The sequence below is a fragment of the Leptosomus discolor genome, chromosome 8, assembly GCF_034619465.1.
Source record: "Leptosomus discolor isolate bLepDis1 chromosome 8, bLepDis1.hap2, whole genome shotgun sequence".
NCBI lineage: Eukaryota > Metazoa > Chordata > Aves > Leptosomiformes > Leptosomidae > Leptosomus > Leptosomus discolor.
In genome coordinates, this window is record NC_141398.1 from 18,438,868 (window position 1) to 18,977,159 (window position 538,292).

Sequence of the window (538,292 nt, forward strand, 5' to 3'; positions counted from 1 at the left end):
TAGTACTTCAATTTATTTACCAAATTTAATATCACTCTAAGATTTAGCATTTATAACCCTATTGTAGAGGTTTATGGAGAACAAGTCTCTAAAAATACCATAACAGACTCTATGCCTTAGAAAACATATTTTTAGAAGTGTTCCATTGTATAGCTAACCACATATTGATGTTTATATTTAAAAACAGAAAACAACTCTTAGAAACCTTTTTTTTAACATTATTTGACATCACATAGAAGTGCTACCCCACGCAGTACCCAGTGCTCTGGAGGCTGAAGGGTTTTAAGATCCACAGCAGCAATGTAATTCATATCTGTCCGAATGGCCTTTTTGTAGACTGGACATGAATACAGACGTGGATCTTTTGAAGCTGAAAAGACAGAAGAGACATAAAAAACAATGAAACTGAGTTGAAAAACCAGGGCCTTAAGGGACTGGACATAAGGCAAAAGTAAAACTGAATCGAAGTTCAATAGCACACAGCTCTCTGACACCACCAAAGAAAACTTACTTGATTTTCACACTATTCTCTACTGTGTCATTGTCAGCTGAAAGCCACATATAGCTTGAAACTCCTATAGGCTTAAGATTTAACATCAGCACATATGAACTGGATGTAGCAAGAAATGTAAACGGGCACTCTAGCGGGATTAGTGTTATTATTCAATCTGCCCACTAAATATTACTTCTTATCAAGATATCATTAATGTGTCAAAATAAAAAAATGCCCTATTCTTCACAACTTCTTTTGAAATGCATTTAGTATTTCAGAATATAAATTGTCAACTTCTTCACTCCAGAATTAGAACAGTAGTCTAGTCATGCTTAATACTTCAGTGTTCACTATTTAGGATCTTGGCTGCTTTCACAGTGATCATGCCCATTCTAAAAGATCAGCTACACAAAATCCTGGCAAAACAGCATGTAAGCAGGCTTTGCTTCAGAGGTGGAATGCTTTTTAACAGAAGTTTCCAATTTCACATTCAACAGTGGATAGCCCTATCCTATTTTACATCCCTATTCAACAGCATTTCCTATTTCATATGCAAAAAAAAAACCCACATCAACCTAAACTATACATTTTCACAAAACAGCACTGTCCTTCAGCCCTGTAAGTTTCCTTTCCATTCTTACAGTCTTTTTCTGCCTCAAAGACAAAACATCTTCCACCACCTCACTTTACCTCTTGCTTGCTTCTGTTAGGTCAAAAATAGCCTTTTCCAGAAAAAGAAAAATGCATTTTTATAAATATGCATGTTACATATATAACATACTATCTATAAAAACCTTACATAAGATATACGGGTTTTGTAATATATGTATGTTGTATATACACACATATAAGTTTTATATTTATATATAAATTACACTGGGTTTTGGGATGGGGGAAAGGTTATTTGGGTTTAGGTTACAGAGGCTACAGAGTTTATGTGTATAAATGTTGATCTCAATCTAGGACACATATAATCAATGGAAAACTGAACGCAAACATGTTTCTCAGAGGAGGCAGAGAACAGCCCATCTGTAATGGGTTTTAAAAATTAACACCATCAAGATCAGAATGTAGAGACCTATCTAAATATTAGGGGGAAAAGTGCCTATTATCAATTATCAGGGAAGGCTGAAAGCTCATTTTATATGGAATACTGGGAAGTCTCCCCCATTGAAAAAGATGCAGTATGTGTACAATGAATAGTAACAGCCTCATGAAATTCCTAAAGCCCAAAGGACTTCCATGCAGTTGAATAAAAATTTACACCAAATTCTATAAAAATACCATCCTTTAAAATACAGTTACTTACTGTTATTCTCTGCGTATATCCTTATAACTGGCATCATCTCAAAGAGCACCTTGGGCTTAGATTCAGTCAGTCTCATATTTCTTCTGTCCCAACCAGCTCCTTCCAAATACAGCCCATACACATAGACACCTTGCAAAGCAGGGCTTGTGATATCATCCTTCATCCATTTAGTGACCTCACTGCACAGCACTACACTGTCAAGAGCCCATCCTTTGTTAGCCCTTGTTATTTCCTGCCCAAAACAGACGAAATTATGGAGGTTACATTTTTACATGTACACAGAGCCACTTGTTCCAAGCATTTATTAGAAACATAATTGTATGGTCATAATTTATGCTCTTCAATGCAAAAAAATCAAACTTTTTGTTATACTCATCTTTACAGCAGTTCGACTTCTCTCTTAAGCTAGTGATGGCATGGTACTACAAGAAAGCTTTCTGTACTTCATCTGCTATATTTGATTTTCAAGTCTTTCTGTTATATACAATATCTTAAGACCGTACCAAGTAACACAACCACTGAATACCAATGGTAACTGTCTCTTGTGAATATGAAAATTTCACAGCTTTCATGAGATGAGAAAACATTAACTGCATGTGCTATGTAAAACAGTCCCAGTGACAACAGAAAAATACATAATTTGCTGCATATTTTCTGGGGTTACCTTTCTTTTCCTGTACCTATGCTCTGCATTAACTGTATTCTTAATAACGAGTAAGAGCTCACTCGGCTCTAAAGCTACGTAAAGAGACTGAAAAAAACCCAGAGAACATTTGAAGATAGACATGCTTAAGAGTCAACATATGCTTTAGTCAGTTAGTTAGTGCACTGAACAACACTCCTTTATCTTGCCCAATTCCTTACTATCCTGTGCCATTAAGCTATGTCAGATCCAAGTTTTATCGCAGTCTTGTAAATGCTTTCCAAGATCTTTGTTTGAAGTAATGGGAATTCATGTTTGTCCCATACTGCATTTTATTAGATGCTTTAAAAGGGCAGAAGGGTTCAATGATCATTTTGGTGCTTCATCTTTGTCATGTCTATTTGTTCCACCACATAGCAAAGCCCAGAAAGTCACTTTGGTTTTCACTTGGACATTAGGTCATTATGTACGTACATTTACTTTTTAGGGAGCAGGAAAAGTTCTGTAGACACCAACTGTTTCAGATCCTGCTACTAAACACTTTCCACAAGCTTGAGTCCAAAAGAAAATCAGTTTAGGAATGTTTACTCAAAAGACATATCTTGTTATATAATTCCAAGGCTATATGCCTGCAATTTTGGTAGCAGTAGGTCACCAATAGAACTTCAGTTTGACAGCCGATGATTACACTACCCAGACCTCAGAGCAACAGGGGAGATTTTCCTTCTCTGCAAACCTTCCTTCTCTCCTCCAAAAGTCAGCTTTTTTCTGAGGTCTCACTGGAATCCCACCTGAGTATTCTTTCCTGGTTTTACAGATTCCAGACAATTATTGTCTCCAATGTGCCCCTTTATGCCAACCAACATAGGTATTTATTACCTCCTTGTAAAATAAAAAGTATCTCACTTGTCAAATGCAACTAGCATGCTGAGCAACCAGCACAATCATCAAGAGATACATACATTAACAAATACATCAGGCTTCACGCTTAGTACGCATTAATAAAGGAAACTCTTTCCCAGTTCATGAAGACAGACTCAATCAGCTACTGAACTGCAGAAGTGTAATTTGAGACTAATCCTGAATAACTGTTCAGGCAAGTCCCCAGCCAGGTAAGTACTGAACACAGATCAAAAGGGAGGGGAAAAAAGGAAAATAAATTCATGGGCTTAACACCTCTTCTCAGGGATATCTCAATGGTAGCATGAGACATTACTTCTCCAGTCTACCTCCATTATGTTGTAAGGTAGCCCCTACATACATGGGGCTCAGTCAAAGTAGGAAACATTTTCACACATTAGTGGTTGATATACTGAAAAAGAATGCACAGAGGAGGAACACTTCACTCAGGAAATGTTAGACAGTTATGCAGTCGTGTATATTCCCTGCTACATGATGCAGCCATGTGTGTAATTCAGCCTTCATCACATAATATTAATTTTTTTAAAAAATATACCAAAAAGAATAAACAGAGTGAGACGTTAAACACAATTTACCTGTCTCATTGCAGTTAAAAATCCTTGAGGATTAAAAAACCCCGTCATCCAGAAGCAGTTTGGTCGGCTTTCAAAAATCCAATTGTAAAACTGGTGGTTTCTTTCTAGAAGCTCAGTAAACCAGAAACCAAGTGTACTGGAAGCCCAAGATGCCTAAAAATAGCAAACAGCAAGTTCATTTTTTTTATTTTATTCAGCAGTTTTAAAACATCATATTCACACCAAGAAAAGGTAGTAAACAACATAAATTAGCAAAGCATATTTAAAGCTCATTTTTCATATCTTAACTTTTAACCTGATAGATAAATGTTGTGTCCCACTGAAACCTGAAGCAAATTCTTGCCCTGTTCACATTCATGCCTACCATTCCATTTAGACATGCATAATGCTTCCTGTGGTAATTGTTCATTTTATGATGTTTTTGAAAAATTAGATAGCTGTGGAAACTAGGAAGAAATATTGTATATATGTCTTTCTAAAGCCAAGATCAATGCATCAAGGTAACAGGATTTCTGCCAAAACTATTCTTCTTTTTTCTGGAAAAAAATTAAGGAAAACTAAGCTTGGATTATGTGAAGATTTATGACAATTTTTCTCTTTGAATAGTTGTATCATACTTGCATCTGCTTCAGTCTAGGTTTTGTACCTTGAAAACACTTCTTTAATAAAAGCAAATCAAGCAAATACCTAAAAAAAAACCTCCCCATTTTTCTTTCCATCAGTTGCCATTAACAGCTCTAGTTGTCCCTGAAAACAATTCCTATGGGGAGAGGATGAGAGAGCTGGGATTGTTTAGCCTGGAGAAGGCTCAGAGGAGATATTTTCAATGTTTATACCTCATGTGGAGAGTGGAAGAAGGTGGAGCCAGATCCTTGTCAGTAATAGGAGAAGCAGCAATGTAGAAGAAGATGAAATGTAGGAAATTCTATTTAAACTTAACGGGTTTTTTGTTCGGTCAGTTGGTTGGTTGGTTGTTTTTTACTGTGAGTGTGATCAAATGCTGGAACAGGTAGCCCAGAGAGGTTGTGGACTCTTGATTCTGGAGATTCTTAGGAAACCTGCTTTAACTGGACCCTGCTTTTAAACTAGACTATCTCCTGAGATCCCACCCAGCCTCTACTATTCTGTCACTCTACGACTACAAGTCTTAATCTCAAAGAACAGCAACAGTGTAGTCCACTATTTCTTAAAATCCATCATCACATTTGAAACTACTTTGTCTCTAGCTTTTTATTCTGCCAATACACATGTCCTGGTTTCAGCTGGGATAGAGTTAATTTTCATCCTAGTAGCTGGCATAGCATTGTGTTTTGGATTTAGTATGAGAATAATGTTAATAGCACACTGATGTTTCAGTTGTTGCTAAGTAGTGTTTATACCAAGTCAAGAATTTTTCAGCTTCTCACACCCTGCCATCAAGAAAGCTGTAGGGGCATAAGAAGCTGGGAGGGGACACAGCCAGGACAGCTGACCCAAACTGGCCAAAGGAATACTCCATAACATATGATGTCATGCCCAGTAAGTAAACTGGGGAGAGTTGGTTGGGAGGGATGGATTGCTGCTCAGGACTGGATGAGCCTCAGTCAGCGGGTGGTGAGCAATTGCATTGTGCATTACTTGTCTGTCTTGAGTTTTATTTCACTATCTTTTTATTATCTTCCTTTTCATTACAATTATTATTATTACTACTAATTATTATGTTTAATTTTTATGTCCACTATTAAACTGTTCTTATCTGAATCTATAAGTTTTACTTGGTTTTGATTCTCCTCCCCATCCCACCAGCAGAGAGGGGTGGGGGGGGGGGGGGGGCAGGAGGAGTAAGAGAGCACTGCGTGGTGCTTAGTTGCCAGCTGGGCTTAAACTATGACAGTACAATAGGCTGTTAAAATAGGAAATACCTGCATCTCCAACATTCATTTCTGGTTTTATAAACGAAAGAGGGCTTTTTTGACTCTGTTTATTTTAGCCCAAAATCTACTCCAGCAGTTGCACAGTCCTGGTTAACATTTGTGTTTGAAAAAATTTCTTACTGTATGTCTGGCAGTTTAATCTAGCTCTACAGAAATATTTTTTTGCCCCATACAAAACAAGGGACTTACACCTACTTTTTTCCAGCTAGCAGGAGACTTTCCATCATACATGCAGTCTAAAGCGTCCCTCAGATTTTCATTCATAACGATCGTCCCATCAATGGCAAGTTTTAGATCAGTCAGAGTGCTTCTCACTAAGGAAATAACTCTCTGCATTCGTTCAATCTCCTGTCGCAAAAATATGTTCATAGGCTGAAAAGGTCCCATGTTCTTTAGTTTCTCTTTTACCTGTAGGTAGAAAATCAAAGATCCTTCAACAGAAGTAAAAAATGAAGGTGGCTTCATGTCAAGGCTAGGCCCAAATACAATTTTTAAGGCATAATACTTTTATTTTGGAAGTTAAATGGACCTTTTGACATCTTCCTTGAATCCTCTGCAAGACAGAAATACAGGATTTGTTCCAAGAGAAATTGACGATGCTGAGACTGACTACGTTTAGTCTATATATCATTTTATGAGATAACGTCATTTAAACAGCATGTAGGCCATACTCCATTTCAAGATTTCAGCTTTAATTCCCACAGACAGTTCCCAAGGTTCACTTTGCACAAACCAGCCACTTTGCCTGAGCATAGTAGTGCTAGTTATCAGTAATGCCTGGGAATTATCACAATGCCAGGCAGTCTTGCATCCCAATAAAACTTGCCGATATATTTTTAATCAAAAGCGTGAAGTTAACAAATTAACAACAACTGTATGAACATAACTAGAAATTTTGTACTCAATATGGTCCTACTGAGAGATAGGTGAAAAAAATTATATATAACAGGTATTGAATCCTATACAGGGTAACAGCCCTGTTCTTAGTAAAACACATAACCTTTTTAAGTTTATCAGTATTTTACTACACAAAATAGTTTTCTCCATGTGAAAAGTTTAGTACTGCACGTTCATTTTTATTAATACAAACTATATATCAATTTGTTTTTTCTGATCAGAGCTGATCTGCCCAAAAAGAGCTCTTGTAAACTTAACAGGGCTACGTGTACTTATACAATGATACCTTATAATATATGTCTTTATTAAGCCACATATCTACTCCTGGAGACATCAGGTAGAATTCAAAAAAAGAGTTCAAAAAAAAGAGTTGGACTAACAACTGACAGGAGATTTAGCTCAACACTAAAGCAGTACCCTTCTACCCTTTGCAGATCTCAGACACCTGGTTTAGCCTTTTAGAAAGTCATAAAGATCAGACTTCTAGAAAGACAGTAGGTCAGAAACTTCATCGAGTGCAAACTTTTGGAAGATTGCTAGATAATCAGTATTCCAAATTCAAATACATATATTCATCTGTTCAGATAAAATATATTATCATAATTGTGTCATTTGAGGGGAAGGAAGATTATGTAACACAGAACAGGCTACAGAAGACATAAAACAGATGGAAGACATGGGTACCCGAAATGAGTCTATACTTATGAGCATAGCCCACATATGGGAAACTTATCACTGTGTAAAAACAGGAAAGACGGCATAGATCGTACAAGTCTCCTTGCTCCTCCTCATAGCTCAGTATCCTTACAGGAGAAATTTGGCATTCATAGGCCACCTAGCTTTGTATCAGATTTTCATGCTAACTTCCATTAAAGAGTAAGTAAAATGGCAGAAGACTAAGGATAAGAGATTTCACTCTCCTCAAGGAGATGGTAGGCACATTATCTAATTAATAAAATGTCTTACTGCCTAGATTAACAGATTCCCAACGTAGCCACGTGCTTAAGTACAAACATGGGTGTGAACTTCTTCCTGATGACGTATTGGGGTGGTTCACATCCATGTCATAACAAAAGTGTTGTAAATGCTTTATTATGGACATAACCAATCTTACTTGCTTTTAATCTTTTGCAAATATAATGAAACACAAAAGTTCAGCATCCCTTGATACAGGAAATATAGGAACCTTAACTATTTTACAAGCATTTTCCTCTCATTTATTTGAAGTGCGTTAACCAGCCTCACCTGAGAAGAACTATAAAGTGAGCATCTTAAATTCTGGGGCTCTAAAGGCCAACTAAGAACTACGGAAACACCCAGAAACAACATAAATTGTCCAAACACTCAAACTGTAGTCTCCAGGGTGGGGACTCGGAACACAGGCAATTGGACCATCTATGTATCTAGTCATCAGTAAATGTTTTCTAACTGTAAGAAAACCCTCTCACCCTGCAAGTCATTCTGTCTTCCACATAAAGAGAAAAAAAGTTGCTATTTCAGAAAAGAAATGGCTGCGAGGCAGCAGGTGTCCTACATTGGCTATTATGCGTTAATATGGATACTGAGATACTAACACTAGGCTTCAATCAATGAAACCTATCACTTGACAAGCTTTTCAGAAATCACTTCACTGAAGAAGAAAGCAACATAAAAATATCTTCAGGATGCAAGCTGAATCCCAAAGTAATACATATGTTAAGACTGTAATACTTTTAGAAGCATTAATATACTTGCAACACGACCTCAGTTCTCTATAGTGTCAACCACCTTAGTTAAAAGCTGATGATCCTACATCCCCCATAGTGCAAATGGCAACTTAAGCATCAAGTGGTTTTCTATTTTGAGAAAGCTCTTACAAAAGCACTTCAGTGCATATTTAGTGACTTCTTAACATTTGTAATGAGTCTGGTCGGACTTCTTTAAAATATGTTTTTGAAGTATTGCCCGCATGAACGAATTCAGACATGCTTTTAGAAGAATTAATATGGCTTTTTTTTTTTTTTTTTTTTAATTCACACAAAGGAAGATGGAGCAAATGTTTTCGACAGAATTTCATTAACTTACTTCAAATGGTACATAATCTGCAGGAAGCTTTTCCAGCATATCATCAGCCAGTCTGGCTACAACTGCCTCTCGGGTTTCACCTCCTCCATCAGAGCTATCTTTAGGCTGAATACTGAGGATAGTGTCCAATACATCTTTGGAAAGTTTACTTTGGTAAGTGATATCCGCATTGGGGTGCAAACCAAACACCTCTGGTGTGTCATAAGCAGGAAGACTCTACATAGTAAAATACAAAAAAAGCACAACTAGAGATGAATTTATAAGCTAATTATTAAAACACAAAAACAACCAAGAACAAAACCAAGTAACACAAAAAAACCCTTACATTGTCAGTCAAAAGGCTTGATCTCTTCAAACCGCCTTAGGGCAAATAACTTGCTGTGATCTGTTTGTCATGTCACAGTCCAAATCACACCAAGGTTAACAACAAATTCAGTTTTAACCTCTATATGCTACTTTAATAGTCAGCTTCTACTTTCATATATCTATGCCTTTTATTTCTATGAGGTTGTACCTAATGTCTGGACTCCATTCTTTGCCCTCTTTAATAAGTGTATGTCTTCAGGTAGGTCCCTCAAGCAAATCACATGAAAAAGAAAAGATTCCTGTCATGATGATGATAACATTGATGACAACAATTAATTGTCACTAATAGATATGCAGACTGTTAGAAACCAACACAGAATCTGTGAATAAAAGACAAAGTACAGGTACCCAGAAGAAAAGACAAACTATAGGGACTCAGGAACTTGAGAACTGAATTGGGTTTTTTCTGTTGAAAAGTGTTCATTTACCAACCTGTATGTACTGAAGGTATTGATCCACCATAGTACATTTGGGTATGCTGTATCCTTTGTAGAAGCTGAATTCCTGACTGAATGTGTTTTCACTGAACCAAACCTTTACAAAGGTATTCATGAGTCTTTTGTCATAGTCATCTGTCACACGGCCACCATACTGGATCTCACCTATCATGTAACAAAGAGTACTCCAGGAGATTCCCTAAAAACAAGCAGAAAGCACTTTAGCTAATCTTCTTCTCACCTATTTTCACCTCCCTTAGTAAGAACAGTCAATATACAAAGTCCTGCATCTCTCCTTTTTGGAAGAAAGTTATTTTCTTACTACTCTTTTTTCCTATAATCCTGCGTTCTCAGAACACCTTCAAGTATTTCTCAAAATAGAATCTGTTGACAACTAATTCAAGAGGCCATTCTGGCATCTAGGCAAGAGGGATACAGCTACATTCTAATCATGCTTTCAAACTTCTCTTAAAATTCCAACCACAAAGTGATCTGCCACAGGCCTCTATATGACAACCAACCATATGAAAGTGAGGAATTTAAGAGGAATTCTTACACAGACATTTAAAGCCACTTTCAACTTCTTTATGCTGCCAAGATTGGTTGGAGGAACCAAATCTTGGTTTTACGCAAAATACATTTAAACAAAATAATATTTTAAATGCAGTGGTCCATTTTTAACTGTATGACTTAATTAGCACTGAAAAGAAGGTCTATACTTCTAAGGTTTATATTTCTGAAGTTGTTGGAGGGGGTGTCTCGGAGGGATTTTTTTTTAATGTACAAGTTAACATAGAAATTTAACATGCACAGCATTAAAAGCCTAATTTAAGCCTGCTGCTCTACAAACATGTATACCTGCAATGTTGAAAGTTTGTTGAAAGAAATAAAAGAATAATTTCAAATCATGTTTGTGTTTCACTTATTGGGAACCATGCATATACATTCCACTACTAGAAAGATCCATCACCCTAATCCACCTTCCCCTCAAAAACATTAATTACCTTCTTGGCATCCGTGGCATCCAAGTGGTTTTGAATGAACTGCACAGTAGCTTTGAAATCAGCTTGATTAAACTCATAGGGTACATTCCAACCCAGAGATCCAAACTTGCGTCTTTCTTGAACAGCGGAGTGTAGAAAGGCTACAGCATACAACATTGGTTTCCATTGTACCATGTCACTGACATCTAGTAAGTCCTGGCTGACACCTATTGATTGTAAGCAGGCTTTATAAGAAACACAGTAACAGTATTTTTCAGAACTACTTCAAATCAGAGCTAAAACATCACTCCTAGGGATATTCAGTTGGTTCTCTGCCTCTCCCAAGAGTAAATTATCATCCTACAAAGTGTTCTATTCTACAGACAGTTTATAGCATGTTATTAAGTTGCTCAAACTAGAAATGTCAGAAAAAAAACCCAAACCACGATTTATTAATAGCTGAATTTACATTAAGTTGCTTTCTGCACACTCTTTGACATTTATGTTATACAATATAAAGAGCACTTAACAGCCAAAGATTAACATGTCACTTTTCTGCCAAAAGACAGACGGAGATTAAAATTTTAAACATTTTGAACTGAGATAGTAGAAGCCAACATTTAAGAAAAGAAAAAGCATTTCCTGTTTTGCTGTCCAATAACTTCTGGCAACAGAACTTCTGCAGATCTTTTCTTTTTTGTTTTCACAACTTCTAGCTCAAACCAAGGATCAAGATGTGTCCTGGCATTGTTGCAATCAGTTCCTCATACTAGCTCACACCAACTACCAGTGCCTACAATGCCACCACAAGATAATACCAGAGAGTGCAAAAATGAGCCAAATTAATTTTAAATCATCACCACTCTAGCACTCACCACTGTATGTCCTCTTTAGTCCAGCTCTGAGCCCTTGTGGTGGCTCATTAGTAAACTTAATAGACATTTGAAGAAGAGTGATGGGGAACTGTTTGTGAATGTCAGTTGTCATCCACAGTCGAAAGCTTTCATGGACAGTCTCTGTCTCTATTACAGTGTCCATCAACTCGTCCAAAAAGTCAAGTCCAAGGTGGCAGTTTTGCAGAAGTGCCCAACCTCCCTAGTTTAAAACAAGAGAAGATAAAGTTATCAACATTGTTTACAAAGTGAAGTCACTAAAATCACTCTTTGTTTATGCTGTAGGTTAGGAACAAAGCCAAATCATCTAAGCTATAGCAAAATATAGCATGTTTAAGTGCTTATCAAAGCTGTTGAAAGAAGAAATACTCCACAGTCAGTTCGGCACCACTGGCTCACCAAATCAAAACTAAGGCCTTAATCATTTGATTCCATGTACATTTCATGTACAGAGACCAGCATATAATAATAAACAAAGGATTGTTTGAAATATAAAATATAATAATAAAAAATATTTTAAAATATAATAATAAACAAAGTAATTTTTCTCCAAAAGAAAGCTCATGTGAACTAAGTTGTGGGTTGTTCCTTCTAGAGGAATTGTTAGCTTGTTTGGTTTTACCTAAACAAGTGGTTGCTACTTGCCCAGTGTGGTCTTCTCAACTAGTCCCTACCTTTTCCATTTCAGTACGTTTCAAACATATCTGGACATGACCATAGTGCTGATAAACACTGATAAATCTCGACTTATGTGTGGGAGCTCGGAAGTAGCTCCACAGATCTACACCTTGCTCTCACAAAGATGACAGGCTTAGAAAATGACAAAACATACAAGCTTACTCTAAACTATTGCTATCAATCAGTAGATATCAAACTTTCTCATATGAACTACCATACTTTATACAGACTTCTCACATACCTCTTCGTTAAGATGGTATGCAAGACGAGACAGTGAGGGAAAGTAACTGCATTTCTCTTACTAAACAAAAGGAGCTTTTCTTCCCTAGCTTTTGAATGAGTTTCTTCTCATCTGATTTGCTAATTAGCTCTTAATGTGAAGTTGTCAAACAAGAATCTGAGGCAAAAGTCAGAGGAAAACAGTTAAACAGCCAGGAAAGAAGCTCATAACGCAGGAGCATGAGAAGTTTAATCTGTCCACATCAGCAGGCATAGCAATACTACCATCTGATAGGCAAAGCATGCTAAACTGGAACATCTCAGCTCTTCTTTCTCATACAGGAAATTTTATTCTTTAATTCTTCCATGTTTCATATGTAAAATGTCTGTGCTACAAGACTATCCATCCCAATTCAAAATCCAGACTACAACAATATAAAATATTTTGCCATACAGCCTTGTTTTTCTCAAGGTTATGTAACTAAAATTGTATATTTCAAATTAATCTTCTTCATTTAACAAAATTTGTTTGTATTACTAAAAATACAAAACTGAAAAAACGTTGTGAAATGTTGGCTGAAGAATATTTAATATTCATGCAATCCAAAGAATCAGTTCAGCTATGTTCATCAGTACAACCTACAACAAAAACTATTTTATATGAAAAACACTGATCTCTGCACAGTTTCAAAAAGCTTGTTATGGACAATTAAATGACTGTGAAAAGGCAGTTCTATTCCTTAGGACATTTATTTATACAAATAAATATATGTTCTTGCATCAGCATTAACTACCCATCAAACTACTCTATTTCCTGACAAGATTTTCATTTCAGTGTTTAATACAGACACAAAAACCAGATTTTTGTCTCTCACATGAGCCATTGTCTGCTGTAGAAGTTTACGAGCATGGATTTCTTGTCCCTGGCCCATGGAAACACAACGTGTCTCTGTCTTCAGTCTTTTTCCCAAAGCAATAATTGAGTCTGTAGGATCAGAGCCCATGGAAAGAAAGCATATGAGAGGAGTACGTGGATCTGACTCTTCCCATGTCTTCTCCAAGTCCAAGATGACTCCCTCTGCATACTTCTCCCCCATAGTGTCAATGATGTATTTTCTAGCCTGTATTAAAAAGGGTAAATTTAACCTGTGATGTAATCATTTAATATTGTTTTCTTCCCAGTGTAAATACAACCAACAGGTAAACTGAAGAGCAAAGGCTGTTATAAATTTATATCAGAAATACATATATGCCACAAATTTATTTTTACATGTTAACATATCACACTGTCTTTGAAGGTGTTATTTCTTACAGCCTTATAAGACCAGTTAGAACTTAAAAAATAATTACTCTGTTACATACATCTGCATGTAATGTTACATGTAATAGCTATAACTACAGTATAATAAAAATAATCATATTACTAAGCCTTTAGAAATATTTTAATTATTTAAAGATGGAATCTCCATTAGACAGCATAAGTCCTAGCCTTAAAATCTAGCTTTCCTTTCCAAATATTAGAGAAAAAATGAGGAAATAATGGAAGATATGCTTCAGAGGCGTTAGGTCTTTCCCACCTTCATGCTTAAACAATGAATTAATAGTAGTAATGATGAAAATAACTGTCACTAAGTAGAAGATCCAGAGAAACAGATGAAGACCATCTCTGTTATTCCTTATTTATTTATTTTGAAAATTGCTAGATTATTGTTCCTTTTTACTAAGAACCAGAAAAGGCTCTTTCAAACATTCTGAGATGATCTTTCTCGTGTTCTTTCCCACTACATAAAGCAGAACTGGATAAACACATGTTTCCAGATGTAATCCTATCTCCATAGTAAAATCATTGGTTAATATTTGTTCAATATATTGGAATAATTTTTCTAACACTGATCTTGTAGGAAATGCATAAGTTGTCTGAAAAGAATTTCAAAAAATGCAATGTAAAGGTCCATTACAAAAAGGAGTTTAGCATCAAATTAAAAAAAAAGTACTAAACCACTATTTAACTATAATTCTAATGGCACCTAAATAGACTATGTTGGCTATATAAATGTACCTGAGCTATGGTCCTGTCAGGACACCAAGACCTGATAAGAAGAAGATGTCTGAAGCAGTCCAGGGATTGACCATAGCCACTAGGAATCAGTTCTTCTTCAGGATTGTCTCTATCAAACCAGATTTTCCACTGTTTTTCTGCTCTGGAAATCTGCAGTTATACCATCAAAGGGGTAAATTTCACTAAACAGACAAGTCATATTTCAACTGCCGCTAGGTCACAAACTTTTAACAAGGGTCACAAATACATAATTCACACACAGGCATTTGTTTAATAATGTTAGTACACAGAGAGGATAAGCTTTCAGACACTGCTCCAGTGTCTCACCACCCTCACAGTAGAACAGGTTGCCCGGAGAAGCTGTGGCTGCCCCCTCCCTGGATGGGGCTTTGAGCAACCTGGTCTAGTGGAAGGTGTTCCTGCTCACAGCAGGGTGGCTGGAACTAGATGATCTTTAAGGTTCCTTCCAACCCATTCCATTCTATGGTTCTGTGATTCTATGATTTTAAGTACAAAATTGTAGAAGGCAACAATGCCCTTAGGTATTCTTATTCTGAAAAAATTAGCTACTATTCAGTATTTTCCATTAATGATAAAATGGTATAACAAGGTCAAGACACAGATAGCTAGGCTCAGACATAGCTTTGGGAATGCTAGGTACATATCTGCTCCCTGCATGACTGTACAGAAGTTACTCTTCACATATATCAATTGCTACTTACTCACTCCATCAGCTACCATTATTATCCATTAACACCATTCATACAAGTGTTGAATTTACTGAACACCCTTTCCCTAACTCTTACTCCATGTAATCAGTAATATTGGAACAAGCATTATAATACATAGTGCAAGAAAGCAAAACAGGTTTGCAAGAAAGTCTAATAATCAGAAGATTCAAATTTCATTATGTGAATTGGATAACAGCAAGTTGTATCCCAATCTGAAAGTATTATAATTATATAGAGTGTGAAAAGTTCTACTTTCTTCTTATTTTCCTGGGTTTTTTTATAAATACAGGTTGCTAAGCAGTCAGGGCCACAACTGTGGCTATCTGCAGTCAGTTTCATGCTGTTCTATCAGATAAAAAATTTTCCCACCACATGCCTTGATCACTACCAGATAATCACTATAAAACAAGAGATTTATTTTAAATGCTCTTACTTGATCAAGAATATCTGAGAATTGTTCAAGCTTACTAAGCTCCACCAAGTTTAGCCAAGTCATATCCAGAATCCATTTAGCTGGCTTAGGAGGACAAGCTTTAAGGTCTAGGGAAGCACCACCTGCAAGAAATTAGGAATTAGTTATATACTGCAAGACTATTTCACATGATTAATTTTTCCCAGTTTGCAGAAAGACTACTAAGGACGGTCATAAAGAAATTTCTGAGTTAGGTAACATGCAAAATTTATTTTCAAATCTTATTTTCCATCTTACTTTAAAACATAATTTTTTTAAATCTCTAACAGCTTCCCATTACAAGCTAAACCTATTTTTTACTGTAAAAGAATAAATTTGCGTTTATGCAGAAAAAAATGAAGAAGCTTAAATTCAACGTTTTCTTGTTGTTGTAGATAATGTAATAACTTTGCCAATATGTACATTTGTCTTCTTTCTAACCCAACTGAAACTAAAAGAAAGGAAAAACAAAATAAAAAGAAAGAACAAGCTTCAAGAATCCAGATTTTTAATCAAGAGGTTCCAGGGGTTTTCTACCTTATAAAGACACACCATCTTTGGTGAAACAGAGTTGGTAATTTGGTTCATTTACATTAATTTTTTTTTTATGATGTACCTTAAACTTAATATTTGTTAACCAGTTTCTCTTTTGAGGATTTACTATTTCTTTGTGCAATGTGCCTGGAAATAAATGTTTGCTAGGAAAAGATATTTTGAAGATTCAACATGGAAAAATTAAGAGTTATAATCCATAAATAAATGTTGCCTGGAAAATTAAGTATCTTGGAAAGGTAATACAAAATTACTCCAAGCTTTCAAGTGAAGATACACAGTGCTTGCATGCAGTTAAGGCTAAAGCCATGAACTTGCCACATTCAGCTAAGAGTCTGATACTTTTTTAAACTGTTAGCATCACTTTCTGTTCCTGTTTGCTTGCTTGCCCTCCTGCAGTTACGAAATAAACTAAAAGTTGTTTAGTATTATAATAATTTTTCTTAGTCAAACACACACCTGATGGTATTTGAGCAGCAGACAAACATCATTAACATTGGAACAGGCTGCCCAGGGATGTGGTGGAGTCACCGTCCCTGGAGGTGTTCAAAGAACGTGTGGATGTGGCACTTCAGAACATGGTTTAGTGGACATGGTGGTATTAGGTCAATAGTTGGACTTGATGATCTCAGAGGTCTATTCCAACCTAATGATTCTATGATTCTATCACCTGAAAGGATACTCAACAATTTTCCTTTTAAATTCTCACAATTCTCAGAGCTATATTTATCGATATTCAGTGTGCTGCTATAAATTAGAACTACCATACAATGTTGTCTGTCACCAGAACAGTATGATAAGCATGTATTCTGACTGGCTTCTCATGCACAAAAGGAAGCAGCAGGCTGGCTAGGAGATAACACTACAGCTCACAGATTTTCTACAATAATATATGTTGCTATACTTAAAATTGTTCTGTAGTTCCAACCTTTAATAAGTGTCAGAAATTCTTCATGCTTCACCCTGTTTCTTTGTATATCAATCTTCAATGTAAGTAATAACGTGAAAAGAAATTTGTGTTCCTCATAGAGTCCTCGGGCAGCATATTTGAACAGTTCATATGTCATATGTTCAATAATATTAGTAATCCTCTTGCTAGTTATAGGGCTCTTCATAGACCTGTTAGAAGAAAGTTCTGCAGTTGAATGTTGATTTGCATAGGATTTATTAAAGGCAATACTATTTTAGATACAAAAAGCCATAGTTCAGAACTTTCAAAACTTGAAAAAATAATAGATCACAAACACAGAATATCAGACAGCAGGCTAGCAACTACTTACAGATTGAAGGAATAACAAAAAAAAAATATTCCTTTCTAATCAAACCTTTCTGCATAGCTGAAAAATCAACACAGTGTAATGTTTTTTAATCACCTAATGCCTAAATTTTAAGGACTGTAAGTACATTCGAAGATTCTTTGCCTTGGTAACTAACAGGAAAAGGCTTATGGGCATTTAAACTCACAATTCCTGTCAAGATCGTAAGAAGCAACACTCTTCTTTCCGACATTAGGTTACAACAAAACTTTACCGCACTACAGCCACCTCCAGGACTGGGTAAATACAAATTATACTTATTGTTAGCTAAATTACCTGGCTAGGGAGCAGTCAAAAAGCCCCAAAAACTGCCGAAGTGAAGTCTGATACATCACATTGACCATGCTCATCTCAGTAATAAGGAAGTATAAGATGCTACCTCGAGTTGCAACTGAAGGAGAGGAAACAAGACTGTGTTCAAAGTAGAAATATAGAGCAGAAAAATTTAACTTTCTACAAGTACAGTGAGTAATACTAATGCTAACTGAAGATCCTGGAGTTGCTCTACTCTTTACTGGCCAGGAAAATAATCAAAGCGTAATTAACACACGCTATGTAAAGACCAGTTTGCAAATATGAGCATATTTGGAGAGCATCTGGATGGTATACTGCAATATCCAGATCATCAGTAGAACATACCAAAAGTAAGATGATTTGAAGTACTGTTTGAGTATCCAAACGAATTTCTCTTTACAGACTTTTACACCGGTCATATAAAAGCCAAATGAACTATATTGATTTAATGCACCCAGCACTGATTTAACCTACCTTCAGCAGTCATTATTTTTAAATACAGAATTTTTACAAAATCTGCAATTATTTCTGGTACATTAACTATACCATTTTATACACTTCCTAAAATACAGGTATAACAATTCCAGAGAGCTCCCACACACACACTTTCTTCACATATTTTCACCTGTCAGTTAAAAGTCAAAAGACTGACAAAATGGGCTGACTATAACAACTTAAGGATCTAGGACAGGATAAACAAAGCATTCGTCCAAACAGATACAAAAAGCATTTACAATTATACTGGCCCCCTAAAAGAATGTCAACATGTTGAACTCAAACATACAGTTACCTAAATACCCTAATGACTGGTCTCATTGACAGTCCATAAAAAGTGTCAACATTTTAAAGTTAAGAAAGAACAACCAAGTCCTGTCAAGTTTCTCACCCAGTAGACTAGATGGATGAGGACACTTGTATATAGAGCAATGGGAAGTCTAGGGAGAGAATAGATCATTCCATTTTATAAATTCCACATGGAGCATAACATTGACTATTTTCTCCAACACAGCTCAGTATGACATTTCCTATACAGATTTTACTTACAGAAAACCACAGATCCTTCCCACCCATTATGGTCTTCTTGATCTGATCCCACCATTTCTCTAAGCATTGCCATTTTAACCATACGCAGTCATTTGTCTTTCATCACTACCTTCACTCACCCGGTCTGTACTCTTCACGGGCTGAGTTGATCTGTACTTCAGTTTCAGCAGAAGTTTGCAGTTTCTGTGTTACCTCCTCAGCAGTCTTCTTAGTGTTATTCAATACAATTATTAAACTCTCATCATCTGCCAGAGAACTCTTAGTGCTTGTAAGTCGGAACAAAAGGTTGTCTTCTAGGTCTTTAATCCTCCTTTTGTTCATAGTCACATCTTCAATAAGATCTGTTCTTTCTTTCTCTAATTCCTGTTGGAATACATGGCAATATTTGGAAAACAGAAGAGTAATCAAAAATAAAACCAAAATAAAATAAGATATTTAGTTTTAAAAGTACTGATCCTACTAAAAGAGTACAGGTCAAGAATAACTGCACTAATTTGGGGAAAGAATTCCAGTGGTATTTCTGACAGTAGGTCTAGTGCCAGGTTTCTGAACATGCTGCATAAATATGCATTACAAATTGCTTCAAAAATACTATGGAGCATGCTCATATCACTCCCTAATAGAATTAGAAGTTCAGAATAGTAATTGTGTTTCTTCTTTTTCTGGTTCAGACAAAGACAAGTGCAAACACCATTCCAGATGTAGGATTTTATTTCACCCCATCTAATGCCATCCTCATTTATGCCCTGTTTTCAAGCCACCATATTGAAAATACAGTCTCAGGAATAATTAGCATCCTTAGCCAACAGATCAAGCATCAAACTTTTCAAGAAGTGCATCTAAAAATTCTCCACCAAATGAGGATAATTTCAGTCTCTCACTAAAATGCTTCCTTAATTAAGACAAGAAAGCATGTAGAACTCAATTTGAGTTCCTTCACTGGGAGTATTTACCTGATTACTTTTAGTAATACAAGCTGGGTGGTTTATATAACTATTTTGTTTTCCAGTGGTCATATATAAAAGACAGATATGTGTTGATTAACAGCTTTACATTTAAAGAAATATATTTTTTAAATATCTAGAAATAAATATTCTTTAGAGATAAAAGAATTTATCATTCATTCATTCTTATACTACTCTTAAACTTTAAAAACTTACTACAAATGAGTCCTCAGAGATAAAAACACTCCATTGAAACAATACAGAATGTCCCAATACAGTGAAGTAAAAAAAAAGAAAAAGGGAGAGGATGGGTTAGAAACCTTTCATAAGTATAATTTGAATCTTATGACTCAACAAAAAGTGAGCCAGTTGGTAGAAATATTAGCTACGTCTACAGAAGTACTCCTTCTGTTTACGAAGGTCTGGTGGATAGTTCTAATAATGTCTCTCCAAAGTTGGGAGCTGTGTGTTCACTCCACCTTTGCCAAGTCCACTTCAGCACTACACACCAGCTGCTCCTATTCCAGAGAAACAGGGACAACACTAAGAAATACATGAGCTCTCTTATAGCACTAGAGGCATTATGAACCCAAGACCTTAGCAAGACTTAAGCAAACATTTTACTCCTCTGTTTGAGTAGCCTTCATTTATACAGATTTGCAACGCTGTTACAACTTTTGAAATTGTTTTTGTTTTCCCATATTTCTAACTTGTGGTCTCCTCATCCTACTGTCTGCTAACATTCCTAAGTATCTCAAGCACCTAGTTCTTACGAAGAAAGTCCTTTTGTCTTAAAAAGGAAAATTAAAAAAAAAAAAAAAAAGAAAATCATCTTCATCTTAATATCAGATTTAGGTTCTTTTCTCGTCACGGTACAAAAGGCATATTGAAACATTATTACATTATTATCATCAGATAGAAAACATTTATTGGGACTGTTGTCATAGAATAATGTAAATTTCGTATAACTTAGAAGATGTGCATACCGTTTCAAAAGATTCTGACAAAAATGGATGAAAAAAGACAAGAAAACGACAGTTAACTCCATTTCGATCAACTAATGCTTAACAGATCTAAGGAAAAGCAGGTAGCAATTTGAAGCAAGACAAGCATTACGCAAGTTTGATGAAGCATAAACAACTTCTAAAAGCACAGCGTTAAAAGAATGTTAGCATCTATTTAAATATAATAATTATCATACTGAGATATCATTCTGAGCCAAATTAAATTTCATGTTTTTCTGAGTTCCATTTCAAAGGCTAAACATTTTGGAGTGCAATGCATTTAAAAAACAGAAAGCCAAGTTTTCCTCACAAGAAGAGCCTGAGAAACAAGTTGGAAACAGAATGACCAAACTAAAGCAAATGAAGTAACCTTAGATGAAAACCTTAGCGAAAAAAATCCTTTGTTAAGTTTTTAAAATAGTTTTTTGCAGATCAGGAAGAGAATACAATTGAAAGTTTTCTGAATGCTTTCAAAAATTTCCAGTCGTAACATCAAGGATGCAAAAAGCTAAGACAGGTTACCATATATGTAATTTCAAGTAACTTGCACCAAAGAGGTTATTTCAAATACAGCTTTATGGAATTGCTTTTACAAGCTGACGTCATTTTGCAGACTGTACCAAAGAATGCTAGATCTTGTTAACAGCCATAAAATATAAAAGCTACTACATAGCTTATATCATTCTGTCACAAAATGATTCACAAGTGCAAGAATTCACATCAACTGTTCCTTACAAAATGAGCCTTTTTCCACCACAAATCTTGAAATATGAATGTGAAAATTCAAAAAGACATAGATAGTTCTAACTCCACTACTAATCTCTTTCTATGACACTAAAGAAGCAAATTTTTTGTCAAATTATGTAACAGCCAATGTATCAAAACAATCACATCATTAAAGCAGTGTAAGTTATACTACATTCGGATATAAATCAAGTCTCTCAAATCTAATTATTCCAAGAAAAAGAGAATTAAATTTACACAGAAATACCAGCTACCTTCTTTGTAGCTGGTAGATGTGCTTAGCTCACATCTTGCAAATTTGTTTAACATTCTGGTGGAAAAGAAGAAATCAGTACTAGTATTCTCATCAGTAATCGATCAATTCTTTGAGACATATGCCACACAGATTCTACCAACTGGCATATCAGACATCACAGGAATGGAGAGTCAGCTTTGCAGAATCTTTAAGTGATGAGCTGTAAACCTTCCTTTTCCTCGGTGCATGTCTAAATCTCATTCACTCTAAGTGCAGAACCATATTAGAGACAGTGGAATGGCAAGAAAGATACAAATGTACATAGAAATCTCAGAGAACGCTAACCTCAGATAAACAACCTCCTCTCATTTGGTGGCAGAAGTTCCACACGTACATTCTAACACTTTCCCAGTTAGTGGCAACAATACCACAGTAAAATAATGTTAGTTTGGAAGGGACCTCCAGAAATGAACTCGTCCAACCCTCTGCTCACAGCAGGTCTAAATAGGTCAGTTCCATGTCCAGTTGAGTCTTGAACCTCTCCAAGAATGTTGATTCCACAACATCCCTGGGTAATCTGTTCCTGTTTTTGATGATGCTCAATGTAATTATTTTTTCCTAATATCTAATCAGAATTTCCCACGCTCCTACTCGAGTCTGTTACTTCTCAGTCTATTGCTTTATACCTCTGAGAAAAATTAAGCTATCTTTTTTGTGTCCTCCAAGGAGGCATACAGCAAGTGTGATGACTGGAGGAATTTTCTGATAAAATGACAGTCATCTGTATTGCAGGGCCCAGAAGAGAAGTTTGGCATAAGGCTTTCTGAATATACACATCACAGTGTCTTTCAGACAGACATTAATAATTCCATTACACAGTGGGTTGACAAGCTGTCACTGGTTGAAGCAAAGCTGACGGAGCAATAAAGCTGTCTGACAAAATATAAGCCTTCATAGAACAGGTATGATTTCTCTCTTGAGATCTATGGACTGACCAGGAAAGAAATGCAACTACTTGACATTAACGAGATGACTGAGACCATTAAAGAGGAATGTGTTACATTGAGGGGAGGTGGGGGAGGAGAATGGGAGGACCTCAACAGATGCCACAATAAGGGAACACATTCCAGGTAAACTGGAACTATTGCCAAAATCTTAGTAAATACACAGTCACAGATGCACAGTGTTTCATCAGACTTCAACATTGCCTGACCTTACAGTTACAGGGATTAGCTGTCACATAGCTCAAAAGACACCAAATAGCCTCCCTCCAGAACTGCTGGTGGCATGTGTATTGGGATTGGCACCCCAAACTTGGACTTCCTCAACTAATAAATCTGCAATGTCAAAATAGGTAGTTAGCCCGTTTCCCCTTGGAGCAAGGAAGTAACTAAGTCTGAATCTTTGCACCAGGTTATGTTGCCATGAACTACACTGTGCATAGACAGAAGAACAAGTTTTTATTCCAGGCTCTTCTCCTTTTCACAGGCCATTCTCATGAGGTTATAACTCATTGAGGCAAGAAAAATAAGGTATGGCACAGTTGCGACAATAAAGACAAATAGAAACTTCCACATGAATGAGTCAATTTCTTCTGTGCCACTTTTAAGCCATCATAAATGGCTTATATTAAGAATAATCACAATAGAAAGAGCCAGAAAGTTACCCTGCAATATGGGAATAGAGAGTAATATATTTAAATTAAAGTAAAACCTTCTAAAGGTAAATGTAAGACATATAGCCAGGAAAAAGATACAATTAATTCTTTTACCTGTTTCTCTCTGAGAATGACTCTGCCTAAAAGTTGATTTTCAAGACCTTTCATGGTCACAGTAAAGTCAATGATGGAGGTTCGAGCGCTCATTTCAGGAGAGTAATTGGGATTTGGCAGTTTTGTGGTAATGTAAAGTCTGAAGCCATTCATAACATCCACTTCCTTATCTCCAACCTTCACCTTAAGAAAAGTATTGAAAAGAAGTCTTGACATATCAAGAACCAGTATACACTCTTTCAGATACTCCATGTAGAACCAAAGGTTACTTTTTTCTATTCAAAGACATTAAAAAACAGCTTTAAATTATATGTCTGATGCAAAGAATTTGTTGAGAATATCTATGGAACACTTTAAATTACTCATTCACAGATTATTTAATTTTTTTTTTTAATTGTCATAAGAAAAGGTACAGGGAACTCTATAGGTTAAATATATTAATGATTTCATCTTAAACTCTACTTTTTTTTTAGTATAAGCATTAACAAAATTTATATATGAGTTAATCTTTATAGTCATATATTTATTAGGTGTTACTCTGTTGAAGGCAGGGTTTGGGGGCTGTTTCCACTTGTTTGTTCATTTGTTTTATTTTTACCTTGTTGGCTGAACCTGTTTTAATGAAGTTTCTTTCCAAAACATTATCAAGTGCTGGGTCAAGCTCCTCTCCAACATCTTCTATCAAAAGAGGTCTTCCCAAAGAAAGGCTGTCTTCTAAGTGGTTTCTAAAATACTTGTGATTTAAAGAAGTGATCTAAAAATGCAATCACAGACCTATATATTATGCTATGCCCAGTTACCAAGCTTCTTTTTGTTTTATATTTATAAATTATTTCATTTTATTTAAATTACTGACAAAACCAATGATCCTATGGTTAAACTAGGATTAAGGCAAAGACAGTGACCAGAGGAAAAGGTAGCTTCAGTGTATCATATTCTCAGATCTCACTGAATGCAAACTTCTATTTTTCAACTACAAAAATAAAAGCAAAGCAACACTGAGCACTTAAAAGTTTTGATATCTTATGAGTGCAATGAGACCAGACATTCACAGGAACCTTTTATCACCTTCAATTTTATCCTAGATAACATCCCAGAGTCAAACTGTAGCAAGGTCAATTCCAAGGTTAGGGTTCTTTTTTGTTCTTTTTTTTTTTTTCCCCTTGAAAATTAGGGGGTTATATTGAACAAGCCATTAAATAGTCTTCGCTTTAAAAAGTAGTCCTCAGTACAATTGTGATTACTTTTCAACAAGTACACAAAGTACATTCAGCTTAGTTTGTTTTTAACTCCATAGTTAAAGACTAATAATAACTTTTAACATAACTAGCTAGGCAATTATTAATGGGTTCTGCACCGAGATAACAAGTGTTTTCCTAGTAATACTCTCAGAGCCACTCTATCACCGTCCTTCAAACTCCTCTTTATCTTTTTCACGGATATATTTTTTAAAAGCTTGTTTATTTGTGTAATCATAATTGTAGCAAGCAAGGACTTGCTTTCTCATATTTTCCCATTTGTATTCAATTGGTATATCTTGCCTCAGACTGTATGTCATCGCAATACTGTCTTCCCTGTATATTTTCAGAATATTTAGCACCTGACAACCATACTAAGAAAAACCAAATTATCAATAATTTCTGATTAAAAGATGACAAAATATCATACTGTGCATCTTCATTTTAAAACATTTATATGAACCTGTGTTAATCACTTATTTGGGCTTTACTTCTAACATTTATAGTATTCCACAAAAATGCTTCAGCCCTTATCAGACACTACCAATCCAGACTATTTTGCAACAGTTTATGTTTCATTAAAATAAATTCATTAAACAAATCGAGTCACTGGTACTAATAAGCTTCAAATGTACATTTTCATATCTAGCCAAATCTCAAATCTACCAAAATATATCTGAGCTGTCTTTTATATCCAGACTAGGCATTTTATATGAAAGGTATTTGAATCACTGAATTGTAATGATTTGTGAGCTAATAGTTTCTAGGGATTATGAAAGCATCAGCATTTCTGTTACCTGAAGTTCATTTCTGCTTTCCTTATTTTTAATCCAAATTTTACCCTGTGCCTGTGGATCAATTAATAAAGGATAACGAGATGCTTTTGTGACAATGATTCCATTCTGTATGGACAAGTCATCATTTGGCAATCCTTGCAGGTTCCATTCACTAATAGTTGGAGCATCAGTCAACATTTCTATGAGGTTCAAGTTGTTATCAAAGGGGATTTTCCGGCTTTTCATTTCTTTTTGCCAGTCATTTAACAGCAGACTGCGGAACTCTTGGTTAAAAGGACCCGAATAGGACAGAAAAGCTGTAGCCAAGAGTACATCACCTTAAAGAGAAAAAGGAAAAAAAAAAAAAAAAACCAAACAACTTTGCCAACTCTATTCGTGGATGAACTGCTTCCTTCTCTAGTTGTTAAATGGTTTGGCTGGTAACTGAAGAACACACTTTGACTGAAAAAAGTTATTACATAGCAAGACAATGCTACATTTCAGTAGATGCCATGTTTACTTTGTCTTTACAATGCAACCATAGGAATCAAGAGGTGGGCATCTGGCAGCCAGCCAAGGTCAACCCAACACACACAAAACACTATTCCAAACACCAGATCCCGCACAAGCAGGACATGGCAGAATAAATTTACTCATAAACTTTCAATTCCGTCATGTCCTTGCACAATCATGAAAATAGGCTTAAAGAGTATTGGGGTGGTGGGGGAAGAACCTTTATTTAGGGGTACTAATTAATAACAAATCAAGTACCATTATTACTAATAATAACAATAAAAAATTGTAACGGACATCATTATGGAGATATTAAGTGTGACAAGTTCTAATCTTACGGTCAGCTTCAAAATTTCCCCCCTAAGTTTCATGACACCATAGTAATCTGGGGGGGTTTTGTACCTCTGAAGTAAGAACGCAGGATTCGAACCGGAGAAGATACTGTACATTTATACTGAGTGCTAATATTTTTCAGACTTTTTCAAGTCGTCTGTAAAAAGCCATGATGAGTCTGTGGGGAAGTTATCCTGTATTTTTAGTAAGTTAACAAAACACATACATACTATATCAGCAAATAAAATATAACCTACCTACTATAATACAACCTATACAACTGGTTTTTACAAAATTTCAAGGCAAAAGTCAGAGAAGAAACTCCAGACCACAGTAAAGGACAAGATAAATTTCATTTACTTGATCTAACTAATAAACTAATTCTTTAATCTGAAGTACTTACATTTCCCAGTGCATATTAATAAAATAAAAATTATATTCTAAGAAAAAAATGTTTCATGAACATTAGTAACGGCATTTAAAAATATTGAGTTCCCCATATAAATGTCAGTGCCTGAATATCAGTCTTCCTCTCCTCCATATGTATTCTCAGTTATAGACATTTTATTGGCACTTGCTAACACATGACTCTCTTTGGACTGCTGCCAACAAACATCAGTCAAGTTAAAACAAACTTCGGTGTCCCAAGGATGCACTGCATATTATACATGTCAAGTAAAAGCCCATGCACAGCATATACAGCTACTGTATTTTAATTTCTTTAAATATGTATATTAGTCTCATTTCATATTTTTTTGCCTATCAGTGCTTTAGTAAAAGAATTAACAACTATTACCCTCATTTTATCAACAAGGAAGTGAAGCTACAAAGGAAAAGTTTGAAATTTCAAATGTTTTCAGTTTCACTACCCATTACAACCCAAGTGACTAACTTCCAAGTTCAAAGGTGTGGACAAAAGCTTACCTACTAGTCTCTTTGTTTGCACAGCAAATTCTTTACTCTGCTCTGTCCACCTCTCCTTTTCACCTGCTAAACCACTTATAAGACTTGAGGCAGTTTGCATTTTATGACGGCAGCGCTCAGCATCTTCAAGCAAAGTCTAGAGAAAACGATATACCAAAAAATATGATTTGCAGTCATGTATCTGATAGGCCAGAAACATCTCTACAGCTAATTAAACCAGTAGTTAAACAACAGCTTAAAAATATATTCTCAAACACTTTTATCACCGTTCAGAGGGGGAGGGAAAGTGGGATGGAAAAAATATATCAGGACAAAATATGATCATTTGTCATAAATGTGATTCAACTTTTTAATATTTCTGCTCTTAACTTCCATGTTGGCATACATGTTAAATGATATGCAAAATGCCTGGTACCTATCAACTCTGGGGAATTCTGCCCAGAATTTCAAATACATTATACCCAGATAACATACATAAATGAAACTTGATGTTACAGTACTAGGCTTTAAACAAATAATCCAACTAAAATACTTTTTGAGAAAGTAGGAGGAAAGGGAGGGGAGAAGATCAGTGGAGAAGGAGACAGGTGGGATCAAAGACGCAGTATACAAATAGTATCTCTCTCATCCTCTGTCCATCAGCACTCTTTCCAAGCAATAATAGTGAAATTGAGAGAATGCATTAAGTTTTCCTTAAAATAAGGGTAGCAATTTCTTTTCTGTAAAGAGTAGTTCACCTGTTTCTCTCTCATCGCTTTTTCATACTCTGCCTGCACAAAATCTAACTCTTCTTGCTTGGCATACAATTCTTCTTGAGCTTTCTGCAGATCCAGCATAGCAGTGGTTAGGCGATTCTCCTGGATTGCTAAATTAGCCTATGAAGTATACAAATATAAAAGTGTATTCATACATCCAACATCTCAAAGCATGTGCTATAATGTATGTCAAAGAGTTTTACTGTACTACATTTCAAAAATCAAACTGCTCAGTAGAGATTTCATCCTTCTTTAAAGCCTTTTATTTTAATTTTACAACAAACTAACTTATTGCAGGTAGCTGCAGTTAAGCAGTTGTTCTAACATCAGTTAGAAAAAATAATCAGGAAAATTTCTGGGAATACCAGCCATTCTCCACCTGACACAAAAGTTAGTCTGATCTGAGCTGCAAAAAAGACTGATGCCACTAGAAGCCTTTTTGATTTCTCCAACCAATATGCTTTGTCTAATGAAAGATACTACCTGTAACTACAAATCTTGTTTCCCTCTAGGTCATTCCTATTATAAATACAAGCTATTCTGTGTTAAAATCATGTTTGACCACGTTCTTCCTGACTTTCATTCTTACCTTTTAAAAACTATTTAAGCTTCTAAATATCACTGATGAACAGAGTTTCTGTACAGTTTTCTTACGAACTGAGATCTGGAACACTAAAAGAAGCAGATCTCGAGTTTTTTCCTACTTAATTCTTAATTAAGGTAAAGCAATTGCAATAGTGAATTAAACTAGATGACAGCTGCTTCAAACTCCATTCAAAAGGGGCCCAGAAGAATAAAACTGCACAATCTCTTTCATAATTTTGACAACTTACAAGTGGTAGTACGTTTGAAATATATTTTACTGTAGAATTACTATTTTCAAGATAATAAATTCCTACAGAGGCATGCACCAGTGGGAATAAGGCAGCTGATGTTTCCAGCAGCAGAAACACATGCACAGGTGGGGAGGAGAAGCAGCAAAGGATGTTTGTGTGCCTCCAACTGATTAACAGACTTACCTTTAAAGGTAATACTTCTTTGTTGATGGAGAAAAATACAGCCATAGCTTTTGTCCATGAGCAAAGGCCAGCAACATTCCCACATACTCTCTTAGCTGTCTCAATATTGTAGTCCACCATTTCAAAATAAGGGCTCAAAAGTTCTACCACTTCTTCATTAATTGTGTCCTTTGGAAATTGCTAAAAACAAAAAAGTGCAATACACATAATGTACGTAATATACGTAAACTATATATATGTATATGAAATACATACGTATTTCAGCACACTTGGAACCCTACCAAGATCACAAACATTACTTACAAACAGCTAATATGAAGTTCTCTGTCTCATGTATCTTTGAGCTCTTGCCAAACTCATTCCACTGTTCTATATTCTTACAAAATGGAAGAAAGTTTGCTTTCATGTGTGATCTTTGCTGTCTTACACTACCCATTACTATTGCACAGCTAATTGTTGATACAAAATATCACTGATATCGTGCTTCAAATTCTGTTTTCCTCAAGCTGAATAAGTAACTTAACTGTCTTCAGAAAGAAAAGGAAAAGCTTAGCTCTGGTTCATAAACATATGTTCTACAAGACAGTCCTTTCAAAGGGCAATCCAGCTATGTTCTCCTTAAATTACCTTATCATTCGTGGAATGTGTTTCAATTTTGAGAATTTACTTTGACCCTCTCTTTTCTCCAAAAACCATCTCTTCTATTTTTCATCTCCCAGAGCTCTCAATTTTCTCCCTTAATTTATTTTGATGGTCAAATATTCTATATAAGTTTGGTCTTTTTAAAAGATTTATTTACAAGTATAATGAAAGTCCATCACTGATGAACTTGAACAATAGTTGTTCCTGGAAGCACAAATAGGTTTATTTATGCACAAGCAATGAAATGTTGAAGGACTTCAGCAAATTAAAAATCCTTATGAGTAGATGCAATGTGAATACTACACAAATGGCATCCATGACGCTACCAACCATACCAAGCTGGTCAAGCCTGCCATCTGTTATTTCCCATTGGACCAGAGACAGATTAAGTAAACTTGTCAAAATGCACAAATCTGAGATAATAACATCCAGTGGGGCAGGACAAGGCACAATTTATTGTGAGCAGATTCATCATAATATTATTAGTTTAAATTAGGAGCAGGGATTTATTCACCAGTTACTCTTCTCACTTCCCTAGACACATGCTGTAGAGCTGAAAATCCCAAATTTAAAAAAAAAAATTGATTTTGTATATCCTAATAATCAAATTCTTTTGCAAGCCACTGCACAAGCTGCAATGCTGAAAATTAATGAAAAGTTAAGTACCAGAAAAAAGAGGTTTTCTATTGGCTTTAATGAAACAGATAAGTAACGGCTATTCAAATCAAATGCTTAAACCTTTGAACCATTTGTCAGTGAAAGTAATTTCATTGTCTTACGTAGGAGAAACTATAATTGATTTATGACCTAACTTTGGCAGAAGGATTCAAGTTTATTTCATTATGACGCATTTTTTAAGCCCTTAACATTTCAGATCTATTGTGTGTCTGATTCCACTTGCACATTTGTTTTTCTATGAACACCAGATAAAACATTGCTTTAAATTAAAAAAAATATGAAAAAGAAGGCTGCACAAGCACCTGTAGGTTCTGTAAGAAGTTCCCTGCTGTCATCAGTTTCAAAGATTCTTGCCATGATGGGATGGTACAGCATTTTTCCTGATCAATTTTCACATTATTGACTTTTCGCTGGAAGAGCAGTAACACACAGTCCATGATACGCATAATGAGGTGAGGAGGTCGACCCAGTGTGCGAACAGTGGCAATATCTGCAGGTTTTATTGTCTATGAATTTAAAACAAAGGGTAAAGCAATTACTGTTATTGTTTATTTAATAAGACATAGAGCACAAGCTCACCAACAGCATTAATCTGCTGGAGAAGAAAAAAATTAGTATTATTGTCAATTGAAAATAACTTTAAAAAGCATGAAGCTAGAAGGACCCTCCAACCAGATTTTTACTACTACTTCCTAGCAACTACTAGAAAACCTCCACTCAGACACCTTCACAGCAGCACCTAAAAGCTTAAAACTACCACACATATTTTTGACAAAACAAAGAGCAAAACAGAAACATCTTGAAATTTTACCTATTCAACCTATCGACCAAAAACTGAGTCTAGAAAGGAAAATACATTCTGATCATGTTTGGCAAAGGAAGGTGAATTAAGGAAACTGGCAAGAAGGCCTGATACACATAGACATTTGCACCTTCTCATTCATCTTACTAGGAATGTTCCTGTTGCAGAAGCAGGCCTGTGAGAAAAACAAATTATAATAATGTATGAAAACCTAGGTCCTATTGTAAGGCCAAGTGAGCCTAGGGTGAAAATCTAATATTGTACTTGTAACTCTAGTGTACACCATGAATCAATAAGGACTACCACAAAAGTATACTGAAGACATCTCCTTAGAGAAGCACCAATTTGAGCATTACTGCATATTGTACCACATACCGAGTAAAAAAACACCAAACAATGGTAACTGCTGATGGACAGGCCTACAACAGACAACTTGGATCAGAAGCTTTGCATATTCATAGGCAGTTTAATCAGCCTGAGTACATGACAGTTTCAAGCATTAAGCAATAGGTTATTGCAGGTGTTATGACACCTTGCTTCTAACCTAGCACATGCCTCACAGAGGATTCATAAAGGAAGATTTTAATTACTCATTATTATACTTCATGAAAGGGATTGCAAATTATTGCAGATTATCCTGATCATCTTCCTTCTGTCTGTCTTTTGTTTCTCTTTAATATTTTGCTTCTCATCAGGTTCAGTGGGAACCCGGTAATTCAGCAGAGTTTCTCCACATATCTGTGTGGAAAATTTAACCAGTTTTTCTTAGTGACCTTTAGGAAATTCAGCTCAGCCTTTTTTGCTGCTATCCAAATTCTGGCAAAAGACTTGCATTTAATTTCTATTTATTTACTTTTTTACTTCTAGTTGTGCATTTAATGTGCCATTTTTATTGCAGGGCATAGTGCAACTAAGTTTTATTGAACTTTGACAATTCTTACTCAAACTTTAACAAATTAATCTCATTATATGTTTAAAAATGCTTACAAGCTGTTCTGCACGTACTGTCTCTTAATGCAGCATTTAGCAGTCCTGAAATATGTAAAAAAAAAAAGGAGTGAAATAACCAACTACAGATTATTTTTATTTTATTTTTTTTTTTAATCTGGGAAAGGACCTTTATATTTATCAAATATTTTAATAGACATTTGTCTACACTGCAAGCAGAATTCCATTACAGGAATCCCCAGCTGAAAATCTGCAAATCCGTAATGATTGTGATTCATTTTTTTGAAAGATGCAGCCCTACACAAACTTGTACAGAGAATTTTCTTGCTTAGAGGAGTTTCTGAATGAATGAATGCATGCTGAGAAAACAGATATGCATGCTGATAGGATTGCTTTTATGATAGTTTTCCTTTCCCCTTTAGGCATAAACAAAGAAATTTACTATAGCAAACGCAAGAATTTCAAGATTAAGTCCAACTACCTTTCTCCATTGTGAAGTCTCACAAAAATGCCAGTGTAGCTTTTCCTTAAAATCAGATTTTCATTTATTAGAATCCAAAATTTCAAGATGAGCAGTTTGGTTTTGTTTTGATAACTTCAGCCAAAACCAGAGAGTAAGCTGTGATAAGATGCAGGACAGGACACAGGACACTGGTGCTCTTTTCATACTTCAGACACTGCCCAGTTAGCATTGTTTATTTGCTTGTCAGAATGCTTGCCCAGTTCTGGGTTGTTTTTTGAAGTTTTTTTACCTTTCTCCTGTAGTAAAGTACCAGGATCTTATGATCCAGACCTGCTCTCTTATTCCACTCTTATCAGCTGTCATGTCATCAGCCTTCATTTAGACATTTCCACTCTGTGCTTCAAGAATCACGGCAGTCAGAGATTGTTAAGCACCTCTCCATCACAGTGAAGTCATACATTCAGAACATCCATTAAAAGTTATTTATACTAGATTTTGAAGACTTTGGTTTGAAGGATGGTCTTCATCATTTGTTGGCAGCCTCTCAAGTGGAAAGGGAAACCTTTCAGTAAATGTACATAACAGCCTTTGAGGTTTATCTATCCTTCATGTTTTTCCTTTATTTTTTTTTTCTACTTCTTGTGATGCCAGCCCCTTCTAGCCTCTAGTATTAGGTTTACTTTAGATCCTACTACTGCTGCTCATGACAGAAATGCTTTGAGCGACATCCTCTTATACAGTCAGCTGAACAGACATTAAAACAAATACTATGTGAGACCAACAAAAATTAATCTTTTTTCATCACTAATCGTGATGTAAAATATGGGCAGAGCGTTATCGCTCTATTAAAAAAGCTTTACAAAAAGAATATATTGAAACACATGAAGTCCCAGGGTGAACACCAGAAATCTGGGTAATGCCACAACTTGTAAGAAAAAAGACGTTCTTTTTGAACAAGGCTGAAGAGAGTGGATCAGCAAACTTTTTCAAAATGCAATTCATTGGTGAAAACTTAAAATAAAACAGAAGGTTTAGATTTGCATGGAACTATAACTGTTTTTAAGTGGAAGGCACTTCTTCACTCATTGCACACAAGCAGTTTCACAACTGCATCAACATTCAGTTACCGGTCTAATACCAACATGCAGCACATCATATGTAAACCATACTTTCAAATGAAAGTTAAAACTTGCCCTTTTCTGAAAAACTGCCTGTTTTGGGTTTGGTACTCAGGTGAAAAAAGAAAAATAAAACTGAAACCTAAAAAGCCCTAAAATATGTATATTTATTTGCATGTATTTTCTGTCAATTGATGAGTTATGCAATGCATCTGCAATCTTATATTTGTTTTCAAAGAAGACAATCATCTTTGCAGTAAAATAATGTTATACATTGTCCAAGTACTAACCTGTAAGGCTGCTTCTGCCTCTTCCAAAGCAGGCTTAGCAGCTTCCAACTTCTCTTCAGCAACAGCTTTGTCAACTGAGATGCTGTCTACAATAGCTTGAGCTTTGTCTTTCACTTTCTGAACTTCACCCTTCACCTTCTCAGCAGCCTGTGCTTTCACAGTAACTTCTTTCAATACCTAGAATGTGAGAAAACCCACATGCCAAATATTACAGAAAACACCTAGTTGGAAGATTGTATTAATTTTTGTTGTAAAATTTTCAGAACCAGAAAACTCAAAATTACTTTCATTACTGTTGTAAGTTTCCAAGATCCTTTTTCTCCCCAACACTTAACTTCCTTTTACTCTATAAATCTTTTCAAAATAGAAGAAATAAAAAGAGAAAAAAAAATCAAACAACAATACACTTCGAAGGCTGTACATACCATGTCAGCCTTTTCATTGGCAATTTGAAGCTCCTTTTCTTTTACCTCCAGCTCTCTGCTTAGAGCAGCCACGGACTCAGAGGCCTCTTTCAATTTTTCCAGTCCAGTATTCATTCTGGAGTTAAAACGTAAAATAAGCAACATGTAATTCCCTATGTAATTTACAGTCTGCTTTCCAAAATATTACATCAATCGAATGATTCACATCAATTGGAACAAATACTAGCAAAAGATGTTTTACACCAAAACCAGGGGTTGGGCCCATGCAAATCTCATGAAGTTCAACAAGGCCAAGTGCAAAGTCCTGCACCTGGGTCAGGGCAATCGCAAGCACACACACAGACTGGGTGATGAGTGGATCAAGAGCAGCCCTGCGGAGGACCTGGGTGTGTCAGTGAATGAAAAAAATGAGTATGAGCCAGTGTGCTCACAGCCCAGAAACCCAATTGCATCCTCAGCTGTATTAAGTGTGGCCAGCAGGTCAAGGGAGGTGATTCTCCCCCTCTACTCTGCTCTGGTGAGAGCTCACCTGCAGTGCTGTGTTCAGATCTGGGGCCCCAAGCATAAAAAAGACATGGACCTCCTGGAGCAGGTCCAGAGGAGAGCCGTGAAGATGATCAGGGAGCCAGAGCACCTCCTCTGTGAGGGAAGGCTGAGAGAGTTGAGGTTGTTCATCCTGGAGAAGAGAAGGCTCCAGGGTGAACTTAAAGCTGCCTTCCAGTACTTAAAGGGCGCCTGCAGGAAAGGTGGGGAGAGACACTTTACCAGGGAGTGCAGTGACAGAATGAGGGGTAAGGGTTTCAAACTGAAAGAGCGTAGATTTAGATCATGTATTAGGAAGAAATTCTTTACTGTGAGGGTGGTGAAACACTGGCACAGGTTGCCCAGAGAAGCTGTGGCTGCCCCCTCCCTGGCAGTGTTCAAGGCCAGGTCGGATGGGGCTTTGAGCAACCTGGTCTGGTGGAAGGTGACCATAGATGATAGTAGTGCAGTGGATGTGGTTTATCTTGATTTCAGTAAAACATTTGACACCATCTCCCACAGCATCCTCGCAGCTAAACTGAGGAAGCGGGGTCTGGATGATTGGGTAGTGAGGTGGACTGTGAATTGGTTGAAAGAAAGAAGTCAGAGAGTTGTGGTCAATAGGACAGAATCTAGTTGGAGGCCTGTATCTAGTGGAGTCCCTCAAGGGTCAGTACTGGGACCAGTAATATTCAATATATTCATCAATGACCTGGATGAGGGAATAGAGTGCACTGTCAGCAAGTTTGCTAATGACACAAAACTAGGAGTGGCTGACACCAGAAGGCTGTGCTGCCATTCAGTGAGACAGGCTGGGAGAAATTCAATGAAATACAACAAGGACAAGTGCAGAGTCTTGCATCTGGGAAAGAACAACCCCATGTACCAGTATAGGTTGGGCACTGAGCTGTTAGAGAGTAGTGTAGGGGAAAGGGACCTGGGGGTCCTGGTGGACAGCAGGATGATCATGAGCGAGCAATGTGCCCTCGTGGACAAGAAGGCCAATGGCATTCTGGGGTGTATTAGAAGGGGTGTGGTCAGCAGGTAGAGGAAGCTTCTCCTCCCCCTCTACTCTGCCCTGGTGAGACCACATCTGGACCCATCCTGGGGAGGGACTGTTTACAAGGGCACGTAGCAATATGGCGAGTGGCAATGGTTTTAAACTAGAAACTGGTAGATTTAGATTGGATATTAGGAAGAAGTTCTTTACCATAAGGGTGGTAAAGCACTGGAATAGTTTGCCCAGAGAGGTGGTGGAGGCCTCATCCCTGGAGACATTCAAGATCAGGCTTGATGAGGCTCTGGGCAACATGATCCAGCTAAAGATGTCCTTGCTTACTGCATGGGGGTTGGACCAGATGGCCTTTGGGGGTCCCTTCCAGCCCAATACATTCTATGATTCTATATTGTGTCCAGTTCTGGGCCCCTCAGTTCAAGAAGGACAGAGAACTCCTTGAAAGAGTCCAGCACAGAGCCACAAAGATGATGAAGGGGGTGGAACATCTCCCTTATGATGACAGGCTGAGGGAGCTGGGTCTCTTTATCTTGGAGAAGAGGAGACTGAGAGGTGACCACATCAATGTTTATAAATACGTAAAGGGCGAGTGTAAGGAAGATGGAGCTGGGCTATTCTCAGTGATGTCCAATGATACGACAAGGGGCAACAGGTGCAAGCTGGAGCACAGGAGGTTCCACATTAACATATGGAAAAACTTTTTCACTGTGAGGGTGAACAGGCTGCCCAGAGAGGTTGTGGAGTCTCCTTCTCTAGAGACATTCAAAACCCACCTGGACACATTCCTGTGTGATCTACTCTAGGTGGTCCTGCTCTGGCAGGGGGGTTGGACTAGACGATCTTTTGAGGTCCCTTCCAACCCCTAACACTTTGTGATTCTGTGATCTGTCACTGTCCCTGTTGAGCATCAACCTGATACTCAAAGGACTGTGTTCTATAGAGCAGAAAGCATTTTCTGATCACTAGAATACTGAGAAATATTTCAAATCACTGTTTCTTGTTTGAAGAGGACATTGAAAAAGCTAATAAAGTCAAAATATTGAAATCAAGGCAAATTAAAAGAGAATAACAGAAAAATAGTATTGAGATAACAGTTTTCTCATTCTGCATTAAAATGTGCCTTCAACAGTGCTTTTTGTCTATCAGAAAGACCTCATATTTTATTTCAGTATTACTGACATAAAGAGCAATCTGCAAATAAACTTCACTAGTTTAATAAAATATCTGAAAAGGAGAATGAATATATCAAAATCACTTTTATAATCTACTAGTAAAAAGCTCAGAAGCCTAAATTAAACTCTATGATCACAAAACCAAAAATGCCAAGGGTATTTCTTACATGTTCATATCAGGAAGATACAACTGTTCAGCAAGAAAACAAAAGATGCTCTCTGCTAAATTAAATGCCATTGTGAATTTATTACAAAATTATACATAGATACTTTCTTTTACTCATTAAAAATACATGGGAATAATTTCTTCCCACCATTTTTCCAACCACCTTGCTTTTTCATACAACACTACCCTTTTTCCTTGTCCAAAAATTTATAGTCTTTAACTTATATGCCAAGAACAATTATAATATTTGATCAAGTTATATCTTTACACAATTTTAGGAAATTAAAAAAATAATAAACCTTTTACTATGCAGACACAAGCCATGCATCGAAATTCAGATTATCCTTATCTGAGGAAGAATACTACAGAAAGGCAGTAGTAAACTGAGCAATTTACCTGTTTGCTAATGTCTGCACTTCAGCATGCTTTTCTTTGTATGTGGTTTTATACCCCTGAATGAAGGACAGGTAGGATTTGGGAGTCACATGTGTAGAACGCCTGTATCTTTGAAAGTAATCAGAACACTTCTCTGCCACTCCATCCTGGAAGGAGCCCATACACTGCACAATTTCCCTCTTTGTATCAGCAGTGCAGTCGATATCAAATGAGGACAGGAAATGTTCAGATACTTAGGAAAGAAAGAAAAACATAAATGTAAGTAAACATTCAGGAAAAACTCTTAGCTTGTAAATAAGGCAATATAAAACATGTCAGCATGTATTATCTCAGCTTTCACTCAGCTTCTCAAACCCCAGTCATCTTTACTCTCCACCATCAGATTCTTAACATTATTCCACACTTCTCAGTAAAAATTATAGCCAAGGATCTGGTATTCTTTCACCTCCAAAATGTTTAACTGCTTTTTCTCTCTGAACCTGTCCAGCTGCTAGCTACTAGGGATTGGATAATCACAGCCTTCCTCTATATACCTCATCCCAGGCACAGTCACCAGCAATCTCTTTCTTTAGTAGTATTTTGCTTTCTTTACTAATGCCTTTAAGCCATCTCCAAGGGGAATTTTTCTTCAAACTGTGCTCAAAGCCTTTCCTCTGTTAGAAATATTTCAACAGTTTAATACATGAAGCTTTAAAGAAGAAAACACCTACATCAAATTTTAGAACCAAGTAAGTTTCTTCTGCCAGTGTGCTGGTAAAATTCAATGCAATTAAAACAACTTCATGACCACTGATCAGAGAATTAAGTATCTGCAAAGACAAAACCTACACCTACCTGCCACTAGAGCATCCTTAGGCCATCGGCTGAACCAATCTATAGTGCATCCAGAAATGAGAGCAGGGAACTTCAGGGCCCTATTTCGGAATTTTTCACCTACTGGTGAAAAGCAAAGAACCACATGAAGGTTCTGACAGACTCTGGTCATGAAGTAGTCATACAGAACCTCACTGGTTGGAGGTCTACGTGGATGTTCTTTTTTGAAGCTGGGTACGAGGTCACTAATGATCTCATCTACTTCATCACGTGCAAATAGGTTTGACACCTTTGAGAAAAAGGAAGATTTTTTCATGCTTTATTAGATGATCAAAAATAGAGTATATAGCATAAAGTTCATTTAATGCACAGCATTTCAGGAAGGGATATACATTTCAGACACTGAAGTTTTTAGGACCTGCCCCACTCCTTTAAACCAGAACTTTTGCTGAAGTGACTCCATTAAACACACTGATATCTAACTTGCTGTAAAAGCAAAATCCACTCTCGTGTGTGAAAAACAAGGAATTCATGTACAATGGCTTTGCTTTCTTCTCTTAATATCCTAACAGCTAGTAAAAATTACTCTGAAAATCACCCCCAAAATAAAAAAAATAAATAAATGCCATCCCACCCATTCTGGACATAAGTTTACCATATAAAAACAAATTGTACACTAATGAGATATTTAATTTAACAGACAAATTTTGTTACATTTCAGTAATGTTCCCCAACTCATTTTTTTTTAAGCTACTCTCATGTTTCTGACAGCTTGTCAACACATTTTAAATGGTCTGACTTAGACAATTTCTTTGCATGGAATGATGATGGTTATTCTTAATTTTACAACAGCTTTGTCTAACTTAGTATAATGGATTGTTTCCATTCTTTATAATATTCTAATGATAAAAAGCACTTGAGTTTTAGTTTGTGAAAGTGTGCCCCTTGACATACAGAAGAATATTCAAATAAATTGTTGTTTTACTTCAGGATTATAAAATTGAAAAAACAATCACAAGAAGGCATCCTACCTCTCCTGATGATAAAACATTATTCAAGTATTCCAAGAAGGACTCATCTTTGATCTCATTGTCTGTAAAAAGAAAGCAGATGCCTTTGCCTTGCAGTCCTGCTGTTTTGTACAATAGTTTCAGATCTTCCATCAAATTTAAAGTGTTGTATGATCTACAAAAAAGGACAATTGTACTAATAGTCATTCCTTTTAAAAAGTGCTCCCAGTTAAAAGAAAAAGAACAATCAAATTTAAGTAAGAAACAGTCTCTTGGAATTAAGGCAAAAAGGTGCCAAAGTCCAGGAATTTTCATTTAGATTAGGAGGAAAGACATAGCTCATTTCAAAGTCTCACATTAAATACCTAATGTATTCTTTTTCCTGCTCTTTCTCACCTTCCACATCAATTATAAATAAATAAATAAACACACCCCCGCAATCCTGCATCCCAAAGCCATCAAAAAAGCCAAAACCAACAACACAACAACCCAAACCTGAAGTCTTACCATGCTATCTATTTCCCTTTTGCTAGAAAAAGTGAACAGACAGACAGGTGTTGTCTCACAGGATTTTGCCACATGCTGGATGCAAGAAGATACTTTAGATTTCGTTGACTAATTAAAAACACTCAAATTAGTTTGCCCTTCTGGTGAAGTCATCACCAATGGTGGCACTCACAGTTTTACAAAAAAAAAAAAAGAGAGCAGCAGCAAACTAAGAGATTAAAAAACGTTAAATATTGTTAGGCAAGGTGTGGTGGATCGACCTTGGTGTCTGCGGAGTTGTTTCTCTCACATATTCTCACTCGTCTCTTCCAGCTCCTGTTGCACAGCAGTTTTTTCTCCTTCTTAAATACGTTGTCACAGAGGCACTACTGCTGTCTCTAATGGGCTCAGCCTGGGCCAGCAGCAGGCTGTTCTTGGCTGTATCGGACATGGGGGAAGCTTCTAGCAGCTTCTCACAAAAGCCTCCCTGGTAGCCCCGCTGCTAGCAAAACCTTGCCACACAAACCCAATATACAAGGTTACACTGTAATGATCTCTCTGGCTGGGCAAAGGAGTGTAATAAAAGCTGAGGTTTCTAAGATCCCCACTGGGAACTAAAACAGAGAAGTGGTTGCATGCAACTTTATTAAGAGTTTCTTATGTAGCCATTATGATTTCATGTATGACTTGAAAAATCAGCAATTGTACAATAGTTCCTCCTTACTAGGGAGGAGCTCAGGAAATAAATACATCTGTTTAACGATTTTTTTCTTCATGATTAAGAAGACAAATTTTTGCGTTTCAGCAAAGATATCACAATCACCAATATAAGGTTCCATACACGTGTTTATAAATAAGACACTTCAAAAGCAAAGACACCACTAAAATTAGAAATGAATGCACAGAAGACACAAATATTCTATGCCCTTTTGTTTCAGCTGCAGAGGGAAATAATGATTGGAGGAGTTACTCAGTTAATTACCCGAAATTAGACAAAAAGACTGACCTGAAAAAAATGTAAGTTATACAGCGAGTTAGCAATATAGATATCAACTACCTTGGTGAACTAAATGAAATCATTTAAAATCCAACAACTATTATCTTTAAGAACTCACAGAACAGGAAATTTTGGATTAACAAAGGGCAAATGATTCTATCCAAGAAGGGTTCAGAATTTTTCCCAGAGCTAATTTGGCACAAAATATTAGATGTGTTTTAGATAAACACTTAAGGTTAGAAAAGCATGGAGTTTCACTTTATCAATCAGATCACACTTCTACACTTGCTTGTTGACCCACTTGAACTCAAAGGGGTTTGTAAGGTAGTGTGGTGGGTTGACCCTGGCCAAAATGCCAGGTGCCCACCAAAGCCACTCTATCACTCCCCCTCCTTAACTGGACAGGAGAGAGGAGAGAAAAAAAATAACAACAGGCTTGTGGGGTTGAGATAAGGACAGGGAGATCACTCAGCATTTACCGTCACGGGCAAACCAGACTCAACTGAAGGGAAATGTAATTTATTACCAATTAACTCAGAGAGGAGTAATGAGAAATAAAACCAAATCTTAAAACACCTTCCCCCCACCCCTCCCTCCTTTCCCGGGCATAACTTTGATCCCGATTTTCCTCCCTCCTCCCCTCAGCAGCACAGGGGGAAAACAGAGAATGGGGGTTGGGGTCAGTTCATCACTCTTGTTTTCTGCTGCTTCTTCCTCCTCAGGGGGAGGACTCCTCACACGTCTCCCCTGCTCCAATGTGGGGTCCCCCTCACGGGAGAAAGTCCTCCATGACTTCTCCAGCGTGAGTCTTCCCACAGGTTCAGTCCTTCACGAACAGCTCCAACGTGGGTCTCCTCCATGGGGTGCAGTCCTTCAGGAACCAACTGCTCCAGCATGAGCCCCTTCACGGGGTCTCTGGCAGCAAACCTGCTCCGGCGTGGGCTTCTCTTTCTCCACAGGCCACAGGTCCTGCCAGGAGCCTGCTCCGGTGCAGGCTTCCCACAGGGTCACAGCTTCCTTCAGGTATCCCCCTACTCCGGCGTGGGGGCTCTCCACGGGGTGTAGGCAGTCATCTGCTCCACCGCCCATGGGCTGCAGGGGCACAGCCTGCCTCACCGTGGTCTTCACCACAGGCCACAGGGGAATCGCTGCTCCAGCGCCTGGAGCATCTCCTCCCCCTCCTTCTGCACTGACCTGGGTGTCTGCAGGATGTTTCTCTCACATATTCTCACTCCTCTCGCTCACTGCAACTACTGCTGCGCAACAACTTTTTCCCTTTCTTAAATACGTTATCACAGAGGTGAAAAACGCTGTCGCTGATGGGCTCGGCCTTGGTCAGCGGCGGGTCCGTCTTAAAGACAGCTGGCATTGGCTATATCTGACATAGGGGAAACTTCTAGCAGCTTCTCACAGAAGCCACCCCTGTAACCCCCTGCTACCAAAACCTTGCCACGCAGACCCGTTACAGGTAGGATTGTGTTTTATCAGAATCTTTGATGAATCTTTCCTAAAAATGTGTTTATTCATATCTTCACTCAGGCTATTCTTCATGCTAGTTTCTCTAATTCATCTGATACACAAGTCAGGTTTACAAGACTTTAGGTGTAAAGTTTCTCCAGATCTTTTCTGGACTCTTTTTTACATGGGCTTTATACAGGCCTTCTTGTGATCCTCAGGTACCAAGGCAATTTTATGTGGGAAGCTGCACACCACTTGAATTTAGTATTTCACCCTTTAGTGGCTACATAATTCTTTGTGAATGATATCCAGCAATTAGTTACTGCTTGTTTTGTCAACTGTACTGTAATCTCACCTAAAGTCATTCCTACTTCAGATAGATTCTCGGATGAGATTCTCACCAAGAGGCGTTCCCACACACAAATCCTCAATTTCTTCTGCACCCAACACAGTTGCAAAAGAATTAAAATAATTTAGCTTTTCTACAATGGCATCTTATTTAAGTGACAAAAGTATTTCCTGACTATTGACTTGTCCTACAGACACTCTGGGAGGCACTCATTCTAAAGTATTCAGAGAAGGATTTATAGTGGTTTTTTAATAACTTTTGTGAGTTATTCCAAAAGAAGCCACATTGAGTTGAACAACATGAAATAAGGCAAGTTATACTTGTAAAATACTGTCAAAGTACTGACGCATACATAAAAACTAACAAATTAATGGGCAGGGATGAGGATTCCTCACACAGGCATTATTCCAAATATTACAAGATAAACTCATAAAGGCATTATGGATATATACTACCTACAAATACTTTCAGTACAGTTTAGTGTACTGTATAAAGATAAAGATAACTCGACACTGCCAATATTTCTTCTCGTTCTGTGAAACACAGGAAACAGTTTACTACTCCAAAGATGGTAAAAGCTCAGACTTATTGTAGAAAATCAAGCAAATTTAATGAGTCTCAAAGGATTTCCATGTCTTTCCACTCCAGGCGACAGTGCTTAGCCTATGTTAAGCTTGTTCCTTCTCCCACTGCAGAGACTGGGAGCCTGTTTTGTTTATAGAAAGAGGTCAAACACAAAGTACTTATTTGCTTAAATTTTAATTAATGCTCACCTTGTTAACATTATCTGGAACGTATCATAGCCAGCTATGAAAGATGCCAGTCTTGTCAAGCTCTGCTTTCCTGAGCCACCAACTCCAACTAAAAGGGCATTTCCACGAGGAGTACAAATCACCCGAGAAATCTGTGGAAGATCACAGTCATTTATTGCTACAAAGTGTAAAATTTACACACTCAAAAATCCTATGCTACTGCAGTAATAATATTATATTAGAAATGCAGAACAAAGGAAAATTTTAAGGCTTAATTAAGGGATAGTATATTACTATTAATATATTCTATGGACATTTGCATTTTGCAATACTTTCCATAAACCTTCCAATAGTATAGCAATCCCTTGATTCCATCACTGTGAATTTTCAGTTATCAGTGGAATTGCATCTCTCACTTCCACAAAGCTGTGATTTGTTAGTCATGTGCTATAATAGCATGACAGATTATTAAAACTGGGAAGGAAATAATAATTTCCCTAATACCATACATCTGGAGAACTTTAGTAAGACTCATCTCTCCAGGCCCCTTCATCATGACCAGAAAGACAAGTTGTCCCAGGCATGTAAAATTCAGGACAAACGGTCTCCACTATTCTCTGCAGTAGGTTATAATACTGCCTTTATAATCAAACTTGTTGAGCTTCTAGTTTACTTGATTATAAAAATGCATAATATCAGTACAACTATTTGGTCACAGTGGAACATCTCCCAGGTAGATCTCCCTTTCTTTCTCATTTCATTAGTTACCTTTTACCGCAAAAGGCGGTAGTTACCTACTACTCCACATTTCAATTCAGGACAGTGCAATGTAAACAAACAGACCCTTGTAATTCAGAGCAAAAAAATTTTCAGCACTAACTCTGAACTGCATGCAGCACCTGTCCCACTGTCCACAGCCAAAAAACAATCCCAGGAAATCTGGAAACAGGTAGAAGATGTTACCTGACACTGAGAAAATACACCTTTAAGCACAGGAGGCAAACTTGCCCAACACCCCATCAGTTGCATGTGGACAGATATTCATAGTATACAGAAGAGCCTACATTAATTTCCAGAACAGCATGGAGCCACTTGCCTCTCAAAGAAGTGAATACAATCAGCTGTTAGCAGCTAGTCTCCTCTGCACAAGCAATGATGCAGAGTATTGGCTCCTGTTATTACCTTGAGAAACCCTCTGATGCCCCTAGGATTCTGTCATTCCAATAAGCAGCTTGGGATACCTATTTACTTGCCTTTCCTCTAACATACTTTTTTTCAAGTTATTAAAAATAGTTATGTCAATTTCCTGCAGTTTTAAGCCCACGTATTTTATTTATTGAGTGCAATGTACTTCTTATTTTTTGTAGGTTAATGTTTTATAAACAAAACCAAAATCAAGTATGAAGGTTTAATCTAAGCATACTTAGTATTCAATCAGAGGAAAAAAAAATAGATTTGCACACCACCCTTGGAATATTGTTGATCACTTCAATTATGGCTACTAGATCTTCTCCAGGCAGAGGCACACAAGCTGTAAATTGGAAGCTTTGTTCTCTTTAAGATACTCCTCAGCTTTAACTCATTCAAGTCATACTACGTCAGATCAGATTAGGGATTACCTTAACTGTGCTTACCTAGCTTTCACTTGGAAGCTGCCGCCTCAAGTCTAGCTAACGCATAAAGCTCAGACTCGCACAGCTGTAAATGCTGCTTTCAAGAACATGGGATCAGAGATGCACTATATTTTCAGTTTATCCAAGTGAAAGTTAAGATAACATTTCAGGTATTTACCATCTAGCTACCCAAAGAAGAGATTCCTGACAACAGGTGGCTCTACAGTGAAAAAAAAAAGGGGGTTTTTTGCAAGATCCCAAATTTAGATAGTTTGGGGTTTTTTTTACTAGAAATAAACCAGTAATTTGTTAGTGACTGCGATGATGATTTAACTATTTTTCTAAAGAAATCCATAGCAGAATTTCATCCATTTTGCAGGGAAGACCTTAAAAGAAAGGGACTAATTTTGTGAAATGACAAGCATCCACCCCAAAATTTTGAAAACTGCAGATACAATGTGTTTGTCAAATATAACTAAATTTAAACTGGTTTTAAATTTATTATATTATTTGTTAGGATGAAACAATCCAATAGTGAGTTCTTAATAATTTATGATAAGAAATACAGATAATTTCACTGTGCAACTGAGAAACAATAGGCGGTTTAGTTTGTTTTTTTTAAAAAAAAAAAAAAAACACACAGAAAAACACCTTCTCCTTTGTATGAAATCTATTCTGTGTGCACAATCTTATCAAGCTATGCTGTGCTAAAAATTATGGTCAGTTCCAGTGCATATTCAAAGGAATTTTAAAGGAAGTGAGCATAATGTAGATCTACAAAGGAAGTTCGGACTACATTTATTCCTACTTTGTTGTGCCTACTCCTTCATAAGCAATGAATTATGTCCTAACATGAATTTCATTTGACTAATTCCAAGCACAGGAAGGGCTCTCAGAAGAATTAACAAGAAAATTTGAAATAGAGTTAGAATAGTTAGGACCATGATTCCACCAGACATAAAGATAGATATAAAAGAAGAGTTCCATCCAGTGCATTTTCAGAAAAGTTGAGTTTTAATACCTAGTCACAGAGTGACAGACAAAATATTTGCTAGCAATAAATTACTTGCTTCAGTTTTAGAAGTAATTTACCTTGATCCATGCATACCTCTCGCTCATAGGAGCTGAGGGCAAGTGAACAACAACAAATAGCAATCTGGTAAGACTGTACCTTAACTAAATGAATCATAGCATCATCAAAGAAAACCATGTCCATTCCAGTACCACGGATGTTCTCATTGTATTTTTGTAAAAACCTATTTAAACGATTCCGTAGCTGATCGAAGGAGTAAATTGGCTCATAGATCTTGGGAATATCTAAATTAACTTCCTCTGCTTTTTCACCTAGAACAAAAAGCAAGTAACAAAACCTTAGCAGTTTAAATGATTGGCAAAGCCCCAATGTGGGGAGGAGTACATGAAGGTAATAGAAATCTCTTTAACCACCTAGAAACAGTTTATTATGTATAATATTACATACTAGATGCACATATGAGAGTGCTGCCTATACCCTGCCTACAAGGAACGGTAAGTTCAGCTGAATTCTCAAAGACGAAACCAGCAAAAACTAAGGAGCCTTCCTTCTCTACATCTCAAACTTGAATGATGAAAAACTGAAATTAACTTAGATGCTAGAAGCAAAATTAGCACCAGAGAATTAAGACAAATACTGCAGTTAAAAATTGCAAATAATCTTTTTTGTAAAAGAAAAACAGTCTAAGTTGATTAAAACATTGCACTAGTGAAAAAAAATTACTAAAAATGAATCATTACCACAACGATAAAAAAAGTATATTCACTGTGAAAAGGCATACAGTTGTTTCATCAAGTGATCTGAAAGCCACAAGGTATTGTCAACTCTTCCCCATCCAAAAGAAAGGAGGAATTAGTGCTGCTGTCTCATCTTTCCATTCATAAGCATTAATCATGCTTAAATGTGACATGCCTTCATTAGTAAGAATTGTCACTCACAGCAAATAAAATCACAGGAAGTTTGAGGTTGGCAGAGACCTCTGGAGGTCATCTGGTCCAACCCTGTGCTCAAGCAGGGCCATGTAAAGCCAGTTCTCTAAGACAATGTCCGGACGGTCTATGAATATCTTCAAGGAGGCACACTTCACAACTTCTGTGGGCAACCTGTGCAAGTGCTTGGTCACCCTCACAGTAAAAAAGTGTTTCCTGATGTTCAGAGGGAATCTCCTGTGTTTCAGTTTGTGTCCACTGTCTCTGGTCCTGTCACTGGACACCACTGGAAAGAGCCCAGCTCCATCATCTTCGTACCCTCCCTTCAAGTACTTCTACATCTTGAGGAGATCTCCCTGAGTCTTCTCTTCTCCAGGCTGAACAGTCCCAGCTGTCTCAGCCTTTCCTCATAGAAGAGTCCTTTAGTCATCTTTATGGCCCTTTGCTGGACTCTCTCCAGTATGTCCATATCTTTCTTGTACTGGGGAGCCCAGACCTGGACACAGCACTCTGGGTGTAGTCTCACCAGTGCTGAGCAGAGGGCAAGAATACCCTCCCTCAACCTACTGACAAGATTTCTTCTAATGCAGCCCAGGATACCACTAATTTTTTTCCTCCAAGGACACATTGCTGACATGTTCAACTTGCTGTCTAACAGCATTCCCAGGACCTTTTCTATAAAGCTGCTTTCCAGACGGCTGGCTGCCAGTATATACTGGTACATAGGATTTCTTTCTCCTCAGGTGCAGGGCTTTGCACTTCCCTTTGTTGAACCTTATGAGGTTCTTGTCAAGGTCCCTTTGTATGGCAGCACAACCCTCTGGCATATCAACCTATCCTCCCAGTTTTGTGTCATCTGGGAACTTGCCGAGTGTATGCTCTACCCCATCATCCAGATCACTAATGAAGATGTTGAAGACGACTGGACCCCGTATTGACCCCTGGGGTACACCTCTAGTTACTGGCCTCCAACTAGACTTTGTACCATTGACCACCACCCTCTTGGCTCAGCCATTCAGTCAATTTTCAACCCACCTCACTGCTCATCCAGCCCATACTTCATCAACAAATAACCGACAAACTTAATTGAAAGAGTGCCAGCAAGAAAACAGCATGGGGGTTTTGGTTTGGTTTTCCTCAAATACCAGACACAGTATAATTTTGCCCTTATTTACATACAGATAGCTTCATTCGTTTCAAGATTTGACGATCTATATGCTGCAGGATATATTTTTCCAGTTACCATAGGTCAGTCATTAGTAATGATCAGTTTTGCTAAGCCTCCTCTTACCTACCAAATAAATATATTATTCACAATACTATCTCTAACTGAGGGAATTAAAAATCGATTAAATAAGTAATTCCAGTAAAATAAGTATTTCCTTAATGCTTAGTAAAGCACTGGAAGTCAGTGGAAAGGGAAGTAAATGTGGGAAAAAAGCAATCAAATGATACTATATTTAGAATAGTATCTGTAATATTTTTCTCATTTTATTTTTTTTCTCCATTTCCTTCTTGTACATTTTGCTTTCACAAATTAGCAGTGGTCCAATAACCATGTAGCTTCCAAGGAAAAGAACAAAACCACCCAAACAACCAAATAACCCAAACATACATACATATACATATATATAAACCAGGTTAAGGAAATTGCCTTTTACCACAGAACCAAACCTCTCAAAATAAAGTGATGATTAATTCTCATTCACCTGTCTTTTATATTGCGTTCTATGTATGCCTGAAGTCACCTTAATTCCAGAATTCTCTAGTTCTGTATTGTTTCTGCATATACGAACACTCCTTTAGATTAAGACCTAATTAAATTAACCAACTTCTTATTTTAACCTACAAAAACATTGGTTAAGCAGAAGGAGTATTCCACGTCGAAATAAGTTTCTTATGTGTTGAATGAGACATTTAAACATCTTATCTGCTGATAAAGAACTAATAAGGAATACAGCAAGGAGTTCAACTGTAGTGATGTTTTTACAGTTTCAAACCATTTAAGAGAATTATATCAGCTTAATTCTGTACCTGCGGTCCTATTATTAATGCCAAAAGACAGCATGATCAAGTACTAAACCTAAGAAAGGGAAGATATTTACATTATTTGCAGAGGCAGCTAGTGTGGTATATTATCTTAAATCTCTCATCTCAAGATTCAGAAACACAAGTACTAAATAGCAATGTCAAAACTGACTGATAAAAAACAACTTTGAACAGTTTGAGGGTCTCCAGAACACTAGCACCACTAACAATTTCTGTGAAACTAAGACCTAAAAGTTCATGTTTGAGCTACTTCATCTCAAGTCTTTGTGTATTTATCTCAGGGACAAATACGTTGTGGCTGTGTAACACAGAGATACAGGGAGTATATGTAAACGTATCACTAACCCTGAGCGTAGGGTTATTTGAAATTGATGTCAGATGTATTTTTTTATATACTTAAGAGCTCAGAAATACAGTTCCTATTCTTACACTTTCATTATAATGGACAAGACTAAATTCTATTAAAGGGACATTTAAATTAAAATTACACTTGTTATTCTTTTCACTTAAAGACAAAACAGGAAGGGGTTCTCGTGGCTCTGACAAACATACTGAAGACAAACCATACCCTTTCTAAATGAGGGCCTCCTACTTTGTGTTTAGATGAAGTTTCATGCTAAAAGGAAGATCACAGGGCAGGTACATTTAAACTGTCACCAAGAAACAAGTTATTCTGAGAATTACATGTTTCTTTTTGCATTTATTTTTCAGTTCAATATAATAGTTTATAATATGCATTCAAATTTTCACTTTAAAATTCAATGTTCACTCTCTCAGTCTGTATTCTGACTTATGTTTCAGTCCTCTCTACATTGCTGCTGTTTAGCAAGTTACTTAAGAACGTATTTGACTACTTTCTCACACATTTGCTTTCTACTTCTATTTGATGCCTTCCAACCAAACATTTCCTATCCTTTACTCTCGTTTTGGCACTGTCTTTTGACTACAACAACTATCCAAGAGATTTAAACGGCATTTGACCACTCATGCCAACCTTTTCTTGCCTCCGCTATCTGTCACTACAATGACATGAATACAGGTGACTGAATCATCCAATGGTTTAAATAATGACCTTCCCCAAAACCCAAACAACGGTTTTCTGTTCTTTTGCATCAACTAACAAATATTCCCAGGTGATTTAGCAAAGTTAGTGATGCAGTGTTTTTATTTAAAACACGCACATTGTTATAAGCCACATGAATAATTCAAGAGGTTTTACTAGCATTCAGGAGATTTTGAAATAAGACTCATTTGTTACAAAAACATGTACTGGGTGTTTCCTTAAAAGTACTGGATTAAACCAGAGCCAGTATTCTTTCACCAGGTTTCTAGGGGATGGTAGCTAGAGTGCTATCCTTTACCTAGGATCGCAATCTGACAATTTCAAGTAATTCATATCACACTAGAATAATACAGTCATGCTCACTATTTGGCAGTTTTGTCTATCTACCACATCAAAAGAAAGAGAAGCAAGGCTCTTCTATACAGATAACCTGGATATAAATACAGACTCAAAAATCCCATGAATAGAAAGATGTGTCACAGATGGCAACATAGACTACCTTCAGAGTCACTGGACAGTACAGCCACTCTGGATGCATAAACTTACTATGCATTTTTAAGACATAGTTCTGTTAGCATCTACCTTATCATATCCCCTTCCCTATTCTTGCCATCTCCATGGTTATCAGAATCCATCTTTACCAGTTCTTTCAGGTGCATCCCTTAAGAAGTCAACAAAGAATGCATCAATTTCAGGATCCAGCAAAGCTTTTGTTTCTTCAAATTCCTCCTCAATGAGTTTTGCCACAGCTGCGTCAAACCAGTTTACATCTTCTGCGGTTGTGAAACGATCAGCAATAACACACTTACATTCATGCTTCCACAGTTTTATCAGTGCCTACATAAAAAACCAAAAAGCATTTCAGTCAGCTTAGGCTTGCAACAAAGCTATGCCAATTTCAAAGCCATGCTTTTATGTATGTATTTATTTATTTTAAAATCATATAACACTAGAAAAGAAACAGTAGTATTTTGGGGTTTATTCAGGAGAGTTACCTTGAGCTTCTCATTCTGCCCAATGGCATTTCAAGCTTACATTCAGTTAACTGTGCAAGAAGCCTTAATTTAGCATTCCAAACTGGAGTGTATTTACCAAATAAAGATTTTATTCCCCTAGCCCTAAAACCGTACCCATACCTGTTTACACATGTTCATGCATCGATAAATCACTTTTTTAACTGGTCATTAAGTAGAAGGTGGGTGGAAATAATAGCATCATGGCATGAATAATTTCATGCCAAACACAGTTGTCACTCCCAATACTATTATCTAAAGCAGTTAGAGGAAAAAAAAAATGTGTTTATATTATTCCTTATCCAAATTCAGTATATCTTTAAAGTCCTTGGTCATAGGATGAAGAAGGAAAACCTGCCAGGTTCTAAATCCTAACAGCACTAGTTTTAATACTACACTGTTACTTACACCATAGGAGAAAAAATTCCTCGTGCTCCTTGAAGACCTCTTGTTTGAGCCTACAGCACTTTGTACAAATGACACATACCATGTCAAGTCCCAGAATTAATATGTAAATTTATTGTCTTGGTTTGAAAGACAGGTGTCTGCTGAGGAAGGCAGGAGCCTCCCTTGAAATGGAAAATGCAACCCCCTTCCCTCCAAATTATTATAATTTTGAAATTAAGGGGTCTTTGGCAAAGATATGGGGAACAGGAATAACAGTTCTTTACTAATATATATATATATATATATATATATATATATATATATAAATCAAGGCAGAAAAAAACAACCCACTGGTTTACACTGACAGAGTCAGAAATACAACCTAACAGCCTGTTAGGGTGGCAGTAGCAGTCCGATAAGATGGTGGCTGCAGTCCTCCTGAAGTGATGGGTGTAGTTCTGTTGGAAGCAGCGATCTTGTAAAAGGGGCTGGTCTTCCTCTGAAGGTTCAGTGGTAGGTAGGTAGCTCTTGTCCTCTGGAACTCCAGTGGGGGAAAAACTCCTCTGGGAATCCAGTGGAAGAAGGCTGCTAGGGTGTTTGAAATCTCAGTTTATATTTAGCATGGACTGCTTGGCTCCTTCCCCCCGGGCGGAGCATCTCACAATGGGATGGGGAGTCGTGAGGCAGTTCCTTGATGGGCCATTAACAGGAGATAGTCCAGGAGCCAGTTATCGATGGGTCAGGTGATAAGGCATTGTTGTGCCCATTAACAGAAGATAGTCCAGAGGGGGGAGGCAGGGAGCACCGCCCCACTTGGTCTCAACAGCTCCTGAAGATGGTAATAGAATACTTTTTTGGGGTACATTTTACTCTGTAACCTAGGACATAATCCACCCCTTATTCTATTACCATCTACACCATACCCAACTCAATGCTCCCTTACAGATACATATATACACAATGAAACCTTACACAGAGTTCTCACTTTAAATTAGGTCTCCTTGTGGTACACAACGGGTTTCCCCATTTTTCTGCATTATCCACCAAATGTAACCAGGTCCTTGAGCAAAAACAACCCCACGGAGGGGTGTGCCTTTGCCTGACATGGGATTAATCCAAACAGTCTTTCCTAACATACCTCTCGTGTGTACCACAGGGACTTTATCTCCATCCACTGTGTGCAAGGGTCCAGACTGGGCGGGACCAGCTCGATTGATGGACCCTCGGGTATTGACCATCCAGGTGGCCTTTGCTAAATTCAGTTCCCAATTTTTGAAAGTCCCCCCTCCAAGTGCTTTTAGGGTCGTCTTAAGTAGCCCGTTGCACCATTCAACTTTCCTGGCAGCTGGTGCATGATAAGGGATAGGATATATCCATTCGATTCCATGTTCTCTGGCCCAAGTGCTTATGAGGCTGTTCTTGAAATGTGTCCCGTTGTCTGACTCGATTCTCTCAGGGGTGCCATGTCTCCAAAGAACTTGCTTTCCCAGGCCCAAGATGGTGTTCCGGGCAGTAGCATGAGGCACAGGGTAGGTCTCCAGCCATCCAGTGCTTGCTTCCACCATGGTCAGCACGTAGCGCTTGCCTTGGCGGGTTTGGGGAAGAGTGATGTAGTCAATTTGCCAGGCTTCCCCATACCTGTACTTCGACCATCGTCCACCGTACCACAGAGTCTCCACCTGCTTGGCCTGCTTGATCGCAGAGCAGGTCTCGCAGTCATGGATAACCTGGGAGATACTGTTCATGGTTAGATCCACCCCTCGGTCCCGTGCCCATTTATAAGTGGCCTCTCTGCCTTGATGGCCTGAGGCATCATGGGCCCATCGAGCTAAGAACAACTCTCCTTTATGTTGCCAATCTAAGTCTATCTGGGACACCTCTATTTTTGCAGCCTGATCTCCCTGTTCATTGTTACGATGTTCTTCATTAGCCCGACTCCTGGGGACATGAGCATCTACATGACTGACCCTCACAGGTAGCTTTTTTACCCAAGTGGCAATATGTTTCCACCCGTCAGCAGCCCAGATTAGTTTTCCCCTACGCTGCCAGTTGGCCTTTTTCCACCTTTCTAGCCAGCCCCACAGAGCACTGGCTACCATCCACGAATCAGTATAAAGGTAGAGCTTTGGCCACTTCTCTCTTTCAGCAATGTCCAGGGCCAGTTGAACAGCTTTGAGTCCAGCAAGTTGACTTGATCTACTTTCTCCTTCAGTAGCTTGTGCAACCTGTCATGTGGGGCTCCATATGGCTGCTTTCCACTTCCGGTTCATCCCTATGATGAGACAGGAACTGTCAGTGAAAAGAGCATGTCGTGTTTCTTCTGCTGGTAGTTGGTTGTACAGTGGAGCTTTTTCAGCCCGCGTCACTTGTTCCTGCTCCTCTTCGTCAGTGAGGCCAAAGTCTTCACCTTTCGGCCAGTTCGTAATTATTTCCAAAATCCCAGGGCGATTTGGGTTTCCAATACGGGCACGCTGTGTGATGAGGGCAATCCATTTGCTCCATGTGGCGTCGGTGGCGTGGTGGGTAGAGGGAAACTCTCCTTTAAACATCCACCCCAGCACCGGTAGTCGGGGTGCCAGGAGGAGTTGTGCTTCCGTGCCAATCACTTCCAAGGCGGCTTGGACTCCTTCATAGACTGCTAGGATTTCCTTCTCTGTGGGAGTGTAGTTGGCCTCAGACTCTCTATAACTTCGACTCCAGAATCCCAGTGGTCGGTCGCGAGTCTCTCCAGGCACCTTCTGCCAAAGGCTCCAGGACAAACCATTGTTCCCAGCTGCAAAGTAGAGCACATTCCTCACCTCTGATCCCACCCTGACTGGGCCAAGGGCTAGTGCACGAGCGATCTCCTGCTTGATTTGGGCAAAGGCTTGTTGCTGTTTAGGGTCCCAGTGGAAATCGTTCTTCTTGCGGGTAACCAGGTACAGGGGGCTCACAATCTGGCTGTACTCAGGAATGTGCATTCTCCAAAAACCTATGGCGCCTAGGAAAGCCTGTGTTTCCTTCTTGCTGGTTGGTGGAGACATCGCGGTGATCTTATTGATGACCTCGGCGGGGATCTGACGCCGTCCGTCTTGCCACTTTACCCCCAGGAACTGGATCTCTGGGGCAGGTCCCTTGACTTTGCTCTTCTTGATGGCAAAACCAGCCTCCAGGAGAATCTGGATGATCTGCTCTCCTTTCCCAAATACTTCCATTGCCGTGTTCCCCCACACAATGATGTCATCGATGTACTGCAGATGTTCTGGAGCTTCACCCTTTTCCAGTGCAGCCTGGATCAGTCCATGGCAGATGGTGGGACTGTGCTTCCACCCCTGGGGCAGTCGGTTCCAGGTGTACTGTACGCCCCTCCAGGTGAAGGCAAACTGAGGCCTGCATTCTGCTGCCAGAGGAATGGAGAAAAAAGCATTGGCAATGTCAATAGTGGCATACCACTTTGCTGCCTTGGACTCCAGCTCGTACTGGAGTTCCAGCATGTCCGGCACGGCAGCGCTCAACGGTGGAGTCACTTCATTCAAGCCATGACAGTCCACAGTCAATCTCCATTCTCTGTCAGACTTGGGCACAGGCCAAATGGGGCTGTTGAAGGGTGAGTGGGTCTTGCTGACCACCCCTTGACTCTCCAGCTCACGGATCATTTTGTGGATGGGGATCACAGCATCTCGATTCGTCCGATACTGCCGGCGGTGCACTGTCGAGGTGGCAATTGGCACTTGTTGCTCTTCCATCTTCAAGAGTCCTACTGCAGATGGGTTTTCTGATAGTCCAGGCAAGGTGTTCAATTGCCTAATGCCCTCTGCCTCCACAGCAGCTATCCCAAATGCCCACCTGAGACCTTTTGGGTCCTTGTAATAGCCGTTCCGGAGGAAATCTATGCCCAGAATCCACGGGGCCTCTGGACCAGTCACAATCGGATGTTTCTGCCACTCCTTCCCAGTAAGACTCACCTCGGCTTCCAACAGAGTCAATTGCTGGATCCCCCCGTTACCCCGGCAATGGAAACAGGTTCTGCCCCCACATGTCCCGATGGCATTAGGGTACACTGCACACCAGTATCAACTAACGCTTTGTATTTTTGTGGCTCTGACGTGCCAGGCCATCGGATCCACACTGTCCAAAATATCCGTTTTTCCCGTGCCTCTCCCTGGCTAGAGGCAGGGCCCCTCTAGCACTGGTTATCATTTCCTTCCTGGACATACATTCTAGAGGTTCCTTCAAGGTGATCTGTCGGATCATTCTCCCTTCTGTAATATCTGGCAGCTCGGTCCTGGGAGGTTGAGGCTACCTTCACTTTAGTGTTACTCCCCCTGTTAGTGTTTCCCTCCTTGAGTTGACGCACCCGTGCTGCCAGGACAGAAGGGGGTTTCCCATCCCACCTTCCCATGTCTTCCCCATGGTCGCGCAGGAAGTACCATAGCTCAGCTCGTGGGGTGTACCCTCTCCCTCTAACTGGGGGACGTTGGGCTCCAACTTTGGGGCCTGTGACTTGTACCGGTGCCAAATGGGAACTGCTCCTCCTCACCTCCTCCTTTATTTCCCTCATCTCCTCTTGTAGGCTCTTAATCACAGCAGAGACATTAGCCTGCATTGGGCCATGGATCACGCTTTCAGAATTTCTAAGCTTGCTCGTGACAGAACCCACTGTCTCTTGGTCATTATCCGCATTAATCATTGCAATGAAGGTGGCGTATTGAGATGGCCCTAGAGTTGCCAGATTCCACAACATTTGCCCTGTGCACCTGACTTTGTCAGGGTCGTTACCATGCTGTCCATCCCTCCCAAAGAGTACCTCCAATACTGCCACTTCTCTCAGCTGTTGGATCCCTTCCTCAAGGGTCTTCCAGCGCATTCTGTGATGGTGCTCCTGCATTCTCTCTCTGTGGACAAACCTCTCTCTCACACTCACTAAAAGCCACTCACAGAGGGAAAGGGTCCCTGCCTCCCTTACAAATACCAGATTGACACCTCAGTCCTGAGTCAATGGTCGCAAATTCCTTGCCTCACTGCCATCCAGTTGCACACTTGTACCCATGAGGTCCCAGACCCGAAGTAACCAGGTTATAAAAGCCTCACGCACCCGCCATACAATGTCTTTGTGCAGATTACGGAGACTGTCGTACATCAGGGACTCGGTGATTATCTCAACCACTGGCTCGCCTGCAGGTTGTGAGGGCCCTCCTTTCTTAACTGGGCTCTCTGATTTCATCTTAGATTTCCTCGTTTCCACAGGGGCGACTGCTGCTGGCTGTGACTGCCCTTGAGTTTCAGCTGGGACTTGGACAGTTGTAACATCTGTGGGTTCTACTGCTGCATCATTAGACTCTCCCTCTTCGAGGCAGGAGGAGGGTTTCCAAGCAGCTGAGAAAATGCACTCCTTCAGCATCTGGCCCATCTCACGTATCTCATTCACCCAATCCGGGTGGTTCGTTTCTGATGTGAGCTGTGAGGCAGGGTCAGGTTCCGGAGCAGCATTCCTAGTCAGGGTGGTTATCCAAGTCAATCTCCCCTGATCTCTGAATACTGAATAAAATAGGACTATCAGCAACACCAGCCACTGTACGATATCATTAGCACTTAGGGAAGATCTGAATCCTTCGAAAACTGGTGGAGTAGACCCAAAGAGCTGGGTTAAGAGTTGGGAGAAAGTTTCTCCCGGTGTCATTTCCTCACAGTAAGTACCATTATTAAACCCACCCCAAAAACATACGGTTAGTGTGTGATAGCTCTGAATCCATGTGCCCACCTTCCAGAGGAAGTTAATAAGCCATGAATTCCTCACCTTATTAATCCATAGAAGAAACTGGATAACAGTCACAGTAGCCTTAGTTACAGGACCCATGTTTAGATAAGGGCCTGCAAATGGGAGAAATATAGCCACGACCACATGCCACATGAATGAGGATAAGCTAGCCCACATGACGCCACCTAACGAGGAATCTATATCCAACGCACAAGAACTGTTATTCCTTTTTCTCTCGATGCCCTCGTGCCCCACGTTGGGCACCAAAATCTGTCTTGGTTTGAAAGACAGGTGTCTGCTGAGGAAGGCAGGAGCCTCCCTTGAAATGGAAAATGCAACCCCCTTCCCTCCAAATTATTATAATTTTGAAATTAAGGGGTCTTTGGCAAAGATATGGGGAACAGGAATAACAGTTCTTTACTAATATATATATATATATATATATATATATATATAAATCAAGGCAGAAAAAAACAACCCACTGGTTTACACTGACAGAGTCAGAAACACAACCTAACAGCCTGTTAGGGTGGCAGTAGCAGTCCGATAAGATGGTGGCTGCAGTCCTCCTGAAGTGATGGGTGTAGTTCTGTTGGAAGCAGCGATCTTGTAAAAGGGGCTGGTCTTCCTCTGAAGGTTCAGTGGTAGGTAGGTAGCTCTTGTCCTCTGGAACTCCAGTGGGGGAAAAACTCCTCTGGGAATCCAGTGGAAGAAGGCTGCTAGGGTGTTTGAAATCTCAGTTTATATTTAGCATGGACTGCTTGGCTCCTTCCCCCCGGGCGGAGCATCTCACAATGGGATGGGGAGTTGTGAGGCAGTTCCTTGATGGGCCATTAACAGGAGATAGCCCAGGAGCGAGTTATCGATGAGTCAGGCGATAAGGCATTGTCGTGCCCAGTAACAGGAGATAGTCCAGAGGGGGAAGGCAGGGAGCACCGCCCCACCTGGTCTCAACAGCTCCTGAAGATGGTAATAGAATACTTTTTTGGGGCATATTTTACACTGTAACCTAGGACATTTATATAGTCAGATTTCAAGGAATTGTTTGTTATACTTCAAAAGACATTAAATAAGAATATATATAAACACATAATCATCTTAGCACTGTTTATTTTTAGCTTCAGAAATTAAAATCAATTCTAAAATTTAAATTTTATATGTAGTAGAATTCAGGAGGTTTTTCAACAAGCAGGGAAGCACATTAAACATGAAGTGATTATATAACCCAAAATTATAACAAATTTTCCATTATTACCATAAACATTGCTTTTCCAGCACTTCACATTTCAGTGCTCAAAACACTAAATGCCTTTTCCTTAAAATAATTAAAAGATAAGTGTTGCATGAAGTATTGAGTTTTCTGGAAGAAAGGTGGAATATGGGGGGAAAAAAAATCATGGCTCGTTATTACTTCTTCCTTTCAAGCCGTAAGCCAGAAATAATTTGTTAGACAGGTGTTAGGCAGTGACTGAAAGCCTCAATACACCAGTGGAGAGAGGGAAACTGTTTATTTTTTTTAATCAATATACGCATTTTCATTGGGTTAAAATAAATTCATTGTTTCTCATAATTTTCTTTGCTTGCTTCTTTCAAAAAAACTAGCATTTGTCAGTAATAAAACAAGCACATAGAAGCAAACCCTCTGCTGTCAAAAGAAGCAGGTGTTGTTATATTTATGAAACAAAGTTATTTCAGTTGGCACTGTACAAGCTGGACTAAAACGTCTCTGCCTCAAAAAAAAATACGTGGAAAAATTTTTTAATGAGGAATTATGTTTTTCTAAAGCAAACTCAAATGCCAAGAAGTTAGACTATTCATCCTGTTTGCTACACTAATTATAACAAAGCACTGATGTGCACTTACCTTTGGTTCATTGATCACTTCCGATGTAGCATTCAGCATTCCTTGCCAAATCCTTGAGAGATCTCGAAGGTTGAAGACATAATGGAACTTGGCTGGTGTGGGCAACATTTTTAGCTTGGTTATCTGCCACAGCCTGCGTGTCAGTGGAACCAATTTGGCTACTGTTTTCTTCACATCTTCTGAAAATCCCCGCTCACTACAATAGTGCCCTTCTCCAATTACACCTGTGAAAAAAAAAAAAAAAATGCCAAATGAAAAATTTTTCTAAGACATGCTAGCACAACAGCAAGAGTTACAATCTTCTTAAGTTTCGTTTTCTTTTTTTGATCCACAAAACCTTTTCTAATTTGTTGAAATGGCTTTCTAGTCCTTATTCAAATTTTGACTCACCTGGTGTTAACACCATTCTGCCACCAGCTTACTGCGTATTTGGCTCTTAATTAACTGTCCATTAAAAACGTTCTACCAAAATGGCTTTCACAGCCTTTGAATAGCTAATCTTTTCTGAGACCAATATGATCCTGTCATTTGTGAAAGTCTAGACATCAGTCACTCATTCTTAGCACCTCAGCAACTCTCCAGCACTGTCACTAAAACTAGGGATGGCCTTCATGCTGTTCATCTTAATACTTTGCACAACAATAGATTCAGAGATGTAACTGGACCTGAAAAACTTACAGATTGATGAAATTACAGGTGGGGAGTGGTTACTGAAGGAAAGTGGGCTGATAAGCAAATCAGAGCAGGTTTAAGCCTCTATTTTAATCATAATGTTTATAAATGGAGGGATAAAGAAAAATCAACTATCATTTTTTTAAAATGGGATGGATAAAGTGCTGATTTCCCTTTACCGAAAATTTTGTCAATGGATGAATTAGAAGGCAGAGTACAGTTGAATACAGAAAATTGTCTCTTGAGTCTCTGTGGAATGTCATTGCGACCTCCCCCAGGGTGGATCATGGCAGCCAAAAACTGAATGTCCACAATGTTGGTAAATTCACCAGGCTTTTCCAAGTTATACAGTCCATTCTGTTCCATCAACTGCCTAACTATCTCATTGGTGACCTGTAAAATAACCAGGTATTATAGAACAGAGTATTATACACACAACTAAATAAAATACAAAACATGCCTATGTACTTGGAAGACCTAATAAAGAGTATACCATTATTTTCTCCCCCAAACCCCTGCTCATTTGCTTCAGGAGAAAAATGCACTACTAGGAATAAGCATATTGTATTCTTCTCATTGGCAATATCTATGGACAAAAATCATGGCAGTAGAGGGGAATCCCTAGCTTACAATTAATCCTTTCTTGAATACTTCAATTCATTCTTGCTTGAATGCTGCATGATTTCCAATATTGTTGTGTTGGAGCTACTTCTCCCTTTTAACAGAAAATTTCCATTTTGTTCTAATCAAGCCCAAACTGATGCATCTTCACAGGTTGCATATGCTACCAAAAATTTGGATGAAATTCCCATGTGTAAGAATCACAAACATGGTTTTTCAAGCTGCAAAAATAGAATTGCATCTATACAAAAGACTGAAAAATCTCTTTCTTTAGCCACATATGGACCCCCCGCTTTTCTATTTGACCAGCTGGAAACATCCCACGGATGGGATTACATTATAAAACTATACTTCTTTAGAAATTCTAACACCAGTTTCCAAAGCAATGTACTTCAGAAAAATCTTGCCAATGTACATAATGATTAGTTCCATCTTTTCTAAAGCAGAGGAGTCAATTCTTACCTCTCAGCATTCACAGTACTTTAACTATTGTCCACACAGACAGTTTGCTAATCACAATTTGTGTGCCAAAGCTTTTTTCTAATTAATGTCTTTTATTTTTTTTTTAAATAAAATAATAAGTATTGGTAGAAACCTTGTTAAATTATATAGGCATATTTTAAGGAGTACTCAAACTGCTTCTTGTAGTCAGTATATTTACTTTCAAATAATTCACGACAATATAAAACTAGATGTGTTCTTGTAAAAGACTGCTTAAAAAATAAGCACTACATGTCAAATTTACCCCCTACTGCCTGATTGAGAAAAGAAGCCGGTTCTACAGAGTAGCAAGGAAAGAAATAAAATGTCTTTTGCCTTATTTTTCCTCTTTTACAAACTAACCTGATCTCCCCATTCATTTATTATGGGCATATTGACATCATCAATGAAGACTGTCATCTTTTTGCCTCCAGGCGGACCATAAGTTGTGCCCATGCGCTTGTCTACATAACTTTCTATTGTACGCTGTTAAAAAGAAATTAGCATAGTTACAGAGAGCCCTTTCTTTCATTATATGATTCAATCATTTAAACATATTAATGGTTTTGTTACACAGAATTTTACTAAGGAAGGTTTAGATGACACACCTGCTGGAGGTAATTGTACTAGTTCAACTAGAATGTCTGAAATTTCACACTATATAGCATTAGGTTGCTATTACATACAACAAATGTCTAGTGTAGACAACCATGCCTAACAGCTTCACAATTTTGAAACCATTTAAAACTGTTCTTTCATTTTATTCATTTATCAGCAATATAGATTAAACTAATAATCTGTCAGATCTGAAAGATGTGATTCTTGAAGAGTTTTTCAGCAGATATTGATGTACTTCGTAAAAGCATACAGTGATAATTAAACTCACATACATAAAAAGACTTGATGAAATAATTTTGCTTAATAGTGGACTAACACTACTTTTCTTCCCATCGCTCGATTCTTCCTAAGGTCCAATTTTTATTTATTCTATACCAAGTGAAAGCTCACTTAACCATGCATAGCTATTCTTTAGTGCAAATCTAAATATGCATTCTTACGTTGTGCCTAGACTCCTGTAGAGTAGCCTGGAAAGACTTGTTACACAAATGGCAACAGTTAGTCCGAGATTTTAGAAGGTCAGAGTAATTGAAAAGCATGTGTCGCAACAGACAAAGCTTTGGCTTAGATTGTTATCGGAGACTTGACTGTCAGACATCCATTTCAGGTGTCTTGATCGTCAACAGACCATCATCTATCATCAATAAACTTGACGTCTACTTTATAAAAACAGATGTACCAACACTACTTTTGTTTCTATAGCCTAATCAATAGAAGGAAAAATACTAAGGAAAATAAGACCAAAATTACGTACTTGTATATTAAACAGGTTAATAGCTTCTGCTATGCTATAGAAACAGATAATCGATGATGCATCAAGCTTATAGACAGCACTTCTGATTACAGCACAGACAGTGCTTCAGTTTGGCATACCAAACCCCATTAAAAATATTTCCCATATATATTGTCAGCAGGTCAAAGAAACTTGAAATAATTCAAAGTAGCTCAGTAGAAATTTGGACAGGCAGAACAGTTCAGGATTTAAGTATTCGTAATTCTATTTAGAGCACCTGCGCTGCATGTGTTACTTTTTTAACAAGTAATTTAATTTACTGAAATTTAAATTGCAGACAGCACATTTCTTATGACAGATTGTTGTGGGTAATGCTTATTTTACTCACAGCTTTCAATGAAATCTGAGGGAAGTCATTGACAGCACTATCCAACTAGTGAGAACTGATACATTTGACATAAAAAACATTAAATGTGAAGAAGCAAATAATATGCATGATATTGTAATAGTCTGAGACAGCTCAATAACTACCGAAGAAGTTGAAGGGAACATGGTTTTTACAAAGACTTTTAAATCATGTGTTTGGACACTTAGTCCTTTTGAGTAGGTGCTTTTTTGTTTCTGCACTCATTTTCAATTAAACCGTTTTCAGAAGCATCCTCCTGGCAAATTCTCTGAACAATCTTTGAATCCAGTCACATTCTATTAGAAAGTGAACGACTACTATACCTGAAAAATTAATGGGGTAGTTGCAGATGAAAAATTCAAACTCTTAGCCATGTGGCTTTCAGGGTTATATTTTGACATAAAACCTTTGATGATAACAGTCTTTGCAGTTCCTTGCTCACCAATTAGTAGGACAGCCTAGACAAAGACAACATTGAAATAAGGCAAAACACAAGAGCTAGGTGTCTTGGCAAAGCCTCAGCAATCCCATTTAGCTTTTGAACTAGAATGAAATTAGAAAACTTATGTAAAGTGAATTCTCAGCAAGGGACGTGTGGAAGCAAAATAGTTAATATCTTAGATTTTTGCAGGCCTCACAAGTTAAAAATGTTTGCAGTTAATGGTCATGTCAATCAGCATGATTTAACAAAAGAAGGGATTATTTGTAAAAGGAGTTGATTATTTGAAAAAGGATGAACCGTCTAGATTTCAGTTCCTGTTTTTATTTACCATATCCTGCTTATCTGACACAGTTTTGGTGAAGAACTGTGGGCTGTGTAACCTAAAAGTACATAAACTCTATAACTGCCCCATGTGGACAGAGCTCATAGCAGCAGAGTCTGGCACTCTGCTGCCCTGTGTGATGCCCGCTCTCCAACAGCTACATGAATAAATTGCTTCTGTTCTGACCTGATCTCAGCTGTAACTACAGTTATTTCCACTACAGAAAGGATGGGTGATGGGAAGACAAAAAAGTCTGGAAGCAGTGTATATTTAAATGAATGTAGCTCCTGGAATCACTATTTGATATTAAAAAATGCAGTTCTTCCTTTTCAATAATATAATATTTCACTTCCAACTCAAAAACTTTATCATGTGTACGGTTAGCACTATTCAGATGTGAAACATAGAAAAAGTACCTTGCCCTGTTTCGCAATGGTTTCAATAAGGAAATCCGTTCTCACATTGTCAACATTAGGCACAAGAATGGAGCCATACTCTGGAGTACTGGTACTGGGATATACATACTCTTCAACACGTGTATTCCAGTGCATCCATTTACCTAGTAAGAAAGAAATTTACTTAATGTTTTAGAAATACAAGGCATCATTGCTTCTTTGATCTTCCATTGAGCTGACTCATATGTTGGTGCCTCTCTCTCACATACAGTAATCCCACTCTGTAAATTCAGACCAAAATTATAGAATCATATAATCATAGATTCTGTAAACTTGGATCTAACTGGCTTACTCCTCTTTCTTACATAAATTATGACAAGGAGAAGGTTGGTCTATTTTTGTTCACATAACAATTCATTGGCACAAAGTCCATGCAGCTTTCTGTAGTAATATATCCACATTCTGATTTCTCACATGGGACAGGGAAAAAGCTTTCTGCATCACTAGTAAAACATAGCTGTAAAACAAAACTTGCTGCAGGAATTTTCTAAAAGCAGCATGATTTTAAAATCACTTTTAAGCTTTACCCCATACCACCCAGCTGGGTTACTAACCGTCGGATGCTACATAATAATCAAACATGGTATCTTCACTGCCTTCTGGGATACAGGGAAGATCAAGTTTTATTGTGGCATGGTTTCGAAGCCAGTGTTCCATTTTGCATCTGTCTTCCAGTTCTAGTAATGCTCCTACACTCCACATAAGAGAGAAGATGTACAGCCTTTCCAAGTATTTTGCAGTCAATTCCCCTCCTTGCTCCTGAAGAATTGAGTTAGGTTTTTATTTTCAATAGCCTGAAAATTCTATTTGATAATCATTAGTAACATCATGTTAAAAGCCTTCAGGTTAAAAGTTTAAATTTACTGACGTCTTTATCAATGAACAGACTGAATCAATATCAAGAAACCACAAAATATAGAAAAGCACCTTGTAAATATGTAAATTAGGGCATTTGATCTGTTTAGGTTCTAGTTTATAATCTGATAACAATCCACCCCCCCAAAAAAATGAAGAAAAACTGTCTGATGCATGCTACATGTCAATGGTTAACATCACATCCAAATGTGAAAGAGGGCACATCCTAGCTATTTTCTAAAGAAAAAGAAGGTATTCCTTACTAACCTGAATCTTCATTTACATTCCAAGCCATCAAAGAATCTCCACTCTACATAACCTCATGACTTAAAATTATTTCCATTAGATTGGGTAAATATAAACAAATCCGCAACTTTACCTTAGGTGGGATAAGGCCCTGCAGCACATTAATGCTCTGCATAATCACGAAGGCTTCCAACACCTCAGTCTTGCATTGCAGAGACTGAGTGCTGAAGCGGTATAAGTCTGGGAATGATGAAGAATACAGCTGACGTAGAATTTCAGCTTCTTGGAAGGAACGTCTTCTCAAAAATCCCTATTACAAAGCATGGAGAGAAAATAAATTTAGTTCCCAATGCAGATCTCAGTAAACTGAACTCTAGTAATTCAAAGTGTCCAGCAATCATGGAAAGTTGATTTCTTGGGCGGGTGGTGGGGAGGCGGATTCCCTGACTGTTGGGCATGGTATGGCTAGCAGAAGGTCAAACTTTACCCAAGTATGCATAATTCCTACTGGATGTTAAACATGGATACTGAAGAAAAAAAAGTGCTTTAAAGTTTTCAACAGCACAAAACTCATTCTTTTCAAATATTTTTTAATCAAAGTGACTTTAGGGTATAAAACAACTCTGCAAAGAAATGATCACGTGTACTGGACACATTTGATTTATTCTGCAGAACGTTAGTTTCTAGCAGTGATATAGGCTACATGTCATTTGCACAAAAAAAGTTAGGATTTCAGCAGAGGATGTCTAGTGTGTGTAGGGTTTTTATTGTGCATCTCAGCATATGCAGAGCTGGATAAACAAAACCTAATTAAAACTACCTGTTTCTAAGATCATAGAACAGGATTTGTTCTTTGATGCCTTTAGCTCAAAGTAGTAACCTGCTTTGAGTTTACCCAGAAGCTTTCTCTCACCTATGTGGCAGAATGTTTCTCATTTACATCCCATGAATCTATTTCCCAGATAAAATAGACTCATCAGCAAAACTACTTGCAGATTCTTCGCCAAAATTCAAGCTAAAATTTGGCACAAAGTGAAACAAAATAAATTCAACTTAAATGGAAGAAAAAACTTTGTTGTTGTTGTTGTAAGGGTGGTCAAACACTGGAACAGGCTTCTCAGTGAGCTTCTGGAGCCTCCATCTCAAAACTCAACAGGACACATTTCTAACCAACCTAGTCTAGTTGACTCTGCTTTGAGCGAGGTGTGTTCAATTACATGATCTCCAGAGATCCCTTCAAACCTCAACTATTTTGTGCTTTTGTGATTCTTTTACACACTTCTACCTTCACAATCTTTTGAAACTCTATCTTTTACAGCCCAAAGTAAATAAACTCTGGGACTGATTACAAATAGGTAAATACATGAAAAAGCTTTCTAGAAACAGGTGGGTAGAAAACAAAGTGCTAAAGATTAAATGTCAGAACTACTTAAAATAGATAACTGGAACTTCACCAGCTGTTCCAAAAATATTAGGGATAAGTAGGAAAAGTTGGTAAGGTGTTTTTCCATTGCAGGAAGTTGATGAGTAATGGACTAAATACCTTTGATCACTTTGCAAAAGCTGCTTAAAAAGCATGTTAGACAGGAACAGCAGTATGAAAAGTTTGAAATCTACTTCATTGAATTTGGAAATTGCTTATGTCATGATATTGTATCCCAATAGGCTGCTATATTTAGTTGTTTATAAATTGTTTAAGGATGGGAAATCTAAATATATACAACTTCCTGAGCTATTCAAAACAAATATAAAATATGGTTTAAATTATTTTTCAAAGTTCTTCTGAAATATCCACAAATACTATATTTCATTCAGCATTCAAGAATTATTAACTAAAGAAAGAAAACTCCATTTAATTCTGTTACAAAAGTAGGGAAATCCTCTAGTGAACAATGCGAGATTAACATCTACCCTGATCTGCTGGAATATGTAGTATATTGCACTACAAAATAGATTTAAAGGGAGATGTACAGAAAGAGTCACCAAGATATCTTATTTATGAGGTAAAACCAAACCAAACAAAGAACAAACAAATGCTATTGGCTCAAATGATAGATAACTATAGGTTGCAGTTTTAGAACAAATTTTTGGGAAGGGAGAGCAAGGGAGGTAGGAAGTGTTGTTTCATGGCTGAAATGAACGTAATTTGCTTTGTGTTATCCACAAACAAAAAAAAAAAAAAAGTCAAACATGCCCTTGTTTTCCTTTTAACTGATGCTACCACTGAAACAAATTAAAAGCATAAGGTCATGGATTAAATGAAACTACTTTCATGCAACACTTACTTCAACACAACTAAATTTAGTCTGCATATCACTTTAAAGTGAGGAGGTAAATCATGACTGATAAAGCAAAACAAAATGTTTTTCTTTGTTTTTGCTGTCTTTGCAGCTGAATCTATAGCTCAATTTAAACCAAAATGTTCAAGAAGTTGTTGTCTGAAAATTAACCAGTGCAAGGATGAAGAACTGAGAACCACAGTAGGCGCTATGCAGTGCTGTGAGTACAGAAAGGAACAACACAAGTGAAATCTCACAGGATCCACTGTCCTAGATGCATAATTTACACTTACATTTTCTGAACATTAATTTAAAAAAAAAAAAAAGCCTTGCAGTAATATACATAAGGCGCTTGTGTTGACTGCACATATTTGCATTGGTAAAACTTCAATAACAGCCAAATTTTTGGGAAACATTCAACACTTCTTTTTTCTAATCAGAATGCAAACATTTTGGACTTTGCAAAGAAACCTATCAAATGAATTAGTGATGATTCTCGAGTGTTGCTAACTAGCTGTGCTTGAACAGCCAGCTTCATATGATTTAATATCATTCTAAAAGGCAAAGGCTTTAGGCACTGCTAGAGAAATATGGTAATAACCCTCTGTAGCAACCCTTAGTCCTCCACAAGCTGCAAATCTCCATAGGCAACAAGCCACAGCACATGGGTGCCTCCCATCTGGCACCCATGCGAAGGACAGTTGTTCTAGGCAGTGCCACCCGTCAACTTTTTCTCCATTGTCAGACAAATCAGGCATTTATGGCAAGGAATCTGGTTACAAGCTGCAAACTGTGTAAGACTTAGAAGCATGAGAAGCTTTATGGGATATAATAATAAGAAATCTGAGAATAATTCAGACTAATCATTACAAAAGGCTTCCTCAACTACTAATATCTGAAAGTTAATATGAAGTTAACTGTATTTTCATTTGTCTAGTTAAGGAACACCGTCAACATGAGTATTAGTGTATTTTCCATGGGTAGTATACTTCATCTGTAAAATGAAATGAGTGAATGAGACTGTGAAATATTAATTTTAATAATTACTAAAAACACCTTGCTGTGGCCAGCAGGTCGAGGAAGGTGATTCTTCCCCTCCACTCTGCTCTGGTGAGAGCTCACCTGCAGTACTGCATCCAGCTCTGGGGCCCCAAGCATAAAAAAAGACATGGACCTGCTTGAGCGTGTCCAGAGGAGAGCCATGAAGATGATCATGGGGCCGGAGCACCTCCTCTGTGAGGGCAGGCTGAGAGAGTTGGGGTTGTTCAACCTGGAGAAGAGAAGGCTCCAGGGAGAACTTACAACAGCGTTCCAGTACTTAAAGGGGGCCTACAGGAAAGGTGGGGAGGGAGTCTTTACCAGGGAGTGCAGTGATAGGACGAGGGTAACAATTCTAACTGAAAGAGGGGAGATTTAGATTAGATATTAGGAAGAAATTCTTTACTGTGAGGGTGGTGAGACACTGGCACAGGTTGCCCAGAGAAGCTGTGGCTGCCCCCTCCCTGGCAGTGTTCAAGGCCAGGCTGGATGGGGCTTTAAGAAACCTGGTCTGGTGGAAGGTGTCCCTGCCCATGGCAGGGGGGGTGGAACTAGGTGATCTTTAAGGTCTCTTCCAACCCAAACCATTCTATGATTTTTATGAAATTTTTAAATTGTTAATCCTGAGGAGCCTACTTTATTGATAAATTTCTAAGGCAATATAAGGATTAAGAATAATAAAAAAAAAACAATCAGAAACAACTTTTTTTATGGCTATTGTCTCCATTGTTTTCTTAAAAGGGAAGAAAACTGGAATTAAATGCTGAAACTTTTGTTGAAAAACATTACTATGGAACATTAGATTGATTTTTGTGAACTCATATTTCACCTTTACCAAGATACTTGCTACATGAAAAAAAATGTAGTATTACATAGTAAATGTATTATTCACTATATCATTACCAGCATTCAACCAAGACAAGGATTTATTTTTTCTGGGTTTTGGAAGATGAAAGATGACATAAACAACAAAAATTTCAGTTTATAAGTCACTTTGAAATTTGAGTATGTTATATGCTGTTCTCCCCTCCAAAACACACATATAACATGTTCTGGTTTTCTATATGATTCATTCCATGCCAGAAAGATGGTAACCACTCCTTGGTTCTTCAGACATTTTGCTTCTAGAATTGTTAACAGACAACCTAACTGGGTAAGAACATAAATTTAAAAATTACATCATTTGGTGCTCCATTGACTTTATTTCTGGTTCTAAATCCTAACTGCAATTAGTTTTAAGAAATATCAAGAGAATTTACATTTTCTTGGGGATTTCTAGATTCCTGAATCAGTCCGTTTACTCTGTCTTCTTCCTTGGTCTGAAGCTGTACTAGGGCCTGCCAGGCAATTGGTATTTCGGCAACCAAGCTGTTCTTCAATTGTATAAAATATCCTGTGTTACAAATTTTTTCCAAAGTGAAATATCCTTTTTTTTAAAAGTGTAATATGTTGATTATGTTCCTGAAAAAATTACATTATTCACTCTTGTCTAAACTACCAACAACATTGCTATATTAAATATTGACCTATAAGTTTATACAGTGTAAAATCTATTTCATAGTAATAGTCACAAAATTATGTCCTAAAGTAACAACAGAGAAGTGTTGAATAAGTAACCAGTAAATCTTTAAATACATGAACAATCACTTAGCTAATGTACCTCAAGGATAGGACTCCAGTTGAGAACCGACGAGCTCATGAATACCATCCCATTCCTTGAAACTGTTGCTGGAGATGCATTATCAATATTATGAGGTTCAAAGACTATTTTGCAATTTGGTGCCATAGGTATCCGATCTCCATTTGCTAGTGTTAGAGTCCTGTTATCATCCAGGACAGAATTTAAGTTCTCAATCCAGATAGCATCAACTGGACCATCAAGAACTATCCAGATGTGGTCACCTATAATCCAAAATAACAGATAAAACTGTCTGTAGACGAAGTCCTAGTTTCTTTCACGGACCAGTTTCTTCTCTCTGCAAACAAATTTTGAACTAATTCTGAATTCACACACACAGCTGAAATCTCCATTTTCAATACAATTACCATTTCAGTCACTCAATTTCAATTAAGTACTGAATTTTATCACCTATTGATAGTAATTATCCATTGCTCAGTATACAAAGTGTCATCAGCAAAAGTCATCAGTTTGTAATAGTCTGAAACAGTTTTATAGATCATTCTTCATCATAGTAACTAATTAGGTTTATTTCAATTTACATAAAAAACAAAGAAGATAGAAATAATAGATCTATTTAAAACCACCACTCATTTCCAAAGAGTTTGTGTAAATGTAGTGAAATTAAATAAAAACACTTGAAAAAATCACCCTTTCAAATAGCATTCTCACTTTCCTAAGTAAAAGAGGTCCATTAGAGGAAGATTCTGGGTTTTTGTTCTGCTTCCTGTAAACTTGATCCAGGCCCCTTTGAAGTTTTTCCAGCTCTTTCCATTTAGTAACAGAAATGTATCTTAAAGCCTGCATCTCTTTCCCAGGAGGGTGTGGGTCTGTCCTGCACTTGGGTACTGAGTAACAGGGTCTGGTTGGAAAGGGATTGCCCTTTAGCATCTGACTCCCTGTCCCTTGAGGAGTAGCCAGCCCTGCTGTGCATTGCTAGATAGCCTTTAGTCAGAGATGGGCCCATTCTCATCTGCCTTCAGAGTGAGTCCTTACTATCTAGGCCTACGTGGCTTGGTCCATTGCTAGGTATGAACCAAGAAAGTTCTGGATGAGAAACTTTCTCACCTCTGAGGCAAATAGTTTTATATTTAGAGGATTTCGTAGCTACAGTGAAGGCATCTCAGGCATGAGGCAGTCTGGAGTTCACTTCATAAAGAGACATTACAGAAGTGGTGTAAACAGTGAATCTGAGAAAGTAATGTGAGCATGATAATTCATATTGCACATTGAGGGGAAAAATAGAAAAATCAACAGTTAATGCTATGCTACATTCTCACATGTGCTACATTTCTCAATTTGAAACAAAAACAACATAACGAAATCCAAAAGTATTTTCTGTTTTTAAAGTATCTATATCCTTAAAGATTAAGAATTTTTGTATGAAATTTCACAGTGCAAATGTCAGGGGTTTCTTTTTTTTTTTTTCTTTAGTCCTTAAGGCCTAATGATAAGGTCACGTACTAATACTCAGATAAAACCAGGAAGAATCCATCTAGCATTAAACCACCAAGGCCTCTCTTTTAGTTAATACAGCAGTCTAAGAATGTATGCTAGCATTAATTTAGGCAGAAATTAGAAATTGCCTAAATAGAATTATCTAGTGCCATTTGAGATGGATTATGGTACGCGCAAGGTTAGTAGGTAACAAAGGAGATTCACATCCTTCTAGTATGGCAGCTGGAGACAGAAATCCTAACAGCACCAAAAATTTTTATAGTATATCAGTGTTGGGGAAACTGAGTCTTACCTTCCACTTTTCTTCCATACAAGGGCCTATCATTTGAAAGAGAGGGATCAACAAATTGAGTGACAGTATTTGCTACACTACAGTTTGAACATTTAGAACAGAGACTATACAATAGACAGAAGTTCTTGTAGCAATATTGCAATGCTTCCTTGTAAGTAAAAAAAAAAAAAAAGTCTGCTAATGTGCTTTAGAGAGATGTCCTGCAGTTTGTCTCATTTCGGAGGGAATTGTTTTTCATTATACCTTTCTTGGCTCTTAAGGTTTTTCTCCAGAGTGTTGAAAATATTCCATCTGTCCAATCATTTGTTGCCACATCAAGACGACCAAACATTTGCGAAGCAGTTATAGCTTTAGGATTCATTCTCATTTCACGATGTGGCTGTCCACAATCTAGGAAGGGAGATCATCAGTTAGTTTTGGTATTTCTTTTCAACAGTCAGAGAACTTCAACAAATTCAAAATCATTACTCCCAAACGTACAGTTTAATATGCGTTCACCATGATAAGAAGTTGTGTATTTACTTGGAAAACTTATCTCTTGTTATACATCAATATTTGGTATTAGAGCCATCAAAATTTAAAGCAGAACATAGTTCTGAAACTTTTGAAAGCACAATTCACATTTCATAAATTCATCAGAAACAGAAAAGCAGCAAGATAAAATTTATTCAAGGTTTACTTTAATATTTTGATGGCTTATCAAAAATTAGAGCGCGAAAGCCTTTGGTTTGGATGGACTTTTTTAAAACTCAATGACTAAATACCAGACAGATGCTCCACATTGGTTTGTTTGGGTTTTTTTTTCCGTTTTCCCCATTGTGCACTTGCATGCATTTCTGAATAGTGTACTGGGGTTGCATGGCAAGGTTTTGGTAGCAGGGGGGCCTACAGGGGTGGGTTCTGTCAAAAGCTGCTAGAAGCTTCCCCTATGTCTGATAGAGCCAATGCCAGCCAGCTCCAAGACAGATCCACCGCTGGCCAAGGGGTAACGTATTTAAGAAAGGGAGAAAAGTTACTGCAATTGCAGACGAAGAGAGGAGTGAGAATATGTGAGAGAAACAGCTCTGCAGACACCAAGGTCAGTGAAGAAGGAGGGGCAGGAGATGCTCCGGGCACCAGAGCAGAGATTCCCTTGCAGCATGGGGTGAAGACCTTTGTGACATAGGCTGTCCCCCTGCAGCCCGTGGAGGTTAACAGTGGGGCAGATATCCCCCTGCAGGACCCCACGCCAGAGCAGATGGATGCCCAAAGGAGGCTGTGACCCCATGGGAGTCTCCTGGCAGGACCTGTGGACTTGTGGAGACAGAGGAGGCCACACTGCAGCAGGTTTGCTGGCAGAACTTGTGACCGCATGGGGGACCCACGCTGGAGCATTCTGTTTGTGAAGGACTGCACCCGTGTAAGGGACCCACGCTGGAGCAGTTCGTGAAGAACTGTAGCCGGTGGGAAGGACTCATGTAATGGAGGACTGATCCCTGCTGGAGCAGGGGAAGGGTGTGAGGAATCCTCCCCCTGAGGAGGAAGGAGCTTCAGAAACAACAAGCAATGAATTGACTGCAACCCCCGTTCTCCATCCCAGTGTGCCACTCAGAGGAAGGAGGTAGAGAAATTGGGAATAAAGTTAAGCCTGGGAAGGAAGGAGGAGTGGGAAGGTGGTTTTAAGATTTGGTTTTATTCCTCATTATCCTACTCTTATTTGATTGGTAAGAAATTAAATTAATTTCCCCAAGTCGAGTCTGTTTTGCCGATGATGGTAATTGCTGAGTCATCTCTCCCTGTCCTTATCTCAACCCACGAGCCTTTCATGATATTTTCTCTCCCCTGTCCAGCTGAGGAGGTGGAATAACAGAGTGACTTTGGGCACCTGGCATCAGGGTCAACCCCATCACAAATATGCAAAGTTTATAAGTATATGGTATTGGCATATCCCTGTGAAATCTATTAGACAGTTAAATTCTACCTAGCCATACCATGATCACATAACCTTTGTTTTCCTCATTAACAACCACTCAGAAACTCCTATGCCAGACACCTTCAGAAAACCCAATATTAAAACTTGGTCAGGAGCCAGTAATAAGATGTTGAAAGAAAGAGCTAAAAAAGGCTTATCTTAAATCTTAATTATAATCAGAGTTCGTTAACATGTAAGATAGAAGCCCGGCAAATCATGCAGTTTTACATTTCATGAGGTTATGTCAGAGGATCAGCTCGAAAAAAGTATTGCAGCAGCTTTATCTTGGTAGTAGTTCATGCCTCAGTGCTATAGAAGTATAGGAAAATAGCAAAATGCACCTATCTGTTCTGCTTTTTTTCCTAATTGGAACAGTTATTTACGCTGCAATGTAGAGTTTACAGTGTTTCTTAAGCACACTAAGGTACTGCATGGATGAAAGACTGGCTGAATCATTTTTTACAGAAACTATCCGTTTCTGGAAAATTGTATAAGCAGCCTACTGAGGCCTGGAAAAGAGGTAACACAAGCTTACACCAAAAGAGATGTTTTTTCTCCCCCAGCTATGAGCTTTTAGTTTAATAAGATCAATCCACTAATATTTTTGTTAGAAATACAGAGGACAAAAAGACACACTTAAGTGTCCAGCCAGGACAAAAATTAATAACCTTGAAGACATTGTCACTGCCTAAACCAGCAACTATCTCCTAGTAGCAGCAAAGATAGAAGTAGTTATTTTATACTGCAGATAAAGACCCCGTCTTGTGGACTGTTTTCAAAAAGGACTAAACATTTCCCATTAGGGAAAGGTTTCAGCATTACCTCAGCCAAACCTGGGACATGCTTTAATTACTTGCCCAAGCTGTCTACCCAGACAGTACTGCTCTTTCTCAGTGTTTCTAGAATAAGAACTTCTGACATAAGTATCAGAAAATCAGACATTATATGACTTTGAATGTCAGATATTTTTAAGTTTTTAAAAGATACTACCACAATAATTATTATCACAACACATAAACTGATTCTTCCAGTAATATATTCTCACAGTGAAGTAATTGAGGCTTTCTATGAAGGAACAATGTGGTTTAAATTTTACAATATAACAGTTTCATAACAGTTTACAATATAAATACCCACATACCTGTCATGGCTTTCATTAAAGTGTGGATGCAAGCAGTTTTTCCTGCACCACTAGGTCCTAGTGTCATCAATCCATGCCTTACTCTCTGGGTTTCAAAAAGTTGGATAACTTTCAGTTTCCAAGGAGGATGACAAACAAGTCCAGCTTTGTCCACCTACAGATAGTGACAGAAAACCAAATTACTACTAATTCATGCACAAGATATTTTGACGCTTTTTAAAAAAAAAAAAATCTTCAGCAGAGACTACACTCTTTGTGAAGGTTTTGTGTATCTAAAAAACTGTTTGGAAAAAGAAGGGTTATTTGGTATTCAAATATGTATTCAGAAAAATAAAAAAATATGATAAACCATTTTTTATGTAGCTCTTCTCAGGGTTAAAACATCGTTTTAAAGAAAAGCCAAGAATTTTAGAAACAGTCTTGCTAGCAATCCTTTTCATAGCCACACACTGTTTTCACTTGCCTCTCAGAACAGTTGCTTATTTATGATGATGATGCCTTCTGTTTCTAAATGCTTACAATAGCCAAAAGTTTTCCTGCAAAACATTTTGTTAAATATTTCTGTGTACAGACAAACCTTTGAGTAATTTCTTAATATCATTTTTCTAAGGAAAGACATGATGTATTAGAATCAAATATCACATGCTCATTTACTACTTTTTACTAGTTATATGCTTAAAGAAGTTCTCACTGTAATGGTATTACTGTTGCTTGGTAAAGTGACTCACCTGGAATTGAATAAGAAATTTTTTAACCAGTAGAGAAAAGCTAGAACAATTTCTTAAGGATTCATAGCCCACTATACTTTTGACAGTCAAAAAACTTTCTAAGAACTCAAGATCGTGTTATAAAAGTGAAGCTCTCAAAATAATAATCAAATTTAATTCAAGCATAATTTCTGTTTTTAAATTATGTTTCACAAAAAATCTCAGAAAATATTATCAGTAAAAAGAGGACTAACTTTTTACTGATAAGATAAAACTCAGCTTTTACAATTATTGTCATGTACTCAGTCAGAACCATTGAACTGGTACAACCGCTTGCTGTATTACTTGCATATCAAATCTCATGTCAGTTCAACTTATTTATCTCGCTCTGCAAGGAAGCCAAGAACAGAAGGCAGCACAAGATGAATTCATCAACAGCAATCACAAAGTACATGCTGCCACCAACTCCTTGTTGCCATGAAGAACACCACTGTTGAAGCAACGGAGTTTGCAAAGCACAATGAAGACATCAGATGCACTGTTTTCATGGATACACAACAAAATTTTGTTATCATTTACATCTTGACAGCTCTCATAGTTGACACCAACCGAGTCAAGCTGCATTTCTCTCTCTATAGAATATAGCCTTCTGACTTGTTTTGAGAGTCCACGTATATACAGTAATATATCCAAAATCTAATGATGCACCAGGAGAATGTATCTGAACTGATTTCTTTCTTCACATAAACCAAGACGGTCATGTTAGCTATTCCTTCACTCACATATAGTGTCATCAGTGGAGACTTATCTTTTCTTAACAATTTCTAACACTTGTGGATTCTTTAATAATCTTGTAGACTAGGTATTTCCCTTATTGAAAAAGAAGTATGTTCAGAAGCAGACTTGACATGTTCTCACAAGACCGTCTATTAACAATTGTACATATCTACTGGTTGGGACGAAGTTAACTTCTGTTCAGATAGCCCATATGGTGCCATGTTTTAGATTCGCGATCAAAAAAGTGTTGATAACACACCAGTGTTCTGGCTATTGCTGAACTGTGCTTGTTCACCAAGCATCAAGGCCTTTTCTGTTTCTCACATTGACCCATCAAAGAGCAGGCTGGGGGTGGGCAAGATGTTGGCAGGGAACACAGCTGGGACAGCTGACTCCAACTGACCAAAGGGTTACTCCATACCATAGAATCATGGACTAGATGACCTTTAAAGTTCCCTTCCAACCCAAACTATTCTAACACCCCTGCAGCAGTAAGATTATGCTCAGCTATAAAACTGGGGGGAAAGTTTCTCCAAAGTAGCTGTTGTTCAGAGACTGGCCAAGCAACAGTCAGCTGGTGGTGAGCAATTGCTTTTGCATCACTTGTTTCTTTTTTTTTTTTTTCTTGCTTCATTTATTAAACTGGGCATATCTAGACCCATGCACTTTTTTCTCCCCTCTCTTTTCCCTTTCCAAATCTCTCCCCCAACCCGCTGGAAGAAAGTGAACAAGTGACTGGGTGTTGGCTTAGCTGCCAGCTGGGGTCAACCCACTACAACATATAAAGATAGAAAAACACTTTAATTCAAGTGACAACTATTTCTTCATTATGATATTTTCCCAACTCCTGCCTCCCTTCCCTAATAAAAATTTTCTTCTTGAACTTGATTCTGTCCTATCTTATTTTCATTGTACTGAGTCATCATAGCTCTGAAAACACCACAAAGAGTTCTACTCAATAAAATCCTGATTCACCTCCAAGACAACCAAGACAGCCTACCATTTCTGGTTTCTCCAGATTTTAAGTTCTAGCGATATGAGAAAAATAAGCCAAAATAAGCAAGTAAAATTTCCAAACACTCTCATAGCACTAAAAAGGCACCATGAGATCCCTAGATAAGAAATTTTACCAATTTTGTTTTACTTAAGATAATCATGGTGCCTAACACTTTTCAAGGTTCCAACACTGCTTCAGCATAGGCTGACATTACACCCTACTTACAAGCAAGTAATAATGGTTTGTTGATAAAAGGTATGGCGCTTTCTATGTCTGGCTTCACAGATCACCAACAGTAGAGCTATGAAGACAATGTTATTAAAATCACTTTTTAATTTATTAGGAAATAACAATTTAAAGCATGATATTCCAGTTATTTATAGTGTCTCCTAATAAAAGTTTGATTTGTGAGTCCTTTTTTAAAGTTAACTGTATAAACTATAGAAAGCAAAACAGTTTTATAAACATTAGCTGATGATTCAACTCTTCCTTGTTAGGAAAGCCAGAAGCAGACCTCTTTACTTGAATCTAATCATATTAAATATAAGTAAATGAAAAGTCATATACTCAATTTCTTCAGAAATGCACTTCTGATTTTCAATTTTTTTCTTTTTTGGGGGGGTTTTAATGGTGTTTTTTAGGTTTTTTTTTTATTTCTCTGTTTAACTATTAGATAATTACCTGAAGAATTATTGAAATTCTGGAGGAAAGTTTAATAGAGGTGATCATTTAAGTGTATACACTTCATTAGCCTTCTATATCTCACTGATGTTCTTAAGTTGGCCCTATTGAAATGTTCCAAAAGATCTAACGGTAGATGAAATAGAGGAAATGTCATTTTAGGTAAATCTTTTCTCAAGCTCATGTTCCAATATCAGACTTTATACAAAGACGAAATCCCGGGTCACGTAAGGCAAGTGTATATACATGCATTTTTCAAACTGGTCACCACAAACGACTCACAAGAAAACCACAGGACATCACAATCACAATTCAGTGACATCCTTAAGAATAAGATAAATAATAATAATCCAATGGTAAAGATTTATGGAACAGCTTACTCTTCCTCTAAATAGTAAAACATATTATTACCAGCTGGGTAGATTCAACACCAATAATTTTCTTAGATGTCATATCACAATAGTTATGCCATAGCAGCACAGATCAAGAGAAACATTACATGTCTGTCAATGGCGGCTTCCAGTTCAGGATAGTCTGCTTTATCAAGCTGGATATCTGGAAACAGATCCTCAATTAGACTCAGAAATAAGGGTTCGTCTTCATCAATCTAGTGAAAATTGGGAGGGGGGGGAAACACACAGATTAAAACCTATTTTATTTATTCTAGCATCTTAAAAAATCATCCCTAACTCTTGCAGAGCTAAAGAAATATTTGAAAACATAAGGAACCATCTATGGTAACCCTCTAGGTGCTAAGCACTCTAACAGGACACAACAGAAGGAGATCATGTGATGCTTCCAATAATCAAAAATTATTGAAAATAAACTACTAACGTACAAACTCAGAATTTATTAAAGTAGATTTTAGCAATAACATTTATAGAAACAGCAAATTATTTGTCTAAGATGTAAACAAATCTAATAAAGGAGATGAAGTATTACAGCCACAGAAGAGGTTTTATTGGGTAATTAAGACAGATGAGATAGCACTCATTACTACAAATAACAGCGTATTTCAGAAGAGTGACTAGATACTTTAGGTCAAAAGTTCTAAAGAGGTTACTACATAGACTTCTATTTGGTCACTTTTTTCTATAGGTGGCAGGGGAAAACGTAAAAAAAATTAATCTGAACAGTTCAAGGTGGTGTGGTTTAACGCAGGTAGGCAGGCAAGCACTTCACAGCCCCTCACTCACTCCCTCCCCAGCCCCATACAAGGAACTACAAAGAAAATTAACTCTATCCCAGCCAAAACCAGTACACAAGACCATCCAGAGAATGGAACATTTCCAAGCTACCTTTAGTGTAAAGGCCACATTCAATCTTGTAGTCATCACCTTAAGATTTAAATTGTATTTCCAAAAAGAAACACGTAGCTCCAAAGTACAGTTTAATTAATTTACCAGGCCCTTGGAACTTACTAGTTTAGACAGGTTCATGTCTCTCAGCACACGCATGACAATGGTAGATTCAGTATCTGTGGGATTTGCTCTTTTTGCTGCTCCTAACGTACGTAGCACTGACAATATATTCCGCAAGCCAAAATCATAATGCACCTAGAAAATATGCAAAGTTTCCCCAAATTAACAGGGATGAATCAATTCTTATTTATCATTTAAGATATTGATTTGTATAAGAAGTGATAATTGTGGCACAAATGCCTCCTAACATCCAACGACAAGTCTTTGGCTCTGTGACTACGGGCAACTTCATTCCCCACCTCTTCTACCATCTACTAAACTGTAAGGTGTGACAGAAAAAAAGAAATGTAATCACAAGTCTTTGAACAAAGATAAGATTCCTGATGACTATTAAAAAATAAATTAGTAGTATAATTTTGAATTCTCTGTGGACCTTGGAAAATGACTTTATTTGAGAAACATTTAAATAAGCACAGGCAGCACAAAACAAATGTCTCTCAATCTACTCTATAAAGCCAACTAATATATAAGCCCTTTATGCCTCAATCATCACCATTCATTAAAGCCAAATCTTAATAATAAGCAGTGCTCTGAATAAAAGTCCCATTCTTGTGCAGATAATCTGTAGCAGGAGTTAATCCTCCAGGACAGCAGAGGGTTGCACCACTAAATCGCAAGTGTCATTCAGCTTACTTCGCAAACATGAACTTTTCCATTTTCTTCAGATATTAATAATTTGTGACATCATATATAGTTTTTCCTCATATGAAAATAATGACCTGCTTTGACAGTTGTTCTTCACACAGCTTGTACAGTGTAAAGAATTTCCTTGCTAATACAACATTAGCAATGAAACCACAACTAGCCAATTTGACGCGAATTATGATTTGACGATCAGGCACCATCATAGCCACCGAACGGAAGTTGATCTTCAAGTTTTCAGGAAGCTCTTGCCGTCCAGCATATCCTGGATTCTGGAGAGAAGAACAGGTTTTGAAGTTGACTGCCCCTTGCACAAACAGAAGAATCAGCAAAGGAACATGTAATCTGGTTAGACAAAAATAGCTTTTTGGCTTTAAATCACATGTAAAAATGAATTGCCATGCACATTTACCGTCATATCACTACAGTATTTTAGCCTCTCTTACATCCATAAGGTGTGAAAAAATTTCCACCTAAACATTTCAAATCTGTATTTGTCTTACAAGTACTGTTTTTACTGGCTACTTCTACCTATATCTCTAAGGCCATTTTTCTGTACTTGTAGTAAAAAGCATACTTTGGGAATCAGAATGTAGCATGCAGAAGTAATCTGACATTGAGATAACACTTTGTATTTACAATGCTGGCTGCACTTCTTAATTGCGTGTGCTTGATGTCATTGAGACAAGACCCTGTAAAATGGTCTTTGTAGTAATACTCAATGTTCTCAACTTGTCAGTGAATTCTGAGACAAGTGACATAAAAGTTACCAAGTACATTTAACATACAGGGTTAGAGGGTATTATTATCATCATCGGCATATTAGAAACCTACTGAATACCTACCATAGTAAGAAAGATGCCAAATTCTGGGTTCATTTCCACATTATCTCCATCAGTAAAAATAAAGCTTTTTTTACGTTCCTTCTTACATGTCAACACAATTGCAATTTGCTGTGCAGCTACTGATAGTACTGGTAAATCAATACGATTGAATTCATCAAAGCAACCCCAAGAGCCAGACTGAGCAAGACCTTAAAAGAGAAAAGCAACTAAGCATCTGACCATTATGTTGTTAATCCTTTTTTGGTGCAATTCATAAGCCAAATATCAGGTTAATCTACCTCAGGAAAAAAAAAAAAAAAGTTTATTTTTGAGGGTTGGGAAAGGGTCAAGGAGAAGAGTTTAATTATTTTTCAAGCAAGAATTCCCAAAAGTCCTCAAGCTTGTCTAGGATATGACATACATCCATTTCTGTTCCTTCTTGCACTATCTTGAATGTTTTCCTGTTCCTCCCTAACCCCCAAAAAGAATCCCTGCAATAAGCTTATGAAAATATGGTTGGTTGTCAATAGCTTATTGATTAAAATGAACAATAAAGTTGCTTTCACCTGGAAAGTAGTTAGGGGTCAGTCTGTGCCAGAACTGCATTTTTCCTCAGATATTTTGAGGAAAACAAAACACAAAGTGATCAGCACAGTCACCTGCAACTATACAAGAGTCAAGGAGCTCCACTTGATCACTAATTCAACATCTGCCATGACTGACAAGTATCAATTTCAGGTGCCTAAAAAAAAATGTTGTCTCCATCCAGCCTTCAGTAAGCTGTATCAATTGCTTTTAACATATATAGTGGTATTCATGCACTTCCTTCAACTGACAAGAACTCTAACATTTGAAGGAGACAAAATACCAAAATCAGTACCCAACACATTCCATCAGTTCAGCAACAATTTGCACAGCTTTTTATTTTTGTAGTGGCAGTCCTTATTGATTACTTTAAGTGTCTTTTCGTATCATTTCATAACCTATTATAGGTTTTCAGACATTTCTGTTTCTTGGAGACAGTGTTGCAAATGTCTTTTACAATTACAAAAATATATTAACTACTTGCATTTATTAAAAGGCTGAAAAACACCTGCTGATTATGTGTTCACCTTGTTTTATAAAGATGTTCTCTTAGCATTTGTAATTTTCACACAGTCCATAGAATCATATAGTCACAGAATATCCTGAGTTGTAAAGTACTCACGAGGATCATTAAGTCCAACTCCTGATTCTGCACAGGGCTACCAGATGTTAAGCCATATACGCAAAAGTGCTGTCCAAACACTACTTGAACACCAACAAGCCTGGGGCCCTGACTACTTCCTTGGGCAGCTTGTCCTGCTGCTTAACCGCTCTCTCTCAGTGAAGAACATTTTCCTAATAATATCTAATCTGAATTCCACCTGAATCAGCTTTATCACCAGATAGGAGAGAACATATCAGCACCTCCCTCTCCGCTTCCCCTCATGAGAAAGTTGTAGACAGCAACGAGGGCACCTTGTCTCCTTTTCTCTAAGCTGAACAAACATAGTGTACTCAGCCATTCCTTGTAAGTCATGCCCTCTAGTTGTTTCACCATCTTTGTTGCTCTTCTTTGGATGCATTCTAGTATTTTTATATGCTTCTTACATTGTTGACCCCACGCAGTACTTGAGGTGAGGCCACTCCAATGCTGAGTATAGAGGGACAATCACTTCTTTTGACTGGTTAGTTATACTGTGCTTAATGTACCCCAGGACACAGTTGATCCTTTTGGCCAACATCTTACCTTTGGTCCACATCTTACCTTTGAAGATCCTCCCAAGTCCTCGGAAATCCATCTGGTCTGAACAGTTGAAGACGACTACATATTTTCCAAGGCACCGTCCCATGTCTTTGATGGTTTCAGTTTTTCCAGTTCCTGCAGGTCCCACAGGTGCGCCACCCATGTTCATGCTTAAAGCTTGAGCCAAAGTGATGTAACATCTAAAAGGCAACAGGTTGTCATCACTTAATGGGCTACAGCGCAGAGTTTTCTGTATAGTACCAGAGGAACTCACTCAAGTGTGTTACATGAGGAAGGGCTGATTTAAGGAGACAACCGAACTGCTGAAATGACATATCTCTAATTACAATTTAAATCAGGAAAAAGGAAAACTCTTCACTCAGCTTCTGATGCAGGTAATATTAAGGTTCGCCTCCTGACACATAAAGTGGAAGAACAGATAATCCTCAATAATCAACAACCTTAAAGGTCGTGAGAAGGGAAGAAAGCAGATACAGAGATGCTGCCTAATCTAGTTTGGTTAGCTTAGTTCCTGAATTACTTTAACTGAAGTAGTTCCAAACTACATTCTACTGTGGAGCACAATAATGAATGACAGCTAAACTTTCCTTTCTCATCCACCTTTAAAATTTGATCATACAGTATATCCCATTTTCATAAATGAAACTTCTATGTGTAATGCAGCTAACAATTATATCTAAAGAGAAGCTCTAGCATTTGCTGTAAGGAATAGTTAAAAAAAAAAACCACCAAATGCCCTTATTTTGCCAATGATAACTTATAAAACATTCTTTCTGTTATTCCAGTCAGGTAGGTAGACTTCTGTGCTAATAGGACTGCAATTCTTTCAACATCCTTCTAGATCCAAGATCTCCAATCTATTTCAGCTGAATAAAATTAGTTTTCATGTCTATTCTTACTTAGTTGTTTTCATCAGCTTGCCTGACTTATTTCTGTCCTGTATCTCTCTCTGCATATTATATCTGTTGGATGTACCTGACCCTCAAGTATACTAGTCTCACATACATGAGAATCAGTCCCATACATCATATATGTGGGGATCATGCAAGTATGTGGCAGAAATTAAGCTGGAAGTTATTCATATTGTAAGGCAGAGAAACAAAAATATTCATGTATTCCATGTAAAATTATTGACTTTGATAAGACTGTGAAGGATAAACTCTGCATAGATCTATTTTGCATTCAGTAGGAATAACTAAATTGCTCTTGTAAAAGCCTAGGTTTGGCATCAAAGAATAAAGGAATGAAATCAGTCTTTTTCACCTGTCTGTAAGAGGGGTTATGACAAGTCTGTCAGTACAGCCCAAGAACTCATTCTGGTATGTGAAACCCACATCAGTGATCTTAATCACCATTTTATCAGAGTCTTCATTAAAATAAAATCTACATTGTTTCAGCCACTCGAAGTCTGTAGGGCTCTTGATGCGCATGCAACACTAAGAAAAGAGGGAAAAAAAGGCTATGGTATTTATGGTTAGCATTTACTTTTGCGTTTATATTATCGCATTTAAGTAGTACTGCAATGGCAGCACTGATACCAAAAGGCACAAAGAACAGCCAGTAACACAAGAATAGTGAAAACTGTCTTGATTTTTAAACACAAAATTTGCTAATGTGTTATTGCCCTGAAACTACTAAGGGAAAGGAACCTCAGGCTTTAGACGAGTGTATCAAAATTCTACGTGCAAGTCAATGGTCCACAAGCCTCAAACAAAAGTCATTGTTCAGTTAACATTAAAACTGCCATTTCTTTTAGACATCTCTATCATTTTATTTTTATATATGAGTAGAAAGCACATAATGTGATACTTTATTTTAAAAGATGTCATGAGAATTGTATGAACACATGCAAATTGGAAAAAAGATATTTCAAGACCATGTCATGGTGCAGATATTAGTTCAGCACAGCTGGGAGTAATTCAAAGTTGACCAATTGAATATTAAAGCAGGATTAAAAAAGATGCCCTGCAGATTCTAGCTAAAAAGTATACTTTACATAAGATGATTACAACGAGAAACAATTGGTTCTACAATTAAAAGATATGTGCCTGCCTATCAGCAATGGGTTAAAACTCAGTAATTCTTTTCACAGACAGCTTAATTTCAACTCGGGTCCAGAGCTTCCTATAGGTAAAAGGGTATGCTAGCTTTTAAGTAGCTTTCATTTTCCTAATTTTAGTATCACACAGCAGCATGAGAAGGTGTGAAGTGAATAAATAAATCCCTAAGTAATAATTAGGTATACTATTGAAACTAGAACAGAGGGGATAGCAGCTTCAACCAGCTCCAAACTTTTTACTGCATTATAACTCTACATTCGTTCTGTTTACACCTCGAAACTCACAATGTCATCCAGAGAAAGGACAATTACTTGCAACACAATGTATGTGGAAAAAGAAGTTGATCATGCAACAGAGGTGTCTAACTTAAGTGGGTCAACACAAAGCATTATAAAATTTTGCTATTGCTTGTGGGGGAAAAATAACACTGAACTACTTAAAGGGAAACTAAGATGTGGATTGAAGCAACATCAGCATTTTTATAATACTCCAGGCCATATAATCATTAGAGTCCTGAAATTAAATGTTTAGCTTAAGAGGCAAGAGTTCATAGGTATAGTAATATTTTCTTCTTGTCTTTTCACATTGTTTTACATGGAAACCACCTCATACCTGATTATAAATTTTTCAGTACTTACCAGATCATCAAAAATGTCCCTCTGATGTACATGAATAGTGATTAATGTCTCATACTTAACTCGCTCGACTGGGCTAAGGTCTTTTGTTGTCATATCTATCAGCATGTTTAGAAGATCCAGGAAAAACCGGTTCGTCTTTCGCATGATTTTTTTATCATACCTGGCATTAGTCAAAGCTTCTTCTGAATCTCTTGTCCAAATCATTTGGATCCCCAACAACCCAACCTTAGAAAACATAAAAGTATGTTTCATAATCTTTTCTCTCTCGCCTGAAATGTACATTCACAGACAGAGTTGAAATAAAGAAATGGTTCTGCTACTATTTGTATGAAATTATTTTTTCATGCATTCACACAGAGGTCATTCAACCCTTGCATTTCTTTGTGTCCCAACTCCCTTCATAAACCTATGGTTAAGTCCACACTTCAGTCTCGCAGATACTGCCTACAGTGCACTGCTAATACAACTGTCCAATATAATTTACAGCATATATATAAATACTATATTAATGTACTTCATATATATAATTAATAACTAATCAGTGAATAATTAATGCTTTGATTTTTTCAATAATTCACTAACTCTTTATTCACTCTCCAACCTTCCTGATCAAAAGTGAAGAAGCTTCTACTAAGAAAATAACTTTCCCTCAGCACTACTCTCAGCTGCAAATCTTTAGCAATATATAGTGTTTTCCTGAATACATGAACAAACATTTCACTACTTTTCCTTTAGTAGTCAAGCATTAAGCTTGTAAAGAAATAGTGTTAACTCCATTGCATTAATTTATTGCATTCAGTACTGGTTTTGAACAAGAACTTCAGGGTAAGTTTTTTCTTTTAGTTTCAGGTATGTAAAGTGTAACTTAAACAACTGAGGTGATTAAGATAAATTTAAGTGTCAGTTTTGCATTTGTAACACCAGCTGCAATTTTGATTGCAAAGACAAGAAAAACACATCAATGTGCTACATATCTGTGAACAAATTTTCATTGACTTAACAATATTACCTGGGCTGGGTAAGTAGAAAGAAATTCAGTCAGCTGGAAACCAGTCTCCTGGATGTGCGCAGCTGCCTGGCGAATAACGTGATGCAGTGACAGCTGGGATTCCTTCAACAGAGAATTGAGCCAAACTTCCACATTACCTTCAGCCATTACGGGTCTAATCAGCTCTACAGTCTCACCCTCTTGTGAACTAATCGACAATATACGATCATATATCTAATAAAAAAAAAGCAAGAACGTTTTGTATTTATAGATTTACTGTTATATTTACCATAACTGTCTGATTTTCCTGCTGTCACTCCATTAAACTTATTTAGGCAACTAATAAATGATACCAACCTGTTAAGTGAAATGTAAAAAATATTAAATCATCACTTTCGGTGTACAGAAAGGCTTTAAACAAAATACTGTCATCTGAACAAAGAGACAAATGCCAATGCACTGACAATTCCTGAATTTCGCTTAAGTTTCAATGACAATACTCACTTTCCAGTCAATAAAGGAAACCTTCCCCTATTACTGGTGGGTTAATATCCTAACAAAATTTACAGCCTTACAATCACAAATAATGGAAACACAAAAGTTAAGGTACATGATCAGTCAAGCGAATTTCAAATGCATGCGGAGGTAGTGAATTTCTAAGAAAATGTATACATACACGAATGCGTACGTATAAAAAAATTTGTTGCTATCTGTTCTTGTAAAGCATATAAGAAAATTGTTCTTCAAACTATGTTTGAAGGGATATTAAGGATAACTCAGGTGAAAGACCAGATAAACTTTTTCTTACAATTGAAAAAAAGAATGAAAAAGTAGAAATACAGGCAATCTGAAGGTACAAATATGCCCATAAAGCATCAGGAGCTTATCTGAGAGGATGCTAGCCTATATTAAGCCACAGAAGACATTTCAGTATCTGGGTGGGTTTTTTTAAAACTCAAGTACTAGTGCAAATTTTTGTTTGTTTTGCTGTTCTATATAGAGTTTTCATATTACATAAACAAGGATATGAAACAAAATCTTAAATTAAGAAAGTCTATGCAGCATCAAATAGTTGATGAGCTTGGTAAAACAGCTGAATGCCTTATGCACCCAGCTGGCTTTCTGATTTAACAATTTGAAAGAATGTAACGTTGAGGTGTGGGCAGTACATACCCTTTCATGGAACCTGACAGTTTTAATGTTGTCAAAGACATTCAGCAGATGTGTCTGTATATTGTGAGAGTCTGATGCCTGGCCAAGAATTTCTAAAAGAGCAGGATCTGACACAAAGAAGAATCGTGGAAATAGGAGGCGCTTTTTCTCCAGGTACCTGCATTTAAAAAAAAATGGGCAGGGTGGAGGGGTGTAGATGGTAAGTGATTTCGGTTAATTTATACATCCTTTCCTCTTTAAAGGTGGCATTTCTCACAATGTATCATTGCAATTTTTAGCAGTGACAACAACAACTCTTATCCATCATACCTTCATGTTGAGCACCTGCTTTAAAGCTGCTCTTTTAGCATCACAAATCATTTCATGGAAAGCTTTTCTTATTTGCTACAATCTAAGCACCAGTAAAAAGAAAAGAAACTAAACCAAAATAAATCATTTTTACATTAAGTCTGTTACTTGCTATTTAGGTCTCTCATACTGTATTTCTCCCAGATTTGCAAAGGGTCTGAATAGGACATACAGATCTAAACTGCCTTCTGGATCGAAACTAGGCTGAAACAAGCCTTGGTTTCAACAGAGATAGACAGTGAGTGACAGCTTAGTCACAAATCAAATACTTATCAGTGACTTGCTAGCAATTTCTTTGGAGGTGTTGTATCATTCTGCTAACTTGTTTGGTCGGTTCAACTGAATCCGTAGTAAATAAGAACATGGTCTTTGCAAAGTCTGTGGGACAGTACTCAAACAATTGTTCTTTCCCTGGTTATACAATTCACAAGCATCTGCCCAGGACTGTGGTCTTACCCTGTGAGTGATTTTTGACAGATTTCCAGCTGTTCTAGTAAATGTGGTAGTAACTGTCCCATGACTTCATCTCCAATGCAGCACTGAACAACATTAGGTGTTTCGTGAGCTCGGGTCATGATCCTCACCCAGGATTTATCAATGTTAGAGAAACGCTTTGCTTCCTGTTGAAACATGACGATGAATGTGGAAGGGAAGAGATGGAAGAAGGAAGAGAAAAGAAGGAAAAGGTACTTGCTTGCAGAATTGGCATCTAGTAATCCTCTCACTAGTAATCCTGTATCCAACTTCTAAAGATTTTTCAGCTTAGAAAAACACAAATTTTTCTGTTTACAAAATACAGCTTATTTTATACTTGACTGTCTAGCCTGCTACCTGCTTTTTCTTTCACCCATTCTTAAGAAAAAGACAGAAAACTCATTATGCTTGAATTGCATGCTTAAAATTTTTTCTAAAAACTAAAGTTAATTTTTAGTTTGAAAAGCTATCTAGGAAAGTTTAAAATAAGGATTCCTAGATACTACTAGGCTAGTGGTAGGTACTACTAAGCTAGCCTCGCTAGGCTAGCCTACTACTAGGCACAACACTTAAACACATATTGGTTAACAGTTTTACCATCTAGAAATAAAAAGATTGACAAGCTCACTCAACTTTATTATTCTTTCTAATATGATACTTCTGTTGGCATTGTTTACCTAATTTCTTAGCAAGACTAGTTTTGTCCAAAGTACCAAAAAAAATGAGGTTTATGTTACAGCATCAATTATGGCATCACAGTCCTATTCTTAAAACGCAGAAAACCAAACTGAAAAAAAGGCATGTCTGAAAACCTTTGGAAGCTGCTTTGCTATGTCACCACCAACAAAAACAGCTTCTAAGTAAATCCACAGGTTCTGCACAGTCATCCAGTTCTCAATGATATCTGTTGTGTTGGAAAGATAGTGCACCCATTTCTGAATCTGTGTCTTGAAGGGTGTGTTGTATCTAAAATAAAAAGAACATGTTTTATTTCAAGAATGAAACAAGTCTCTTGAAAGCCAACACATCACTCATAAGGATGAGGAACAATTTTGCTGCTTGAATCTTTGTCAAGTGAAAGTATTAAAACCTATACTTGACTCATTTCAGCGAGTTAGTAGCTATAAAACAAGTCAGCTCCAACTTGCTGCTTTGTACACACGGCGCACACCTTTTTGAAAGTGGTTTCATAAAGGGATTATGCAACATCTTGAAAGCTGCAAGACTTCCAGAGGTCCTTATCAACCGAATTCTTGCTTTTGAACACCTGTCTGATGATCAGGTTCTGTGTTCCTTATTTTATCTGCGGGCTTTGGCATAAGAAATCAGACAAACTGAAGCTTATTTTAACTGGGATTTTCAGCACCTTTGGCATGAGGCTATTACGGGGCACAGTAGCAGTGCCTGTAATGCCCATAGTTTGCCTACCACAACCAGGCAGTGCTCATGACCACTTTCTTGCATCGATGAAAACTGTCCAGTTAGTTATTCAGGAAGTCTGAACTGCATCCACATGCTTTCAAAATAACTTACTGGAGGGATACAAACAATAAGAACTAGTCCATAAACAGTTCAAGAACAGGCAAGGTCTTAGTTGTTATTTTCCTCCTCCTTTGTGAAAGACAGATTTGTTCAATAAAAAAAAGCCTCTTGCTGAGGCCCACCCCCACCCCCCGCCCCCTTTCCTGTTACCTGTTACTCATGAGAGCACCAAGAATCATCAAGCTGTCCTCCATGGTAGCAATTGTTTCTGATGTGCTGTCACCTCTTAAAAGAAGTTCCCCCCGGGTTTTAAAGTTTGCGAAGATAAATGTTTTGTTGTCCCATTCAGCTATCACTTGTTTTAACTTCTGCTCAATGTCTCTCTCCTTCACAGCACTTATGCAGATATCCTTTTAAACAAATAGGATGTCAAAACAAGCAATGAATGGTTCAAGTCTCCGGTACATATATCTAATTTGTATTTCCTCTAACCCTAGTAAGGCTGATGAGCAACTATTTATCAAGTGGAAAGACCTAAAGACATACAAACACCATAGCTAATAATCTGTATATCACATCACGATATGGCTAGCTTTGGGGGAATAAAAGAATAATACAGTGATTACTTTTAATATATTTTTCATTACTTTTCACATGTGCAAACCAAGGCACCCTTACTAACTCCCAGGCCTAGCTGCATAATTTAAAAAAGAGGAGTTGACACTAGAATATATTGGTGTCATTATTTTATACAGAAAGCTGAAGTGATAGTCCATTTCTCTGCTCTTTCTTTAGAAATTCTCTGTTTTCCTTCTTACTACTGTTACTCCTATACCATTTGAGCACATTGTTTTGTTTCATGTATCCATTTCTCTTCCTTCACAATACCTCTATTTCATCCTTATATCTTAGTAGTGGAGCTTCCATTATATTCCTCAGTTTGAATGTTTCACTTTCCACATCAAAGTTGTGTTCAGTGACATCCATAATCCGCTTCCAGTGCCGAGGCATCATTGCTTTACTTGACATACGCTCAAGCAATGGGCAACACTCACTGAAGTCCTCAATGATCTTCTTTAGGTCAGAAAAGGCCTGCCATTCCTTTACGCCACGAGGAAGCTTACGGCATCTACATAGCAATAATGCAAGCTTTTTCAGTTTCAAATATTCTTTCTGTCACGTATTTAAACCAGTATATGGTTTTAAGAGCAGACCACATACCTTCCAAATTCAGGTTACCTGTATTTTGAAGATTCTGTATGTGATTCTGCATGTGACAAAATCTGTTTCCAGTCTATGCCATTGACTGATAGCTGGGCATGCACCTACAGGCTCTCCTTAAGGAGTGTCGCTGCATAATTCTAATACACTTTGTGCAACTGATCTTCAAAACCAAATGAACCGTTTTACACCTTGATTTCACCTTTGGGTGAGGTTCATGATATGCACTGCTCTGTGCTCTAGAAAAAGCCCTGTTCCTCAGAACATGCAGGTTGAATTCCTTAAATCATTTGATTGTGGTTTGATGAAAAGTTCAGCGTCTATGCATGCAATATTTCCCATTTTGTAGGAAAACTATTCAGCAATTCACTAACTTGCCTTAGACATCTAGGGTGACTCTGTTTCTCATAAATAATAATATTACAACAAACAAGTGAAAATTCCCTTTGTGAACAAATAAATAGCAATTTTAACATAATTCCAATCTTATAAAAAAAGCTAACCAAGAAGCTCTCTAAGGAGCAATAATCCTCAACATTTAGAGTCTAAACCAGCTCCTTTATTTTATGAAGTTGGTAATGGATATATTTCTCAACTAAAATTCACATTTTTCATGTTTCAATGAACGAATACATGCTCAGATATAATTATTGTTGCTAATCAACTATAATCATATTTAAGAAGTAACAAAAGTATTTTAAGCACCTTTACCACAGCAACAGTTTCTCACCTGTTCTGAAACTCCAGAAGTTCACTGTTAATTTTTCCAGTGTCTAATTCTGACCAAAGAATATCATAGTAGCCATTGATTGTGTCAATTACATTGTTATATAGATTACAGAGTTTCTGTAACAGATTCAATTGCTTCTTTATTTCAAGCAGCTGAGGATACTGAGTAACAGGCAAACCAAAAAGATCTTCCCCACCAGTATAAGTAATATATTTCCGAAAAAGATTATCAAACCGATTCTAAGAAAGAAAAAGAAAAAGATTAAATTAAATAAAATCATATAACTAAATACTCAAGATCTAGCATTATGCTTAAAGCTGCATTAGTGATTAAAATCTAGTAAGTACTAGAAAGATACACGGGAAACTAACAACTCACACTGTCAACAATTTTCATGAGAAAAGTAACTTCTAGTCAGCTTGGAGACACATCTTTGGAAGTTGCCAGGGAGGTCACTTACTCCATGTGGCACCATGATAGAACAATAAATGCTACACTTGCAATTGAAAGAGGTGGAGCATGATATGCAAAACAAAGAAAGGTGGATGAAGAAAATTCTACCTCTTTAAGTATTCTGTGCAACTCTTTTATTGACGTGTTGAAGTAAGAATTACTACTGTTTAAGCAGCAAAGAAAAAAATTTTGTAATTGTCAATTGCAATATAACTGAGGGAACATAGGAAGCCAAACGAATAGCACTATGGGAAAAGGAAAACCATTAGAAGTCATCATTACAGGAAGAAAAATTAATCACGGTACAAAAAAAAAAAAAAATTTCAACAGGAAAAAAAGTCAGTTTAAATGGAAAACTTCAATAGTATTTAAAAAAAATAAAAGGAGGAGGGGGAAGAAGATTGGGTAGGATTGTATTTGTGAGGCAAAGACGATAATGAGCACAAGAACACCCTACAGCCAAATATACTAAACTTGAGAGTAGGCTCTCATCAGGATACTTGACTCTAGTAATTATTACTCCTTATCTATGCAGCCTTTCTCTTAGCTCCTAAAAAAAAAAAAAAAAAAAAAAAAAAAAAAAGAGTCTAATTTTAACCAGCATTTCTTGCAAATGCATAGAAAAAATACCAACTCAGCTTTCATTAAGTTAAAACAGTCTTTGCTGAATCAGCAACCTTATGTATCAACGAAAATTAGTTCAACTACTCTGATTCATTCTCAGAGCCTTCGGGTGTTAGTTTACTTGCAATAAGCATTAAGCAATGTCTTAGTATTCACAGTACCTGAAACATAGTAAGCCTGTCACTGGCTTCCTGAGGCTCTAAACCAACCACCATTGGCCCATTCTAAAAATAAATAAATAAATAAATAAATAGATGGATAGATAGATAGATAGATAAAAGTAGTGAATTTAGAGGGCAAAAATAGCCAAACATTTTGAGTTAAACAGACATTTTTGCAGCTGCAGAATGCCATCCCTATGTCAGATAACAACCAAACCAAGAGATCGCATTTACCTACCCAGCTCCTTATCTAAAAAAAAAAAAAAAAAAGGCAGCAATTAATTTTGGTTTTAATACAGTAGTTTTCATAATAGTGTAAAAGCTAGGCAATGATATCTCCTTTTTCAAGTAAAAATCAGATTACTTAGAAGATGATACAAGACTGGTTCAGCTTGACTCATTTACATTCTACAGAGGAAGAATATGAAAGCTTAAGTAATTTTTACCTATATAGAGAGATCATTTAGGCAAACTGGACACCCACAAACCTATGGGCCCTGGTAGGGTGCACCTGTGAGTGCTGAAGGAGATGGCAGATGTTATTACTAACATCTCCGTCATCTATGAAAGGTCATGGCAAACAGGAGAGGGAGCTGGGGACTGGAGGAAAGCCAGTGTCAATCCAGTATTCAAAAGAAGGATGACCCAGGAAACTACAGGCCAGTCAGCCTCACCTCCATCCCTGGAAAGGTGATGGAACAGCTCATTCTGGATGTCACCTCTAAGCATGTGGAGGAAAAGAACGTTATCAGGAGTAATCAACATGGATTTACCAAGGGGAAATCATGCCTGACCAATCTGATAGCCTTCTATGATGGCATGACTGGCGGGGTAGATGAGGAGAGGGCAGTGGATGTTCCCTACCTTGACTTCAGCAAGGCTTTTGACACTTTTCCCTTACATCCTCATAGGTAAGCTTAGGAAGTGTGGGTTAGATGAGTGGACAGTGATGTGGGTTGAGAACTGGCTGAAGGACAGAGCTCAGAGGGTTGTGACCAGCAGCACAGAGTCCAGCTGGAGGCCTGTGGCTAGTGGTGTTCCCCAGGGGTCAGTACTGGGTCTGGTCTTGTTCAACATATTTATCAACAGCCTGGATGAAGGGACAGAGTGCACCCTCAGCAGGTTTGCTGATGACACAAAACTGGGAGGAGTGGCTGACACACCAGAAGACTGTGCTGCTGTTCAGTGAGACCTGGACAGGCTGAAGAGTTGTGTAGAGAGGAAGCTAACGAAGTTCAACAAGGGCAAGTGTAGGGTCCAGCACCTGGGGAAGAATAACCCCATGCACCACCAGTACAGGTGGGGGTTGATCTGCTGGAGTGCAGCTCTGTGGAGAAGCTGGTGGACAGTTGACCATAAGCCAGCAATGTGCCCTTGTGGCCAAGAAGGCCAGTGGTATCCCAGGGTGCATTAAGAAGAGTGTGGCCAACAGGTCGAGGCAGGTTCTCCTCCCCCCTACTCTGCCCTGGTGAGGTCACATCTGGAGTGCTGTGTCCAGTTCTGGGCCCTCCAGTTCAAGAGCGACAGGGAACTACTGGAAAGAGTCCAGAGGAGGGCCACAAAGATGATGAGGGGGCTGGAGCATCTCTCTTATGAGGAAAGGCTGAGAGTCCGTGGTCTGTTCAACCTGGAGAATAGAAGACTCAGAGGGGACCTTATCAATGCTTATAAATATCTAAAGGCCAGGTGTCAAGAGGATGGGGCCAGGCTCTTTTCAGCAGTGCCCAGTGACAGGACAAGAGGCAACGGGCACAAACTGGAGCACAGGAAGTCCCACCTGAACATGAGGAAAAACCTCTTTACTCTGAAGGTGACAGAGCACTGGAACAGGCTGCCCAGGGAGGTTGTGGAGTCTCCTTCTCTGGAGACATTCAAAACCCATCTGGACACAATCCTGTGCGACCTGCTGTACGTGAACCTGCTTTAGCAGGGGGGTTGGACTAGATGATCTCCAGAGGTACCTTCCAACCCCTACCACTCTGTGATTATAGCCAACATTAAAAATACTTCGTACATTCTAACAATTTGTCATTAATCCAAATCTTTACATTTGCTCATGTTTATCAGAAACCCTAAATGTCTCAAGTCTTAATCTTTAAGGGCTGATTACCAGCATTACATACTTTAGTCACATAAAAAAAACCCCATCAAATCCTGCTCTGCACTGAAGCTCAAATACCACATTAACAAGAATAAACATATTCTTCAGGCACATCCCGGTAGAGGCACATCCCATTAATTAGTTCAACTCCACAATCTTTCCATGCTCCCACTGCTACTCAAGAACTCCTCTAATACAATACACCACAAACACTTGCCTGATCATAATCTGAATAGAACTGTGCACAGTCTTCAGTAAAAGTCTTCACAGCACTAATAAGCTCTCCTCTGAAGTTTGGCTGCATAGCAATGAGCTCATTCTGCACTTCATTTGCACGGACTAGCAGTTTTTCCCAAGTGTAGTGCAAAGTGTCCACTTTCTCTGTCTCTTCCTTGGCCACAAGTAGATCATATTTGTTTAACATAGCATAGGATTCCTGTCAGAAGGTTGGATCAAGATGCACAAAATGGTAACTGAAGTTAATTTTACACATATATGTATGCTAACATTTCAAAGTTTCAAGAATGGAGAGTGATTTGTTAGAAAAAGAAAATCCGTTCTTTTTGTATAGCAATTATCACAACCTGGAATACCAATACCAAACTGGAAGAAGCGTCAAAATGAAAACTAGCTAGTTCTCCTCAACGCCTTACCTTTCACAAAGCATTCTGCTTTCTGACAGATTATCTGCCCTAGTGAAATCTGCCTCTCTAAAAAAACTATTTACAGTTAAAGTACTTAAGTCTACGAGTTTTATTTTCATTTTAATGAGAATACTTTTCTGATCCATGTCTTCAGTCATCTGCTATGACCTAAGCCAAATATCATGCTAGATGAGCCATAAGAAAGCATCTAAGCAGAGGCCTTCAAATAAGTAAATCAAACAAACCTCTATTCAGTAAAGACTTTTAAGTCTGCCTTCATGTATTCATCAAAAAAGAATCAGGAAACTACATGAAAAGTTACTACAACTAATATATTGCAACTATTTCAAGTGTTATAACTATTCATCATTGAGAATAAGGAAACTACTTAAAAATCTACTTAATGGTCCTTTGTTTTCTCAGAACATTGAGCTCCACTTTTACCATCAACGTATAAACACTCCACACCATGAAACCCTTAGTCAAGTTTCACAAAAACACAACCGAAATTCACTTACTATAAATTAGCATAGAGTAGGTTAGCAATGAATCTTGTGGCATAACAGGTTCATCTGAAAATCTTTGTATAAAGTGGAATTATTTCCATAACTATCTGTCTGCCACCCCACTATGTGGAAAATAGATCAACCTCCATTTCAAATAGCTGAAGCATGACTCCTTATGCCTAGAGACATGAGGCTCCTATTTGCAGAATTGGAGACTTGGGAATCTTTGGCTACCATGGCTTTTGCCTTGACTCCACGTCACATGGCAAACCAGGATGAGTCTTAGCAGAAACTTCCAAAATGTCATCTCCTAAGAGATCCCATTACCTATGACAATTTCACAGAAGGTTCCAGCTGCAGATACGCTTTGCCTTTCACCATAAACTACTTGTCCTATTTTTTCTCCTTGACACAACCAGGGAGACCCTCGCAGCTTCTAAGGCTAAGAGATACATTCATTTCTAGCTGTATTCTGCAAGATATGAAAGGGCTCCACACTTATTTCCATTATTTGCACATATGACTACATACTGCAGTCCGTAATTTACCTCAGCTCATAGAAAACAGAATCAGAAAACACAGGCACAAGACATTTGTCTGACAGCAAACACAGTTTTTGCATCTCCAAAACAGAATATTAGAGTTGTCATTATTTGGTAGATAAGAATTCTGTGTTGTTACTTTAATTTAAAACGATAAGGGCATAACCCTGACAATAAAATTGTGTGCAATCAGGAATCATGAACATATCTTAAGAAAAAAAAATAATAATTCTACTAAACATCTAGTCAATGGTGCACTTTGCCAAATTATAGCATTCTTAAATGCATAATCTGGTAAGGAATGCGAAGAAACAGTTACTGTTTTTAACTCTGCCATTTGACCAGAAACTCCTACATTGTCAGATGTTCAATAAATGTATTCTAATAGGTGAACTTTTTTAAGGAAATCAATTGTTTGTTTATTTCAACCCATGATATAGCTGATAAAGCACTCACATGTTCTCATATAATCTGCCTAACACTAGCTTTCTCCTCTTCTGTAGGCTAAGCTAAAATAAAAAAATAAAAAAAAAAAAAAAGGAAAATCAATGCCTTTCATACACAGAGTTCTTCCACAAAGTAACAAAAGCTTTCTTGCATTAAATATCTGTATTCTCTTACCTAAATCACTCAATTTCTGCACTATTCACTAAACCACCTCTTGCCTCCAGAAGTGTTCATTTGTCCAAATCAGCATTCCACACAAAAAGATCTACAGGAAGACAACAGGTCTGCCACCCAACATTTAACACATATCAAATCATACCTTTTCAAAGCACACTCTTAAGATTTAACCCAGAAAATAATTGTTCCATTGAAACACTACCCATACATGCAACATTCCTGTTAACTACCTCAATGGGCCCAACTTGAGAGTCTATGGAGATCTGTAGTCCTCTGATCTCTTTTAAAGCTGACATAGCTATTCTAATATCATCCAGATCCTTGATGCGGCGATTTAACTTCTTGCCAGTTTCCTCTACAAAAGTGAAAATGGCTTCCATCTCTGTTCGGTATTTCCTGTTACAATGACACCCCAGCAAAGTCATCCAGGCTTTGGTTTCTGCTCTCAGTGCTATCTTCAGATCAGCTAAAAACATTGAACAATAAATAGAGATTTAGCTATTTTGTGTAGATTTTTAAGATGTACTTTTACTCTTTTTTCAATATGTGTTCGCTTTACTCACAGTTCTGGTTTTTGAGTCTGACCATCCATGTACATCTTTCCTACTGGAAAGATGAAGCTGGACTCCATACAATTATCATCTTGTTTGTATAACATTGTACACATTTCTGTTCTACAGATCACTAACAAATTGGTTAATACTCTCATCTAAGTCTAAAATCTTTCAAAAAATTGATCTTTAAAAAAATAAGGTGGGGAAAAAGCAAGAGTCTGATTACAGAAGCCGGAGACACAGAAGGTCTGATCTGACACTTAATGAAACCACATGGCTCATCCACCATGTAATTTTTGTAAGTTTTATCTGTAACATCAGTGGAACCAAGTGGCAAATATTTAGAGAGAAAATTGAAGTCTTGCTCAGTTGCTGCCCAATTTTGCAACAATCCAGTCCATTTCTCTAAAGCTCCACAATTAAATTCAAATTTCTTCTTTACGGTTCCCCACAGAAAAGTCAAAAATAAATACCAACACAAGCCTTACATAAAAATTTAGCTGGATATAATTTCAGTCCTGTTACCTAACTCATTCCCTGTGCAGATTTCACTTGTGTGCCTTCCTTTTTTACACAGTGCCATTTCCCATGCTTAGCTCTCATACCTGATGGTATTTTTTATTTAAACCACCTCACCTTCGTTGAATTTCAACAGCCAGCTTGTTTCTGTAGTTCTTTGCCTTATGACATAATCAAAGACATTTGGTTGACACTCTTTCCTAAAGAGGAAAACAGTCTGCTTCCTCAGATTTGACATCCATTGCAAAATCAGTTGCATGCATTTCTTACAGTCCATCATAGTTCCCAACTGTCCTTTCTGTTATACTCATGTATGAAAAATTTAATTAGGTGATGTGGAACCTGAGCTACAAAAAAGTAAAGATACCCCCATAAAATATGTACCTATGGGCATTAATGACAGAAGGACAGGAAAACATCTACCATCCACCCCATAAGTGAGCAGAAGTATCCAGATGGGGAAAAAAAACTCCAGCTGAGCCTCAGAGATACCCTTGCATTAGTGTTTTGTTTGCAAAACAGCAAACAGCCATTCTTTCTCTTTCTCCTTTCCACTTTAACCTAGTTCACCCATTCAAAACCAAGCACCATCTCTCTTTCCTACAGGACTCAGAAAGTATGTGTCTCTACAAACAAGTAGAAAGCTGAACTCTACCAGTATACAGTGCAATAGCTCCCACGCAGATGTATTCAGGCTCAGAATTGATTTTCAGCTCTAAGTCTTGGAAATGCAGAATTTCAGATTCAAATTCAGAGAGTAATGGGTTCCCCATCATTAATTTATCAATGGTTTCCTCCTTGTCCCTCTGCCATACATGGTGGTAACAACTAAAATTCTCCAAAGCTGTAAGAACTTCCTGAAACACATTACAAGTTCACAGAAAGATTCTCAGCATTGTATGTATAGCATGCATATAATTTCTTAGGATCTGCTCATTAGAATACATTAAGAACTCCATAGTGAAGCAGGCTGAACCACCCCACTAAACAGAAGACTGCCAGTATATTTACGCCAAAGCAAGTTACATTAGCAATCACTAGCCTTGCCAGGAACTGTATGCTAATCACATTCAATTTATCAAACCAGTTTCAGTATTTTCCAACGAAGTGATTCTTCAGTCAATAAAATTCTAGGAATCAGTGGGAAGTAAAATCATCCTTTAAGACTAGGATACTGTACACTTGTTCTTTCCTACCACTTATTGGACTAGCAACTGAAACCTGAGCTCCAGGGCCCAACATAACAACAGCAGTAACTCAATTCATTCTCAAACAATGAAGTTATGAGACAATTTTTTTTACATGTATGACGTTGGTGATGTTAACATTACATTCTACATTCAGTTCAGGTATCTTTGATTTGAACATCATTTAAGGAGTGCACACAGAATCATTTGTCTGGTTCTCGGGAGTTCAGGAAAATGTCAAAGTTAAATCATCATCACTTCAGCTAATTAAACAATTAAATAAGAGGTGACTGCTACAAGAGATAAACCACATCATGGCTTATGATAAACATAGTGCTTGCAGGCATTCAAACATGGCTAAATGATACAAGTTTCCAATTACAAAATATTGAGTATCAAAATACCAAGATAACTATCCACCATTATCAACTGCACCTTAGTCTTCAGCACAAGCCTGTATGTCTTTGTTCAAGTTATGCTTTAGTACCACCGAAGTTAGAAGTCTTTGAGTCAAAAATTTCCTCCTGGTAAGGTCCCATTGTAAGGCTGGACTGGCCCCAGGAGGAACTGATGCAGAGTTCTCCAAAGAAATATCTGTTCAATACCTACAGTTTACTAGAGAGTGCATAGAATAAGAAAAGGGCAAACGCATACCCCTTAAGCTACATCCTAACTTCCAGCAGCAAATCCTATGCAGCACTTTACAAATGCCAAGCTTACAGCCAGTTCTCTTCCAAAGAGAACTGTAAACTCTTTGTAATGGGCCGGAAATCATGCTGGAGTCATTATAATTTCTATGTGAATAAAACTGTATTTAACACACTGGTTACTACCAGTTCTATATTAAATACATGCAACTCAACTATACCTAGAGTTTTTTATGATCTTTTACCAATTGGAGATATGTTTTTAATCAGACCTAAGTTTTATTTCACGTAATATTCAAAACCTCATAAATTTTTGAATAGAGTACACTTATCCCATGTTACTCTTTCAAAGCATATTTGCAAATTTGCAGCCACATGTTTTCCACCCACCATCCCACACTTTTCCATTCATATGTTTCATATGTTTAATCACTGCTTTAAATGCCTACCTTATTGCCCAAGGATATTAAAAGTAGTACATGAATGTCTCTTGGATAGTGACAGTAAATTAATATTTTCATTGTCTTACCCTTTTAGTAGAAATAATAGCAGTGCTGAGTAAAGATACTAATTTAATAATTTCTTTGTTCTCTGAAATGCTCTTGAAGTAGTTCTGGCTTTGCACTGGATCAGACAAACTGAGTGATGCTGCATCTGATACACTATCTGTAAAGGCAGATTCAAATACAAAAGTAGTTTTAGGATAGACATACTGTTTAGGCCAAACAAATTCCTATAAACAAAAACTAATGACCTATTTTTCAATAAACATGCATTTTTAAAGTTAAGTGTTTTTATTAATCAAAAAGGCAACTAGAAGTTTACGTGGCAAATATAACTGCCACAAATCCATAAACCTCTCTGTTTTAGGAAACTTGCTTCATCTATGTTCTCTGTCAAATCTGGAACAAGTTCCACTTCAATCTTTCAAATATAATCTTTCCTTTTCCCTCACCCCTCCCTAGGGTTTATCCTGTACACTTCTTCTAAGTGATTTACTGATACGTCAGCCTTGAGCATATATGTAAATATTTTTATTTTCTGAAATAATGTGGAGTAAACCAGATTCAACAATTTAAAATAGAAATTATCATTAAATCTGTGAAGATGATCATAGCCAGTCCTCAAAAGGAAAGAAAGATGAAAGGAAGATCCATTAGTCAGCAAATATCCACAAGCTTGAACTTACCAGCATTTCTTATTTATCTCAGGCAAAAGAAATTCTTAGTTCTGAAACAATTTCATTTCTTAATCAGCCACTGTTCTACTTTTTAGGTGTATAAGAGGGAGATAACCTAAAAAGACTCAATATATGTTTTGAAATACCTAAAGTACAAAGTAGAACAATTAATTTGTCTTGATTCTAAACTATTTCAGACCAAAAAATAGTTACCGTCTTAAATTTCCTTGAATTAATGCCTTCAACGAACTTAATTCCTTGTCTGAAACAAAACAAGTTAAATTCTTGTCTTGTTAACAAAACAAGTTAAATTCTTTTTAGAAATTTTAGTCTATTCAATCCTCTACACAATCTTCCGTCCACCAATACCGCAATTTATACAGACACTTCTATTCAATACCAGGTTTTATTTAAGTTCAACTTACCCTTCTTAAAGGAATCTCAGTACAAGCTTTAAGATGCCATTTGAACACGCTGAGTTACAAACCACACTGGCAAACCATGAAAGATCTTTTGTGTAGCAATAGTGATATAACTGTTTTCCAAACTCATTCACAATTTCTACTATACTGCCCAAGGTGGCAGCACCCTAACAGCTTTTCACATGCTGCAGGCAGAACCCAAAGCCGTGCAACTCTCTGAGAGGCAGAAAAAATCCTCTTATGCAAATCCACACAAAGACAAGTATCTTCAGACAAGCCTGGTTTCTAATCACAAAGAGGAGCTCTGGCATTGTTATTATATCCTATTTCTTCTCCAACGTATTTTAAAATCTATGAAGTCTTCATTCTACCACTTTTGATGCATTTTGTGTTTAATATCCTTCAACACATTCTGTATAAATCACATTTACCGAACATTCAAATTGAGAGATGTCAGAGTTTATCATTACCATGGATGTTTTTCTTTCCAGTCTCTTTCGTTCCATCATCAGAATCGCTGTCTCTGCTCTCACACTGCAACACAGTCATTGTTCTCTCTAACATTTTCTTCTGCGGAAGAAACAAAATTCCACTTTCTATTTGCAGTAGTTTTGAAACATAAGTTTTAAGTAAGGCTGTTAAAGACACAAACCTTGGATAGTCTCTCCTTACTCCACTGTCCAACTCCTTTCATTACTTTCACAATACTGTCTACAGCTTTATTAAGTGTCTGCTGTACCTCATCCAAAGAGGGTGTCATGACGATATTAGGGATAGATAGGTTAATACTAGTTCTAATTATAGGATGAGCATTTTTTTTCCACTTAGAAGAATTGTGATTTTCTAAACGAAAGACAAAAAAAGAAAAAGGTTGACAACCTGAAAAAAGCGCCAACAAACTAGGCATTGCAATGATAGAAACCAATATATACATATACACACATCTTAGTGTTGAGTATTGAGTGTAATTTCTTAAAGGAAAAAAAAAGATTCCCGTATAATTTACAAGACATATCAGTAAACTCTATAGCAGCACAAGCGAAAACTAAGTGCCACACTATTTCACTTCGTGAAGTTCCACTTCAACTTGTTCTGTGCAGCTAAACTCTGTTGAGCAGAAAATTTTGATATCTGCCTTGTATTCCCAGCCAACATATTAAATTGGGTACAAAAACTCCTTAGAATCTCAGAATATTGTATGCTTTATAGAGACCAAACACAAATGCCTTTATTTTTGTTTTATAAGAGTATGTAACAAGAAAACACTTCAAAGGTGTATTCCATCATAATGTATAGAAAGATCTGAAGGCAAATTAATAAGAGAAAGAGAACACACCTCTTTCTCTATTGTTTTTTTCATACAGTTTTATGCAAAAGCCAAGGTCAAACAGATAAACACTTATCAAGTCCAGATCCAAACATAATATCCAGCTTCGGAACATACAGTCAGTGCTAAGAGAAACAGCATCGCAATGACACGTTCCTACTGTCACAGGAAAAAAAAATCCTTTGGAAATATACCGTGTTACCAACTGTGATTTAACACGACAGCTTGTTCAAACTCCCTTTTTTTTCCCATCTTTTACATCTGTGGCTCTTTTTTATATAGTTCTGGGATATTACTATTACATATTTCTTTTTATAGAAAGAAAGCAAAGTAGTGCAGTATGGCCACCTAAGAAGTTGATCACAGAAGATGCATGGATGCGCTTGCGTATGGTCTCCAGAGTGTTTCGAGTGACTTTCAAAAGGGCGTCAATATTACAATGGTTGAAGTAGGAAAGCAGTTCATTGGCTTCTTCCTCTAACATTTCTAAATTCATTCTCTTCCTCTTTGCTGGAGGAGACAGTCCAGCCCATATCTCACTGGAATTGTGGGAGGAAGTCAAGCTTTTTGATCTTCTTTCCTCTTCTGTTGCTAAAACATCATATAGCTAGTTAGTGAAATTCACTTAAGGGTCTTGAAAACAGAATAAGGCAAAACCTCCACAGGTATCTGAAATATAGCTAAATTTTACAGAAGTGCAGATTATACTCCTTTGTAATCTGTGCCTCAATGTAACTGTCCTTTTACTCCTATCTACATTCTCTACTCAGTAAAAACTAGCATGATTACCACCAAAATTCAGATGTTATTTCTTACATTCTTTCTCTAGGAAGCCGAACAATTAGCCAAGGCCTGCAAGAAGCTGCTTCTATGGCATTAACATTTCAACATGCAAGTTAGACTGATAATATTGATTTACTTTGCAGATGATGGATGATTGTTAGATGATCCATTATTGAGGCAAATTCAAACAAAAATCTTTAGACATTAGATACTGATTGATACTTCAGTCAGCTAAGCTACAATATCCCCCAACACATACTATCAGCATGCAAAAGAAACATAAGCAGAAGCTGCAATACAATCTTCATACCTGTATTTTTTCCCCTTATTTCACCAGTCGGTACAACTGACTTCTCATTGTCTTTTCTGACCTGTACCTCGGTGCCAAGTAACGTGTTAATCAGCTCATTAGCAGCGTCTTCCACCAAGGAGCTTTTTAAATGTAAAGTCCGAGAACCTTTTATACAGAGTTCCTGTTATCAAACCAAAACAAACATATGTTCTTATCTTCCTCGTTCTCACATCTATTTCATGGTCATAGCAGCCTTTGTTAACACAAATGGCAAGGCCTCAGATTTGTGAAAAACAGGATCAATACACAACGTTATTTTTAAATTGGTTTGTTTCAAATTATTTAGTGTTCAATTCTTTGTTGTGCCAAACAAGACATCATAAATGTCTTTCAAATTTGCTATGGCTTTTTTCCCAAATCACATGACTCATCCATAGTTAGTATCATGAATCAACGTTTATAAAGCCTTGTTCCACTAAAAGGCTCCCAAAAGCAAATTCTTCTTAATTTTCTTAACTTTCCAGTGTAGACATGGAAGATTCAATCTTTCTTTTAATCACTGCCATTTTATACTACTTGGCTGTGCCATAAGGAGTATTAGCCAATCATATTTCCCATTTGTAGCTAGATAGGACATAAAATTTATCAAAAGCTGTATTTATGATTAGAATAAACAAGAAAATTCTTAACTGAAGGCAGAAGGAATCAAAGAATGAGATTTAATAAATTTCAGAAATATAGTAAAGTACTGTGCAGTTTTTTCTGTAATACCCAGGGTAAAACTGACTGAGTATGTTTTAGCCAACTGTAATTTTTAACTATAATTGCCTTTTAATTTTTTTCCTTCTTTGTTATCTCCTATTTCTTTAAGCTTAATCAAACCTGGCTACCTCTGTTTAATTAAAAATCAGTAATTGGAAAAATTCAGCCATTAGCAAGGTTCAGTCATTTCCAAATTTTAAGACACAATCTTTCATCTTCCTAGTGATTCAGTCTAGTTGAGAGAGAAGCTATATCTGATTTGCAATATCACAGCAACTACTAAACAAAGTACTTCAGGGTTTTTTTCATGGTATAACTACTTTTGTTGCAGCAATTTCTTTAGAAACTTAAAGACACCTGTTAGGTGATAGAACTTATTTCTAATCCCTTCTAATTAAAAACCACAATAAGCTTACAAACGCTGTTACTATTTTCGTTGTACTTATAACTGGGGCTAGTATAGCACCTAGTCTGCTAACTCAAATTGATTGGCTGTTGTGGTGTGGTAATTGCTATGCAGCAGTTCAAGTTTTCTTGCAGAAGATCAACATTAAGCAATATTAATTATCACACTGAGATAGTGCTGAGAAGTTTTTTGTGCTCACTCTCACATATTTTTACTTTAGTAAATATATGTTTTAGTACCAGCCCTACCAGGAAAGCAGCTACAGGATTAACAAAAAACAACTATGGATTGTGAGGCTTACAAAATACCATTCATTCCATAAAATATTATTTTGAGTTTTACTTTGTATTTAACAAAAAGGTCAACTGTTACAAGGAACAAAACCGGAAAGGCCAAAAAGTTAAGTACACTAAGAGAAACAAAACTTTAGTTGGTAGTATTTATTGCTACATGAGGCCAGGGATGGGGATTATTTACATGTTCTTCTACAATCTTTTCCAAAGCAAATCTTATTTCAGGAGAAAACACAAGTTAGACATTATATCCTAAAATGCCAGAATATCTCATTGTTGCCTCATAAAACCCATTCTGACAGCCAGTTTTGTTACTAGCTTAATCAGCTTTCTAACTGGCTAACAACTTACATGCTTACAGTTAATCCTCCTCCCCATAGAAGTATTTTGATATGGTGAAGGAAGGGGCTTTCCCCAGAATACCTTCCAAGTGTATTTTGCACATTCCATTACCAATTCAGGAGAGCTTGAGATTAACAAATATATTCAGTACACAGTCATTTGCATAGTGTTTACTCTCCCAGGCAACGAAGTGCATTTGTTATGGAGCTATTCACAGGCATCAGATGGGCAATTCCCTTATTTAAAGGCACTAACAAGCTACAATGACAAAAAAAAAAAAAAAAGATACTATCACAGAGGAAAAGCATTTAAGTTCAGTGATATCAAAGCATAAAAGAAATATCATACAGTTGTTGGCTTGATATTAATAAGCTGTGGAAAGAATATCTCAGGTCAGACCTCTTTGCATTTGCAACTTCTTAAAGTTCCAACCAAATAAGTGGGGATTTCCTTGCTTCAGTTTCCCATGCACTGGTCATTAATTCTGCACTGGTTTTGTCTCATAAAAAATGGAAAAATATCTTAACTCAAAGTCATTGAACTTTTCTTTATGAAACTTTTATCTAATAACCTTAGTCTTCTGGAGAAATTCCTCACAGCTCACTGGTTCATCTTCTGGCAACATACAGAGTGGCACTCTATGCATTTCTTGAAGGACAGCATCAATACGAAATTCAACCAAGTCATTCACTCGGTCAAGCAATAACTCCAGCCCAGCTTTTGAAGCAAACAAAAGATTCGAGACAAGCTTAAAAGTTTGAAACAATAGTCTTTGCAGAGTCTTGCTTAAATTTTTACTTCCACAAACTCATATTCAATTTTATATGAATTTTACACCTTAACCAACTTACTTCACTTCAAACATCTAAACTTTTATGGCAAAGTTCACCACTGAAATCACAATTAATTTTTTGCATAACATACACTTATCTAGCATATGTTACCCATATCCTAAAAGATAATAGGCAAAATATTATAAATATATACAAGATGAGCTTAAAGTATACACATTTCAAACACAAAGACATTAAAACTCAATTGAGGTCCAGGAATACTTTTACTCCTATAGTTTGAACTAGTTACCACTTGGAGAACCTACTAGCAACAGAAACTTCTGACTAACAGAATGCCTATCCTTCAAAAAAATGTCAGAAGTCAAATAATAGTTAACAGAAAACAACATTAGAATTTTCATAGTTTAATAGCAATTTTCTTTCAATGCTGAAATTGATATAGCAGCAAGGTGTCTGTTCCAGATTATAACCACTCTTATTATTCAACATTAAATTAAGTGTAATGTCAGGTTAGCATCCAAAGTGCATTTTAATTTGCCATTCAACTAAAGACATCTCCCACTATAACTACTTACATCATTTCAAAAAACAAAATCTGTTTGATGTAGTAATTAAGCTGAAGAAAAAGGAACTTGGTATCTTCAGAAACAATACACATCTCAGCGCAATCTTTTGATAATCTTTTGAAAAGACTCATCTGTTTTCTAAAGTTGTTGCCCAAGAGGTGTGTGTGTTAGTTTTAAAGCAACTGATGTTAAAAAAAAAAAGGTTACTATGAAAAGCTATTGAGCAGTGACAGTGACAACTCAGCTGAGATATTATTCCCTGAGAACTTGTTTTGTACATTACAGAAACAAAATGCAAGATTAGGAAAAGTCTGAAACCTAGGAGCTCTTTTAAAAAGTAGCTATCATTCTTTGAATTCAGAATACAGAGAACCTTTTGCACACTACTTCATGCTTGGTTTAATCCTAACTGCCATCCCATGCATATTAGTAAAAATTTGATAAATATGTGAGACAAAAAGAAGATGTTGTTATAAAGCAAAGGTTTCATGAAATACAGGACAGGTGAAAATTCTAATTTCTTTCATGTATAAGTCAGCTCAGTGCAAATCATATAAAGGATAGCAAGCTTAATAATATATCTTGCATTTGTATAGAAAGAAATAAGCAGAAGTTGATGGAAGGGAGCAAATTACTTACCTAGCTGATAAAAAACCGTATTAATATATTTCTCAATATTCAATGATGTCCAGGTCAGTAACATTAGACCTGGCTGGATAGCATCATCTACATTCGCTAACCAAGGAGCCATCAGTTGTTCAACAGGGTGTCTTATTTTCAGTTTAATTCTTTTATATTCTGCCAACATAATCTGAAATAAACAGAGAGTAATAGCATTAGTGAACATACAGTGATTTGAACTTCTTCACACAAGCATATTCATCATAAATTAAAAAAAAAAAATCCTCTGGATGTACATCATTGAAATTCTTAAGAAACAGTTAATTTTTTGGGAAAGTTTTTCATTATTTTTGGCAGAAATTCATTATTTGTTGCTCTTTATAACAACGCAAGTAATACTTCACATGGAAATTCACTGTTGCAGATTGCGCTGGTTTTGGTTGGGATGAAGTTAATTTCTTTCATAGTGGATTGTATGGTGCCAGTTTCAAATTTGTGACCAAATAGCCAAAACATCACTGAACAGCACTCACGCAGCATTGAGGCTTTTCCTGCTTCTCACACTACCCCACCAGTGAGCAGGCTGGGGACACACAAGAGGGTGGGAGGAAACACAGCAGGGACCACTGACCCCAACTGACCAAAGGGATATCCCATATCTATGGCATCATGCTGAAAAGTAAAAGCTGGGGGAAGAAGGAAGAAGCAGGACATTCAGAGCTATGGAGTTTGTCTTCCCAAATAACCGTGATACAGCCTTGCTTTCCTGGAGATGGCTAAACAGCAGCCTGCTGATAGGAAGTAGTAAATTAAATCCTCATTCTGCTTTGCTTGCGCGTGCAGTCTTTGCGTTCCCTAGCAAATCCCCTGTATCTTAACGCACATGTTTTCTCTTTTAACCTTTGAATTCTCTCCCCCATCCCACCATGGGGAGTAAGCAAGCATCTGTGCGATGCTTAACTGCCGACCAGGGTTAAACCACAACATAGAAAAAGGTTTGCAATTTTCAGTCTCTAAATAGATGCTCCAGAAGAGAAAAATCCCAAGGAAAAAAGTGCATCTAAGTCAACTTTTCAGCAGTTTTATTGGTCCAGCCTTACCATAACTTTAATATGGTATTTGGTTTCTAATGCTTTAACCTGCTGATCTAGTTTCAAATGTTTTGCAAAAAAACAATCCCTGCAATAACTTTATGACCTAATATGACACTTTTTTTACTCATTTCAGAATCAAGTACCCTTTGAAGCTATAGTTTTCTGGACACCTATCTTTGAAGCCTCACCATGAGTTATCAAGAACCTCATCTGTTCATAGGCAAAGTGATCCAAAGAACTTAAAAGATAAGAGGAAGAGAAGTTTTAGCTTTTATTTTTTTCTTCCCCGAACTATTCCACAGACATCTGTGTAAAACACTGGTGTAGGAACTATGCTGCTACTTGCTGGATGCTTTATACTTTTTAAAGGCATACCATCTGTTCCTCCCTCCCAGCTATGCTCCCAAAACAAAGTGTATCCAACATTGACTCCCATATTGGATGAGAGATAATTGCTTATCATTTAGAAAGCAGGCAACAAAGCGAGGCATCTTGCAAGCCTCCTTTCCTCCCCATCCTCATCTCTTTCCCAATCTCTGCTGACCTTCCCTAAACCCATGTATCTTTGAAGTGACCACAGAAAATACAAAGCCAAGAAATTATTTTTAAAAGTGCCTCAAGACAGTCATAAAGATAAAAACCAGATTTCCCAATCTTTTCTTACTGTGTAATAGTTGATCTTCAGTTTTCTCTTCCTTATATACAGAACCTAGACATCTTACTGTACACTACACACGCATAAAATAACTAAAACAAACCCACGTGCAAATTGTTGACAATCTTCTTATACCAGTCCTTCTTCTGTTGAGTAATACTTGCAAACGGTGGGATTTCAAGGCACATGTGAGCCATGCAATCTGTTTCTCTGATTAAAGTTAATATTTCAGGGTCAAAATTCACAAATAATTCTCCTGTTTCTGGAGCTTTAACCAACAGAGATGCCTGAAGTCCTCTTTTAGTTAATTCAATCTGCAGGAAACAAAGTCATCATTCCTGGTCAGACAAGCCAGTACAAGGAAATACTTTGTTTTGAACACAAATATCACTTTGGCAGATACTAAAATCAGGCATTGCTGACAATAAAGATTGATATGGTAGGAATCAACAATGACACTTTATTAACACAATCTGTATGTACCCAAATGCTCAACAATAAATTAACTGCTCTTTATTTGACAGACATTTTTCTATTGGTTCTAGGATATCATAAGCTGTGTTCCACGGTACAACATCAAAAGCAGAGCTATAGACTTTCTTACTTCAACCCTCTTAAATCTGAACTCTCATTTCCTTAACCGTTATTGCATATTCTGCAGCAAGGCTGCACACAACACCCTTGATGTACTGAAATTATCCTTGGAAAACTTCTTCAGATATCTTTTGAACAAACTTATCCTCACTTCTCCTTTTGCTTGTTTTCCACTACCTAACAGTTACATCCTGCGCCAATCTTAACAGAACTCCCAATTATATCCAACCTCTGGGCAAATTTTTAAAAAGACTAAAATTAATGTTTATCATAGACTCTTTTTTTAATTCTTAAAAGGGAAGCCTAATCACACTATTGGTTTAACTGCCTGATTTGAATATCAGAATACCATTTTGTCCTCCATGTGATTAGAAGGGACAGCGTTCATAAGGCCACCACACATGAACAATTTGGCTGATACCAGGAAGAAGTCATGCCTTAGGTAGGGAAACACTTCCTATACGTAAAACTTTGCTGTCATTCCTATTTTCCAGCTCTTCTCTTACTGACATAATTTTATTGTTCTTTATTCACTTCTCAAATTTCATGTATCACATTACATTGAGATGGAGCTTGTTTTTAAGCAATAGTTTCACAACCCATTCATTTCTTTTCGTGTACTTTATTTCTTTTTTTTTTTTTTATGGAACACACACTGAAGATTTGCACGCCCTTTCAATGTCTAAAATATATTTGACTACACTGCTTGCTTTAGCTGTATCCTATATTATCATGACATTTTACAGAGCATTTTTCAAGAAACCATCTAATCAAGTTTTGTCAGTAAAGTTGTCATGCCCTATCCACTAGCACCAAAGTCACTCAGCACAGCTACCTTAAATATGGGCTGAATTTTTTTCTGCAAACTTCACCAGAAAATCTTACTGCCCTCTTCTTTGGACTTCACAGTCACTGTTCCCACTATCAATCTCTTCTTCTCCCATTTTATTTTTTTTTCATGAAACTTTCATTATTAAGGTAACAGAAATTGGTAACAGAAATAAGGGGTACATTGCAGGCACAAATCTTACGCTGCCATAGAATTAGAGTAACTTTCACACTTCCTGGTATCTTGTTATTTTAATATGTCCAAGTTGAACATCATTGGCTACAGCACAAAAGGTAATAGCTTTAAATCTTATGCTATTAAAAAAGCGGATAAACAAGGTGGTGAACATCCAATAAAAAACAGGCAAAAGGGGGGAAAAAATGTTCAAAAATATCAGAAAGTGCCACTAAGCTTAACTATTTCCACACTACAGAAGAATAAAACTACCAGGAGCTAAAGCCGTATTTCCGTTTCATTTGTATTCCCCACAGGATACTTGCCCCCCATCTCGTTGTCCTTTGTTCAGGAGTAGAGCAGGAGCTCCACCTTGTGTTCCGTGATACTCATGTCCACAACTGTCTGCAGTCTTGCTGCCTCGAGAGGAGACTACTGAACAGTAGTCACACTTTTTTTGCCATGTCCGGTAGAGAAGTGCACTGACATTAAAGTGGATATACTTTTCATGTAGTTTCACGCCATGTTTGCTTGTTTCAAAAACTTGAAATTGTGTTTCAAATCCACCTCCCTTTGTTGCCACATAATGAGTACAAGGTTGGAATAGGTTCAGCAAGTTGATATGGCTGCCAACTGCAATTTGACTCTGCTGTAGGAGACACCAGATGCTTACTTTCAGCACAGACCAGAGTCAGATCATGGATCACTAGAACCTCACAAAGAAACGCACCAGTTCAGGGGAGATGCCTTGGACATTACAGTCATTTTGTAAAGGATGAAAGGAGAATATACTTGATTGCTCCATCAAGGCATGGTATATGTCAGAAAATCTGATCACTAGATTATCTAGCCAAAGGAGACAGATGTAACCCCACAAGAAGCATACATCCTCCTTAGTCTTTATAGCTGAGACCGGGAATATATCTTAAAAGTTCCCAGGCAAAGACATGATTGCAGCAGCAGGTCCAATTCAGTGAAAGCTATCATCACTATACTTGGAACAAGGCAGGTATCCAGCACAGTACTGGTATCAAAACAGAAACTGAGTCCAAGATAGAAACACTAAGCAAATGCCAAAGGCTTCCTGAAGCATTGTAATTCCTCTTCCATAAGACACAAGGAATATACATACCACACCAGCTCTCTGCGAAGAGCACATGGAATGAAAGATGGGTTTCTCAAGTTACCAGAATAAGCACTTGAAGTCAAAGACATTTCTAACAACAACAGCAATTTTCATTACTGCCCAGGAGGAGGACCAATTATACAGAGGTCAATAGTGCCAAACTTAGATCTGATGTACCTGAAACACAATCTATATTGAAAGAACAATTGAGGTAACAGTCTTCGGGTTCCTTGATTCCCAGCTGGCAGACAACACCAGATTAATCATCAGTAACACATACTCATCATCAGAGCCAAGGCAGTCTGAACACAGCATATTATATAACCTTTAATATTGTAGACACTTCTCCTGTTTTAGTATACCAAATTGACACAAACACTCACAGTATCAGACAATCAAATATGATGTCCTTTAAACAGTCATGGTAAATGCAAGTGTGAAGGAGGAAGGAAGAGTCAGGAAATCTTAGTGTATTCAGATTGGACAAGAGACAGCAAGAACCTCTAGTCCCAGGTCTGGTGTAAGACTAGCTTTGAGAAGACTGATGTTTATCAGCACCAGAGATTTTCACATTGTAAAAAAGTTGGAGCTGAGCTCCAAGAACAACAGGCAGATGCTCTGCTAATTGTGCCACCACCTTCAAAACAGTCACCTGGAGATTCTGATTCTTCTTTTTGAGATTTACGAGGCTGAGGCAAATTTTTCTACAATGTGTTCTTTGACAAAGCAACAAAGAAACTGGAAGTATGCCAATAGGATAGTAGAAACTTGCAGAAATTTCAAGGCTATAAAGTAGTTCCTGCAGAAGCCATCTGAAAATATGAAGGCATTCAGAGGGTCTATGTACAAAACCCAAAAAGGCAAAAATCAGTCAAATGAGATTTAGAACTTAAGGTAAACCATGTTTTCTGAAGAATATTCAGACTACAAAGTGCTCTGCTGTACCAAATAGGTTGATAGGAAACAAAATGGCTCTGTACTAGGTCTCACTGAGATCAAGTTAATTTTCTTCATAGTGGATTGTATGGTGTTGTGTTTCAGATTTGTAATCAAAACAATGCTGATAACACACTGATGTTTTAGCCACTGCTGAACAGCGCTTTCACAGCATCGAGGCCTTCGCTGTTTCTCACTCTGACCCCTGCAGTGAACAGATTGGGGAGGCTGCACAAGACATTGGGAGGGGACAAAACCAGGCAGATGTCCCAAAATAACCAAAATGATGTTCCATGCCATATAATGTCATGCTTATCAATAAAAAGGGAGAGGCAGCAGTTGAGGGGGTTAGCCATCTTTTGCTCTGAAACTGGCTGGTCATTGGTCTACCCATGGGAGGTGGTGAGTGACTGCCTTGCAACATTCTCTTCCTCCATTTCTCCTTCGCTTACTAAACAAGTTCATATCTCAAGCCACAAGTTTTCTTGCTTTTACTTTTCCTTTCCTCTTTCTTCTCTCACTGTGGGTGGGTAGGGGGAAGTGAGCAAGCGGTTGTGTGGTGCTTAGCTGCCTAACAGGGTTAACCCATGACAGGCTCAAAACACACTTGTGCACTGAGTATGCTATTAATTCTACAGAATGCTCTATCTGTTGAGACTGGATGTTTTTTTACATGTACATTCACTCCGACAGCACCCATAGATTATCACTCAAAAAACAAATCCATATTGCCAGACCAGAGGAAACCTCTGGGTCCGTTTTTACTTCAAGCTAACCAGCTGACAAAACTTCTTTCCCCACACACAATGTTCTTGCACCAGAGTCAGCAGGATACAGCAGAGACAGAGGGTCAGCTAAGGCTACCACTGAATCTTCATTATATGTTTCCACAAATATTTTTCATTGTAACTTCTTAGTTATAATGAAGGTCTTCCAATTGCTCCTAAATTCAGCTACAGGCAGTACAGGCATTTTTATTAATAGAAACACTTTCTTACAAATTACCTGCTCTTATTCCATCCCTCACTTAACAGGCATCCTAAGTTTACAGCTTAGCATACTTGACTACTGCTATTAACCAGAGATCCCTTCACACTGCCGTAACCCAGTGTTTCATTAAGGCCTGAAATAACAGAAATCTAACCTGGTCTGTAAAGTTAGATGTTATTAGTCTACCAACCACAAACACTTTTTTTTTCAAGAAATATCCTAATCAAAACCAGCTGGTTTACCTGCTGAAGCCATCCCCTGTGGTAGATCACCTCAAACTCCATAAGAACTTTTGCTACTTTGTTGTAGTTGCGGATTATGCGCTTGCCATCTGGTGTTTGCAGAACAGCTGGGTGCCGCTGGAAAGACTCCATGGGCTCCTGGATCCTACGAAATAGGTGACGTGCCCACAAGATCTTACCAGCTATTGGAGGCACATTATGAGCCAGTGGAGGGTCCTGCTTCTGCCTATTGTAGATTTTACAGACTGTTTCTATGTCACGACCATAGTTTTGAAGTATTTTCTGATACTTTTCGTCAATGCCAAGATTCGGGATCTGTAATCTGCTTAGAAAAATAATAATAATTACCAAAAAAATCCTTCAATACTTCTGAAATTCTTCTGATTGTTGGAAAATACAGTTGTTCCAGATTCCCTTGCATTCTTCAGAAAATATCTACTTTAGCAGCAGAGTTGTCACTAAAGCTTGAACAAATGCTGTCACAATCTGATTCTGAGCAACCAAGATTTAGATCAGATGATAAAAGTTTCCAAGTAAGCCTACACATTTTCTGTTTTGTCATTTTTCAAACACTGACCTAAAATTATGTGCAAACTGTAACCAATCTGCCACTAGCTGTCTACTCCACTAAACAGAATATCTTAAGAAAACTGATGCAATAAAGACTGAGGCTGCTTTGCAATAATGTGAATTTATCAAGGCAAATTTCACTGTTTCCTAACACAAGTATTTTACTCTCTCCTAACCGCACTGTGGTAAAAAATTAATGTCATTGTTCAAGGACAAACCTAAGCAAACATGCTAACAGCCATAAAGTATCCCTGTACTTATGCTAATTTTGAAAGATTAAGTTCAAAGTCCACTTGTATTTTGCATTTTCCAGTATAAAAAAATATGGTTTCCACACTGCTGAGAAGATACCCCTTAACAGAGCAGCACAGCTGAGTGAGAGGAGATTGAGTTGGGTTTTGTTTGTATTTAAGGAGATGCCTCCTGCTCTTCTCCCCCCGCTCCCCACTATTCTCAAAGTGTTATTTCCACTGCCTGGCAAAATTCTAGCAATCTAGATAGGACATAGTACCTTTCAAATTTCTTCAACATACTCAGTGCTCTTTCAGTGTTCAGAATACTTTCAATGGTGATGTCCATGAAAATCCTTAATCGATCCTGAAGGAGAGCAAATAATTCTACAGCAGAGAACTACGTAAGGCACATACCTCAAATATGCCAGGTATTATTTGACAAGGATTTATCATGCACTATAGTAGAACACTTGGTTTTTTATGTGAAACTAACATCAAATTGTTTATGTGAAACTAACATCAGCAAATATCAGTTTTCCCTTTCTTCTTTCCCTCAAGAATTAAACAAAATACAACCAACTTTCAATGCATTTTTGTTCCAAGTTCCCTCTAGCTGTGCAACCAACAAAAGCCTTTGTACCCTCAAATGTTCCACCATGCTGAGAGCCACCAAAGAATGCTTGTTTACCAATTTGGCAGGCAAAACAACCCAAGCTTTTATTTTAATCTTTTTCTCCTACAGATACCCTTTCCTTCCACAAACTTGTGATTTCAGAACTATGAGAAAGTTAATTATCTGATTTATTTGTGCTATGCTCCCATCCACCCAATGAAATAAAACATTTTTGTGTATTCTTGCTAGCATGACTTCCAAATGAAGTACAGGAATGAAAAATCCTTTCATTAGAGGCCCTCAAGGCCCTTTCTGGCCTATTCCAAGTCACTGGTCTGAACACTAGATAATAAATGCAAGATTTAAAGTGAAGATACATTAGGATAATTTTTCAATTTCAGAATACAAAGTCTGAGATTTGCATAATTTGTTTGGTGGTAACTCAGAGGTATTTTTGTTTTCAGGAAGATTCATCAGTGAATTAAATTCTTATTATAATCATAATAACCTACATGAAGATCATTTCTCTCTTTGCAAAACTCTTCGTAGTCTTGGTCAAAATCAGTATTCCGTTGATCCAAGAAATTGTAATGCCTTTTCTTCATGATGTCAACAATGCTCTAAACAGTTTCACAGAAAAAGAAAATTATCACCAAAAAAATTGTCTTGTCAAGAAGTTTTACCACACCAAAATATTTAGCACAATGGGCTGTGCACATTCACATTTTACCTTTACCGTTAGTTAACAGTATTTGCTGAGCAATACAGGCCAACCACTTCAATGACATATTTGCAGGAAACAAGTTGGTGCAATGGCCATATGAATTTCATTTATACTATTTACTTCTGATTTAAGTCAATTAGAACTGACAGAAAATTCAGACTCTTGCTTTCTATCAAAGAAAGATATTTGCTACCTATTAAATATTTTCTTATGCAGCAGAGGTTCATTACTTCTATTCAAATGTTAACAAAGTTCAACATAGAAAAATATTTTCACATTAGTGTTTTCCATGCCTTTAAATTAACTGATTCCATAGAAGAACAGACTACTCAAAAACCACAATAAGATGCAACACATCACCAGCCCAGGACTTATTGTTCCTGACTTCTCTTACATAGCTGCTGTCCTCTCAAAAGCACATCTTCATCAGCATCTCCCTTCAGCTGTACACACAGTTAAACAGTTTCTAATGATGAGCCACTGTTCAACATCCCAGTAGTTTACGGCAGTAAAGCCATTAAGCTCAACATATTTTCAGCACAGCAGACTTCCACTATTTTAAGTCAACTGAACTTCAGTTTTATTGCTTTGTTGTAAATAAAAAAAATCCATCTTTCCCTCTAAAAACAAGCAAATCCTAGATAGCAACTAAGTAGTAAAGCGTAAAGAACTGCAACATACCAACTTCCTATTATAAATATTTTTAAGTCATATAATCAGTCATATAACTATAGATATGATCCATGACAAACACTTCAGTACCTCAATTTTGTCACTGTTAAAAAAGTACAATCACTTTCTGACGTTTATGCATACTATCCAGAATCTTCCATGTAGTATTTTCTACCTATCACCCCCTCACCCCACCCCCAAATGACATTGACTTCACAGTAACTAGGTTTCACACAAAGTTCTTACTTTAGGACTTGAGTGCTGCAACGGATAATGCAGTATATCTGTATAGAGTTTGCAGACTGCATCACCGCCTGGGCTAGTGGTCACAGGCAGCTTTTCAAATATAAATGCCCCAAATAAATGAGATGTCTGTGTTCCAGCCTACAAAAATAGTATCTTCATAGCATGAACCGAAAATTCGCAGCATCCTCAGTTGCTGAGAAGCCTGCTGGCACAGCTTTACAGAGCATCTCTCAGTGAAGGGAGGAAAATTTAGAGCAACCCACACCTATACTACCCAGGTGGAACAGCCTTGGACCAAGTATCCTTCCAGCTGCACTCAGGTTTCTTCTCAGAAGACTATAGAATAGAACAAAGGAGACAACTAGCTGCTGTGAAGGATGCAGTCAAGGTATCAAAACCCCAGACTGCAACAGGGAGTGAATCAAACCAGGATGGACCATAGAATGCTCACATTTTACCCTACAGTTATTCAACTAAAGCAAAGTGATTTACTCATGGTCATAACAAAAAGGAAAGGGACAGTGTAAAGCAAATTCAAATGCCACATTTGCCTGTACTGCCACTGTTTCACATGTGATCTCTAAAAGCAGTCTACAAACTCCACACATTGAATACTTCTGATTTATTTTAATATTTACAAGTGCCGTAATTATGATACTGCACTATGAAAGATATACAATAAGGCTTAGTAAAAGCAGGGAAGACTCTACTTGCTAGAAAAGAAAGTTAATCTCGGAAAAGAGCATGATTTAGCATATTTATATTCTTAGACAAGCTCCTTGTTGTTCAAATCTCACTCCTACTAAATAAAAGGACCAGGAAAGAAACTTGAATAGTAATACTAACAAGCAAAGGGATTTTGCTGTTACCAAAGAAAAAGCCTAAACTTGAAAAGCTTTCCAGAGGGAACAAGTCATTTCTCTTCCTCCCTCACCCTAAAGATAGACATCTGTGAATTAACTCTTTTTTTCCTCATGAAACACAAAGCTGATGATTATACTCTAGATCTAGAGTACAGATTTTAAGTAAACCTGCTGGAATTAAGCTTGCTGTTTCCTTAATGAAACAAGTTCAAGTTGAGTTTTTTGTTTGGTTATGTTGGGTTTTTTAATTACTTATTTCAAGAGATCAAAGTTAAATTTGTTTGTATTTATGCCAGACAGAAATGGAACTGGGGCTTGTTTCACCCCAAGCTGCAACGAAAATCTGACTGCAGCATCAGCAATCATGGCAAAGGAGACAGCCTCAGTGGCAGGCACTGATGAGGTACCCCTAGAAAAATGGGCAAGAGGTGAAGACAGTCTGCAATTTTTGTCACAGTACACTTTCATAGCTAGCAAAACATTTGTAAAGACAAAAATGTTCCACTTCTCACTTTCTCTCCTGATCATGACACAAACCCATGGTTCCTATTACTCCTGCTACAAAGCTCTCACATTTTGTTGCTTTTTTCAATCGACTTCTATTTTAACATACCTCTTTCACGTCCCCTTCCCCTTTGCACCTCATCTGCTCGCTTCCGCAGCAATCACATATTTACATCACTATTACCCAGTAATTTTAGCACAACTTAGACTTAATTTTTCTGTTGACAAACACTTTTCTAATTTTCATAATTATTTATTTTTTAAAGATCAAATCAGACTGACAGGATATCCAAAATTTACTGTGTACCTCATATTTTGTGATTATTCCTTCCAATTCCTCTATCTTAGACTCCTGTAGAATCAAGCAGGTTTTCATAGTATTGAAAACATCTATTATCTTTATCAGACGTCGATGAAAGGTTTCAAATTTTCCAAAGATATACACCTCACTAAAGTCAAACTGGTTTTCAGTTGGATTTTGTTCCAATTTCTCTTTTATCTTATGAAAGCAGTTTTGATACTCCTAAAAACAAAGAAGAATTTAAAAGAAGAATGTCAAGCATATAATAAAAGGCACTGTCATCAGCTAGAACAAAATTTATGCAGACAGATAATATCCTAATTTGACAGCAAGTAGAAGTTTCATCAATAAACAATCATGAACAGTATAAAGACAGTACCAGAATTTGTCTCTGAAAACTAACTCAACAATACTATTTCAGGATCACACATTTCATTACGTGAGCGAACTGCACATATATGTATTTGTACAGTCCACCCTCAGCTAGCGTGAAATTTTGTTCCTTCTATTTTATAGCAGGGTTTGATGTTTTTACTGAATATCCAAGATGACAACCCAGATTTCAAAGACTGCAAATAATGATTGTGTGCTCAGTAATTTTACTGGGTAATAAAGTTTCAAATTTTCCCAAAAAAACACTTTCCAGAACAAAAACCCTTCTGAAGTTAGAATGCTCCTCCATAGCAGATTCCATTTTTCATTCTGCTTTCTTAACTGGGCACAAACCTTACTCCAAACATGTTAAAACTAAATTCTTCCCCAAGTCAGATTACACAGTCAACAAATTTGCTTGAAATGGTTTCTTTAGTTCTCTTTAAAATATAATGTTCATTATTTTTCATCACATATGTGTATGAATAACCCCACTTAGCTATACTAATACAAAGAGCCCAGTGTTTCCTAAGTTGTTAATGATTCAAATTTTAAGTTTTAATCTATTGATTTTCTGAAAGCTTGTAGAACTCACAAGACTCAAATAAAATCTTAATCCTTCAACATATTTTAATGCAACTGGATAATTTGCTATATCCTTATAGAAATATACAAATCTAATACTTGTTTCTGATGGCAAGACATCATATAAATTTACATGAATTTGTGCTAGAACCGTGCAAGATTTATTGCTTCAGAAGGTGTCAGGATAAATTTCTAGTCTTCCAAGTATATATTATTAAGGAATAAAAAAATAATAATGGAGAAAATCTAATATGAACCTTGTGATATCTACAGGGAAGTTATCAATAAGACAGAACTAGGCTCTTCAGAGTAACACATGGACAGAGGCCAAGAGGCAATGGGCATAAACTGAAACATAAGATGTTCTGACTGGATATAAGGAGAAAAATCTTTCACCCTAAGGGCAGTCAAGCAGCAAAAGAGGTTGCCCAGAAAGGCTGTGCAGTCTCTCCATCCTTGGAGAACTTCAAGACAGGACTGCATAAAGGACCGGGCAACCAAGTTTGATCTCATAGCTGCCCCTGTTTTGTCTTTGAGCAGAAGGTTGAGCTAGATACCGGCTAGGACCCTTCCAAGCTGAATTATCCTATAATCCTGTTCTAAATGTTCTAAATGAGGGGGCGGGAGGAAGAAAAAAAAAAAAAAATCACAAAACGGTCAGAGAAATGTATGCAAAAAAATAGAGGCTATCTTCCCAACAAGCCTACACAACCTGAACAGCTGAATTCTTCTCAGTTCAATAAATTTCCCTTTCTAAAAGTATAACTTGTCTACATATCTTGAGAATATATTCAGCTCAGTAACTCCCTCTGTTTTCATTTCTATCATACATCCCTCCCCATCAAGTGAGAAGAAACTTTCCAGAGAAACTGAATGAAATCCAAGTAATTCTCATATAAGTAGCATAGTTAAGTTAGACTAAGCATTGAAATCGTGTTTCCACAAGATCAACAGACACTGGACTAAACTGTTAGTGCTAATATAAACGCTCCAGTTCCAAAGGGTATTTTTCAGTTGCTTCATTTTCCTTCATTATAACATTGCTTCCTCACATGAAATAAAGTTGTCCTAATCATGCCTTCCTAAATCTCACGTTATAGTGTGTTTTCCACACGTTCTTCCAACTTACCTGTTTAAGTCTAATGGTTGCTTGTAGCTTTTCCATAACTCTTTCTTGAGGTTGATTCCAGATGGTGACCGTATTGTTATTTGTAATGTAAGATTTACATGCTGTGATCATCTGGTTGGTCACCTAAAAGCAGTTTTACCTTGTGAAAAAAAAAAATTCAAGACAAAGCAGACCTTGCCCTTCTTTCAGTCTCATCCCATAGCTCTGACTCCACCAGCCTAAATGCTGCAAAATAGCAATGCCAAATACCATCCACATAGACAGACTGTCCTCCTTGCAAAATCCAGCCTCCAGACCATTACACTACCAAAATGTTGTTGATTAATTACACTCATCCTAAACCTAAACACCTTGCCCCTACCTTGAAAAGACATTGAGGACTACAAAGTCATAAGACTTTGGCACTTCTGAAAGCAAAGGTAAATCAAGGGCACATGAGACTACAATCATTAAAGAACAGGTTCTTCCAACTCAATTTTCTTCTTTATGCAAACATAAGGAGGTGTAAGGGCTATACAAATTTAACATAATTGGTTCTACAAAAAACAGATCACCACAGAGAAAATCCGTAACAAAAAGTTCCTCGATCTGTTCACATCAGGGTTGAGATTAGCCCTGATCTTCAAGAAGTCTTAAAAAATTCTTATAACTCCAAATTACAGACAACAAAATAGGTTCTAACTTTGAAGTAGTTTTATCACTGTTTCCAATTCTCTATACGTTCAAAAAGCAGCATTAAATTTACCAAAATGCTGCCTCTTCAAAAGCTTGGTCCCTTTGTGTTCTCTCTCACTTAAGCAACAATACACAAAAAAATCTGCGAAAATTTCCTTTCACTCTGTAGTACTGACCTTCACAAACAGTGAGGATATCTTCTCAGATGTGTTGTAATACCGAGAGATACTCTGAATCATTTTAATTGCATGTATGAGTCCTGGAATAGCATCCACCATGGATACCTGGAAAGAAACACACAGTCTGAACTCTGCTCAGTACTTCTGTTACCATATATTAGCTCGACACCTAATTAGAGAATGCAGTAGCATTACAAACATGGTCTTCCTAATGTTCTGCCTCTGTTTCCCTGGGTCTCTTCTGCAGAGCTGCCTATCCTACCACACCCTCCAAGCTCTACAATTCAATTTTGGGCAAAAATTTTCACTCTGGTCAGCCAATGAAATTTGATAAAGACTAAGGCCTCTTCAGAAGTACTACTTATTTTCACAAAAATACGTTTGTACAGTCTTTTGCTAAATGTGATGTAAGCTTGCGTGTAAAGAGAGCCCAAAAATTGCATTAAGCCTTATGGCATTCATTTGGATAAAGGAGCTACAAAGAACAACTTTCCTATAGTATTAGCATTTAGATCATAAAAAATTATATACAATAGGTGAAGTGTCTGGGAGGAGGTGATCTTATAGCCCATTCTTTGGGGTGCGGGGCCCAAGCGCTGGCCCCCGGGGACATCTCTGCTGGGGCAGCCCCTGTGCAGGGTGGCCCCATACTGGCCTCAGCCAGCTCCAGCAGCCTCACCGCAGGGCACAGCTGAGACCCTCAGCCACGGGCAGGCACAGCACGGAGAGCTCACCAATGGGCCAGAAAAAGATTTTTCAGTCCTCACATCTGCATTTCCAAAGCAATGACATTTTACTCTATTGACAAACATTTCTCAACATTTTACAGGCAAATTATCAGTAAGGGAAAGTTTCACACTCCATGCTGCACTGGCTTCTACCCCAAGTGCTACACCCTCTCAAAACTAAACACCTCTGAAGTTGGCACCACTTCCTCCTTGGTAAAAGCAAGTATGTGGAGCACAAAGCAGATCTTGCATAGCGCCGATAGCCAGCATATTCACTTTAACTCTGTTTTGTAAGGGTATCATACCAACATTTCATCAGAGAGACTCAAATATCAGATTGGGAAACACTGAAACAACACACTGTTCTAATACCACCCAGTAAATGGAAACAAACAGCCACACCGTGGTTGCCCAGAGCACTGTTGGGAAGTAATTTCACTTCAGGAAAAGTATGGGGGAGAGAGGGAAAGAGGGAGGGAGGGAGGATGGTCAAAGCTTCGAGTCTTCACAACCACTCATCATATTTCTCTGACTAGCAGGACACATACAGTCAGCCGCAAAACCAGTTTTAATGAAATCAACCATTTGCCACCTACTTTAGCAGGGACGCTGAGAATTCTTCCTCCTATCCCATATTTTAGGTTGGCTAGTTTTGTTTACTAGTTGTTATGCTTGCATCATCCTGTTACTAAGGTGTGAAAAGGTGATTTATATTTACACCTTAATATTTACACAACCATATTCATGCTTTCATAACACAAGAAGCTGAAAATTGCCTTATAATTGCTAGGCTAAGCATGACCTGGCCACCAACACAAAGACAAAAGTCCAGCCATTGCCTTTAGCATAGCACTAGGTGCACTTTCACACGTGTGTATGTCCCCCCTTTTCTTTTCTTAAATTGCAAAGATTTCACTTCCTCCTGTAGCACAGAATCCAGCATCATCATCAGAGCAAAAGCTTCACAGATATCACGGCAAGAAAATAACAAGTACTTTATTTTGCAGCCAGAAGTTCCCACTAGGCCACTTTTAGCGTAACTGAACAAAGTCTCAAACTGGAGATGCATACATAAAATGCTATCTATGTCTTTCCAAACTGTTCCTACAAAATACATTCCTTTTAGTTGTCTCAAGAGAGTTATGTTAAGAATTTAGAAGTTTTGCTTACAGGATCATTATTGTACAATGGGTCACAATATTTTTCCAGAGAATATAAATACTTCACGTTATCTTTAGCTTCATTTGCTGCATCTGTGATGCGAATATCCAATGCTCGCCAGATCTAAGAATAGAAAGTTCAAAAAAATATAAAACCACATATTTCAGAAAAACTGTTGTGAGATCACTCTGTCATTAGCCTTCAAACACACTTGAAAGCACAGATCTGTTACTTCAGAGTTACACTTCTTTACCCAAGATGAGGAACAGGTCCTTGTTTTGCTTCAGTAACTTGACTGTGAACATACAGTTAAATTAGTTAATTAATACAAGTTATGCCAGTAGTAGTGTCAAGTCAAGTTGTTGTAAAATATATAGACATTGTCTGTTAACTATTTTTGCTTGATGGACTGATGAATATATAGCCTTGTATACGTTTTGCGTGTCTCTCATTTTGATGAGCCAAGACTTTTTTATTCACTTATTTTTCTGTTTGAGATGGGTCTTTAACTTTGTTATATCGATGTGAGAAGTTACGACCCATCAACAGTTTTGATACCGTAACAACATGAGAAAGAGGTTTTTAAAAATGGGTTTTATTTTCTTTTCATAAAATACCCAGTTCATAAATTCAATTTTCTGATTTCATAATCAGTTTTTCAAAGATAAGTATTTACTTCTCTCGAGCCATGTGGATGCAGCACATTATCAGCCATTAGACAAAGGGGATTCCCAGTCTTTTCCAATAAATTAAACTAGATTTAAACTTTGTCTACTCAAGGTGAGGAATAGGAAAGGACAATGAAAAAAAAAAAAAGCCACAGATGTGTCAATATTTTCCTCACCAGCAATGTTACATACATCACCAAAATGAACTAAGGTATACTGAACATTTCTAGTGTTTACATCCATCATAATTCAAAATAGAAACCTTCAGCAGTTTGGATTTGGCAGCAGTGAGTACTCCAAGCACTGCCTTAACATCTGGGCTCTTCAGCTGGTCCATAAGGTAGCTGAATTTTGACAATCTCTTTTTCCAGTAATCAAGCTCTACTCGAGGTCCAAGGTCATCAGCTTCCTTTCTCAACTGGTCATTTTCTGCAAGAACCTTTTATCATACAGTAATATTAGTGAATGATGATAATACCTTTTATCTGCATGGATAGCATAGATCAATTCATAATTTAACTCATAGTATTAACCTCCCGTGATAAACTACCAAACTCAGCCACCACCTCAGAGACCTTAATTTTATTTGGCCTTTTTAGTTCTAAGTTAAAGAAGGAGCAACATCTCAAGAGCCCTGTTATAGACAATTTCATTTTCCGCAAATAACCTGCAAAGCATGTTTCAAATTACAATTTTGACCACTGAGAATAGTATTCACTGAAATATTGTGTTCTTTTTGCTCTCATTAAATCCACTGGGAATCACTAGCTGTCTTCTACTTTAAGAACAGGCAATTATCAAAAACAGGGGTCTAAGCTTCCAAAGACATGTGCATGCTCTGTTTAGTAGAAGATGGAAAAAGCTCTCAATAGTATTCTCACTGAGAAGCACACAAAACATGCCAACAGTGCTTTAAAATATAGGGACTGATCACATTTAACTTTATAGAAAGGTAGCTATATGCCAACAGGATTAAACTCATGATCTGCCAATATGCAGACGCTGTCGTATTTCACAGTTGTCCAGAGTTTATCACCTGCTCAATTTGTTTGGTCCATCCTTTCATGCAGATTTCTATTCTTTCAAGAGAATCTATGCTGTTGGCAACCATCAGATAATCTGAAGGTCCACTTAAAGTTTTCAGATCATATGTTTCACATTTCTTCAGATTGACCTAAAACACAAGTTAAAAAAAACTGAAATGCTGAAAAGTTCAGCATTGAAATGACAAATAAACCAAGAACTTTAAAAAGTAACTGGTTGCTTCACTTGGGGTATCTCATTTCATATTCCCACTTCAGTTTAAACTAAACTAGTTTGAGCCAGAACTGGAGTCCAGAATCTGGAGAATTCACCAGCCTGGCAGCTGTGCTGTCATGTCCTTTCCTTCACAAAGGCTGAGCAGAAATTAACAAAGCAACTCTGTCACTGATCAATCATTCTCAGTTTAAGAGTGGCCACAGTTATTGGAGCGTCAAGAAGTTAATAAGATCTAAAGAACCGGTGCCAGAACAAACAAGAACAGAAGCACCTGCAGAATTGTTAAAGCCACAGATTAACGTATAACAAGTCACTGATGACAACAAAAGCATTATTTTTTTCTCCAGTTGAACAAAACAATTTTTATGAGTATTCTACAATAGCAGCTAATTCACAAGCTCCTGAGCAAGAGACATTCTACAGCTAGCTCAATTTCTATTTGCCACGTGAACATACTACCTTTTCCAACAGACTTTGCTGAGTTCCTGATAGTACACTAACAAATGCTTCAAGGGAACAAAGGAAGTCCTGCTTAATATTGGAAGCTTGTTGAGGTTCACCAAGTTCAACCCAGCCACAGTCCATAGTCTGTAAGGCTGGGATGAAGATTTCTGATATCAACTGCTCAATACTTTTTAGTAAGCCATCTCGACCCACATTCATCATATTAAAATTCACTTCCTGTAAAAGAAACACAACAAGAGTTAAAATAGAAAACAAAATTATGCCATCATTATATTTATTCCAGTCCTATTGCCTTGAGCATCTCAAAAATTACCTGTTCGTACAAGTGCTTTTCAAGCAATAACAGCACAATTCTTGCTAGCAGGGGCAGCAAGATTTGTACAGGGACACAATTTGCCATACAAAGCTGAGGAAACGAAGATCTGAAAATACTTCCAAAATATAACGAGTATAAAAGAGACTTCTATTTATAAAGCTTAATTTATATGGGTTAGAAAAGTGATTCCAGGCCGCCACTTCTAAATTTATCAGAATAATATTTTTGAATATATTCATACATATATACATATATGTATATACACACACAGAGAAAGAGAGAGATCAATGCACTTAAAAGGCTTAGATACAAAAAGAATTATGAACAGTTAATTCTGACTTGCAGTTGCACAAAGATCCAGGAAGAATACCTCCATCCAGTTTGAGAGAGAACAAATCACAGAGCATCTGCTTTTTAGACATTGTGAAAAAGACTCCGAAGACTTCAAAGGTAAATTACATTAAACTGCCCTTTTTTGCTTTATTAGAAAGTACCACAAGAATATTTTACAGCAACATAATTTAACACCAAACAACTTGTATTTAAGTATCGTATATTAGATATGTCTTCAGACATATCACTTTTACTTTTCAACATGTCTTTCCTGGTTTTAAGGTATTACAAGGGCTATATCATTACTTTACACATCTTTCAGCAAGTCTGCTTTACTCATCCTTCAGTTGCAATTACCAGCTTGTAAGCATTATTAATAAACAAAAAAATCTTCAAATGTTAAGTAGTATATAATTGACTAAAATCATCATAAAAAACATTAAGAGGTTAATCATGAAACTTTAAAACATATATCTGTAGAAACCAAATAATACTCTGGTGATGACAGCCAGCTCACCCAACCTTTGCTCTTTTATTTCTTGCCTATCTGGGAAAAATAGTTTTAAAGCTTTTCCTAGAGGAGATGGGGGAAGTTAAAACTTGCTGGCTTAGTAGTTGTACTTGAAAGCTGCCACTTTGAAGGTACAGAAAGTTTTCCACAACACTATATTCTTATTTAGCCCATCATTCTTATTTTAGCACTCTAGTTTGTCCACAACTGTAAGACTCCCCACATTCTACTCTGTGCTTATCAGTACTGGGGCACTTGATCCAGCTTTGTTCACAACTGTCATAGATTTAAGGAGTCTTTCACCAGTAAAAACTTGTTTATATATAATTTGTATATATGCTGTCAAAAATAAAACCATTTTTATTAATTATTTTAATTGATTTGCTAGCACTTACTGAAATTTAAGAGCTTATTATTCAGGTATTGACTAATTACTCTTTGTCATTTTGGATTGTCATAAATTTTCTTCCTTAGCATCATTTCTTCATAACAATGATAAACTTCAAGTTGCTGCCACTAGATACGTTGGGTTTTCCTTTCCCCTTCTTTTTTATTCTGTGTTTCATTTAGCCAAACTGTGTCCTTTTGCTCATTCCTCTATGTCAAAAGCTTTCAAATTATGTACTGACAGCAAACATCGCAAGATGAAGATAAATTTTAAACAAGATTATGTACAGTGATCGGCAGTACTGTACTCTTACCTGATATATATTCTCAGCTGTGATGGGTTTAAAAAGACTAGATCTAATGAAGAAAATGCATACACCAGTTAAAGCAACTTCTTTTCCCTCTGTCACAAATACTTTGGGTTTCTTCTTTGTCAAATGAGAGTTCATTCCAGTTCCCAGAAGGCCATAGTGCTCTATGGATTCGAATAAAAGAAACATTTTTAAAACTCTGATTATTAATTAAAGGAAAAGTTTTCCAAATAAACAGTTGAGTCATTTGTGTATCTCTGAGTCCCGGTCCCCTGAAGCCACCCCATGAGACTATCCACACACAGTCGCAGCATGCAGAGCCCTCACGGCATAGTAAGAACCATTTCATCTACTTTTGCCATTCTCACATCAAAAGCCTTTCATTTCTATTCATTTGTCTTCTATTACTTCTAAGCAAAGGTTATGCCTCAAGATCCTCTTACATGGTGCTCTATCACACAGTGGCAGACAATCCTCTACTGCTTAAAAAAAAAAAAAAAAAAAATCAGCAAATGTAGTTTACCTCAGAGGAGCTATTACCAGCTGTCTTTCCTTAAAAACATGTAGACATAGGTCTAACATACAAAAAACAAAGAAGAAATAGAGTGCTTCTGGAAACAAGGAGAGAGCTACCACAGCAGATTCTTTGAGAGGGGGGAAACAGTTAAGGGAGCTATGAGGGACTTCCCTCTCCTTCTTTCTTCCCCCGACATGAATATGCTGTTCCCATGTTTAGGCTGTTGGTAACACTTGTAAGGAGTCACCAAAAAGTAGCAGCATCTTTGGGGGAAAAATAACTCTTTTAAACTATGCTTTTGGCCACATTACCTCTCTTTTATTAGTTTTCTAATGTTACCTCAGAGTAAAATCGCACACATACACATCGCAATGAAACACTGCAACAATAAAAAAAGATCAAAAAGCAAATTGTTGATACCAGTCACTAAAGGACAACATCCAAAAAATTGCAAAAAGTGGCAGGTCCCTTGCCCTTTTTTCTTTCAAACACATGACCATGTGCCCCAGAGATCCCTATTTTGGATCGTGTGGCCACCCATTAAGTCCCCTCCCCACCCTTTTGCTCACATCACCTTTCCCCCTTCTCTTTTTTACCCCAGCTCCTGCAGAAGTCTCTTTTTTGCTTAAGTCAGAAGTACATCAAGGGCTCTGTGACCAGCAGAACAGTCTTGACTGAGAGTTTTATTTGATTTATTGCTAATTAACATAAACTTCCATTATCTTTGTACTTCAGTAATTACAGAGGTTAGACCAGCAACAGTCATCCCTATTCAGGGCATTCCCACAACGTATGGAGGTGGATTAGGTATCATACTCTGCAGTCTCTTTAGAAAAGATGTATTGGTACTGAAAAGGGTGCTAGAAGTTGTTAAGCTGCATATTAAAAGTGCCATTCAAAACACTGTAAAAAAATCTACATGTGAGGGTGGGCATAAAACCAGACTTAGAAATGACCCCTTAAGGCTTTAAAGTACACCTTCCTAAACTCTGAGAGACTGAACTCAAGTCTCCTGCTCTGCAGGGACACAAAAAACTTTGTAGGCACCCTTCATGGGGTTATCTTTTGCCCTAACAGAAGTGTTAACTGATCCACATCAGGATCACAAAACCAGTTTGTATTTCAGTGATGTGTAGTTAGTGCCCTTGACAACAAGATGCATGTAATACCACAAAAATTCACTTAACTTTATGGATTTTAACTACCGTAGCCATCACTATGACTGAGATTTTTTGCTTTGCGAGCCTCTGAACCACAGCCCCAGAATGATCAGCACAGAAAATGCTTTTACAATCTCTGCCCCACCTAAGAAGGAAAAATGTGCAGCACAAGCTGCACAGTGTGATGGTGTTACAAGTAATTGTGGGCAAAGGAAGGCTCCAACCCACTCACTCCGTCCCACACTCACCTGTCCTCTCCTCCTTCACCACCAGGGTTTTGGGGGGGGGGTTTAGTTTTTTTTTTTCCTCCAGTGCACATGGTCTTTTGGTGGACATTTGCTCATTCACCCAATACACATATTGCTGTGAATCTGTTTGGGGTTTGGATTGGCTTTTTTGTTCTCCAGTTTTCCGTGTTGCCTGCATCTAAAAACACATCCCAAAGACCAAAGGCCACCACAATCATACTCTAGAGTCATCTGATCAGTTTGGGGGTGAGATGGACTTTGATTAGATTCCTAGGCTTTGCCCCTTGCCTCACACTCTCTCCAACATACTTCTACCACTTCAAATCAGGCATGTTAAAACTTGCTCAGCAGATTTTGAAATTAGTGGCTAAGTTTGTGATTTAATTTAAATTTCTTTCTATGTATATCTAAATTTTAATTACTAAAGTTGCTTATATGATATTAAACAGTCTTTTCATACATTTTAGGTAATATACAGATATACTGAAAATACATAAAGCATAAATATGTATTTGTACACTCATATAGGTACATGTTTACATATGTATAAACACATATATTTATACAGATATACATAGATATATTTACAAGGCCCTTCTTGTACATCCAGGGTAAACGAGTGAGGTCAACTCCCACCAACCAGTCACCAGGTCTCAGAGGTCACGTAGCACCTGGCTAGTCCCAATAGCAGCAGCACTAGAGGCTCTAGGACAGAAGCCATGAGCAAAAGGAGGACATCCTTGTCACAGAGGTCCTGAGCTGCCTCCAGGGGTAAGTGAGAAGGAGGCTTCCCCCAGAAATGTGGCAGCATAGGGGCACTGGGGACAGGAAGGGTATAAGAACAGAAGGGGCTTCTGGGATAATGGCCCTGTTACCCATAATGCAGGCCTCCTGGGGCCATTTGTCATGTAACAGGATCACCTGGATGGATGGTCATATGCCAAGTAACATGAAGAGCTTCCAGAGCAGACTGGTGACATGACTGGAGAAGAGAGGGCGGAGTACCTGTCACTGCTCACCCTGTGTGAAAGTCTTTTTTTAACTACCAAAGCCTGTTTCCCAGCCCCCCAGGCAATAGCTGCTGGGCTCACCTTGCTGCCACATAGTAGCAATATGCAGAAGTGCACTAATAAGCTTCAGTAATTTCATCCATCCTCGTTTCATGAGCAAGGGGCGATGTCCCAATATGACCAAACTTGACTCGTCTTAAGCCCCAGTTTATAAGAACTTCACTATTTCCTTTTTCCCTGCAGACTTGCTCAGCACAACTATAAACACATTGCAGGAGAACTTAAGTTGCTTTACCTGTATCCGTTGCCTCCACATCTTGATAGTAGAACATCAGATGATGCAGACCTCCAGGGGCCAGGAACTTGTCAATGCGCTCTATCTGTTTGAGATCATGTTGAGATCATCATGCATAGCATACCCACTATGAAAAATTAAACTTGCTTAGATTTTTAACATAAAGGGCTGACAAATACTCATCACATTACCATTGTTCAATAATAAGGTTATACCAGGCCCAGTTATGACCCCCAAAAAATTATTGAGTTGCCTTGTCCTTTAGCAGCACACACCTACTTAATCAAAACACTTAATTTTTTCCATGCTGAACACAATTGAATATAGTAAGGCCACATTTCAGTTTACTGAAACCACTTACTGTACACACTGTGTATCATCTCACAAACTGAGGGCATGAGGCATTTCTTCATTTACTGAAGTGCAGCAGCACCTCATAGAAGTCCCTCACCCATGTTATTCTTACTGCCATTCAGCTAACTAGCTGAAAGCAGAAAACACACAGCTGCAATTACTTCATATCATAGCAACAGAGGAAGCCTTTATTTATTTATATTTTAAGCATCAGGAAAATTTCACAGTTCTCCATCAATTTAAGGCTGCCATCAAGCATCCTTGAACCATGTATTGATAGTGCAGCTTGGGAATCTCATGTATAAGCCATACAGGCCTAGGAAGAAAGTTAACTGCTCTATGCTAGCATGCTGACTTGAAAGTCTGGCCTAATCCATTATTTTCCTAGTCATCGTTTCATATAGTCCCTAAATACATAGCAACATTCCAGTCAAAAAGGCTTACTACTTTTAGAAGTTCTTCTTCAGAAACATTTGCTGGTACCATTTGTGCTTCCTAGTGCAAGAAAAAAAGAGATCACCAGCAGCAGGAAGAAAACCACATTTATCCCTCAGTAATGGGCCCCAGTTACACCAAGATCACATAAACTGCTATTCCAGAAAATCTTGGCTGAGCACTCCAAGACAAGTGCAACTATTACACTTTTCTCTTTCCAAGTATAACAGCTGCCAATATTTTCTTCATCTGACAATTATTCTCAGGCAATATAGTTTGCCAGGAAACTCATTTAGAGATAGAATGCACAAAGGCTGAAACAAGTTCTACTTTTTAATTTGCGTGACAGTGTTAAGCACAGCTTATTTTCCTATATCACATGGAAACACAGAAATGTTGGAAGGGACCACTGGGAGATCTTGAGGCCAGACTCCTGTATCATCAACTACAGCTCAGGCCATGTAGAGCTTTGCCTAGGCTGAGTCTCAAAAACCCCAAGGACAGAAATTCCACAACTCATTTGAGTAACCTTTTCCCATGCTGCATTACCCTCCTGGTGAAGAAGGGTATCCTAATGTCCAATTTGCAAGTTGTGGCAATTATCTTTGTCATATCATCTGTAACCACTGAGAAGAGTTCAGCTCTGTCATCTTTATAACTACACTTCAAGCAACCACAGGCTACTATTTGACTGCCCCTCAATCTCTTATACTCCCTGTTCTCATACTTTACACACCCTATATCCCTCACTATCTTGGTAGTCTTCCACTGGACTTCTTCAGTGTCTCAACAGTGTTAGCACTGAAATGGGAATGCACAAATTGAAGGTACACAAATGGAAAGAGAATACAAGACAAAACAAACCCAGAAAAATCCAACAGCCATGTTTACTTTAGTGTCAGTGAATAAAACAAGATCTACTTGCTGTCTACCTAGGTTTTAAAAAAAAGTATTTCTTTTCAAATCACAAAATGTGTATCTGTTGCATGTAATACTCACCATCAACTTTGATGAACCATTTCCTCAATATACGTATTTCTAACTGCCTACCCTCTGCATTAACCCTCATGTAGTCAGTCAGATCACTTTGCCATTCTATTTTGTCACATGGTTTCCGCTTGATTTGATTTCCTAAACTAGGTCACATTGTAGTCTCACAAATGTTCGTGGCAGCCTAACAGAAACAATAATAACATGCAGCCTGCTGTGGACAAGACTCTTGAATCTATATGTTATATATATTCAAGGATTGAGAGACTTTATACTGTGGATACAGTATGAAATACAGTCACAGGCTTTACCATACTATCTGTAACCATTGGAAAGCAGAAATTCTAATCAATTTCTAAATCAATATTGTTACAGTATGTCCTGAAACTGAGGAAAATTTTGTTCTTAATTACAAAATGTTGAGAAATATTTTTTTCTATGAGAAGACTCGAATAATCTCACACATGAAGTCTGACAACTATCTCACTGAGTATTTAATGGTAATATCCGTTCTAACACACCCTATAAGCTTCACTGTCAAAATCATCTGATTACCTGGTTACCGTCAAGTATAGCATCTTCTACTTCTGCTTTGTCCAGGTTCACACAAGAGGAAATGGTATCCAGTAAGTAATCATGCCTGCCATCCAGTCGAGCACGTTTAGCCTCTCTCTCTTCCTTGAGCTTTTGCTGTAATAAACCACAAAGTGGATAATTAATAACTCACAATCTATTTTGAAGACAAAAAATAAAGAAAATTCTAAAATTATTTTTAAAAGTAAAAGCTATTACATTCTTTCATACTTGTGGTTTATGTTTTCAAGGCACCCAAATTTTTAGAAGCGACTCCTGTTACAACTTTACAGTTGATTTACTGTATTCTATCTTCAGATTTAGCACAAAACCATCATTCTGCAAGTCATCTTCAACAGCCTAAGTCTTTAGCCCCAGCTTTTCAGTCTAGTCATATACGATCATCAAGTCAAGACAGTATTCTGACCCAGCTTTGCTATTCGTGGAAGACATTGTAAGCATTCTCTAATACAAATGCTGCTGGAGGAAGCAAGGGTTTCATACATTATCTCTTTAATATAATGAGAAGTAAAACAAGCCATAAGCCTCAAGGTACACAAGTGTTTACAAATGTGCTTAACTATAGCTATTATACCATTCTTCAAGCAGTATGCTTATTCTTCTAATTAAATTGAATTCCCACATGTAATACACCTCATTACATTATAGACAAAATAGCCTTCTGGAATAGTTATTGGTATTATTGTGCTTGCGGATTACAAGATTTAATATCATTTAATTTTCAAAAGAAATTTAGAATTATGTTTCATTGGTGGTAAATTCAATCTTTATTTCCCCAGTGATTCTGAAAAATCCAGTAACTCTATAGAGTACACAAAAGTGATTTATCCACAAGCTTCTGGAGAGCCAATAGGACTTGCGTAACACACATTATACTCTTACATAAATATCTTTCTGAAGGAATTTTCAAATATTTGGTAAACTCATAATTACTAGCATGCCTTCATAAGTGCTGAATGCACTGGAAATATTTTTCCATGTAAAAGACAAACATATAAATCCTGTTCTTTACACAGATAAGTCTGAAGAATGCAGTAGCAGGTTGATTTGCATATGTACTTTATGTTATTTTACCTCTGTCAGTCCCTAACATGGTCTCAACTTTCACAAAAGTGAAATGTCATCACAGGACTGTCCTTTCCCACATGTCTCAAATCATGGTGGAAATTTCCCCCCTAGTTAGACATACAAAAAGCAACCATTTGGGGCTGAATTAGCTTCACACTAGATGATAACACTGGAATCCTAAAAACAGTTGCAGTAATTTCAGCACAACTGATTATGCATCTTTAACACAGAAAAATACGACTAATACTCTGCCAATGAGTTAGTTTCTTTTCAATTCAGCAAAAAGCAATTTCTGCTTTACTTAAGCTACAGAGAAACTACTTTTGTAGTGTTTCTGTAGTGTTTGTTGTGTTTCCAGCATAGAACTCCAGATACATTGCTACACAAGGTATTCCTCTTAAGTTGGTTATCAGTTCCCAACTCCACCTATACAGATGGCCCTTGATATGTTCATGGCCTCCATTTCTTCTACAAGTTGCTGTTTATGTAGGCTGAAATCATGAGCACCTTCTTCTCAAGCTGAGCAATCATGCCCTGATGTTTGTTTCAGCTCTTTTAATGCTTTCCAGCCCTTTGATAGCAGTCTTTCAAGCCCTATAACAAATATACTAGCTATTGTGTAGCTATACGTAGCATTAAGCAATATTTGATGTCTAAGTGCAGTAACAAGAGCACTTGTTAAGATGTCACAAAACTTTAAAAGTCTAGTTAAATTCTTTTAATGAACTGTACCTAGAGAAAGGAAGGAATTATTAACTAGATAGTAAAGCTACAGTTTTATGAAGATTAAGACATTCACCTGCATTTATCACATGTCACTTCTGGAAGGTATTTGCATTGTTTTGGTGAATATCTCTCCAATTAATGCAAGTTGCATGCATGTTTTTCCTGGTAGTCACTACAATGAAGTTCAAGAACACACCCTGCCTGTTATGCTTCCATATTTTGACGATCTGCCACTTCCAAGAACTCCTCCTCCACAAATGAAGTGTTCCCCAATCACAAACTCTCACTTCTCAATTGTTACAGTCATCACAAGATACTTCTGCCTCATTTTTAGGTTGTACCAAGAAAAGTGGAAGAAACCTAACTTCGGTGCTTCCAATAGCAAGTCATTAATTTAAATACTTAAAAACACTCAGAAGCTAGAGTGGAAACTGATCAAAATATCAGTTTCTACCTGCATACTCTTAAATAATAAATTTTTAAGATTTTCTTTACTTAGGATTACATATGTCAGAGAATAAACTGCAAGAAAATGCTGAGCTTTCTACCTCTCATTCTTCCCTTCCCTGCCCTCCCGGCCCCGCTTCATCTTTAAAGGCCAGAAATAAGTGAGAAAAAGGCTCACGGAGGAACAAGAGGATTTCTATTCCAGATTTGTTTCCTTCACGATTTTTGCATAGGGATGAATTTCAGGTCCTCAGTCCTTTCATATCAACCAGGATTTCAGTGAAGGAATTCACTAACTTGTTCCAAAATTCAGTCTTTGGACTTCAAGATGCTAACTTTAACTACCTTCCCATCTTGCTTCAAATCAGCAATGTGGTCATGGCCTAGGAGTTTTTGTGTATTTTACATCCTGAAGGATTCACTACAGAAGTACATATCCCTAAATAGCTTCTATACAAAAAAAATATCGAAACGAGGCAGGTTTATGTAACTCAAATATACGTCATTTAATGGAACACTGTAAGAGTAAGATTGGAAGATGGAAGGATTGCTAAAACACATAAGCTATCATTTTGTGAGTAAGAGAGGAATTGCTGGTATGTGCAGTAGCACTTACATGCAAACCCTGGAAAGTATCAGCAGCAGTTCTGATCAAGGTCATACAACAAAGCCTCCTCATGAGACATGAGGAGGAGGACCCAGATGGAACAGTATTTACAAGAGGCAAATGATTTCTCACTTAAATATCTGGAAGGATTGCCCAAGTTTTTATATGATACAGCTTTACCTTGGTTCTTCATTTAAAGAACAGCAGCACAGCCACATTTAGTTTTGGGTTTCTCCCCCCCCCCCCTTAGTTAGTTACAAAGGTAAGAAAGGCCATATAACGCAGTCCCACAACAGATACAGGTCCAAAGCTAAACTAATTAAACAAAAAGCCCTTCTTTGATAATAAGTCTGGTTATAACAAGCAACTTGTTTCATGTTACATAAAATCTTAAAATACCTAACGCCTAAATACCAAAAATTTAGCACAGGAAACTAACAGCAGTAGACATCTTCTCCTGAAGGAGAATAAAGGGCAGATTCTTAAATCCATTTTAACATATGCCTAAACCCAAAACCATCACACCATTAATCTGAAACAACAAATGGGGATCAAGTTAATGTTAAAAAAAAAAAAAACAGGTGATTTACAACTACCACAAGAGTATATAAGTATATATATTTAAGCAGAACGTGCTAAAAGACTAGGAGCCAGAGATGCCAGGGATCTTTCCTTTGAAACAACAGCCTCAGAAACCAAATATTTACTATTGCAAACTTCTCATTAGAGTGCAGTTGCTGATATGCCTGTAGACACTCCAAACTGAATGTTTAGTATGCAAGTCATAACTGCACAAGTTAAAACTTGTTTCTGAGCACAGCTTATCCAGCAAATGATGCATTTCGTTGTCAGACTACTGTGCATTACTGAATTTAGACACACTCAGATCAAAGTCTTATGGATGAGCAATACAGTTTAAATTTACTGGGAAATTCAATAGTGAAAGACTAAAAAAGTAAGCGTTCCATTGTTTATTTACTGTCTTATCCAAAACTTATTTAACGAACATAGCATTCCTCTGACTCTCCTTTAACTTGCTAAGGTGTTTTATATTGTAAAAGCATTGCTCATGGATTTCCCTGTAAAAGTAAACTGCGAACCATTTTACACTTTCCAAGCATCCTGAGTTTTCAAGACACACACCCTTTTATTTGCTCCTCTCCAAAAAACACATACCCTACAGAATTAGGGCAGTCCCTTTAGCTGACTCTTATATCACAAACATCAGTCAGAGCTTTCCCACATTTGTTATAACATTACATTAACTCAGGAACAGTTTGTTCAAACAGCCAGCTTTTAAAATTAATCTGAGTCTTAGTTACTTCTGTATTTTATCATTGTTTCTCAATGCTACATAGTGTCCCCAAAATTCTATTCCCATTTTACGAGTATGGGAAGACTGAAGCTAAAAGTCAGTTTTCCTTGGTAGCAGAGCCCACCCCTGATTTGTTGTCATGTCTAGCATCAAGCTCTCTGTTGAACTGGTATAACATTTGTGAATGTCTACCATTACCAGACCACTGCAGCAATCTGGACAAGATAAAAGTACCAGTAGTCAAATGCATCAATACCTCCCACTGCAAATTTACCTTTCGAAACAAATCATGCAACTAACCCTTGATTGATACCCTACCAATTAACTTATAAGACAAGTTACATAAAAATACCTATCGCAAATACTATGTTTTGCTTTAAAAGGCAAAGTTTATCCATTTTATATAATTAGAATGTTTTGTGAAGCCAACATCATCCACTAACACCACTTCAAAACATAGATTTTTCTAAGCCCTCCCCCCTCAATTCACACCTTTATTCAGACTATACAGTTCCTCATCTCAACTTAGTCCAAAGTTCAGTTTTCCTTACCTTTATAACTCTTCCAATGCTCTGTTTCCAAAGTTGCTTTCTTCCAGCTCTAAACATTGTACTATTCAATATACGCATCAAGTACCATTTTTCAGTAGTAAGTCTTAAACTATGGAGCAAGCTTCTTGATCCATCATTTTGCACTCTGCCCCTAACCTTTTGTTCATATTTCTTTCATTCCTTATCTGTAGGAACACCAAAAAAACTCCAGAAAATACACTAAGGACCTAAAAAGCCAGCAACTATTAACCTTAGCTCTGTATTTAAAACTCAGTTCTAATGTGCATTTAAATTACTTGAAAACTAAATTGGACTACTTTAGAAACTAGAAGTGTCTAACCACCAGAATTTACTGTCTATAGATTAGGAGTTCAAAATTACTGCTACCAACCACAGTGTTGTTAAGGTGATATTGTTTATATACAAACACCGCTCAACACTATTCATCACACTCAAGGGCAACATAACCATTCACAAGAGTCAATTTTATAACTGCTTACCTGATTTCTGTTTACCCTTCTTAAGTAAACCTCATGTCAACAGACATTTTGTTTCCTTGTCACAGATGACTGTTTAAACATATAGCAACAACAGCCAGGCAGCTTTCAAATAGCTTTTACCTACAGACTACTATATTACTGGGTTTTCTATTCATATTTTTATACAAGCACATTCAGTCTCAGTTATTTTTCAGTTCTACAATGGTTGCTTAATAGAGTAATTTTTCTTTAGCAAGGAATGTTAAGTTTCTTCTTCCTAAAATAGACTTAATTTTTTCCACTTCAGTGACAAAATCTAATCCGATGTCCTCTTGAATATGCCAAGAAAAGTAAACTAACAATCTAATATTAGGAACAAGAAAATCAGGAAATTTTTTAAGCTATTTCAGGCTTAGAATGCCCCTAAATATTTCTGCTTCCATTCATATCAATATGAATCATGTCTAAAATAACTTGACAACCTCAGTGTTGATAAAAATCGCATGAGTAAAAGCCATTTTCCCTATATTATCTGAATTTTCCATACAATTTCCCCATGTACTATAGCCAAATCTGATTGTGTATACAGGTTTGAAAGAGAAAGACTGAAAAAAATGTTATTTAGTGTAAAAGTAAATATCCGTAGCTTTCTCTGAACCCTTTACAGCATTCTCTTTTAAAATTAAACATGCTATTAAATACTAAAAATTGAGTTAATTCATGGATATATTCAGAACACTGAGGAATTAATTACTTCTTTGAGGATGTATGTGATTTCTAACGTAACAACTTAGCCCAACAGGCTTAACTCTCCGTGCATCCATAAAAGCTCTTTTTTTTTTTTTTTTAGTATCTCAAAGGAGGGAGATTCCACAACCTCTTGGGCACTTAACAGCATTTGGCCACCCAACATAAAGATTGCTCCCATCTAACTGGAATCTCTGATGTCCCAGCTTGTGTATATTGGCTATTATTACCATACACCCTCATGAAAAGTTCAGCTCTGTCCTCTCTCTGCCCTCCCATTAGACAACTGTAGGCTGCAATAAGATCTCCCCTTAGCCTTTTCTTCCTAGCGCTGAACAAACCGAGTTCTTTAAGTATCTTCTCATCCGCCACACACTCTGGCCTCCTGACCATCTTGGTGACGCACTTCTGAACTTGCTCTGTCAACCTGCTGGCTATGTCAGCCTGCCTGTGGTCAGCATTCTTTGTTGTGATGTGCAATACTGGCTCACATTCAACATGGTATGGAACAGAACTCTTTAGTCCTTCTCTGTGAACCTGACATCTAGAGAGGTTGTCACTGGCCTGTACTGTCATAGAAGGTTATTCCATCCTAACTGTAGGACTTCACATTTGCTTGCATTGAATTTATTGAGGTTCCTGTCAGTCCATTTCTCAAGCCTGTCCAAGTTGGTTTGAGTATCAGCCCTGCCCTCGACATATCAACCTCTCCTCCCAGTTTATCATCAACAGCCTTTCAGAAAGCACGCTCCCTCCCATCATTCAAGTCATTTGTAAAGACACTAAACAGTATTAGCCTCTCTGGACAGCCTTGACTATGTTCAGTGCCCTACAAAACATTAAGTCAGACTGGAGTTAAATCACCACTATGCAGGTCAGTAAAACCGTGACGCACACAATCAACTGCATTAGAGAAAAACTTTTCGATGAAAATGTTGTCATATTAGTTTAGGAATTATAAAAGTTCATTTCACAATGTCAAACTGCACAGCTTCGGCAACGAGGTTTCTTTTACTGCAGGTGATTCCAGACAGTAGTTAGCTACCATCTAGTGGTTAAAAGCCGAAAGCATACATTACTTTTATGATGTTTTTCACAAGACCACAAAATACAGTTTATATAAAATTTGACAACTGAAATTGTCCTTTTCAGAGATGAGCACTCATAAATCACAGATTAAAATCTACATAGAAGTGCAGTACATTAAAGCAAAGCATATCCTACTCTGCTGCATTCTCTTCATACAACTGCAATGATAACAACCAAAGCTAAAGTTGGAGTTTCTTACCTTGAGCTGCTTTCAAAGTCAAATAACACTGAGGCTTTAATACCTTCAATTAAGGCAAGGTTTTTTAACTGCTTTGCTAAGAAAAACTAAAGCCCAAGCATATTTAGTAGTAGGCATTTGGGTTGCTTTTCATTCCAAAAAATGCTTTTGTCCTTAACTTCTAATGAGTGTACAGTTTGTCAGCCACTTAATGTCTTACTTTAGCTCAAACAAAGAAACAACAACAAAAAAAATGGCTGTCACAGCTGAAAAATACAACTTCTCTTCATCTTACTTGTTTGATGAGGTAATAGGTACGACTAAGATTTTAACCGATAATAATGTCATCTTGCAGCCCAACAAGCCTTTTATGGTGAAAGATAATACTGCTTAAAGAATTAACGTACCATGTAGGAAATCCTAGTGTAATTCCCTGTTCTGCTTTAGGCAAGACATTCGTTCTCCAGGCTGTGCTTGCCTATTTGATTCACTGCTAAGAAAATGAAATTTAAAGATAAAACACTGAATATATTAAGTAGACAGATACAAAATTAGCCTTCTGTTTACCAAGGCAGACAGGATATGTGGGTGTTACCAAAGGAAGAGACATTATTGTGAGGACAGACAATTTCAGTTCAAGTAACCATGCAAGTAACACATTTTCCATTTTAAGGAGCTACTTATCTCACACCTTCTCTGCCCATTTCCATTACTAATTATGTGGACATTGTGCCCATCAGCTTCAGCTGGAGTAAGGATTCAAAGACAAAAATACACTACCTCAGGTTCTTCAGCCATCTCCAATAATGCGCAAATGTTCCAGATATCTCCAACAATGCAGACTAAAGAGCGTGATAAATTCTCAACATGCAACTGAAGACCAAGAGGGAAACAAGGTCCAGATTCACTGGAAGCTGGGGATAACTCCTGAAATGAAGGGAATGGTTTTGGAAGAAACAACTTAGGTAAACTGTGTGGCTTTTACCCTTAAAAAAAGATTAGAGGGATGTTTTTAAACCTAGCCTGAGGAATAACTATCAAGCCCTAAAGATCAGGTGGTCTAAAAATACATATCCACTTGTATGAAGTACAGGGAGCCCTAACATGTGATAGAGCAGAGGCTGCCATCTGCCACACTGCAAACCATAGCAAAAGGCTGGAACAGATATTGTCCCTTTGATCAGGGTGGAAGGAAACAGAAAACCGAGACAACTGCATACCTGCTTCTACCTAAGTAGAAGAAGTCCTAGAAACAAAGTTGGGGGAACTGGGATGCTGTCTTTGAACAAAGATATTGCTGTAACAATAGCACTAGAAACTCAGCATAAGGAAGGTATCACTGGTACCTCGTGCTATACATCAAGGTATTTACTATACAGGAAGCAAGGAAAAGCCTACACCACTGTAAAGGAGCTTAGTGTTCGAACAACTTAGCAAGCCAACCAGAGCCAAATGGAATGAAGTTTCAGTCATAAACAAGACAGACAGACATAGCATGTGATATTACTGACTGCCTGACTAGGACGGAAGGATTGACTGTGACACACTGACAGTGATGAAAGGGGCTCCATGGCAGGGAAGAGTATCAGCAAGAAACTTCAGCTGTCTTCATGTGCACTAGTGAAATACCTGCTCAGATTATGATGCTAATACTAAATTCTTTAAATATCATTAACAGTCATAGAAAGATTATCACTAAAAAAAAAAAAAACAAACCCACAAACCAAAACCCATATACAAGAGGGCAGGAGACTCCTACCTCAATCTCTAAAAGGCCACAATATCAGGTTCAAATGTTAGTGCTAGAGAGAATAACATACAAAATTCAACAACCTCACAGCAGTAATAAAAGTATAAAAAAAAAATGCTATGCAGCCAAGTGCTACTCCAAAATGAGGAACCACTAAAAATAAGAAGGTAAAAAGAAGCAGTCAAAAGAATAGAATCTTTGCAGACAGCATGCAAACTATTTAAGAACACCATACTGGAAATGCAGAGCAACCGCACAGCTTCTACCAAAAAAGACTTGAGGAAAAGCGTAAGCCAGCCAGCATAGCTAAACAGTAGAGTAAAAGCAAGAAGGCATCCTCCAAAAAGCTGGAATAACAATGATACGGAAAAAATCCAGATTAATTAAACCCTGGCAGCTTAGGCAAAGGTATAATAAGGCAAGGCGAAGCGGTCTGAATACAGCTAATAAGAAGCACAAAGTGCTGATGATGGGGTCCCTTTCACAGGGCATCACAGAGGTAGGAGAATTCTCAGAATGTCTTAAAAAAAATCATAATATTGCAAGAACACAATAGAAGATTACTAAATTTGTATACATTTTTGCTGCAGAAGAGTTCAATATTTCCTTCATAGGAACCTGCCACCTAAACAGCAACACATTAAGGCTCAGAAGACAAGTTTATAAGCTGACAAAAAAAATACTAAAAATCAATAGTAATTAATGCATCAGATGGGTAGTCACCCAAAAATTCTAAAGGAACTCAGAGACAAAAGAACAAAAGTGCTTAATGTGACATGTGATTCTATGTACTCTGCATCAGTATCAGAGGACTGGTCACTGGCTTATAAAATGAACATTTTCAGGGCTAGCTTAATAAGAAGCAACTGATGAGGAAGCCTGACTAGGTAAAATAACAGGCATTATAATAAAGAATAGAATTAAGGGGCAACTCAAATAATTTCATTTCCCAAGGAAAAGTTAATAAGATTTTTGTGAAAGGGAAAAAATCATGAACTGCTAAGGTTCACCAAAGGATTTTTTTGGAAAAGAGTAAAGGAAATGACCCTTCAGAGATCAAGAGCTTGACTAAACGTTGGAAAGCAGAGGATAGGAATAAAATGAATAGACATTTTTTACAGCAGCAGGTACAAGGTGTAAGTGCAGCTCTCCAGGCATCTGCACATAGTCAAGAGGAAAAGGGAAAAGCTATGAAAGTGACAAAGTCTGCAGACAAAACTAAGTTATTCAAGGTAATAAGGATGACCACAAAGAATTACAGAGCCTTCCAAGACTGAGAAACGATGTGTTAGAGGGGCAGATGAAAATTCAGTGTAGGCAAATGGAAAAAGAACAACCCTAATCCTAATTCCACATATAAAGTGACTGTGTCTGAGTGGATCATTATTACCATGAAGTCTATTTCTACCTTTGTAAACAACTGGCTAACATATAGAAATTAGTGATCACCCTGGATAAGAGCTCAATTAGATAAATGACATCACATGAACTGAAAACCAGGCCCCACACTGTTCACTAAGAATTAAGGCAGACAATTGGCAGACAACCGCTCACTTTTAAAATAATAACTAGAAAAAAAGGCAAGATTTTTCTTCATCTTATCATCTAGCTCACTGAACACATTTACTCCATCACCACACAACCACTAGGCCTGGGACAAGGAAAGCACAAGATGCAGACCACCCTCTCTGGTTTCAATAAAGCATGAAACAGGATCATTCTCAATGCAAAACTTCATCCTGATGCTCTAGAAACTAGGAGCTTGTCTGGATTTCTTTTCTTTGTGAGTAGTAGTTAAAGCATACGTTCAACAAAGGTTCTGGAATGCACTGCAGATTTTGCACCTATTCTTCACATTTGCATAGTTGGATTGGTTTATCACATAAAGGTTCACGAGTTGGTTAGCATTTCCTGAGAAAGTGTTTCCATTCCTTTTCTTCCTCATACCACTGCCTCAGAGGAAAAACATCTCTGAGGTCCTCATTCTCTCATTCCCACATTTCTGAAGCAGAAATACAGCCCTCCAGCATAAATCCAAGGTTTCTTATGGAAGAGGATCCAAGACTTGGACTTCTCTTTTTAGAAGAGTTCTTCAGGATTACTTGCCTTGGAAGCAACATTTGCCAATTAACAATTCAGTCTTGGGGACTTTTCAAACTACCAAAAATTACATTTCAATTATGAATGCAGCAGCATCTACTTTTTCTTTCTTATAGCAACCACTAGCTTGCCCCCCAAATTTCTCTGTCACTGCAAAAGTTCTTTGCAGTCTACGTCAAAAAAAGAGGATTCAGAAAGTCTTTGAATATAGTTAGAAAAATCTCTAACAGACATTTGATACATATATGTGTATACACATGTGCGTGCATACACGCCAGCCATTCCTACAGCAAAGCAGTTTGCAGGTTCCAATACAAAGACAGCACTGTGATACCATCTGCAATGGAAATGCAAATGATGGTATTCAGTAGTTGTTGTCTAGCATTAAACAATCAAGACTCTCTTTCTTTTCAAGCTGTTTCATGGCAAACAAAATGTGCTGTAATAACAGCTCATGGACTAATTAATATTTTGCTCATTTAACCTTAGAAATAACATTTTTCTTCCCTGCAGACCCCACCAGAAAGCTAAGGTAGGGTGTTCTTACTCATTAACTTCGCAGCATATTTTTGAATTCAGCATTTTTAATACTAAAGCAGTTCTGATTTAATCGTAAGTCATGCATTTTAGAAGTGAACTCTAAACTCAAAAGATTCACACTCATCCATCTCCATGGTTTTTTATTAATCGGTGATAATTTATACCGCAAAAGTTCAAGGACCAGTTCTTAAGAGATTTCACTGGTGTGTTGTCTTTCTTAGGCAAATGCACAGACCAGCTTAGAACCACTGCCTCTGCAGTCAGCAGGGCAGGCTAAATGTCTTTTTTCTTTTTTCTTTCCCTACTGTCAAAGGGGAATACCTCCCAGGTCAGATTGCATATTAACCCAAAGCTTACTCAGAATGGTCCTGAAGTTTAATCTGTTCTTTAGCTCAATTACATATATAATCTTGCTTTGGTTTAGTATTATTACCACTTCCTTTACAATGAAATGATCGAGCCTCTTATGGCTGTATACGTCTATATATTCCTAGAGAAATATTAGTCAAAACAAATTGACTTGAAAACTCTCACATCTCTGAGAGACCGGAACTAGAATACAGCTTAACTTTCTTTCCAGTTGCCTATGCATTGTTTTGGAGTTTCATCAAACCATGGTTAAGTCCCCTGTCCAAGGAAAAAACCTCCGAACTCTTGCAGTTCCATGCAAGAAATCGAAGCCACCTGCCTACTAAAATGCTGCACAGTAGGTATTCTTCCATGAACTTCAAGGGGTTTCCCACTGCCCTAAATTCACACTGAGCAAGTTAACTATGCCTCCAGATCACTATGTATACTTCATAGTAAAAATACAGTCGACATTTCTTTTGACTCCTAAGAAAAGTATTCCCTTGCCTGTTTTACAAAAGGCCTAACATTATGGCTATTTTTAGGACAAGCAGTCATGCCTACACAGCTGGGTAACTAGCACTACCAGAACACCAGATCCAAACAGCAACAATGAAAGTGTGTCAATCATCAAATATGAGGTTTTATAACAAATTAGGCTTCTGCTCTGACCTGCTTTTCCAGAACTGCAACTACTCTGTTCAGTCCATTCAGGATTCCAAGTCATGTTATTTTACTGCCTCAGTGAGTCACACTGATATCTTACTAGTAACCATCTCCAGATTAAAAAAAAAAAAAATATCGTTCTTGAAACAACAAAGTACCTGGTTCCACCTCATCCTTTGCTACCTAAGCAGCTACTAGAAGCTGCTAAATCAGCTTTCTACAACAGGGTGGAAATAACTGAGATGAATCACTATTTCTTTGAAAAGTTTCTAAAAAGTTTGCCAGCAATCACAACAGAGGACATAAGTCCTGGAATAGATAATATTGGGAAGGTGGGGAATATTGGGAAGGTGGGGAATGTGTTTCCTGTCTTAATTGTTCTGCGAGGTTTTTCCCATCTAGATGAAGAAAAGACATATTTATACGTTTTATTTCAAAACTATCAGAAGATTACTTTTAATAAGTTGATCTCTGGCAATTAGCTAGCTGTAAGAAGGCTGCATATTCACATGTACATTTTATAGCATCTCGCATGTTTTTACCTGATACTCCAGTCCTGAGACTTTGGTCAACTGCATTAGATATAGACCTTTCAAAGACACTTGCCTGCAGCTTGGTTACCTCCCTTGATGGAGCAAACAGCAATCTGTCCACTTAGCTCACAACAAATGCACTAGCATTAAGTGTGATTATATCATCTCTCATCAAACTACATGTTCTGTATTACAGACATCTCTTTGTTTTTATATTGAAAATATAATTTTGCTATTAAGACAGCAAAGCCTCCAAAAGTCAAGGCAAATATTTCCAAGTGAGTAAGAATTTAAGAAAAATTTTTTTTTAATTGCTTGTAAACATCCTCCTTGTTCTGTGTTCACGAGCATGGATGTAGAATTAATATGTAGTGTTACAACTATGCAAATTGTCTAAGCAGGAACGACAGTGTTGAAACCCAAACACTGAATTCTTGTGTTCATCAAGTGGTCTCAGCACAGTTACCTTAATGTTTACATCAAACTTCATCGGTATGCAACCCCTTTACGATCCTTGAGGACTCCTCCTCAAGGAAAGGATGAAAACTAAGTTTATTTCAACTACTGTGATAAGAGTTCATCAACAAGAAGAAACAATGAACACTGCATGAACCTATCTGTAATCTACACAGCAGTAAGTACTATACAAATTGATCCATGATGGCAAAATTTATCTTGAGAGTTACTGTATCAGAGCGATTGCTACTTATACAGCAGCTGAAATATATGTCTCTATTTCTCATACAGCCTAAGCTTACTTTCTGTCTGCAGGAACCTCCTTTAGATGCACTGTTCATCACCATTTCTCTATAAGAATTGACCATCTCACTCTATGACATTATCCTGCAGACAAGTTAGTACATCATCATAAAGGTTTTAACTACTTCATTATACATCCAAGAACTAAAACTTCAGCTTCTTAATCAGCACAACAGCATAAGTTGTAATACTGTATTTGCAAAGATTGTTTTGTCTAATGCCACATGGGGTGTAACGGGTTTGCGTGGCAAGGTTTTGGTAGCGGGGGGGTTACAGGGGTGGCTTCTGTGAGAAGCTGCTAGAAGTTTCCCCTATGTCAGATATAGCCAAAGCCAGCCGGCTTTAAGAAGGACCCGCTGCTGGCCAAGGCCGAGCCCATCAGCGACAGCGTTTTTCACCTCTGTGATAACGTATTTAATAGAGTGAAAAAGTTGTTGCGCAGCAGTAATTGCAGCGAGTGAGAGGAGTGAGAATATGTGAGAGAAACATCCTGCAGACACCAAGGTCAGTGCAGAAGGAGGGGGAGGAGATGCTCCAGGCGCCGGAGCAGCGATTCCCCTGCGGCCTGTGGTGAAGACCACGGTGAGGCAGGCTGTGCCCCTGCAGCCCATGGGCGGTGGAGCAGATGACTGCCTACACCCCGTGGAGAGCCCCCACGCCGGAGTAGGTGGATACCTGAAGGAAGCTGTGACCCTGTGGGAAGCCTGCACCGGAGCAGGCTCCTGGCAGGACCTGTGGCCTGTGGAGAGAGAGAAGCCCACGCTGGAGCAGGTTTGCTGCTAGAGACCCCATGAGGGGGGCTCATGCTGGAGCAGTTGGTTCCTGAAGGACTGCACACCGTGGAGGAGACCCACGTTGGAGCGGTTCATGAAGAACTAAACCCGTGGGAAGTCTCACGCTGGAGAAGTCATGGAGGACTTTCTCCCGTGAGGGGGACCCCACACTGGAGCAGGGGAATTGTGTGAGGAGTCCTCCCCCTGAGGAGGAAGGAGCGGCAAGAACAACTGAGCGATGAACTGACCACAACCCCCATTCCCTGTTCCCCCTCTGCACCGCTGAGGGGGGAGGAGGGAGAGCAATCGGGATCAAAGTTAAGCCTGGGAAAGAAAGCAGTGGTGGGGGGAAGGTGTTTTAATATTTGGTTTTATTTCTCATTACTCCTTTCTGAGTTAATTGGTAATAAATTACGTTTTCCTGTAGTCGAGTCTGTTTTGCCCGTGACAGTAAATATTGAGTGATCTCCCTGTCCTTATCTCAACCCCACAAGCCTGTTGTTATTTCTTTTTCCTCTCCCCTGTCCAGTTGAGGAGGGGGAGTGACAGAATGGCTTTGATGGGCATCTGGCCAGGGTCAACCCACCACGTGGGGTCAACAATTCAATACTAATAGATGATGTTACTGTATATTTTCTAGAAAGCCACGAAACACTTCCTTTCTGCCACCTGCAGAATTTCTGTACAGTACATGAAGCATTTAGCTTCATGAAAAAAGCATAAATAACTATGATTTTTATTTGTAAAGAATTGCTAATTATCTGTGTAGCATGCAGTGCTAAGCCAAGCAGTGTCTCTGTTCTGTCTGCTTCATGTTTGGAAGTTACAGACTCTCCGACAGGCTGTAACCAGGCCATGCCAACTCAAACAATCCTGCCTTACAGAAACGCTGCCTTTGCTTTTCTGTTTTCAAGGGCTCTCAGAGCTGTCCAGAGAAACAGTGTGTCATCTTTACAGACAAGAGCTGAAGAACTGTTACAGCTTTGTTTTGGATCATGTCTCTATTCCACAACTTTCCACATATCTTACAGTTTGAACAACCTTAGCCACCTTTTGTAGCTCCTGAGTATGCTGAATTACAGAATGAGAGTCATTATCTGAGAAGACTTTCTAAGACTTACCATTGCATCACTAGTTAAAACTTCTCTCTTTTTCATTAAGCCTAAGAAGACACCAACTCTAAGAACTACAGAAGATTCCAAGAGACCAGTTTCTAAAGTTACAACATTTCCATTTTAAGCAAATTAGATGATGTCCTGGTTTGGGCTAAATCAGAACTAATTCTGTTTTAGTGCTTTAACTTTTCAGTTAAGTCTCCTCTAACTAACGGCATTTTCTGAAACAGCAGCTTGTTTTTCCAGGCAGTGACTGCTTCTAGCAGTGCTAAGGCCTGATGTTTATAGGTCGTACCAAGGAATGGGAGGCAGAGAGGCCCTTGCTTATACTTGTTCTTATAGTGACCAAGGTCACTGCTGAATCTTGTACTGCGTGTTGGGGTGCCGGGAGTGAAAAGGGTTGCACCTGCAGGGAGGAACGAACTGGACAGGTGACCCAAACCTGACCGACATAGTATTCCATCCCATAGACATCATATTCAGTATCAAGATGAGAGATCACGAGGGTCTCTCTCTCTTCTTCGGTGGCCGACATCTGAGGAGGACTCTGTCTGTTCTTCTGTCGTCGACCCCGACCCGCGCATCCCTGAATCCAGTGCCTGAGTCCAGCTCCTGTATCCCATCCCTGTCTGCTGCCGAGTCCAGCCTGGGACTGCCCCAGTGCCAGCCCTGCAGTGTGGTGGTGAAGTATCGTCATCAGGGTGGGGGGAGTTGGGTTCGGTATTGGTTTTGTATATATTTGCACATACTGTATATATTTCATTATTTCCTTATTCTTCTTCTTATTTTTTCTTTTATTGTTATTATTTCATTAAAGCTGTTTTAGTTTTCTTTTCCAAACTGTAAAGTCTCTCTCTCTTGTTCTCTCTCCTTTTCCCTTTTGGGAGGGGAGAAGGGTTAATAGAGAGCATCTGTCTGTCGTTAGTGGCCGGCCCAGCCTCAAACTGTGACAGATGAGGAAATACAAATTTGTGAAAAATGCAACATTTTTGCTGAAGTTATCACAATAAAAATAAAAACTTTATTAAAAAATATTAACTTATTTGTACAGATTAGCAACATACCCATAACAAATGGACTTAACTTCCAGATTGTTGCCTTTATATTTAGGAGGATGATAGCCTCCTCTATTGATGCAGCCTATCAAGACATAATTGACAAAAATTTGCCAGATCAGTGTGTCATTTATCTCTTCTTGAGGTAGTAAATACTTTCACAGGTTTTAACTGCTTTTTTACAAGCTGCTTTGTTACCTTTTTAAGTGAAGACAGTGATATAGTGGTTCATCTTTTCTGTTCTACTGCTCTTTATTTACTTTACGTGGAAGGGGATTCAGCAGCATAAGCCTTAAAGATTCACACCTGATTTTTTGCTAATATGCAAATCACATAACGTAATAAGTAAATCAATAAATAAAAGCTTGATTGCACTAATCCAGGATGTTTCCGGGTAGCTTAGTAATAATAACAAAGAGCCCATTTGGAGAATTTGTTTTCCACAGGATAACCAACAAAAAGATTTTTCAATTAAAAACTCACATTTTCATTTGGCTATCAAGGGCCATCAGATTCAAGCCCTGCAAGTTGCTCCATGGCCCAAATCTATCCTAAGCTTAATTGCCAGTACATAAGTGTAGTTTGATCCACACAGAAGTGAGTAAAATAGTTCCAGTGATGGAATTTCTACATTACTTTTAATAAGTAATATTAACATTTTGAAGTCTTTATTACTTCTGCTGAACTCAAGCTTTTTCATTACACATTTAGCAGTACTTTTGTACTGCAATCAACAGCTATTACAGTTGTGCACACACAGCTGAACTAAATTGCTTTAAAGCCCTTTAAAACTCCACTGAGTTGCACTGAGCTCCCAAGAGTAATTCATCTGACCTATGGGTCGCAAGAGTATCACATCTTATGCTGCAGATACAGATGTTAGCTATGCAGCTGAGACATGCTGTAATCATATCGGGTAAGTTACAGAATTATAGAATCATTTAGGTTGGAAAAGGCCTTTAAGATCATAGAGTCCAACTGTAAACCTTAAAGTTGGACCATATAGCAGTCAGCAAATAACCCGTGCACAACATATCTATACTATTACAGATTTCAAGAAAAAGTTATTTCCATTGTACTCTATCACTCCATGAGTAACATGTTCATTAAAACAGTGCAGCAGCCATGCTGAGCTTGGTGTTTTCTTTCCGGTCACTTCAAAGTTATTTAAACCTTCAGCTGCACTTTGGATCATTCCTATCAATCTTCGTTTGAGATGGGCCTACCAGTCCATCTTTGAAAAGAGCTATATGCATTAGCTAAAAATAGAAGTTTCATGGTACTTCTTCCACAGTAACTCAGAAAGAGCTATTTGTTCAGCTGTATTACTAGCTCATGTAAGTTTTTAGTCTGAAAACCTTGCAAATAAAACGTCTTTGTTGTTTCCTCTCCCTCCCCATATCTTACTAATACATGTACAATTAAATTAAATTAAATCCTTCAGAAATACATTTGTAGAAACTGATGGGGGAAGTGGTTTTTTTAATCAGGTTATGACCTCCTTAATTAACATTTACTTCCAAGTAGACTTTAAGAAAGTCTTAGCATTTTTCAGTCTATACATTTGGAGTTATTTACCACCAAACAAGATTCCATTTAATGCAACTTTTACCTATTCATTTCCTTACAATTTAAGTATGATAAAAATTCAGTGAAACAGAGCTGCAACAACTAAGTATATTTAACCTAAGCTACCCACTTCTAATAACAAAAAACACCCTCTTGGCAAGTATCAGTAGCAGCACCTATGGCATGAAAAACATAATGCTTACCCAATCAGTCAATGTACTAGTGTCTGTTAATAATCACAGGCCACAGATTCATATTTCTTTTCTGCAGTGTAATTCATTTTTTTCCTCTCTCTGTTTGGTAAAAAATTTTGTCTTTGCTTCTTTCCAAAACCAGTCATCTTCTAACAAGGCACATCTTGCTCTTAGCCTTTAGAGGTTTATCTGTTGATTCATTAATCCAAGATTTAAATTGCTACTTTTACTGCACTTTTGGTGGCTGTTCCCTAGCATACCATTGTATCAAGATTCCTTATTTACTTAGCACTTCCATGTGACCCTATGACTGCTGTACAGCAGTTCAGGGCCAGGAGAGGTTAACATCTAACCCCCACTATTCATATTTTCCTCCAGCTTTAAAAAGACTCTCTAAATTGAATACTCTTGTAACAGTGCTCCTGAGAAAACAAAGTAAGATTCCAAAAGCTTTTCCCTGAAGTTCTGCATTGTCTGCATGCAGCTAAACCAATACTCATGAAACCCCAGCTTCTCAGCTTTTAGCAGGAGTTCCCTCTCCGCCACAGTTAAATAATTGTCCAGAAGCTAGTCGGTATCATCTAGGGGGAAGATACAATAACCCTGCCACACATAAAGTGAAGCTCATGGAATCACACAGTATCAGAGTGCTAGGGTTTGGAAGGGACCTCTGGACATCATCTACTCCAACCCCCCAACTAAAACAGGTTCACCTACAGTAGGTCACACAGGACTGCATCACCTTTTTCTTGAGGCTGTAATTTCAGTAAACTTCAGTTTTTAAATCCCAATGAATGTAAAAACATCTTGCCACATGGTACCTCCAGGTGTTTTCACCTCACTAATGCTAAAGACCTGCTGCTTGCAGCTCTGTAACCTTGCACCCAAGCTGCCAGGGGGATGTTTTACAGAGCCTCTGGCAGGTTTTTTTCCTTTGCTGTTCAGGTGCTGCTGCTCTTGTGCTGTTATTCCTCACGGCCTGCACCTGCAAACCCCGACAGTGCTGTTACGGTGCTTCTCCTGGGAAGCCGTTCCCTCTGGCAAAAGGATAAGCCTTCCTCATTTCCTCCTTTCTTTGCCTTTTGTCTCTGAAGATTTTAGTTTACATGAGAGAAAAGCGAACATAATGCATAACGAGTAGAAAATAGTCATAAAGATGCTTGATAAGCATTACTGGAAAATATATGTGCACAGAGATTTAACAACCAATGTGCAATATTTGCATTTGATTAGCATACTCCTATCAGCAGTAACAATCAACAGGGAGTTCAAACAGGTGCCAAGGAAAAGACAGGGCGGAGAGTCAGCACCAGCATCCTCATCTTCACCATTGCCACATGCTGCACTGGAGGCACAGACAGGCCAGCCCAGGAGGGTGTTCAGCTGGGACCCATCGTTGCTCTACCTGACCACACTGGGAAAGGCACACTCTCTCCCTCCCCCTCTCCCCCCCGCTCCTTCTGTTGTTACTTCTGCCCTCCCCTCCAAAAAAAAATAATCTTTCACCACTACAGTCAACATATGCCATCAGCTACAAATCCTGTCAATAAATCCTTGTCGATTAGACACCCTTTGTGTAACACTCAAGTTTCCATAGAAAATGAAAATCTAAAAAAATGAGTAAAATAAAAGAAAAAAAAAAAAAAAGAGTTCTGTGCTTCTTGACCTAACTTATACTAAACAATTCACTACACATAAACAGTGTTTTTCTTGAAGGGGTCAAAAACTTTGAAAATAGAAAACAATTCAGAGCTGGAAGAAGGCAAGTTTTATTTCTTTTTCAAACTGATGATTGTTAGAAATATACATGAGAAATCTTGACTTCCCCATTTTCCTGTCTTAAAATGTGTCAAATGAACTCCATAAAAATTAGGATTTATGTTATTTTCCCCATGCTTGATGCTTAAAGTGGTTTTGGTATATAAATTTTTAAGAATCAAATGGTGATGAAACAGAAACTACATCCTACAACCTCCAACTTCTGGCACCTGATCACACACCCAAGTTATGACCTCATAATCCCTCAGCAGTTCTAGCTTGCATACTCCACCCACTATTATCTGCTAAATAAAATGGGATTTTTTTTTTCTGTAGCAAAAATTTGATGGTTCTTCAGATTCACTGTGTTGTGCTATGGAAAAATTCAGTATATTTTGTTTATAAACTATTATCCAGCACACAGAGGGTCAAGTCACATATTTCTGTCATAAAATATCAGCTTCTCCTGCTCATAAAAGTAAAATAATTTAAGTTACTCTAAAAATTGCAACTTAGGCCATTCTTCAACCTGACATAACAACACTATCGGGTTCATGGGTGCAAGGCACAAGAACAACAGTATGGGAACTGCAAGAGAAAATCTGTTGCAATGTACAGATTAGAAGACACAACATTCAACATCATGAAGGATTTATTGCTTTGGGAACCTGAAGTTTCTAATATTCTTTATATTATGTACTAATACATTATTTTTCATCATAATACATTAGTAATGTCTTCATCTTTTCTAGGAGTCCTGAACACCTCTGACATCTTCACAGAGGGCACCTCCCTTCTGTTTCTTCAGCCAAGCAGGAAAGGCAGCTCCAACTGACAACTGATTTGAGTAGAAATGGAGTAAATACTTGAGGGCAAATCTGTACTCAAAATACTGAGGAAAAGACAAAGAGATTTTTGTCTTGAAAGAGCCCCCAAGAAGTTTTCCGTAACTCAGCCTGCCCTTCTTACCCTAGAAGACATAAGCAATACCAAGTGCCATTCTGTTCGTTTAGCTTTTTTGTTCACTTTTAATCCACTGCTCATAATACCCTACAATCCACTGGGTATCCCAGAAACACAGCATGTGAGCTGCACTGTTATTTCCCAGAACTGTTGGTGTTATTCTGCCCATTTTTGTTATGCAGTTAAACTGGACCAGTTGCAGCCTTTGGTCATCATTGGTTCAACTGCACAGAGCCAGAAGGCACCCAGCACTGTCCCCTGCTCCACTGTTCAACCCTAGGTCCTCACTGAACACCCTTCAGGTATTTAATCATCTACTCAGAACAGAGTAGGAACAAAAACAGAACTGCAAGCATTTCCCTTCACAGAAGTTTGGCATTACAGTTAACAAAGATTTCAAAATCACACAAACAAATGCCAAAACCATTCAACTCTGCAAAAGTGGCAATAACACAAAGTTGTAAGTTATCCTGGGCTTTCAGGGCTGTACACGGGCAGCCCATGCCTACATGACATACCATCCAGCTGTGTCAGAGAGGAATCCATTCCTTGGCGAGAAATAAGACCTTTCTGGAGACAGCACCACTGCTACTGCCTGCATACATACATACACACACACTGTAGGGAGCTGGAATTGTTGCTGAGCAACCGGAGCTGTGCAATTGCTGCTGCCTCGGCTTGCCATCTCTCCTCTGCATAGTCAGAGTGGAGGAGGTTGACCAAGACGCAAAATGCCCTGTAGCTGCTGGCCTTATTAAACCTCTTTCTGCTTCTGTGGTATATGACTGTTACTTGTCTTGAAGTGTTATCATTCTTGATATAAGTGTTTGGATTATGACACATTGTCTGATCTAGATTAAGCAAGAGGTCTTTCCCTACCTGTAACTCTTCTGAATATTAATTGTAACAATGACATACTCCTTCATGACTGGTCACAGTTCTTTGGAAATGTTTCCTGAATCTATTAAGCATTTTCTAATACATTATTTGACTACTGAGAACTGAAATCAGTAAGGACCCGTGATGATGTTTTAACCAGTCACAACCTGATTGCGACTAAGAAAAATCCTTCTTTCCCATCTCATTTGACATCATGCTTTGTCCAAACATACTTGGCAAATGCAATCCATATGGATATATTGGTCGACTATCACCGTATTCCAAACAAGACAGTGTACTTGGCTTTTTGTTTTCTTTTGATTAGAAATGCCTGTTAGAAAATTAAAGAAATCTACCCATAATTCTCCTGCTACTGCATTGGTTCCTCTTTCCACTACTGCATATTCTTTTAACTTCTTGTAACATCCTACTGGCAATGAAAACAAGAAACAGCTTTTCCTCTCTTCCAGCAGGTTATCTATCATGAGCCATTGCTAAGATTACTTCAGCCATCTTATACTACAGTAACAGCTGTTTCATGCAATTTGCTGCATGCTTTGATATTCAGTAACTGTATTCAATGGCTGCTCTGCCACCAGGTAGCAAACGCATACTTTTTAATCTGATCAAAGATATCCAATCATTGCTTTAAAAAATACAAGCACAAAAGTAAAAAAAAAAAACAAAAAAAAAACACACCACCACAAAAAACCTCTCTCTTCATTGCACATTAAAGAAGTGGTTCCATCTTTTCATCTACTTTTCTTTCCAGTTCCCACACCTTAAACCATCTCTCCTTGCAACGTTGCATGCTTCTTCCAAAAGACACAAACTCTGCAGCTTTCTGCCCCTGTTCATTTTGATGTACATCACTGAATGCAGGATTTTTCTTAGCAACGACTTGCTGGGTTATAACTGCTGCAGCACGTGTACATGAACTCAGTGACTTACCAAAGAGGTCACTGGTTCAGCTGCTGCCAGAGGCAGATTGCTGTATTTTGTTTGTTTCGGAACAGAAATACTAATGAAGTTGAAGCATCATTTCCTAGCAGGACAATTCCAAAATGATGGTATACAGGATTAGGCTGAAATTTCATCTTTTGTTGGAGAGGAGGGCATTTTATTTATTTCGATAAAACTAATGCCAAACAGTTATCAGTCTTAAATGTTTTTACTTATTTTTGCTGATACATCAACTGTGTTTCCCTATTCACACTACACCTGGTATTGAGCAATTCTTAGTGTCTTAATTTTGTTTTCCTGGGAAAGTGCCAACACTGGAGAGGTGTTCGTTACGTATCTCCCATTATCATTTTACAAATCCACTGTACATTCACTGGGGAGAAAGCAGAAAAGGCATCTTTCTTTCCACATGGACTGCTGTGCCTGAACATCCCCAAATTTAAGGTAGAAGTGAAAAGATTAACAATTATTATGTTGCCCTGTTTAATAAAAACTCCTATCAGGGCAGGTCACACTGCACAAGAGTAACACAGCTGCTTTCTTGTACTCAGTGGTCAAACTGAATTGTTCAAGCGTGAAAGGAGTCCTCCTTCATCTCTCTCATCCTCTACCTCACTCCCTGCAAAATATAGGCTGCTAAAACATAGGAGGATATTTTTTGGTCATTAAGAAGTTACATCAAACTCCATTCTAGAAAAGAGACAAAACAAGACACACATACTAACTAATATAGACTTAATAATTCCCAAGTTGCACAAGAGCAAAAGTTTCCAGTCCAAGAAGGTCTTAAGTGATAAATGTAATCTAATTATACACTTTAAAAAAAAGTTCTGACTACTTAATCTCATAGCCACATAACCATGAAAGCAAAAGGAAAAAGCTGCAGTCAAATTCTCAACCGAATAATACAATCAAATTTTAAATTGATGTTAATAAAGAGATAGTGGCTTCATTTTTATCCTTCCTCTACACATAAACTAATTAATTAATTATATTTTCTTAATCAATCTCTTGTAAAACAAATAATGTCTTTTTACAAAAGTTTAGAGTATTCTAGATGGTGTTACCACCACAGCATTAGTCTGATTCTCTTGTCTTAAAAGTTTTAAGTTTCAGCAGGACAGGCTTCCTAGAAACAAGTTACTCTTACAAGAGATGGGCACAATAATTTGTTATATTTTAAATTTTGCGGAAATAACAGCCCGAATGGTTTTGGAACGTGCCTTGGAAACTACTGTGAAAGTTAAGAGTGAGGTGCATTGTATTGCTTTAACATTATGGAAATCTAATGGAATCCAAACATCCCTGGGATCTATTACGTACACACCCCTTCCAGGAAAACGTAATCGAGTTTGCTGCCATTAATAGGGAAAGACCATACTGCAAACTTCCTTGCTTTTACATACGTTGAGGGCTCAGCCAAAAAATAAAGGGAAAACAAATAGTTTACCAAAAAAAAAAAAAGTTTCATTAAACACTTGAGAAAGTGTTGTGTAATTAATCGAGTCAACAAAACTAATAATACAGTAATCATCAGAGTAGAGCCGAAAGCAGGGAACAGGATGTGTCAGTGTGCGTTATGTTATTCCTCCTCTTCTACAGCATCCACTGCCACTGAAAGAACTTTGTTGTCCTACCCGAAGTCTTGTCGCAAGACAAGCGATTAACACCAGAAAAAGCTGCCCTCTTAAGAATACAAATATAGGTATTTTGTTTATAAACAGCAAAAGTTTGTGAATTTCATCACAGACAAAAATACCGTCTCAGAGGAGGCAACAGGGTAAATTACCCCTAGTTACCGTCTTTGATCAACGCACACAGGCACCTCGGCAAGAGGAAGAGGGCACCAGCCATGCTGTGCCGTGCAAAACGAGCCCACCGCCGCCCCAGCGCTCTAACGCGGCCTGGCCCCACGGAAACCGCACGGGAAAAACGTTCCTAAAGAAAAGCCGCCCTAAAACTTCATTTTCCACGGGCACGCCCAGCGCTGGGAAGTTCATTCCACCCGCACGACCGCCCCTAAACACGGCTTCTCCCCCCAGGTCTCCGCCAGACACCGGAGCCCCCTCTCCCGGGCTCCCGCCCGGCCGGGGCAGGGCAGGGCAGGGTCGAGTCGAGTCGAGTCGGGTCGGGTCGGGTCGAACCTCCGGGGGAGCGGGTGGCCGCGCGCCCTGCCCCGGGACGTCGGCCACGGCCGCGCTCCCTTTCTGGCCTGATTTTCGGCAGCCAGCCGAGCCGAGCCGAGCCGAGCCGAGGCCAGCCCAGCCCGGCCCGGCCCGGCCCCGCCTCGCAGCGCGCCCCCCGCCCCCGCCGCCCTGCACCTCTTTCCCGCAGCTCTCCGGCGAGGCCGGGGGTTGGCCTGACCCGTCGCGGCGGCGGCCCGACCCGGCGGGGGGCTGTGTCCCGGGGCCGGAGGCGGCCGGACCCCGCCGCTGCCCGGCCGCTGCTTCCATCGCCCGGAGCTGTTGCCATGGCGAGGGGCTCCCGCCGCCGGCGGCTGGTTTTTAACTTCCCTTCGCCGCCCGCGGCCAGCCCCGGCTGCCAAGGCCAACGAGCTGCGCTCCGGCCCGGCACCGCGCCGCCTCCGTTGTTTTTTACGGAGAGAGACCCGAAAAGTCGCACCTTGGTGCTGCGCTAAAAGCTGAACACTTGTGTCAGGGGCAGCCTTAGCATCCAAGACACAGCGAAATTATCTGACCTTCAACATCTCACGTTCAGCCCCTCCCCAAGGCATGGATTTATGCAGCCCTTACACCTGGCATTGCTGGGGGAGGCAGGAGAGTGGAAAGCTTCGAACGCTGCTCTTCTAACTGCCCTGCAGAAGGGCAATGAAATTTAATGCGCTGGGGTGCTACAGGTACACATAGTACCTCTTTCTCCTAATTGGATAACGCAGGGAGGGCTGCCCTCTTAAATGGCCAGAGAATCGCCCTGTCATCAGGTTTCCCCACAGTCCTTACTCCCAGAACACAGCAGTGAAAAGTAAGATCTTGCTGACGCTCTGTGAGACACACTGATTGTCTATGTATAAATCATTTACGTATAAATCATACTCCAGATATGTTCATAAACAAATCTGTCCCCAAGGAAATCTCTTTCTCCTTAACTTCTGACAGAAGATAGGAGTCAGGATGGTAATCACACTATAGAAAATTATTACAATACACACACAAAGGTACTAAGAGCCATCTGAGATTAAATATACATGAAGGACAGACTAAATACGTACAACCTGACACTGAGGCATCAGCAGCTTTTGTTCACCCAGAATCTACTCAACACATCCATGGGAACATAAAAGCTAAATATTAGGAGTAACGCATAGATAATTCAGAAGCAGAAACCCTGAAATTCTTTACAGAAATGTGTAAGAAACCTAATGCCCAGGCTTGAGGTATTTCACCGTGAAATGCGAAATACTGCTCCTTTTGATGTAATTTGAACTCTGGATGAGGGAGCCTCCTGCTAGTCTTTTATGGACACACGAATATACAGGCTGCAAAAGACCTGCAGAAACTCCATTTCTTGGCCCAACAATTCCTAAACGTTCCCCAACAGAATTTTTCCACCTACTCTTAAAAATCTCTGGAAGACAAAGACTACATAAACCTCCCAGGGGCCATGGTCCAGTTGTCATTTATGCATTTCATTACTTTTTTCTAATACCAATTATCACTTCAAAGTACACTTTTTCTCACCCATTCTTCAGTGACTAGGCAGCAAAAATGACCTTTATAATAACTGGTTTTAATGTGTTTGTTGTGGATTAACCCTGATAGACAGCTAAGCTTCACATAGCCACTTGCTTACTTCCCCTCAGTGGGAAATGTTTTCTCCCTTAATTTTTTCTCTCCTAGAAAGAAGCTAGTTGTTTCAGCTAAAAACTATTTATTTCATCATTTCCCTGTAAATGATGAAATAAATAGTTCTTTATGATTTTCCATTTCGTTGGTATTGTTGCCAAAATGTGACATGCAAATCTGGACATAAAATTCTTCCAATGGCCTTAGAAGCCACAGAGCAGAAAAAGAAGCTTTCTATTGATGGCTGGAACATAAACTTTTAAAATGCCACCAGACAACTTTTATTCTTTTTATTCTGGATTGTTTCAATATTCACTTTGACACCCATGGGATCTCACATATCATTTTCTGATAGACTTCTGCATATTGATATTTATTCCCTTTTATACTTGTTCATTTGACTTTTCCTTTCTCAAGTACTTTACTGAATTTCCAAGCTTTTATTTCATGCTCTTCTTCTTTAATGAAAACAAGTTTGAGTTTCATTCACATCCTCTGATCCACACCTGGATCAGCTCTCCCAGCCTTTATGAATACAAATTCTCTGCTCCCTTATGAACAATGCTGTGGAAAATCAGGCTCCTTTGTGACCTCGTATAGAGTTTCCCTGAAAATAATTTACAGCTTGTCTTGAGCAGAGTCTTTCAAATCATTGCTGACCTCCACTATAGTAATTTAAACTAGTTCATAGCAGTCTTGTTTCTTAAAAAAAAATGCACAGATGGAAAAACATACAAATTATGAGACTTGTGTCAGAAACTGCTAAAAATTAGGGGCATGCTAGAGGTATTAGTTCCCTCTAGGTGAATACATGCCTGTCAAGCAGCTAAACTATCAAAGAAAGTAATTGTATTGATTTGAGCTGAATTACTTTTTTAAAATTCGTGTGCTATGTTTTCTTCCCCATTCTTGTCCCCTGAACGATTGGAAAATGATGCGGAAGTCACGGACACAACATGTACAACCAATGTGATCAAGTTAATGCCACTTTATTAAAGGATACACAGCAATTTATACACTAGCACAAGGCACACGCGCTACATCCTGATTGCTAATAGGTTAATGCTGCTTGTCCATTCGCCTTCTGCCTTCTTACGATTGATCCCGGTGTGGTGTCCACCCGCCTTGCTCTGTTTTCTTGTCTTTGCAGTCCAACTTCCTTGTCTCTTTATGAGGTATGCAGTTTCTTAATCTCCCTGACCTTGCCTATGTCTGTAACAACAGCTGCAGCCTGTTGTTACAGTGAGGCCCCTCGGTCTGGATCGCTCATAATATGTCCATTTTCTTTTCAGCCACTCCACAAATCCCCCTTTTTTGTTTTTGAGTGATCCAGACCCTGTTTTGCATTTGTGCTAAGAATATTGCACTGACAGTCTCCTGCAGGGCCCTTTGCGGGAGACTGATGGCAACATTAAAAGCACAATTGTTACAATCAAGAAAGCCAACCCTGCAGTTTTGATCAGTGAGATTAACCATCCTGACAGTCCCCATCCTTTAAATATTTTCACCAACCAGTCCAGGTCATCACTTTCTGTTAATAGTTTAACTCCATCCTTTAACTGTTGAAGGCTTTCAAAAATGGGCTCCGAATGATCAGATAGATTCATATAACACATCCCTTCAAACTCATCACAACCATGTCCTTGTGCTAGAAGCAGAAAATCAATAGCAGCTCTATTCTGCAATGTTGCATGCCTAACGCTAGCAACATTAATTAAAAGACTGCTTAGAGCTAAAGAAGTAGCATTAGTTTCTCATTAGTTTTCTGTGTCATCCTTCCTGACTTCCTTTTTCCAGGGCCGTACCCATCGACTTGGAATCCATCTGATGCCGGTGTCTGTAACAATACAAGCATATCCTCGACCGGTCTTTTTTAGTTCCGCTGTTCCTTTCCATTCCCCCGTAGTGACATCTTTGTATTGAACAAAACCACTATTTCCACACTGGTCTATAACAGATTTCAGACCCAAACTATGTATTACTACTGGTGGTTCATTCCTATCACCTGTGAGTCGTAAATAATTTAACACATATACCGCTTTTGCAAGTCGCTCTGCAGTAGCCAAGACCTCTCCCCCTTTTTGTTTTTGCAAAAGTGCTTTCAAGGTTTGGTGTGCTCTCTCCACGACGGCTTGTCCTGTGGGGGAATGTGGTATACCTGTAATGTGATGTATACCCCAGAGTTGGCAAAAATGAGTAAATTTTTTAAGCCTGCCAGATTCTGGGATATGCGTTACATCCATCTGCCAGAGTTGTAGAGGCTGGAGTCCCCAAAGGTTCACCCCCAAACCTAGGCCAATCCCTACCTCTTGGCAGTGGAACAGGATTGCACAATTCCTCTAGCATCAGCTATAGGAATGTGAAATTCCTTAGCCAGTACCTTTGCTGACTGGTGGAAAAACTCATGTGATAACCTGGCCTGCTCAAAGGTTTTAACGACAGGACCTGTCCAGGCTGGAGCCACAAGTTGATCAGTCCGTGCACTTCCCAACCCAAGACCTCCACATTGTTGATGGCTGCGAATATGCACAATAAAATATTCTTACTGACGTTTGTTCAAAAGCATCAGCAATTGCAACAACAGGCTATGTAATACAGGATTTCGTACAAGTTTCACCATGCTATGTTCTAAACATTGCACCGTACCCACAACATACAATGAATCTGATACTACATTAATAGGTTCTTGATACCAGTGTTGAAACGTCCAGATGACAGTTCAGAGTTCCAAAGTCCGTAAGGAATCTCCAGACACCCCAGGGAGTATCTTGTGTTCCCAGGTCTCTCCTTCCTTCCAGGTAACTGCAGCTCTCCGAGATTTGCGTCCAGCATCAGTGAAGACAGTTATCCCTTTAACTGGAACCTTTGATCGTGTAGGTATATTTTCTAAGTGTTGATGGGATAGTAATGATAATAGCTTGTCCGAAGGATAACTATTGGTGATAGTCCCTATAAAGTTACTAACTGCTATTTGAAACTCTGTTGAAGCGGTTAATAGCCAGTCCAAATATAACTGAGATACAGGCACATATATGACTGTTGGTTCGAGGCCTGAGATGTCTAAAATTCGGTGTCTCCCTTTAATGATAAGCTGTGAAAACAATTCAGGGAGTGTAACAACTGTTTTTCTGGGCTGGAAGGGGAGAAATATCCATTCTAAAATCCGTAAATTTGTTTTTTTGTCACTCAACTGGATAATAAGCCCTAATGGGTGTTCACAGTCACCCCCAGAGTGTACTAGCATATAGGAAAGGGCCTTATCATCCAGTAGCCTGTGAGCATAAGATGTCACTATTTTATTGGTGATCACTTGTAACGCCTGCTGCTGATCCTCATCCAACTGACGGCGCTCCTGAGCTTCCATAATTCCACAGATATTATGAACCCACTGAATGTCCCCCATTAATTTTTGCACATCAGACAGTTTTTCTATTGCTGTGTTAATTTTTATTTTCTGGAGTCGAATCATTCCATTTGTAATAATCCAGCCCAGATACAACCATGGTTCCTTTTTCTGAATTTTTTCTGGTGTTACCTTTAATCCCCTCTCTCCGAGAGTATGTTCTAGCTGCCCCAAAATTGTCTCCGAGTCCAGCTGCTTTCCTGCTACCAAGATATCATTCATGTAATGATAAATAAGTGAGGATACAGTTTTCAAATGGGTTCTAAAGCCCATGCAACAAATAGCTGACATATTGCGGGTGAATTTTTCATCCCTTGTGGTAGTACCACCCAATGATACCTTTTTGTTGTTTCGGCTTTGTTTACTGACAGTACTGTAAAGGCAAACCTTTCAGCATCCTCTGGATGTAAGGGGATTGTAAAGAAACAGTCTTTTAAGTCAATAATCACCAAGTCCCAATCCTCAGGTAATATAATCGGGGAAGGTAGCCCAGGTTGTAAGGCCCCCATATCACACACAACAGCATTAATTGCTCATAGATCATGTAACAGACACCATTTCCCAGACTTCTTTGGAATTGTAAAAATTGGAGTCATCCATGGGCTAGTCGAGGGCATGATATGTCCAGCATCTAGCTGTTCCTGCACCAAATCATCAATAATTTGCAGCCGATCCTGTTTTAGGAGCCACTGGTCAATCCATACTGGATCATCAGTCCTCCAGCTTAATTTTAGGATTGGCTGCTCTACCATGGCCGCCCCTAAAAAGGTGAAGTAACCAATCGAGCTCCCACCTGACTGAGCAGATCTCTCCCTACTAGTGCCACATGTAAATGCATTACATAGGGACGTGTAATTACTACCTTGCCATCAGAAAACATAAATGCGATTACATCCCTACTGATGGACGTGACCTGAGTCCCTCCGACTCCCAGAATTCCTGTACTCGCTGGCACTTGGGGCCACTGTTTAGGCCATTTATAAAAGGGTACAATCGTTACATCTGCTCCAGTATCTATAATCATCCGTAATTTGGTCATCTGTCCATTAGGGTGTCTCATCTCCATCAGCTCCTCTGGTTTCCCTCGACTAATGTCCATGGCTAATAAGACATCTGGTTGTCCGGTGGACCCAAAGCTCTTTTCCCCTCTCATCCTTTGTTCTGCTTTGAGTACTTTTGATTCAAATGGGACCAATTGAGCAATTTTAGACCCTTCCATCATAGTTAAGGGGGGAGTGAGTGTATATACCATTATTGTAATTATTCCCTCAAAGTCAGCATCAATAAGTCGTGGGACAACAAAAATACCTCTTCTAGATGCTGAAGAGCGTCCCATTGATAAGGCACTTAAACCGTGTCGCAGAGGTCTCATAAGATTTGATTCGACCAGGTGCACCGAGGTATCTGTAAAGGTAATAGCTACTGCTGTTGCCAAGTCCACTCCTGCACTTCCAGAGGTGGCGGCAGAGCAGCGGTCCAAGCACTCTGAGCTTGTGCCGTAGCACGAGGGTTGGGCGCACTCCGCATCCCGTTTCCCCTCTTCCGACATTCGTTAGTACTACGGTTATTTTTTTGGCACTGCTCACACCATTTTTTCTGCCGTGGGATATTTACCACTCTGTTACGTGGGGGATTCCAACATTGTGCCTTAAAATGCCCTGGTTTTCCACAATTAAAACACTTCTTATCTCGTTTTCCTCTACTGTTTTTCCCTTGCACAATTGGCTTCACCGCCGCTCCTACCGCAGCAGCCATAAAGGCAGCCTTTTCCTGGTCGAGCATTCACTCGGCTGCTTCTAACAGCTGACCAGCTGTGCATCCTCGCAGCAAGAGACGTAAAGCTCTTTTTGTTTTCTCGCTAGTGTTGTCATAAGCTAACATATCAAGAAATTTAACTTTCATTTCTGCACTCAAATCCGGGTTACTGTTAATGGCAGCATGCAACCTGTCAATAAACTTTGAATAAGGTTCTGTGGGACCTTGCTTTATACCTGTAAATGCCGGCGCCGTTTTCTCATCGTGCATGGCTAAGATAGTTTTCAATGCTAGTTCCTGGGCCAGTCGCAACACCTCTGGTCGAAAGCTTGCTTGCCAATCAGGGTTGGCAAACGGACCTGACCCCAGCAGCATCTGGGAATGTACCCCATATAGGGGATCGCCTTGCTGATGGGGTGAAGCTGCCACAGCTTCACAGGCTGCTTGCCAACGTTGAAAAAATTGTAATTGTTGAGATGTGGTTAACAGCATCTGTACAATCATGCGTACATCATATGGGGTTAGTAAGTTTGCTGTAAAGATATGTTGAATCAAAGAATTAGTATACGGGGACTTCAAACCATACTGGGTAACCGCTAATTTTGCTTCCTTTATCATTTTCCAATCCAAGGATTCCCATACATTGTCCTGTGGAGTCGCTACCACCGGGAAAGCCATTGGCCCAAGGTGATTAAATTGCCCCTCAATTATTGCATCCCGAATAACTCCCCGCCATCGATGTGCTGAATTGTTACTGCCACCCGCGCCTCCCAACGCTCCCCCCGGTGGCGGCGGCCCAATAGCAAATGTTTCCCCTTGACCACCCCCCCCCCCCCCCTCCCCCGGTACCGCTTTGTAAGAAAGGGTTAATGGGAAAAGTAGGAGGTGGCGGCGCCGTAGGAACAGGCTGAGCCAGTTCCTGCATTTGCACTTCAAGCCGCGCCAGTCTTTTCGTTAGTTCTCTCGGCTGCGGGTCTCCCAAACCGGGACGGTGTTCCTCATGCAGCGATCGGGGTGACGGCGGCGAAGACGGGGCGGCGGAGTGGGGGGAAGCGGCGGCGGGCGGGGGGGCGAGGGCGGTGTCGGCGGCGTCGGGCAAGGAGAGGGGCGGATATATTCGTTCTGGCGACCGGTTCCTTGAGCTTGGTACCGAAGATTTGGGTGGTGGCGAATTCAGCGGGGGCGCGGGCGGTGACGGATCTGTCGCGGACGCCTGCTCCCAGTCCTCCCTTCGGGACGAAGGTGACAGCCCTGGCGCTGCTCTCAGAACGGCCCCGCTCCCTTTTTGGGGGGCTGCTTTTGGAAATATGGGTCCCGCAAACGTCATCAATGTGGCGGATTCTTTAAAACTTTCTGCCTCTTCTGACAAGGCGGCAAAACCGGAGGCGGTGGCTCGCAGCTCTGCTTTCATTTCTTTCAAGGTTTCTAGTACCAACCTCCACACTGTGGAGAATTTCAGACTCTCCTCGGAGCCCTAGCTAATGTCCTCCCACAGTGCTGTACCAATCTTGTCCCAGGTCGCTAGCTCAAAAGCCGCGCTCACTGAGAGGATTAATCCACGCTGCCGAGCTCATGACAGCAAGTTCCTCAGGATTCCCTCATCATAAGATAACCCTCTCTTACAGAGGATAAGTTGGAGGAGCTTAACCACTGCCGCTTCTTCTTTGCTTAGTGTGGACTCCATCTCCTCCCCAGCCGCTCACCTGATCAGGGCAAGATTCCGAAAAGGCTCCGACGATTGCGCTAGCGTCTCCCAGCATCGACGAGAGGGTCCCTGTTCGGGCACCACTTGACGCGGAAGTCACGGACACGACATATACGAGCAATGTGATCAAGTTAATGCCACTTTATTAAGGGATACACAGCAATTTATACACTAGCACAAGGCACACGCGCTACGTCCTGATTGCTAATAGGTTAATGCTGCTTGTCCATTCACCTTCTGCCTTCTTACGATTGATCCCGGTGTGGTGTCCACCCACCTTGCTCTGTTTTCTTGTCTTTGCAGTCCAACTTCCTTGTCTCTTTATGAGGTATGCAGTTTCTTAATCTCCCTGACCTTGCCTATGACTGTAACAACAGCTGCAGCCTGGTGTTACAGTGAGGCCCCTCGGTCTGGTTCGCTCACAATATGTCCATTTTCTTTTCAGCCACTCAACAGGAAAATGATAGCACAATAATTTACTCCGATAATCTTGAGGATTCTTCTTCCTTCATTTTTAAGGAAAGGTGCTGTGTCCGATATCTGATATTCTTTAAGACCCTGAGACTCCACCCCTCATGAAGTAGTGCTTCAAAAAACAGATCTTATTTGGGAGATTATTGTCAGCATTCAAAAGTATATTTCATTTCCTGTTGTCCTAAATAGCTCTGAATGACATGAATATTTCACAGTATTTCTTTAATCTGATGCTTTTTTTTTTTTTTTTTTTTTTTTTTTTTGTAAACAGTCATCTCATAAATAGCATTTCATTAAGACCAAAGAAAAAGGCACTAACCATTGTGGTCTTCCCTAGGCTTCCCACTGTTCCTTTACTCTATCCTTTGTTCATTCTGCATGACTCCTCCTGATTTTATCCCTCCACAGTTTGCTTATTATAGACATCTCTATATTTTGTGCTCAGCCTTAGCACTAATATTCTCCATATTACTATTTTTAACTTTCAGGACAAACATATCTTCGCAAAGGCACCTCACTGAGATTTTAATGTCATTAAGGATACTGAAGGTGACACTGTAACACAGAATCACAGAAGAGTTGAAGCTGAAGGGGATCTCCAAAGATAGTCTAGTCCAACCCCTGCTCAAAGCAGGGTCAGATAGAAAACGTTGCTCCAGACCATGTCCAGTTGAGTTTAATATCTCCATAGATGGAGACTCCACAACATCTCCAAGCAACTCATCCCACTGCTTGACCACCCTCAAGGTAAGAATTTTTTTCCTGTGCTTTAGTGGAATTTCCTGTGATTCAGTTTTTGCCATGGCCTCTTGTCCTAGGCACCACTGAAAAGAGCCTGGCTCCCTCTTGTTTACACCCTCCCCTTGGGACTGATAAGATCCTTCAGCCTTCTGTTCTCCAGGCTGAACAGTCCCAGCTCTCTCAGCCTCTCAGCCCCTTCACCTTTGGAGCCCTTGGTGCACTTGCTCCACTATGTCCATGTCCCTCCTGTACTGGGGAGCCCTGAAATGCACACAGCACTCCAGACATGGCCTCACAGGTGTAAGTAGAAGGAAAGGATCACCTCCTTTAACTTGCTCTTGACACTAATGCAGCACGGGACGCGGTTGGTCCGCTCTGCTGGGTTATTCCCCATGAGCAGTCCAGGTGCAGGACTTGCTAAATCCTTTTTCTGAGTTTCAGGAGATTCCTATTGGGCTGTATCTCCAGCCTGTCAAGATCCCTCTGGCTGTTAGCACCTCCACCTGGTGTATCACTCCTCCCAGTTTCGTATAATCTGCCCATTCATGGAGGGTGTACTCTGTCCCATCATCCAGATCATTAACAACGATGTTAAACAGTATTTGACCAGTGTTGAACCCTGGGACAGACGGCTTGTGACAGGCCTCCACCCTGACTTCATGCTGCTGATATCTAAGCCTGGCAGTTCTCCCAGTTTTTGGTCCATCTCACTTTCCATTTATCTAGCCCATACCTCATCAATTTGTCTGTAAGGAACTTACAGGAGACAGTGCCATAACTAAAGTCTATAGTGAAGTCAAGATAAGTAACATCCACTTCTCTGCCCTTATTGACCAAACCAGTCATCTCATTGTAGAAGGCTGTCAGGCTGGTTAAGCGCAACTTCCCCTTCTTAAATCCATACTGAAACACGGCAAAGGCACAAAAACATCAGACTTTCAGAACTGATAGACATGTAATCAGGTAACCCTTTTTCATTAATGTAAAAGTACTTGCATTTGGTATATAGGATGCTATATCAGTGTGTTATGTCCAAGAATATCTCAGAAGGCCTGAGCCTCCATCGCACCTGAGTCACTACAGTCATCTCAGTCCCTCAATTCACTTGTGTCACTTTTGACTTCAGTCACATCAGTTATTTACTTGACACTATTCACCTCTGTCACTTGCCCAAGCCTGCCTGTCGCTTGATCAGCTCCTTTCAGCAGTACTTCACTCATGCTGACTCTCAGGTTAGTCAGCTCCTTCAGGTGGACCTGCTGGGCAAGTCACCTACTGACACCATTATCTCCCTCAGCTCCAATAATGACAAAGTGTATGACGAAACTGATGTCTAAAGCAACTTGTACAAAAATTTCTTTTGAATTTCAGATTGTTGAAAAATCAGTACTTACAAAAACAGAAATTTCACTGAAATAGTTACTAATCCAATTTTCTAGAACTGAAGATTAGTGTGCATTTTTACAGGTATTAGCTACATGAAAGTTTAATCACAGAAGTGTTTTCTGTTCCCAACTTAATTTATAGAAAAAATAGCAATCCAGCTATTGCTTTAGTAATTCTGGGTGGAATGAAAGGATTATTTACACATCATTCTCTTACTTGTGTCTCTAAATAAATTCAGGAGAGTTTTCGGGAATAACTCCAGAGCTCGATCACAGAATCACAGCTCAATATTCTGTTTCCAAAAGTGGTCACAAGACTCCTCGGGAGAGAGAAGAGGGCAAGCTCATGTGATATTTCTACATAATTGTCCTGGGTTACAGTGTAAAATGTGCCAAAAGGAAAAAAAAAAAATAAAAAATTCTATTACCATCTTCAGGAGCTGTTGAGACCAGGCGGGGCGGTGCTCCCTGCCTCCCCCCTCTGGACTATCTCCTGTTACTGGGCACAACAATGCCTTATCGCCTGACCCATCGGTAACTCGCTCCTGGGCTATCTCCTGTTAATGGCCCATCAAGGAACTGCCTCTCGACTCCCCATCCCATGGTGAGATGCTCCGCCCGGGGGAGGGGGGGGGGGGGGGGGAGGGGAAGGAGCCAAGCAGTCCATGCCAAATCAAAAACGGAGATTTTGAACACCCTAGCAGCCTTCTTCCACTGGATTCCCAGAGGAGCTTTTCCCCCCACTGGAGTTCCAGAGGACAAGAGCTACCTACCTACCACTGGACCTTCGGAGGAAGACCAGACTCTTTTACCTGATCGCTGCTTCAACAGAACTACATCCATCGCTTCAGGAGGACTGCAGCCAGCATCTTATCGGACTGCTACTGCCACCCTAACAGGGTGTCAGGTTGTATTTTCTGACTCTGTCAGTGTAAACCAGTGGGTTGTTTGTTTCCCTGCCTTGTGTTATATATATATATATTAGTAAAGAACTGTTAATCCTATTCCCCATATCTTTGCCTGAAGGCCCGTTAATTTCAAAATTATAATAATTTGGAGGGAAGGGGGTTGCACTTTCCATTTCAAGGGAGGCTCCTGCCTTCCTCCACAGACACCTGTCTTTTCAAACCAAGACAATAATACTATCCCAGGCTCTGACCATCTTCAGTTTAGGCAATTTTTAGAGCATATTACTGTGCCACCAGGGCTTGTGGCTCCATGGGGCCAGGACATCAGGGGCTCCCCAGGTGGGTGATGGCCAGGCCTGGCAGCCAGGGCCCATCCCACCACCTCAGCCAGGAACAGGGCAGCCAGGGGCATTGGGGCAGCCCCAGCCCTGGCATTTGACACCTTCCTGGGGACAGGGGTGGGCCAAGGCCAGGTTTTATCTGTTTAGGAATTCACAGTGGAAGTCTCTTTCAAATCCCTCTCCAGCCTCCCTTTAACCCCATGAAAAGTTGTTGAATCCACAGCATTATTCAGCAAAGTGATCCACAGGTTTTTTTACCTGTTGCATGAAGAATAACTTTCAATTATTTATTTTGAACCTGACTCCCACTAGCTTCATCTGGTGGCCTAAATACTTGTATTTGGAAAACAGGTGAATATTCAATCCCTGTCCATTTTCTCCATACTACTCATAATTTTGTATGTCATATCTTACTCTGCAGAAACACCTCTTCTCTACCCAACTCAATCATTCTCCCTATAGAAGCCATTCGAGTTCTTTGATCACCATGGTGCCTGTCTCTTCCCTTTCCTAGTTCTTATGTATCTTTTTTCAGGTGGAAGAACCAAAACTGCACAGGATATTCAAGGTGTGGGCAACCAGTTTATGCGGTGGTGTAATTACATTCTCCATTTTGCTCTCTGTTCCCTTCCTGACAACTTCTTGTGTGTCATTTGCTTTGCTCACTGCTACTGAGCACTGAGGGGATGTTCTCATGTGATTCCTTATAATTGCATGGTCTCGCTTCTCAGTGCTAGTGTTTTAGGATCCAAATGTTTTTAAGAACTGATCTTGGTCAGGGGATAAGTCTCCAGGCATAAGACGACAAAAATAAAACATTAGTGGATACTGCTTCACTTGGGAGCATTGCAATCCATTCACCTGTCCTAGCAATATCACCAGCAGTATTAATTTTTCACCCAGCATGGGTAAAACCCATAACACCTACCATGGCTTTGTACTGCACTGAAGTTAAATTTTGAGCAATGGCAAATGAAAAATTGTAAAATCAAAGTGGGACAAACAAAATACAGGTTTGTACACATCCAAAACCAAGAGTTCATAGTTTTGCAAGTTCGCCTGTGATATATCCAAATCACTGTCAAGCTTTTAAGAAAATCAAGAATTCCAAATCTTATTCTAGTTTACATTCACACCCTTTTACTTGAATCCAGCACAGTAAAAACAAATAGCCCACTTCGGTCACTTCTATCTGACCTAAATGGTTCCATGAGTCTATGAAAACACTCTATCCCCCTCCCACCCCCGCCCCCCCCCTAAATGATGGTAAAACTGGATAATCTCAGGTTTTTTATTTTTGCATAAACCAGCCACTAGAGGGGGAGATAATCCCAAACACTCGAATACATCTAATCCTAGCTAGCAGAAATTCTACTTTTGAGTTTACTTTCCAACTATCTCCATGACCACAAGTCTAAAATCTACTTTTTTTTTTTTTTACAGTACAATACAAGTATTCAACTACGATGAATTACATTTAATTTCTTCTCATTAGGTTGCCCAGCAAATGAATCAGGAGTGCTTTGACAGAGAAAAGGCCTTTCCTTAGAAGGCTGTTTATTTATTTATTCAGTAATTGACAAGTAATTTTTAAATTGTAATTTCTCTGTAAAGGTGATTCAATTATGAGTCTGTAAGGTTCAGTAGTATTGCTTTAAGTAATCTTAAATTTGTAAGAACCTCCGGAATCTTAGATTCACTAATTATAGCAGACCACAAAACCATGACATGTTGCACTCATACAGTAGTACCCTTATTGAGACAACAAGAAAGCATATTATCAATTCAAGCACCCAGATTATGACACTTACAGCAAATGTCAATGTATTAACCAAACAGAAAATCAAGCTGTATTATCTATTGTGATCATGAAAAAAATCCCATTGTCCTGGTTTGACTGGGATAGAATCATAGACCAGCCATGCTAGGCAGTTTCAAGTCAGCCAGGGCAGCTGGTCCAAGTGAGTTACAGGTGTAGCCCATCCCATCATGGGCATTTTCAAGGGGGAAGGTTTGTTAAGCAAGCAAGGTATCCTTCTGCTGCTCCTCTAGCCGATTGCAACTGCTTGTCTACATTTAGCCTGTACCCGGGGCTAAACTATAACAGTCACTCTATCACCTGACAAACCCTTACCAGCCAGGGAGGGGAATCAGGAAAAAGGGGAGCAGACCCATAAGTGGGAGTAAAACAGATTTACTGAAACACCACCAATAGCAACAGAGATAGACAGGATCACACTCAGCCAAATGAATAACAATTTGTCACAACTGACCAGAGAGCAGTCCTTAGGAGAAGCCAGAGGAGTAGGAGGAGGAGCAGGAGGAACCTCAGCAGGAACCCCACAGGAGCTCCCCTTCCTTAGCAAACCTTCCCGCTTTATAATGCCCATGACATGACAGGATGGGCTACCCCTGTAGCTTACTCAGGTCAGCTGCCCTGGCTGACTTGAAATTGCTGATGGCCTGCCTGGCATGGCTGGGCTGGGATTCTGTCCCGGCCAAACCAGGACACTGCTGCATATTCATCCAGCTGAGTATAACTCTGTACACCTTTGTTGGTATTAGTGCAGTTTCATTAAACCTGTTTTTGCTTCAACCCATGGGGCTCCTCTCCTTTTCCTGATTCCCCTTCCTGGCTGGTGAAGGGTCATCGGGTGATAATTTAGCCCTGGATGTAGTGTAGATAAATGTAGATACCAGTGATTTGTTAACGATGATAGTGACACTACCCACTTCTCCACCTCTATGTGTGTCACTCAGATCAGAGCATCTCTATAGCTGTTGCTAGCTAGTAGTCAAGGTAAGGAAGATTTATACTTGTATTACAAAGCAATCAAGACCAATGGTTCTCCATAGGAGACCAATGTAGTAATTATCCACATCTATGATGTTAATAAACTTTATCAAACACAATATAGCTATGATAAAATCTTCATCTGATCAGCCCTGGTCACACTTGTTATGGGAGGAATTACTTTGTATTTTATTGCAACTTGTTAGGCAAATTTGTGAGTCTGATGTGAGTATGTTATTATAGTTCTGGAGAGGCAATCTGTCAAGCAAAACCAAGATGTGCCCTAGCACAGACCTGTACATCCACATACCAGCTCCAGGAGTTCCCCTGTCTCATTTGCTTCCCTAGCAATCAAGGAGAGGAAATGGCACGCCTGCAGACACTGATTACCCACCACAATAATGATTTTAACCAAGGTGAAGAAATGAAAGGACATTTTGTGTCTTTTAGCATCCCACGCGAGTGGCCAGGAAGAACCATAAACTGAATTGTTTGAGGTTTTTTTCTGACTTTTTGCCTGGATGATGCGAGCACCAGGAACTATTCTATGTTCTACCTGGAGATAAACCAGCAATTTAGAGGGATGAGTATTATTAAACAATACATATATAGAGATATAAACATATATTTAAAAATATATATTCCCTTGCGCATGACTGTCAGTTAACAAAAATTAGTGTACATTTATTTCTCAGAGGAGGAAAATTAAATACTGATGAAAATGGCACATTGAGACAGGAAGTCTAAGCAGTAATTATAAAGAGGAATAACTGTGATAGAGATCAAAAGGTCAAGAAGTGGCAACTGGAAAGAGAGGTTGTTATGATCAACCTCAGAAACAGATAGGAGTTTTTCAATGAAAGTTTGGGCTTACAGGGAGGTAAATATCTCATGAAACATGCTTTAAAGAAGAGAAAGGGAAACTAACGTGTTGGCATTAAAAATCTGATCTCTTTTTAAAAGCAACAAATGGAAAATTTATTCTGAAGGCAGAGGACCAAGTGACTAATTTCCTCAGGCCCTTTGGTGGGGTCGTGGGCTACACTGAGTAAATTTGATACGGTAGGAGTGTGGATCATTGATAACAATTTAAAGAAGCAGCAGTGCTGTGGTAATATGCTCTCCTGTCTCTCCTCACTGCTTCTCTGCAAAGGAGGAACTAACAGCTGGAGGAAGGAGATGTGGTAGAGCGATGGGAGCGGCAGAGAAGTGCCTGGAGGACTGATCCAAAAGTGTCCATGCTGAGAAAGATGAGAGGAAGCCCTGAAATCAAACAGTATTGCTCATGAGGGGTGGAGATTTTAATTAGGAAAGCCATGTAGTAGCTGGAATGGCTAATGTTATAGAATATGAGTCTGCATGTGATTGCTTTCCAGGTGCTAAAAAGAAAACTTTTAAAAAAATGAAATGTATCAAATTTTAACAGAGGAAAACATACTTAAATGTCTACATGGATGTGACCATGCAAACAAATCCCATCACTAAAATCTCGGTCCTTCATTGCCAAGAAAGGTCATACCAAAACAAAGAGAAGAGGACAAAGTACCAGCTAGAGTGAAACTGAAGAAACCCCCAGGAAGTTAGAATTTAACTGGAGATAATTCACACAAAGTCACAGAAAGGAGTTCATCTTTGACAAATAAAACTGCTTTTGTAAATCATAGCTGAGTAACTGTGCTCCTAATTTACCTGGTCTTTTAGAACACTTTTGCCTTACAGCCTCTTTAAAAAGTCTGTCAAAGAACTCATTACAAAGTAGATAACTAAATATTATAAGGGTCAGCTAATTGCACAGATAAAGGAGTAGGTTGGATAGCAAAGGCAGAGAGCAATAGTGTAAAGTAAGAGTTTAGGCTACAGAAATTTGAAGAGCCATGTGCCACAGAGACCAGTAATGACTGGGAGTGACTTCATTCTTTGCATGCACGTCTCCGGCCAGGGTGAGGGAATATGGCTGTAAGGGAGTGGAGTCTGCTCATGACACATAACTGGGCAGAGATTCAGCACAAGGGAAAAGAGTCATAAACATCAGAAGGTCTCAGGCAGAGCAAGAGCAACAGGATATGAGTTACTGGTGTGCTCTAATTGGGAGAAATGGTGGTATTAAAGACCAGACAAGTAAAAATGTTGTAGCACTGCCCTGACCTTGTGCTTCTTACAGACTTTTTACTGACCAAGTACAGTGAGGGAGCGAGACTATTGGTGCTAAGGTAGGAAGTTCTCAAGTGTTTAGCACAACTCAGGGCAGAAGCAGCCATCTCCAGCAGCGCTTCCAAAACTTGTTTGAACAATATTACAGATGTAAGCCTGATTATTTTTTTGGTAACAAAGGCCAGGACAAAAAAAGAACATTATGCAGGAGTCTGAGCAAGTTCTTATTGGCTGCTTTGGAATAATATGTTTAATTTATCTAACATCACTTTTTTACACAGAAAAGGCTACACCAAAACTGAGCAAGATGTTAAACTAAAAACTTAATATCAAGGATGCTACCTTGAGGTTGAAGAATCTATAGCTTTGTCTGTTTAAAACTATTTTTATTTAGCAATTTAATTTTGCTGTATAACAACTGCATGTAGCACATGCTGAAAGCTTTTTAAGGTTCATTGTTGTGCCACAGAAACCTCTTTGTTAACATTTTTAGATCTTCCAAATATTTGTTTACACATTTCCTGTGGAGAACATACCTTCTATAACACTGCTTCTGCATCGGCCCACTCCTGATTTATTTTAGTATCCCCCAGCTGATGGGGGACAGATGGGTGAGGGCTGGGAGCATAGGAATGCCACCCTGCCTCTGACGGTCATGGAAGCTATGCAGCTCACCTCCCCCAGACAGCTCTCAAACGCCTTTTGGGAAAGGGGCCAACATTACTCTCTTGGTCACCAGAAATGTTAGAGACCTACAAAAGGCTTGAGGTGAATCAGCTTTCAGTCTTGAACAGCAGGGCACATGTCACTGAGAAGCTGTTGCTGAAGATTCCCACCCCAGAGAGGCTGTTTAAGATCAAGGGAACAGGCACACTTTAGTGTGACGACGCAACACTAATTTGAAAATTGGTGTGTAGTATGTGCTGTTCATAAGCTTTTCCTACAGTTCCCATCTTCACCTTGTCTGGCTATGGAATTATAAATGCAATTCTTCTCTCAGCAGACTGGGAATTACTGTTTGGATTAACACCTTGTGAAATTAACAGAGTCTAATCTGCACCAACGTCTGCTATGTTTTGTGTGTGCAATGAAAACCAGTTTGCGCCATAATCCCTTCTCACTTCTGACCAGGAAGCTACAAAATCCCTCTGTGCTGGGATATGCTCAACTGTGTCTCCTGATCCAGAAGCCACATCTTCCCTAGTCTTGCAGGAGGCTGGAGCAGCCATCTGCAGAGCCTGCTACAGAGCTGCCCTGATCATGTCATGCAGAAGCCACAGGCAGCAGTGAGCAGAGGAGAGACCTCAAAGCTCTAGTCAGTGCAGGCCATCTAGACATGGGCCACTGAAATCCCTTAGTGTAACAGAAGTCAACCCATAGGGTAAGACTAACCCCACAGCCCTCTTCGGGAAACGTGGACGACCCCAAAGATAAATGCTGTGGAGAGTTGTGGGTTTAGAAAACAATGAGTTTTAATGTAGAAATTCTTCTAAAGCACTGTTTGCAAACTCAGTTTATATTCAGTGATTCATGTAAGTATTATGCTTCCCAATGAGCTTTTCACCTACAGTGAATATAATGTATCGTTGTATTTCCAAGTAGCAAATAGAAGGATGGGATGATTCTCTAAGGAATAAATCCTATTATGAGTGCAGAGAGATGTTAGTTCCCGGTATACGGATGTGCACATCATGCCTGACTCTGTTCCAGATCATGGCACCCACCAGTGATGGTAATCAGTATAAACCCAGCCTACAATTAGGCCAGGTCCACTGGGAGGGTCTCATAATACTGAACTTTCAGACCCCTCAATAAATCTATTTGGACTCGGACAAGCTCCTGGTTGACACCTCCCCTGTTTCTCCTGTATCCTTTGGAAAGCTGGCCAAAAGCAGCTGTTTCCCTGCTATGGTGGCTTTGTCCCTCCACTAATGACTCAAGCTTCCTGCTGCCTTCTCCCCTTGCATACAAGATTTCAGGACTCAAACAGAATCTCCTGCTGGCTGTGCAGTCCCACACCTCTTCCTGGCTCCTCCAGGACTGTGCTGGGAGTGAAAACCTGCTCTACTTTCCCTCACAGCTTCTTCCTTCAGCAAACGTGTGGAGACGGCAGTAGAAGGACCTGAGAAGAGGCTGAGAGGTCCGGCAGAAAGTAAAGCTGATGGGCTAATGACAGCCACATGTCTAGTGGGAAAGGAAATTTTATATAAAATGTTTTGTGGGAAACAGGAAGACATTTGGGGAGGGAATAAAAGATTCAAAATCAGGAAAAAATAAAGAATCTTTCATCATTCCCATTGAAAAGAAAACATCTTAGAAGCTCCACACCAAACTATAAACATTGGAAGTCAACCATTTGCTGATACGTAGTTCCCACACTCATAGGACCTTTTTCTATATCACGAACATAAAAACACTGCCTCAAAAGGTAAAATTGTGTATAAACCTCTTACAGTTTGTGTTTCTAGGATTTTTTTTTTTTTCCAGAAAGCTGGGTAAGTATGAAACCGTACTGTTATTGAGCACATTTCACCAATCTCTAATACTCAGGATTACAAATACAAAGCACATAACCATAAAAAAACAAAGCTTACATGAATAATAATTGGTGATTCTTTCTGCTATTTTGTCTGTTGATTTGTTCCTTCAATTTGCCTTATAGTTGCTGTTAACATCGCTTCCATTTTTCTACTTCAACAATTTGTTATTCCCTAGACTAACACCACTTTGAAAATAAAAACTGAATCTTGGTAAGTATAATATTCATTCCTTATTATTAACCAACTAAGATCTTCTTTATTCGTCTGGAATACAAATGCATATTAATAATGCCAGTATACCTTTAGGAAATTACTATTGTCACAATAAAAGACTCCACGAAATATAACAGTATGTTTCATGTTCACAGAATAGAACCTGAGGATAAAGTATAGATATTTGATTATATTAACATTTTATATAAAGTGTTTATAGGACATAATTTTTTTTAATGTTCTTGAATATTAATGAAGTGTTGAAGGCTACAGAACTGACGAGCAACTCACATAAAACACTAAAGCAGAACTGAAATCCATGGGCAATTACTTTTCACAATTCTCTTTGATTTTCCAGGAGCAGACCTGCTTTCTCAGTGCACATGCAAAGCTATTCACTGGGCAGCCATATGTCAAACTGAGGGGCTTTGAATACAGGAACACTTAGGGTTTATAAATACTTTTATATGAAAATAACTATATATAGTACGTACATATCTTGACCATACAAATAAAAAGCTGATTCCAGTGTCTGTGACTGACAGAAATATACTGTAAAACAGAATTATTTTGAAGCCTGACATCTGTAATACGTCTCTGTGTGTCGGTCTGACCAGAAGCGCTGTTCCAGAAATCCCATCACTACATAAAGCCCCACCCAGTGATCTGATATATTCTGAGAACCTCTAACATGCCGGATTAAGAGAGCACATCAATAAATAATACAGTTATTTTGACTCAGTTCATATAAATTACATTCTATTATACTGGGTTATTTCTGTTATGCAGCAACAGAAGGATAAAGCAGTCCAAATTTTGCTAGGCTTCTGTTAAGCTTTCCTTATTGTTCTTTGTTTGGGACACGAAACAAAAACTAGTAAGCTATCGTCTCAAATTGTGCGAGCAATTGCATTCTTTGAAAACTATTATCTGCATGAAATCTTTCATGGCGGGAAATTACAAGCAGAAAGAAATTCCTCCACAATGAGAGAAAAGCCCAGACTATTCTCAATACTTGTTTTATAGTACAAAAGGTGCTGCGAAAATTGATTCAGTGGTCACTGCAATTCTTGATACCTGTCCTGACAGCCGACTGATTCCTTTAGAAAGAGACTAAGGGTATTAGGTAAGGAAAAAGAGATTTGTCTGAAATCCTAATAGCTAGATTTGCTATCAGACAATCTGTAATTTCTCACAACTGATGACCAAAGAGAAATACAGAGAAAACTGAACAGGCGATCATACATGTATTTCTAGTTCAGATTTAAAAACAGTGCTGTGAAACAGTGGGGAAAAAATGCCTGACCATTCATATCAGCATTTATGACTGTTTGGAAACATTTGCCTAACAATAATATCGGGGTAGAAACTTTGGTTCACACTGACATAGACTACAAGCCAAGTTACCAACAGATATTACATTGTGACTCACTGCAAGTGATGTTAAGCAGTAAAGCAAAATTTAGAAAACATAATGGCCTAGATTCTAAAAGTTACTTCTTTTTCCAGTGGACTTTTTAAAACCATATGCTTAAAATGATTCATCTATAGGCCAATGATTCATGTTAAGAGAACAATTTTTGTGAAAAAGAGAGAAATACAATAACTAGCATTTTACTATCTTGATAAGAGGCACAACAGAAACACCTGAAAGGAACAATACAGGAAGGAAATCACTGACTGCTTAAATGCTGTTAGTTTTTAACTGAACCAGATCATGTTTCTTTACACTAACTGGTAGGGTGGTACATATTCACATCTTTTTTCAACTTTTATCTTTGCTTGCAAAATTCACATTTCACAGTGCCAGCTCTGGAAGCTGCTGAAATCCATCAGTAACTCCTCATTTCATACAAGGATTGTATGTTAGTGCGCTTAGCCATGTGAATTTGATGAAGAGCAAAAATCACATCAAAGTATTATCAAAGTTATTGTCCATACCTGTCTCTAGATGACCCCTCCCTCCCCAAAATATGCAAATTTTAGGTCTATTCAAAATGAGTAGACAAGCCTGCAGTAAGAGAATTGGTGAGGAGTTCAGACTGCTGCAGACTGTCAGAGGCTGTCTGACCTTCCTGAGCTCAAGTGGGATATCCCAGGAAACTCTGCATTTCTGAAGAAAAAGAACTCTGCCATCTTCAGAGCTGGATCACATCCTCATCTACCACACCACAAAGACAGTTACAGCTACTCACATGATACTTTTAAAATAATGATGAACAATAAGAATGCAACCTCTGTAAGAGCTCATGTATCAGCTCCATAACATGGCTTTTTCTTTTTCAAAGTTGAAATATTCCTTACTGTATCAAAGAAACTTACATATTTTAGCTCTTTTAAGCCTATTCTCTAAAGACAATAAAATGAGGAAGTCACCTCAATTTGCAATTTTCCTTGGCATGTTGCTTTTACATAGGACTCCTGGACAACCTCACCTCCCTTCCTGGCTGTAATCATCTGGCTCTGCTCTTTCTGACCCTGTCTGCCAGTAGCTTTTTTAACAGCACTACAGATTTCTAGTAGTCATAAATTACAGTCTTTACACTTAATCGTGACTTCTTTGATTCATTTATGTCAATGGCATAATTTAAATCACCCTTTTTTACCACTGCAAGGGTGTCTGTGTTTAGCCTGTATCCAAGGCTAAACTGTAACAGTTGCTCTATCACCTGACAACCCCTCATCAGCCAGGGAGGGTAATCAGGAAAAAGGAGAGCAGCCCCGTGGATTGAAATGAAACAGATTTAATAAAACAACACTAAAACCAACAGAGATACACAGAGTTATACTCAGCCAAATTAATATCCAGTTGTCACAATCAACCAGAAAGCAATCCCCAGGAGAAGCCAGAGAAGGAACCTCAGTAGGAACCTCACAGCAGCTTCCTCTCCTCAGCAAACCTTCCCCTTTATAATGCCCATGCCATGATGGGATGGGCTACACCTGTAGCTCACTCAGGTCAGCTGCCCTGGCTGACTCAAAACTGCTGACAGCCTGCCTGGCATGGCTGGGCTGTGATTCTGTCCCAGCCAAACCAGGACAAAGGATTGTCTCGGTGTCCAAAGGCACAGATATTTTGCAGGCTTATTTCTTAACCAATCATCTAGCTAGGATACAAATGAGAAAATGGTAAATTTCTATGCCATTTTTTCTTTTTTCTGCTATCTTCCAGCATCCTTCATACCTCTTACACTGTATAGCAATTCTTCTTAATCATTTATTCTGTCAAAATTCAAAGTGTGTCAACAAGTTGCAGTGAAGGTGACTAAGCTAATTTTGAAGGAATGCATGGCATCTGCTTGGTCAAACTCTGTTGGCAAGAAATGTCTCTTTCACACCTGTATTAATCATAATTTAGACATATGTGTCTGCCCTCGTATATCAGGAGAGGTATATCTTTCCATGGGTGTAATGAACTCAGTCTTGCCTGTGGCAAAGCTCACAGCAGATATGTCAATCTATAAGTGACTGAGCTGGCTAATTCTTGTCCCTTCATGATTCTTCCTGGACCTGGGAGTGTGCACTCGGAAAATACTATATTTTCAGGTTATAATTCCGGGTTTTCTTAGAGACAGCAACCTCTGAATTGACACCAAGGCCAAAATAAGAGCTTATTTCAGTGCAGGTAAAGGTATTTAAATGCTAGGCATACTTAAGTACTGAATGTGTAAGTTATCAGTTACATTTTTTGGTTTGTTCCATACAAGCTTCCATACAAGAAGAATATTGAATTAGAAGTTTGTACTCATTTTATGCTTGGAACCTCCTTCTGTATAAACACAAAATTACCCCAATATTTGGAAGTTAAGGCAGTAAATAAATAAAGTCCTGAACTTCTCATCATGAAGTGTTATGATACACAACTATTTGTGCTGTTAGATATGCTTTGTTATGACTGATCAAAAATGTTGGGAAAAGTGTAAGTAATAGGTGAAAAAGATAACTATACTGAGATGGCCATTTTCTTCTGTAACTATGTCTATACCTCTGCTGTTCTTTTTGCTTACTCCTGAGGACCACAGCAGCACGGACGTGGCAATGTGAAGCATCAAGAAGTTCATAGACTTGTTCATCCATTCGGTCCAGAGTGTGGCTCCAGAGATGGCTGGCATAGCCCAGGGGACTGAATGGGGAAGTCAGTGGGTATGGGTGGGAACTGGCACCATTACCAAGCGAAAAAAACTTCCTGGAACAAATGCTCTCACTACATAGACTTAACCAAAATGTGACATTCAGCCCAGCAGTAAGGAAGCAAACATATCTGATTGTGATAACGCCCACTAGGTATAAGAAAACTTGAAAGAATCGTTTTGCTAAAAAAATGTTTGAGTAGGGCAATTAAAGCCTTGTAATTTATTAAGAGGCTCAAAAAAAACGGAGAAGTTTCTGATAAAGGAAAGCATGAGTGGTTTTCAGAATTACATAGCTCACTTCTCTGGCTCTGCTGTCTTCTGGGCTGCAGAGAAATGCAGCAGAGGTTTTAAGTAGTAGTAACTTTGTACTGAGACTCTGGCACATCAGTGGGGACACACAGGTACAAAGGTACTTTTTGTCCCACCTTCTCTGTACGTTAAGCAAGGCTGAAGTGGTTATTTAATTTGCATATTTAGGAAATTATTGTGTCCCTATACAACTACAAATATTTCATTTATAGAATCATAGAATCATTTAGGTTGGAAAGGATGTTTAAGATCATCATGTACAACTGTAAACCTAGCACTGCCAAGTCCACCACTAAACCATGTCCCTAGGTGCCACGTCTGCAAGTCTTTTAAATACCTCCAGAGATGGTGACTCCACCATTTCCCTGGGCAGCCTGTTCCAATGCTTGATATCTCTTTCTGTGAAGAAATTTTTCTTAATGTCCAATCCAAACCTCCTCTGGTGCAACTTGAGGCCATTTCCTCTTGTCCTGTCGCTTGTTACTTGGGAGAAGAGTCCAACCCCCATCTCACTACAGCCTCCTTTCAGGTAGTTGTAGAGAGCAATAAGGTCTCCCCTCAACCTCCTCTTCTCCAGACTAAACAACCCCAGTTCCCTCAGTCGCTCCTCATAAGACCTGTGCTCTATGTACAAGAAGACCTTTATTTTAACATCCAGAGAAAGATTCCTGTGGGACTCTAATTCCACAGACTGTAGAATATTGTTAACAGGGTTAAGCACAACTAAGAAAGCTTGTTTCTTTTTTTAAGATGTTAAATTAGATGTATATGTATCACGTATTAAGTATCATGTAATATAATTTGAAGAAAAAGGGGAAAACTTGTAAAAGGGCTATACATTCAATACATATTTTTATTTCAGAAAGGCTTCCTAGGCTGAAGGAAAACATGGAAATAAAATAAAAATTTAAGTACAGCAATATTCATTTATTTAAACAGGCATCTCATGTTGTAATTATACTTCAGGCCATAATTACTGGTTTTAATATCTAATCTTATCTATCATTCAGGGAATTATGTATCAAATATTATGACCACATACTTTTATGTTATATTGCAAATATCACTTAAATTGTCTGCTTGCAAAAAGAGAACAAAACAAAACTAAAACTATGAGATAGATAGATAGATACATACATACATAGTACTTGAGATCTATCAAACAACACGTTTTCTGAAAACACCACAGACAACTTCCATTATTAAGATGTCATCACTTTGTAGATCATATATTTGGAAAAAAAAAAAAAAGGTGCAGAACTATGTAATTCTGATGGTTCACCCATCAACTTACGCATGTAGAGCTGGGCCAGTTTGCAATCTCTTGTTTCTGGGGCCAGAAGGACCCACTTGATCACTTACCAAGTAGGGCTTGGCTAGTTCCTAATCCATGAGGGTACATGAATGCTCTGGATGGCCCTCCAAGTTCAGTGGGGCAGGATGAGGATGTGCAGGCATTGACTCAGCTGAGTATGAGCAATTTTGTCTCAGTGCTGTAGCAAGTGGACCTCCACACAGCAAAGCCATTGCTTAGATCCATGGCTGGAGTTGAGAAGTTTCGTATGGCAGCTGTGGCAGCTTGAGCCTTGCAAAAACCCATATGTCCTCTAGACCACTTGGGGACCCGGAGTGAAGAGAATAGGTGGTAACCCAGAGGTATGATCTGGACTCTGGAAATTTGCGTTTTGGCTATGTGTTGAATTTTTGGACAAAATTTGGTCCTGCCACATCAATGCCATAGGAAGTATTTCTGTCACTCCTTTGGCTATAGGCAGAGCTGGTGTTGTTAGGTGTAGTAAGTACTGAAGTTTTATGCTGAATGTTTTTTCTTCAGTTTTTTCTTATTTTTCTGTGTTTGTTTCTTTGGATCGCTAGCCCTCTCATGGCAAGAATCAGCAAAATATTTAAGCACTGGCCCTGACTGAATTCACTGAGATTTAGCATTTGCTTAATGTCAGGCCCATCAGAACAGTTCAGTCCAACAGCAAGCTCTGAGCAGAACCCCAGTGGCCATGTCAAAGAGGAGTCAATGCCTCTGTGGTGTGAATCACAGAATTTTATATTTCCACTTTCTGCTACACTGAGACCCACAAAGAATTTAATTCTGCAGTGCTTTTACAACAGAGTTCTTTGCCTGTCTTTTACTGGAACCAGAACCTATATTCATGGTTACAGAACTAAATATGAGTTTTCAAATGTATTTAGTTCAACGAGTATGTTCATGAATAAAAAAACTTCTGACTGTTTGCTACTGCATTCCAATGCACAGTGTAAGCAAACAGACAAATTAAAGTGAATTTGAGGGTTCAGTCCCTTCTCCTATGCAGCTATCCCTGGTGAATTTAACTGAATAAATGAATAAAGCTCTTCTTTTAAATGAATGTTGGAAAAGAGAAAATTTTGAAAATAGTACCAGTGACCGACTGTAGTTCTCTATTCAGAAGTTGTCCCTTAATGAACTCTGAGGGTATAAATGGACCTCTGTATGTTTCAAAAAGGGCCCTTTAAAACAATAAGGAATTCACACAATTCTATGAGGTCTAACCATAAATGCAGAGAAAGATATATGGGATGGGTTCTCACTTACTCTGTTGCTCTTTTACATCCTTCCAACATTCAACAGTGCTTGGGGAACTTTGTACATCCGTTGTATGTGGCAGCGTGTAGACCCTCTTAATTAGTCAGATTGTCATAAAGGGAATTTAGTGTAATAATGAATAAAAAAAATTAACTACATGACAGAGGCACACTGTGTTTCGGAGTTGTAGGTGTTGTGGCAGATCTTCAGTTACAACACCCAGATAATTGTTAATGACAAACTGTGTACTCTGAAGCTGCTGCACTCCCACAAAGGGACCTTTGTTCACCCCTGTGGATGTCAGCAAGACCTCCTGCTGCTCTGCTGCCAGCACACTGCCATCACCCAGCCCACAATTCCAGCGAACGCTAACCCACCCTCATATGGACCAAAAAATTAGAAGACCTCACACCGAGTATGCACAGAGAGCAGCTGTGCACAAAACTCTAAAGAGAAAGTTTGCTGGAGCCCCACAGTCCATTATTTGAAAAAGATAATGCAAATCTGCCTGGGCGCTCACGAAGTGATGCTCTACAGGTAATTCCACAGCAAGGAAACGCAGTATTCTCCATACCCATCGGTGCATTGCCTGACTGCACTTAAGAGGCTGAGCCCGTTTCTTCCAAGTCTCACTTCCAGATAGCATTGTCTTATCCAGAGCGGTGTCAGAAATAACCAACATTTACAAAACCAGGAGGCTAAAGGAGAATTTCTTGCTGAACAATGCCATGCTGGATGTCTCTCATGTGCCTGTTTTAAAGTGGTTTGATTTTCAGAATGTTTGAGTGTATGTCAGTTTCTATGCAGGGGACTGTAGTGTATTCTGCTCCTCAAAAAACAACACACAGACACATATATGTGTGCGTGTGTACATATATATGTGTGTATATATATATATCTACAGAGATATACACACTTGGAGTCTAATTTCATACTTCCAGGTGCAAATATCGTGTCTCGTGTCTTTTGTATCCACATATCCCATGACATTTATCTACATAACACATATACACTAAATAAACACATGGTGCTGCTAATAGCCCAAAGGTGTTATTTCCCATATAATAGACACTATTTGCCACGCTGTATAGAATGCCTGCCCTAAACCCCACTGTTCCTTTGTATCTGTGTTGCAGTGAATGTATCTCACAAGGCTGAGGATGGGCACCACGCCATCCTAACAGATGGGTCTGACAGTCAGGAGACCACGTATGTGCATCTAGTGTGGGTGAGACCAATGGGATTCTTTGCCAGGGAGATCTAAACAGCTGTCTGTTTTGGCTGTACCTACTCCAAGTAGAAGGATGTAGGCTTACATTACATGAGGTCTACGCAAGCACAGAAATTGGAGGGGGAGTGTCATGTGTGTGAAGAAAAATCCATTCAAATAGCTATGAATTAAAGACATCCACTGAGAAAAATTGAGGCAGCATTATGGCACTCCACACCCCTCTGCCTCTCCTCAGGAAGACCAAGCAAAACTCGTCATGACAAGTTAATTTGTCTGAACAGGTCGGCAAGGCTGCAGAAACCTGTTGCGCAGGCTTTCTTCCTGTCCCAGAGGCACATAATATTTGGTAAAACAAAGGCTTAACTTTCAAATACTGTGCAGACACTGCTCTTCTATATGGTATAAAAATCTGCTGAATAAAGGAACCAGTCCTTTCAGTACAAAGAATATGAATTTAGCTTGTGTCTTTTAAAACATAATTTAAAATGCCATGTGACCAGTTAGGTATTTGCATGAGTAGAAGGTAAAATACTGCTTTCAAAAATTATCCCCTTATAAAATTTGCATCCTCAGGTCAGGCCTGTGTGTTAGAGAGCTGAAGAAAAACACAGTATAAGCTGTATCTATATTCAGTGCTCTGAAAGGTTGAAGCACAACCAGTGCTGTTTTCTTCATTATCATGCATTACATTCATACCCACACCCAGAAAAATCTACATAAAAATAAAGTCTGCCATCTAAAAATAACTAAGTGATACTTCAACTATTGTCTTGAACTATTTTTTTAATTGAGATTTAGACAGAGATCAGAGATTTAGCACAGTATATGGAGTTACCAGTGCAATCAGGTTAAGGAAAAACATATTTCCATATAACATCCACATTTTTTTAAAACACTTATCTGTTCAGCAAACCAACTGAACAGTACAAAGTAAAAATTGCACACAGAAAAAAAAAAAAAAAGAAAAGAGGGAAAGCATAGCCATACAAAGGCGAATAAGATACATGAATAAAGCGATAAAAGTCCTTCCTATACACAAGCTTAAGTGCCTGGCAGAGCAAGGGAGCTGGAAAGCATGAAAGAAGTTGGTATGAGGTGGTAGCAGTTTTAAAATACCCATCAGGTTTTGCTGTAAATTAAAAAGCCAGATTCCTGTCCTTACAGACCTTAAAGAAAATGTTTTAAGCAGGTTGCTTAGGATTGGTGTTTTACTCCACCCGCAGTGATCACCCAAGACGGATGCTATTTTCAAAGGAGCGTCTTCCCACCATGAATGCATCAGCAATAGAAATCTTCAGCCCCCTCCTCCTCCATGACAAGGGCTCATGCTTTTAAGTCTTAATTCTTAATTACACTTAGAACCAAAAAAAACCCAACAACAAAAAACAAACACCCCCCCCCAAAAAAAAAAAAAAAAAAAAAGAAAGTTAAGTTCTAACCCAGCTTGTTGAAAATGGCCATTTATTACACTGGCATCATGTGAAACCAAGAAGCACTAAGCCAGCTTCCTTCCTGCTCCAGACTTTTCAGTAGCTTTTGTTGTGTTTTGTTTATTGAATTAACCCTTGAGAACAGTGAGGAGAGTGATGTTTTTGGAACACGCTTAGTATTAAAGAACTCAGTTACAATGTGAACATGGCACCAATGAATTTGGATTTGTGCTTGGCCTGAAGTTGTAAGAAGAGGGCAAAGGTGGTGTAGAGGAACTTTATGCCTTCTTATTTGGTGTATCGATGTAGCCACCAACACAAGCTACCCACTGCCTCCAGGGCTGTTCTGGCATCTGAGGACAGCTGAGATGTTTATATATTGCAGTTGCTCTTTGGTTTTTTTCATCGTTGCCTGCATTGTGAGGTATAGAGCTGCCACAGGAGTCCTGCAGGCTCACTTATTCCTTCTATAGGAAATCTTCCCAGGAAGATAGTTGATCTTTATGGATTCAGTCTGTAGCTTCATCAGGGCAATGCAGTCACAAGTACGTATGTGCATACAGCGCCTATTTTTAAGTACACCTTTTAAACTATAAAATATACTTGATAACTTTTTGATACCTGAAAAATGCAGTCATTTTAGTTTGTGAAGTTTCTGAAAACTTCCAAGTTCAGGAACATACTGTATTAGTATCCAGATGATATCAATACATTAATATCCTGCCTTTTCTGCCCTCTCAGATATTTTTTATTTGGTCTTTGGAGCCATTTTATTATAAACTCAATTCATCAAATAAAAAGTGATCCTCTCCATGTACCTTTCAAAATTCTTAGCGTTCTTTTAAAAGAAGGAAAAGCACAATCTAAAAGGCATTGCATTTTAAAATATATTACTTTATTATATATAGTGCCTTATTTGTAATTACAGAACCTGCTGTCTATTATAGACTTTGTAGACATGTGAAAATCATTTGAAATGCTAATATTTAACCATGTATTGTCACTTAAATTGTAAGTTAATCGTTACATTGGAATAGACAAATGAGAAGATACTTCCAATCAAAATAAATAACATAGGCTAGATGATTGTACCATTTAAAGATTCAGATAAATTGCTTTTCTCTTGTACATGGACATGCTCTATGAATTACAAAGCAGACATGTTAAGAACAAGCTAGTGTGTAATTCTTTGATGTTTGATTTAACCCTGCATACCTAATTCCTAGAATACCTTGTATTACTCAATAAGCTCTACTTTAAGGGACTGCTCTTTAAAATGTAAAAAAAAAAAAAAAAAAAAAAAAAAAAGGCAGATTTTTTAAAATTTCACAGTGATTCCAGTACATTATTTCCAGCAAGAAGAACCTAATTAGCAATGGGCACTCTCAGACAGGCATCAAGATACTCCGATTTAAAGGATGGACAAGTTGGCAAGCTGTGAAACAAAAAGTTACAAAAGTTGCCTGGTAGAAAAATAGTTCTTTGCAAGGTAGCGAGTCGTCCGTAACACTGTCTTTGCTCCCCGAAAAAGGAAAGCTTGCAGTTCCTTGATACATTGCTAGTTGAATTGCAGTGGAAGCCTCAAAATGTAAACAGTGTTAGACCTTGGTCCTGGGTGCACTAGCACCTTCCTTCCCTCCCTCCAGCCACAGGGATATGCTTGGGTGACCTCTGCTAACCAGATTAGAACAGCTCCTAAGATTGTTTGTTTCTTGGGCAATAAACTAAACTACATCTCCTGAACTGATTCTAAAAAAGTCAGATTTTGAAGGAAATCTTTCTTATGTTTGCAAATCTGGATTTTTTTTTCTATTTCTCACTGTGCTGCCTAAAATCAAAGATGAAGCAAATACTAGAAGATAAGAGAAAAAAAATGTCAAATACTGGAAAGTGAGTGATGTCACATGGTATTCTCAAGAAAAACATTAAACATTATAACTGCATCAGTTCATGAAAATAAGAATAGTGAGTGCATGCGTTTCATGTTTAACAGAGTTTCAAAAACCTTAATCTATTTTCTGGCCAAAAATTGATGTGTGGTTTTTTTTTTTTTTTTTTATGTTCAAGGGATCTATGAAAACAGATCTTCACTCTTCTGCTCAGCAGTTAAGTTTTGTTTTTTGTTTTGGTTTTTTTTTTTTTCAGAATACATTCTGCTATGGAAAAGAAAGAGAGGAAAGAAGCTGGAGTCAGAATAAAAGTGAACATTATAACTTAGAAGATAATTTGTAAAAACAAACATATTTATTTTAATGTTTTATTTTGAAAATAGCCATATGTTCATATTAATAAAAGGCAAAATCACCAATTGAACTTGTTCATAATTTTTATCCTGCTACTCATTTTATCATCTCCAGTTGCCATTTCTCTGACAAGACATTGCATGTCAATTAAGAATGGTAGTAATTTTGGGTGGAGTGGAATAATTTGTAAGAGGAGCAAAACTTTAAATACCATGTTAAGAGTATCAAAACTCATGAGGTACCAGATGTTCATCAGTACTCCCTGTGTAGTAAACCAGGATCTCATTATAACATCAGGAAGTATGTAAATAATCCCAAAATGGTGAAAAATTTAATAAAGATAGCTCATCAACACACTGATAGGAGTGGGAGTAATGTTATGCAAATTAAGCTCACAGTTCTACATCAAAGGAACTATCAAAGCCAAATCAGAGAGGAAGGAACCATTACCATCTGCAATTCAGATCATCACTTGTGGTCCCATCATTAACTTAAGAAACATTGGAGCATCCTACTACTAATTCTTAACAAAAAGTGAAGCAGCACCACTCACCCTGTTGCATGTTTTGGCTCACATGCCAGAAGTTATTGAGAGCAGAAGACACAACAGGCTTCTTAAGGCTGGGGTCTAACTTTTAAAATGGCACGACTACCCCCTTCTGAAACTGTAAAGGAGAACAGATGCAGGCAGTTCACCCCTCGTTCTCACTTGCCAGGTAAGAACAGACAATGCTTATAGTTGCTTTTAAACTCATGTGTAAGCATAGCAGCATCTTCCCAGCAAAGTACTCTGTCATGAATTCCCAGCTGTCCAGGAACGCTATCACATAGCAGAGCCCTCCTGCAAGCCCTGAACTTGTAGAAAACAAGGGTGAAGCCCCTGCCCTGCCTGACACACAGGATAGTATAACAAGGAGGTGAAGTATCTTATGACTCGTAAAGCACCTGAAGTAGATCACCTGAAGAAAGACGGGAACCTTGCAGGGGAAACTAGTAGTTGGTCAAGTCTGCACAATTGACCTGCTTCTGGGGTTTGACACTAGCTTTCAAGTTCTGTATCCCTGCATTTTATTTTTGGATGTGCATTGCAGTGCGTCACAGGGACTAAAAAACTAACAGCTATTTGTTCTGGAAGGGTCCTTACCATGTAACGTCAGTTGGGTAGGTAGCTACTGTGAGAAAGCACTTCTTTGCTGCAAGAGTAGTGTGGACTTGTTTGTCAGAGTGTTCCCATTTCACAGAGTGGTTGAGCTCCTCCCCGTTGCCATCAATTACTTAGTGGTATTGTATCCACATGAGACTAATATAAGGAAGCCTTTGTTGTGTGTTCTTAAGTTAACAGAACCTCTCTTCTGGCCATGAGAGAAAGGACTGATTTATATATTATGGGGCAAGGTCTCAATGGTGTCAATAAGAAGTAGCTGAAAGTAAGACCCATCTCTGGGATCTTTTATTAACTGGTAGAAATTGTCTCTGCCTGAAACTTTTACCTGTCCATTTGATCTCTACCTTATCAGATGTCATCTAGCTCTATTATGAATTCAGATATTAAAAACTCACCAAGGAGTCAATTCTGACAACTACTAACTCAGCAATGAAAAATCTATTCAAATATTAATGGCAAACAGTAAGCAAGATCACCTCTTATATGGTACTCTTGTGACCTAAAGAAGAGGCAGAAAAGGGAGGAAGTCATAGAATCTTTAAGCATATATGGTACTTCACAACAGATTATGTTAACCTCTTTAGAAATCTTTTTTCAGCCTGCTTTCAAATATGGCAGCTCACTAGGAAAAGCCAAATGTGTCCATGAAACCACCTAGAGCTCCTAACTGTCTACATCTAGCCTGTACCCAGGGCTGAACTATAACATTCTATCACCTGATGACCCCTCAACAGCCAGAAAGTGGAATTAGGAAAAAGGAGAGCAGAGCCATGGGTTGAAATGAAACAGCACTAGTACCAACAAAGGTGTACAGAGTTACACTCAGTCAAATAAATATGCAGCAGTCACAATCAAAAGGAAAGCAGCCCTCAGGAGCAGGATGAACCCCAGAAGGAACCCAGCCAGAATCCCCAGAGGAACCCCACAGGAGTTCCCCTTCCTTAGCAAACCTTCCCCCTTTATAATGCCCATGACATGATGGGATGGGCTACCCCTGTAGCTCACTCAGGTCAGCTGCCCTGGCTGACCTGAAACTGCTGACAGCCTGCCTGGCACAGCTGGGCTGGGATTCTGTCCCAGCCAAACCAGGACACTGACCCACTGTCTCCTCAGTGCCTTGAGAGTGGACAACTCACAGAGCCTTCCTCAGCCTCTCTTCTCTACTGATGACAAGAGTCCTTGCAGATTAGTGGCTCTCAAATTGTAGCAAGAAGACCACAAGGCATCAGAACACGTGGTGGAGTCACCATACCTGGAGGTGTTAAAAAATCATTCTGAAGTAGCACTGGACATGGTTTAGTGGGCTTGGTGGTGTTGAGTTGGTGTTTGGACTAGATGATCTTAGAGGTCTCTTCCAACCTAATGATTCTATGATTCTGAGATAATCTGGAAAAAAAGTAAAACAATAAAAGAAATATGAACAGACTATGCATGGATTCCCAGACAAGCAAACAGAACAAAATAAAGTGCTAAAATGACATGAAGTTTAAACTCATTTAATTTGGTTGTAACTGAAGATCAGTACAGTCTCTTCATAAGATTGTCCATGGAATTAAAAAACAAACAAACAAACAAACAAAACCCAACAAAAGATGATTCTACACTTTTCAAATGTTGAAGAACCATGGGCTGGAGAACATAGATACACAACCCACACAGACGGATTTTTGGCTTGGAAATGTGCATCCAGCTTAGAAGTTTTCTTCCTTCATAGTATTTAGGCAGAGGGTCTGATAGCACATGTACAATGGATGGAAAACAGCTCCTCCCAAATTACTCAACAGTTAAGACAGAAAAATAAACAGTACAGCTCACTGTGAAACAGATCTAGAAGAGCATTAAAATTAGCAATGGACTTTGAAAGAACCAGAATGTACACCATCTGGATTTACCTATACCCAAAGCTTGATGTTTCAAAGCTTCGTTTTAACCTCTTGTAAGGATCTCATTGATTCTCATAAGGAACCTAGAGTGTTTTGTTTTGTTTGTTTGTTTGTTTAACAGAGGAATGCACACATAAAGGCCTGCTGAAATATCTATCCATTTAAAAATTAACGAAAACACATATAGTAATATACTATTTCTCAAGGTATGACTAGCTTTCTAAAGCTAGCTGAGCCAAAGAATCATATAAAAGAGAAAGGATCTGTCTATGCTGGAATATTTGACTGTTTCTATAGGAACAGTTCTATCACTGTACATATTACAGTGATATTGTTAAATCAATATGCAGTCATTAAAACGGCATCAATCTTTGCATGGCTATGATTGTTCTAGATTAAAAGAAGCCTTTTCACTGTAATTAAAACTCCTTCCAGAGCAACATAGTATAAAGTGAAGAAAATACTCTAATTTTACAAAAGGAATCATGTTGATAGAAAAATTACTGTATAAATTGACATGTTAGCACATGCAGTATTATTTTCCGTGTGAAACAAGTCTTCGACAAATTCCTTTGAAGGAGAAAAGAAGCAAGTCACAGAGTAAAGGGCAATTAGAAAAATGAAAACGGGAGAGGGAGAGGGAGAGGGAGAGGGAGAGGGAGAGGGAGAGGGAGAGGGAGAGGGAGAGGGAGAGGGAGAGGGAGAGGGAGAGGGAGAGGGAGAGGGAGAGGGAGAGGGAGAGGGATCACCATTCAACTTCTGTTGTGCTCATATTTTATTTGAATGAGGAAAAGTACCATAATAAGACCACCGCTACCTACTCAATTTACTAGTGATTTGAAAGAGAGAGATTAGTAAAATGTAAATATTTATAAATTACTTAGATTAATGCATGTGCAGGGATGTCTAAACATTTTAAATATGCATTTCATTCTCTGAAACTACAGGTCTGGAAGCTATGTTAAGAGGTCGTCCAATTTAGAACACCCTGCCAAGGCAGGAAGAACTAAATCTGACCCACTGCTGATGCTTATTTGTTCAACATTTTCTCAAACTTTATACATTTACGGAAGTACAGATTTATGTCCATACTTCTAATCAAATTAGTTCTATTTTTTTAAATTTTATTTATTTCTAAGCTTTCTTATTTTGTTGGTATTATCATAACAGAACTAAAAAAAACCTATTAAAAATATTATGAAAATGTAAAACTTTTACATGTAAAGCCACCAAGCTTAATGTAATAAATCCCCATTTTTGTGCAAGTGTTAAGAGAAGGATAGTATAAAGGTACAACAAATGCATTTCTGTTACATGTACTTTTTAGATGGATTGACCTCTACTCACAGTTTAGACTAAAGTAAGGTTATGTCACCAATTTATATAATACTAATACTAGAACTTACAACACTATTGCATAAATACATAGGAAACCCTCAGCTTGAGATGAACAATACATTCAGCTTCTAGTACACCATCTGATACAAAAGGTAAAGGAGCAACAGAGTCCAGAAAAAATGAACAAAATTGTATAGAAGCATAATATCATACACACAGGAACGCATACAAAAAATTAAGACCATTTAATATAAAGAGAATGATAACTGCAAATGTGGTCAAAGTTTAATTCGGTAAATGGCATGGAGAGAGTAAGAAGGACTCATACATCTATTGTTTTATCTAATTCAAAAGGGAAAAGAAATAACCTATTTAATTAAAAAGCAGCATGTTCAAAGCCAATCAAAAGAAACAATTTGTGAACCTCGTAACATTTTAAAATAAGATTTTTGTAGCTGTGATTTTCTAAGGATGTAAGAGAAACTCAAGTTCTAGTGAGAAGAAAGCTTTTTAAGTCAACTAATGTTGCTAGCAAAAAAATGTTAAGACATACCAGACTACCTCAGCTAGTCTGAAGATCGCGTGTATCTAAAAGCTTGTCTGGCTTTTCCAGTTGTACCAGCTCATCTGATCAAAGACCACCTTTTCCTACTTAGTTTTCCAATTAACTTTTATCACCTACAGGTGAAATAGTCACGATGCATATATAAGTTAAAGGATAGCAGTACTTGTGGTTTAGGATTTATGATAGCAGTATGAGGCCAGAAAGAAACTTCCCATATTGGTAAAACTATTTTTTTATTTCTCTGTTGCATCTGGTATCTATTGCTTTCTGAAACAAGACAGGGGACTACATTTCAGATCAGCATTTTCACTCTTTATGGCACATGGCCTATGTTTAGTGAATAGAGAAGAAAGCTTCCATTGTAAACATACTGCTCACAATTTCATATGAAAGTCAGCAGTCACTGAAAAACCAGACAATTCTGTCATTTATAACCATTCATTTTACAGAAAACACGAATGTCAGTTATTTGCATGTTTATCCCAGCACAGCAAACTACCCTTTCTCCCCATTGCCTTTCCCATCCACTTACTCAATTCGCTCAGTAAATGTGTTATGAAAAGCCTGCTGACAGCCTTCTGAGGCAGTTCTGCATCTCCACTGAGGGTCCTCAGCTTCAGCTGCCACTGCATTCCTCCACTGGTAACACTTTTGGGAGTAGTTTTGTTTTGTCTGTTCATGGTGTTCCGACCTTGTTCACAAAACCCCAATGTTAATAAAAGCAAAATGTCATTCTTTGGGATGTTTGCAGTATTAATTATTTTCCAGAATAGATTATTACCTCGTTTCAAATAATATAAAAATCTTGCAATAGGTGAAAATATTAATGCTCTTAGATATATTAAAATATTAATATTTAGGATATAACTATTTTGTGAACATCATTTAGAAAGAAAAATACTGCTGATGAATCAATGAGAAACAATAATGTTTCTAAATATATTACAAGGAACAAACGTGCCTCGTGAATGAATGACGAAGGAGTTAATTCGTTTCATTACATATGGAAAAGGAGGAAACTAGATTTTAAACCTGCTGAAGCAATCGCATTGGGAGAGAACTGATGACTTAAAGCAAGTATGGAAAAAATAGCGTAAAAGGAGCAGGAGCAGAGGCTTGATTACTCTCACTTTAGTAAAAAAATAAGCAATATATTTCTGAAAAACTCCTTGCATACAAATCTTCATTAACAGATACAGGAAATTATTTTGAACCCTTCATTGTGGGGCTTGATACCACATTTTGGGAAAGCCCCTTAGAAAAGCCCAGCAGGTGTTTTGAAAAGTCGGTGTAAGTATTTCCGTCAAATACAGAACAAGATATAACAGTGAAGAATGAAACTCACAGTGAAGCATAGAATTTGAGAGATTGTGAGCAATTATAATCCATGTAGTAGATGTTATTATGGGGTGAAGTGGTTGGAAATACAATTTTTTTCATCTCAAAAGGATAAAGCCACATGCTTACTCCCTTGCATGCTATGAATTATGACAAAAGTTAAGTCAGTGAATTACAAAAAAAAAGAAATTCATAAGTTAACTAAAGTACTCTGTATTGCTAGTTAATCACAGAGTGACACTCGCTGGTGAAAATAGGATCACAGTAGGTCTTCTCCTAAAGGTCTTGCAATCCTAGCTTCTTACAGCCTACCATTATCTTCATTTGTAAAAAAGAAAATATTTTTATGGTATGATACATTTGTCAGACCTGTCATATCTTTTGATATTTACCCTATAAAAAGGGCAATCACTTTAATCAGAAATTACTACTTCTAGGTGAACTAAAAAGTTAATAAAACTAGTACCACCCCCAAGATGGCTGACTTGATTTACTCCTTTTCTGCAGCATAACAGTAATTTTTATATCACATTGCTGTTAGACCTGGTGTTTCATTATTACAGCTTAGAAGTTAGTCACTGTAATCAACAGCAGAAATAGACAATAATTCAAAGTGACCAAATTCCACACAACAGACATGAATGGAATGCAAGCAAACTGACAAAATGCAGTATGTGTTGCAGCAAGCTCCAAAAGAATGGCTTTTTTCTGACAAAATGTAGGGGCAGGTTGTAATAGCAGTGGTATTGACTCACAGTTCAACCCGGCAATCAAAGTCTATGAAGAATGTTCTAAATGAGCAGACAGAGCTTGAAGCCACATGTTAGCTGAAATACCCAAACAAGGAAAAGTTGCTTTTATAATGAAATGGTTGTTTGTCATGCAGTCTCCATAGTGTGATGAAGATGCAAAAATTCCGTATTTGGCTGGAGGACACAATTTGGTCCTAATCTGCTCTGCATGCTGCAAAGACTAGTCATCACATGACCTGCTGTATTTCCTATGGAAGGCACATTTGTAAAGCCCTTGCAGACACGACGAATCAAAAGCTTCTTACAAGTTGTGCAAATTTCCAAACCTATTGGACAAGTGTCTAAGTCTAGGGGAAACCTGGGCCAATACAGATAGTAGGTGTCACGAAGGAAATACTTCTTTTAGGTGAAAGCAGTAAATAGGAAAGAAATTTAGGTACATAATTTGAATAGCAAAATTTCAAGTAATTGTTTCCTCAGCTCTAATACGAAATCTTTCACTAAGAAGTATTGATAATTTAAATTTTAGGGCTTAAGTAAAAACACTAAACACTTGTTTAGTAAATGAGTTGAAATGCGTATCTATGGCATCCCACTTGCTGCTGCTCTGGCTGCTCTATTGCTAGAGATTTATTGTCAAAAAGTCATTTCCCACCTCTTACCAATACGAACAATTGGCGAAACCTCAAGGCTATGCACTAATAACAATGACAACCAGAATGACTGGATGTATCTTTCTACCTGTAAAAGGATTACTTTGGGTTATGATTCTGCACCAAGGGGCAGAATCATTTTAGCAAAATGCAAAAAGATCTTGTGTCCTACAATTATGCTAAGCCCCAGAAGTTTGTAGGCATTTCCTGGGAGTGCTGCCAACTGAATACAGCTCCTGTCCCACATTATCTGCTCCTCCTCTGTGAGAACTGAGAGGTAAGGATACAGCGTAAGCCATGCTGAGGACGCGATCTGTAAACTCGCTTCATGTACAAACTGCACAGCCCTTTATTCTGCAACAAAAGTGTGCACAGATGATGTCTTCAGTCTTGTGTACAGGTATTGGCAAAAGGGCTAAGGACTAGAAAGACATGGAAGCTGAAGTCCTTCTGTATTTCTGTCTTTAGAAACAGCAGCTGAGACCCTGGAGGGAATGTGGAACACCAAGTGACTCCATGGGTCTTGAATGGTCTTCCAATTGTTGAATCTCTAAGGAAGCAGCTGGCTGTAACTGGGGTTGACATGCCAATAACAGTGTGTGCCGGATACCTTTCAGGGTTAACATCAAAAACTTACCACTGTTGTGCCCAAGGGTTCCACTCCAAGTAGCCTATTCAATCAAAAACAGGAAACTGGGACTAGCCGTGAAATTAGCTGCTAAATAGAAAAGAGAAGAAAGCAAGCACATGAGGAGCAAAACGCTGGCAATAGTTGCATTTTGCTCAATTAGCTTACTGTGGTACAATGGGGAAAAGGGGATATACCAAGTAGGATGAAGGAAAATAAAAGAGGACTTGTCTTCTAATTGAAAAATTGGAGAGGATAGAAAAAAATAAAACCAGTTTATTTACTGTCCTCTATCCACACAGCATTGCTGCAGCTGCTGCTTTCTTGCTGCTGAAAGCCAAGTGGCTTCCCAGGTGTGGCAAGGAATTTGACTTTCTCAATATGAGCAAAGGAAACACTAGGAAACTTTGTTCCACGTTGATCAGTTCTTTCCTGTCGCAGCAGCTCCTGGAAGAAGGTAAGGCTGGCAATTCATGTGCACCCTCAAAAATTCATTAAAACTAAGCAGTATCAGGAATAACTACTGTTGCTACTGTCTAGATAACAGCATAATCAACTAGGGTGAAAATGTTGGCCAAGCAGTGCTAGGGAATGATAAATCCTCAACTAGAAGTTGACCTCTCTAAGCACAACCATTCACTAATCGATCTGAACAAATCACATATTACGTATAGAGACCACAGACAATAGTGAAATATCTGCAGAAAGTGAAAGATAGGCAAAAAAGACCAATCTGGAGACAAAGCCTTGATAAAACCAAAGGGAAAGGAGGAATCATTGTAAACGTATATACCTAGAAATAAATAAACCAGATAGCAAAATGTGGCTTTGCAGCAGCAGGTGGTGATGGGGAACCATGCCATGGGTCTCAAGAAGTCTCCCTGGGAATTTGGAAAGCCTTTTTCTGAGCAAATCTGTTCCTTCCAAACGAAGCAAATCTGGGGGACCATGCAGTCTAGATCCACTGCAGCAGAACAACCTTTACTGTTACCCTGATTGAAAATCCTGGATGTCTTGGATGTGCCTCTTTATTGAGCTCTCAAACGAACCTGGAAAACCTCAAGGTCCAATTGTAAATAACACCTGGCTGAAAAACCTATACTCCTCTTTCAAAGCAGTAAAGTCAGCAGGGATCGAATGCATTCTTGGGGAACCGTCAACCTATGAAGCCTTAAGTCATATAAAACCAACAAACTTGTAAGCCACATAAGTAGCTATCAAAACTAACTCCCTAGCACCAGATGCAAAAGTATCATAAATATTTTTTTAAATTATCAGGTTTTAAATGACTTAAACTGCAATTCAGTTCTGTGTATAGAAAAGGAATTATGCATTTTTGGTTTGTTTGTTGCATAAGCAATGACTCAAATTTCTTCGATGCCTGTTACAAGATATTGATTGACAGAAGTGATACAGACACAGGCATTCAAGATGCTTTCCAATCTGGGCAACTCTATACCAGCAGGCTGATGAAGTTATATGCATAGAAGTACACAAGCAGAGGAACTGATTTAAATGCCCTCTTCTAGGAGACAACTCTTGAAGCAGGATGCCATTTGTTTTAAGCTTCACTTTTGATTGACTTTTCACTTTGTCTAGGCTCATAAATTACAATTCTATTTTACGCATGGCTCTTGTGTGCTGCTCTATGCCAATTCTTGCACTCTATTTTGACAACCAATTGTAGCAAGCCAGTACAATTAACAGACTATTACTGTTAAAGCAGAAGGATAATTGTCAACTGGACTTAACACCGCTTTGATACTAAGTGAACAGTTTTCTCATAAATGTAGTATGGGGTGTGTCAAAATGCTTGGTATAAATAAGTGACATAATGTAAGGCTCTCTGCTGATCTATTGGCAATTATTAGTGTAATAGCATAGCTTAATTGGTGACCCATTTTTCTGAGTTTCCATCATGATGATACAAAGCAGTGGTTTGTGTTTAAAACTACATACAGTACATTTTTTTCTGTATGCACAGTGCATTTTTTTCTGTGGACATGCTAGTACTTTTTAGGCATGAAGGCACTGGTTGTTCTGACACAAGTCATCTGTATATCATTACCAAATAAGATATCACTGATACCTTCAATGCATAAAATGTCATGATGTCAGAAATACTGTCCAATAGTAACCATACACACAGAGATTCTTGATAGCATTGGTAACATAAGCTTGATAGGGGCACACCTTGCTGTTGGCAACCATTCTGTAACATCCCCTGAACAGGAGCAAGAAATGGGCATAACTGGAGGACGCCAGGCTTGACATAGAAGCTCTTCTTTAGGGCTTAACACAGTTTGTATATAGAGTTTTTTGGCAGTATGGTACATTCAGAACAAAGAAGGGAATGATATGACACAAGCCACTAAGTAGGTTGCACCATTCAGCTGCTCAGTTTAAACAGCCAAGACTAGGAAAGCAAGGTTCTGGAAACCTAAAAAGGAAATATATACAGTGTTAAGTTTTTTACGGTTTCTGAAGTGTAATCAAAAACTGTGTTACAGCTTTTGCTTTGAAGCCAGACATGCTAACTCTTCATTGTTTCAGTTGATCTAGATCACTGAAGCCCAACTTCTTAACTTAAACATGAAGACTTGAAAGTGGATGGGCCAGTCGTAAACCTTGTAAGGACTAACACCTGAAACAGCAGAAGGTGGAATCCAACAAGAAAAGGAAAATGCTGATTCCATCTCTTGAGCTTTTTTCCTAAAATGCTCTGTCCTGGTTTGGCTGGGACAGAATCCCAGCCCAGCCATGCCAGGCAGGCCGTTAGCAGTTTGGAGTCAGCCAGGGCAGCTGACCTGAGTGAGCTGCAGGTGTAGCCCATCCCATCATGTCATGGGCATTATAAAGGGGGAAGGTTTGCTAAGGAAGGGGAGCTTCTGAGGGGTTCCTCTTGGGGTTCTTTCTAGTCCTCCTCTGGCTTCTTCTGGGGACTGTTCTGTGGTTGATTGTAATGAGTGGTTATTCATTTGGCTAAGTATATCTGTGCATTTTTGTTGCAATTGGTGGTGTTTCATTAAATCTCTTTCACTTCTACCCATGGGGCTGCTCTCCTTTCTCATGATTCCCCTCCCTGGCTGGTGAAAGGTTGTTAGGTGATAGAGCAACTGTTATAGTTTAGGCATGGGTACAGGCTAAATGTGGGTGTGAACTTAAAGCTGAAGAAAGACTAAGGAGACATATTAACTCCTTATCAATTAAGATGAACTCATCTAGTGCTGTCGGTTTCCCTACCTAGGGGGGAAAAAAAATTCACGTCCCTCTTCTTTAGTTATCTGGAACCATACCCTAATCAAAACCTAGTCTTTAAAACTTCAGTGATGATGATGTTAAATACCCAGGAATATGTAATTTGATCTGTTATGGAGTGAGAAACACATTGCAGAATGTCTAAAGGAAAGGTTTTTCTACAAGCAGAATAAGGGGTCATACCACCTTGAAAATAACCAATTAAAAAAGGAGTAAATCACCCATAGAAGCTTTAGCATGCATTGTCCTACTGTTAGGATTTCTGGATATGATCCATTTAGGCTGTGACCTTGTAATGAATGTGCATGTTGTTTTCAACCAGGCACAGTAAATTCAATTCTTTCAGAAAGTCCCTGAAAGCGCACACACTTCTGCCTAGGAAATCTTGGACAAATAGGAGAATACTCTTTGAAAGTCTGGTATGGTTTCAATGTTAATGCTGGTGATAGAAAATCTGAAATTAGGGTGTGCATGTGTGTGTCAATTTATGTGTATGCATACCTCCTCGTGGAGAGAAAAAGCATTTCTGAAAACATGGGAAGTGGAGGCAATGGGATGACTTGTCTGAGATGCAGCTGAGTGGTTCAGCTGCCAGTAGTTGTACAATAACGTAGAATTATGACTGCCTAAGTGTAAAAGGAAAAACCATCACTTCATTAAGCTGAGGTTAGTCAACAGATGGCGTATGGACCACCAATAGTCTATAAAACATCAGACGGCTGGTGTAATTTCTACACATAACAGAAGTGTCCCTGACATTGACAAGTCAATACATGCCACATAGCAGAACTGGGAGCTGGATTTTCATAGAGATATCACATCGTTGAAATGGTGAGAATTTAAAAAGTGGTTTGGTTATAAATAAAATCAGGATGGCTAACATTTTTGGTAAATGATCCGTAAAAAACCACGTTGGTCTGCAGGTTCTTAAAATCTTTCTTGATTCTTTGCTTAAGACTTGACGGTCATGATCACATAAGCAGGAAAACTTTAAATGCAGTGACCATCAAACACTGGCCCTTTATGGTTTTTTACTTAAGTGTACTAAACCTCTCTTGCAGGTGCTAAGAGTATCTGTGAATGTTACATCCTGGTGGGTGCTGGCAGTGCTGCTCTACATTTATAAGGAAATATAAGAATGTGGAAGGTCTTACCAGTGGAAGTATGGAGAAAATATTTTTCAAGTAGACTGGCAATATTTTACATAGGTTATAGGCAGTTCATCTGCCATCAAATACTAAAAAATATTATTGTTTTTCAGAAAAGTAGAAAAACCAATGAAGACGCAAAGGCAGAAGCTCCAAAAGTTGCCGGAACTTGTACGATGAAAAGAGAACTTGATTTTACAGTATAAGGAAGTAGAGCATGTAGGCTTAGTACTGTTCAAGATAACATTTCAAAAAGCTGTGGATGCTTCTGCAGAAAAGAGGGAGATGATAAAGATAACGGATGGAAAATGCCTCAGTGCTAGTCTACAGATAAGAGATGCATCTTGTGCTTGGGGAATAATTTGAAACGGACAGATGTTGCTATAACACAAGCACTATTTAGATCAGAAACCAGATAGTAACTGGGAGGTGGCACACATTAACAACTTTGATTGCTTTTCTTAACTGCTACAAACTTAAAAGAAGCCTTGTCATCTTAAAAGCACAGTAGCAACTGGTATGGCCTTCTCTACTACTTATCGCAAGTGCTTCTGCCTTGTTTCACAGATTCATTTGGAATCCCCTGAAAGCCTGCTGCAGAAAAGTAATGTAAGAAGCAGACATTACAGGCTAGCTAGGATGAAGAGAAGCCCATGTGCATTTTCCTTCAAGCATTTTCCATGATGGAAGTTTTGTCCTCACACTATCTTTTGTTCTGTGTTTTGGTTTGTGAAATGAATAGTGAAGATAGTGAACAACTATGAGAGAGAACTCCACTGTGAAAACCTGGTTGTTGGGTGGGTTTTGTGGTTTGTTTTTTGGGGGGGGTTTTGTGGGTTTGGTTTTTTTTGTGTATGTTTTGGGTTTTGTTTTTTGGTTTTTTTAATAATTGAAGGCTTTTTTGGCTCTGAGACAACTCAGATTGACTGCCCAGGTCAGTATCATCTCCTGTCGGGTAGCTTGTCCAAACTACTGAGTTTATAGTTTACTTCTTCTGAAAGCTTGTAAATATCAGTGATTTTAAATCAAGCTGTTGCCCTGCTTTCTTTAATGTCTTATAGAAATGGAGTAAACTTGGGTTTTGCTTTTGTCATTAAGTGGACAGCAAATGCTGCTGGAAAAGCACTCAAGCAGTATCCATTTTGCATATTCCTTTAGGAATGAAACGTGAGTTGACAAGTGACACTTCTCAGCCTGGACACTGAGGGCTAGGTACTGGGCAAGCTTCTCTCCTCACAACAGACCTCTTTGACAGAAATAAAGATCTTTGTGCATTGATAAACTGATTTTTGGAGTGACCATTCAACCACAGTAAGACACAATAAGAGTTAAAATAAAGGACATTCAAATGAAACAACACTTCTCTTAGGGCATTTATTTTACTGGGGTGTAAATCTTCTTGCACAATTTGCTTACAGAAAACGAAATGCTTTATATACAAAGTAGGTACAGAAATTAAGCATGATTTCAACATCTTTATTTTTACAACTCCTGGTGTGTGATTTAAATAAAGTCTAATTTGAATCTTGGCCCTAATACTACTGATACTTAGCAGGTCACAGCACCCTTAAAATATCTTTTACATTATCAGTATTTTTTCCTTTCCTGAATTTACCATTGCAGTTTGTGCGAAAACACTCAGAGGTTGACAAAAAAGACAAGCAAAGTAGGAGTTGAGGCTGGAGAATATGGCTATTCCTAATGACAGGCTTCCGAAGGTGGCAAACTCACACAACTTTTCAATGTGCCATGTTCTCCACATAGACAATTCCTATCTTGTTCGTTGGGGCCTTTTTTTTTTTTTTTTTCTCTGAGTTTCAAGCCTAAAATGATCAAGAAAAACCGGACTAGGAAACTTAATTTCCTAATGTCAAAATACTACATCTGGTATTTGATATCTAAGGTTGATAACTGTGAATTAAATCCTTGTTTTATTACAATATGTTAAGTAAGTTTGTCATAAAGTCATTTTCCTATCTTTGCCTCTTTCTTTTGACTTACCCTTCAGTAAATATTACATCCTGAACATTAGTGTGAACGCAGCTGTATTGCTATTGAAACTGCAAAGGATATGAGTATATTTGGCTGTTGAAGGTTTCTCTGTGAGGGCCATCTTTGCTGCAGGTGAAGAACACTAATTGCAACTAGTCAATCTCAATTACTTTCAGAGTGATGAGAGGCTCTTGTAGTGAGGGACATGGCTCAGGGCATCCACGTGTTAGAGACAAACAAAACCAGCATCTCCTGCAATTCACCAGATGGAAGGAACAGGGGAAGGAACAAACTTCAGTCATACGGCCTTCAAAAGTGTTCAAATGAACCTTGGTTTTCTAGCACCCACTGACAAATTGTACAGTATGTTGGATGAGCAACTAAGTGGAAATAGACGGTCGGTATCTGATTTCTCAATAGCCGATGAACAGCCTCCCGAAGCTTTTTCCAGTGTTGCACAGCATATCGAAGTCTTAATTCAAATTCAGAAAACAAATAATCTTGAGTACATCTTGTTCTCCAGCCACTGAAAACTCAAATTATGGAGATTCCATAAGGGTGACCTTTTTTCTTTACTCACATTAACTTTTCCCATTCACTTATCCCATTTTCTCATATTCTTATGCAGTTTTCTCTGTGCTCATGTACAGTCGCCTATTCCTACTCCCAGGTCAACTCACTGCTTGCTAGAGAACAGCAGCATTTGTCACAGTTGTGTTTTTTGCTAGGTGGATGGTGCTAGGCCAGCTAGAAAGGAATTCACATTGCAACCACTTCTGCCAGTGGGGTGCTAATTTGGAACTCTTTCCTGTGCCCGCTGCCTGAAAGCACAACATTAAAAAAAAAAAAAAAAAGAAAAATCTTTTCAGTCAAACTAATCTCTTCTCTGTAAGAGAAATTAGGGCAGGGGGAGTTGCACAAAAGCTTTTTCAACAAGCTATACAACTTCAGATAAATACAAATCTTGGGAACCTTGTGGGCGACTTCCACATCATCCGACTATGATAAACGAACAGAACCACACTTCTCTTGAAGTTACTTTTGCTTTTAACATTTATCAAAGGTTTGGAAGTTTGATTCCTGAAGCTGTACTTCTGCGTTTCGAGGGCACTAATAAGCAACGTCTCTGACCGTTTACCACAAGCATTTGAGATGTGTTACGCAGCTTTATCAATTTATGCATTTGAGATGTGTTACGCAGGTTTCTCAACTCACGCAACTGCTGAACTGCCTACTTTGCCACTCTCTCTTCAACCCGACCCGCACACCCACCGCCTTATCCTGGCAGTTTGACACGAGGAGCACGACTGTGGGGTGACGCACCGTATAACCGGGCACCCCATCGCACTTTCCGTCACGAGCCGTTTGCTTATGTTGCGGTAACGGCACCGGTCCGTAACACAGACCATTCCGAAGCGTCTCGGCGCTCACTGCGGAGAAGCCAGCCGCCACGCCGGCGGCCATGCGACGGGCCGTCCCGATGCCTTTTGCAGGCCCCTTGCTGAAACGCCCGCGCACCCTTTTTCCCCTCGGACGGTGCGTGCCCCCCGCTGCGAAGCCAGGGGCCGCGCAGCTCCTACCGAGCACCCCCCGGAGCGGGACCGCAGCAGGCGCCGGCCACGCGCCACCTGCCACCTCCCGCCGCGGCCCCCGCGCCCCCCGCCCCCCCCCCCCCCCCCCCCCCCCGCGGGACGAACGGGTTGACTGAGATTTTTAGGGCCGCCGGCTCGACCTCCGCGCACCGGCGAGCTGGCAGCGGGGCCGCCTACAGCAGCTGCGTGCGAGGGCGGCAGTCACGCGGAAGCGGCTACAACCCCCCCAAACCAACCCGCAATCCCCCCGCCGGGCCGCGACCGCGCCCCCGGCAGCCGCCGGGCAACAGCCGCCAGGGAGCCCCGCCCCGCCCCCGCCCCACCCGGCGGGCTCCCCCGGCGGCCGCGCCCCAGCCAATGGGCGGCGGGCTCGGCGGGAGCGCTGACGTCCTGCACCGTCCCGCCCCGTCCCGACCGGTGCCGGACGCAGCCGGAGACTCCCGAGCTCCCCCCCCCATCGCTCCGCCGCCCTTGTTCCTCGGGCGGGGACTCGCTTCCTTTCCCGACTCCCCCTTCCCACCCTCCTCCTCCTCCGCCTCCCAGCCAAGATGGAGGACGACGGTTGCTGCGGCCACCGGCACCACGGCGGCTAGCGCAGCTGCTGCTTCTCCGGCTCGCTCCTCGCTTCCTCAAAAAAAAAAAAAAAAAAAAAAAAAGAAAAAGAGGAAAAAAAAAATCAGGCTGGAAACGTTCCTGGTTTCTCCGCCCATCGGCTGCTGGCTGCGCGGACCGCTGGCCCTTCCCATGCCGTCGTCGTCGTCGCCCTCCTCCTCCTCCTCCTCCTCCTCCTCCTGCGATTGTCTGCGCTCCGGCTGCCGCCCGCCCGCCCGCCCTGACTCCCTGCATGCACACGCCGCCTCCTAGGTGGCTGCGGGGGGTGGGCGCTCCCGGAGCTGCCATTCCGCACATACCTTCATGTCCCTGCGCTCGCTGTGGCCGCCCGCCGCCGCCCCGCATCGCTCGCCCGCTCCGGCTGCCGCCCTGACGGCCGCTCCCGCCCGGAGGTGAAGCCGGGACCGGCGGTGGGGTTGGCGGTGGGTCTCGCCTGGAGGAGCCGCAGCCACACGCAGCAGCCATGAGCAGCGCCGCTACCGCCACCTCCGCCGCCACCACGGCCGGCAGCGGCGCGGGGGAAGGGGCCGAGGAGGCGGCCAAGGACTCGGCGGACATCGCGGCGTTCTTCCGATCCGGTGAGTGCGACCCCGTCCCGGGGGCGGGGGGGAAGGAGCAGCGGCGAGGCCGCGGCTGGAGGTGGCGGCGAGCAAGGTCTTCCTCCCGGCGCTGGGAGAGGGGGCGAGGGCAGCCGGCTTTGTCAGGTGGCCTCAGGGAAGGCTCGCCCTGTCCTCGCCGGCGGGGCCGCCTCGGCAGTGCCCGTCCGTGCGGGGCGCCGCCGCGCTTCCTCGGGGAGGCGGCGGTGCGGGGCCCGGCCCGCGCAGGGGCGGCCTGGCCGGGCGGCAGCGGGGAAGAAAGCCGAGCCCCCTCGAACCGTGCCGGGGGTCAGCGGGGCTTCGTCTGGGGCTCAGCAACTTGCGGGCGGGACGCCACCTTTGCCGGCAGAAAAGAGGCGTGAAAACGGGTGCGGCGGGCGGCCCGGCCGGGGCGGGGGCTGGCTGCTGCCCCGAGGCGGTGTCGCCTGTGACAGGTGCGACTCTGCCTCCGATGCCGCCCCGATAACGGGCGTGTTACCGGGGCCGGGCGGCACCACCTGGCGCCGAGCGGACCCCTTCCCCCCGAAAAAGTCCCGCTGGGGACTGCGCGGGAGGACGCGGGCGGAGGACCCGCCGTGGGTGCGGGCAGCCTCGGTGTGGAGGGGCGGGGAGTGTGAGCGGGGGCAGGGGATGGCGCGGCGCAGGGCTGCGGGGAGCGGGCCGCGCTGACCGGGCCCCCCCGGGAGGCAGGCAGGGACGACACCGCTATAAAAGGCAACGCGCCTCCGGTCGCGCTCCGCCGGTGCCGTGCTGCTGGGTGGCGGCCGAGGGCAAGGGTGGGAGGGGGCAGCATCGAAAGCGGGGGTGCGTAGAGGGAAGGGAAAGGAAAATACAAAAAGCGAAGCCCACGTTAAGGGGTGTCCCTGCCTCGGCTGAGGCGGGGCAGCAGCGGCTCTCGGGCGCTGCCGGGCTGGGAAGCCAGGCTCGGTGCGGAGGCTCGGGAGGGGAAGGGGGGGAGCCTGTTGACAGGCTGCCGGGATAAAAAACATGGAGGCCGCCGGCTCCCTCGGTGTTTACTCTCGGCACTCAGCCGGGCGGGGAGGGCGGCTGTCCCCGCCACCGAGACGTTACCCCACGGGGAATGGCGGCGGGGACGGAGGGGAGGGGAGGGCAGGGATGCCCGGGCCGCAGGAACCGCCGGCGGCGGGGACGGAGCCGTGCCGGCAGCCTGGGCGGCGGCGGCTGAGCCTCCCTCCGGTGCCGGCTGCCCTCCTCCGAGCGGCGGCGGCTCCTCCCCTCTGCTCCGCTCCGCCGGCGGCTCCGCGCCCCACCGGGCACCCCCGGCCATCGCTCCCGGGCGGGGCGGCAGGGCTGGGCACTTGCTCCGTTTGGATGCCTAAAAAGGAGCGGCCAGCAGGGAAAATGCAGACTCACCGCCGGGAAGATGAGGGGGATTGCCGATTTCGTGTGTAAAAAATAAAAATAATAATGATGGCAGTAGTAGTAATAATAATAAAAGCGGTGTTAACTGGGATTTTAAGGAGGGTCCGGGAGGGAAGTGGGAAACAGCGTAATCGGTGCTGCTTGCGGTCGGTGCTTGCTGTGAATGTGTTTGATGTAACGAGGAGGTATGATTTGTAGCAGGCATCCCTGAAGCAGGGTTCAGAGCTGCGTTTGCTTGGACAGACGGTCCGAACAGGGGGCTGCGAGCCCTCTGAAGGGCCTGATGCTCCTTCAGCAACCTGTTTCACGTGACAGCAATGGATCCGAAACTCCTTGTTGAGTCGAGGTGCTGGCCTTGTTGGGTTTTGTCATGGAAGGACTGAGCTTTGTCTTTCTCAGGAAAAAAATTCTGTTGAAAGCAAAATGACAGATTACAACAGTAGACTTACAGCCTGCCTACTGCAGTTACAAACGGGTACATGTGTAGTAATCTTGCAGTTTTGGAAGACCCTGCCAGCTGTATTAATAGTCAACTTTCACACTTAAGTGTGGGTGGAGGGATGACACAGAGTTGATAAGCTCATAAGTGGTGCAGCAGTGATTTCTGATACTGATAATGGCGAAGTTGCACTGAGCTTAGTCTTGCAGCAGCCAAAAATCTTAAAGCAGTAGAAGGACATGTCAAATGCTTATCGAAAAACTCTCAGAGCATATTTAACAACTGGCATTTGTATTTCCGTATTTACATGTGGAGGTTATCTGTTTCAGGCTGGGCTGTGACATATGCTGGAAAATGTTCTCTTGTGGGTGTTTGGTACTGGGAAGAGCTCTTCAAACTCTGCCTCTGTACATGATCCACTCTTTTATAAGGAAAGGGTCTATTAAGAGATCACTAGTGCTTCCCTTTGTTTGACTAGGAGGCACAGGTTTTTTTCGGTGAAACACAATGGACACAGCAATCAATGAACAAGCAAAAAACTTTGGTGTGTGTGGGAGCAGACAAAATACTTTTTACAGTATTTACAATGACAAGTGTTTCCTTTTTCCTGTCACTTGCAGAGAATGTCAGCAAAGCTGTAGCTATTACTTAAAAGAGAAAATGAGCAAAAAAGTTACAGTGTTTTCCAGGAGGGAAAAACAACAACAACAAACCCTCCCTAAACAATCAGTTCTAATCTTAGGTTAGTTAAATTGTTTAGTTGAGCTGCCAGTGGGGTTATTGGCTCTCCTCCTGTCTTTTTGTAACAGTAAGCCTGAATTAGAATTCAAGTAGCCTAAAGAATGGAGTTTCATTATTTGGAAGATGTTTTGTTAGAATATTGAACAGCAGCTGGGTTCACATCACTTGAAATGTGTATGTTTCCAGTTTTCACTTTGGTTATGTAAATGTAAATTCTGAGTTGTTGTGGAAATAAGTTGCAATTGAAATGTGAAGAAAGCCGCTGAACTGGAAGTGAGGTAGTAGTATGAAAACATAAAGATTGTGTGTCTTGAATTTAAATCAGGAATCCCATTATTGGAATTGGAAGAAATTGAGGCAGCTTACTTTGTTATCTATTTGGTATCTAAATCCCATTATTTGGAGTTGAAAAGACAAGAACACCTTGTTAGATCTGTCACCTTCTTTGTGACAGGATTAAGAGTAAAACTGCTAAGCAGTAGAGTGGAGTGCCAAGCAAAATGACTACATTTTGATGGAGAAAATACAGTGGTTGTAGGAAATGCCTTTCTGTGCTTTATGTAAATTGGAGATTACAGATGACTGTAAACTGAGAGAAGGGTTATGTTTTGAAATTATGGAAAACCAGACTATTACTGTATGAAAACCCAGAGTTCAGATGGGTGGGTAAAAGGGTGTTAATGCATGTGTTAAAGATACAAAATCTATTCTGTTTGAAAAGGTATTAAGATAAAACTTTTCAAAATGCATTCTGTTTCAACTTAAAATCCTCTGTATTCCTAAGGTCTGAAAATGGCATGAGCAAAGTTGAATTTGAGGGACTGCCATCAAGTCATGGCTTACAGGGCAGTAACCATACAACGATTTTGTTTGAGTATTGTTCTTTTGTGTTGTCATTGCTTGAATCTTCATCTATGCAGCTTTGAGTCCTCAATGCTTTGGGAAGGGGACTGTCAACTGACATCTTTAAGATGCAAGAATGAGGATTGTCTGTTAAGTTTAAATCATGCTATTATAACAGTGCCTTCCAAACCAAAGAATTTTTACTAGTTGAAGTTCATGAATTTTGGTTTTGAGCATAAAGAACAAAACTTTTTTTGTCTAACTAAGAGAGATATTGATCGTTCTGTAATTAAACTCACCTTTCTGGGATGACGGAGAAATTTGTGTACACCAAAGAATGCAGAGAAAAAGGCTTATAAGCACTTCAGTCAGCTCCTGGCTAGATAGTATAGCAAGTGCCTTTATAAATGGCTCTGATTACTCTTAGTGGAAAAAAAGCCCAACCAAGTTATCAAGGGGTTTATCAATTGATAAATCTTCACAGTTTTGTGATGAAAGGGATGTAATGTAGTTATTTCCTGTAAGATACATTTAGTGTGAGTGGCTTCTGCAAACTGTGCAGTAGCTTCATTCTTGTATGGATGAATGATGCAGTCTTCAAACCAGTTGAGGAGATCCGTGTTGTCACCACCTGTTTATGAGAACACTTTCCACGTTTCCAGAAGGAGCACAATTTACATACTGAGCAAGGGGCAGGGACATTTTGGAGAGACAGAAATGTTTGAAAAACAAGAGGCCCTGGAAGTCTTGTCACTAGGGTGAATAACTACCTAAGCTTTGCCAGGTCAAATCTGAATACAACTGTTAATCTACTTCATCACTTCATCTGGGAAAACAAAAAAGTGGAGGATTTTCCAGCTAAAAATGAATCTATGCAGGTGGCAGCAGCCCTTTCTCAGGAGGAGTAAGTATATAAGATGAACATGGGCCTGGAGGAGAAGGGTGTCCCAAGTAGAGAATGCAGTGTGCCACCTGTCCTGAGGTAAAGTCGGGGAATAGGCTGGTAGCCAGAACAGCTTTGAAAAGCACCTGGTTTTGGCATCGTACACTTACACTAAGAAGTACGTACACAAGCAGGAAAGAGTAAGCTTAACGATAAGAGAATTTAAAACTTTGTTTTGAGATATATGTAGGTACCAGAATGTCCATGAGAGTATTTTTAGGAAAATGGGATGCTGAAATCTATTGTGATTACAGACATGTAGTTGAAGACTTGTGCAAGTACTAGTGACTTGAGACTTGGATCAGTCTAAGTTCAACCAAGTCTGCCTGTAGCAGCCTAGGCTGATAATTGCTTGAGTAGCTGAGACCATATAGGAAGAATTAATGGGTGTCATGAAAAGATGATTGATTTTTTTCCTCTTAAATAATGATCATGTGGTTTGCTTAGTTTTCATGAATATCACTTAACAAATAATACTGTAAAGATAAAACCCAAAAGATTTATTCAGGTTATAGGGAGGACCTATGTTTTACTTCCTCCTAATCATATTGTTTTATATACTGTTGCCTTGCTTGCTTTACATTAGTGTCCTGTGTGACAGTGGCTGGGAAAGTTAACTGCCTGTAGTAGACAACGTTGAAAATGCTGCTGTAGTAGAGAAGAGGGGAAGAAAAGAAAGTGGCAGGGGAAAGATTACATTGACAAGAAAAAGCAAGCATACTATTAAAAGGCAACAAATTTTTTTTTTTCATGAATACTGCTAGTAAAAAAAAATGCAAGCTTTTAGATCATGGGTAAAATAGCTTTCATATTAGGCACCAAACGTGAAAAACAAGCCCAGTTTTCAGCTTAAATCCATGAAGCAGAACACTGTAAAGTTAAGAAAGTGCCTTTCTAAGAAGGTTCATCCATCTCCTGCTGATGTGTAGTAGCTTATAGAGAAGGTAGTCAGAGCTGTGGTTGTGGCTTACTTGGTGTGGCAGTTGGAGTAGCTACAGGGTAGTGACAAAAGTCTAACAAAAATAGTCTAGTAGCGAAGCCAAAAGCGAAGTGTTGTCAGGCAGTACTGGTGGTTCCCCACATTATATCTCCATGCTGTCCTCTGCGGGTATTGATTCTTGGCCCTGTGGCTGTCAGGAGCTGAGGTGTGTTTGACGGTTTTAAGAAGTGGTGAGCATACAGAGAATGTAATGTATGAAACAAGTTGGCCATTCTGTCATGCAGTTTAGCATGGCAACAGCATTTGTATTAAAAAATAAACACAAGAAAAAAAGGAAGGTGTTGTGTTGGCTTTTCAAGAATATGTTGCTTTGTTCTTTGGGTTGCTTTAGTCAGTGATCAGGTTGCAGCAGTATTGCTGTCATGAGTGCTGGTTCACTCGGTACGAAAAAGAAGTGAGTCCCCTTGTGGAGTTTTGGATCCAGTTCGAGCAGCATCTGTTTTAATAAGATGGGTAAGGGTGGGGAATGATGTTTTGAAAAACACCATAGAGAAATGTCATAACTTGATAGTTCCTGATGTGCAGCATACAGAACAAAAATAACTATAGAAACAATGAAGTTACAATGGAGAAGTTGTTGGATTCACATTTCTTGGAACACTGAAGACGAGGGCAGAATGCTTCAGTGTGAAATGCGGCAGCTGTTGTGCAGCTTGGCTTAGCGTGGAACAGCCGAACTTCTCTGGGGATAGCAAAGGATAAAGTTAGGGGTCAGGGTGTGTTTGAAAGAGTCAGAGGCAGAAGTCATGAACATTTTTAAGAGGGGACAGAGAATTACTTGTAACATCTGTGATAGCTGATAGTTGATAAACTAAATGCACATTTGGAGTGGAAGGTAAATGGGAGTCAGAGAAAAGCCAGGCCTATTCTTGAGAGGAGTATGTTTGAGCTGGTGTGAAGTGCTGGTGTGCTTAGAAAGGAGCAGACAGAGGTAGGAGGAGACTTGGTGCAGCTGAGGCTTTCATTAATTGCGGAGCTTGGTCACTGTGCAGACAAGGTGGGTAGTAAATCTTAAAGAAGTGGTTTCTCTTCAATTAAATGTGTCCCACAGCAATGTAGCAGAAACAGGTATGAAATTTCAACCAGGAATATCATGTAGCTTCCCAAAAGCTTTTCCATGTAAAATGACCATCTAGGTAAATAAAATCTGAACAAAGACTGGAAAGACTTTCCCTACCAGAATATAAAGAGAAAATACTAATGTTGCTCTACTGTTTTTCAATTAAAAATTGAAAAAAAAAATTCTTGTGTCAACAAATGACCGTATTTTGATACAGACTGTTAGGTCAGTTTATTAGTAGGGTGAAGCTGCACTGTGATTTTGGTCTGCAGCTTGAAGAAGGAGATGAGATCACTGAAATAGCTCTTTTTTTGTCAGCAAAAGTGTTAAAATAGGAAAGACACATTGAAACTTTGGAAATGCACTGATAGTTGAGGGATATTCTTCTGAAAGTGGATAATGATTTTAATGAGAACAAAGGAAACTAATTTTTCTGCTTGATGTTGGTGAGAATCAAGTCTAATCTTAAAAAAAAAAGGCTACTGGATAAAATAAAAAAATATTGAAGGTCATAGCAGGCTGTTTTAAATCTAGTGACTAAAATGGTTGCATCTACTTGGTTCTCTTAAAGAAATTTTCTTGATTTGGAGAAGGATCTTTGTTTAACTTAACATTTTTCTTGGTGCAGCGAAATCAAAAAGTAGACTCCTGGTGAAGTAATACTGATGATCTGCAAAGCTGAGTCATATTCCTTCAGGAAGGATACTGCTGTTTTGAGAAAACAGATCACTTACCCAGTAGTGAGGAGGAGGAATTGAAATGACAAGGAACAACTCAAGTGCTTTTAGCAGTAGACACTACAGTACATTAAAGCATCCGATTTTCAGCTTCTAGAGTGGGTTGTTATATTGATATACAAAGAGGAGGGTCATAAATGAGCTGTGTCCACAAAGTTTCAGCAGTGTGAGTGACAAGACTCTGCTTTAAAGATACAAGGCCCTTCCCAGTGGCTTTGCCGAATAGCTGCTTTAACTCATCTGAAACTGGAGCTGTTGATCCTAGCCTCTTGTGGCTGCACAGAGTAGGAGGAGATAGCCTAGTTGTCATTGTGCATTTGTTTAAAAAATAGGGGTGTTTTCCAGGGTTGTTGAGTGGAGTCTTCTCAAATCATTTAGCCAAATTTATTTCATCTCCTCTGTCTGTTATCGCCATGCATAAGTGGCAGTAACACTGATTAATAAAAACCACTGCAAATATGTAACAGGATTTCCTACTGAGCAGTGCTGAACTGTGCATCTTGCTGATGCTCTGAATGTGATGTTTTATACCTGGACCTTACTGAATAACTCAAATCAGTATTACTGTTCTCTAATTATGGTGGGTTTTTTTCTTAAGAGGAAAAAGGAACCTTTACAGGGAGAGGGGAAAATTCTTTGTCTCTTAGGGCCTAAGATGATGAGGAAGCAAAATGTAAATGATAAAAAGAAAAGTGTAGGCTTCCAGCACTCAAAATATGCCAGTAGTTTGTTTTGTTAGGTATGTTTTGTATTATGGTATTTCAACAGGGTGCTCAGATAGTTCCTACAAGTCTGTAAGAGACTAATGTTAGTGGCTTGTGTAAGAGCATCAGAACATGAAGCTAAGATTCAGGAAGGTTTGTTTTACCAGAGTGCATGGGGATATATGTGTGCATGTATACACTGTCAAACTGCATATTCTGTGTAGCTTGAAAACTGAGTTTGCATGATGAATCTTTAAGAAAAACTTGGAGAAAGTATTCTGGGCGGCAGGCACTGAATGGGGCTATTGTGAGTAATCCCAATGTGTTCTAGTCATCTGTGAAACTAAATGCTTAGACACTAGAACCAGAGCTTAATTACTCATGTTTCCTTGTAGTCTTAGCACGTGTATGAGCAGTAATAGTTATCTGTGAGGCGTCTGCAGACTGTGTAAACAATCAGTAGTGATTTTTGCGGTTAGCTTCATACGTAACTGTTTAGCAATTAGAGGCTGAGGATCTGGGGTCATAGCAAAGTGAGATTTCATAAGTGCTAAAAATGAACAGGGAAGTGTACGGCAGCCAGTAGGGCTTACAAGGACATCTTAAGCACCTCCTTGTTTTTATGTAGTCCATACCTCACTTCTTGCATAAAACAGTGAATTAAAATTAAAAAACTTAAGATTTTATACTGAAGTCTTGCATTTTTGTGCATCAGTGAAACTTGCAGCCTTATAAGATACTTTGTCAAGACATTTGGTCAAAGGCTTTTCACTAAGCTTTGTGTGATGGTCACGTAGCTGGTAAATAACTTTGAGGCCATTAAACAATGAAAAATGTTATTGCTGAGATCTCTTGAAAAAACAAAGGGCTCGAACGTTGAAGTCTTAGAGACTGCTTGTTTTCAGATGTTAAATGATGGGATGAAATGAGGTGATGTTTCTTAAAACTTGGGCCAGATAATAAAGGAAGGATACATCAAAAACAGCAGGAGAATACAAGAACATCCCAAGAAGTGAGTTAGAATAAATGGGGTATTTAAATTCTAAATATTACTTGGCTAACCTTTTAGGCTACACAATGGGCTTTCCTGTACCCATTGTGTAGACCTGGTTGTGTGTACACTATTGGATATACTTTTTTTCTACCAGCATTAAGGTACTAAGTCCTACACTTTACGAATGTTTATCATGCCAGTAACTTTCGGAGATGCTGGGTTATGCAGTATTGGGTGTAAAAATGCTGTCATTTTCTGAGGTCATGAAAATGCTCCATCCTCTTCTAAAAAATGTAGGCTAAAGTTGAAATGTCTTGGCCTTTCATAATTCTTCTGGAAATTCGATATCTGCAGGTGGAGGCACAGAAAAAAAGGTAGAAAGCTGTCAGCAAATCAAGGTGAATTGAAATATAAGTTGACTGGATTGTCCTATTCTGTGCAAAAGCTGATAGTACATAGTGTGGTGAAGATCAGACTTTGAGGATGTCAAACGCCGTCTTTAGAGGCATCCTTCTGTCTGTTACTATAGGGAAATAAAATAGGATATGATTCCTCTGCTAAAGAAACTGAAGAGCCATGATTTTTATTTTTAAAAAAATAAAGCTTTAATCTGTAAGTGTTTATCCCTGTCTTCATCTATTTATTTGTTGATGTTAGTTAGCATATTGCACATTAGGTTGATCCTAAAAGAGTGGAAGTGCGACAGTTACAGCAGTAGCTTATGCTCTTGCTTTGCACCCCTTAAAGTCACACTTTGTTTGCCTCAAGTACTTGTTTTCTGCAGTTAAGGACAGCTGCTAGGCTTGAACTTGCTATGGTTTGCAAAGTTCAAAGAGGAAAAAAGAGGAAATTGGTGCTGTGCATTGCTTAACTGACAGGGAATTATGCGAGCCAGGCTTCTGTAAAGACAACAAAGGCAAGCCAAACTAAAATTTATTAGGACAGTGGCACCTTTTCAGAAGGAAAGGTGAGGTCAGCCATAATAGCTTATCTAGTAACTTGATTGGCTTGTTAATGTTTTATATTAAATAAGTAAAAATTAAGATATCAGGTTCTCCAAATGTAGTGGAAGGCTTTTTGGAAGGAAAACAAGATGTCTATGTTTAGCCTATACCCAGGGCTAAACTATAACAGTCACTATCGCCTGACAACCCCATACCAGCCAGGGAGGAGAATTGGAAAAAAGGAGAGCAGACCCGTGGGTGGAAGTGAAAGCAGTTTTTAATGAGATACCACCAATGCTACAGAGATATCCAGAGTTATACTCAGCCAAATGAGTATCCAGTCATCACAATCAACTGGCGCAGGGAGAAGCAGGAGGAACCTCAGCAGGAACCCCACAGGAGCTCCCCTTCCTCAGCAAACCTTTCCCCTTTATAATGCCCATGCCACGATGGGATGGGCTACACCTGTAGCTCACTCAGGTCAGCTGCCCTGGCTGACCTGAAACTGCTGACAGCCTGCCTGGCACAGCTGGGCTGGGATTCTGTCCCAGCCAAACCAGGACAGGAGGATCACTTGACTGAATTTCTTGCCTTGGTGGCTGAGCAGAATGTTACAAACCTAAACTTGGTTTCTGTTCCCATTATGGGAAAATTCTACTGCTTGTCTATTGAATTATCAAGGCAGCAGAGCCAATTCAAGCCTGTTTATAAGAAAGTGATAAAATATGGTTTGGCTAGTGGTGATCCTTGCAGAGGATAGCCATGACATGCTGTCACCTGTCAGTGCAGAAAGACCAGTATCTTTTGTAGCGCAATGCAAGGACTGAAGTGAAATTTGCCTGTCCTTAACTCAGAACAAGGGTACAATTCAGCCAACAATAACCACTTGGTGTGTGTTAACTTTTTTTTAAGCTTGGAATCAGATGCATCCTTCCCTAGCCAAAGGGAAACATTTGAGAAGCTGTGACGCATTTACACAGTTGAAGGAAGGAAATGTCCAAAAGAGTCAAAAGCTAAAAATAGATCAGTTTACTGAGTTGAACTCTGGGTGGGAATTGAAGAAGTAAATATAAATCTAAATTTAAACTTTTGTGGCTTACATAGCTGAGTAGCGTAACCCTTTCTGGATATTTTTGCATTAAGCTTTATAGTGGACAGCTTCACCTGAAGACTTTGTCAAGCCTTTTGAGGTGAATTTTCAGTGTCTTAGACAGCACTGAGAAGTCTGATAGTCTCTTGATGATTATTGTTGTAGCACAGTTTAACCCTGGAAAAGTGGATTGTAGGTTAGGTTTCTTTGGTTTATTTTTGTTTTGTTTTGAAGAGCTTTTCTGTGGAAATGGTGTCTCCTGACTCTACTGAACAGAAGTTTTAATCCAGTAGCTGTTAGAACCAGTATCTATGAGGTTAAAAAAAGAGGATTAATTTCTTCCCCCAAGCTTCTTCAAGAAGCAGTAAATTTGCCTTTGTCTGACCCATATATAAAAAGTGGTGATAACTTGAACATTTAAGAATTGATGTTTGGCTGTCCAAAAAGGTTTGCCTTCCGTCCTGCCACAAACCCCAGTTTGGAAGCTATCAGCTTTCCTTTGTGGTAAAGAAAAAAATAAGCTTGTCGGTGTGTTTAAAATCTGTGTAATAGAAGAGAATTTTGGAAAAAACCTTCATATGTGAGAATGTTCTAGATTACTGTCCTTCAATGATGACGATAGTGCCATCAAAATAAAGATAAGGAAATTTTCTTTCTTTCTCCCTGGAGCAACATTATATGGTTTTGGGGGAGCTGGGGGCAACCCACACAATACTAGTAACTAAAAACTGGCCTTTTCCAGTCCAATGAAGCAGGTGCAGTGCAAGTGAATCCCTGTGGTTTAGTGCTTGCCGGCTGCCCGTGAAGATGGATGATGCTATGCCTAATTCTAAGCTGTGCATTGGAGAAGAGAAATACATCTAGTTAATGCTTTGACTTTATCAGAAAAATGAATGTTACTGTTAAAATATATGTATTTACAAATATAGGAAATGTAATAGGAAATTATGGGTTAAAATGGTAGCATTGATTAGATTAACTTCAAGCAGTAACTGTCTTCCCTTCTACCCCCCAAGATGAGATGGTTAGTTTTTAGGTTTAATATCTTCCCTTTTCTGACTATATTGTCTGCTGTAGAATCTTTGCTTGGCAGATGTATAAATAGTTGTGCCCTTGTTTGCTTTTTGTTTGGTTTTCCAGAGGAGCTTGAGAATGTTTTTGCAAGGTTGTTTTGAACAAATTTGGTATCTTTGATTACTAAAATAGTATTTGTTCCAAGCAGCAATTTATCTGTTAAAGCAATGAACAGTTTGTAGAAAAATTACTTGACTATCTGCAGTCATGGGTATAGACCAACAGGCCAATTTAAACTTCATATTTATGGAATATATTGTTATAGCAAAGCCTGAAAACTACTATTTTTAAAACCTCATTTTTCTAGAATATGCTTTTGAAGTGGGATTTGACCATGTTGCTGTCCCCCATGTGTTACTTCACTGTTACAAAGTTAAAATTATAAAAACCTTTTGAAAGACCAATTGGTTAGCTGGGCAGCTACTTTGTGATGTTTCTGCTTGTAGGCAAGTTCATGATGTACAATCTGAGCAGGACCTGACTTGCAGTTCATGTCTGCTGAGGCAGTAAGTGTGGGTTCAAAGAGCAAGAAGGTGCTGGTCTCCATAATGCTCTAGATGGCCTCTAGGCAGTGAAAGGGAAGTGGCAGAGCCCTGTATTTGAGTGTGGGAGGGTAAGGATGGATAAACCTTGATACTGAGGCAGAGCACTTAATGGGCAGTCTTTAAGTTGTCTGGGCTTGGTTCCCTTCTGTGCATATGCTGCAGCTTTTGTATGTGTTGATACAATAGAGAATAGAAGTGGGTTTTTTGTGGTCTTGAGCAGACAACATAGTATTCTAGGCTTTGTTTCTTTGTGGAGTGTTTTCAGTACTTGGGTTAGGAGTCTTGCTCCACTTGCCTCCTTTGCTAATACTTTGTGTTCTGGCTACTGTTCTAGCTACAAAGCTTCAGAGGTGGGGTACAAAAGTGGCTGGTTTGGGCTCTCCTAGTTTAATGAGACTTGCCTAACCATAGGAGAGAGGAGTGTTAGGGGAAGGATAGCTATCTTTTTCCAGAGGGGCTTTTTACTGTCTTAATTGTCCTCTCTTGTGCAATTCCTTCTTTTGTTCCTTTTCCTCAATAAATAAGACAGAGGTCCAACAGACAATAAGCTCAATCACTAGGCATCAGCGTTCATCTCCACAGGAGCTCCATTATGTGTACAGAGATAAGTGGGGGGTCCTATGGAAAAGCACTGCATGCTTTGAGGGTTACGGCATGTGTGCTACACTGACAAATAAGGGTTGCTCAGGCAGCCTTAATGCTGCTGTCTATGTTTAGCCTGTATCTGGGGCTGAACTATAACAGTTGCTCTATCACCCAATGACCACTCACCAGCCAGGGAGGGGAATCAGGAAAAGGAGAGAAGACCTACATGTCAAAACCAAAACAGGTTTAATGAAACAGCACCAACACGGGTGTACAGAGTTATACTCATCTGAATGAATATGCAGCAGTTCCTCAGGAGCAGGGAGAAGCCAGGGAAGGACCAGGAGGAACTCCTCAGGAGCAGAGAGAAGCCAGGGAAGGACCAGGAGGAACTCCACAGGAGCTCCCCTTCCTCAGCCAACCTCTCCCTTTATAATGCCTGTGACATGATGGGATGGGCTACACCTGTAGCTCACTCAGGTCAGCTGCCCTGGCTGACCTGAAACTGCTGACAGCCTGTCTGGCATGGGCTGTGCTTCTGTCCCAGCCAAACTAGGACAGATACATTACCTAGTTTTTGAGTGCTTTTTGTGGCAGCTTCAATCAAGGCTGGTCCTGGCTTAAGTCATTGTTTTGCATTTATGTAAAGTTTTCATTAAATGCTTTAGTGGATGACAGTAGGTGACATTGGTTTTGACAGACTGCACTGGATTACTGTGTTACAACAGCTATTTTGGGAGTAGAAATGCATTAATTCACTATATGATATTAAGCAAGGTGGATGTGTAAGCTGCTTTATTACTTAGACATGTTGAGGAAAGCATCTCTTCAAACACAAATTAAGTACTTTTCTTGGAGGCTTTTTTTTTTTGACAAACTACCCAAGTACACTCTACTGTTAAATTTCTTAGGGTTCGATTTGTCACTTGAGCATCACGTTCTCCCCTACTATTAAAAACTAAATGAAGCAAGATGTAAAAATTGTCAAATATCAAGGAGCAGAAAGGAACCAAGTGCTAAATTACCTTTTTGTAAGCTTATATGTAATTAAGATCTGAAAGACAAAGTGTGCTCAGGTGAGGGAAGCTTTCCCCAGCATAATAGTCTAGGTTTCACTTGCAGAACACCCATGGAAAAGTAGATGACACTGAAGGACTTAACTGGAAATACATATTGATAAGTTACTTAAGTTACTACACTATTTTTTTTTTACCAGCTGTGTGGACTGTATTAAGCACACAAGTGGTAAAGTTGCTGCGTTAAGCTTTCTGAACTGAGCTGTCATGTAACCTCTGAGGAAGGACCCAAATGGACATGAAGGGGTGACTCTCTTCATGGTAGGAAAGAATTATGTTGCTGTGTAAAAGCCATGTTCCTCTTGTTTTGTGAGACAGAAATTGGCTGAATATGTGAAATAACTGTTTCCATAGTAAGGTAAATCTCTTAATGTAATGAAATGGATTCCTTATTGAAAGGTGACTGAAAAAATAGCTAATTATCAGAGACAAAATAATCCCGTATCTACATAGTGGAGCCATATGTCAAAAACGACAAACATCTGGAAATGTTAGAGTTATATTTAAAACTTCAATATTCATTGATTTCCAAGTCCTCTTGTAGGAGATTGGTTCACTTAGCTTTTGAACAGCACACAGCAGAAGGGTAGTGTTACCATCCACATTAAAACAAAGAATGAATTAATTCCATTTAAGTGGCACTTTTCTCATCCAAGCATCCATTCCTTTTGAAGAAAACTTGAGAATAAGGCCAGGATCAAAGTAAAAATTCATGTTTCTGTTGTGGTGTTGATATCGCAGGGAAAGGGAGGGAGAAAGGAGCAAAACAGTTGCTCGCGCTGGGGACCAGTTGAGCAATTTTAACCAGTGAGGCAAGACTTCTGTGTGAATTGTTGAGCATGTGGTAGTTGAAGTAGAGCTCTGGAAAATAAGCTCTGTTGTCCTTATCTTGGTTCTGCCCAAATATATTAAAGTTTGGCACTGGTGTGAGATGTAGTCTTCAGAGAAGGCAGCCATACTTGGCCTAGGGGCAGGCAGGAGCATACCTAAGATGATGAAGGATGGAAGAGAAAATTGGGGAAGGAGAAGTTAACTGACAGAATCAGGACGTGGAAATTGCTGCGCTACCTAACTGCTACAAAAGTTGCTGTTTCTCTTATAGTAACACTGAAACAGAACTAACAGTTCTACTGATGTACACAGGCAGATTAATAGATGCAAGGGAGCCTGAATTTTCACAGGCCATTTGACAGGAAATGTAGTGTTTCCCTGAAGCAACTACTGATTTCAAGGCCAAAAGGAAGGTTTTCTTTGTTTTAAAGCAGACCATGAGAAGGACAAGCCTAGTCAGAAGAATGGGAGGGATATAATGGGTACCTGGTGCAGAAGATTTGGGATTACAAATGCGTGAGGTCTTAAATAGAACTGACCCTTGAAAGGAACAGGGAGGTAGGCTGCTTTTTATGTACCATGCTGCTCAGATGTTTGCTTTACAGGGATAATGTGCTCAAATCAGAGAGAAAAATCTGTTAATAGGTCCTGCCCTAGATAGATCTAATGCTTCTTTATTCCCTGAAGGGAAGAGCAACAAACAGGAAAGGAACTTACATAGAATTCCTTAATTTTGTACTGCGAAGTACAATCTTGAGGACATAACTCAAGACAAAGTTACTGTTAACATGTTTTTTTAACCTTAAGATTACCTTTTTCTATACCACTCTTCCTCAAATTCCTTCCACTTACAGTAGAAATGTATTATTTGGGTTTCTGTGGAAAGAGCAGTTCAGTTGTTCCAGGATGTCACCGACGCAGTCTTGGCTCCGTAAGGGCCCCAGCACATAAACAGGTTCGTGGTTATTGCCCTTGCTCTAGCCTCTGATCTGGCAGGAGTACTGCAGAGGATGTGTGTGAGAGGCTGTACTGATCTCAAGAGATTTGTTGAACCTTATCTCTAGGTAATCATCTTGTTGTGTTCAGATGAGATTACTAATCATGTCTTTTAATTGGAGAAATGTCATAGCTGTAGGAAAATAAAGCTATTTGGGAATGTTGGTGGTTATTTTGCTGACCATCTCCCCTGCTTAAGGGGGCTGATCAAAACTTCCTGCATTGGCAAACGTTTGCTCTGAAATAAAAAGGAACCGTGACTAATTTCAGGCTGACTTCTTCCCAGGGACTTTTTCTTCTTTGCGGTCAAAAGTTGCTCTTGGTGAAATAGTGAGAGATGTGAAGCATAAATTACCTTGTATTGAACCTGTAAAGAGGCAGCTAAATCACCTTCATTTTGATTGTTGCCTTCTAGTAAAGTATGTTGAAGGAAAAGCTGACATTATTAATGTAAAGATAGGTTTCCAAAAAAGGGCAGTTTATATAGCTGGAAAACTGAAGCAGAGTTAAGAAAAAAGAGCTAACTTGAGTTTACTCCCTGGACTAACAGTAATTTCAAAGTGAACACATTCTGAGATGTTGCTTTGACAGCAATCTTGGATCTAATCCTGTAGTATGCAATTAGAGTTGTCATCCCCTGTGATATTTAAAATGCTTATAACTGGCTTCAGTTTAGCACAGAAAGTGAGTGTTGTTGAGCTATTTTTTCAAATAACATCTACTTCAGTAGTTGCTATCTGTGCAGTTTATCTAGTGTTAACAGCATTCAAGTGTCTGAAATTAGGAATATATTGCTGTAAGAAACAAGCAAACCACAGCCCATACATTTTGCTCGCTACCTTTAATTTAAGCATGGTGTTACTATTGTGTGTCCTGCTGTTGTGGCTTATTTGGTCAGAGTTCTGAGTCCATGGAAAGTATTTTGGTTGGTGTGTTAAAGATAAAATAAAAATTGGTACTGTGACCTTTCAAGCTGGTGGAGGAAGTTGTCAGCCAAATGTATGAAATTACTAATTGGTTGATAGCTTGAAAATGGATCTTAATTAAAAGCCCAAGTTTTATAGAGACAGCTATGTATTAATGAGGTAATTTTATTTTTTCCTTTAAAATTGGCCTTGCCAAAGGGAGGCTTTGTGATGGCATCCTATAAAGGCATGATTGGAAAAAAAGGTTACTCGAATGGAAGGACAGGTAGAAAGAGGCTTGTGTTTATGTAAGGTTGAAAAAACTAGACTTAAAAATGCTGTAACAGAAGAGCCATACTGATAAGAAGGAACAAAAGTATGAGGGAGCATATACATACTGCGCTGTTCTAAACAGGATCACAGAAGTCCTTAAGAGCCTAGCTTAGATATAAAACATGAGCGTAGATGCTGTTGCACTCCTTGTGCTGCCAGTGGTTCTGTCTGTGAATGTGTTCACATCTGACTTTTAAGTTGTAGTTTTTTCTAAGGCTAGAAATGATTAGTCAAGTTTTGCTGAGGCTTGCTGTCTGATAATACTGCGCTTTTTCTGGCTCTTTGGATATCTGTGGCTGGTTGACTGTTCCCCTGCTTCTTAGAAGTGGTGTGAAAGTTTTTCCTGAAGCAGTGGCTGTATGCTGGACTTTGCTGTGCTTAGTACAGGGAACCTGTGGTCTGACTGGCTCCTGTGTGTTGAAAGAGTTGAATGTAGGCTATACAACTTGAATTCCTGAGGAGAAAGAGGTCGTACATGTGTTCTTTAAAACATTTTTAGTTATTGCATCTCTGCCTTTCCCTTAAGCTTTCAGAGACGTATCTGAATATAGCCTCAATTAAATTCCTGTCCTTTAATGAAGGAAGTCCTTTGTTTAATGCGTAGCTGATACACTGGGAATGTTAGGGCATCAGTCAGGATCCAAAATTAATTGCCACTTGGGACTGATAGTGCCACATGGGCACTGTAAAGAACATTGTCTCTTTCAAAAGCCTTCTGAAATGATCAGCTTTGAAAATGAGGCACATTCTTATTATATTAAAGAAAGTATTGTGAGTACTGAATCTTGCTTTGCGTTTTCAGTTTGTAACAACAAAAGCAAATAAATATTTTGTCTGTTGAAGATGGCACAAGTTGAAAGAGGAGGGCAATAACTTCCTTACTTGCTGCCTCCTTGTGCTCTCTCTCCCCTCCACCAGCTCCCAAACATAGGAGGAAAAAGTGCAGAGCTGGCGCAAAGGGAAGAGGGCATCTGGTTCCAAACCCAGTGACTAATGCGTCAGTCTGTGGTAGAACAATATTGTTTGAACGTGGCTAAGGCCCTGTTCTTTCCTTTCTATTGAATTCCTTCCTGTTTAAGAACATTGTCTTTAAAATACACTTATATCAGCTTGAATGGTAGGAACTTGGTGCTTATTGCTATAGGATCTGTGTTAATTGGTTGGTGGAGCTGTTTCAAGTAGCGAAAAAAAATGTTAAGCAGGCATTGGCTGTGGGATAGCAAGACTCTTTGTTAGCAGAGCTGTTAAAGCATACTATGTGCATGTGGAGTTAAAAGAAGGCAGAAATAGGGAGGAGCTGGAGCTCAACTTGCCTTTGGGAGCTCAGCAGGGGTAGAAGATCCAGCAATCAGGCAAAACTGTGCTAGCTGACATGGATCCAAACACACAACTGTCAGCTGAATATCAAGTTAAGTAACTGATGGGTATTGAGGAACTCAGTGGCAGCTTTCATGGTCCATTGCATTGTATCAGTTAATATAGAAGATCAGGCTCCATTTGATCAGTTAAAGGAAACGCTTAATTTTCGGTAATGCTTGAACTAATATCCAGGCATTTCTGTGACTTGAACTTCAAAAGTAAAATTGGAGGTAGCTACTCTACATATTCTCTCTGACTAATTTCTGTGACTTGTATTGGACTGGTTGTGGGCAAGCAGGGAGGGGAGAGTGCTGTGTTTTTTCAATAATTGTATAATTAAATTCATTGATGGTAGGCCAAGAATACTGATCACAAGGGCTGGTGCTGAATCAGAAGGAATACTTTAAATGGTGCTCTGTTGAACAGAGACATAATTGCCCTCTCTTTCCCCTTCTTGGCTTATTGGATAGCTGAATTGCTCATTTCATACATGACTTTGAGTGTGACTAGAGCTGTGAATCAGTGTTTGTTGGAGTTCTGCATCTGGCTTATGTTCTGACTTCCCTTTTATGAGCTGGAGAGGCTGTCTGTTATTACTATGTAGTGAAAATCCTCTTAAACTCTCCGTGTTATGAGTGGGTGAAAATGTTTGGCAAACACACGAATCGATAATTGCTTATTTGCCTCACTGCTGCTTTTCAGAAGCTTCACTGGCCTTTTCTGTGTTTGCACAGATAATCGATTTCTGTCCCCAAATGATAATTACAAAGGATAGATAACTTCATTTACAAAGTCATCCTGCAACTGCACCTCTCTGAAACTGCTCTTGCTTATCCCATTTCTGACCTTTTGTCACCAGCAGCAAGGCTTCTATCAAAACTGCAATCGCTTTTGTGAAGTTAGAAAAACTTGATTATTTTAGTTACAGGTGTTCACTGGTTTACCATGCTGCTGAAATGCTCAGAGCTCTGTGCATGACAAAAGGAGTAAGTAAACTGAATAAAGACTATTAAAAGAGAAATAAACACTTGTCTCAGTATGAGGAAGAACACTGCATGTAACTTGACCTGGTAAGGTTTCATAAAGAAGAGACTGGCTTTTTAATGGCCTAACATGTCCATTTTGTTTTGCTGTTGCTGGCTGAAATTGAAAATTAAAATGAGGGAGAAATACTTTCATGATTACAGTTTTCGCTTGGGAACTATTTCAGTTGTGGCTTTCTCATAAGAGAGATTGTGGCTTCCTTTCTGCGGCATGAAAATTGGGGTTTGTGTAGCCTGTTTCTAAACTTAAGAACATTCTAGATGCCACTCTTGAAAGATACAAATTCCGGGTGCTTGCAGTTTGAGGAAGTCCCTAGCTGAATCAGATTGCCATCTTGATGTGACCTTTGCCAAAAATAACTGCAGTAGTACGTGTACAAACTGTCTATACAGTATGGTAAGGAGAAGATAAAGCAATCTATTTTAATGTACTAGATTTGTTTGCTTTTTTAGATTTGCATTTCTATAGTGGAAAGGCAAGCTTTCAAAACTGTCTAGTTTACTTTGTTTGCTGTTTGGGTCAGTGGTATCTTATTCCACTGGAGGACTGCAAGATAGACTTGAGCTGTTCACACCGTCCCAAATCAGTGGGGGCTCACTGTCACGAGGTGACTTGCTTCGTTCCAGCACTTGGCTTCGTCATCCACTGAAAAACTGCTTTTGGAACCATAATTTCTGCTGCTGAAGAACTACTTTTTGGTACTGTTAGATTAGCCGGATAATAACACAATTAAAGCTTCAAACTGCATTGTTCCATAGATCAGATGAAGCCTAGGTGCAATACCTGTACCTGCCCAAACCTTAAAGTATGTGCAGATTGTTTGGATCTTGGTGATACAGTGTAATGGCAAGAAAGTTTCTTCAGTGGACAGAAGGTAGGGGAAAAAAGATTATTCTACCCTACATTCTACAGGCCTGGAACTACATATAATCTGGTTATCTAGAGCCTTTTAGTTTGCCATTAGCAATTTAGTTCAGATCAAAGTGTGCTTTTGAAGTGCACCTCTTGGTTTTCCCACTTTACAGTTCTTGTCTCTCCATTGTGGAGCATATCAGGTGCACAGATAGGATTTCTTTCAGATTAAATTGAATTGGGAGATGTGCTCTAGTTACAAAGAGATATTAAGTGTACAGAACCAGACAACAGCCAGTCAAAAGTAAAACTTCCTGCAAAACAAGTAGTTTGGCCACTGAGACCTCTGCACCAAAGTTTTGCTGTGCTGACCCTCTCCTATTGTGCTGTGTGACAAGCTAGTGTAGACTCAGCCAAAGAGGGCTAGCAGATAAGTCCTAAAACTCAGCAGATGCTCTAATGAAGTAACAAAGAGCTTGTAGTGACACAGAGTTAATTTGCTGTGTGAATTGAATGATCACTCTAAAGAAGTGGATCGTGCTTCATGGGAAGGGCAGCTAACATTTCTCAATACCAAAATAGTCCTGGGACTGCAAGGACTTGGACTGCTGAAGGAAAGGAAGAGATGGCTGCTTAAGTGACAGGTATGAGATGAAGGGCTTGGTGCAACTGTTACAGTTGTGCTTTCTTATGTGGTAAAGCACTTAGATTATGTGTCAGCACCACCCTAATGCAGTTTTGACTGGGACTTGTGCTTCAACTTTTGAAGAGCTCTGCATGTCTAAAAAGCACAAGTTGGTTGCTAGTGCTCTAGAGAGGAACAGACGTTCAAGGTTCCTGTCTACCTCATGTGACTGGATGGAAGGTATTTTCTTCCTCCACACATTCACTCCTAGAAAAAACATGGTTGAGGTGTGAATGGGAAGATAACTATGCACTTCCCACTATTGTGTTTTTTGGAAGTTGTGAGTTGTTTTTCTGTAGAGCTGCTCAAAGCCAAGAAACAAATGAAAGCTGTAGGAAGAAGACAACCAAGAGGAGGCATGTGAACTGACTCTCAGATGCAGATATGCTGGAGAAATCCTCACCCAAAAGGTGCTCTGAAGTTATTTATTCAGAAAGGAGTTTAGTAACTAAATTGTCTTTAATTGACCACTGCTTATACCTTTTGAAAAAATTTGAAATGTTGTTGTAGAATTCGTCATTAGTTCAAGTATTTTTGCAACAGGATGGAGAAGTATGACTGTGCAATGGATAATATTATCCTTTCATTGTGCCCCTTCCGATGGGCATAAATTATTAGCTCCTAATACTTGGATAAATATTGGAGTTGAATGCTATTAATTGGCCTAGCATCAGGGTAAGACTTAGAGCTCAAGTAGCCTTGCTGTGATAGCTAAATTTGACTTCCTTGCCCCACCTGCCAGAATTTTCATCTCTGTAGCAGAGTTATGTGAGAAGAGAATTTCCTGAATTCTCAACTGCTTGATTGCAGCATCATTGTAGCTCAGTCCAAATGTTACTGCCTCATGGATTTGAAAGGTTGCACTTCGGTGGAGGTGCCAGCACTCCCATTTGTCTTCCCTGTGGGTGACTTCTGGAGCAGGAACATGTCAGGATAACTCCAGAGGAGAAGTAACGTTGGAAGCTGTGGGGCAACATTGATCAATTCTGATTAAAAATCCTGGTATGGAGCCCTTGTACTTAAGGAAGATGTCCTCAAGGGCTTAGTGAAGGTCACTGCTGGCAGTAAGGATTTGTTGAGATCCTGGCTCTTTAAGGGCTGCTGCCAACTTAAAAAAAACTTCCAAGACCTCTGTTATTTTGGCTGCTGAGTGTGTTTGCATTGCCCAGGAGGGGGTGACAGGAGGCTAAGGTGAAAATTTGAATTTCCGAAGACCTACTGTGAGTGAGTTCGTTTGCTTTTGCAGACTTGTCTGAAGAGATGGTAAGCTGTGGCAAAGGAGCAAGACACCTTATTTTTTAATCTATCGTGAGTTGTAAGTTGACACTATCACATGAAATTAGAACAACTTTTTTAAAAAGTTAATTTGATCTCAAAGGCTTGAAGTGATGACTCCAGACAAGTCCTTTAGTCCCTCAAAGCTCCAGGTTTAAGTTTTATATTTAATTCTGATATAAAAAGACTTAGCATTGAATTGTCAAAGTCTTTGGCACTGTCAGTAAGATTGCCTGCCCAGTCAGAATTATATACATTCTTGGCAATATATTTGCATCTTTCAAATATTTTTATGCAATATATGTCTTGCTACCTTGTGTTTGATGCCTTAATATTTTTTATGCAGGTTAATGCAAACCTTGGTCCTCTAGCAATTCTTTTGGTGCCTGTAGACTGATGCATCAAAACCAGCAACTATCTGTTTCTTACTGGACTTTAACCCTAACCTGTCAACTCTAAGCAGATCTGGTTGTACAGCTTCGTTTGTTGAGAGGGAGGCTAAAGTAGTGGTGTGACTTAGTGGGTATTTGATACTTGTATTGACAGTCTAGATTTTGGCTAAGTGAGTATCACTGAATAGCATTTGTGAAAAGAATGTTTATTATGGTTAAGATGACAGCATTACCAATGATTTTGTGGAATAAAAGTGGCATATCTTTTTCATCCCAGAATCAGAGGTTTGAAGAAAAATACATGAAGAGAGGGGGGAAAACTTGTTTTAGGAAAGGATTGAATTTAACCTTGCTTTTCTTGGTTGCATTTACAGATTGAGCTGTTGGTTTCCTAAACCTGTTTGTAGAACTCAACCTGGACTTTGTGTGTGTTGTCTAACAGCACAGTTACAATTTGAGGTGACGGGGAACTTCAGGAATGTCTTTGCCTCTTCAGGGAAAGGAAGAGTGACCTCTCGGGGAAAATGACTTGTGTAGATAAACATTCCTGGATCTCCTTCAGAAGAGAACAGACTGTCACAAGAGAACAGACTGTCACCTGGTCTGTTACTGCACCTCTTTGTTCAGAGAAAGTGAAACAGAATTTCTAAATATGCTTAAATATCAAAGAAATCTGTGGCCTCAAAAGGGTGCCTCAGTGTGCAGTGTATTTTGGCTTCCTTGTGTGGCTCCCCGTGTCCTAAACTTTGGTGTCTTTTTCTCTCCTCTGATGGATACTTGTAAGGAGTTGTACCCATTTGCATGACTGTTAATAGACCATTTGTAAAATCAAAATGGTCACGCATGATTGAAAACACTCCCTACAGAGTCAGAATTGCTATATTTGGAGTTGTGTCTAGAAAGAAAAGAGGAGAGTGAGTATTTGTGGGGTAATTTTCTTCTCTCCTAATCCAGCCTCTTTCCCACACTACCACTCCATCTTGCAGTCCATGATACAAGGGCAGAAGTTCCTTGGTGACAGATCTACTGAATTCTGTGGACATGTATGTTGATACCGAGCAAGAAATCTCAGAAAAGGTTTTACTGGAATACACAGAGCTCTGGTGGGAACATTGGCTCAGTTAGGCTGAATTCTGCCTCTCCCCTGCTGTAAGTTCTGTTACAGAATGGCCAAGAATTCAGTGTTGTCCCTTTCAAAAGTATGCTTTATCCCCAATTGCTTGTTTGACTAATAAGTTCATATGCATAAAAGACCACACATTGCTTTCATATTAATTACGATCACTCAATTGGGGGGAGCAGTTGTTCCTCTAACTTGAATACTGCAGCACAAACATGTTTCCCAGGTATGTGCAAAATTAGTTGTGAAACCTAATGATGTATTAAAATACCAATGAATTGAGTTTTAATAGTCTGTAGACTATTTTTATTACATAGAGGAGAAGCCAAGCAATCTCTTACAAGTTCTTATCTGAATCCAGGGGTTTTTAATCTACATCCGTATTTGGTGATAAAATGAGTGCTTGATTAGCTGTAGATACTTAAAATTCAAAGTGAAGTTTGCTGTCTCTTTTTTTAGTCAAGTATGTCACTAGCTTTAGAAAGTGCTGTGTCTTTAACTGTACAATACAAAGCAAATGAGAAAATACACTTGTAAACTAGTAGTAATTTACATTTAGTTTTGAGGGGAGCGGCCCTTTTCACAGGAAGTTAAATGGACAGGTTATGTGGAATTTCAGAATTATAGTCTTGTAAAAGAATTCAGAATGCATGCATAAAAGTACTACATTGGTTCATACTTTTGTCCTGGATGTAGGACAACATGACTTAATGCTTTATGAGGAAGATGCAAATAACTAGCTGCTTCTACTTTTAAATACTTGTTCACAAAGAACTTTAAAAAAATTCATTATTATCCTTAATTATACTGTGGTCCTCATAAAATAAGCTTAATACCAAACCTACTGTTCTGGTTGCAGAGGGATATTTTTGGATTAAGCTTGAGTGCAAATGCACATAATTACACAAAGGGAAATGCCATCTCTTTGGTTCTGTGGAAATTGGGAAAGCTACTGGTCATGTAAATGAGAATTGTTAAGGCATATTCTAGATTAGCTCCTATTAGGCTTGTGGTTTAATCCTCTTGAGGCTGCCTTTCTTTGGAAATACTTGGTGCTAATGCTAGTTGGACTTCCATGTTGCTCCTAGTAATAGCATCCTAGAAAAACTTGTTTATGCCCCTGCTGAAACGTGTACATACCCAAACAGTTAGATCTTCTTAGATTTCACTTTAGTTAAGAAGCACTTATATCCTGAACTTGAAGCAGATTAGGTGTCATTAGTTAGCACAATTATAAAAGGAGTCTGTTTTATTTATTAATTGGTTGTGTTGAGTTGTTTTTTTTTCTTAAATATTTGCTTCAAGTTTGTAGTATCTGTAGCTGGGTTGGAATTAGCAAGGGGAAACTCAGCATTATTTTATTTTGCATCTTCTTCACTGAAGTTCATATAAGAAGGGATTTAACTAATTAGGTATGCCAAATAGCTCAAAATAGTACAAGTAGGGAAATGTCTGGTTAGAATAAATGCTATCAAGCATTCTGATTAAATGCTTTTAAAGTGAGAGAGCTGTTCCCAGATCCTCCAGAGTAAAAGTGCTTTTTAGGCAGTACATCAATTGCTTGTATGAGCCATGGTTGTACATAAGTTATCTGGTTTTGTTGGTGGTGTTTTTTGGGGGGAAGGGGTCTCCCCCTCCCATTTGCAGTATTTCTTGGCAGGGGGTGGGGGTGATATTTTTTTTTTTTTTATTAAAACAAAACTGAAAGATGAAGAAGTTCCTTCTCAGAGGAGGGCTGTTATAAACAACTCAAGAGCACAAGGATGAATAAAAACTTGGTATATGTGTAGTTCTACATAAACTGTTATTTTGGATGTTTCAGTAACAGAACTACTGATTAAGTCTCTATCTTCACAGCACTCTGACATCATCTTGGTCAGGGTTTAGTTGTTAGTTGAACTTCTTTGATGCCCCTAACTATACTTCATGAAAATGTAAGCAGCTTTGTTTAAATTAAATATTAAATTTAAAATACCAAATGAAGCTAGTCATTTGTTGACATGGTTGAGTGCTCTCCAGAGGCAATAGGCAGTCCTGTAGTGATATATTGGCTAGTTCTAATTGTTGAAATCAAGTAAAGTAATTAAAAGCTTGTTATTGATCGAGTGCAATATATGTAGACCAATTTGAATGTTATTTAATTAGAATAACATCTGTACTGTCTTTAAAGCATCGCCTATTAAAGGGAAGTGTCTTAAATGTGGGTGTGCCATGCGTCGTGGTAAGCACTTCTTCATGGCTGGGAGGAAAGAGCACCCCTTTTGTGTTGCCCAGGCCTGGGGAGAGTGGGAGCATAGCAGAGCGCACAGAACAAGTCCAGAGGCTGGATGGTTTAGTGAAGTGAACTAAACGCTCAGTTTTTAAATGTAATCAGCCTTAAAATTGAGATCTAAAAGGAACAAATGCATATTTAAATGGTAGATCTCCAAAGGGAAGGGGAGCAAAAGTCACTGGGATGAAGACACAGAATTGTGGAGCTGAATGTGTCCTGCTCAGTTATGTAACAGGCTTTTTGCTTGGAAATTACATGGGCATACTGAAAGCTGAAAAAGTTAAGATTGGATAAAGACTTCTGTTTATTTTTACTAACAAGTAATGCCCTAAAAACTCTCAGAATCAAGAAGTAGTGTTATTTTTGTAATCTGTTACTAAGTGTTCTGTGTTACAGTGCAAGACGCCTTAAACTTGGTCTATAGATTTTAATTTTGCTTTAATCAACCACTAATGTTTTGTGGTTTGTTTTTTTTTTTTTAATTATGCTTCTGTTAGTTTACATCTTATGACACAAGTTAGTAGTAGCTTTGTCACACTATTAAAAAAAAAAGGGGGGGGGGGGGGGGGGGGCAGGCAGGCAGCAGCAAGGGGGAGGAAAGCTGTGTTGTATGTCCTGAAGTTACAAACTTGTCTTTTTTTCATGTTGCCAAATGTGGAAAAACTAGGACATCCTTAGCACTTGTCCTTGATCCACTGCTTAGGATGTTAGCAGTGGATGTTAATAGTTGATTGTATTAATTGCACAGTGGCTTAGTGCAGCCTGTCTGGCAATAGCACTGCTATAGCCAGCATGCAAATAACATTGCTGAGTGGATAAGTTCTCATTTAATGGGAGTGACTTAATCCTCTCTTCCAGTTTGCTCTAGCGCTTGGATTTGTAGCAAAAATGCTAGTTCTCAGAGCTTTTGTAGTTGGAACAAGTACTGCTTTTACTAAAAACTCAAACTAAAAAAGTAAATGTGTTTTATAATGAAGTTTTAAAAGCATTTGGTAACTTTAATGTTTTAAACATTACAAATTGTTTCTGTTGTTAGTAAGACAATTTCATTTTTATATATGATAGTAAAATTATTGTCTTAAACGTGAAGGTTTAAGAAACACAGAAGTGATTTCAGAGCACAAAAGAGAAATTGTATTCAAGTCCAAACCAGAAATTTACTATCTAATTATTTCTTCTTGTTCTAGAATCTATATGTTGGGTTGGCTTGGCTAAAATATGTATTGTACTAAGAAGCGTATGTATACTTACCATCAATAAAAGCAGACTGGCCATAACTGAGAACTTTAGTAAAATGAATATAAATAAGTATGTGTTTCAATTACTTTTCCAAAGATTCAATTTTAAGACAGACTGGGGGGGGGGGGGGAAATTACGTAAAAACACCCACCTGAATATTTTGGATTGCAGGCTAGATTAATCCTCAGTGATTTCATATGTAAAAGTGAAAGCACCAAAAACCAGCAACTGGTGCATAACCACTGTGCGATTTGACTGCCAAGTAGTCTAGGAGTTGGTTTTCAGTACCAGCTATTTCATTGTGGTGTTTGGAATACATCTGAGTTTAAGGCAATAAAGCAAAAAAGTACCACAGGATACATGCAGGTGAGAAGGGTACAGGCTTTGAAAGGGCTTTGGCTGAGGGAGTACTACAGCTGAGTGAAATAGCAGCGTTTTCAAGTTGAGAGGGGAAAAAATTAATACGGACAAGAACAGAGAGAGGTAAAAAGTAAGCCATTTCTTGACTTGGTGTTAAAGTGTAAGGGGCAAATGTTTAAAAAGGGATTGCATCTGAATTGTTTCAGACTTGATCTGTTCCCTAAGCAGCTTTGGGATTAAACAAAAACAGGTAAGAATTATTGTTTATTATTGTTAGAGAGTTTGCTTTTCTTCTGGGGCACTTGAAGGTTGGGGCGAAAACCAGGGTGCACTTAAAGATACTGCAGTGTTCCTGAAACAGTAAATAAATTTGAAATAAGTTGAAGGTTGAATACTGTATCGGGAATACCAATTTGTGGTGTTCTCCAGGAAATAGCGTTTAGAAGCTTGCAAGTTTTAGTTAAGATCCAAAATACCTACTGAAAATAGGTAATTCCCTTAAAGCACAGAATGAGGGCTTATTTGCATCACTGGAAAATGTGCAGATTTTGAATGCCTTATCTTTACTTTCCATTGGCAGACTTGATGTTCGCATTACTAACATACTGCTGAGTAAAGTTTTAAAACATCTTTGTAAGTGCTTGAATCCAACAGCTCTGAAAAAATAACAAGTGCACAGAATTTTGGTAAAAGCTAAGCCATATTTTAATTTAACTTCTAGGGCAGACAAATACAATATAAGATTCTGAAAGTTACTTCAGTTGTTGTAGCAAATGGCTTTATGTATGTATTTATTTTCCAGATAGTCTGGTGGTAAGCTTTAAGACGACATTTTTGCTTAGTCTAGGCTTAGTTACTTGAAGTTGATTAAATTTCCCACCTTATTTTTTTTCCGTCTTTAGTTGTGCAGTTGCTCCATGAATATAGTATTAGTAGCTGACGTAGAACTTACAGTCACTAAATGATTATCAGTGTTTTGAAAATCATCTTGGAATGGAAGAGGCATTTCTTTAAGGTGAACTGTAATAACTGCACAGTTCATTTGGGTTTAATTTGTTTTTTGGGGGGACGGGGCAGGGATGCTCAGAAATTTAATTGCAGATAGACTCGTTTCAAAATCTAATGTTAAAGGACAAAATAAATGGGGGGGATTGAGTGAGAGGCAAGATATCTGTGAAGTGGTGGAGGCAGCTGTTTAGTGGAAGAGAAGGGAGTTGTATTATCCAGAATAGAGATTGCGAAGAAGTGGTGAGCTTTGAAACCTGTCTCACTTAAATACTTAAAAGATCAAAAGCATATAGAAAATAGTTAATTTGTTAAGCTTTGACAAGTGATGAAGTGCAGATGTCACATTTTATGTTTGAGCCAGGACTTTATGTAAAAGAAGGAGCAAACCTAAAACCAAAGTAGATACACTAAGATGCTTAGGGATATCTGGATCGTCTAAGATAAAAGAAAAATATTTATGTATGGTGTTCAGAACAGAAATTAAAAGAAGCATATATGTGTATGTTGGGGTGTAGTTTGCTTTCTTTAATATGAGAAATGTGACAGCTGATGAATTATGAGTTTGAGAAGTTGGAGGTTATGCTGGGTTTGTGTTGTGGGGTTTTGGTAGTGGGGGAGGGACTACAGGAATGGCTCCTGTGAGAAGCTTCCAGAAGCTTCCCTGGCTCCAAGTTTGACCTGCCTCTGGCCAAGGCTGAGCCAGTCAGCAATGGTGGTAGTGCCTCTGTGATAACGTATTTAAGAGGGGAAAAACCTTCAGCAGAGGGAGGAGTGGGATGCAAGAGAAACAACCATGTGGACATCAAGGTCAGTGAAGAAGGAGGATGAGGAGTCACTTCAGGCACTGGAGCAGAGATTCACCCGCAGCTTGTGGTGAAAACCATGGTGAGGCAGGCTGTCCCCCTGCAACCCATGGAGGTTAACGGTGGAGCAGATATCCACCTGCAGCCTGTGGAGGACCCCACACTGGAGCAGGTGGCTGTGCCTAAAGAAGGCTGTGACTCTGAAGGAAGCCAGCACTGGAGCAGTCTGTTTCTGAGGAATGAACCCCATGGAAGGGACACACACTGGAGCAGTTCGTTAAGAACTACAGTCCATGGGAAGGACTCAAGTTGAAGTTCATGGAGGACTGTCTCCCTTGGGGGGGACTGCATGCTGGAGCAGGGGGAGAGTGTGAGGAGTCCTCCCCTGAGGAGAAAGGAGTGACAGAAACTATGTGTGATGAACTACTGCAACCCCCATTCCCTGTCCCCCTGTGCCACTCATGGGGGAGGAGGTAGAGAAAATTGGGACTAAAGTTAAGCCTGGGAGGAAGGTATTTTAAGATCTGGTTTTATTTCTCATTGTTTCACTCTGGTTTGATTGGTACATTAGTGGTGGTGTTTAGATTAAATTGATGTGTTTTGCCTGTGACCATAGTTGGTGAGTGAGTCCTTCCTGTCCTTGTCTTGACCCTTGAACATTTTGTTGTGTTTTCTCCTCCCCATCCCACTGGGGTGGAAGGTGTGAGAGCAGCTGCGCGGTGTTTAGGTGCCGGCTGGGTGGGCATAATCCATGACAGAGTTGCTTGCAGACATAATGATGAACTTATGTTCTCCTCGGACTAGTAACCAACCATGTGCAGAAGGGATTTACTGAGGATAGTCTTAACTTGTGGGACAGGATTTGCTTTGGGTGTGAAATGATGTGAAAGAATAGAATGGAGGAAGTTGACCCTCAAGTAAGGACATTGCTTTGTAAATGAGTTTTGTAGCCAACAGGAGAAAAACTTTGATAAAACATTGAAGAATCCCTATTCAAAGAGAAGGCTTCGTATGTGCCTGTGTCAGTTACCCAAAGGAACCACCGTACGTATTAAATGGTGGGTCATCCTTCTAAGTTGATTCCCTTGAGCAGGTGAAAAGTAGAGGTGAACAGAGACATTGTTTGTAATCATGTAGAAAAGGCACTTGGAGATTTACTTATACTGTCCTTGAAAAACATACTGTAATGTGTGAAGTCAGTGTTTGCCCAACTTGGGCTAGTTAAACCCGTGAGGCAAATGCTTGTTTCTTTTCCTATTGGTATTGAAGTGAAAGTGGTGGGAATGGGTAGCGTTCAGAGGGGGACTTCACATATAGTAGGTCTGAACAGTATTTATTTTAGGTGCTGCCACAAATATGTCTTTCAGTCATGGGCAACAGAAGCTGGGTGGACTCATTTAAGATGGATCTGGCAATATGTAGTGCCTGCTCAGGTAGATGTTGATTAACACAAATTTCTTAGAATTTACAATGGCTTTTGGGAAGAAATATGTTTTTTCTTTGTGTTTGTGCAAAAAACTGTTTCTATTGTTCTATTATGAAAAGAGATTTTTGGTATAACTATGAAGCTGTACCATTAATGGAACCTGGATAGAATAGGTGATATGCAATGTTTTTTGCTTTTAAAATAGATTACTTCAGGGGTAATACCAACTAGCTGAAGTTGCTTGGGAAGTAGCTTTTATTCAGTTTTAACTAGTTGTTAGAATACATGCTGGCAAAATGCGGACATTCCTAAACACAGGAATAAGAAGAGACCAGATCATAATCAAAAGTGGTTCGCACAAATCAGGTTTGTAAAAGGTAACAGAGTAAACTAAATGTGTGCAAAGAGGTTAAGAAGTAACCAGAGATGCTCTGGAAAAGCTAGGAAACAGGTTTGGGTGGGTCTGAGAGATGCTTCAAAGCAGAATTACCACTTAACTGAATTGAAGAATTAATTCTTCTGTGAAAACACAGTGGAATAAGAATAATTAGACAATATTCCTATGACTGTGTTTACATGTAAGGACATGTAAATTGGTATTGATAGAAATAGAGGTGAACTGACAGAGTACAGATAGATGTATCCTTGCAATGACTATTTTCTTAAATCTTTGCTGGGTGAAAGTGTAAGAAAAAAAATGTGAGCAACTTTGATTTTACAACCAAAATAACTAGAGCTGTATTTTTATGACCAATTTTGGAGTTTTGCATCATTCTGTAGCGTATATTTTTCTGTCCCACTGCAGGAAAACACTGTTTAAGGAGTAGGACTGTAGAACACCTGATTATAGTGGGGGTTTTGTTTTGTGGTGTGGTCTGGGTTTTTTGGTTTGTTTGGGCCTTTTTTTGGACTTTCTCCCGCCCCCCAGTTGATATGCATGGCAAACATGTGAATTAGGGCCAGTGCAGCCAGTACGCTGAAGTAACATGTAACTGAAAACAGGGCTGATGATTACTGCTGAAGAATTTTAGCATGTTAAATGTCAGTTTGAGCAGCTACAGGTGACATTGAGGAAGAAGAGTCAAAGTTGTGTGTGAGAGTTTTTGGACAGTCTGTGAGCGAAGAATAAACACATCAGAAGGATTTTTGTTGTCATTAGGAATTAAGTAAAATGGGGGGGTTTTGATGAGTGCTTAAAAAAAAAAAGTCTTGACTTCTCAAACTAAACCATTTGGATTTCATGATGCTGGGGTGTGTAATGCCTGTCACTGACTCGCCAAACATTGGCAGTTTTTTGGGCAGCTGTTGGAAGGGGAAGGAAATAAGTAGAAATTTGTAACAGACTTCAGTAGTTCATAGCCAGAGAAGAGTAAGTATATATTAATATTAAAAAAAAAAAAAAAAAAAAAAAAAGTGGTGTTATTGCAGTTCATTAATAATTTCTCCAAATTGCTCAGTCATGGCCTCTGATCATAGTATTAGCTATGAAATGAATATATGGGGTATGTCAGAGTTCCCAGACTGCTCAAGTTGAGCTGAGACAGTCGTCTGGCACTTTATGAGCTACAGAAAGCAAGTGATTAGGTGCTTCAAAGAGAATAGTTATTAGTGCTTATAGGGATAGTTTGATAGCTCTTACTTCTCCTTGGTAACTCTGTGGCTCAGTTAAAATGACATTTTCAAGCAGTGTGTCCCCAGTGATATACTGTTTCCAAGCCATGCAAGCTCTTCTTTTCCATCAAGTATCACCTGGGGGGTGCACAACGTTATTGCCAGGCACTCCTGTGGTGCTGTTCTTTGTCTTCTGCTACTACGAGCATGTGATCGATGCTTGGTGGTATTTTTTTCCACTAGAGAGACCAGTAATTTCTAGGAAACATAGAAGCTGCTTAGTGATTCAGAAAGCTGTAGATCAGATGTTGTTGAGCTAGCCAGAACATAGGGAGAGGAAAAATGGGAGAAGAGGGTTAAATTTTGAAAGAGAAATTTAAACATACATGTGAATGCATTTCTTGCAGCTCACAGCTATAAAGTATACATGTTTTATGTCCAATCTCCCTAGCACCTGATTTGCTTGGACTTTGAATTTGTAGCTTAAATATGCAGTTTTGTGGTAGATTGAACATTAAAATATTGTTGAGGTTATGTCAGTTCAAATCACCTATCCTGTTCCTCAGAATTTAAAATCTAATTTTGAAATTGTGCTAAAGCAGAACAGTGTACACTGGTGACCTGCTGGTTGCTCGGACACTTGCAGAGGTGCTTCGTGTATATCTTACTAATCAGAGATACTCTTCATATGCAGGCATGGCCAGTGGAGAAGAGAGATGTTTTGGCCGAGCGCGGAACAGTGGGGAGTTGTCTCCAGATTCTCAAGAGTTTAAGAAGCAATGGAGCCTTACAGGCTTTTAAGTGTTTCTGATAATTCGATTCAAATTTTAAGTTACATGAATTAATGATGACTACTTATTGTTTAATGAGCTCTTCCTTGTCTCTTCAGTTAAATATAAAATAAGGGAGGGGAATTTAAGCATAGATAATTGTCTGTTTGGCACATGGAGAAATGAAAGTGTAGACCTGACAAGAGGATGTTAGAACAATTTCTTAAACAATTTGTCTCAACCGGAAAGCAAAGGCCATAATTTAGCTTGGTGGATACAACCTAATTTAAGCCATGTGCTTTTTTTTCCTCACCTTATATGGAAATGCATAACACTTCATACAAAAGACTGCATGAATTTGCTTCATACAGGGGAAGTGGGTCTTGCTAAGGATTTGTTTTGAGCCATTTTTCATATTGGTAACAAAGAGTGTTTGGTCTCTTGAAGAAACATTAACTCATTCAAGCTGGATGTGATAGTGCCTTTTGAAATTGTCACTAAGAGCTGCCATTGAGGCAACAGAAGCTGCACAGACATCAGCCTTGTGAGTTGAGGATACAAATGATACAAGTTGTCATTGGAGGAATTTAATTTGACTGTCAGTAACTAGGAGTTAAGATGAGTAGTGGAAAAGTGGAGGTAGTTTTTTAGATCAGGAGATTTATGATGAGGAGCTTTATTTTTATTTGTAGCCAAATAGCTAGCATTTTGGTTTCAAGCGTATGGATTCTCTGTCCCTTGTCATGAGACAGTCTTCTGCCCACCTCTCAATTCGGCTGCTTTTGATTGTGTCAACAGAAGCTTGAAGATTGTTGGCTGGTAGCCGCTAGAGCGCTCTCTAGTAAACTTGCTTGTGATTTAAAGACACTTGGTCAAATAGTACAAGTTGCTGGTATTTGTGGCAAGCTGCACTCAGGAGCAGTCAGTAGTGTTATCGATGCACTTATGAGTGCTTTCCAAGGGGATTTTGTATGACCGGGAGGGTTATCTTGTGAATTGTTGTTAAGCATGGGCTAATTGTACTATGGTACAGACAGGCTACTGCAAGTAGTGATTGTGCACCTAAGTTCTGTCTGACAGAAGACACACCAGAGCTGAAGATGCTGAGTAGGGTCATCATAGCTAGTGGCTTTACAGGAAAAGAGGAGCAATATGTGGGTGTAATGAAACATATGGTCAGGTCAAAGTACCTTCAGTGGCTTTATTGCCTTAAGATAGTTGAACACTTGTAGAATCAAGTGTCATTACATATTATCTTTGATTTTTTTTTTTCACTTGCATCTTCCTGTGGTAGTAGTCTGGTTATGAGACAAAAGTATATGCCACAGCAACCCCCTGGAACGGCTTGGCAGGGAATGAAGTAACCCCTATAAAAGTAGGATTTGGGTGGGAGTAGTGTAGTATGATGATTATGCAACACAACCCAGAAGCCATTTTCCATCTAGCAGAATTTTATTTTCTCTTGTTTATAAACTTTCTCAGCAACCAGAGGCTTAGGGGCTATTGTGGGTCTTTGAAACTGGTTGAGATCCAACAGGGTTGAGGTTGAGTCTGTACTAATTAACATGGTTTGTTTTCGTGCAAGTGATATCTTCACTCAAGGTGCTTAGTCTAAGAGCACAAGGTTCACACAAAGTTTGGCTTTGAATGGAATCTGCTGTGGTCTGTAAGCCATCATCAGACACACATTTCATAACTTAAAAAGGCTGGTATTTCTGCATCTAAGCTGACCCTTGAAATAACTGAGCACCATGTGCTTGATGATGCATATATTTCATCCATTCTGGACCAGAACTTGATCATACGCGTTTAGAGCTTGTTCTCTTATCTATGACATAGTTCACCTGCAATCCCCAGTAACTCATACACAGTGATGTGAGTTACTGTTACTTTGAAAATGCTGATTGGCACAAAAACTGTTGATGTGACAGTAAATAAGGAGGCTGACTTCCTTTATCTTTAAGATTGTTTACTGCTATCAAAGCCTGTGAAGGTCTCCTAGTGGATACTAGAGAATGTTCTGACCAAGTGACAAAATGGGAAGCATTCTGTAGGTAGAAATTGCATGTACTTTGGGAGGCAAAAGCTGGAAGATACTCAATGGTTTAGTTTGTGGAAAGAAATTTAAATCCTGAGTCTTGTATCTTAAAATTACTATAATTTGGAGTGTGAAGGTTCAGTGCAAATCAGAAGTTACTTGGAAAAAATTCTAAATTTTACTGGCTGAGTAGAGTTGAGGCATAAGGCTTGTCATGGAAGTGTTGTCACATTGAACCTTGGGTTGCATGCTGGATGAAGGCACATAGGGATACGTAAGGTCTGAGTTAACTGGCAAACAGCATGTTAGAGCTGCATGAAATGCTTTCCTAAATCCAAAGAGAAGGCACTATTCAGCAGCAACAGGTCTACTAAATTTTATTAGACAGTGGAAATGTAACTTGGGCGTTGGGGGGAGGGGGAAGCTATGCATTTCTTGGCTACTATAGAGTTCTCTGAGATCTTTATGTCAGTGATAAGCATAGTCCAGGAACAGCTGTTAGTGTTCTGGCTGCAGACAGCATCTCCTGTCTCATGATCCATTGTATAGTTAAACCTGGAAACCAATTGAACACTTTAATAACTAGCAGGGCAGTATTTGGAGTAAAATTAGGTCTGAACTGTTAGTGGTTTAGAGTGAAGTGTTAGTGTGTGGGGAATCGCTTTCAGTGACTCAGCAACGATTAGTAAGTCAGCTTTTCTAATCTTGCAATTGAAATTGTAACAGGGCAGAAAAACTGCTAGCAAATGGGTAAAATTGTTTAAATTTTTAGCATTAATTCTTGTAAAAGGGTAATGAATTCTTGAAGGAGGGTAGAGGGTCTAATTTTTTGGTTTTAAAGGTCTGTAGAAAGTAGGTGTGTAGTTTTGCTGGTGTAGATTGTTTGGCTACTTGGAGATGCTTTAGATTGACTAGCAGCCTTCCTTGTTCCAGTGGGACTAAAGATTTGGCAATGTGTTCAAGAGAAAACTTTTTTTACTTTAGGGCTTTGAGAAGCCTTCCCCTGTTAAATGACTTGAATTGTGGAGAACTGTAGGAAGAAGTTAGCCACGGATCAGTTCTTCATGGCTAGAATAAGGTAACTTTTTATCACGCATTGAGCTATTTGGAGCTTACTACCGAGTGATTTGCTTGATTTATTTGCTAAGTACTCTTACAAAAGTTTTTTCTTCAAGGCAGGCTTACTTGAATGAATTGCCACAGCTCTTCATTTCAATGCTTTATTGTGCATATTGCTATTCTAATAGGGGAACTTTCAGGTTTTTGGCTGAAGATGTTTGATGTGGGGGGGGTCCCCCCTTGTGTAACCCTGCTGTTTGGATTTGTTTTAAACTTTCTGTTCTTAGTCTTATAATTGAGTCAGGATAGTGATTTTTAACTGGGACAAATTAGCCTTTTGTTGCATTGAACAGGCCAGGATACTGAAGTTCTTAAAAAGACAGATTGTGTTTAAATAGATACGCTTGCAAGGACAAAATGAAACTTGTTGAAATCCAGTGTATTTTGTCAGTGAATTTCACCTTGTTCCCTGTGGTATAATGAAACAGCAGAAATAAGCACAAGGTAAGTTTTATATTTCAGTTTTAAAAAACCAACCAACCAAACAAAAAAACCCCAAACCAAACAACAAACCAACGAAACAAACAAAACCCCAAAACCATTGTCAGTTGAATTTCTGCCATTACTGGCAGTTCTTAGAATGCACAACTGAAATGGGAATTTATGAATAAAATTAAGACCGGAGCTATAATTTATTGTAATGGAGGGGAAATCTGAATATGTTATACAAAAGGTATTTTTAGAGTCAGTTGATCCTATAAAGCTGACAGCTTTTTCTACATCAAGATTATTTAAGTCTGAAGAAGGAAGTAGTGTCTTTTGGTAGTAGAACAAGCCTGGTATTTAACTCAAATTACTGCTGTAAGGAGTATTTTCTTCTTCTGCACTAAAATTTCTCCATTCCTCCAATAGGGAGATCTTCTCACAGAGTAGAGTTTGTGTGAGAGGGATTTTAGATTTGATGGAAATAAGAAGATATTCTGAAATGTTTCTATCCAACCTTTCTGAAATAGTTTTCATGCAAAGCAGAATACAAGTCTGAGGTCAAGTATTAGCTTGCAGGGTAACTTGGAAATACAGGAAAAATGAAGAAATACAATAGCACCTGTCCAATAGTGAAAATCACTAGTTTGTGAGCCTAAGATTAGCTACAGATGTGGCAGAAAAGCAAAAAACGCTCAAACCAACTACACGTAACGATTTAACTCTTTCTGGTGACACTATGTACTGTGCCAAGCAGCAAGAGTGCTGTGAAGACTTGACTCATTTGCCATCTGCTGTCACCCCAACACCTTCAATTTCAACGTGCTTCCTTCATGCTTGACCTGATCTGCCTCTCTCCTCCCATACTGCCTCTCCACTACCCCACACCTCCACTGTTTCCATAGCATATTCTTCTCTTGCCTGGACAGAGTCACAGCCACAGCCTTTGCTTTGGGTGCTGGTGATTGTTTTCCTGGCGATGAACAGGAGCACAGCAACTGGAGGTGGCTGCCCTAGTTAGAGAGGTTAACCGCCATCCAGTGCTGCATTATTCTTCTTCCATCTCTTACTCCTGGCTCTCCATGCTTGAGGGGGACAACTTCTGCTGCAGCTTCCCTCTCAGCTTGACAAGCCATTCAGTACTTGCTGGCCTCATTGCAGCATGGGGGATACACGTGTAGGTAAAAGGACTATAAGGATCTGCTAATGGTATGCTGGTTTGAGGGCTGTGAGGCAACCCAGGGAACTGCATGGGACACGGCCTTGTGATGTGCAGGCTTTATGTAATTCTGTAAAGATATGAAGAAAGCATATGGCCCAAGATTTTATGCTTTTTCTGCTTTTCCTGTAGGTCTTGAAAGAATCTTATTTAAACATCATTGTTTTGAGTTTCTTACAAGGTGGCGAAAAGTTGTGCTCAAATCTTCCCAATAGTTCTTGGTTTTAATTGTGCTGCCCTAAAGTTGTATGCTGCTCAGCTCTAGTGGGCTGCATGTAGATACTATTTCTGTGATCAGTTTTCCCCAGCCTCTGGTCATCTACTCTTTATCTTTCAGAGCACTATTTGTTTCATGCTTACAGGAATAAAAATGATCTTTACAATTTTTATTTGCTACTTGAAAAATAACTTGGGTTAAATACAAATTGTTAAGATTTCTACTGACTAGTAATTATTGCATCTTTGTACCATTAATGTATAGTTCAAAAAATTAAGTTATAAATATTGTAAGTTGAATACTTGCAGTCATTTGCCAGGGAGAGCTGCAAGTGCATTTTAAGCATTGGTTTTGGATTACTGTTGAGTTAAGTATCCTAGCTGAAGTCACCTGCAGGGAAAAGCATTCCAAAAGCCTCCTTTTGTGATACTGACAGGAAAGCTGTTGGCAGGATTTGGTTAGTGTAGGAGACAAGAGTGGGGACTCAACTAAACCAGCTCTCATAATTTAGGGTGGCAAGAGGACTTAAAGCTGATTTGGCACTCAGCAGAAAGAGCCTGCTGAGAAAGAGGATAAAAAGGATCTTCACCTTAGGCTATAATTCAGTTTGCAATTTGGAAACAGTGCCAGGTTGAGCTTCCTGGCCGCTCACACTGGTTCCTATGCACACTGGATTTGAACAAAACTGAGTCGATGTAAGACCTTCCCCCCTCCCCCCTGTCTTTTCAGCAGATTGCTCTTTGGCTGGATCAGTTCCCTGCTGCTTTTCATCATGCAGCTGCACAAATACTTCTGTTGGCACAACAGTCGGAGCAGCGTAGGGGCAGGAATGAGCAGCTGGGGACATGGGCCCTTTAGATCAGCTTAGGGATCCACCAGCAACGTTCTGTATCTTCGCTCTGTTTAAGAAGAAAAGTCTCATGATGGGGCTTATCTGAAAGCTTGACACCCAGCTCTAGGTGGCTGCATGAGTAGTCTAGGGTTTTAGCTTGCACAGGCTTCTAAAACATCGGTGTGTTTCAGCTGAATCCCATTTTATCTGGGAGGCTGGACATCTGAGACTGCCATACTATGTCAGTGGCTTTATTGTGTCTTGATAACCGGTTGAGATGCCTTCTGTAAGCATTGCTGCAGCCCTTAAATGGAACTATCTGTGGCATGCAGAGTATTTCTAATTCAGTCTTGATCATCTGCAAACCATCCACAAATGCTCTTAGTTCCTCTGTAGATAGAAGGGAACATTGGCTTCCTTTGGGTGCTTTCGTTTTGCTTATCTAACTGAAAGGTGAATTGTTTAATTGTGTGGACAGCTTAACTTGTCTGAGCATTGACAGGGAGTAGAGGCTGTTTGGGATTGGAGCACCTTGAGCACAGCGAATAGAAGGCATCTAATTTCTTTTTGCTTTAAAACCCTTTAAGCCACGCCTATTAGGGTGAGGTCCTTCTGGCTGAGTTCAACTAAACAAGCTATCCATTACTTTATCAAATGGTGCATTCAGATTTCTTGATAATTGATGTCACCAATAACTTTATCAGTGACAACTGCCATTAATTGGTGTCCAAATGCTGTTGCCATTTTGTTTCTTTGAGTGGCAAGAGTGCTGTGTAGGGCTTTTTCTATTAGGGTGTTGTTGCTTTTTGCAGTAACTAATGAGTGGGGATGCATCAAGGGATGAAGCTGAAGTTGGAACAGGTTGGTTTGTCAGTGGGCTGGTTGTGGAGAAAGTGGCATGAGAGGACAACGCTGAGGTATGGAAAGTAACATCAGGGCAACTGACAGCTTAGCAGCAGCAGGTCAAGTGAAAGTAATGTGGAACATGCAGTTGGGATGAATATGGCTAGTCAGGTACCTAGTGAAGAGGCATCTTGCAGAAAAAGAACCGTTTCCAGAACGTTGCTTATGATCTTCAAAACATGAATGTCTTGTTTAATTGCCTGTTGATGGCTGAGTTGTTGCATCGCTTTAGCTGGTGCTTAGGAACTCCTTGAGAGCCAGTAGCTGGAACGCTTTTACTTCCTTTGCTCTCAAAGGGCATTAACTTGCTGGAAATATGTTTTAGAAAGAGTGTTCCATGTAAATTTTAAGTGGACTCTTGAACGGTATCCCTATAGTGATGCAATATATATTTTAAGAAACTGACTCACTTTTGAAATACTGCCAACATTCTGCATAAAGGAAGATCTGAGTAATATTATTGGTTAGAAAATATGTCTACAGAGACAGTTAATAGCAGAGAAAATGTTTCCCTATAAGATGTATAGCCAATAAGTAGGGTGTTGTCTGAGGATGAAGCTATATCTACCAATGTATTTTGCATTGTTGAAGAAAATGAGCAGATTTTTTTAGGTTGTTTTGTTTTGTTTTGAGTTTCTTTTTAAGAGATTTCAGAGCTTTTTAAAAATTAATTTTGAAAGTGAGCTGTTGCTGAAAAAGTATGGAAAACATACTTGAGAAATCCCATCTGTAAATGTAGTCTAAGCAGACTGAAGAATTACAGATGAAAACTAATATGAAAGCTGTTCCTTCAGGAGAGAAAAGCTGCTAGGGAAGGAAAGTGACAGGATCTAGCTGCAACACAGTGCGCACAAGCTGACTGGACTCCTTAGCACTGCTGGAAAGCTACTCAAGTCAGTACATGAAACAAGAAGAGCTCTGTCAATTAAGCTAAATTCTGAAATTTAGCTCAAATTTTGTATTTCTGCCAGCCTGAAATGGAAACAAGGGACAGTTTTGTTTTGTTTTGTTTTGTTTTCCTGCGTTCCATATTAAAGCAGGAAGCATAACTAAAGCTATTACCACTATGTGTAGTTTTAGGTGTACCCACTGAGTACTTGCCTTTTGCGTTTACCTGAGCTCTGAACTGAAGCAGTTTGTAGCTCCCACATCTCATTATGCTCTTGAGTACTATGGGAAGAAAGTTTTGGCTTTGTGTCCTATCCAGTGAATGGTTCATGGACAGTTTTTTTTGACTGTGAAGTGTCATTTTCAGTTCAGAATGGGAGAGGGAACTGATATTGGTGCTGTACTTAGTGACCCAGAACTGTACCCTAGTTGTTACTAATAAAAAGGAGAACTGTGACAGCCTTATTCCCTCTGATCAGGTATTTTCATGTCTTCCTCATTTCATTTTGTGCTAAAACTAGCTTAAAAATCACTCTAAATGAGCAAGCTTTCTTAGGCTGTAGATCAAAGAAAAATAGGTAATAGCTATTTATAATAATTGAACTGGTTAGACAGGAGATGATGCCTGCTGATGGTTAGATATGTATTGGTCAAGACAGTGAATATCGGGGGGGTGGGGGAAGATGAGGGGGGGCAAAGGGGTGTTCTTATTTTCCCTGCCTGTTTATTATACCTGCAGTTCATGGCCTCTATAAGTTCCTTGAAACAAGAATAGTCTTCATGGAATTGTTGACATTTTGGCGTTGAACTTCTTGAATTCTTATGCAGTGGTATGGAAAACTGAAGAGATAGTAGTCTGTATGGCAAGATTTCCTCCTTGTACACAGACGTGTAGGTAGGGAGGCAAATAGAAAAGCTGGACTGTGGTGTTGAGCTTCTGCACCAAGATGCTGGTTTTTCAATTTTGCCTGTTCTTTAACAGTTTGCTTGTGTGTATCAGCCTCCTACATAAAATTCTTCAGAATCTTTGCTGTATTTGGAAGCTTATGTTAACGTTAGGTTTAAGCCTGTTATCGTGAAGGAAGCTCTGATTCTGTTAAGAGTGACTGGTTTCCGTTAAGAGTGACTTCAACATGTTAAATGATCTAGGACCACTGTTGTGAATGCTTTAAATTGTCTGGCAATAGTAGAAATTTGTCTCTTCAGATGGGCAGGCTGACAATAATAAGGAAGGCTTCCAAGAAAAACCAGATCTCAATTTAATTGTTTGTATGCTTCTTTGATTGCTTAGGTGCCAATATATAGTTTGGTAGTGTAGGCCTTGTTTTACTTGAAGTATTTCCGTTTAGCTTGAGTAGATAGCTTAATTATGTAAGCCTTTGGCCATATCATGAGAATGACAATAAAAAGCTGTTCTTAGGATCTTTTAAGTTGAAAAAGAAATCTTTTTAAATTGAAATAGGATGAACTAAACAACAGTGGCTGCTGCCACCTGAAGAATTTCTGCGCTTGGTGTATAATATTAAGGTGTAAGCTAAAGCCATAGAAGATGCTAACAGTTCAGAATGCGTTGCAGTGTGAAAGATGTTTGAAACCATAATAGGAGGCAAGGACTCGGGTCTCTGGTTGGGCTTCACTGTGTGCCTGGTGGGTTTCTATTTGCATTGTTAAACTTAAGTTTGCTGCTGGTCCTGCTGACTGATAAGCACCTGTATGACAAAGCTGGTGTTGAGTCGAGCTCATGGCTGAAGGCTACTGAGATGTTGGTAGTCTCTGGAGCTGTCAATATTAACGCTGTTGAGTAAATAAACGGCCAGCTCTGGAAAAACAAGAAAGGGTCAGGATCCCTTCTGTGTGGTTTGTGGCCTGTCTTGTAGACAGACTTTTGAACGAAGGAGAAACAAATAATGAGGTGTGCAAAAGCCAACTTTGCCCCTGGCAGAAATATAGGTAAATAATTTTTTTTAAAAATTATTTTTATACTGTAGTTCTCTGGAATAACTGGCTGCTATGTCTCTGAATTCTAAGATCTCTGTTTAATGGCAAACAGAAAAAGTATGAACCTTCTTACTCTGTACACTACATCTATCTATTTCTGCTGTTACTAATCATCAGAGTTATTGTTGGGACTTAAACAAAATAGCTTAGAATGCAGTTTATAAATCAATGTTGTTTATCAATTGAGTGTAAGAGTGTGTAAGAAGGAAGAACTTCGTGAATGATAGATACAGGCAAGAGGTGCAAAGTTGTAAGTTTATAAATGTGCTTTCTACCTGTTCTTGACTGGTAAATTCAGTTTTAACGTGCTTAAACTTACAACTAGGCTTTAATGTGTCCTGTGTAGCTTGTAACAAGGAGCTTTTTCATCTTTGCATACGTCAGAGAATTATCCATGTAATCCCTTGGCTTAAAAGGAATTGTTGGCTATTTAGCTCAGTTGGGAGTTTATATAGATTGACTAATGATTGTCTTGAAGTATAGCAATGCCTAGAAAGGCGCATGATGGCTATAGGTGGATAAAAATGCAGGTTAACAGTTGTACCTGTTTTACGAGTTTTCACCAACCTTTATAAGTGAAAATTCTTGCAGTTCTAGTATTGTATGATTATTTTTTTTCTTGGTGAAATTTCAGAAATTTTTCAGCTACAGTGGTAAGCCAAGGAAAAAAACTTGCTAATACTTCAAACAGAAACTACTAGGGGGTGGAGGAGGTGGAATATATTTGGGTGAAGCTCAAAGGTAGATGTTTGATTTCTCTTTACATCCTTTTTCTCATGTGAGCTCTTTGTAATGGAGTTTGTTTTAACTCGGATGTATCTTTCTATAAGAATTTGTCATGTTTAAATGCCTTTGTGGATTGCTTTTGATCAGGTCTGACCCTCTCAGTTGACTGGTGGAAGCTGGGATGTGGAGTTAATATCTCTGTTCCAGTAGTTAGAATATTTTTTTTTTTTCAACCCTCAATTTACATTAAGCAGTCTTGGATTCCACAAAGTCTGGGTATGGGCTAAACTAAACCAAATTTATTATTTATTAAGTGAGCATTAAGAAAAAAAATCAGTCAGTCCAACTATTGACAATTATTTTGGAGAAATATGAAATCTTTTTTTGACTGAATATCCTTTTCCATTGATGCAGGGGCATGAGTGAGATGCTCTGATGTGTCAGAAAGAAATGAAAGCATCTTTCAGCTCATGGCAGTATGACTGCATGGCTGTTAGCCTGTCTAAAAAGGTTTGCTCTCTGTAGGTTTGCTTACAGTACATGCATCATTTCACAAATTGGTGCAACTGGCACAACTGCTTAAGGCATAATGTAGGCCAGTAGCTGAGGTGGACATACAAGCTAAACTAACCTCTTGGCTCTTTATGTACTTGATATCACCAGAACTCCTATTTAAGTTACGGGTTGTACTGTGTGCTTAATTTGTGAGTGTGGAATGAATCTGCATAGTTGTCAAGTCGACCTTTTTCTGGATGGCTTAAAAAGTCCTTTAAGTTGATAGTTCAGAGAAGAGCCTGTGCCTTATAAAAATAGAGATCCTTTGTAAAGGTTAGGAAATGATGGCAAGAGTACATAAAAGTTCAGTATTTGACTGCCATGAAGACATAGGAAAATATTGTAGATTCTAGTTGAATTCCTCTGCTTAAAACAAACAAAACAAAAACCCAAAACAAAATCGGCAGATCTTTACACTGTGAACATGACATCTTCTTGAACATGGGCTAACATTTGATAAGGTAGAGGATACCAAAGGCATTTTAGCTTAGAAGTTTTTTAATTTAACCAAAGATTAGGTTAAATGTAACAGAAAATTTGCAGGTGTGTTTGCAGAGAATTTTGGCATGCTTGAGAAGCTTTCCTTGAAAAACTGGGAAAGAATTATGTAAAGCTTTCTAAGTGTACACAGAATTGTTAAGCATTAGTAATACATGCTGATCTGACATGCAGAGCTGAATGTTAGGTAGCATGGATGTTGTGGTTGGGATTTCACACTTGAAAATTAGTCTCTCAAAGATCTTTTTAAAGTGTTCTGCATGTTCAATGTTTCAAGACATTGAAGAGTTTGCTAGAGGTAATGTTCACCTCTAGACCTAAATTAATTTTCTCTAAGTAGCAGTTTAACACAAAAATATTTGTTTAACTTCATCTCTGTTACAAAGTATAAATTTTGCCAAGAGGGTTTTTTGGGATAGGGGTGGAGGAAGAGGAGAACTTCCAAATCATTTTTAGACTACATCTTATGCCCTTGCAGAAAGTAGTCACTTCTAAGACATTCCTTTTTTTTTAAATCTCCTTATCTGCTTAAAACAAAGAAACCAACCTTCCTGATTTTTCTGAAACATATGGAAACAATCTCTTATTGCAATTTGATCTGAAATTTCAAATAAAAATAGTTAAAATGTTAAGCAGAAGAAGCTTTTAAGGCAAGGAGATCATTGACAAATGCAACTGCAGGGTTACAAAAAGCACAGCTATACTGGCTTTGATTTTCTTGATTCTGCAGCACTACTGTAAAGCATGGTCCGGTGGCTGATGTCAGTTTCCGAAGTTAAATATATTTCATCTGAATGGGATAGAAATGAAGTGCCCGTCTCAGCTGCATTAAAATCTTTTGTGAAGGTTAGATAATTGTTCTATATGTATAGAATCATGTCATGTATAAGTATAATTAACTGAAGCTTAAACTTCAGGATGCTAGAAACACAAAATGCAAGAAACAAGGTCATAATTTGTAGCGTTCTTAGAGTTGACAAACACATTTTAGAGAATGAGTTATCAACACATTTTTAAGTCAGGTCTGATACTGAAGTTTGGAAATATTTTAGCTGGACAGAATTAATATTTCCAGTTATATAACTTCTGCAGAAGAGAGATGCATTTCACTGGCAAGTGAAATAGATTATTTACCTTTTTTAAAAAAAAAAAAAAAATTAAAAAACGTTTGTGATTGATTTGGTGGGCTGAACTCCTTAATGTAGATCATTGTGGTTTTAATGGAAAGGAAATGAAATAAGGTTAGTTGCAAGTGGATGAGAAGGAAGCTAGATAGTGAAGTTTCTGCTGAAATAGAAGGTTTCAGGTATCTAGAAGGTTGAGGTGCCTAAACTGAAAAGGCATTTGAGGGGTTCTTAATTTAAAAAAGAAAAACAAAACAACAAAACAAACTATATATTGCAGGCAGGTTTGTTGTGCAGGACTCACCTGGTAGTTTGCTGTCTCAAGGAATGCAACTAAACTAGGTGTTTAGTCCTCCATCAGATAAGCATTATAGATGCGGGTATGGTGATTTGTTGGTTTGTCGCATTTAAACTTCTATGGACTTGAAATGTGTTGGTTCCTGTAATCATGTAACTAGAATGCAGATACCAGCAGTTTGATGTGGCTATCTCTGTTGAACTGGCAGTTTACAATTGAAAAGTCCCTGCAACAGAGCCATTGGTGTCAGTGAGGTGAGCTCCCTTCCTTTGCTTTGGGCCAGTCTACAGTTGCTGCATTGTAGGGGTTTTGACATATGATGAAAAAAGCTTCATTTGAAAAACTAAACTGAGACATTTTAATCTATGATGATCTCTTGAGAGGGTGGAGAAAGTTGAGTAATGAAGGGAAAGGTGTGTATGTTCACAGCTGTAATAGTATCGCTTCATGGACTTAAATTCAGATAAAAGAAGTCATTTCTCATGGGTGGTTTGTTGAAGGGGTTTCCAGCCTGAAGCCCATTGCTATGTGTTCTCTGTGATAATCAAACTTGCCAGATACAAATTAATTCAGGTGTTTGCTCACCTACGATGAGGAAGGATTTTCCCGATACTGAATTGCAGTATTTGGAAGACTGAAGTCTCTCCCCTGTGCAACTTGGCAAGAGGAATATGAAGCTACTGGAATGAAGTGCAACTGAACCTATCATATTAGCTTAAAGTGAGTGCTGTGTTAAGCAGAAGCGTCAGTGCAATTATGCTTTCTGTGATACCTGTGCTGATTAATAGCAACGTCATTAGGAGTGACAATATCAGAGTTGATCCAGCTTGGGCTACTACTGCTGTTTTACTTATAGGAGTAGTAGAAGTAACTGTGGTCAAAACCAAAGCAAATGCTCAGTTTAGCACCCAACTTCAGTTGTCTTTATTTAAAGAAGAATGTAGTTTCACCTATTTGTCAAATCCCTCTTAGAAGCTGTTTTTTAACTTTGCTTCCAGTCAGGGAAGATAGATGTGTTCCTAGAAAGATGATTTCTTGTGGGCTGCAGTTTGCAAGCATAGCATTTTTGATCTAACCATTCATTATGTTTATTGTATTTCTCAGCCTCCCAAGTAGAAAGCCTTATTTGTCTAAAAATTCACTACAATTTCCCCAAACAGGCTATGACTGTATCTGTTGGATTTTTGGCTCGTTAAACTTAAATATGCAAAAAGAGCACAAACATTTCACACACACACCCCAAGGATTTGTCTGTTTTCTTGGTCAGAATGTTTGAAATTACAGAGAGCCGCTGTTCTCTGTTCTTCTGGCAGAAGTTTACTAAAGGGAGGTGGATGCAAATGGCTAAATTATTTGGTTTGCTTCGACAGGAGTGAATAATCTTATTATAATTGTATGATGTTTTATTACAACTTCATATATCACAGGTTGACCAGCCATGTTTTTTAACTCAATGACTCTGTAGTTAGCTCAAGATTTAACTGTTAAAAACATTGCTATGATTTAATGGTCAATAAAAGACACTTTAGATCTAATTTGTATATTTACAATGCTAGTGCTTTACCTCTGTAGCTTTTTCTTCAGAGATCAAATTTTATAGGCCTATGATATTCTTGGCTTCTTTTCCTATTTAACAACTTGCTTGCTGCAGTCATCTGGATTTGTAACAGGAATGGTAATAGTGTGATAAATAGATGGCCTTTTCTGAGATGATTCACTTGAAGAGGAAAATAACTCAGAACTTTGGATGCCAATATGCAATCCTGACAGTGACTTTGTTAATATGTTCATTTAATTTTGTTTGCATAAAAAAGCTGCAAGTTTGCTTGCAGACAGTCCAGTCAGAGAGGCTACTCCAGCAGAATTAGAACTGAGTTATTCCATCATACTGAAAATAGTGGTATTACTTATCCCACCATTTCCTGTAATTGTTCCCTTTTTTAAGGATAAGCTGCATTCTGGGTGTTTTTCAGTTCGCAAATAAGAATATAAGAATGTATCTTTTTTTAGGTAACTGTACAAAGTAGATCATATTTTATTTTGATTTAGGTAATTGTACAAAGTTGATCTGTAAACTGTGATTTTTGGAACAGGTTGTGAAAACTAAATGGTAACAAGGAATGTCTTGGTGCGCAATGAGATGATCATGTTGTGCTGTCCTCGCCAGGTCCAATGATAAATTAGACTTTAGGAGCAATTAGTTCAAGGGGAAAGCTCTTGAGACAGTGAATTAGGTGAAGTCCAAGAAAGTTCATATTATCAGTTTATCTGCAGGAAAAATGCCAAGTAGTAACACAAAGGAAAGCAAAAGTTCAGCTAGAGTTGAAATAAGAGATGGACATCGAGGGCAACAAGAAGAGCTGCTGCTACTACATTAACAGCAGAAGAACAAAGAAGGGAAAAGTGTGCCTGCTGCTGAGTAGGGTAGGTGATTTTATTACCATAGATGTAGATGAGGCTGAGGTACTTAATACCTTCTCTTCCATCAAGAAGATCTACCAGGTCTTTGTACCTACAGACAGGATTTGGCGAGGAGAGGAACAACCAGTAGTGAACAAGAGCTCCCTGTCTTGAGCCTCTAAGTCTTGACCTGTGCAAAGTCCATGGAACCAGGTGAGATGCATCTGAGGGTGCTGCAAGATCTGCTTGACATTAGAATAGCCACACTCTGTTGTCTTTGGAAAGTCATGGAGATTGGAGGAGTTTCTTAATGACTGGAGAAAAGCAAATGCTTTACCTGTCTTCAAGTAGGGCAAGAAGCATTATCCAGGGAACTACAGGCTGGTCAACTTCACTTTGTTCCATGGAAAAATCATGAACTAAGTCCAATTGCAAGTCAGTTGGGGGGACGCGAAGGTACTGTTGTTGATTGGAAATAGCCATCGTGGGTTTACCAAAAGTAAATCGTGTTTGACCAACTCAGTCACCTGATGAAATGACTGGGTTTGTGAATAAGGCAGAGATCAGTGAATATTATCTGCTTTGATTTCAGCAAGGCTTTTGGTGTGGTTTCCCCACAGCAATAACATTGTATTCAAGTTAGGACACTGTGATCTAGATAGGTGGACTGCTTGTTGGGTGAAAAACTGCCTGAATCTTCAAGCGCAGAGGGTAGTGGTTAAGGATTCATCCTGTAGCTGTTACAAGTGGAGCTCCTCTCTTCTGAGCTCTGTTCTGTCTCATATCTTGATCAGTGGCCTGGAGGAGGAGACCTTAACAAGGTGTACCCTTGTTAAGTTTGTGGGTATCACCAGACCAGGGAGTATAGTCTGTATGCTTGAGGGCAGGCTGACATTCAGAGAGGCCTAGACAGGGTAGAGTTATGCGCTGAAGTCCAACAAGGACAAATGCAAAGTCCTGCATGTGGAATGAATTAGCTCCGTGCATTGATACAGTCTGGGTACTGAGTGATTGATAGCAGCTCTACATAGAAGGGGTGGACAGTAGGCTAGATGTGAGCCAGCAGTGTGCTCTGGCAGTGAGGAAGAGTAACAACATCCTGGACTATGTTAACAAGAACATAGATTGAGATGGTGAATTTTCACCCCTGTACTCAGTATCTAGAACATTGTGTTGAGTCTAGCTGGTGAGCCACCAACATTGTCGGGTTGGAGCCATTGTCATGAGTGGGGAACCGAGGTAACTGGGTTTGTTCAACCTGTAGACAGGAAGGCTTCAGGGGACCTAGCAGATACCTAGAAAGAGGGAACTGAGAAGTCGTCAGGCTCTTTATGTGCATGGTGGCAGGAACAAGGGATAAGTCATGAACTGAAACATGGCAGGTTTTCACTGTCAAGGTGACTGAGCACTGGGAAAGGTTGCCCAGAGAGGCTGTGGAATGTGGCTTTTGGAGGTTTCCAAGACCCAACTGGATTAAATCCTGAGCAACCTGGTCTGACCTCAGAGCTGATCCTGCTTTGAGCAGGAAATTGTACTGTGAGCCTCCCAAGGTTCCTTCCAATCTGAGCCGTTCTGTATTTGGAGCCAGCATCGAAGTTACACAGAGCCAACAAGAGCTGCTTTGTCTTTTAGGGTCCTAAAATGTTTCAGTGCCCTTGTAGTACTTGCTTGAGAACTTTAAGATGACTTGAAACAAGTTACAGGCTTCTGTTATTTAAAGGGTGTAGAGAGAATCTTAATATCCACTATCATCTTAAGACCTTAAAGTATAGTTAAATATAAGTCTAAAGATAGCAGTAAGGACAGCATAAAGGACTGGCTGATATTGGAATTTTGTTTCTGCAACTGGGTGGGTGAAGAAAATTTATCACTTGGAAAACTGAGGCAGAATAGGGAACTTGCGTCTATGTTGGCATCATAGATGTAGCTGCAGGATCACTCCTGGAGAAAGGAAGCAATCTTAAGAAATGCAGCATAATTTCTGCTGCAGATGGAGAGGAGATCATGGGCTGTCTGTTACGTCAGAGAATTCCTGTATAGCAGTGAAGAACAGCAGGTGAAGACATAAATCTAAGTATTTTGTTACATTAAAAGCAAATGTCGTAAGACTACCCAGTTTAACTGCTACAGGTCCTTGTTGTTATTCTGTAGTCCTTCCTGTACAAATTTAAGCTACAAAGTTCGATGTGTATACATTAGCTCTGAGGGCAGAATACTAAAGCTGTAGTTAACAGTTGTGACAAAGGGGTACTAAAAATCGCAAACACAGGCAGCATCATAACTCAGCTCAAATTCAGGTGGCTTTATGCATGTGGCCCTCTGTGGAGTTAATTCTGCAAACTGCCTGAACTTTAAGTGTGAGGAACTTTCCTAAGATGAAGTGTGAAATGTGTAGTACTGTGAGTTACAATTGATTTTCATATGTGCCAACACTGAACTAGTAGATTGTTTTTGAGCAAGAATATACTGATAATTAAATTTAAATGAGATTTAATATTAAAAAAGACTTGGACAATGACAATTGCTTCTATGACTAGGGAAAAGTTTACCCCTTACACCCAAATCCAAATCTCTCTCAATTACTCATGTAAACTAAAAAGAGTAATTTAGAAATTTAATTAGGAAAAATAAAGCTGTAACCTCTAACTCTGTGAATTTAATGCCGTGATACCTCAAGAAAAAATAGAAAATAAGCATGGGGATGAGATTATATGAAAGGATATGGAAAATGAGGCCATGGTCAGTTTATAACTTTTTTTGCTCTACCTCATGTACTTTCGCCTTCTGTAGGTATGTAGGCCGTTAAACCACCGTGTGGTTTTGTGCCTTTGTGGGGTGCTGGGTGTGCAGAGGAGCGGGTGACCTGCTGGTGGTAGTCTCTCAGGGTTACAGGCAAGCGCAGCTGGACGCTTTCCTCCCTGTCCCCATGGTGGGAGCACCCAGGCTGTGCCAGGCAGTTGCTGGGGAGAAGTCAACAGTTGCAGGCCTGGCCCAAATGTGCCTGCAGTTGCGAATGAAAGAGTTCCCTATGTAGCCTGTGTTTAGCTTGGAGTTAGGTGGTGTGTGTAGACTGTTGTTTGGTTCCCCCCCTCCCGCCAATTCTTTGGGGGATAATTGTTTCTTTGATAGGTTTGCCCACACGATGTTGGAGAGGCCAGCATGTAGTACTACACAGATACTTACTGGACTGTGACAGTGAGCTGCATTCATATTCAGCAGTAACCCTGGCATCCTGTTATAAGTTGAATTGCTTAGATAGTTGGCATAGTCTTACTGAAGTAATTGCTGATGTATGGAGCAGTGTTTCATGGTAAAACACTTTCAAGTGCCTGAGTCATGTTAGAGGCATGTTGTCTGGAAATGGCTAAAAGAGATTCCTCCTTGGTTTCCTTTGTACTCTTATTTCCTGAAGAAGAACAGAGGGGGTTAATAATTTTCTTTTTGTTCCACTGACATGGAATCACGGTGGCCCTCAACTAGCACAGCTCTGTCCCTAGGTCTGCCAGGAAAGGTATCGGTGTGCTTGCTGTGACCCAGATCCAGTGTTTTCCCATTTGTACAGCTAACTGTCAGTGACAAGCTTTCTGATACATACATCAGGGAGGCATTCTGTTACATGGTGAGCATAGGCAAAATAGTAGAAGAGGATCCTGTCTGTCTTGATTTGATTAAAAAAAGCTTTTCTTAGTCATAGCACTTTTTTTTTTCTATGAGCTAATCTGCTGTTAGCTGCTTTAACAAAATCATTCTGCTTTGTTTGGAAGTCCTGGAAACAAAAGGCAAAGGTCATGAAGTATTGGCAAATGTATGCAGAAATCTGGACATTATCTGTCTTGCTTCTAGTTTTGCTGTACAAGTTGTTAAACAAGTCTGTGGAAGACCAGTATAGACAGGGAAGATGGAGTCATTGTCTGCCCAGAACAGCAGTGAGTAATACGCCAGATTACAGTGAGAGAGAAAGGACTGTCTTAATTTGGGGTCATCACCTTAAATGTCTTTGAGTTCTTTAAACACCAAAGTGGCGATGTCTAATTTAAAGCAAATAAGCTTATTCCTTTTTCTTTGGTGTAAACTGGGTAACTTAGGTAATGCAGAGGCCAAATTTGAATTCTGCTTTTGCTGAAGCATTAAGACAACAGTCTGTGAATAAGGCATAAGCTGTAGTCTAATAAGATGTGGCACTTCACCAGAGCTGTCATGGAGTAGAGATGTTGAGTCAGTTTGCCTAGAAGTGCTCCAGTTATGGCCTGGATTTCTTGTGCTAGCACGTATGTGCCTTGTGTCACTGTAACACACTGTCAGTCAGTCTTGGAATATGGTCATTAAACTGAAATTTTTACATTGCTTTTAATATCTTGTCTTTGTCAACCCAGCCCAGAAGAGCCAGTCTCTTTTAACTGAGTGCAGTAATCTCTCAAAATCACAGCTGGCATTAAGGAGTATAAATCCATAGGTCTTATTATTATTCAGGTATGTTGGCTTTTTGATTAGAGATGATGAAATAATGGAGCATTAGATATCTTTAAGGTGAAATCAAACAGAATATTTTGTTCTTCTTTACTGTAATTTATCTTACGTTTTATCATCTGGTGCTATAGGCACCCTACTAATGCTTAGTCTGTTCTTAATTAAATTGTTGATATAGTGTGTTATCTAAATCTTAGGTATGTGTTACATTGAAATGATAAATTTATCAGACAGGTAATAATTGTTCAGGTTCTTTGTTTATATCTGTAGAGTAGTAACTAGTCAGAATATTGGGCTGTTAATAGGGTTTTTTAGTTTTGTTTTGGGAAGGATTTTCTAGTGTTTTAGAGATCAGGATAAACTTTAAATATATCACTTCAGTTTTAATTTTCTAAGGCAATGTGTATGTTGACTTTTGTTTAGATCATGGCAATGTCTTCAGGAGGATAAGCATTTCAGAAACTGGGATGTGGATGTTCAGGGATAATTGAAGGATTCTATTTCATGTAAATATAAGCAGAGATGAAATGATTAAGGAAATAATTCTAGATTTTGTTATATACTTATGTGGAATCTCCTTGCTAGCAAATTCTGATGTACATTGAAGCTTTTTATGTAACAAATGTTTATTATTGTACCATGATGATTAGATAGTAGAATTCATAAAAACAAAGCATAGGATTAAGTTTACAGATCATCCAAATAAAAAAAGATTTGCAGATCCTTGAAATTGACAGCTCTGAAGGTGGCAGTAATAACTGAGAATTGCTGGTGAACGTCCAGCTAGTGTTCAACTTCTACAGTTGAAACAGCAGGTTTGTGTAAGATGAGTGGGCAGAGAGAGGGTTGACTGTTGAGTGACGTACTATATGGAGGGTGGCTTAAGTCCAGACACTCAAGTGGTGAACCCTGTTACTCAGTTTTCTTGGAATGTCATTGCCTAATGTACAAACATTAGAAAGTTCAGATTATTAAACTGAAATTTTAAATAAGAAATTAGAAGCCTTGTTTATAATCATTTGCTTGACATAGATACGCATATAAAAGATTAATAGCTTTTATTTGCAATAGTGCTCCTTTCTATTGTTGAGTTTTGCAGCTAGAAGATTTCTAGTGCATAACTCAAGACTTTTATGTAGCCAGGGAGGAGAGACTGTTTTTAAACTGTCTTCCAATCTGGGGACAGTTGCATCTGGGTATTACATAGGATTAAATAGCAATCATTGTCAAAGCCTATTTGGTAGTAAATTCAGGCAGAGCAACTGTTAAGCAAACTGACAGTCAAGCAAACTGTACAGGCAGAAGATATGCATTGACAAAGATGACTGGCTTTTGAACATGTATTGTACCTTTTTTTCATCTGACTGTTCAAACAAGACTAGTTGAAAAAGGTTTTGACTTGGAAATAGAACTTCTTGGAGAAGATGGAAAACTAGCAGTTATGGAAACTGTATCAAATTCACTGGGGTCTTGAACTCAAATCTGAGTTTTTGAAATCAGGATTCATTTTCCCTGATAAAGGGATAAGGATTTAACTTGCTGTTGTTCCCAAGCATTGTTTAGTTTATCCATTCTGTCAGCCATAGACATATTGAGCCTCTGGGATATGAACAATGTGTTCTTATAAATGGGTTACAAAACAGAAAACTGGTGTACTGATACTTCTGAATGGTAAGTCACTTGAATATTTCTTGAACTTTGTCTTGTAATGGCATGCTACTGTATAATATTCAAAATTAAATTGATTGTGTAGTTATAATATGGTAGAATCCTCTCTACTCTTATGTTAGTTAATGACCTTGTAAGATGGAGAAACAGAAAACATAGCTGTGGTGGGTGAAGCTTGACAGTGCTTCTTGACAACGTGTCAAAGCAATTCTGTATTCTTTTACTCTCCAAATAGATGTGGGTAACACTTCGTGTTTTAGCATGATGTAAGTGATAATGGCAGCTATGGTATTAGGTGTCAATCAAAATAGTGTGCTTGTAATATTAGTCATCTGCTGAAGGGAGCATAAATGCAGATACCGAGCTCATTATGAAGAAGGAACACGTGGTGTGTTCAGGGCAAATAGCACTTCCAAGTAAATTAAGACGATTCTGGAGATAAGGATGTACACAGATAAGCTAATGGCTGCCTGTGTCAACATGGCATTGCTCACCTGACAAGTATTCATTCAAAGATGGTCTTTGAGCCAGTAGCAACACAGTTGTTTTCTTGCTCTAAAGCTGCTATTCTGGAGAGTAAAAATTCAGAGGCTGGCATTGTAATGCTGACTAGTGTAATGCAGTGATTCTGGCTTTTGTAATTTTATCCATAATCTCCAGTGGCTCCAACAAGTGTTCTTGTCTGCTTTAGGTTAATTTTATTGTAATGCAGGGTTTCCATGATGCTTCCCTTAAAAATTTTTTTGGAAACAAGAAGGACCACTGAACATCTTTCCCAATAGAAGACTAGTTGGCATTTGACATACAGTTAACTTTGCTTGAGCTTAACTGCAGTATGTTAAAATTCAAGCTCACAACTGAGCTTCTAATGTGTGGTACCCTTGAATAGAAATACATGGGTGCAGTTTATCTAACTTAGCTCATCTTCTGTTTGTTTGGTGGGCTGGAATTTCGGAACTGGGTCAGCTCCATGGTCTGGTACTAGAGCCAGCTCTTAGTCTTCACTAATGTGCTTCTGTTCTACTGTAATTTATAAGTATGCAGAGATACCAGGCACGTATTGAATGAGTAGATCATATTTTCTCTTGTTTTTTGATTGTCAATTTAAGTGTAAGGGACTTTTTTTTTTTTTTTTTTTTTAGTTCACATTGTACATTTCTTTTTCTGTGTGATGTATTGATTTCTGTTAGTTACAGGCAGTCACTTTCTTAGAAGTGCAGTAAGTTAAATGCTTTTTTTGGATGAAATACAGACTCTCCTTTCAAGACTATTCCACAACTGAAATCATTGAACTGGTTTCTGTGTACTTTACCAGTCAGTTAATTTAACTTCGATTTTGGAAGAGAACTTGTAGAGTTTCACTCAGAGGTAAAATACTGATGGTTCCCTAAACAATTTCTCTACATGCTTGTTTAAACACTAAATTGTATTTCTTTCATTTAAATGTAGATCTGATTTAAGGTAACTTCTTCAATCATGAATTTCTTGGTTAGCCTTAGAAAGTTGTTTTTTCTAAATTCAGTTGTGTTTCTTACAAATTCGTTGTATATCTGAGAGATTTTTCTGGCTGTCACTATAAAAGTATTTTGTATTGTTTTTGCCAAATAGCTGTCCAACCAGCTTATTCAGTGTTTTAAAGTTCATACTGTTTTGCTCTTGATGGAGCAGTGTGTTAGCAAGAAGGATGCTTGTTGATGTCCCTGTGTCTTCATGTTGGAGATGCATATGCCTGTGTGGATGTAGTGCCTTGTTGTTGACCAGTAACTGACAGTCAGTCATCTTTTAAGGAAGGCAAAGATGAGTATTTCAACTTAATTTTTTTTAACAATAGCCAAAATTTGCAAAATCAGTTACAGATACCTGACTTACACATATAAGTCTTTATGCACTTGGCTTGAACAATGGATTGTTTTCTTTCACCTTCTACTTAGCTCAACTGTCTGTCCTGCTTTAAATTTGTATTTGGAAGTCTGCGTACTTGCCCGCCTTGTGTGTTGGGTTGTGTTTGTGAAGAGAGTCTCTTCCTGATAGACCATGGTAGTTTTAATAGCCTTTCTTTTTTGAGGTCATGGAGAATTCTATTTATATTGAAATTTTCCTATATGTCACTTTCTCTCCTCCCTAAAAATGAAACTTCCCTAAAATGTTTTTCTCCCGGATGACATGTCCATTTCAGTGGGGAAATCTCTATTTGTTCAACTTTTTCATTTTTAACCAGTTTGTCAATGGACAGCTATAGTTGATAGACAGGATTTAATGCATGGGAGCCTCTGTTCAGACTGCTGATATGGTGGTAGTTAATCAAACTAAGAATCCCCAGCCTGCTTCTGGTAATTATCATCAAACTCTGGCTTAAGCTGGCACTGCCACCAAAAGGGAATATTCACTGAATTATGCCCTCGATAGTACGGTTGCGTGGAACCTGATAGAACCCATTCCTTGGATTTTGCTGTGTGCCAGTGCACGTGTGCACATGTGTATACCCCCCGGCAATAATTTAATGAGCTATCAGTAACTGTTTGCACAAATATTTGTACCAGAAAAGTAAAATATTTTAGTTTCATAGTGGGATTCTGAGTTGGCACTTTGATTAAGGGTTAGTGCCTAGCAATGGAGTATGTCCTTTTTGGAAAACTATAAGTAACTAGAAGTAACTTTCCTCTAGATCTTCATGGTTAGTCCACTGGCTGCCAGTAGCTACTTCCTGCCTACTCTAACTGTATCATACTGCATTAATATGTTTGATAGAAAAGTTACAATGCCTGGTATAATTAAGCCTTTAATTCAGTTGTAATCAGTTGGTACGTGCTGATAGACTAACAAGTAACAACACCAGCTTGAGCTGGTAAAGTGGAAACAGACTGGAAAGCTTTACTTCCTCTCTAGAGGCTCTGAAGCAATTCTTTCTTGCTGTAATTGTAAACTAAGAGTGATTCAGTTTATTGGATATTGCGAAGTAAATATTCAGTGGAGGTAAAGGGCTATTGCTCAGAATCATCAGCTATTTCAAACCTTAGTTAAAAAAAAAAAGGAAAACACAATAAACTTGACTGTCCCATTTAATTGGAAGTCTTTGTGAGAAGTCAAGTTTTTAAGTAGCAGTGTCTTTAGGGTGGAATAGTATGCTTTAAATTGGAAAGATCAGAAAAAACCTGATAAGGTCAGGGAGCTTATGTCCATAAAAAGTCATTGAGCCAAGAACTTGAAGAATGACAGTTCAAAAAATCTGGACGTAAGAATAGTCATTTGAAAAGTAAGTTTAATGGCAATCAATTACCCGAAGAGGTCAAAAGCAGGCCTTGTGTAAGGATGGGATTATCTCACGTCTGCCAGCGACAGGCTGCTTTGGAAGGCAATTTAAGCAGGCCCTGTCTGAGAGGCGTTTCAGACTAATTCAAAGTATTTTCTCATATATCCAAATAAACTTTAGCTTTGTTGATTTTGAATTCTTAAATTAACTTTATAAAATGATTACTTAATAACAAAACTATCAAGAAGGCAAGCATAAGTGACAGAGTAAGTCCTTGTTAGTTCAAAATTTTACTTTTTATGAGTCTTCACATTTGTTTTCCCCAGATGTTGAAATGGTAGTACAATTTTTAGTCTGCTTTGAAATCAGGGCAGTTTTGTTTCCGCTAACAGTGTTAGCATTCTGACAAATACATCCTCCTAGCTTGCTTGCAGCTCCTTCTTTGAAGAGTTACAAGCTGTGGAGTTTGTGTTTGATGCTCAGGTGCCAAATTCAGAACTAAGTTGGCATTGGAAATGTACTGATTTGAACTAACTGGGATAAATTCGTATACAATTGAGTTGTATATAGTAATGGTTTAAGCCTTGCTTCTGAGCCTCATGAGAACAGAAATACACTTAGTCAAAGCATCTGCCGGAGGAAAGGGTCTCCAGACATCTCAAGCTGGTGTATCTGTACTTCAGGTTCTGTTAAGTAACATCTGAAGAGGACTAGTCCTCCTGCTACATGCTGTGAAGAGTAACTAGATAGTAGATAAAACGCTCCATCTACTTTTATTACTCTTCTAGTACCAATGAACTGACCTATCATTAACACGAGTAAGGCTGATACAGTGGTAGTGGGGATACAATGTGACAGGAAAACTGCGTGCATGAAGGACAGTAAGAATGTTCTTGTGTATCACGTGTACTAGGTGATCACACACACTCGTGCTTAGTTAGAGAAGCATGAAGGGAGGCTGTTGTGATGTATCAGCTATCAAAACTTTTGGGGAAGTCTTTTATGGAGAAGTGGCAGTCCAGGTCTTTCAGTCTCCTAACTGGATGCTCTGTAACACGACATTGGGCTCCACACGCTTTCCCCTGTGCTGAGTCCAGAATACATCCATTGTCTGGCTATACATGTTCAAATACCCAAATGACTCGTGCTGGAAAAGGACTTAATACTGCTTCATGTAAACCTCTGAAGTGACTTAATTTCTCAGGGTTTTTCTTTTAAATAACAGTAGATATGACAGTTTGGCAATTTGAATGGGATGTCAGGGTATGGGAGCTCAAAAGCAAGTAAGAATGTTGCCGCATGACTTATCTACGACAAAAGTGGCTCTACACCAAAAGTGCTTTAGTAGAGAATGCTTCCCATTTAATAACGTGTAAAAATAAAAATATGCCAAACTAAATAACATATCAACTGTTGCCAGGTTGTGCTACTGCCATAAACTTCTGTTTTAACCTGATGAGGTGGTATAAGAGTTGAGGGGGGGAATAATAAAGATGAAAACAGCTAAAGAGAAATCTAATTTCACACTTGTAACTGTTCTACTCTACAGAAGTTAATATTTCTAATTCAGCTTGCTAGGTCGTTTAGAAGTACACCCTTGGACTGCTAATTGGTGGTAGAGTTTAAAATCTTCAGAGACAACTTTGTTTAATCATGTCAGGAACCAAAGGCATGAAGGCAGAGGCATTGTTAAAGTCTTACCTAGTGCTTTCAAAAATACACTGTGGACTTCTGAAGTAATACATTCATGTACATGCCAAAGTACATTGTTGCTTTTTAATGCAATTAAAATGTTAGCTCCTATTGTTGTCTCAAAGCACTTTTCCAGGAAATCGTATGCATTTAGAATCTTGTGTAGAGTGAGTCAGTGTTGTAGAAGACCAACAAACCTATTTTAATGGAGCTTAAATTAGGTCAGTTTTGTGAGCTTAATTAAAATAATATAACTTAGTGTGCTTGAATCACTGTCGTTATCCTGATTTGCAGATGGTATCACATGGTATCTATACCGGGCTACATAATGCTTGGTAAGTCTGAGCATGTTCTTTAAAGGCATGGATCAGAGGTGCTAGAACATGCCCATGTGACGAATGCCCTCTTGAAATAAAATAATACAGAAAACTTTTGCTAGTGGTGATATCTTGCAGGTACTGAGGTGGATGGCTGGATAGTTTGGGCATATAACATCTTTGTATTGTCTATGCTTTAGATGGCTGAAGAATAAAGCTGACAGGTGAATACTTGCTGCCTGTGCTAACAGAAGAGCTGAATCGGCTGTACTTTCTTGTTTTAATGAGTGCCACTATAACAGTGGCTCCCAAGTATTTGTTAGACTGGATTTATTGTGCTGGCAGGTAATAGGAAGTGGTAAGTTGCAGTCAAGTTTAAATAGCTTTTGTCTAATTTGGTCCATAAAATAGGCAAGGTTTCATATGTGATTTATTTTTTTTGTAAAACTGAAGGCCTTGATTAGCACGCTTGTGAGTATAATGCAGTGCCCCTACTTCAAGTAACTGTTGTTCCCAAAGAAATTTGACACTATTTTGTTAGATATCAGTTGTTTGAATATGCATGCAAATATTAAAGCAAACAGTTGTGTATTGGAATGCCTATGAGACGTGATGTCTACAGGCTCCTGTCCTAAACAGCATTAGCAGCTGCTTGCTTTGTCTTGTCTGTCTCCGCAGTGCACGTGCTACATATCCGTAACAGAAACAAGTTTGATGCTGATTTAGTTATGACTGGAGGTTAGGCGAGCTGGTGAGAAGTTCGTCCCTCGTTTTGAGTGCGGCAATTGGGAGCGTGCCTCTGAGTGGAGCCGCGTTTGTAGTAACGTGTGTCCCTTTACAGACGTGGATGAAAGTGGCGGCAAGATGTTGATCTCGTTCTCATTACAGTGACACAGAAGGAGCTGAGCAAGTCGAGTTCACGGAGAACACCCGGCCTTGGTTTAGGTCAGTAGCTGTGTGCGATGTGGCTCTAATGAGATTCAGGCTGCTTGCCTTTGTCATCCGAAGGAAATAGCCTGCTAGAACAAATGTGGTGAAGGAAGACTGGAACCTTCCTCGCTGAGCCGTGACGACCCGCCGCAGCAGCCTTTCTGTTGGCTCTCGGTGGAACGCGTCCGCAGAGCGGGGCGCGGTGGGGGGCCTTTTCTTTCTTGGGGCGTGCCCGGGGATCGGAGGGGGGACATTTTGGGCAGGGCGGGGGCCAGGAGCTCCGCGGGGCTCCGGACGCCTCCTGCTTCGGCCCGCCTGCGGGCGGGCGAGCAGGAGGGAGCGGGGAGCCGATGACGTAATGCACGCTGCTGCGGGAGGCGGGCGCGGGCGCCATGCTGTCAGCGGCGGCCGGTGGCGGCGGGCTGCGCGCGCCTGGGCGCGGCGGCCGCTCGCTCGCTCGCGCTCTGCCTTCCCTGTCTCGCACCGCGCTTGTGGGTAACACGGCTTGTGTGCTAAGGCGGCGTACGCACCTGCTCCGAGCCGGTCAAGCTGTGGTCTGTGACGTAATCCCTGAGCAAACGGGCCGGGCACTGGCCGTCGCTGTCGGCGTTTCGAGCCGATCTGGCTCTCCCTGCGGAAGGCGGGCGGGCGAGGGGGCAGGCAGGGAGGTTGCTGAGAGCAGCCGCTCCCGTGGTAAAAGTGAGGTACCCAAACACCCGAGCGTCGGTTCCCTGCGCGCTCCTGGCTCGCCGCTCTCTCTTTTTTTTTTTTTTTTTTTTTTTTTTTTTAAGAACTAGTTCATTCTAAGCAGCCGCCTGTGCTAATCAGTGTTCCTAGTAAAGCCGGCTCCAAAAGATGAAAAAGGAGAGCGGGGAGAAGTGCTGATGCAAAACTTTATTTGCCCCCCCTCTGAATGGCTCCCAGAGCCACAGCCCCGCAGCGAACGGCTGCGTGAAACCAGCTGCGGCTGCTGCTGGGTCTCTGCTGCTCGAATCAATACGGACTTGACTGTTCTTATGATGCAGGATGAGGAAAAGTGTCTCCCCCTTCCTCCTCACGGTGATCCTTTGTACGTGCGCTGTGATGCAGCAGAGGAGCTCGGATTCATCTCACATTTCCTGCGTCTCGGTGCTCTTGGAGCTCGACCTCCTTCAGCCGCAAACTAATAAAAGGAGAATTTGAAGGAAGGAGCGCTGTGCACAAATGAAGTTACATGACATACATCTTGTTGCGAACCACTAGTTTTTGCCACAGAATGAATATAAAATGTCGTGCAAAATAAGGAAGGGGGGAGGAAGGACTGTTGAACAAAAAAAGGTGGTTTAAGTACTAATGTCTGCAAGTATGAACGTAACCTAGGCTAATTTTTGCATATGAATCTCCCTAAGGTGACAGAAGTGTGGTGAAAATGTGTGCATAATTTTTTTTTTTAAAAAAAGGGGGAGGGATGGAGAAAAGGAAAAAAAAAATATAAACCCAGCAAATGCCTAATCTTGGCATCTATGAATGATAGGAAGCCCAAAAGCAATACTTTGTGCTATAAAAAGGCATTTCTTCTGAAATAACATGGAGTCTGGGTTTTTTTGGTATTTTTGATTGATGTCAGGGCTGATGGAAATAGTTCTTATTGTTGCTCAGGATAAAACAATGCAGGACAATTTTCAGTGTGTTATAACTTTCTTGTTTGTACTGCCCTCGCTGTAGTCTTCATCAATTTCAGTGTGGAAGGAGAGTTCTCCAGGTGGTGGTTTGGAACAAGAGCCAAAGGACATAATCTAAAATGTTATGTTCCAGCTGTTGCTGCACAGAATTTAGAAGCTACTGTCTGTACCCGCTTGATCTGGGTTTTGAAGAGAAAAAATAAGTAAAATTGCTTACAGACCTTGTTAAAACAACTGCATGTTAAACCAATCTTCTATAGGAGACTGACAGCCCTGCAGTGTAGACCCCTTAAGCCATGGGTGTCTGTAGCAACGGTCAACAGGGAAAGTATCTGACTGTGGTGAGTGCAATGTGCTACTGCTGTATTTGAACACCACTACAAAAAGGTTTGCCACCTCAGCAGGGCAGTGAATTGGAGTATTGCAGTGCTTAGAGATGGATGAGCAGTTCCCACCAAAACAAATGAACTCCCAACAATGTCGGTAGGACAGCAGGAGCTGATTGAACATCCCGAACGGACAAATAAATTGAAGAACAGTTCCCCTCACTAAAAAAGGGAGGGAAACCGGTCAGATTTTGATTGTCTCATCTTAAGTTTCAATTGAAAAAATGGGCGTTTGTGCTTCTGGCTCGCACATTTCATAGGATCAAAGGGTAATTCAGGTTAGAAAGGACCTCACTACAAAATATGGTTAAGTCTAAGGTTCCACTTACCAATTAAAAGGAAATTGCAGATTTTTTTTTTAACAGAGTGATTTGGGATTTGGAGTTTTCTTCAGCTTATGTTCTTAAGGCAGCTCTTCAACAAGTTTCGCAGTACACACCTGAGGCAGCTAGTTTCCCAGTAATTGTTCTTTCTTAGCTGAGGAATAGGTACGTATGTAAGCTTCCAAGAAAAGGAGGGTCGCTCAGTCAGTGAATTTCTTCGTGCTTGATTATCTGCTATCAATTACAGTAGTAGCCTTTTCTTGTCCCACATCTCTCTATATGCTACTGTGCTCCCCCCATAATTTACAGTCAAGAGAGGTGTGTCCTGGTGTCAGGGCAAACCACAGAGCTGTTAAAAATGGTGAGAGAGAATCTCTTACACTTAGCAAAAATGCCCAAAATTGAAAGTGGCTTAAAGAGTAGTAATGAATCTCATCTTCTTACTTCAAGGCAATTTCGAAGCTGTCCATTTCTGTGAGGCTCTGGTGTCGTGTGGTAGCACTGCACACCAGCTCGGTACTGGTGTGGTGCTATTCCCTGCAGCAGGTATGGAGGGTGCACAGGATGCAAAAGAAACAAGAAGAGAAGGGACATTTCTGTGAGCTGCTGTGTTAAAGTGAGGGTTTGAAGGTGTAATGTTTTCTGATGAGTGGATCTTGAGCCTGATCAGAGCTGAAGGGAGTCAAAAGTGTACTCACATCGTACTCCTGGAATTTAAATTCAGGACTGGGTTCTTGATGTTAAGTGAATAGATAGCTATTAGCTACAACTAATAGTTTGTTTAAGCTCATGACTGTGGCTACTGGAACAATGCTGAAATCACGCCCCTGTGGTTGTGTGCCTCTAAGCTGTGTCCTTGTTGGAGTCACCTGGAGGCTTTAGAATCTGCACTGAGGAAAAGTGGATGAATAGATGGTGAATGACAAGGTTACTGATGTTGCCCGGTGATCTGTATGTCATTTAAAAAAACCCTGCTGATAGTTCCTCCTTTGCTCCTCAAAAGAAAGATGTATGGTCCTGAAGATGCCATGGCAGGCAAGTTAGTGTTCCTGAGATGAATTGCCATTATACCTTTTGAAACTGGTTATCTGCAAGCTCAGGAAGCTGAAGAGAAGAGAATTGCCCTCTTTGCCATAATTTCCCTGAATTCTCTTGCTTTGTTGCAATGTGAAAGATGGTATGAGATTGCGGAGCAGCAATGAATATAGGCAATGTCTATAACGGGAAGCGATAACAGTGCAGTTGGTGAATTGACAGCTCTGATTGCTCTGTGAATCCTTCACTCGCGTACAAAAGTATGAATTTATAGATAAGCCTACTATAAAATTGAAATTGACACTTAAAATACTTGAGTTAAAATCAAGAAAAGCTATCAGTAATCCCATACATGCACTAACTTTAGTTGCCTTTTGCTTCCCTCTGCCAGCCCTTTGGGTTTTATTCTCAATTAGTGCTGGTTTTTGCCATTTTCTGCTTTGTGAAAGTTCAGTTTTCTTTCTCACCTTTACCTCAGTAGTCTGATTTCATTTGTAAACCAAAGAATCTGTGGAGTTCAGCCATCTTTTGCAAATCTGATTGAAGGAAAGAATCAAATGGCTCTACTGACTTAATCTGTACTGGTTTCTATGAGTAACTTCGGAGTAAGGATGTAAAAGGCTTCACAATGGCTGCTTGTCCGTCTCCTTGTATCTTGTTTAAAATTATTTTTCATTAAATAATAGAAATTATTTTTTCATGGAATAATAGGAATTTGCCCGCTCTCCTATTTTAAAAACCTCTGTGTGGCAATGGGAGAGGAAACATGCTTTGTGCTCTTTTTCTTTCTGGACACTTGAAAAACATGGGAGGTAGCGCATTAATTAACTTGCAGTTGAGTTTTATCATATGCACTTGTTAAGTGATAAGCAAAGTTGAATAAACCTATGGATTTCCAGGGTTTAAAAGTCAATGTCATCATTTTGTGATCTGGGGGAGAAAAAAGGACAAATAATGAAACCTTAATCAGTCTAATAATGCACTGATTTTATTACATTTGAGCTTCTTTATTCCTTTTGTTTTGCTTTTTACCTTTTTACTTAATTAACTAGAAGGCAATTTATCTTGAAATGTAGCTAGGATGGCTTTACAATTAAAGGGAGGAATAGCTCAGATTTCAGAGCAGCATAGTTGGTATCATTCATGCTGTGAAGTAGAGGAAACGCTAAAGACAGCAACATCTTGGATTCTGTTTCTTAAATGTTGACTAGCTATGGTTTTGAGATTTTCTGTTACAAGGTGAAGCTTAATCAGCACAAAGGGACCAGTGGATGCAAGGAGTTGTGCAGAATGGTTTCCAATTCCTCTTGCCTTGCCTAGATGCAGGAGGTTGCTGCTTGGCTACGAAATGGTCTCTTCCCCACCCGTGGAAGCTGTTTTGTCTCTCGTTTTCTACCAAATACTTCTTTTCGCTTACAACTAACGTACATCAGTCCGATTATTACCTAACTCCCTGATTACCTGAACTGTGGCATTAACATAGCAGTTCTGAGTGCTGCTAACACAGCTTCTATCTGGATTTTTCCATTTCTATAGAATTAGCATAGTGTGTGGATTTTTGAGCAGAAGCCTATCAGACCAGGTCCTTTGAAATGGATAGGACTCTCTTGGAAAATAACTCACTGAAAGAGGTTTCTCTGGTTCAGGATGGGATTTCTGTCAAAGACTATGTGGGTATTAGAACGCTGGTGCTGGAGGGAGCAGCCTGGCAGATAAGGTGCTTGCTTACTGTCGATGACAAGACACATGGAGTCATTCCTCTGAAGTCAAAGCATTGATGTAGTCTGGCTTTTTTTTGTTTGCTCTTGTGGAAGGGTCTTGCTTGGGTTTATGCTGCAAGGTGCAAAGCAGTTGTGTTCTTAAAGGCACGAGTTTCCAGGATGAGAGTATTCCTTTTTTTTGTGTTTTTCCTAGCCATGTTTCAGAAAAGTTTCAAGTCAGTTGTGTGTGACAGCAACGGATGAGTGTTACGTCAGCCTCGTAGCAAAGAGATGCTGCTCTTAGCCTCAATTTCCGAGTATTTTTGTTTTAATTTCTGTTTCCATTATTTATGTTTGTTGCTGTAACTGAATGATGCACATCACCAAAGATGCCTTCAAAGTAACAAAGACTTCTGTGTTCCTGGGGCAGCGCTGCATCTTTGGGGAAGCTGTTTGCAACTTTGTTTTGTATCGCAGTTCTGTAATCAAATTGTTAACTTCAAAGTTGTGTTTAAGTCAATTTTATCAGCTGCCTTTAATTGCGTGTCTGACTAGTTACTGATCATTGCAGTGCGACGTGATAAACGGTTGTTTTGTTTCTTGTGTCTGAAGGATGCGTAGCCTTAGACTAGTACAGAATTTGTCTTGGGTGCGTGAGCTACCACACAGGGTACCCAGTTTCTGTTACTGCTCTAAGGGTGACTTGCTCGACGTATTTTAGTGCCCATGGAAGCTTCAGCAAGTTGGGTAACACAGGGGAGCAGCAGAGTTACAGGGACACTGTGATTTTTCAGGTGAAAGGTGCTCCTTTATTCTGAGTTATTCTCCGGTCTCCAGGGCAGGTGGGTGTGCAGCTCTGCAGCCAGGTCTTCGCCATGGGATTTGGGAATGCTTGCAGCCCAAGTGAGAGGGGCTGTCCTGGCTATTTGGGTAAAGGGCTCTCAGAAACCTCCTAGGAGTGATACCTCTACCTAGGAACGCTGTCTTTTCATGGATCTTTCCACTTGGATAAGTTAATACATTGCTGCAACATATCTTAGCTTCATAATGAGAAAAAGGACCAGTACAATTTAGTTTAATTTTGGCTGGCTGATGGTTTCTTCTGGCTCTGAAGTTGTGGGGGCAAAGAGGAGGTGGTGTGTTTGTGGGAGAGACTTATTAATTTTCCAGTGTACACATCTGTATAAAAAGTTTAGGTGACTTTTGCTTCTTTCTTGTTTACATGTTTTAAAGATGTCTAGTTGTGTAATACAATGCTTCCACAACTGCTTTGTGATAACAGACTGTTTTATTAGAAGCCTGTATTGCTGTAACTCAGGGGATTGTGTAATTCTGAAAGCTTCATGGGGAGGAAAAATCTCTTAAATTGAAATGGTCTACTTAGACATGTATTACTTAATCTACTAAAGTTGGATATTGATTAGCATCATTTGAGCTTCTTCCCTCTTGACTGGTAGTTAGGGAAAAGTGTCTGTGTGATGTATGAGACAACAGAAGGGCATATACTACCTGTTAAAAATGCGAGACTGTAAAATGAGTATTCCTTTAATAGTTTTTGAAAATATCGAGGGTGTTTTTCCTGTTTAAGACTAAAATTATCTCTAAAAGATGCGAGCGTAGGATTTATTACTAAAAGACATTTTATTTTAAAAATGTGGTTTATTCGGTGAACTGGGTTGTGAAAGAACAGCATGAATATGTGCCACGGGTGCATCTACGTCGGGCTTTCACGAGGGGAGCGCGTGCGGTGGGAACGACCGCCCGTCTGCCTGCGGCGCTGCCGGCTGCTCGCGGCTGGGCCCGCCGCGCCGGGAGCCGGCCCCGCCGCGCCGGGAGCCGGGCCCGCCCCGACCCCGCCGCTCGGTGGGGTGCGCGGCGGGGGGTGCGGCGGGGCTGCGGGCACTGCGGCGGCGGCGGCGGGAGCTGCAGCGGGCCGGGGAGGGATGACATCACCGCCCGGAACACGTGATGCAGCCGGCTGGCGCGGGGGCTGCTGAGCTGGGTAGGGAGGGATCGGTGCGGATATTTATGGCATTTCGTTGGAGTGCGGTAAATGCCGCTTTTTTTTTTTTTTCTTTAAAAAACCAAACCAAAACAAAACAAAACAACCCACCACAAAAAAAACAAAAAAAAACAACACCCCCCCCCCCCCCCCCAAAACCCAACAAAACCCACCACGAAATCCTCATAATGGCAAATGTTTTGTGCTGTAGTGGCTTTGAAAAAGGGAGGGAGGACCCACCCCAAGCCCTTAAGACCTGCTTATATTGCTGTTTTTTTTGTTTTAGCATTGCTCTGTTGGAGATAAAAATACGATACTTTCTTGCCGTATTCACCCTCTTTGCTCCTCAGCATTCTTTCGTCAATTGTAATCCCTACAGTCTTTTCAGTTAAGCTTTAACACTGCAGAACTGGAATAAAAATAGGCTGTTTAGAGCAGCAGGAATATGATAATCCAAGGCAGTCAGCCTTAAGGATATGCAGATCCAGAACATGAGCCAAGCACTAACGTATTTGCTAGGGTGTTTACCTTGAGCAGCCCCTTAATAGTCAAAGAAATGTTGTCTTGATGTTTCTCGCTTCTTACGTGCCACAGGCAAAGTAAAATGCGCAGCTACTGTGCATCGTCTGAGGTGAAGTAGTTTAAGGGCTTAGAAATCTGAGCAAGCAAGTTGCGGTAACATCAGTGTCTTGGGTAATTTTGAGCTAAGATAGACAGCAAAGTACAGCACTAGTTTCTGCATGCCTTTTATGTGAGGAGAAAGTGTTTTCTACCTCTAAATTTACTGTAAAGAAAAGGAATTGCCATGGTTGATATGAAAGCTGAGCGTGCTAGATTGGCATTAAGCTTATGGTGGGTACCTCAAAGCACGTTTAAGAAAAATTTAACTCTGGAAGTGTGCCTGTAAGCCTTAGCAGACAACTAAAGCCCAAATATTTCAAGGTAGAAAAAGGCATTTGCTGTCTTTTTAGATGAGTTATTTAAGCCCCAGGTTTTTCTTAAAGTCCTGTTTAAAGCTTTAGTCCATACTAAATGAAAACCTGGTAGGAACAAAGCTGTAGGCAGTTTCAGTAAAAGGTTGATAACCCATAGCCAATACTCTGGAGGAAGGAATAGTGCAAAAGGTTCTGTTGGAGCTGTCTTAAGACTCCTGAGAGTCTAAGCGCCAACATGAAAGGAATAGCTGTGTCCCTCCGCCGCTTTGTCAGTCTGGAGTTGTTGTGTAATTGCAGAATACTGTCCATCGTGTATAAAGCCTCCATGCAGCATGGTTACCCAAGGAACCGGTCCTGGTCTAGCCTTTCTGGGAAAGTGTATCGAATTTTGGGTTTGTTTATGGTGACCATGGAACAATAGGGACTAACCAGTGGCTAGAAGAAGAATTGTTTAGTTTTCTTTTGTTGTAATCTGTGGGTGCTGAGACAATGTCCTGGCTGAATGCTTCAGTTACAGTGAACTGGAGGGACCCATTGCTGACAGACATTTATCTAAATGCATTTTTTTTTAAATTCCCAGTCATGGGTAGTCCATAGTCTTCCACAGGCAGTCTGGTGTGCTGCTTCACAGTTCTTTCCTTTACAAAGCTTCCTACTGTCTAAAGTAAACCTATCACTGTAATTCTAGCCAGCTTACTTTTGCCACCACTAGACTTCGTGTGTTTTGAGAACTAAACAGTGTCATTTGGTTTTATCCTTCCTCATAGCTCATGATGTGTAAACACCTGGCCAGCTTTGTCCCTTGGGTGTTCTGGTTGGTGTGTCCTGGGTCTGTTTTGAAGGGTAGTGTCCACAACTAGATACTGTAGTGGCACAGAAGTCTCAGTATTGCTGGCTGGAATGAAAAACCTGTGGTGTAATTTACATATATGATGCCTTTATTTACAGATCTTGTATTACTTGATGACACCAGTATTATACCTTCAGGTTTTAGTTCTGAAGTGCACAGCTCTTTCATTAAAGCTCAGAGCCTGGGACCAAAGAATATGAAACATTTGGATGTTTATGAGGAGGGAGAGAAATGATGGCCTCCCTGCTGGGCATCAATGACAGCCTCTGCTACCTTCTCTAGAGGGATTGTGGCCCTTTTGCACAGAGGAAGAACAATGTATTTTAGAAAAGACTACAGCATTTACACCAGAACTTGCTCTTGTAAGATTTCCCTGAAACTGTAAATAATTAAGAACCTAATTTCATCTTCTAAATAGCTCAAACTGTTGCTTTTAAGGAACAAAAGTGCTGTGTTGTAGCAGCCTGTTTGGGCTGCCTTAACAGCACTTCTGGGCTTCAACAGTGATAGAGAAGAAAGTGCTTCCCACTTACCCCAGAATAGTTACTGTCTTCAGAAATGAGATTTTTTTTAAAAACACATGAATCCAAAGAGACTGAGAAGGATCACACAGACAGTTAATTGAAGTGTGGGTACAAAACCATCCAAGTTCTGTAACATGAACAAGGTTGGCTCAAAAGGGACCGATACTGTATTATACAGGTTAATATGGAACATAAGGTCATAAATTAAGTGCTTCCTAAATCTCTCTTGTTAAAGAAGGGAGAAGTTTAGAAGCTGGCCACAGAAATGTAATGGGAGGAGGGACAAGCTGGTGGTGTGCTGCTTTGCAGCATTGACTGTAATCGCTCACCTTGGGACCATTTCAGACTCCATGAGTTAACATGACACAATGTGCTCTCTGTTACAAAACACTGCTCCTGTCAGGCAGCAGAAAAGACACAGTTGGAAGCTTTATGTCCCAATTCTACTTACAGAAGTGATGTAAGAAAAGTTGCATGTAAATAGTGTTGGGGTTTTTTGGTGGGTCTTTTTGTGTGGTGTTTTTTTGGGGGAGTGGGAATTTTTGGGGTGGTTTGCGGTTGGGGTTGTTTTGAGGTTTTTTTTTTTTGACTGGTAATTGTTCTGAAGGTACATACTCATACTAACTTTAATACTACTACTCCTCTCTGCTGGAACAAAAAGTGAAAGTGGGATTTGGAATGTCTAAAAGCAACAGGATCCAACTAATAGTTTTTATTTACTGATGGAGAAGGCTAATTCCGGTATTCTATTTTCTACAGAGGCTTGCTAACAGACCGTAGTATTTGTATTAAGCTAGTCAGTGATGACTTGTTCGTTAATATATTTTAAAAGTTTCATTTATTTGTTTGCAGCCTTTTACTGTAAGGTTATATTAATTCTGTAATCATAACATTCAGATTATATTCCAAAGGTAAATGTTTTACAGTACATTCATTAAATGTAGAAGCTGAGCTTGTCTGAATTTCTAATTAATTATCTTTTCCTTTTTTCCCAGGGTTTCGCAAAAATGATGAAATGAAGGCTATGGAAGTATTGCCAATTTTAAAGGAAAAAGTTGCATACCTTTCAGGTACAGTTATTTTCTTCTGTTGTGGAATGCATAACTGTGGTGTTAATCACATATAAAGCAGTATTTTAAATACTTCAAGTATCATTGCAAAAGTCATGGAAAGCTAGGGTAGCACCTATTCCGGTTGGATATCCCAGACATAACATGACCATTTTGAAAGGATCTGTAATAAAAAACATATATATTTTGTTCAATGTGGCACATACAAGAAGCATCTTGTCATCCTGATGGTGTCCTGTCCCCACTGCATATCCAACAGCATTACTTAGAACAACCGGCTGTATTGTAGTCATGTTCCTTCGCTTACTTCTAGTTCTTCTGCTGGAAAATGTTACAGAGACAGCTTTGTTAGTGGCCCATCTAAAGCACTGGAGAAATATTTCTGTTGCAGAGGTGAAATTTCAGTGCACACTTACTATCTTCATGGTGAAATGAGTTAGCATCTGATTTTAGCTATCTCTGTAGTACACCTTGAAGTTGGTTGGTTACTTAACAAGGAATAGCAGAGAATATAAAAGTGGTGTTTAGATGAATGAATATCATAACATATCCTGTGACTTGATAAGTAATTTTACTTGATGGAATGATGGCCAGAGTGCTTATTCTTGTGAACTGCATTTTGATGTGTCTTTCTGAAGTAAGTACTCCCAAATCTGTTGGGTTTAAACAACATTAATTCTCTTTGCCATAATCTTAGTGTCAAATGATTTAGAGGACAGTCTCATGTTTGAAAGGGCTTTTTTTTTTTCTTATAAATGATTTGTCAAGAACTCCAAAAATAGCGCTCTTATCTGTAAATATTAAAACATACAAAATGATCCGTATAATTGCACGCTTTAGAGATTTGCTGTGCGTGGATGCTGATGCTTGCAAGTACAGGGTGTAGCTCACAGTACTTCATCCTGTCCATTCTGCTGAGTCAAGTAGAGGTGTAAAGCAAAAAAGTATGGGTTTTTTAAAAGGTCCTGTCAACTGTAATGAATATATAACAGACTGCCCAGAGCCAGTTTCACTGGTAGTGTGAGAAATCCTGATTCTTCTGCTTATGAATTGTAATGCTTTTGAAAGCTTGCTTAAAACTATTTTCAGAGGGAAACAAGAGGGGAAGAGGGAGTTAAGCACAGTATTTCAATCCCTCATTATTGTTTTTTGGACTTTACTTTATGGCACTTAATGAAAATGTAGTCAGTTTCCTAAACTTCTGAATTTTCAGGTTGTCCAGGATTTCTTTAGACCCCTTAGAAGGCATTTGAAAGATGATAGGTGTTCTCTAACGTTAATTTATAAACATATGACGTTCTCAAAAGGCATTAATTCAGTGAAAGCGAAGTGGGCCAAAGGAAAGCTGAAGATAAATTTAAGGAGAGATGATGGATTATGAACCAGAGCAGATGAGGTGCAGGCAGGAAGAAGTGGTTGCAAACTTGCCTGTGTGAAGGTAGCAACTTCTGACAGAAGAATGGAGGAAACAGCTGTGGGCAGCAAGACCGGCCAGAACTGATCTGCCAAAATCTGTAGTTTCACATTTCCATTGCAAGTGGAGCTCAAATAAATGAGATACATTAGTAGCGCAAGTTATTTAAAAAAACCCAAACAACAACCCACAACAAAACAAACAAAAAACCCCTAACAAAAGTACCACCACCGCTAGGGCTTAACCATTGTGGAACTAGAACTGAGAAGTTTTATACCTGGGAACACAAAGGTAAGGAAGACTGTTGGATTGCTGCCTTACAGAGGCTTTCAATGCACCTCATTTATTTTTTTTTTTTTTCTTCAAAAGTACAACTTTTGCTGAAGTACTTGGTTTTAAAATTTGTAAGTAAAATAACTGGTCAAGGACTGTTGAAGTAGGACAAATTTATTGGGGATATCTCTACTAAAATTACCTAAAAATAACTCTTAAGTTATCTCTACTAAAAACTCGTGATAGTCTCATTAAGCCTAAGGCATCCACAAACGTCACTATAGTTTTTGTATTTTGTTCTCTCTCATTTATGTCAGAGTTCTCATAGAGTTGTTGCAACATGTTCATTGTTGATTGTCAAGTACCTTCTCAAGTGGAAATGAAGTATGACAATCAACAGTGCAAAGAAAAGGTTCTTTTTTATAGAGCAGGAAAGTTACAGAAATAAGAGTTGGGAAAAAAAAAATTCGAGTGTTTGAGATCCTGAGTTCACTTCCCCAGTCTTTTCTCTGCCCTTCTCTGCTAAGACCTTCCTTCTCCCAAGTTAAATGAGTAAGTATGGAGTATATAGCAGTATATTCATCTTTATGTTCTTAGAATACTGAAGACTGATCTCTCCACAGTGCTGACTTTCTTAAGCACTTCTCGAGACCAGCTTGTGAGATGGACATATAAGGGTGAGCCATCTTATGGAGAGACCTGGACAGGCTGGAAGAGTAGGCTGGCAAGAACAGTCTGAAGTTTGAGACACAAGTGCAGAGACTTCCACCTGGGTCAGAATAACCAAAGAGACCAGTACAGGCTAGGGTCTGTGTGGCGGAGGAACAACCTTGCTGAAGGGGACGTGGGGGTCCTGGTGGACAGAAAGCTGAACATAAGTCAGCACGGTGCTGTTGTGGCAACACAGACAAATATGACCCTGGTCTGTATCCAGAGGGGCGTTACTAACAGGGCTAGAGGTGTGGCTGGTCATCCCAATCGACTTGGTGCTTTTCAGGCCACACCTGCGGTACTGTGTCCAGGTCTGGTCCCCACAATTAAAGAAAAAAATGCAAGCAGACTGGAGAAGGGTCTGCAGGAGGGCCATGAAGATGATCAAAGGGTGGAGAACCTGCCCTGTGAAGAAAGACTGAAGGAGTTAGGTCTTTTCCCCCTGCAGGAGAGAAGGCCCAGGGGTGACCTTATCATAGTGTTGCAGTACTTAAAGGGCAGCTACAGAGAGGATGGAGGTGCTCTCTTCACAAGGAGCTATATAGAGAAGATGAGGGGCAATGACTGTTTCCACCATAGGTATCTCCTAAGCCATTCTTGAGAGGATGTTTTGATCCAATCAGAAATCTCAGTGTTTTAATCAAGTTAAAGCTCTTCATAACAGATATCTCCCACTGAGATATCACTTTTACTCCAAGTGTACTATGTTGTGATTAAACTTATTTATAAATGAGAGTTTCCCTTTTCTCCTCCAACAGGTACCTCTTCGACCTGTGTTACCCTGAGTTAGACTGTAATTCTATATTGCTTTGTTTCGGTCCTTGCTTTTCATTTATTCCTTTTAATTTGTTTTCAGGTGGATGTATTTAACAGATCTACTCAACATAATTTCTTTTTCTTTGCACAGTCTGACTACTTCATCACTTTGAAAAAACTGTTTCAGTGGTTGCTTTTCTTCTGCCAGAAATCACAGTAGATCTGATGTGATTCACTTTTGCTTTCTCTTCCATCATCACAATTCAGTTTAGCCTTCTTTATTGAGCTATTAATGATGTGTTTTTGTAAACTGGGGCGGCAGGTGAATTTGAACTAAATTTTGTACAACAATATGCAAATGAGGACTATGATGCAGATAAGTCATCTGAACTTGTTAAAATCTGTGTGTTCCTTGCATATCTTAAAATATGTTAGTGTAGCTATGGTGTTCAAACTGTTAAAGAAAGGTAAAATCATTAGACTGGGTGACAGTTGGAGTGAGGAGGAGAGATGTAGTCTCTGAGAACTCAATTCTGAAACAGATCTTGAAGCAGGTATTTTTTTTGCTAGGGCAGGAGGCAAGGAAGTACAGAAGAACAAATACTTTTGTGAAGTATTGTGAAGTACATCTTGCTGTATGTAGGTTGATAACTGCAAAGTCCCAAAGGTCACCAAGCTAGCTTGAATTCTGGTATCTGTACATATTGCTTCTGGAGTAAATTCTGTATTGGAAATACTTGTCCTTCACGAAACCAGTGTGACAAACTGTGCTGCTTTGTCTTGTATTGGTCAAAGTAACAAAATAACTTGATGTGTAGAGTGCAAATGCTTGGGTTCAGCTTCCCTGTGAATCCTGTGTTGTCTTTCTAAAATTGCCAACAGAGTGGTTCTCAAACAACAAAAACTAAAGGTGGAGGGTGGAGCTTCCTTGAACTTATCTTCACCTAACTGGGAAATAATCTCCTGGAGAACTGGGTGTCTCATCACCTGAAATAGAAAAACCTCTCAGAGATGTAATGATGAAGTACGAATGGAGTCTTGGATGCAATTTTTTGGTTAAGTTTTAACTGAAGTCTGTTGAAGTACAGATACTCTTACATATCTACACCTGCTTACAGGAGGAGAGCATTTTCTTACAGGACGCAATTATGTTGGTTTAATGTGAGGAAATAGTGCTTGATGACTTGTCATGCTTTTCAAACATGCCATAAAAGTCCTCTGTTCAGCTTTTCATAAGTACTTTGAAACTAGGTAAAAAGACATTTCCTGAAAAAACTGCACAGCAGCCTGTTGGATTTTGGTGCCATTTGAAGACTGTTGACAAGACTGCTGTTAGTGATGTGCACCAGACAGAAGTGATTCATGTTGGGTGACTCATGTGACTTGATCAGCTACTCATATGACACATCTTGGCATAAACAGAGAGAATATCTCAGTACTGTGAGGGTTTTATATAAAAGGGGTAAAAATGGAAGTCTCACTGCTGAAAGTAGTAGCTTAATATGTTGTTGTTAAACGGAGTCAAATAGGGGGTTGAGTTGGATAAAGACTATTGTGAGACAGGAAATTCCCACCTGATGGCTCATACATTGTTGCTTTTAACATTCCTGTTTGTGTATGACACAGGAGCATCAGGAACAAAGGAAATGAGAGTTATTTATTGGAAAAGGCCTAAGAAAGCTTTCAGTGTAGCTGATGAAAAAAACAAGTCTTAGACTTTTTTACTTAATATTTTCAATTTTGGTATCTGGTTTAAGACTGGATAGGGAAATTCTTTTCACGAAAAAATCAAGGCTATAATAATTTCTTCATCACTCATCTAGACCTGAAATTTGTGTGACCCATTTTTGTCTTCAGTGTACAAAAATTTCAGGGTATGATTTATCAGAAATTTAAGCACCATACTTTAAAAATGGGTTTTCTCTGTGCTGTATGTGGAGCTGGGAGCCAACTGAAGTGGCATCCGCAATGACATAAAGAATATGGGTTTCTTTCCTCTGCCACTGCATGATACAGGAGTTGCTGTGTGGGTAAGGCCCGGAGGACTGATCTGAGGTGACTGCATGTAACAAGGCATTTGTTTAAAATGCTTAGGGAGTGTTAAAGACAGTTCAGCATATGCTCTTCCCTGCGAGCTGCTGCTTTTTAAAGAAGAATTTCCACCCTGAGCGATCAAGCATTTTTTTCTGGGGAGTTGGAATCAGTAGCGTTTACCAGTTGAAATGTAGATTTTTTAAGAGCTGTAGCTGATGGCCTGTGGTGCACTGAGGAGACCATTAAGTCTGCAGCAGACTTTCAGCTAAATTTGGTAGCGTTGGAGCCCAGAGTGATCTCTGGAGCTGAGTGGAGGCCTGGGCTGTTGGACACTCAGTCTTGTCATTTGTCCTTCCTCTCTCTTGTGGCTTCTGTCTTGTTTTTATCCTGTCACTTGCTATGTAAAAATCCTCAAAGCTCTCTACTTGGCAAGTGGATCAGGATGGTCAAGACCAGAGTTGCCTGTCTCCGTCAGAATGAGACAACTCAGTTGTTTTTAATCTCATGTCCCGCTTAAAAGGGTAGTGGAAGATAGGAATATGAAATTAATTTTAAGTTTCTGGTTTTTGGCATTGCAGCTTGACAGAAATTCATAGCTGCTTTTTGCCTCTTCTGAGTTTCATTTGGTGTCTCATGGGGGACATATCCAGTGCAGACAGTCCCTGGAGACATTGACAGCTAGATTTAGGTCTCTAGCAAGCACGTGCAGATTGCATTGGGGAGAATAGTGATGAATTTCTGAGTGACTGGTTTTATTAATTTGCTTTTGGCCTTCCTTTCTAAGGAATTTTTTAAAAACTTAGTTTAATAACATGGATTTACAATGAAGAGCTGATTTACAATGAGAAACCGTTCAGGACAGGGTAGTGTTTTTCTGCATTTCTATGGGACAGCAGAAAACAGTCCACGCATCTGTGGCTGGGAACATATATGTGAAATTTAGCTTGTAAGATGCATCTGTACTATTACGCAAGTGTTGATAAAGATGGCCTACTGACTTGAATTTAGCATTTCGTAATGGTAACATTTTCTTGTCACTAGCAAGGATTTGGATATAAAAAAAATTTTAACGTTCAGCTACAGTAAGTCTGTGCAATTTAACAAACGCACACATTTGTTTATCATTTAACAAATGGATATATTTAAATGGAGCCAGTTAGATTTTTTTTTTTTGCCTTACATATTAAGTGGATTCAGAATTTTCCTGCATTGCTAACAATTAAAAACTATAAACTGAAAATTCAGAATCTGCACATCAGAACAGCGTAAAAATAAAAATTAAATGCTTAAATAGTATCCATCTACTCATCTAGTATATGCACTGGATGTGAAATACTACACGCCTAAACTTTGTGCTAGTAATGAAGTTAATGCTGAGTATCCTCTCAATACTTGCCTACAAAGTAGCGTAACTCTATTTAAATTTAATCTGTGTAATTGCTGCTTCAAACGTTAAATACATAAAAAAGCACCGTTTCTGGAGATGTCACATGGCCAGTCAAACTTGAATGTGACTGTAATATATAAGTGTAATGCTATGGTTATACTTTATTTCAATTTTTTTTTTTACATACTTCCTCACTGTAGGAAGTGTGACAGTATGCTGATTGATACACCCAGAATTCAATTTTAGGCTGGTCTTTAAATAAAAATGTTGGCATTTAACTTGAAGTCACTTCTTTTTTTTTAAGTGGATATGCATGAAACAGTGTAGGATTTGGGTTTTCCAAAAGTGTTTCCAAAAAGACTAGTTTTGCAAACAAGAATGGTGTTATGCTGTGGGGTCTATTAACATGTTTAATTTTTCAGGTGGCAGAGATAAGCGTGGAGGTCCCATTCTAACGTTTCCAGCTCGTAGTAATCATGATAGAATACGGCAGGAAGACCTTAGAAGACTAATTTCATACTTAGCGTGTATTCCTAGGTAAGTGGTGGTCACTTGATAAGCTGTGAAGCTATAAAACAAAATAAATTGATTATGTTGCAGTAGACCCACAAGCTAGAACACTGAACGGGTTAAGAAAATGAGCAAATTCATACCAAGTTCTGTCAGTTACTGTTTTCAAACTGCTTTTTGGAAGAGACCTAAATAATTACTCTGCCTTGTAGAAGGAGGGCTGTTGGCAGAACGGCTGGTGTGCTTTAGCTGGAAGTAGTTTGTCTTGGAAGCTGCACTGCCATGCCATATTGCTGTCACTGTGTTGAAGATTGTGAATACAACTCAGAGGCTTTCAGTACATCAATAATGAGAAGCATGCTGGTCATCATTCACAATATGCCTTGTGTGGAGTGAGGTCAGCACAACACTCCTAACTGTTACTTGTATTGGATGAGTTATAGTGTCCTGATATAGCAGAGGTGTCACCAGGAGAGAGACATGTAAGCTTGCTTGTACAGGTCTCAGATAAACCTGTGGAGAAATATGTGAAAGTACTGATACCATTTTATTATCAACAATTTAAGCTATGAATTACGATGTGTTATTTAAATCAACAGAAGTCAAATCCAGTGCTAGTGTGTGTGTATATATACACACCCACATATATATATATATTTTTATATATATTTTTTAAAAAGTTATATATTTTATATATGTAAAAAAGTTTGTTCACATAGGACTTTCTTAGTAGTAGTAGCGGAATTGGGGACAAAAATGATTGTAAGACCCTGACTTTAGGTCCATCGCAGAATATGCCAGCATTTGGTGCAGACTGGAGCAATGCTGACTGTGCTTGAATATATTTGCTTATGACCTCAAGGAGCAGTTGTCATTACAGTTGAAAACAATCCCTTGGACAACATCCCTGAATGCAATATCTTCCGTATTTCTGTAACGTATTAATTTATAGGCAGTTTTCTTTGCACCTGACTTAATCAGGCAAAAGTATTTTCATAAAAATAACTTCAAGATATCTAGTTGACCGTGTGTATGGCCTTCCTTAAGAGCAGTTGTTGGGAATCCAGTTATTCTAGTCTTTATTTCGCTTAAGTGTAGGAGTGGTTAGTACTTTTTCCTTTTTTTTTTTTTTAAATGGAGGATTTTGGGGAGGTAGCAGGAGGAGGAGGGGAAGAATGCTTGAGATTTTTTACTTCTGAAATAATTTGACTTCACATTTGAATGCTTGAGATGTATTCTAGTCCTCTATAGGTTCAAGTTACTAGAGAAGTTAATAGATAAATATGCATCAAAATATGCCCAAGAGTTTTCGTGAGATAATCTGGCAAAACAACAGTGGTCATCTGGCAAAAGAGGTATGTTAGTTTAGCGTCAATAGATTTAAAATTAATAGAAAGTTAGTGCAGGGTTTATATCTGTAAGCATGACGAAGCTTTAAGAATAAAGTGAGCTTTATTAAAAGCAAGACTCATTTCCATACAGGTCATGTTTTAGGAACTGATAATGCAACTCTTGATAATTAAGAAGTCCTGGTTGGTACAAATAGCCCCGAACACTTGGTCTGTCTATTAGTTATTGCAGTACTGTTACTCTACATAGCTGAAGATTCAAAGGTATCGGTTGTTTGGCAAGAGATCTAAACACTTAATGTAGTTCAGTCTCACAATTTTACTAATTTAACAGTTTATCTAATTTAAAAATATTGCTAAACTTAAGTCACCAACATGGACTGGACCAGGTATTAGTGTAGTTCAGGTTTACCTAACAGATGACCTTGGCTGAGTTAAGCCTTCTAGAACAATTTTTCCAATCCTTTTCCGATTCATCTTTTGTCAGATAATGGGGCCACATGACAGGACACATCTGCATTGTATCACATGATGAGGAGTCGCTTTGTACACCTCAGTAGATGTATACCTCGTGAATTAGTGGTGAGCACTCCTCCTCACAATGCTCAGTTTGTGTGGCAGGATAGGGATGGGCTGAGCAGCACTTGTCTAATAACTTGCAGCCTTTCAATAATGGGTGCGTCTTTGTAACACTAGTTGATTTTGTCCTTTAGTCCTGTGAGGCTGTTAGAAAACGTTTTCACTATGATCAGAAAAATCATATGTTGCAGCCTACGTGTATTCCAAGGTAATAAATTTTAATGTATTTTCCTGCTACTGTTGCCATTTTTGGCATTCCTATGGGCAGGTGGGAGAGCCAGTATTTATCTTGATAAACTCCCTTTTTAAATGGTGGGTTTGGTGGTTTTTTTTTAACCTTTAAAAAAAACTCTTCTAAGGAACCTGTGTTATCACTTCTTTCAGAAGTTCTTGTGCTCTCCTATATCACTCATAACTCATCTTTCTACAGTGTGGACAATGAGACTGTGCAAAGTGTGCCAGTGAAGCTTCCCTACTTCTTGGACACTCTGAAAACCTCACCACATGAAGTCCAGAGTTACATTTACATTAGTCATATCCCTGAAAGTGACTCATGTACCCAAACAATGGACATTAGGTCCCTTTTGATAGTCCATTGGCTATGATGCACTGGTTTTGAAATATTTTCCTTTTCTGTGTCAACAAAGTCATGTAGCAAATTCTACTGGAACAAAATCAAAATTTCTGGTGTTGGTGGTGACTGCCACTTTTGATCAGTGGCAAGCATTAAGTGTACAAAAGGTATGGAGGAAAATAATTTAAATCTGCCATTCTCAGAAGAGTTGCCAGAGAATTTGGGTGTAACATCTGTCAACTTTTGGACAGCAAAATTGATCTCAAATTTTTTAGAAACAGGTTGATGCGGTTTTCTTCACAGCTATGAAATGCTTTCTTATCCAATAACTATCCACAAACTGATCCTGTTCCAGAAGGAATTGTCAGTAAAGGTTTTTTCCCCCTCTGCAGACACTTTACCTCTCATATCATGTGGGACTAAATCTGAGGCAGTTTTAAAAAGTTACAGAAGTGGTAGGTAAGAACAGTATGCCATGTCCTGTCTTTTAGAGGATCCCCTCAGTCATTAGAAAGGCATGAATATTGCCATCAGTGAAGTGTGTGTGTGTTGTGAAGAGTCAATTGTAAATGAATTACGTATTGCTGCTTCAGTAGATGGTGTGTTTAATGTGTGTGTAGCGTGAAGGAGAAACAAGACTGAAATATGAATCATCGTGAATGTAAACAACGACAATGAAAGAGGAGATAAAGGCAGATTATCAAATCGGCAACAGTTGTAAAGCTATCACCTGCAAGGAGTTTGGCAGGGGGGTGAGAGAAGCTTCCTGAGGGGTTCATGGGATCTGCCGTATGTGTCAGTTAGTCAACTGTGAGACCCTAGGGTGTTAACAGTTAGCTGAGGAGACCGTGTTCATTAGTGTGTTTGTGCTGTGTTTGAAGTTGTAACAATTGCTCAATAACCTTTTCTTCTTTCTTCTGCAGTGAGGAAGTATGTAAACGAGGATTCACCGTCATTGTAGATATGCGTGGGTCAAAATGGGACTCCATAAAGCCTCTGCTGAAGATTTTACAGGAATCGTTTCCATGTTGTATTCATGTTGCACTGATAATCAAGCCAGACAATTTCTGGCAGAAACAGAGGACTAACTTTGGCAGCTCTAAGTTTGAGTTTGAGGTAATTTCCCCTATGGTATTCAAATATACATTTATTTCATGGGTTTAGGTGTGCTCACTACTGATGAGCATTGTGAAAACTCTCAGATAAATTAATGTTCTAGATGAGATGAAGGTTACATTAGGCCAGCGGTGCTAGAAGGAATGTGGTTGTGTTCATGTACTTAGGCTAGGTAGTTGTGCATGTTGTCATTTATAGTCTTATTCTGAGCGTGAGAAGGATGGAATTAGGGTTTTATCCTTAATAGTAAAAGGTTAGGTTTCATCTGTTTGTTGTCTTGATCTGCATTGTGGTAATCATGATATCATCAGCCTCCAGAGGAAAGCAGCCAACTGAGCCTTGCCGTTATCCTCCTGCTGCTTTACAATACACAAAGTCAAAACTTAATCAAAACAGTGGCCAAAAGAATTGTTGCTGTTTTCTCCTTAGGTGTACTGAGGTAAGAAAGAAATAAAATGTTTCTCTTATTTGGGGAAATACCTGCAAGACAGGAGGCTGATCAGAATTGATATTTGAGAAGCGTGTGAGAAAAGTTAAGGCACGTGGACTTCATGAGCAGAATGATCAAGTCTTAAAAAGGGAAAAACAAAAACTTGAAAGAAAATGTCACATTCATTTCAGCAACAGCATTTTTTTTAATTTTAATTTTTATTTTTTAGACAAATATGGTGTCTCTGGAAGGCCTTACCAAAGTAGTTGATCCTTCTCAGCTAACCCCAGAATTTGATGGCTGTTTGGAGTACAACCATGAGGAGTGGATAGAAATCAGAGTTGCCTTTGAGGACTACATTAGCAATGCAACCCATATGCTGTCCAGACTGGAGGAATTGCAAGATATATTGTCAAAAAAGGAAATGCCTCAGGACCTGGAAGGTGCTCGCAATATGATAGAGGAGCATTCACAATTAAAAAAGAAAGTAATTAAGGCCCCTATCGAGGACCTTGATGTGGAAGGACAAAAGCTGCTCCAACGGATACAGAGCAGTGATAGCTTTCCCAAAAAGAACTCTGGGTCAGGGAATGCAGACTTACAGAACCTTTTACCCAAAGTATCCACCATGCTGGACAGGCTGCACTCAACACGGCAGCATCTGCATCAGATGTGGCATGTGCGGAAACTGAAATTGGACCAATGTTTTCAGCTCAGGCTGTTTGAGCAGGATGCTGAAAAGGTAAGGGATTGGGGGAGGGGAGTACAAATGGGCACTGCTTGATGGACTTGAAAGAAGTCTCAAGGATAACTGCAAATAGTAATTTTTGTCTTTGGAGTTAGTCACTAGCCATTTAATGAGAAATAAGGATTTCTTGATTGAGAGTGACTCTTAGTCTTGTGGAGTAAAGGGGATAGGGTAGTAATTCTAAGCTGTAAAGAACACAGGTAGCTCTCACTGAAGAACATTTTAAGTGGTGGTGACTTTATAGCTTTTGCTTTGGTAGGTTTTTGTTCCAGACAGATGCTTTTGCATGCATCAAGTGAAGATGAATACTGTATATTTTATAAATACAGATGACTGAGGACCTGCATTGGTCTCCTTTTGAGTGACCCTTGGGATTTGAGTGACAAGCAGTCAACAAAGTCTGAAGAGGATGACACGGGCAACTGCTTAATTGATGCAGGATTTACAGTTCCAGGCTAAAAAATGATGAATTTCTTTTGACAGTGCATATGTCGTTTACAGAGGACTGAGTACTATCTCAGAATGTTTCGGGCTAACCAGTCCCTTCAGATAAGAAAGTCCTTAGTTGTCATGGAATTTGAAGAGGAAATGTGGCGGGCAGTTTTCACTTTTTGATGAGCTCAAATAAGATCTGTTTTCTATAGAATAGTTTTGCAATCACAGATTATTAACTTGTTACCATGGAACAAATAGCTTTAAGGAAGGGTGGGGAGTTTTTCTCCAGGAGAAGTAGTAACTAGACTATGCAGTTAAGTAAGGTCTTTGTCAAATTTCTTAAAATATTTTATGTAAGAATGCCTGAACTGGATGAGACCAAAGGTCTGTGTTAAACCAGTATCCTTCTGTCCAGCAGTAGCCATAACCAAAGGAAGAGAAAAAGCAGAGCAAACATACATAATACTACTTCTTCCTCCCTCTTCCTCTATTTTCTTCCCTCATCTTTCCCTTACCATCATCATTTCAGCTCAGGGACTTTTCTTTGTACTAGTCTTAATGTTTTTTGCTGGGTTTAAAAAAAAAATATAAAAATTAAAAGTACCATTTAAAGTGTTTGCTGAGTGGGTGTAGCTGAAAAAGGTAGGGACATGTAAAGAGTTGAAAAAAATCTGGTCAAGTCAATTTAGAGTTATAAAATTATTTAGAAAATAACAAGCTGTTGGTCTAGTATTGCTCTTTCAGGCCCAAAATGCTTTTTAGCAACCTTTCAGACACTTAATTACAGCATTAATTATTGTTTATTACAGCATGAACATAATATATTTTGATGGTGCTCACGTGGTGTTGATATTTTCTCATCTAAAAGTTGTCTACATAACTTGAGATTTAAGAAACTCCTTGTGAAATACTTGAGCCTGCGGGAATGATCTGTCCTGCCTGTTGTATAAGCTCCTATCTGTGTTTCCTAGGTTCCCTCTTCAAAGAATAAGTCTATATTAAATTAATGCGTCTTTCTTTCAAAACAGAGGGAGATGTTAGGCACCTCAGAATGGGGTTGACAGCAGCTGGCATACCTGGGACTTTATTCTCTCGTAAACCAGTAGAAAAAGATTAAAAAGAGGTTTCTGTAGTATCCCAACTCACTTTTGAATTAAGGCCCTTGCCTTAATCTATGCGCAGCCTTTATTTCACTGCTTGTGTCAGATTAGATTTCACAGGTCAGAGCTTCTTTAGTGTATGTCTATGTGGTTTATTTAGGTGTGGGAAAGGGCTGGATCTTTGTTGGAAAAATAAAGGATATTGGATGGGGACAAAATAAACGTGTATTTTGGAGGACTTGCACAGTTCTTAGCATAAGAAATCTGGGTTGGTTTAGGAGAAGAGAAGGCAAAACAGGGGTGAGGTGGGAGGAAATCTGATTGGAATTGCCTTGTACGTATTAGAAGGAAGTGAAGTCAGACTATCTAGAGAAAGGTGGTCGTGAGCAGGACCAGTGTCTATTTTGAGTGATGTTCTAACACATCTTCACTGTAGTCTAGATAAGAAACTGAAAATTTCAGGAGTATGTGATCAGCTGTGTCAGTTGTCTAAGCTCTCAAAACTTTTTTTTTTTGTTTACAGTCCTTAACATTCTGTGGTCTACTTATAATTCCATTTGTCATGTACCTGGGTGGAATAATGGATAATATTGCTCTGTTAGTTAGTATATTTTAACAGATCTTACAATGACTACGTACTGCTCATTGCTACCATTTTTTTTTCTGAACAACCTTTTTCACCTTATCCAGAGAGTAGGTGCGTCTTTTGAGCTGAGATATAGCAAAGATTTCAAGACCATTGCGGGGGCGTGGGGGTGTTAAACTTAGCCTTTTGCTGTGTTGCTTGGTGTTTGGAAATTGTATCTTCTAGTGCCTCTGTTAACACACCTATGTACCTCCATTGATGGTCATTGTCAGATAAGGTCTTTGCTAAAATTTCTTTGAATATTGAAATACTTTAAAAAAAAAAAAACAACCCACAAACAAACAAAAAAAACCCAAAACCACAAAAAACCCCGAACCAAACCCAAACGTATTTAAAGATTATCCTTAAGCTTGTCTGGAAGAAGGTAATGCGTAGCTCTGCTTAAGTATGATTTTTTTAAAAATTTGTTTAGCAATAGAAAAGTTGTTTTCAAATCTGCTGTAAAGTTATGAACTAAAAATATTAAACTTGCTGCTGAAGTACTTGATCAGCAAGAATGAATTTATATTTCATTTCCATGAGTTGCTATTTTCATTCTAAATTACTAAGCTGCTGGCATCGTGGAATGCTGACACTAGAGAATGTATAAGCTTGGTAACTCAGGGCTGTGCTCCAAGCCTGTTTGTTTACTATGACTAGTAATGAAGTTTATAACTTTATGATTATGACTTTACTGTAGCTTGTGTAGATAAATGCCTATAGTAAAGATTTAACAGCCTCAGCTGTTTGGTCCAAAAGGCCAGATTTCAGCAATGATTGGGTTAAAATGTACGGTAACTTACAATCAGAAGAACATCAGTGTTAATTTTCATGGCCTTAGACACTTTGTCTTCTGTGTTCACAGATTTCTCACATTACATGTCTATGATTTCTGCCATAACAAATTTAGTGATTTTTTTTTTTCTTAATATTTTCTTGTAGATGTTTGACTGGATCACACACAACAAAGGTCTGTTTCTGAACAGCTACACAGAGATTGGAACCAGTCACCCCCACGCAATGGAGCTTCAGACACAGCACAATCACTTTGCCATGAACTGTATGGTAAGAACAGGCCTCACTTCACAGCACTGAAAAATTGTCTGTTTGCTCTATGTTAAGGTAGAATTCATAAATCACACGTAAATCATTCCTTCTGTTACAAGTCATGCAAATTTATATTTGACCAGTGAAATTATAAAACATAAAGGAGAAAACTAAAATGTAGCCAAGTACAGAGGTACTGTGATAAAGCAACAAAATTATTTTGGCAAATGGCAGTATTCAGCACAACCTCAGCACTTCTCAGGTCTAAGCGTCCAAACTTCTAGAACCTGGGATGCATGTTTGAGTACTACTGTGGGTCTTGTAGGAAATTTCAGAGAATAGTGTAATACAGAATTTAGCGCTCCATATGGAAAGAAACACTCTCAGGATCTTCTGAATAGATTGCAACTCAGACAAAAAGTTCTGAGAAGTAGTGATCAGCAGCTGATCTTGGTGTAATAATTTTCCATATTTTTGAGAAAACACACTTCTCATTTCTGGCACAGTAGAATGGAGCCAAAACAAACAATTTTTTTTTTGTCAAATATCATCTTAGGATGAGCTATCAGTAGGGTGCAATTAAAAATCTGAGTTTTAACTGACAGTGAGTGACAGCTTCTTCTTTTCAGTTTCATGAATTTCTGTTTGAACATTGGGACTAAATTCTCAAGTACATTTTAGGTCCTTTTCACTAGGAGGATTGGAGGTGTTTAAATAACTGGGACTCTGGGCCTAAATCCAGTCCCTGGCTGTCAGCTCAATGAAGGATGAACACTACCAGTCTTATTAGAAATTAACATCCTTGGCAGCCCAAGGATGGGAATTGAATTAAAGTATGGTCAAAAGAATCAACTCCTGCAAGAGGGTGTTTTTGTGGGACAGGACTACTAATTGTGGAAAAAGAGTGGCAAAGTAAACTTTCCAAGGTTATGAGTCTTGCTGAAACAGCGGCAGGACTGGTAAGGTAGCTCTTGTGTATGGTATAGGTAGAGTCAAGGCAGTAGAAGATGCGAGTGGAGAAGGTACATTTTCTACTTTTGCAACTCAGCTATGTTTGCGAAAGGTTTTAAAAAAATAAGAACTTTTTTAAAAGAGTAAAGCAAATGCTGGAGGACATTGTAATTAAGTTATGTAACATCATATATGGATGTAACCTTGACCATTACGTTTGGAAGGTGTAGGTTCACTCCACAGTCAGGGGGAATTGCTCCCTTATGGAGTACCTCGTTGTTGCCTATTGCTCTGCATATGAAGTAGAGCAGAAAGAAACTCACAGAAGGACAGTAGATATCATTGACATGAGATGACTTTTGGAACTTAGTAATTTTGGATGGCCTTCCAGGCAATTCTTGGCCTTGTATTTTAAAGATTAAATTCTTCTGTCAGCCTGTCCTGGTATTGGTCACTGTTGTCCTCTTTTTCTTTTTTCAAACTGGATGACTGTTTTTTTTTTTTTCTTGCTGCCATACTGTTCAGATGTTAACAGTAGGAAGCACTTCAGCAATGTAGCATAATCCCTCCTGCTCTGCTTTTGCTGGTAGTCTTTTGCTATTAATCTCTGTTCTGTCCATAGCAGTCAAATGAAGTAATTACACAGGACTTTTTCTCAGCCTGTACAATGATTTCTTGAAGCATGCAAAGAGCAGCTTAAATTTGGGGCAAATTAAACAGTCCAAATATTTAGTAGGGGAAATACACGCTGCAGCTTTTCAATGTGTTTCTTTAGCACAGACCCCCCCCAAAAGTGATTCTTTGGCACAGAATAGGGAATTACAAATTCAAAACGATCAGTCTCTGGTTTTGATTTAAGCACCATTCATATTTTCTGGGGTTTATTTGGTTAAATGGAAAAAGCCTTACATGTAGATTAGGACAAAGATTAAACTGAATGTGACATGAAAAAATTACTTGAACCAATTGAATTTTGTCAGGCTTTTTTTTTTTTCCCTTATCTTTTAACTGGAAAAATGTCAGGCAATCTTAACTCTGCAAGCATCTTCTCCCTGACCACTCTTCACAGACACTCTGTGCTTAACAAGCTACTATTTGTTCACTGTTCCCGTCAGTGTAACCCTTCAGTAATCGGTTAATTGAAGATCTTTTATGTGAATGCTCTAACACTAGAGATGGAATTTAACTTTTAACCCATCTACAACCATGCAGATTTATTCAGTTGGATGGGGTGGAGGAAGGAAGAGTGTCAACCACATATAAGTTTTATTATATGCAGGAGATTTTGAAGGCTTTTCGTTGTGGCCCTAATTGGACCCTAATAGGTCTTGCTTTCCAGGCAGTTTCCTTAAGCTCAGTTTAGGTGGGGGCTGTTCAAAGAATTAATGCTGCCTAAGCAGCTAAATGCAACCTCTTGCACTTGCTCACAGCTTAACCCTGATAATTGATGTTGCAGCTGCTTTTCCCAAGCATTGTGGTTGCCACAGGGCACATGCTCCCTTCACAGCAGATGCTATCCTATGTCAATAGCTGGCTCTCCCATCTCCCCTTTCTTCCCAAGCAGCAGCTTGGCTTTCTGAGAGGTGCAGGAGGGCAAGTTCTGCAGCTGTTTGTGCCATACTTGGGTGAGAAAGAGCAACAGCCTTTGGGTGAGATGCCAAATTTTTAATCTGGTCTTCCAGTCTGAAATGAGGAACCTGGATGTAAACCATTGTGAAAGTTACTTAGTTCCTGTCATGAACAGGAGCTGGTTACATCAAGGACAAAGAGGATTTGCTGGGTATTTTTTTTCCTTGTAATGGCCTTCTGCCTTTTTTAGAATCTGATTTTCAGTATTACAGCACAAAGTAGTTGGAAGCTTAAACCAAATACTGTAAAACAAAAAGGCAAATAATACATTGTGGGAGGAGATGTAAGTGCACATTCAGCAATTTCATTAGCAAGTGATATGTCTAGGAGTCTTGTGTATTCGGTATGTGATAGGCTCATGTGGTTGCACTTCAAGGTAACAGGAATAAGTCCATGGAAGTCTTAAGCTTAATACACAGACTGGTTCTCATAGCAATGAAACTGTCCCAGAGAAAAGCTTGATAGGTGCAGTGATGCACGTTGAAGGTGGACATACATTTGGTTACCATTGCTTAACACACGGATTGATGTGGCTAAAAAGGCTGCTGTCTGAACCATAGCTCACACATGCAGCTGTAGGTATGTGACGTGCTGTTACTGAATTCAAGAGGCTGTGCACTGATAAATGTCAAGACTCTGTCTTTATGGGGCAAGTAGATCCCATGTTCCCTAACTGTGAGGAAAAATAAACTCACAATGATTCTCTTCTCTAAAGATGAGGATGGATTTTCAGTACAATTTAAAAGGCCTGCTTTCAGCAACAGTAAATTGCTGTTGTCAAGTCCTGAGATTTTAGTTAAGCAATACTCAGTTTCAGCTTGAAGTTCCTCTTTGGGCAACTAAACCAATGTTTCACTTCTCAAAACAAGTTTTTAGTCCCTTTTAAGGGAGAAACTTGCAAATAAGGCATCATAGCATTTGCAAATACAAAAATTGTCTGTTGAATTTTTGAACTGCAAAAGCAAAGTACCCATGATTATACAATTAGTCAGTCTTGCATGCAAGAGTGGGAGAGACTGATTCTGTGTCTGTCCATTCTTTCCTGCCATTTTCCGTATGTCTGCTGGGACACAAGGGAAACAAAAGGAGTGATGTGAAATATGGGGGAGGTGGAGGAGGATGTTATGTACTTGAATATTTTCTTCTACTCTTCTTGCTAGACGAAATGGCCTTGCTTTCGTTACAGCTTAACTGTGCTCCTCACTGCACTGGTGAGGGTCAAAATGATTGGAAAGTGATGTAAGCAAAAGAAACTTTCTCTGGAGAAAGCTGACACTGGCTACTGTTAAAGGGCATGCTATGACTACTTGTCTTGGGACTGATAGAACCATTAATAGAAGCTGTGTTTGTTAACCATAATCCAAAAAGTCCTGTCAATTATAAGCATATTGCTAAGTTGATTAATGTTCTCAGAATAGGTTGTATGCATGTGCTAAACCATTTTATCAAGGTAGTAATCAAATAACGTCATCTAAAAAGAGAGTGTCAGAGATGGGCACTGGAGGTTAAAGTAAAAGTATGAACACAACACTTGAATATCGCTGGGTTTACAGAGTTAAAAGTTACAAAGATGACTTGCTTGGCATGCTCAAATCCACCCACAGGGATTGGTACAAATGAAAACATTAAGAAGGTCAGGTGAGGCAGAATCAGCTTAGCTGATGGCTAGTGTAACTTTCCTCTTCCTTTGTACTACTTGATATTGAGATTCTTTTTATTTTAAATATTTGTTTTGGTAACCATACTGAGTTGTTGCTTGAGACAGACTTAAGCACCATGTGACTTCTACACCACCCTGGGTCCTTTGAGACTTCAGCAAATGAGAGCAAGACCACAGGTTGTGAATTGTGCATTCTTCCTCAGATTGCTTTGAAGTGCAAATTTTCATGAAAGACTGTACAGAATGGTGAACAGTAGTAAGCTAGCTCTTCTATCTTGGGGGGCACATGTCTGTTTTGTGGTTGGGGGGGTGGGGGTTGGTTTTACTTGGGTTTTGTGTTTTGTTTTGTTTTTTTTAACTAATAGATTGCTTAGGCAAAGCTTTCAATAAAAATAAATAAATAAATAAAAGTCAAGTGGTAAAATCCATCAACTTTCCAACCAGTCTAACAGTCTGAGTAGAGATGGGGCAGTAGAGTATGTAAAATGTATTCAGTCAAGTTTTTGGTAGTTTTGAATAATCATAGTTTAAGCAAACCATGAATTTATGATGTTCTTGAAGTTTAGGAAATGCACAGCTGTAGATCCTGATCAGACTGGGAGGATGTTTTTTTTGAGTGCACATCTGTAAAGGAATCTTTCTGGTGCCAGAGCAGTTAATGCTTGGACATGATGTCTGGATGTCACCAACCTGAGAAGAGACTGAAAAGGCAAAATGAGTTCAGGCTATTTCCAGCTTCTGAGGAGCGCTTCAGAGTCAACAAGGTTAAATAGAATAGGCTAGATGTGTGACCCTTAAGAAGAAAGAAGCAAATAAACAGATTTTAAAAAGCAATCAGCTGATGAGGTGTTAAGACAGCAACAAGTATGTTCATGTCAATGGATCATGAACTAAAGGAATAGACAGTGATGTTACTGCAAAAAGCAAATCTTACTTACTCTTGATACTTAAGGGAGTACTGAACTTAAGATTTGTAAAGGAATTACTCTGATTCAGTTGAACCTACTAGAGAACTAGGTGCAATTTAGAGCCCCATGCTTACTGTTCTAATGGGGAACATCCAGATGAAAATGACACGGCTGTAAGGAGAGGTTGAAGGCATGGGCATTTACTATGAGAAAGTGAAGGTAAGTGAAAAATATGAGAGGAAAGAAGGTGATGTTGGTTTTGGACTGTATAGTCTTGCAGTAAAATTCCTCAGGTCCACCATGAAAAAAGAAGGAAAGAGAGATGATAAATTTGAAGAAAGTTAGAGGAAATTACATTTCACTCATTCCAGTGCTGATAGCAATGGTTAAATAGTTACCTGAGAATGTTTTGAGGATCCTTGTAGTTGAAGAACAGGTTAAAGACTTTCCTTAGTTTTAGTCTGGATGTTGCTGAGTTGGGTCTTTAAGGGGAGTGAACAAGTGATACCTCATCTTTGGAGTTATGATTCCCAAACTGAGAGTTTTACTGTTGCTGCAGGAGTGAGAATAGAAGAGATGTTAGAAAACATTTAAATCACTAAAAGAGGTGTTATTTCACACATTAATGCTACACCTTGTCTTGGTGGCCATTTGTGTGTGACGTGGCAGATGATTTGGAAATTCCATTGCTAAAATATTTCCATCACAGCCAAATAGTTCAAACTCTCTGTATAGAGGTGCCAGTTACGACGCTTATGGACCGTGTCACTGAGGTGGTTGTTTTTAACACTGTGTGCTTAATAGTGTCTGTGTCAGAAAACTACTGTTTGAAATCTTAGGGCTAAACAAACATTTTCTAAATGGGTCTGGGAAAATCAAGAAATAAAATAGAACCTTCAGGGCATCTGCCAGCTTTATTTTGCATTGAGCGTCATAGAAGTTCAGTTAAGCTGGCAGGCTGTCACCTATATTTTCCCCTGTGTATCTGCCTTTCAGGCACACACCAAAGAACCCCACAGTGCACTACAGCTTGTGTTAGGCTACTAATCTGTGTTGCCTTGCTGAGCAATGCTTTTTTATATGTACACTTCCTTTAGGGAATAATTCTGCAATGAGGAGCTTTCCAGATATTGTAAGGTGTCTTTTCAGCTTCTGGCTAAAGGGCATTGTGAGAGAAAATAATCATACTAAGTACACTTGTGTACTTACTGTATGTACTGTAATGCAGTAACTTGAATTGTTCCCTTTTTAGTTTTGTTATAATAGTCGTATGTAACACGATGAAAGAAATGCAGCATCGCTTTAGCCTTTCACTTTTTAGACAGTTGATAGGCATTTAGAAGCCGCAGATGTTTCATGCAGAGTCATATGATGTAAATGAGATGGCTGCATAAGTCTTGTTATTACCTGATAGCTGTTACTTCTTTAACTAAAACCACAATGTAAATCCATGCAATGAATAAGATGTCAGTCCCTTGGGAATGAGCACCAGCTTACTTGGAACAGTGCTTCTCAAACATTTGTCGTATAATAATGAGAGTGGACCTGCCTGTCCTTTTAGAAAATTGATCAAAATTTGTTAACCTTCAAGGATCACTTAAAGACAGTCCAATTTTAGTGAGCTGCTACTTAAGATTCTTTTCTTCCTTAACTACAGCTGTCTCTTTTGGGTCATTGCATTCTAAAATACTGAAACTTAAACTAGTAGATATATCAGGTAGTGAGGGATACGATGGTGGGGGGAGGGAAGGCTGAGATTATTGTAAATTTTTTTTTTTGTGGAAAGGAATGTGGTTTACATAGCTTGGAAAGTGTTCAACTGTCAGCATATTCATATTTGTACTGCAACAGGGGGTATTCTCTCACACTTGTGAAGCCAGATTGCCATGGGAAAACAAATGCGTTTTAACCACAGCTCAGTCTCAATTTGTTTAACTTCACATTTATGGTGCCTTGTCCTTCATATCTAACTGACGTTCCAGATTTTCCAAAATTCTTTTATTATAATACACAAACAGTTCAAATGGCAGTCTAATACAGCTTTTATTGTTTTCTGGTTTGACACTTGGGTTTTTTCCACACCACTGTAAAGACCATATAATGACTTTCTGGATTCATTTAGCCATCTCATATTTATGCTACATACACTTTAATAGGCCTAAATGCTCTCCAGTCTTTTAAAATTTGTTGGAAATAGCAGTTTTGTTCTCTTCCAGTTGTTCAGCTATGCTTAAGAGGAGAGCATAGATGCGTGGCATAACCTAAAAGATGAAAAGGTAGTATTGTACATGAAGGACAAACAGCCAACATGACAGTGCTGTGCTCAATTTAAGTGGACAAGCTGAGGCGTAGGCTGTCACGTATGCTTCTGCTTGCATACGTGCATACAGTTACAATTAATAGAGACCTGTGCCAGTTACCACTCAGGTGAGTCAGCACAGTGAAGCCTGGAAGAACTGCAACACTTGCTTCAGTCAGTCTATGTCAGGCTCTGGGCAGTGGCTCAACACCGACAGGTAATGGTTCCACCTCATATGCTCAGCATCTTCATGACGGTGGGTATCCACGTGCCAGCGTTCTCCCTGATCTCTCTTACTGGCAGCAGTATAGTCAGATTTTGGCACAGGCCGCTCATAACATCTGTCAGTAGTAATATAACCGTGTAGTTTTCCAGGAATTTCAGGCTTTGTTCTTCTGTCACTTGTTATCTGTGGCCTTTACTGAGGCTTTTTGCAGTCACTTGTGTCCCTGGCTCACTGGACTCAATTCCTCAACCCTTGATTGGGGAAGGTTGCGATGCTGCTGCTGGCAGGTAGCTAACTGCTCCGTAGGATTTCCTGCATGCTGGCATTCCAGAAAGCAGTGCGTGGACAAGAGGGAAATGTATTTCACTGCAGAGCGTTGAGATCTTAATGGTGTTTGTTGTTTTCTTCCCAACTGTTCTGTATGACAGTGTTTGGCAGTTTGGCCTCACATGTAGATTTCTAGGATATAGGCAAGAATGAGTGCAGCTAGCAGAAGTAGCCAGTGGATGCTGCAGTTCATGCAGAAAGTGCCAGTAACTCTGCCCAGGACAGCATCCATGTCCTTGGCAATGATGGTGATGCGCCTCAGGGCACAGTCCCCAGCTACTGCTGGACCGACTATCCCTGTAACATCAGAGGCCTCAACCCAGAGGGAGCTGCGGAAGGAGGATGCAGCTCTGTGGGTCCGGGCCTCTGGGGAATGTCTGTGGTCCCTTGCCAAGGCTGGGGCAGCAGGAGATGGTTTCCTTGCCCACAGGACGTGCAGTGTTATTAAGGATCTGTGTCACCAAGTAAAGGAGCTGCAGGAGGAGGTAAGCAGTCTGCACAGCATCAGAGATAGTGAGAAAGAGATTGACCAGATCTTTTCCAACACTCTGCAGCAGAGCCCAAACTACCAATGGTACTGAAAGAAGGAGGGTCAGGCAGAGTCTGTGCCTGTCTGTTTGGGAAGTGGAAACTCCCATGATGGTGAAGGTTGGAAGACAATGGCTTTTACCTCTAGGAGGAAGGTTTCTGCTCCAGCTGAAGACTTGCAGCTACAGAATAGGTTCACTGACCTCGTGGCTGATGAGGAGCTGGGAGCTGTCAAATAAAGGATCTGTGCCATCTGAGTCTGAGCCACGCACGAGCACCGAAAGGAAGAGGCGAGTGATAGTAATGGGAGACTCCCTTCTGCAGGGTACAGAGACCCCCATCTGCCAACTGACTCATTCTCTGTGGAAGTTTGCTGCTTGCCAGGGACTCTGATTTGGGACTTCGTGGAAAGACTGCTAAAGCTTGTCCAGCCTTCAGATTATTGCCCCATGCTGCTCTTCCATGTGAGCACCAGCACTACTGCCGGGGTGACCTGGAAAGTCTCAAGTATGACTATGTGGCTCCAGAGGCAATGGTCAAGGGCATGAGAGCCCAGCTGGTTTTCTTCTCAATCCTGCTGGTGAGAGGGTAGATGGATCCTGCAAGTCAACAACTGTTCAGACAGCTGATGTTGGCAACAGGGTTTTGGTTTCTACAATCATGGGACCCTCTCTCTGAGGATCAAGGATTGCTATTTGACTAAGTGGGGCACAAGTATCTTTGCTAGCAGGCTGGACAACCTGATAACAAGAACTTTAGGGTAAGAATGATGGGAGAGGGAGAAGAGGACCAATAATAAAGTGAGAAGCGGTAGGCTGGGTTGGCAAGCAAAGGGTTTCCTGTGATGTGAACAAAAGGGACACTAATCAACAAAACAGGGCTGAGCTGGGGTTGCTGCAAGTATGCACACAAATTAGGATGTACCTACAGACAAGATTATGTGGAAAGCTCTCATTCTCTTTCTCGGAAGTCACCATGACAGAGTTCTTCTCTGAAGTACCTGTATGGCATGCTTGTGCAGTACACAGAGGCTGAGAGATCTGGGATTGGTTACCTTGGATAAAGGAATGCTTAGGAGGGATCTTAAGTGTATAGAATTATAAATAACTGATGGGAGGGAGTAAAGAAGACAGAACCAGACTTTTCTCCGTGGTATCCAGTATCAGAACAAGAGGTAATAGGTACAAGTTGAAATACAAGAAATTCTATTTAAACATAAACCACACTGGAACAGGTTGCCCAGAGAGATTGTGGTCTCTCCATCCTTAGAGGTTCTCAAAACCCCACGGGCTATGACCCTGTGCCAGCCTGCTGTGATTGAACCTGCTTTGAGCAAGGGGGTTGGACTAGGTGGTCTCCTAGAATCACAATCCTGTGATTCTAAGAACTTCATTCTAGATGCATGAGAGTTAGCCCAATTAAAAGAAGTGTCAACTCAGCGTTAAATACATGTAGCTCTGGAAGAGCTACTCAGAAACCTTTTGGTGGAGGTGTTCTTGTTTCTGGCTTTGCAGGAATCAGAAACTCTTGAATGAAAATTAGAGTGACTAAGATCCGTCTGAGTAATGCCAGTATGCTAGAGAATCTTTCTGATCTTTGACTCTATTTGTCTAGTTTTTAGTGCTAGCTCTGAGGCAATGTAGTGGCAGGAAAACAAAATCTAAAAATGTTGAAATCATTAGAACTCAGGATTGTGTAATTTGCTACTTTAAAAGTAGAAATATTTTCAGAAGTTGATGTAAAGATTTGTAGAGTGATGTTGCACACATGCATAATATAGATCAAGTACTTACTAATTATACCTTGATTTTCTTATATTGTGTGTGTCTGAATATCTTGTTGATGTGAGCATCTGTAAACCTTCTTCTTGAGTATACTGCAAAATATGATTAGCTGCTTCGTTGTAAAAATAGGTCTTCATAGAATATGACTTTAAGCTGACCGTTAACATTAGCTTGGGACTCTGGTCATTTCAAGTTGGCTTTTCCCTTGTCAATAATACAGATAGGCTGTTACATTATACACCTAGATGCTAAAGTTAAGCACACACAAACTTGGATAATAAATGCAGTCTATTAAGCAGTGCTGTAGTAAAGAAGAATTTTATAGAAGTATACCTCTGTATTTAAGTGGTCTGCTAACTTCCACTAATTTTTCCTTCCTTCTCCATAGAATGTGTATGTAAACATAAACCGCATCATGTCAGTTGCAAATCGCCTGGTTGAGTCGGGCCATTATGCTTCACAGCAAATAAAACAGATTGCTAGTCAGTTGGAGCAAGAATGGAAGGCATTTGCTGCAGCCTTGGATGAACGTAGCACGTTACTGGATATGTCCTCCATCTTCCATCAGAAAGCTGAACAGGTTAGTGAATGGGGAGGGCACCAACAAAAGTGTCTGTGCTGGAATGTTGAATTGTACTGTTTGCTTTTGATTTAGAAAGAAGTACAAGAGTGATTGAAAAGGTTGTCAAGAAGGCCAGAGCATTCATTTCTGCTGATTTCAGCTGATACTCAAAAAACACTTCTCCTCATGACAGCCCGCTGCCCTTATATTCTCCACAAAATGCCTTGCCCATGTCAATGCAAGGTAGAACTTAGCCAAATTAACTATATGAATCAAAATGAATTTGACATAAAGGCTTAACTAGATGAAGCTTTTAAGTGGAAAGAAAGGGAAGAAATTGGTATAGTCAGTATTAATATAATGCTTTTCCTACATTCAGAAATCATTGCTTGTGCTATTGTCCTCACCATTCCACCCCAATCGGTCCTTGACTGTCAAGATTTAACTCACAGTAATTGCTTACAGAAGACTAAGTTGAACTGGCCTGAAAGTTGAGAAGTTAATTAACTGTCTTCTGAATCTGAAATTGTAGTGGGAGATGTTTACTTAGTATCCCATAAGAGATTCCTCCTATATGAAACAAAACTTTTTAGCTTTAGGCCTATACCAGTTATTTTAATTAAGTCATTAACTGTGTGTAACTGTCAGAGAAGAGGTATATGTAGGGGAAATAGGAATAAATATCCCCGAGTTAATAGTCTTGATGGTGAAAGCATGTTTTCCCCTAGAGGGAATTCAGTTCTGAAGAAATTGCTACGTGTGTGCTGAGTCACTCATTGATATTATAGACTGCCCTGTACATCTCTGGTGAATTTGGAGAGCGGAGGTTCTTGGATGGTTATGGCTGACTAAAGCCCTGGTGTACTGTATGGCTGCTGCAGATACTTTTCTTTCCATTTGCCTTGCTAAATTGGATCCAAGAAAAGGTCTCATGTTTGATATAACTCTAATTTGGAATAAGTGATGGAACCACTTGGGAGTTGGTAACTGCAGAAATAGAGAGAGGCAGCATACTTTATTTTGAGAAGTTTTTTTCCCGATTTCTACTGCACAGATACTCAACTTCATAAATGTGCAGAAATTAGGAATGTGAACATCCCAAGATGCAAGTACACATTGCTTTTCATTACATGAGTGATGACATTGATTTAACTGTCCTTAGACAGACTGAGGTAAAGTATATAGACTGATGCCGCTATCATAAGTATTTTTAGCAGGTTTTACAGAAAAGCCACATAAAAAGGAGATGAAGGAATTGTTTTCTGGTATAAAAGTAACCAACCCACTTGAAGCATTTGATAGACACAGTGTGGTAACTTATCAGTACTGATGCTTTTCTAATTGGTTGGGTTATTCAGGTTTACATTTAAGTACTGTCAGCCCTGCATGTAGGAGAGAGATGGTAAAACATGAACAGATAGGTATACTCTGACTTAAATGCTGCACTTTTTCATAAGAGCGTGAAGTTTATCAGAAGTCAGGGGAGTAAATTGTATGTGTGTGCGTGGGGCAGCTGTGGTAAGGGTCGGTGTTACCTTTTTCAACACTAAATGTGAGTGTAAATGGGAGGAAAGGGAATAATGAGAGAAAATAGTGCAGCATCTGCTGGGATTAATTTACTTTTTAATTGCTCCTTCTGTGGTTTTCGTTTTATGATTAACTGTGATGGATTGTCCTACTTGCTTTGTAAGATACCTAGCTGTGATATATTAGCTGTTTCATTACAGTGGAGAGTGAGTTCAAGGAAAGAGGGTTTGGAATGAGAGGAATGGCCCCTTTAGAGACCGGTGACGCTTGACCTACCTAAAAAGATGATTAAAAAATAAGCAGCCAAAGAAATAACACACCCTTCTTGAATGCATGTCTTGTCTTGCAAGTGACAGGTAAGTGTCGCTGCCTACTGTCAGAGAAAGTGAAGACTGCACCCAGCTGTCAGCACCTGCTGACCGGTGCAAGAGGTTTAACTCTGTGGTCCCGCATGGAGTTTTTTTTTAGTGTTCAGGGCTTAATGTTAGAGATTTTTGAACTTGTCCCTTAATGAAGTGAGAATTAAGTATCTTAAACTTTAAGTAATCTATCACCCTTTCTCGCAGCTTTCAAACAATAATGGAGTACCAGAAATGGTCTATGGATTACTTTTTCCTCAAAAAAAACTACATGTGCTCCAGGAATTAAGATATGTGTGAGAGAAATGGCTTGGTCTCTTGAAAATTTCTGAAACTTGAGCTTGACGTGAATAGAGGACAAATTTAGTTTACAGATTCCACATGTGCTTGGCTGTACTGTGTTTAACAGCTATGAAAACTAGAAAAACAGGTTATTTTTTCTTTCCTTTCCTAGTGTAACAAGGGTGTAAAATTCATGCCCCCTAGCTGTCGAAAGTAAGTTGACACAACTTCTCCTGTGCATGACAGAAGTTTCTTGTCTGTCAAGACAGCTTAAGCTTTAGAGATAACTTAGATTGTCTTCAGAAGAGATTCTGTTGCAGTATCCTCAATTTGCCCTGAAAGACTTGACTTCAGCAGCTATGCTGACATAGCTGTATGCTCAAAGTTCAGTGTTAGTCCTAAGAGAGTCCTGCTTAGGTTGTAAATCCTTTACGTGCTTGATGCTGTAGTAGCTTGCCAAATGGATTTAGTGCTTCTCTGCATGTAGAAGTTAGTGCTTTGGGGACTGAGATGTGAATTTGCTGTGCTCTAGCACTGCCTTGCCTCCCTTTCCAGTAAAAGAAACGATGGAGTGTTTCAGTGAACAGTTCACCATTAATTCTTTGTGTGTGTGTGCGCACACATGCAAAGTAACTTGGTTTTCTCTGAAGATTTAAAAAAGGTGAGGTGATACCTCATGAATATCTGGGTAAGAGCTCTGGGTCTGGACTGAAAAGTTGTAGCATGTTTTACCTCTTTGTGTAGACAAGATCTTAATGGACTTTCACGCATCTGAAATGGTAGGTGCAGGGTGAAGTAAACTTTTATTTAGCTGCAAAGTCAAGAAAAGGAGCAAGAGTAAACTTGAAGCATCAGTACTGCCAACAGTTTAATTGATTCTGAAGGCTGCCAACGTGCGACTAAGCCTGCCTGTCTGTAAACGGCTCAAAGTGTTCCGTATAACTAAAAGGACAAGTATAGTCAGACTTGAGTATTTGTTTCTATTCTGATATAAGCTTCATTTTGGTCAGTTCAGAGAGAAATACATTAAATTTTTTTCCTTTAGAAAAAGTCTTTTCAGTTGCTGTCACACAGATGCCGGTCCTTTTGTATATTACCAACATATTACCCAAAATCAAGCAGGATGTTTTTTCTCTCTTGCAGTACATGAGCAATGTGGATTCATGGTGTAAAGCCTGTGGTGAGGTGGAGCTTCCCTCAGAACTGCAAGATTTAGAAGATGCTATCCATCATCATCAAGGGATATATGAGCATATTACCTTGGCTTACTCTGAGGTGAGTGTCCTGTTTGTTTCCTTAGGTTGCTGACTTGATAAATTGGTGTAATGTTAAGTTTGGATCATGAACTGGCATCATTTGTTGCATAGTGCATTAGTTGGAAACTCAAGTGCCGGGCTACTTTTAAAATTTTGTGTGCTGGGCTTTGCTACTGTTGTTCAAAAGTTAAGTGTTAAAGTCTTCTTGATCTTCTGAAGGAAACTTAAAAGGCAAGGTGGAACCATGTGTGGTACAAACAACCCATGCAGTGTGCTAAGTATGTTTTAATTTACATTTGCATATACTGCCTTTTAATAGCAATATGATACTATCATTTAAACACTTGAAGGGAAGCTAGCTGGGGACTCTTTGGGAAAGTATTCTGTTGGCACGGATTGCTTTAAGTGTGTTTTGAAAATCCATCTCTGAAATTGCCTCACAAAAAAGGCTTAACCATCAAAGGTTGTCCCTTGACAAGCTGGAAGGTAATATACTTAGTTCTGCCAGCCTCAAAGACTCTTAAATGAACCAGTGTGCCTATGTAGTCAGCATTCGTAAGTAGAAAGCATGTCCTATGCTGCTGCTGTAATCTTGGATATTGCACACAATGAAGTAATAGTATTTCTCAGTATTTCTAATAGTTGTATTTGCAACTTAAGATAAAATGCTTATTCTGAAGGTGGCCTGGAAAACAATGACTAGTGTCTATTGTTTTTCTTCAAATTTTGTTTTCTCTCATGTGCTTTGGTTAGCTGAAGTGAGAAGTCTCTATTTCCTGTATTTCCTGTTGAGCTTTTCTTGCTTTCTTTTTCAGGGGTTGTTCTCATCATGGGGTTAAACTATTTTTGCTGTTAAACTGGACTGATGTTATTCAGGATTAAATACAGCAGCTTCTGTTCTTATAAAATTGTATAAAATTATGCATTGTATCGTGGTAAAAAATGGTCAGTGGACACAGGATTGCTTAGGCCACAGCTTGCACCTTCTTTTAAAAAAGGTCATATAGGATTGAGTTAATGGTTGTGATTTATACATTACATTAAAGATAAAACTACTTTCTGATGAACCAGCTCTATTATGGGCAACTGAATCGTAAGTCTGGTCACATTTAATTTAGCAGTAAAGGAAGGTAAGATTAGTGCTGATGATCAGTCCTATTGTTAGTATATCAAAACTGTTTTTTTTAAATACCTGCCATCTTACGGCCTGCATAAACTTTATTACCTTGAGTCAGATGTCCAGAGTTCACATGAGTTGTTGTTCTTTTGTGTAAAATACACACTGGTATCCCCATTCCTGCTGTATGCCACCTTGCTATGTCAACTGATCTAATGACATACTGAAGCATACTTTTGGTGATAAAACTTGTGATCTTACTACATGTACCTATTTTGACTCATTCTTGAGAGCATGTTTTGTAGGAAGGTTTCTTTTCTTCATTATAACCTCTCTTCATTGGTAGGATCCCTGCGCAATACAAGGAACAGATAGGTAGCACGTTAGTAGTAGATTTATGTGAAGGGACGCAATCTGGGGTGCATGCTCTGTGAGAGTGCAGTGAGCAATAAGGAGGCTAGGGCTCTTCAGAATAATGATTATAAAGTATTGAAGTTAAAATAGTGGGATTTTTAAAGTTTGGTTTTGTTTGGTTTGGATTGCATTTTTTTGTGTTTTTTTTCTTCAGGGATGTGACTGGATTAGAGCCTGCTGTTAAGTGTAGATAAATACAGTGGATTACCATGTTAAATACTGTTTGCTTCCTGGTGATGCATAAAGAAAATAAATTAGATGGGTAGATTATAGGATTGCTTTGGCAAATACCTTGAAAAAAAGTATTTAGTATTTCAAAGCTGGTTTGTTGTTTGGTTTGGGTTTTTTTGACTTTGGGCTAGCAAGAGATTTTTAACAAAATCTTGATTGGTACTGCTTAACACCCCCACCCCCCCCAATAACATTTGATTACTTTCTTCTGATTTCAAGTCATTACTTTTCCCTATCTGGTAAAGCAATAGCTTCGTCTTTAGCAACCAGAATTGGTGCAGAAATAGTAGTTGTATGTGTATGTACAAGTCATGTTCCTCCTCTGGACAGAAGGTTTTATTTTGCCTTAGTTAAACACACATTCCTTTTTGAAGATTGATGGAGTTGTCTTTCTGTGTAAAGATATTACAGAACTATTGCTTATCGTTATTAGATGTATGACTTCATTTCTGTTACAGCACGGAGCTCCTTTCATTTTGTGATGAATGAACAGTGGGGGGAGAGAGAGAGAGGAACACTGGAAATGACAACACTTTGTCATTCATTTTAGATTACAGTGTCTTGACAACACGACTTGGTTGCAAAGTAGAAGACAGTAATTTTAAGAGAGTAAATGCTTTTAAGACTAGACAGTCTGATTTTACTGAGGATAATTACTGTATATTACTAGAAATGTAACTTACTAGCTTACAATCTTAGATAACTGGTGTGCTTGAAAATCCAATAGCTGTGCCTTAAATGAAGTTATATATATAAATGAAGTTATGGATCTCACTGAAATCTTAAGGTAGTCATGCACTGAGAAGGAAGAAAACTTTGTGTTAACTCTAAAGAGGAAATGTGCATGATCATTTGTTTGTAAAGCTAATAAACTAATCAGACCATGGGGCTGTCACAATTAATTATTTTTCCACCTAAATTTCATGGACTCCGGTTAGATAATTGAAGTCCATTATCTTGAAATATTTGGAAGACTAGATAATTGCTTTGGATACAGAAAAGAAAAATATCATCATTATAATAACTATTACGGACTGTACTCTTTTTCTGCCTGACTTGACTTTGTAGAAGCTATTTTTCCAAGTGAGCTTCATTGTCTATGTTGATGCTTATTACTAAACTGAAAAAGCTTAGATTGGAACTGAGAAATAAACTAACTTATGAACTAATTATTAGAAAAGAATTTTCATTCAGATCTGTTTGACTACTGAATAGCAAATTTAAAATGTGCCTAGATTTAGTGAAAATTCTTGAAAATAGCCACTGGGGGAAGGCCTTGACAAATTTTCTGTTTCTGACATGTCGTTGATTTGATGGATTCAGACTATTGTTTACACTCCAGTCTTGTGGGTTTGGATGAATTTTTCCTGCTTGTTAGATTAGCTATTAGAAAAGTTCTTTACAGATAGTTGTATGATACTGAATTGTAACAGTTCTCTGAGCTTCATGCTAAAAGTGACAGAATAGTTAAACACCAATGAAAAGTGCTTTCAGCAGCCTTGGGAAGTGCTAAATGTTAACAGTGACCAGGTAAGACAGGATTATTGCATTTTAATTAGCATGCAAGGTAAATCTGAATATTTTTGCTGTGATGTGAATCAGAGAAGGCAACAATTAGAAATTACTAATATTACTTGTCAGCATCAGTAGTTAAACACATTTTGGGAAAAGACTATCTTTCTGTGCTGCATGGAAAGGTTTTAAGTGATTTAATCAGGTTTAAGTTTGCCATAACAACAGTTTGCCTTTGGCTTACCAGTATCGGTAATAATTTAGAAGTTATGTGTCGTGTCAGATCAAATAATGTCCGAAGTTTGTATCTGTTGGTCTAAATGTATTCATCAAACTAATATTAACCTATAGCAAGTAAACTCCATGTTCAACTTTACAGCAGATGAAGATGCTCCTGGAAGGATAATTCTGGGAAAATGCTTAATTTTAGGTGCTTTGTGGACTTGAGAACAAGCTGAAGAATATTTATTCTAAGTTAGACTTGACCTGTTTAAAAAAAAAAAAAAAATCACTTGAAAGGAAAAGCACTGTTAAGGTAATCGAAAAACTGAAAGACAGGCTGTTATTTAGAAGAGTGCTACTTCTTAAAATTACCTTACATAGAGGGAGAATATACATTTATGGTTTAGGTTTTTTTTTTCTGTAGTAGCTGCGTGTAATCGTGCCTGGAATAAAAAATTCTTCATCACTGCTCACTGAGTTCTTAGACACTTGAAATGGGGAGAGGGGGTGGGGAATGGAATAATATTCTAACAAGCTTTTGGCAATACAAGTAATTCTTCGTCCTTTCTGGTGGTCAGGTGAGCCAAGACGGAAAGTCACTGCTTGACAAACTGCAGAGACCTTTGACTCCTGGGAGTTCTGATTCCCTCACTGCTTCTGCCAACTACTCAAAAGCCGTTCATCATGTTCTGGATGTCATCCATGAAGTACTGCACCACCAGCGCCAACTGGAAAATATTTGGCAGCATCGAAAGGTCCGCTTGCACCAGCGACTTCAGCTATGCGTTTTTCAACAGGATGTTCAACAGGTAGGTTTTATTTTCTGTTGTCTAAATACCTTTGTACTCTGTCAGCCTGTGATTTGAAGCTGGTTGCATTAACAGGTGGGTTTTGATTGCTGAATCTGGTGTTCCTTCATTCAACAATTGAATAGTTGCATGGGATTGACTGACTGATTCCAAGTTTTGTATGTTATCAGAGGATATTGGCTGTTATGGGGAGAAATTATATTTCTAAGTTAGCTTTACTTCATTTTTTTTTTCTTTTTTTAAATCAGTTTTTTATTAAGTCAGGATGAAAAAGTTTTTTATTATTAACAGCTATTCTGAGCTCGTGCTGGAAGCTGGCATTTATATTGTAAGTAAAATTCTGGACTCAGCATCAGAAAGACTTGAAGGAGTAACATGCAAAACAATAACAGTGTTATTCTATAAAATTATTTTAGTTTCGAATCCTCAGTGATACTTCATTGACTTAATCAAGTTTGTTTAAAACCTGAGAGTAGTATACTAAAGAGGTATAAAAACTCCAGAAAAAATTACTTTCTGACAATGATGCTGTTCTTGATTTAATAGTTATTAGCTGCTGTATTTTTATTATTATCATGACATCCATAAAAGTTAGTAGTTAAGTAGAGGCATTAATATCTCTGACATGGTTTTAGCTTAAAAATGTAAAGCTGTACAGAATTCCTTTTTTGATAGATTTATTTTTTTTTTTAATAAACAGAAAATGTTTGCCTTAAGCTGCAATTGACAGAGACATTAGTAATTTATCACTTAATAGCGATAAAAAAAGTAAAGATGTCCGGTATTTGCTGATCTGTTCTTTCATTTCAATATAAAAGCGTTCACAAATTGGAAACTTCCAAACTGGGTTTTTGGATAGCCAGTCATATATTCTGATAAAACGTATAATCCTGTTTTTTCCAAATTATTTGCACTCTAAGCCAAGTTTCGTTTACTTACCTGTTTCAAGAAGATTGTAGATGTGAGCAGTTGTGAGTGAAATAACCTCATTTCCATCATTTACAGTAGTTAAAAAAGATATTTAATTCAGGCAGATGGTAGGGAGAGTGAGCAGTCTTGTTAGCTCAACTTTCATCTATATGCAGTGCCTATCTCTTCATGTAAATTAAACAACTTTAAAAAAATCCTTAAGCAGTAAATTAAGTGTAAAATTATTAGAAATAACAGTTGAATAATCATTGACACCATTCAGTGCGTGAAATTACTTGGTTTTGAGGTAATGGTTAAATTTATATGCAAGACATTCTGGAATGGTTTATGTAGAGCTCCAACTTTCTAAAATACTTTAGTTTTCATTTGCACATTCTCTCAGGCTTCTTAGTCTTTATTCAAACCTTAAAAAATTAAATTATCTAGCATGATTTAGAAACTAGCATGAAAACCTTTTTTTAATTATTGTCAATAAAGTTAAATTTTATTCATGTCAAAATAAGCTAAGTGTGGCTCTCTTCCACCGTTTATAGTTAAATTGCACATAGTGGCAAGCAACCAAGTACATGTTAAGTGAACCCATAACTGTGCTTCAGCATGAGTCTGTGATTTCTTCCTCCTGCCTCTGCTGGCATAGTTTTATGCTGTATTAATGAAACAAATCAGTTCATAGAAGTGTTAAGTGAGTGACACGGTGAGTTGGAGGAGGGACTTGGCTGTGTTGAGCTGGAGCTTCATTTTGTGTTACTTCCACCTTAGAAAACCGGTTGGAGGGTTTTTTTTTTTCTGTCTTCTATGTTCACTATTGGGCAAGTGTTTCTAGTGGAGCTTTCCAAATCAACAAAAATACTGTGGTGCTAGGTGTATACACCAAGAATCATGTACTAATTTATTGGAGAGGGTAGTAAGGAAAGTAGTGGGTGAAATATTAAAAATAGTAGATAAAATGTGAATCACAGCAAATCTGAAATTTGAACTGTGAAAACCTATGACAGTCTTAAACTGCACAAAATTCTGAGTTTGACCTTAGCAGAAACATGCCAGGAGATCTAGTTCCTGGTTAGTTTGTATATTAACACCAAAAAAGAGGGTGTTTATTTTAATTTTAAAAAGTCAGGTCATTGGCTGTTGCACTGAGTTGTTGAAAATAGCATCTTTTACATTAGATGGGCTAATAAAAGCATAATGTTATGCTTCAGAATTAATGAGTTTACCAAGTGGATAGTAGAAGCCAGCCTTTTGCCTAAGGAAAGGAGCTGGCTCTGATAATTCTGATATGAAGCAATAAAGCAGACTTGGAATAGCAATGTGGGGGTTTTGAGCTGCTAGGCCATGAAAGGTCAAAATTGGATGTAAAGGTAATGTCTCTGGTAGAATGTTACTATTCACACTCATACATTCGAAGTTTTGGGGCCTGAAAACCACTCCTGATGGCTTGCAGAGATTAGTAAAATATACTTGTAGGGATTTTTTTTTTCCCCAAAAGTTACATTACTTAAGTATTACTGACCTTGGGTGTCTTCTCTGTCCATTCTGTATAAATGTACTGCCTCTCCTTCCTTGATCTGCCTCCCTCAAAGACTACATGGGAGTTTTTGTTGTAACAGTCACTTGTTTCAGCCTTGGCTAACGAAGGGTGGGCCAAGGATGCCTGCTACTTGCTCAGCATTGACATAATACTGATTTCACTGGGTGATTCCCTTGTGGCTTTTGGAGGCAGTTCCAGTGTAAAATGGTTCTTTTTGGGGAGAGACTATTTCCACATTTTAACTATCCAAAGATCAGAAAAGCAGACATTTCAATCTTCTGCTTCAGAATGTCATGTCAGCACCAAGTAAGTGGTGGAGATCAGAAAAGTGAGTGTGTGCAAAGTAGGTAAAGCGGTGGGAGGTAAGGACTGGATAATAATGTGGGAAAAACTGCTGAAAATGAGCGTGTTGAATCTGCAAGAGATCAGATTGTTTATTTCTGCAAGCTGCATATACAAAACACATATTTTTCAGCCATGAGCAATGAATTTGTCAAAACGAAGCTATCTTTTCATAGTAGTTTCTTCTGTCATATATTCAGTATTGGTGCTAGAAGAACAAGCATTTTTCTAGATCCTATATTGAGCATAAGGATGGTTCTGCTGAGACTGCAGTTAGAGCTTAATTGCATTGTTAAAGCAACTTGCTGCAGTGGAGGATAATATTATTCACCCTTTCACTGAAAAGTATTGAGCCTCTTAATCCATTATGTGTTACTGAACTACCAGAGTGAATTCCATGTGCTTTCAGTATTAGTAGAAGAGTCCTTAGTGGGTTGGTAGGATGGTTTCTGTAACTCTTACCTCTCCCAGGAAGAGGAAGAAAATGTATCGATTAAGATTGCTAAATGGCTGATATCAGTGCCAGCTAATGATATTGTCCTTTGGTCGAAGTGGTATGCAAAAGTTCTCACTGATAAGCAAGAGTGTACCTAAACTTTGACTCTGCCTTTATATGCTGTGAAATTCCCAGATAAGAGTGCTTCTTCAGTTTTGTAAGAATCACTGTAAGGCAGCTGACCGCTAATAAGGCTTGTATTTTGTACTGATTTCACTTAGAAGCAGCAGTATTTCTCGAGTTGACTGGTTTATGTCATGGTCTGTGTACTGGATTTCTATGACAATTTCTTCTCTTGAGAAGTTACTGAGCATTATTTGGAGCAAAAATCATTCTCCCTTGGCTGCTTTCTGCTTTTCATCCCATGCTCTCTGGGGCAGATCTTGCTGTTGATTTCATTTGTTAGCTTATAACTGTTAGTAGTCTCCAGAGTCCAGTCTTAATTCTCTCGTCCAAACATGTCTCTCTGTAGCTCTTTTTACAATGAGAAAAGCAGAGTAGTCTCCTGAAAGTAGTCAAAAGCACTGGCAATATAAACTTTACAGATAACTGAAGTCATGTTTGGATCCTCGTTCTGCTTTCTCTGATCAATACTTTTCCTTGAAAGAAGCAAATGAAAACTTATATTGACCGAAAACATAATAATATTCTTTTGGCAATACTTACTAGGAAAAACAAACATTGCATAAGTTGAAGTATGAAGATTTAGTGAAGTGTTGGTGATTTGAGATGACTGTATTATGTGGCATTATGGGATTGCTGTTTCAAAGGTGTCCAGTAGGAGAGAGTTTGCAAATCAAAAAAAGATTCTAATGGTCAAGAAAAATGAGAAAATCACACCAGATGGTTTCAATTTTCTACTAAAGAAAGCATGGATGTTTGTATGGGAATAGTGGGTGGGATTACGTGTATTGAATGTAGCCATGAGTGATATTGCAGGAATGGTTCTCCAGTCTGTTTGGAACAACAACAACAAAAAAGGGGTCTTTCTCTTTAGTTACACTAAGTGACAAATGCCTTAAGTACAGGAAAAAAGGAAAAAAACCTCACCCAACTAAAGGATACTAGGAGATAAGGAGAGAAAAGGTACAGGTTTCTGGCAGGTATATTAAAAACAAAACAAAATACTTGGGTTTTAAAGAAAAAATGAAAAGAATGCTAGAGATAAATGTTAGGTAAAGTATTCCACACCACTACGTAAGTACTGTATAAAAATGGTTAGCTGACATAATAAAGTTGCTTATGTTCAATTGTCCTTAATTATGAACACCATTCTTGAACCTCTGAGTATCTTCCAAAGAATTAAATACCATATGCATGCTAGCTAATGAATGAATGAAGATATGGCTAAGATATCTTAGTGTGGAGACCAGATGTTTTGTTCATTTACTCATCAGAAACTTGGTATGTGTGCAGTAATGCAGGAACTAATTAAATGCACAGTTTTTACTATTTGTAAAGCTGTCAACCCAGTCATTGTGGTAAAAGCTTTAATGTCCTTAAAATGTCTTTCCTTCCTTGCTTTTTCAAGCTATAAAGTTTATAATACACAATTAATGTCCAGCTGATGTTTTGAGGAGATGCTTCTTCTGAATTGGGGCAAAATCCTTCATATGATCTGAATGCAGACATTGTCATTCATCTCATAGTAATTTCAACTCAATTTTGATGTGTTAGTTAAGAATTCTACTACTGAATCTCTTTTCTTGACTTAATAATATGTAGTACAAGCAGCAACTTCTTATTTAAAATAAAACTTCACTGTGTTATTCACCAACATTGTTGGGGAATGTACAAACTCCATTAGTGTTACATTACAAAAAATGTCAGCTGAAGGCATAAACAGATTACAGAGACACCATCACAAGGGGTCCAGCCACTTGGATCAGATTACTGTCAAATTGATGAATGTGTAGAAATGAGGTTGTCCTTGGTAGTCTTCAAAATAAACATATAGTCTTAAATCATAATGATTTAGCTAGTTTGAGGTAGTTATTGTCTTGAGTAGTTAATGAGATATAATTAATGTCCTTCAATGGCAATACTGTGTTTTAATCCAACAATACAGTTCCCTATAAGCAGTTCCTCTACAGCTTCTTAGTTTCTTGAATAGTTGTCTTTTTGTTGCAACATTCAGTACACCCACTCAGAGGTTTTGTGTCTCTCTTCTGTACCCACAGGTATTGGATTGGATTGAAAACCACGGAGAAGCTTTCCTTAGCAAACATACTGGAGTGGGAAAATCCCTTCATCGGGCTAGAGCTTTGCAGAAACGCCATGAAGACTTTGAAGAGGTTGCACAGGTAAAAACAATCACATGAAGGACTGTACATTTGTCATGGAAATACATGAAAAAGTCTTGCTCTGGGACCAAAGGGTTGGGCAGAGGCAGCTTCACTACAAAAAAAAAATTCAGTTCCAAGAACGGAGTGTTTTGTTTCCGTTGCAAGCTTTTATTTAATTTCTCCTTTGTGCTCCAGCTTCAATAAGAAAAAGACAAACTTCCACAGCCCCACAGAGAGTGGGAGCCTTGAAGCCCAACAGAGGTGCTGCTGCTATTATTATTTATTATTATCATTTTCAAAAGCATTGCAATGCTTTCAAATGTTGAGTCGCAGAAGAATGAAAGTTCTCCTTTTAGAGTAACTTAATTCCATGGGATTCTAGGATTTGAACTTTTGTGCAGCCTGTAAGAGATGATGGAGATGAATTGAAAGCCCTGCTTCTTGACTTTAAGTTTGGGGAGCTCCCAAATCCACACAACAGTCTGATGAGGGAGAAGGGGGGAACTCCTAAGAATCCAGGTGAGCCAGCAAACTGGTCAACCTGGCTTTGGATTTTTCCTTTAAATACAATTGAGTTTGTATATGCCCTCCTGTTCTGAATTTCCTGATAACCAACACATTTTTCCATAGGAAGACTCTAGTTTTAGCCTTAAGTGGAACCGATGATAGCACACTTTTCTGAGGAAAGAGTCAAGCTGAAAGAAATAGGTACTAAGGAATACAGGGAGCATAACAACAGAAAGTTGGTTTGGGTGGCATCCTTGACAAGGGGACGTGAGGTGAATAAAATGTATGAGAAGCTGAAGGCTAGAATCCTCCCCATTAGTAACATGCACTGTCTGACCAGTCTTAATGATTGGCAAGAGTTAATGTCTAAGATTTGTCAAGAGATACAGTGATCCTTCAGTCAAAACCAGAAGATGCATTATTAGAAAATCCTGAAGTGAAATGCAGGAGCTCAGCAGTGACACCTACTATGGCGGATGCATCAGAATTGTGTTTACAGATTGCCTGGTTAATGGATGATTAAGCTCTTAATAAAATTTTATTGTAAATACAGTCTTAGAGCACTCCAGTGACTGAGGACTTGAAATAGCATCAGAAAGCTTCCTCAATATTGATTTCTTATAAAATTTTCCAAAATAATAAGCATTGTTAGTTTTGTATATACACATGCTGGATTACTTTCCATATGCATGCCCAATACTTCATTTTTAGTAAAATCTGTAATATTTTCCATGTGGAAATACTTATTTTTCTGGGTCAGACAGCAAGAATCTATTTTTGTAAGACACTTCACAAAACCTGAGTGATCTCATACTTAATACTGTGCTATTTGAGCAAAAAAAGAAAAAAATGTTTGAGTAACCAAAGGGGATGAAGTGTGTAGAACTGTTAGCGGGATATAAAAAAGTATCTTGTGAATTTGCATTATACTTTAAAGTAGAAAGTTGAGAAGCAAATACTTAGCAAAAACTTCCTAAACCTGAATGTTAGAGTTTGAAATGTTCTCTTTAGGGGATGGGTGGAAATTCTACTTTTGGAGATACTGAAAACTTAGACTGGTCAAAGAACTTTACATAAATATACTACAGGGGACTATCTTCCACTGACAGAAGGATGGACAAAATGATCTAATAAGTATTTTTTTCATCTCTAACTCTTGAATGTGTAGTGACTGCCAAGAGAGGCACACCCTCTTGAGTTTTTCCTCTTACTTGCTCTAAAACTGAATGTAAGCAGGTCCCAAAAGGCATTCCTGTTGTTGGTGTTGTAAAGAAGATTATGTTCAAGTAGAAGACACCAATCTGCAGTCATTGTTAAAGCCTGAATAACTTTGAGCTGATTTCTTCTCTACCTACATTTCTGGTTCATCCAGGTCTTTGTTGTGTTTTGGGGTTGGCTTTTTTTTGTTGTCGTCGTTTTTTGTTGTGTTTTGTTTTGTTGCCTTTTTTTTTTTTAATAGGATCCTAAGCATAAACAGGGGTTTTCAGTCAGCTTTAGTCAGAAGTTGAGAGGAAGCAGTGTTGAGTGAACTGTCAATGGCACGGCAATGTTTTATCAAATGCAGGCAGCCAACAATGTTGAGATGTTCCTGATTGAAGGCTAACTCCTGATTTTGAGCGGAGTGAAATTTGTTCTTTTTTTATTCCCTTCTGCTTCTTCCCTCATTCTTTTTTTGATGTGAATGAGGTGCCAATTCCTCAGTAGCATTCAAAAAGATGTTAGAATAAGCTGTGTGTCAAACAGAAAACATGTTCCAGAGTCAAGTTACCGCTGTCTTACCACTACAGAAACGCTTGATAGTCTAAAGTCAGCTGACCAATAGTCCTCCCTAAATTCTGTTGTGTTGATATTCATGCTACACAAACACCTTTAGACTTGCACCCACAACGGTAAAATTGTGTGGCACTTTTCTTGTGAAGCCTGTCCAGTTCACTTTCTACTTATCTTTTTTTTTTTTCCCTTTCTTTTTCTCCCCTCTCCCCATGGTCATCTTTGTATCCATGACACCATTTAGTCAGTGTCAAGACTGCAAATTTTGACATAACTAGTTCACTTATGGGCATGGATTTTCAGCTTAGAAGCACTGGATGCAGATCAATAGTATGGTTGTGCTTCCCCATGCATTTTTGCATGAAATTTTAAGTCATCTTCTCATATTTCAACTATGATTGACATCTGCTTTTTGCCAGTAGTCTATGCTCAAAAAACATGAAAGGTGTATGGCAAGAATTATTAGTGGGATCTTTTTCCACAGGTAAGTTCTTTTTTGCATGTGCAGACTGCATCTGAGTAAAGAACTGATGTCATCTTGGTGTAAGAGACATACAAGAAAGATTCTTCCAAACCTTGTTTGAATATACCTATCATTTCCTTACTGCCTCCTTTAAGGTTATAAAACAGTTATGTATTTGAACTGGTTCTTAACTTTACCTGTGAGTGGCTGTAATACATCAAACTAAAGGTCTGTGTCTTAAAAGGACTGTATGCTTGAAAAGTTACCTTTACCCTCCCGGTTGTCTGGGCCTATTTGATGTCTGGAACTGAAGGATACATCAGAACCAGTTTAATAGTCACTGATGGACCAAACCCTTAATTAGGCTAGCTACTTTTTGAACCCATTTATGCTTTTGGAATGTGTGCCAGATCCTGTGGCAATGAGTTACACAATTTAATTGCTCCTTAGATGAAAAGTACTTTTGCTTTTTCATTTTAAGTGTGTTGTCTGATGCTTAAATGTGATAGCATCCTTTGTATTTAATGAATAATCTATCTTAATTTTTTCTACTTTTAATGATCTGTATACCTGTTAATCTCCCTCCATCCGTGTGTGTCTCTCTTCCCCTCCTACTGTGCAATAAACTGAGTTTCTATGAAATTTCAGTCCATACCTCCACTCACTTCTGTTGCTTTATTGTGAGTAGTACTCATTTCTGCACTAGTCTCTTAAATTTAACCTTTGGCTTTTCTATGATGTCTCGCTTCATATGCCTTCTAAAAATACGGTGTTTGTTTTTTCTGAAGAATATGTAGAGAAGGTTTCTCAACAGGAAGACTAGGAAAGCGATGGGTTATGTTGTTGGGGAAGGCGGTAAACTCTCTGTTATGGACAGTCTTTCAGCATTTTGGAGGAGAATGCCTGTTAAAGACTGGAATATACTTGGTCATGCCTTGAGGCACAGAGGGATGGACTAGAAGACTTCTTAAAGCTCTTACCAGGCTGATTCTTTTCCCCTGGGATTTGGGGAGGGTGTGCTAGTGGAGATATTCTGAGGAAGTGTATATATTCAACTCTGTTGAATTTGTCACTGTGAAGGCTCCTTTGTCATTTTATGAAACTGGCACAAGCAGCTTCAAGGGCGAACTCCTGTTCTTTCTGCCTAACCTGCTGTTTTCTAACTGCTCTCTGGCCCTTGAGACCAACACTTTCAAAATCTTCACCTTACTACTTTTTTTAACTCCAAGCATTGTTTAGAAGTAAGCAGAGAATTGGGGAAGGCAGTAGTTAGTACAGCGTGCCTATTTGCTGTGATACTTATTCCAAAGGGCAGTTATTATCTACCAAGATAAGTATTTATATTATATTTTAGCTCTGCTTGGAAAGGACATTTTAGCAATAAGGCATGTGTCTGCTGTTAAGGTTTGAGAACTGCAGCTCCTTTTGAAGCAGCATCTGGGTTGTGATCATTTCTAAGTACAGGCAGTTCACCATCAGCTTACAGAAAGAGAAGTCTGATGTGCCTGGGCCTGTGTTACACGGAAGATACTCCTGGAATTCATAAACAATGCTTCACATGTGAGATAAAGTTTTCATTAAAATGGGAAACTTCTGTTTCAGCCATCTGCAGCTGGGTGTGGCTCTTGGGGTTGATGAAGTAGTTGTTTGAGGAGTGCCTTAAGGCTCTTCAGCCTTTCTCCTTGAACACGTGTGAGCTGCGACCGTGGAAGTCAAAACACCAAAGCGCAGATCAGAGTGTGTTCTGGGCCAGCGTGGCCTGAGCCAGTGATTGGGAGCGTCAAGTAGTGTGCTCCCCACTGAAAAGGGTAGGCTTATGTTAGTCTCTGGAGGCCTTGCCAGGGAAACTGGGGAGGAGTTCTCTACCTCTCTGTGCAATTAAAAAACTGAATGTTAAGGAAGGGCCAAGATGCTCATAGTAAAATTCAAGGAGCAGCATGGATTTAATTCCTTACATAAATAGATCATAATAAATGAAGGGGGAACTCCCCCCAAATACAAAAGCTGCACTGCGTCATGTAATCTGTCATGGGTTGTGCTTGGTAATTTGCTTGAGACCCTGGAGGGGAGCTCTTATTTCCTGCCCCGTAGTTGAGTTTTGGGGCTGGGCTTAGATTTAACTTTTGTGGATATTATAATGTTAATTAGAGGTGTGATACTGTATTTATGGCAAAAAAAAAAAAAAAAAGGCACACTTAAATAGGCTCAATTTATCTTGGCAAGCAGTGTTTTTACCTGACATAATTGATGCTGGGAGAAGATGGAAAGGCAGAAGTGAGAAAAGTGTAGTTTATATTATCAATAATTTTTTTTTTTTAATAGTCTGTGGTGAAGACTTATCAGGAGACCTGATATGGTGATATAAGCAAAGCTTCTTTAGTGTAGCCTTGGCTTCCGTCTGTTTTCTCTAGAGGTTAACATTCTTTTGTGCTTTCTTGATGAGAACCATTCTAAAATGTGAAAACCCAAGGTTAGGCTCAAAAAGAGCATGCAAATTATAGCAAATCTTTGGAATCTCTGTTTTGAATTAATAAGAAAGATACAGATGCAGGCTGCAAGTTCTAAGCTTTATGAGTTGTTAAACATCTCACTCTCCTCTGGACCATAGCACTCTCAGCACAGCAGGTACCAGACTTGTCCCATTCTGTTTCCTGCTTTGACGCAAGTCTCTTGTAGGACTGCTGATCTGCATTTGTTAATCCTATGACGTATTGGAACAATATTCCACTCTGACAGTCAGCCATAGCTGACTTTTAAATCTTTCTCTATTGTTGCTGTTTGACAAATTAGGATCTGCTTGACACGTGAATTTTGGGTACCTCACTTCTGTAAGGATGGAGAGAAATTTTCTTCTGTGCCTGGTCACTTTCCACCTTTCTGCTGCATGTGTGGATTTGATGTTAAGTGTTTTTACCAGCAGCTAGAATTTTCTCACCTCTAATAATACACATTTGAAAAGTCTTCTGACCATGACTCTAGTGATTTTTCCAATATTGAAACAGGCGGATTTGCAAGTAATTAGACATTTAATTTAGTCTGATTTTTATTCTAGTGGTGAATATAAAATACTAATTCCAAGGAAGAATAAATAGGCTCCCAAGTTCTGGATTGAGGAGACATTTGAATAGACATAAATAAGGAGCTGAAGAATGAATTCATTCACAGTAAATTAAAAAGTATCTAGAAATATTATGAAATCTTTAGTAAGATTATATACTACTACCTTTAAAAAAAAGAAGAATGAAAACTACATTCCTTTGTCCTTACATTTTCATTAGTGGAGTGGCTTTAAAATAATTGACCGAATTTTCTTCCATTTAATCCTGTGGAACTAACTTATTTCTCTACAGAACACATATACCAATGCAGATAAGCTCCTAGAAGCAGCTGAACAGCTCGCTCAGACTGGAGAGTGTGACCCAGAAGAAATTTATCAAGCCGCCCATCAGCTCGAAGACCGAATACAGGATTTTGTTAGGCGTGTGGAGCAACGCAAGATCCTGCTGGACATGTCTGTGTCCTTTCACACTCATGTTAAAGAGGTAAAACTGCTGCTACGTCATGGTCATAACTTTAAGCCTTAAAACCAATAATGTCCAATGTTACTTTCATTGTTAGAACCTTGCCATACAAAGTCATGAAATCCCTATTGTACGATGAGTTTTGGGTTGTAATTCACTGCATATTGGGGGCTGCGTAGGGTGGTTGTTTATGGAATTTTTCTCTTTTTCTTTTTCCTTTTTTTTCGTTTTCGCAGGCAGCTTCTACCTCCTTTGTTGTGCAAGTACACGTACTCATTCAGTCAGGGGGAAGGGTCAGATCAGGGAACAGATACAGCTAAAAGACAGCATTGTAGGGGGTGATGGTGTGCACTTCTGTTTCTTTTTTCTTTATCCAACCAGGCTCCAGTGGAGTTAACTGAGTTGTCAGACACGTGGTTAGACTGACAAGGTTCAGGAGACCGAAGTGCATGGCAGAAGCACAAGGCTACTTAAAGCAAGCCTGCTGCCCAGAAAGTCTATTTTCTTTCTCTCTTTTACACATTGCGTTTAGATCTTGTATGTTGATGGTTCTTCACAATCTAAAGAGCGTGTGTGATACTGACAATGGTTTGCCTCCTGTTTAGCCTCCTTCAAAGGTTGAACTGATACACTAGGAAAAAGACAATTCAGCCAAACACACTTAGTTTTCAGCCAGATCAGTTTTCTTCCCTGGTTCGGAACACAGATCATGCTAATTTATAAGCTCATGGGAGAAGGTGGAATAGGCTAGAGAAAGAATAAGGACTTCAGTAAGGGGTTTTGGTTAAAGGTAGTGGCAAATTCTGACAACTGTAGAATAGTTGTTTTCTGTTTAGAGCTCATGTTAAATCTTTCACTGCTCAAACTAGGTGAAAATATGAAAGGCTTCTGGATCAGAACATGTCAGAGTATGTCTTCCTTCCTTCACCCTACATTGAGAAATGGTCTGTTCAGGGGACAAGTACAGTATTCGAAGTAGCTTCTTCAGCAAAACCTTGTAGAGTATAAGGGTGGGAGTTTTTGTATGTGAAACATCTGCTTTGCACTTGAAACAAATGCACAAGGCAGTTGGTCTTTGAAGGAGGTCAGGATTGAATTACGCTTTAGCTCTAGACATGAGTACATAGCTCCCCCATCAGTTTTCTGTTAGATGCTTCCTTGACGATATTCTCCCAGGACTCTGCTTGTTTAAACAAATTATAAATGCTGTATCATAAGCTATTCTTAGGGGGCACCTTTTTTGTTTCACTTTTCTGAAGCATGTAGTGCTGTTCCATTACATATTGTGAGGCACAGGAGCAGTCAACTGCTGAAACATGTTCATTGTTTCTATAGATTTCTTCATTACCTGTTTTTCTTAGCATTGAGAAGAACAGCTGGAATGGTATTTAAATGGATACAATTGGTTGTAGTGATGAAAGACAGAGACCGTAAAAGGATTTGCAAGGAAAAGGCTTTAAAAAAATCCAAAAAAAAAAACCGAAAGGCAGACTGATCTGTGAGTCACTGTTGAGTAATTCTGGGAGGCTGATCCAGATGTGCTGGAATGTTGCCACTGCTCCCCTAGATAATCATGTTGTATTGAAAAAAAAGAAAGATATTCTGAATCTTGATTTATTTCTTTGGGAATATGAGTATTATTGTGACCCTGTAAGTGCACACAGCTGTTACTGTGGCAGCCTTTTTACAGCCTGGACTTTGGGGGGAAGTACTGTAGCTGACGTACACATGTTGATTTTTTTGGTTTTGTCGTGTGGCTGACCTTTATACCTAATAAGGCAAGGAAAATTTAAAAGAATACTTATTTATGTAAGCAAGACTATCTTTTTATTTATTTGCATTCTGCTTGAAAATACAGATGAGTGAGTGAGGCAGATGGTTCATATTTAGTAGACTAGTCCTTTGGTTCAGGTGCAAAGAAATTACAAGCTCCAAGCTGTCTTGTGCTTTCTGTATTCTGATCTGTTTTTGAGAGCATGTTGTTTGTTATCAAACATGTGTGTGGAGTGCTGAGAAGGCATCACAAAGCAGATGGAAGATAAAAATGCCCTAAACCTGAAAGTCATCCATGCTTTGTTGGCAGGAGAATTGCATTTCTCCTGCAGGATGTGGGAAGTCACTGAATAAATTAGTGCATACCTGTTGGCACGTAACCTTTCTGCTGTATGGTGGAGTGAAGAGATTCATGTGTACACTTAGCTAGTGAAGGGAGGAGTTCAAATAGTAGGATAATCTGCTAGTTGTTGAACTGGAAAGGGATGCTTCAGTTTTTTTAAAAACAAACAAACAAAAAATGACAAAAAACCAACCACCCAAACAAATCAAAACAAACCACCACCAACATGTTTTGCTGTTCAACTGTCAAGGATGAATTTTGTTTCTTGTATCTTTTTTGTGTTTTTCTGGTCTATAAAATAGGCATGAAGAATAAAAACCTTGTTTGTGTGTGGCAGTTTGGAGGGAGCCACAGAACTGAGAAGATCTGGTAATCTGAGTTGTTGGCTGTTTTGAGGCTTTGAAATCTGGCTCCGATATCCATCCAGTCCCTTGATATTTTTGAAGTAGGATGTTTTGTGTTTATTTTTTTCCCCAGAAATACTTGATGTCAAATGAGTGTTCTTCATCTGGATGAGAAGATTCCAGTACTGCTTCTCCCCTGTAGCTTTACATAACCTTTATACTTGACACAGAATTTGCCTGCGACTTTCCCAGCTTCCCTGGGAAGCATCAGCCCTGCAGTGTCTGTGCAGTACTGTTACTCTGTTCGTGCTTAGTAAATCAGCACAGTTTCTGCTTTCAGAAGCAACGTGCTTGCCACCAAAGCAATAGATCGGCTTGACATGTCGTGGAAGTAACAGACTCTTGCTAGACCTGAGCCCAAAGCAGCTGCGTAGTATGTGTGCAGCAGCCTGTTACAATGTACATTGGAAATGCTGGCTGTCTTTAATATTTCCAGGAGTTCCTTAGCCAGGTGGTTACAAGCTGGCAGAGGTCCCTGTGGCTTACAAACATTAGAAAATGACATGTAAGTTCTTAGAGTTCTCATAGATTAACCTCAGTAGACCACATTTCTCATTGGGGAAAAAAAGGATGTATTCAGGGAAGCCAGAAATATGATGTTAGATAACAGTATCACCATCACTCACTTTGCTTAATGGCGATCCAAGAAAATCAGTTGCTTGCTATATGTAAATTGTGATTCCATGCTGTTATGTTATTACTAGTTTTAAGTTTGTAAGGTTGTGAGTACTGATTTTTAGCTCTCATGCAAACAGTGAGAAATTTCAATCTGTAAGACAAATTTTTCAGTAAGTGGTGTACTGAAGTTAAGCCATGCACTGGTGAGCTTTAAAAGTGTTTGGGATCATAAATATCCCTATCGGAATCTTCACATTGAAAAATACTGTGTCCCATCAGGTTGCCCGCCTGAGGATGGATAAAATGCAACTGAACATCTGAAACTGTTGACCATTGCAAGACAGTGTATCTTTATGGCTTTTGTGCCTTTTGACATAATATGGGGAGGGACAAGGTGAGAAAAATTTGCACAGATAAAAGATACGTTTCCTAAATAAATGGTTATCATAAAAGGTTGTGTGCAAAACATAGGAGCAAGAGTCATCGTAGTCTTTGCTGTGAAATCTGTCATAAAGTAGAGATGAACAGGATTTTGCTGTGAATTAAAATTCTTCTGTACACAGACATACAGACGCACATGCACACACTCTCTCTGAAACGGCTCCCTCAGCATCTATGAGTGGGAAGGCTGAAATCCTGGCCAAGCCAGGTGTTTGTAGTAGTGCCAAAGTAGAGCAACAGATATTTTCCTAACTGGAGTCAAGTGTGGGAATACAGATCAGGCTGACTGTACATGGAAGAGAATGATCTTTAAAGAGCCTGTTGGCTTTTTGCATATAACCTTTTGTGTGTATTCTGGCAAGTTGATTATAAAATAGCTCAGAGCGCTTTTTATGTGTACAGAATGTGCTTAATGGTGTTACTAGTAAATGTCTTTTCTTTTTTTTGTCTTACTCAAACTAAACTTTGCACTAGAATAGACTGAGGTTGAAACAAAGAAAAGGGAAGTGGAATTGGCTAAGAATTCAAATAGAAAACCTTGCTGTTCCTGAACAGAAGTAATGAAACAGTAGTCTGTGCAAGCTGTTGAAGGAGGATGGCTTCGTTTTGAGGATGCCTGTGCATGGGAAGGCTGAAGAGACCTTGCTCTGGCCATAATGCTGCCACTTCATTCACATCTAGCTATGGGGCATATGTATTTGATTCAGTAAACCTTGTTTATAATAGTCTTGCTTTGTCTTACAGCTCACTGCCAGAAATACGCCCTCCTTTGCGTTATCCGGTATGGAAGGGTGTCCATCTGTGATGCCTTTCGTTTGTTTCATCCCAGGGTAGACCCTGAGGTGACAGACCAGCTCTTCTGTCACTCTTGAGTTTTTGAGTCTTCTGTGCTGGTGGTCTACAGGTTAAATTTGGATGTCATAATAAAGCTGCGCTCTGCAGCTCTGTCCCTTGGGCTTTTGTGCATCTCTAATATTTTTATTGTGTCATTGTAGTACAGCAATGCACATATAATGGGTGATGGGTCTGGCAAAATACGTGAAGTGCAGTACTTTGGTATGCCAGTCATCTTGAATCTGAAAGTTGAGGAGGACAATTTTTAAATCTGGTATAGGAGAAAGACATTCAGTGATAGCACACCAAAGTGTATTGTAGTTTACTGGTTTGGTAGGACTGGAATCCTGTTATGCAGTACAAATTTTCTCTCGGGTTTTTCAATACTGGTAGCTACTTTGCTTGAAAAAGGGGATCAAATTTAAGTCCAAGCGATATTGAAATAGCAGTAAGTGCTTTAGAGAAGTGAGGCAGAAATAGGCCTTCAAACTGTGTAAAGCTAGGGTATAGACATTCTTTTCTTGTTCAATTAAGAAATGGGATGAATGCTAAGAGGGTATTAGTAGTTGATGTAATTTTAGGCAGATGTGAGAAACTTGGTTTTGCTTCAAGGATTAATTTATTCTGAATAGGATATTGATTCCATTATAACTATAGAATAGATAGGCATATTTGAAGCTTTTTAAGGTAATTATATTTAACTTTTAAAAAAGTGCATGCACTTAAAATCTTAAATGGCACTGAAAGACCCTGGAAGACAAACTCCGGGGGGTTTAACATCTTACAGGTTTGGTTTTTAAAAAGATGCAGTTTTGTCCACTGCATGTCCTGAAAGCCAAAGCTTACAGGCAGACACACACACACACACACATCAGCCCCTTTCCAGATACACTTGTTAGGGAATACTATTGCAACACTGGGCCTTGTACAAATAGTAGCTTCTTCAACAACTGTGCCTGTGGTAATATACGTAGTGCAACACTGTGCTGGGGGGCAGGGGCAGAAAGAGGAATTGGCAGCTTTTACATGCAGAAACTGTGCACCTTTCTTTGTCTTAGCCTGCTGAAAAGGCTGACTGCATATCCAAAGCCATTGTTATAAAAACGAAAAATAAATTGTGGAAGAGTGTAGTAGATATTTTAGCCTAATAAAATAACTCCGTGCACTTAGGAAGGTATTTACTCAAAAATAATTATTCTCTGATTATATTCAGCAAAATACAGTAAGGTCTTATTTAGCTGCAGTCTTTCAGGAGATTGCAGGGATGGGACTTAAATGGACAGAGGCCTGTGATGGAAACACTGAAACTTCCAGGATGTTGCAGACAATTAAAATAATACCATCTCAGTGACTAATGGCATGCTCCCAAGAACTTAGGAAAGAGGTAGCACAGGATGCAGGCTCATTCAAGCAGATGTTTCTTAGTCTGTGCTATATTTAGATCAAGAAAAAAAAATGTGCTGGGTGAAACATTTGCCTGTCAGGGATTCAGAATCTGATTTCCCTTTCCGATTTTAATTCCGATAAGATGTGAAGAGCTGATGAAAAGAGCAGAAGAGCGTCCTTGTGTGACTGGCTTGAATTATTTATACGGGTTTCTCGCTGTACTCTAGAGCTGTCTTGTTGCTGGATAAAGTTCTTACTGAGGTCACAAGACTTGGTGGTTTGTTTAGGGATCTTCATGCTGCATCTTTTACAGAGAATAGAAAAAAATATGCCTGGAGGGTTACTCAAAAGTTCACACCAAAAGTTAATAGTTTTTTAATGCTGAGTTTGTTTGTGGGTTTTTTTTTTTCCCCTCTGGATTTTATGGAATAATGCGTTACTTCAGAAAATCATTGCACTATAAAATCTGTAGTTCTGCACTACTGAATGTGTGTGGGTAAGCTCCAGTCTCTCTTCACGCCGCGCTGTAAACTGTTCACTTTCTTTTGGCTTTGCTGTGCAGTCTTTTACTGTCTTCATCCTTAGTTTTGTATCCGAAAACAAGGTAATTTATGTAATTTCCAGTATATCCAGTGCTCACTCTGGTTTTAAAGCTGTATACAAGCCAGCTGGCTATTGTCACCCATTATGAATTAAGCTCCTGTCAGTAAATTGCGTGAATTTCTATGCAGCTTTAATAACCTGACAGTTTTCTTCGTATGTGATGGCTTTATGCTAACTTTTTTTGTCTGTAAACATCAAGCTTATTTTGAGGGGAAGCTGTTTGTCAGAAACTTACTTGATGGAAAAGTATAAAAAGTTTATTTGATAATGTACTAGAGTAACTTTTGCTATGGAAGTGTCACAGAGCTGTTTAGTAACTTCAGAAATGGCTTAAATTGTTCCCCTTTCAACACTGTATGAATCACAGCTAGTCAAGTAATGCATACTAATTACTGTGCTTCTCTTGCTGCACACTTGTAAAATGTTTTTCCTTTCCAAGTGGTAGGCAATTCAGCTAATAAATTAGGCAAACACAATGTATTTGTGAGCCCTTTGGTACCCTGGGATCAAGGTAGCATGCTTACAGCCACGCTGTGCTGACCAGGCACTAAGCTGGTCAGCATAACACTTCATTGTGCTAGTGCCCATGACTTTCTGCTCTAGGCACGTGGTGGTGCTTTGAACTGGCTATGCAGAAGGAAAGGTGTGCTTGTTCTGGTTGGTTTGGTGTCCAGCTTCCAGGGTGAACTTTAAGGGAAGTACTCACATGCACATCACCAGCCCAACGCTTACAAGTTTCATTGCTCCTGCCAGGTCCTCTCCACCCAGTCGTAAAGTGGCTGAAGTGTGTGTGAACAATAAGAAACGCAGAGGTGAGGTGTCCCTTGTACAGGTCTGACGCAACCCAGCTGCAAAGGACATATTGGAAAAAACTGAAGTGGTTCTTAGGCCTGTCTTGAGCTGCAGTACAGGTGCTTGTTAAGGGAGCCTAGGGGTAAACTTGATACAGTCCAAGAGACTCTAAATGGTGTTAATTCCTGTGTGGTAAACATCTCTGAAAATTAGGCCTTTTATAGACAATGCAGTAAGCATGACGTGTACAGGTCTTCTAGCCAGCATCATAGACATTAGATCTGCAGGCAACAACTCTCTCAAAAGTGTTACTCTCAAATGAATGTATTTGCAGACTTGCAAGCTGCACTGGCTGTGTGCACACACCAGCTCAGTTGGAAGGGCTCTAACGTGGTGCCCTATTATTACAGTTCAGACATAAACTTTACATGCTAAGAGAGAAATAAAAACACGTCCTCTGGGCATTGAAACCTGACTAAAGTTTTTCAGCTTGTATTGTCAAGCTTCTTGCTTTTAAGTTTCACTTGTCTCTATGAAATTTGCATTCCTAAGTAAGCATTTAGGGGGGAAAAAAAAATTTGGATGGTGCATTGGGTTATGCTGGAATGAATGTTGATGAGTGCTTTTAACCCATTTGGTAAGTTCTGTTGATTTGTGCTCCTTTCAATAAGAAAGACTGCTGTGGCTTGAACTTGTGGTGTTTACAGCTATGGAGTTGCATTCAGATCTGTGACAGGCATTGTCTTTGGAGCATATGAGTAGTCAGAATAACTGTGTATGAATAGGCAGTTCCGTTTGGGGGGATGGGGGGGAGTAGATTTGTAGAAAATAGTCTGGTTGAATATCATTAATTCTTCCCAGTTGTGAAAATTTAGCTTATAGCTTGGGTAACTCAAAACCAACTTCAGGAGGCACATGAGGCTCTAAGATACAAACACTAGTGTTTGGTTTTAAAATAAAGCTTCAAAGAAACCAATTAATCAACATCTAGAATCCTTCACTGAATTTTCTATTTTAATGTAGCTCCATTGGTAGTTAGGAAACCTTTATGATCAGAACATCATACAAACAGCAGCATGAAATGGGACTTCTGTAGAAAATGTTAAGTGAAAAAATATGGGAAACATTTGGTTTTCTGTCTTTTGAAATTAAGGCAATTTTGATTGCTTACTGTCTGTATTTTAACTACATTAACCTTTTAATTAGGTTCGAAGTTAATAAAGCCTATTTGTATCTCTAAAATGTATAAAGGCAGAGATTAACATGTAGTCAAAAGACCTTAATACCTTCAATCAGATCAGAGTTAGTCTTTCAGGATAAAAACCAAACTCTAATCCTTGTTCTCGGAATCGCAGCATTTGGGATGTGATGGTAAAAGAGAGGAGGGCCGGTTTGAATGCTTCCTGTGCGAGCAGCTGTTTCACAGTGCTGTTAGTGCTGCTCACAGGGGTGTTGCAGGAAGCAGCGTGCGCCCTCTCAAGCAGTGTTTTTATCAGTGGCACAATAGATGGCTCACGGTTTGCTGATGAATAATTTTCGCACAAGGCTTAGGATGCAACAGCTTGCCTCATGAAATTGTGGAAAAGAACACAGGAGGGTTCAAGTGACCATGGTGATACCTAGCGCATACCTAGGGATTTTTACGTAAGCTGCAGTGTGTGGGCAGTTCTGAACAGGGATGTGTGCACATGTTAAGTGGGAGGGGAAACGTTGAATTAACTGGTGGAATTACTTGTGATGATTTTTATTGTAATAGTGTGAAATTGAAATCAAGAGGGTAAACACCATTGCTGTAGAGATCATGATAGAAAGTAACTTCTCACATGTGACTTGTCTCTGTATTTTGTTTTCTGAAATACCCTTTTCTTTTTCCTTTTTTTGAAGGCCACTGAAAAGCGTTATGTTGTCTGTGTGCATGTGTCAGCCTGGCAGTTTAAATTTGATGGTGGCTACAATACATCTCCCTTCCTTCCTTCCTTCCTTCCTTCCTCCCTTCTCTTGGGGAGTGTTACCATAGCATTTCCCTCCCAGGGACTCTCGCACAGAGCTGCAGATGGGATTCTCGCTATGAACTCAGTGCTGCTCAATCGGATACGCTCAGTACTGTAGAAGGAAAATGGGAAAGAAAGGGTGACTTAGCAACACGGATAAAGCCTTCCTGGTATTTCCAAGAAGCGAGAACCTTATTTGAGACAAAGGCTCGTTTTCATTAATTTGAGGATGGGATTTTTCTATGAAGAGAAACAAATCCTATTTCTCCCCCTGCCTCAGTCTGTTTTCCCTTGTCCAGGGAGATTGATTTGGAATAGTGACTGCCTGATCCTGGGGCTTACGTTTCTTTTTTTTTTCCCCTCCCCTTTAGCTGTGGACATGGCTTGAAGAGCTACAGAAAGAACTGCTTGATGATGTCTATGCTGAGTCTGTGGAGGCTGTCCAAGACCTGATTAAACGATTTGGTCAGCAACAACAGACCACTCTTCAGGTTACAGTCAATGTCATCAAAGAAGGTGAAGATCTTATACAGCAACTAAGGTAAAACAAATTTTTATTTAAATCCCTTCTGGTTTGTGTCTGATATTCTCTGAGGCTCTTTCTGTTTTGAGGGTAGAGATGATGACCACAAGATATGACCTGTAAATAACATTTGTAAACGTTAGGACTACAATGACGTTTCATGCTGTACGGATGGTCTCTAACTCTCTGTTTACAGGAAGCTCAGCTTAAACACTACCTCTAGAAGGAGATTTTGTTTACATAAGCTACCTTTTTGATAGGAGAAATCATTTGTCTTTGCACTCTCACATGCAGGGTTTCACAGCCTTTTGAGTTCTGAGCAGCAGCCTTTTTGTAAAAAGACACTTGAAATTGTTTTGCAGACTGATAAGTAACTTTATTGTAGTAAAGACCATCAGTTTGCAGTCTATTTCATTCAGTAACAATCTAAATAAATCTGGGCCCCAGCTGCCCTGGTACGTGTCCCTTTTGCTGCATGAGCTGATATTGTCATATCTGAACTTGCAGGTTTTATACTAAAATAAAAGATTTTTTTTTTAAATTATCTATTTTGATTTTTTTCATTGCCAGGAAGGTTCAATAAAATAAATAGTTATAATATGCCACTTCCTTTTCACAACAACAGGGTTTGTGTCTGGTTTTAAATTTTATTCTTCCTGTAAACAGAATGTCCTTAAATGTGGAATTAGTCAAAAAATGAAAGTAATGTAATTTCCTAATGCTTTTTCAGGTACTAAAACATGATTTGGACTTTTAATAACAAAGATGTACAGACTTAGCTTCATGTAATATGGCTTGGTCTGACCTTATCTGGAACAGACTTACATTTTGTGGTTATGTATAGCATCCAAATGATATGGCGTGTTTTTCAGTAATACTCTTTTTTCTCTTTTTTTTTTTTTTTTTGAACTCTTCCCCTTCTCTCTGCTTTGAATAGGGATTCTGCCATTTCTAGTAACAAGACTCCCCATAACAGCTCCATCAACCACATAGAGACAGTCCTGCAGCAGCTGGATGAGGCACAATCTCAGATGGAGGAGCTTTTTCAGGAACGCAAGATCAAGCTTGAGCTGTTTCTGCAGCTCCGCATATTTGAAAGAGATGCAATAGATGTGAGTGTCTGCTTTTGGAGCTGCACTGCGCTTATTTCCCCTCTTGTGTAGGAATGTTTATGCTGAGATTGTTGTGTAGTTGCATTGGCATGTGGCTCAAATGACTGATAGACTTAGTTCTTTCCTGAACTAAGGCTTTTTTCTTGTACATGAAAGTGTCAGGAGAGTGCAGAGCTGAGCTTTTTGCTATTAGCTCAAGCTGTGATTGGTTCCCAGTGCATCTTTAAGAATGTATCTTGTAAAATCCTAATGTACCAGTTGCTTCATCTGGTAAGTTCGGTTTGAATATCAAGCTACCTTGATATAATTAGTATGTTTGCAGTTAATACGAATAAGACTTGCGAAATGGTTTAGTACAAGGCTTCTAAACTGCTGCTTTGTAGTAACACCTGTCTTCTCTTTCAATCCCAAATCACCTGTCTCTTCTCACTTGGCAACTATAAGTGTTAGGAATTCTGTTTTAATCTTTGGGGATGTTGTATGGGCAACATCTGTCTTTTTTTTTTTTTTTTTTAAATAAGGTTTTTATCCACCTCTGAAAATAATGCAAAAGTGGTTGTAGTGCCACACCCCTGCAAAACTTCAAGAACTTTTGAGGCTGTCCGAATTTTGGAGGAGGGTTACAGCTTATCAGTTGGAAAGTTTCTGTTTGTGTGCAGGGACATGTATAGAAACAGGCATAGAAACTCCACACGGAGCTTAGGTTAATAGAATTGCATTATAAAGCTTCAGCTAAGTTCACATGACTATTGTAAAACCAGTAGTGCTGTATGTACACAGTGACTGAAACTGAGTTGGTGCCTCAGAAGGTTCAGGGCTATCCATTGGTAAATGATCCTGTTTGAGTATGTAATGATAATGACTTATCTCAAGACTCTGGAAACGAGGACTTACAGTGATAATTTTGCCCCTTCGCTTGTATGTAGTAAAAGCTGCAACTGTTGGTTAGGTATGAATTGTGCAAGGGCAAAGAGGCAGTTGGCAGAAGTGATAGCTTCTCAGGGTTTTGGGTTTTTTTATTTTATTGGTTTTGTTTTGTTTTCTTAAAATCAGGATTAGATATCATTGCTGAAATCTGGTTTAGCTGAGTACATTGTTAGGTGCAGTGCAGGAATAGGCAGACATAGTTCCTTGATCCGTGCCCATAGAGGAAGTGAGAGTGGGTACTCTACAGTAATAACAACTGTGGTGTAAAGGAAGACTAAAAAGGTTCTCTTCTCTATTTTGCAATTCACACTAGTCTGCAGGGAGTTTGTTACTTTGATTGCATGAGAGTAGCTGTCTTGCATCTGCAAGGGTAAGATTTTGGCAGAATTGTGCTTGTAATAATTAGTTGGATGACTGGTATATGTGGAGGAACATAAAAGGTATTCCCTTCTATAGGATTGTCGGCAACTTTCCAGTGTCTGCAGAAGTGATCTGCAGTGCTTGATGTCTGTGTGATGTTCTCGGAACACTTTTACTGAGGAAATGGCAGCTATGGGGGCAAGGCATACCAAGAAAATTAATGGAAGAATTAGGTTAAAGGTTTGAGTGAAGTTCATGATTAAGGTAATTGCTCTCTGCTGTAGGTTACATAAACCAAGATTCTACAACAGCGGAAGGCTGGTTGCAGGAGCCTTGTGTTGGAGTTGTGTTCTAGTCCTTCAGTGCGGGACAGCGTCTGCATAGATAGTAGTTCTGCATATGTTGTTTGGTGATGCCCATAGGATTTTGCATTGGAAAGCTGCAAACCCTAAGTTGACAGGTCTTGCTTTTTCTAAAGCTGACATTTGGCATGCTTTACAGTTTGGCACATACAACATAAAGCAAAGTACCAATTATCCTATTGAAAGAGGTGGTTGTATTTTGTTTATATGGCTTGGAAACAAAAATCATCCTTATTTAAGATTGCCAAGGAACCCTCGAGGGAACAAAATGACCCTGGCTGCAGAGTGTCTTCAGCAAAATGTTGTTTGCTTTGCTGTCTCTGTCCTATGTCCTCTCCCTGCTTCCTCAGCAAAGCACGCTTCTCTTTTCCCTCTCCCTGAAGGCAGACAGCTGTTCGGAAACTTCCAGGAAGAAAATGCAGGGTCTAGTTCCAGGTCAGTTGTTTGAAAGCAGAAGCTCAGCTGAAGTAACATGATAGTGAGGAGGAGCCAGATGCCAGCTAGGAGCTTGCAGACCTTGCTTTGACCTCATCCTTTGTGGAGGATTTGGTGTGACTGGTCCAGTCAATTAAGACTTGGCTGTAGGGGCAGTTCAATCGGGGGCATCCTGTGAGGACAGTTTTTCTGGAAGGCGAGTAGTGTTTCTAGCTTGTCTTACGGCTTGCAGAATAATACAGGCTAAAATGGGATAAAGGGATCCCCTAGCACTGCAGGATCATACTGTGCAGCTATGCTTCTGGGAACAGTGGTGAGATTTCCTGGCAGGGTTAGTCCTCCCCTTCTTATCCTTACTCTTCCCTTATTATTTGCTGATACAATACTCTTGTTTCTTTTAGTTGCTGTCTTTTATCCCGCAACTTTTCAGATTCTCCTGCTCTTCTGAAGTTGTGGTAACTGCAGCCCTTTCTCTGTTTTACCCCTTGCTCTTGGCATATAAACTCAACCTTCTCTGTCCTCGGTAGGCTTTTAAGTGCCATTAGTTGTGAGCTGTTTGAAGGATTCTGTTGCGAATGCCTGTCTTAACTGAAGGCAAGAAGGAGCAAAATAATGTATAGAGTCCTTTGCTAGGGTGATTAGTAGCATAAGGAAGATGTGTATGGAGCTAGCTAGTGGGAAGGTAACACTGGTGGCAACGTATGCAGCCTAAAATGTTTGTGTCTCATCTGTGTCCATGCATTTTTGCTTGTCTATAACTTAAATGCCTTGAGGCCTGTGTCAGGGCTCTACACAAAGCATACCACACACTTTTCAGCTCACAGCTTTATCTCAACTCTATTTTTGGACCATACTTAGAAGATGGCTGTTAAGTCATACAGCTGAAAAGGCAAGGATGCAAAGTGCTGGTTCAGAGAGACCTAACTGTTGTCCCTTTTTCTTTCTCCCCAGCACGTAATATTTTCCAGGTTGTGGTTAGAACCCAGTTGGTACAAGGAATGCTAGTTAGACCCTTCTGAGAAGAGACCTGTGATTCTTTATTTTGTTCCCACTCAGTGCAAAAGAGTCGGAATCCCTTCTGTGTTATACCCTACCTTGTTTCTTGTCAGTGTTACCTTTACATTTGTTAAAACCTAGGAATGTCAGGCAGCTTAGGCTCTGCACTAGGAACTTCTTGAACACATGCTATGGTAAGTAGTTACCCTGTGTTTATGCCAATTTCCTGAAAGCAGTATTAATGTGTGATTGAGGTACTTTTAGATGTCTGTTAGTCATTCATCTTTGTTCTGTTTGTTTAATGCTAATTGTCTTGACAAAACTTTACAAACAAAATAAGAGCCTGCTCACTCTAAAAGTGTTGCTTGTAAAGCAGAACTTCAGGGAATGCACTGAAGAGTGTGGGAAGAGAGGGCTTAATGCCTTACCGTTATTTTTGTTTTAACTCTGCCCTCAGTGCATTTCAGATTTGCACGGTGAATGCAATGGCTGAAATAGATCACTTTGTACCACCTAATTACTGCTGAAAAAAATGTAAGGATTAATGCCCTTGTTAGGAACCTCTGCTGTGATGTTCACTGACTTCTTATGTTTTGAATGAGTGTGGGACCATGCTGGCATTATTTATTTGAATCGTGGGCTTCCTGGTCTTTTGAAGGGTACATACTGTCCTGCCCTTGTACAGAGTGTTTCAGACTGCTTTAAACAATGTGTGGGCCATGATCTTAACCCTTGAGGTTGTGTGAAATAACATGGGAAAAAGTTCTGATTCTTACTGTTGTTCCTTGTTGTGCTTTGGAGGCAGTATGACTGAAACCTCTTGGCTGAGGTGATGCACAATGTTGACCTCTTAAAACTACCTGTTGTTCATACCTGGTACAGTAAATCTCAGAATAGTCTAAGAGGACATAGTGACTACAATCTACTTAAACCATTCCTTTATTATAACAATACTGATAGTTAGCCACAGCAATGTCCTATTGTGAGCTTATTGCTTTATTTCCACTCAATTTGCTAGTAAGAGGGGTAAGGTTTTGACATCTATTCTGAAGGGAGATGGACCAGCTTTGCTTTTAAAACAGTGGCATAAATGTGCTGTGTTAAATCTTAATCCACTTTTTAATGGTGTTTAGAAAGACAGAGAAAGATAATGTTTTGACAGTGGAATTTCACAACCTTCTTTAATGCTCAGATTTCTCAGTTTGACCAACTCTAAATAAAATTACTTCTTGAGGATAACTTATGAATGTTTTTAACTGAACTGGATGAAAATAAGATGGTAAATCTGATCTGTGAAATTTCCATAGTGCAGTGGATGGTTTGAAGAAACAAATGTGAGATGACCTCCACTGCTTTTAGTAATGAATGAACACAGAGTTTTGAAGACGAGCTGGGAAGAGCAGGTCTGAGGTGCATGAGAGCACAAAAGGGGGGTAAGCGGTTTCTCAGGCTGGACTATCAGGAAGATTCGAAGTTTCTGAAATATTTCAGGTCAGTTGAAAGGAGATGAAGAGCAGAGAGAGGTGATGAGACATGCTGGGCATGGATGAAGTAAAAGGGGAATAAGCGGAATAAAGGGAAGTTGTGAAGGATTTTGTGGGAGGGGAAGCCTGTGTGTGTATTTAGAGGGGAAATCATAGAATCGTAGAACAGTTTTGGTTGGAAGAAACCTTCAAGATCATGGAGTCCAACCTTTGTCCTAGCTCTACCAACACCACTAAACCATGTCCCTAAGTACAACATCTACCTGTCTCTTAAACACCTCCAGGGATGGTGACTCCACCACCTCCCTGGGCAGGCTGTTCCAATGCCTGACGCTCCCTGCTCAGAGGGGTAGAGCTGGCTTCTTTGTAAAAGGGCTTGAGACTGGCATAATTGAAAGCTAAGCTGGCTCTTGATGTATGAATAATTACTTGGTGCAGCCTGAAGGACTGAAAAGATGTTTTAGATCAACATCTTCCTTTGAAAGTGGAGATAAAAACATTTGAACTTCATCTGTTTCACAAGTTATGTGTTGATGCAGTACCTTAAACATAGCAAGAGTACCCATAGTATTGCAAGTCATGGTAGAAGGAAAGCTGTAGTGGTTCTCAAAGAGATTCTTCTGGATTTTTTGCCGATATTTAAAATCCATGCTAAAACAGCCTGTGTCTGAACCATGTCAAACGTGATCAATGAAGTCAATCAACAATGAGCAGCTCAAGTTCCTGACCTCCGTCGTAAGTGCTACATTGGGAATAAACATATGTTTTGTAATGAGTAAGTGAACATTGTCTTCCTCCTTTTTTGACCAGATAATTTCAGACCTCGAGTCTTGGAATGATGAGCTCTCTCAACAGATGAATGACTTTGACACTGAAGATCTTACAATTGCAGAACAGAGGCTCCAGCATCATGCAGACAAAGCCCTGACCATGAATAACTTGACCTTTGATGTCATTCACCAAGGGCAGGATCTGCTGCAGTATGTCAATGAAGTGCAAGCATCTGGTAAGAAAGATGTCTCCTTCGTGCTGTTCTGGGCAGTGGCTTTGTAAGAATTATCCAGTGGTCTCTCCCTGGGATGTGTGAAAATAACAAAGGTGCAACTGTAAACTGGAGACGTGTAGGTATTTTTTTTTCCCTTTATACTCGAATAATTTTATAGCTTTGAGCATATACTGTTGTTAGGGCACATTATTTTTCTCTTAAGAGTTGGCAGCACCTGGAGATGTTTAGGTTTTAAAAAAGGGATTCCACTCCGGAAGTCAGTAAAACTAGATTAAGTAGCAGGGTGTTAATCTTAGGTAGTCAGAACACTGCAGTCAAGCCAGAAGTTTCAGCTTTCAAGCAGTAAGTCTTCCTTTTCTGTTTCTTATGCCCCTTCACTCGATGTTTTTAACTGTGTACAGTCACCCAGGGTAAATCTCGGGCTTCTTTAAAAAAAATAAGTTAGTACTGTGTTTTTAGAGAATGCAAAAACTTGGAGCAAATGCTGTAAGGGTTTAAGTTGAACTTTGAGCAGGAACTGGAGACGCGAGCGTAGAGCGGCGGAAGCGGGCTGTTGGGTTTGCCTGGCCGGCGGTCAGTAATCGGGTGGCCGATTGCAGGTGTGGAGCTGCTGTGCGACAGGGACGTGGACATGGCGACGCGGGTGCAGGACCTGCTGGAGTTCCTGCACGAGAAGCAGCAGGAGCTGGACCTGGCGGCCGAGCAGCACCGCAAGCACCTGGAGCAGTGCGTGCAGCTGCGCCACCTGCAGGCCGAGGTCAAGCAGGTACGGGCGCGGCCGGCGGCGGCCCAGCGCGGGGCGGGGCGGGCACCTCGGAACCTCCGTCTTCTGTCGCCGTCAAGTGCCGGCTCACCTCCACCGACAGGCCGCGATTCCGCCCGGACACACGTCAGGTGTTTGGGGGGTGGAGCGGCGTGAGCCGGTGTCACACCCACACTTGTACCTCTGGGCGGTGGGCAGCAGCAGCGCCCCGCCGCCGTCCCTCCGGGCAGGCCAGCCTGCAGGTAAACTGAGGCAGCTACAGATTGCGGTAACGTCTGGGAGAAGAAAAACAAAGCTTTGCTTCTCCTGGCAATAAAGTGGCAAGCTTTGAGGTCCTCGTCTGGTAAACACCTACACCTTGGGTGAATTAGAGTGGGCAAAACCTCTGAAGTAGCTGAAAGTTTAAAGAAACCAACCAAACAAAACACTAGAAAGGTAAGAGGTTTTGATCTTGCTCGCACTTGGCAGCATCACAGAGGTCTGCTGCAGTCTGTTGTATCAGAAGGTCCTCCAGGGCCTCCCAGTGCAACTTGTCCTTTTTCCATCTGTCATAAGCCCTTACAGAAATTCATCTCCCTCCTGTGACTGAGTGAGAACTCCCAAATTATAAAGTAATATAAAAGGGGTCCAGCTAGCGCAGGAGGTGTATAGAAGGTTCCCAAAGTATTTCCAGGCAGCAGTTGGTTACTGTGTGGTAGCAGACCCAAAGTTTCTGTGCAGTCTTCAATTAAAGGAATGCAAGGAGCTGGTAGTGTCTGCTGCCAGTACAGTCTAGGCATTCAATCAAATACTGACCTAGTTCAAGCCACTACATACTTGACTGAACTATCCTGTGTCCATCTTAGCACTTGTTCATCTTCATAAATGCAAATTACAAATGACTCCTTTCACGTGAGTAATGGTTGAGATAAACTATACTGATCTCAAATAATTTTCTGTACTGAGTTGATACTATCCTGAGGATGAGGGAAAAGAGTGCACATTTGCAAAAGAAAGAAAAAATGGAAAGAGAGTGTGCATGCCAGCTGAGACAGTCTCATCCCACATCAGTGGGTTAGGGTGGGATGGGTTAGTAAGAAAAAGAAATTCCCATGATACTGAAATAATACTTAGTTACAGAACAGACTATAGCACTTTGGTAATATTTCAAAGACACACCATTAAATAGTTATTTATACATGTGCTCCCACAATAGAGTGAGTACCTTGCTCCGCTAACTTTGTTTGTAGGCAATTGTAACAAGAAAGACACGTGTGTTTCAAACCTGTGTTTGCAGAGCAAATGTTCTGTGTTTTGGCAGATAGGAGCAGACGATGGTCATCATGGATTGTAGAGGAATATCCATGTTGCACTTAGTATGTGGTTTGTAGGTTGTTCTGTGAGATCTCTAACTTTTTTTGAACCACTGCTAGCCCTGACTGAAACTGAAGCTCAAGTTTAGATTTTTAAGAAAACAGTGTAAAAAACTGAGTTGATCTTACAATAAAGATACAGGTAGTATACTATTCTAGCCAGCTGCCATTTCTTAATAGACTGAGATTCAGGAGAAAAAGTGGATTCTATTTTGTATTTGTAGAACACATTTTATGTTGTATTAAATGCCGTAATAGGTGTGAATTTTCAAACAAGCTTATATGAACATGTAGCTGACAGAATGTTTGTGTGTTACATACTCCTCTTCCATTGTGCGGATTAACCTGCAATGCTTCCCCATCCTGAAGGCCTAAAAATTGAATAGAACTAAAAATTGTCTCATGGGATTTCTTTTGATCCACTTTGGAATGCTTTAGGGCTAATAAGTCTTAGTTTTGTGATTTCAGTTGCCTTTTCAGAAAGCCACATCTGATTTACTTTAGTTTTTGTTAAATATCAGGAAGCATGATCTTATGCTTCCTCTGCACTGGGGAAAACTTCATAGCTCAGCAGGTCACAGCAGGTGTTTTACCTGAGAATAAAATGGCATGGTAAACCTCCTCTTCAGTCTGTTTTGTTTGTATTTTGTTGTGTGAGGCAGTGAACACATGGTTCTCCAGTTCAATTACAGTGATTTTCTGCCAGATTTATTGTTGATGAACTGGGTGTAAGCATACTTACTGTGTAGATGGGATACTGTCTCCATAGCAAGGGTTTTAACAAGACTTCCATTTGAATTTTTCCTGCCAAACTGACATGTCTGCTCTTGTATTTTCTCACACGCGCACACACACACACACATACATATATATATATATATATGAAAAAAAATACATGGCTTGTAGTCATATGAAAAGGTTAGACTGGAACACTGCAGGAATTTTTCCATAGGGTTGGTCTCTGAGATCACTGTAATGGAGACCAGCAACCTGTCTTCTGGCTTAGTTTTTTAGCCAAAATACTTGCAAGGGGTCTCTTCAGTACTAGGTAGTGAAACCTGGCACTTAGTGAATTCTTATCTGATAAGCACAGAAAGCAGATCAGAACATCCAGTGTTGCTTCTCCCTTAACCACCGTACTAGTTCTGCGTTGTGGCATTCAAGTTCTGTAGATCAAGCCTCAGGACTAGGAGGAAGCAGAAGGGCCAGAAGACTAACAGCATTTTAAAGAAAACCTGCAAAGAATTTGCCTGTCCACTTGATGTGTAGTGGGTGCAGAAAAGGCAAAGCCAGATAGAAGATTACAGTGTAGGGAAACCTCAGAAGGCAGGAGGAAGAGGATGCTCACTGAAATAAGAAAGGACAGCTGTATGTGGGAAAAACAACATGGAAAGGAAAATGTGACCATTTTATAGAGGGCAGGGACATAGGGAGTAGGTAGGGGCGGAGAAATAGTTAAGAGAATATTTGTCCCATCCAGAATTCCACTTGCATGTTTGCCAGACAAAGTTTTTTTTAATCGCCTAAAATACAGATGCTGGATTACTTATTGCTGCCTTGACTCCCATGTACTCACTTTGTAAATTAACGCTTTACTCTGCTTACCTTGCAACATCTGCCTGGGTCAAAATCTCTACGAAGCTCCAAAACCAGTCCAATTGCTTTTACTATGCTCATGAAGCCTTTTCAGTGCAATATTGTCTGCGGCTCTGGTCATGGTGTATGTTCTTGGATACATACCTATGTATTCGTATCTGTACAACAGCGTAAGCAAGCTTGTACCATCAGGAGTACCTTGAGCTGCTTTATGTTCTCACATGCAGATCTTTTAGCTTTTGGTGCAAACACAGTCCAGTGCTTGAGCTCTGATTCTCCCAAAATACTACTCAGGAAGAGTGTCCTGGCACTCCATGTGGATATGGCCATATGGATATGAAAACGTAGCTAGGACAGCAGGCTGAGGCAAGTGTGTCTCGTGATCGTGTTTAGTTAGTCAAAAATCGGTCCAAGAAACTAATCTTAAATCAAGCATTCATCTCTATAACTGGCTATTTGACCACTTCAAGTGTCCCAAACTCTCTTGCATTTCCACAGTTTTGCTGGTGCTCTACTGATGCTTTTCTAGCCTGCTGAAGGCTGCGAGGGGAAAGATGGGGTGTGTGGTCTCCCCAGACAGTGAGGTGATGGGAACATGCCAACGAACACTGGAAGGTATCAGCCCTGGAAGAACAGTCTTGCTATTTACTGGTGCTTATATTTTCCCCTTGAGTCAGAGCAGAGGGAAGGGGAAAGTGCTGCTGGCAACTTTCCTCCTGTGAGTTCCACCAGCTTCTGTGCTTGCACCCTGACCTGTGACAAGCAGGAGGGCGAAGTGGTGTGTTTGAAATGTCAAGTTCTGTACCATCTGTCTCTGCTGTGTACGATGGGATGCCAAGTCAAGAGGAGCTTTGAATTGGTGCTGCTTAAGCATTCTCCTTCATTATAAATTCTCTGGAGAAGGCTAAATGTATTTTAACCCTAAGAAGGTGTGTTTCATTGCGCTGTACCTGGAAGAATTATTTTGTAAGGCAGAGGGGGAGCTTAGGACTGCTTTTCTAGGACAAAGTAGAAATGAAAAAGGGGTTGAAAAAATCTTCGGCCTCCCATGTTACAGACAAATTCTCTCCTCTAAGTGTAGTTTGTATCTACAGCCTGTTGGACCCATCTGGTTCCCTCGGAAGTTGCCTTTTTTCTTGCTCTTGAGGCTTACCTTGGCTTGCCTCCCTTGAGTATTAACAAACCCCAGGTGTCTTAACAACTTAAAAACTCTCAGCTCCTTTCATGGTCACTTTCACGTGTAAATACATGCTAAGGGGGTGAGGGGAGAACTTTGTTAGCTATTTGTTGTGCAGGCAGAAGTGGGGAAAAAAACCTGCATTACTAATACAACAATATTGTAGTCTGGATAAGTGTAAGACAGAGGGTGGGATTGTGATGCAGATTTGAGAGAATGGATGTTGTGTCAAGATGGCTAGACCTTTGTGTCAAGATGGCTAGACCTCAGTTGCTTCAAGCTGTAAAAGAATGTTAGAGTGTACTTTGGATGTAGACCACATGTGCCTTTTGGTTTTAAGGATTTGGGTTTTCATAAGTCCTCTTCCTGCTTTCTGCCTGTGTTTTCAGTCTATTGACTACAATCATGTCATCCTGTTTCACTTTGTAATAACCTGGCACAGTAGCATTAATGGTAGTGTCTTATGTGGATCACCAGATGAGAGTATTTAGTGTTAAAAGCTAGCTGTGATTTGGTAGTTAATATATTTCTTACTAGTGGTTAAAAGTCTAAAATCAATTAATAGGAAAGGTTAGCGAAGGTATGCTTAAACTGGTTATTTTCAAATCAAGTGGGCCCAAAGGAATGCACTCTAGAATACCTAGAAAAACAGCCTGAAATAATGTCATAGACATTGGTGCTTACCTTCTCCAAGCTTCTGGATACTGGAGGCCTGTAGCTCAATGGGAGAGGATTAGCTAAGGGAGGGTTACAGGTCATCTAGTTTAAAGTAATTCCCAGGAAAAATACTGAAAGTAGAAGGTTATTAAGCCAGAACAGTGATGAGGAAAGGAGAAAGGGCTGCCACAGATTAATTAAGCGTAGCTTCCCGTTGGTAAATCCTGTTTCTTCCTGACAAGGTAACAGGTCTTCTGGGTAGAGGTGAAAAAGCAGATGACAGATCTTCCTTCTATTAAAGCTTTTAGAATAGTTTAATTCAGTCTATCTGGTCCTAGCTTGCTGTGAGAATGTGATCTGAAACTACGTTCCCATGAATGATAACTTGCTGGAAAACCATACTCAGTTACAAAAATTGTTAAGAGATTCACTGGGTTGGAAGACAATTTTCAAAATTTAAAAAAAAAAAAAAATCTGTAGAAGTCTGTAATTGGATAATAGTTCATCATTTTAGTCAGAAAATCTACATGTTAGAGTAGAGATTATACTTTTAAGTTTGAAGATACAGGTGAAAGAAGGTGGAAAAGGGATTTGAGTTCATCAGAAGACACTGGATTACAGTTCAGAATTACCTTGATGTATGGGAAAATTGTGCTGCAAGAATGAGGTGAATTTTATTAGTGACAAATACAGAGCATGATGTCCTGGCAGGAGTAATCAGCTGGACAAATACAGCGCACAGGTAATTACTGGCTGGGCAGCATTTCCACAGAAGAGTTGTACAGATGACAGTGAATAACCTGAATTGTTACTACTCGGTATTTGAAAGATTTTGACCGAAGTCATGGTTATCAACTGAAGAGAGCTCGTAAAAGAGCAGTGAGAAAAATAAGGCAGCTAACTTCACATGAGAGAGATTGTAGAGGCTGTGATCAACAAGAGAAAGGAATCTAGAGGAGGGAATTGAGTAATATTCTTGATGGAGAGAGGAGAGGGACAAAGCACCCCATTGTGGGTGGGAGAAATTAAATGAGCCAAAATTAAAGTGAGAGAGATTTGAGTGTTAGACATTAGAAAGAAGACTTACGGTGATAAAAATTTCTGGATTGGAGTCTTGAGCAATGAACAAGGCACAGATCTTTTGGGAGGGGCCTTAAGGTTGCATGTTCCTGCTGTTGGTAAGGAATCCAGAGGCTTCTCCCACCCAGGGCTTCTGGTTTCAGTGGATGTGTCAAAGGCGGCAATTAGAAGACGCTTAATGGTCACATTTTTCTCAACATTAATATTCAAAATTATTTACTTGCTTTTTACTAAGCTGTGTGTCGTCAGTTTATGTTGCTGACACTGGCTCTTAGGAAAACACTGCTTGTAACTTGTTCCTGTTGCCCAGGTGACAGAAATGGTGTTTGGATAACACAACCTTGTTCAGAGTATAAACTGAAACCACAAGCAGGTAGTAGTTGACTGAAAGATAAGCATTGTCAGCTAAGTGAAATTATAGTGAATGTCTTTTGCTGTGTTTTGTGGAATACATAGTTCACTGTAAATATATAATTAATAAATTGTTTAGTTATCCATTCCGGTACTACATGTGACCCTAAATGTTTTTGTCCCTAGCAGTGGTGCTTTTCTTGCTGGTTGGCAGTGGAATTGCCTATTTCATGGGCTTCTCTTTTGTTACAGGTTTTGGGCTGGATCCGAAATGGAGAGTCAATGTTAAATGCTGGGCTCATCACTGCTAGCTCTTTGCAGGAGGCGGAACAGTTACAGAGGGAGCATGAGCAGTTTCAACATGCAATAGAGGTAAAAGCACCATTTCAGTGACCATAGCCAAGAAGTCCTGTATTGCAGTTCATGAGTCTCTGTAAATAGCGCTGTTGGGTTCACGCTACAGTATTTTGGGTTTAGGAAAAGCTATTGAAATCATCTTATGGCAGAGAGATAAAAAAACTTACTGGGAAGGTGGGGTTTTTGTTCTTCTTAATTTTGGAGCTACAATTCTAGGTGAACGCATCTTCTCAGTGACTCTTTGCATCTTTGTAAAGTGATAAATGTTCACAGCAATTTTACTGAAAACGGTGTTTCCCTTTGTTAGAATACCACATATAATACTAATTGTTAAAGTTAAGAATAAATGGAACAGCAAACATCAGTTTTGTGTGTTCCGATATCATCCTTTAAGGTTTCCATTTTTGTTTGACAGTAGGTTTCACTGAAATTTTTGTGTGGTGGTGTGTCCATCCTCCTGCCATATCTTCAAATTAAACTGATCAGCTTGGTCATATCTCTACAAAAAATAGGCAGAGATCTTAAAATTGACTGAAATGCAGTATTAGTAGTTTATATGCACTATTGAGGGACTTATGGTGATATTGATTATATATAGCATACATTTTTTTTAAGAAGTTTACTTTTGTCGAAACATTAACCAATGTTATGATTGTTTGGGAAAACGATTTTCAGAAGTACTCTGTCTTGCAGTAACTCATGTTTGTTCGCTATTTGGTGAAGTGTTAGGCTTTGCCCCCCAGCCCTCCCTTTTTTTTAGGGGGGTGAGGTTGGTTTTGTTTGGGGTTTTTTTCAGTTTGCACTAAATGTACCCTCATTTTGAGAGTTTTTGTAACTCTTAAGTATAAAAATTATGAGACCTCTAGGTGTTCGTCAATTTAAGAATAAATGACTAGGAAGCTTAAATTCTGTGTGTTCTGGATCATTCTGTACTCAGATATAATAACACTTTATAGTTAAGGGTTCCAGATTTTAGGCAAGTATATGTTTATACAGAGAACTACAGTTAAAAATTTGCGTACAGTGAATGGAGAGTTGTCTTGGGTGGGTCTGCATGTCTGCACCTTCATTTGCTCACTACTGATGTGCAAAAAAACTGCAGTAAAGCTGTGAGGACAGTAATAGCAATCAAGCCAAAATAAAATGCCTGTTTTCCATCATCTTTTTCCTCACCATGAAGGGAAAGAAAATCAACCTGAAATTCATCATTATAACAGTGTACTGCAACATAGATATGCCATGGGTGGCTTAATGCTAGACAGTGGCTATTTCTTACAAACTGCTAGTCGTTGTTGATTTGATGATAAATTTCTACAGGATTTATTTCCTTTGTATTTGCCTAGTGAAGTCATGCCGTGACTAATATTAGACAGTTATTTTTAGTCGATGGGTGTTTGTGCATGTGTATAGAAGTGTCATTAACACAGTGAAAGTATGAGCCTTTGAGATCTTCAAGAAAATGGAGAAAGAAATTCCATGATCAACTGAACTCCTGAATTTTCGCCTTTTGTCAGAAAACACATCAAAGTGCCCTGCAGGTTCAGCAGAAGGCAGAGGCAATGCTGCAGGCTAATCACTATGACATGGATATGATCCGCGAGTGTGCAGAGAAGGTTGCTTCCCATTGGCAGCAACTGATGCTGAAGATGGAGGACCGTCTCAAGCTTGTGAATGCCTCTGTTGCCTTCTATAAAACTTCTGAACAGGTACAGAAATGCTACATGATCTGTGTCTGCCTTGGTTAATTCTTCAGTGTAGCATGAAACAGCATTACCTAAAAAAATGGTTGACTGGGTTTGGATATGTGTACTAATTTGATAACAGCTACAGTCACACAAACAATGAAGAAGACAAATCCTCTTACCAGCTGCCTTAGAAAGAGAAACCATGTGTTGCAGCCTTTCAATATCTAAAGAAGTGTTATAATACAAAGACTTTTTACCAAGGTCTGTAGTGACAGTACAAGAGGCGGTGGTTTTAAACTGAAGGAGGGTAGGTTTAGATTGGATGTAAGGGAGAAATTTTTTATGATGAGTGTGGTGAGACACTGGAACAGGTTGCCTAGAGAAGTTGTGAAGACCCTATCCCTGGAAGTACTCAAAAGTCAGGTTGGATGAGGCTTTAAGCAACCTGATCTAGTGAAAGATATCCCTGCCCATAGCAGGGGAGTTGGACCATAGATGATCTTTAAAGATCCCTTCCAACCCAAACCATTCTATGATAAATGAATAGTAGACAAATTGAACTAACTGCTAAGAGACTACGGTGTAACTGGTCTGGCTACACTTGCTTCAGCTAGCAAACTTCAGAGAAGGTACATTAGAAATCTTTATCTGTCTCCTCTATCACTGTGCCCTTTAATATTCCTCAGATTCTTATTTTCAGCTGAGGAAAGTCTTGCAGAACATTTTCAAGATGAAACACTGTACAAGGGCTTAGCTGAACTTCTGCTTGTTTCAAGAAGTTTTTCTTAAAGCATAAACAAGTTACACAGAGGTTTTAATGGAAGTACCTCAGATGGCAAATTCTGTTTTTTTGTGTGGGAGTCAGAGAAAAATCAGCTTCATCTTCCTTGTCCACAGAACAGTAGGGAGAAGGTTGGCAAGGTTGCTTCCTCAGCAATTGTATCTTCAGCCCATTCTGAACTATGCAGGCACAGAGGCAGAGGAAGATAAGCAGTTTTAGGGATAGCCCTCTGAGCCATTCCATGTAAGCAAGCTAATGCTTGCAAACCTACAGCCAAAGTTTGTTAAGTTGCAGTCAAAACATGTCAGAAGCTAAGGTATATGTAAGGAGTAGATAGGTTTTTCTTTTTTTTCTTTTTTTTTTGCTTGTGTTTTGGAATTTTTGTCTTACTGAATTATATTCGAGTTGGACTCCTCTTTGCTGATAGGTGTGCAGTGTGCTGGAAAGCCTGGAGCAAGAATATAAGCGAGAAGAAGACTGGTGTGGGGGAGCAGACAAACTGGGTCCCAACTCTGAAACAGATCACGTTACTCCCATGATAAGCAAACATCTGGAACAGAAGGAGGCGTTCCTAAAGGTAAGGTTTGCTGTTTTTTGTGGTCCTCTGTGTCTTGGAAAGCGTGCACTCAAACACTTACTCTTACCGTGCTGAAGGGTATGTGGAAAGCAACAATGCCCATTCAAAAGCTACAGGTATGTCCCAAACTGCAAAGGTGTGGGAAGTGGCACATTAACTGCTTCTGACAGTGATTAGGAGAATACTGCCAAGTGCATAAAATTGTAGCCAGTTTTATAAATATATTTCCTGTTGAACTTCAGTAGATGTCAGGTCTCCCACTGTGACTGAAGAGGAATTGGGAATCACTGCTTTGAGCAGCTGTCATTCTAAAGAATGCTTAAAGGCTGCTGCTTTGGAAGAGAAGTGACAGTCACGTAGTGCCATTGCTGCCTTTGCATCAGAACAGCTCTCAGATGTACTTGGACTACAGTAGAGTACAGAAGGAGGAAATTGGTAGACAAGCATCTGGGAGTAGTTGGGTTTGGGTAATAGTCTGCAGATAAATGAAAGGTTTTCGTTCCAACTGATGTCCTAGTGGAGGAGGTGGTTGATGATACTGAATAAATGTTGGGGGTGCTTGCATAGCAGTGTAACTAACCCTGTAACCAAAGGCTTTTTCCAGCATCACTTTGAAAGACTACTAGGAGTATAAAACATGCTTTGTTAAAAGCCTTTTTGTGCTCAATGCACAGATGAGAACATTCAAAAAGATATTAGCATAGCTCTAAGTATACTGTCAAATAGCTCTTTCTGTGGCTGGCATGTGAGTTACCAGTCTTTGTTTTAAAACAACGTGAGAAGTGACTTAGTGTCTATGTCAGTATATTGAACCATGCTAATTACCTAACCTTTTAAAGTAGCATTTCCTGTTCTGCTTATTAAAAATAAGGCAGCCAGCCCATATGTAGTAGTTGGTGTAAATTAAGATGAAGGCAGCTGAGCTGAGTGTTGGCAATACAGCAGCGAGGACTGAAAGCTCTCAAGGCCTTGTCTTAGTATTTTAAGGTTGTGTTTTAACATTTTAGCACTTTTGGTTTCACTTCAGTGGAGCGTTTATTTTTTATTTAAAGTATTGGTGGAATTTTTTGGAATATCCAGGTGAATACATAAGCATGTGCACTCTGTTTACACAATTAATAACTTCAGGTGGCACATGGCACATACACGAAAAATTCTCTGTGAGCTCGGAGTCATGCGCTAGAAAGCTCTAGAGTAGGTAGTTGCTTTTCAGGATCTTCAGATGAAAAAGAATAGCATTTTGTTTGGGTTTGATCATTGGGTTTTTTTTTCCTGCTGGGTAAGTAAGGATTAGCTGCTATTTTAATGGTTGGGTTGGCTTACTTGTAGAAGGGTTTAACAAGCAGTACTTTCTAAAGTTGGAAAGGTTGGGAAATGCACAAAAGTGGGGTGAGGAAGGTCCTTCATCTCCTTCTGGATGTATATTTGTGTATCTTCAAGTAAAGTAATACCACTGACTCTCTAGGCTTGCACACTGGCTCGGAGAAATGCTGATGTCTTCCTGAAGTACCTGCACAGGAACAGCGTAAACATGCCGGGGATGGTGACACACGTCAAAGCACCTGAACAACAAGTCAAAAGTAAGGGGTTTCTTTTTCTTTTTTCCTCCAAAGACCGTGATCATCGTGTCTGTGGTGTGTGTGATGATGGGGGAGTGAAACCTGCCCAAGTGGAAAGCATCCTGTCAGACTTAACAGGAAATAATTAAAATTGCTCGCACACATTGAAGCAGCTGCCAGTCATCAGATTCTCTTATACCCAAATGAAATTGCTTTGAATTTATATATCTCTTGCTTACACTTAATCTTCTTTCAATTTGAGACTCAAATGTGCTGCTTTTGTTGAGACAATGAGGTGGTAAACTTCCATGTGATAATGTTTGGTCTGAAGCCAAATGGGAGCTGATCACTGTGAACTTGCTCGGTGGGTTAGTGTGGTGCATTCTGTGAGTTCCTTGGTAGTGCCAGCGTGATAGAAGACAATCCTTGAACAACGCCTTTGGGCTCTTCAGGTGGTTGAATCAGTATTAAGGATCTTCATAAAGTATAGGATAACTGACATCATGTTTAAATTAGGTGTGTAGATAGGTAGTAGCTGAGGTGAGGCAGGAAAGATCTATTACATGGGGCTTGTCTTTCGCTAGGATTGATTCAGTGTAGCGCAGCTTTAAGGTGTAACATGCACTGTGAGGAATGGAGTAGAGAGAAATCTATAGGGTTTTCAGGGACAAAAGTACAGAAATTAATAGGGTATGCGTAACCCTATTATGGGTGAGGTAGACAGAACAGAGATCGTAGGGATTCAGAATAAATATTGAATTTTACTAATTTATTTGTCAGTCGTATTCTGCTCAACGCATTTTGAAGCTGTGACTGAAAACTCAGGCCATGCTACAGACTCAAAACCAGAGAAGTCTAATTGTCTAATTAATTGCTGTTTGCAGCTACCCAAAGGGGAGTTATGCAGAGGATGGAGCCAAACTCTCAGGAACATGGCAATAGGACCAAAGGAAAAAGTCGCAGCAAGGAAAATTCTGAATGGATGTAAGGAGAAAGTGTTACAGCAAGAGTGAGAAAGCACTGAGTAGAGCAGGTAGCCTAGACAGGTAGTAGAATCTCTGCCCTTGGGAATTTTTAAAACTTAGTTAAACAAGCCCCTGCAAAACTTTGACATTAGTCCTTTTTGAGGAGGAGACTGGAACAGATGGCCTCCAGAGGTCACTTCCACTCTAAATTACTTGATGACTCTCTTAGAAAAGGACATGCTTGCTGCTTCACTTTACTACAAGGGGAAAATAGTTTGTGTTAAACTTACCCATGTATCCAACAGTACTCAAATTGAAAATCTCCCTGTGTTGAATTAGGTAATAGGGCATTGGCCATGCTTTTCACCCTAAGGAAATAATTGGATTGTGCCAGTTGAAACTTTGAGCATGTAGAGCTAAGCATTGTTTTTCCTCTGTCCCCAACGCATCAACATTTGTATAGCTGAACAAGACAAAATATCAACAGAAATCCTGGCAATATCAATAACTGAAGAAGAGTTGCTGCATTTGTCATTTAGCTGCTCTTTTAGTAGTAGGCAGAGAAAACAAAAGCCAAAGCAAGCACGAAGTTGTAGCTACTGCACTTACTGAGTAAGAAAAAGATGATAGGGCGTTTAGACAAACTTTTTAAAAACTCAGTTTTGAAATCTGTGTAGAAACAGTTATTCTGAGAAAGGTAAATATGGTCAGGTGAGGAAAAGTCTCTGCTAATGTCCTTGAGAATATATCAGAACTGTATGTGTTCTGTGTACAGAATGATACGTTTGGTATGGATGAATGATACATGTTTAGAAATCACAAAAAAAGCAACAAAAATCCTCAAGCAGGGAAAAGATAAGCTATGTGCTCTAACACTTTTTCTCTTATAAGCCATGTAATATATGCTTCTGAGAATTAAACATGAGTCAAGATAAAACTGGCGAGGACTCCTTCCTTTGGGGTCTCTCTATATGGTGGTAGCTGACCAAGTGATGTAAAAGTTCACTTTTCCTCTTCAAATATGCATATAAAGAAAAAAAAAATTCTCTTTTCATCTCATCTATAAATAGATATAGAAAAAAAATAGTGTTTATTTCATTTTGGTGAAATAAAGGTTACATGTGTTTTACTGGACCATTACACACTCATGCTCAAGTGTATGCTTGAAACTGTGTCAGACTGTGATCAGGATGTAGTATATAAACGAACACTTAAAAAACTTGAATAACCCTTGAGTTTCTGCAGAACTGCTGAACATTTTTCAAAAACTTCATTCAGTGGTATAGTTGATCCTTATTCGCAGCTGCAGATTATGGTATCTAGAAAAGCAATGTCTCAATCTAGGCAAAGTTTAGCTAAGCACATGCTTATTGGGAAACAGGAATCAGAGTGGTACTGAACTCTGAGAGGTGTCCTTCATACCAGTGTAAATAGTTTCCTTCACCTGCAGTTAAGACTATCCAAATACTGTATCAGACATAATGCCAAAGCTGAGTTTGAGGAAGGAGTTGTGGCCTGAAACTGTGCTGTGGCAGATGGATTCATCGACAGTTGTCTGTAAGCTCAGAAACGGCATTTTTATCTTTGCTTCTGCTGCTAATTTCATGTTACCTCATTCTCTGCTGTACAAGCTGCTGCTGAACATCGTGCAGGAACTTGTTTAGTGGTGCTTATATTTTTAGATAGGTTGATAGAGAGTGCAGTATGCATAGAGACAGCTGAAAGCTCTCCGAGCCTGGAGAATAAACTGAAAGTTTAGGAAACAATCCTAACAAATTTTGGCATCAAAGAAAACAACAACAGGGACTATAGTTCAGAAGGCTTGAGGTGGAGCTGCTCATCCAAACCTAGTATTACATATTGATGTTCTATAACTTTGAGTATTTTATAGAATATTTTTTTCTTCCTTGGCAGTCCAAGAAATTAATGACAGTAACACTAATGGTACCCAGCCAAATATCTCTTACTGGCTTGCCATCTGTATCATGTCCTGATGGAACAAATGCTGTTCCAGTTAGCTAAATTCACCTTGCTTGCTCTTTGTTAGAACTACTTCACTTGTGTCACTACCAAGATATCTCTTTATATGATGTGTCCAGTTGGGTTATTGCATTGTATAATGATAATTGTGTCCCACGCCTCCACCCTGCCCCCTGAAATCTGGCATGTGTTCTGAGCAAGCATTTTGGAGGTGGTGTAAGGCAGAAATAAAACTGAGAAAACAGGTGAGGCTCATAGCAGATCAGCTCATGGCTTGGCTAAGGGACAGATCAGTTGAGGCATGTTTGAGGGTAGCCTGCCCAGCAGGAAGAAAACCTTGGCTGCAATGACCAGATTCCAACCAAAAGCAAGTCCTGAGTGATCTCAACACTCTGTGGCAAGTGGGAATACGGTGCTTCCAAGCAGGAGGATGTTGGCAGTGATGCAAACAGGTTTCATAATCCTCAGGGGGGACTGTGACAAGTGGTTGTAATTGGTCCCAGATCACTGCTAGAGATGCTTTTCCCCTCCAGCTTCCTTTATTTGAGCTTCTCTATCAAACTGGTTCTTGGAGTTGTTAGTTCTTGGGATGTAAGGCATGGTGGACCTGCACAGTGGGCCTTAAGAAGCCTAGCACCTGATAGCCTTTATTCATAATTATGGAAAATAGCCTGCTGTGGGTATAAGTAGAAAAGCAAGTAAAGTGTTACTGTGAAGACTGAGCCTTTTTTGTAGTCTCTTCTGCTTCTGGTAGACCTCCGTTTGGGTTCTGTGTACTTTCAACAGAATCATGTGTCAGAGACATTGAGTGTCCCCATTTCCATGTGTTTCAGCTTGTCATCTGGGTTTGCAGTAGCTACCAAGTCTGGTAGGACTACTGCTCTGGAAGAAACAGTGGGTAAAGTAAGCTTCACTGGAAACTGCTAGGATTTCTTTGCTTGAAGAAAAAAAAAATCAATCAACATTAAAGAAGCAGGGTTCAGATTAAATCTTCTGCATGTTGTAAGTAGTCCAGGAAGAATTTATAAGCCAGACACGTGGAATTGCAGGTGGAAACTGGATGTGACTTCTCAATGGCAGACAGTTTCTGATACTCAGGAAAGGAATAACAGATTGTGGAGTTAATTATTTGATTACCTGGAAATTCTCTCAAGGGTCGATGAACACTCATATTTGAACGAGTTGACTTACTCGATTATACTGCTATTGGTTTTGATTGTTTATTTTGAAGGGGAATTACAAACTTAGTAATTGCGGTTTGTTTTTTTTAATTACTTGGGTTTCTGTGCTTAATATCTACTTAGGTTGCATTTGTTCTTATAGTTCCCTAAGGTTATGTATTTGCCCATATGTATTAAATTATTAAAATATTTTCTAGGAGACTGGTATATTCAGAAAAGGTTTTCTTATTATAGTTATCATGTTGTGATTACTTGTGCATACTCATTCTTTCTGAGGAAACCCTGTCAAAAATCATCTTTATCAGATTACATTTTCAATTCTATTATAAGCAGTGGCAGTCCTTGTATGAAAAATATTTGAGAGGAAAAAAAAGATGTCAGTAGTTAAGTTGTAATTGTATCTCTAGTTTCTTTAACCAACATGTCTATAAATAATAATGAAAAAGGAATGCTGTGTGTCATCAATATCAGGGAAAAAGAGCAAAACAATGAGTAACAGGAAGAGTAAGTGTATTGTAAATTCTACAATATAAAGTACTTTATTCTGATGATTTTGTGTGATATTTCAAATTTGGTTGTCATAACCTCTGTTGAAACTATTTTCATTTCTTCAGATATCTTGAATGAACTCTTCCAGAGGGAGAACCGTGTGCTGCATTATTGGACCATGCGTAAAAGACGTCTTGATCAATGCCAACAGTATGTGGTATTTGAAAGAAGTGCAAAACAGGTGAGGGTTTTATATAAAAATCCTCTTCAGTGTGTTTGAGGTTTAGTATAAACTGACCTGTCCCACAATAAGAAATTTGCCATTGACTTCAATATTTCAAATGGCTGAAAGATCAATGATTAAAATAGAAAGTAAGTGAAATTATTTGCTTTTGCTTTAATACAAAGCAATTAAATCCATCGAGGCAGGCTGTCTCTAATGCTGTGACTTAAAGGTAGTGTTTTGCTTCTGCCAGCTTGACCTGTACTGGCAAATCTCATTTCTGCAAGCTTGTGTTTGACGAATTGTTATGCTTGTTAATTTTACACACACTCCTAATTTGGCCAGGGAAATAACAGGCAGCAACATTTTTCTCAGATGTTGGTGGGACACACGACATCTAATTAAGTTGATCGGCAGTTTCAGAAAACTGACAAGTTGGATGACTCATTAAACAATAACAACTGAATGACTTTGGTTTTGCAATTCTGCGTGTGTTTCTTGCATGGTAGATCCACCTCTTTGTATTTTATTGAATTTATCAGTCTGAAAGAACTATTAAGTAACTCATACACACACTGAAAGATCCCTTTCACTAATCAAAACACAAGCCATAAAAGTAAGTAGGGGGTTCCAAGTCAGAATGACTGGAATGATCTGCAATGGTTATTTACTACTTTTTTTTAAAAAAAAAAAAAAACTGGATATAGGACAAAGAGAGGAAACTATCTGTTCCTGTTCTGCAGAAAAGGACACAACGCCCATAGTGTGGAATATAGTTACACCTACTTGAAAGGACTCAAAAACCTAATTTTTTATTTCTTTCTGACAGCCAATGTAGACAGAGGCTTAAATACTAGTGGTCTGTTTTGGTCTCTTGAAAGATTTCTAAAGTCTGTCTTTCATGCTTTCACAAAGAAAGTAATGAAGGATAAATCTTGGAGTTAAAGATTAATACCTCTTTAAAACAATAACACCCCTTCCCTGCCCCCAACCCTACTTACGAATAACCTTAAGGCCAACCTCTGCCAAGCACATGACCTACTTGCTTTTGTATAGAGATTACTAACAGTCAAACACCGTCAGCGTTTTCATTGTAAATCACATTTTTCAGCAACCACTAATTCAGTCATTGCAAACCAAATCAAACCATATATGGACTCCACACTGTTTAGCCAAAAAACGGAAATGTTGCTGTCTTCATTTAAATTTTTGTTTGAAAGGTGGAAGAACTCATTCTTTGAGCTTCCAGAACTTGATGCCCTGCAATGGGAGCAGATACCATAGTAGTTTGCGAGGACACATAGTTCCAGAGTTAAGGGCTTACCTGATCACTAAATTGATTTCTTCAGTTTTTGTACAGTTGTATGTGTCTCCAGCATACAGTCCTGATCCTCACGTGAAATGAGAGCTGATCTAAACTGTAGGAATTAACATCAAGATGAACTTTCTGTCATATTGTGGTTCTAGTAGCTGCCAAAAAGTTATGAAAGGACAACATTTGGGGAGGGGAAGGTTTTTTCCCTTCATTCCAGCATTGTGTAATAAACCCACCAAAAAAAGGTGGAGGTTAAAAAGCAAAAAATATCAAAATCAATGTTGTTTGTAATATCAGCGATAGCCCTGCTGCTTGTCTGTATCAGTCTTCACTTGCAAAGATTGACATTAGAATGACAAGGGGTATTGTACAGGTGATTGGTTGAAATGTCTGTTTTCTTGACAGTAGTCCAAGAGTTGTTGGTTTGTTTTGATCAGCAACACATGAAAAGTATAGGCCCATCTCATCAGGCTTGCATCTGCACTGATATATGATTACGTAAACAGCATCCTGGTATTCACATTCAGTGTTGAATTTTGAAAGCTTTCTACTCACTTTAGTTTTTGTACCAAGAGGCAGAAGCATCCTAAGTGGAAGGAAGATAATCTTAAATTGTTCAGTCACAGCCTTGATGAGTTTAAATTGTTGGTGGAATTACCGTATAGACAATGCCTTTTCTGATTCAGTGTAAGGTTGTGCTTTTGAAAAATACGTATCTACTGTCCACCAAGATAAAATGTTTCCTGTTCTTGGTAAACTGGAAGTAGAAGAGATAGAATGAAGAATGAGGACCCACTAGCAATATATTACTTTTTCTTCTGGGCTATTAAATTTTTGTCTAGTACTGTATGCATCTACTGAAGACACAGAAGATACACATGCATTAGTAACAAGACAGTTCTGAGCAAGCTGGATTAAACTCTCTGAACATTGATATTAGCTTTGTCAGAACAAGAAGTTTCTAAGTTCACGTGCCTCTGCGTACTGCTGTAGTAGCCTGTATTTAGAGCTGCAAAACAACTTGATAATGTCAGTCTTCAGTTACATTTTTTTATTTTTACTGTTATGCAGCAGTTTGAAAGGGCTCTCTTTTGTTTGTTTTTTTTTCTTCTTCCCTCTGGTAGCCAGAGAGTAGGATTCCTTGGAACAACTGAGTTATGCTTAAAACGGCAGCAAATTTTAATGTGAGTTACATGCATCAGCATGGTTCATAATAGTGAGAGAGTAAGGTGCCAGGATGTGGAAGGGAAACAATTTTAGTCTGCAGTTCTTAGTTCTTGTCTTTTACAACCTATACATACATTAATTGTTTTAGCTGATACATCTCACCCTTCCTCCTCTGCTGCAGGTTTAATTTCCAGGACTACATGTAACTACAGACCATACTTTGTGAGGCTGGAATACGCATCAACTAGAGTGTGAAATGATAGTTAAATCTTATGTTCTTGGAAAGTTTAGCCTACACATTTGTCAGTCTTATGTGTATTTTTACAAGTTTGAAAATGCATATTTCTGAGTACAGCTGTCCTGTGTGATTTTTTCTTTCTTTTTTTTTTTTTTTTTTTTTTACTTAGTTGGGCAGTATACTAACAAAACTGTAGATGCAGTCAGTTAGAACCATTTAATAGTTCACTACTATAGTCCTGTGGACTTCCCTGAAGTATTGAGATTCATGTGTCAGTTGTTTAATTCTTTAAGCATTGCTTCATAGTCTAAGTGAATTCTTTTAGTTACAAATTGTTTGGTACTGTATAGGCACTAGATGATTGCCACGAGTGACATAAGAGTAAAATTTACCTGTGGTCAATCTGTGTTTGCAAAATACTGATTACACGTGGTTTCTATTGGGAAAAGAACGTTGCCGCCTTACTTTTTCTTCATGAATGCTTTGTTTAGGCTCTGGAATGGATTCATGACAATGGAGAGTTTTATTTATCCACACATACTTCCACTGGCTCCAGTATCCAGCACACTCAAGAGCTGTTAAAAGAACATGAAGAATTTCAGATCACAGCAAAGGTAAAATAAATAAATAAAATTATGTAAGATTTAAAAAAACCAAAGCAACCCAAATTCCCCCCCTCCCCCCCCAAAACACCCTGAGGATGTGTCCCTTAAGGTTTATTTACTTGCAGCGACTTTCTCTGTGTATTTCTGCTGGGAACAGAATAAACCAAAAGATAACCAGAAGATAATCACTGTTACTGGAGCTCCATCAGCACTGCGTGCTGTGGATTTCTCATGACAGAATCGTAGTGAGATGGCCTAAAAATGTTTTTAAAAAACCTACAAACCTTGCAGGGCCTCTGATTTCCACTTTTATATCCTCATGTCTGTGGATTACTGCATGCTCATTTAGGATGTAAAATACAACAAGGCGTATTATTATTCAGCTGTGATTTAATTAGAACATAGTAGAAAAATTAAAGCTTTACTTCTTAGGTTACTCATCTTATTAAAGTATTCCATGATTCTGCTGTAACTTTTTGAGCCATGGCAGCATTATATTATTCTGCATCTCTGGAGTCCTATACAGAGATGCAGATGTCACTTGTGAGGCTTTCCAATTTTCTCATACGAAAGATGGGCAACTAGTGCGTGACTGAAGTACCTGAGTTTACGTAGCCTTGTCTGTTTCTGCGTTTCGTTTTGTCACCTGTTCAAAATGTCACCTGTTTCCACCGCTTGGCTCATAGAGCCCAAGAAAGTAAGCAAGTGTTCATTTGTCTGAAGGACCACCTCATAAAGAGAAAGAGACTTGGAGATGGAGTTGGTCATGGGACATGTGGGAAGGGAGAAAAGAGAATCTAGAAAGCACAGAGATCACTTTTGCTTTTCAAACCTGGATTTTCTTCCTTCTGAGCTTTGCTCCAACCTTTGTTCTGCTGGATCTCTTCCAGCATGCAGAGCACCTCTGCCCCCCTTGTTTCCTCTGTCAGTCAGCAGATGATGTGGGTGCCGCTTTTGAAAGGATGTTGTTAGTGCCACTCCCTTGGCGTTTTGCTACCTGTTGAGAGGATGTGTTAGCTTTTGCTAGTTCCATAGTGAAAAATGCTTGGAGGAGGGACCATTAGGAAAGAAAAAGAATTTTTTTAAAAAAAAGGGACAAACGCTGTTGATTTTCCAACTGACATAAGAGTCAAATTTTTATTGACTGTTTTGCTTAACTCTCTATTACCAAGGGCCCTGACAGTACACTTTGCTCTGACATGGTACTGGGGGGGGGAGGGGGGGACAGGGGAGGGAGGGGGGAGAGAGAGGTGGAGGTATAAACTCATCCATTGTGGATGATTTGTGATTTCCATGAAAGAAAGTGCGTTTCTTTCATGTAAAAAGGCAGCTTGTTAATTAGGAAAAGCACTTAGTTACAGATTTGGTTGTGGCTGCGTGTTCTCTTAGTTTCTCTCAAACAACTGTGTGACAATAAAACATAATATTAAAAAAAATAGTCTGAAAAACCAAAGCGTCAAAGTGTAAAACGTATAACAAGACTTATCTCCATCTCAACACCTCGGTGATGTCTAAAGGAGGTAGGTTCTTGAGACCGTGGGCCTGCTCCAACACCAGTGCTTCAGTGGTAATGAACAAAATATCCTCTTTGGCATCAAAACCCCGTCGTATTGATGCGAGGAGAATACCCATGCTCTGAAAAGCTTGCCTAGCAGAATTTAATCTCTGGGTTAGATATGGAGCACTTCTTGAAAGAAAAATAAACAACCTGCTTCTAGTCATTTAATAATAAAACCTAAGGAAACCTATATTCATCTAGTGCTGTTTTTATTAAGAAAAAGGTACCTGTTTAAAGGAGTTCTGGGAAGAGAGAGAGGAGGCTTCTCCAACTGCACTTAGTAGCAGGTTATGCAACACGACCCCTTTCATGACAGGTAGGACTAGTAACTGTTCGATATTTTCCTGTTTTCATAGCAAACCAAAGAGAGGGTAAAGTTGTTGATACAGCTGGCTGATGGCTTTTGTGAAAAAGGGCATGCTCATGCAACAGAGATCAAAAAATGTGTCACAGCAGTGGATAAGAGGTACAGAGACTTTTCCCTGCGCATGGAGAAATACAGGACCTCTTTAGAGAAAGCTCTGGGTATTTCCTCCGATTCCAATAAATCGGTAAGAGACATTTGAGTGTGATGATAGACAAACAAGCTTTGCTTGCATTTGATTTAGCTGTCGTTTTCTCCTGTCTCCTTCCTTAATCAATTCTTCCTTTCTTTAATAAAGAGCAAAAGCTTGCAGCTGGATATAATCCCAGCCAGTGTCCCTGGGTCAGAGGTGAAACTGCGTGATGCTGCTCATGAGCTTAATGAAGAAAAACGAAAGTCTGCCCGCAGGAAAGAGTAATATATTTATTTATTTTTAATCAATGAGAATGCATAAATCAGTCCTGATAATGAAGCAACTATCATTGCTTGTCTGGCAGCTTAGAAACTGGATAAATCGTGAAAAGAGAGTGATATTACTTAATAGCTCCTATTGCCTTTTATTCATATGCTTGTTCTCAAAGATAATTGTAGCATGTCAGAATCTTAAACTTTCAAAACTATGTTAGACTTCTTTTAACATGCTTTGTTTCTTTTTAGAAATAATATGAAATAAATGTGTATGGGGAGGAAGAAGGACAACAGTTAAATGACTGTAGCAAGTGAAAAGCATTTGAGAAAAAATTCCATCTCCTTCCCCATTTCTTTTCGCGGTGTTTAGTAATGGAGGGATGTTACCTCTTATGCTTCCTTCATCTGTTCTCTCTCTTCGCATTTCAGTTCTCAGACTTTTCTTGCAGCAGTGGAAAAAGCAAAAGCTGATGAGGAGAAAGATGTATTCTGGTTATTATGCATTCATAATTATCTAACAGACTGAGATTTGATTATACTTTCTGTTGTCACCTAAGGTTCATAATGGCTGAGCTAATTCAGACTGAAAAGGCTTACGTAAGAGACCTCCGGGAATGCATGGATGTAAGTTTTCCTTTTTTTTTTTTTTTTTTCCACTAATCTTTGAAGACAGGATTCAATCTGTTGCTTTCTGTTTCTTTCTGGTTTTAACAGCTGATAATGATTGGTTTGCAGTCATAGGACCAAATTAAGTATCTTTTCTGCCATTAAGAAGAAACTTAGAGTTACATCTGAAAACAGCCACTTTGGAATTCTTCCTATATGTTTCGCTTTTGTCAGTACTGAATTTCAACATTTGCTCCTTTCCCATTTCATAAATGTGTGGGGTTTTTTCTTTTAGAGAGGGGAGGAAAAAAGGAGGGGTTTACTTTATTTGCTTTGCTGGCAATAGAGAAGAGCTTGTGTTAGTTCTCTTGTTATCTGCATCACATGTTCTGCTACTAGGTGACTTTTTGAATAGAAATTCAGAGAGGTTCCATGGAAAAGTGCCCAGTAATTGTTACACTGAAGCAAGTAATGTTCATTGGTAGCTGTTGCACAAAGCATGAACTTCTAGACTGCAGACATGACCTTGATAAGGAATATCCTGAAGCATTAGAGGTTGTCAAGAACACTATGCATTTTAAATTATGAAGTCTCAAGGACTATGTTAAATTGTCATTTTTAGCACTTGGATTTTACTGTCAAAATCACAAGGTATATTTGACACAACAGGTACTGTCACAATTGGAGATGATGCTGTTGCATGATCTTTCCCTGATTTCTTTCCAGGAATGCATGCTTACAGATAACTGCTTCTGCTCAGAGTTTTTGACTTTTCGTGCATCTTTTTTGTTCTGAGCAGACATATCTATGGGAAATGACAAGCGGAGTCGAGGAGATCCCACCTGGTATTGTAAACAAAGAACACATTATCTTTGGAAACATGCAGGAAATCTATGAGTTCCACAATAAGTGAGTGACTTATCTTCCATTTCCATATTACTGCTAAATCCAAATGATGACCTGAGGGATTTCCTAAAGAAAATATTGTGGGTATGCATGATGTACGATTTTCCATTAAAAAAAAAAAAAATCTAAAGGATTTCTTCTCACATTGCTAAATTGTTTCAGTTGTTGCTTTTTGCAGCTGAGTAGGTATACCATTAGAAACTGTCTTTTTCAGTCTTGGACATCTTTCAGCTTTTGAGAAATGGTTTGTACACTAAAATTTTGCTGTAGGTTTTCCAGTTGTTCTAAAGAGATGGAGACCACTGAACTGAATAGAATGCAGATATAGCACAAACATCAGTTTAAGACTCTGTCATTCCTTCAGAACCCTCATTCCTGATTTCCAGGTGTGAATGCTAGTGGGAAACAGTAGGGCTCCCTGCTCTTTCTTGGCTCTTCAAAGCTTCTGTGGAGATGCCCCACCATTGTTATGTTTACCTGAGTGTAGCGCGTGAAAGAGGCTTGTCCACTGCATTTCTTCTGAGTGGAATGGTTCCTAGGCAAATCTGTGTACAGAAGTTTTACTCTGAATCTTCCCTCTTTGTTAATTCATCAGTGTTTGTATTGTGTTATGATTCTTTTAAGTAACACAATACACCTAGCATATTCCAGAACCTGATTTTACAGTCCTTTGTATGCTTTGTGTTAACTTGAGCATCCAAAAAGGAAGTCACTTTCTTTTGCTCTTGAGATGAAGGCTAAACTTTTCTTGAAACTGAAACAGTAGGAAACGTTCTTGATGGAGAATAAGAGCAGTTATTAAATTTTTGTGTGCTCTTATGTGTTAACTGCATGTCCGCTGGATCAATTTCTGATCTTCACATCAGAATGTGTATTGAATTACGTTTAATATTAGTTCTGTTACTACACATTTTTATCCATTCTCGTTATCTTTATTTCTTTAACTCATGCTGTTGGTATGAATTACAGCAAGTTTTCTAACTGCCTTTATTCACAGACAATGGATCAATACCAGCTGCTTTAATGAAAATGTTTCATGTGCCTTGTACTATTTGTTTCTTTCCTACCCATAGTATATTCCTCAAGGAGCTGGAAAAATACGAACAATTACCAGAAGATGTTGGACACTGCTTCGTTACTTGGGTAATGAAGTCAGATTTCTGTTTAGAAGTAACAAGGGAAGCATGAAGGGATGAATTCATGCTCTCAGGTCCCTTTTTAGTTTGTAGAATTTGTGAAAGTACCACCTCCTTCAAATTTGAGTAAAAATGTGTGTATCTTCAGCTGGGGGGGTGGAGGGGGGAGGGAATGAGGCAGTGCTGTCAGATGGCAGTGCTTATTTGCTCTTCAAGTTTATGCAACTTGCCTAAACCTGCATTCAGGTTTAGTTTGGTATTTTTGTCTTACCTATGAATAATCTACTTTTGCATACATTGCTATTGTTTTCAGTCTTACTGGTCTGATGGATTCTCTTATGCTTCCAGTTTGATTGGGAAGATAATTCTGTATAGCTCAGTTTCTTGAGAAGGAAGATATGCTCGATAAAAAAGCATATAACTCTGTAAAAACTTTGAGACAGAAATCGTGCTTTCTGATAACCTGTGTAAATTTGCATTTTGTTCTGCAGGCAGACAAATTCCAAATGTATGTTACTTACTGTAAAAATAAGCCAGATTCTACCCAGCTGATCTTAGAACATGCAGGAGCATACTTTGATGTAAGTACTTTGTGTCCATCATAGAAGTATGCTTTGGCAGTTTGAATCATGTACTTGCAGTTATGCTGAGTGCCTAATTTCTTAAGAAAATGTAGATTTCCTAGTATTAATGCAGTTTAGTATCAGCTTAAGAAAAATCGATCTTATATCTCACATGATTAACTTATATTGCTCTGTTAGTCTCAAAGCTCTCAAATCGAATGCAAAAAGTTGCTGTCATGTATAAGAGCAGTTCAGAACTGGAAGCATATTCTGGCAGCAAAAACTGAGAGATGAATCCTCAGCTCTCACAAGCACGTTCTGCAAATGTAAGCATTTTGATGTGCTTAGTTTGCATTATATGTAATAAAGATGGAAATCTTTGTTAAATTTTTGAAGGGCCTTTACATTGTATTGTAGGTAGTGGTAATTACGTTGACTGCCATTGATCAGAGCTGCTAAACCAGCCACCTTGCTTACTCAGTCCCAAGGTTACTTGGTCTACATGCAGTATTCCACTTAAGAATGAACCAGAATGTAGCAGCTGTTAGAGGTTCTAGGGAGGAATTTTGGCCGCATTGAATAGGTTTGGTTCAATGTGTATTTAGATGATTTGATTAGGGTGCGCTCTGCACCTTTTTGTTTCCTTCTCCACTGTGCTGAGCCACCAGCTGTGTAGTGACACCACAAAGCTTTTTAGCTTTATTGAAGTTTGTGGAAGTAGAGGGAACAACGTAATAAAAAACAAATAAACAAAAAAGCGCTGAAGTTCTTGAGGTTAATTTCAAACCTCTGTCACTGAGGTGATAAGAATTCTAAACATTGTAACATAAAGCCTTTTTGTGAAGCCTCTGTTAAGTCTTCAGTGTTTGAAGAAGAGTAGGTAAGTTACAAGAAGTCAGGCAGATAGAACAAAAAAAAAAAAGGCAAAGAAAAATGTAGTAAATACTATTTTTTAAAAAAAAAAAAAAAAAAAAAGGGAACTGATAAAACTGTATTAAAAATAAGTTCTTGCCACCATCTCCAAAGGAGCATCCTTTCATCACTCTGTTTTAGCAGTGTATCCAGAGCTCTCCATCCCCTAATCCACCTGAAGTGGATTAGAAGTGTGAAGACCTAATTCTGTGCACAGGTAGCTTCAAGAGCTTCCATTGATGCCACCACTGGACCATGTGAAAATGTCATGTGTACCCTGTCTTGGGAATTTCTGATACTGTAGTCATGGCTAGAAAGCACATAGCTCCGGTGCATAACTTGTTTGAAATTGTGTGGTTAAGTAGAACTGATACTGTGAGAAATGGCAAGCACTGACTGTGAAGTTCAGCCACAATCAGGACTTGAAATCTGTAATTATCTCATCTAATTATCATCTAATTCTGTCTTCCTCCTTTAGATTTGTGGAGGTCATTCTTTTTTTTTTTTTTTTTTTGTAAGTGGCTGTTTTCATTTTAGGTGTTCAGTAACCTCCTCCCTGCAGTTAGCAACTGTTTCATGGTGCTATCCTCATGCGGGGTTAAACTAGCAGGAGATGCTGAGAAACCTCCACCTCAGCCTTCCTGTGAGAGAGCTGACTGTTTCACGAAACACTGAAATTTTTTTTTTGTTTCTCTTGCAAGTAACAGAAGAAATACAGTTTTTTATTTTTTTTAAAAAAGTCATTGCCACATGTTCAATATCCCTAATTGTTGCTGCTTGTATTTAGGTTTGTTGAAATGCTTCACAGGTACCCTTGGAGGTAATAAGCCTTCGTTTGTACAGAGGCAGCAGGCAGATGCACAACATAACTATTTGCTGTGGCTGGAATATCTTGTCATCCTGTCGTCTTTTATTTCTCCTTGCTAAAGCAGAATTTGTAGTTAATGTCTATTATTGCATAGCCTTCAAAGCAGTCTATATCTGAGTGCTGGTGCTCACAGTCCTCAAATGTTTGCCTTCTTCATGTAGGAGATACAGCAACGACATGGACTGGCCAACTCAATCTCCTCTTACCTTATCAAACCTGTCCAAAGGATAACAAAATACCAGCTTCTTTTAAAGGTCAGTATTAATTCAGAGTTCTTCATGTGATTCTGGTGTTCTTAAGAGGGCAAAACTCTTGCTGAAATCAGAAGGGCTGTTTTACTCTGCACTCTGAGACTACAGCATCCTGGGCAGCCTCAAATATTGCTGCAATGTTTTTTAGGCGGTGGCTGAAAATGAATGAAGGTATAAACAAGAAACTTTTTGTCCAGATTCCTGTAATTCAAAAAAAGATACCTCTACTAATGTTTACTTAGAAAATATAACTTGCATTTCCAGAGTAAAGAAAGTAATTAATGGCCATATAGACAGGCGCATTTTTGTAGAGGTTTCTGCAACAAATTTTGGCAAGCCATTAGCTATGTTTATGGTATTATGTACTGTAAAATATATACATTTCTATATATTTATATATAAAACTAGACTATAAAATATCTATAAAATGTAAGAATATATATGTGTATGTGTGTATGTATGTGTATATATACACACTGTGAGTACCTGTGAAGCGGTTGCACAAACAGTTGTTAACTTGTAATGTTGCTTGGAAATGTCAAGTAAATAGTAGCTGTTAAAATAAACAAAACTTTTGGAAACCTGTAGTTAGAGCTTGCACTCAGTGCACGGATGTTTTGCTGACTGAGCAGCAGTGTTCCTGAACTGTGCTGGGTCTCTGTTAGGTGGCGTTACTTGTTTGGTAATAGCTGCCTACAAGAGCACAGTAACTGATCTGTCTCTCCCCTTTTTCCCTGAGAACTGCCATGGATGATTGTTTTTAAAATTTCTGAAAAACATTGCAGGCTGTTTCAGAAAACAAGTTTGGCATTTTTAACTGAAATATATTGTCTGTTTTCCCGTTGCAAAAAGGTGCAACTTGATTAAGTTATAACTTACAGAAATACTCTAGGCTGTGCTGTTTCAGAAATTTTGGGGTATTGATTCCAATAATTATTTTTTTTTAAATCTAAATATACCGTAGCCGCTACATTATTGGAGTGATGGGATAGATCAGTTTCGCGAGTGTTTGCAGAGCCAGATGGCTTTGCTGCATAGTAAAATGGATTCATTTGGTTGTTGCTGGGTTTTCTTTTTCTTTTTTTTTTCCCCTTAAAAAGAGAGGTGTGAAACATAGAAGGATGGAGAGCTCAAAACTTGAATGATAGCTGAAACAATTTACAGTTCTAGAAGTTCTGCTTATTTTTCCAAATGATATTGAAGCTGCTCATCTTCTGTGCCTCCTGGAGGACGTTCAGTTACACTCACTTTTCTGTGGAGATGTCATGCAAAATTTAAGTGTGATGATGTAGTGTTTTGCTATGATGGTGGTATTGGCAGTTAAATAAAAATAGTGTAATGATGATAATAAGAATCACCTGGCTTTCTCTTTAAAAAGGAAAAGGGAATTTAACCTGAGGAAATGAATTAAGTGGGCCTTTTGAATAATAGAAGGAACATAATATGCCCTTTTGGTTACATAAGCTATATTTTACCTTGATACTGTTCAAATGCTCAAAGGGTGTGAGGAAATTTGAATGTCAGCTCAGGTGCTGTTATGTTAAGATCTGTGGGATCTTGAATGGGCAAGGAACTGCATTTCCCTAAATTCCACTACAACACTTCAGCATATTCTATTTTCTAACTTCTGTCCATTAGTTAATGCTTCTTTGTACTCAAAAGTTCTGTCTGTAGGATGGTTTTAACTGTATAAAAGCAGAATAGAGTAATTAATGGAATACTTAAGAGGATTTACATTGTTTCATTTTATCAGCAGTAGTACAGAGGTCTTTGGTGCAGTGGAGCAATGACTGACTTGGGGGAAGGGGGGCCAGGGTGGGTCCTTTTGGGCTGTCCTGCTTTCCACCATCTTTATGACTTGGCAGCTGCGTTGTTCTGAGCCTTGATGCAGGGCTGCATCCGATAGCTGAGTCTGTGCTTATCAGAAGAAATGTTGTCCTTAATGTAACTTTTAAAGATTTTTTTATTAAGCAGATGGTCCTGTTTAAATTAGAGGTGGTTAACTGAAAGCTTGGGCTGCTCCTTGAAGAACAGATCACGATAAATACAGAGTATGCTGTCATCTCATTGGCAGAGTAAGAAGTTCAAAAAGATTTTACATGCCGAAAATGATTTGTTGCTTGTTAGAAGTACTATTTGGTTGTCTATCGTATTAGTGTAGAAATACATGATAGAGAGTACTCATGTCTGCTTGTCTTTTGCAGGAGCTGCTCACGTGCTGTGAAGAAGGTAAAGGTGAGATTAAGGATGGCCTGGAGGTGATGCTTAGTGTGCCAAAGCGAGCCAATGATGCCATGCACCTCAGCATGCTGGAAGGTAGGATTCAAACTGGCTTTTCAATTCAGTCATATGCTGTAGATTAACTTTGTTTAATGACTTTCTATATTACGATATGTTGAGAAGATACGAAGAACATTTTCTTATCTCTGGGTTTGTATTTTATATACCTTTTATTTGGAGGTGTATAAATTGCAAACTTGTGTAGGAAAATTAATTGTGACAGGCAAGTGGTACAGTTTTGTTAATTTTTTTTAAATTTTGAGGTGATTTTGCTGATTTATGTATCAAATAATTGTCTCCAAGAAGTTTGTCGTTTTCACATCTGTCTGCTGCCTGTTCCATATGAGACTTCTGGATGAAATGAAACATATCTTCTGGCAGTAAAATGTCAGCATAAGCCAATTTAGCCTGAGCCTTAGCCAGAACAGCATAATCATGTTCATGGCAAACAGCGCAGGTTGGATGTAATTGCTTCTGTGTGCTTAGAACAACTTTCTGCCAAAATCTGTTTTGTAACTGACATGCTAGCATGTATGTGCCATCGTACGTTTAGTAATACAAGTGTTTTTCTTTAGCATTTAAGTTTTTTTGAGATAAAAGCAGAGCTGCCTTACCTTGCAGTTGCTGAATAAAGACTTACAGGTGCTTTTAGTCAATATTGCTTTTCCTCTTCCTTCTAACAGTAAAATGGAGCTTGTAGTGGAATTCCCAGTATGGTGCAAGTTACTGGAAAACTCGTGTTGGTTTGACATGTGATCTTTGGTCATGTGAATGGTCAAAGTCACCTCTTCCCTGATTTTAAACAATAGCTATGTTGGTCAGTATGCAGGATCGGTTCCAAATGCTTTGTTCAGCGATAGTGTTAGTATAAATGCTGACCAGCTTTGGTAATCATCTTTAACACTGGGAATGCAACTCTGGAGAATATCCTAATCTTTTACATAAGTTGGTTTTATAACAAATCATGCGTGTATTGTTGAGGCATCCCAAGTTAGACAAATATAGTGAGTGAGCACATTTCCTCCTTGTGTCTCTGGAGGATTTTGAATGAACATCCTGATGCAACTGGCCTCTGATGCTCTCCATGCTGTTCCCCTGTTTAGAACAGTGAGAACTGTTGTTTTCTCAAAAAAGATGGTGCTCTTCTGTTCAGAGAATATTGGCAAGTAGTATCTATTTAAAATGCAGTTTAATACCATGCAGAGGAGTATGGCAGACTAATTTCTGTTACCATGCAACTCTAAAGCTAGCTGTGTATTAAGCTGGGAGAACACCACTACAATGGAAGTTGATATTCTCTATCTTCATCTTTATATTATGTCTCAAGATAAATAATCCAGCTGCTGTTTCTTTGTGGTGGATCAATGCTGGAGTGACACAATGGCAAGCCGATCACATGGCCACAGCTCCAAGCTGCCATCTTTTTTCATCCCCTATTGGAACATGTTTGTGTGCTCATTGCATACGTGGTAGGGAAGGTGTACCACCAGAAGAGGTGGCATTTGGGAGCTTGCCAATGTCAGAACTTCCTGATGTAGTCTCTGTGTCTTTGCAAGTTGCTCACTCTCTACAGTGCCAGAAAGCTTATGAGAGAAATAATTTTCATCCCTGAAGAGGTAACCAGAAGCTGACATAGACGGATCTGTCATTTGTTGGTGAAATACTGCCAGAAGAGTTGGATCTCTAAATTTAGACATAGATTTGAGCTACAGTTACATTTATACGTTGAAATCAAGTCTTGTTTTTATAATGGCTCCTTTGGAATCCCATCTTTTGCAAGCTGTATTTGGGGATAAAAAAAATCATATTGCTTAATAAACAGAAGCTGTGCTTTTTAATTTCCTTGTATTATCAACTTTTCGTGGTGAACCTTTCCTCTCCCTGGGTTTTTAGGCTTTGATGAAAATATAGAATCTCAGGGAGAGCTCATCCTTCAAGAATCCTTCCAAGTGTGGGACCCAAAAACTCTAATTCGAAAGGGAAGAGAGAGGCACCTTTTCCTTTTTGAGATGTCCTTGGTTTTCAGTAAAGAAGTAAAGGACTCCAGTGGAAGGAGCAAGTACATTTACAAGAGTAAACTGTTCGTAAGTATGGGAGAAAAAGTGATCCTATTTAGAAAACTGCCTAGATTAGACTGTGACTAAGCTCAGATGGTTTAAATGTGCCTGAAGAACTTGAGCAACTATTATAGTGCACTGAAAGATCAGCCTTAGAATGTGTAGACTGAATCTTGTAAGTTTACTGCTTTGTCATGCTTTTGAGGAGAAATAGGCTGAAAGCAACTGCTGAAGGCTGTGTGTCAGGACAAAGGAAAATCAAGATTGGGCTGGACTCATTTTGTCTTAATTGTGTGTGTGATTGCTGGTTCTTTAAGGCTTATTTGTATAAAGCAGAAGGATGGAAGGAGTTGACAAGCTGCTTTCATCTTGCTTGTTTGCTATCACTGCTGTACATGTTATTTTGGTCAATATTCTGCACATACTGATCTGGAAAGGCAAGAACTCTTTGTTATGGAAAAATTCATTTCAAAATGTCTACAGAGACTGGTAGTCTTAACAATAATGTTTTGTAAGTAAAATGATAAGCTCTTATGGTCTATTGAAAGGATGTAAAGATGGAAATATTTTTCTTCACATTTTAAAAAAAAAAATCTAAAAAAAAAAAGGAATCCATTCTTTCTTTCCTCATCTGTAACATGTATGCTTTACAAAATGTGACCCTGGAATTTGTATCCTTACCCTCTATTCACACTCCGTAAATTTAGGTAGCCAAGTAAGAAGACAATCTCCCATGGCTTGCTCTGCGTTTGTCAGAGGCAAGATTAGCTTTTCTGCCAGAAAGTTTAGAACAAGTTCTCAGAATCACACTCTAAAAGACATTATTCTGATGTTGATCCTATTGGGGTATATGACTAAGTCTAGATAGTATAAATACTGAGCCTTTTCTCCCTGCTTCAGCTCCTTTTCCTTTGTTCTTTCCACCTTCCCGCTTCTGTTTCCAAACTCGTAAAGCAGGTTCATTCAAAAAGCATCTTTTTTCTCTGTTTTACTTTGCGTATTCTGTCACTTAATTTCCAACACTTGCTCTCCTTCCTGATACAAGGTAGCTGGCAGGTAACACAGCTGCAGCTGTTGTGTTGATCACACTTTTCTTTGGTGCTCTCAAGAACTTCAAATACAAAAAACTTCTGGTGTACTATGGGTAACATCAGCTGCCAAGGCGTTACGTGGGAGGGGAGACAGAGCCGAAAAATCGGTCCCATAAGCTTGTCATGTCAATTCCTCTGGCAGGAATTTAGTAATAGCCTTGGGTCCTAGAGAAGCTGCTGGAAATCTTGAAGACTCTCATTGTGTTTCATTTTTAAAACGCAAGCATTCTTTTTGTCTCCATATTCTATTTGGCAAAATATCCTGTAGTGCAGGTTACTATTATAGCAAGTCTTATATTTTGATCTTTAGAAAAGGCATTCATACAGATTTTTGAAAGCATGCACGTTGATTTGAGCTGAAGATCTTTTTTGCATATTATCCTGCCTCGTGGCTCTGAAAGGTGGTTTTACAAAAGTGAGGTCCTTCTCTTTACTTTGGGCATGATGACCATCATGGTTTTCCCAGCATAGGATACTCAATGGCATGACTTATATTAGTGGAAGAATGTGTTAATGAACTCCTTTGGCAAGAGGTTAAGTGTCCAAAGGCAAATGCCTAAGGAGGGCTATGGGAACAAGGCAAGCAGGAGTAACTTTGCCAGAATACTCTCCCAGTCACCAGCAACTGGCAGTTCAGGGGCTTCCTCACCTGAGTGTGAGCAACGGATTTCCCCTCTATGAGCTTACCCTTGGACCTCAGGTAGACTTATAGCATTTACAGTTTCCTTTGCAAAGAGTTGTGTTGCTCAGCTACGTGTTGGGCACAGGTCAATGTCCCTGTGTTGGGTTTTGGACCCTCCCACATTTGATGCCTGCCAGCATTGAAAGGGAGAGTGAACAATGTATGTCTGCTTTGCCATTCCTTACTGTACAGACCTCTACTGCGTTGTCCCTCAGTTGTCCCTTGTAAAGTTAATAATATTCAAAAGTGTACCAAGGTGTCTAAATTTTCTGGGCTTTAAAAAATAAACAGCATTAAATATTGTACTGTCTTGCTCATTCAGACTTTATTTTGGGCAGTGCAATAGGGTGTATTTTCTTTGAATCACATAATGTAATGTTGGATTAAGTATTTTACAAGCTTTTTAAGACTTAGGAGTTGCTGGTGAGTCAAGTTTAAAATCCATCACAGGTTTTTAATTATTTCAGTGAAGAAGAGTCCATTTGACCAAAAAGATGACAAAGGTGAAAGGGTGGATGTGTTGTGTTGGGCTTTTTTTTTTTTTTTTTTTTTTTTTTTAGGAAAAAAACCCAGACCACCAAACAACAAAACAAGTTGGCATCCAAGTGAGACAAGAAGAAAAATAACCTTTACTCTAGCTCTGTATACCCAGCATCTCTTGTAATGGACTGTGTATGTCCTAGTGGTGATACATATGAGGGGAAAAGTACAGCTTTTAATAATGTAAGAACGCATAGCAGCTGTCTTTTTGCAGTGAGGGTTCTTGTAGTTTGAGCTATATTTCTTAGTTTGTAATTTTTTGGAGCAGAGCCTACATGAATTACTTAACTGGAAGCCAGTTCCCATGATTGAGATGATGTTCCAGTTGGAAAGTGAAAGCATTATGGATGATAATTAGCTATTAAGAACTGACACTAGAACATTCACAAAGACTGATCGTCAATGTAGTTGTCCCACGAAATTCTCTAGGGAAATGGCATTTCTGAATTATTTAATCTGTTTCAGAGGGAAGGAAATACACTAAGAAAGGTCTCTGGCAAAAAAGAGATCAGATGTTTAGAAGATATCAAGAGAATTATTAAGCATATCTTATTTGAGAGAAAACATAATAATCAATAAGTAGTAAGTGTTCCCTGATGGAAATCAACAAGGAGAGAAGCCAACACTTTTTTTTTTTACCAAGCACCTTCTTTTAGAGTTATAAGGTTTTTATTTTCAAGTCAGAAATGTAAAATAAGCAATTTTGTATTCAGATTATAAATGCTATTGTTTATTTTTACTCTACAGGAAAAACTGTTTAGCTTGCAGCTCTTGCTTTTTTGAAGAAATCCCACCGCTGCCAGCAGAATAAAGGATTCTCTGTATCATATGAGTTAGCCTTAAGCTTCTAAAAATCTTTACATAGCAAAGCTCAGTTAATATTAGCATCCCTTTGTGGCTTCTGAGAAAAACAAAAAAACAAAAAAAAAAAACCCACCAAAAAGCTGTGTCGTCCTAACAAATTTTTCTTAATTCTAGACTTCTGAACTGGGTGTCACTGAACATGTAGAAGGAGATCCCTGCAAGTTTGCTTTATGGGTTGGAAGGACACCAACTTCAGACAACAAAATTGTTCTCAAGGTAATTTTAGCAGATGTGCTTGTACAGTCTATATTTAGTCTTGTAGTTATTGTTTATACTTTCTGGGAAGGCAACAAGTGATAGCTTTTCCTGCTTTGAGAGGAGAGCTGCTGACAGATAACTTTCTTTTGTGTGTAAAGGATGTGATATATATCTAATTTAGGGGTCTTGACAGCCAAGGGGGATCTGTGTGGTCTACTGAAGGATTAAACAAACTTGCTTTCACAAATCAGAGTGGGAAGAGGTTTGATCCCATGGACCTCTATAGCTTGAAGACTTCAGCCACTGACAGAGCAACTCATATGTCACAGACAAATCATGGCATCAGTGTTATGTTCCATGCGTGAGTCACTGCTGCTTGTTGGTGATGCTATGTTTCATGGCCCATATTTTTATGCAGAAATAGAAACACTTCAAAAGATTTTTACGTCTTTCTGTGGGTTACAAGTTTTTCTGAAGATACTTGTCTTTGGGTGAGAGTGTGTGCAATGCCTGTAAATTTTGTGTCTGGAGAATTTACAGGTGTCAGTAGCATTCTTTGCCTAGCTAAGAGAGAATGGCTAAATCCATTTTTCCCGTGACTCTGGTATGTAACCTGGGACTTACTGTTTAAACTGGAGAACTTTTATGTAATACCACAAGGAGCTAATGGGTGATTTCACATATTTTGAGGACTGTGTCAGCTTTGAAACTTTTATTTTGTATCTCTTAGCTGTGTTGAGCTGAAAAAAAGTTCACCTTCCCATTTACAGGTTAATGCATCTACTATTAAACTTGTTTATGTTTTTCACATATATTTTTGGTGATTACTCATTAATGCCACTTAAAATTGGTCACTCAAATTTACATGTTGCCAATCAAATTTATATGTTTTCCTAGGGAATACAGGGTAAGAAGAGCTCACATTAGTTTTCCTGCAGCAGTCAATGAGTGCAAGAAAGTGAAATGTAACATCACTGAATAATACAATTTGTTCAGTTTCAATACTCAACATAATTTCACAGATAGTGCTTTGCAGCCTGAAATGATCCTCCCAGGCTAGAGCAGTATAAGGGGTTTCATTTAAGGGCTCACTTTAAGGTGTTCCTGTTCTGTTCTGTTCTGTTCTTTTCTTGGAGCACAGGATATTTAGATAACTTGTGTGGTATATGGAGCTTTTCCACAATTGATTTTTTTCATTTGTTTCGTTTTGAAGGTTGGAAACTAGCACTTCCTTAGCTCATTAGAATTATAAGTAAATTCCATGAAAACCTAAATAAAAGATTTGACAAAACCTTGGGTTTAGCTTCTTTTCCTAAATGTTTTTGTTTGTAAAAGAAAACAAAGATCTTCCTAACAGTTCATCTGTTCCTCCAACTTTCTCCATCCCTTCAGAATTCCTGGTTATTAAATATTTATAGTATATTAAATATTTATAGTATATTCTAAGCCAATTATTTTAGGAGACAGCAGTTAAGAGAAGTAGAAAGTTATATATAATTTTTTTTTAGATCTGCAATAATGTTTACATTTAGTAGCATTTCAGGTATGGGGTTAAATTGGATTAAACAATCAGATTACAGGTTGGGCAGCTGGATATCAAGTCTTTTCCAGGGTATCTCAAAAATGTAGATGATATGTTGAAGGCAGTTATTAAAATACAATCCCTAAATTAGCTTTCTGCTTCCAGGTATGTTTCAAAAGTGGGAAGAGTAATACATGAAATGTGTTGTGGAAGCATATGTATTGCAGTATAAATTGATTTTTCTTTCAGTGTTAGTCAATTATTATATGGAGTTAGAATTGACCTAAAATGAGTTTAAAATACCAGTGTTCAATGTATTATTAGTGGAATTCTTTAAGTAAGTCAATTCACCTTGTCTCACATGAGATGCATACAGGGCTTTAGCCTCCAAGTTATGAAAGAGGAATCTGAATTGAAATAAAATGGTTTTTAAATTAACAATATTAATAATGTTGAGAAGTGTAGACTAGTGTTGGCGATTCAAAGTGAAGACAGCTAGCTTGAATTTCCATTTTTCTGTTGAACTTTTCAAAAATTATTCACAAAGTCATTCTTTATGCCTTCCTCTATTGTGTTTATTAGCTGACTGTATGTGTGGATCTTCTCAGCTATAATAGTCCCTTGTGGGGGTTTTGTTTCTTTTGCATATCAAAGGCATCCAGTATAGAGAATAAACAGGACTGGATCAAACACATACGGGAAGTGATACAAGAAAGGACCATTCATCTGAAAGGAGCATTGAAAGAACCGATCCACATCCCCAAAACCGCACCAACAACAAAACAGAAAGGAAGAAGGTAAGTAGTATTTAAAATAATCAGAGAAGTCCAAGTACTCAACAGTACTCTTTCCTCTACTGTGCTGAATTTCTAATGACTTTCAGTGATTTGGACAAAAGCAAGAGTCATTTTGGCCAGCTTTATCTTATAATTAATTTCCAATTTCCTGTAATACTGAATTTGTTGAGATTTCTGCTCTGAGCAGTCTCTGAGCAGAATATACTTGTGTATATTCAGCTGTTACAGAAGGGATTTGGAACTGCGGTATAGGATAGCAGTACACTTTAGATTTTTACAGTTATGCATGTGTTATTCAGGTCCTTGGTTTCCTTTCATGGAGCTTAAAATGTGTGACTGACTGTTCTGCTTGCTAGCTTTGGCTAAGTGGCTGTGCAAGTTTCTTGCCATAGTTCTGGCTGGTTGGTTGTTACCTTAATTCTACATGATACAGACCTTGAGCAAACAAATCTGTTCTCTTCAAGTGTAGAACAAAGTATTGAGTGCTGAATATTTTTATTTTTGCATCAGTTTGTCTGCCTGGTGTCTGTTGCCATGCTGTGTAGGAGCCCCTTCTTTAGAGTTAAAAGTACGCAACTAACATGTTACAAACACAGTGCTAATATTGTGATGAAAACTGAATTATTTACAGAGACGGCGAGGACTTGGACAGTCAGGGAGATGGTAGCAGCCAACCTGATACTATTTCGATTGCCTCACGAACCTCACAGAACACGCTAGACAGCGATAAGGTAAGTTTCCCAGGTGTTGCTCTGTTCTGAGATGAAATGATTCATCCCTTAGTGTGACTTAGCACCCAAGATAAGTCCTTAGTACCTTCAGAGAGGAAGTGTGGAAATATTCAATCTCTTTAAAATAGCTGTATGCAATATAGAAAATATCTTGATACCATGAGGGAGCAGGGGTGGTTGTTTAAATTCAATAGGTCATGAAGGAATTACGTTTGTTCCAAACTGAAACCATTCTGGTCCCTTCTTTTCTGCAGTTTGTTCAAAGATTTGACCCAGTTTAAAAAGTTTTCTTTTCCATAAAATTTGATTCTCATGCACAGAGTTTTTCTTGATGTTGGTCTCATCCTTTCTGAAAGCATTCCATCTGCTTTTTATATTAGCTTGAGGTTGGTGACTGCCACGTGGATACTTTGGTGAAGTAAAAAGATGTGCAATAGAGAGTAACAGTGTTTAGTTTCTGCATGAGAGCTGGTGGAAATCACCATATTAAAGAGGAGTAACCCACAACACTACAATGATACCAGTGCTAGTGTTTGCTTTCCTTCATCTCTGCCTATAGATTCTGGCTGGGTTATCCCGTAAGGACAACACAGCCAGAGTTTCTCATGGGTGGGAGAAAGACAGGCATCTAAAGACTAAAAGGTCTTATGAAACATGTGTGCTACTTTGGCAGGGAAAGAAGATTTCTGGCAAGTGAGAAGTGTGAGGACCTTGGTGGGAGGTAGAGATGGATAATAGAAGTTTGTTAAACAAAAGAATGAATAAAAACATAGAAGCTGCGTAGCAAATTTCTTCAAAACATGGTTAGAGGTTTCTGGCCTGTTACTTCATTGGGTAAAATTGTTCCAATAAGCCATTCAAACTACATAGGTAAATAACCAGTCTATTACAGGGCAGCTAAGTGAACGAGTTCTTGGAGTAGTATTTTGACCATTGCCATTATCACCTAAAGGAGAGTTTTCTGTATTTTTGCATGTGACTTAAACTGTATGGTTTTGGTTTTTTTTTTTCCGTGTAAAGAAGAGGAAGACAGAAGGGAGGTATAAGGTGATTAGAGTTGCTCGTGTTTGTCAAAAATTGCCTATGTTTTGACCTTGTGCGTTTGTAACAGAGCCTCTGTCATTTGTTAGTGGCCAGTCCAGCCCTAACCCATGACAGTACTGAAGCTGGTCTGTAGTTTTGGTGATGGTTTCTTCTACAGATATCTGTGAGAAAAATTGTTGGTTAGAGAAAGAAAAAAAAAAAAAGTCTTTCAAAGACTCTTATTTTGCTACTTTATTCTTTGCATTCTTATTTAGCTATTTCATGATTTTCAAAAATTGTTGCGTATACTAGCAAACAGTTTAGTTTAATTTTTTTATGCGTTCTTAAGAGTTTAGGTAATCTATCACACTCAAAAGCAAGAATTGCTCTTGGATTTGCATGATTGTTGGGTGAGACACCAAGCTGTGTGCACACAGCCTGGCTGGAATGTGCTTCAATTCAAATGGAGGTGATGCAATCCATCCCTGCCATGCACAGCCATTGACCCTCTTCAGTTGTTTGTGAGGTATTGTTCACTGGGGAATAGCATGGGTTGTTTCCTGTTGCCCCTCACGGTAGTATTTCATGCATCATGTGAGAATTGCTAAGAAAGTTGGCCAAGTGAAATGGCCTCAGTATTATCTTCCAGTCTGACAGGAGGAGGAGTCTTACCGACAACCTGCTCAACAGGAGTTATAAGTTAAAAGAAGGAGGAATGGAGAACACTTTTAAATATCTTCCTGGCAAATTAAATTTTAAATTTGGTTCGTAAGCATAGTGTTGTTTTTAAAGTATTTTTGAGTTCTCACGTTAGTGTATAAAATTTTTGTTAGACTGTTCTTTGACAAGAAAAACAAACTGAAAACTGGGAGACTCCCTGGAAGTTACTTGCTCTGTATTGTATGTCCAACGAAGGAACTTACTGTTTGCGCACTTCTTAAAAGTGTGTGAATCAGCAGAGTAGCATTGTTTAATGTCTCTATTACATGTTTTTGTTTGTTAAATACATTAAGAAAAGAAAAATTTTAATGTGTTTAAAAAATAGAAAAAAATTATTAAGGAACAAGAACAGGCAGAAAGCCTGTAAAATCTGTAGGACAGCTTAACACTCTTGCTAAATCTGAAGTAATCTCTCATTTTGTATGTTGAAAATTCATTAGCTGCAGTCCATTCAGGGTTTAAAATTGACTCTGTTTTCTCAGCCTAGAATCTTGACATATGTATGAATGTCTTACAGAGGTGGAGTAAAACAGTTTTACGGATTTTAGGTGCTGTTGATGTGGTTAGCCAGATGGAACACTGGAACTCCTCAGTCGAATTTGGAGCATGTCCCAAACTGGGCTGGGATTGTAAATTGAGAAACGTTAAAAATATCAAGTAATTTAAAATAATTAATCAAGTGGTAAAAATGTTCAGCACTATATTACTTACTGTGCTGTTGGTGAACATTTTTCTGTTCACATGTATACACTATTGTGATTGAGAAAAGACAACAAATAGCAAACGGCATACTAATCAACAGCCAAGTAAAACCATTATTTTATTTTCTCCAGTTATCCTTCAGACAGTTGATTCTTTTAAAATAAATGTTTTGGTTAGAAGTGCTAAGCTGTTATACAGGGAGAATATAAAGAATGAAATCCTTTATCCGAAAACTCAATACTCTTTCTCACCCCTTCGGAAACACACTTTGAAAGAGCTAAAAAACATTAGCCTTGGTAGTAAGTGGTTGAGTGTTGTCCAGGTGAGCTTTTTTCATTGCATCCTGTTTTCTGACATAATTTAAAATGCCTTAACAACAGAGAATAACTTCATGATTAGCTGTTTTCTTCTCCACCCTGGCTTTTTTGGCTAGAATTGTAATTTCTGCTTGTTGGCTCCACTGTTGCATGTTGCTTTTCAGTAATGACTGGGATGATGCAATAGACCATATGTTTATAAAGATGACATCCTTCCCAGCTTCGTGTCATCTGAAAAATATATTGGAAGGCAGAATTAGAATTCAGAATCATCTGGGCAAATGGGAGAAATTAATTGTCGAAATGCCATGCAATCTAATAGGAATGCATTTGAGCTAATGTGAATAGGTGGAAGTAGTTAACTATTAACTTCTAACGTGTACAATGAAAGTATTGAACAGTTTTTGGGAAGGTGATCTAGAAGTTATAGAGGCTCACAAGTTGTTTATTTTAACAGTGAGATGCAGTTATGGGCTGGGGAGGGAAGCAGCCCTATATTAGCTTGTAGAAATAGGATGCTGAGCCACAGGACACAAAGTCCTCATTCTTTACCTAGCATTCGTAGGGCCTTTGTTAGATACCATATCCAGTTTTGAGTACAGAATTTTAGCAAATTAGTGGTCCGTTGGAAGAGTTCCAGGGCAAAGAAGAAAACTACTGATGAGACAAGAGGTCTACCAAACATGACTTACAAGGCAAGATAAAGAGTTGGGACTAATGAGTCTAAACAAAAAAGGCAGGAGGAAGAACTTCAGGTCTTCAAGTGTGTAAAAAGCTACTACACAAGAGTTACAGAATAGTCTGTTACCCTATTTTCAGTGGATGGGATGAAATCAAAGGACTTATCTTTAATAAAAGATTACAATAATATTTTTTTAATGGGTATGAAAATGTGAAGCCCTAGAGCAGAGTAATTATGAAGGGTGGGGAATCTCCATAACTGGAAATCTTTGAGAACAGTTTGGATAAATGTTAATCATGATTCACATAGATGTAGTTGATCATGCTCTAGAGGAGGAGAAAGAAGTGGACTAGGTAACTTAAGATCCCTTTCCAGCCACTTTTTACTATTGTGGGGTGTATCTTCATATTGCAAGACATGCTAAATACATCCATAGCACTGGCACATCCTGAAGTATTTGGAAGGCATAATGGAGTACAGAGTGAAATATAAAATTTTTTCAGGGGGAGATTTCTACTCCATCAAAGCATCTCAGTTTTCTGAATGAGTGCTCTTATTGTACCCTTCTCAGTAAATATTTTGCCCTTCACCTTTCACAGCATTCCTTCCATTTACCTTCCGGAGCTGAGTAGCCAGCATTTTAGGTGGCTAACAAATAAGAGATAACACTTGTCCCATTCATTCCACCTTTCAACAGTTCCTAGCGTCAGAGCTTGATTTGATTTTAACATCATCTTTTGAACTTGATCCAATGCATAGGAAATGAAACAGGGTGGCTGAAGGAAACAATGTAGGTCTGATAGGTCTTTTCATGGTTGTATTAAGTGATCTGGTAGAAACATGAAATAATCCAAACTACTATTTTGGTAGCTGAGAAGATGAGAGGCTTTCAGAAGAGCAGCTGTCATAGGGTGTTATCCTAAATAGTAGGAATCATGCTGGCTGCTGTGGGTGGTCAGTGGAGCAATATTTTATTTTTAAGAAACTGTCTTTTGTGCCCAGCTGGTAACACTTTGTAGTGCTGTCTATGTGAAGCTGTATTTCATTCTCATGCTTCTTTAAGCTTGTGTGTAGTACTTTGGAACACAGAAAAAGGACTGAAGCAGCAGGAGAGAACCACGTATTTAGTACTGCCAGCTGAGACTGCAGAAGAGAAAAGGCTTCCATCAATAGAAAAAATGCTAGTAAAAAACCAAACATGGCTCTGAGTATATGCCTGTTTTCAGAATCAGAAATCAAGCCTGGGCAGCTACCTGGTCAAAGCAAAGTATGCTTTGTTTGAGACAGAACTTTTGTGTGTCTCCCATTTCTTTTCTCCCACAGTGCACTTGTTTCCATTTTTAAAGGGGATTAAAGATTTTCATGTTTGAAATAATTGAGAAATCTTATTAGCTGCTCTCTTTCCTTTCCCTTCTCCTTAATGTAAAATTACCATGGGACAGTAAATTTAATTTGCAGTCCTGAGAGGAGGTTTTATGGTCTGATGTAAAGGCTTGTACGTGGCAAAACTCTTGTCAGTGGTGATCTTCCCAGATACTGGTGGCAGATGAACTCCTGCTGTGGTGTCTCTGACTTCAGCAAACCTACACTAAGAATGTATGCAGCCCAGCCAGTGAGTGTGTGTTAAGGTTTTGTTTTGGGTGGATTTTTTTTTTCTCTCTACAAGCAACAGTGATTAAAAGGCCCCAGAGAGATGAACATAGATGGTTAACATTAATTTCAGCAACAGCAAGACACTATGTCCCATGATAAGCTGTTTAATTAAACCTTGCGCCTTTTTTAATCTGCGGTTCTATTTCTGTCTGGCTTTTGTTTCTCATCTCGTCTCTCCAGTTTCCATGTTTCAGACATAGCCTCATTTATTTTTATGATGCATGATTAATTCAGTTTATATAAAGGGTTTCTTGAGAAGGGTGGATAAAGTATATAAAGCCCTTGTTCCTAAATTTGGATTTAGATGGTTTGTAACTCTCTTCTCTTCAGTGCAAGTTAGTCTCCTGGTTCTGCTGTGCCTCGTGCTCTTCCCTCCAGCTAGCCTAGAGAGCCTTGCCAAAGCTGTCCAACAACAGCTGTTGAGCAATGCGCTTAATCACAGACACTCCTTGCTGTCCAACTGCATTTAATCAGTGCGAAAGATGAAACTGCTTTCAGAAAGTGTGTTATGGAGAGAAAACAAGCAATGAAACAAAGAGGAAAGCAGCATTTCCTAACCATTACTGTCACAGGGAGAAAGAAGCGTTGTTATCCCAAAGGAGGGGAAAATCAGTATGTGTTTTTTTGGTCAGTTCTCTATAACGACGTAGATGTGTGTTGGGTAGAGAACACCGCTGGTTTTGGTGTGTTAGGCAGTAGTGGAGAAGTCCTGCACCAAGTTGCATCTAACAGTGCTTGTTTGAAGATGGTGTGGAACTAAGAATTGCATGCAGGAAGTGTCTTACATGCTGTACTGAGCTGTGATTGAATATTGAATTTCAGTGGAATACTGACCAGGCAGGATATCTGATTCCCACACAGCCTGAAAGACTAGGATTTTTTTTGTACTTTAATAGTTTCTGACATAGCCACTGACGGCCTTTGTTTGCTTTTTCCTTTAGCTTAATACTATATAAAATACTTAGTGAATATAAAATCTGAGATTTTTTTTTTTATTAGGGGAAAGAGAAGAAAGAACAACTATATTAAAGCCAAAACCATGTGGCCATTGCACCAATCACAAAGTATATTTTAATCTCTATTTGTAGGAAGTGAAGGGTCAGGACAGCAAGCAGAGCACCAAAGCTATGCTCTTGTAGGTATTTAGGAGAAAATAGAAAGCCTAAGTGCAGTTTCTGGAAAGTGTCAACTTGTTACTGTCTTGGTGCTGGCACTGACTGGGATATGGACTCTCCTGAGAAAAATTTGGTCTACATTGGACACCTTGTGAAGTCATACTTCATCAGCTTTTTTGTTAGTCCCCATCAGGCATACAGATGGTTTCAATTGTTTCTGAGTTTGTGTGAAGAAGGCTGTAACATAAATCAATACCAGAAAATGAGGGAAACCTCTTTACTTTTTCCCCTTTGGCATAGTTTTGCATGGACTAAAAACTAATATAATATGGAGAAAAGAGTGTAAGGGAACAGGAAACTTTTTAATGAGGGAGGAGGTAGAATGTTTTGAAGATGTACACCCTCTCTGTAATTTGGGTATTGAGGCTGTCTGGAGAGATGTAGTATAAGCAATGTGATTAATTTTTAGCCTGGATCTAAATGGGTGCAACCTGATTTATCTTCCTTAAACACTAGATGCATAAGGGTTTCCTGCCCTTCTTGGCCCCTGCATTCCCCCAAGAAAACTTTTTCTTCTTCATATGCACACACAAGCAAGGATAGTTGGTGAGATTAGCAGAGATACCATGGGAAAGCTCTGGAGTTACTGCAGACCAGCTGCTAGGAGTTATGTCCTGTCGTTTGTTGCAGGCTTGAGGAAGAGAGGATTTGAATTAGCCTTTGAGTCTGAGGTTTTGCTGGTTTTGTCATTGCTCTAAAATTCTTGCTAGATAATAAATAGTGTTATCCTAGAAAAGTTTCTCTCTGGTGCTTCATTTCAAGGCTTGTAATGAAAACTAATAAGTAACAATGCAGTTTCTTATCTCCTTTTCCTAAAGCTCATGGGATGTGGCTGGCAGCCATGTAACTGCCTAAATGTAATAGTCAAAAATAATGTGGCAGGAACCGTGCAGTATGTTGGTGTAGCACATGCTTCTATTATTTGCTGCAGTTGGGATTCTCACAGGGTGTTTGTCCTCCTTTGTCAGCATCGAGCATTGCAGGATTACGTTGCTGAATTGAAGGAGTTTATGGGCTTGGTCCAAAATTACTGAATTCACAGAAATTGCAAACCAGCTGAGATCCGATACGAATGTTGCACTGAGGCAGCCTGAGGTATACAGATGTTCACAAATGAAAAGCTGAAGTAGCCTGGAACACCATTGCCATATGGAAGTAGAAGGAATTCCCAAGCTGTTTGCTTAAGTTGGATGGGTGCTCTGGTGCTGAGCAATCTTGGGAACTTTGCAAAGTTCTGATGATAATTTTCATTTCACATCAAAGCAGATGAAACAATCAAAGAGAAGAAACTTAAGCTTAGGCAAAGTAATTCTAATGAAGTGTTTCAAAGAGAGGGAGGAAAACCCTGCACTCCCATGCTTTTAATTTAAGTTTGTGTGGTTTTATTTGGGGAATCAGCAAAAATGTGAAAGTTATAAACCTGTGTGGATTTTTATCAAATAGTTATTCCCAGGTATTTGGGAATTTTATGTGAAGAACTTTATGCTGATTTTTGTAATCATGTATGATGCATCCTAGCTGATTTTGTGATCCATGTATGAAAACTGAGTGGGATGGGACTATGGCAAGTAAGCTCATTTGAAAAAGGTCCTTTTTTCTGCCTTGAATTTTCAAGATAACACAGCTCATGAGTGATTGTATTTAGTAATACCTGGCTTTTTGGTGCCTGTTATCACAGAAAATATATTCTGAAGCAACTGCTACTTCAGCTTTCGGGATAAGGAGTAGTCTAGCAAGAAAAACTGCTTAAATCCTCCGCCCAGCACTGTCACAACTGGTGTGCTTTGAACATAGGCAGAGACAAGCAGAGTTAGAAATCTGTTCTAAAACTCCAGAACTGCCTGATTTTGAAATGATCTCTTCTTGATGTGGAACGTCCCAGAAGCTTGCTGTCTCATCCAAAATACGAATCCTGCCAGGAATCCTAAATAGGTAACGGTCCGTGACGGATGGTTTGATAACGAGCGTTCATCTGGCTTCTTGTTTTTCCCCTCACAGTTGTCTGGTGGGTGCGAGCTGACGGTGGTAATCCACGATTTCACCGCCTGCAACAGTAATGAGCTGACAATCCGCCGTGGGCAGACAGTGGAGGTCCTGGAGAGGCCCCATGACAAGCCCGACTGGTGTCTGGTTCGAACCACAGATCGGTCCCCAGCTGCAGAAGGCCTGGTCCCCTGCGGGTCCCTCTGCATCGCCCACTCTCGCAGTAGTATGGAGATGGAGGGGATTTTTAACCACAAAGGTAAGAAACAAAGTCTAGTTGTCAGTAGCACTAGTTTGGGGTAATGGGGAGTACTGTGTAAATGGGAACTTTGTTGTTCTTGTGCTGTTTTGGTTTCTAGGTTTTAATTAGATAAAACAGAATGCTTTTAGCAACCTGCAGCCACGCTGTCTGTTCCAAAAGAAGCAGTTTGCAATTCTCAGTGTTAAGTGAAAAGGTGGCTGAAGACAGGGAAGAGATTGAAGCAAATTACATCTTGGTGAACAGAGTTATGTATCATGTTAGATCAAGCTGCGATGATAGGAAAATCTGTATCTGTCGTGTGCTGAAAGGGGGGAGGGAAAAAAATCTCCAGCATGCATTGTCAATGGTTCCTGAGAAACCCTGCAGTAAGAAGTCATGACAACATCAGGTTCAGCAATGGAAAAGGTAAATACACGCATCCATATGCCCTGGTACAGGAATTGATTATTTGGACTTCTGTATTTTACTTAACTGAGTTTTCCAGAGTAGCAGTGGCACACTCATCCCTTTTTCCCAGAGCAGCTCTGAAATCTTACTTTGTTTTTTCAGATGCATGAAAGAATGTGGCCCTGAAGGGTGCAAAAAAAATCTGATAACTTTTTGAAACTTTTTAAGGTTTTTGTGTGCTTTAGTCTTTTGGCTCTGTAAACTCCCCAGGCTCACAGAGTAGTTTGTATTAGAGAAAATGCTTGCTTGCTTCATTTGAAACTACTTGAGTTTGCAGCCTTTGAATAGAAAGCAATGTGAATTTAAAAAAAATTTTGGGGGGGAAAAGATGCATTTCAAAAAGGTCATTACTGCAAGTAACAAGATTAGCAGGAAAGTGGTGTTGGGGAAAACTTGTTTTCCAAAACACAAAATTCTGGTTTTGGAGAGTTTTACATAAATATAACCACAAATTTTTCAATTATTCAGTCCATCCCAGCTATCAAATTACAATTTTTCCTAGTTGTTTCAGACACCGTGTAAATATGCTTGGCTAAAAGAGGGGAGAGTTTGTGTTTCTTACATTAGGAGCATGCACAGCAGGAACTTCCTGAATGCAGGGTGAAGGGGGGGGATGTCTGAAGGTCTGAGCTCTGTATGGTTGGAATGCTTTTTCATCCCCTTGTGTCCTGTAACAATTTCGATAAAGAAAGTTTGCAGTTGTTCTGATAATAAAATTGGAAAATGTAGTTAGGCAGAGTTAGGTATCTCTGAAACATTTCTTCCTTTGACTAGGGGGTGAAATCATAGAAATGTCAACAGGGTTTGTTTTTTTTTTTAACAACACTCATAGAATTGATAAATCAAATTTCCTTTGCAGCTAAGGGACTTCACCTTTGAATGCAGAGAATTATATTAGGAGAGGTAGATTGTACTGGACCATATCTGTAATATGAAGAACACTGAGCCTGTCAGACTTCTGAGGGAGAGATAGAGCTGGTTTTGTCTTTGAAAGGTTACTTTTATTAATCAAACCAGTGGACATAACCTGTATTGCTTTTTTTCCTTTAGTGTTTTTTGGGGGAAAATGGGGCAGAGTATTGTAAAGTTACTTTAGTTTCTGTTCAACATGTTGCTTTGAAATAAAGAGCATTAATTTATTATATTGATCATGGAGACTGAAGAAGAGGAGGCCATTGCTAGAATAAGCATGACTTGCAGGGTTGAATGCAGCCTCAGAAGTGACTTTTGTTCCTGCCTCTGCCACAGGCTTCCTGTGGGATGTTATGGCGTGCCATCTAAACTCCAGTTGATAAGAAGCAGCTGCTGATTGTTTATTCCCACATTGCTGGTTGTCAGGCTTTAGGAGCTGGATGTTTGATTTGTAAAGTTTCCTGTGCATGTGACTGTGACTTGACTGAAGTCAGTGTGAACTGTCTTGAACATAATGTTAAATAATCTGGGGTGGGGAAAAAAAAAAAGGGGGGGGTCAAAAAACCAAACAGCTTTAGACTGGGTACTTGTAACCACTGGATACATTTGACTTCAGTCTCTACCTCAACTTCCTTTTGCTTGAAAGAGGTTGATGGTGTTGATTTCACAAAGGGATTACAAAAATTAAGACGAACTAGTGGAGTGCTTTGATTTTATTTTTCCCCACAGAGTGAAAAGTACCTCAGACAATCCCACAATGCAATTATTCATTCTCAAGTGCTGCATTTGATTAAGATCTTTAAATAAGGCATTGGGGAATATGCTAATCAGAAGAATGGAAAAACAATTAGATTATCTTCTCAGAATTGTTCACTGTGGGCATTGATTAAGGCATGAATTCCTAAAAAAAAAAACCAAAAAAAACCACCAAAACAACAACAACAAAAAGAACCCCAAAACCAAACCATTACACCTATAACAAAGAACCAAGTGAATGACTTTACATATTTTTAAGGCAGTCCATGTACTTGGGTGGACAACTTTTAAATGTTCTATTTCCTAGATTTCTGGTGTTTGATTCTGCAACTTCAGTCTTTTTAATACATATTTTTTCTTTTTTCCTTGTTTTTTTCTTTTTTTTTTTTTTGACCAGCAAAGCTTTCAGAGTTTTTGAATGATTCAACAAATTAGGATATTGCCCTCTGGAGTTTTAAGGTCTGAAAAGACAGGTTATATGTCAGGCTTGTAGTGTGAGCATCAGGTCTGAGTAATTCTGTACGGTTCATGGGCTAAGCCATGTGCAGCAGACAGGAGTCTTGAATTTGTGCATGCCTGGCATCACAGGCTGTTGTGAGAGGCTCAGGGAAAGAGAGTGTTTATGTAATTCTGAAGGAATAAGGGAGGCGATCACCATCAGAAGTGGTGGGGGCAGCTGCTTGGATGTTGAGTGGTTAGCCTATACAAATGGCCTGTTGAAGCGAAGAGTTTCGCACTCCTTTCAGTATCTATGGACCTTACAATTTTGATATTTTCAACAGTGTTTCAGTACTGTTTGCCAACTAAACAAGCTGGAAAGCCACGGAATATCAAAGTTTTGAAATGGCAAACCTCTTCTAATTTACAGCTTGTTCTTAAGTTGTGTAAAACCACTTTTCATCACTAAGCACAGAAATGCTGGGTGATATTTAATGCCTTAAATAATCTGAAATCGTTATCTGAAGTAGGGTAATATGAAGGATTATTAAAACAGCAAGTATGTTCAGTGCAGCCTAGTTCTGACAGCTGATCTTGGTCATTCCTTGTCTTTCTACATACTATCTGTCAGCCATGAAAGGTAACGTTTTATTCTCATGTTAGACAGCCTTGAAAATAACCTCAATCACTTGCCTCTAAGGTCTGTACTTTAAATATCTAATCAGTATCAATGGGTAAAGAAAAAGCATTTACAGTGTCTTCTTTATAGTAATTAAGATAACAAACATTTTATTAAGAGTATGGGGAAAGCATTACACAGAAGAAAGACATTCACTAGGTGGATAGTCATATAAGGGGAGGGTTGATTGCAGGTTCCAGACCGCTGGCTTGCTCTGCTGGATATCAAATCTATTTTTGTAAGTTATTTGGGTCACTTAATCAATTTGACATGCAGTTTACAGATGAGTACATTTTTAAAAATTTAAATCCCTTTTATAATGGAGGAAAAAAGAAAAACAAGTGGGTAGTGAAGAGGTTGAATAACAGTTGGTGCACTCTACAAAAAATAAATTACTGGCTTTGGAAGAACATGTTTTTCACAAGTAATACATAAGGCAACAATTTTTTTTTGCAGTGATACCCCACATGTTATTGGGCATGGGGGAGAAAGAATGTTCCTGTTTATTTGATGCTTCTCTCTCTTTTTTTTTTTTAAGGTTTTATTTTCATTCTGTGGTACATCTTTTTATATGTGCAGTTCTCTTTCCTTTGCTTGCAGGGCATTTACACAGCCGCAGAGCTTTGGGTAAAGGGCAGGGGACAGGATTCACTATAATGAAATTGAACTTGTAAGCTCAGAAAAATTGGTGGGTATTTAAAATTGTTTGTGAATATCTTGCCTAATTAGATCAGAAGTTCAGTGGCTTTTCCAACTTAGGAGTACTTCTGAAGTCTGAAGAATTTGTGATAGTCCATGATATCTCTTCTGTAGATGCTGCTGTTTAGAGACAAAGGCTATAAGCCTTTGCTCATGAGGCTTGCATTTACATGTCTCTTTTAAGTTACGGGGGTTTTTTGGGACCATGTCCAAGTGCGAATTCTTGTTACTATCTGTTTGGTTCAAAACTTGGCCACAGTATTGGTTTGTTCAGATCTGAAAGGCAGATGATATCTTAGTAACACGGTGACATACCACGCACCACTACAATGCTGAATACTGGCTTTTAATTTTACTGTCAGGATACTGTCCTGACTGGTGTCATAAACAGAAAAACATTATTTCAGCAGTCTTCCTTTTTTTTTTCCAACTATTATATCTCTGAAGAGTCTACTGTAAGAAGGAGGATCAAATGGCTGGTGCTTTCCAAGACAAATGTTGGCAAATCTGTTTAAAAAGCTCTGTGGTAAGCCCTTTTCTACATCTGCAAGATGGGAAGGAGTGGTGTAGGGCAGGTGTTGCAGGTGACAGAGCTCTTCCTGAATTGGTATGGGGACCTCGTATTCAGCAATTAAGAAAAAGAAAAGTTGCATGGGTGATCTAGAGAAATGTCCTCTATTTTTTGAGGCCACAGAATGGGGCAAAACAGTCTTGAATTTGTTACGTTAAGTAAACTTGCTCTTGCACAACTGGAGACCACCTACTCAGAATATTAATTTTAGATGGAAGGGGAAGGGGAGAGAGTAAAGGTAAAATGTATTACATATAATCAAGAGCTTTAAAAGTTGTGACTGAGAAATTGTTTCCATGTTGAGTCCAAATACTTTTATGTAGGAAGAGGAAGCTCTGGATAACAGCAGCAGAATTTGATCCAGTAAGATGGGAATCTAGTTTGAATAGTTGAAGGACTTCTTGTTTGTAGTGGAAGAAAAGAAGGGTGACTTGGGCAGCAATTGTTTGCTTGCAAGCAGAGGGAGGCTGTAGCAGGGGAGGGTTTGCTGTTTTGAGACTGCAAGCAAGCAAATCACAGGCTCCGTATGAGGAAAAAGGATCTCCACCCGTGGCTCAGAGCCAAAGTGCTGCCTGTGTGACTGTCTGACAGGGTTTGCAGCTGCAGGAAATGAGTTACAGCCCAGGTCAGCAGGGAAAGTAACCCCTAACAATGAGTACGGTGCTTGCTGTGCCTTGGGGCCACGTGGCAAAAGGTGGGGGCTGTAGTTTCCAGGGCACCACACAGAAAGGGATCTGCTGCTGCTACACAGCCAGATGCAATTGCACGCAGGAGGTGCTATAGAGGGCTATGTTCGGGTTGTACAAGACACTAAATGTTAATCTAAAAATTCTGTTTCTTGATGAATCAATCGCCTCTTCATTAAATTTCCTAATAACAGGCTGCCCATCCAAATAACAAACTGATACAAAGCCTTATGAGGAGCTCACAGGAGGCAAAGTGGAGCAGTCAGTTGGATTTCACACTTGTTGGTCTAAATTAGCAAAAATTGTAAAAGCTGTGCTGCAGTGTCTGTTCAACTTATCAGGCAGACTTGAGCTTGAACAGAGGTGCAGGCATTTTAATAGCTGAAGTTCAACTTCACAATTACCAGTTCTTTTAAAGCCTAGTAAATCATAAATTTCCATGTAATCACAAATATTTTGCCAAAAATCATTACTAGTCTAATAGTGGCAAAGAAAGATAGTTTGAATTCAGGTTTTGTGGGTATGTGTGGCTTTTCAAACATGTTCTCATGCTTTAGTCCAGGTAAACAAAATAGCTGCAGTATAAAGTGAAACAACAATTCTCTATCCTGACTTTCCCACCTTGTGGTTTTATTTGAGTTCATAGTTAAAAATGTGATTTGAGCATAAGTAAATTTAAATAAAATGTCAGCAATTGACTGTGGTCCATGAGTTCGTAATTTGCATTGAGCTTTATAACCAAACTATATCAGATGGTCAGAGTTAATAGCCAAATTCTAGTTCAGCCTTGAATAAACAGTAAAGTCTGTATGAATTAGTTCCTTGTGCGGTCCTAAACTAGGTAAGATCAAATGGATCTCACAATTTGAATTTCTGGAAGAGTTCTCTACGTTATTCATAGGTGCTCTGAAACACCATAGGATTGATTTCTGCATAAAGCTGCCTTTAACTCCTGCGCTATTCTTTTATCATAACCCAGCCCAGGAAGACCTATCAGATATATCTGTATTTCCCATGGTGACTCTGTTTGTGGGAATAAGCATATAGTTAATTTATCTCTGGACTTTTTGTTCATAGGTAATGAAAGCTTTTTGCCCTGCTTGGGAGCTCAGTATTATAGCTGAGAAGAAGACTTTTTATAATACTGGCTCGAATGTACTTTTGGTCCCAGATAGCTGCCAAATATATTTCTCTTATATATTGTATTTGGAAAGGAAATCAGTGCGTTTAAAAAAAAAAAAAAAAAAAAAGTCTTTCCTTCAGAACAGATGTATTTGCACAGCTGATTTTTGGGAGGTAAAAGGTGGATATAAACCAGCAGTTCTGAGGGCTTTAGATTTCCCAAGAGAGTTGTTATTTTGCTTGCAATTAGCCTTTCTCTGACAGCAGTTTCTTTTTCTAACCAAGGTATTGAAGTAGAACAGAGTACAAACTAAAACCATATCCTGCAAATGTTGTTCGTATGTTACAATTGAAGAAAAACATCCTGGGGTGGTGTTTATTTTCCTTAACTGTCCCTCTTCAGGTGCAACAAACTGTTGAAAAAGTCACTTCAGTGTTGAGAATCACTTCTTGAGGGTGTCTGTTACCCATATTTTGCTTTGGATTAAGTAAATCTTCAGAGCTGGTGCTCCAAAGAGCACCTGAGAGCAACCCAAAAGATTTGTCTTCTATTTCAATAGGTAGCTTGGCAGGGTGGTGAGGGACAGGGATGGTGAGGCTAGGGACACCTGTTTAGGCAGGAGAGTGCTCTTAGAGACACGGAGTTGTCATAGCTGTGTGGTAACTGCCTTGTTCGTGACAGATGACAAGGAGCTGTTGGTGTATATTTTTCTGCAGTTGGGGTGACTGTTCATTTCCAAGGACGATCTGGGTAATTTTACCTTATGCATTTTCCTTCTGTCACAGAACTGTCTATTACTGACAATATCCGTAAGGTCTTCTCTTCTTTTTCTGACTCTAGTTTTCTGGCACTTCTGCTGCTGTGTCTCATATTCTTAAGCTTGGTACTGGGAGGAGTATTTATGTGTTTTGTGTTTAGTGGAGAGGAGAGAATTGTTGAGGAGCAGGCTAGAGCCTATGTTCTTGTGCACCTTTCAGGACATCATCACATTATATCACATCATCTGTTGTCATCACTGCCTGCAGCTGGAATTAGCGGTATTTAGTGTTCCACTGACTTCCTCCAATTCTGTTTTTGTGAGGAGACTGCTGAAAGTCCGTGTATCATTGACTTCATTTCACTTTTCCTGCCATCAAACAGTAAAATGCTAGTCTGTTATGCATGCTAAACCAGAAACGTTGCATCACTTTTAATACAACTCTAACAGAAGCTTTTAAGCAGATGTCTTTGCTGTCTCTTAAGTTGTTGGCATTGGTTTCAAATCACTGCTTCATTATGCAATGTTTTGCTACTATTTTGAGTGCCTATTCACTGGTACAGGTATAGTTTCAATTTAGGATAGGCTTGTGTTTTCTCCTAGCTTTGAGTTGAGTACAAAATAGCAAGATATTTTTCTCTATCTGGGACAGCTACTGAACTGAAATTCATCATTCTCTGACATGGAAGTTACACAAATAAGTGATGGAATTCTTAGAGCAAACTGTGTAAAAGAGGTTGGCCAAAGCCCCAAGTAATCTGGTCTGGTCTCATAACTGACCCATCCTTCTGAGCAGAAGGTTGGACTATATGGATTTTTGAGACCCCTCTCAGCTTCAGTTATCCTGTGATACTACTCTAAAAGTTAGAATTGCAAGCGTGGATGTTATAAGTGTTTCCTGGAGTCTTGGACTTCCCTTACTGTCTGTGGGGATATCAGAAATGCTTAAGATTTTGCCCCAAAATATATTAATTCCATGTGAAAAATGGAATGGAATTGTGAAAAGTATTTCTGATCATGAACAGCGCTATTCTTGTTGCACCGTGCTGGGTGTGATCATAGCTTTATTAGGCATATGTTCATTTGTTAATATAAGCTTTAAAGTATCAGTGATATGGAGATTCCTTAAAAACAGAGTCTAGGGAAGTGCAGCTGCATCTAAGAACCTACAAATATTCTGAAGGAAGGAAAGCTGCTAGGGAAGCCACCCAGAAAGGGGGACCAGTAAAGCAGTATGTTCATCTCTTGCTTTCTACAGAAAAGCTTAAGGGACATGGAAGTAAACGGGGTCACCAAGGTCTAAGTTCAAGCTGTTGCTCTTCCTCTTACAATAGGAGGTGATTCTTAGAAATGTTATACGTGGGGAATTTCTAGTGAGGAAAAAGATCCTGAAAGAGAATGAGAAAGAAAGCAGGGCTTGCTAGCAGAAAAGTAGATTAAGTGAAAGGGTTTATTAGAAGAAACAAGAAAAACCCAGAAGACTGAAGACTGGTTGAATGGATTGAAGTATGCTTTAGGCAGTATTAAACAGAAAAGCTTGATTGGTGAAAACCACCAAATTGTTAACCACATATCTTAAAATTTTTATGTCAGTAGCTAATCTGTGTTAGAGAGTCTATTTATCATGGCCTGACTTGGTCATTGGTCCATCCTAGCGTGGTTTTTGCTAACTTTTCTCATTGCCTCAGGGTTGACAAAATACATGCACTCTAAATACTGGTTGATTTGGTAGAACAGGCTTAGGTGTGTTCATCCTTTCATCCTAAAGATGTAGCAGGACTAAATGCAATCGTACCAGAATCGGTTTGGAAACCACTGACTTTCTGGTTACAGGCCCAGAGTAACATCTAAAGAGAAGGTGCTTACAGATGGTACCCTGGAGGTACGTGCTGTGTTCTCTTTGTGCCTTGGTTGCTTGCTTAAGTGAAAGGCCAAGCTGTGGGATCCAGTGCTTGCTCACATCATCTTCATAAGACTATGCTGAGATTAATAGCAGTAGTATTTTGCTATCTTCTTTTGCTGTTTCTGGAATAACAAAGCCTTACTCTGTTATTGAAGTTGTTGGGGTGATGACAAGCATTTACATTTCTGTAACAATTTTTATTTGAAAATAAGTTTTTTGTCTATTTTGACAGTCTCATCTTTCACGTAGAAGCATTGTATTATTTTTATAAAGCAAAATGCCATTCTAAATTGCAGAAGGAAATAGCACTGTTTTGTCTGAGCTTTTGAAAGACAGGATTGCCTTTTGAAGAAGTTTAAGTTCTTAAGAATACTAACCTCCTATTTTTGTCAGCAAGAGGCGTGCGTATTAGGATATAGAGTTTGTTTAGGTCTTTTTGAGTGCTTCAGGAAGGTAACGTTATTACCAGTCTAAAACTTCAACCATGACAGCATGCTTTGTTCAGGAGGAACTAACTGGGGAAAGACAATGTGCAAAAATTCTGTGTCAATTAAAAAAATTTTCTTGCATCTAAATTTTAGTTGCTGTCCTAAAGGAGAATCATTGTCTTAACTGAGTGTAGTTACTTTCTGAAGTATCTAAAACATATCTAAAAATAGCCACTGTAATTCTGCATTTTCACAGTTCTAGTAAGTGGTGATGATGTAATTTGTAGGAAGTATACCCTTGTCAATTTTGTGAACTGTGTGACCATGTTAACTTTTTTGGTTCAGAGCTAACTTTCTTTTAAATGGATGTAAAACATATACTGTGTTACCCAAACGGAAGTGTCTTATCTGTTTCAGGGCTGGATGAATCTACATTTAAAACTCAGAGTAGATACAAAAAATGTTAATTACAATGTAGAAACACTCACATTTGCGGAATTGTTTGGCAGTAAATTTTTCCTGGTGTTTCTGAGTTTTAACCCCTGTCCATTCTGCTCCCTTCTTTCTCTTCTCCCTGTGGAAAAGCTAGCCTCCAAATATACTTAACTCTGTTTAGTAACAAATCTGTGTTTATAATTTACAAAAATGCAGCATGTGAAATCCAGGCTCAGAGAGAGACAGAAAATGCCCATTTCTGATTTTGCTTTCCTGTTAGGTGTAGGGCAGAGGAATTGCAGAGGTTGCCTAATTTTGCTTTAATCTAATAAAGGAAGATGTGAAGGTATGTAAGTTTTTTATGTTAAATGCTAATGTTTGAAATCCAGACGAGTGCCTTCAGTGCCCGTGTGCCTTTCCTGCTTCCAGAAGCAGCAGAGTGTTGGGTCATGGCAGGGCTCCAGCTGCCATACCTAGCAGTGCCGTGCAACTTAAGCTGGTCTGTTACATAGACATGACTTCTGGTAGGCAGTCCTGAGCAGAGACAAAAGGAGAAGTCTTGATGGTAGTAGCCCTTTGTAGCTAACCAAAATGTGTTTGTACAATTTGAACTTAGCAGAAGGGGAATAAGAAGTGTTTCAGTCAGTAATACCAACCAGCAAGTAGCCCACGCAGCAAATGCGCGTGTATGGAACTTCAGCATCAGTATTTCTTACAGGAAGTACATGTCCAGATTTGAAAGCATTTCTTTTATTTTTAATGAGCTAGTTTGGTTACTAGAACTGTTCATTTTCCTTTTAAGTGACTTAAAAGAAATGAATTTAAAGTCAAGAACCTGATTCAATATTCTGAACGCTTATGGTGAATATATTCTTACCCTTTCCTTTTGTCTTTGCATGCATTTCCAGTTAAGATAGTTGGCTAAGAGATTTAGGTTAAAAAGAATCCCCACTCCTGTATGTTCAGTTATAACTGATTTGGAAAATCAAACTTTGTTTTGAACAGATTTTTTTTTTTTCCTGCCAACAGCCTGATTCCTTTTTTCTTTGGAGAGGGAAGGGAAGAGAAAGGGTGTTTCAAATATAGTTGAGGAGACTACATCAGAAAATTCAAAAGAAGAAAAAAAAAAAAAAAAAGGCATGATAAAGGGTAACTTGAATAATAAAATTATTGTAAAAAAAATAGTGTTTCTTTAATATGTCTCGTTATGACAGCAAGTATTTCTCGCTTGGAACAATTTTTGTGTTTTCTCCAATGTAGAGATGAGGCATGGCATATTTCGTCTCCCCTCCCACCCCTCGCTAAGTCGTGAATGTATGTGGAACAACATTCCTTACACTCATCCAAAAGACTTTGTTTGAATTATCTGAAGCTGGTTTGTTGTGGTTTTGCTGACAGTGGCTGGGATCCTTCAAGCTGATTTGGCATGCTGCAGTGGTGACTGTGTTGAGGAGTCAGAATTTTCTCAAAGCTTTTCCAGATAAACAGAAGACCAGGGACACTGAACATCTCATCATTTCTTTGAAAGACCTCTTCATTCTTGGGAGTGGTATACTGGCTCCAATTCCTTGGCTACAGCACAAACAGAATTAAAATCTCAAGAAAATAGTAGCCAAACTATTAAGATGGGAGAGAGTGTACAATGTCATCTGCTTTTTGATATTCTTTCTTGCTGTAGGCATGAGCAACAGCTAGGGCATGTTCTGGAAAGCTGGAGACAGGAAGGACTTGTTTAGATCCTGGCCTTCGTGACTGAATAGTTGGATAAATGTTTCATTTCCCAATATTTTTAATTAAAGCCTGAGTACTTCAGTGTCTTGGTATCAGTTGCTCTTGACAAATGCTTTACCCAAGATGTAGAAGGGAAAGCTATTAATCACCCAGCTGAAAATATCTCTTTACCCTCAATCAGAAAATACTTCTCCCAGGTTTCCCAGCTAATTAGATAGCCTGCATGTTTTCTTACAGGTTGTTGTTGGTTGGTTTTGGGTTTGTTCTTTTTCTGTTTGTTTGTTTTGTTTTGTTTTGTTTTGTTTTTGGATTGAAACATGCCAGTATTTTGAAAGGAGTTCTTGGAAATCTCAAGTTAAGGATGTTCACACAATTCATTGCAAAATACAATTTCTGACTGATTCAATTTAAAGTATTTCTGGCGGCTGGTAGTAAAGAACAGGAAACGGCGTGCTGAATGTAAGTCCAAAGAGCCACTGTTGTAATGATTCTGCTCCTTGCAGACCGGCAGTGTTATCTGTGAGACTGAGGAGCAGCGAGCCTATTTTTTGGGAACAGGATGATCTTTGTTTGTGGGGCTGAAGAAACCAGATCCTAGTGGCGCAGCTGTGCTCCAAGCAGTTAAACTGTGGACACATTGTATGCTGAGGAAAAGGCAGTTAGGCTCCTTTCAGAATTTTAATCCTAGTGTGAGAGCTCACCTTTGAAGACTCAACCTCAGATATATTTAATGATTCATTTTTGCTGTTCTACAATTTCTTGGTTGTGTTAGAGTATTCTGCATGAGGCAGAGCCTCTGACTTGCCAAAGATAGGATTTGTATGCAAAGTCTGCCTGATTTATTTTTTATTTTTGTTAATGGGAAATGCATATTGTAAATAAAATTCCTTTTGGTTTGTGCAATGTTAATTTAGTTCAAGAATTTTAATAGTTATGGATTTAAGTCTAATGTTTGCTCCTAGGTCTAGGTGGTCTTTGGTCCTGCACAGTTTTGGAAAAGCCTGAATCTTTTCTCTCCCACATGCAGAAGCACAGCTCAGAATTGTGCACTTCTAAACCATGAAAGCATTTGTCTCATAGATCACTTCAAAATAGTTTTAAAATCATGACATTTAGATGCAGGCAGAACTGAATAAAGAATTCGCTCTCCTATTCATTTCAACTATCTTGTATACACTTCTTCACTTTTAAAATTCTTTTTTTAAGAATTTGTTTAAATAACTTTGTAGTACTGATTTAAGAATACATGAATTGCTTTTGTAAATGGCATGTCTGGAATACAAGGGGGGAAGATTCCAGAGAAGAAGATTTAATTTTGTTTGAGAACAACATTGAAACAACACTGAATTTTGAAACTGGGTTTTTTAATACTATAATTGTTTAAACTTTTTTCTTTTTTTCACAAAAGGTAGATACCAAGGAAAAAGGTTGGCTCTTTGGCTCCTTTTTCAGGCTCTGAACCAACTCAAAATAGGTGTTTAAAAATGAAATTTCTGGGTTTTATTAGCTTCCCTTTCTTGTTCTGCTTATTTTCTCCAAGATGGTGTAAAATGTAATGGGACCAAGGATTAGGTTGGAATGCTGTTTATCCTTGTTTTAATGTAAGCTGTTATTTATATTGCCATGCAAATATCTTGGAGTATGAGAAATGCAGTCAGTTTAACTCCAGTTGTCCCTTTAAACAAAACAAAGGATGAATGTTTCCATTCTTACATGCAAGACTAGTAATAGTACCCTCAGATGAGGTAGCACTTCCATGGGGAGGTTAACGCAGTGGCAAACGGTGATTGCAGATGCTGCAGTTAGGAGCTGGTACCCGTGAGAAGCTGAAGCTGTAGCAAGGTAATTTGCTGACTGTCAGTGGCAGGGACTGAGGAGCTGTTACTTCTGCGCTGGGGTGAGCTGGCAAAATGTATACCCTAAGATGGTTTTGGCAGTCTGGCATTGTCCCTCAGTGAGCCTCGAGATTAATTGCAGAAAGTTGATCCCATTTCTTCGCCATAGTCATAGATACGGGTGTGTGATGCTTCATTTACATATATCATACAAAGTATGTGCTACCTTATCTGCTGAGGATGTACAGTGCTCTTCTAATTGGGTTTTTTTTAGTTTCTTTGCTTATTCACTGGGATGTAGTCTTTCTAACAATATGCTGTCTTAAAAGTGAGAGGGCTCTTTTGCCTGGAATTTTTAAATCTTTTTGAAGTAGCCATCAACAGAATTTTCATCTGGACACTTATTTTGTCACAGGTTTAAGTGACTGAGAAATGTCATAAATTGCTAGGGTCTGAAGGGCCTTTTATCAGTAGTTTGCTTTCAGAAATGAAGCTGATAACCCTACTTTTTTTAAAGGAAACAACATAAAATGTATAGCCAAGTGAACTCATTTCTGCTTTACACAGGTAAGGTGAAAAAAGGAATAGTTAGTTTTTACTTTTTAAAACAATACTATTTTAAATGCTGTCAAAAGGCATGGGTCAGTATGTGAGCTTTTTTCTTTGCTAATTTAATCAAAGTTTATTGTCCCATTGGGCTGGGGTCTACGAATATTTAAGCAGCGGATGAAGGGGGGAGCAGCTCAGTGCTGCTGTGCAATATGCCGTGCAATTCAACCTCTTCTGTGCTGAGCTTGTGTCTGTGCCCAGCTATGGTTTTGCCTAAAGCTCTTTCTCCACATAGACGTGATTGTTGGCTGCAGAATTAAGATTACCTGACTGGTTTCTTATTACTGAGGATGAGTACCTACAAAAACTTGCTGATGCAAGGAGCTGCAGGAAGAGCTGTCTAGCAGACAGGGAGAGCTAATGCGAGATGAGGCGCTGGAACACAGAAAACCTGATGGAGCTAAAGAACAAAGAGAGCTTTGTAGTAGAGCCTGAAGTAAACCATAGAAAGGCATTAATAGGCTGCTTGTTTGGTCTTAAAATTACGTATATTGATACAGGTCACTGTTTCAGATGGTAGTTGAGAATTGTGATACATCTTCAGAAGTTTACGTCTAATCTCAGATGATGGTGGTACTAAATAATGGTCCCAGCATGTTAAATTAAGAATTGTTGGGTTTATGATGTAGAAGTCCTCTCCCTTTTGCTTATACTTCAGTAGGAGAAGTTACGGGTCTGAGCTTTGGTCTTGGACCATAAGAAAGTTGTAGCTATTGGTTTCAGTTGATGCATTGAGATGTTTTTCAATCAAATTCTTACCTAATACCCACAGTCACTCTGCAGCACGTTCATGTGGAGTCTGCTGTCTCCACCCCAGTGTTGCTGTGGAGCAATTGCTTTTTACAACAATTGTGTACATTGAAGACAACTTCTTATCTGTGATCCTTTCTTCTTAACCATGTAACCTCTGAAATGTGCTTTAAGTAATGGTTCACATAGTTGTTCTCTCTCCCTCACCACCTTGATTTACTTGTCAGATTTGTCTTCTGAGAAGAGAAAGGGCCAAAGCAAAACCGAAAAGTAGTGGTGTTTGATTTGAGTAGGAACAGAACTTTTTGCAATAGCAAGCTGCAAATGATGTGGTTCACAGAGCATTTAAAGTATCTTCGTGCAAGTATTATTGGTGTTACAATGTCAGTCTGTGCAGTTTAAAAGCAAAACAAAACCAACCCCAAACCAGTTTTATGTATAAATTTTGCTGTGTTTTAGTCGGAAGCTTTCTTACATGTGGAAGTCAGTATTTCAAAGCTGTATAACTTCGCTAACTTTGTAAACGTTAAAGACATGAGAGTTTAACTACAATAGCAATGGCTGGATATTCTTTAGTATGCCTGATGTGCGTGGGAACTGTTGGGGAGTAGAGGAAAGGGATTGTTTCATTTATTTTTTTTCTTACTCAACTAGAAACTAGAATCATTTTCAGATGTTCTACAATTTCATGAAGAATAAACTAGCCTTAGTGGAAGTCTCACCATAGGTGGCAAACTGTAAAGATTCAGTTATCCTGAAGAAAGAGGGGTTTTTCTTCTGGTTTGTTGGTTTTGGTTGTTTGGTTTTTTTTTTTTTTTTACACACCACTCAAGCACTTAGGAATTCAGTGTCATTTGAAGGTCGTCTTGGGTCAGAAGAAAAATATTCAGGAATCAGAATTAATGGTTTCAGTGCAGGAGGCTATGAAGGAGAAACTAATTCAGAATTTAGGGTGTCTTTCCTTAGAAACACAAAGAAAGCAAAACTGTAGTCTCAGGTGGAGGGTGAATACAGAATACAGCTCTTCAGTAGTGCAAACAGGATAACGTGTGTGTACCCAACTTGTGTTCCAGTGCTAATGATAAGCTGCCTTTGACTCCGGGACCTTATAAGCTATCAGCTCCACATAAATTTCCTATTTATCCTTGCATTACATGTATTTGTTTGTGCTATTATCATTGGCAACTCCCTCGCTGCTTTATTTTCTTCTTTCCCACTACATGCTTGTGTATTTTACAGTACTGTTTCTTCAGTCTCATTTTAGGGCTCTTTTCATGACAATATGATGAAAGTATTTCATTTCTGTTTTTACAGAAACTTAATCCTTGCTTTGGCTTCATAGCTGTTTATCTATCTAGTGAATGTAGGTTTTTGTATGTCCTTTAAAATTAGATGATGAGTTCTTCAGGGAAGAAACCAAACATGTTTTCTAAGTTTGTAAAGTGTTTAGCTAAAAAAAAAAAAAGCAACGCAACCATAAATGAGTATTTATGGACAAATACTTGTGTGGCATGCTAGGTGAAGAATGCATAGATTACCAAAAAAAAAATTACATGCAGTTTCAGTTTACTGAACAGGAAAGCAGCTTGATGAACCAGAAATTTGTCTTGCAGTATATCGGTTTAGAGGTGAAAAGATTTGAAATGCAATTTAAACCAGGGCAATATCTTAAATTTATTTGTCAAAAGGTGTGGATTTTCTAGTGTTCGGATGTTTGGTTTTTTTTTTCCACAAGCAGGGCTCGAGAGAAGATGGAGATAAGGGCAGAATCTGTTTTGGTACAGATTTTGTTAAGGAACATGGAAGTTCCAGGGCAAGTGCTGTGTGGTTTAGCTGACCAGAAAATGTCTGTCTTTTTTGTATTTATGGCTTTAGCCAAAGCATTAAAACCTAACTGTGCTGTAAAATCAAAAGGAGTGTTACAGGTTGGTTTTCTGTGTTCCAGTTAATATTACTACCTCTACTACTACCTTTGTGGAGGTACTAGACTGCATCTTTTCTGAAGGCTGAGAGGAAAAATAGCTGGTTTGCTGTATTTATAAGATCATCTTGAGCCTCAATTAGGGTAGTTACGGTAGAGTGTAATCTGCTGCATCTGGCTATTCCCACATGTGAATTTAAAGACTGGAACTGTGCTCAGTGAGTCAGAGGAGAGCATCCCTAGAAGAGCGGAGCTGCTCTGACAGCAGGGCAGGGGCTAAACCAGACTGAGAAGATAACAGCGACTTCCTCAATCTGATGGCATTGCTTGTAATGTTACCTGCGTGAACATCTTCGGGAGAAGCTGTAGCACATCCCTGGGGTGCGGGCGAGTAGGTTATTTGTAAGCTGTGGGTATCGGCACAGCTGACTCCTCACCATGCCAAACAGGATTAAACAGATTGACACTCTGGGATCGCTTCACTCAGTAAATCCTACCTGCTGCAGCAATGGGCAGCCGAGTGGCTGTAAATACTGGATTCTGGATTTAGGTACAAATATGTGCAATGGAGATATAATGGGCTGGGGGAGGAGGGTGGGTTGGTTAGTTGGAGGTTGTTTTCAAATCATAGGACTTTAGTAGGATGCTTTCTTTTCTCCTTCTCTGTCTGCCTCTACTCTCCCCTCCCGCTGACCCCAGTCAAAAAAATGCAGAGTATGACTGAAAGGACGTATATGGGAAAAGAAGCAGTTACAGCATGAATCTCTGCTCTGTAGGCTACTGGGATGCTGTACAGTAAGCTTTTTCAGAAAAAGCATGTAAAACGCATGTGCTACTTTTTTTTTTTAGCTGAACTGTGGAAGTGAAAAATGGTAAATAACTCTTGCTCTGTAAAATGTTATTAATGATAGTAATTTGTTTTAAGAGTTCAGCAGAAATTTTCTTAGAATGTTCCTGCTAAACCAAAAAAAATCACAGATTGGTTAATGACTATCATTTCTGTTAAATTATTGTTGAGAAGTAATGTTTTGGGGAATAGCGTTTGACAAGAAAGAGCAGCTGGGAAAGAAGCTGGTCTGTATGAAATTAATTTAGAGACATCATTGATTCTAAAATGTAGTATGGAGGAAAGCTGTGCTGTTTCAGTCTTAACTGGGTGAGCACAGAGGTAAGGCTAGGGATGTTCATGTTAAACTCAGTTATTGTTGGCTCTTCTCCCCTTCCTCTTTTATAATTTTAACAGGAAACAGTACTTGTCCTTGGCATTTGGACTGTTGCAGAACAAGTTCGATTCTCATATGTAACAGTCTGAAATGTCTGCAAGACAAAACAGTGCTAACCTTCGGTGTCTAGAGCTGATGCCCTGTGGGGATGCCTCCTTTTCAGATGCAAGTTGTTTGCGGATAGGTTCAAGTCTGACATACCTGTTGCTGTATGCATATACTTAAAATAAGCAGCAAAAGGCAAGTTATAATCTGTGTTATTTGATAGCATCCAGACTGCTGTTACGATGGACTGAGAGGAAAGGGAGGATGGTAAAAGGTTTGCAAACATGAAATCAAGGATGTAATGGAAAGTAATCTTATAGGGGACATCTGAAGATAGGTCACATGTTAGTGGAATGGTAGTAATTCTCAGTAGTTCCTCAAAAGATAACGAGGCCTTGGAGTACCAGCCAGAGGGACTTAATGTTGGCAGGCTATAGTCTCTGATCATGCAAATAGAGCTGTGTTAGAAAGCTGCTCCGTACACCCCAGTGCTGCACAGTCACTTCCTAAAACAGCAATTATTCCAATTTTTTAGAAGTAAACAAGTACAGAGTGTCTTGGAGGGAGGTGGGGGTGAAAGGCGACAATTGCAAATAATAATTGATTGGCAGAATGCTTTGCACCAAAATATTTTACAGCAAGTGCTCACCCAGAGCTGTGACTACCTAGGTCAGCTGGAGGTCTGTTAGCAGCACAGCAAGAGTCTTTTTCCCTTTCTGTTGCTTTGCATTCTCGTCTTCACTGGAGCTCATTTGCTTAATTTCTGCTCTTGTTGCTGCAGTGGTAAGCTGGGCTCGTATCTATCTGGTTTTTACTTCTAAAGAATTTTTAGAAAACATGTTTTCTAAAGTGCTGGGTGTAGTCAATCCCAATCAGCGAGATGCTTTCCATTATTACTATAAATTAAGGTCGTAGACATGTATGAAGTCTTGTTTGGCAAGCATACATGGTTTCACAAACATTCTTCATTGTTCTCTCTCTCTGTCTTAAAAACAGATGTCCATGTGTACAGAGAGTGTTGTAAGGAGGCTCAATAGCCTTTCCTTTCATAACAGGGGAACAAAGATTACTTGCATGCCTCAGTATAACTGTAGCTATGCCACCTCTTGAACTGGAAGGAACAGAAATTGTATCTGTAGTATTTCTGGCCACTGCAAACTTAAAACTGGCAATTTGGGATTTAGGCTGAATACTCAGAATGTACTCTAGTGCATGATTTTACTCATAGAAGACTTTAACTGAGGCTTCAACTTTGCTGAAAGAATTTTTAAGGAATTAAAAAGTTTGGTTCATTCTTCATTAAAATGTTAGCATATATGTGCATTTAATAATTACATACTCCTGTGTAATTAAATGATGTGAGTTTTTTCCCCACTTGTTCTTGAAGTCTGAAGGAAAAAAATGCATTCAGATTTAGGGAGAAAGAAAATAGTCTTTGAACAATGAATTGGCAAGAAACTACTAAATAATAAATAAGTATTGTATTTTTGCCTTTGTCTGACATCAGTTGGAGAAAGCAGTGGTGATGGTAGGAGGAAACCAATTCTCATGATAATTCCACCCATTCCTGTAACTTAAAAATGCTCTGCATTTGAGACAAGTGTGGATAAATAACAAAGTTGTTTATGGTTATTTGGCTGGAGTGAGTGTTGAGTAGTTTCAGTCCGGAACTGAACGTTGGAAATAATAACATCTTTTTTCAGTTACCTCATGAGCTAGAAGAAACAATAGGATGTATATGTTTCAGTCCCTAAGTGGGTCATGTGAGTCTGTATTTCACTTGGGAAATTTGAGAGGCAAATCTCATGGATAAAATCCAGGGAATAAATCTACAAAACCAAAATTTATCCTGAAGTTATTAACCATGTGGCAGCTGGGTTTTGGACGAGGAAAGGTGATTGTAGGAGTAGAGAGAGTTCTCATTTGGCTTTGAAGAAATACATTTATTATATGTGAAATAATTTTTAATATTGCTTAAAAGAATTATAGGAATCACACTAGCTTTCTTTTTCCTCTTTCACAACATTTTATGGTATATCAAGCCTCAGAAATAATTCATCTTTAAAACAGGATGCTTTTACTATAGAGTAATTGTTAGCAAATGATGTCCAAGAGAGGATAAGAGGTCTCTGAGGACTGGACTCAGAGGATGCGGTGGGAGAGTCCAGTATTACTAATGGGTTGGTGTAATTCTTGGCATAGATCCACCTCTACACTTTGAAAGTCTATTCTTTTAGAATACAGATGGAAGCTGTTAAATATGTGCTCTGTGTGCTTTTCCATCTCTGTGAAGAGCGTACAACAAAAATCCTCCCGAAACTGAGCTCATGTATCAGCTATATAGTTACATATGCAAAGATAACTACTTTCCTGACCTCTATGTCCTTCCTCACTGTTCTTGCAACACGGCTTTTTCGAATCTTTAGGCTGCAGGACTTGCAAGAGTTAGCTGAAGGTACTGTTTCATGGTTAGTAAAAACTGAACTACATGTCAGGTACTGCTGGCTTATTTACCCTTCACTTGCGCATGTGATCCAGCTGCTTCTCTTGCATCCAACACTGACATCATGCACGCAGCCAGACCAGGGAATTGAGCCGGCAGAAAATGTTATACCCCTCCCTCCCAACCTCCCCAAAAATAAAAGTTTTCAGGAGTAGGAGCATATGCAAGAGAGATACTGCTGTCCTTTCATAACTGCCATCCCTACTCATGAACCTGAAGTTTTGAGGTTCATATTTTTTGCTCTGAGTGCATTGATAAGATCCATAGTTACCCATATTTTCGTCTGAACTACTCCTAATTTTTGTCTCCTATAATTTGAATATGTCTTTCAGTCACTTGAAAATGCCCTGTTTTCACTCATGTAGCTCTCAGGCAGGTTACTTGCTTTGTGAAATAAGCCTAGACCGAGCAGCAGTGCAGATCAGATGTACGTATGGAGTTAGCCCCAGGCAGCCTTCTGCCTCTAATCCTTGGAAGTCTGCTCCATCCACTGCAGTACTTTCCGCTCTGACCTTGTGTAAGTACTGCATGAAAACAGAGCAATTTAAAATGGGTCTGGTAGCCCCAGCTCCTTCTCAAACCAGCTACTCAGCTCCTAGTTTTAGAGGTTTTTTTGAAAGATGTAGAAGGAAAATGTATGCTCTTCTAAGGGAAATATAGTTAGGTTTATAATTCAGCCTTCCTGTAATAAGGACTTGCGACTCCAGTTTTGTAATACAAAAAAAGCATTTATGTGTAAGAATTTCTGGATTTTGCCAAGGTGACTGTATTCCTGTTTATCACTAGTGAAGCATATTCAAAATGTTAAGTAGCGAAGAACTTCTAGACTTAGCTTCAGAAAGATTATGGGAACATGAGTAGTCAATACCAAGAAGGCTTTCTGGAGAGAGACACACACCAGAAGGAATACTGATAAAACTTGGAATAGAAGGATGGAGTTTGATTTCGTACCAGGAAAAATGTGGCTGCCTATCTACTTCGTGTCGCATTTCTTGGAGAATAGCTGTAACTAATCATCCGATGCACACAGTTTTGTATCATGGTCAAAAGTCTTTATTGAATGGATGGGCTTAAACTGAGCAAAGCAGAACCACTTCAACTCGTATTTCAACTTAATTTCCCTTTTGCTATAGTACAGCTGTATTTTAAACAAATTGCTTCAGTGAGGCAGCAGCATAAGAACGAGCTATCACCTTACACAATGAAAGTTTCCTCTAGGTGCTCACTGCGAGACTAGTAGTGAACAATGCGTTCATAATCTACCTTTGAACGAGGCTACAGGCAGCTGTAACAATCCATTGAAGTTGCTCATCTAGGCTTGCGCTGACTCTCCTTTCATGGAGGTAATGAGAAGAACAGAATGTAGGTGGTGGAAGTATATTCCACCCTGCTTTGAAAAGACGACGTCAGTGATGTTAATAATCCTTCCCTGTAAAGGTTGATTTTCCTCACAGAGAATAGTAAAGTATGTTTATTAAACTACTTAGATTTTGTTGTTGTTGTTTCCTTGCATTTGAACATGGGATTGGACACCTCCAGTCAATTTTGTTGAATGAGTCGTTGAAAAAAAAAAAAAACCACCACCCGACATATCAACAACATGGTATAGTTTGCCCTAAGAAGAGAGTGTCATAGAGATCAGCTGTCTAGATAGATTGAATGAAATGTTGGGGACTCGACGGAAAGAAGGAATGGGTTTTTTCAATAGAAAAAGGAATAGAAGTTAATTAAATTTCTTGTCTTGTTTCATCCAGATAGCTTAAATTCAGGGGCCAAATAAGTTTACGGTTGAGTCTAGGTGATTTACTGTAGCAGTAATTATTGTTGTGTAGAAGTTGTTATTGATACAGATTTCCACCCCACCCCCCCCCACCCCCCCCACCCCCCCCCCGGCTTCATGTCTAATTAAATAATGCAAATTCTACCTTACTGTCTTTCAGAAGAAGTTTGTTTGCTCTTTTTCTTTCCCTTTTTGTTTCCTTTTGATTCCTATGTCCAAACCAGTTTTGGACAGCTCTCCCATGATCCTATCACATCATTTTCCTGTGGCCACTGAGGTAATACTAGACGGATGAAAGCTGGGGAATGATTAGAGGAATCAAAATTTAAATGACTGGGTGGACAAGGATGACATTACCTTCCTTCTGAGCCTTTATTGGGAATAATTGAAGGAAAGAAAAACAACTGAAAAGCTGTGTGGCAAAATCTGGCGCTTTTTTTGGTGTGTTGTGCGAGCTTGATCATGCCAAAGGAAGTTCAGCAGTGCCTGTGTTATTCCTGAAGAGACTGTAATCAAGTTAGTGAACATGGCGATGATGGGTTCTGGTTTTAGTATTTAATGTATTTAAATTGCACATTGAGATGAAATGTCACATCTTCCATTAATTTATAGTTTGTTTGTTTGAAGATACGTCTTTACAAAGGAGTTATCTTTCCCCTTTTAACTCAATCTTTATTCAAGATTGATGAATTTGTGGAGGAGTATCTTCCACTTTTCTAAGCTCTTAACATACTTCATCATGAAAAGACATCTCTGCAGCAGTTTGGCATTATGACTTTCAATAGCCATCCACTAGTCAACCTTGACTGTGAGTCTGGATGAAAAAACCTTACATTTCCAGTGTGACTGACCTTTATTAAAATCGTCTGTGCTCTCACTGCATTGCTCAGATTACAATTCCTTCTGAAGAGAAAAAGTTTAAAACCAGTTCAGTTTCCAATCACTGTCATCTAAATCTGCTCTTGATAATGCAGTTATTGAGGTGGGACTGAACTTGGAGGAAGTTGTCTGTCATCACCTACAGTCATCTAGTTATGTGGTGTGGAGGCTGAAAGCAGTGGCATGGCTGCAAGGCCTGACTGCTCATTAATACTCCAGGTAGTATGTACACTGAAAAGGTCAACATTTTACGACACAAAGCAATGTTAGTACAATTAGTTTCTATCACTATCACTAATATTAATTAATTGGATAAGGAGGAAACATTTTTTTCTGTTTAGGTCCTCCAAAATTCCTATTTTTGTCACTATTTCAGCCATTCCATCTTCCCTCCCAGTTCCTTTCTCCCTCACAATTACTTTCTTAATTTTTTTTTTTTGAGGGCTACAACAGTATAACACTGGGAAAGATAAAATTACCAAAGTTATTGTAATAGCCCCAAAGCTAAATGATATGAGTATATTATTATTATTAAGCTTATGGCAGAGTTCCTAACTTGAAATTGATGTGTTTGTACAGCTGTTGCTAAAGCTGTGGCTCTAGACAATCGCTAGTTGTTCTAATGAGCTCTTCTGCTTTGAATCAAGAGGATGGAGGGAAAGAAAAATAGACTGTTAAAATTGCTGTTGGATTAGTATGTGTATTTAGGGTAACATGTAACTGCAGTAGGTGAAGTGGAAACAAGTATTGTTTTAGTAAAAGCAGTCTAATAACTTGGGGATTTTAAACAAATAAAATTTGATAAACTCATTATCTCCTGTATCATTTGTTCCTGTAACTCAATGCCAGCACTTCGTACTGTCTCTATATTTATGAACTTTACTAATACACTTGAAGATATGCTTAGCAATTATTAGTAGTATCTACCCTTTGTGTTTCAAAGTATGTGTATTGATTTGTCATGTATTCTGTCAGGTTTACTACAGAATTTTTGGAGGTTTTCTCATGTGTTAGAACTTTTTAAGGTGTTTGGAAAAGAGAGAGAATAAAATACATCTACTTTCATCCCCTCCAGGCCACTGGTGTGTAAATACATGGCAGACATTATACTTGCTCAAATTTTTTCACACTTCTGGACAAAAGAAAAAAAATATGTCAGATCAGCATTTTATGCCAATTTTATGTATGAATGGTTTTTGTCTTCGTAATTATGAAGCTTGTTTTTATCACTTATGTAAGGTGGTGGAAGCTAATTTCCTCTCTGTCTGTGTTTATATTCTCAGTTTCGAAAGTGCACCAGTAGAACTGTGCATCCCCTACTTCCTTTTAAGATCAGACTGGCTTGAACTTTCTTGCAGTATCTTAGTTAATATGGAGCCTTTTTTGTTGGAGTAGTGGAGGATGTTTTAAATTCTGCATAGGGTAAATTCCTTCCATTGGGATGTTCTGTGTTGCTGAGCTTTTGCACAGGGAAGCATGACATGCATTGCTTTAAATAACATCTGGGACCGTGATTCTTCCTATGCAGTTTCTGCAGACTTGCTTCTCTCCCTCCCTTCACCCATGGCTTTCTCTGCTTTCAGCAGAGCTGAGGACTTGCTGAATGCATCTTTTTTTCCCCTTTCGTTGTCCTTTGTTATGGATATTGATAGGGATTTTTTGTTTCATATCTGTTCATAATCTTCCTCTTCTGGACTGATGCACACAGTCCATCAGATAAGCTGCTGTACTGTTTCAGACCTGTATTTCTAGGACTGGAGTTTATTTTTATCCATTTCTGAGGGGAAAAATTAGTTTGCAGCAAAAATTAAAGTAGCAGATGATAAAACCCTACAGCTCAGTAACAGATGAGCAGAAATTAATTGTGCAGTTGCCCCAATTAAAATCTGAAACTGCTTATCGCAGATCTTGTCAGTAGTGGTTCCCATTTGTAGTATGTGACATACAGCTCTCCACCAAGAGCAGAGCCGCATCTTTGCTGCTAACATCACGCAGCATGGCTCTTCAAAAGCAGGTTGCACACAGCATGCACGAGACAAATAGCTTGTCAACAGTCAGCAAAACTCTGTCTAGTGTCTTAAGTGCCAGCACTGCCTACAAGGCCCAAGCCCAAAGCTTCTGCCTTTACTCTTTTCCTTCTTTGGCTCAGACATCACTTTCCCCACCAGCTAGCTGCTTGGTGTTGTCAAAGGCGGGAAGTGCTGTGACTTGGAGCAGTTGGAAGGAAGCTAATTCTGCCGGCTCCTGCCGCTTCAGGAACCATGTTGTGCCCTCAACCAGCTTCTTGTGCTGAGATCTTAGCAGCAGTAGTGGGGAGCAGGCTCGAGGCAAGGGCTGTGTGCAGCTCTTCTACAATTCAGCCTATTGTGGAGGCAATGGCCCTGGGCCTGGAACACAGTTGTTCCTGAAATTCACCTCTCCTGTTGCATCTGTTCTTCTGGAGGGAGAAGTGGATGGACCATGCCTTCATCTGATCTTCCACTTCAGTTATCTGAAAGTAGTTGGACATTGCTGATGCTAAGTGTCTGGCAAAAATAGCGTATTAAGACTTTTAAAAATGTATATGACTCTGTAGTAAAGCTCCAAATCATCCACACTTTGAAAATGGATGATGTAGTTGAGACTTTGTGATACATCTCACTTGAGAAATTGATCTTAAAAGCTACTGTATTTAAAGGGAAACAAGGAAATTACATTGGTGCTGTGGGAAAACTTACTTTCTCATACCTAAAAGCAGTATTTCTCTTTCTTTCTCTGTTTGCACTGAGAAACTTGCACAACTAGTTAATGAAATAAAGGTGTCACCTTAATATTCTTAATTACATGGTGTGTGTCAGCCTCTATGAGGCAGTTGTTAGTATGTAACTTAAACTTGTCAGTGAAAATCTTGGGCTGTTGTAGGTCTGCAGAGCAAATGATGTTATGTGCTCCTTCATAGTGGTGTAAAATGATGTCATCTCTAAGGAGGCATGGGTGAAGTGCAAGAGATAAGTAGCTAACTGATGGCCCTAGTTGGCCCAAAGAAACTCACTGGAGATTGTGCACGAAAAGGAGAAAACTTTCCCTGAAAATTAGAACACGGGCTTCTGTTCATTAGCTCTTATGTAAAAGTGTGCAAGCCTCTGTGCAGTTAGTGGTTAGTAGACATACACACACACATCCCCCTTCTGAGGGGAGAAAATCATATTAAAATTATCAGGGCACTTGCTTTGGTCTGTAGAGAGGTAAGAGAGGGTGGCTCAGTGCATTGACATAGACTGACATCTTGGCTGAGAAACAGTGCTAAATGACATAAACCTGTCCTTGGCATGTTGTTCCGGGCACGTGGATGTAGCAGTCTTTAAATATGAGCAAACAGGTGGTCAAAAGAGTGGAGCTGAGATCAAGACATTGCCTGTTAAAATATAAGCTGCATACAGGGAAGCTGAGATTTAATCTATTAAAAGCTTGTGACTTTCACAAACTGTGAAGCTAAACTTCAGCAGTGTGAGTAACTTTTAATACTTCCTACTTGTGACACAAAATACATTTCTTTCCAGAAATAGGAGAGAATAACAGCTTATTGCAAACAATGAAATGCCCCACAAAGTCCACTCTCCCCTTCTGTAGTACTGCCTTGCGCTTGTAATAATATACGAGATTTAGGTTTGGGGGTTTATATCCCTGTGGTCTGAATTCCAGGGAGCACAAACAGAACTACTTCTGTTAACCTGGGAAGGTTTTTTCTGGCACAGTATCACGCCTTCTTCCTGCTTAAAAAAAAAACCCAACACCTTGTAAAAAAAATAAATAAATAAATAAAGGAAAAACAAGTGTGGATGCAAAACTGTCCAGCGGTTGTAAGGGGAGGATTTTTTCCATCTAAATTTTGTTGGTGTTTAGTTCCTAGATAGCGGTTGATGTGTTTACAGGTCTCTCTGTGTGCAAGCTGTAATGCATGTGAAATTATTTAAAAGTTTAAATGTAAAACCTTGATTTTACATTTACGGGATAGGAAGGCAGGAGAGGGTATTTAAAAAAAAAAAAAAAAAAAAAGGTGATAACGTAAGTTTATTAAATCCTTCAGGCACATGCCGCTAATTTTCTAACGCAAATGAACAGTATATTCTTTTTACCCTTAATCAGAGATTTTCTTCGTTCCTTTCTCTTGTGCTGTTTCAAATACAACCATTGGATTACTTTACTCAATTTCTGAAAGACCTTTGGAAGTTAAGATGACAGTGTCTGTCTTAGGTGGAAGATTGGGGGTTTTTAATTGCAGGCATGCTTGTAGGCAGCTTAGTATCTCATTAAGAGAAGCTGAAGAGTATCTAGCCTCAAGCTTAGAATTCCCTCTATCTGATAGTAACAGTCAGCTTTTTATGACTTGAAAGACTTAATTCTTGAATAGATTAAATCCAAGTGCTCTGGACTAGTGTCTGTATCAGTCAAAATTAATACAGATCACTCACTAATCAGGGAAGATATACAAAAGGAGATGTTCACACACTGAAAATACAACAAATTGTGTTGCAGCACAGTGTGTAACTTGAAATAAAAGGCAGGAAAGGTTTTCTGACCGGAGAGGAAGAGTGTGTTTGTTCCACTCCAAACACAAATGTGATTAAAGGATTTTCTTTTACGTATTGCGCACTAGCTTTCTGCATTTTGTGAATTTTTAAGAAACAAGTTTCTTGAAAATTACTGGACTATCTCTACATCATAAGTGAGACTCATGCTTCCCAAAGGGAGTTCCCCAAGGAAATTCCACATTTGCAAGCCTGGTTGCAAGTTGTCTTTAAGCTGCATTGTCTTTAAATGGTAACTGCTTTTATGGTGGCTTGTTAAAGTTGAAACACATCTAATGCCTTCTGATGTATTTTCCAGTATTGATTTACAAAAAATACACAGCGGGGCTAGTCTAAAGGGGATACCCAGCAGGAGAGAAATAAAGTTCCTTATAAAAGTATCTGAACTGTCTTGTACATGGCAGATTAATAGCTGCCTACTTCAAAAGCAGTTCCCAGTCAGAAACTCTGTGTGTGTTTGTCCACGAATAAAACAAGCCTTGCACTCTTTTTCAAGCTTTCCCCATCTCATCTAGTAACAAATGATGACTATGTATGCAGGCGAGGTTTTATGGGCTTTTGTCATTAGGTGTTGTAAACTATTTTTGCTTCCTCTGATGATACATTGACTTGGCTCTGATTGGGGCGTATTTGTAGGTAGGTAGGCTTGGGAGATCACTGAACTCTAGCTGTTTCCAATTTGCATATTAAACTTGCAAGTGCATCAGTGTAGACTGTGCTGTCTCTGTTTTGAACCAACAAGCAGCTCTCATCCCCAAATACTTGTAATGTACCTGCATCAAATTCTACTGATCAGCTGGTTAATTGCTCTGTGTGATGGGTTTTCTGGGCTTTTTCCATGGTGGATGGCAGGTCTGCAGTGGCAGTGTGACATGCCAGTCGGAGTTACTAGGTTTGTTTTGCTCCATTTTTCGGTCCTTGCCCCATCCCTGTTTCATAGTCCAGAGATGGTGAAATGTTCTTATTTTTGGTTTTGGAGCATTTTGGGTTTAGAGGTGTAGAACAGGCATGAGAGTCTGTTTGATTCCCTAGGTAAAGGAGTCAGGTTTTTGTAGCCTCCTGCATTCCTTGTAAATACTAAAACTCTTAAAAATGGCAATATGGAAATAGTTAATATGAAACAGAGCCTTTCAAGTCATCAACTAGCTTAACATGGCTGATTTATTTTTTAGAGGGGAAAAAACAGTTTATTAATCACAGATGTGCATGTTTCTAGTGTTAAGAAAGCTGGGACTAGAATGAGAATTCCCATTTCCCTTCCAGTTTCAAAAATTTGCCTGTTAGTTGGAGGTAACTTTATCTTCTAGTTTGAGGGGGTCAGAACCCATGCTGCCTGTCCTTTTTCTTTAGCTTAAAAAATATATTTATGGACTCTTAGTGAACTCTCTGACCTCACCACCAGAGCAACATATGTGGTTTTTACTTTGAGAGAAATGGCAGTTAAATGCCTTCTTTTCTTATCGTGGCTATGAATTATAAAACAAAGCCCATCCATTAGTTTTTTTTTAAAAATACTCCACTGAATTACAAAGCTGTCTCTACTTGAGCAAATAGCAATTTTTATTAGATTTGATGATTTCTTGTTGGATTGGTGTTGCTGTGTATGATTGTTACATTGTGGTGGTGTTTTTTTTTTTCTCAGAGATGGCCATCTGTTGCATTTATCTTTTTCTAAAAGGGAATCTGACACTCACTAGAAAGCTTACTGTACTTGAAACACAGTTGGGGTTAGCATACCCCAAATTTATTCCATCTGTTTTGTTTTCAAAAGTCCATGTTGTTCTTGGTTTAATTTTGAATACTCCCTTTTCCTCTTAGAATGTTTCAGTGATAAAATATTCTTGAGCAACCCTAGAAAAACAATTTGCTATGTAGTCATAAAGGAAACAAAGCCAATTTAGTGTAAACAGTCCCAAGCATGGTAATCAATCAAACCAAGTCTGTATCCCTAACTATATAGCTAGAAGTAGTATATAGTGATGGGATAGGGACAAATAAGATACACCCATGTGGCTCTTCCCATAGTGAAGGTGAAAGGTCTTTCTGTTTTCTTGAAAATGCCAGTATTGGATATTGATATTCCCTAATGCTTGGATCTGGCAATGCCTGTACATACATACATGAACTGGAGCACCTAGGTTTTTTCATGGCTGTGCTGTAGTATTGTAAATGGTCTCCTGAGGCAGTGGATAGGAGTAAGAATTGGAGAATCTGGACTCCTGTCAGCTGCGATGGGATGGGAAGGCGGATGGTATAGGGTCTTGCTGGGAAAATACTGGCATGGAGTATTTGTAGTGAGTATTAACGTTGACTTCTGAGGCTGTGGGGACGTTTTCTGCAAATTAAAGGAGGGGCGAAAAACCAGGTCTGATCTCTGAAGAATCTCTGAAGTGGGTTGGTATTCTGTTCATATTAACACTGGTGATGTTAAACCTCTTTTTTAACGCCTTTTTTTTAAATAAAATTTTGTATTTAAGCTGATGCTTTTATGGCAATGCAGTATTTTTATTCATTTTAAGCTTTTCCCTCTCCCCTGATGCTTTCATGCTTTAAAGAGTAAAGTGGACCAGTACTATCATTTTGGTGTACTACTTACGCTTTGTCCACTTTTATGATTCCCTGAAGCCCTAATAATACTTCAATAAGTACTTCATATTAAATCTTGCAGAAGATGAGAAGCAGTTACATGCTGCATGCCAAATGAAAACTAATGCTGTGTGGGAGGATATGGCTAAAGTATGTGCTGTGAAACACGTCTGGCTAACATTGTTTTGTCTCTTAGATCCTCTCCACTTGAGCAGAGTGTATGTATTTCTTCCTGCTCTCTTCCCTCCTCCTGCCCACAAACTCTTGGCCAACTTGAGTTAAGAGTAGGAGTGGTACAGCAAAAGTGCAGTCAGACAAAAATACTCGTCTCCCACAGATTCAGGGCCTCTGCATTGTACTACTTTGTTTTACAAGAACTTTGGGTTGATAAGTGTTGTCAAAAGGATGGGTGAGAATTTGAGGAGGTGGAGCATGGGTTATATAAAAAGAAAAATGAGTTTATTAACTGCAGGCATGTTTATGTAAATCTTACACAATCAGTTACTGCACCACGACGCTGCCTTTTTCTTAGGAAGGAGTAATTGTAAAGGAAAATAATGCAAGAGATACAAAAATACAAAACAGTCCATGGTGAACTTCCACAAAGGCTTAATTGCCCTTTTATTTTTTTTAATAAATGAATGTGCTCTTTTTTGTTTGTATGGAAGGAACATTATTGGGAAGAAAAATATATACAAATGAAAGAAAAACTTGGCTGAGTGATTATAACATCTTCAAGCCTGGGAGTCTTGAAAACAAAGCATTTAGTTTGTGCTTTAAGAAACTTGTTTACAAGAGCACCAGCACTGTTTTCTCCTCTTCTGTGTTCCAATACCAGAGTGGCAGAAGGTTATTTATTGAAATATCCATCAGCTGATGTTTACTATGATTTCTGAAATGCAGCATCTGATAAAAATGAAAGGATGCATGATACAATAAAGGTAGAATTGAGTTTAGTGAAAGAGCAGTCAAGCTAACTTCTTACAGAGGTTTAATAGGAGATTGTTTGGATTCCTGTGGAGAGCTTGCATATGGTTGCGAGTTTTGTTTGGAATTTTTTTAATAAGCAGACCACCTTTTTTTTTTTTTTTTTTTTTTTTTTTAAATAAAGTAAAAAATATGTCATGATGTGGATGCTGATGGCTGGTAAGCTTGCTTTTCTTATGTATGTGCTGAGGATCCTCAAGCAGTAATCCAGGGGCCTTGAGGGATACTCAGATTGCAAGTTGAAAACCGCTGTTAAAGATAATTAATTTCTTCCTTATGTTCCTGCTTCAACAAGAAAATAATGTGGTAATTATGTAGCACTGCTATCCCGAGATGTAGAGACAAAGCTGACTAGTGACTCTGCATCTGCTTTTTGGTAGTACCCATTACTTAAAGCCTTGAAACCAGGTTAATGGCATCATCAGAAGTCTCCTTACCAGTATGCGGCATAGCTACAGCTGTGGCTAGAAGATATTTCTTTAGATAGAGTCCTGATTCTAGATGACTTGCTTTAAAGTGTTAGCAACTAGCTTGTTGGTGTGAAAATATGCTCTATAAAGTTTTTTATCTTCTGTTTTACAGAAACATGATGAAAGTGGTGGTTAATATAAAGTATTATGTATGTGTTCATACAGTATAAGCCACAGGAGTTCTTGGTGTCAGAGCTGATGTATCTTAATGGTCACATGCTGTTTGGGTTCTGTTAGAGTGGAGAAAAATCTTGACAAACAGCCAGATGACAATTTTGGATTCCAAGGAAAGGATGCCCTTTTTGGAACAGCTTGAACAGTTTGAGAAATAAAAATTCCTAACTTATATTCACATTTTATGTCTCTGTTCCCATCTCAGTTCAAAGCCATAATTTGCCCTTAATACTCCATGGACAGAGCAGGCTGACATACTTGTGTGTAGCTCCAAGGCATTTGGGTGTTTACAGTGAAGTGTATTGCTACATCAGTGCAACTGTATTATTCTACAAAATTCAAACTACCTCTGGTCAGACTAGCAATACGCCTCTTATGGAACAGCTGCCAGAAGTGACCTGAACACCTGTGTCAAGCTTGAAGAGGGAACACAAGCACTGCATGTAATTCCCAGCAGTAGAAGCATTCAACAAAACATTATTTATGTCATCCTTGTATAAACTGTCTACAGAAGTGCACACGGGGGCGGGGGGGGGGGACACAGACGACACGGACAAAACCATATTTGACAACCTAGGAGAGTCTTGTTAATACCCTAGTGGTAAGTAATGCTCATAGGAGTGGTGTTACAAGAATGTGACCAAAATAAAAGTATGTTTTTAGGAGAATTGCTGGAGGAAAAGCATTGTGCTGCATGGGGAAAAGACAAATGTAGTCTCACAATAACTAACCACTGGGTCTTCATAAGCATACGGTCCAGTTCAAATGACAGGAGCGTTGGTGGAAAAGTAGAATTGACCTCATGCACATGTAACTACAGCTGGAGAAAAGCGTGTCATTTTTTTACTACAGAACTTCAGGCATTGTCATGCTGAGAAATACTGCTGCTCCTGAGATTTGAGCAAATGGGCTTTTAAATGTTGATGCTCTGTGTCTTTTTAAAAACCAAACAAAACAGCCAAAACTCAGAAGATTTAAGCAAAAGACAGATACTTAGCTGTTTTATGGATTCTTCATCCCCCTTTCCCAAGGGTGGGGGAAATACTTTCATTATTTATTTAACTGGAGCATTTGTAATAAAATTTGATGCTTGAAAAATAATTTACATAGCTCATTGAGGCAATTATTTTTACTCTTCATTCTGTGCTCCAAGCAGTATACGTTAAAAGATAAAACAAGCATATCCCTCCATAAAGTTAGATGACATGTGGAAAGTATAATCCACTATCAAATGAGTGTCAGGAGTGGTATGAATTATAATTGAGGCAGGAGCGACTTAATGAAGCTGTACTGTTCTAAGCATATAAATGGTGCTTATGTGTGGGTGGCCACGTGCAGCATGAACGCTGCACATTGTGGTGTCATTAAAGGCCAGGTTACTTCAAAATAATCTGGTCAATTTGTCCATAAATCCAATCTTTATATCCATTATTACACGTCATTTGCCTTGTTTCTCACTTAACAGCGTTTCAGCCTTAAAATGCTCCCCTCATTCTTTTTCCAGACTCCCTTTCAGTCTCCAGCAATGATGCCAGTCCTCCTGCTTCAGTAACATCACTTCAACCCCACATGATCGGCGCACAGAGCTCCCCGGGCCCCAAGCGCCCCGGCAACACTTTGAGAAAATGGCTTACCAGTCCCGTGAGGCGCCTTAGCAGTGGAAAAGCGGATGGGCACGTCAAAAAACTGGCCCACAAGCATAAGAAAAGTAGAGAGGTTCGTAAAAGTGCTGATGCAGGCTCTCAGAAGGACTCTGATGATAGCGCAGCAACCCCGCAAGACGAAACTGTTGAAGAGGTAAGTGTTCAGGGCAGTTTCCTGAGACTTGTTTTTATGTTTTTTGAAGAACTAAATGTTGTCTGGTGAAGGTTGTCTCCTCAATTGATTGTCCAGCAGTTGAGCAAAGTGGCATGTGCCACGTGCATTTCCTTTCCTTTTCTTGTTGATGGACCAGAGAGAATACAAGGAGAGCTTGCTTAACTGCTTAAAGCTGTATTTACACCTTAAGCAAGAGTTAGAGCACAGAAAAATTACTGGCCCTTCAAATCAAAAGGTAATTACTATCACTCAAATAATAAACATGGCAGTCTTCATTGGAGGGAAGGAAATTGGGAACTATTACAGATTTTGCCGCCAAGGTTATTTATTGAAGGTTTCCCTTCCTCCCACAAACATGTGCCCATCCTTCTAAGCGTGGAACTCATGTTTGAGCAAAGCCTGCCTCCAGTTAGGTGCAGACAGAGCCAAAATCTCTTCTGTTACAAACCTATGGTTCAGGCTGAAATGAATGACATCTCACTGCTTCCAAGGGCACAGCCACTTTCATGCTTTACAGTTATTCCTTTTTACCAGGTTGAATCTGACTAGCAGTTTTTGTAGTTATCGTACAGAAAAGTGGTCTCAGATGCCCAAGTATTTCTTTAGTACATATGTTTTTTCCTGCTCCCAGCATATTTTGCTGCAAGCTTGGAACATCAGTGAACTTACACAGTAAATGTAGGGGAAAAAAAGACTAGACTTGACAGCATGGTGAACTGGGCAATGTGGTTTGGGAAGGCATATTGGCCTCTGTCCTTTAATGTCAGGCTGTAGAGAGACACCCTCTGTGATGCAGTTGTAGCTTTGTTTTGGAAGTATCTGTTATTCTGCAGTTCTGTGAGTGAGGAAAAACCGGAGGCCAGTGCCTTCAAGTCAGGAAAAAACAATAACCATTTATGCTGTCTTTAAAGATAGTTAAATTAATCCTGTGAGATCAGTTACCATAAATTTTGGCTAGTTGAAATCATAGCTCCTTGGAAGGACTGTCTTTCAACACAACTATAGAAATTATAGAAGCAGTCTGCTCTCACTACTTTAAGGGGAGCAGGCAGAAAGGATAATTGACAAAATACTTTATGTTGTAATAGTTTGGTTTATATCCTTTAGAAGTGTTGCTATGATGGTTGGTACTTCAGATACAAAGTTCTTGAGTTTCTAAGTTAAAGGAATGTGGCTCTTTACAGAACTGAACTTGGAAAGCAAACATGGCTTTGATAACAATTTCCTGTAGTAAATTTCAAGATTCATGTCTTGTCTCAGTATCTCAATCCATCTGCTTTTACCAAACACTGAAAACTATCTTTGACATCAGCTTTCTTCTCCTGCACTGTGTTTGTGGGATCGTCTTGACTCGTTGGGAGAGAGGTGAATCTACAGAACAGACTTAAGACAAGCTTGTGATGACAAGCTTATGATAACAAACTTCATGCTGTTGAGGAGGTAACAGGGCTTGAATGTCCTGATTTTATTTCAGAGAGGTCGGAACGAGGGGCTGAGCAGTGGCACTCTCTCCAAGTCGTCCTCTTCAGGCATGCAGAGCTGCGGAGAGGAGGAAGGCGAAGAGGGAGCAGATGCTGTACCACTTCCTCCCCCAATGGCAATTCAGCAACACAGTCTTCTCCAGCCCGACTCGCAGGATGACAAGGTAGGAGCAGGAAGTGGGAAAGATTTCACATATTGAGATAACCTCTTTGCACAAATCTTTTTTCTGTTTCCAAAAGTCTCTGTAATCTATGTAATACAGCTTTATGGTAGACAGAAGTAATCACTATGCCACTTTAGACAACATTAAAAGAGTTTCCTGTGGAAAGAGTATGAATTAAATGTTTCTCTATTTCAAAAGCACAAGTGCAGAAATTTTTCTGCTAGCACTTTAAATGTGGAAATGGGACGCTTTGTGTGTTTCCAGGCCTATTTACATCTGTTTGATGCCATATTTAGTGATTCCAATGTAATCATTTTATAATGGTAACTTTGTGTACTGAGGTTAAAATACTATGTGCAAATAAAGTTTATCTGGAGAAATTAATAGTTGTACATAGCCTTTCTAGACCATAGGCTGTTCACCAAGCTCTAGTATTTTGAATAGCCTCAGTTCAGGGGGAAAAAAGTTTCTATGTATATGCCTTAACAGAAAGAGCTGTTCACATCAACTCTTAAGGGTTTTTTTTTTTCCTACTTGTTTTTTTTGCTTCTTTTTTTTGGGTGCTTAAGAAAAGGTGTGCCAAGAAGTTAATATCCAAATAAGGATAATAATCTGGCTGGTTTTTACAAACAAAGGCATGTTCAAATTGAGGGTAAAAATTTTGCATCAGTAATGAAATTCTGGATGGAGGTAGTAACTGCATGAAGGAGATCTTATTTGTTGTGCTGTTGATACATTGAGAGGGTTTATTTCAATTTTCAACCTGGATCAGACATTTAGGGAACCAAGTATCAAGCCTGGAATTAGAGGTTTTTAGAATGGAAACAGTCTGGACTTGTGCAGCAAATATGCACATTACTGTTTTCTTCCCATTTTGCTGCTTAAAATTTTTAAACTTTGTGATCTATAGCACTGAATATAGTTAATGAATTTTGTGGCTGGTTACTCACTATTCTCAGCAATGCAGATGTTGTTAACTTTAGCTGATCTTACTTGTTTCCGTGGTTTTCTTCTTTTTAAAAACACTGCCTTTCAGTGGGGATCTCACACCTGAAGCTATCATTTGTAGGATCAAAGTGGCTGGGCCCCATGCTCTAGGTGTATTTAATTCCTGCATGTTTTCTGAATTGAAATATGTGAGTTGGGGGGTTAATATATTGGGACATATTCTTGAAACAAAACAAGGAAAAAGAGGCTAGCCTTTAGACCCGAGAAAGTATTTTATTGCTAAAAAATAATAATCTCAATTTGAGGCTTAGAAATAGAATAAAAATAATGTTGGTGAAAATATGTTAAAGTTCTTGCTGATAAGCTGCCATATTTGCATGTCCCTTCAGTGATAGAAGAAAATTGATGTGCAAGTCTTATGAAAAATTCCCCAGAGAAAAATGGATTTTGCTTCTATAGTTTTCCTTACACAGCAAGAGCAGTTATGTGAAGGGATATGCTTGTAAGTTAGTGTCCGCTCACTTTTGTATTTCTGGTGCAGTCAGACCCTTACCACAGTAGTGTGAGAGGCCTTGAGTAGCTTTCAATCCCCAGTAAATTTTTCTTTCCCTTCTTAAGAGGTTAACATGCACCCCTGCAGTGAAAACATGTTGGCACAGTTTTTAAAATATCTTGAACTGCATTCTAGAAAAGACTTCTGAGAAGTTAAAATTTGGTAAAGTTAATATTATACCATATTTTTTTAAAAACGTGTAAAGTGAGTCTTCTGTGGTGCATCGTTTTTGTCCTACTGCGTGGTGGGAGGCAAAAAAGTCCCCTCATGTGGCAGCCTGGGAGGTTGTGCGTGCGTCCCTGAAATCCACACACCAAGACATACCACCATTTTCCAGTACCTAAAGCAAAGGCTTTACTGGAATGCCACAGTGAGAAGCCAGAGTAAGTTTTACCCAGGAGAAGTCAGTTGGCTCTATTGATGGAGTTACTGATTAATAAAAGGCTTGCAAACAAATTCCCAGTTGTCTGCCTTCTGGGTGGAGTCCTCCTTCACATTCCTGCCATGCTCAGTGGTTTCTTGGGTTGCTCAGTTCCTCTGGATCCCAAGGAATGTCTCCTCCTTTCCGTGACCTCAGAGGCTTGGCTTTCATCTGTGCCTCACTGCGAGCATTTCTTCCTCTCCGAGGCTCCTGGTCTACACTCTGCTAGAAACACCCTGCTCACTGGCTTTCTCCCTCCCTACCCAGCCTGCTGTGGGCTCCAGCAGCATCTCACACCTCTGTATGCTCAGTGGTGCTTTGCACCTTTCCTTGCTTTCTGGGCAAGGGCTGTATTCTGCTCCCAGAGTACATCATCAAGAAGGTCAGCAGGCAGACTTAATCTATGCAGCTCCTTCTTTTTCAAATAATGTGATATAACCACATGAACCGGAAACCAACCCGTTCTGAAGTTTTACCAACAGTCATGCCCCATATACTCCCACAGAGCAATAACAGAGAAGAGAGACCTTGACCAGAGTCTGATTCCAACATTGACAGTGTATTGTAAGGCTAAGCTGAGCTCCACATCCGAAGTGAAAACTGGCATACAAGCACAGCTTTGGAAAACCTCATCAACAGTCCGATGTCAGAAGCATACAATTGTCTAAAAGACATGCTAGCTGTGGGATTCCTCAGTTTTTGGTGTGCATGCTAACATCATGTGCTAGGCCGTGCTGATTTGTCTGACGTCATTAAACAACAGAATCATTTTCTCCCCTAAAAGCTCATCTGCACAGTATGCATTCTTCCATTCAGTAGAATCATTGCACACTTCATGGATTTGCATTTAATGGTAGTTTACAAGTTGTTTGCATTTAATTTTTGGATAAGCAGTATTAAAGTTTCAAGATCAGTTATGTGAATATGAAACTAATTATTTTTGCTTTTTGTTTTCTCTTTTTGTAAACTGATGCAGCATTATGTTGACTTGTGTTCTGTCTCTGCTTTGGCTCAGTTCCCATATCTTTCCATTTAAAGTTGTCTGTATTTCCTTTGCTTACCCAACCCTTGTTTTCCTTTCAGAATAAGGCAAATACAAGGCAAACTACCTAGAATCGGGGGGGGTGGGGGTGGTTGTTGTTCTTGTTTGGGTTTTTTTTTGTACTGACTTATGGGGAGCCTTGGTACACCCATGCTTGATTTGAGCGAACCTCTTGTGTTAAGTTATACGTGCCATTTCTTTGTCCAGTGTGGTGGAAACATTTGCAGGACAGCTTACCCTGTGCTACATGATGTTCACTGTGCTGTTTGTAATATGAAGTAAGGTTCATATTACCCCCTGTTTCCACTTTCCAGTTATTTAATGATAAATGTAATATGCAAACAACCCTGTTTGCAAATTACTGAGGCTGAACTTAATGGCCCTCTCCCAGAATCCTTTACTGTGAACACCTTTTACCTTCAGTTGTATCTATAAACTGGCATTTTATAGCTTATGAGGCCAGAGATCTTCTGTGCTCTACACATACCATTGGGGAAAATGGATGGCACAAGGAATGGTGAGCTCAATTTCCCCTCTGAATCTGGGAAATATACCCCAGCTCCTTTAGAAAAGTAAATGCCCCTGAGTTACTGGTGTATTTTTTCTTAGCTTAATGATACTTGCTCCTTTATTTCAAGTCGTCTTTGTTCCTGTTACTGTTCCACAGTTGTTGCTTTGTTTAACCAGCAATAAAATATGTTAACAAACTTTTTGTTGTCAATTGGGTCAGCTTAGGCAATTTTTGTAGCCATTTCTCAGGCATTATCATAATCAGCAAGATGAAGACTATTTCCCTGATTTCTATTGCATGCAGGAACAGGAATTTTTATCCCAGCATTTAACTTCTGTAGGGGTTACTTATAATTTCAAATTCCAGCTGCCCGAATTAGAGGGGATGAGTTTAGTGTGATAGTACAATGACAGTTACTGTTGGGTATCTTTGTCTGACAGAGAAGTGAAGGAAGTCTCTTGATCCCTAACCAAGTACCAGGCTAACTCTGGGATTCTCCTTCCTTTGTGTCATTGCACAGACCTCTTCTCGATTATTGGTGCGGCCCACCAGCTCCGAGACACCCAGTGCTGCAGAACTAGTCAGTGCAATCGAAGAACTCGTCAAAAGTAAAATGGTGAGGCTGACTGGCAGATGCCTCTGTTTAAAGAAGTTGTGTCTTCAAGTCCCGACTTCCTGTTCAAAGAAAAGCTACATGTGTTTGACTTGTAAAACTTGATGCCTGTTTCAAGTGTCACTTTCTGGGTTGCTGTACAGGTCATTTTGTACACTCTCTTTTGTAAAAGAACTTACCAAATAGGAAAATGGCTAAGCAGAGAAGCAAAAAGCAATGCAGAAGAGGGAGAGGAGGCGGCAGAAAATAGGTGTCCTCTTAGTAAAAAGAAAACGTTCCATTAGTAAAATGAATACAAAGGCCAAGGGTCTTGGCCTGATAGACCTTTACAAGAAGAATCCCAGAAACTATATTTATAGCAAATCTTGCAAGGTTCAACAGTAAAGCAAATAACCCTCACACAGAAAGGTTTATGCTATGTAGATGCTCTTTAGGCAACATGATAATGAAGAAATAAGTAAAAGAGTAAACCGATCATTTTGCATATTAGTGCCTCCTTTCTTGCTTGTTAGTGTTTGCTAACAAATTAAGTAGGAATAATTTGTGTCAGCTTTTTTAAGTTTCTGTGTTTTAAAGTTTCAGCATTTCTGAAGACAGAGTAGGGTGTATAAATAATTCCAGGAAGGCCCTCCTTCATATTCAAAATCCAGCTTCACCCAGTCCTGGAAAACCTAATCTAGCTGACTCTAGCAGGGTCAGATTGTGGTCTCAACGGGTCCCTCTGCAATTCTGTGATTCTCTCAAAACCTTTAAGTCTGACTTTTGCAACATAGACCCTCTCGGGCTTAGTAGAAATGCCGTTGTGAAAACTACAGACAATTGCAGCATGGCAGCCCCATGTTACCAGAGGTTGATATTTCCCAGGTTCATTCTAAATTTAAGCAGCTTTGAATTTCAGAATGAGAAATTTTAATTTCTATTTTATATTTCCTCATTCAGAATGACTTGCACTCACTTACATTACTGCATGAAATAATTACCGCACTCTCTTAGAATATTAACTTTGCTTTTTACTACTTATTCACCCTCCTGGTGCAAGAGAAGTTATCTATGGGAAAATTCAACAGAGTGTTTTGTAAATGGAAAGTTTAATAGCCCATGTGTCTTTCAGGCAGCCTAACAGTGGATGTAACTTAATGATCCATGCATGTAGTCCCTGGTGGAGATGTTCTCATTTCACAATTTTAGCTGAGGGTCAGCTTCCCCTGTTTTTTGAGCCAGTCATATCATTATTGGGTTTTTACTTTCATAGGGGAAGAAAAAAGATTACAGCTGAACCCCACCCTGGTGAAGTAAATGTGTCTTGCCTTAAAGGCTGTATCACATGCAAGGAAAATGTGATACATAACTGTAGCTTGATCCAAGATTATGGGCTTGAATTGAAGTAGTCCAATAAATACTTCATAGAAGCTTGTTCGTATTATTTCTCCTGTGGCTTCTCCATCTTTTATACAAACAGAAGCCTGTGGAGTCCATACAAGGGAGACAGTGTATGTGGCAGAAGAAACAGGGACTCTTTCCTAGCATCTGAACTGTCATGAAGCTCCAAAGCAACATTAACAGTGTAGAAGTCATTATTTTCTTCAATAAATGGGTTGGTATTTTGGCTAGTTAATATGATAAACAGAATGTCTGGCAAAGAATGCCACTTCTGTTGTGTTTTAAAAATGTAGCACCAAAGAATCGCCTTTAACGATATTCTGTTTACTATTGCAAGTAACTTGTGTATGCCACGACTAAAGAATGATAAATATAGTTTGATCCTTGGCAATAAGCACAGGTCTGTGTAGCTTCCACCATAGAATTACTTACATCCTGAGGAGGACAGCCTGACTTTTAGCCCTTGCTGCTCAAACCAACTGAACTCCTTTCTTTTCCTGTGAGGCAAAGACTGACGTATCTTAAATGTGCTTCTGTAAGGTTAGGTTATCTGTCCTGGAAAGCCAAGTTGTCAGGTGGTTTCTTGGAAGCTTGAGACCTCCGTTGTCAAGATACATTACAATAATTAGTCTGCCATAGGTTCCCATATACAGCTGCATGTAAATGTGTCTTGTGAATAAAGGAGAAATAAATCATTGTTGCTGTCTGTCTTGAACACTTTCTCAGGCCCTGGAGGACCGTCCAAGTTCCTTGTTGGTAGATCAAGGTGATAGCAGCAGTCCGTCCTTCAACCCTTCAGATAACTCGCTTCTCTCCTCCTCATCCCCCATAGATGAGATGGAAGAAAGGAAATCCAGCTCCTTAAAAAGACGACAGTAAGACCACTCTTTCGCTTCATTTTTTACAATGTTTTGAAGAGACAAATGAAGTGTTTAAAAAATGTCCAATTTTGAACTGTCAGCAGAAGCTGTTATTCTGAAAGAGGGATGACTTGTGTTAGGTGTGAAGCGTGTAGTCACATTATGCAGAGAAGTATTTTTTTTTTCTCAAACATTAGTTGAGTTTTCAGTTTCCCGTGAATTTTAATTTTAGTTGTGCCTGTGTTTGACTTCTGTCACATGTCAGTCTCAATTATTCAGGAAGATGGTGATTTTTGAATGTTCAGAGGTCTATTAGGCTTCAAAAAACTGATCATTCCCCTTGATCTGTTCCACCACACTCTTTAATTTCTTTATGTGGTAGTAAATTGTTACCGTGGTAGAACAAAAACATGTCTGGTTTCAAAATTATTTAAAACTGTGGGTAGAAATAACAGTGCATATACTTCAGAGTCTCCAGACCAGAGACATAATAGCATTTTATTTTAAACAATAGTTAAATGTTTAATTTTAATGACAAATGTAAGGAAACATCTGACTTGATCTAAACAGAAGCAAGCCTGTCCAGTTCCAAAGTCAAAGCAGCATCTTGCTTAGAAAGAATGTGCATTAATTCTTCCGTTTCAGCTCCACTTATCAAGCATATGTGACTGCAAATGTGTAAAACGTTGTATGCCATTAATCCTCTTTAAGAGTCTGTTTCATTTTTAATTGGAATATGTGTTCATTTTCTTTCCATTGTAGCTATGTCTTACAGGAATTAGTGGAGACAGAGCGAGATTATGTACGAGATCTGGGCTACGTAGTTGAGGTATGATGTTTTTCTTGATTTTTTTCTTTATTTTAAAAAACGTGGTACTGACCAGCTGTGTAGCTTGAACCTCAGATTTTTTTTCAAAACAGAACACAGGAAGAAACTGAAAATGTGTTTGCATTCTGAGTTTTCCCTCCTGCAGGCTTTTAGCGTGTTAGAAATACTGCATCAAATCTTACTCCCTTTCTTCCTGTTGTTGTGTGCACCTTATTGGTCTTCTGAGGAGTATAGTTCGTTGTCATTTTTTAAGATCACTACCTCTGGCCTAATGGTATCTTATATTTAGCACACTAAATTTATAAAAGCATTATAGCTCAGCATATAGAGCAACTAGCCTGGATTTGAAAGACTTGCTGCTTCTCCTACTACTAGACTTCTCTTAGACTTCCTAGTTTCCCCTTCTGTAAAATGAGGTAACATCACACATCTTCCTTCAGTCTTCAGCTACCAACAAAATGCATTTGGAAGAGTAGAGAGAATTGAGCCTAACAAGGTTCAGTTCTTGCACTGTGTTTTAAAGGGAGGGAAGAAGGGAAAGGTTGGCATTGTGATAGTCTTACAGTAATTAAAGGGTGCATTAGAAGGCAATGCAACAGGTGTGTTTCTGTAACTAACAAAATAATTCCTGATCAAAATGCTAGGCGTCAAAACATAAACTGCAAACTACAACCGGAGCTGGCTAATTAGGAACAGAAGTTTAGGAAAAAAAATAGTAGGAATAGAGTTGCATAAATATTACACAATTTAAAAACACTCTCAGCTCTATGTGATAGGATTACACAGTGAGACGACTACATATACACTGAAAAAGAGAAGACAGGACTATTGGAAAATGTAAAAGGAACTTAATTGCAACCAGAATGCTTGCTAATAGAATTGATGTTCCGTTTTTTTGGTATTTGGTTTGCTCATACCGCAAGTAGTAGTCCATGCAGTGCATCCCACGTGCAGTACAGCTGCTTTCTGCCTCAGCGCACTTTGGTTTAAGGTGAGTGTGGATGACTGAAATAAGCAGCACTAAGCAAAGGAGTGCAGAAGCGAGTTCAGTGGCTCTGGCAGGTACTTGTTAGCAGCCCTACCTGGCAAAGCGTTGCAGCTGCTTCAGACAATAGAGTGAATTCATCTTTCTAGCCCTGGGCAGTGTTGCGTAGACAACCTCAAGCCAATTTGTGATATTTTGTGTCTGTGTTATGCTTTGTTATAGAGCAGGTTTTTGGTGGGTGGTTTGTTGTTTTTGGTTTTTTTTTTTTTGTCCCAAGCAAGCTGCAGTTATGGGCAATTTGGAAAGCTTCTGGGAAAAGGGAGATTAAAAGACAGGTCACTTTTTTAAGTTAAAATGTTCATGGTGAATTTTCTTGGACTGTTGCAGGGTTATATGGCACTTATGAAGGAAGATGGCGTACCTGATGACATGAAAGGCAAAGACAAGATTGTATTCGGAAATATTCACCAGATTTATGACTGGCACAGAGAGTATGTATTAACTTGAAAACCATCTGCTGAACAATTCTACCTAAAAAGTACTAGACTGACTTTAAGAACTTTTTTTTTCCTCAAACATTCAGATACAAGGTAAATACAGTTGGTCTAGTGCTTTGAGATGTACATACCATAGACTCAGCTGGCAAATGCTGGTATGAAGATCTGCTTTAAACAAGGATGCTTATATATAGCAAGTGCTTCGACTGAGAATCTGTAGTATGGATAGTTTTATATACAGAAGTTTGTACGTTACTTGTGACAGTCTTTTGAAAAATGTTTTCTCTAAGAATACTGCCTAAAGAATTTGTCAGAGGTTAGCGTGGCAATATGAGCACCTCAGGCCTTCAGACTAGGAAGGAGAAAAGTTTCAGTCAGTATATGAAATTAAAGAATTTTACTAATGAACACCAGTATTTTTTCATCTTGGCATGGTCTCAGTGTGTCCTTTTGGAAATCTGTATTAAAATATTACACTGTTAGCACTGTCATTTTGGACATTTAATATCCAAAGCTGCTGATAGGGTACACAAAGTGGACCTTACAGTAAGACCACTTTGCCTTGCAATTACCTGTTGTAATAGTGTGTGCTATCAGAAAAAAGTACTTACTGTGTTATGTTCAGCTTCTTTTTAGGAGAGTTGGAGAAGTGCCTTGAAGATCCAGAAAAGCTGGGATCCCTGTTTGTTAAGCATGTAAGTGCAAACATCTTTGTTGGCAAACCCCTATTGCTGCTGCTGACCAATGTGTTTGATTATTAAGGATTTATCTATGGAACAACACAGTTAAATGCTGGAAAACATTCTTCACTGTAAAAGTGGAGAGATAGCGTATAAGAGCTTATAAACAGACTAAGTAAATGCTTTAGTTTTTGTCCCAATATCTTCCCGTGGAGAGGAAATAGGAATGAGGGCCCAATGTCTCAACTCAGTTCCAGTTCTGTGCAAGGGAATTGTCATTTCATATCATACCTGCCTTCGAATCCCAGGTATCCATGCAGTACATAGCAGTGGAACATAGGAGACAAAAATAGGAAAGAGGCTCGTTCTTCTATGCGGTTTCAGTGCATCCTAGTTCTGTATCTTCTGTATCCTTTCCCCTTTCTAAGAGTCACAGTAGTGGTTGAGATTGTGTCCGCTTCATTTGGGGAAGGAATTGAAAATGCCAGAAATTCATTATATTTAATTTTAGTCCAACACAGTACCCTTCATAGCTTTATACAAGTCCCTGTTTTTCCACTTTTCATTTATTTATTAAAAGGAATGACTGTGATACACATGGATATTATAACAGTTCAGAAGGAAATCAGACAAACTAGTTATCTAGAAACTAGGTATCAAAGTTCAGGACACATCAGATGTGCCACTAATTAGTCATTTTGGTGTCTCTTTGTGTAGACATACAATTCAATATCTGTTTGAAATGAGGTCTCAAGGTACTTCAATTCACGCAAGACAGCAGAAGGGAAACTTGTCTGCTAAATATGATCACTTGCACAAGCGTGCAGAGACTGAAGACAGACAGGATTAAAGTAGATATAGTGGGTTTCAGATTCTCCCTGTGTTTGAACTCAGTACCAGGGTAGCAAAAGAGCAGAGAACCAAACCCTAATGGAACAGTAACACTGGAAGCCAAGCCTAATTCCTGGACTAATGATGAGGAATGAGGTGTTTCATCTCTGAGGGATTATTTAAAAAAAAGAAGAGGAAAAAAAAAGGCATGGGGAGAGGGGAGAATTCTGGCACTAGTAAAATGGGAAGCCTGGAGGAAGTAACTGTCCCTGTTTCTGGTTGCTGTTTTACTTTCTCGTGGTATATTTGTGACTGAGTTGTCTTTGAAAGGCACCCTTACCACTCCAGATGGAAAGGCAAGCTGTGATGCTGTTACAACATCCTCTAGCAAAACCCTGACTATCAGCTAGAACATGACGATTCAGTTCCTGCTCTTAATCTATGTTCTGTGTCCTTCTCAATCTCCATCTTGTTTTTTCCTTTTTTGCTTTCCATTTGTCTTCACTGTTCAGTACTCCGTAAGTCTCTGAGCAGCAAAGCCTCTAACAGCAAACCAATCCTAGCAAAATTGTAAGAAAGACTTTGGACTAGGTAATAGACACATGTGGTATGTCTGTTTCTTAACCAGCAAGGTCAGTAATCAAGAAGGAATCTTAAAGGCTGAAGTTATGCTCGCTCGCTTTTTCTTTGTTGCCTTGGTGTTAAAAGCACATGCACAAAATACAAAATCAGCATTAAAAAATACTATGGCCACCATTCACAGCCTACAAACACCGTTTCCAGACTACATCACCTACATCCCCACTCAGATTCCAGTAGGACAGCTAAGACTAAATCGAAGACTTCAGAGGTTTTTCTTCACTACTCTGCACAGCTAAACATGAGGAGGTCATTATTCTATTATATTAGAATAATAATCAGATTATTAAAATCAAATAAAAATTATGGTATTTCAGAGGCTCCATCCATTGTTCTTGCTAGAAAAAAAGAGATAACCATTTTCATACTTCATTTTACTGTGGGACTTGCTGAGCTATTATCTCTAAACACCTGTATTGTTCAGCAGCGTTTGTAACCGTGGCAATTTTTTACTTGCCTTTCTAAAATCATCATGAAATTCCCAAATAAATGTGTTTTCAGATCTGTAATTTCTGCATATGTAGCTGCTTCTTTTCTGCAAAAGGGCCTTTTAAAGTTCATACTTTTGAACAGCTGTACTTCTTAAAATAATACTCTGTTTCAATCTGGCATGTTTTTTTTCTCGATGATGATGTATCATTCTGTATCTTTGTTCTTCTAGGAGAGAAGGTTGCACATGTACATAGTTTACTGTCAAAACAAACCAAAGTCTGAGCACATTGTCTCAGAATACATTGACACGTTTTTTGAGGTAAGTTCCTGACAGAGGATATATGCAAGGTGAAGGGTGTGTACAAGTCAGAATCATTAAAACAAAACGAAAAAGGCAGCACATGTTGTTATTACTGTTTTAAATTATAATTTCTTGCCATTTCTGTTCTGATTTCTCAAGTGCCAATACAAGCTCCTAGAGATGTATTAATCTCTAGGGGAAGAAAACTAAAGCTTAGGTATAAGCTACTAATTAATCAGTAGAGTCTCATCCTTACTAGCCGTAGCCCAAGCAGTTAACAGTGCGTATCATATGAAGTGACAATTTTGGATGAGCAAAGATCACTGTTGAAAATAGACTTACATACAACCTGTGACTGAAAAATTACATTTCACTGTACAGCCTTTCCATAAAAGGATATGGAAGGTGCTTGGAGAGGAAAATACTTTGGAAACAAAGCTGATACAGATAAAGGGGAAGGACTCCAGCTTTTGCTAACTGAAGATTAGATTCTGCTCTGACTTTTGCCAATTTCTGCTCTGACAGCCATTAATAGTGATATATCCTGCTGTGTTTCTAACTCAAGAAAACAGAACAAAGTTGTTTCTAACTGAACAAACAAACAAAAAGTTTGTTTTGTAACCCTCAGGATCTAAAGCAACGCCTGGGCCACAGACTCCAGCTCACGGACTTGCTAATAAAACCTGTGCAGAGAATTATGAAATACCAGCTGTTACTAAAGGTAGAGTGATGTTGAGATGAATGGTGTAATATATGTGTTAACTGATATGTTTTCTTTTTTAAATATTGCTGATACTTTTCCACCCTCCTCCCAAACAGAACTCAGATTTGTAAGCAATGTCACATGATTATTTTCTGAGCATATTCAGATAATTATAAAAATTGAAGTAAATAGCTTGGGCAGAATTTTGCTTTTTCTTTTAACAGTTAAAGACCAAATGAACTCAAGTTAGTGGCATGGAAATGTTTAGAATTTGTACCAATGTCATATGAAGGGAAGAGGGATCTCCTAACTGTTTTCAGATCTAAATGTGATATGAGTTGTTGGGACTCATCCCAGCTTTTCCATCTACATCTGCAACCATTTTAATATCGCATGTTTACTGAAGAGCAGCCCTGTGTATCACAGAGGTCATTGCCTTAATACATGTATGAGCTAGATCAAAATAGTGAATAAATCTTAAAAAAATAAGAGGAGGAAAGCACTGTAGCAAGAAGCTTTAAGAAGACATTTTTCTGTGTGTCTTCTCCAGTCTCATTCTGACAGAGGAGAGCAAATTCAGATTTTGTAAGATTTCTCATTGCTGATTAATGAGAAAATAACTCATTTTACTGTTGTTTTTTTTCCTTTTTCAGGACTTTCTCAAATATTCTAAAAAAGCTAATCTTGACACAACGGAACTAGAGGTACTCGAGACATTTTGTCTTAGTGATTTGAATGCTCTTTACTCTGGCATTCTCTTGTTTTGACATAGTCACTTTCCTTTTCTGATCTTCTTGAGAATGTGATTATAAGTGTTTACTTTCTGCATTTCTGATCTAAAGCAACCATAGCAAATTAAACTAAATTTTATGCTGCTAACTCATTTGGAAAATAAAGCTTTGACTTTTTATTTGTCTTGAACAGAGAGCTGTAGAGGTCATGTGTATAGTACCAAAACGGTGTAATGACATGATGAATGTTGGCCGCCTGCAAGGATTTGATGTAAGTTGGCTGGGGTTTTGCTTAGGGGTTTTGTCAGGTTCTTTAGAAATTAACCATTAATGTTGTGGAGAGAAAGGAGGTATGGTGCCCCCTCACTATCTGGTTAGCTGGTGCAAAAAGCAGTGAATGAAAAATCAAGTCTTAGCCCTGCCAAGGACTTTTCCTGGGAAACTTTACCTGTTGTGTCAGTCATACTAGGTAAGTGCTTCTGCAAAATCTGGGAAGTGCTGGTGTTATTACAGTTCCCTTATTGACTAATAACAAAATAGTGAAGTAATCAGTTATCAACAGGTGAGCAGACTTTACTTCGGTAGTGTAGACAAAGGAGGAGTTGCTAAGGTCAGTAAAGTACCTGAGGCAACTGTAGCCCTTCTCCTTGCTTTGCTGAGTCTAGCAGTGACGGAAATTAGCTGTTGAAGCGGTATGCATCAGCCAGACCATAGTCACGTGTTCTGCTTGCAAAGCCCTTTCAGCTCTGTGATGCAGGTATGAACTTGAATTCTTCCCCTTTTCAGCACCCTGGAAGACATGAGAAGAATATATGAGTTACTGTGGGAGTTACTGAGAACAGAGAGATGAAAGCCTTAATGTTACAAGCCTCAAACTGCAGTATGAATTGAAAAGGGTGGGGTGGATTTTTGGGGGGTTTGTTCTGGATGATGTTTGGCTTTTGAGAAAGGGCACAAGAATGTTTTGTGTATAGGAGGATCAATGAATATATAATAGTTAGTGACATCCAGAAATTGAGAAATATACAAAGCTATTTTGGCATGAGCATCTGCTCAAAAAGGTTGATTGCGGAAATTAAGAACTGCACTAAATGTGTTTCCACTTACCTCTGTGTTTAGGGTAAAATTGTAGCCCAGGGTAAGCTCCTGCTCCAGGACACATTCTTGGTTACAGACCAGGACACGGGACTTCTGCCACGCTGCAAGGAGAGACGAGTCTTCCTGTTTGAGCAAATTGTCATTTTCAGTGAGCTGCTAGATAAAAAGAAAGGTTTCTCCATGCCCGGATTCTTGTTTAAAAACAGTATCAAGGTAACTGTTGTGTGTGAGTCTTTGTGTCCCCTGCACAAAACTCTGCTAAGGTAACAGTTTCTGATTCAGTGTGGAGTCGCTCATGACATCTAGATCTGCAATCATAATGCACAGTGAGGTGTCAGTCACTTCCTGAGAGTACTTCCTACCAGATTTGTGCTCACCCTGATGATAAATGGCAATCTTTGGTTCCCTGTACTCTGATGCTTCCCACACGAAGCATACCAAAATAGGTGTTCTTGTAACAAAGCTGGACAAGCATTCACGAAGAGTTTAGTGTTCAGCTCTGTGCTGTGTACACAGTACATTGCGAAGTCATTACAAATAAAGGTAACTCTTTACGTCTCCCTTCTTTGAGTGTCAGCTGAAATCAGTCCAAATGTGTAGGTAACATTTGTAAGTAGTGCCACCTTCTTAGACGTGTCAGCTCTTCCTCAAACAAAAAGCAGTTACCCCCACTTTAAGCTTTCTGTGAAACAAAACCTGAAAATATTAGGGCCCACCAGCCCTCCTTGTGAAGCACTTTGGGTGGACCCTGCTTCCCTTAATTCACCTCAGTGCTATGCCTGCCACCTGAGCATCCTGTTCAGCGCTGGCTGGACAGCCTCTTCCAAGGCATTGCTGTACCTGCAGCAGAAGCCTTCGGTGTGGGCCAGTGGTGGAGCTCCATAGCAGGCTCAGTATTTTAAATGATACAAAGGGAGAGTGAGGGATGGTGGAGAACATTGGGCCATGCTGACTAGCTGGAGTTTGTTCAGGCACAATTCACGTTACAGTAAAATAATCCTTAGTTTACTGTAATCCTTCATTTCCTGGTATTATCTTACTGACAGAAAGAATGGTCATCATTTGACTCCCGAGTAAGAGATTTTAGAGGTATTTTTCTCTCAAAATACATGAAGTAAATCCTCTTTTTTTTTTTTTTTTTTTTTTTGTAATCAAGGTGAGTTGCCTTTCCCTGGAGGAAAATGTGGACAGCGATCCATGTAAATTTGCACTAACATCAAGAACGGGCGATGTCACGGAGACCTTTATTTTGCATTCTGCCAGTCCAGGAGTCCGCCAGTTATGGATCCACGAAATTAACCAAATTTTGGAAAACCAGCGCAACTTTTTAAATGGTAAATTGTTTCCTCTCACTGAAAGTTCATCATTGAATGACTTCTCTTTCATCTGTTTCTTCTTTGCTTTGAAATGTTTTGCAAATTTCCTTTTTCCTGAGCTAGTACAGAACAGTTGGGGCATATGTGCCACATTTCTGCTTCAGAACACATGCTAGCATTTATTATAAGAGTGCTAGTCTGAATTTACATGGTGTTCTCTTAGTGAAATTTTCCAAATGTTTTGTAGGAGTGAATCAAGATTGGCACCATCCATTGAGGTGGAAATCTTGTGTACCCCTCTTAAGCAAATAGGAGCCTTTAAAGGCTAAACCCAAGTGGAATTCTAAGCATCCATTCAGAATATGGTTTGCTGTGTTATTTTGGTGGCCATTTTTTTCACATCTTACTGTGGCAACAACATTCAGATTCTGCAGGAGAAAAGTAGAAGACAGTAGTGTCTTCTGTGACACTAGAAGGTTCTTGCTGTATTTTTGTATCCATCAGTTGTTGCCCCAATCTTTTTTTTTTTTTTTTTTTTTTCCAAGAGTTGTAATGGATGGAACAAGCTGAGAATTTGGAGTGAGACCTGGTTTTTTTTCCAGCTTTGCTGCTGACTGACAGTGTGATCCTAGAGGAAAACGTTTCTCTCTGGTTTCAAATTTTTCATCTTTAATAGAGGTACATATTAATGTACCTTTAATGGAGGTCATGAAGGTGTGATATAAAAAGTGACTTGAGATCTACAGCATGGATAGCATTGCTAAGGGAATTTACATTATTTGAACAGCACTCCCCTTTTGTCAGTAAACATGCCTGTTTTAAACTGTTCCTGTTCCCTTTCCTGCCCTCCTTTCCCTGATCACCCCCCTCCCACCCCTGTTGCAGCCTTGACGTCCCCAATTGAGTACCAGAGGAACCACAGCAGTGGTGGAGGCGGCAGCGGGAGCAGCAGCGGTAACAGCAGCGGCCCCAGCAGCTGTAGTGGCATTCCCAGCTCCAGCCGTAGCCGGCCATCCCGGATCCCCCAGCCTGTCAGACACCATTCCCCAGTCCTGGTCTCCTCTGCAGCCTCGGCCCAAGCAGAGGCAGACAAGATGTCAGGTATGTCCATTCACAATCTCTCCCTGCCACACTACAACACCTCCCTAGAAACTGGCCTGAGCCAGCCAGACAGGCACCCTCCCAATGCAGAACTGGACGGTCCTCAGAGAGAAGCTGAGCAGATTCCCAAGATGAAAGTTATTGAAAGTCCCAGGAAGACAGCGGGAAACATTTCTGGCTCAGCTGATGGAGCCCAGAAAGACTCACGTGGAAGTTCAGAGGACAGTCGATCAAGAAACAGCATAGGATCACTGACGCTTGGGAAGCCAAGGCCAGGAGCCATCTCACCAATGAACTCTCCTCTCTCCACGACTTTCCCTTCTCCTTTTGGCAAAGAAACCTTTCCACCCAGCAGCCCCCTGCAGAAGGGCTCCTTTTGGAGCTCCATCCCAGCATCCCCTGCTAGCCGCCCTGGCTCCTTCACTTTCCCTGGGGACAATGACTCCCTCCAGCGGCAGGTCCACCGCCACTCTTCACACAGCAAGGACACAGACCGCATGAGCACATGCTCCTCGACCAGCGAGCAGTCAGTTCACTCCACCCAGAGTAATGGGGTAAGAGCGGAGCACCTCTGTCCTGCGAGCTCTTCTAAAACCTTCCCATGCTCCCTTTCTGTGCGTTACCATCACTCTCCGTACTAACTTCTGGCTCTCCGGTGCTGTACTGCTCTGAAATAATCAACTGTTCGAATATCTTCTGCACATTGAAAACCCAAATTGTCTGCCTGTCTGTGTATGTATGCATACAAACACAGATATGTATACAGACACAAAAGCAACTGCTAACATTAGATGCAACTTCTGCCTCTGCTGAAAACATAGATCACTAGGCTGATACTTACTAACTTGCTGTCCTTGCTTTGTCTCTAATTTGAAGGCACATAATTAACATTCTCAAGCGTGGCAGCCAGAGCACCTTGGGGTATGCATTGCACCCAGCACTTCAGTCTGACTTCGAGATTTTGGCAGATTGCCTTGGGGCTTTTTTCCCTTTCAGCACAAATCCGCCACCATTGTCCTGTTGAGTTTTAACTTCGTGGAGACATCTACAGTATATTCCCTGGGCTGTTTGATTTTTATTTTTTATTAGTGTATTCCCCCCCCCCCCCCCCCCCCTCCTTTCAGCCTTAGTTCATGTACAACATTCTCTTTTTAAATACTGTGTCTGATCAAGGAAGCTTCCTGCAATCCAGTCAAAATAGGCCAACAAAACCTCGCTAAAATAATCCTTCTTCTACAACCAAAACAAATAGCGGCTCCTCTTGTCTTTTTCTGCCTTGTAAGAAGAACTGGATTAGGGCATCTGGAGATTCAACTTTTTAGTATGCACTTGATGCGTTTGTTCAGAAAGCTGGGGTATCGACAGAATCCACATTCTCTGTAATAACGTCCGCCAGGAAATGCAACACAGCAATCACAGGGGCATGTGCAAATATAAAGCAAAAATTTCAAGGCACTTGCCATGGATGTGGTAGGCAGGCTATGGTGCCTTTCTTTTTAAACTCACATTTGATTTTTCTCTCACTAAGTGTTGTGTTCATGAATGTTTGTTTTTCCACTCTCTCATGAATAGTATGCAATACCAATTTTGCAAATCACCTAACTTGCCAGACCTTTTTAAAATGCATGCATTTCTTTATAGAGCTGTTTAACACACAGAGCTTTCTTGACTTCTTAGTTCTTACACTTACTTTTATAATAGCTTCAGAAGAAAAAATTACGCTTTGCATGTATTGTATTTTTATCCCAGTCTTCCTTCAGCTTTTCGTTTGGTTTAGCTCTGTCTTGTGTTTATCTTCACTCTAGCAAAATGTGATGATAATATAATATCTGGGATAATTTCTTGCAATTACTGCACAGTATGTGAATCAAGATAGTGGTACTTTTTATTTGCAGAGAAGACTTGCATAGTATTAACTGATGTCATTCCATTAAAGAGAGGGAGGGAGAGACGGGATGACACTGAGTTTTCAAAACATTTCAATTTTGATACTACCTCAGCAGAGACACCAGTGTTTTACTGTAAAATGTAGTAATCTGAATACATGCCTTCTGCTTCACAACTCTGTTTCTTTTAATTTGGTAATTGAGAAAGGTCATAATTCTTCATTTATAACCTCATTTCTAGACCCTACTTTAGCAGGATTTCGTACCACATTCAACAGGCTAGAGAAAATGGGTTGTGAGGGTTTATTTTGATGTAACCATTTGTGTGTGTATATTTACATGTGCATATAGTTAAGGTTGGTTACTTACGGAAAAAATACTTCTAACAAGAAGAAAAAGGAATTGGTTTTGCTAGTATCTGGAGGAATTTTTTTGTATTTTGATTGTAAATCCTCCTCTAATCCCATAATTGAGGTCAGTGATGACCAGCAGAACTTGCATTAGAAAAACATTAACTGTGCAAGAATAATTACTTCCTTGCAAGGCAAAAGGAAAGGCTATCTTTCTGTAGTGAGAATAAATTCTGTTATAAACACATAACATAAGAATGTTTGTCATTTCATAGTTACCAGACAGTTGGTTTTTTAACAGATTTATTTGTCCTTATTGAAAATAAGAAATATTCAGAGTTTATGATCCTTCAAGACTTTAATATTTAAAAGAACTGTTGTGTTACAGGAAGGTCAGTCCTGCAGTTATACAAATTCTGCTGCATGCTAAGAAACTGTATGTTCAGGAATAGTATGTGGGGCAAGGTTTGGGGCTTAGGTTGGTTTTCCAACTTCAGCCTTCCCTTCATCTCCCCCTGTAAGTCTAACAGAAGGAGTTAACAAAAGCAGCTTTCTCTGAATAGAGTTTTTTTTTCATCTAGCTAAAAGAATCTAGCAAGTTGTAATCTTAATTTAAACAATGACTGAAAGTGAGACTGATTTTTTGGTTCTACTATTCCTGGTTTGCCTGAATCATGGAAAGGGCTTGCTAATACGAAAGACCATGCAGACAGTCCTGTAAGCCAGAAAAAATGAGTTTTCTCACTGGAAATACTGCATCTGCAATTAACTTAAATATCCTATAGTAGAGGTGCAGTCCAGGATGAGATCTTTCTCTCTGTGGTAGCATTTGCTTCTTCACCCAGCAAACAGGGGGAAAAGACAGAGTGGACTTGAGCCACCCAGTTGAACAAAACAGCCCAGCTAGAATAAAATGTACAGGCTCACTGGAAACCCCAGCATCAATGTGCTGAACATGCTATGAATGAGTAATATGAGACTGTTCCTTTCCAAATGTCTTGGTTTCTCAGCCAGAGCGCTCATGGGGAAGCACAGGCACTGAAAGATGGAGTGACTTGTTCAAGGCCATTAGCAAATTGGAAGAGAAGGTGATTTTCAGGGCTCCCAGTGTACCATGCTGTCCACTGATCCCTGCTGCATCCCCTCAACACTGAGGGCAGAAATATTTGACAGGTTTGAGGAAAAAGTTGACACTGTTTTAATCCTGTGTGCCAAGCTTTACGCTCACTGCTAGCACAGACGTGGTGCTAATGTGTGGTTATGCTATGTAAGTGATAGTAGTCTCTAGCTACAGCTGGGTGCCGATTTCTTTCTTCAACTCAGCTACTACTGAGCAACAGCAAGGCCTCGCTGGTAGTGACCTGAAAGAGTTTGAAGTAAGAACAGAGACAAAAGACAGGCACACACATGCACGCCTCGTGCCACATCATTAATAGGCCATCCGCTTTGGTTTTAACTTGTTTCAAGAAGGAAATTACTTATTTCAGGGAATAGGTTGCGTAGTCTGATAATAGATTTCACACTTCCCATTTATTAAACCTCATAGGAGAAATGCATGCAAATGGACAAAGTGAGTCTTACTTTTAAAAAATAATAATTCCCAGTGGATTCATGGCCAGGAGAAGGCTTTTTGTTCTGAGAAGCAATATGACTTCTAATGTACACCTGATCAGCCATAATTAGCTTTCTGAAAGTGCTTGGTGGGGAAACGAACAACATGCATGAATAGTAGTTGAAAGTGTATGATAAACAGCTAACAACACTCAGCTATCATAGTCAGTAATCAGTTAGAAGTGAGATTTCCAGCTTTGTTCTGATAGTTCAGTGGGCCTATTTTGCCCAAGGAATTAATAATTTCTTACTTTAGTAATTTACCTCATCCTGTGTGTGTTAAAGGAATAAACCTTATCATACAGATTTAACCAGGGACAAGCCTTGTGGTTTTGAGACACACTCTCAGAAGCGTATTTTGGTTTTTTGTAGCTTGTCATGTTTTGTATGCGGAAGGCTGGTGTCTTGAGATCTGACAAACAGTGCTAGGAAAGACTGTATGTATTTTTCTTTATTGGAATTTCCAGTGTTTATGAGGTAATGATTATGATTTTGAAACTGCACCTGTGAGACCATGAAAAACTGTCCTATGTACTGTGCTGTAGTTTTGTTGCCTGATAGAGATGCAAGGTTCAGTGTCTGAGCTTGAAAGGAAGACCAGTGGAGATCTATGTATAAACTGACTCCTAGTTAAAGGAAGTAATCTTGAGTAAAAGTAACGGGAATAAATTTCTGCAGCAGCTGTACATGAAGTTATTCAAAGATTTTGCATGAGATAAATAGACACAGGCAGCTGTAAAAGAGAAATTGTAGCCCTTTTCTTTGACTGCAGCTTAAGCTATGTGGATTATGCAGGTAATGTAGCAGGCCAATAACAGCCTGTCTTCTTCATGAACTTTAAACTTTCTTTTTTTTTCCTCCCTCTTTCTGCTTTCAATTGACACTTGCAGAGTGAAAGTAGCAGCAGTAGCAATATCTCCACCATGCTGGTGACACACGATTACACGGCAGTGAAGGAGGATGAGATAAATGTCTACCAAGGAGAGGTCGTGCAGATTCTAGCCAGCAACCAACAGAACATGTTTTTGGTGTTCAGAGCCGCCACTGATCAGTGCCCCGCAGCCGAGGGCTGGATTCCCGGCTATGTCTTGGGGCATACCAGTGCAGTCATCATTGACAACCCTGATGGAACCATCAAGTGAGTGCCTGGGTGTATGTAGAAGGGGAGGAGGAAGAAAAACATCAAATGTAGACAAGGCTTTGAACCTTTTAATCCAAAAGTTGATATGATCTTTGAGAAATAGATTCTGTGATCAAGCAGAATGAATACTTGAGAGGTCCCTTAGCAAACTTCAAAATACAAGCTGGTAAGAGAGAGCTCAGAAGCACATACTCATTATTAAAAAGCTGTAGTAATGCAATCTTCTGGGAAAAGATGATGATACAATACCTGATCTAAGAGCAGCAATAGTTACTTGTTTAATGAGCTATCAGGCTAGACACGTTTGTTTAGGAAAACAGTCAGGGACTGTTTGTTCCAAGTGAAACAAGCTTTCAGAGTTCCTAGATCTCTACTTTGAGCCACAAACCTATTGGAAAGTACTGGTTGTGCTAAGAAGATGTCTCTCAGATCTGCAATGGGAGAAATTATATCAAAGCTGTTAGCACTAAAGCTTTATGTGAAGCTTCTATAGCCTATATTTGACACAGATTTCATATCGATCATTGCTCAGTTTGATTGACAGTTTGTATTTTCATATAGAAAGTTTACCATTCAAGCAATGATTTCAAGAAATAATGAACTACAGACTAATCTTACTACCTTGCTTACAGGTTTAACCAAGGTAGCATCTCTTATGGCATAGTTAATGTATTTCATACTTTAATACAATGAAATAACATTTCAACATACTTTTCCAGTGAATACCAACTGAAACTAAAGGGTATTAACATATAACTTGGAGTTGAAAAAAAATTAATTAAAGTTAATGTCCTGTATTCAGGAAGTCAACATCTTGGCACACAGCACTCCGTTTAAGGAAGAAATCTGAGAAAAAAGATAAAGACGGCAAAAGGGAAGGCAAGCTAGAAAATGGTTACCGCAAATCTCGAGAAGGACTTGCCAACAAGGTTTCTGTAAAGGTAGGTGTTACAAAGATGTAGTCGTTTCCGAAAGAAGTTGTGTTGGGATTTCTTTAAAAGTAGCTTCTGTCAGAATTTCTCACATGAAGGAATTGGAGGCAACAGTGGTTTTAATGGACAGTGCCAAATCGGAAAACAGGAAGATACAATCTTTGAGTGTGCAAGTATGATATAGCATAAGGATATACTGCAGAAAGAGTAGAGTGGTGAAGAAATTCTCATGTTCAGGAGTTTCTTGGATCTTTGTGGGTACAGATGACTAACCCATCACTGTGCTTTGTCTTCTACCATTCTTTATTATAAAGTTAACAGGACACTAATTCTGTAATTTCTCCTTTCCAGCTTCTCAACCCCAATTACATTTATGATGGTAAGTTGCTTTAATTTTTAAAAGTTGCAGTAAATATAATTTGATTAAAACATTATTTACTTTGTTTAAATTTGCCTGGCATTAATTGTGTCAGGAACTGAGTATTTTCTATCAAAATATACTTAGGCTCTTTTTGGATAAGGGAGACAGTTAATGAAACAAGTCATATTTATTTTTTAAGATGCATGGAATACATTTTTGTTCACAAGTCCAAAACAACATAAAACACAAGGACCACGTGACATGTTCTGTAAGGAGACTGTATGGAAGTTGGGCCTTGCTGAATTTGCAAAATTACAAGGCCAGGATTTGGAGCTGCTTCGTTTTTAACCTTGCACCCTAGGGAACATTCAGGGCCTCTGCAGCGCAGAGGCTGATCAGCACAAAGACAGCGGTGCTCTCAGGTCAGAGCCAATCTGGGGTTTCATCTTAATGCGTAGAACCAAACTTGTTGAGTTTCACCTGTGAAAAAGGGAAACCACCACAGTGCCTCAGGGGACGAGTGAGGTGTTTTGTGTTCCCTTTCACAGACTTCACTGGGCATAAAGATAAGATAGCTGAGCACGTCCTTAAATACTTTCCACTGCAGGGTCTCCCCAGCTTGCCATAAACAGGGTGTTGGGTTCACCATGGTAGGCCTCAGGGTTATCCTTGGCTTAGCAGTAGTGTTGTGTCCACGTTCATGTGGACAAAAATTCACTAGCTCTGCAGAGCCTCAGCAAGTGGCCTAACCACGGGTGTGCTCCAAGGATAGACAGGTAGACGCACCTTGGAAATTTAAAGTGCCATACTAATTTGTCTAATAGAAAAGAGAGTGTGCAAGGAATAGAAAAGCAAGTTTATTAACTTCATTTGACCTAGTGCCATTAATTTTCTTTTTCCAGTTCCCCCAGAGTTTATAATACCATTGAGTGAGGTAACATGTGAGACAGGAGAGACCATCGTGCTTAGGTGTAAAGTCTGTGGTCGCCCCAAGGCTTCAGTTACTTGGAAGGGTCCTGATCATAACACACTGAGCAATGACGGTCATCACAGCATTTCGTACAGGTACAGTAATTTGCATGATGTTCAACAGGAACTGCTGTTACATTTTTCTATTTGCACCCTTGGTGCAGGATAGCTAGTGGGTTTGAGACAGAAAGATAGGGTTGCCCTCATACACAAATATTTCACAGCTGAGATTTTCTGGAAATGTTGTGTAACATGTAGCAGTGTCGCTGTCTTCATTGTTGAAGCACAGAAATTAACACTTTTGTCTGGTTTTAGCTTTTCTATGATAGAACCTAACAGCCTAGCTGGTAGCGCAAAATATCTGGTTTCTTATAAGAGAAAAATGCTGCATTTTGGAATGTGACACCGCATGTTGGCAAAGGTTTTTTTTTTTTCTGGAAAAGCATTCTTTTATGGACGGAAAATGTTGTTTAATTAGTAATTTCAGTGTGAAGAAATGTCTTATTTATGGATTAAGCTCTCAATTCAGAATGAAGGGGCTTTTTGTGAAAACTTTCTCATTAATAGGTAGAAGAATATGTCATCATCTCAGAGGTTGCGTGGTATAGCCCAACTTACGCGCAAACTTGGTGGTGTGTTATACTGTTCTTTTTTACCTCCTGCTGCTGCCGCTTTTTCCTTTTCACTGGGAATGATTTTTTTTTTTTTATGGCGAGACAGATACATTGTGGCAGCATTGCTACTGCATCCAGGACTGTTGTGAGATAAGTCAAGAATTAGATTCACGAGGTTTAATTCGCTGTGGTTCATTACTTTTACAGAATTATATCCAGTAAATTACGTTGGCTGTGGCTGACAGATTTTTAGAAGCAACAATCATGAAATCATGAAATGTTCTTTGAGTTGGGGAAGGGGGTCATCCTCCTATGTTCTTAGAATTTACATTCTTCTTTTTTTCCCTGAAATTAAGTCATGTGGTAAAGACCATGGCATATAGGTTTTAGTTCAGTTAGTCAAATGACTTGCAGTTACTGGGATGAATCCAAAGGAAAATAATGAGAATGATAGAAAATCTTGAAAAGACACCTTATTGTGAAAGAATTAGGGTTGGTTTGTGTTAAGGTGTTAGGGTTGTTTTGAGACTAGAGGTGAAAAGTGTAGGGAGGACTTGCCAAGTATTCACATTTGAAAGAGAATTTTGCAAATAAAATTATTTGCTGTTCATGTCCATGGCAGATGGTCAAAAAAGTACTAGAAATTAATTAGACAGAGGAAGATTTAAGTAGACATTTAAAGACAAACCATCAAACAAAGGATGGTTGAGCAGTGAGAAAGATTAAGGAAGAGTCTGCAGAATCTTTCTCCTGTGGTCTTACACAGCTTATTGCTCTCTCTGCCATGGAGCAGAGGGGAAAATTAGGTCCGTTGTAGTTTCCTTCCATCCTCATTTTCACAGATCCTGAGGTCTCCAAAGCTGTGGTGAGGTGTCCCTTTTCTACTGAAGGGGGAGCCCTCTCTTAGAAGTGGTGAGTGCTCTGAAAGTAGAAATGTTCAGCTTATATACGCTGGGAGTCAGGGATGGAGACTAACCTTTCTGAAAGGGCAATGATGGTTGTCTCCATGCAGCTTCTCATAATTTGAAGGAAGTAGAGGAAGCGGGAACAAACAGGGGAAGGCATTTGATTTTTCAAACACAATGAAGCCTGGGACATGCTGAGACAGGGTGAGTGAGGATGTTTTCCTACTAGTCTGTAGGACACTCGACGATACTTGATGGGCACAAAGTGCTCAAATTCTGGTAGATGCTTCTGAAATGGCAGGGACAGGGTTAGTAATGTTTGTCCAGAGAGAGAGAGAGAGGAGAATAAGAGGTATTAATAGTATCAATCTAACTTCGATTTCCATAGCTTAAGGTCTTTAAAATGAATATAAAGTTAACGGATGCCATTGTGTTTCCCAGTGACTTAGGAGAGGCTTCACTGAAAATCATTGGCGTCACTGCAGAAGACGATGGTATCTACACATGTGTAGCTGCAAACGATATGGGTTCAGTTTCATCTTCCGCCAGTCTACGAGTTTTAGGTAGGCCTGTCTCTTTGCCTTTTTTATCTAGTTACATTCAAAGTGTCTTGTCCCCACTACAGGAAAAAGAAAACCCTGTCTCTTGGGCATCCCTCTGTTAAAGGAGTATTATAACTAACCTTTTCGCCTGTGATGTATTACTTGTTGCAGCAAGAATAGATGCACGTTCATGATGTAACTAGAGGTTCATACAGACAAAATGCCTACACAGTACTGGCAACATGTGTTTACCTTGTCTGTCAACACCAGTTCAAACATACTATGATAAAATCATATTTTATCATCTGCATTTTTAGTTTAGTCTCAATGAATGTTACGATGTTAACATGTATAATTTGTCATTTCTTGCCTTTGCATCATGGATCTACACTTAAATTATATTATTTCAGTACCTGAAGTGAGGCAACCTGAATGTTTGTGAGAGAATGAAAAGGAGACCTGCAAAGATGAAAAATGCCTCTGTTTTGGAGGCAGACAGCAAAGGAAAAAAGTTTTTTACTTGATGTGTTTGATGGCATAGTGATAAGTTTCAGTGTTTCTGCATTCAGTTATTCTTAAGTGTTCAGGATCCTCCCTTTTTTAGGAAGAGGGAAAACACAAGGAGACAGCAGGATAACAGGCTTTCTTACGTCAAATTTATAGCAATTGATGCTATCTGGGTCCTTTAATCTATTGAGGGACTTATATATTTATCCATTGGTGAGAACTGATGAATAGATTTTAGGTGGAATGGCTCCGTCTCAAATTGACTCATATCAAAGAAAAGATATCAACTGCTTGCACAGTTGGACCTCTCCAAAATATGTTCTTCGTTTTTTCAAAAATATTTGCCATTTTTTTGGAATATTGAAAACAGACTGCAAAGATGTGCCCTTTCCAAAACCTCATCTGAAATTTTTTGGGGTTTATAATCAGTGCTGCCACTTCGAGTTCTGCCTGTTGGCAGCCAAAGTAAGTGCGTTACTGCCGGCATATTGAGGTGGTGGTTACTCCCGGCACTTCCTGCTTGCTGACCCAAGACAGCCAGTAGTTAGGCCCTAGGATGGGTGTGTTGCACTATGAGAGGCAAAAAGTAAAATTTTGGTCTTAACACTAATGTTCCCTGAAAAATAGAGCTGCTTCTTTCAGGTAGTTGCTATACTGTCTTATCACGGTGGCAGGTGTATTGTTGATAAGCAGACATAACGTAAGATAGCAATTCTTTTTGTGGTTTCCTTCAACTTGCCAAGGTTACTTATTCCTGTACAGATAGATCCCACTGCACCTGAATTAGTTCCACTGTAGAATTTGTTCTGCTGCATTGAGCAGGCTGCTTTGGTGGGTAATCCAGTTTGTCTCGCTGCCACCCCCTGCCATATGGGGATTAACAGGACGGGGCAATTCCACTGATAGTATCTCAGCCAAGGAAACTTTCTAGTCAGGGGAGTAAAAAGCTCTTGATGGTCAAGAATCAGTGTGAAACTGTGCACTTTAAGGAACTAGTGTAGTGAATGTCCTTCCTATACCAGTACAGAAGCCCAAAACTGTGATTTGGCCAGAATCAGTCACAGAAGTCTACTAGACTAAACCTCTGTCTTTCAGCCACCGTCCTTGGTCTTACTGACCTTGTCCAGAAGCAAGTGTTGACTTTTCAATCAAAGCTGAACCAGAATTTGTATGTCTTTGTTATTCTAGAACTAGACCCCAAAAGACTGGCAGCAGTATTTTCATAGCCCTTCTACCCAACTCTACCAATACTTTCACAAAGAAGTTTTGGCCCCAGTTTTTCTGGGGCCATCCTACCCTTCATTTCCCCAGTCCATAAGAGCAAAATGAAAACTCTAAGGCTATAGCACAAAGTAAGGTTTCAATGTCAAACTATGAAATCTTTGGGCTTGAAGGACTTGCCATTTGATTATAGTCAATTTTTGTGCGATATCTATGATCTTGTGCAAAGACTAAAGAGAAAATTCTTTGCCTTCTGTTGCTGTAGTAGTCTTTATAAACCATCAGTGAAGTACTTGATTACAGAAATAATTTTCTTTCTGAGCTGCAAGATGATGGATAATATGAGTCCATGAGTTGCTTTTCAATACGGACGCACTCGACTTCAAAGGAAGGATGATGGGCGCCAGTCTGAGGAAACCTTCCTGAAATCTGTTCCCAAACTGAATATGAAGTCCAAATATTTCTCCTTCTGCAAACATGTAAAACGATACATTGTTTATAATGACAACAATTTATTTCTGAGGAGGATCCGAGTATATTAGATTTTGGGCATACTCTTCTTCTCTTTTTCTGTAGGTCCTGGAAGTGATGGGATCATGGTAATCTGGAAAGACAACTTTGATTCCCTCTACAGTGAAGTGGCTGAGCTTGGCAGGTGCGTTTTATTTGCTGAACTCCAAAGCTGACTATATCAAAATATTAACTTCTTTTTCAAAAGATTACATTCTCTTTGAAAAATACTTATCATGTGAACCTAAAAGGCCAGAATTACATTGGATTAAGTAGAAATGAGAAAGCAAAAATTTTACCAGCACTAGATGGCACTGCATAAGCAGAACGTATTTAGGCTGAAGGAGTATGATAGATCATAGGGGATTTTTTTTTTTTTAAGCATGCCTTACAGTGACTGATGCTGCTTCTGTAGTGAAAGCTTTTTATTTAGGGTATGAACATTACAGACAGAAGACATCTGCAAATGGGCAAAAATAAGTCACGTAGAATAGACATTTGTCCAACTTAACAATGGCCTTTGCAAGCTGATACTTCTCTGGCTTGAGCTGTCTGCAAATGCGATAAAACAGATCTCTATCAGGAGATAATTATTTATACAGGCACGTTTTGTGGAAGATGCATGCACTGAAAACTCAACTGCTCTGTAAGGGTAGTTTATTAGAGATCTCAAATTAGATCTCTCTCAGGATGTCTTTCAAGGTAAAAATATGTCCTTAGTGCATCTCTCTGTTAATTCTTTCCTTTCAATATTGTATTCCAGGGGCAGATTTTCTGTCGTTAAGAAGTGTGACCAGAAGGGAACCAAGCGAGCAGTAGCCACTAAGTTTGTGAATAAGAAATTGATGAAGCGAGACCAGGTTACCCATGAACTTGGAGTCATGCAGAATCTCCAGCATCCCCAGCTCATTGGCCTTCTCGATACCTTTGAGACCTCCACCAGCTACATACTAGTGTTAGAAATGTGTGTGGACTCTAACGTATTATCTGTAAAATGCAATCCCTACAGCTGACATTTTGGGGCATTTGTAGTGGTTTACAAATAAGGAACTTTTAAGATTTCATACAAGTTTGAAAACACCTAAGTAAAATACTGCAGTTGTCTAATGCTGTTACTAAAATGTTGAATTTAATATTCAGAAGGAAACAAGTTGTGATATTAACCTGATATGTGGATGATTATGTTAGTCTGAAGGTCTAGGAATTACTTTATATCAGGTGGTTGCACAAGTGAATTAGGAATGTTGTGATCTGGTAGCTTGATATCAAATCTCTTTATACCTCTGTCTTGTAGGTGCTGCAGGCTACAGTTATTCCTGTAGTCTGTGGCCTGTTACGTTTTTGTTTCAGTTCTGATATATGGATTAATCCAAAATATAACCCTTGTAATTCCAATAGGGCTGACCAGGGTCGCCTTCTAGACTATGTCGTGCGATGGGGAAACCTCACAGAAGGGAAGATCAGACTCTACCTGGGAGAGATTCTGGAAGCTGTGCAGTATCTTCACAACTGCAGAATAGCACATTTGGACCTAAAGGTGAGGAGTGAATGGGATTCCTGGCAGTGTGCACCATTTCAGGCGTAGAAACCTCTCTCTCCTAGGAAAATTGCAGCTGGGAACATAGAACTGTGAATTACTTCAAGACTATGAACAGTATGGGTCAGGGCTCCATCGCCAAGTGCTTTAGATCAGTCGTAGCCAGCAAAGCTTTGAATTCCCTGTGCTTTCTCCTTAAAGCTTGCTGGCCCTGCGTGGTCCTTTGTGCTAATTGCTGATAGCAGCAGTTTTGTTTTTGGTTTTTGTTTTGTTTTGTTTTTTTTTACTTTCTGAGCAACTTGCAACAGAAATCTTATTTCTTTCTCAAGAAGCATAGCGTTTGTTGTGAAAACGACTGCTTTTCTACTGTTCCTGCAAATCTGTTTCTCATCTTTGCACTTTGAGGGCTGTGATGTGGATGGTACCTCTCTGGGCCTCTGTTCTAACCTTCAAATTTTACTTGAGCCACAAGGATTTGATGCATTCTAGTAGGAAAAGCTATGTAAGAAGGTCTTAAAGTTAATATTAATTAAAAACTTAGTCTTTTGTTACACTTTTTTTTTTTCCATCTGTATTTGAATAATAAGGGATTTCAGCATTGACAAGTCACCTTTGTAGGCAGGGTCTCTTTAGCCAGAAGGGCTTATGGTGAGAAAAAGCAAAAAGAGCCTGCATCTTCCCTCCACGTACTTCTGGCTTCCAAGCAGAACCAGTCCGGTCTGCGTTATCATGGAGACTCAAAATTTAATTTTTTTCTAGTGCTATATGGAGTTCACCAGTACTTTTTCCAGTCTCAGGGTACATACAGATGAACTAATTAAAAACTAGTTGTAGGCAAGTCACTTTTATTTTGCTAAGATCACAGCTATAGCAGCAGTACCTTCAGAACTAAAACCATAAAAATAATTCCACTTTCAGCTCACCAGTAGCAGGGAAGTTCTCTTGAAGTCCTCTGCTGCCATAGTCTTGTAACAGTGCTTAACTTGCATCTGTACAGCCACATTACATTAAAGTAAAGCTGAGTGTTATATCTCTGTCATAAAAGAGTAGTTGCTTTATTCAGCCTCTGTTTGTAATTGCTGTTCTTTAAGCTTAAGTTCCCAAACACAGGTTCCTGTGAAACTTTGCAGAGCTGCTGTTGTGAACATCTGCAGTATTATTTGGCAAAAATTATAGTGCCAGCGGCTAAAACGCATTCATTGCATGCTGTAGTTGGCAAGAAACTGCCTGCCGGTTGGTGTGGGGGAGGCCTCTTCAGGACTGCCTAGGAGCTTTGCAGAGCTGACCTTCAGCAGTAATCCTTGCAGCTGTTCCTTACGTTCGTGAGCTGACAGCACTGGCTGGGAAACAGTCAGGTTGGAGCATTAAATGTGTGTTGGACTGACTTGAGAAAAGAGATTTTAACTTTTGCTTTTATGTTTTCTAGCCTGAAAATATTTTGGTGGACCAGAGTTCCACTAAGCCAACAATAAAACTGGCTGACTTTGGAGACGCAGTCCAGCTCAATACTACGTACTATATCCACCAGTTACTTGGAAACCCAGAGTTTGCAGCTCCTGAAATAATTCTTGGAAATCCTGTTTCCCTCACTTCAGATGTTTGGAGCATTGGAGTGCTCACATATGTCCTTCTTAGTGGCGTCTCTCCTTTCCTGGATGAAAGTGTAGAGGAAACTTGCCTGAATATTTGCCGCTTAGACTTTAGTTTCCCAGATGACTACTTCAAAGGAGTTAGCCAGAAGGCCAAAGATTTTGTATGCTTCCTACTTCAGGATGACCCAGCTAAGCGTCCCTCGGCTGCACTGGCCCTCCAGGAGCAATGGCTGCAGCTGGGGAACAGCAAAAGTGCTGACAGCATTGACATATCCAGACTGACTTCGTTCATTGAGCGGCGAAAACACCAGAATGATGTTCGACCCATCCGTAGCATTAAAAACTTCTTACAGAGCAGGCTCTTGCCAAGAGTTTGACCTTGCTTGAAGTTCTTTCTCATTCTCTTTCACCTGCCAATCAGACTGGAGATGGACTCCTCCTGCCAATCAATCAGACTGGAGATGGACTCCTCCTGCCAATCAATCAGACTGGAGATAGACTCCTTCTGCCAATCAGCTGTTGACTTGAATTTTGAGGAAAGCAAACCCCGAGCCAACCAGCTGCTAGCGAATGTTCGTGTGCAAACGCATTCCAGGGGGACCCACGCGGGGCGGCGCGGGGGACTGGCGATGCAGACTTCACGGGGGTGGAGGACGATAGCACTGTACTCTGCAAAAAGCAGTCACAAGCGATACAGTAACAGTATTTTATTCAGGTTTCTGCAAAAAAAAATAAATAGTTTTTTTAATAAACAAGAGTTGAATTTTGCAAGTGAACTTAACTACCGTTTTCCAGATTTATTCAAGGAAGAAATGCCTATGTTCAAAGCACTGGTGTTAAACAAAAATGAAACCATGCCTGGAGAAGACTCACCAAAATGGCTGCCCATTGATACAGCCTCCATTTATAACATCTGGTTTTCACTTGGTCCTAGAGCTTTCCAGTTGCCTCGCCTGTATGTATCTCACGTAGCAGTGCACTGAGATCAGACTCTGCTTTTAAGTGCATCCAACCTCAAAGTTTTTGCATACAAATAGAATGAATCGTTTTGCTCTGATAAAATGTAGGCCTTACTTGTATATAGACTGTTACCTGCCTTCGGTCTGTAATTTTTTTTCCCCCCCTCCCCTTATCCTTTTTTTTTCCCCCTCCTTCCTAAATGGTGGTATACCACTGTGCGGGTCTTCAGTTTGGGTCAGTACTTGCTGTCCCCTTAGAAAAGGACTTTGGGTTGGTGCCCAGCTTGCCAGCCCGATTGTCCAGCAGTATACAGCAGGATGAAATACTGTAAATGCACTCATTTGGGATTTTGTTTTCTTTCATATCATGTGCAATGTTGTGGCTTTAACATTTTATGCAACTATTTATGAGGACCTCTGTTGTAACTGTAATAAATATATAGAAAAAGCACATACTTAGTACGGTGAGCTTTATGGTTTTGTTTGTGTGTTTGGGGGTGCTGGGTGGGCAGGGGCGGGTGTGTTGTACCAACCACACTGTCATTATTAGTTTAAGAGGAGGGGTAGCATAGACTTTAGTCAAGACTAGTCAATTTTAAGGATTGTTCAAAAAAAAAAAAAAAAAGAGATTCATATCCTAAATCTCAAACTGGTGAAGAAGTAGGGTGACACTTTTTAAAATTTGTTAGTGTATTCAAAATGCCAAAGTCTGACTTTCCAAAATCAGTCTCAACACTTTTTAGGATTTTCAAATCTGTGTTTACTTCTTTCTGTGAAATGAACAAATGAATTTTGTGCTCTTTGGTGAAGAATACATTCAGAAAGTAGCAGTCAGATGAGGAGAATCTGACACGTAATTGTCTTAGTGTTTTTAAGGTTGAAGTAATATTAACGTGAGCTATTTAAGAAGACAGAGATGGTTTTCTGTGCATCCCTGAGTTCATATGGGTGTGTTGTCATCTATGTTTGTGTGAAATGCCATGTTTAAAGAAACCAGGCCAACATCCCACCATAGTTAGATATATGGGTCTTAAGCCATAACCTAGCTTGGGTTAGTTTTGAGGCTTCCACTGTATTCTATTTATTCCTTTTTTGGGTTTTGGGGTTTTTTTTTTGTAAAGTTGTACAGAAACTTTTTAAAAAACAACTGACTTCGAAACTGGATGTGTATTCGTACCAACCTCATATCATTATGTTTGTGTATTATTTTCCTTTATTGTTTTAGTTAAATTTTTACTTTATTTTGCATGTATATTTCTTTGTACAGTGACGTTACATGTTTACACAGTATGACGTGATGTAAATATTTTATTTTGCCATCAGTTATTTTGAAAAAAATTAAACATATTTGACATATTTGTCTGATCTCTTGCTTTAAGGAATTTGAAAGTTTAGGTTTGGTTATATTTTAATTGGGCTCTATTTAAAAAGGAAAAAAAATACATAACTTTATTGCCATAAAATTAATTTTAAATTGCAAAAATGTATCTTTCTTTCATGCCTTACAAAATAATACTTGCCTTTGCTCTAAGTGTTGAGTGCTTTGTAGTGTCATGATTGCTTTTATATAAAACATGCATAACTCTCATAACTGTGGAAATTCATTATAGTCTTTATTAGCTAGTAAATTCTGAGCAGTAGTTTTCTACCAGATGTTCCCAGTTAAAGACCAAAAGATCATATTTCAGTTTAATATTAAACTGGGGAACAGATTTCCCACATCTTTTAGGCATTCCAGATTCATTATGAAGAAAAGTTACTTTCAACCGTGAAGACTTGGGTTTTGCAGCTAAACTCTGTTCACATCCTATAAGGGATGAAGCAGAAAAGTTTTTTCCATTGTGTACATTTATCTCTCTCCCTGTTCTGCTATCGTTAATCCATTTGCAATTCAAAATGATGTGGAAGGTCAGGGAACAATACAGAGTGTTTATGCTTGTCACTGTATTGTATACATGTTTCTTTTCCACTCTCTCTTTCTCCTATTACCTATTAAGTGATGAAACAGTCCCTTTATTCTTCACAATGTACTATTGAGAGAGACAATTGAGAGCACCATTTTACATTGAGAGAGAGAGGGAATATTCAGGAAGGATGTATTGCCAAGGATGAGCCACTGGAAGCTTTTTCCATGACAAGGAAATAGATGGCAACATGCTCCAAGGAAGGGTTTGTATCCTTGAGTTCTCTAAAATACTTTTTCTTGACTGAAGATACACTAAACTGGGGAGAAGTTACCCAAATGCTATACAGAGAAATAATGCACTTGTAGGTGTCTTAAGTAGCAGAGATAAGTTCTTCCGCTCATGTAAACGAGAGCGCACTGTTTCTGGCCTTCTCAGTGAGCCCCGTCACTTGGGAAAGCTGACATCTCTTGACGGAGTGGAGTTCTGCACTAAAAGCTGCTGTTCAGTGCCAGAGCTTACAGCTGAAGAAAGCTTGAATGACGGGCTCCTCAGCCCCAGTGCACATGCTGCTTGGAGTCAGTTGGGCACAGTTCTTGGGGACTGTCCTGCACACAACAAACTAGCACCGCAGGCTGACGGAGTGGAAACCAAAAGCATGAGTGAGAGCAGCTGGTATACGATAGGAGGTTTCTGATGCAGGAACACTGAAGAGCACAGGGAATGGCAGTCTGCATCGTAGCTGAAAGCGGGGAAAAATAGCCAGGGAGGTTCAGGAGGAGAATGTGTCTAAATATTTCTTTGTTCTAACATACCAAAACATACCTTCTTGCTGATAGTTTAGGAAGAAGAGAAGAGGTTGCCAGACTCTAGTCAGTGCGTGTGTCCGTACTTTTCAAGCAGGGTTTGGGAGGTCAGGAGTTCTGCATTTCACAACTGATGAACACAGTGTAACTTGAAAACCATTGTGCAGCTGCTAGGCATGGCTAGATAATATTTCCGCGGTCAGGGAAGCAACCTACATTGTCTTTCTAATGGGCAGAGACCTAACATGTACCTGCCTGTGCTCATGAGGAGTAGGATGGGAGAGCCTGGTTTTCTCTTGTGTGAGTACAGAAGTTACTTAACTGTAAGTCATCCTCATTCTCAGATCAGACTATTATGTGTTGATGAATAGAAAAAATAATTGGGTTTTTATTTCTCCAAATCCAAAAGCATGTTCAGGCCAGGGTGGAACAGAGATCCTTCAGAATGACACAGCAAAAGCATGTGGCTTGCTGAAAAGATCTTGGTACCTGTGCAACCTGATTGGTAGTAGAAGATGCCTGAAAATACAATTAGATGTTCTTTGCATATAACATACTGCATGATCTCTCAGGAATAAGCCCCATTGTTGAGAGAGTCAGTGTAGAACACATACCCAGCACCCCAGGCTTCACGTGCCTGGTGGTCACCTCAGTGTTTCCCAGGGAAAAGCACTCAGTGGTCCTCTGTGCCGAGCATCAGACAAGAATGAGATCTCCCATTTCACTGACCTGCCACAGGGACTAAGAGCCTGATGTGTAGGAACAGGTGAATACGCTACTCTCATGATGTCTTTGTCCTCAAAACAGGAACACTTCTCACCTCCCCTAATTCACTCCCCTTAGCCCTACCCAAAAAGCTTCAGGGTAATGGGGGTGGAGAGCAGCCTGATCTCCTCCTATTCCCCTAGGAAAGCCAGCACAAGCCTGCTAATAATAAACTGTCATCAGCCAATTCTGTCTTCCAATTAAAGAAGCCATTATGAACCCTAGTATTAGAGAAGAGCACAGAGTTTCCATTTTTCCCCACTGGTTGTACATTAAAATGAGGAAAGATGCTAGAGATACATCTAAAGTTTAATACGTGAACTCTGAGCTGTTTTCAGGAAAGGTGATACTTGGGATGTTTTCATTGTCTAATTCGTAATTCCTCTTGACTGCTGAAGAGACTTTTCATCCTTGTTTGAGGAAATGTGTAGATGAGGTACTTGAGACTGCATAGATTGCAGCAGATGAAGCTTCAGATTCTATCATAATGCCTGTGGTGATGTGTTGGTTCTCATTGCTCCAAATTTATGGGTTTCTGAAGGAAAATATCTCCCATCCAAAGAGGATGAATATATTGAACTACAGAAAGGATGAAACCTTAACACCAAAGCAACACTTTAATCTGCAGACTGACTTTCCAGCCCCCCAAGGACATTCTGTCCATTACCACCCCAGTGAATTCTCCTCTGTCATACCAAATGGTCTTCCTGACAAAATGATGGCTTTGCATCTCATGGAAGTAAAGTCCATTGAGGATTACTTACTACCTAATTACTGGTTTAGAATGGCAGTACACCATTGATATCCATAACTTTGGGTGGCAACAGGTTATGCATTTGAACTCCATACTATGTGAAGAACATCTTCCTTTGATGTCTCTGAAACTTTGTTTTGGAAAAGACAATGAGCAGTTCATCTTCCCCACTTCTGTGTCCTACCTTTGCTTTCACAGTCTTCTACCTTACTTTTCATTTGGTCATTTGTTTACCAAGCTAAAAAGTACGAGTCTATTTATTCCTTCCTTGTGGGGAAGGAATCTATCATCTTAATTGTCCTTCTCTGAACCCTCCCTAGTTCCAAGTCGTATATTTTCTCTGATGGAAGGCAGCAAAGCTCACACAATATTCATGATACAGGTGCATCATGGGTTACACAGCTGCAAATGGCACTTTGTTCTCTATTCCTTTTCTAAAAATTCTGAGTGTTCACATTGCTTAGACTTCTTTTGAGCTGATACTTGTTAGAATATTAAATCCTGAGATCGTGTTCCCAAGTTGAGCAGCAACGGTCAGTTTGGAGCCCACTATCATGTAAAACTTGGATCCTCCTTTCAGCATGTCCCCCATGACCATTAATTTTGTCTCGTTGAACTTTCTCAGCTGCTTTGTTCCCAGATGAAGCTGAGGTATAATGATTGCCTTAGGGAGAGATTGTTCTGGTGGAACTGAGCATGGAGATCTCTCATATTAAACAAATAGAAGCTGACTAGTGCTGGCTTTCATTTTATTAAGATAGTCAGCCTAGCTCCCCTGACTTTTTCAAGAACTCCTGTTGCAGGAGTTTTCTTGCCAGCTCCTATCAAACTGATTTCCTCTCATCCTGAGGGAGGAAATTGTGGCCTGCCTTGGACTTGATTAAGCTGAAACTCTTCACTTTTAAATTAAATTTCAAACACTGATTTTGGTGAGGCCAGCACCCTCACTTCAGCAAAAGGATTTACGTGAGTCTCAAGCAAGAAGCTTGTTTCCACACTGAAATCATGATCAGGAGTATCTCCAAAGATTGCCTGCAGAAATTTCACATTAAGCTTCCTGAAGGCTCACCTGGCAGTAGTCAGCACCAGGAGTTCACTCAGCACACCCTGAACTCAGACTCTGCGGGTTATCAAGGGTTACTCCCAAATACTGAGGAAGAGCTGGCAGCAGCTGGAAGTTTGCCCTGTTGTACCATTGGGAATCTGCCTAATCACTGCTGGCCAAGTAGCAATTTACATCACGTACCTTGCCTGCTTTTACGCATCTTGCCTGTGTGTTGCTGAAGACCACGTGATCCCTTGAGATGGACGATTCTTCAAGCTCTCAGACTTTCCCTTCAGTCATGCCAAGATCCACTGAGTAGTTGCAGAATGGTGTCATTTAATTTGCCAACTCTCGAGACTTGATGGTGAGAGAATACTTCCTTCTTCGGTGATGGAGTGCTCTCCTGGGACTTGGGGGGTTCTGGACTCTTTGCTTGCCAGGAAAACTCAAAGCTGGGAATCTGTGCTAGTGCCAGTTACAGGAGTTAATGCATTCATTGGTTTGTTCTGGTTTTGTCGCTGTTGTTGGGAGCTTTAGATGCTAGTGGACAGTCCTGGCTGGTTCACGCTGATGGAAAAAGAATGTCATGATATGTCATGAAGTATTAAGGGGAGGCTTTTAGGATGGGGTGTCTTGAGGGTAACTTGATCACTACCAAAAAGTGCCTGAACATCAAAATTACTTGCTGCTCTTGGAGTCTGATGGAGGCCTAAACTTGTTTCTTCCAAGGATCTTTCACATAATAAGGTGGGGTGTAAATCTGGTGATGATTGCTGCTTTTACCTTGGTTACTGGTTGTGGATGACAAGTGGGGATCTTACCTCACTTTTCAGACCTGCTTGCAAAGAGTGTAAATCATGCCGTGGTACTCCATCCCACAGCTTGGGTGTTGAATGGTTCTCAAGTCTAAAGTGAGTCTAGTCTTTGTCTTTTTGGATTAAGTACTGATTTTTCTAAGTGGACCTGATTTTTCACTTAATGTTTAGGCATCCATTTCCTTTTCAAGACCTCCACCTGCTTCACAGTCTGTTACTTTTTAACATGGAAATATGATACTCTCTATTTTATGAAGTATGGCTATAGTATCAATATTTGATACGTGATAAAGTATGAGGTTGCAATAGGGGTGAGCATCTCTACTGGGGAAGTCATCTGCTTGCTGTAAGAGGCTCTGTTTTTTCTCATTCCACTGTCTAGGGAATTTTAGGATGAAAATCCTAGCTAATTCCCATTACACTGGTGGTCATGATATGGATGAGGCAATCGTGAGTTTGTCACAGCTTCACCTTTTGACAAACTTTTTTTTTCTTCCAGGAGCATGAGAGAGATTCAGGTGTAATAATTGTGTTCCTAATGTTGTTTTCTTCCAAGTAATTTATAGGGGTGTTTTAAGAGCTTATGCTGGGCCAGTAGCTGTGTGTTGTTTCTGCCAGGAGTGAAGAAATTAATGTCATTGTTTTCTTTTCCATCTAGCACATTTCTGTGGTCAGGGGGTTGCTTCATAACTCACATAAAACTTCAGCTTTGTCCTTTGTTCTGCAGAAAATCAGACCTTTCAGGGCAATCTTCATACAAGGTGATTGCCAAGACTAAATGATCTGGTGGTATGACCCAGGGGTAGTCATCTCACTGTTAGCTGGTAGTTTCATGACCTGCAGCAAGACTATCAAGGTAGATCCACCACCTTTGCTGAGAGCATTCTTCACTGCAGCTGAGGCAATAGCAGTGAAAAATGTCCTTGTGATTTGCGAAGTGATTGTTGGGGTGTTGCATTTGCACAAAGGCAGTACGCTGTTCCTCGCTTTCCCTGCATGATGCTTCTGTTGCTGCACAGTGAAAGTCTCAGATGCACATTCAGTTACTCTGTGAACATGTACAGGGTTGCCTGGATTTGTCACACAGTGTGGGACATATATGCAAGTACTCACAGGAGAAAAGAAAACTGGTCATTCGCTTGCACGCTTTAATACATGTTCTCCGTACGTTGCTGTTTCTCCAGCTACCTTACTTCCGACAGATCGTCAGATGTGAGGAAATGCAATACATAATGCCTGTAGCGCTAAATTACATTGCACACATGGATAACATTGTGCTGTACGAAAGGGGGCAGCTGCAGTGGAATGCCTGTATGCTGCAAATACTGCAAAAAAATGTATGTATGTGGAAAAGTGTATAGATTTCTTCAAGGTATGTTGACCACACATACAATTCTCGGTGGTTCTTTTTTCTGAATTCAGGTGTGCAAACTAATGTCATGCATAAAATAATATTTGCACTTCCTCTGTTTTCTCTGTAAGTAGAAATACAGCAGTGAGGAAGAGAGACAGGCGATTATTTATATGCACAAAGAAAGGAAGCCTGGTTTCCTAGGGCTTTGCCTCAGAATTGATTATGTGGTAGTTCATAGAAAGAAATTAAAGCTTTTCCCAAATCTGAGTTACTCCTGATACTCGTGACATGATAACGGCATGACATGATAATAGTGTGAGCTTGTTCTGCCTGATGTCTTGGAGGAGCCCATTCAAGACAGTCAGCAATTCAAAAAGTACTCAGGGAGGCCAAGACAGATGGAGATTGGGGAGAAGTAAGACTACAGAGAGAAATAAGTGAAAGACTGCAGGTAAACACAGAAGGGAAGTGACTGCTCATGACTTACTGGGGTGCCAACGCTAAGTTAGCCTCCTTAGGAGCAGGCATGGACAGCACTGGACTTTTAACTGTAAATCTGATCCCTGCCACCACCTCAGGGTCTGACCAAGGGAAGGATGCTGCACCTACAGAAACCATGGCACGGCTGCCTTGCATGTTCTGCTTTTTGTCATGGAACTTTACAACAAATAGCTAATTAATGTCTTTTTCTCCACACTGATACAATGCTATTTGCTGCCTCTTCATACTGGCTGTCAGTTGTCTGTTACTAGGTCACATCTGGCTTTGGAGAGGGCACTGCCTCCAGCACTTCAGCCATGAGAAATACATTGCAGCCAACTTTCAACATCTTTGGGGCAGGATGGGAGAAATGCTGAAGGGGATGGTAACCCGTGTAGATGGGAAAGAGGAGGATTGGCTTGGAAACGTGTTCAAATATGCAAAACAGTAATCGAGATTTTTTTAATTTAAAAAGTATTTCTAGTGATTTCTGATAAGCTAATGGGTCTAGTGAAGGCTAGATAAGAGTATACTGAGAATAGATGGAATCCCTTCAAAAGAATTCACTGTGCAAGTTAAAAGCATTCCCCTAGAAGTATCTGCCACTTGTCTTGGAAGCCAATATCCCAAAAAGATGGCAGAGAGAAAGGTCAGAGAGAGGAAAATATCTTTATTTGGTATTTAACAAAGATATTATAAGTATCTTTGAGTAAGAATGTTCTGGGATAGTCAGTACATGGCTGATAGGACTATGATTCCTTTTCATCCTCTGAAGGATTTATGGACGGGTAGGGATGGTATTTGTTTGTGAAAGTGACCATCTGTTTCTGTTTGCATGCTGTGACTTTTTCCAGTTGTATGTGGTTGGGTAAGTAGTGCAAGTAGTTAATTAAAGTTGAATCTTCCTCTTGAGTCTGTAATGTTTGGTTTGACAAATAATCAAGAAACCTATTTTTCTCTGTTAGTCAACTGCAAGAGTTGAGAGGGGTAACCTTTTACAAGGCCTAAACACCATCTGTTGGTTTTTAAAGAATGAGGAAATGGTAACACTCTTTTCCATTAGTTCAACTGTGAACTGTTTCTGTACCTAAGTGCTCCACAGAAACTCTCTATCTGCTTTACAAATCTATTCCCAGATAACTTGAGTAGCGTTTTAGCAATCTTGCTTTTCTAGTTTATAATTTATATCACACATCAGACCCTGTATTAGCAAGCATGCATTGTGATAATCTATTTATATTTGAAGTGGCTTTTTTTTTTTAAAAACAAAAAGAAGTATTGAAACTACATGTGCATGCTGTGGAATCTAATAGCGTGAAAGCTGCAGTCGAAGTTGTAAAGGTGGCTTTTTTCAGAGCCTTGGTCGTACGTATTGCAGCATTTTATTTTTCCATGGTTAAGTTTACTTAATGTCAAACATTGGCTTTTTGCCCAGGTGAGGCAGGGAAGTATCAACTTCTACCACCTTATTTGAGCTTCCCCCTCTGTTGTACTTTAGAGGTGAAAGGGAAAAGCTTTCCAATTGGATAAGGAGGTATTAGATGAAGAATACATCTGTGTGTAAATGTTGAAGTCCTTCTATAACAAAGTAGTATAAGGGTGCATTTTCTTAAGTATCAACAGCTCAACAGCTGTTGTATTTCTCTTTTATGCTGTGGTGCTGTCATGGGGCATCAGCCAGCGTGCCTTAGTGCAGCTATTTCTTGTCATCAAGGTTTTGTTTTGTTTTTTTAACATTTCAGAGTTTCTCCAGCCACTGGAACTGAAAGTGATATTATTTCATTGTAGAGAACTGTTACACTGAAAGGCATTACCTTTAGCAGGGATTGCAGTTCTCATCTTTCTGCTGAAGGACACAATCCCCAGAGCTGTGTTTGTACCACTCCAGGGACCTCTGCTGGAGCTGCTGTCCCAAGATGTCTACTCATATTTCTCCAGGTTCTTTCTTTCTGTGCATACTTATGGCTTTCCTACACCACTCTGTGAGAGGGAACAGTTAAAAAGGTCTTTCCTAGCTGCTCTTGGCAGATGTAGAAATGCTTGTGTTGGGGAAAAAAGAGGCACAAATGGCAAATCGTGAGAGCTGTGTGGCAATTCATGCTCTTCTGCTGACTGCCTATCCTCAGTTACGGTGATGGACATTGGACGGGCAGGAGGGATGTATGCACCACACAAGGAGGTGGGGATGCACACACCACAAGGACACAGCTTCATGTCCGAAGTACCCTGTCCTAGAAACAAAGCGCTCAGGTGTTGAGAGTGATTTTGTTGGGAAGAATCTATGCACACGGAGATCCAGCACTTAAACAAGTCATGTGTAAAAATTTGTATGTACCAATGTTGCTGCCTCACAGTGTTTTAAAGCACACTGCATGTCCTGGCCTCCTCTTCAGGCGACCGAGCAGACGTTACACCCTAAATCTGTCATTGCGACGGGCATGTCTCAGCTTCCTGTTTCTAGCAAGACAGCTGACTCCACGCCGTGAAGCTCCTATATAAAAAGCCAAAACTGCTTTAACTGTTCGTGACAGTGGTGTTCGGCCTAGCAAGTCTGTCACGGCAGCTGGGCGATGGAGAACGGTAGCAGACGTCTCTGCTCTGTGAAATCCTGTCCTTGGCTCTAATGAGGAAAATGCTGGCTAGTGTGTGTTTGCCATTCCCTGAGCCACACTTACACTGCTTTTTTTGAAATGTTTCTATTAATTCCATAAACAAGACAAATCTAATGTTACACTTAGAGGGGGGAAAAAAAAGCTTTCAAAAACTACAGATCCATGTATGGAGACCCAGGGTGTTCAGTGTGCAAAACCTACTACCATCTGCAGCCAAAAACTTTGGCATTTTAGGCCTCCTACTAGTTTGACTATACAAATGTCTCAGCTTCTGTTGAGTTGCTCATTTGCAGCTGACATACTGCCACTTAAGAGTAGTGGCTCATTTCTGGCTGAGCTCCGTGTTGGACTTTATAACAGCTCTCTCTGTTTATTGAGCACAAATAATTTTACTATTGGGTGTAGCTCTCTATGAAGTCTATCTCCTGGAAATATTGCCAGTGAAAGGAAGTATAACTAGATGATATTTACCTTACCATGATACTGTTGTAGTCATACTGTTTGACTCATACTAGTACGTTCTGTGTTTGAGTAATACCTGAAGGTCAGTGGAGGAAGGACTGTTCCTACATTTGCTTGGAAAAAAACAAATGTAGCAAAGCATAAAGAATCGTCTGCTTGGATTTTTTTCACTTGTAATACACAATTGATGGCAAAATAGAGTTGTGCATTTGACAGTTACCTTGACCTAATAAAAAACTTAAAAAAAAAAAATAAAAAAGAAAACCCAGCAACATTACATTTGCTTGATCTGTAAAAAAGTGCTCCTGCACCTTCTGGAATAACTTACAGTAGATGGAGAAAGAGGCAGAATACCTTCATCTGACTCAACTTTTTGAAATGTCCTGAAGGTGAGGTGGTTTGGGGACACTTGTCAGCAGAAGAGATCCCAACAGCAATGCTCTTCAATGTCTCAGAGCTGAGGATCTATATTTAACAGCAGCAATGGTTGTACATTCTGTTCCTCATTGGTTTCCTGCTGTGCCTTCAGCGTGTCAGATTCCTTCCCTCACAAAAATGGCAGTTTAGACGGTCTTCCTTTCATTTCTCCCCCCAGACAATTTGTCATGCATTTATGGTCTCAGTGCTAAAATAAGTTTATTAACATATGCAGGAATCATTTGAGCTTTTCAAAAAAAACCTGTAACATACGGATCCAATTATGAGATTGTATAGTTAACGATCCTTTTAAACGTAAAATTCCCCATAAAAGTTTGGTGGCAGCTTTGAGTATCTTCCAACTGTCATCTGGAAGTGCCACAGAAAGTAGCATTATTCTGACATAATGTAACCCCAGATTGTTCAGAGTACATGATTAAATCTAGAAGTAATTTTGAGGAAATAAAGGCATCCAAGACACAGTCTTCTTTCTCCCAAACTTAGGGGGAAGATTTCTGCTTTGTTCTTCTAGTGCTACTCAAAACCCAACACCTTCCTTGTGGAAAATGGATGCAAGAAGCTGAAATGAAGCACCAGCTCCTGACTCCTCTAACTTGTAGGAATCATCCTTGGGAGTCCAGCCTACTGGGGATGGACCAGACCACCCGAGCTATGCTGCACAGGCTGCTTTCTGCATACCCATGGGCGGCATCTGGGATTTCTGCATGCCTGACACACTGAGGGAGCAATTCTTGCAGGGCAATGGGATATCCAGAAATCCTATAAACATCCAAAGCCGAATTTCAGTGAGACAAAATTTCTGTGGTGGAAGGTGGGTCCAGGGAAATGTGTGTATGTATATATTTCAGAAGAAGCCATATGGGAACAGCCAGGAAATTTCATTTTTACATTCTCAACACGGGCTATTTTTTTTAAAAGAAAATGTATGTCATTTACTTACCAGAAAAGTAGAAATCCTAATACTTGCAGTCTAAATAGTAGAATGTCAAAAGGGGCAAGATCCATAAAAAATTACAGAAAAAGAAATCATTGAATCCTTTGTGAGGAAGGTGCTGACATCCCTCACAAGTAGGAGAATTCTGTCTTTTTTGCCACTGACTGCAAAGGGAGATGAGAGTGCTGCTTGTCATCACAGCGGGGGCTGTATGTTCAGCTGAAGAGTCTCCATCACCATGGTATTTTCAGCATCTCTCAATTTTAATCATCAAGTTTGCTTTACAGATGGAGAAAGCTTCTTATTTCCTTTCCCCTTTTTTAACAGGTGGTAAAAGGATTTGCTGAAGATGTGTAAGATTTTGGCAACTGCAAAAATAGACTTTCATCCTCTGAATTTCTGTCCTGTTTCCTAATTAAAAGAAATTAATGTAATCCTTCCTTCTGTGTTGTGAAATACACAGAGAAGTATAGCGAATATTAGCTTAGCAGTAGGTTGTTTTGACCTGCTAAATGAAGAATCGCATATAGTAATTTCAGCTATTGGCATAGACAGTGATTCTATTAGGAAATGGGGGAAAGAAAATGGCAAATAGAACCAGGATGTTTATCTTTGCAATTCAGAATAAGCAAACTATCAGGCACACAAAGCCTCTTTCAGAAAGAAACATCTTCTGTTACTGTTTCTATTAATCTAAAAGTCATTTAGATCAATAAGCTGCATTATGAAAGGGGGCATGTACAAGCTCAAGCCCTTGTCTTTCCGTGACTTTTTCATCAGCACTGTTGCTCCTCTGTGTACAGGCTACTGCTTTCCCTTAGTGGTCTCAGTTTTTACATCTGTTTCATTTTCCTGCTTGTTGCTAAGTCTCCCTCTGAAGAAAGTTTGTTCTTTTCACTGATGACATTTGATGTTTTGGGTTGGGGTGACTCCTTCCTCCAAAAAGAATGCGCTCCTTTCTTCCCCTTAGTGATCCTGGTTTGCTGTTTCAGTACAAAACAAGCCATCGCTGATGACTGCTGTGGTTCTTAGCGGAGGTGGCAGAAAGTGGCTCGCTCCTCCTACTTCAGAAGAGAAGCCGGGGCAAGGGGGTGCTCTGTTCTTTGGGGCTGTAGTATCAGCGAGTCACAGCACCCAGGTCTTAAAATGCTTATTTTGATTTGCTGCTACGCACTTTTGACAGCGAAACATAAATATTTAGTCAGTGTCACAAAGCCAGGCACTGATACTAGACAAAAAAAAAAAGAGGCAAGTGCCTATGAATAGGTTGTGTCTTGTTTCTTCTGGCTTTAACATCTTACAGTATGAAGGAGAAACAGATGAATTCTGAGTATTTGCATGTTGATTTATAAAGAAAAAGAAGCCATAATATGGACTCTTATTCCAAGTATGAAGTATCTGATTTACAAAGAATTGTTCAAAAGCAAAGCCAGCCACAGATTTTGTAACAGGGATTCCTTTTCCCAAAGAGGTTGATCTCCTGTGCCCGTGCCCAAGCCCAAGCAGTAGGACGCAACTCTGCACTAACAACTTGCTTGATGCTTCCAAAATCCTTATCTGTCCAGAAAGCAGATTGTATTGATGCTAGTCCCCTTGTAAGTCTACAGAAGGAACAGGATAACCTGGTGACCCACTAAGTGGTGTGTTGTGCACCTGCATAGGACAGCACCTCTCCTGCCCCCAGCCTATCTTGCTGCAGCAGAAAGTTGCCAATGATCAGGATAATTGTTCCTAAAAGGGTGATCTTCTTCCAGGTAACAGAAGAGAGGGTAGGACAACTTGTTACAGCAGAACAAAAGTGACTACATGCCATCAGAGGTTGGGGAAATTTGTCTCTGTAACCTTAGTCTGCTTCCAATAGAAAGGGAGAAAGCAGAAAGAAAGGAAGAAGTTGGTTCTAGAGCTCAGTAGTGGAGACAAAACTGCCTGCAACTCTGGGACAAAAGCAGGCGGTCATTGCATCTCTAAAGCATTTGTGCTTAAAGCTTTCAGATAGCTGGATGATGTTGTGCCGTGTCACGTTGGGGTTTCCCAACTGCCGTTAGGCAAGACCAAGAGCTCTCCTATCGTTGGTGAGCAGGGAAACAGGCCTGTTGAGCCGTGGTGAAGTCAAATGCAGACCTCATTTTCTACATCTCACAGAACCACAAGGGAATGTCATGGGCAGGAGAGGCTGTCTGATAACGCCTGCCACAGAAGCATGGGGGGTGGACAAAGGAAATTTCCTCATCAGCTTGTGAGTGTGATAAAGAGTGCAAACAGGCTGGCACGCAAACACTAGCTACTTAGTAAAACACAGTTGTTCTTAGTTTATGGACTGTATCAGCCCAGGCGGTCACTGCCTCTAGCACACCAAACTTGTCATCTTCCTTTTCAGGTTTGTCTTTCTCTCCTCCCCATGACATTGCCCAGTTCTTTCTAATTAAAAAAAAAAAAAAAAAAAAAAGCACAGGGGGTGTGTGTGTGTGTGTGTGTGTAATTTATCCTGTATTTTTTGTAATTTAGTCCAGTTCCAAAGCTCAGCTGAGGCTTTCCTGCAAGGAAGGGGTGCAGAAGTTCCTGGTCTGTCCTCTTCTCCCTTTTGGAGCCCTTTTTTGCCTGTTGCCTTATCCTGTTGAAGCAAAGACAGCCTCACTTTCCAAAATGCCTCCAAGTTCCTAGATCCCTGCCACACGGAGTGTTCAGATGTCCCAGCATTTTCACCATGCTCCACAGGTGGGGCTATGGAAGAAATGCAGAGCTCAGGCAAATAGTCATGCCCCAGCACACCAGGGAAGTGAGGTAATCCGTGCTCTTCCCACTAAAGAGTTATTAAAGAGTCATCCAGGTGAGCCAGCTATGCTTGATTGAGAAATATGGTATATGGGTTAAAGAAGGTGGAAACTGCAAGAAAAGATGAGTAGGCAGTGCCAAACACCCAGAAGTGTTTCTGGCCAGAGCAAACCAACCTACCGGGCAAAAATAGATTAAGTACAGTGGAGGAATTTCAGATGATGAAAGGGGATTCAGTGCAGTGAATTCAGTTAATTTTCAGTGTATAATTTAAACTACTTTATTAAAAAAAAAAAAACAACAACACAACAGTGCTGAGCGAGTAAAGCAAAAGAGGGCGTGTGCAGTGTTTCTTTCTTCTCTCCCTTGGAGATGGACTGGTCCTGTAGCCAGACCACTGTTTTTCCCCTCTCAGAACAATCTTGTTCTGCCAATGAACACAGACAAAAAAAAGCCATGCATACATACATATAAATGTGTGCATATACATACACACACACACACACACACACACACACTGTCTTTAAGTGTTCGCTTGCTGCCTTTGGATGCTCACTGGCATGGAGCATGAATATCACGAGAACATCCAAAGGCAGCAAGTGAACACTTAAGGACAGAAAATTCTTTACTGTTCCTCTCCTTCCTCCACAGTAAATGGTGAAATAGGAAGGGTTTGCAGGCTTGCAGTCATGGGGCACAAGCCTTGGACTAGAGCAGAGAGAGCAGATTTCACCTTCAGCTCCTGAGGTGCCAACAAACAGAAGAAACAATATAATACAAGTATCGGTTATCTGCCCCTCAGTGCCACCTTTCCAAATCTCCTTAATTTTATTTAGCAAATGTTGCTGATCCAAGGGTGATAATGGAAAAATAGCATTTTTAAAACTAATTTAACAAAAATACTGTAATAAAAGACGTAGAAAGGGAAATTGACATTCCAGTGAAAGGGAAAATGTGAGTCAGTAACGTACGAGTTCCAGCAATATTTTTTTAAAATCCATCTGTAACATGGAACAACAGTCAACAGAAGAGGAATCTGGCAGGGCAAATGATTGCTTCCACCTCTGAAACAAGAACTTGTGGGTATTTTCAGAGCAGGAGACTGGATTTAGTGAACTTGTAAGCTATAGTACTGGGATATATCTTCCAACAGTGTAATTAAGAAGCAATTAGTAGCCTTAGACAGTAGAGAAACCACTGGTCTCATTTAACTTAAGACAATGAGCGAGAAGGGGAGAGGAAAGAATCTCTCAAAGGACCCTTTGCTTACTCTCATTCAAAATCCTCTATCTATGAAGTGATTTAATCACATCTGTGTGAACTTTGCTTTTACATAGCACGGTCTGTATCTTAATAGAGAAGGGATGCTGGTGTGGATCACCTGTTTCCTCTTCCTGGTCAGAGTGTTTCTACAGAAAGCACATTGATTGCGTGATAAGTAATGCTAAATGCTCAGCAATCAAACGTGACATTGGAGTCGAGGCTGTGACTCTCTGAGGGCTACCACTAAGATAGAGACCACGCATGGGTGGTACATCACAGTTTGAAAATCGCCCTGCAATCTCCAGCCCTCAAACAGCTTGGAAGATGCGGAGGGAGGTAGCAATGTGACCTTTATAAATAGCTGAGTTATACTCGATTTTTTTTTTTCTTGCGGCTTGGATATGGAGAAGCATAGACAGCCCATGTCACTCTGAAAACTTTAACGGAAATGAAACAGGAAGCCAGATCCTTTCACAGCTTGTTGATCTGTGAAGACAGGCTGAGTCTGTGGAGACTCATTTTCTACCCCCAGAAAAAGAAGTCAGTGGAGAGAAATCCAGTTGGGGGGAATACTCTGGAGAGGAGATGCAGAGGCGACATGACAGAAAGACAAGTAAGAACAGAGGCCAGTTCACTGACCAAGAAAAACAAAGCAGAATTAACCACTCAAAGAGAAGTGTTGGTAAGTTTGTAGAGCTGTGCTCTAAATTTTGGCATCTCACCAAGCTGGTGATCAGCTATAGAAAGGTCCTGTGCTGCAGATCACAGCTGCATGGGCACTGCTTCTGCCTATGCTTTGGATGGTACCTTGGTAGCAGCAATAAATGATGATAAACAGGGAAGGGTTTCCTGACTGTTAATAATGCACTCGAAAAACTGAAGGGTGAAACTCTCACCAGTTCTGCATCTAGGTTTCCTGCTTTTACTGGGTTGGATGCTGTTGCCTTTGTCTCAGCGGACCCTTTTGGCACTCCTTTTGAATTATTTACGTTCTTTGGGCTGTGGTTATAATCCTGCTGCTCACCTGCAGATGGGAGCGAGAACACGGCAGTTGCTTCTGCTGCTGATTTGTGGGTTTAAACAGAGATGGTTAAAATGTCTTCACACTTGCTTAGCACGGCTTTCAGTATCAGCTTTTACTGTAATTGCTATGCAGTCTCACGTGAGCACCAGCGGAGCGAGGTAGTCAGTTACGTCTGCAGCTTGGAGATGCCATGACCTGCAGAAAGCCTGGAGGTTCACATCATGGGCAAGTTCATAATGCTCCCCTAAAGGAAGCAAGTATCACAAACACCCCTAAGCAGTAGAAGTTTGCCATCGCACATAGCCTTGTCTGAGTATCACAAAGGTGTGCAAAAGGCCGTGACCAGGAGGAAGTCTGGAGGAAGAGAATCAAGCTGTTTCCAGTCTGAGCTCCCAGGAGCTCTCTTTCCCCTTGTCCCCACGGAGCTGCTGTCTGAGGCGAAGCAGGGGATATATTACTTCTGCAGAAACATGTTGAAGGCATGCTCTAAGTAAGGCCTGCTCTAGCTCTCTACCTTGTTTTCCAAGATATTTTGGGGAAGTTCACACTTTCCGAAGCTTTCTGAACCCTTGTAGCAGCATGTTTCAACTTCTGCACAGTCCGTAGCAGAAACTGCCTTCCAGTTAGCTGCTATTCCCCTTTTTGCAGTTGATCCCAGTTCAGACTTAGACTGTGCTTGCTCTCCTTAGGATTACCCTAACTCATACTCGGCCAACAGGAGCGGCATACCCTGACCAGACCAGCAAGAAGTGCAGGAGGCCTGTGTGGTACCCAGCTCAGTCTCAGCAGAGCTGCCTGCATCCCAGGCCAAGTAGGAGCTTGCAAAGGAGGGAGGCGGGTAGAGGCTGTCCTGTCTCAGCGACTTGCAAGGAGGAGAGACAATATTTTCCTGCCAAAGCCCACAAATGGGAAAAGGGAGTAGAGAGCTCTCCATCAGTGGCTCAGGGAAGAAGTCCAGAAAGAGCTTAAGGAGGAAGAAAAGGCATATGGACAGTGTTAGTCAAAAAAATACCTCAAGATGTTTCAAGTAAGTGATCTCTGTTTGATTGATTGCCCCAGGGCTTATTTCCAGCAAAAGCAGCCATAGAGGGGCGTAGGCTATTCTCTAGATTGCACTGAAGTGCTTAACAAATGCCCTGAGAAGAGAGCAGAGAGCCAGGAAGTGGGAAGGGCTCACTGATATGGGGGCTGATCTGCAGCATTTGTACTCTGTGTGTTTCATCTCTTCTCTCTGAGTCAGCAGCCAGACAAACATTAACTTTCAGGCCTGTCTGCTCAAATAAACCACCTGCTAAACCCTAAGATCTTAACACAGGTTAGAGGAGGCAGAAAGAGGCAAATTGGATTTGGCTGGGACACTAAACCATCAAGCAGCACCGACACTAAGGCGAGAAGGAAGCTGGAGCATGTGATAACTGCAGGAACGACATGGCTCAGAAACAAATCTGAGTACCTTGGAGCCTTCACAGGTGGATGCTGTGTGAGCTATATCCTAACAGCATCTCTCTTGGCTGTGCCTCCTACAGTAAACCACAAACTGCATGTCCGAATGGAAAGCACCAGCTAGCTGATGCTGCAGAGAGGCAAAAAAAAAAAACTATTTTTTTCCAAAACGGATTTTTTGGTGGAGCAGCACACAGTGATAAACAACTGACAGCTTTAGGCCTCTTAAGTCAACTATTTACTTTTGCTATTTTTAGCCGTTTTTTAAGCCTAGATTTGCCTTTACTTGGGTAAGTAAGTGAGTTCGTGGCCTTCTGTGAGTGCACCTAAGCGACCACTTGGCACACTGATATTTTAACAGGCTCTGTCTGTTGTCTCCCTTGCCCAGACTGTCTGAGGTGGATGGAGAAACAATCTGATATTCATGGCAGACAGTACAAATATCTTCACTGTTCATGAAAAGTGTTAATTGCCTATCTCCAGCCATTTTAATATCCTATGATACTTTAGACGAACAACAGAACAACCCTGTAAATTTGTCCCAGCTCTGTACTGGAACAAACTGCTTGTAACTCTGTAAAAGATTTAAGTCTGCGTCACTTGTTCAGACCATTACAATTCCCTTCTGTTTTTCCTGCAAACGCCCTAGGGAGATGAAGAAAATTGTTCTTTAATGTGTAACCAGAAAAGAAACGACACCGATCTATGCAAATTCTCTGCATACAGCTGGGACAGCTAAAAGGCTGCTATAAGGGAATGTACTTGGCACGGGGCGGGGGGGATTTCTTTCCAGATGAATGCACTTCATCTTGTTAATGAGTGAATTAGTGAGGAAATCTACTTTTAATGATGGGGAAAAAAACCAACCCACAACTGCGAAGTGACTCAGTCGTGTTTGTTTCACGGCTGGCTTGCAGGCAGGTGCTGGTCAGGTCGGTCTCCGTGAAGGCACCTGCTGCTCTATAACGTACAATGACGCCGTGCGACACCAGAGCGCCCGGTGTGCCCCGCTGATGGAGGGGCTGCTGGGGAACGGGGCGCTCCGCCGGGCTCTGGGGCTGACGACAGGCCCAGAGGTGGGTGGCGGGGCTCAGCCCTCCTCCCCGAAGCGGGTCCGCCGCCACTGCCCTGCCCGCGTCACCCCTCGGTTTCTGGGGGCGGCTGGGAGGTCTCCGGCCTTCTCGTCGCCCAGCAAAGAGAAACCAAGGCCCCCGACCCCCCCGAACCCCGGTGCCGGGGCGGCGCGGAGCGGGGCGCAGCCGGGCGGGGGGCGGCCCCGCGGGATCCCCGCCCCGGGCGGTGCCGGCGGCGCGTTCGCAGCCGGGGTTTGGTCCCCGGGGCGGCGCAGGCGGCGGAGCAGGTGAGGCGCGGCGGGACGGCCGCCGCCGCAGCGAGGGTTCGCCTTTGTTCGTCGTCGCTTTGTTTTTTAATTTAATTTCCCGCTTGGACTCCTTGGGGGCCGTTTATCCCGAAGTGGCAACCCTCGGGAAGCTGCTCCGAAGGTCCCCGCGGCGGGACCGCCTCGGTGTGGCACCCCCCGCCCGCGGTGCGGCCGGCCGGGAGCGCGCACCTGCCCGGGGGCGGCCCGGGAGGGGCTGGCGGGGCCGAGGGTGCCCGGCGGGGCCTGCGGGAGGGGGTTTGTGGTGGTTTGGACTTCGTTTGGGAACGGGGGCGTTCCGAGCGCCCCGCGCTGCCGGAGACGGTCGCCCCGGAGCAACGGCGGGGGCTGCTTCCGCAGGAGGGGGGGGGGGTGTGGGGTGTGGGGGTGGGCTCGCTGTTTAGTTCTGGGGTTTTTTTTGTTTTGTTTGGGCTTGGGATTTTGGTGTGAGGTTTTTTTGCTTGGGGAGGGGGGGGGGCGGGAGTGTTGTTTGTTTGTTTTTACTGTGTGGAATCTGGAACCAAATGTTGCAGGCTGGCTGCTGTTCCCATCAGAAAGGTGAAGGTTTAGGAAAAAGGGGCTAAGGGGATCAGAAATGAGCACGTGATTCGGGAAGACGGACAGGCACCCCTTCTGACCTGCTTGCCAGCTGCCTGTAGCTCTCAGTATTGCGCATCTTTAAGCCGCTGTGAGTGGTCTCGTCGGTGTGGAATGCCCTGCCGGCTTGCTTTGCTGCTGCACGCTTTAGGATACGTTTCTGCTCTGCTGGTCTCTGGTCCAGCTGCTGCGCTGCCTCTCGTACTAACCAACTAGTTTGCTTTTTGGAGGAGTTGTACAAATTGTATTCCGCTTATACTTTCATTTTCTGCAGTGGAGAAAGAGCCAGATGCCTGTGGCATTTAGTAAGTGAGTTCTAAGCAAGCGCGGTGCTGACTGCTCTGCTGCTAACACGTGCAAGCGCAGCGATTCCCAGTTCTGTCCTTTGGCCCATTCCAGTTTCTGCAAGTGATGAAACAAAGAGGGAAAGTGTGTGAAACAGGAAGAAATGACCCATTTTGGTTTTAAGGCTCAGAAAACGTCTTCGCAGTCACTGAAGTTTGCTGCTTTAAGAATTTTGTTTCTTTACTGCTCGACAAATAATATAATTAGAAATCAAAGGGGACATCATACAGTAAGAGAAGCTGGAACTTTGCATATCTGTACAAAATACTACAGGATGACCGGTGTTAGAATTGATTTTCAAGGGCAGAACCAGCATTAAAATGCTGGTCAGCATATGAAATGTAAGTGTTTTTATGGACAAGCATCTGCATTTGGATTTGGAATTCTGAAAAAAATACTTCATTTTCATAGTTCTGAGTTTTTTTCCCATTGGGATTTAAGTCTTTTCAAACTGTTTAACTTTTTGGACCAGGTTGCCTGACTAGATGTCAATCAGCATCAGGACTGTCTGTCCACCTTGCTTCTTAGATATAGCTTCCAGGTTAAATCCTCACTTCCTATCTACCAAGGGTATAACAACAAACATTAAAGGGTATTTCAGTAATGTCTGGCAGTTTTTCCTTGAGCTTAATGTCTGAAAATGATTGACCTTGCATGATTACCCAGGCAAATGAGTTTGAGAGTTCAGAAATACCTCTGTGGTGTACCTCATGACCCCGTGCAGGTGAACCGTGGGAGTCAATGGTGCCAAACTATGCTAGGGGAGATGAGTATGGTTATAATTTAGTTGTTTTGAAAACACAGGGGACTAACCAGTGCTCAGGAGTCAAAAGGTGCTATACTTAACGCTGGTTTCATTACACTTGCATGACGAAATTTGTGGGTGTGATTAGAATTGCACAAAGTTTAATTTTCTTTCGGTTTAGGCTGTGAAATTATTTTTTAAAAAATTACCATTGGGCCACATTAGTCCTATTCTAATGACTTTTTTTCAGGCATTCTAACTTCTGAAGGAGTATAATGTAGTCAAATGCTAATCTGAGTTGCTGTCTGACATCTGACCCTGAATAGCTTCAGGATCTTTCTGCTTTGAGGGAATTTGGGAAAGCATGGTGGACGCACGGCATCCTTTCTGCACTCCTGGGTTGGTACAGCTGGCGTGGTGCTGGCACGTAGTGTAATGGGGAACTTTGCTGCGTGCTCTGTTGCTGGGATTCCTGGCATGGCAAACACTGGTTCCTCTGTGCATGGGTGCAGTGCTGGGGATTGGGCATGGCAATGTCATGCCTTCCAGAAAGATAGAGAAATAGCTGTTTATTAACTAAAATGTCAGTGTTTTGTGATAGAAATCTGTCAGGACTCATGTACTTCAGCCACAGCAACGCAGAAGTGGTCAATGACAATTTTAAGAGTGGTTTGTAGCTCGGTATCTTGTATCTGTTCTGAGGTGCTAGAGAGAGTTTAGTTTGTATGTTACAAAATTTGGTTTGATGGAAAGCTTGGGTTTTTTTTCCCATGAACAGTCTAACTCATGGTTGGGCTATCTGTTGCCTGATCATGTAAAATAATGTCAAAGTTTTGCCCCAGCATAAGTGAGGAAAAAAAAGGAGGTAAGAGTGTTACTGTCCACTTCTTGAGAAGGCTCCAGTGAAGGCAAACATGTTGTAAAATACTCCAAAACTGCTGCAGGCTACTTCATGGATATTCTGAGAAATTTTTAAGTCAGCAGCTTTTAGTGTCTTTTCAGCCTTATTCTGTCTTTGTAGCTTCTTCTCATTCTTTCACTGCTGAGGAGTGATCATTTACATTTTTGGCATTCTCGGGATCCAGGCCCTGGCGCTTGGGATTTCTGTGTAGCCTGTGTGGAGGTGCTGGAAGCTCCTGACAGAGAGAGGAGATGTGTCCATAGCGCCTGTCCCCATGTCACTGGCTGGGACAGATGCCACTTACACCACGTACCCGTGCAGAGGGATGTGGCTAACAGGGTAGCTTGTTTGTTGAAAGAAATGCTTGGGCAGCATATTTCCTTGAGGAGATGGCTGTGGATGAGCAGAAGACTTGTATTATTTGAGCCACATAGCATTAAGGTGGCGGGCTAAAACTATGGGTTGATGTGGCTTTATATGCTCAGTCTCTAGTCCTTGTGCTAGCTCTGTATGGCCTCTCGGGCAAGACCCCGTCTCTCGGGCAAGACCCCGTCTCTCGGGCAAGACCCCGTCTCTCGGGCAAGACCCCGTCTCTCGGGCAAGACCCCGTCTCTCGGGCAAGACCCCGTCTCAGATTGCTTGTCCATAATATGTTGCTGAGATTTTCCGGATTTTTTTTAGCGTTTGGCTTTTATGTTTCCAGAGTGGGGTGGTCATCTTTGGTAAATGGTGCTATGAAAGTGGGAAATGCGTACCTTAGCATCAAACTACTGCCTTGATGTGATGTGGTGTGCGTGGGGCTTTGACTGTCATCCAAGCCTGCCCTAGCATCTGTGCAGCGAAGCAGCACCACGGCAAGGTGCTTGTCATTGCCCACAGATCAGCTGTCTCCAGGGAAATGCTGGCAAGTTTTTAATTGGTGAGTTTGTGCAAAAATCAGCCTTTCAGCAAACTTAAATACTTGTTTCAGGTTGGTCTGTGTGACAAAGAGAGTTCCCATGGGTTTACCCTGGTTTTGCTCTGAGCACAGCACCGTGCGTGTGCCTGCTGCGTTTGTCCGGGAGCGACCTGCAGACGTGTTCGTTGTCCTTCAGTTCTGGTTTCATATCGTGTCGCTTCCTGTGCAGAAATTTCAGCTGTGACATGCTTGCCAAAGGCTGAGGCCTTAAAAATAGGGGATTTCATATCATTATAGATCTTTAAAAATGGCCCTGCTGGGTTCCAAGGTTAGAAACTGTCTGGTGCTCTGTATCTCATTTTCTTAGTTTAAAAGTAAAAGTAAGTTGTGCCTCTGCCAAGTGCCAGCCCCTCAAGAAGAGCTCGATATGTAGGCTCACACTTAACCATATTTTACAGGGCTGCATAATTTGTATTTTATGTAGACCTTGCCGTATAACTGTCCAATTCTTAGGCAGTTTGTGCAAATGCAGATGTGTCAGGGAACCATGGCCTCTCGGTCCCTGCAACCAGTGTCCAGAGTTCTTTGCTTGAAGCTTCTCTTGGCATCCAGATGTCTGTAACAATACCAAACGTGCACTAGCAATAAAAATAGTAATGTGTTTTTGCAAGCAGAGAGCTTCCACACAGAATATTCCGAGTCCAATAAGCAGCTTGTTTTCCTCTATGCTGCTCGCATTGAGATCTTTGCCATGCAGGTTTCTGTTGACATTCTCTCTTCCTCGATCCAGGTGTCTTTCACCCCTCCTTGCGTGCAGCTGGGGGGCTACGCTGCTTTGCCACTTGCATCCTTGCTGCAGTGGTGGCCTCTCCTGTGGGTATTTTATATATATATATATATAATTCATGTTGCTAAGGGAGACTTCAACTTTTTCTCCTGTAACTGAAGCTTCAGTTCTGCAGACAAACAGAAAAACCCGCTTAGACTATCAGCTAAGCCTAAGTGTAAGAAGATATTCGGGAGGAAAATATTTCCTTTACTGTGTCGGCTTGGATTGAGCAAAGCAACAACGAAGAAGGGGGGAGCATTTTGAGAGTTGTGTTTGCAAATAGATAAACCAGAAACAAACATGAGCAGCATTAGGGATGACTCATGCAACTCAGCAGCAGGCTAATAAGAATCCTTAGACTGGACTTCCTTCAAATAATAGATGTCGTGCATTTACATAACTTCTGTTTGAAGTGTACAGGCATTAAATAGCAATTCTGAATGAGGATGGATTTTTTTTTTTCCACATTAAATAAAAAATAATCATGGCAGCAGAAATTTCTGAGGCTCCTTTTTTAAAAGGAGGCTAGGTTATTTTTTCATTATTTTTTTACTCATACTTAGGAATTAGAGCTTTAAAGAGAGAGATACTTGGTTTTTTTGTGGCATGAAATGCTTTTCACGTATTGCTCTGGACTGTAAATTCTCTGATGGCTTCTTTCATGTTTTTTCTTATATAAATGGAAGTGTAGCTGAGCTTTATTTTCTGAAGGTGCTGGATAAAGCACCCTGTACCTTAAAAAGGAAGCTGTATTATACAGGAGATCAAAAGGAAAGTTCAGTTCTTGTAGGCATTTGGAGAGAGGGAAATGGTATGTGCAGGCTAGGGTATGCATTAATATCTTGATTATATAGATGAAATTGGTTTTGTAAAGATAACTGTAATAGGGTATACTTTAGATAATCACACAGTAGGTAAGAATGCATTATGCTTGTTACTACAGTGTAGGAATAGGTGTCACAACTGGATAGGTATGTTAACAGCAGGAGATTGGGTCCTGTTGATGATCAGGGAGTCCAAAGAAGGCTGCTAGGCTTTCTACTCTATTTTTTCTGTAACATCTTTGCAGAAAGAGGACAAGGGCTGAGAGAGCACTTGAGACTCCTACGCAGGACAGCTGTGTAAATAAAGACTTTCTTGCAAGTGACGGGCCTCAGTGCTACCGAAACTATTCCATTTTCTAGGTAATTGCATGATTCTAGTTACAGTTTGGGGCTAGGATTCTGTTCTGTTATTTTTTTTGGAGTAGAAGTTGAGATCTGATCAGCGGACACGGTTGAACTTTTGGTAAGTCACTGATGATTACCATCTTTGCCTGTAAATGATTCTCTTTTCCTTCTTATACCAAGTAGAGATCATCTCTAGATGTTAAGTTAGAACAGGTGAAGAAGGTTTGCTTAACAAGTTGACATGGCTTTGTAATTAAATAGTTATTGAATTAAGCAGTGCTTCCCACCTATCTTGGTATGTGTTTAATCTGTTCTGTTTCAGTAGTTTTGCATTTTTTTTGGTGTGGTGCTGATAATAGACAGAGAAATCAAAGACTTTGTAATCACTTGGCACTGCTTCAAAAGGCAGGTTTCTCACTTCGAAGCTGTTATGGGGTGTAATCTATTGTAGGTATTGAATTTGTGTAATTAATAACTTTTTGTCTGTGACTCCTTGGTTCAGTCAGTTGAGGTGTATGTGCATCTGTGCATCATGCTGATGCCTGCTTTGTAAGGGTAAGTTTGCTTGTTTTCCCTTAAAAGAGGGACTTAGCCTATTTTATAACATACCTCAGTACTGATACTACATAGTCTGGAAAAAAGTGATGTGGAACTGTGAATAGAGCTCTGCAGGCACATACTCAGTGCAGGCAGACATGGACCTCCATGCAAAGCCTTGCATCTCTCAGTTCAGGGGTCTCTTTTCCTAGCTCTGGATCCAAGAGAGGAGGGAGAAGGAGGGGTACAGGTGGGCAGCAGAAGGGTTGTAACAGAGGGATCCCAAATTCTGTCTCCCCCTTTGAAGGAAGGGATACCTGCTTTTCAGGAACTAGGAACATAGTGTTGTGTGACGAGAGTATGGAACTTGGCAACTTTATCATAACAAGTACTATGTCCTGCTTCCAGTACCAAAAAGACTGTGCAAAAGAATGTAATGGAAAAAAAAGTCACAGAGCGACTTTAATTTTGGAAGACACTCTTATCTTTCTGATGGCCTTGTTGTGGGGAAGAAGGAAAAAAGTGGAAGGGTAAATGTGCCATCAGACACGGTGGAATATTGGATCGTACTTCAGCGCTGTGTGCAGTGCTGCCCGCTAGTTCCCAAGCTGTTCTCTTACATTTTGTATTTTATCAGTTACGCATTTTAAGGTGGCAGCCTCCAAAAAGGTTGTGAAAGAGTCAAATGTGGAGCTGATCCTTCAGAGACTCTTCTTGAGTTACCTGTGAAAGCAGCAGATGTTGTAGTTGTCTCTTACTCATCTTTTTTCTGGCCTTTAGTTTTTTTTTCTTCTTCTGCGTGTCTCTCCTGGTGACTTTGTGGGGTGGTAAAAACTTAAGGTTTGGTACAAGCAGGAAGTTGATGTGGCATGAAAAGAAAACACTGTGTTCTACTTGCATTGTAAGATAAACACTGCTGTCAGCTCCAACTTCATCTGTTCAACTTCTGTTCATCCCCGTGTCTGCTAGGACCTGTGTTAGAAGTCCCAGGGCTGTGTTCCCCTGTGTGGGAGAAGAGTCAAGCCTCCCTGTCCTCGTGGTCAGTCTTCAGAAAGATGTGAGCCCAGCAGCTGGTCGCAGCACCAACAGTTGTCATGGTCTCCTGAGGAACAGGATGAATTGTGTCCCTATCCCAGGGAGTGGATTTGGTTTAAAAATCTGTGGGTTTATTTTACTCCACCCACCAGTGTGTTATTAATGTAATTGCTGTTCGGTTTCTGAAGAATTTTGGAGGGGGTGGAAAGATCTATTTTAAATTGCCGCCTTCTTTAATTCATGTCTTGTTCGTGATGTATCTTTACCAGCAGCACTTTGTGATCCAGCTGCCACTTCTAAATGTCATTTACCTGAATAAAAAAATGTCATTGCATTTCTAAGTGTGACATAAGCACTGAAAGTAGTAACCGAATCACAAGGTGCTGTTTGAACAGCAGCTTTCTCATGACAGGAGGGAAAGTTTTTGAAGTCCGGGGGATGCTGTAATACAAATGTAGCAAAAATACTCAAAATCGCTTGTTTGCAGGATTTCCCATCTCCCGTTAGGCTTTTTATTAGGGAAATACCCACTTATAAATCCACCATATTAAATAACCAAATATTGTTCATCTGTTTTTATCTTGTATTCTCTGATATTGATTGGTGGTTTTGAGTGAAATCAGTAAGCCAGTGCTTTCCAGCCCTCCTTGAAGAACAGTTGCTCATGTACCTGTTAACCATATGCCTTGAAAGAGGGTTTGTTGGACTCCAGTAGGGTTTTTTCAGGATTAATACCATCAAAAACATTTTCAAAAGCTCGCTTGATTCAGCTTAAAAGCTGATGCAGACCTCTCATCTTTTTGCCTGCAAAAAGGGTAAAGGAAGAAATTTTGCATTCACATGTATTTCTGGTATTCCGTAAAGCAAAGTTTGTAATTTTAACAGGTGGACCAGCTCTCCTTTTTATAGTCCCAGTTAGTTCAAAATCAAGAGGGACCATTTTAAGTAATGAAAGTCTGCCGCGTCTTCGTTTTGATACTGTATGTTTAAATTGCTGTTAATGATTTTCATTTGAATCATCATTGGTTTTTGTACAACAGCATGACAATATAAATCCAAAATACCCACTGATCCATAGGCTGAACAACATTTATAAGCCTCCAGGTTCCATTCCAGTTAGCAGAAGGTTCAGTTGTTTACAGTCTACTAAGGCTTTTTCAATGATGATGCCTTTATCCTAAAGAAGAGAGAGGGAAAACTGCAGTGGCTTGATTCTGCCATGACTGTTGTCTGTTACTAATTCCTAGTTGTTGTTCTGTAGGTAGCAGTTTGGGTGCGTATCAAGAACGTGCCTATTGGTGTCCATCAGCAGCAACTGCGTGTGTGTGTGCTGCAAGCGGGAGTGTCCTGGTGTTTCCATGAGCTATGCCATTTTCAAACCTTACAGCTGATGTTTTGCTGCCTGTTACTTGGCATCAGTAATAAATGCTTTCTGCAGCTTCAGATTTTTGGTCTTTTTGGTTTTGTGTGAAGGCATGTCTTGCTTTTTCCTACTCAGCATGTGCAGGCATAAACCCCAGTCGTGCCAGGGGCGCACACGTCAGTGCAGCCTACGAGTAGAAGCTGACAGAAGACCTATCCATCGTCTTCTGTGTTCACAGCATACAGGTTTTGTGTGAATGGGAACTAGCACCCCAAAAGCTTCTCTGATTACCTCTTTAAAGTTTATTATCACCCTTTCATTTACAGCTCTTAACCTGCCTTTTGTCATGGGAGAGATGACATCTGGGTCTTGCCTCTGGAGAACTTGCATATGACATCCTGTAATAAAAATTCTTCAAACAACAGAATATTGGAAAAGGCCAAATATCAGCAGTGCTCTGTATATATGCAACAGTGCTTGTAAAAATGTGTGCATAGCTGTTTATCTCGTTGCCAGGAATGGGATTCATATGTAACTCTTTGACTGGATAGTTGTCCACAGTGCATGGGCTTAACTTCCTTGGAAAACTTAAACCCCTCTTAAATTTCCTGTTAAAGTCAGGAGAGGCAGAAGTTCAACTGACATAAAACTATGCTGAATGAGTAATTCCCTTTATGGACTCTCTGGAGAAGGATCTTTTCAGCCTTCTCTGGGGATGCCTTTATAAAAAGCTGAGTTCTCTTAAAGTTTTGTACTAAATCAATGAATAAGTTAGTAACAGAGCAGCTGTTGATCGTAAACTCTGGGAATTTCCTATATTCAGATTTCAGAGGGTAATTTCTCACTTAGGGAGCAGATACTGCCTTGACCAACTATTCAGCCTCCAGGCCCTCTCTCAATTCTAGGTTTTCTTATGAACAAAAGACAACCGAAATCTTCCCTAATCCTGCCTGTAATGCCAAGAGAGTGACAGAAACATGTCCTGGTTTATGTCTGTAAGGAACAGTGAGAGCGCATCCTCTTTGTGATGATCTGCTGAGCTTTCCACCAAATCCCTGGGGAGGAGCTTTCTCCGGAGTTTTACATTGACCCTAAACTTAACCAAATTGAGGCAGAAACATTTGTTTAATTCCCCGGGCAGTGGTATGATGCTTAGTCAGCTAATATTGCCTTATATGGTCTGTTTGTAGACTACAACTCCCAGGAACCCCAGGTCTTTAAAGCCTGGCCTTAGTCACAAAGTAATGACTGTACAGGTCTCTGGATCAGCCCATGCTGAAGCAAAAAATATAAATATTTTTTTGGTTATTGAACAGTTACTTTGAGATCAGTCTTCCTGTGACTCCGTTGTAACTATATATCTAGCCTTCACTGTGTGGAGGAAAGCTTGGAAATATGAACCACATGTACCCAAAACTCAAGAACTTGAAAAACTAAGTATATTAAGTATATATATTAAGTATATAAAAATATACTCACCTTTTATATTTCACGTTTTGTGTTTTATTTGGAGTCATATCCTACTTGGATGATTTTTCTTTTTGTAAGAAAACAAACAGAAAGGAGTATTGCAAAACAGTGACAAGATTTTTTTCCTGTCTTTGTCCCTATTTTAGGAAGGCATGAGGTGCGGTCCTGGACAACAGCCACCAAGCAATCCTTGTGTCTCATGTGGCAAAAAGTGAAAGTGCAGCTTATGCTAAGCATGTCTTTCCTCGTTGCTGTTTTTTGGTATTGCAGAAGGCTATACAGCTTTTTAGCACAGCTGCTGAAACGGTAGGTTTTTATTAGGCAGACTTTAATCTTCCACGCTGTTGCTTATTTCAGTAAATATTGACCTTTGGCAACTCCATTTACACCTGTTTTATCATTTGGATTTCAGGTGGAGTAACTACCTTCAGAGAAGACTCATACGTAATCTTTTTGTTGTCATTCTATATTCATTGACACACCCCCCCACCCCCTGCAACTGCCCTTAGATGCGGAACAGCAGAAGGTAACTAATCTGTGAATTAATCTTGATTTAGGGAATCTCAGCGTGCTGACAGAAGTTGATCTACTTGGTTATAGTGCGAGAGAATGGAAAGGAGAAACAAAGCAGGCCAAACACATGAGGGAGGTAAGAGTTAAATGTTAATCTCTGTATGAGGATGGAGGAGAAGTACCACCTGGGAAAGGAACAGCATGCCCCCTGCAAGGTCCTGCCCAGCTACCAGGGCCTGCTATGCCGGCTAGGCAAATGAAAAGCAAAAGGAACAGCATGAACATGGCTCTAAATAAAGACCTCAGCAAAGCGGGTCAAAATGTAGATCAGGTTTTAGTCTTGCATCTTCTCCGAATTCCCCCCTGTAGCACCAGCAACCCACCCACACAATAGTTTTAACAGGAAAAAATCATCCCCCGTGCTAGAGCCCAAGTAACTTGGGTTTAGGTGCTGTTTCTTGGCCAGCCTTTGATATAAGGCAAAAACTCTCATTCTGGGGAGGAACAGAACGCCACACCCATTTGTCTTCCAAGCTCTGAAGGTCTGTGCTACAGCAGCCAGTGCTTGGCAGCCTCCCCAGCAGCCCCTGAGGCCCCTGTCTGGCTGTCTCAGCCACAGCTGGGGACAGGAGCTCACGCCCGAGCTGTGCCAGGTTAGGTGGCGCTCAGCGGGGGAGGAGCCGGTGTGCTGGATGGTGGCCAGCCCCTGCCTTCGTGCAGCATCTCTCTGCTCCAGCTCGGCACCCCTGGCCACACGGCGCGGCTGTGGCACTCCCCGGCCGAGGCACTTCTGTGCCGCCATCTTCTTCTGTGCCGCCATCTTCCCCTGTGCGAGGTGCTGCAGGCAGGGCACACGCGGCTCAGCTGCGCCCAGCAATTCCTGCTGCCTCATACCACATGTAGCTAGGACTAACAAGCTACTGATCTCACAGGTCATGTCCTTGTCATCCTGAGCACCCCAGTCAGCCGCTGAGTGGTGGCTGGAGACAGCCCTGGGCTGCGTGGTGAGGTGGCAGCCTCCACTGCTTGTGGGCGTCCTGGTGGAACCTTCTCTGAGCCACCTGAGCTTGCTGAAGCAGCAGGGAGCTCGCCCAGCAGGATGAGTTGAATAGGCTTGCTGTCACAGCCAATGCAAAGTGACAGTAGGGGAGACTGTGCAGCTGAGAAGTGGTGTTGGGATGGGGTGAAGCAACCGAGATGGAGGACTGGGAACTGAGAGCATCTTCCTGCCCCCTTCAGGAAGCAAACTGTAAATAAATAGCCTGTGGAACTGTAGCATTCTCTTTGTAATTCTCTGCCAGTTTATTGCTCTGAATTGTCTCAACAAGGGCTCAGATGAGAGCCAGAGGAAATGCAGGGAGTGTGTAGCTGGAAGAAGGGCCACCTACTTCAGCACAGAGCTGCCAGATCTGCTCAGTCTCAGGTCATCATTGCATGATGGATTCAGGTCAGCGCAAGGAGATGTTTTTGCCAAAAGGAGTTTTCGCCAGACGCCTGTTCCTGCCCTTTTGCTGCTCCATCCCATGTGTCAGCACAAGTTGTGAAGTGGTTGAGGTTAAAGCTATTATGGCAAAGAAGTCTTCACTGACCGGCTCTGATTTGGTTGACAATGCGGATGTTTACGCTAGCAACAGTGCAGACTGGAGCAAGTTGCTGGGTTTGGAGAGAGTGCAGAATCACTCTTAAGGGGCAGTGCCAGTTTAAGGTGTTTACAAAAGCCACAGAGTTGGAACATTTTTGTTTATATAAAACTTAAAAATATACTTTCTCATCCCTGTAGCTCCCTCTTATGAGTAGTTTGAAATTGGACTCAAATCTACATGGGTTTTGTCCAAGATTTTAAATTCTTATTGCTATTTTTTTAAAATCTTTTTTTAGGCATATGAAGAATTATTTTGGAGCTGTCATATCAAATACCTGCGACAGGTCAGGAGGGACAACTATTGTGTACTAAGAGCAGTGCTTTTTCAGATATTCAGCCAAGGCATTCCCTTTCCATCGTGGATGAAGGAGAGAGATATATTGAAGGTAAAATTAATTTCCTAAATGAACATGATTAAGGTAACCTTGCACTGCAGAAGGAATCTTTGTTCAATGTGAAGACTGGTGTGTCTGCTATGGAAGTAGAGTAGAATCATTATCAGAATTTAAAGGGAAGTTTTTAAAACTCCTTGAACTACACTTGATTGAAAAAGTGGCCCCGATCTAAACATACCAATATGAACATCAGTCTAAATTGTAATAAATAATGTGGATGGGTAAATGGTGCTGGCACCCTGCTAGATGTCACTCCCTTGACACAAAAGCGTATTTGCATCCTCCTCGTCCACACCTGTGCAAAGTCCAGTGGCTCACGTAAGAGCTGCTGAGTGTGTTGCTGGAGCAGCAGGAATCCTGCCCCGGGGTCTGGGACCTCCAGTAGGAGACAGCAGCAAGGAGGTGGGGAGCTATGGCTGCTGCCTGTGGGGGTGTGCGTGCAAACTGGAGGGTGTCTGTAATCCTGAGTACCACAGTGAATTCGGATGTTTGCAGCTTTTCCAGAGTGTGGGTTTATATATTTTGCTGAGAGAATATTTTCTTCCTTTTTTGGCTGACCCTGTATGAAAAGTTTCTTAAGTCAAATGGAGCCTCCTTAACATTTGAGTTGTTCTGAGGCCCATTTTTTTTGTTGTTGGTTGTACAACCAGAGGGTAGAACCACATTGTAAATTATAATGTGTGTAGACAAGTTTATGTAACTTTATATTCTACTTCTTGTTATGCTTATGATTAGCTGCCTTTTTTTTTTTTTTTTTTTTTTTTTTTTCTCCTACCCCAGCTCCCAGAAAAGCTTTTGTATTCCCAAGGTTGCAACTGGATTCAGCAATACAGTTTTGGGCCAGAAAGATACACAGGTCCCAATGCCTTTGGTAAATTGCGCAAATGTATGGAGACGTTAAAGATGAATGTGAGTATTTAGGAAATGCTTGGGAGGAATAAAAGCACTGAGAAATGGGTTGAGACAGAGTTAGGGAACTGCTCCTGATTATGTATTTTTATGGCAGTTAGCCTCACTCTCAGGTTCAGAGAGCTGAGCTGCTGGAAAGGCCATCACCTGTCCTGCAGGGGAATCCAGCTTTTGGGGATCCACTAGGCTAAGTACTCAGGGGTCCCCCTGCAAATTAGGGAGGGCAGCCTCCCCACAGCTGTTACTGTGTGGCAAGTTGCCCTTGCCATCAAGTGGCTTCTGCAGTATCTCATAATTTCAATTAAAAATTACTACATGCTGTATGAGATCCTCCTGGATTCCCTCCCCCAGTGGGAGGGAACAAACAAACGGTTCATTTTCTTCTCAAACTATTGTCTTTCCTTTGCTCCCATCTCCATAAAATGTTTTATTTATCCAGTTTTGCAATAGTTTCTCTCTGTAAGCTGAAGCACTTGATTACAAAGACCTGTCAGCCTCGCTGCCCCCTCTGCTCAACATAGCCAGATTGCCTGCATTCCCAACTCTTATTTACATGTTTAAAACCTGGGGAGTTTTAGTGTCCCCAAAGCCTTCTGAAACAGAGTTAAAGACTCCTCTGGGGTTTCTGCATGTCTGCAGTTGCGTGAGGTCTGGACTGTTCCTATTTCCTTTGCCACAGGCTGTCCCTAGCACACCCACCACCCTCTCCTCCCCATCTTCCTCCTGCCAGGCAGTTGCTTTGTATGCTCTCATGGGTCACAACCATCAGGTGGAGACTGATATTTGCTGGACTCCAGGGTTTTGGCCAGTTAGCTTGAAACACTTCTCTGAAGGCATCCATTATCCAGTATGTCAGACTTTAAACTGTCATTTTTAATTCTACAATACACCATGGTTCTGGGTTGTCTTACCACAGCCACAACAGCTTATTTTACTGGTACTCATTTAAGCTAGTTCCTTTTATGTGGCCCTGTGTATATGAGCCACAACTCTGTAGAGTTAAATGCTATTATCAGTGATAGTAACTGCTAGAGAAACAATAAACCACAAATAGATTTATTTAGCTCTAGAAACAAAGTATGAGTAATACAAAGAGGGAATTAAAATAGAGATCTGGTCCTTGTCCCTTGCCTGCACCCTTGCTGTGCCACAGTGACAACTGCCTGTCTTCTTGAGACATGCCTGGTGGTTCTTGTGTGCAGTTACCATTGTGTTCTGGTTGCTCTTTGTGTTTGCCACTGTTGGATTGTTTGGCTTTTATTTTTAACTTCTTGTAGTTCTTTTAAGTTGGTGATAGTCCCTTAGCATGAAGCATTTAAACTGGGTGTTTGTAGAGAAAGCTTCAAGTCAGCACAGTGAACAAATCCATACACTTAACAAATTGTTGTGGAGCAGCTGTATGATGCATTATGCTGTTATTTGGCATGAGGTCTAGCTCCCAACTTCATTTTATTTTTCTAAAGATGCTGTTTGGCAAGTGAGATGGATTTTTGCCTGTTTTCACTAACAGGGTTCTCTGCCTTTCCCAGCTCCCTCGTCATCTTGTGGGCTGCTGCCTGTTGTGCCTGGGCCGTGTTGGTTAATAGGTGCTTTACGCTTAGGACAGGCTTTTCACTCAGGTAGTAGAGGTCCTCTAGCAAAGGGGCATTAGTGGTTCATCCACTTGGTCTCATTTTTAACCTGTAAGGAGAGTCTTCAGGAATGCATGAGGAGATGGGGATCTGTTTCTCCATAGTATTAATGGGCAAGTTAGATTTACTTTTTTTTTTTTTAGTTGCAATTCACAGTTTATGGCCACTTCAACATATAAATGATACGAGCACAGAATTACTGAAATGCATTTGAATCCCAGTCATTGCACATCATCTCTTATCATAGTCCCAAAAATCTCTCAGTTCCAGACGACTCTTTTTAGCCACTGTGTTCAGGACTGGGAACTTTAAGCTTTCTGATTTGGTACCCAGTCCAGCATTGTCTCCTGGACGGCCCATTTTCTGGATGTGATGAGAAATTCCTATCCCATTCCTGTCCCACCTTTGTCTTTGTCTTATCTCTTCTTGTGCAGCCAACTTACCATGACCTCATGAAGCAGAAGACACTAAAGACATACAGATGTGTACAGTTCATAATACCATGCTGGCTTGTCCAGTTTGTCTATATTCCTTTTAATTGACATGCTTCTGAATCAGGCTCAGTATCTAAAGAATTCAAGCCAGGACAACTTTTAATGTAAGGGGTACTACTTACTTCAGAGGAAAACCACTGAATTTTGGAAACTGTAAGTTAAAAACAGGTCAGGAATCATCACTTAATGTAACCTTTGCTTATGGCTTAGTGTGTATGTCTGATGCACCCACACAGATTTCTTGTAACTTTCTGAGGTCCTTTTGATGGTTACGCTCCTGTCAGACTCTTTACTGACAGTGATACCTGGATTTTCTACAGTGGTCATGGGTGGCTTTTGTGTAGGGGAATTAAATTTGCTTTCTCATAGACTGTCATTAGCATCCAGATGCTTGGAGCTGTCTGTAGCAAATAGGTTCAGGTGGATAAATGGAAACTGAAATGTGTAAGGCTTCAAATTTCACTGTGGATCCGAAGGAGCCACCTGCTTATCTGCACCACCATTTGGCCACACTAATGGTATAGTAGAGACTGGCAATTGTTCCTTTTGGATCCTTTCATATTAAATAGACTTCTTAATAATTTTATTAATATTCTTCTGTGTGCTTTCCAGTGGGCTGAGATAAGTGCTACTAAAGATCATGAAGAAAGAGGAAACATGTGTAATACACTCTTTTCTGATGAGAGCAAGGAGCACAAACTATACGAGGCCATAAAATTCATCATGCTCTATGAAGTTGTCGAAGCCTATGAGCAGATAAAGAACAGGGAAGAACCCATACACAACCTTTTTAGCCTTCTCCTTGCTCGTGATTCTTCGTCTGACCCTTTGAGTTTCATGATGAATCATCTGAACTCCATAGGTGACTCTATTTGCCTAGACCAGGTAATGATTTAAATGAAAATTAAATTCCACCTCTGATGGGATTGGGTGTATATATCATACATCATCCGTGATAGCTGGCCCATTTTTTTTCTTTGGGATGTGGGAAGCAGACTGAGGATAGTCATTTATCTTCCAGGAAAAAGACTGTAGCAGAGTAAAATGGGGTGGTCATTTTTCTTGCTGGGCCAGAAATAAATGCTGCAAGCTATCAGTGAGACATAGTGTAGTACAATGATACTTCTGATGTATAAAATAATTTCCGATTATGCAGATTTGACATGTTGTTTTGCTTTTCCTATCTGTTCTACCATGCCAAACCCTCTGTCATCACTCTTAATTTTTTTCCCCTCTTTGGTTACCATTACATCTAATGTCTGTTAAGAGTACGTAATGGGAACTCTATTAACTGTTCACCTTTATATGTTAAGTCAACTGTTACATGTTGCAGTCACCTTCAGGAGCAGTTTGATTATAACTGAACAAGTTCTGCCCTGTCTGGCTGTGCCCAACGATAAAAGCTTTTTCCAAAAGATTTTTCCAAATTAAGCAATCCTTTACAAGAAGAGTCAATGAAGAGGCCAGTTCTCAAGTTTCATATACATGAAGTACAAGGAAATTTTTTCCTTTTACTATTATATTTCCCTCATGTAGCAAATGATCACAAGGTGGCAGGCTTCCCATTTTTCAAGGTGTATCAATCTTTTAATACTAGCTAGTCCCTTCTTGCTCCCCACTAAGCTGTGTGAGCTGGCTTTGGGAGCAGGTTATGTATTGTGTCAGGTGGAAGAGGGATGTTTCCAGAGCGTCAAGCATTAACCACAATGTCCTGTACATGCAGAAGAGCAGTGGAAGGACTGTTGGAACATTGAGAATAACCTCAAACTTTTAATTTTCTTACTCGCCTTATAAAAGGGCCACTTTTATTCCTTGTCCGCTATTTTGAAGCTAGATGACTTGCCTTAACTTGGATTATCTTTGGTTTAGTTTTCTAAGTCTAAAAATAAATGTCTTACAGACTTCTTTCATCTTTAGGTTGAACTGTTCTTTCTTGGATACTTACTTGAAGTAAAGATAAGAGTTTACAGACTGCATAGGTTTAATACTGAGGAATTTCAAGTAAACTATCCAGACGAATACAGAAGGGAATGGAATGAGATTTCTCTCCTGACTGAGGATGACCGCTACTATCACATCCCCCTTTTCAGAACGTGAAGGACTAGTGACTTTTTTCCTTTATATAATATAGCGAGTGACCAGTTCCAGTGAATTAGGTTTCTAATCGGCAGCAGTAAGATTTTGAGAATGCTCGTTAATGATTGCAAAATGATTTACGGTTTATTGTGTAAAATTTTTGCTTTCCCAATGCAGCTCAATTTACCATCAGTCAGCCATAAAAACCATAAACCTTTGCTATACTATCTAGGGGGAAAAAATGTCTTATTTGTGGGTTGTCAGACAAGAAAGATTGGACTGCGTGGCAAAGGCGGCAAAGGTAACGCTGGCTTTTCCGTTGCTAGCCTAAGGGTTTACGCCGTCATCTCTGGATGGGTTAAACTCAAGTTCCTAAAGCAATTACTTGCCTCCCCAGGAAGCAACTCCCAAGGTCCTACAGTTTATACTCCAGGCTGTTAAACTTGCTCTGACTTGGGGCTGCCTAGGATGAGAGGACATAAGCTGGGGCCTCTGCATAGCTGCTTCAAATCCCATTTGCCTTCCCCACTCCCTGTTGCTGGAACACCTCCCTCCAGGGACTGGCAGAGCAAGCAGCTGCAGGCGGTACTTACTTCAGACATGTGAAATGACGCTGTCTGCACTCGGCGCTGGTATCTGGAGGTGAAGAAGTGTTCCATGGAGGGGGAAGAAACCAACACACACAAGAACACTGTGCCAGATGAACAGATCTACATTGTAACTGAGGAAAGTACGTAAGCTTTCTCAAAGCTACAAAGGGCAGTATTAATTAATGAGTAACACGCAATAGGGGTATACCCCTGGTAGCTGCCTATGCCTATTTACAACTTGTAAATCCTGTAAGAGCTGATTTCAGCATTACCTGCCAAGATTTCTTTTGCAGTTCATCCGAGAAAGCTGTGCACAGAATACATTCACAAACACTGCATTTTTAGAAAATATTATTTGTCTGTGCATTATGTGACTTTACCAGTGTGCATACATTTTATTCTCTGAGTATATATTAATCTCCTTGCATAAGATTGCTATCTGTAGTTTAGACCTCACTGTTTGAAGATGTCTGTCTGGGACAACTAAATGAGATTTATCTTATTACATGGAACATTTTGCCCAGTGCTGTTTTCTAAAAGAATCAATTGTGTTTTGATTATCTCAAAAATAAGAGACCTTTATTTGAGGAAATATTAAAAAAATGTAGCAAATTTAGCAAAATATTTGTGAAAAGCTTACAGTCCCATAGGCATATGGTTGTATCGAAGAAAGTGGGATTTAATAAGAAACAAAGCCTCTCCTTTCCTTATCCTAGAGATATGGGGACAGGCAGGTTTGGTTTTTAATTCCTGCAGGAGAAAATACAAGCCAGTAACCAAAATGTGAACAGGGCCTGCAGGAGCTAAAGCAGTGGGATGAGGTAACTAAATGGTAATGCTTGGAGTGCAGAGAGACCGCTCGATTCCTTTGTGTGAAGGAAAGCAATTTTATCCCTTCCAGTTGTTTTATTTGTGTATGTGTGTGTGTGTATATATATATTTATAAACACCAACACCTGAGTTGTGTATTGTAACAGTTTTGTTTCCTGAATGTTTTTCTAAGTTCAGTTTTGTTCAATAACTTGTAGCTTTTAATTAAGGAGTCTTGATACCCTTAATAATTTCATCTCATCAAAACCTGCATATCAAATACTTTATTTATTAAAAGAAACTTTTTTTTTCACAGAATGAAATAATTTGCCTACTTCAGATTTGGTTCTGCTCTGCACAGGGAAATGTTATGCCTGCGAGTAGGGTATTGCTATCTATTTTGCATCAACAGTAACTTCTGCAGCTATCAATAAACCTGTCTGCATTTTATTCTTGTTTTGGTACAAACAGACATACCAAAAAAAGGATGTATTTTTATAGTGGCCTTTGTAATGGTTTGTGTATTATTTATGACTAGGAATACAAAAGCATTACAGATGAAAGTATTAAATTGTCAAAATGTACATTTTTGTAATCTTGAACATTAATAGAAGGGGGTTAATAAAGATCTAACACAGACAGTGGAGTTTATCTCACTGATTTGGATGTTTGCACCTGCGCTAAGTCACTGTGGGCGCTCTGCCTTGTCAGTGGAGGGCAGTGGCATGCCGTCAGTCAGAGGAGCGGGTCTCTCCAAGGGTCTGGTTTTTCCCACTGACTGTAGTGGGAGCTGGCAGTGATCAGCATCAATCTCTGCTCTAGAGGGCTGAAGTTAGGCGAGATTAATTTTGTCCCAAGAATCCAGAAAGGACATGTTGAAACAGATCTGCTGTCTTATCAGATGTCAGACGTACTCGCTGAATCATGACCGGAACAGAAATGGGATGTGAAGAAAGAGGAACTTCAGGTGAGGATAATCGCAGCTCTTAAAGGTAAATGCAGAGGGAGCCCTGCGCAGGAGCTTGAGGAGCACTGAGGCAGGTTTGGGGCTGCACTGAGTTTTAATTGGGTTCTCGGAGACCTTTTTTTTGCTTTACAGGTATGTAAAATATATTATTTTCTACATATAAAGAAATGTATGTATATACATATATAGTGTGTGTCTGTGCATATATAATATAAAAGAAAAATACATAAAAAATAATCCTGAATAAAGTGCATCTGGAACTAAGCAGTTCTATGGCAGTGACAGGTGCTGCAGCATCTTTTCCAGTCAGTGGCACAGACAAGCTTGCTGTACAAATCCAGAAGCACACAGTTACTACAGTTTTGGGGGGGGTTTGGGGGTTTTTTTTGTTGTTTTTTTTTTTTTTTAATGCAGCATTGCAGGCAGCTGAAGTTTCAAGTCAGGATGTGTTTATTATTTATTGCTGCTAGTTTAGCAAGAAAAAGAAAACATACTGAAACCTCAGCAGTGGGTTTGGATTTTTCCCCAAACTTCAAAATGTGTGTTAAGAATGTAAAAAAGCAGCTGAAGAAATGTATAGCTTTTATTACAATGCAGAAAAAAGACATTTGAATGTCATCTTTTTTAAAAACTGTGTCTCCAAAAATAAACCAGGATCCATATTTCATTTTAACTCCAAAGAAAAATACTGGCAATCTCAATTCTTCAACTCAATACTGAAATTGCTTCTTGTCTAGATTGTGGCTACTAAATTGATTAAAAAGTGTAGTTGTTTGTCGCCACTAAGTTGACCTTTTAGTCTCAGGGTATTGAGTTTAATGTCTATGAAATAGTTTTCAAATGCAGTTTGTAATTTTCCTGAAGCACAGATTTAAGGAATATGTATGATTTTAAATTAGTTTAGTTGTCCAGAAAAATAAAGATATGTCCATTCTCTTCAAAGCACAGAGAAGACCTATGTTGGGGTTTTTTGCCAGTAGTTGGATCTCCCTGTCCCTCTGTACTTCAGCAGTATTACAGCAGTCCCACCCATGACCATTAGGTCAGTGCCATTGCAGCACTACTGTTTTTAGAGTCCATTTTTCTGAAAAGCTCCTGATTCTGAAGAAATGGTAGGGTTGGGATTTTTGAGCGACAGAAGCCCTGGTCCTTCCTCTTGGCTTGTGAGGGTTTTGGGGTGCTTGAAGTTCTCCCTGGCAGGAGAGAAACTTTCACTTTGGGCCTGAGAGCAGGATTCGGGTCTGTGAGGATCCCTTGAAATCATTTGGGAGAGAAGTCTGGCAGCTGGCAGGGCAGCTGGGCTGGAGGGGTGCTGCTGCCGCTGCCTGAAGGGGCATTTGTTCCTGTTCACAGCACCCTTCACGGTGTTGGTCCAACCCTGATCTTGGCCAGGGACGGAGCACGCAGCAGAGGCTTCTTTACAGATTTGTCCGAAAATTTCCAAGAAAACCCATGTGCCCCAGAGACAGGAGGTGACCTCACAGGGAGAGGAGATAAGTGTAGAGAACTTACCTCCTTAGGGCTCGACCGATTTGCATCTCTTTTCATGAACCACAGAGCTTTGTGTCAGCCAGAGCTCGTGGGTGAGGAGGATGGCTGAGGCATTGCTGGGACCTGTGGCACAGGGTTGTGCGTGCTGGTCAATGCTGGCGAGAGGGAAAAATGGAAAACATAAAAGAAACAGGGTGCATCCTGAATGCTTTCATCTTCTGGCATATCCCAGCTTTGCATACTTCAAAGGTTAATACCTTGGGCATGCATTTAACCAAAACATCTACCTGTTTAGTGAAGCACTTGGCCGTAGATCAGCTTGTTATTGAAATGTGGAGGCAACTAATTTGAATGCACTTGTGCACGTTTGTGTGCAGCAGCTGCTGAAGCCCACAGCACACAGAGCAGCTGGTAACTCCCTGTGTCTTTTAAGCCAAGCTCTCGCATTCAGCTGAATGTTTTCCCCATGGTAGTAATTTTCAGGATTGTGACACACTGCATCTTACAAATGTTGAAAATGATCAGCTTTTGAGTTTCAGATGACAAATTTAGCATTTAGCTATGAAGGATTTTGTGTTCTTTTTATCTATCCAGTAGATGGCTTCCAAGTGTCAGAAAATGTAGTTCAATAAGCTCAGTTCTCTGGCAATTCTTTGATTGTCACATTTGCCCAGATGATAGTGGTGGGTTGGCCCCAGCCAAATTAAGTGAATTAAACCCATTCTCTGTGAATGTAAGTGATCTTTTGAAGAAGTGGTATTTATCAGTAACTGGAAGTTCTCTGAGATCCTGTCTCTCTGCTCTTCACCCCCCCCCCACCTTCCCCTCAGAGCCTGCCTGGACACCATGAGACTCAGGAATGGATGGAATAAGGGCAACTGTGGCTCATTCAGGTCCATGCATAAAATGAGAAGGGTGAGGAAAAGCACTTCTAAAATGAAACAGTGTGACTCAAACTCTTGAAATTACAGACCGTTTGTTCAGTTTTTCTGACTACAAGATAATCACCATAGATTAATTTTAAGCACCCAAAAGGAAGAAGTTGAGCTGTCTTTTAAAAGAGCAGCTCAATTTCTTAATATATTTGGATCCCACCATATCGCCTCCAAAATCCATTTAGAATGCAATCTGCTACTATTACTCCACAGTAATTAGTGTATTACCTAATAAAAACCAGTGTTATTTGGTGCTCAAATGATGTTACTGTTGTGCCTATCTAAGCTAGCGTGCAGATCCTGCCCAAACCTATGCTCCAAGATGACAACCTTCTCAGGTCATATGTCAAAGATCATTTTGAATCAGAACAGCTTTTTTCCCAACTGTCAAACTATTTTCAGTCAGTCGCTGAAGCGGAACAGCAGTCCTCAGTCTTCTAACCCCAGCGGAAGGGATCATGAACAAGAGATTCAAGGCCAAAAGGAAATTCAGACAATGGCACTGCCTTTTTAAAATAAGGGCAGACACACCTGCATATCCTGATATTATCAGACTGCTACATCAAAGAACAGTTTATCCACTAAATCACATAAATAATGCAAGAGGAGATGACCAAGGACAGAAGCTGAAAACAACAACACTTTAGAATTTCATTCAGCATTAGCCCTGCAAACACTCCCTAAATCACCGAAACGTAGATTGTGGTAATTGCCTATGGTCACTGGTAGTAGCCTGGTATTGTTAAAATTACTCACAACTTTGCTGTTGATTTCTGCTGGATTGAGGCCGAGACGTAACTCCTGCCTGAATTCACATATGAATTTAATCCAGTGCAAATAATTTCCAAATTATCTCAAGTCTCCCCAACGGTAGTTCTCCCTGCTTTCTTTATGGGACTTCAAATGTTCAGAGCTCCGGAACTTTAAAGTACCATGTTGGTTCTCTGTAAGCTCTCTGAAATGTGGAAAACTACGTGGCACTGAGCCACAGTCAGAAAGTTTATCTCTTAGCGGGTCTTATGCTGCAGGGAGTCTTGCCAGAACGACATTATGCAGCAATAGCTTTGCTCTGCTTACTCCTTCTCATTCGAATGCACACATCTGACATTGGATCTGGGTGGCTGTAATAACCTGACTTCACTGTCTTCCCTGTTTATTTTACTCTCAAGAATTCTCAGCAGTAGTGGAGTAAACCATGCTGCCAAAGGGAGTTACCCCGACACTTCCCAAGAGAAATGCCATAGCAAAATAAGACAGGGAGAGGAAAGTGAAGACTGGGAAGATGTTAGACAAGACAGGATTCACTGGCGTGGCAAAGCAGTGAGTGAACGATACACACAACTCAGCCTTGTATTAGACTGAAAATGGAAGCAGCTGAAAGCCTATGCAGGAGCAAACTCAGAAAAAACAAGGTAAAAAATGCCTCGTCTTTAATGTGAGAAACATACATTTTTTTTTTGTTTGAATAGGATGTCCAATTGTATTCAGCTGGCTTGACTAGGAAACGCAAAAGTTGACTGTATTACTGCAGGTGGGAACAGCTTTTTAAAAGCAAGCTATTCTAGCATCAAGTAAGAAATTAACTGGAGATACTTTTTGAGTTTTCTTGTATTTGAAGCCACAGCTACAGTTACGTGTCCTAACAAAGGAAGGTATTTGGGAAATATTAAATACAGGGAAATGCTATTTTACAATGGCTGCAAGTAATTTATAATCTAAATGCATAGAGCTTTCCACGTGAGCTCTCCAGCAAGAAATCCATCACCTCAAAAAACAATTACAGAAAGTTCATCTGTGAGAATTTCCAAGGAGCTACTTGCTATGAAGAGATATATGAAAGGCATGTGAGGTAAAGTATGCAACCACTTTTCTTTAAGAACACTCTTGATAGGTTTCTTGTCTCTTTCAGTAATGCTAAACTGGCCTTCTCCCACTTCCTTTCTCTTTTCTACAGTGCTTGTGGAGAGGGTCTTGAATCCAGCAGTAAGAGCTTCCTGTTCTGACTGGTCTTTTTTTTTTTTTTTTTTTTTTTCCCCTGATGCTGTCACAGAGGTGGTTCTGCTTAATTTGTTAAATTTGGTGGTGGATATCATTATCGCTTACTGTAAAATGGGCTTTTTTGCATTTCTGATATACCTCTTCCTTTGCTATTCCTCACATTTTTTTGGGGGGAGTGTAAGGAAGGGAGCTGCTGCCCAGAGACTTAATCCTACTGTTACAAACCCCCAAATGATCTCTGTTTTTAGGATCTCGATTTCAGTTCAGCATATCTTACGGTTCAGTTCAGCTTCCCTATAGAGAGATGATTTTTTTTAACTGATCCGTATGCACTGAGAAGGTTTAAAAACAGTACCACAGTAAAGGGTTTATGCCGTGGCTGAGGCTTACGGTTTACTTCTTGGTGAAAGCCAGTGCACGTTGCCAGCTGCACTCTGGGAAGAAACAGGCTTAACCCACCCACAAAGCCAACTCCAGTACCACAGCTGGCAGAGGGGTAACGGACAAGGGCCTCAGTAACCTTGTTCTTCCTCGCTGAGGAAAGCTGATGCAAGGTCAAGCCAGAAATGGAGAGCCTTGTCTTGTCCGGGAGCAGGAATCAAATGCAGAAGACAGGAGCTAGCATCAACAAGTGAGGGAGCTGGACAGCAGTTGCAGAGCAGGCATAAATGTATTCCTTGCTTCAAGCAGGTATTTGCAAGGGCAGCCACATCTGAGCAGCTCCAAAGGCTTGTTCGTTACATAGACTTACAAACATCAGTTGAGAGGGATTTCATCCAAAGGAATGGATGTGGTTCATTTGATTAATGAACTGTAAAAGGTCTTCAGGCTGATTTGTTGACTCATTAGAGTAAAAATGCCACTTTTTTTCTTTCAGAAAACAGTAAAGAAGACTCGTGAATTTGAGCACTTTAATAAAAGCCACTTGATTTTTGATACTACAATACAATTTTTATGGTGGAGCTTGCATACTCTGAGAGTTCTTTGGGATGTTTTACTATTTCAGTAACCCAGCTGAAGGCTGCTTCTCTTGATGGCACACCACATCACAAAGTACATCTGACTACAAAAACACCTCTCATGAGACCTGAAGCCAGGCTTGCAGGTTTGCCACCCGTACAGCTGATGGGGGTGGTGCCTCCGTGCTCCTTGGTGGGTGCGCAGCTGAGCTTTCTTCACATAACCTAGCAAACGCGATGGATACAGACACCTCAGGCTCCCTGGGCAGAACGTTACAACTCTCACTTGACTTCGTCTTGGTCACTTCTCCTGGTGACTCCACATGGTGGCTTTGCTCCTCACTGTTGGTTTTGCATCTGCCTCATCACTCTCAGGTTGTCAGGCAGATTCATGACCTTCCTCACTAAAGAGGAGGTCACAGCATTTGAAAGGAGAAGCTGGTGGCCCTGTTGACCTGTGTTGACAAACCCTACTAGGAAAGATTTTTCCCTGAAAAAAACAGCCTCATGTTGCAGGCCAGAAGTTGTGCAGTTCATAGGCCAGGTACTTGCCTTCATCATGTCACCCAGCTCATGGGCTGTTTCACGACTGGGGGCAGGTAACTTCAGAAGTCTCCTGATAGCAATTAATCCATTCACACTAACAGAGTCAGTTTTAGCAGCAGCAGTGACCACCAGTGCTACTTTTTGTTCTGCTGTCTTAAGAAAACAAGCCCCAGTTGTCGTCTTCTTTACGGTACAATGAAAATGCATATATCTTTTGCAGATTTAATGTACGATCTGGAGCAGTAACCCTAATTCTAAACTTCCTCTGTAAGCTGAAAGAAAACTTCAAGCAATCAATAAAGGAAAAACATATTGGATACTACGGGTGGGGAAGGTGGGGCAACCCACATGTGTATGTTTTGTAAATTTCTGCCTCATAAAACCGCTGGAGTTTTGCATTTAGTATCATTATCTGGTTTCTGCAGACCTCGGTTTCCTCTCCTTTTTTTTTTTTTTCCATTTAATTTCATTCCATTTCCTGGAAACTGGAAAGGAAAAAAGGTGTGAGACATACACATTGTTCAGGGAGTCTTGGTTAATTAATTGAGCCACTAAGAGTGTTCTTGGTCTGGGCAGCAGTCAGCAGGAAGTGTTGCTGGCTTACCCTGACCTACTAATTGATAAGGATGTTCATTTATTGAAAGCACTCAAAAATTTTTTTTCTCTCTATTATTTTCCAATTAGGGAAATGAGCTACTCTTTGTTTAATAATGAAAAAACTTAGCTACATCATACTGTAACTTCTTTTAATAAATACTTTTATCAAATGCATAGACAATATATTTGTGCATTTTAATCTTCATGCATTTTAAATGTGCAAACTAAGCTTGCTCAGGAAAAGTATGAAGCAGGTTTTTAATCTGTGTAAGTGGAAAGCAGCATGTATATATACCTGCCTTTAGGTACATAGTAGGAGATATATCTCAGAACACAGCTCCAAAAACTCTTAACAAATTCAGGGATGCTAGAGGGAAAAACCCCCACAAATAATATGTAATGACAGAAGTACGTAATGGGTATTGTATGGCCCGTTTGGCTTTTACTGGTGGGTTTTCCCCATCTATTTTCTTCTGAACGACATTCTCCTGGAGTCACAAGCAGAACGGATCACCCCAACGTTTCTGATCATACTCCTGAAATCTTGGGAGCCACTTTCCAGTAGCGCCCAGTAATTAGTCTAGCAAAGATGACAATGGCTGACAAGCATCAAGATGCATGAAATAAGGTAAGAACAATCACAGTATTTTTTCATGGTGTTCGATGGGTTCTTTTTGTATCAAAATCTCAGTTACCAGTGTCCTTTACCAGAATACCAAGTGCCGAAATATTTCAGACCTGCAAAATGCCTCTCGTATTACACTGAATGTCTTTGTTATGTATTTTCATGAACTTTTTAAAGAATGCCAGAGTTGCTTCAGCTAAAAATGAGTAACAAATTAATCCAAACAGAACCATACATAAGAAAAAGTTCTTCCTTGTAAACCTACATTAAAAAAAGACTGAACATTCCAAACAATGCTGAACACTCCGCCTCCTCCCCACACGCAGTGACAATAAAATAGAGCAAAGTCATTCAGCAGAGAATAAGGTGTCTGTCCGCCGCGAACCACGGTCCGGCTTTCTGCACAGTGCTGCAGGCAGAGAACGCCGCAGCGTTCCGTCACTCTGTGCACACGTCGCTCCTTCAGAGTTTTCCAGGTAAAGAGGTTTTGCTTTGCAAAGACCCTTCACTCTCCTGAGGAGCGCAGGGAACAGCGAGGGGTACTTCCAGAGGAGCGTTTGAACAGCAGCAATCCTGACATGGCCGCCGTGATGCAGCAATGCGTTTTGAGACAAACCTGTCGGGCAAACAGTTGTTCAAAGTGGCTTTTCAAAGGAGATGTCATTGTCAAGCCGACACAGATGCAGCCACAAGAAAACAGTGATTAAAAAAAAAAAAAATAAGGTAATGCTTTTTTTTTCCCCCCAAAACATTCATGAGCCTCATGTCTCAAGAATAAAGAAAATGGGGAAAACTTGTTTACAAAGATGTCCACCAGTTTTATGTGACGTTGCAAATTACTTCTCATTGCCATTTTAACCTCTTACAGGTTTTTACGACCTGACCTCCACCTTGAGAATGTTCTCCCTATACTGTTTGATACTCTAAATACGTACTTTTTTTAATAAATCTTGTTAATTCGAATTCCTTTAGTGTCAGCATGTTTGTCATTGTTTCCCCCCAGTCTTTGTCACCACTACCACTGGCGTTGCTCAAAGAAAGCGTATTCTTATGAAGGAAATTCCACAAAGAAGACCAATACTTTTCTCGTCCATTTTCAGGCCCCACCTCACGGTGAACACCCTCCAAGACGCTCAGGCTTCAGGGGACGTTTTTCCACCACAATTCAGCTCTTTACTGTTCAGAGCGTCCCATCTTTAATAGTACTGGGTGTGCGGGACCCCGGGTAACAGGCGGTGCTGTACAGGTCTGTCACTGGCAGGTCCCCCCCGCACCACAACTCGGTCACGTACTCCTCGCACCCGGAAGAAGCTTCCAGGCTCGGGCACGCGCGCCCTCACCGCGCGGGGATTCCCCGCCAGCGCTGCTACGCGCGCCCCCGACAGGGGAGCCGCAGCCCCGCGCCCCCGCCCGGTGCCTGACGGCGGGACTCGCCGCTGCCTCCCCGCTGGGCGACGGCCCTTGAACGCCCTTCACGTCACGCGAGTTCAAGGGCTGGTTCCGCATTCCAGCGGAGACTCGCCGCGCCACAGAACGAAAATAATTAAGAAAAAAAGGAAACCAAAGCACAGACCCCAAAACCAAACCACTCGAGTAAGACCTTCCCACCCCTCCGCCGCCCATGCGCATGCGCGAAGGGCAACGCCCGCCCAACCCCGCCGCTGTGCCCGGCGCTTTTTGTATGACGACAAGCAGGTGGAAGGAAGGAAGCGCGGGCACGTACAAACGCTACTTCCGGCGTGATGACGCAGGGGCGGAGGATGCCGGCAGCGGCTGGCGACGCGGAAGCGACTGCGGAGCCGCGTAAGGGCCGGGCGGGCGCTCGCTCGCTGGCGCGGGGCGGCGGCCGCGGCGATGGGCGCGCCGAGCGCGCGCCGGCAGCCGTCGTAGCCGGCCCTAGCGCGGGCCCGTGGGCGGGGCCCGGCGGCCCCTTCCGTGCCGCGGGGAGCCCGCCAGCATGAGCGGCGAGCGGCGGGCAGGGCGGGCCGGCCCCGGCCCCGGCGAGCGGGTGGCCGCGGCGGGGGCGGCCTCCTCCGCTCGGCCGGGCGCGGCGGCGGCGGGTCTGCGGCCCCGCAGGACGGACGGTGCCGGAAAGGTGAGGCCTCGGCTGCCCCGCGCGGTGCGGGTGTGGTGCGCGGGTCGCGGGTCCGTTCCTGGGGAGCGGGGCTGGGAGCGATCGGGACGAGGCATGCGGCTCTCGTCCTGAGCTCCGCTCCGCAGCGGGGCTCCAGTGCGGCAGGGCAGTGACGCCCGGGAGAGGGAGGTTCGCGGCGGGTGGGGGACTTAAACCTGACGGTGGAAACGCATTGTACAGTGTTAAGGTGTATGTGGTGGAAATTAAGACTGTCGGTTCTGCGGCGACCTGCTGGGCAGCAGTGGTAAGAGTTGTCTAGAGACGTAAGTGTGGCAACTGCGAAGCAACGCATAAGTTTTGAGGAGGGCTGCGTATTGGTTTGAGGTCAATACCCTTGAAAATTTACTGTACTGGCACCTCCTAAGCCTTTGGAGGACTTGCTAGAATGGGTTGCAGAAAGTCCTGTCGTAGTAACTTGGAAATCATATTGGAAGAACCAAAGATCAGAAGTTTTTGTATCAGGCAATAATCCTGGTGCCGTGGGAAGTTTCATGGAGCACCAGCTGACTTTGTAAACATCCTCCTCTTGCAGGATGGAAACTTGTTTCTGTGGGATTTCTGTTAGTTCTCAGGTTTTTAGGTGATAGTGCCCCCTGAGAAGAGCAAGCGTTCAGTCAGGGTTCCTGATTCTGGGGCGGGTTTGAGGAACTGGAACAGATTAGCCTCACTAAGAAATGGGATTGGCTTGCCAAGGAAATGAGTTTGAAAATAGCTTGGGAGCTGTGTTATCTTGCTAGGCTGTTCTGGATTTTGTTGCTGCTTTTGAACAATGTAGGTACCCTCAGAATACAAAATAACTGGAAGTATTGTAATTTTCTTAAAACATGTGCTTTTGTTTTTCCATGAGAGATACTCTTCATATATTTATCCATTCTTCAAAGCCAGGATAATTTTCAAGGGTGGATGACAGAACCAACCAGCCTTTCTGCGGGCGCAGAACAGACACAGAAAAAAGAGAGTGTTGCCATACAGTGGATGAAGGATGAAAAGGAAGTTGGCGTTCCTCCTAATGAACTTGGTTCAGCAAACGCAGCTACTGACCAGAAAGAGCGATCTACATCGGAAGTAAGACAGGACTATGTGTACAGAAGGACTGGGAGACCTGAGGAGACAGATATGATTAAATCACTCCTGACAGATCAGGATGCAGCTAGAAACTGTGAACTATATCTACCTGTGTCTAGTAATTGTTCAGCAGTGGAGTCATCTGAGGACAGGTGAGGATTTTTTTGTGTGTGTGTGTATATATATATATATATATATATATGTGTTAACAGCTTTTCTGTAGAAAGGGAGGGGGACCTTCAGTTCATGAAAATGAATTTCTTGGGAAAATAGTTCTAAATGTCAAATCTTCAGCCTTTAGATAAATTGCTTATTTTTATGGTTTATTAGTGGCCTTCTTTCCCCATCTAAGGGAATAACTGATGTGACATTAAGCTCTTAAGGGTAAGATGCAGAGCACAGGAAACAGAGAATCAAGGGCAGATACTCTGGTAGCTTGGTTTTATTTAACTTTGTGTACACTGTTAGGTGCAGTGCATGGAAGGCTTTTTTTAATCCTGACAGTTCAGCTTTTTGTTTGGTTTATTTTTGTAAACCTCCTGCTATACGCTGAAGTAAAAATTTAGTTGTGTGAGATTTGACAGTAGAAGTCTCTGCAAGAGTATTTGGTATCTGGAGGAAGAAATAAGTATGAAGGTATTAAAAAAGGATATTCCAAACTTCTGAAAACAAAATTAGTGCACATTAGGAGTGCCTTTATGTTATTGAAGAATGCATCAATAAAGTAAGAGAAGGAAGTGATTTCTAATTAATCCTTTTTCTATAGGTAGCCAGTGGACTATTTTAGACAAGATCCAAAATCTCCAATGAGTGCTGACTTAGTGAAAAAGTCACTAAAAATAAGTACATGTTTTCAAACATGCTTTAAAAATCTTATTTCATCTAATATGTTAATGTGAGTTTTTAGTATTAACGCACATTTAACATTAACACACAGATTCATATAAATATGTATTAAGTGTACTTTGTATGTTGTTGAACGTGCGGTACCTAAGGAAGGTTCTCTATCCTTCTGCATTTTAAAATTATCTGCTACTTGGCATACTAATTCTATTTGATCTAGCATGTCTTTACATTAACTATTAATAGCACTGACTTTAATCTGACATTAAAAAAAAATAAATATCCATCCCTTCATGATAACAAATGGAAGACTTTAAACATTGGTTTTGCTTTCATACGGTATCTTCTAACCGCCCCCCCGGCCCAAGTCCTTTCACTTCTCTCCAGCTTAGTTTTGCCTGCTGCCATCTTAACCTGTTGGGGTTTGGGGTTTTTTGGTGGTGTGGGTTTTTTCTGTTGTTGTTTGTTTTTAAAATGCAAAGCCCGGGATACTCTTCAGTAAAATCTGACATCCTGGGTTTTTTTTTTCCTTGCTGTTCTTTGGTTCAGCAGAATCTGATTCACTGTTGCAACACTTGAAGTGTTTACACACAACGCTACGCACTATTTTTTTTCTTTGTGTATGCATGTTTTCACTTAGTGATTCTTTTTCTGTCTGTTACTTTATTTTCACTCTGTCAAATATTGATGTGAAGATTAATGGGGAAAGGGTTTAGTTTCCACAGACTTACTTAACAGTTGCTATGAGAGAACAATGTTAAGATGCACTTTCAGCTCTGAGATGAGAGTGCCTGTGCAGATGGATTGCACCTCTTGGCTACCTTGATTTCCAAACAACTCAGTTAAATTGCAGTACTTGTTTATGCTGGATGTTAATCTTTCCAGGTTCTGGATCTGTAGGTCCTATTTTGTCAGCTCCCAAAAAGAAGATGGGGTAACACCGGCAGAAGGAATATGGCACTGCTCACTCTGTACCAAACTTCTTTTTTGAGCGACCTTGCTAGTTTGCAGCTGAGCTTTTTTTTTTCTCTTTGTACATTATAACCTAAATGTATTTGAGGTTGTATCCCAAAGTGACACTTCCCGCCACCTTCAATGAGATCCCTTGTAGAAGTAGGTTTGTTCATGCTCGGAGGAGGAGGCTGTTGATTTATATTTGAAATGCTTTGCTTATAGATAAGGTAAGCTGGAGATCACTGCTGCCAGATACGGAGTTGGTGGGGTTTTTTTCATAGTATTTTCAAGGTAATTAAGTACTCTTGAAACTCTTCGCAAACCTTAGTGGACCTTAATCTCTGCTGAGAAATAAGATTATGTGTGGAAATCGGGGTTTGTCCAGTGCCACACTGTAGCTGGAATAAGGACTTGATATAAGTATTTCTGTGATTTATCTTCTCAGCAGGTAGTACTCTTTGCATGGAGTACTGTGTTTAATATCTACTGCATCTATTGTTTCTCTTTTAATTAATAATTTAGTATTGTTATGAGTAAGATTTTAAGCAGCTACTTGAGCACCCAGGAAACTCAGTTTGAAAGTTAAAGGTTTGAAACTTGAGTAAACACTGAACTGTAGTTTTACATGACTGTGCAGTAGATGGCAGTTTCCCAGTATTAACCTGTATTTGTCTTTATACGAAATATTTTTTTTTTGTTCTCAAGGGAAATATGTGCAAATGGGTTAGAAATATTACTTTTTTAAAGTAAGCTAGTTTGGATATAAAGAAAAAGAAATACAGAGCCATAATTTGTCAGTGTGTTCTTTCACCTTGAATGAGAATGATCTTAACTACCAGCTGGCTACGTTAAACCCTTTGTTGCGGTCTTCCTAACTGCTTGTCTTCTCTTAGCAGTGTAAGATGGGGCAAGGTCACTGCCTTAATTTCTTGCTGGTCTTTTGCAAGCACACTGTAGTTTGGGATTGGGTTTTTCTGAGTAGTGGATTAGAAACTACTAATTGTGTGAATAATAACCTCGTGTAACAAGTGGGCAGTGAATAATAACCTTACACTTTTTTTTTTCTGCACATGTACTTTCTTCAAAATACAAACTTCTCTATGTAACCTTCTTCTAGTGGTAAACCTAAATGATTTACTAGTATCTTTGGTGGTGGTATATGGGGTTTTTTTAATATATATTTTAGCTGTGAAACTGATTTTAAAGTTTATTTGCTAGATATAATTATATGACAAATGCCACTCAGAATCGTGTTTAAAGGAATGTGCAATTTACTGTGTTTTTTGAACACTGCATGGACATCCATTCTCAACAGTAATGTTCACACCCTAGTTTTGAGACCTCTTCTTGATAATGCTAGACTATGCTTAGAAACAATATCCTTTTAGGCCAGCATTTCCTCTCTCATGGTCATAACTTGAGTTCAGAATGTCTGTATACAGGCTCAGGTGGAGACATTTGGCAGCATACCTTGACCAAAAAGCCCATATTATTTAAGGAAGAAATATTTGACTGGATTTCAGCTAGCCTGTAGGCTGCAGTTTGGATCATGCTTAGAATTTTATTTTCCTTGAGTTCATAACATTCAAACCAGCTGCAGATAGCTGGCTGCTTTCCATCATGATATTCTGTCACATATTCTGCTCATTACTAGGCAGGTTGCTCAGCCCCAGTGCACCGTAGATGCAAAGCTCTGCTGAGTAATGTGTGCTTAGGTTGCAGTATTCATATAATCAGCAAATAAGGCATTTTGGCTTTTATCTTTTGCAAATTTATCCTGTAAAATTTACAAATACAAAGGGACTTCGGTATTCTACAGTCTGCATACAACCAGCAGAAGAGAAATTCAGGCAGTGATTCATTGCAACTGTAGGTGTCATAAATAAGAGAGGGAAAGTGTTGAGAAGTTTTTTAAACTTCTTTTTTTTTTTTTTTTTGAGAAGCCCTGTTGGTTTTATGAAAACATGTAAGATGGAAGGCAAATGAAGTTGAAAAAATACTTGGAGAAAGACTCAAGTACTCGCCTGTAGTTTTAAACACAGGAAAAGTTAAATAAGGTTTGTGCTGTTACATGAACTATGGGTTGATTTTTTTATTGCAGTGAGGAGGACATGTATCGCGATGCAGAAGAAATAGAGAGAGAGAAAATACTGCTTTGTGAGACAAGCTCTTCAGGTACATTCCAACTTTGTTTGACATTTTAAATGAAGTATTACAATTCATTGTAGCACTTAGTTTGTGATGATTTGACACCCTCTTTCCAAGGGCTTTTGTGCACAGTTGTCTCTGTGCAATAGAAGTTACTTATCGTGACTGAGTACGTTGTACAGTTTAATTCAAGAGAAGATCAATTTTATGTAAAACTAGTTGCTCTTAGTATGTTTCTTCCCATGTTTCTATAGTTACTTTACAAGAGAATGTAAATCCTTTGGGAAGCAGTCATAACGTATGTTAGGAGTGTCGAGCTTGGCAACTACTGCTTTGTAGTTATTATAGCAGCACCTGTTGCTGGGGTCCCTTGATAACTGTAGTACTATCTGTTTTGGAATGAAGGCTGTTGGGATTCCAAGAGAAAACTGTGCTGCTACTTTCTGCCACTGTTTCTGGCTTATTCAGAAAGATCTGTTATCTTTCTCTCTTATAGTCCAGCTGCTAAAAGAAGAGGAGAAACTTTTGTCAAGTATTTTTCTGGTTGCTAAGAAAACGAAGAGTGCTTTACTAATTTCTGCTCTTTGCCAATTAATATTTTCCACAAGAGAGGAGCGGGGTGTTCTCTATTTTTGTTGGACTGCATCGCTATTTTTGTTCACTTCTCAGTTTTAGAGCAAGCTGGGTTTTTTCCCCATCTGATACTAATAATTACTTAGTAGCTATAGGTTGTGCTGTCTGTCTTGTTTGGCACCAATGTTATTTTAAAGTGATGGAGTATATTTAGAAATTCAGTGCTTTTTCTATGTTGTTCTGTTTTGCAGTTCTGTGTATAATGTTACGTATTCTATTTTGACAGAACACAAACTAAGTGTTGCACCTGAAGTGGACATCATGGAGTATTGCAGAAAAGAATGGAGAGGAAATACACCCTCAGCAAAAAGGATGAGAAAGGTATTGGTTCTCTTTTTTGTTGGGCTTTTTGTTTTCATTTCCGTGTTTAGTAGGTGATTTCCTGTGGGAACAGTCTTTAAAACAGGAAATGCAACGGCAGTGTTTTCCAGCGTCTGGTCTTAGAAGTGGCTGACAACTGGAAGATCGGTTCATTTGTACTCATTCAAAATGTGTTTTTTAGTAAGGCTACCTGTTGATAGTGTAGCGTTTTTGTTAATGCTGTTCTTCATTATGGTTTTCAACTGAAGTATTAAATTTACTTTATTACCATAAAATGGTAATTTTGTGGTCTGTTGAAATGGCAGAGCAGGTCACCAGACTTTTTGGAAGAAGGCAAATAACTGAAGCTGGTGAATTGCATGATTTTTAAGGTGGGGACCTTTAATGAATAGGCTCAGTTTTTCTTAAATTTTTCCTGAATTCTGTTTTTTTGTAAGTTTTGGACGAATTTTCTTTTATTAATCTTGAGCTAGAATGGTAGAAAGTAAAGCATAAGGTTGGTTGTTTGGCTGTTTTTTTTTTTTTAATCACAATTTGAAAATGTGGTGGTATGTATGAGTAAACCTAAAAAATACTTTCCATAAACCAAAAGATCCAAGTGTCACCTTCAAGAGATTAGTAAGAGAAATACAGATGCACAGGGCTTTGGCTCTGGCTAGGTTAGCTGAAGAGATACAGTGAGCTTCAGGAGTTATGTTTCAACATTGCTGCTTCTGCTGAAAGCGTATGTACAGGAACAACAGGGAGGGGACAGATGTGCTGGGGCATGTGTCAAGATATTTCAGCATAAACACAAATTTTCCCTGAGGCAAAAGCAAACTACATGTGACACGTTGGGTAAGTGGAATAAACTATTACTGAAACTTCTAAGCATGATGTATTTTTAGATTTACGGTCTTGTGTGTGTGTATGTTTGTATGCTTGGATTTGTTTTTGAAACTTAAGTAATTTAGCTACCTGCATTTCAGTGATACTTCTGCACGTCAGCAAATAAATACCACACCAGTTATCTGCTTAGATTTCTTTGGTTTCTTGTTTGTTATTTAGCGGAACTAAGGACGTTGTTTATTTTCAAAGCATAATTTGTGACAAAAGCTTATGAACTTTCAAAATGGGTAGTGGATCAAACACTTTTTTTTTTTTTAAGGAACATTAGCATTTGGATGGTAATATTCCAGTATTTTTTATGATACCAGTGCATGACCTTAAAACATTTTATTAATGCTTTCATGTTGTTTGGATTTTGTATTTTTCTAGGGATACGAAGCGGTTGCCCAGAAATTTGCATCTATAAGGAGAGTACGAGGTGACAACTATTGTGCTCTCAGAGCAACTCTTTTCCAGGCACTAAGCCAAGCTACCCAGTTACCAAGCTGGCTGCAGAGTGAGGATTTTACTATGGTACGTGTCACACTCTGATATTCTGACAGGAGGAATGTTCATTCTAACTTACTTGATAATTTTGTGATCTTATTTCTTTATTATGCTGTATATCCTCACTTCTCAGTATCCCTTGAATTGAGACATGGTAGTGTTCAGTTTTGCTGTACATTTACAGGACTTCACATTGAGTCCAGGTCCCCTTAGTTTCCCATTTATAATGTCTAAACATTACTGTAGTGCTCACTGGGATGTAACTCGTCTGTCTTCATCAGGCCCTCTTGGTTCTTCTTACTGCGTGTAATGTGGCAGTCAGAAGTTTCCTACAAGACAGCTGGTAATAACAAAAAAATATAGACAGCTTATTCTAAGCATATTTGAAAGAACCCAGCTTTTCAAAATTATCATATGTATTCTTGTGTGACGTACGTGGTTTCTCTAGAAAGTGGGTTAACAAATTGGATGCTGCAGGCTTTTTAGAATGCGTGTATTACCCGTGTATTAAATGTTACTTAAAAATAAGTGTAAGAGCAACGCCAGCCTGCGTGAAGAACAGTTTGTAAGGAGCATTGGTGGGTAAGAAACGCAAGGTGTCTTACTAAGAGCAGAAGAAAAATATTCCAGAAATTGTCTTGTCAGCAAAGTCCATGTGGTGATAGCAGTGAACATGTAGCGAACGTGTAAGAAGCTGCCTATGCAAAAGTGGCCCATTTCAGGAGAGGAAGGTTCCAGTTGTCCAGGCTGCTGCTGGAATGTAAATGATGAGTGTCTGAAGCAGACCCTGTGTTGTAGGCAAGCAGTCCAGGTAGAATCACAATGCTCTTACTGTCTTTCTGTGTAACTTCAGAGGCCATCTTAAAATTTCTCAGTGGTCACTTGTCATTGTGAAGTAAACTTCTACTGATATGTTTTTGTAATTGCTGATAAAAGTACTTCTATGAAGTGCTTCTTCCTGCAGTAGTTGCATTGTAAAAAGATTTCCTTTTTATAAATAAATTCCCCGAGCTGACAACTATTGCTGCAGTTTCCCAGTGCTCCTTTAAAGAATGTGCAAACTTTGTAAAATGGTGTACTTTGCTGTTTTTAATGACGGTCATCTATTTTTATTCCTGCTTTAGAGAGAAAAATGTCATATGGTAATTAACATTTTTTTGGAAAAGGTGTACAACTATAAAACGAACTGGTTGAAATGATAAACTGTTAATGCACCCATGTAGAGGGCATGCAAGAGAAATGTGTGTGGTGACAGCTAGCAGTACAACCTCAATAAGCTCTGATTTTTGTTTGAATTTTTTTTTTCAAATTTAAAACTATGTTTATGTGCACATTTGTAGTTGTAGAAGTTACTGGCATACAATCTTTGATTATTTAGTTCTATATGTCCGATTAGCATAGGATGCCAGCCTGGGGTGGGCAAGGTCCATGTGTATCGGACCAATACTTGGTTGTCGTTAAAGAGAACATGTTACTGATTTGCAGCCCTGATAAAATGGAAACTGGCTGGTAACAGCTCGTGGTGTATGTGCTGCCCTAGCCAAATACACGATCCATGGTGAGACACAAGTTGCTCTTCCAGGTCTAGTGGCAAAACGGGTAATAAATGAAGGTAAAAAACCTGGGCATGCAAGGGCCAGGATGTCCTTCAAGAGAAATGTAAAATCTCCTGGGTGAGCAGGTGTAGCACGTGAGCCCTACAAGAGGCAGTTCAGAGGCTACAGTATGATCTGATGTGTCAGCTAATCCCCAGGATATCAGGTGGTTGTTTTCTTCTTTGTAAGAAAACCCGTCCCATAGTGTGTTAATTGCACTCCCTGAAAAGAAAACAGCTTCTGTGTTCTGGACAAAGTAGTTTGCACTCCACCAGGTCTTCTGGATTATCTGGTGCATATCATCACATCTTTAACCTTCTCTTGGTTCAGGGATGCTTTCAAACACACTTACTGTCATGTGCTGCTGGAGGGGTGTTTTAATTAAAAAAAAGAAAACCAAAAAAAGCCATGAATAACTTGGGGTGATTAATTTTTCCAGTACTTATGTATTGGTTAGGTCTGGAAATAGTAATAGACCAGTATTCTGACTGTTATCCAGTTGTGTTCAATTATGGTCATCTTAGTACAACATTTGTTCAGAACATATGAGGGATTGTTTTAAGGTGCAAAATGTTTAAAAAAAAAAAAATCAAGGAAATAATAATGTGCAGGTTGGTGGCTTTTCCTTTCAAGACTTTTGACTTACGCTGCCTTCCCTTCTCTCAACTTCCAGCTTCCTGCAGACTTGCTGAGCAAGTATGACTGGATCAAGCAGTGGCAGCTAAAACAGAAACTGGGCAGGAAGACGGGAGAAATAAGTGATGAAATTAAAGAGTATTTAATACTTCTAAGGAAAAAGGTTGGAAAAGTATTTGTTTATTCTTGGTCACTTGCAAATATGAAAAATTACATGGTTTTGAATATGGTGAATTTAGCATAAGTATGCTTTCACTAGTGAAAGTCACTTTTCTGTATGTATACTGCAAAAAAATCAAGGAAAGATTGTCTCTTCAGATCTGTGTGAGTTTTCTGATCTTTCACTGCTTGCATTAGCCTGATGCTGGAAGTAATTTGTAAGCAGCTCTGCAGAAAACGACTAGTTAGACATGTTTCAGTGAAGAAATGAATGTTAACATTTTGCCTCTATTTCTTGCATTTATTTGAAGGAGTGATGTATACTATAGATAAATGCTGTTGCTACCTTGGACAGGTCATGGAAAGAAAAAAATTACAGAATAATGCTGAAGTGATTTCAAAGGAGTAGTTCTTGTTCCATGTTTATATGGTTTTGTTCTAGTTTAACAGGAAAATGGTTGTGCCCTTTCAGCGTTTGTACTACATTACCTAGCCCCATCTTCCCCCTCCTTGAAACTCTGGAACCTGTTTAAAAACTCTTCAGTTGTTCCTGTCTTACTGTTTATGCATATTCTCTTCTTCTGAAGGCTTTTAAGAATATTTTAAAGGCTGCGTCCAAGCAGTTTGAGAGCTGGAATGAAATACAGATTCTGAGCAACTAAAATGTAGAGTATGAGTTTTGTAGGATTTATGATACAGGAGACAAAAAGGTTGTTACCTTATTGCTTATGAACCATGACAACATTTATTTTGCCACCTTGCAACAATTTCCAGCATCCTTCTCTTTTGCTTTGCTTAAGGACTAATTTAAGCAAAATCAGATTAACTCAACTTGACCTTGATAGGACTACAGCTGTGGAAATATTCTTGATTGTTTTTAAAAAGGCACAAAGCCTGTCATAAATTAAATTCTGAGTGCCTGTTCTGAACATCTTACAATTCACAAGTGGCTTTTTGCAGCTCTTGCACAGTCATGGCTGTTGATACATGTTGTGTGTTGTGGTTTTTTTTGCAGTGGAAGAATATAAGTGAAATCAAGGGTCCTACTGAGAAACAAGAAGCTTGTGATAAGTTGTTTAAAAATGAAGAGGAGGAATATAGTGTCTATGAAGCATTGAAATTTTTGATGCTTAACACTGCCATCGAATTATACAATGATGATAAAAATGGAAGGAGAGTTCCTGTCTTCTCATGGTTACTGTTTGCACGGGATACATCTAGCAACCCTTGTCAGTTAATGCATAATCACTTGAATCATATTGGTCACAGTGGCGGCCTTGAACAAGTAAGGAGAGATAGTTCTTATAGTGTTGTTTTTGTGTTTTGGAGATTTTGGTTTTGAGTTTAAGAAATCACACAGCTTTTGTTGGTCTGGCTAAATGTAATGGTGTAGTGTCTGGTCTTTTGTTGGGACAAATACAGCAGAACCATTTACTTGTAGTAAGAGTGTGTAAAGGCCTTCCTTTTAAACATTTATTTTTGCCTGGTGGCTGACACTTAAGTAGCATTCTTTGGAAGTATGGTATTCTATTAATAGTAACATTTGTATTAGTCTTTTAATTGTTAGCTTTTTAAAACACTGTCACGATAAAAGCTAATACTGAAATTATGAAGAGAAGGGCATGTGTAGTACATACACTTGGTGAATTCTGGTAAACCAGTGACAATGACTGCCCTATACATTGCAGAAATGGTATGCATGTTACAAAAAAGCCCCAAAACAAAATGTAGTGTTTAATAAGCTGGATAGCCTGAAAGATTTTTAGAAACATCCATTTTAAAAAATCCCATTGAATACATTACAATTGTGGTTCTGCAGTTAAATTCACTACTTACAGACACTAGAAACATGGAAGTATTATGTTTTGTTTCTGTTTATTGGCTTAAAAATCTGACAATTGTAGTATAGATGAGACAGGTTGCTGTTACTGTTAAATTAGCTGATTCATTGGTGGCTTTTTTTGCTGCCCCATTTAGTCAGTAAGTAATGTTGCTTAGTTTTGTGCTGACTAGATTTATTTCAGTGATACTCTTTGTAAATTATTATTTAGAACAGGATATGCTTGCAATTGTAGTAGGCAAGATAGAAGACTTTCCAGCTTCTTTCTCAGAGTTCCTTCTGATACCAGTGGGATTTGTCATCTACTTTATTTGGCTAGAGAGTTTAGAGTACCCTCTAAGAGGGAAAGGATTGCTGCCTGAAACCCATTCTTGTCCGATTTAACAGGGTGAATACTGATACAAGAGAATGCCTTTCCTACCTGTTTGTGGCAGTAGGGAAGTGGATTCTCTGTATAAAGTACTTTTCTCTAGGACTAATATCCTACTATGCTGTTGTTGGGTCTGAAGAGCTTCATATTAAAGGCGTGATATCTTAGGGGTATATGATCAAGATACTGAACTAGAGGTGCTCGTGTGTGTGCATTCTCACTTTATATTTTTTTTTCTTTGAAAAACCACATCTGATAGTTTAGTATTTTTATGAGAAAAAAAATCTTGTAAAAGGTGTATTTGATTTCAAACATCGTATTTCTGCTTTTTTCCAATGTAGGTGGAAATGTTTCTCCTTGCTTACGCCCTGCAGCATACCATCCAAGTGTATCGACTGTATAAATATAGTACTGATGAATTCATCACGCTTTATCCCAATGACCCGGTGGAGGACTGGCCTGTGGTGACTCTCATAACTGAAGATGACAGACATTATAATATTCCGGTCAGAATGTGCCAAGAGACTATGCTGTAAACAAGTGATTTTTTGGTAGACAAACCTGTGCTGCTTGTTGAGGTTTCCAGTGCTGTTTTGAAACGGGGTGATGACAAAATCTGTGCTATTAAATCTTCAACAACTTGAAATCTGTGTTTTGGAAGTTTACACCTGAAATAAAATACCTAATAGGTACTAGCTTAGAGTAAACAATTTTGCAAGTATGACTTTTGTTGCCCATAAAACAGAAAAAGGAAACTTCTGCAATCCTTTTTTTGAAGGGCTTACTCTGAAGAGGAATGCAAAAACTATAGCTTTACTTCTTTTGAGGAGAGGTGAGGCTCTGTGGTAAGACATGAGCTGACCTTCTGCTCCCTGAAATAATGAGATAATGACGAATTGAAACTTCTGGAAAAGTAAGCTGGCAGTGTCCTGACTGATATTTGTCATGCTGCTGAGAAGCAGTTTGTACAAATCTTCGATCTCAGGAAGCAGTATAATTCTTTTGCAGTTGGAATTTAATGCCTGCCATGGTTTATGCTATAAGAGAGTTGTTACTCAAAGTTTTCTAATGCTTTGTGGTTTTTTTCAGACATTAATATCTCTTATTTAGAAGCCAGTCATCTGTTACGCTGAAAATGAAGAGCTCTTCCCCTTTCAACCCCTTGAAAGGATCATGGCAAAGAGACTTGGTTATAAGGGAGTGTAAAAGTGTTTGTTAGGAGGCCAGAAATTCAAAACATACAGAATTCCCTCTGGTAGCTGGTATGAGGTAACCACGTGCCCACCAACTTCCGTGTCTGTTCATATTCCTGTTCCTGTAATGTTAATCCTCACTGGTAGCTGCTGTGGAGAACATCAGGATTTTAGTTTTTTTCAGGGAGTGCAGTAGATGGAAGTAAACTTCTGGTGCAACTGCTCCACTCTTGGGAGGAATACGTGGGAGGTTCTGTTTCTTCTTAGAATTTTTTGTTATGCTCTAAGTTGAAGGCATACAGAATATATTAGATGCTGGGAGTGCTGACGTACCTACAAAAATCAATTAAATAATAAAACCTTCACCTTTTGGCTTAAAGTGGAAGTGTGCCCTACAGATGATTCTTGGAACAAGAGAGTGAAAGTTGATATAAATGAAATGCTGGTCATACAAGGAACACTTGGCTTCTCTTAGAAGGCTGCCATATGTAAAAGGGATAAGATCATAAAAACTACTTTTCATTCAAGTATTCTGGAGGAAATGACGTGCAAAACTTCAAATTCTCCTGTTCTGTTCTACTTAAAATGTTTTTGTTAACTTTTTTAATTGGGAAAGGTAATTACACAATGAGAATGTGTATTCACTATGTTGTCAAATGTGTTTTAGACACATCTTAATGAGGTCTATCATATACTCAGTGTTATGTTGTCTTTGCCTTTTAAAAGAACTAGTTTCATCTCTTACTGAACATTTCTGGGAGCTACAAGAGAATAAAAATAATTCATCTGGCAGTGTTTTGTTTCTTGTTTTGGAGCCTGTTTCCTCTCTAGCTTTGTATTTTTGAGTTTTGGACAGCAAAAACATTACTATTACTGTTATCCAAGCGATGCTTAAGGGGAAACTGACTTTTGTGACTCACTGAACTTGTTAGAAAAGTTGTAGTTATGATTTAAGTAACTGAAATTACTTAAATCTTGATCTGTTTTAATTGTGATATATTCTTGAGATTAAAACTTAACATCTCTTTGAAACAGACATCTTTGTCATACATTTACAGCTGTGGCTCTGAGTGTGTGGCAAAAGCCTCTTAAAGCAGAGGCTTTTCATGGGCTGAGTTAGCAGCCATTAGGTGTGTAAACCATTCTCATAGTGGGCTTGTATGTTGAGCTGGGAAGTGCAGGACTGAGCACAAGCGGTGCATACACCTGGAGCAGCGTATCGTCACTGCAGAAGTTGTGTAACAAACACTAGAAAAACTGATGCTTTGTCTTTTCATCTGTATTTTGGAGATAAGCAATGAGGCTGTACTGTGGTGTGCAGTATATTGATTTAACTTAAATTCCACATATAAAATTGACAGCTGACCATTTTTAATCTAGGCTCGTACAATGGAGAAATACTGCTTTTCTGTTGGGTCCCCACTCCCCCATATTCTGCTGGATCAACTGAAAGAATAAATTAAATGAAGTGGAAGCGAGGGATGGAAAAGGAAGAGCAATAGCGGTCAAATTCTGTCTCCTGCCCCCATGTCCACAAGTCTTACATGTGAATAGATTTATAATAGCTGCTGTACTTCAAGATCAGTGTACTAAAGGAAGCCGATGGCTTTGCTCGACACCTGGCATACTTTGTTAGGTACAGTCAGATTCTTAATACTGTAATATTTGAGCTCCTAGGAAGTGAAGAAAGTTCACTCTGACTTGTAGACAGTGTGCTTTTTGTGTAAAAAATATGGCCTCCACTTTAGGCCAATCCTTTTTTTATCCCTACTTTAACATCATTGTTATCATAGAATCATCTAGGTTGGGAAGGGCCTTTGAGATCATCAAGTCCAATCAGTAACCTAAATACCTTGAGGGTTGTGGCTCAACTACTTCCCTGGACAGCTTGTTCCAATGATTGACAACCCTTTTGGTGAATAAATTTTTCCTAATGCTCAATCTAAACCTCCTCTGGTGCAACTTGAGGCCATTTCCTCTTGTCATGTTGCTTGTTACTTGGGAGAAGAGACTGACCCCCACCTCACTACAGCCTCCTTTCAGGCAGTTGTGGAGAGCAGTAAGGTCCCCTCAGCCTCCTCCAGACTAAACCACCCCAGTTCCCTCAGCCGCTTCTCACAAGACCTGATCTCCAGACCCTTCACCAGCTTTGTTGCCCTTCTCTGGACACGCTCCAGCACCTCAAGGTCTTTCTTGCAGTGAGGAGCCCAAAACTGCACACAGCATTCGAGGTGCAGCCTCACCAGTGCCGAGTACAGGGGCACGATCACCTCCCTACTCCTGCTGGCCACACTATTGCTGATACAGGCCAGGATGCTGTTGGCCTCCTTGGCCACCTGAGCACACTGCTGGCTCATGTTCAGCCGGCTGTCGACCACCACCCCCAGGTCCTTTTCTGCCAGGCAGCTTTCCAGCCACTCCTCCCCAAGCCTGTAGCGCTGCGTGGGGTTGTTGTGACCCAAGTGCAGGACCCAGCACATGGCCTTGTTGAACCTCACACAACTGGCCTCAGCCTGTCAGTCCAGCCTGTCCAAGCTTGTCCAACTTCTGTCCCCTGTATGCTTTTTGGAGAAGGAGGCGCATGTTCATTGTGTTCTTCAGAAACATTTTAGCATACTTTCAGGTATTAAATAGAAACATCCTGCTTCTGATCATAGTGCTTTGACTTGGGCTATTTGCTTGCTTTTTAAAAAGCATTTAATATATTTTTTTTTTTTCACTAAAAAACAGTTACAGTCTACACAAAGCTTTTATTTTGTCTTTCTTTGGTCTCCTAATAAGAAAGATGTTACAGAGTTAATGGATACTTATCTTCCAGCTTCCTTTCTGTTGGTGGAAGTGTACAGCAGAAGTTCTTTGTGTGAAGGAAAAAGAGAGGTTCAGGTGATCTTGTTGGGTTGGGAGGAGGGGAACACAATGGCTTTGTACCATGTGGGAGTAGTTGGCTGTGGGTAGAGAGTTGTGATGAGCTGGTGCTGCAGCAGGCAAGGTAGCAAAGCTTAGGCTGGGTACACCTCTGAGGACCTTGTACTGGAACCAGCCTGATAGTGTCCTGCGGGAGCTCACCCCATAACCCAGCTGGCTGGGGAGATGCAGGTGTGTTTGGTTCAGGACTGTAACTTTGTTCAGATGATTGCCTCAAAGCTTGACCAAATCTTGGCCAAGTTTATTTTTGTGTGACAGCGACAGCTCTATCAACAAAAACTAGTGAAGGAGGGTGAAGAGCAAGGTGGGAACGTGTATCTCACCAGAATGGTGGTCATGGCCATCCATCCCACTTTAGGTGTTAAAGGAAGTGGGGAGAGAGAGCTCTTGCATTGTGTATTGCATGCAGGACTTGATTTGCGCTCTCATGTCCCTAATATTTAATAATGTTGGTTGTGCAGCACCTGCATCTTCTTGTCTTGTGGACATAATTGTCATTTCTCCTCCCAGAATGCTAGCTGGCAGGATAGGATCGAGAATGTTTGAAGATGGCCAAACATATGTTATGAATGCTCCTTTTTTTGGTATCAGTAGAAGATGACAGGCAGCACATTCTGGAAGCTTGTTGCTGATGAATAATTGTGCTATGACATCGACTAATCTGCTTCAAGCCAGACAGATTCAAAGGCTATTTCCACTTTTATAAATTTCTTGAGGAGGTGAACCTCAGTCTCAGAAATGGAAAGGAAATGTTATTAATTCCACAGAGCTGAAAGTGAAGTAGGGAAGGTTTAGCACAGTAGAGGCCTCTCAAGGAAGGTGGCGCTCTAGTCCCTTTTCCCCAGAACACTCATTTCTGCATGGGTGCTGGCGAGTTGCCCTTACTTCTGTTCACGACTAATATTTAAGTCAGTTGGGTGGCAAAAAAACACTGCGAGATGTACTGAGCCACTGCAGAACTAGTCAGTACAGTCTAAACACTGTTTTATCAGGGCTGCCAGGTGAATACTGTGGCATGCTGAGGAAGGAGTGGCACCTCAAATGTGATCGCCAGCTGTTTCCTCCAGAGGATTGTTTACCCCTTTTTGGAACTGTGGGATGTGGGGTTGTTTTTTTTTTTTTTAGACACCTGCCCACCAGGTCTTTGACATGGTATATTTCCTTTGGGCTATTGTGGCAGACAGCTGCTGCAGGGACTGTAGTAGGCAGCCTCTGCACATGCTCTTCAGTGTCAAGCTTTCAGGCTGGCAAAAAAAAACCCAATCTTTTTTTTTGATTGAAAAAAACCTGGACCACTCATTTTATAGAAATTATATTATGTAGGTGGAATGTGGTAGGTACTTAATTTTGGTTTTTTTTCTCTCTCACCTTTCCAGAACCAGGTAATTCTGCACATGTTTGTGGCTTGCTGGGGTGGGGCAGAATTTAGACACTGCCCTTCTTGGCTCAGTCGTGCAGAGCCAACATATTTATTTAAAAAAAAAAAAAACAGCTGCCGCAATAATTATGACACCAGTCTCGTCCTTCTCAAACAGTCCTGGTGCATTTCATGGAGTGTTCACTGCAGATGTGTGGTCCCGGTGCATGCCCACGGTGTTGGGGTGGCCCAGGCGGGTGTTTGCTCGCCGGTGCCAGCACCAGCTGGGGCGCGGGGCCCACCAGACCCAGCCCAGCCTGGGGCTCAGCTGGCTTTGCTCTGCTCCTGGGCACCTGGTGAAGGCAGCGCCCATTTCAGGACGGAAACAGCAGTTGCACTTAGTAAATGCAGTGTGACCAACTGCTTTTCCTTCTGATCTAGTGGTCTCAGATCGCAGTTTAGCAGCATCAGCTTACCTTCGTAGACCTATGGGAAGGGAGATATTAGTTACAAGTACTAGTGTGTAGGAGGTGAAAGACATTTTGAAGGTGTATGGAACATCGTGAAATAAGTGGTAAGAGACTTGAAATTTTTTATTTCTGTAATTTTTTTATCTTTTTGAATATGTCGTGGTTTAACCCCAGCCAGCAACTAAGCACTACATACCTACGTAGTGCTCCTCTGTGTGCAGTGGGATGGGGAGGAGAATTGGAAAAAAAAAACCCTGAAAAACCTGATGGGTTGATAAAAGAACAGTTTAATAACTAAACTAGAATAGAATAATAACAATAATAATAAAATATAATAATAAAATAATAATAGTCATGAAAAGGCATATAACAAAAAGTGAGAGAAGTAAAACCCAAGAAGAGACAAGTGATGCACAGTGCAATTGCCCACCACCCACTGACTGATGCCTGAGCAGCGATCTGCCCCTCCCGGCCAACTCCCCCAGTTTATCTACTGGACATAATGTTCTATGGTATGGAATAGCCCTTTGGCTAGTTCAGGTCAGCTGTCCTGGCCATGGTCCCTCCCAGCGTCATGTGCTCCTGCTCGCTGGCAGAGCACGGGAAACCAAAAAATCCTTGACTTAGGGTAAACACTACTTAGCAACAACTAAGACATCAGTGTGTTATCAGCATTGTTCTCATATTAAACCTAAAATACAACACAGTACCAGCTACTAGGAAGAAAATTAACTCTATTCCAGTGGAAACCAGGACAGAATAACAACTAGTTCATCCGTTTATATTTTGAAAAAGAATCTGCTAGTAGGGCTTGAAATATGTAGCGAGCCCTCCCTTTGGTTTCTGAAGTATCTGATTTTATTTATGTATTCATGCAAGGCTTCAGGTGATGTATTGACACATGCGAGTCTTCACAGCCAGACTAATTTCTGTAAGAATTAGAATCTTAGCTGAGACATGCTATGTTAATCCTGAGCAGTGTTACTAGATAGCTTACTCTCTTTACACAAACACAAGGCTATATACAGTGTCAAGAATAATGTATGTTGAGAAACAGCGAGGTTGGATTCTCAGATTGTCCAAGAGCAAATCAAGTAACTTTTAAAATGTATAAACCTGTTTTAGTTTCCAACCACATTTGCAGGTGCACAGCATATTCTATTTTTACTATCCTTATTACTGAGGGCAAAACCCCAGTTCTAGCTATAGATGTTTTATAAAGATTTAAAGTGCTTAGAAAAACAGGATAAACCTTACAGTAATCTTCTATTACTACCTATAGTGTTCTTCCTGAATTGCTGAGATGACAAAAATTATTTCTAGCTGAAAGAAATGTATTTAGTGTAAAACATTGCATCTATAGACCAATGGATGTAACTATAACAGGCTATATCTTTGGAGGTGGAACACTTGCTGGACTGCTACTTTCTTCATGTTTCTGGATCTTTTCTGCATTATAAGATTTTTCTTTTGCATGAAAGTTTAAGAGAAATAGTAAATTATATTGAAGAAGGAGGAGGTACAGGATGGGCCATAAACCTGCAAACTGCAGCTGTTTCACTCAAGCTTTTCCAGATAGATTTTTTGGTTTTAAGTATTGTATAACATTTTGACCTTTGTTTTACAGCAGGAGATCTGGATGGTTTGCTCAAAGAGTGGTTCTGCAGAGCTGAAAGCAAGAGCTTGGCTGAGAGCCTGCTCCTTGCCACTTCTAGGCAGGTTCACCTCTTGCTGACAAAGTTCAGCTTCCGAGCCCCGGTGTAATGAACTGCATTGTGAGTGCGCTTGTGTTTTAGAGGATTGTGTTCCTTTCAGCAAGCCAGCAAGCAGGAGTTAACAGCAGTTTCTGTTCTCTCACCTGAGCTTGTCTTTTCAATTTATATTGTTGAGGGGGGGGGCAGAAGAATCAATAATAAAATTTCTTCTCTGGGGTCATCGTTGAGCTGCTCAACTAATAGGGTTGAAAAGAAAGGGGAGTTTTACAACTAAAACAAGAAAAATGCCAAACTTCAGGGAGTTTATTTCCCATGGATGAAATAGCACATGCACAGTGCCAGGCCATGCTGTCTCCTGCTGTGTGCCTCAGACTCTCATCTTCCATTCAGGTCCCCTAAGATCATTCCCAGAAAACACCCAGCTGGAGTGTCTCCGGCCTCCTGCACCTCCTGCAGGTATTACCACAGGGGGCTGGCACGTGGTGCTTATGTGCTAGCTTTTAATGTCTAATATTAATGTTACTTTTAGACTATCAAGTAGTTCCATGGTGTTCATTTACTGATGAGCCCTCTGCAGAGCTCTCTTCACTGAGACATGCTGGGTTTTGTCTCATCAAACCATGCTACAAACAAAGAACCTTTTAATGAAACAAAAGAAATGAGTGCCTCTTTTAAAGGCAGTAAGTGATATTGGAAACATTTTAAAAAAATAAGTTGGAGTGATGCTTAGGGCTGTTTAAAGCAAATCTGTGATGGCTTCCATGATCACCTGGTTTGTAAGACACCCAGATGAAAGGTCCAGGTGTTACTATGTCCTCTCATCACCCCACCCCATGGATGCTCCATTCCCATGTGTATGCCTTCCCAGCAAGAAGACAGAAAACAGCAACACGGAAAATTCAAAGGAAATGATGGTATGAAACTTCCTTCGAGGAACAAGGATAAAAGGTGTAAGTAGCTGCAGTTATGAAGGCGGTCCTGTTGCAGCAGGGGCTGCGTTGTCATTGGTGGGGCTTGCCACCAAAACACCTGGTTCTTGAAGGAAATGCTGCACTGGATGATGTGCATTAACTACCTGCTTATGGCAGGTGGGCTTGGCATGGACCAACCCATTTTGGCCGTAGGTTTGGGAGCACTGGCTCCAGCTGCCTGGAAAGTGCTCCTCTGCTCATGAGACATGGGAAGATGCCACATCTTTTAAGTCACCTGGAGGAAGAAGACTAACTTTTCACAGCTACAGAACAAGCTGTGTAGAGTGTTAATTTCTGCTTTACTTTCTTCTGGGTAGTATCTTCCTCAGCAGCCACTCCTAGGCTTTGGTTTTCCTCTCTGCTGGTCTCTTTGCTGTGTCGCAGGGACCAGGAAAGCGTTCGCTGTGGTCATCTGACACCTTGCTCAGAAGTGCTGTTACAGACAAGCCCAGCTGAAAGATAACAGGGGTGCTCCTGCTCTCTTTGTGCTGTGCCTCTATTAGTTTCAGGATTTTTTCACCTGTCTGTTGTAACGAGCCCTTTTCTGTTCCTTGGCACAGAGCAGATCTTCCCCCCAGCAGCACGTACCCTATAGACCTGCAGCAGAGCCGTGCTCTCCCACCCCTTCCTCCCTGCCTTTATCATCAATTAGACACAAAAGCAAATGCTGTGCAGTACCGCCTGTCAGTGGGAAGGTTTCTATCTGTGCTCAAGCACTCACCCGTCTGAGGTCTATGTGTTCCCTTTGGGGAAATAAAAAGGATTATATTTCAGTATACCTCGTCCAGTGAAGAGCTAATTGTCCTCATTACTGATGGAGGAAGAGTCAGAGGAGGGTCTGCTTATGGGAGAGAGGGAGAAAGAGGAAACTTTCAAGACCACAAGTAAACAAGGTGAATTAATAATGCTATTTGCTGTCATACAGCATATCTTACTTTTTACCTGCTTGCAAACTGGCCCTTTCTTGCTTAGAGAGAGAGAAATAAATGTGTGGTCCCTGAAACAGAAAGCTTAGTGTGAGAAAGCCAAACTCACCGCCATGTGACTGTTTACACTTTTTGGCCTTGCTCCGTCTGCTTGAAATGAAGCAGCATGGCAGCAATCCTGACACCTGTTTTCAAACAGGCTCTGGCCTTCCACGCGGTGGGGATGTTGGCTCACTTGCCCCTGCCCTCATGAGTGGAGGTGAAGGACCGGCAGGCACAAAGGCAGTATCTCTCTGAGCCCTACCAGAGCCCTCTTCCCCGCACCTCCCCCCCCCCCTTTTTTTTTTTTTCCTCAGCATGGCCACCTGCTGGGCCAGTGGTCTGGGCAGGGAGAGCTGGAAAAGGTCAGGCTGTACTCTTTGCAAGCAGCCATGGGAAGGCAGCGGTGGGTGCCAGCAGATAACAAGTATCCGCCTACAAGTGGCTAAGGGAGTTATCGTTTGCTGATGTAGATGCCTTAATTATGTCCTCTGCGCCACTTGGCTTTCCTGGTCTTGGGCAGGAACGTGACCATACATGAGCCGATCCCTTCTCCAGCCATGGCTGCAGAGTGGGAAGGGGGAGCCAAACATGGTGAGAGCCACAGCCAGTTCAGGGGTCTCTGAAGGCCCCTTGGGCAGCCTCGCACCAAGGGCTAGGTGTGAGCCTTCCCAACCCTGTCACAGGGAAGACAGCATGTGAGGCAGTCATTCTGTGGGCTGGAGAAGTTAGACTTCTCTCCGAGACCATCGTCTGGATCTCTGCTGTGGGCCAGCGTGAAGAGAACTGAGGCAACAGAGTCCCAGGACGGGTCAGTCGCAGACATGAGCAAAGCCCTACCATCGTAATTCTCCAAGACCTTTCTAAAAATAGTGGCTGCTTAAGTGTTGCATCAGGAGAGACATTTAAGGCTGTGGTCCCATAGTCGGCCTTCTTGCTGGCTCTGGGTAGCTCAGATTCGGTCATTCAGGAGTACCCAAAGGACATGTTGTTCAAAATCAAACACTAAACTTTTTTGGTTAAGGAATGCTTCCACAGCTTCGTAAGAACAGCTTTGGTGGCTTGCCAGATGGACGGATGAAACATCTTCTCATGACATTTGAGTTTGCCCTGGCCTGATGAGAATAATGCTCTCCTTTTAAGTACTAAGTGTCTAACAGGAATGATAAAAGTTTTAGATTTGGTGTGGAAGAAGTATTCTGACCATGGTACTTCCACACCAACAACACTTGGAGGCTTTGTAGAAATAAAAAGCTTGTCTTGCATAATTTTATGGATACCCTTGGATTTCATTAACTTCAAGTTAAGACCTTGCAGTTGGCAGCATCATGCTTATAATTCAAAAACAATTTGTGTGTTGGATTAATTTCTCACCAGGAGGTATATTTTGCTTGTTCCGAATGAGAAGAGCACTTTAGACTATGTCAGATTATCAGAATTAATAAAACAGAAGCAATCAGAGCCATGAATCATATGCAAACTGTTAGAACTTTACTTAAAGTAATTAGAATATGAAAGCTATTGGACAATATTGGAGCACAGATTTCTCCCCTCCCCCAAGAAAGCATAGATCATTCTTTTTAACAATGCAAAACCATATATCTCTGTTAAATACATAAACAGCACTCAGTTTTAATGCAACATGTACTTTAATACTTTTGACCTTAGCAGTCATTTAACAAATGTACAAAGTTGTAACCTTCATTGGTTTCTTTAGCGCTTAAAGAAAACCCACATGTTTAAAGCAAAGCAAAATGGTCATTGAAAAAAACAAACCAGTAGCATGAGTACAAATTACAGAAAGCAATGTTTATTTTGAGAGAAATCAACAGAATTCTACAAGTATGACATAAAATGATGCATGAGGTAACATTTCATTTAAAATCTAGGATCCCTGTACTGTAGTCCCAAATGGTGCTCTGGCTTGACATCTACAGTCCTAGCAAAATAGACTTAAGTAGTCGAGGATGGCTATTAGGCACACTGCTTTGCATAAAGACAGCTTTATCCTGAAAGAAAGGATCTGAATCTGATACTGAAAGACATTGTGAAAGAAATTAAAAACAAGTGATACCTCTCAGGTGGAATATGCATTTGCCTAGTTCTCAGATTTACCTTCAAATTACAGAAATTGACTGAAAAAATGGGGCGTTTTCTCTACAGAAAGGTGTTTAGAGAATTGATCTTAATCCCAATGCAACTGCAGCATGCCCTAAAGTGTGGCCAGCTACTGCTTTTGTCTCTTTCAGTGTTGTAAGCCTGCTGAAAAGAGAACAAGATACTGTCCTGCAGAATACTCCATGGTCAGAGGGCCAGGTTGGGAAAAGACGAGGCCCCCAAACATCCTTTCCCCTCTTTCCCAAGCAAGAGTCTTCAGACTTTGGGCTGCCCCTTTTTAGAATGCTGCTTCCAGACACTACTCCCCGCTCCCAATTTTAAAAGTATTTCCATGAAACTAAAATCAAGTTAATTTTAGAGAACCCGAAGGGACAAATAAAACATTAAATATGAATTGGGCTCATGGACAGTGGGATTGAGCTCACCCTCAGCAAGTTTGCTGACGACAGTCTGACCTCACACGATGTGGCCAAAGCTATCTTGAACATCTGTTCAGAAACTGGATCTCCTTTGAGAGATTTTCTGGGGGTTATCTCTACACAATTTGGTTCTCCTCCGTGATGATTTCATGCTGTGAAGTCAAAATAGGCCTTGTCTATTGCTCTGCCCTTTAGGTTTTGCTCAACATTTGTAGTGTCTTTCTAGAGTGACCTTGTGGCTGGCCCTGCTCAAGTATGCAAAGATGGAGAGAGCAGGATGTGTGAAGCTTGCTTCTTTCTCCATTGCAAAAGGTGCGGCAAAGTTTGCTGTCTTTTGTGCTCCTTGCAATATAAAGTTTGGCTTTACCTAGTAAATAGTAGCACTGCCTGATAACCTTTAAAGGTTAGTGAACCCTTCACTAAGGATGACAAACGAAGGGGTTAAGGTTCTCTCAGCCCACCAGTATGGTCCTTGCAGGGTAATGCAGTGCGAAGTGCTTGCAAAAGACACTACAACTCATTCATTTGTGGCCACCTCTCTCTTTCCACATACACACACTCCCTGCTCCACACTCACTTGCTAACAACGTGTTCCTCCTCGGGTACTCCCAGCAGCAAGGCTTTCTCAAAGTTTGGGAACACTGCTTGGTTGTCCTGCCCAAGCACCATTAAACACATTTCAGCCATTCTACCATGCCAAGTCATCCTTGGTCTCCAGTTTGGATTTCTGTGGCCTGTGACAGTAACATGCTCTGCCAGTGTCGCAGAACAAACAACACAAACATCATAGGGGCTCCAACACTGCCTGAAACCCCAACTTCAACATCACCAGCAACAGGCAACGTCTATTTTTTTTCTCCTCGTCCGAAGAGCCAGCTCTGGTGAGGATCACTGCCACCAGCTCACACCCAGCAGTGGAGCCATTAAACTGCATCTTTCTGAAGGAGCTCTGTGCTTCCAGCCTCAAGCCATACTCCCTCTTGGCTGATAAGCTCTGGGGTCCTCCAACCATGCCTGTGTTTCTTACCACAAACCCTCCATAGCTTTCTGGCTTCAAGAAACAAAAGCAGAGGCAGCAACACCAAAAGCTGATCTAAAGTAACGGAGCAGTCAGAGCTATGTTCTGAAAGATTGAAACCTGACATGGGCTAAGCTTGATTGCCTTTATGATGGTCCTGGGGCTTTCTGCCCAGCTTAAAAACATAGGTTGAATCTTGCATCTTGTGTGTTTGCTTTTTAAAAATATACAAGCTACTACAGGTAGATTTTTATTAAACCTAAAGTAAGTGAAGTGCACTTTGAACTATGTTAGATTTATTTTAAAAAGCTTGTTAATGGCAATAAGGGTGCGTATGTCATCTACAAAAATGCCTATGTACCTTCAACTTTTTTAGAGGTTTTACTGGCAAACTCTATGGATAAAATCAGTTGGTCTAAGTAACCAGTAAACTTACTGCCTGTTGCCTTCCAGTTGTTTCATTATAGCTTAGGAAGGATTTTTTTTGTCTATCGTAACAGGCCACAAAATCAGAGTTACATTAGTGCTGCTTTGGAGACCGAACCGCAAAGTTGAGCAATGCATGTTATTTCCAGGCTCTGCTGTTTACTGCATGTGTACATACACTTTACCTTCCACCCAGACAGTATTCTCACTAAAAGTTAATGCAATTAAAATTATTTTTTTTCAGTTCTGCAATTTTTTCTTTGCTTTTTCTGTTGTGGTTTTTTCTGAATTATAGATAAGGCTGTTGTTCTAATTTTAAAATACATCCTTTCCTAAGAGGGGATTTATATGCTCACATTTGTAGACAGGCCAAGCTGTTTGATTATGCAGATGTAAATATTTACTTTGTATTACCTTGATTCAAAGGGGAGTTATCAGAAAGTGTAGCTTTTTTTTGTACATGCTGGATGATGCACATGAAGAGAGATGGGAGGAAGCAGGTAATGGATGCAATTGCTTGCTGATTTCAGGTGCTTTTGCTTGGAGAGTTAACTGAAAAAGTGCAACACAGTACTCAAATATTTAATCTGCAGATACAATAGCTTATTTTTGCTTTGCCCTCCTTGTGGGCTCCCAGAGGGTGGGAGGGTACTTTACAGCTGGCTCTGCAATATGGAAGTTTTGTCATCAGCAAAAGAATTTGTGCAGCTCAGATTTTTGCTTAGATATCTACATTGTAGAGCCCTAGTGGACACTGTCTCTCAGCCCTGAACTAGAAACCTAAAAAAGGCAAGCAGTCTCAAGTCCCTTAAGATGAAGGGACCTCTCTAGGTTCCTGACTGAATCAGAGAACAATTTAGGTAACTATTCTGCACTGCTCTGGGGATGCAGTGCTAAATTTGCTGAAAAAGTTTGGGTTGTGGTCTTATGGATCATTAGAAAGTCACAAAGTTGCTGGAGTTAACTAATGGACTTGAATCAATTCTTTTAATTCTTGATCTTAAATAAAGACACCCCCCCAATTCCTACTTCTTGACTCCCCTTTTCAGCTTAGCAAACGAAAAGTAGAAAACAGTCCATCAAAGAGTAGTTTTGCTGTAAGCTACTTTTTAATCACAGCATTACTTGACATTTAGTCAGCATGATGATCACATTTTCCTTCTCAAAATATCAACAGATAAAATAAGCCTAGCAGGAGTCTTCAGAAGAAAATGAGGAGATGTCTGAAGATGCTGAACTAGGAATGACAGAAAATAATGACAAGGTAAAACTAATAAACTGATTTGAGCAGTGACAAGGCTTGTTAATACTAAGGAAAACTTTCCTAAACTTTCCCCTCAGGGTGACAAAGACAAAAAAGCACCTCAAAATGTATCACAGTTCTTCTGTTTTACTGAGATAGGGTGGGTATTTTGATTATGAAATACTGAGACTGAAGCTCACTCTCTAACTGTACAATTAACTTGCACAAGCTGCAGCCAAAATGCCCTTCTGTGTGCGTACACGCTCCAAGCCCAGCTTAAAGCTCGATCTCTCTGCCCACGTATTTTGTCTTTGGCCTTTTTGTTCAGAAGGTGCCAATTACTGAGAAGTCTGGCAATGGTTTTGCTGAGGAGTGCATCTACGCACTGACAATTGAACTTGGCTCTCCATAGCCAATCTACGCAAGCTGCCCAAACCCAAGTGGCGAGCCAGGGCTCCCCCTGCACCCCCCCCCCCCCCCCCCCCCCCCCCCCCCCCGCCCTACAGCGCTGCTGCAGGTCGGGACCATGCTTGGACTGAGTTTGCTGCTAAGCTGACAATTCTGTCTCGTTTCACAACGCTGTCAGGCTGGAATTGAATATAGTGTGTTGCAGGGCACAGAATAAATTTGGAGATCCTCTGTCACAAGCCCCCACAGCTTGCTCTGCGCTGCACACTGCCCCCCGCCTCCCCGCAGGAGGTTGCTCCCTTCAAGAAAAATACAGTATTCTGCACTTGAATTCTAGTAAAAAATCAAACATGATGAGGAAAGGGAATCCTATCGTTTTATGATTAAGTTGGTATTTGGGAAATGCCAATTTGATACCAAAATTGTGATAATTTTGTCTTGTGTTCAGATAATGTTTATGCGACATTTCCCCAATGCAGCCCTGCCAGTTACTCAGGAACAGCCACCTATGTAGTGCCCCCTCTCTGCATGTTGTAACACCTGCGTGCTGGTTTATCTCTGCTTGAATAATCTTCTAAAATATTTCATATTCCTCTCTCTGATGGCTCCTCAGAAACCAAAATACTTAGAAGTGGTGTCTTATGGACGCATTGCTCCTCACCCTTCAGTCCCTCTCCAGGGCAGCTGGAAGGGAAATGGCAGCAGCCAGAGCTCTGGCGTTTTCTGCCCTCTGATTCACTCATCTCCACACCATGCCGTTGTCTTTAGGATGGATATACAATATCCATAAGCTTTTCAACATGCCCTTTTTCTCTCCCATTCCAGCTTACTGATATATGCTTTAGCTTACTGGTATAAGGTCTGCTAAAAGGGTGTTTTATTTACTTTTTAAGGTAGCTTTAAATTGCAATTTTTTAAAAAATGGCTTAGTATTAGTCCCACATTAAGATCATGTTTAGACTTGAATCCTTGTTCCAATTAACTACATAAAGGTCGTAACAAAAACGCCTGCACAACACTCTCATATACACACCTATATACATAGGCATGGTTTTCCAGTACACTAAGGGCTACTGCAACTGTGCTCAAGTAACACCCAGCTGCGCTCAAATCCGTGCTGATCACATCACAATCACAAAATCTCAGTGAGAGATGGAGCTGACGCTGCCACTTCGCCATCCCCTGCACTGTCCTGCATTTCACTGAGGATGCCGGTGGCGGGGCCGGGATGCCAGAGCCGCAGGACGCCTCGTTCTCATTGCCACCTTGCAGCTCAATGCAAAAATATGCCCAGCGACTCTGGGCACCCAGGCCTGAAAGCATCCTTTCTCCCTTCTTTTTAAGCACGAGGCGCCATCCCACAAAAGAAGGCGCTCTTGCCTTCAAAAGGTTTCTGTTCATGAGTCGTGGCCTGCCCTGAATCGGCTGCATTCATCAGCTCGCCCTCCATCGCGGGCTGCTCCCTCTCTGGCTGCAGCTTCGGCAAAACACCGAGCAAGAGCCAGATATAAATCTCTCCCGCTCCAAGGAAATATTTAGCAGCAAAATGAGTAGAAAACAAAAGACTTCTCTGTTACTCACCCAATCCTCTCACTCAGGGTGGCTCTATCTAACAAGCGGGCAACCGAACGCTCCTGCCTGGAACGGCTGTGCCAGGGGGATGGGAGCGGGGCTGCCCCACGCCTGGGAACCCACTGCCGCGCCCAAATGGCCTCAAGCACTGGCTGGGGAATGCAGAACCTTTTCCATCGAGTTCACTGCTTGGTAAGTGTGAGAGGTCTGCTTAGGGCAGTGAGGGGGAAAAACTTCCCAATGTTTCCTGTTAATTCTGCAAAAGGAAAACTCAAGACAAGTTAAAACAATTTTATGTACTTATTAAAAGCTGAGGAACATTAATCCACAGCTATTGGTGTTCCACTCTTATTTCCCGTTATGTAAGCTGTTCCGAAATCTAAGATATAGGATGCAGATCAGCTTTGTTCCTCTTTACTGTGACTTTGACTTTATAATTCAGTAATTCTCAAGAAAGCCTGGAAAGGCCAAGTCTCCACATGAATTTATTGAGATGACTGCACTCCAGCTCTCTGACACAGATACTTAACAGGTTTCTATTGTAAAACATTTATCACAGAGGGAGATAGCCATTTCATAAGCAGTAACACAAGAAATTCAGCTAAGCCATTTTACTAGAACTCAGGAAAGTCCTTTTTTGGGAAGGAAGAGGTGCAGGACGGGCATGTACCAGCATCTGCCTCACAGAGACACAGGAACCAGTAATACTCTGACTGGGGCTTCAGCCAAGGAGGGCTGCTGCTCGCTCCCAGCATGTAACCCATCAGACCAGCTGCTTCACCAGCCCAGCTGAATTTGCCACCCACCGGGAGTCGGAGCAGCAAGGTTCCAGGTGGTCGTTGAAGCTCCTGACAACAGTTCCCAGCAGCAGAACCAGAGCCTGCGAGGGACCCCTGGGCACACACCTTCCCTCTGGGCACCCTGCCTGCCCACGCAGCTAGCGACCGGCCCGGCCTGGCCGGCTGGTTTGGACTCGCTCATGGCAGAAACGTCGGCCCATTTTGTTAATCCAGCACAGCAAGGTAAAGAACTACATGACCCGCAGGAAGAAGAAAGAGATGCGAGGCATGTGTCCTTATGTTGCTGCTTGAATCCTTGCCCAAATCCCGCCACTCCTGTGCTCATTCCGTATCTTGCAAAGTGAAAGACTATTAAGCATCACCCACACAACTGAAAATTTCTTTACAACACCACTAGTTTAGCTCTGTATGAGCAGTAATTCAGTCTTTTATATTTGTTCATCTTCTATCTAAAGCAAAAGCTTCATTGTTTCATTCAGTTTGTTCCCAAGTTTTTACTGTTTGGTGCAATTATTATCTCGAAACTACATCAGTAATACTAAAAACTCTTCAGAAATACTGCCGTTCGAATTTTAGTCATGTACCAAAAGAAATATTACACAAAAGTATTTTCTTGCTTTATCTCTACAGTTCCTGACAAACTGCATCTCGAGGACTTGGATACAAACGTACTGGAAAAACCAAAACTACATGAATAGAGAAAACCTCAAATGGCCACTGTAACAGTCTATATACACGCTATACACATATGACTTTGAGAGACTGTATTCATGAATGGGTACAGTCTACATACTGCACACAGTTAATTTGTCTGAGGGTTGGGTTTTTTTTTAAATCTTCATTTTTTTAAACTACTGTCAGAAACTAGGAGCACAACCTCATGGTGGCACAGAAAATGTGGTTACTGGATTTAGTCTTACCCTCCGAGTGCCAGGGCTCATTAATCATGAACTGATTTTGCAAATCTGCCATTCAACACAATAATTTCTCCATTTTTTCTAATTGCATTTGTACATCTACAAATTGGTACAAACGTTTACAATAAAATGTAAAGTTCATTGATACAATGCCTTTAATGACAGTCATAACTGGTTACTAGCCAACTCCGTAGTTTTTCAGAGACATTTTTAGATGAACTTGGAAAAATAGGAAATGTATTATAGCTTAAAATCAATGTACGTAATATACAATATATATATTTATACACGTGTATGTATGCATACACATATATTGATATAACATTTAAAGTAATGTTTAGTTTTGATCAGTTCTCTGAGTGCTGGGACTACCTGGCAAATAAATCTAGAAACAGAATTTGTCCACAATTAAATAACCATTTCCACAACTTAGAAAAATATATTTTTACTAAATAAGGTTTAAATTAATGGATTTATGGATATAGCATGGAGGATAATGGTTTCCAGACTCTGACGTGATTAAATCTGGAAGAACCCGAGCTACTACAAACCAGTAGTGAACGCTGCCCCGCAGCCAAACACAGAACACCGAAATACAAGCTGCTGCTGCAGCCATCACCGGTGGCACCCAAACCCTCTCGGGTTCGGTCACCTCCCACATAGGCTTCATTTCCACCTAACCCAAGTCGCCCACCTGACCTCACACTCTGTGATTCAAGGCCCACTTCAACCACAACCACACAGCGCCTGCTGCCTTCCCCAAGCACAGCACCTGCTGACTGAGGGGAGCAGCTCCCCACTTCCACGCAGCTCTTGCCTGGAGAGCTAACATATCTTCAAGGTCCCTAATTAATGACTTGGAGGACCATCAGTACTTGAGCTTCATATGGATTTTGATCTACTGCATAGGTAAATATATTACAGCAAAACATACATATATGTGTGTGTGGTGTGTGTATATATATGTATATAAGTAAATATACATATACACATGTGTGTGAGTATGTGTACATTTCTACATAAAAAAATTCATGGAGCTACGGGTAGTAATGCGACATACCATGGTATCCTGCATATATTATCTGATGTTTTTTTAACTATATAGGCACCAGAAATAAGTATATAGAACAAATCAACCTTTAAAAATTAAAGTTAAATCAGTGGACAAGAACTTTGGTAAAGCTTGTCAATATTTATTTTTTTATTCAAATACAGTCAAAGTCTATCAGTTGCCATCACCCTCTTCACAAGAGGAAAGTGCATGTTTGGGTTTTTTTTTTAAAGAAAATTACACGTAAGGTGGGGCTCAATGATTCAAGGAAATTCTGAATTAAAGGTTTACATTTTTCAAA

General features: G+C 39.6%; 4 protein-coding genes across 5 annotated transcripts; 3 read left to right on the top strand and 1 right to left on the bottom strand.

Annotated features, from left to right (window-relative positions):
• Positions 1–218: 218 nt before the first annotated feature.
• On the bottom strand, positions 219–139,152 carry DNAH5 (dynein axonemal heavy chain 5). 2 transcript variants are annotated; one of them, XM_086469578.1, is made up of 79 exons: positions 139,096–139,152; positions 134,343–134,477; positions 132,009–132,093; positions 128,782–128,942; positions 126,915–127,136; positions 126,232–126,369; positions 125,458–125,634; positions 124,537–124,650; positions 122,636–122,743; positions 121,785–121,907; positions 119,705–119,920; positions 116,901–117,008; positions 116,054–116,139; positions 114,973–115,294; positions 110,189–110,395; positions 108,351–108,522; positions 106,923–107,068; positions 104,567–104,729; positions 103,822–104,064; positions 102,799–102,989; positions 102,617–102,716; positions 101,074–101,210; positions 99,366–99,567; positions 97,868–98,103; positions 95,539–95,757; positions 93,221–93,283; positions 91,983–92,221; positions 90,920–91,160; positions 90,242–90,441; positions 89,362–89,515; positions 88,532–88,695; positions 87,728–87,884; positions 86,576–86,788; positions 85,567–85,791; positions 84,132–84,304; positions 82,869–83,047; positions 81,101–81,288; positions 80,333–80,527; positions 79,554–79,688; positions 78,632–78,739; positions 74,971–75,124; positions 72,122–72,268; positions 70,111–70,352; positions 65,267–65,443; positions 64,587–64,791; positions 63,994–64,136; positions 63,137–63,271; positions 61,420–61,542; positions 60,135–60,348; positions 59,284–59,507; positions 50,925–51,120; positions 46,381–46,553; positions 43,618–43,748; positions 39,576–39,729; positions 38,566–38,833; positions 37,732–37,963; positions 34,461–34,575; positions 34,036–34,212; positions 30,717–30,920; positions 29,095–29,274; positions 28,058–28,195; positions 27,321–27,456; positions 25,572–25,888; positions 24,135–24,290; positions 23,537–23,719; positions 18,958–19,201; positions 17,777–17,891; positions 17,113–17,303; positions 15,615–15,736; positions 14,451–14,600; positions 13,267–13,512; positions 11,477–11,696; positions 10,623–10,828; positions 9,614–9,817; positions 8,816–9,031; positions 6,050–6,262; positions 3,942–4,094; positions 1,803–2,034; positions 219–370 (listed from the first exon to the last, which is right to left on the bottom strand). In XM_086469578.1, exons 1-79 carry the CDS (start codon positions 139,150–139,152, stop codon positions 219–221), a joined length of 13,890 nt encoding a protein of 4,629 aa, XP_086325704.1. The 2 variants fall into 2 exon arrangements, with proteins under 2 accessions (XP_086325704.1, XP_086325703.1); XM_086469577.1 differs by having other exon boundaries at positions 103,822–104,097.
• A 69,925-nt stretch (positions 139,153–209,077) lies between these two features.
• TRIO (trio Rho guanine nucleotide exchange factor) lies at positions 209,078–456,453 on the top strand. Its single transcript, XM_086468999.1, has 57 exons — positions 209,078–209,192; positions 280,623–280,697; positions 287,695–287,809; positions 291,208–291,400; positions 292,060–292,572; positions 295,681–295,803; positions 306,486–306,677; positions 309,971–310,102; positions 314,158–314,388; positions 319,865–319,987; positions 326,060–326,251; positions 335,787–335,956; positions 336,876–337,050; positions 342,425–342,620; positions 343,220–343,386; positions 349,849–349,968; positions 351,468–351,659; positions 352,847–352,996; positions 354,462–354,576; positions 359,296–359,411; positions 362,605–362,727; positions 364,633–364,827; positions 364,939–365,054; positions 365,606–365,672; positions 366,454–366,563; positions 367,634–367,703; positions 368,188–368,277; positions 370,201–370,293; positions 372,495–372,606; positions 374,464–374,654; positions 377,919–378,020; positions 380,179–380,321; positions 380,953–381,052; positions 389,323–389,566; positions 422,969–423,261; positions 424,757–424,927; positions 428,923–429,018; positions 431,122–431,270; positions 432,018–432,084; positions 433,457–433,560; positions 434,192–434,261; positions 436,378–436,467; positions 437,078–437,170; positions 437,806–437,856; positions 438,077–438,154; positions 439,003–439,194; positions 440,138–440,315; positions 441,183–441,952; positions 446,136–446,383; positions 447,189–447,327; positions 447,670–447,697; positions 448,582–448,744; positions 450,609–450,730; positions 453,014–453,092; positions 453,711–453,911; positions 454,346–454,484; positions 455,911–456,453. The coding sequence occupies exons 1-57, from the start codon at positions 209,078–209,080 to the stop codon at positions 456,451–456,453; spliced, it is 9,225 nt and encodes a 3,074-aa protein (XP_086325125.1).
• Positions 456,454–473,943: 17,490 nt separating this feature from the next.
• Positions 473,944–496,775, top strand: OTULINL (OTU deubiquitinase with linear linkage specificity like). The gene is made up of 8 exons (XM_086469182.1): positions 473,944–474,121; positions 487,320–487,479; positions 487,586–487,617; positions 487,731–487,822; positions 489,565–489,714; positions 490,504–490,632; positions 493,370–493,642; positions 494,675–496,775. Exons 1-8 carry the CDS (start codon positions 474,025–474,027, stop codon positions 494,852–494,854), a joined length of 1,113 nt encoding a protein of 370 aa, XP_086325308.1. The 5' UTR covers positions 473,944–474,024; the 3' UTR covers positions 494,855–496,775.
• Positions 496,776–506,431: 9,656 nt separating this feature from the next.
• Positions 506,432–520,564, top strand: OTULIN (OTU deubiquitinase with linear linkage specificity). Its single transcript, XM_086468985.1, has 8 exons — positions 506,432–506,446; positions 507,371–507,702; positions 511,449–511,522; positions 512,355–512,449; positions 513,707–513,850; positions 516,092–516,217; positions 517,229–517,498; positions 518,765–520,564. Exons 2-8 carry the CDS (start codon positions 507,389–507,391, stop codon positions 518,957–518,959), a joined length of 1,218 nt encoding a protein of 405 aa, XP_086325111.1. The 5' UTR covers positions 506,432–506,446; positions 507,371–507,388; the 3' UTR covers positions 518,960–520,564.
• Positions 520,565–538,292: the final 17,728 nt, after the last annotated feature.

Excerpts from the sequence above, each read along its gene's own strand:
- DNAH5 (XM_086469578.1), bottom strand. The coding sequence starts at position 139,152 with ATGTTTAGAGCTGGAAGAAAGCAACTTTGGAAACAGAGCATTGGAAGA. Across the intron at positions 125,635-126,231 it reads GGACCAAACAAATTGAGCAG|GTTCTTGCAGAAAATGACCA; the intron begins GTGATAAACTCT and ends GTATGATAAAAG. Across the intron at positions 2,035-3,941 it reads TTTTAACTGCAATGAGACAG|GAAATAACAAGGGCTAACAA; the intron begins GTAAATTGTGTT and ends TGTTTTGGGCAG.
- TRIO (XM_086468999.1), top strand. The coding sequence starts at position 209,078 with ATGAGCAGCGCCGCTACCGCCACCTCCGCCGCCACCACGGCCGGCAGC. Across the intron at positions 314,389-319,864 it reads TTCAACAGGATGTTCAACAG|GTATTGGATTGGATTGAAAA; the intron begins GTAGGTTTTATT and ends CTGTACCCACAG. Across the intron at positions 439,195-440,137 it reads TGTTTAAAAACAGTATCAAG|GTGAGTTGCCTTTCCCTGGA; the intron begins GTAACTGTTGTG and ends TTTGTAATCAAG.
- OTULINL (XM_086469182.1), top strand. The coding sequence starts at position 474,025 with ATGCAGAGGCGACATGACAGAAAGACAAGTAAGAACAGAGGCCAGTTC. Across the intron at positions 487,480-487,585 it reads TTAGCACAGCTGCTGAAACG|GTGGAGTAACTACCTTCAGA; the intron begins GTAGGTTTTTAT and ends TTTGGATTTCAG. Across the intron at positions 490,633-493,369 it reads TGGAGACGTTAAAGATGAAT|TGGGCTGAGATAAGTGCTAC; the intron begins GTGAGTATTTAG and ends TGTGCTTTCCAG.
- OTULIN (XM_086468985.1), top strand. The coding sequence starts at position 507,389 with ATGACAGAACCAACCAGCCTTTCTGCGGGCGCAGAACAGACACAGAAA. Across the intron at positions 513,851-516,091 it reads AGAGTGAGGATTTTACTATG|CTTCCTGCAGACTTGCTGAG; the intron begins GTACGTGTCACA and ends CTCAACTTCCAG. Across the intron at positions 516,218-517,228 it reads TAATACTTCTAAGGAAAAAG|TGGAAGAATATAAGTGAAAT; the intron begins GTTGGAAAAGTA and ends TTTTTTTTGCAG.